General features: G+C 42.3%; 3 protein-coding genes and 1 long non-coding RNA gene across 5 annotated transcripts; 1 reads left to right on the top strand and 3 right to left on the bottom strand.

Moving 5' to 3' along the window:
* Positions 1 to 6,400: 6,400 nt before the first annotated feature.
* ASZ1 (ankyrin repeat, SAM and basic leucine zipper domain containing 1) lies at positions 6,401 to 95,185 on the bottom strand. 2 transcript variants are annotated; one of them, XM_014573333.3, is made up of 13 exons: positions 94,984 to 95,185; positions 90,929 to 91,028; positions 83,517 to 83,639; positions 71,798 to 71,909; positions 36,385 to 36,496; positions 34,913 to 35,047; positions 31,895 to 32,019; positions 29,410 to 29,485; positions 27,791 to 27,847; positions 20,594 to 20,706; positions 10,393 to 10,498; positions 9,373 to 9,486; positions 6,428 to 7,235 (listed from the first exon to the last, which is right to left on the bottom strand). In XM_014573333.3, the coding sequence occupies exons 1-13, from the start codon at positions 95,083 to 95,085 to the stop codon at positions 7,083 to 7,085; spliced, it is 1,428 nt and encodes a 475-aa protein (XP_014428819.3). In that variant the 5' UTR covers positions 95,086 to 95,185; the 3' UTR covers positions 6,428 to 7,082. The 2 variants fall into 2 exon arrangements, with proteins under 2 accessions (XP_075785277.1, XP_014428819.3); XM_075929162.1 differs by lacking the exons at positions 71,798 to 71,909; positions 90,929 to 91,028; positions 94,984 to 95,185 and having other exon boundaries at positions 6,401 to 7,235; positions 83,517 to 83,613.
* Positions 95,186 to 159,574: 64,389 nt separating this feature from the next.
* Positions 159,575 to 303,682, top strand: CFTR (CF transmembrane conductance regulator). Its single transcript, XM_075929158.1, has 27 exons — positions 159,575 to 159,747; positions 175,150 to 175,260; positions 177,938 to 178,049; positions 193,038 to 193,253; positions 195,877 to 195,966; positions 197,980 to 198,143; positions 198,813 to 198,938; positions 204,157 to 204,403; positions 207,343 to 207,435; positions 208,393 to 208,569; positions 215,325 to 215,516; positions 231,451 to 231,545; positions 235,767 to 235,853; positions 237,696 to 238,428; positions 240,502 to 240,630; positions 243,311 to 243,348; positions 244,767 to 245,017; positions 246,593 to 246,672; positions 249,400 to 249,550; positions 252,827 to 253,054; positions 254,755 to 254,855; positions 271,179 to 271,421; positions 273,631 to 273,786; positions 289,731 to 289,820; positions 296,257 to 296,429; positions 299,421 to 299,526; positions 302,093 to 303,682. The coding sequence occupies exons 1-27, from the start codon at positions 159,695 to 159,697 to the stop codon at positions 302,297 to 302,299; spliced, it is 4,449 nt and encodes a 1,482-aa protein (XP_075785273.1). The 5' UTR covers positions 159,575 to 159,694; the 3' UTR covers positions 302,300 to 303,682.
* Positions 303,683 to 324,556: 20,874 nt separating this feature from the next.
* On the bottom strand, positions 324,557 to 517,511 carry CTTNBP2 (cortactin binding protein 2). The gene is given in 24 exon segments (XM_006122544.4): positions 324,557 to 326,067; positions 326,069 to 326,208; positions 338,629 to 338,730; positions 343,194 to 343,326; positions 344,571 to 344,631; positions 349,700 to 349,885; positions 351,805 to 352,010; positions 355,017 to 355,195; positions 365,189 to 365,376; positions 365,664 to 365,816; positions 374,164 to 374,263; positions 374,344 to 374,430; positions 383,133 to 383,212; positions 384,302 to 384,397; positions 390,604 to 390,879; positions 394,041 to 394,158; positions 396,242 to 396,496; positions 399,340 to 399,490; positions 415,600 to 415,699; positions 419,067 to 419,270; positions 427,124 to 428,774; positions 444,064 to 444,288; positions 490,837 to 490,944; positions 517,414 to 517,511. Coding segments are annotated over 24 exon segments (4,917 nt in total). The 5' UTR covers positions 517,429 to 517,511; the 3' UTR covers positions 324,557 to 325,964.
* A 3,774-nt stretch (positions 517,512 to 521,285) lies between these two features.
* Positions 521,286 to 575,472, bottom strand: LOC112545693 (uncharacterized). The gene is made up of 4 exons (XR_003089232.2): positions 575,318 to 575,472; positions 532,155 to 532,240; positions 523,819 to 523,903; positions 521,286 to 521,842 (listed from the first exon to the last, which is right to left on the bottom strand). It is a non-coding gene; the product is annotated as an uncharacterized LOC112545693 (long non-coding RNA).
* Between the last annotated feature and the right edge of the window lie 1,244 nt (positions 575,473 to 576,716).

Here is a 576,716-nt window from a genome sequence, read left to right as displayed (position 1 = left end):
CATCTACATTGGAAGATATCTTCTGGAATAGCTTATTTCGAAATAGAGAGTCCACACTAGAGGGAAGCCTCAAAATTAGTCCGAGGCAGGCTCCCCTAATATGAATGTGCTATATCGATTTAGAGCCCCAGGAGGTACTGGGGAGGAATAACTTTAGAATGGTCTTGGTGAGGAGCTATTTCCAAATAGCAGCAGTGGCGTGTCCACATATACCCTCTTCCAAAAGAGCTTTTTTAGAAGAGGTATTATTCCTTGTAGAATGAGGTTTACCAGAAGTTAGGTGCCTAAACATTTTTGAAAAAAAAATCAACTAGGTACCTAAATATCCTTAAAAATCTGGCCACAGGTGACCATGATCAATTCACACAGTCTCCCTGTGCCGCAATTTATAACTTCTGTATTATCTCCACTTTACAGGGCATTGTGTGACTTAACTAATTAATGTATGCAAAGCTGTTTAGCACTATCTCCAGCAACCTCTTTTAGAAGTGCAAAGCAATGTATTATTACTCTGTTGCAAGTTAGTGACTTTAGTTCAATATCTTAAATAATAAGATCTCTCAGCAGGGTTGTTTCTATCTGAAATCACCCACAGTGAAACTAAATGGCTCAGAATTTAAAAACAGCATGACTTAGGCCCTAGATTTTTAAATGGCCTCTTCATTCACAGTTATTTTTTGGCCTCTCATAGGTATGTTTGAGAAGATGATTTAGAGACAACAATGACTAAAGCAGACAAATTAGCAAAATTCTCCCTTAAGAAAGAGAGAATAAAGGACTTAAAAGTGTCCAGTTTAAGAAACAGTAATTTGAGATGAGGAAATTAAAAGCAGCTTCATATGGTGGTAAGGTGGAAGATAATAACCAAAGAACAGTTTTAGTCTTGCCCTCAAAAATAAGCACACTGTCCTTTCCTCCATTACAGCCTTTATGACCCTAAAACTGATGTTTCAGACAATTCATTGTGGTTGTTTCAAGAATCCTGTTTCCCTTACCTATTATATGCTGCTCTGCACAGTAATCTTGAACAGTATAAGCAGCTGGATGGCAGGAGGGGAGAAAAAAAATCTTGTACCTATGTAGTACTTCTATTATAATCATCAGTCTTTGCTTTATGAAATAATTTGAAAACCAAATGGGAACCCCATCTGTTATACCCGGAGTAACTGCTCACGATATAATTTGCAGGAGTGCTTAATAACAATACAATTTATGTAATTATTATTTCTTATCTACTGCAAGAAATAAGATGCTTTCTATGAAGGACAGGCATTTTGGGAAAGTGCTTATACCCTTTTGATGTTTTACTGGATTATTTACGGAGGGAAGATCAGGTGTAGTAATCAGACATCTAAAACACAACTAGCAATGTGTAACTAGTAATAAAACAACCTCCTGTTAATTCACAAAGATAAAGCTAGGGTTAAATTCACTAACTGCACTCATTAAAGCTAATTTACACAGAAGAAAATAAAATTTAACATTTGCAGAGTACAATTATTTATCTTGTAATTGATTATTTTTTCTGTGAAATCTGCAACAGATTAAAATGCACCTAAAGTTTCAACCAGTACAGATCCAGTATTTATGGTTGTCAACCCAATTTTCTAAGGTGTATCTGTATCAGTACCAGTGCAATATTAGGTTTTCTAATTTGCATGAAAGTGGAGTAGTTAAATGAAGACATCTGGAATTTATTTACAGAAAAAAATTACTTTTCTGTTGACTTTATATTAAATCAGTTTAGCAGAACTTAACCTAAATTGGTATCTGAAAAGTATTTTATAGTAACTTTTCATAAAAAAAACTTGCTAGTATGATTTTTGCTTTAATATTGCTTTTCTTAATATTATTTTATGTTATTCATGCTTTTATACTTTAAGAGTTATACCAGGAATATTGACAAAACTATTTTCTGGAGGGATTTTTTTTTCCAAATTATGTCATGAAGTTCAGCATATAGGGTATTAACAGCCTCAATTGAGAAGTTAATTTAAAAAGCAAAACAATTTCCTTTAGTTAGTGTCTCAGATGGCGATGAAATATCAGTGAGAAGAAATTATATACAGGCAGTCCCCGACTTACGCGGATCCAACTTATGTCGGATCCGCAGATACGAACGGGGCTGCCACAGAGTACACGGACTGTGGGACCTCGCGGTCCTGCCGCCCGTGTACTCTGGGGCTTTCTCTGCGTCTCCCTGGTCTGCAGACCAGGAAGACGCAGAGCAAAGCCGCGGGGAAGCCGGCGGCGGGGCAGCCCAGGCGCGCCTGGGGTGCCCCGCTGCCCGAGCCCCCCCCCCCCGCGGCTTTGCAAAGCCGAGGGGGGGGGGGCTCGGTCAGCGGGGCACCCCAGGCATGCCTGGGCTGCTCCGCTGCCGGCTTCCGCGAGGCTTTGCAAAGCTGCGGGGGAAGCCGGCAGCGGGACAGCCCAGACGCCCCGCGGCTGTCCCGCTGCCGGCGTCCTCAGAGGCTTTGCTCCCCGTCTCCCTGGTCTGCTGGTCTCCAGCAGACCAGAGAGACGGGGAGCAAAGCCGCGGAGGACCCAGGCGGCGGGACCGCGGTGCGTCTCGGTCCGCCGCCCGTGTCTTCCTGGTCTGCTGGGGTGGGGGGTGGCGCAGCTAGTATGCCCCCCCCCCCACAGACTAGGCTTTTCTCCGGACGCCTGTGGCAGAGCAGCTGGGGTGCTGCCGGTTGGTCCCGCAGCGCTGCTCTGGGCGCTACTGGTCCAACCCAGCAGCACCCCAGCTGCTCTGGTCCTGATTCAGCCGCTGCTGGTCAGTTTCAGCAGCGGCTGAATCAGGACGCCTGGGGCAGAGCAGATGGGGTGCTGCTGGGTTGGTCCAGTAGTACCGAGGAGCGGCGCTACTGGAGCAACCCAGCAGCACCCCAGCTGCTCTGCCCCAGGCGTCCTGATTTAGCCGCTGCTGAAACTGACCAGCGCTGACTACAGGAAGCCCGAGGCAGAGTTGCTCTGCCCCGGGCTTCCTGGAATCAGCTGCTGATCAGTTTCAGCAGCAGCTGACTTGGGGACGCTTGGGGTTCTTAAGTTGATTCTGTATGTAAGTCAGAACTGGCGGTCAGTTTCAGCAGCGGCTGAATCTGGACGCCAGTTCCGACTTACATACAAATTCAACTTAAGAACAAACCTTCAGTCCCTATCTTGTACGTAACCCGGGGACTGCCTGTAGTGGATGCAACAATGAGAACAAATGATATAGTGGATACAACTCAGGAGTTCTGAGCTTTGTATCTGGCTCTTCCACTGACAGTTTGAGTTGTCACTTAACCTCTCTGTACCTCAGTCGTCCTCCTGTAAAGTAAAACAACCCCCCAGACAGCATTCATGAAATTTAATTATTGTCTGAAAAGTATTCTAGCATCTCAAGTATGTGTGTGCAAAAAACTATGAAACAAGATTCTAAACACTAAAAACAAACAAAAAATTCAAAGAGATGTAGCTAATGCAAAGTTCAAACATCTGTGTTTAAGAAGAATACAGGCAGTCCCCGGGTTACGTACAAGATAGGGACTGTAGGTTTGTTAAGTTGAATCTGTATGTAAGTCGGAACTGGCATCCAGATTCAGCCGCTGAATCTGGACACCAGTTCTGACTTACATACAGATTCAACTTAAGAACCCCAGGCATCCCCAAGTCTGCTGCTGCTGAAACTGATCAGCAGCTGATTCCAGGAAGCCCGGGGCAGAGCAACTCTGCCTCGGGCTTCCTGTAGTCAGCCGCTGGTCAGTTTCAGCAGCGGCTAACTTGGGGACGCCTGGGGTAGAGCAGCTCGGGTGCTGCTGGGTTGGTCCAGAAGCGCGGCTGCTCCTCGGCGCTACTGGACCAACCCAGCAGCACCCTAGCTGCCCTGCAGCAGGCGTCCTGATTCAGCCACTGCTGAAACTGATCAGCAGCGGCTGAATCAGGACTCCTGGGGCTGAGCAGCTGGGGTGCTGCCGGGTTGGTCCAGTAGCGCCAAGGAGCGGTGCTGCGGGACCAACCGGCAGTGCCCCACCTGCTCTACCACAGGCCCCGGGCTTTGCTCCACATCTCCCTGGTCTGCTGGGGGGGGCACTAGCTGCATCCCCCCCCCAGCAGACCAGGGAGACACGGAGCAAAGCCGCGGAGGACCCGGGCCGGACCACGGCGCTTCCAGATCAGCGCCGCGGTCCGGCCCGGGTCCTCCGCGGCTTTGCTCCGCGTCTCCCTGGTCTGCAGACCAGGGAGGCGCTGAGCAAAGCGGCGCAGGACGCGGGTCCGGACCCGCGGCCGCTTCCAGATCAGCTGGAAGCGCCGCGGGTCGGGCAGGGTCCTGCGCGGCTTTGGCGCTGAGCAAAGCAGACCAGGGAGGCGCTGAGCAAAGCGGTGCAGGACCCGGCCCGACCCCCGGCGCTTCCAGCTGATCTGGAAGCGGCCGCGGGTCCGGCCCCGGGTCCTGCGCCGCTTTGCTCCCCGTCTCCCTGGTCTGCTGGCTCCTGCAGCAGACCAGGGAGACGGGGAGCAGCTTTTCTCGCCCCGGAGGCGGCAGGCGGCGGGACCAGGCGTCCCGCCGCTCGAGTCCTCCGGGGCAAGAAAATCCCCGTTCGTAACTGCGGATCCGACATAAGTCGGATCCGCGTAACTTGGGGACTACCTGTATAATCTATAAATGGGTAAATCAGAGATGTGGAGAACTTTGGCATTTGGATGCTGCAAGTAGCTGGAGAACAGTTTTAGTGATGATCTTATTTGCAGCAGCAAAGAAAAAAATATGGTCCATTATTCTTTTTTCACATTTCTATTCAAAGACTTTTTAGTGACTGCTAAGAGAAACGGTGTGGATGCAGGAGAAACTACTTGTAAGATCAAAGTGATAACTGTAATAGACAGATCCCACAACATTTTTTCTACAAAGCTTGCTGGTTCTACTAGGCTACAGTTGAATGCACTAATCCATTTTTGGTGGCTGATTGGCTGAGCATATGGAAAAGCTGTGATTTAGTCTTCCTCTTACGCCTGATAAACCTCAAGGCTGGAGTTCTGTAAGTTGAAGAGGCGTATAGAACAAAAGGAGGAGCAGGTACACTGAAGTAAACCTACTACATACTGTAGTTTCAAAGCAGTAATCTGCAGAGGAGCGGAGGATAAAGATTAATGCTCAAAGAGGCATTAACTTCCTTAACTTGCCTTGAATTATCCTTGGAGAGGATGGGGCAACAGTGAAAAATCAGGTCTCTGCACTACAACCCTGAAACCCAAAGGGCTGGAGTTCAATTTCGCATGGAATCTAGGACTCTGAAGTTTTCTATGCTGTATCTACTTTATCCCATCTCTGAGGGGAGAATGCTCTCCTTTTGTAATAAGAAGATATGGAAAGAATTACAATCTGCAAATAATTACTACAAGAATAAAATGTGTAAGTTAAGTCACTTATTTCCTCATAAGTACTTATGACAACTACTTATGAGGAAATAAAGATTTTAGTAACCATGATCGTGAATGGGTAGAAACACCCACTGGACACAAAAATGCACACATTGAGGAAGATACTTCACAGAGTTCTCCACCATATATTATATAGGGCCACTACTAGTTAAATCATTTTGAGCACCAGATCACCAACATCTGTTGTTAACAAATGGTGTTGAATATGCTAGTGTTGATATGTTTACTTGGGGAAAGGGATCAGTTTATATCATGGTTTAGATAGTACAGTTAAAGGGGAAAAAATCTTGTCTATAATAATCTGAATATCATCATCATCAACCATAGGCTCAACGCCCATTGGTGTCCGATGCCTCCCTCACTGTTTCCTTCCATCTTTCCCTGTCCAATGAGGAGTGGCTTAGTTTCTGTAGACTAGCTCCGCACCAATCTACTATATCATTTACCCCTTCTCTGTGGGATCTGCCTCTCCTATTCGGACCATCCATTATGCCAAATACCAGGGTCTTAACTTTTCGCTCTTCGTTCATTTTGCGGATATGCCCAAATAGCTGTAACTTCCGTTGTATAACCTTCTGCAGTATGTTCTCTTTCAGCTGTATCTTCCTATTATAATTCCTCATTGGTGACCTTCTGCATCCATCCTATTCTCAGGATCTTTCTATAACTCCTCCTCTCGAATGCCAATATCCTTCTCGTCTAATCTTTTGTTATCACCCATGTCTCACATCCGTACAACATGCTGCTAAATAGCTGAGCTAGAATCTTGTAACCAACATTCCTATTTATATTATAGTATTTTAGAAAATATGGTTTTAATCCCTGTGTAATCAAAGGATCTACCTGATCTGGTTATAGTAATCACAGCTTGATGTGTTTATGACAAAATCAATCTTTACACTATGGAATGTCAAAAAGCTTTACTAAAACTAAAGTGAGACATTCAAGAGTTGAATATTTAAATGGCATCTACTGTTTTGTAGCACTGGATATGAAAGTACTCATTGAGGTGGGAAAATCAAATTGATTCTTCATGATTAAATATTTAACAAGATCCCTACAATATTGTGGTTGGTGATAAACAAGAAAGAAATAAGGCATAATGACCACCATAGCAAAGTATTTTTTGATGTGAAACTATACAGTATATAGTTGTCTTATGGTATATAATGTCTATAGGGAAGTCTACTTAAGTTATCTTAGGTATTTTGGTAAAATTGACCTCAGACAAATAAATTTTGCTACTGTTGTAAATACATATACTAATATACAGTACAGTATATTGAAAGATATTCCAGAGCCATAATTGACAGCTAAACAGAAAAAGAAACTAGTGCTAAGTAATAAGAATTAAGTTTTTATTTCTTACAAAAAATATAAAAACAAAACACTTTGAAAAGGATACTTACAAGTCATACTCTTTTTGTAAAGAAAACTTTTAAATACAAATAAATGTAATTGGCTGGTCTAAATCTGTAACCTTTATTTTGTTTCTAAATTAAAGTATTTATAACATTACAAAATTTAAATTCTTCAGAATGGACTCTATATTTAATGAAGAATTTAATGTGCTTTTTAAAATATGGTTTCTTACAACAAATTATTTTGTAGCTGCATAACACTGAATCATATTGGAGAACTAAGATGTATGCATAAAATCAGGCTTTCTTTAAAGTTAATTTAGTAATAAGAAAGAGAAATCCAACTCCAAACAGGGTTACTGCTGCCTTTTTTATTAGTCTACTTTTCCAGGTAGGTGTTTTTTCCAGGGGTCGTAGGCGAGTGGGGTCATTTTTCTGTCCATTTTGAAGCTGTAAATTAATGTAAGTTAATGTAAAAATATAATTCAAATGGTGCATGAGAACTTCTAAAGTACATTAAGAAATTTCAGACTATACATAAATGTAGGTATTTATGTCATCTTACTATATTTGAAGTCAGGGCATGATCTAGCTTCTGTTGAGTCAATGGCAAAACTTATACTGATTTCAACATGAGTAGGCATGGGTCTTTATCTTATCTATTTCACAGAGAGTTACTATAAAAATAGTAAAAGCACAAATACCAGCAGCTTTTTATAAATCAACACAATTTCTTAATGGCAATTAAAAAGCGACACTTTCTAGAAAACATCTTGAACCACTATAACAGCAAAACAACCCTGTGATAAACACATTAACAAAGTCAAATATTTGATCTGGGCCTTTGCTCTTTAACCACAAGAGTCATGACTTGTAAAATATATATTTAGTCAAAAAGAGGCATTTTATGATTTCCCTGTATTAGCAAAGTTATAATGAGCATATAGGTAGGATCCTATGATTGCTGCATGCCATGACTTTACAAGGCTGGGTCCACAAATAATAACTTTATGTTCATAAAGGCAAAAGATGGAGTTCTGGCTCCATTTAGGTCAATGGCAGTTTTGTCCCCAGAATATTTAATTATTACAAACCTGATTAGTAGCCACTTCCACAAAGTAATTATATATTATATGTCTTAATTATTGATTTAATGAAATCTGTCAAAAGCTATTTGAGTTCAAATAAAAAATGGGCAGTAAAAATGCAAAGCACAAATATTTAAATGTAAGTTTAAATGTTAAAATAAGAATGATACAAATTAAGCAGATTATATGATGAAATGATATCTGTAATTTAATAGCAATTATAATTTTAAAAATATTAAAAAGGGCCAAATCTTTAAAAAACATGGCCAAAATTCTAGTGAGAAAATGCTTGAGCTTGATCCATGGGCATACTATTTTTACCTGAAAGTACAAGTTGCTCTTTCAACTTGTAAGTGTGAATTCTGTGATAAAAGACCTATATAACCAAGGCCCCAGGTGGCCTGGGTCAGTTAAATTGGGCTTGTAGGTCTTGGGCTGTAGGACTACAGAATTGTAATGTGATGTTTGGAGTCTCAGAACTTTGGCTTCAACCCAAACCTGAAATTTCTATAATGCAATTGTATAGGCTTATTGCCCATGCCGCCTGAGTCCATGTTAGCTGACCCAGGCTCTAATACTTGGCGCAACAGGTTTTATAGTAGTATAGACACCCTAGGTCATCAATTGTAAATGGTCAGTTGGGTGTGAAATCTTATGTGCACATTCATTCAATTACTGCATATACAAATGTTATGCATCCAACTGCCAAAAAGTTATTTGTGGAAGACTGAATGTAAAGTTAATTTAAATTTACCTAAATAATGAGTCACAGAATTAAATTAATACTATTATGTTAATGGATTAACTTCCAATGACTTCATTCAGCAACAGATTCCTTTCTGACACTGATGCTCTGTTTACTGAATCTCAACACTCATTCTTTTTGTCAGCTTATTACTTAAAGAGATCTTGTCCGACAAGAGCGTGTCATGATGTTGCTCTGAGAGTGAGTGATGTAGTGCTAACATCTAGCATTGACCTCTCCCATCCTTTTCTTTCAACACCTCTACAAACATATGTGGACTGCCTCCTATACCATCACATAAATCTCTAATAACTTCTTCACGACACAATATTTCCATACAATATTGCTCACAGAATGGCATTTATACTGCAATATTTTTTAAGACGACTAAGGATATGCCCCCATTTTTAGAGTATTTTCCTCTCCCCAATATTTCATCCATCTCTGCCTTTCAGGACAAAAGGAATGGTTATAGCTTCCTACAGATTGTCAGCACTATTCTGGAATTGTCCAGATGATTCAATGCTTCATGATGTAAAGCAACAGTTATCCCAACTCTCAACTCCAAATCCCTGCTGCCTCCATATCTCTTGAAATTTCTTTTCCTTTTGTAGGTGTTCAAATTACAATTTTAAAGATCCTCTCTTTAAACAGTCTGATGTGCACCACTTAGCTGATGGGGCAGCATGTACAGAATTTGTTTATAAGAAATCTATGGCATTTTCTTTAACACATTCATTAAACACACATTTACCTTTTGCATGAGATCCTTTAGTTTGCTAACTTCTTCACTCAAATCTTCAACATTACAAACCAAGTCCTCACAAACTTTAGTGAAGCTCTGGGGAGGACCCCACTCCAGTACAACCTATTAGAAGTTTTACAATATTATTTAAAATCTGGAAAAAAGTCTGATCTTTATATAACTGCTATTAAAACAATTCTGTAAATTGCTAATACTCTATACAGTATGAAATAAACAGAGAGACTGGCATATTATATAGTTCAACTTAGATCACTGACAATTTAACAGATCAAACCAGTTATTCAGAATGTCAGCTCATTTCATATAGGTGAACTGGTAAAGCAATGTTGCCAGAAGGGCCCTGAACATTCTGAAAACATTATGCAAGCTCAAAGTAATCATCTTGGGGTAGCCACTGTAGTCTGTAATTTAAAAAAACAACAACAACTTAACAACAATGGTCCTGTAGCACTTCAGAGACTAACAAAAAGATATAAATAAAATAAAATAGACTATTCTGACAAATAGCATATATTTCTATGCTTCTACAAAGTTATAAACAAAGCAAGAAAACAATGAAGCATCTAACTTTACTAAACAGTCTTTTTAAAAACATTTTTTATATTTTAAAACATTGCGATGAAATTAAAACATGTCTGGATTTTTTTTTTAAAACAACACACCCAACACTTACAATGATATAGTCTGTGCATAACATGGCTCATATTACTGTGTTTCAATCATTGCCTGACCTTTCTGGAACTTACAGTTTAAATATTTAAGTGAAATCAGTATAAGCAGAAAGCAACAAAATTTTTTCTTAAAAATTTGACAAGATTTTTTTAAGCATTGTAAACATTTTAAGGTACAAAACTACAAACAAAAATGCTATACAGTTTACACAGAGTGTATGATAACATGGAGTTGTATATGGACATCTATTACTATTCATTGTCTCATTTATAAGTAGCTAAATTAACAATATGCCTCCCCCAGACCCAAGTCAGATTTCATTTGTCATTTGAATACCTTGTGAGAGTTTGTGGGTAACTGGCTAACTATGTTTTGCACAGCAGTTGTAAGATGACCACACTGTCTATTCAGTTTCAGAAGAAAAGTGAGGAACTCATCACCACTATAAAAACAAGATTATTAGATTTGCAAATTAAGAAAAAGTAATATTATTTTATTATAATAAATGTACAACTTTCCACAGCTCTCTACATGTCCTTCAGTTCATTAAGCTTATTTATTTCCACATAAAAATAGTTATCTAGAACACTAACTATTAAAAACAAGTCTGAAAGTCTGCAAAGTTCAACCCCCCTTAATCTGTAGCAATCCTCAGTTTAACTTCTATTAATCTTTGCTTTCTCTCTTTACCCTGTGTCTTACACTTACCTGTGGGGAAACCCCTTATTTATTACACGAAGGAAATAGTAAGTGTTCTCTGTAAAGCAAATAACTTTACAGCCTTTTGTGCACAATGATAAAACCTGCAATCAGTAATTTACGAAAACAAATACTGAAAGTCTCAGATCCATTTTATGTTGATGTATGAAATATTCCTAGCTTGCAGCTTGTACATTAAAAGATGATGTAGAGAACTTGATTTCTGATTTGTACATGGAGTAGGAGGATTCTGATCCATGTTAAGAAGCTAAACAAAAGGTAAAGTGAGGTATCCATGTGGTAGATGGAGTCATGGTAGGTAGACACATCAATATGTACTGGATTTTTTAAAGTTACCTTGGGAAACATCTGAGGTTCTCTGATGAAAATAAAAAAAATCACTTACTGTTAAAATACAATTGAAAACATGATACTGAAGGGTGGCTGCCTTAAGGTCTCCAAGAGCACCAATCTGAATGCTCAGATCCTGTTTTTTTTTTTTTTAGAACTTCCATCCCCTTATGTGTCTCCTGACTTCTTTTCTTCCTCCTTGCAGCATATAACAAAACCAGGTTGCCTCAGATGTGAATCAGAATGCTTGGATCTTGTAGGAATTGGTTTCAAATAATGGTCAGTAAGCACCCCAAACCGAAACTCCAAAATGGCAGCATTCAGCAGAACAACAGCTGCTCACTTCTGCCTCTTGGGGGGAATATGTCGTACAGGCCAAAGATGAAGGCATATGTGTTACGGATCCCCCCCATGCTTTATGAGGATTGGCCTATAAATATGAATATGTACAAATTGAAGATACTTTAAAAATATTACGTGACCTGTTTCGCATAAAGTGACAGTCTGCTGAATCTCTATATACTGTTTTTGTGCATGTATCATTCTTGTATGTGAAGTTAGAAATATGAAGTGTGAATCAGTTTTTAATTCTAAATGTGCTAATGAGTGTGTTTAGTGATACTTTAGGTACTTATTGGCTAAGTACTCAAACCAATGACCTGTGAATGGTGTGGTCTGTCCTATAAGCCCAAACTGTGGCTGATTGTTGAAAGACATGTATGCGATCATGCTGCCTAGTACTAGAATCCATCTTGTACTTTCCCATGTGGATGGGGAGACTCAACAAAAGGGTTCCCACTCTGCTTTCCGTTCCTTAAATAGACTTCCCCCCAATCAGGTGTGTCTTCAGCTGGCTTTTAGAATTGCCTCCCCACATTAAGAGACCCAGAAAAAGAGTAAGCCTGGCCTAAGATAAGAACAACTGTTTAGGGTAGGAATTGCATGTATCAAGTTTTTTAGTGTATTGTAATTAGCTGGTGTCTTTTGTTTATTTTAACTTAGTAGCTTACTTTGATGTGTCTATTTTCACTTCTAATCATTTAAATCTTACTTTTTATACTAAAAAAACACACCTATTTATTATTAAATCCAGTGTAGATAATTGTTACTGGAGGGAAGTAACCACTGTGCATCTTTCTCTTTCATCGATAAAGGAGGTGGACATTTTAAAACTTTTACACAGGGTAAGACTGATTTATTTAAGGTTTTGGTCCCTTTTGGGGATCGGGTTCCTTGGTGTTGCAAATGGCCTTACAACTGAGCCCTCCTAGAGCTGAGCTGAATCAGTGTTTGTGTTGCCCGGCAGGGGGGCAGTTATTCAATCTCTATTCCTTGACTGGGGAAGACCAGCGCTTCTGGCCCAGCAGGACAGTTGATAGGAAGCCCCAGAGAGCTGGAAGGCAGGCGTCAGTGACATGATCAGCACACCGGGTGATAGCCCCAAGGGGATTTCAGTGATCCAACCTGTCACAATGTGCTGATCCAATGCTGCCATTTCTCTATCATTGGATCCTCTCAGAACCTAAACAAAATCTTTCCTCTAAAAGACCTACTAAACCTAATTTAACTACTAGTCTAACAAATTATGTGAAGGGGCAAAAATATTTTATATCTATCTATCTATCTATATAAATAAATAAATAAATGAACTTTGTAACTGTATCTTTGTGCTTTGCCACACATTAATACAAATTATTTTGTTAAGAAACTCTTTTCATAATGCTTAAAATATGCCAAAGGTAGAAAACCAAGTAAAACATTTACCATTACTGTACCTGTTAAATTATTCAAATACTGGGAATGATTATCAGAGCGAATTTCAGCAGCTAATAGAAAAACACTTACAATGTTAAATAAGTCATGCTGCATGCAGAGACAGTTGTTGCACTGACACTTTCCCTTGCACCTCCAACAGTTCAGATTTTCAGAAAATTAAAAGTATCATATTTCTTTAGAATGCAAAAGAAAGAAGTTAAAACATGAGTTGCTAAACAGTGCAAGAGACCCTGTGGGAGTTTATAATCAATCAGTTCAACATTTTCTACTATGTTAGTTTTTCTATGACTTAATGACTAATATTCCTCTTTTTAGAATGACTCTGAACAAATGGGAAGCAAAATCTTTATATAAGAGCATGTAAACATAGACTGTGATTTAACCACAAGGTCAGATTCCTAGAATGCATGTGTCTAACAGTTTTGTTTAAAAAGCGCAACACTTCTCATAATTGAATTTATGTTATATTTTGTATACCTCACAACTCTGAATTAGTGCTTTGTTTCTTATAATTCATGAACTCATGAAAAGGTACATTAAGCTTTATTATTTCTTGTAACTCATGAGAACACAGAAAACTACAATAAAGTTTATGAGTATAACTACTGATCTAATAACATACACTTTGTGCTTGTCACACATTTAGCATGTTATTTAATTAAAAATCTGTACTGGGGGACAGATTAGCTATATTTTAGACTCCTTTAGAGAGTGGACTATTCATTTTTTTCATTTTCAATTAATTTATTTCTAATTTATATTTTAAGGATGATCTGCGCAAATACATTTATTTTTAAAAATACAGTATCTCTTCTGCAGAACAACTTGCTTTTAGAATAAAAAAACATGGATAATAATTGGACTTGATTCTCTTAAACTCATGCTACTTAAATTAAGCTATGAAGAAGAGTGCATATAGTGAGGTTGCAGCTGAGTTGGTCCCAAGGTACTAGAGAGACAAAGCGGGTGAGGTAAAAGACAGTTACCTGTTTCTATAACTGGTGTTTTTCAAGATGTTTTGCTCATGTCCATTCAATGTAAGTGAGGGCAAGCAATATGTCCAGAGACAGGAGGAGTTCACTGGCATGCTAACTGCAACATTACTGTTCTGAAGTCTGTATCCTCTTGGGCTTGTTGTAGAAGGGCATAGTGCATGACAAAGATGTGCACCAAAGACAACATTGTAGCCTTACAATGTCCAGGATAGGAACATATGCAAGGAAGACCACCAAGAAGGCTTGTGCTTGGGTTGAGCGAGCCCTATGAGCTGGGGTGTCTGAGTACCTGCCAGATGCCAGCATGTCCATATGCAGGAGGTTATCCATGGCCTGCTTTCCTTTATGGTGCGGTCCTGCGACTTCCATGGTGGGTGGCACCGGGGTGGACAAGATGTCCTGGGCTGCTTGTAAGGCTTCCAGCGTTGACAGCATCCAGAGCTGTCGGACACTGCTCTCAGACCATGCCAGGGAGTGAGAAGGGGATTCATACACTGAAGGGGGCTGAGCCTTCTGCTGGACAACAGCAGGGGAATCCACCGGCTTCAATGTTCTGGGCCTCTCCTTAGGCCTTAGAATGGGCATCTGGTGGCTTAGGCGGGGAAAGGCTCTGCCTTCCCAAGCTGCCAGCCTGGCCCTGCCCCCAGAACACCTACTCTAGGCGTACTGGGGGCAGAATGTTGCTTCCCCAGAGTGCCCATGCTCCCTGTGCTCTAGGGCAGGTCACACCACGCCGCCACTTTCCTTCCCTGCTGTTCCAGGGATGCTGGGCCGTGCGTTCTCTTCCCCTCCCCGTGGTGGTGGGGAAGGCGTGCACACTCAGCGTGCTGCTACTCCTCCTCCCCTCCCTGTGGTGGGGTGGGTCCTCAGCAGAGGGGTGGGGCTGGGGGCCTACCTCCCCAGCCCCAGCTGCACTGACTTCCCATGGACCTTGGATATTTGCCCTTGCCTTGCCTAGGCTTGCAGGGAGCCAGTGAGAGTGCCATGAGGCAGGAAGCACTGGGGTGCTGTGCACTGAAGCACTTGTGCTCATTGCCAAATCTGAGAGCTCACACACCAGAGCTAAGGTGGATTCCAAAGGAGGGCCTTGAAACAAACGTCCCTCTCCTTGGTAGGGGGCTTGAAGGATTTGCAAATGCAGCACTTAATACTTCGATGAGCCTCCCTAAGCATGACAAACAGTCGCAATGGGGGTCTCTTACTGGCAGAGTCAGATTACAACTGCAACAGAACTTGAAGCCCAGGGAATGAGGCATGCCCCAATATGAGGTTAAGTCCTACACTAACTACCTACTTAGGACAGTAAACTGACTAGTAATAGAACTATTTACCAGGAAATACGCAGAAGTTCAGCTAAGGAAATATGCAACAGCTGACACTGTAATGAGGTTCCAATGAGGGTGGAGGAGGCTGGAGGTGCCCTATACAGCACAGCATGCACCTATCACTCCAGAGGGCTCCTGAGCCAACTCCTCTACAGGTACTGCTAAGGGAAAATCTTCCATCACCAGTGCATGTGGCAAGTACACAACCTACACTGAATGGACACAAGCAATCACTCAGAGATTATATTTTTTTAGACCCACTTCTGTAGGTAAAACAGTAATAGGGATGTAGCCATGTTAGTCTGGTCTTGCTGAAACAAAAGACAGAACTATGCAGCACTTTAAAAACTAACAAGATGGTTTATTAGGTGATGAGCTTTCGTGGGCCAGACTCAGTTCCTTAGATCAAATTGTGGAAAAAAATTGGCATGATCATATATACCAAAGGGATACAAACAAAAAAAGTGAACACACATAAAATTGACAAATCAGATTTTAGCACAGAAGGGGGAGTTGGGGTGGGGGAGTTAGTGTCTATGAGATAATGATATTAGGGATGATAATTGCAGAAGCTATCTTTGTAATGGGTAAGATAATTAGCATCTTTGTTAAGGCCCATTCATAAAGTGTCAAATTTAAGCACGAATGACAGTTCTGAAGCTTCCCTTTGTAGTCTGGTGTTAAAGTCTCTTTGAAGCAGGATGCGTGTAGTAAGGTCATTGAAACAATGCCTAGTCTGGTTGAAATGGCAAGAAACTGTTTTTTCTTTGTGAAACTGTCTGATGTCTGTTTTGTGTGCATCGATTCTTTGGCAAAGAATTCTTTAATTTTTTAATTGGTAAGAGAAATAAGCTTTTGAGCTGCTCTTCTGTGTATGTTCAAAACCATTCAAGAGTCAATCTTTTATGACATTTCATACAAAAATATATAAGTGGTGAACTTTGGATTGCTGAAAATGCTGCATTTGGCTCTCGAGAATCCCTTAACATTGAGCTGCACAATTCTAAGAACTCGCTTGATGGAACTGCACCAGGAATGTACTCTGACAATGAGATTCAGCCCTGGAATGGAATTTGAATGTAGTCTGATGATTGGATCATCAATTTACCTGATATAAACCAGGTTTATCTAGGATGCAAGATGAAGACACTGGTCCATTTTTAGGCTCTAAAAAGAATATTGCCTCCATTAGGGATGTAAATGACTAGCTGAGTAGTCGCCTAGGCTTATCGGGTAGTTGAGTCCTACTTGACCACTTGCTTCCCTCCACCCCTTGCTGCCTTAAAAGCCGACTCCCCCCAGCACTGTCTCCATGGTGAAGGTGGGGGGGGGGGGGAAGGGGCAGGAGAGGCAGAGATGCAGTGGTCCTGGACCTACCCCTGCAGTGGCTCTGCATTTAAATGTAGCAAGAGCCTGGCAGCTCTTACTACATTTGAAATGCAGAGGCGTAGCCATCCTGGACTAGGTGAGAGCTGGGATTGCTCAATCCTGGCTCATGCCAAATCTGGGACCTACCCCCTCTGTGGATCTGAAGTTTAAAGGTAGTAGGAGCTAGGCTGACTGCATACTCAGCTCCTACTACAATTAAATTGCAGAGCTGCAGCGAGGATAGCTCCGGTTCACGCCTCCCCTTATCAATTAGTCATGTAGTTGATATAAATTGTATCAACTACACTATAAGTCAATTACCTGCTTCTTAACATCCTTAGTCTCCATATCACCATGCATCCTCCTAGTAGTCAATGAAGCTTTCGGTTAGTGTCGAGAATCCATCTTTGAAACTGCTTGTGCACCCATAGGCAACGTCTACAGTTTCTCTCTTCCGCAAAAGCCTATACAAATGAAGCACAGATTAGCATATTGCCACACTTCACTTGCATAATTAATTAGGAGCAGTTTTTTGCACAAGAGCCATTCTTCCTCCTTTTTTCAGGAAGAACGCCTCTTGCGCAAGAGGGGTTTTTTGTGCAAAAAGGCACTGTGTAGATGGTGCCTTTTGCGCAAAAATGGCTCCTAATTACTTATGCAAATGAAGTGCAGCAGTTATGCTAATCCGTGTATCATTTGCACAGGCTTTTGCGGAAGAGGGAAGTTGTGTAGACATAACCATAGTGTGCAGCTGTCAACCAGTCTACATGCCATGCCTTTATGCTGAATGCATTAAATGGCTCAGTCAGTATGAATCCTCTGATGAGCCATATGTTGTATGGATACAACATAATTGAATCATTAGGCGACTGGACAGGCATCAGGGGAAGTGATAATTCAGAATCTACAGGTCTCACATATCACACTCAAACCGGAAATGCTGGAACTTGATTCGTTGTCTTAGCACAGCTCAGCAATCACTATCCCAAACCCATCCATCTATCATGCTAAACCAAGCTGCCAGCCATCTGTTGTGTCAAAGGCCCAAATGAAAAACCTATCAGACAAATTCATGATGAATGGTAGAGGTTCCACTAGAGAGATGCCAATCGGCAATAGAGAGAGCCATTCCCTGCCACCAAGCCAGACAAAATTCTGAGTGATATTAGGAATGGAACTGCTGCTGGCTATGATAGTGCATTGTCAGGGTTCTTGAAGCACCTTGGGACTTGTGCTCATTCATGGTCTGTGCAGTTCTTCAAGCAAATGGTAAATAAGAAGCAACTTCCAAAGACATAACTATTTAGATATTAGCCCTGCCCAGATTTCCCTATGATGTTGTTGAAGCACGAAGAATAGCCTGCAGCTGCTGTCAGAAACAAGTCTCTTATAAATTACATGGCCATGCATGTACATGGCTTGATTTGCCATGCTGTTCATGGGCCCTTCTAAACCAACTTTGTATAGGCCAGACGACAGAGTCATTGTGCTGCTAGCCTTCATACCAGCAGCCAACAAGATTATCCTACAGCTGTACCCAAAGACAGACAATATCATCCACCACCGATGATGGTGGTCTATGGCCTGTAAACGTAGCTGAGGAGGTTGCTGTAAACTGGTGTGGTAAGCTCTGCCTCCAAGAAGAAGAAGAATGCACTTTGATTAGTTCCATTTCAAAGAAGTCTCTAGACCAAAGCATATCAATGAATGTTAATGAGCATCAGCAGGGTCCACAAGAAAAACTTAGTTTTTGACAGGCTAGAGCAAGGTATATTTATGCCCCAACTTGCTTCTATTTTAAGCACTCCCTCATGAAAGATGACTTGCTCTTTCTATTGTTTTATTACTGCTCTGAGGTGACATAGCATCTGAGACAAAGAGCTGTTTTACTGATTTGACATCAGTCAAGGTCACTGTATGTTGTCTGTGTCTATGTCTCCAAGTCTCTGTGGAATAGTTTGGTTCCCAAACCAGTCTAATTCAGGTAAGGTAGAGAATTATGCAGACTACTTTCCTCCCTGAAGGCCACTTAAATTACAACTATTGTTTTTGTGACTGTTCTGAAGGACTAGAAGTGGACATGTTCTTAACCTTTGGGAGCAGATTTGGTAGTCACTGTATTTTGCTTGAGGGACTGTCTGCTGAATTAGAGCAAGGCTGTTTAGAGACATTTCTGACCTGACTCTCACCCCTGACTTTGACTGTTCTACACAGGACTGAGGTGGGAGGGAGAAGCAGGAAGTGCAGAGTAGCTATGCTGATGAAGGCTGTGGGGTGGAATGAGGACACTATTAAAGTGAGATTTTTTTCAACTCCAATTCAAGCTACGTATAAGTGCAGATTAGAAAAAAATATATATAGAAAAAGGGGAACAGTCTTCAATTTTTTTTGTTTTTGCCTGCTCCATTTTATTCAGAAGTTCATAGAAGCTGGAAGAAGCCAGTCACAGAGATGCCAGCTGTAGCTGTTTCCCTGCTTCACTGGAGACAATTGAGAAAGCCTGCCAGTGCATATAATGGAAGAAAAAGCAAAAATACTGCATCCAGATAGGTAAGGAGGATCTCACACATTCAAAATAAGGATGTTAAGGACTAGTCGATTCCCCGCCTTGCTGCCAAAGTGGGGGGGAGGAGGGAAGAGAGGGTACTTCAAAGCTGCAGCAATGCACGGAGCCTGTACCCGGGCTCCATGAAGCACTGCCACTTTGAAACACTGCCGCAGCATTTCAAAGCAGCAGCGCCGCATGGAGCCCAGGGTCAGCTGGGGACTCCCTAGCTGACCTTGGGCTCCCTGTGGCATTTCTGCAGAACCTGGAGTCAGCCAGGGAGTTTCCAGCTGATCCCCGGACTCCGTGCGGAGCTGCTGTTTTGAAATCCCAGGCTCTAGTGTGGCATTTCAAAGAGCACAGAGCCTGGGGTCAGCTGGGGAGTCCCTAGCTGATCTCGGGTTCTGGGGAATACCGCTGACCCCAGGCTCCATGTGGCATTTCAAAGTGACAGCGCAGCATGGAGCCCGGGGTCAGTGGGGGACTGAGTCCCCCTGCTGACCCTGGGCTCCATAAGGGCACTTCTGGGGACTCTTACATTTCAAAGCTGGCACGCTGCGTGGAGCCCAGGGCCAGTGGGAAGTCCTGCTGACTTGGGGCTCCACGTGGGTACTTCCACTTTGAAATGCACAAGAGCTCTTGGGGACTCTTGTGCATTTCAAAGGGTAAGCACCCTCATGGAGCCCCGAGTCAGCTGTACTTCCCGCTGGCTCTGGGGGACACATGGAGTTCCGCATTCCTCCTTTGAATTGTACGAGAGTCCTAATGGGGGCTCTTGTACATTTCAAAGGAGGAATTCAGAAGTGCCTATCGACTAGTTGAGTAGTCGATGGAAAATCCATCAACTACTCGACTAGTAAATTACTAGTTTGGTAACATCCTTAATTTAAAATAATGGCAGAAAGTAAAAGTAACTTTGCCCTCAAAAAACACAGATCCCTATAGGCAGCTACATGGTCTGAATTACTTTAACACTGGATTAGACTACTTGTTCAGGTGTTTGCCAATATCCTTCAAAATTTAAGGTTCAATTGTGTTATAGGTTGAACCTCTCTAGTCTGGACCCTTGGGATTTGATCTGTGCCGATTCAGAGAATTTGCCGAATCAAGGGAAGTCAATATTGTCTATCTGCGTTACCAACACTTCCACTGCTTACTGGGCTTTTAGAAGACTTTTAGGGTAAATTAGAGATAAACAACAGCACAGAACACAGGGAGCCAGGACTGGTGAGTATAAACAAACTTTATGGGACCATGGGTAACTTTGCCACACCCATGATAAGTGGACATCTGGCTAGCTCAAATCATGCTGGACCATGGATGTTGCTGAACCAAAGAGTGCCAGAGTAGAGAGGCTCAACCTGTATTAGCACATGTAATGTGATTCACTTTTTCAAAAAATTACATCTGCATGTTATAGTAAACACTGCATCCATAGTCTAAAATATATATTTATGTAACTGAAAATTACATTTTACCTGAATTCTAAGTTCATCACTTCAGGTAATTCTTCAAATTTTACATCTTCCACCTGCAGCTCTTTAACAGCATCCAAGATTTTCTGTTGGTCTCTGGTATTTGTAATCCCGATCTAAATTAAAAAGTTACTTTAATTACATAATTGTGTAATGTTTACAACAGACAACAGAACTAAAAAAAGCTAAAAATCTAGTTTTTAAATTTTGGAACTACATAAAATATAATTATTTACACATACAACAGCACAAAATCTTTCATCATGGTGGATTCCAAACACTTTACAGACTTAAAAAAACCTTACAAAAAAAGTAAACTTAGGGTCACTTCCACTAACTCTACAGCATAGCCAAACTACTGAAGGTAAAATACAGCAACTGTTTAATAGTGCACCACACCACTATATAATTAGACTGGAAGTGAAGAATGCCTAATTGAAACTGCACAGGAAACATAGGTAGGCAGAATGTAATTACTTGCATTGGCACTTGGCCAAAATGGGATGTTTGTAAAAACTGCCACAGGATTTTCAATATCACAAATAACTAGGGCTTCTGTTTTAAGCGCCATCTGAGGCACCTCCAGCAGTAAAATGCTCCATATCATCATGCTGGTTCAGTATTAACTCCACAGAAAGAATGCCACCTAATGAATCATTAGTACCATTTCCTGTAGAACCTAGGTGTTCCTGATAGGTCTAATCAACTACTAACCTAACTCATCTTATCTTGTTAATTAAAAGTACATTAAAAATGACAAAGATCACAAAACTGTTTAGAGTAGAATTGCTACTAGCAACCTCTATATTTATCATAGTCTCTCCTTGCCAAGAAAATATTAACGTGATATCAAAAGAATATCCAAATGTGTGTGAGTCTACTATTACTTTACAGCAGGGGTCTCCAAACTACGGCCCGCGGGCCGGATGCGGCCCGCGAGGCCCTCTCATCCGGCCCTTGGAGACCTTTTTGTCTACGGAAAAAAAATTACGGAAATGTACGTGTATCCTGCCAAGATCAGCCGCCGCTTACGTGGACGTTATGTTTTTACCGAATTAAAATAGAGGCACGCAGTAGTGCGTTATGTTTTCCAACCGATCATTACATTGCAAAACCTTATTCGCTGCTTACTTTTTCTACTTCCGTTCAGTCAATAAGATGATATAACGCCATCTAGTGGCGGAGTTTTTAAATTGTTTGCTGCTGGTTCAAGACTTGATTATTTTGATCACAGTTTGCCAGTTGCAGTTGACTGTTGCGATGAGGAAGTGTTGGTGTCAATTAGCATCTGATTTCGAAACATGTTGCACTCTATTTTATTTAGTGATAATTTCCTTCGCGTAACAAATCTAAAGCCAGAAATGTCTGCTATTTTGGCATCCAGGAAACAATTTCACCATTCATACTAATACAGGTGTTCATGTGTAGTGTATCAATGTGTTATTAAATAATAACTGAATAAAATAATATTAAATAAATAATTAAAAACAACATCCATGTTTTGATTGTTTTTTATTTGGACCTCAAGTGTGTAGTCGGCCCCCGAACTGCTGTTTGATAGTTAATGCGGCCCTCGGGCTGAAAAGTTTGGAGACCCCTGCTTTACAGACTGCACTACTAATACTTTTGGATATCTGGAAAATAATGAAAATAACTTTATAAAGTAATTCCAGGTGGAGGGAGTCTAGTACCATCTGAGGTAGGGTCATGAGTCATTTTACCCTGTCTCAGGACAGGCAGTAGATGGATACTAATCATAGCAGTAGAGGTCTGAGTATCACAAAACTTACTACATGAGGCCACGTGACCAAGATGTTTGAGACAGGCTCTGGCCATTGCTGGGGGGAAGTTTTGAATGATGGTGGACATGGTCTGAAAGCGTTCTACTGGAAGATGTGCCCTTGCTTGCGTGTAATCCAGGACTGCTCCTATGCTCTGAACTGGGGAGAGTTGATGTGGTATTGTTGAGGAGAAGACCTAGATCGTGAACGTGCTGATTCAGAACACCTGAGTCTATACCTGGCTCTTGGAGCAATCCTTGATGAGCCTATCACTCAGGTACGGAAAAACCTGCATGTCATGTCTGCAGAGGAAGACTCCTACCACCATCATGCACTTCGTGAAAACGTGAGATGCTGAGCACAGGCCAAATGGGAGAACTGTGAACTGATAGTGCTGACTGTTTATCACAAATCTTATGTACTTCCTCTGGGAATGGTAAATTGCAACGTGGAACTAGGTGTCCCTTAAGTCAAGGGCGGTGTACCTGTTACTCAGATCCAGTGCAGGGATAATAGATGCCAGGAAGACCATGTGGAACTTGAACTTCTTTATGATTTGTTGAGATTGCACAAGTCTAGAATGGGCTGCAGGATGCCCTTGGCTTTCAGGATTAGTAAATCGTGGAAGTAAAACCCCAGCCCCAAATTCCAGAGGAACCTTCTCCACTGCTCCCAGAGACAGGATCTTGTGCACCTCCCGAAGCAGGGGTTGCTTGTGAGAAAGGTCCCTGAAAAGGGATGGGGGAGGGGAGGAAAATTCCATAGAATATCCTGTCTATACTGTGCACAGCACCCAGTGCCCTGTCGTAAAATGGGCCCATGCATAGTAAACATGGGATAGCCAGGATGAAAAAATAAAACAGGGTGGATCCAATACAGCCACTGGTACTATGTCCTCAAACGCACACTCAAAATTGCTGCTTATGGCTGAAAGTGGGTTTGGATTGGCCAGAGCCTTTTAGAGGTTTGCATCTGCAGCCCTTTCTATTTTACCGCCTAGATCCATCCTGCCTGTTGTGATATGGGTATGGGTGGAACTGGGACAAAGAGTGAAATGCCTACTCAGAGTACAAGGTGTATGCAGTCCCAATGACCTAAGTGTCATTCTAGAGTCCTGAAAGCTATGCAGCCTTTTATCAGTTTTTTTTAGTTGCTGGGGAAAAATCTTCCAGTGACGTACATGTACAGACACATAACTGGAAAGCACATAAACAAACTAGAAGAACTAGACCAGAGGTTGGCAACCTTTTCAAACCAAAGAGCCAAATTAATCAAAATTCAGAACAAAGTGGTCAATAAAGAGCCGTATAAAATGCCTATTTGCATGACGGAAGATATCACAGAATCATAGAATCATAGAATAATAGGACTGGAAGGGACCTCGAGAGGTCATCGAGTCCAGCCCCCCGCCCTCAAGGCAGGATCAAGCTCCGTCTACAAGGTAATATTATTGATAATTGACATAATGTACAAGGTATTATTGATAATTGACATAATATACAAGGTAATATTATTGATAATTGACATAATGATTAATAGCATAAATGAAACACTGTACTCACAGATTTTATTTAATGTGGCTTCTGCTGCTGCATCTTTTCGTACATTTCTTTGAAATGTACATCATAACTAATCAAATCCAACTTTGTGCATGCATTGTAGCTGTCTTCTGTCAATCTTATGGCAGGGGGCTGCAGATGTGAAGGTGCAGGAGTCTGGGTTGGAGAGTATGAGGGGATCGTAGCAGGAGATTGGGTGTATGATGGACTCAGGGCACAAGGTTGGCGTGTGTGGGGGTGCAGTAGAGTTATGATGCTGCAGTCAGATGGGGGCTGGGCCCCAAATGAGGGCTTGTTGGCCAGGCTTCATTTTGAAATAAAGTAAAATATTATGCCCAACACAAAAGGTTTCAATGCTGTCTTGATTTATGGCAGGAGTGGGGAACCCCTGGTGCTCCAGACACATAGTGGGAGGAAGGGCAGGAAGTTTAATAAGAACATAAGAATGGCCGTACTGGGTCAGACCAAAGGTCCTTTTAGCCCAGTATCCTGTCTACCGACAGTGGCTAGCACCAGGTGCCCCAGAGAGGGCGGACCGAAGACAATGATCAAGCGATTTGTCTCCTGCCATCTCTCTCCAGCCTCTGACAAACAGAGGCCAAGGACACCATTTTATCCCCTGGCTAATAGCCTTTTATGGACCTAACCTCCATGAAATTATCTAGCTTCTCTTTAAACTCTATTATAGTCCTAGCCTTCACAGCCTCCTCTGGCAAGGAGTTCCACAGGTTGACTACACGCTGTGTGAAGAAGAACTTTCTTTTATTTGTTTTAAACCTGCTACCCATTAATTTCATTTGGTGACCTCTAGTTCTTCTATTTAGGGAACTAATAAATAACTTTTCTTTATCGGCCCTCTCCACACCACTCATGATTTTATAGACCTCTATCATATCCCCCCTCAGTCTCCTTTTTTCTAAACTGAAAAGTCCCAGTCGCTTTAACTTCTCCTCATATGGGACCCGTTCCAAACCCCTAATCATTTTAGTTGCCCTTTTCCGAACCCTTTCCAAGGCCAAAATATCTTTTTTGAGGTGAGGAGACCACATCTGTACACAGTATTCCAGATGTGGCTGTACCATAGTTTTATACAGGGGCAGTAAGATATTCTGTGTCTTATTTTCTATCCCTTTCCTAATAATTCTTGGCATGCTATTTGCCTTTTTGACCGCCGCTGCACACTGCGTGGAAGTTTTCAGAGAACTGTCCACGATAACTCCAAGATCTCTTTTCTGATTTGTCGTAGCCAAATTAGCCCCCATCATACTTGTACATATAGTTGGGGTTATTTTTCCCCAATGTGCATTACTTTACACTTATCCACATTAAATTTCATTTGCCATTTTGCTGCCCAATCACTGAGTTTGGTGAGATCATCTTGGAGTCCCTCACAGTCTGCTTCTGTCTTGACTATCCTAAACAGTTTTGTATCATCTGCAAACTTTACTACCTCACTGCTTACCCCTTTCTCCAGATAATTTACGAATAAGTTGAAAAGGATTGGTCCCAGGACTGACCCTTGGGGGACACCACTACTTACCCCTCTCCAATCTGAAAAGTTACCATTTATTCCTACCCTTTGTTTCCTGTCTTTTAACCAGTTCTCAATCCTAGAAAGGACCTTTTCCTCTTATCCCATCGCCATGTAATTTACACAAGAGCCTTTGGTGAGGGACCTTGTCAAAGGCTTTCTGAAAATCCAAGTATACTATATCTACTGGATCCCCCTTATCCTCATGCTTGTTAACCCCTTCAAAGAACTCTAATTGATTAGTAAGACTTGATTTCCCTTTACAGAAACCTGGTTGACTTTTGTCCAACAAATTATGTTCTTCTACATGCTTCACAATTTTATTCTTTACTATTGTTTCAACTAATTTGCCCGGTACTGAAGTTAGACTTACCGGTCTGTAATTGCCAGGATTGCCTCTAGAGCTCTTTTTAAATATTGGTGTCACGTTGGCTACCTTCCAGTCATTAAGTACGGAAGCCGATTTAAAGGATAGGTTACAAACTACAGATAACAGCTCAGCAATTTCCCATTTGAGTTCTTTTAGAACCCTTGGATGAATGCCATCCGGTCCCGGAGATTTGTTAACATTAAGTTTTTCTATTTGTTCCAAAACCTCCTCTAATGACACTTCAATCCGGGACAGTTCCTCAGATTCACCACCCACAAAGGACGGTGCAGATTCGGGAATCTCCCCAACATCCTCAGCCGTGAAGACTGAAGCAAAGAAATCATTTAGTTGCTCTGCAATGGCTTTATCGTCCTTGATTGCTCCTTTTATAGCTTGATCATCTAGGGGACCCACAGGCTTTTTAGCAGGCTTCCTGCTTCTAATGTACTTAAACATTTTGTTATTTCTTTTTGAGTTTTTGGCTAGCTGTTCCTCAAAATCTTTTTTTGCTTTTCTTATTACATTTTTACACTTGATTTGACAGTGTTTATGTTCTTTTCTATTTATCTCACTAGGATTGGACTTCCACACTTCTTAAAAGATTCCTTTTTGTCCCTCACTGCTTCTTTTACATGGTGGTTAAGCCACGGTGACACTGTTTTAGGTCTCTTGCTATGTTTTTTAATTTTGGGTATACATTTAAGTTGGGCCTCTATTATGGTGTCTTTAAAAAGTTTCTATGCAGCTTTCAGGGATTTGCCTCTGGTCACTGTGCCTTTTAATTTCTGTTTAACTAACCTCCTCATTTTTGTGTAATTCCCCTTTTTGAAATTAAATGCCAGGGTGCTGGACGGCTGAGGTGTTCTTCCCACCACAGGAATGTTGAATGTTATTATATTATGGTCACTATTCCCAAGTGGTCCTGTAACGGTTATTTCCTGGACCAGGGAATGGCTCACTTGATTACCTGTTCTGTTCATTCCCTCTGGAGTACCTGGCATTGGCCACTGTCAGAAGATAGGATATTGGACTAGATGGATTTTTGGGCTGCCCCAATATAACCATTCATACGTTATTATGTTTATTGGAATATGCGCCCAAGTGCTTGTTTGAAGAACCACTTAAATTACAAATTGACACTGTGTTGTATGTTGTAACTGGATCAGGAAACTATCATGTAGACACTGAGTGCTTTAACTGAGTTGTAAATGAAAAGTAGATAAGCCCCGGAAGTCAAGAGATCTTTGTTCCAACTCTTGGCTTTTCCATTGACTCTAACTTGGACAAGTCAATTATTTCTGAAAACTTTAGTTTATAATGGGGTTTTGAGTTAGATTTCTTGCATGTCCACTGAAGACAGCATTATCCCACAGGTATAAATGAAGGCACAATTTGGCCCACACTGTTTTTATAATTGGTGATTGCAGAAAAGTAGAAAATAACCTAGACTCCAATGTAGATCCCATGTTGATTTTACAAATCTGGCGAAGCATTTAACAATCACAATTTAAAAAGACTAATAATAAGCTTATAAATAAAGCATTAACAGTATACATACATACTACTTTTATCTTTTAAAAACAGGATTGATTTATGACTGGACAAATAACCTAAAATGAAGCAATGGTAACAATAATTGCATTAGATTGGCCTCGTACTCTAGGATGAGCCTCCCCACAGATTAATTTTTGAAATGCCAAGATTCTGAAATCAAGTAAGTAGAGCCCTATCTAATTCATATTCAATTTTGGTCAATTTCACTGTCATAGGATTTTAAAAATAGTAAAGTTCATGATTTCAGCTAGTTAAATCTCAGATTTGTATCATCAGATTTGTGAGAGAAAAAGTTATTGCTCTTATTTTTCCCCTCTAAAAATTTGCATGAAGACATATCAACAAACAAAAGAATATAAATTAAGTGAAAATAAATTAAAAAGAGTTTTAAAGTAGTAAACTAACCTGGGTAAAATCATCTTTTTTCATGGTCAAAAGCTGTCTTAAAGCTATATCTTTTTCCTGCATGAAACAAAAAGTTTTCACTTAACAAATATGGAATTTTAGAAGAAAGATTATAAAGAAAAAAGTGAGAAATGTAGCTATACAGGTCAATTACTAAAGGAGCATTGTAAAATTTCTCACATGTATTTATAATACAAAGATATCTAATGCCTCAATTCCGAAGAAGTTTTAATTGCTGTATAGTAATGGTAAGAGGAACACCCGTGCTCTGACCAGCCAATGAGACCACAGAGGCCCTGCCTCCCACTCCTACTCTGACTTACCAATGTGGCTATGGGGGATCCATGACCCAGATATGCTTTTCCAAAGCCACTACAGCAGGAGGTGGGGGGCTGTATGTATGTGTGGGGAGGAGCTGCCCAAGATACTTTTGCAGAACTAGTGTTTGAGTGGTCTGGAAAAGAGGATGGAGTGTCTGTGATAGCCAGGAAGCAGCCTTTTGACTTTATGAGTCTCACAAAGGAAGGCTAATGCAAGACTATGGTTACTCTTTATAAATACATCAAGCTAAATGCTAGAGAAGGCGAAGTGCTATATAAACTATAGGTCAGTGTTGGTACAAGAATAAGTGGGTGTAAACTAGTCATGACCAAATTCAAGCTGGACTTTAGAAAAAAGAGAGGGGTGAGTTTCTAGAACAGCCTCCCAAGGAAAGCAGTAGGAGGTAAATAACTCAATTAGATTTAAGTGCACACTAGACAATGAGTTGGACTGTTTGATGGGGTTCCTTGTAATGTAGAAAAACAGGGTTCAATTCCCAGTTGTCTTATGGTCCTAATGCTCAAGCTTCAGGGTTTAAATTAGCCACCAATATATGTGAGGAAGGGATGTCTCCCTCAATACATAAAGAGAGATACTTAGGCACATGGGTGCATTTAATCTTCTTCCACTAGGTATCAGGGCTGGTCATGGCTGCAGATGGGACACTTGAGTAGAATGCTCCGGGCTCTGATGTGGCACTGAGAATCCTCTCTTTCAGGTGCTTGGCTGTCTTGTTCAGTCTAACTCATATGCTTAGAGTCTAACTGATGACCATGTGAGGTCAGGAAGGAATTTTCCCCCATGCTCAACTGGCAGTGAGCTTTGAGGTTTTTAACTTCTTCTTCAGCATGAAATGTGGGGCAATCACCAGGATTTATCAAAGAGTTCCTTGTCACTGCAAGGCCCTCTGGTATTGCAACTTGGTCTCCCCAAATTCCTGTGGCACATAATAGTCTAGTATACTTTGGGCTATAATATTTTTGTCTAATTCTGATTGTTTTATTAAGTATGGCAGTACTGGATGAGGCTGGTGACCTGTGATATACAGGAGGTCAGCCTAAATATCTGGAGGTCCCCTTTGGCCTTAAAATCTATTTCTATGATGTAGACAAATTTTACATGTAACATTTCAAATACATTTATTTGAAAGTAGAATAGGAAAACTGTATTAAAATGTGACCTGACAAAGGTACACAATCGGACACTGAAAAAAATCTAAAGGTCATAGTAGTCTGCTGCACATTTAATAATTTACAAACAATTTTTTTAAATATGCAGTTTTACTACATCAATCTTACCTTTAATAACTCTGTTATGTGTTCTAGACCAAGACCATGTAAAAATACTTCTAGGTCACCAAACGCTGCATAGGAACTATATATATAAATGCACAAGTCACAAAAAGAAAAAAAAAAAACAGTGGCAAATTTATTTTTCATAAATAAAGCATACGTCTAAACTGTAATAGGCAAAACATGAACACACACAGGCATGTGTGTCAAAAAGTGATATACATTTCTAGGCAAAGTGCTTCATTAAACTAATTAAAGCTGTAAATTAGTACAAATACTTTAAATAAAAAAATGTTAAATCGTAATTTTAAAAATCAAATGGGTGCAGGTAGGAAATTCAAAGTTAAGGTTACTATTTCATAAACTCCCAATAATATTGGAAATACGATAATGCAGTTATAGCAACAAGGAGTCCTGTGGCACCTTATAGACTCACAGATCTATAAGGTGCCACAGGACTCCTTGTCGCTTTTGCAGATCCAGACTAACACGGCTACCCCTCTAATGCAGTTATAGTATATCAGAATACTTTAACTCTGTCCTCTAGTCACCAGCTACCCTTTATGCAAGGTAGATATGTTCATGACAAGCATCACAGATTTTAAAAATTTTAGATCTATAAGAAGAAAGATAAGCACACGTAGACATCTGAAACAACATCTATCTTGGTTTAAGCAGCAGAGAAGTAGTTGAATCCCTATGTATTATCTCTGCAAGGAGACCACTGTGGAAAGTAAAGTTTAAAATGGCTGCAAATTTTCCAACACCCAGTTTAAGGAAAAATATTAAGGAACTGAGATTGGAGTTAGACAGGTTTCAGATGGCTGCATGAGGTATATAATGACTCCTTGTTTTTCTATACCTTCCATCCCACTTTATCAACCTAGTTTACCAGCATCAGTTAATTATACTTCATAACCGCAATTATGCAGTTACTCTTGTTATTCCAGATAAGTAAATGAAAGCAGACACAATAGAGGCTTGATTTTAAGAGATGCCGATCACTTACAACTGCAACTGAAGTCAATAGGAACTCCACTGTGCTCTGTATCTCTGAGAATAAAACGAGTAGTCCTGTAGCACCTTAGAGACTAACAATATTTAGTATCGTGGGCAAAACTCATATCCTCAGATGAATGGAGAAAAAAGAGACTCATCTGAGGAAGTGGGCTTTGCCCATGAAAGAGAGTGAGCGAGCGTCTCTCTAAAGTTCTATAGAGCTACAGGCTAACACTGCTACCCCTCAAACTTTTTTTCCTCTGAGAATGAGACTATAATTGACTCGTTTAAAAATCACAGTCTGTAAAAAGTACAGGAAAAGAAACAAGGCCTTCAGGAATAGATGCAGGCCCTAGCTACACTAGGTTTGTACACGGATACAAACTTTCAGTGCTGATGTGCTGCAGTGGAGCAAGGCAGACCTTTCACTAATCCAATTTAGTAAACTGCACCAACGAAAGCTCCATTTTGCACTAGTACAGCATTGCAAACTATAATGTAGATAGGATCTAGCCACATTAGTACAGTTCTACCACCCAAGTTCTTTCTAAGATGTGCGCTTGTATGGCGCGCAGAGGAAATTTCAACCCTGCCCACCTCCTAAGCAGAGCTGTGCAGCAGTGTGCCAGTGGAAGGTGAGCTGCTGCTGTTAGGGGTGGCGGTGGGTGAGTGAGGGCTCAGATGGGCAGCTCTTTGCTGTCCCTGACTCACCAGGGCTGGAGCCATGGCCATGTAGTGACTGCCTGCCTGTTCTGGAGGCCAGGGCTGCATACTGGACGGTGGCGGCTGCTTTGGTAGTCGAGCCAAGGCTGGAGCCATGTAGTGGCTGCTCCTGGGGTTTGGTTGGGGCCTTATTTTGCCTAAAAAGCTTTCAAGTGATGATTGGAATAGGGCTCTTTTCTATGTATATTTTACTGTCTTGTTTTTGTGCAAAGTATAATGTATAGGTTTGTTTTTGACCAAAGGCTCTTTAATTGCAGCTACACAATTACTGAAAAACCATCATCTAACATCCCTAATAGAACAACTGTTTTATACTGTTTTATACAGATCAGAAGAAACCTCAATCTTTAAAGAATTAGCCACTCTCAATAAAAATCCTTAACATTATCAGATGGAGAAGACAACAATCAGGTCACATTCTCCAGAGACGGTAGGAAAAAAGTTAATTGTGTACATGGTGTTCCAGTGACCTCTGCTGAAAACTTGGAAGCATGCACGCTATGTAAAACAACATGAGTTTCTATAGTCAGGTACCTATATATAAGGAAATACAAAAATTAACATGGGTTTCAGTGTTTCATAATGAGGTTTCAGTTTCTAATTTTTATAAATTATTACATTATATGTAATCGTAAAAAGGTCCAAAAATAGACACTATAAATTGTTCTGCACTATTTAATGATAATCATGTTTACACCCCGAAAGTATTAATAATATTAAATTAAATAATATTAAAATTAAATAGCATTAGGTTTTTTTCCTTTTTTACCTAACTCTATGATCTCTAATTGCATCAGGGACCGCTTTCAAGAGTTTGTGGATAGCTTCTTCTTTAAGCAGGTTCTGGAACTTCCCATGCAAGGGATTTGCAGTCAAAGAAAGTAAGCTAAAAAGCTTAAAAAAACATAAAAACCCATTAGTTAATATTCAGTTTAGGAAAAGAAAAGTATAGTAACGTCCTATTGAATTAAATTAGCACAAGATTAATTAAATGCACAATGAAAATTTAAATAGTAAAAAGATGGAGAAATTATTCCATAGTCTACTACCTGGTGAGAATAATTCACACAAGTCATCTGATACTTTCAAAAGAAAACATCTGTGATAAGATAAGTCTAGAACCTTATATCTCCTTAGGCTAGGTCTACACTGCACTCTAAACTCGATATGCAAATTGTGTAGCTTATTTCGAAACAGGCTATTTTGAAATTTGGTGCTGTCTACACACCAAATTTCGAAATAAAGTGCTATTTTCAGACATCCCTTAACCCTCGAGGAACGAGAGTTACCGGGATGCTGAAATAGCGCGCATGTTATTTCGAAATAATGGGGGGCTTGTGAAGACGGGGGGATCTGAAATAACTCTGATGTGTAGACATACCTTAAGAGTGTGGATGTTACTAAACTAACCACATTCCAATGTAATACTGAACAAGAATAATCAATAGTGAAGCAACAACTTGTATAGCGTGAAGCTAAATTTAAAAAAACATTCTGATGTGAAATGTTAAAGGCTGAAAGAGGTCATACAGTAACTAAAATTAATTAAATATTTATTTTTGGTTTGAAGACACAGAGTTATTCACTCCCAAGTAAAATCTCTGAAGAATAACGTCATATATGCATTTGTAACTTATTTTTGTATCAAAGACATAAGAATGACTATGTAGGAATATGACAAAGACACAGATTCTACAGACATTCCAACCAAAACAATGGATTTTGTACTTGCATGTTCTTTATAACTAATTAATCAAAGAAAAATACTACTTTTCTTTTTGCCTGCTGATTCAATCTCTCATGTAAAAAACATCCAAACAATTTTCACTAGATAGCAGAGTTTATTTTTCTGGCCCTATTGGCAGTAGTAAAATTGACAGTCAGGGAACACATCACTCTAGTCTGCCTTCAGCGACAATGATCCAAGTAGTGATAGAGATGCAGCCATGTTAGTCTGGTCTAGCTGAAACAAAAGACAGAACTATGTAGCACTTTAAAGACACTTTAAACCATCTTGTTAGTCTTTAAAGTGCTACATAGTTCTGTCTTTTGTTTCAATGATCCAAGTAGTCTTCCTGAACTACCAATAAAGCTATGATTTCAGAAACAAAGGGCAAAGCTAATGTTAAACCAAAAACACCTGGAAAAAATTAGCAGGGAAAAGCTTTCAAACACATAATTAGTAGTGCATTCCTTCAAAGATGGGTTGCTGTGTGGGGAAAATACTCAGTTTGTGCTCATTTTATGCTTTTTTATGAGGTACAAAAAAGGCCTGACATCCTGATAAGTGATTCCCCTACTTGACAAAGAAATTTAGTTCTGCTTTTTTATGACAACATCAGAAGGAAAGTACCTCTTTGCTCTTTATCAAGTTCACTGATATAATATGCCTGCATGACTATAATCTTAATGAAGGCTCAGAGTGGTAGCTGTGTTAGTTTTTAAAGACAGTGAGTGGTCCTGTGGCACCTTTGAGACTAACAAAAAATTTACCCATGAAAGTTCATGATGCTATATATTTTTGTTAGTATCTAAGGGTATGTCTACACTACCCCGCTAGTTCGAACTACCGGGGGTAATGTAGTCATCCGCAATTGCAAATGAAGCCCGGGATTTGAATTTCCCGGGCTTCATTTGCATGAAGCTGGCCGGCTCCATTTTTAAATGCCGGCTAGTTCGAACCCCGTGCTGCGCGGCTACACGTGGCACGGGCTAGATAGTTCGAACTACGTAGCCATTCCGATCTATCTGTATGCCTCGTTCCACGAGGCGTACAGATAGTTCGGAACAACTACGTAGTTCGAACTATCTAGCCCGTGCCGCGTGTAGCCGCGCGGCACGGGGTTCGCACTAGCCGGCTTTTAAAAATGGCGGAGCCAGCCAGCTTCATGCAAATGAAGCCCGGGAAATTCAAATCCCGGGCTTCATTAGCACGTTCGGTATGCATACATTACCCCGCTAGTTCGAACTAGCGGGGTAGTGTAGACATACCCTAAGTTACCCCGGGACTACTAATTATCCTAATGAAGGATGAGGAAGAGACTGAAGAGCCAATGGAAAAGTTTCACAATTCTAATAGTGAACCTCCTGTACGTGTGTCTGGTCTTCAGGAAGTAAGCATCTTCCTAGGTATTTTTGGTGAGAGATATTACTATTGTGCCAATCTTTGTGAGCTGCACAAAGATCCTGCATGGCCTTTGTAAAATGATACTATTTAGAGATTTCCTATCCAAGATATTTTTTCTTTGCTGGCTCCTTACACACAAACTGAATACTACTTTTTAAGGGGTGGTCAGAGGAAAGGCTGCCTCCTTTGACTTGACCAATACATTTTTTCAACAGTTCTTACTGGCAATCTGCTCTTCAAATTTTGTATTATTCCTTTGGTGGGGAGTTTAATTTAGCCATTTCTCAAAAAGTTGATTAGAAAAAGTCGATTAATACATTTTTCAAACGATTCACCCTAAAATAATTCTAACCAAGGATCTATGTTAAAATTATGCTGGAAATCTAAGTACACATAAGCAAAGAAATTCTTAAGAAAGTTCCCATAGCAACATTAACTTTGCAATACATGCATTGCAAAACATTACATGCAATACATGTAATAACTTTTAAAGCATTATGTATACCAGCAGCATAGCACTGAATAATATTAATACATACTGAATATATGATCTAGTATATGTTTAAGTGCCTACATTAATATTGGTCTGGAAAGCTGTTCAACTAATGAAAATGAATCTTTCAGAAAAAAAGAGAAATAGACCTTAGTGGAGAACAGTACCTCTGAATGTTTACTGTTTTTTGCAATCTCTCCAGCTGTCTTTCCATCTTTGGTTTGTAGAATTTTATCAGCTCCAAGTTCAAGCAACTTCAAGACTACCTTCTTATGCCCTTGGCGAGATGCCCATGTCAGTGCCTATATTTAAAACATTTTGTTTTACTTGGTAGAATAAGTTTAAAAAACAAGACAAAAACAGAGTTTACTTATTTGAGTAAAACAAAATAAGATAATTTGTGGGAAAGGTAACTCCACCAGCTAATCATGATGATACCATGCAATTTCATTTTATTACACTAACCTAATTATTGTTTGGAAGATGGCCAGAAAGAAAACAGTTCACTGAAAATGACAAACATGTATATCATGTCAAATTCTTTAAACATTAATTCAAAAATTAAAGGGAAAATTTAAATATGAATGACAAAAGTTTTCAACACATGAAAACTAAGTTCTAACTCTGACTTTTCTTACTCTTCTTTAACACACAGAGAGGTATGTTCCCCTCCCCTGCCACCACACTAAATGACAAATGTATTCAACAGACTGTTTTAGCATCTTCTAAATTCTATAATTTTGCTTTATTTAAACATTAATAACAAATTTCTCACCTTACATTACAGTTTGTAGAATGTTTTAAATACAGGAACATAATGGCAAACAAGGAAGCAGTAAGTTGCCTGTGTAATTCTGAAATCCCATTCTGAGTAATTCTCAAGGCTTTGGAGCTACCATGACACCTCATAAAAGGAACTTAGATGTGATCACAACCAGGGGTGTTGAAATGTGAATATTTGTAGGGGGGCACTTTAAACATCAGCCCTCCAACCAGCTCTACTGTTTCCCCCCATTCATCCCACTGCATCCCTGGTTCCACTGCCTCCAGTCCCCTATGACCTGAACTCCCTTCTACAGCACTCCAATTCCAAACACTTACTGGAAGCCAGGTTCCCCATCCCCCTCTGGCAGAGATAGGCTGTCAGCTCAGCTTCCCTGCTCTAGACGTCATCTAGTAGGGTTCAGCAGGAGCATTAGCTACAGTGCTTCTCATCCTTTCATCCACTCTCAGCCAGATTCCCACCGTGACAGAAAGGGGAGGGTGGGAGAAGGATGGATTCAGGTGAAAGGGTGGGGCAGAAACTGAGGGCAGTGAGAGAGAGGATTACTGGAAGTATGCCCTTACTTGCCCCCCTATCTTGTGCATGCTCCTGATGACAATAGATGATAGACAGATGAGAGATATGGTAAGAAAAGAGAAAAAAGTCAAAGCTGTTATTGCAGGTGCAATGTTAAGGAATAATCTCCTCTGATTCGGAAAAAGCTGTGAGTGGTGCCAGACTGAGTTCCAGAAAAATCTGCAAGGTGGAGCACTAGAGTGAAAGGTATTTCTAAGGAACAAGTAATAAAAACAAACCAATGTGAAAATAAACACCTAATTTGGGGTTATATATAGTATATACAAGTAACTTGCTTACTGTATAACCATTTTCATCCTGGGCATTTATTTGTGATCCATAAGCAACAAGAACAGCAACAACCTGAGGGTGTCCTTCTCGAGATGCATACATAAGTGGAGTCATTTGTTTCCTGGAGGAGAGGGGGGAGGAGGAGAGAAAAAGGAATTTTTGTTAAAATAACAAACAGATAAAATATCAGCTTTATGGCCTTGATTCAACAGAACGCTGGAAGCATGAACTTAATGGGATTTAAGATTGCATTTAAGTTTAGAGTGAATGGGTGCTTAACTTTAAGCACATATATTTCAGTCATTTCAGATTTGCTGAATTGGGCCTATATTCCCAAAGAGCAATTTTAATGTGCATCTTGTCAAGTGGCTACTGCACTGCAATCAAAAGACCAAAAATCAATAAGTACAAAATCTGTATTATATTCCTAGATTAAAAAAAAAGATACTCAAGATACACTTAAGATCACTACAGTAGACTTCCGATAATCCGGAACCTATGGGACCTAGGTGGTGCTGGATTATCAGATATGTCGGCCTATCAGGAGGTACTATAAGATGGTTATATATATACACTGTATACATTATATACTGTATATAAAGTGTTCTTAACCCTTTTTATTGTACATACTGTATACAGTATACTGTAATGTTTTTTTTTTCAGCCTTTTACCCTTTTTGCTCAGTTCAGCTGCTGCCGCTGTTACCTTGTGACTCATTTTTTGCCGAAGCTCACTCACTAGGCTCTTGCCATTTTGATGCCGGACTATCAGGAGTGCCGGACTATTGGAGTTTTACTGTACTATGTATCAGCAATATAGAGCATAATATATTAGAGATGTTGTAATGAATCCAAAATCAACCATTATAAACCATATAAATTCAGAATGAAGGTTAAATTCATAGGAAATACAAACATGCCAAAGAATGGAATGCAGTTGGAGGAACCAAATAACTTTAACTCTTCCCTTTAGTAACACCACGCAATAACTTTGTGAGTAAAGCATTATAGTGTTTGTGACAAATCAGATGAAAATCTATTGTGGTGTCACAAACGGGCATAAAATAGCTCCTCCATCTGGTCTGGAGTCAAAATGCTACACTCAACTGACTGGCCTAAAGTTCAAGCCCTCTCCCAGAGCAGAGTTTAACCTTTATTTCACCTGAACAGGATCACTGCCCCATTATGACGACATTTTAAATTGTTTAAACAGTTAACTTTTAAAATGGTATTTATATCCTGGTCTTCAGTGGGATTTCACAGGACAATTTGTTTTTTTCAACAAGTTTGTGAGCTGCAAGAACCTGAAGAGGCCAAAATACTTCACTAGGAATACAGATCCCAAATCCTTGGGGACAGATGCCCTTTCTCTACCTTTTCCCTTTCTGGGAAATGTGACTGAGAAAATAAAAAGGGAGCAGATAGAAGTCATACTGATAACTCCCCCTATTTGCCAAGGCAACTGTGGTTTTCTGACCTGATTGTTTTCTGATCTAGGCTTTCACTGAGATAGCTTGACTGCTGTGAGTTCTAGAAGGTTTATGCTGTGTCTCTCTTCCTCCAGGCTCCAGGGTGTGATTTGAAACCCTAGACAAGTATCTCAGCCTTCCAGGCGGCACTGGTAGGAAGAAGATATGGAATGCATATTGACAGGACTTTGTGAACATTCCATTGGACAATCTCCACCACTCTAAGAAGCTGAGTACCTGTACTGGGACTCACATGTGATATAGGCGGCGAATTATTTGGGCTCATTATGCCCATGCTCCACCAATATTTGGAGCTGGATCTCTCCCTTGGCCCTGCCTGAAGTGGGGCCCGGCCCCCCTACCCCCGCCAGCCCCAGAGCGTCCCTCCCGGCCCTGGAGTGTCCCTGCCAGAATGAAAGGTGCGCAGACTCTCCCTTGCTTGCGCACACTGCCAGCTGCTGTTGCCTATGGCAACAAGAGACGCCTGAGCACTCAGGAGGGGGAGGAGGCACACACGTGCTTACCAGCCCACCCCTCCGCCAGCACCAGAGGCGTAGAGAAGGGGGGTGCCAGGGTGGGAGGGGAGTGCACGCTGCGTAGGCCCACCTCACGTTAGATTCAGTGAGCCAGCAGCTGGGCCACATGCTACCGCTCGGACCGCACTGCGAGCAGAAGCGGCCGGCAAGAGCAGCCTCTTTTAAAAGTAAAATGAACTTACCGGACCTGTTCCTCCAGTGCTTGGCTGGAGGGAGGGAGATTGGACTGGGGGAGTGCTGGGCTGCTTGGCTCTGTGGGAGGGAGATTTGGTTGGGGGGCGCTGGGCTGCTTGGTTCTGTCAGAGGGAGCACATGTGCAGCATGCTTATATGCCGTGCAACAGCTGGGAGGGGAAATGCCCAGGCGTGGTGTGACGTCACGGCTCAGGACTTTAAAACTGAGTGGCCCAGCGTTGCACTGTGCGGTCCAGCATGTGGGCTGGGGCCGGGGCCGCCCTGCAAACTGGAAGGCAGAAGGTGGGTGGTAGAGGAAGGGGCTTGTACTGAGGGGAAGTGGGCAGGTCAGGAGAAGAAAGGGGAAGGCACCAAGAAACAGCATGGAGGAGAGACAAATGCCAGGGGGCCAAGTGAGGAAAAGGGAAGCAGGGGAGGTGTGAGTGGGAGGGGCACAGGATGATGTTGGGAGAGGAAAGGGTAGGACATTGGGAACTAGAGGGGGTAGGGGAGGTGCTGGGAGAAGGCTTGAAAGAAGGAGTGGGCATGAGGAAGGCAGGGATGGAGCAAATCATGTGTGAGGGCACAGGGGTATGAGGGGAACAGGGACAGAGGGTGGTGAAGGGGTGAGCATCAGGGAAAAAGAGGGCAAAGGGGGAAGAGGTAGTGAGGGAAGGGGGAGGCACCAGGAGGGTGCAAAGGTCAGGGAAGGCGCAGGTGCTAGGGGATTCTGGGGGGGGGGGGGGGGGGCGGGCGGGAGAAGCAGAAGGGCAGTGAGAAGGGCAGGAGCCAGGACAGCTGAGGAGGGTGAGGAGTTGGGGGACAGCAGACACCAGGGGAGATGATGGAGCAAGGGAAGGAGACATGGCAGCAGAGAATAAAGGTAGAGGTTTATAAGGGTATGTCTACACTAGCCCCCTAGTTCGAACTAGGGAGGCTAACGTAGGCATTCAAAGTTGCAAATGAAGCTTGGGATTTAAATATACTGGGCTTTATTTGCATGTTCCCATCCAGTCGCCATTTTTAAATGCCACTAGTCTGGACTAACTGCCCATGGCTACATGCGGCAGTGAAACGGCAATTCGAACTAAGTCCTTAGTTCGAATTAACTATTACTCCTCCTGGAATGAGGTTCATTTGAAACTTCGAATGCCTACATTAGCCTCCCTAGTTCGAACTAGCGGGTTAGTGTAGACATACCCTAAGATATTAATAACTTGGGTGCCATAGTGGCACATCCAAACAAGCCACATGAACTCAGTACTGGTGCACAACACAAAATTCATTCTGCTCATGGGCGGAAACTCTTAGGCTATGTCTACACTGGCGGCTTCTTACATAAGAACGGCCGTACTGGGTCAGACCAAAGGTCCATCTAGCCCAGTATCCTGTCTACCAACAGTGGCCAGCACCAGGTGCCCCAGAGAGGGTGAACCGAAGACAACGATCAAGCGATTTGTCTCCTGCCTCTGACAGACAGAGGCCAAGGACACCATTTTATCCCCTGGCTAATAGCCTTTTATGGACCTAACCTCCATGAAATTATCTAGCTTCTCTTTAAACTCTATTATAGTCCTAGCCTTCACAGCCTCCTCTGGCAAGGAGTTCCACAGGTTGACTACACGCTGTGTGAAGAACTTTCTTTTATTAGTTTTAAACCTGCTCCCCATTAATTTCATTTGGTGTCCTCTAGTTCTTCTATTTAGGGAACTAATAAATAACTTTTCTTTAACGGCCCTCTCCATACCACTCATGATTTTATAGACCTCTATCATATCCCCCCTCAGTCTCCTCTTTTCTAAACTGAAAAGTCCCAGTCGCTTTAACCTCTCCTCATATGGGACCCGTTCCAAACCCCTAATCATTTTAGTTGCCCTTTTCTGAACCCTTTCCAAGGCCAAAATATCTTTTTTGAGGCGAGGAGACCACATCTGTACACAGTATTCAAGATGTGGGCGTACCATAATTTTATACAGGGGCAGTAAGATATTCTGTGTCTTATTTTCTATCCCTTTCCTAATAATTCCTAGCATCCTATTTGCCTTTTTGACCGCCGCTGCACACTGTGTGGAAATTTTCAGAGAACTGTCCACAATAACTCCAAGATCTCTTTCCTGATTTGTCGTAGCCAAATTAACCCCCATCATACTGTACGTATAGTTGGGGTTATTTTTCCCAATGTGCATTACTTTACACTTATCCACATTAAATTTCATTTGCCATTTTGTTGCCCAATCACTCAGTTTGGTGAGATCTTTGTGGAGTCCCTCACAGTCTGCTTCTGTCTTGACTATCCTAAACAGTTTGGTATCATCTGCAAACTTTACTACCTCACTGCTTACCCCTTTCTCCAGATCATTTATGAATAAGTTGAAAAGGATTGGTCCCAGGACTGACCCTTGGGGTACACCATTAGTTACCCCTCTCCAATCTTAAAATTTACCAGTTATTCCTACCCTTTGTTTCCTGTCTTTTAACCAGTTCTCAATCCAAGAAAGGACCTTCCCTCTTATCCCATGGCCATGTAATTTACACAAGAGCCTTTGGTGAGGGACCTTGTCAAAGGCTTTCTGAAAATCTAAGTATACTATATCTACTGGATCCCCCTTGTCCGCATGTTTGTTAACCCCTTCAAAGAACTCTAAGGGTATGTCTACACTGCCCCGCTAGTTCGAACTAGCGGGGGTAATGTAGTCATCCGCAATTGCAAATGAAGCCCGGGATTTGAATTTCCCGGGCTTCATTTGCATGAAGCCGGCCGGCGCCATTTTTAAATGCCGGCTAGTTTGAACCCCGTGCCGCGCGGCTACACGCGGCACGGAGTAGCTAGTTCGGATTAGGCTTCCTAATCCGAACTAGCTGTACTCCTCGTGGAATGGAATGATTCCATGTACGAGGAGTACAGCTAGTTCGGATTAGGAAGCCTAATCCGAACTAGCTACTCCGTGCCGCGTGTAGCCGCGCGGCACGGGGTTCGAACTAGCCGGCATTTAAAAATGGCGCCGGCCGGCTTCATGCAAATGAAGCCCGGGAAATTCAAATCCCGGGCTTCATTTGCAATTGCGGATGACTACATTACCCCCGCTAGTTCGAACTAGCGGGGCAGTGTAGACATACCCTAACAGATTAGTAAGACAGCATTTCCCTTTACAGAAACCACGTTGACTTTTGTCCAACAAATTATGTTCTTCTACATGCTTCACAATTTTATTCTTTGTATTGTTTTGACTAATTTGCCCGGTACTGAAGTTAGACTTACCAGTCTGTAATTGCCAGGATCGCCTGTAGAGCCCTTTTTAAATATTGGTGTCATGTTGGCTACCTTCCAGTCATTAGGTACGGAAGCTGATTTAAAGGATAGGTTACAAACCACAGATAATAGCTCAGCAATTTCCCATTTGAGTTCTTTTAGAACCCTTGGATGAATGCCATCCGGTCCCGGAGATTTGTTAACATTAAGTTTTTCTATTTGTTCCAAAACCTCCTTTAATGACACTTCAATCAGATTCATCACCCACAAAGGACAGTGCAGATTCGGGAATCTCCCAAACATCCTCAGCCACGAAGACTGAAGCAAAGAAATCATTTAATTTCTCTGCAATGGCTTTATCGTCCTTGATTGCTCCTTTTATAGCTCGATCATCTAGGGGACCCACAGGTTTTTTAGCAGGCTTCCTGCTTCTAATGTACTTAAAAAACATTGTTATTTCTTTTTGAGTTTTTGGCTAGCTGTTCCTCAAAATCTTTTTTTGCTTTTCTTATTACAGTTTTACACTTGATTTGACAGTGTTTATGTTCTTTTCTATTTATCTCAATAGGATTGGACTTCCACTTCTTAAAAGATACCTTTTTGTCCCTCACTGCTTTTACATGGTGGTTAAGCCACGGTGACTCTTTTTTAGGTCTCTTGCTATGTTTTTTAATTTGGGGTATACATTTAAGTTGGGCCTATGCAGTACTTTAAAGACTAACAAGATGGTTTAATAGGTGATGAACTTTCATAGGCCATACTCACTTCCTCAGAACATCTTGCGCAAGGATTCTTATGCAAGAAGTCTTGCGCAAGAACACATCCACACTGCCATGTGCGAGCTGTGCTTTTGTGCAAGAGCATCCATGGCAGTGTGGATGCTCTCTTGCACAAGAAAGCTCCGATGGCCATTTTAACCATAGGGGTTTCTTGTGCCAGAAATCCCTGCTAAGTGTCCACGCTGCCCTCTTGCACAAGAGAGCTTACACCTGTTAGAAAAGAGCGTAGCTCTAGTGCAAGACGCCCTCTCTTACCACGCCATACTGTAAATTTACTTGCGCAAGAGCAGGTGTACAGTGTGGATGCTCTGTGACGTATCACAAGATGCCTGCCCACTGAACTGGATGCTTTGGGTCTGGGTACCTCAATACATTCACTGTTAGCTGCAAACAATGATGTTGCCAGGGATTTTTTTTTTAATGAGTAGAAGTAAAATCAGAGTGATCTGTCCCATAGGTCCCTGAGATCCTCCATCTAAGAGAGAGATGATCTAAGAAATCATGTTACTGGGAGAGATGTGCTTAAGATAGTTGAAGAGACCTGAAATTTTTTTCAAAGGGTGGACCCAATTTTCCAATACAACTGGTTCTTAGGGTAGAATTCAGTTTTCTGGGGCAATAACTTCGCCCTTTGGTAGGGATGCAACAACAGCAGCATCTAAGCAATGGCTCTCAGGGCACCAAGAACTAAGAAGTCACCAGCATGAGAGTTATGTTACCTTTGCTAGAGTAGGCGTCAGCTCCTTAACATCACCAGTCTTTTAACCACTGTCCTCAGGGCTATGTCAGCAGTGTCTTCAGCTTTCAGATGAACAAGAGACACACTGCAGTCCCTGAGCCCCTTTTAAGCATTCCCTTGTGATATCCAGTCTGACACTGGCTATTCAGAGGCATTCTAGATCTTCTACTCTGTTTCATCTGAAATCACTTTTCCTCTATAACACACACAACTTGTGAACACTTACAGTCAAACAAGAAGTAGATTTAAGAAACAAAAGACAGGACTATGCAGTACTTTAAAGATTAACAAGATGGTTTAATAGGTGATGAACTTTCGTGGGCCAGACTCACTTCCTCAGATCAAATTGTGAAAGAAAATTGTCATAGACTATATATACCAAAGGGATACAATAAAAAAAAAGTGAACGCATATAAAATTGACAAGTCAGATTTTAAAACAGAGGGGGGAAGTGAGGAGGGAGGTTAGTGTCTATGGGATAATGATATTAGGGGTGGTAATTGGGGAAGCTATCTTTGTAATGGGTAAGATAATTAGCATCTTTGTTAAGGCCCATTCGTAAACTGTCAAATTTAAGCATGAATGACAGTTCTGAGGCTTCCCTTTGTAGTCTTGTGTTAAAGTCCCATTGAAGCAGGATGAATGTAGTCAGGTCACTGAGACAATGCCCAGTTTGGCTGAAATGGCAAGAAACTGTTTTTTCTTTGTGAAACTGTCTGATGTTTGTTTTGTGTGCGTTGATTCTTTGGCGAGGTGTCTGAGAAGTTTGTACAATATACATAGCAGACCGACACTGCTGGCATATGATGGCATAAATTATATTTCTGGATGAACAGGAATGTATGTTCTTGATCTTGTAACTAACATAGTTAGTCTCAACGCTGTTTGTTTAGAGCACACATATGGACTGACCTCCCCTCCCGTTCCTTCTCTACCAGAGTGTTGTTATATCAAACTGCACAATAGAGGGAGGAAGGTGGATATAACCCTCTCTTTCTCTTCCATTGTTGTTTCAGTGCATTCTCCACTTCAGGTGAAAGTAGAGCAGTGTCCACTATGGGTGATGGTAGTTTTTTCTGGGGGGAGGGGAGGTTTTTGTGTTATATACCTTGTGGAGGAGAGGACTGTGAGCCTTGTATGGCATCAGCACTTGAGTCATGTATAATTGTACAGACACTGATGAAAGTATGTTCTGAGGCCCATGCAGTAGTTCTGCAGATCTCTAAATTGGGTACATTGTATAGAAACACAATGGATACTGCCATGGATTCAGTAGCCTGGGATCTGATCCCTGTTGAAAGTTCTCTCTTATATGTTTGATAACAAGCAAATGCAGCTCAAGATCCACTTAAACTCTTTGGATATAGCAGAGCCCATGGATAGTTCAGTCGTCAAGACAGTGAGTTGGGGACTTGTAGAAAGATTTGGTTCTGTCCAGGTAAAAAGCTCATCAAACATCCATGGTATGTAATATGGTCTCTTATGAGTTTTTGGAGGTTTAGGATAGATTGTAGGGAGATGAATAGGTTAATTATTATGGAAGGCTGAGGTCATTTTAAAGAAGAATTTCAGGTGAGGCCATAACTTGATCTTATCTTTAAAGAAGAACATGTATGACAGCTTATTCATGAATGCACTTATCTCACTAACTCTTCTAGCAGATAAGATGGCCACTAGGAATGCTACCTTCTTGAAGGTGTAATAGAGAACTGGGAGCCGGTGGTGCGAAAACTAGATTTAGGTCCCATGTAGGCACTGGTGGATATACGTCAGGATACAGATTCTGAAGACAGGTAAGAAAACATTTTGTAATGTTTGTTTTGTAATACCAAGAATCCATCCGTCAATTTAAAGTGGTGATCACCGCTAGATGTATTTTGATAGATTTCATGAACAGTCCTGAATTCTTTGGCCCTATAAGGTATTCTAGCACTAGTGACAGTGGTGTAGTATGGGGAGTGATATGTTTGGATTGACTCCACATAGAAAACCTTTGCCATTTTTAAAGGTAAGTACTGTACGTGGATGTACATCTGACGCTCAATAACACATTTGACATATTCTGAGCAGGTTAACTTTTGTTAACCTGGAGAAGCCACTTTCAGATGGAAGATCATCTATTGGCTTGTGGAGAGGCTATATGCTTTCAATGGGAAAGATTGTGGAGAGTGAAGAGACATGTGTAGCAGGTATGCATACTATCTATCTTTGCCAAATGGGGGCAATCCATATGATCTTGGCATTGTCATCACATATCTTGTGCAAGACCCTGGGGATCAGCAGGAATGCATAGATGAGTGTCCTGTCCCAAGAGTAGGAATGTATCCTCTAAAGTTTGGGCTCTTAGTCCAGCTCTGGAAGAGAATAGAGGGCATTTGTGATTCTGAGCCATGGTGAATAGGCTGAAGGCAGGGAAACCCCCGTTGTTGGAATATGTATTGTAAGATTAAAGGAATCATTTTCCATTTGTGTATCTGTGAGAACTTTCTGCTTAGAATATCCACTGTGGTATTTAGGCATATAGGAAGTTGAGACGTTTGTGTGGTTATGGATCACCAATTACATAGTTTCATGGCTTTAGTGTACAGGGAATGAGAACCTTCTCCTCTACCCATCTATTGATGTAAAACATGCATGTGATATGTCTGTCATCACTCGTATTGTCTTGTTTTTTTATAAGTGAGAGAAAAGGAAAACAGGCACTCCCTACTACTCCAAGTTCCAGTAAGTTTGTATGTACGTGTGTCTGTTTGTAATTATCCCAGTGTGCTCCTTAACCCAGCAAGGAGGCATCTATTGTGATAATAATTGAGGGTGGTGTTTGATAAAGGGAATCAATTCACAGAAATTCTCTACTATTGTTTATTACTGAAGGGATTCTAGGACATTGGGAGGTGGTATTACCGTCTTGTTATGTCTGCTGGATCTATATACTAAACTCAGCCAGCCTTGGAGATGATGCATGTGCAGTTTGGCATTCTTCACCATGACTATAGTGGCAGGCAGGATCACTAGTTAGTCCTCACTGTCACTTCTGCTGGATGTTGATGGTACTGAGGGAGACATAGGCTGCATAAGGAAGCTCCTCGTGGGTGACCCCTTGGTGCCAAGGAGAGGTGACTGGGATATCAATGCCACAGTAATATCTTCCTGAGTGAAGAACTGAAGAGGTGCCAAGTACTTAGTTGCAGCAGGAAGGTATATAGTTGTATTGCAGCTGACTTGTTGGGGCTCGACAGCTGATTGCAGTTGATGCAGGTCATGGCAGTGATGCTGAGTAAGGTAGCATCACTGAAGTCATAGTCAGCACCAGCAGTTGCTGCATGGTCAGCACTGTATCCATTGTGGGTACCAGCATGGTCAGTGCCATTGAAAAGACATGTCCTGTATCTACATCTCAACTCCTTGACCTTTGATTTGGATTCAATGGCACTGTTGGTATCTCATGTGGCCAATCTTGCATAAAACATAGTATGGAGATATACCTATCTTACAGAACTGGAAGGGACCTTGAGTCCAGTCCCCTGCCCTCACAGCAGGACCAAGTACCATCCCTGACAGATTTACCCCAGATCCCTAAATGGCCCCCCTTAAGAACTGAACTCATAACCTTGGGTTTAGCAGGCCAATACTCAAACCACTGAGCTATCCCTCCTCTCCGTACCGCTCCCACAATATTTCTATGAAGAACAGGGAGTGTAGCATTAAAATATTGCTTCCACCTTCTTGGTGTGTCTAATAACTATAAGCTCTTCAGGGCAGGGATTTCTTACCACTTTGAGTGCCTACTATTCTTCTGAGCACTTCAGAAATAAACTATTATCACTGAGATGTACAGTAAGGGATCATACAATCGTATAATGAGAAATCTCAGAGGAAAAGCTTTCAAGTTCTGATTGCTACAAGTAAAAGAGAAACTTTGAGTGAGGAGTCACCACTTCCACTAGTCTCTGGATCGACGTTTGATCAGCCAGTCCTCCAGGGAGGGGTATATCTTTACCCCTTTACTCCTCAGGAAGACTTCCATTACTACCATGTACACTGTGAACACCGGTGGGGCTGCTGACAGACTGAGCTTTAGTACTGTGAACTGATAAATGTTTGTGTTCTACTAAAAGATCACAGGTATCTTCTGTGGTACTGTGAGATAGCAATGTGAAATTCATGTCCTTTAAGGTGAGGGTGGGGTACCAGTCCCCTGGATTCAGAGATAAGATAAGCAAGGTCAGAAAGACCACACAGAACTTCAGCTTTTTCATGAAACTGTTGAGGATTCATAGATCTAAGACTGGTCTGAGGTTACCATTGCTCTTTGGGATTGGAAAATAACAGGAATAGAACTCCCTACCCCTTAGCTCCATTGGAAACTCTTCCATAGCTCCCAACTTTAGGAGTGACTGCATCTTCTGGTCTAGAAGTCTCTCATGAGAAGGGTACCACAAGAAGAATAGTGAAGAAGGATTGGAAGGAGGGGAAAAATTGACTTGTAGGGTGTTTCCCACTTCCACTGTGTGCAATATCCACAGTCCATTGTAGGGCAGTGGTGAAAAGTGGGATAAATAGTCCCCAAACAGAGAACATAGAATCCGGACACTATTCTAGTACTTCATCCTCATGCACACCTATTCAGACCCCTCCAAGAGTCTTGAGGGAGGAGGTGGGACAAAGGCTTCCTTTTGTGCCCTCTGTCCCTCCTCTGGCTATACTCCTGCCTCTGCAGAGGCTGCAGCAGAAGAGGTCCTGTAATGCTTACTAATAGGGGTTGGTATATGCAGACCCAAGAACTTCAAAAAAGTCCCCAAGTCTTTCAAAACTGTGGATCTCTGAAACACTTTCTTCAAAGAAGAGCTATTTACCTTGAAATGGCAGGCCCTGGATGGTCTGTAGGAACTCCTAGGGTAGTCCTTAAGACTGGAGCCATGAGTTTGCAGATAGTAGTGCTCTGTGATATGTGGGATTAGCCTGTCTGGGCAGTGGGGTATGCCTCGGTCACAAGGTTTCAGATCATATGCATCACACCACAAATCTGGTGAGCGAACTACTGGGGGAGAGGCCCATGTGCAAGAAAGATTATGTCTATGCAGGAACTTTAAACCCAGGTCAAAAAGGTGACCGGGGCAATAGAAGTTTTGGCGCTTCATTCCCCCCCACCTCCAGAGCTGCAAGTGGAATCGGAACTGAGTACTTCTGTGTTGATCAGGAGCACCCCTGTGCCTCTGAAAACAGCACAATGGCGGAACCCTCCCCATATTGAGAAAGGACTTATGGTACCAGTATACATCCACGATGCACTGCATCTCAGCACTGCTCTCCACTGCCACTGCCAAATTAAAAACAAAGAAAAGACAGACTGGGGGAGCCGGTCACAAAGCCCGAATGACCCATGCCAGGCCACTCTCAGGTAACAGTGCACACAGCACTATCAACTCTGGTCCTTGAAAACACTGAGTCCGATACAGGTGGACTCCCTACCCAGAAAGAGCCACTAAGGCATGATGGTCCTGACTTTACTCTCTATGCCAGAGGCTTCTGAGATAGTGACAGCCCTCCTTTCCTTCCCGATGCCACCAACCCCTGTTGGTTGTGAACTGTCAGAGGCAGTTCCGATACCACAGGATTCCTCAGATCCAGTGCAGGGGTCAACAAAGAGCAAACTTGCAATGGCGGCATGGCACTGTTCTCTTATGCAGCACCACTCTTTGGCACTGGCCAGCATTGCACAAATGTGGTCACCCAGGAATGAGACTTCTGACTGGTTTGGAGACAGAATCCTATGCCTTGCAGAGGAGCAAGCATCACTAACTGGAAATAACTAGTGCTGGACATGAGACAAGGCATTGTGCCAAATTCCATTGCAGTAGTCAGTTTGGAACCCACAGGTGTTCCAGCTGATTCAGAGTTGCCATTTGAGGTTCTCTTTTTTGGCAGCATCTGAGGCATGAGCTCTCCTGCTATTCCCCCTCAGAACACGGGCCAGTCCTCAGTGCTGAGCTCAGTACCAAGGGGCAAGATGCACCTTCATGGGACCCACCTACAGCAGAGGAAGTACAGGATCTGGTGCCCATACAAGCCTCGTTATCTTCCTCCCAAACAAGGCTTTGATAGGGACTGCCACAGTATCCCTCCAAGACACCTCAAAAACTTCTGTGCATTGTAGCCCAGAACCTGGGCATACAAGCAGAAGAGTTCTGAATTTTCACATGTTCTAGTAGTCATATTAGTGGCCTCATCAAGGCCATCATTTGTGGCCCTGCCCTTGAACCATGTCAATCCTAGAGCCAATAAAAGTACACATCCTTCCAGCCCAGTGCTAAACGGATGGAGAAGAAATACTTTGTTCTCCTGAATAGTGAGAGTTTTTGTATGGTCACCTCCAGTGGGCTTCCTGGTTGTTTTGGTGGCAAATGACAGGGACAAGGGCTATCCCCTATAGCCAAGGATGCCAAAAAGTTCCATCCATTTGGCAGAAAAGTACACATAACAGGTGGCTCCAGCTAAGAAATGTCAATTATTGGACCTTCCTCAGCTAGTACAACTAACTCCTGGTCAGCCATGACCAAGTTCAAGCAACTCCTGCCTCCAGAATTCAGGGCTGTCCTTATTCCTGCTGCCCTATGCAGCCCAAGCGACTGCTTTCCTACAATGGGTAGGGAAAGGCAGCCACTCCACAGGGCAGGGGCTGCAATAAGGGCTGCAGGAAGAGACCCAGGATTGTGGGGAGTGAGGGGGCAAGGAAGCTGGTGGTGGAGCAGATGGGAAATGCCAAGTGTAATGTGGTGTGAATTGGGGGCCAAAGGTGGAGCAGTGGGAGAGGCAGCATAGCTGGCTGGAAATGGGTGGCAATTTCCCCTTTTGCCAGAAACTACAAGCACCCCTGGTGCCCCAAATTTACTTGTACCCTAGGCAACTATGGATGCAATGTATGCCTAAGGACGGCCCTGGATGAATTCTTGGCCCTAGTGGAGGAAGGTAAGGCAGTAGCTGAGAAATTCCTCCAGGTAGCTTTAAAGAAAGCTGATGTGGCAATCTGCGCCAGGACCTCTGTGATGGTCATGAGGCAAACTATTTACCTGCATGCTAACTCAATTCCAACAAACTATTTACTATTTATTCTTAGAAAAGTCCACTGAAAGGGAATACTTGTAATGCAAGAAACAAGCAAAGTTCCAGCTACGATCACAAATAGTAAGAAGGAATGAGGAGGTGGCAAGTCCCAATACATGGTGCCATGAGGGCATGACTCCAGGGCAGGAACCAGAGCCTACCAGACAGATACCATTGTAAGGAAAACTTTGGGCCACCCAAGCAGTGGCTAGTGCAACTGGCCATGAAGCATCTCCAGTAATGGCCAGAGTAGCTGGTTGTGAGGCCACCAGAGTAGTTGGCCCTGCAGCCAGCTGCTTGTGTGGCCCCGGGGTTACCCATATGGGTTGCTGCAGAAGCCATGGAAAGTGTGTGACTCCACCACAGACCTGGAGCCCTAATAAGAAGTAACTTTTAAAAAGCAGTCTGCTTAATTCATATTGACATCCACTAGAGGGTGACTAAAGCATCTGTTTACAGAAAATCTACTGTGTTACCAGGAATTCATGCACAAAACTCAATGAAGCATGGTGAAAACAATAGCCTGTAGTTATAGGATTCCAATCCCAAAATGCTTAATTTCCCTTTCAGGCTGAATTATGATCTACTAATTGTTTACAAATTCTTACTTTTATATTTTTAGAATTGACATGATACACAAAAGTTATTCAGAGTAACTTACAAATCAGGATTTACTCTGAAGAATCCCATAGTTGCTTTACTAGGAGAATTAATTGTTTGGCATAACCTAATCTAACTCAGTGGCGTCCCTATTTTTCTGATACATTTAAAAAGAAATCCTGATCTGTCATGGATTCAATTTTCATTATTAACTGAAACTACATTGGGCATAATGCAACTCCTGAAAATATTTAAAACATTGAAACTTGTATAAAAAAAACTTTTATCACACTGATGATACAACAGTTTGGAACATTCTAACTTCAGGACAGTCAGCTTCATTACTCTGATGCCAGAACTACTATGCAATATCTGAACTGGAAGAAATAAATGCTTGTGTGTGTTTTGAAAGCTAGAGTTACAGAAAACTTTTCAATTTTAATTTCTATATCTGTTTGACAAAAACTTGTATTTAAGTTTTATACTAAACTTAAAATTCTTTATTTTAAAGACAAAACTCCTTTAACATATTTAACTACCGTATTTTCCGGCGTATAGGGCGACTGGGTGTATAAGACGACCCCCTATCTTTTTAATTAAAAGATAGGGTTTCATCTTATACCCCAGCGCCCCTCCGCCTCCTTTGCTCCCGGTGTCCCTGGTCTGCTGGAGATGGTCCCCAGCAGACCAGAGGCACCGGGAGCAAAGCCGCCAGGAGCGCCTGGGCTGCCCCCCCCCCCCGCCGGAGCCCCTCCGAGGCTTTGAAAGCCTCGGGGGAAGCCGGCGGGGGGGCATCCCAGGCGCGCATGGGCTGCCCCCCCCCGCCGGAGCCCCTCCGCGGCTTTGAAAGCCTCGGGGGAAGCCGGCGGCGGGGCATCCCAGGCGCGCATGGGCTGCCCCCCCCCGCCGGAGCCCCTCCGCGGCTTTGAAAGCCTCGGGGGAAGCCGGCGGCGGGGCATCCCAGGCGCGCATGGGCTGCCCCCCCGCCGGAGCCCCTCCGCGGCTTTGAAAGCCTCGGGGGAAGCCGGCGGCGGGGCATCCCAGGCGCGCATGGGCTGCCCCCCCGCCGGAGCCCCTCCGCGGCGGCGCGGAGGGGCTCCGGCGGGGGGGCAGCCCATGCGCGCCTGGGATGCCCCGCCGCCGGCTTCCCCCGAGGCTTTCAAAGCCGCGGAGGGGCTCCGGCGGGGGGGGCAGCCCATGCGCGCCTGGGATGCCCCGCCGCCGGCTTCCCCCGAGGCTTTCAAAGCCGCGGAGGGGCTCCGGCGGGGGGGGCAGCCCATGCGCGCCTGGGATGCCCCGCCGCCGGCTTCCCCCGAGGCTTTCAAAGCCGCGGAGGGGCTCCGGCGGGGGGGGGCAGCCCATGCGCGCCTGGGATGCCCCCCCGCCGGCTTCCCCCGAGGCTTTCAAAGCCGCGGAGGGGCTCCGGCGGGGGGGGCAGCCCATGCGCGCCTGGGATGCCCCGCCGCCGGCTTCCCCCGAGGCTTTCAAAGCCGCGGAGGGGCTCCGGCGGGGGGGGCAGCCCATGCGCGCCTGGGATGCCCCCCCGCCGGCTTCCCCCGAGGCTTTCAAAGCCGCGGAGGGGCTCCGGCGGCGGTGCATCCGGCGTACAAGACGACCCCCGATTTTGGGGGGATGTTTTTTAACATCAGAGGTCGTCTTGTACGCCGGAATATACGGTACTGTTATCCAGTTTAATGAGGAAATACTAGCAGCAATCATCTAAATATTTAAAACAGTTACACAACTAAGAGGGTCAAAAATTTCTCTTCAGGCATGGATGTGATGGTACCCCCATGCTTTATGAAAATTGGCTTATGAATATGCATAACTAAGATGTTTTAATCAAAATACCTCTTGTAACCTACTGATTTTAATATTACAATCTGTTGGATCAGAATATCCTTATGTGAAGTTAGAAATATGAAATGTGAATTTATTTATAATTTTAAATATGATGAGAGCCATTACTTGTGTTCCAGAAGCCTAATGAGTTGGTGGTCAACTCAACGATATGTAAACATCCTTGTTTGTCCTGTAAGTCCAAGTGGTGGCTGGTTCTAGGAAGACAGCTGACCATACCACTTGGTACTGGAATTCACGATGAACCTAGTGTTTTTCAATGGGAAGGGGTAATACCAAACAAAGGATTCCTTCCCTGGGGGAAAGTCTTTTTAAGCAACATCTTTGGTCTTCAACTGGCTTTTGAAACTACCTGGCACACACTGTGGAAACAAAAAAAAAAAACTTTTGAGGTGCTGGAGACTCAAATCCTAATAAGAGATTTTAACTCTGATTTGAAACTTAGACCTGAATTAAGAATTGCTGTTTTGGGTAAGAATTTGCATGTGATAAGTTTTAGTGAATTAGAACTATATGCTATGTGTTTTGTATCAATTTTAAGTTACTTGATCTGTTTTTACTTGCAGCCACTTTAATCCTACTTTTCATACTTAATAAAATACATTTTATGAGACCCAGTGTAAATGATTGGAAACTGGAGGAAGCAATCACTGTGGATCTCTCTCTTTCATTGATAAAGGGAGCTTACCTGATGGGCTTTCACAGTATAAAACTTTTACAGAGAGAAAAATGGATTTGGGGCTTTGATTCATTTTTTTGGTGTTGTGCCCTAGAACTGCATCCTCCCAGAACTGAAGTGGTTCAGTGTCTGCACTGCTGTGCAGGGGGCTAGTTACTCCATCTCTGTGCCTTCTCTAGGGGAGAGAAGAGGATTTGGCCCAGCAGGACGAGGCATAAAGGATCTGACGACAAAGGGTTCTGGGGTCAGCTCATCCCCGTCTAGACTACCGTGCTGTGCCGACAATGAGCTGATCAGCACAGTGTGGCGGCCATTTTTATGTAAATGAAGCGGCGATTATTTAAATTGCCGCTTCATTTTGCTATGTCTAGTAAACTCATCTACTTGGCTCCGTTGAGGGAGCCATGTAGTCTAGACACACCCTTAGTATTCTGAACCAAAGGGGCAGCAGATGGACCAACTGCATCTTGTTCCTACTCTTCCCAATTCATCTAAGAAGCATCTGAAACAGAGAGAAAGGAGACCAGGTAATAGACTATTCATACGGAATCAATGGCTTCAAATAATTTGTTACCAAAAGTGTAACCTTTTTTTTGAGTGATAGTACTTATGGCGAGTCACTTTGGGTGACTCACAAGTACTATTCATAGACAAGGAGTCCACAGCATCACTTTACCAAAGGATGAATTTGCAGAAGCAGCCTACACCTGAGAGCCACATCTAGCACAGATGTGTACTGAGCTCCTTGTTGGAGCTCTACAAATTTCTATGAATGGTAAAACCTATAAAGATGCCATGGATATAGCTTGTGCTCTGATTAAATGGACCTTCACACCTCAAGGGAAAGAGTTTCCATTTGTTCATAAAGCAGAATGCAATCCAAAATCCATCAAGAATCTGTGAGATGAGAATGCTCTCCTTTTCTGACTCTATATCTACACTGTACGGCTATTTCGGAATAGTTACCCCATATCTATACAAGCCACCCGTTATTTCAAAATATTTTTCAAAACAACAGGTGCACTATCTTGTCATCCCAGTAAACCTCATTGCACGAGAGTTAAGAAATGGCTCAAAATAGTGTGTTATTTTGAAACAGATTTGAGATAAGATACGCAATTTGTGTAGTACAAATTGTATATTTTATTTCGAGTTTAGAGTGCCGTGTAGATGCACCCTTAGTGGTAGAAAAATAATCTCAAAGACTTCCTAAAAGTCTCTGTCCTTTGCTGCTAAAAAGCCAGTGGTCTATGGATGTCCAGAAAATGGGGCTTCTTGCCTGCTCTGTAATGTGAGGGTTCGTACTGAAAACAGGTAGATTTAGTGGTTTGATACAGATGAAAATTGGAGAGAAACTTTGGGATGAACTTGTCTCATCCTGTGCTGAACCACACTAGGTCCTAGTAGTTAGTTTCACCTGGCTAAGGAAATAGCCTCTCCTTGCCCACTTGCATGACAAATAGGGAATATAGCTTTCAATATACACAAATACATAATATCTATATAGTCTGTTTATGAGTTTAACAACCATTAAGTTTAGAGCAGTGATTGTCAAACTTTTTTTCCCACGGACCACTTGAAAATTGCTGACAGTCTCAGCAAACCACTTAATGATCTTTTCAAATATTGTTAGCATGGGTAGCTAGCTATTGTAAAGTGCTTTGGATAAAAGCGCTATATAAAAATACTTAGTAATAAATGTTCTTTTGTTCTAAAAATAAAAGCACACACAACTCATTTTAATATCAGTAGTGTGACCAAGTTCCTTCTCTGCCTTAGTGGGTCCTGCACTTTCAGGCAGACTGCTCGCCTCAGAGGCTCATAGCATCCCTTGATTTATGCACTTTTCCTGGGGCACAAACTTGCTGTTTATTTACTTGCTTCATCATTGGCCAGCACTGGGAAAAGAGAGGAAACCCATAATCTCTGCTGCCCCTCCAAATAGTTCAGAGACAGGACAGACTTTTCCAAATTAGTCCTTCTCCTATGGTGCATTCCACTATCCAGGTCAACTCACCTTCCACAGTGCCTTCTTAGCCCCAGCTTCTTGTGTTCACAATGAGCTAACAAAAGAGTTGTCTTTAACCATACTAGCTGTTCTTAATTGGCTCAAGGTGTCCTAATGAGTTTGTCTTAATTGGTTCTAGAAAATTACTGATTGACTTCAGGTATCTCAATTGGTCTTTTTGCCTTACCTGATTCTGACAAATACCTGATTGTTCTGAACGATCCCTTTTTACTTTTCCCCGGGAAAGGAGACCTATTTAATCTGGGGCTAATATATTTGCTTTCTATTATTTACCTGCAGGCCTCTAAGCCTGACCCTATCACAGTAGTCATACCTTTGAATGTGATGGATCTGCCTGTTTTTGTGAGCAAAGTTCATGGAAGCTGGGCAGGTCAAGTTGAGCATTCATCCTCTTTCTGTATTTGGACTTGAAGGCAGTAAGTGATGAAATCTTGTCTTGCATAGGTAGTCAGTAGCAAATGGTATTAGAAAATACACAGTCTGCAAATTCCGGTTAGTCTCCAGTTCTTTGAATTCAAAACTCAATTATGGAAAGGTCTTAAATTCCAACCGTAATGTTTTGTCGTAAGAAAGTTCCAACAAGCACTCTTGTGCCTTATTCAAAAAGCCAGAGGGCAGCTCACTGATTTCAAATCCAAAAGGATTATCTCTCTAACTGCTTGGAAAGTAGTTCTATATCTACTACTTTCCGCATCTACTGGGAAAGTAATTCTGCTGCTGCTAAGAGCAACAAAATGATCTTTGAATATATATAGATATATTTTTGTACAAGACTCAGCTCATTTTCATACAGAAAGCCTTCCAATGTTGGAACCTTTGAAGGAACCATATATGGCCACCTGAATGGAGCTTGTGGACCACATTTTAAGAACTTCTGGTTTAGAAAATTACAAGCCACAGATCAGGACCATTAAGTTTAGAACATTAACGCTTTCATAAAAGACATAACATTGTATATAATTGATTCAACTGCTCACTCTTTGGGATTCAGGACCCTGAAGGTGTTTGGACCCTGATTTATCACGGTGGATTCAGGAGTGATGACAATACCAGATTAAGATCCCAATTAGGAGTTTCTGTCAATACTAAAGTAAAGGTTCTGATGACATCCCTTCAAAAATATCTTGGTCATAGGGTGGGTGTCTTCAGGAACAGGAGATACTCCAAGATGCAGGGATCTCAGAGTCCTTAGCAGATACAGAATGCTGCGCACCAGATGGAGAAATGCTTCATAATTTCCAAGGTCATAGAGTCTGATCTCATGTATAACATGCCACTGAAAATCCCCAACCACAAATTTTAGATCTTATCTTTTGGAGAAAAAACACTCAATCTTTTTTTCTTTAATTTCCAGCAATGGAAATCTACCTCCCGAGAGTCCTCTTATGAGAAGTATCCCTGAAGAAGGATGGGAAATGTGAGGAGAGGGGTTGATGTAGGGATGAAAAGAAATTCAGTAAGCATAGCTGGTGAAGATCATCTCCACCACATGTGGAGGCCACCAAAGGGGATGAGTGTGTCTGGCAGCATGGAGATTGGTGGCTCTCAAAAATCACATCAAATTAATGTTTTGGCAGGAGGCTGAGGGGAGAATGATGGCAGTGCATTCTGCCTGCTGCACTGTACGCTTTATGTTTTCTAGGAGGTTCAGTCTCTTTTGATGAGCATGACCATGTCAATTTGAAGGTGGCTTAGAGTACTTTATCCAAGGTGCTGAGGGATACATACCCAAACAGTGGAGGACTTTCTGGTAACCTCTGAAAGTGTGCAACTGGTTTCTCGTTGTACAGACTATTACCCTTGACGAGAGATCCTCCACAATAGCTTCAACTTCACTGGGAAACCCAGAGGAGTGAAACAACGAAGCCTACCTCATGACAACTGAAGTCACCATGGAATACAATGCAGTAGCTGCTAAATCTAACAATGCCTAGAGGGATGATCTATCAGCTTTCCTTCATTGAGAAGGGCCTGAAAATAAGATCTCTGGAAGCTTGCTAATGAATTCAGACAATTTAACATAATTAATAAAGTCATATTTACACATCAGTGCCTAAAAATTAACTATATAAAACTGTATGCTGGCACAAAAGACACTTCAGAGAAGATCCATTGGTTTGAAATCATTGCAAGAAGGACTGAACAAGGGGGCTGGTGCAGTCTGTTGTGTTCAATGACTTCATGGATCACAAAGGAATTTGGAACAGGTTGGGAAAACAAATATTCTACTTCCTTAGCTGGAACAAAGTACCTTTTGTCCATCCTTCTTGGAGTCAGGTTGCTGGAGTGTGCCAAATCCTCTTGGCCAGTATCAGTGCAATCTTGTTGAGAAGAAGCACCACTTTGCTAAATCTTATTGTCTGGAGTATGTGCAGAAGCTTGTGGGTAGGGTCATGAATTTCCTCCAGGAGAATCTGGATAGCTTCCATTTTGCTCTCTAGGTGGTCCCAAAATTGTCAGTAGTCATCTGATGGTGAGGCTGGTGCCACTGCCTCATTGAGAGAGAAAGAAAAGAAAGCCATGGATTGACAATGAATCTGGTTGCTAGAACAACTACTCTTCTTCACAGAACTTCTGAGGCTCCCTGAGAGGTGATCTCTGCTAAACTCCTGTTCAGATCCCAATTGGGAGGTCTAAAATAAAAGTCTTAATCACACAATACAGAAGTTAAGGTGGTGCCTACTGGGAAGAGTACCAATGATCATGAGTCTTACAAGGATGACCGTATGCCCTGGAAACTCAAGAACCCCTGTTGGGGCTAATCTCACATTTTAGGATAGTTGAAAAAACAGCTACCTAAGCCTCCAACTTGCAGAAGGAATACAAGTTTCAGATTCTGCAAATGGACATTGGTACCTCATGTCTCAAGATGTCACAGCTAATAAACAGGACTAGTAAGTAGTGAAGGGACAGCATAGGCAGCTTGATGCTGTGTTTTGTAATCAGAATTGATGAGAAAGCAAACACCATTTACTTTGAGTATAAGAAAATAGTAGGGGAAAAACTTGCCTCCTGAAGTACAGAGGAACTTCCTTGTGGCTCTCACTAAGATGAGAGACTGGACATCCCACTGAAGAACTGTCTCATGAGAATTGTCCCTCAAGAGGGACAGGGAAGAGGGGTGGAAAAGGTGGACACAAACAAACAAAGGGAATCTCTCAGACACCAGGCCCTCTGGTAATGCTCCATGCTGCCCTGGCCCCAAAGGACCCTACTCCCCCTGAAAGTGCAGGTCCTAGGACAGCAGCCCCAAATCATCCTATGGATGGGACAGCTCTGGGTGGTACACACAACAATGAAGTGACACACAAAAGAAAAAGTCTTCTCCACAAAAACATTACTTCACACTGTGTTTTCAACATAAATTTCTCACATCCCCATTATGACAATACACAGTCAACCTGTGGATTGCATCATCAAGGGATGTTCTGAAGGTAAAAAATACAAGTGGATTTTAAAAGAATTAGATAAGATCGTGGAAAAAAAAAAGGTCCCTCAAGACTATTAAGACGGTCAGGTCTCTGCCAGATACTGAGACCGGACAAGAGGGGATGAATTATTTCGATTGCTCCATCTGTTCATCCCCGTTGAAGCAGCTGGTATTAGGCACTGTTAGACAAACTTCAGCTGAGTAAGCAGTGATCCTGTACAATGTCTGTAAAGGCACTATATGAGACATGGCCCAGAAATCCTAACAGTGTATCAGCCACTGAGCAGTCACCATCTGGCTTCCACCAGCCATGGCTACTACTTGCAGGGTGGCCCCAACAAACTCCAAGTCCTGAATTTTCCCCAAAAGCTGTGTTCTGTATTGTCCAGCTCTCTCATGTAAGAGATGAATATTCAGCACTTCAGTACTTCAACTACACCTACCAAACAATCCAGTTTAAACACAATACTGGATTAGTTTTGATTAGAAATAGGAAGTTTAACTACAAAAAATAAACTAAAACCTTATACTGGTACTTAAAGTAAAAAATTGTTACATGAGAAAAAGAAAACGCTTCTAGTAGCTAATACTGAACCTAAACTTTGTTCAAGGTAAAATTCATGCCACAGGTTCCCAGCAACATTGCTGACAAAATATTCAGGTCAGGATTGTCCCTAAAGTCAAAGAGCTGATTCTTTTGTCCCATTAGGTTAAAAAAAAGGGATACGCACGTTGGGGTGTTTGTCCCCTCACCTTTATAGTCCAGTCACTGTTTGAGTGGATTTTTCTGGTATTACTCCTCTAAGCATAATGGATTCAAAGAGAAGAGACTGATCAAGAAGGTGGCTCTATGCTCTTTCTTCTCCCCTGTATATGCTGAATTGCAGACATGCCTTCTTTTCTGCCATTTCCCCCTTTTGGTGTCTCAAGGACTCTGTTTCCTACTTATATGCAAACTAAAGTCAACACATTTTTTGTTTAGGACAGACCAGACCTCTTTAACAATTTTTAACCTAGTCAGGGTTTGTACCTGTGCTATCATAAAGGAATTAATAATGTCACATACAATGTTACCACATACTTTTCACCATATTATTGACCAGCAAGTTAACTTTTAAACTTGTACTTCACCAGCAGTGTCCCCTCTAATTTTCCCCACCCCAACCAGAATGAATTTTTTTATGTGCACCAATATGGACGTGATGTGCTGCTGACTGTGGGTGCTCCTCTAATCAAATGGGAGGCATCTGAATCTCTCCTGGGTGGATTTCCAAATGCTCAAGTTACACGGAATACTGATCCAGGGCCACATGCACTGCAGCAGGGGAGGTTTGAGGCTCCAGGGGAGGGCCCCAGCAACTGCAAAATTGGACCAGGGCCAGGACATCCACATTACCCTAGCCCTGCCATGCTCTTGCTGCAGTTCAAAAGTGGAAGCCCTGCAGGGAGTGCAGGGCCAGTGGAGGACTAGCCCCACGCTCCCTCCCTGCCATGCCTGAGCCTTTGAAATGTACAAGAGCCCTAGTAGGGCTCTCATACATTTCAAAAGGAGCACTCCCTGTGGCACCTAAGTCTTTGAAATGTATGCCATTTCAAAAGGAAGCCCCATAGGGAACACGGGACCAGTGGGAGAGCTCTTTCTGGCCCCGCATTCCCTGTGGCACCTGAACCTTTGAAATGTACAAGATCCTCACTGAGGCTCTTGTATATTTCAAAAGCAGAATCACAGCAGAACCAGTGAAAGTGGAGACTGCTTCAGTCCCCGCTCGCTTCATTACTGCAGTGCCTCTACCTCCCCTGCCCCCCATGAAGGTAGTGCTGGGGGGAAATGGCTTTTAACCTGGCTCCCCCCCAGCACCAGCTCCTACTTCTCCCCCTTGCTGCCTTTCTCTGATAGAGGAAGCAAGGTGTGTGTGTGTGGGGGGGGGGGGGGGAGAGCGATTAGTCGCATCACTAGTCAACTATACTTATCAGATAGTCGACTAGTCGCTTCTTTCAGTCACACATGAACTGCTGGCCTAGTAAAACAAGCAACATTTTTAAGTGTCAAAATGCTTTTAAATTGTATGTTTGAATAGGCTTTGGTACAACTATTAATTTATGTTTGCATACTGCCCTGACTACAGCTAACTGAATCAACACCAAGGCATCCAACACATATTATGTTAAACAATAATCCTGGCCTTTCTGGCAAGAAGAGAAAGAAACCACTGACATGCTTTCTATTGTTCATTTTTCACTGGAAGGTGTAGTTATTTTTAATAATTATAGATACAGTTCAACTGCATCTTTTTTAGACTTTCTTCCTCTAATATCAATGTGAGTTGCACGTCGTGACTATCACCTATGAAAAAAAATCAGGCCACCTACCCTTTTCATTCTGCCCAGAAATTATGGTAAGGAGGAGTGGGTCTGTTAGTCTCATGGTTCAGTCAACATGAAGGTCCCTTGAATATTCATTCTGAAAGCATGAAATAGTTTCTCAGAGAAAGCCAGAAAAGCTGACCTCACTATCCACATTTAAAGACTCTCTCCAGGTCTCATTAGCCCAATCTCCTTGGGCTCCCCTTTATATATTTTCAACTAGGAATGTTAAATTGCGGTTAATAAGTAATAGATTAGTCAATGGAATTTCAGAAGGGGGAAAGAGGGGTGCTTGCTATCCTGCCACAACTCTGCAGTTTAAATGTAGTAGGAGCTGAGCGCATAGCAGCAGCAGCGGGGTTAGTTCTGGGGGCGGCGTGAGCAGGACTGAAGAGTCCCGGCTCGCACCAGCTCTGCCCACTCACCCCTGAAGAGAGGGTGCTGGAGGGAACCAGCTTTTAAAGCTGGCTCCCCTTCCGCTGCTGCCTCTGACACAGAGGCAGCAAGTAGTTGACTTGACTACCTGGTAAGCAGAGGTAGTCAACTATTTCCATACATTCCTATTTTGAACATTTTTTCCCAAAAAAATTTATTTTGGGTTTGGGGACACTATTTGTACATGGTATTTAAGTGGATGCATTTTCCTTCCAATTTTTAGTATTTTATCCTCATTGTATTGCCGTAAAATGCCCCACACTAGGTGTTTCAGAAATTATATTAATAAAATGTTTGTCACTTTGTCCTGGGTTCATACCTATAGAATAAGGAACACTAAAAGGGTCATTAATTAAATATAATGTAAAAATTGGCTGACTTCAGTAGATCAAAGATCTTCACTGCAATACAATATTAAATGTTAATTGCTCTACATCTCTGCTACAGTGCTATTTATGGTTAAATTTATGATCTGATTAAAAATGTACTTTTCCCAGGCTATTTACCATTACTGAAATGTGCGCTGTTTGCCATCTGACTAAGTTAACGATCATACAATGATAATGTCAAGGCCTCTGAAATTACTATATGGTAGTGCGGACTTGCGTCTATCTTATCAGTAGCAATAAATGTTTTCTACTAAAATTAAAGTGTTATGCAATTTCTTCTAAAACTTGCACATTAACCAAGCAACCTGGAAAAACACCTAGCAAATTGAGCAATTTCTTAATGAAAGCTTCCCCATACCATCAGCCAAGCATCAGCCCCCAAGAAACATCACATTTAACAAACTTTCAAATCAGAATATTAAGGAACACAAACATTTTTAGTCATCCTCAAAATTGTTTTAAAATGTGTACATATTTGTGCCTGCATATGGGCTAGTTTGATGTCACCCAATTTATGAATGCATATAAGCATTAGGGGTGTTAGATACAGTTTATTTTAGTAATTGTGTAGCCACAACAATTTTTAGCAGTTACAGCGTTACTTTAAAATGCCCCTGCTCCCAACCAGGCCATCAGCCAGTGTGCTCCCACCTCTACTCCCAGGGAGCCCCCTGCCACCCCACACTGCTGCCTCTCTGCTAGAGAGGCAGCAGTGTGGGGTAGCAGGTGGAGCCACTCAGGCCTCCTGGGACAGGGGTGGCAGGAGGCTCCCTCGCATGCTCTTCATTTAAAACCCAGATGGGCTGGCTGCCAATCTGAGTTTTAAATGCAAAGCACACAGGAGAGGGGTGGGGAAAGCGATGCGGTTAACCAGAATGTTAATTGACAAGCAGTCGCTTATAAGATAACAGCTATCCAGTGGACATCTCTAATAGGTCCACTTAAATATACGTGCACAGACATGGAGATCCTAATACTTGAGTGGAGCCTAACCTGAAAAAGAACTGCAACCACTGGGACCTGTGGGAGGCAGTGCCTGAAGACAGTCAATGTCAGGAAAATCTCATGGCCTGCAATCAGATAACCATAATGGGCCACATACAATCTGAGGGCTGCAGATTAGATCAGGGATGGGCAGACTAAGAGTGAGCAAATTCCGGCCAGCAGGTCAGATCCAGTCCACAGGACTGGCTACTAGTGGGCACCCACCTCTATGTTTACCTGTGCCTGCACAGGTATCAGCCATTCACAGGTCTCGTTGGCGGCAAATCACCATTTGCAGTTAATGGGAGTGGAGGGAAGTGGGACCCTGGTCCGCGCTGCTTCCCACTGCTCCTACTGGTTGTGAACGGCGATTTGTAGCCAATGAGAGCTGCAACTGCCTGATATCTGTGGAGGCACAGGTAAATATAGCAGTGGCAGCCCACCAGGGTCTAATTCTGGTGGGCTGTCATTTTTATTGCCCACTGCTGGTCTAACCTGCTCTTATCTCCAGTGATGAAAATTCCACAAATCTCCCTCAGTAACTTATTCTAGTGCTTAACCATCCTGACAGTTTTTACTAAATTAAACCTCCCTTACTGCAATTTAAATCCATTCTTGTTCTATCAATCAGAAGCTGAGAATAAATTTTCTCTCTCCTCCTTACAAACAACCTTTTAGAAATGTGAACGCTGTTAGAAGACTGAGAAGGGGCCTCTTTTCTAGACTTCAAAACCAGTTCTTTCACTCTTCCTTCATAGATCATGTTTTCTAGACTTTAAATCATTTTTTGTTGCTCTTCTGGACTGTTTCTAATTTGTACACATCTTAACTGAAATGCAGTGCCTAGAACTTGACCCAATACTCCATTTGAGGCTTAATCTGTGCGGAGTGGAAAAATTATTTCTCATTTCTTAAAACATTTCTGCTCATATCTCCTAGAACGATGCTTGCTCTTTTTTTTTCCACACTGTTCTCTCATACTGAGGTCCCTAGATCCCTTTCTGCAGTCCCTGACTCCTTCCTAAGATGTTATTTCCAATATTGTGTGCAATTGATCATTCCTTTCTAAATGGAATACTTTGCATTTATCCTTATTGAATTTCATTTCTCCAGTTTGATATAATTATTTGTACTGAAGTAGCAAGTAAGAACCACAGTAACGGATCAAGACCCCAGTGTTTTAGGTACTATGCAAACACAGAATAAAGAGGGTCTCTATCTCAAGGAGTTTATTTTAAAATTCTAGATCTTAGATGTTAAATCTCTTGAACTGGTTGATATTTTATTCCTTTTTCAGACAGATACCAATGAACAGTATCAGGGTAAAAGTGTGCATCTTGGATGTTATGCGGTTCATAACTAAATTTCGCATACTCATTAAGTTATTTATCTATAAATTGACATCCTCAAGTGAGATGTATTAACAAGTCTATTAAAGGAACTAGTGAATGACAGAATGAGGTGTTGGGAGTTTTGCAAACTTGCTACCAAAAAACTAACTTGCAAGCTGAACACGAGTTGTGGGCCATTATATATTAATGAAACACACAATACATTGTTCAGGAAAATGCTAACGATAGGCAACAGTTTTTACAGTTTTGCAAAAAAGAACAAAAGAATTAATTGTAATGCATACACCAAAACCTGAAAGTTTATCTTATCTTTCTGAGACTTAAAAACACAAGATACCAGAAAATGCTAGATGAATCTCAGTAATATTCATCACATACATAAAAATTCCAGAGACCCATTTTGCCAATTGTCATATAAAGCAAGAGCTGGATGGTAGGTTGGACAGAATAGAGCACGTTTGCGGCACAATTTAAATGTAACTTTTTAAAATGATAAATTAAATATTATATTGAGAACTTAAAAATAAAACATTTAAATAAAAAACCCAAATAAAAAAAATCTGATTTTGGGGATATCTATATCCATATATATAAAAAGATTGATTTTTATCTACCCCACTTAAAACTTTTCCAACTGGAAAGGTTTTTCTCCTGGAAAGTCCTAAAGTGGAAGCATCTACTCAGAAGTTCTCCATTAAAACCACTGCATCTGATTCCATGAGAGGAGATATGAAATTTCTTGATTTAGTTAGTTATAATTTCCATCAGGGAGTCATTTGACAGATCCATTTCCTATCGGTATATTTGTCTATGACTCAATTTCCTCCAAACTAATAGAACACGCTCCCCAAATTTGGTTTAATGTATTACTATACAGACTATTTTGTATTCTTGTTCAAATTCTTTCATGAGCCCCCACAAACAAGTTACCAACCAATCAAGATATTTTTATTTTAAGAAATCTTTTATAAGCGAAAAAACAGCAAATTAAAGCTGTATGTAATCATGATGTATCTTGGCCAAGGCAAATAATCTTGTGACTGTGACCCATCTTTCCTTTGCCTTAAACATAAAGCCACGAGTCTTTCCTTCTGCAAGGCCAGAGAGGGGAAGGGAAAGCATTCTGCAAGGATTTCAATGTGCTGTCCTTTGAGGGCATTTTCGTGATGTCCATTTCATTTAACTTCCTGAACTCCTATGCAGATGAGATGAGCTACTGAAAATTGGTTAAGTCAGGATTGGAGTGGTGGCCACATGATCCATAGTGGTTCCTCAGATCTCTGCAGGAACTGCTTGAGGAACCACTGTGTCATGATCTAGTAAGAGACATCAAACAGGGAGTTCGTACTAGAGAGACACTACCGTTCAGGTGGTTCTAGAGGCCTTCCATATAAAGTTACTCCGTAAATTGTTTTGCACTAGGTTGCACCTATGGCAGAGATCTTTAAAGATCATATTTGTATCTATTTTTGGAAGAACAGCTGATGGCAGAAAAGAAGTCAGGATTGCATGCAACTATATTCAAGAATCCGTAGTAGTACTGGAGACTGAGGAAAAGGTAACAAGCTTTTCTATTTCTACACGGAACTCAGTCACCTGTGTAATTCTTGAAATCAAATGGAGTTTCAAATGTAACAATTCGTTACTACAAATGGGACTATGACAACAGTAGATTGTCTGAGCCCAAGGGAACGGCGATAGGCTATTAGACTATATTCCTTGATTCCAAAGACAAACCACAAAAAGAAAGAGGATTTAATAAAATTTAAGATGTCATCTTAACCCACACCCCAAGAACTCTGTCAAAATATCTTTTCATCTTACATGCACAGTGCAGCAAGTGTACAGGATAGAAGGCAATGTTAAAGTGTTTTGAGAGACTTGGACTGTGCATTTCCACACTTTCTATGTTAGCTTTTAGATTAAGTGTAAATGTAACTGACTTTTCAGGTTTTCAATAGCTGTATGTCAAGGCCTTTTTTCTTTTTTAAAAAACCTTCCATATTGCAGCTTAATTTTAGATCAATGAAAAGTTTTTTTTTTTTTTTTTTGGCACCGAGGAATATATTTTTAATGAACAGAAACCATATGCAACACCAAGATAGACATATATCATTTGGAATGCCTAGCAAGTACTACTTCTAAGTACAGAAATGTTTTATAATTCAGTATCTAGGAAATAGATTTTAAAATATACCAACAACAAAAGCTGAGACTGAACAGTATGACAAAGTAGTCATTAATACAAGGATCTTATATATTGATTTCCAAGACAAGCTAAAAAGTAACTAGCATATTAAAAATTAGTTTTATGAAAAATTGAGGAATCCACCTAGATAAGGCTAGTAATAACTAGAGCATATCCGTATGTGATAACTACTTATTTCAGTCTAAAAGGCAACAATGAACTGAAATAGAGTGTGCATTTTGTATTGGAGAGAAAACCTTGAGTCTTTTCTTGCACAAATCCATTAAAAAGGCATAATTTTGCTCCCTTTCTGGAACTGAATTAGTGAATTTGATATTTCTTCTTTTGGGCAGCTCACAGATTGAGATGTATCCTATGAAGGCAAGAACCCTTCAGGGAACATTAATGTTAGACACTTATAGCTAATTAACAAGACAGACACCTAGCAAAGATAAGCTATATGAAGACCATAATACTTCCAGAACTGGAATGCTTCCTGGCACATTTTGCTGTCAATTGATGTAGTGCAACAGCATTCTCCACTGAAACCTGGATCATGTTTTTGTTTTTTAAATACACCTCACCAGAAGATTTAACTGGTGTTGCTTGTGTCCATAACTCAAATAAGTTTTGTTTTTCTTCATTTAAATCATTCTGGAGAAGGGCTACAGTTGAGGGGTTAAGTATGCAGGCTGCCCTGAGAAGAGAGGACAACCCCAGGCGTCTCTCACATTGATTACAATGCATACATGTAAGGGGCAAACTGAAACCTTAATTAAGGCATTTCCCAACCTGGGTGTGTTATCCAAGTTATTTTATAAAAAATATATATCTTTTCTTTACAAAATGCATACATGTCTGAAAAAGTAACAAAGAATTAGAACAAAAATCTCCAGGCATACAGAGCCTGAAAACAGAGCGGAAATTAATTTGAACATTTAATTTACTGTCTTGTCCTTATACAACACAGGATGGAGGAAGGAAGACAATGAGATACTTTCAGTTACCATATACAGGCAGTCCCTGAGTTACGCGGATCCAACTTATGTCGGATCCGCAGTTACGAACGGGGCCCGTCTCCCTGGTCTCCAGCAGACCAGGGAGAGGCAGCAAAGCGGAGGAGCACACGGGCAGCGGACAGCCCAGAAGCGTCTGGGCTGTCCGCTGCCCGCGTGTTCCGCGGCTTTGCTCCCCGTCCCCTTGGCCTGCAGACCAGGGAGACGGGGAGCAAAGCAGAGCAAAGCCGCGGAGCCCGAGGGCAGCAGGACAGCCACGGCGCATCTGGGCTGTCCCGCTGCCCCCGTGCTCCGCGGCTTTGCTCCAGACGCCTGTGGTACAGCAGCTGGGGCGCTGCCGGTTGGTCCCGTAGTGCCGCTCTGGGCGCTACTGGACCAACCCGGCAGCACCCCAGCTGCTCTGCCCCAGGTGTCCTGATTCAGCCACTGCTGGTCAGTTTCAGCAGCGGCTGAATCAGGATGCCTGGGGTACAGCAGCTTGGGTGCTGCTGGGTTGGTCCAGTAGCGCCGAGGAGCGGCACTACTGGAACAACCCAGCAGCACCCAAGTTGCTCTGCCCCAAGCGTCCCCAAGTCAGCCGCTGCTGAAACTGACCAGTGCTGACTACAGGAAGCCCGAGGCAGAGTTGCTCTGCCCCGGGGTTCCTGGAATCAGCCGCTGATCAGTTTCAGCAGCAGCTGACTTGGGGACGCCTGGGGTTCTTAAGTTGAATCTGTATGTAAGTCGGAACTGGCGTCCAGATTCAGCTGCTGTTGAAACTAATCAGTTTCAGCAGCGGCTGAATCTGGACCCCAGTTCCGACTTACATACAGATTCAACTTAAGAACAAACCTACAGTCCCTATCTTGTACGTAACCCGGGGACTGCCTGTATACTTGAACATAAGCCTGTTCATTCATGAGTAGACACCCCAACTTACAGAAAAAAAAATGTTAAAAAGTCAATGACCTGTATAAGTCGACTCTATATCAATGGTGTACAAACTTCCAGTCCCAGCTTGTCAGTGTCAATACTGGCTGAGGGACGTGCTGGCTGCGGGCACGGAGCCTCAGCTCCCATTGGCTGGGAACAGTGAACAGCAGCCAATGGGAGCTCAGAGGCTCCATGCCTACAGCTACCAGATCCCTCAGCCCATGCTGTTTACCCTATCTGGCTGGGAACAGAAGTTTACTGACCCCTGCTGTAGACATAATTCAGGACACACTTCTTTAAATAAAATGTGTTAAGATTTTATTTTTATTTATATATCCACATGAAATTTGACTCACTCCACAGAGTGCTAGACCTTACAAGACAATCAAAAAATACAATGAATACTACTACTATGGCACTGGTGTCAGTCTGCTTCTGAGTAATTCGATCTTTTCATGAATGATTACCACTGGACCTCCTAAGTCTCTAAACAATCTGAAAATCGATGAAATCTTTAATAAAACGTAAGTAGTCTGTTATCACCCCAGACATGCCAGTCTGCAGGGCTTCTTTGAAATAAATCAACAATTATAATTTGACAGTGATAAAGCAGGTGACATCCCTCTATAAAGTTTTACAAAATCCATAAATTTTCTAAGATTTTCATACAAGAATTTAAAATGAACAACTGAAATGAAAAGAAAATGGTCTGCTTATGATGCAGCATTTAAACTTAAAGTTGTTGAATATGAGGAAGCAAACAATATTTGCACTGCTGCTTGTGAATTCTGCATCTATGAGAAGCAGGTAAGAGAATGGCAAAAAATAAACCAACACTAAAAGACATTCCAAGAAGCAAGAAAAAAAAAGTCCAGCAATGTGCAGTTCATTTCCTGAACTAGAGAAAGACCTCAATGATTGGGTTATTGAATGTTGACAAAATGGGTACCTTGTCACCTGAATTGGAATTCATCTGTGTGGTTTGCAAATGTCAAAAAATGACAAATACAAGACAGAAAAGCCTTCAGTGTTTGTTACATCAGTGAGTTGATGTATGCCCTCCATGAACCATCTTAGTCTCTGTCTTTGGCAGCAAACGAAGATAGCACAAAAGACCTTCTGCCAAGAGACCTTGAAGAAAAAAAACGGAACCTTTCCAAAGGTTTATTATAAAACATCAAAAGGCATATGCATTTGAGCTACCACAAAGAAGAAATATGGATGAAATACCAGTAAAATTTGATCTTCTGAGCAATACAACAGTAACTGCTGTTGGTGAAAAAAATCTCTGGCTATGAAAAAATCCATTTTACAGTGGTTTTATCATGTTTGGCCAATGGATCAAAGCTCCACCCGGTTATTCTCAAAAGAAAAACCTTGCCTAAAACTATGAATTTCCTGGGGTATCTTATGAAGCCTAAAATCAATCTGGTTGCCCAATGGGTCAAGGATCCTTGGGAGTCCATTCCCTTGGAAATGATAGAAAACTCATTCAGGAAATGCTGCATCAGCAATGCACTTGACAGATCTGAAGACGATGCCATATTTGCTGATGATACAATGGAGGGTGGTGATAAGGAATCTTGAGTCTGAGGACGACATTGCTGTTGTCTACAATGACGATGCAGGAGCAGCTATGACAAACTGAGTTTAATGAACTGTTTGGTGAATTGGAAATGGATCCAATTGGAAATTGGATTCAGAGTCTGAAGCGTTTTAAGACTTAAAATAAATGCATTTTAATTATACGAGACATTAAAACATGGACTAATTTTGAAAGTATGTGAATACATATTTTTTGAGTTATAACAAGTTTTTTGTTAGAGTACATTAAAATAAATTTACTAAACTTGTGTGTTTCTTCTGACTCCAACTTTTAGAATACATCAGAGTCCACAGCACCGGGTCAGTTCTCTGTTCAGCAGGGCGAACCACTGGATTGCCGGGACATTTGTATACCTGGAGCATCTGCAGGCACAAAGCCTGTCAGCTCCTAGTCACTGCCATTAGCCATTCTGGGTCAACAGGAGCAACCACAAGTGGCGGCCAGCACGTCTCTTGGCCCATGCTTCTTCCTCAGCTCCCACTGGCTACTGTTTGCCATTCCCAGCCAATGGGAGATGAGGAAGCAGCATTGAGACGGGAAGTGCTGGCCACCACTTCCCACTGCTCCCGTTGACCCGGAACAGCAAATGGCAGTGAATAGGAGCTGACATGCTCTGTGCCTGCAGACACTCCAAGTTCAAAAAACATCCTGGAGCACCAGTGGTTTGCCCTGTTGGGCTGGGAACTGAAGTTTGCTGACACTTCCCCCCCCCCCAGTGGAAAAAATGTGAATCACAATGACCCGATCATAAGCTGACCCTTGCCCTTCAGTGTGATTTTTTTCCAAAAAAAATTCAGCTTATAATCATGTATACATGGTAATTTTATTATTAAATGTGATATAACTGTAAAACCCACAGTAGAATATAATTTTCTTCATCTTCAATTTATATGACCACATAAAAAATTTAATAGTTGCATACACTCAATTAACTGATGAAATTTTTTTCCGTATAATCACACTGATTATACGGAATGTGATTCTTGCATGAGAAAGCCAGCATGCCTACTGCCCACAACAACCAAGTAATGCTATGGCAATGTTGTAGCCATGTTGGTCTTAGGATATTAGGAAGACATGGGGAGAAGGTAATATCTTTTATCGTAGCTCTTATTCAGGTCAGCTCTGTGCGGATGAAGGAGACAAGCTTTCAAGCAACAGAAGTTGCTCCAATAAAAGATATTACCTCGCCCACATTGTATCTTTATTTTCAGCAATGTGTCACCGAAACACAACTAAACAAAAAAGTACTATAATATCTCAAGTAATGGTTGTGGTGTAGAGACTACTGAGAAGTATGGGTCATCGCTCTACTTTTTTTTTTGCCTCTCCAATTCTAGGGGAAAAAAATTGCAGGTGAAATGAAGAAAGTCTCTCAGTTTCCACACTTCAAGACTGCTCCTATTAGGGCTATTAGTTTCTCAGAACTTGATCCCTCCCCATGTCTGCTCCTTGAATTTTACACATGCAATCTTTAATGATATGTATCTCCATTAACATTTTAAAATCAACAAATGAAATATTTTACCGGCAAGCAACATTGGGATTGGCATTCCTTGACAGAAGTAGTTCCACAGTCTTCAAAATCTGTTCCTCTGAAGCTCGTGCAGTACATGCAGCCATCAATACAGTATATTGATCTGAATTGAAAATTACAATTGGTGGATTGTGATGTTAATAATGTATTCCTCGTAGTAGTCTGAAGCAGTGGATTTTTAAATATTACAACACCTTTATAATAGTTCAGACACTCTCAAGTTTGATAAAGTACATGATCTTTGGAAACAATTGAAAGATTTGGGAATAATCAGCTCAATTAAGGTAAATGAAGCCACTAACATAAATTAAATCACCCAGCAAGGAGAACAAACTGAGAAAGCCAATAAGGTACTAACTGAACATGAGGAAAGACACAAGATAAAGCTTTCTTTAAAAAAATAAAATAAATAAATAAAATAAAAAAAATCAGGCACAGTAAGTGGACTGATTTTCAAAGGACTGAACACTTCTAGGACATTTCTATGAATTTAGGTATTAAAAAATGAAACATTTGTCTTCTATAAAAAATATTTGAAAAGACTGGATTTGAAACAAAGAAACTATACAAGATGATGTTTCCCATAAGTAGTTTTTCAACTTTTATGAACAAAAAGATAACAGTTGATTAATATGTTGATTTTAGTAATACATTTGCTGGCAAACTCAATGAAAATATATAAATTGGATACCAACACTGACACAGACTAAAAGCTGGCAGAAGTACTTTAAACAAAGAGCAATGATAAACCAATCAATCTATCTGGGAAGCAGTATCTAGAGGTGTACTGAAGAGATGAGGGTTGGGTATTTAAACATTCAGAAGCTAGAAACAATTTTATTAACACGCTGATTCTAAATTTAATTAATACACCTCGGAAAAATAATCTAAAATGCAAGTACCTGAAAAGGAGAAGCTTGGAGAGCAGAAATGCTAAAAGATAATTTGGGTGATGATTGGTATAAAATTAGATAAGTTTCAGTACAATGTGACTGCAAAAAAGACCAAAATGCCTTTGTTCCTAACCACAGCAATAGAATCATAGAATATTAGAATTGGAAGGGACCTTGAGAGGTCATCAAGTACCATCTAGATCAGCATTACTTAACCAGTGGTATGCGTACCCTTAGGAGTACTCGAGAGAAATCTGGAGGATTGGGAGGGGGGGTTCGTCAACACAACGAATTTGGAGAAAAATTAATTTTTGTTTTAAGTTTTACAGCGCTTTATTATTTTTGTACTTCTTACACCCAAAAATTTCATTGCCCGTCAGGCTACAATTAAGTTGTTTAAACAAATGTGTTGCAATGGTAGAAAAAAAATCTTGTGTCTGAAAACTGTAGGTACTGGGGGTACTTTCCATTTTTTTAAAGGGTGTATTTTATAAATAAAAGATTGAGAAACACAGATCTAGATCATCCCTGATAAAGGTCTATCTAACCTGACCTTAAATAGCTTCAGTATTGGAAGTTCCACAACCTCTGTAGGTAATTTATTCCAGTGTTTAACTACCCTGGGATAATGTCAGATCAAAGAATATAAGAATTTTAGATGCCAATATACAAAGAATACTAATTTTAGTTTTAGATGCTCCCTTACCAGAGAGAATAACAAAGATTTCAGAAGATTACAATATGATTATTAGGGGTAAGAACAAGAGACTGACTTGTGAAGAAAGCATCTCAACTTACTATAGGTTGAACCTCTCTAATCCGGCACTCTGAGGTCCAGCAATATCTGTGGCCCAGCATGATTTTAGCCAGCCAGAGGTCTACTTATCATGGGTGTGATCAAGTTTCCTGTGATCCAATAAAGTTTGGTTACTTCCACCAATCCTGGCTCTCGGTGTTCTGTAAGAGCCCAGTAAGCAGTGGAAGTGCGGTAATGTTGCTGGACAATATTGTCCTCCCACTTTTTGGCAAATTCTCTGGTTGGGCACTGGTCAAGTCCCAAAGGTGAGACAGACTGAAGAGGTTCAACCCATAGAAACAAACTGTGATAAGGAAATAATTGTTGAGGGAAAACGCTTAAAATGTGGTTTCACTCCTTTTTGTATAATGTCAGAAATAGTTTTCTGCATTTTCATGCAAAGAACTTCTAAAAGTAAACGTGAGATAATAGGTAAATATGATTTCATACTAGTGGTAGCATAATATGCTCTATTAACCTCTTCACCCCTACTAGCATTAGAAACTAAGATAAAGGGTAAAATAAGGCCTTTATACAATAATTAAATTTAGTTATAAGAATATTCACTGGTTATCTGTCACTTTCAGGATTATTGGTGGGAAAATGTTTATTTATTCTTAGATCCTACCAAATTCAGTCTATTATGATCAGTTTCATGGTCACAGGATTTAAAAAAAAAAAAAAAACACATTTCATCATTTTAGATATTTAAATATGAAATTTCATGGTATTGTAATTGTAGGAGTCCCAATCCAAAAGATAGCTGTGGAGAGGTGTCACATTTTTTGCAGGAGGGGAGGGGCTTTGCAATACTACCTTTTATTTCTATGTTGTTTCTGACAGCGGTGCTGCCTTCAGAGCCAGATGGAAAGTCCAGAGTCTGTCAGTAGAGGAGCCAACCTTCCCTGGCCCAGAAAACTCCCTTCTACAGGACTAGTGAGATCCTGAGGGTGCTGAACCAGGGAGGTCCAACTGTAGTACGCCATCCAAGTCCAGTCCACTAGCCCTAATGGTGACAACTAGCAGATATTTCAAAACATAAAAGCTCTAAAGTGGAAAACTAAAATATATTTCTTCCTACCCCCCAATATTTAGTGTCTAGACGATGCCCTAAAAGTATGAGTAAGTTTCAGCCATTCCCAAACATGTCCCCTACACCCAGAGGAATATAGGAGTTAGTGGTATAGAGGCAGTTAGGTCACCTTGGTATCATCTAGGAGTTCTGTGGCACCTTATAGACTAACTGAAGAGTAGGAGCATAAGCTTTTGTGGGCAAAGACCCACTTCGTCAGATGCATATACCTTGCATCTGACAAACTGGGTCTTTGTCCACGAAAGCTTATGCTCCTACACTTCAGTTAGTCTATAAGGTGCCACAGGACTCCTCGCCGCTTTTGCAGATTCAGACTAATACGCCTACCCCTCTGATACTTGGTATCATCTAGAAATTCCCCAAGTCCTCTTTGTACTACCAGAGTACTGCAGAGAACCTGGCACAGCGCAGGATCTGGCCCACAAAATCTGTTTTAATGAAAACATATACCAAGCTAAGCAGCATTTTCAGTAAAATTCATTAGGATACTGTATCCTGTAGTGTAAAAGTAAGCTTCTTTAAAAAACAAAATTCCTGTGGTCAGGACAACACTAGTTTATTTACTGAAATGATGTAACTACATGATTGCTAGAGAAGCTTTCCAAAACTGCACTTCATAATTATTTCCTTCTAAAGCCTGAAGCATAGATTATCCTCTTTACAAAAAACAAAACTAACAACCATCTGTTAGTGCCTGCTATTGCCATTATCTGCCCACTAACTCCAAGTGACATTCTACTGTTCACTGAAATTCATCTGAGTTCAATTACTTAAAGGAGGAAGTTAGGTTTAAAACAAGATAGAATGCACATAGAAGATATTTTTTAAAAACGTTCTTCATCCACATAAAAGTTGAAATATGTTATTGCCCAAGAAAAAACAGTGTCAAACATGTTGCTATCTTCTATGATGTAGAAATGTCTTTTTTCGGACTTTCATTAAGGTAAGAAAATATGTTGCTTCATAAGATTTCATACTGACTAGTAACCAAAGCCACTGAAAACAAATTTGAGCCTGTTTCTTAGAAAAAAATCAAGCTCTAAATATATAGCTATTAATTTTTTCTATATAACAGCGAAAATTTGTTACAACATATCAAAAGTGTATACGTAGTATCATGAGCTTTCATGGGCAAGACCCACTTCCTCAGATCTAAGGAAATAGATTTTGCCCATCATTCATTCTCTCTTTCTTGCTCTCTTTCTATGCATATTTATTTTGCTAGTCTCAGAGGGCATATCTACATAGAGCAAAAGTCGAATTAAACTACACAATTTAAGCTACACCAATGCTGTAGCTTAAGTCAAAATAGCTTAATTTGGCTTTTGGCGCTGTCTATACAGCAGGAAGTCAAAGGAAGAAGACTCTTTCTTGCTCCTGTAACTGATATTTCACAAGGAGTTGTGAGTAAGAAGCCCATTATTTTGAAGTTATTTTAAAATAATGGGCTCCCTGTGTAGACACATGCTTTGTTATTTCAGAATAATGTCAGTTATTCTGAAATAATGCTGCTGTGCAGACATATCCTAAGGTACTACAGGACTACTCATTTTTAAAGTTACAGACTAACATGGCTACCCGAGACTTTTATGCATCAAAATTACATAAACCTTGATCAGTCAAATCTCAGATTACTCAAGAGTACAGTAGACTTCCGATAATCCGGCACCTTTGGGACCCAGGTGGTGCCGGATTATCAGAAATGCCGGACTATCAGGAGGTACTCTGGCAGGGGCGGGTCTTGTCGGAGGGGAACAGCACCGCAAGGGCTGAACCCTCCGCCATTTTAGAAGAAGGCAAAGCCTGTGAACTGCGGAAGAGGAGAGGTGGCGGCGAGAGGCAGGCAGCTGCATTCAGGAAGTTCTAATCAGTTACACTTACTCCGGCTGGATCCACAGCCGACAGGTCTCAATCTACCTTTTCTCTCTACTGCCTGGGGGCAGGAGAGGGTAGGGGTCGGCAGGGGTGTGCTGAACCCTCCCTCCTGTTGCAGGGAGGCAAAGCCTGCAAGGGGCAGAACCGGAGAGTGGGCAAGAGGCAGGCAGCCACGTTCGGGAAGTTCTAGTCAATTTCACTGTCCCAGGCTAGATCCACAGTGGACAGGCTTTCAATTTACCTTTCCTCTCTACTGCCTGGAGGGGGGGGGGGGCAGGAGAAGGTAGGGGTCAGTGGGGGAGGGGGCGGGGGTGTGCCAAACCCTCCCTCCTGCTGCAGGGAGGCAAAGCCTGCAAGCGGCAGAACCAGAGAGGAAGGGAGAAGCAGGCAGCTGTTTCAAGAAGTTCTAGTCAATTACACTGCCCGGGCAACAGGCTCGCAATCTTACCTTTCCTCTCTACTGCCTAAGTAGGGTAGATCCGCAGGTGACAGGCTGCTGCTGAAACTCACAAGAGATCATCTCCCCTCCCTTGTGAGTTTCAGCAGCAGCCTGTCACCTGCGGATCTACCCATTCCCACCGCCCCCCTCTCCCTTAGGCAGTAGAAAGGAAAGGTAGATTGCGAGCCTGTTGCCGGGCAGTGTAATTGACTAGAACTTCTTGAAACAGCTGCCTGCTTCTCCCTCCCTCTCTGGTTCTGGTACTTGCAGGCTTTGCCTCCCTGCAGCAGGAGGGAGGGTTTGGCACACCCCTGCCCCCCCCCCCCCCCGGCCCCTACCTTCCCCTGCCCTCCCTCCTCCAGGCAGTAGAGAAAAAAGGTAGATTGAGAGCCTGTCGGCTGTGGATCCAGCCGGAGTAAGTGTAACTGACTAGAACTTCCTGAATGCGGCTGCCTGCCTCTCCCCTTCCGACACTCGCAGGCTTTGCCTCCCTGCAACAGGAGGGTGGGTTCAGCACCCCTCTACCCGCCGACTCCCTACCCCAGGCAGTAGAGAGGAAAGGTAGACTGAGAGCCTGTAGGCTGTGGATCCAGTCCAGGGCAGTGTAATTGACTAGAAATTCCTGAAGCAGCTGCCTGCCTCTTGCCCCCTCTCCACCACCCTGCAACATGACGGAGAGTTTGGCGCCCCCACCCCTGCCGCCGACCTCGGTCCCCTTCTCCTCCCTCTCTCCTTCCCCTCCCGCCCCCGCAGAGGCAATAGATAGAGCAAAGATAAATTGCAAGCCTGTCGCCTGCAGATCCAGCCGCAGTTAGTGTAATTGATTAACAACTTGAAGCAGCTGCCGGAGCACTTCCGGGTTGCAGTTGGTGCTGGACCATCAGGCGTACCGGACTACTGGATGCCGGACCACTGGAGTTTTACTGTAATTTGTCTCTAAAATTAATTTAAAAATCTAATGTATATTATGTACCAATAATATTTATAATTATTCAATGTTTAGATGTTCCCTACAAGACATTTAACTGCACTGTACAATTTTTCCACAATACAGAGTAAGACTTAAGCTTAAAAAAACAAAACAAAAAAAACTGTGCTTCACTGATCCAGCTTTCCTGCTCTATTTCTCTTTCCCCACTCCTCCTGTTGCTGATTCTTTCTAAAAGGCACTAAAGAAAGCACTAACCAAGTTCAATACAAGCTTCTGAAAACCTGTCCAACTAATAGTGCAGATCTTCAGTTAAAGCTCTCTGTGTACTGAAAAACACTGCTATGTTGAAGGGAAACCATCATCTTAAATATTACACTTCTGTCAAACTATCTGCTTTCATTTCAAGCAATAGCTATAATTACTACAGCAAAGATTATAGATTATATTGTCTCAGAAGTAGACGTATTCATCTGTAACTTTCAAAACAAGTAGCCCTGTGGCACCTTAGAGACTAGCAAAAATATATATTGCATCATAAGCAAAACCCACTTATACAAGAGGCCCGACCTGCAAAGCGATTGGTTCCTAAGGAAGCATTGAAAGTCGGGGGCGTCATAACTTGAACCTACATTAAACGTGGTCTGAAGACATAAAAAAGGGATTCCAGCCCCTTCCGCACTTACAAAAATAGTTGTACGTGCAGGGGGTCAGAACTCAGGCAGTTGCAAGTCGGGGGCCTCTTGTACTGTTTTTTTTCCATCAGATTATTTTGTGCACTTAATAGCACTATGTGTATAGTCAGTTTCCTCTGCATGGGTGGTCAATAATGTAGGCAAGGGAAGGCATAGCCTTCCCAAAACTGCCTACATGCCTGACTGCCTAAGGCTGAGGCTGCCGCCAGGGAAGGCAGTCCAGCTCAGCAACCTGGTTGCCATGGGTCCATGGCATGGCAGCCTGGCTTTACGAGCAGCCAGGGATAGCTGGGCTGGGGACGCAGCATGGCAGCCCTGGCTCTCCACATGGCCAGGAAAGATCGGGCTGGGAATAGGCGGAGACTCGCTCGGAAAGGGTGGGCCTGGGCTTGCCTTCCCCAGCTAGGCTTTCACCAAAACTCATGTTCCCCTGTATCATCCAAGTCAGAACCCCCTTTCACATGGATAAGTCTCCCACATAGCAAGAGAGAAAGGGGAAACACCCAATGAAAATAGACAAATGTGATTATAAAGCCACAAAAGTTGACCGAGGAACTCTCTGGCAAACATAGTACATGTTGGACCTCCTGGTCTGGCACCCGAGCAGTCCTGGATGAGGGAATTTGCTGCACCAGGGAAGGTCCCCTAACACTGACCCCATCAGCCTGCAGCCCCTCCCTGCTGCCGGCTCCTTCGGCTCTGCTGCTGGCTGGGCAACAAAGGTGCCCCATCCCCAGTGAGGCATGTGGCCCTGGCTGAGCTGCCCTGGCTCAAGCTGGGTTGCTACGGCAGCACCAGTCTTGCAGCAGGGCCAGCATGCAGCCCTGCTACCACGGTCCCACTACCACCGCCAGGCTGCTGAAGTCCTGGCCCTGCTACCACCAACCTCACTATGCATGGGGCTCTACACTACTGGCCCTCCTGCCCTGGGGCTCTCTCATTCAGGAAAATCCATGGTCCATTGCTGGATAAGTGTGTCCTGGTTTAGGGAGGTGTAACCTGTCTGTACTTGAAATTACTATATAATCGAGCTCACTCTTGGAAACTGACAAGATTTTAAAAGACTGTTCTCCTTCCATGGATTTAAAATTTGACAATGTTCATCTTAATGGAATACTATGCTGCATTTTAGAAAAATGAAAACATAATGAATGCATATTTATTTAGATTGTACAGCTGATCACCATTCCTGTGGAACTTGGAAGCAATAGAGGGGACATTTTGGCTTACGCAGCCAGGTGGAAAAAGGGAGAAAGTAACTTGAATTTCTTACAGGTACTGTCATATCACAACCCGCACCCCAAAGGGATATATATATTCTTCGGAGGCTTCTTCCCCCACCCCCTCACTTACTTTCTACTGTAAATTGTGCACCTGACATGACAGACTAATCTAATAAGGGTGGAAGAGGTTGTCCCAATCTCTGTTTATAAAATGATTATAAAACTGCTTTATTTCAGCAATGGTATGAGCCTTTGATGTCTATTTGAGTGAGGCCCAGACAGTACTACTACGTCACATTAGGCCAGACTTGAATGTATTCCACCTGACAAGAAGTAAAAACTGAAACATGAAGAGGATTTGTAATGTAAAATATTGTCAATATAAAATATACGTAATTAAAGCAATAACACTGATTTTCTGTTATTAATACAGTTCCCACATCCAATAGGAATAAGAGGCTTTCGGCCAAGGGTGGGAGGTGTGTAAGGGAGGTTCAGGAGGCTCAGGGCAATGGGTAGGAATGCAAACTAGCAGGCAACTATATGCCTAGGCTTATTGGTCAATCAAGTCAACTACTCACATTTACCTCAAACCCTTGCTGCCTGCCTTTCTATTAGAGGCAGGAGCGAGGGATAGGCTGCAGCAAAGCAGCCCGTCTGTGGCTAGCCCAGGCTGCCAAAGACACTCCCCTCCCCAGCAACCTTTGTCCACAAGAAGCTTGGAACCCACCCTCTATCAACATGGGCTACTCCCACCAATATTTTCTACTGGTTCCCTTCGTAGACCAGCTCTCCCTGGTGTGCTGCACTGCAGCCTCTGAGGCAGCAGCTCAGGGTAGCAGGGAGCTCCCTGGGAGTGGGGCTGGAGTGCACTGGCTGCCAGCCCCGCCCCCAGAGACTACATAATAATCGATCAACCACTAAGAACTCATGCAGTTAGTTGACTACTCTATTACCTGCTAACTAACATCTGTAGCAGGGGGTGAGGACAGAAATGTTAACAGGTAACAGTTGACTGATACCCAGGAGCAGACCCACCGGGCCCCTACACACCCCTATTTAATCAGTTATCCAGTCAAATTTAACATTTAACTGGTTAACTAATTAAATGGGATTTTACATCCTTAGTTGGGGGCAGAAGGCTGTGGGCTTGTGCGGGAGGTACATGAGTCAGGACTGGGAGATGGGGGAAGAGTGTGAGGAACCCCTGGAGCTGGGTAACTTTACCTGGCCTCAAGGGACCTGTGGGCCATCTGTGTGGAGAAACTACTGCCAGGAAACTGACAAAACTGGCAGCAGTAGGAGCCATCCCCCCCCCCCCCCCAGCTTCTCCCCAGGGGCTGCTGTCAACAGCACACATCAGGGATAGCACGTAACCTGCCTGCTGCCTCACATGGCTGCACACACCTGGTGGCCAGCCTGCGGCAGCAGGAGCCCAGCTGGGAGGGCACATCACAAACCATGACCCAGAAGACTCTAAGCAGTGCACCTGGCTGGCTCTTTAAATAGTGTTCCCTGCCAACTTTTTCCAGAGTGCAGCCAGACCTTGAAACTAGGGATGTAAAATCCTGGTTAACCAGTTAAATGTTAAATTCATCACTTTAATTGGGACCCTGCGGGTGGGCAGGGGTAGAAGTGCTCTAGAACAGCCAAGCCCACAGCATGGTGGATAGCTCTGGCTAGGCTGGGCCAAGCCCCTGCACAACAGCGCATGAACCTGACCAGGCCTCCTGCCCATAGAACACTAGAGATGGAAGGGACCTCGAGAGGTCATCAAGTCCAGTCCCCTGCTCTCATGGCAGGACCCAGTACCACCTAGACCAGTGGTCCCCAACCATTTGAGGCTGCCGGGCGCCAGAGGGCAGGGCCCGGGCGGGGCCCTCTCCATGCGCTGCGCGCCCAGAGTGCGGGCGGCCAATTCGCGACGCTCCCGGGGCTGGCGCTCACCTTGCGCCATGCACCCAGGGCCGGCTCCGGCACCATACATGCGCCCTGTGCCCGGGGCCAGGCCAGCCCCGAGCACTTGGCGGGCGCACACAAATGTCCCCACGGGCGCCATGGCGCCCACAGGCACCGTGTTTGGGACCACTGACCTAGACCATCCCTGATAGCTGTCTATCTAAACTGCTCTTAAATATCTCCAGAGATTGAGATTCCACAACCTCCCTAGGCAACTTACTCCAGTGTTTAACCACCCTGACAGTTAGGAAGCTTTTCCTAATGTCCAACCTAAACCTCCCTTGCTGCAGTTTAAGCCAATTGCTTTTTGTCCTAGCCTCAAGGGGCTAAGGTGAACAATTTTTCTCCCTCCTCCTTGTGACACCCTTTTAGATACCTGAAAACTGCTATCATGTCACTAGTAAGGGGATGTTTACTAGTTAACCAGTTACATCCCTACTTGCTGAAATGGTGCACCCCTTATTTTCACCTCTAACTATGAAATGATGTAAATAGCATAATCATTATATTTGGAGAGAAGAGCAGAGCATGTTTATTACAAGCTAAGCTATAGAACACTAGGGAGAAGATCCTCATTTCAAACATGTGTGTAAAAGGCATTTAATACAACAGGGGCCTAATCCTGAAAGGGGGCTCTGGATGTTGTTATAGTAGTCATATTAATAAATGAATTAAAATTATTTAATTACATATTGAATTGTAATTTAGACAAAATATTTTCCTCCACTCTATTTCTTACAGAATCAGAAAAGCAGCGGAACCTCCAAGACCAGTCCCGAAGGAGAGAACCTGCTACATCAGGGGAGGTCTCTTGCCACCAGCCCCCAAGCCCATCACCTGCTGCTGGCAGGCTGCCTCCGGAAGTGTAACTGCCACCAGGCGGATTTGAACCTTGGACCTTAGTGTATGAGACTCTACCATTTGAGCTAAAAGCCTGCTGGCTCTAGCTGTAGAACTCAACTCCCTTGTTCTTATCTGTCATGATAAGTGGTCTAAGTGCCACTACATGGGACAGTGAAGCACACTAGGTGTGTGGGTTACATAAGCACCCTACCTGCCCAGCCCTTCCCCCCCCCCCCCCCGCAACTGGCTGGGTTCCTTACCCAGCTGCTGCTGGCTCCCTTGGAAAGCACAGGATTTGGGTCCTGCCGCAGGGCTCTGGCCACACACATCCAGAGGCAGCTGCAGGACTCCAGTCCTGCACTCCAGGGAACTGCAGTGGGGGTCCAGCTCCATCCCCATGCTCCTGGGGAGTGCCAGGAGACTCAGGTTCCATGCAGCCACGGGCTGTTGCAGGGCTCCGGCCCCAGTCTCATCCTACCCTCATCTGGACTGCCAACCCTGTTGCCCTGGCCCCAGCTGGCCCTCCTGGTCTTAGGCTCCCAGGCTATCTGGTCCAGGAGCATCTGTGTCTTGAAAGAAGACAAATGTTGTCGGACCAGATAGTGCCAGCTTTAGGAGCTACAACCCATATAAGCAAAAAGGCAGTAATTGGAGATCAGCACAGTTCTAGCAATACAATTTATCTTGTGTTTACTTCAGAAATAGTTAAGGGAAGCACACTACATTAAGATGTCCTTAAACAAAATTAAATTAAATTTTTTTGTGAATGATGGCACAGTAGATTTTTTTTTTAAAATAGTAATCAAGATCGTAGACTGTCTCCAGATTATGAAGTCAAGTTTAGGGCCTACTTTATTTGATTGTGACCCTTTTCTTCCCTGAATATTTTAAAAGTGGTCATAAATAGGATAGAATATACAAATCAAAATCAACTGTAAGTGCTAATTTGATTCACAAGTGTCTTACCCTTATCGAAGCTTGCATTAGCACCTCGGTCCAACAGGATACGCACTAATTCCACATTAGCAACACTAGCAGCGTACATCAGAGGAGTCCATCCAAACTGAAAACTAGATTCTACATTCACACCTGTCAAAATGTTAAAAAAAAATCCACAAAAGTAAGTAATTCCAACTCCAACATATACAGTAAGCATAAATATTTAAATGTTTTCTCTAATGTGTTCATACCTATTCCTACGGTAAAAAATTCTTTGTTCCATACATTTTCTTACCTCAATTAAAAGACTACCTGTGCTTAGAACTCTAGAAACAAATTCCACAAGTGAATATGCAGAAGCCTGATTAGTAACCCAACAAAATCAAACCACCACATTTGAAACATGATTCCAGAGTCACAAAGACAGATTTTTTAAAAAGACAGCAAAACATAATAATAGTGAAGTTATTCATTTGTGCTCAGATTTATCATCCGCTTAAATACCACAGTGGTTCCCACTGATAAAAAAAGTTTTTGTGGTCTTTCTTCATAAACTGGACTTCGTGTGGGAGATCACCAAACAGGAAATAGGCTGTCTTTAGCAACAGTGAGAGGAGCAAATAATTCCACCCTAGCTGGATGCTAGCCATTTGATCATTTAGAGCTCCCCTACACCAAGCCCTTCTGACCTCTGCCTGCTTTTGCTTTACCATAAACTACCATCGCATTTAGTATTACCTAACTAAAGTTTTCTAGAGGAAAAAAAACAGGGACTTAACTATGACACCCAGATATGGTTCTAGACTAATGATTGCCTATGCATAAGGGAAAAATATTACCCAACTGTACTTCTGCTTCATTAAAACCATCATTTATACAAGTTTCCTACTATTCAGTCTTTGCTTCTTAGAAGTACATTTGTATTACTTCCCTAGTCAAGAGTTTGGACCACCAGACCCTATATCTGACTATTACATATAATTACTTGACAAACAAATGCTCCTTTCTGAGCATTCCAATCAATTCTTGCAAATGTCCAGGAGATGCTGTCAAGACAAACATAATACAAGATGCTCAATGAAAGAGTTTATAAAAGTACCCCAAAATATTTTAAAAATAAGGTGCATGAGAAGAATTCCTCAAACACAAAGAATTAGGGAATAGGACTGCTAAAACACTGTATTGCTGAAATTTGCGGTGGGAGGCATAAGGAAGGGGCACCGCTGATCAGCCTTTCCTTCCCATTACCGCAAAAATCAGAATTACATTACCTAATTAGAGAAGTGTTAAAATCATTAATACCAAGGATTATCAGCCCCTTCGTGTCTGTGCCCTCTGAATCAACAATAGCAAATGGCTCATGTCCATTTGTGCAGGGGGCCTTTGCCTTTCTGGGAATGGAAAAGGGTCCAGGTAACATACAAAGGACTACCACTGGGGAACAAGACAGGTCTGTAGAGAGCAGAAACTTACACCTCTCCTTGAATGAGCCACCTCACTGTACAGTCACTGCAAGGAAGCTTTGATTTGCCATTAAGGTAGATAGAGACAGGAGTTTTGGACTTCTCTCTCCAAAAAGTCTTCTTGGGACAAAGCTGCCTGTATCCAACAGCTGTATGAAGAGCAAACCATTTCCAAATTGGGATGGGGGACACTCAGAAAATGAAACAAAACCAGGCACCTGTTATATGGAACTACACAACAGCCAAAGAAAGTAGAGCCAGTTTAAGCATATGCTTACCGGACTATCGATTAGTGACTCAAGTAGTCACTCCCACCCCCTTGCTGCCTCTATCAGAGAGAGGCAGCAAGGGGAGGAGGAAGCAGGAGCCAAATGCTCGGGGGAGCCGGCTTAAAAGCCAATTCTCCTCAGCACCATCTCCAGGGTGAGGAGAAGGCAGAGGCGCAGTGGGAAACTGATGGCACTTCTGCCTTTGAAATGTAGCAAGAACAGAGCTCTTGCTTCATTTCAAAAGCAGAAGCTCTGAAGGGAGCACGTGGCAAGCAGGGTTCTCAAGCAGACTCCACTGGCTCCATGCTCCCTGAGCACTTTGCCTTTGAAAAATACAAGAGCCTCCTATGGCTCTTGCACATTTCCAAAGCAGGGAGCACAGGGCCAGTGGGGGACTGCTTAAACCAGCAGGGCTCTTGCTACATTTCAAAGGTGGAGGCGCCTTTTTTGACTAATCCAATAGTCGATGTAAATTCCATTGACTATTCAATTAGTTGGTTAATCTAAATGTAACATCCCTAGATCCAGTTCAGAAGCCTACAGTGTTACAGGAACCTATTAGAAGAAAAAAAAAATATGGCTGGAATTGAGATTAGGGATTTGAACGTGTAAACCATTAACCAATGAGCCTAGGCTAATTGATGAACATATATGGTTCCACACAGGTCCTCCCTGGCTAGAACTACTAGACAATGAAAATCACCCAAGAGATGTGCAGAATGGAAGCTAAGCAAAACAGAAAGATAGAAGGGCAAAAGTTTGGTAATGAAACAGGCAAGTGAGGGTTAGGGGGAAAGAAACATCAAGAGAAGATGGAATGGCAATATCAGGGAAAAGAAAATGTAGGAAAAACAGCAAAACCACAGTGCTCTAAACACTAGATGGAATGTTATAATTTGTTGCAGAGATGTGGGACTAGCAGTGGATTACAACTGCAAGTGAGTAGGGTAGTCTACATTTTCCTGGTGGGAAACAACATGAAATCACTCATCCCTCTTCAGTGATTTAAGTCCATATAGGCGCAACTCTTGATTTTACAACATGCATTATCCTTCAGGCAAATGCTGTCTCTGATGAGTAGTAGGGATTGTTAGATATCTTGTAACTGAATGGTTGTATAACTGCATGAAATAGGTTACATGCCTATTCAACAGCTCCCGGGGGTGGGGCTGGCAGACAGTGAACTCCCAGCTCCACTCCTGGGGAGCCCCCTGCCACCCTATGTATCAGCAGCTCAGAACCCACACAGACAGGGGCTGCTGCTGTGGACCAGCCTCTGTCCGCACCTGTCCAAGGCTCTCTACAGACAGAGGCTGCTCCGTGAGATGCCAGAGCAGCCTCTGTCTGCGGATCGCTCAGCGCTCCCATGGACAGGGGCTGCTGCCGTGGACCAGCCTCTGTCCACAGCGGGCCCAGGCTGCTCCGTGGCTCCCCTTCCTTGGTCACTCATGAGTATAACTGTCCCTACTCTCACATGCCCCCCTTTCTGTTTGATGTAAAAAAAAAAAAAAAAAAAAAAAAAAAAAATCACATTCCACACATACCCCATTGTCCTGGCACAGCTAAACCTTGACTTTGCTTTAAGTTCTGATAAGAGGAAGCTACATACTAAATTTGATGATCCTAACTCTTACAGTTTAGCAGGAGTCTTTGAACAAACAGATGAATATACAGATGCACAAACTTTCTAAAATATACAGTAGACATAACTCAGTCATGTGGTTTGTCTGCTCTCTCTATTGCTATCGCTATGATAAGAAGGGTGTTTAGCAGTGAGTGAAGATTATATTTGTTTTATAGTATGCAATACTGTGCAAACAACCTTACAAAAATCAAACTAATTCCTTCTCAAAAGGGCCTTGAAAGCTTTATAGACAAAAATGAGAAAAATGGAGACCTAGACATAAGATGATGAGCGAGAGGATGATTAGTGCACATCATATGGAACCTGTGACTTCTGCAGTCTTTTCATTTAATATTCCTTTATAGACCCGTATCTTTCCCTTTTTTCTAGTCCTCTCACACACCCCAGTCCTCATTTAATATAGCTATTAAATCCTTAATTATAATTAACCCCATCTCATTAACAAAACTTTTATCATGTTATCCTCCACAAAGTTAAGCACAAGTAATCTCTTAACCATACAAGACAGCTGACAAGACATAGAATACTAGAACTGGAAGGGACCTCAAGAGGTCATTAAGTACAATCTCCCGCCCACACAGCAGGACCAAACACTATCTAGATCTGGGTTTCGCAACCTATGGGTCGCTATTTCATTTCAAAAGGGTTGCCAACTGTCTCCCAAGGTGGCTCTGCCCCCTACTTCCCTCTGTTTTTGAATTGCCTTGGGTCACCAAGTCTTCCTGAATTGTCAAAATGGGTCCCCATCTGGAAAAGGTTGGGAACCTCTAATCTAGATTATCTCTGTTAGATGTCTATCTAACTGCTCTTCAATATCTCCAGTGAGGAGATTTCACAACCCCCCTAGGCAGAACTACAGTCTCCTGAAAAACAACAAGTGTACCTCACAGGGGCTTCTGCTACTGTGTATCTCCTGAAGGAAGCCAGGAACAACTTTAAGGGGCCACGCCTTATAAAATGCTCTAGGCTTTACTCTAATAGCCTCAACAGTCCCTCTTTCTATGCTGCTGTGTATTCTAGAGATTCCTTTTATAGAAAGCAAAGACATCACACTTTTTGTGCTATATATACACAATTTATCACCTATTTTGCAACTCAGGTAGAAAACAAAACAAAAAGGTGTTGACATCTTTAAACTCTTTCCTTTGCCCTTCAATGCAATTTTTTTAAGTGCTTGTTAAGGCCAGATTTTACCAGAGGTTTTTCTTTAACTAGCTGGGTTCCAGAAATATAAAGATAATGATCTGTGATTCACCTTCAGAGGCACTTGGCATAAAAGTACCTTCCTTATCTCTGAACAGAACAGTACACTGCTTCTCTAGTAGCATTTTGTCCAAATATTCTGTTAGTTTTTCTTACTACCAATAGGAAAGCTACTTTTGTAGATACAAAATGAGATCTGAAGTTCAAAAGGTGAATGAGGTAATAACTGAAGAACTAAGGTCAGGTTCCACGTAGGGACTCTTATCCTCAAGAGAGTCAAGCTACTTGACACCTATGAAAATTAAGAGAATGTAAAAACTGATTTGTTTGGCCCATTCCTAAAATAAACTTAAGCCCACAAACCATTCATATTCAGACTCAGTTCATTTGTCCTCTAAAACTTCAAAGATGTAAATCACTGGTGGATTTATATGAATTTGAGTGGGAGAGCAAGAGTGCTCAAAATAATCATTTCTCTGCTTACTCTGTCACTTGGCAAAAAGACAAAGATCTAGCCCAAGTCTAACTAAAATTTTAGCATTCAGTCAGTTTTCACAGTTGAAGTAAAGAAGAGAGTGTATGGTCAAGCAAATTAATTCTGAGAATTTAGCTTTATTGGCCACTGCAGAGCAATCAATTTTTTCCCATCTTTGTGGACGCAAGGGAAAATGGTGCAAAAAGGCAAAAATTAAATATAAAGACCATTCAAGTATGTGGTCTTTAGTCTCATGCTAAAAAACTAATTTGAAATAAACTGTGATAAATACTATTTTTGAAGTGCTCAAAAAATATGCTACCATTGTCTTCAAGATTTTTTTTTTGCAGCGCCAAAGGCAGAGATGAGGAACCTGGCTTGCCTGGATCTGGCCCCAGAGGCTCAGGGCCCCCTCATCACCTCACCATGGGGCTGGAGCACACAAAATCTCACTTGTGTGTGGCCGCCAACTGATTTCTGTGGGTCAGTGAGCCCCATCCCAAAAAAGGTTCCCCACCCTGACCTAAGGAATGAAGTATAGCCACAAAGAACTGTTCTGAGGATAGAATAAGCTGTTTCTTCTACCTCTTAATGACCCAAGTTGGTGTCTTCATTGTATTGCACACTTTTTTATTCACTCTATTTACGTACATTTCTAAGGCAACTTTCTCTGTGGCATCCATGAAGTCAACTGCATCAAAATGAAAAGATGCTCTTTATATAAAGATCTATTTGATTGCCTGTTCCTTTATCTACTCACTTCCCCAGCAAACCCAGAATTTAGCCTACATTATTGACAATGTGAGAGCCCAGAGTTCCCTTCACCCCATGTTCAGCTCCAACACCAAAAACCTTTGGATGGACTAGTTCCTTACTGAAAATACGCTAATTCTTGGACACTTTGCCATGTTTACTTATGAAGCAAAATTGACACTTAGACTATATGTAATTTCTCATGGGCTGCTTTAGTTTGTAACAGGGACCTCTATGACCCCAGAACCAACTCCTCACCAAACTGAATACCTGCTCTACTACTACTGCTCTTCAAAAAAGCTAATGAAAAATTTAACATTGGTTCAGTGGTATATGAGTAAGCAGTTTGGGCAGTCTCAGAATCAGCCACACCATTTCTGCTAAAAATTTAAATAAAAATACTTGTGGCAGACAGCAACATCAAAAATTTTACACTGAATGGTTAAAGTTTGCCTAAGTTATAAGCCATTAAAAACAAGGACTTAGAACGTAAAATGTTAGGCAACCCTTACTACACAGGCACCACTATCAGCACCATTTATCAACAAAGAAAGCTGACAAACTATGAGTCACAAACACTTCATTCAAAATGACGTTATTTGCTTCACCCTTTCAAACAATCAATTTTGCCGTAACTGTGCTTTACGTAAAACGATCACACTTCAAACGACTGTCAAGAATACCACTAATTTTTTATTTTCAGAATTACAAGATATATCATCTGAAAATAAAACCCTGAATTTACTAACAAGCTATAATTTTCCAGAAATTACACCAATTTTCTTAGACTAGAAGCTCTTCGCTGCTAAACTCTGGTTTTATGTTTAAGCACACCTTTCTGAAGATCACCACAAGGTAGATTAATTTATATGCATAGTTAGCTGACTGACCACTCTAACTTTCCTGGATACTGCAGTAAAGGATCCAATCCCGCAATACTGGATTAACAGAAATGTTTTCAAATGGAGGAAGTCCTTTTAAAAATCAAATAAGTATTTTTTAAGCAAAATTTCTAACAGTGAATAACACCACACAGATTGATTAAAGATTCAGACATCTTAAAATCGGACAATCCAACAATCTGTAACTACTATTTCCAGGGCAGCTCCAAATGCAGATCACAGGCACAATCATGTATGTGCGCAATTTCCATCCGGGACAGGTATAAAAAAAAGCTGAAAAGCAAGAGCCACTGAATTCCCACTTTCAGTTTAACCCCATGACACAAATTTATCATATTTTATTTGCAAACCTATTATTCTCTTTTTAAAATAAAGAGAACAAAATATATGGAGATTTAGATGCTACTATACAGTATGCTTAGTATAGCCCATCCCAAAGGACACTATATACATCAATCAAGAACTCGGAACATCAGAGCTATGTTATACAATGTTATTCCTGGCAAACTAACGACTTTGTGGCAATACTGGATAATGACCCACTCATAAGGAGATATTTATTCAAAATGTAATTACAGAATTTCTATTGAATTTGTACTGTTTTACCAATGTTTGATTTTACATACACAGAGTTGGCAATATTGTCCATTGAAATGAGAAATTTAGAAGGCCTTCAAATTACATTTTTCCAAATTCAGTATATTTAAGTTTACAATCCACTTTTCTCACCTGAATTTAAAAGTTCTTCAATCATGGACACATTCCCAGAAGTCAAAGCTTTCTTTAATGCTTCATCCTTGTCTTCTAACTGCAATATTTTACTAAATTGCTAAACACGCAAGAAAATAAAATCAAAGCTAAGTTACTTCATAAAAAAACATTAATACCCATTTTTTCTACTCAACTTTCAACATGCTTTGGAAGGCATGGTTGGAAAGGAAATAGAGGAAAAATAATTGCTTTCTTTCCTCTAGCTTGGTCTGAATAATCTCCAGGATTCGTTTAAATTCTACTATAACTTACTGACAAAGGGCAAGATAAGCGAAAGAGCACAGAAAATAATTTGTTGAGTTCTACATTGAAACATGTTACTGTAAAAATAGCACTCTTTTTCCCCCCCAACAGATCTGCTCTCCTGGCACATTCCACCATACTGGCTTATACTTAAAAAATGTGTTTTTTTTTTTTTTTAAAGGAACCAACACAGCTCTTGGAGAGGTATATGCAGGTTTTTACTTACACAGAAATAACTACATTCCTAAGCAAGGATACCAACTGTCAAAAGAGGTACTGAGTCCAATGCTGGCAGTACCATCTAATGATAATACTCCCGACTGTGTGGCCCAATGGCATGAGTCAGTGGCAGGATTCTACAGAATTAGGGTTAAGTACATAGGCCTATTTGTTAACCAGGGATAGAATTCAGGGTCTGACTTTTTGGTACTCTTATATGCTTACTAATGTGCGTGAACAAAGATCAAAGACACTGTTTTTTTGACCACAAATCGGTTTGGTAGTATAATAAATAGGGCTCTGTGTCTGTCAAGGAAGTCACAGATTCTGTGATTTTCTGTGACTTCTGTAGCAGCAAGTGTGTTTGATCCCAGGGACAGCCACACCAACTGCTGCTGGAGCAGCTCCACAGTCAACTGCTTGGGTGGCTACAGGGAGCTGGGCTCAGTGCGGCTGAACCTGAGACCACTTTGGCAATGGTCGTGGGGGTAGCCAAAGCAGCCTCAGCTCAGCAGTTCCCGTGGCAATCAGAGCAGTGGCAGATAGGCAGCCTTGCAGCCAGCAGTCCTATCGCTGCTGGAACAGCCCCAGGAGCCAGTTGCACCCACCAGTGCTTGGGTGGCCCCAGGTTTGGGTTAACCCCAGGGACCACCCAAGAAGCAGCAGTCCTGGAGGTAGCAGAAGTAGCGGTGTGTGGGGACCCCCAGCAGGTGGTGGTCCCCGGCAGTTGGTGCATACACAACAGAATCTAAGGCCAATGCAGTCATATAGATAAAACTGAACCAGTAATAGATTTGTGGTCAAAAACTGCAAGTGCTGATAGAATACTGGGGTGGAGTGGAATCATTAATATTTTACTATTGATTGTTTCCAGCTATAACACATGGTAAAGTGTTACCTAACCTCTGCCATTCCTTGTTTTAACATTTACTATTCCTTACAAGAATATTAGAAGTCTAGCCTAACCTGACAAATAGACTTGGAAGGATTAGATACTTATTGGCAAACATGAACTTCATTATACACACAAAACAATGAAAGATATTCTATTATTATTATTGTTATTATTATTATTATTATTAATAATAACAATTTTTTTCTGATAGGCAAAGTGCAAAAAACCCCACTGCTTGAAAAAATAAGCAATATTTTCAATGGTTCCTGAATCTTGCCATTATAAGTCATCAAATTTTCAGTTTGTATCAAAGGTTATCAGAAGGTCTTAAGAAAGGGCTTAATTGCTGAAAATGTAGTGCCTGCTGGTTCTGCTCTACTGCTTTGCCAGCCCTGCTCCCAGGGAGCCAGGTGTCACTCTGAAAACTGCAGCAAATCCTCCCCAGGAGCGTAGCTGGCAGCCCCTTACAATCCTACTCCAAGAGAAGCTTCGCTGCAGCTTCTGCAGTATAACTTTAAGAAGTTATACTGCAGAAGCTGCAGCGAAGCTTCTCTTGAAGTTATACTGCAGAACCCACTGCAGCATGTAACCGTTAAAAATCCTCACACTTACATTTTTACATGACTTTTTACATCCCTATTTTCAACTGGTTAATGTTGAAGCCTCTTTGCTACACAGCAACACAAAATGTTCAAATAACCGGGATTTTACATTCTTACTGGCTAACCAGTTATGTTTAACCAGTTAACCCTTCTTGACAAGAATCCCACGTTGGCAGAATGCTCCAGCCTGATTAGGCCACCAGTTAACAGTAAGCATCACCTTTACTGTTTAAACTGTTACATCCCTACTAGCCAGCGATAAAGCGAACACTCAGTGCATGATGTGCAGTCACAATATTTAATAGCTCAATCCATCTCTCAACTATTATAGTCAGGGCACAAAAAACGAACTAGGAAACTGGTCACCTCTATTGCAAAGTCTAAATAACAAATTTTACATCAGCTATAGTCCACTGAACAAAATTACTAATCTCTCAAAATATTTACTGAATCCTCAAAAAAGTCCCAATTCAGCAAAGCATTTAGGCTGGTGCTTATTTCTATGACTATTAGGGATATAGTAATATAACCATTTAAAAGGTTAACAGATAAGCATGAGCTTATTGGTTACAGTAATGGTTACATGCCGGCTGCTAGACCCGCTTCTGGGAAGTCAGGTGCCACCCAGCACTGCTGACTCTGTATCAAAGCTTGCAACATGGGGCAGCAGCCAGCTTCTTGAGAGCGGGGCTACAAGCTGAGAGCCAGCTGCCTTCTTGCTCTGCTTTCTCTAATACAGAGCCTGGCAGCCCTGACATACAGGCAGCAGCATGGGCCAGGAGCTACCTCCCACTATCTGCCGCCACACTCCTAGGGAGCCAGCCATGCTGCCAGCTCTGGAGTATAAACTTTATACCGCAGAGCCCAGAGCATGTAATCTCTTAGATTTTCAGCAGTTACACAGTTTCTTAATTAACCACCTTTTAACATCTCTAATGCCTATTAAACATACTTGAGCAGATGCACCACTGAAGTTAATATCACAAAGTCCCTCTTCAGAGTGCATTTGAACATTTAAATTTGAATCCTATAAAACACAGGAATCTTAAAAATACGAATTTGCTAGGTAATAGAAAGGTAGCCATGTTAGTCTGATCTTGCAAAAAGAAAAACTATGTAACACTTTAAAGACTAACAAGATGGTTTAAGAGGTGATGAGCTTTCATGGGCCAGACCCACGTCCTCAGATCATATTCTGGAAAAGAATTGGCATGATCCTATATACCAAAGGAATACAATGAAAAAAGTGAACACATTATTAAACTGACAAATCAGATTTAATACAGAAAGTGGAGTGAGGGAGAAGGAGGGAGGGAGGGAGGGAATTGCTATTTATGAGCCAATGAATGGCTAATCAGGGGTGATAAGTGGGGAAGCTATCTTTATAATGGTTAAGGTAATTAGCATCTTTGTTAAGGCCAATTCATAAAGTGTCAAATTTAAGCATGAAAGAAAGTTCTGAAATGTTCCTCTGTAATCTGGTGTTAAAGTCTCTTTGATGTAAGATGCATGTAGTAAGGTCGTTAAGATTATGTCCAGGTAAGTTGGAATGAAAAGCAACTTGTGAAGATGTCTGATTTGTGGGCATTAATTCTTTTGCGAAATGTCTGAGAAGTCTGTCCAATACACACAGCAGAAGGACACTGTTGGCACGGCTAGAAAACTGCAAGAGGTTGGAACGCCCATGCAAAACGGATGCAATGGAGGACAGCTGAGTGGAACTGTCCTTCCCCATTACAAATGCACAATCGTCAAGACAGTGCTTTGCCCGGGCTGCTCCTAACGCCATTCTGATACACGGCCTAGTTACACTCCAGCACAAAAACCAACGGAGAAGGAAGTCGCGAGGCGCAGGAAGGCTGCGGCGCGCGGCGGCACAAGCCACGCGCGGGCGGGGAGGCGCCCGGGGGAGGGGAGACTTGGGGCTCGGCTGGGGCAGCGCAGGCCACGCGCGGGGCGGCCGCCGCAGGACGCTCTAGCGCAGCAGCCGGGCGGGACAGAGAGGCGCTCTCGGCCGCCCCCGCCGCGCCCCAGCACCAACCGGCCGCCCCCACCTGCGGCTCGTCCTGCGCGAAGCCGATGACCCAGCGGTCCTCGTCACTGTCGCTGCTCTCCCCTCCCCCGGCCACCGCCAGCGCGCGGGAAGCCCCCGACATGGCCGCTGCAGCCCGCGCGCCCACACACCGCAGCCTCGTTTCCGCTCCCCGCTGCCAGAGCGGGAAACCCGGCCACGTGGGAAAGCTCTGCGGGTCACGTGGTCTTCGCGGAGGGCTGGGCGGGGCTCTGTGGGGGGGGTTGAGGTTACCTGGGTAACTCCTCTCAGGGCTCCATGTTTTGCATTTCTTAAAGCTGCTTAAATCTCTGCCTGGAGCAGCAAAGCCCCCTCCTTGGGCCCTGCACGAAGTGCTATTGATTTCAATAGGAGCTGGTGCTCTCTGCTAGTGCCTCTGGGACAGACACGGCACAACCTCTCAACCATGGTGTCTGCTACTTAGCCAATGGACTGAGTAAACCCCTTGGTCCTCTGAGTTCTTTTGCTCTTAGAACAAGAGTCAGGGGTTGTACTGGATGGCAAAGTTTGAAGTAACACCACATTGCCATGGAAAGGAGAGTTGAGTCAGCATTCTTATCATCTCCTTTCAGCATCACTAACTTCACAAATTTCTGTTTACAAAACAAATTGGGAACCCAATCTCACATTGTTTACCCAAATAAAACTACTATTTCATGTCATTGTGAGATATGGGTGGGTAAAGACAAAGTGAAGAATTTGGCACTAAATCTAGCTAGTGTGAGTGACCTGTAGCCTAAACACTAAATAAACTTGATGAATCATAAAATGTGACCCCTGCCTGTTCCCTAGTTGTTTGCTCATGTATAGCAGGACGATAAGATCAAATGTAATTTTTTATTGCTGGTGAATTTAAAAAGCCATCAACTGTTATTAATCTCTCAAGATAGGTACAGGTAATAAATATTATAGTGGGGTGTATTGCTTTGTTAATACTGGAACCTTTAGGAAATAGAAAAGAAGACAGTAAATATCATAATGCCACTATATTGGGGTGGGAAATGTTTTTCTTACCAGTAGCCACTGACCCCCATTAAATACAGTGACGGGACACATCAGCCCTCTGTGGGCAGAGGGTAGGAAGGTGGAGACTTGGGGTTTTTCTTAGGCTGTGGGATCAGGGTTGCCAGCTTTCCCAACTGATCACCATTACCACAAATGGCAATGGCATCTGGTCAGGAAAGTTGGCAACCCTATCATTGGGATGAGGGCAAAAATGAGAGGGTGCAGCTGGAGGCTCCAGACTGGGGTAGAGGTTTGGGATGAGGGAGCAGGATGAGGGCTCTGACTGGAGGTGTGGGCTCTGTGTGGGGTTTGGGATGCAGGGAGGGGCTCTGAGCTGGAGTCGAGAGGTTCAAAATGCAGGAGGGTGCTTGGCAGGAAATTGGAGTGGGGTGCAGGCTTAGGGAGGGAATTAGGGTGAAGGAGGGAGCTCAGGATTGGGTTCCAGGAGGAGGTGCAGGGCGCTTACTTCCAGCAGTTCCCAGATTCAGAAATGGCAGCATGTCCCTACAACCTCTAGGCTTTGTGTGCTGCCCTCGCCTGCAAAAACCACTCTCACAGCTCCCATTGCTGGCAGTTCCTGGCCAATGAGAATTGTGGAGGCAGTGCCTTCATCTAAAGACACATGCAGAGCTTCCTGAATCACCACAAGCCTGTGCTTGCAGATCCAGCTCCTGAGACACAAAGACTTCTGCAGGCTGGATGAAATTAAGCAGGGGGCAAATCCAGTCTGTAGGCTGGAGGTTCCCCACCTCTTCACTATATAAATTCATGAAAGGCCTCTATGTGGAATACTGTGTGCAGTTCTGGTTGCCTTGTCTCAAAAAAAGATTTATTAAAATTGGAAAAAATACAGAGAAGGGTAACAAAAATAAAACGAATACGAATTATCTTTCATATGAGGCAAGATTTAAAAGGCTAGAACTATTTATTTAGAAAAAAATACCTAAGGAAGGACATGGTCAAGATCTATAAATTCACAACTGGCGCGAAAGAAGTACTACTACCCCTTCATATAATCCAAGAACCAGAGTGCTCCTTATAACAGTAATCCATTTAAAACAAAAGGAAGTACTTCTTCACACAACACACAATTGAGATTTGGAACTCATTGTCAAAGGATATGGTGAAAGTCAAAAGTATAACTGGGTTCAAAGAAGAATTAGATATGAAGGATAAGTTCATCAATAGCTGTTAACCAAAATGGTTGAGGCTACAAATTTATGCTTATTTTTTAATGCGTGTTACAGATTGCACAGGTAGTGATGCCTATAGTTATGATTGCCCAACACTTTCCATTCTAAGACCTTTTAAAAAAATTACTTATCACATTGCCAACATTTAACTGTTTGGGCTGAAGTTTTCCTTACTCATTGGGAGGGTGAAAATGTTTCAGCCATTTTCAAGAATGAGTTTTGGAAAAATATTTTGCCCAAGTTAAAGAGTTGGGTGGAAGAAATTTTTAATAGCTTCAGAGCTTCCATATTTCAGAGCTGGAACTTCAAAATTGTCAGGGTGGGCAACCTGATATCAGGGATGTATGGTGTCCATGAAAAATCAGCCAAATTTGGCAAGTTATGAGCCTTTGAACCATCCCACGTAGCATGTGGTCAGTGCAAACTTTGTAATTTGATTGTCAAATTCTCCCAAAATTCCATCTGTAACAAGTATGCTCCTGTCCCTAACAGCCCTTGAATGTTAACCAGACTGCCCTGCACTGTCCTGACAGATGATGCTCCATCTTGGAACTGTTGGAGTGGAGCAGCCGGGTTTTCCTGCTTTTGCCATTCAGGGACAGAAACATTACAGAGATCTTAAAAACTGACAATTAAACCACATCCTTATCACTTCCAAATAAAGGAAAGTGAATCTCTTTATGGTCTTTAAAGGTACTGCTTAATACTAGCAAAAATGAAGATGTAGGAGGCAACTATCCTATGGCAGTTGGATAGGAGATGGTGACTAGATGATGGAAATTCCTGTACTCTGCAGGAGAATGTGCTGCCTTTCAAAGAGGACACCACTTACTTTTTCTTTCCACTCTCCTAATAAACCAAACTGTTTTTCTGCTCTCTCACATCAGCGATAGACATTCATAGACATACTCACAGACACAAAAGATACATACAAACACACATTTCCTGTTTAATTTATTTCTGTCTCCTTTTCTGTCCTTTTCATTGAATACATTCCTTTGACTCATGATGAGGTCCCTGCAAAACATAGCTTTTTGATGCTTTGTTTTGGTAACAAGAAGGGGGAGTTGTGTTTATATACTTTTTTTCTACAAGATAAACAGTGCAAAAGAAAGAAACAACAAATGTATCCAGAAGTCTCATTCAACGCTTTAGTTAAAATCAAGTCAAAGCAATGCACATTTTAAAGTGTGAGAGCTGCTACTTTATATTTACATGTACCTGGAAAGGACTTTACATACTGGTTATTTTTAAATATTCAAAAGCACGGAGGAATAAAACGATCAATATACATTCAAATTATTTTAATTGGGTTTTAATGGATAACAAAAAATAATATTGCTGTCCAGAGTGGCAGAGAAAAAAAATATTAAGGTCTCTTAAGATAACTGTAAATTATTTTTTTTATATATAAAGCACTACATGTAAGTATGTAGATAAAAAGATATTTTATAGTCATCCAGTGTTCTTCTCTGGCACAAAGGAATGTAAAACAGTTTCTGCTATTTTAATAGGTTACAAATATTCTTACAAAACTGGTCAGACAATACCTAAGCCAAATGAAAAATGTCACTTTTCCATCGTTCTGCAGCAACTTATCCCCAAAACAAAGCCACATTTAAAAAGTTATCCATTGATTGTGTGTGCCCCAGATTTTCCATGCCCACCGTAAAACACCTACCGGCCCAATTCTCAAAAGTTTTGATGACTCAGCATTTACTGGATTTCAGTTAAGAACATAACAATGGCCATACAGGCAGTCCCCGGGTTACGTACAAGATAGGGACTGTAGGTTTGTTCTTAAGTTGAATTTGTATGTAAGTCGGAACTGGTATATATTGTAGGGGAAACTGTAGCCAAACATTTCTCCAGAGCTCAGTTTTATTCTCCCACACCTCACTTCCCTCAGTCCTTTATTCTCAAGCTGAAGTGTCTGCTGAGAAAAGCCGCTCCGCGTCTCCCTGGTCTGTTGGGGGGGGGGGGCGCTAGCTTCGCGTCTCCCTGGTCTGCTGGGGGGCAGCAACTAGTGCAGGGTTGCCTCATCCCGTTCGTAAGTAGGGATCCGATGTAAGTCGGATCCATGTAACCCGGGGATTGCCTGTACTAGGTCAGACCAAAGATCCATCTAGCTCAGTATCCTGTCTGCTGACAGTGGCCAATGCCAGATACCCCAGAGGGAGTAAACACAACAAGTAATCATCATGTGATCTCTCTCCTATCATCCATTTCCAGACAAACAGAGGCTAGCGACACCATTTCTACCCATTCTAGCTAATAGTCAATGATGGACCTAACCACCATGAATTTATCTAATTCTTTTTTGAACCCTATTAAAGTCCTAGTCTTTACAACATCCGCTGGCAAGGAGTTCCACAGGTTAACTGTGCATTGCATGAAGAAAAACTTCCTTTTGTTTTAAACCTGCTACCTATTAATTTCATTTGGTAACCCCAAGTTCTTATATTATGGGAACAAGTAAATAACTTTTTCTTATTTACTTTTTCCACACCAGTCATGATTTTATAGACCTCTATCATATCTCCCCTTAGTCTCCTTTTTTCTAAGCTGAAAATCCAAGTGTTTTTAAATCTCTATTCTTATGGGACCTATTCCAAAACCCTAATCATGTTTGTTCTCCTTTTCTGAACTTTTTCCAGTGCCAGTGTATTTTTTTTTGAGATGAGGTGACCATAGTTGTACGCAGTATTCAAGATGTGATCATACCATGGATTTAGATAGAGGCAAGAAAATATCATCGGTCTTATTCTCTATCCCATTTTTAAATAATGCCTAACATTCTGTTTGCTTTTTTGACTGTCACTGTACATTGAGTGGATGTTTTCAGAGAACTATCTACCATGACTTCAAGATCTTTCTCTAGAGTAGCTGTAGCTAAATTAGTCCCCATTATATTGTATGTACAGTTGGGATTATTTTTCCAGTATGCATTACTTTACATTATCAATATTAAATTTCATTTGCCATTTTTTTGCCCAATCACTTAATTTTGTGAGATCTTTTTGAAGCTCTTTACTGTCTGCTTTGGTCTTAACTATCTTAAGCAGTTTAGTATCATCTGTAATTTTTTCCACTTCACTGTTTACACCTTTCTCCAGATCATTTATAAATAAATTGAATAGGATTGGTTCCTGAACAGACCCTTGAGGGTACCACTAGTTACCTTTCTCCATTCTGAAAACTTACCATTTATTCCTACCCTTTGTTTCCTGTCTTATAACCAGTTATCAATCCAGGAAAGGACCTTCCCACTCAGACTGTGACAACTTACTTTACTTAAGAGTCTTTGGTGAGAGACCTTTTCAAAGGCTTTCTGGAAATTAAGTATATCCACTGGATCCCCCGGTCCGCATGTTTGCTGACTCCCTCAAAGAACTCTAGCAGATTAAACTTAAAAAACAACAAATAGTCTGGTAACACTTTAAAGACTAACAAAACATCTAGATGATCTCATGAGCTTTCGTGAGCACAGCCCACTTCTTCAACACTCTGGTCATCTGAAGAAGTGGGCTGTGCCCACAAAAGCTCATGGTACCATCCACACATTTTGTTAGTCTTTAAAGTGTTACCAGATTATTTGTTGTTTTTTAATTTTTTCCTGTTACAGACTACCCCTCTGAATCTCTAGCAGATTAGTAAGGCATGATTTCCCTTTACAGAAACCATGCTGAATTTCTCCCAACCAATTATGTTCATCTATGTGTCTGACAATTTTATTCTTTACTACATTTTCAACTAATTTGCCTGATACTGAAGTTAGACTTAGCGGTCTATAATTGCCAGGACCACCTCTGGAGCCCTTTTAAAATATTGGCATCATGTTAGCTATCTTCCAGTCATTAGGTACAGAAGCTGATTTAAAGGTTAAGTTACAAACCACAGTTAATAGTTCCGCAATTTCATATTTGAGTTCTTTCAGAATTCTTGGGTGAATGCCATCTGGTCCTGGTGATTTGTTACTGTTAAATTTATCAATTTGTTCCAAAACCTCCTCTAATGACACCTCAATCTGGGAAAATTCCTCAGATTTGTCATCTAAAAAGAATGGCTCAGGTTTGGGGATCTCCCTAACATTCTCAGCGTGAAGACAGTTAGAGCTGTTGGCCTGAAAATCAGATGTTTAGGGGTCCATTTCACTGGTGCCCTACAACTTATGTACAGGCAGTCCCAGACTTATGCAGATCCGACTTATGTCGGATCCGCACTTACGAATGGGGCTTTCTCGCCCCGGAGCTCGCAGGCAGCGGTCCTGCCACCTCGACCTCCGGGGCGAGAAAAGCTGCTCCCGGTGACCCTGGTCTGTTGGGGACCGTCTCCAGCAGACCAGGGGCACCGGGAGCAAAGCTGCAGCCGCGGCGGGTTCCCGCACTTCTGAGGCTTTGCTCTGGCAGAGCAAAGCCTCAGAGGCGCGGCACCCCGCTGCTGCTGTGGCTTTGCTCCCTGTGTCCCTGGTCTGCTGGGGGGGGGGGGAGGGAGCGCACTAGCTGCGCCCCCCCCCCCCAGCAGACCAGGCTTTTGTTGTGGACCCTGGGGCAGAGCAGCTGGGGCGCTGCCGGTTGGTCCCGCAGCGCCGCTCTGGACACTACTGGACCAACCCGGCAGCACCCCAGCTGCTCTGCCCCAGGCGTCCCCAAGTCAGCCGCTGCTGAAACTGACCAGCGCTGACTACAGGAAGTCCAAGGCAGAGTTGCTGACTTGGGGACGCTTGGGGTTCTTAAGTTGAATCTGTATGTAAGTCAGAACTGGCGGTCAGATTCAGCAGCGGCTGAATCTGGACGCCAGTTCCGACTTGCATACAGATCCAACTTAAGAACAAACCTACAGTCCCTATCTTGTACGTAACCCGGGGACTGCCTGTATATCAGAACCAAGTGGGTATAAATTGCTATCATTCTGATAGGGTAGCATTTTGCACTAGTCGAACAACCACATAAGACACAACAGTAAAATGGGTCCTTTAAAGTCAATGGAAGTTATATGTGTATACCTGGGGGAGAATTTGGCCCTCACAAACTTTACAACAGATGTTGACATGGTTGTGTTTCTACATACAGGCAGTCCCTGGGTTACGTACAAGATAGGGACTGTAGGTTTGTTCTTAAGTTGAATTTGTATGTAAGTCGGAACTGGTACATATTGTAGGGGAAACTCTAGCCAAATATTTCTCCAGAGCTCAGTTTTATTCTCCCACACCTCACTTCCCTCGGTCCTTTATTCTCAAGCTGAGGTGTCTGCTGAGAAAAGCCGCTCTGCGTCTCCCTGGTCTGCTGGGGGGGGGGGGCACTAGCTTCGCGTCTCCCTGGTCTGCTGGGGGTTGGGGGCACTAGCTTCGCGTCTCCCTGGTCTGCTGGGGGGAAGCAGCTAGTGCGGGGTTGCCTCACCCCGTTTGTAAGTAGGGATCCGATGTAAGTCGGATCCATGTAACCCGGGGACTGCCTGTAATGAATTCCTTTTTCATTACTCAGTTCTGTAAGATCTTGCAGATGATACCAACCTGGACGATGATGCATGTGCTTTGGAGGACAAGATTATAATTCAAAATGATCTGGTCAAGCTGGAGAAAAGGTCTGAGGTAAATAAGATGAAATTCAACAAGGACAAATGTAAAGTAGACCATTTTGGAAAGAACAGTTTCACAAATACAACGTGGAGAATGACTGTCTAGAACGGAGTCAGTCCTCCGGAAGGAGACCTACGGGTCATAGTGGGCCACAAGTTAAATATAAGTCAACAGTCTGACATTGTTGCAAAAAAGCAAACATAATTCTGGGATATATTAACAGGAATGTTGTAAGCAAGGCACAAGAAGTAATTCCGCTCTACTCTGAGCTGTTTAGGTCTCAGCTAAAATACTGTGTTCTGGGCACCACATTTCAGGAAAGATGTGGACAAATTGGAGGAGAGCAACAAAAATGATTAAAGGTCTAGAAAACGACATATGAGAGAAGACTGAAAGAATTGGGTTTGTTTAGTTTGGAAAAGAGAAGCCCAAGAGGGAACATGATAACAAATATCAAGTATCTAAAGTATCTAAAGGTTGTTACAAGGAGGAGGGAGAAAAATTATGCTCCTTGACCTCTGATGATAGGACAGGGCTGGGCAAGATGCTGCCCAAGGGCCGGATCTGGCCCACCTCACACTTTGATCCAGCCCATGGACTGCAGCTGGCTGCTTTATGCTTATATCCTGCTGCCTGTGCCACTGAATTTCCAGGAGGTAGCTACAGCAGCAGGATCCTATTTAAATGGATTATGGCTCCTGGTCTCAGTGCTGTTCTGGCAGGGGCTGGAGCCACAAGCCTTTTAAATAGCCGCAGCAACTCTGGGTAGCTTTCAGGCAACACAATAGTGGCAGGGCTGGGAGCTGCAAGCCCTTTGCTATGTTTTTAATTCAAAGTCTCCAACCCCAGACAACTCTGGGGATGGAGGCTAGTCCCCGGCCCCACCCTTTTTGCTACAGGCTCTGCCCTTTCCAAGGGTGAAGCCAACTTGCGATCACTTACCAAAATTAATTAAGTGGCCCCCCCGCAAAAATTATTGCCCATCCCTGTGACAGGACAAGAAACAATGGTCTTAAATTGCAGCAATGAAGGTTAGGTTGGACAATAGGGAAACTTCCTATCTGCCAGGGAGTTAGGAAGCACTGGGATAAATTGCTTAGGGAGGTTGTTGAATCTCCATCTTCAAAGGTTTTTAGGAGCAGATTAGAGAAACACCTGTCAGGAGTGTCTAGATGGTGCTTGGTCCTGCCATGAGTGCAGACAACTGAACCTGATGACCTCTAGAGATTCTTCCAGTTCTATGATTATATGATCTAGTATAAACTTTCAAAAGTTGATGATAAACTAAAGCCTTCTAATGATTGTGTGATAAAGTAGATGTCTTTGCTTACATTTTATTATACTGTCCTACAAACAAACAAGTAAGATAACTCATCTTTCAATACATCATAACCTACTCCAAATACATTTTAAGGGGATAATTTCTCTAAAACTAAGTTATATGTAGTGCTTTTAATTGCTGTTAAACAGCTTATGTTGTCCTTTACATAGGAGGCAATTTTTTGGTGTGGTGTGCAAAGGGATATCTATCTAGCTCTTAACTACCTCACAAAAATATTGTAAGGCCTAATTTGTTAACATTTGTAATGCACTTTGAGATTTTGAAATGAAAACCACCATGGAATTGTAATGAGTTATTAAAATGAATATTATTTCTATTAGAAACATACATTACAGCTTTCACTAAATCAAATTATTCTCAATAAACCTTCCATTCAACAGACCTTAATCATAAAAAGGGTTTTCCTGTGCATCACTCTAATTTTCCATATTCAACACTAGAAGATTTACTTAGTGTTGCTCAGGTCAAATAATTTTTGTTTTTTGGAAAATAAAATGAAAAGATACATGATTCATTTGAATCAATGCTGTGGAGTGGGGCTGGGAATGAGGGGTTCAGAATGCAGGCTTCACTGGGGAGCAAGGGCTACTCCAGCCCTCTCTCATAGCAGCAGAATGGGGCCAGGTGAGACGCACCTCTCCGTGGTTGCAGCAGCTCCACTGGGCATAACTGGGGGGAGAGATGCATGTCACCCAGCTGGAGCAGGTTCAGGTTCATTTTCTTGCTGCACTCCCCAGCCTGAGTGAGGAATGCAGTAAATTGTGAACTTTTCCATCGTTCTTTTATAATGGGAATAGCCAGCAATCCCAATCTAGCCACATCCCATTTTCCTGGCTCAACCAAACCCCTACATTGGTTTAAAGTTATGATAAGAGAAAGCTGTATACTGAATTTGGTGGTTCTCGCTCTTACCGTTTAGGAGGAGTTCTTGAACAAACGAACGAACAGAGGGGCAGACAGACAAACTCTCTCAAAAATATTTCTTACTGCAGCATCCCGAGTGCCTGTCTGGATCAGGATACCATTTTGGTAAACACCGTACAAAATATGTAAAGATACCATCCATTCCCCAAAAAGTTCATTACTTTATATACCGTAGGATTGGAAATGTTTGTTAATTAATTGCTGGTATATTCACTGATATGAAAATGCAGTGACATTATCATGCAGAAATTCTTAAACTGATGCTCATGGCTTATCAGTGGTCCTTTGTAAGGCACCAGGTGAAATATAGAATGAAACATTTTGTGACTTAAGGCTCTGCTTACACTACACAGTGTTTAGGGTCACGACCATGTGCCTAAAAGTTGAGCAGGGTAGCTGCTGTTTGTCAGCTGCTGTGCCAACAAAATATTTCCACCCCCAATGAGCAGTGTTTACATTGTCAGCAGGAGAGCACTCTTGCTGACAAAGGACCCTTCACTCTGGCCTTGTTGTGGCACATCTTTTGTCTTTTCGTGGGAAGGGGAGTTTTGTCATTCAATTGCCAGTGGCAGATTACAGTTTAAGGTGAGGAACTGGATAATGAGAGTTGTCTGTCATACAAAATAGGCCACAGAATCAAAACAATGAAAAATAAAAATGGAGATCTATCATGCGAATTTTAGAACTTGCCTGCAGAATCTTGTTGCGATCATGAAAATGTTTTGAATTAAAAATGTACATCCACTAAAAAATTAATAGTTCAATATATGTGTATATTGTAATTTATAATTTCAATCAGAAACACAAAAACACAAAACTATGTTGCAAGCAATACTGAAAATACTATATACTACAAATATTTCTGAAAGATGAAAACTATGAAGATTGATATCATGTTTTTTTGTTTTTTTACAATGCATGAAATTTTAAGTTCTTTCCATGTGCTTCAAAGGCATATTGAGGTTTTCAGGATTTTATAAATAGTAAGTGGAAATTTTAAAGATTTCCTGATTCCTGAGCCCACCCACCCCTTCTTTTGAAGACACTGAAAAGTGCATCCATAAGCTTTTCCTTCTATGTGATTGCATTGGTCTTTGTAAAAAATAATAAATACAGGAAAGGCTAGAGGGCTAACCACATAACTAAGCGTGCTACTCTCCAGAAGAAAACAGATACATTACAACATATTTACTTGTGGAAAATATTTTGTTTTGTTTGATAGTTTTTTTAAATTGATATTTACTAGCATGTTTACAAAACACATGATGAACATTTCAGATTTAACTCTAGAGTACCTGCAATATGAATTTTACTTCAGTAATGATGACAAGATTAATTAAAAAATGCCTCAGGACTACTTGTTTTTAAAATTACAGACTAACACAGCTACCCCTCTAAGGGTATGTCTACACTACAGCGCTAATTCGAACTAACTTAGTTTGAATTAGTTAATTAGATCCAAACTAAAAAACTAGTTTGAATTAGCGTTTCGCTAATTCGAACTAGCATGTCCACATTAAGTGGACCCTGAACCGGGGTTAAGGATGGCCGGAAGCAGTGCCGGCAGGGCATCAGATGAGGACTTAGAGCGTGGAGCTGCTGCCTCAGGCTAGCCGAGAGCAGTGCTTAAAGGGACCAGACTCCCACCCCGGACAGACAGTTCTCAGGGGTGCCCCGCTTGCAAAGCAGTCCTGGCTTGGATTGCCCGGAGTACCCACACTGGGCACATCACAGCACTCGGCCATCAGACCGGCTGCACTTGCCGCAGGCTGCCATCTGGGGAGAGGGGGCAATCGGGGGACTGCAGGAGAGGTTCCACCCCAAGAAGCCCGCAGAGCCAGCCCAGTCCTCCCCATCGGGGGCTCGTACCCCATTCCTCCCTCACCTCCTTCCACTTACCCCTCCCTTAGCCCCCCTTCCTGATGTACAAAATAAAGAAAATGTGTGGTCAAAAATAGAATCTCTCTTTATTGAACAAAACTGGGGGAGACTGGGAAAAGGAGGTGGGAGAGGAGAAGAGAGAGGGTGGGAGAGGGGAGGGCAACTAAAATGATCAGAGGTTTGGAACAGGTCCCGTATGAAGAGAGGCTAAAGAGACTGGAACTTTTCAGTTTAGAAAAGAGGAGACTGAGGGGGGATAGGATAGAGGTCTATAAAAGCATGAGTAGGGTGGAGAGGGTGCATCAAGAAAAGTTCGTCATTAGTTCCCATAATAGAAGGAGTAGAGGACACCAAAGGAAAGGAATGGGTAGCAGGCTTCAAACTAGTAACAGAAAGTTGTTCTTCACAAAGCAAAGAGTCAACCTGTGGAACTCCTTGCTGCAGGAGGCTGTGAAGGCTACAACTAGAACAGAGTTTAAAGAGAAGTGAGATAAAGTGATAGAGGTTGGGTCCATGGAGTGGTATTAGCCAGGGGGTAGGAGTGCTGTCCCTGCCCAAAGTTTGTGGAAGGCTGGAGAGGGATGGCACGAGACAAAGGGCTTGGTCACTGTCTTCGGTCCATCCCCTCCAGAGTCCCTAGGATTGGCCACTGTCGGCAGACAGGCTACTGGGCTAGATGGACCTTTGGTCTGACCCAGTACGGCCATTGTAAGCTCAGGGCTCAGGGTCGGGGGGCTCAGTGGACCACCTTGATTTTCATGCACACCTGTTCCTGGGTGGCCAAGCTGGCAGCTCTCCTGCCCTAGATGGCCACTTTCCTGTGCCTAGTGCTCGAGCCGACCCTGTGCCTAGTGCTCGAGCCGTGCCAGATGCAGGGTCTGCTAGCTGGGTGCTGGCAGGCTTGCACCTGGCACGGGCACCTTTAAGGGGTCCGGGGCCGGAAGGGGGGCAATAGAGTTTCCCTGGTGTTGGCCAGAGTGGCCACCAGGGAAAGCTGGGGAGGGCTAGCCTCCCACTAGTTCGAATTAAGGGGCTACACACCCCTTAATTCGAACTAGTAAGTTCGAACTAGGCTTAGTCCTCGTAGAATGAGGTTTACCTAGTTCGAACTAAGCGCTCCACTAGTTCGAATTAAGTTCAAACTAGCGGAGCGCTAGTGTAGCGCCTATCAAAGTTAATTCGAACTAACGTCCGTTAGTTCGAATTAACTTTGTAGCGTAGACATACCCTAAGATTAGTTCTGTTATTTACTCCTTCCTATTAGCAAAGTGAAGGCCCAATCGTGATCGTATTAAACTCATTGTATGTACTGCTGTTGACTGGTCAGACTAGGATCAGATGTGGAGGTTGTGTACCACAGGTTTATGTGCTGGTGAAACAGGACCAAATATTGAGGTCAGTGGTGGATGACAGTTTTGCAGGGCACAGGGCAACACAATTTCGTGGGTCCCCCCTTTGGAGAAAAATAGAAAAAAGGTGTAAAATGTGCAAATTGAAGGCTATTTTCATATTAAATGTGAATTGGGTAAATTTGATAAAAACTTAATTTAGTTGGATAATTTTTATTTTAATTATATGATAATTCAATTTTAAACAAAATTCTGGATTAATTAAAATTTTTCATTTGTATTTAAGTCTCCTCCCCCTCCTGCCTCACTCTCTTTTTCTCCTCTCCCTCCTGCCTCTCACTCTCTCTTTCTCTTCTCCTTAGTCCTCCTCCTCCTGCCTCTCACTCATGGAGCCCAAACAACCATTTGGGCCCCACACAGCGTCATGGCTGAGCGGTGCAGAACTCAACCGAGCGCCACGGTGGGAGGCCCTTTGCCTCCTGCCCCCGGCCGTGTACATCGCTGCCCTGCCCTCCTTCGCCTCCTGCCGTGACGCTCGGTTGAGTTCTGCACTGCTCAGCCAGGCCACCACGTGGGAGCAAGTGGCTCAAGTGGCCATTTGGACCCCGCACAGTGCCTCAGCGTGGGGCTTATTGCAGTGCGGGGCCCAGGGCAGCTGCCCCGCTCGACCAGCCCTTTATCTGCCACTGACTAAGGTTGTTCAATCAAGCAAGACACCCACAGAATTCAAAGGGAATTTGGTCAAGTAGGACTATCGAATTTGACCTTCAACGAGGAAGGTGATCAATAATTTTATTGAATTGCACTGAGAGCCTTTATTTCAAGAGAAAATAACTTTTATTTCCATGTAGTAGGACTCAAAGATATGAACACCAGAGTTCCTTACTTACCGGTCAACCAGACACTTTGTAGACTCGGATGTATTCATTCAGGTGGCAACAGAGACAAAACAAAACCAACAAAACAAAAACCCTCCAGTAAATACTCAGCACCACAGGAAAGGGAGCTGTGGGGAAGAAGCCCCAAAATGTGGTGCCCCCTGTAATGCTGAGAAGTCTAAAGCCCTGAGCCCTGGTGCTCCTACAAGGCAGAAGCCCTGACCCTCCCCCTGCCCAGAGCCCTGATCACCCTGCCCACACTCTGCAGCTGTAGCTCCAATCCCCTGTGGTCTAAGTGCATAACATCTTCTTCAGAGATACAGAACATTTTAGAATTACAAACACCCTCCATTCCCAAGGTGTCTGTAATTCTGAAGTTTTACTGTACAGGCAGTCCCCGAGTTACGCGGATCCAACTTATGTCAGATCTGTACTTACGAACGGGGCTTTTCTCGCCCTGGAGGACGCGGGTGGTGGGACCACCCAGACACGCCGCGGTCCCGCTGCCCACGTCCTCCGGGGAGAGAAAAGCGGCTCCGCATCTCCCTGGTCTGCTGGGGGGGGCCCTGCCAGCAGACCAGGGAGACGTGGAGCAAAGCCGCAGAGGAGGCGGGCAGCGGGACTGCGGTGCGTCTGGGCGGTTCCGCCGCCCGCATCTCCCTGGTCTGCTGGGGGAGGGGCGCAGCTAGTGCACCCCCCCCCAGCAGACCAGGCTTTTCTCGCGGACGCCTGTTGTAGAGCAGCTGGGATGCTGCCGGGTTGGTCCCGCAGCACCGCTCCTCGGCGCTACTGCATCAACCCGGCAGCACCCCAGCTGCTCTGCCCCAGGCGTCCTGATTCAGCCGCTGCTGGTCAGTTTCAGCAGCGGCTGAATCAGGACGCCTGGGGCAGCGCAGCTGGGGTGCTGCTGGGTTGGTCCAGTAGCGCCGAGGAGCGGCACTACTGGACCAACCCAGCAGCACTCCAGCTGCACTGCCCCAGGCGTCCCCAAGTCAGCCACTGCTGAAACTGACCAGCGGCTGACTACAAGAAGCCGGAGGCAGAGTTGCTCTGCCCCGGGATTCCTGGAATCAGCCGCTGATCAGTTTCAGCAGCAGCTGACTTGGGGACACCTGGGGTAGAGCAGCTGGGGTGCTGCTCGGTTGGTCCCCACAGCGCCGAAGTGCGGCGCTGCGGGGACCTACCCAGCAGCGCCCCAGCTGCTCTGTTCCAGGCATCCAGATTCAGCCGCTGTTGAAACTGATCAGCGGCTGATTCCAGGAAGCTCAGAGCAGAGAAACTCTGCCTCGGGCTTCCTGTAGTCAGCTGCTGGTCAGTTTCAGCAGCGGCTGAATCTAGACACCAGTTCCGACTTACGTGCAAATTCAACTTAAGAACAAACCTAAAGTCCCTATCTTGTACGTAACCCAGGGACTGCCTGTACTTACAATTTGATGTTCACTATTACCTGTCTTTAATCAGAATGAATGATCATAATTTATCCTACTTGTTATTCATAAACTTGAACTTGTGGTATTTCCACATTTTCTTCACCTTGTCAACTACTTTGAAGAGACAGTGATGGAGGACACAAATGGATATTAAAGGATATTTGCCTGGCCCAATTGTCTCATGGTGGTATGTACTTCTTGACATTACTTTTACTGTTGTTGCATGATCATAACCATCTAATAGAAAGATCATCCATTGGGAGAGATGTTTTCCAATAAATCGTGGAGATTTTTACCCTCAGAAAGGCCTAAGTGGACTGCGTTGATCCTGGAACTCCCTGTGGGGCAAACAGAAATCTCGTCTGGGATTAGAATTAAAGTTTGCTGTACGTTTCTCTAAATAAATATTCTTTAGGGAGAACAAGAAACTCCATTAGCCTAGATCAGCCATTCCAATTGTTTTGCTTGTACAGATGTGATCGGGAATGAGGGGATACCAAAAGGAAGAAAACCAAAAGTCATTCTATTTGTACATTACTGCAGATGAATTATTTCTTTGTAACAAGAAGAGTACATAAACTGAAAGGAATGCTTTTCAGTGGTGTAGCAAGCACTGGTGGATCTCAGGGATCATTTCAACATCATCAGAGTGGGATGGTCGAGAGAAGTGCATAATGTGTACATCTTTAGGAACACAGGTTAGTTCAGAAAACTGCAAACAGGGACTTTCTTTCCAGACCTTAAAAGAACCATTGATGATGTTGAAATGCTAATCATGATCCAGTTTACCTCTTGATCCCATGGGTCATGAATAAAGCTAAGATTTAGTCATGGGTAATTTTTAGTAAAGGTCATGGGCAGGTCACAGGCAATAAAAAAAATTCACAGTCACCTGTCAGAGACTTTTACTATAAATATCCATTACTAAATGTCTGCCTCTGGGCTCTGCTGCTCAAGGTTGCTAGGTGCAGGGGTAACTGCCCCTTGTGGACTGCTGCTGCAGTGATTGTGGAGGTAATGGAAAGTGACCATGGCAGTCACCACCTTACTCAAGTAGCCATACACTACCCATTTAGTGGTTAGGAGTGGTGTAGCAATAGGCTGGACAAGTGCACACTGGTGCTGGAATGTCCCCTCTGATATTTAAAAGGTTGCTAGCACTGTTTGCTTAGTAGGTTAGACCTCAGTGAAAGCAATATCCCCATTACTATCACAGCTTGATGTATACTCCATAATATCTGCGAGGTAAAGGGAGAAAAGTTTCCATCTGGTTGGGGTGTCAAGGTAAATCACTTGGCAGCTCATTTTGAGATGCCAGATAATGGGAATAAGAAGAGCCCAACAAGAGGCTCTGCAATTTCATGAAGCTTTGAAAAGTTATTTCACCAATGATCCACAATGATGTCTGACACTTATCTGCATTGTGCCTTCCTGAACCATCCATACTATTATCTTAGTTCCATGTAGGCATGGCTGGTGGGTACCATAGGCTGGGGGGCCCCAGCCACACTATGTCCTTAGTCCTCCTCTTGCTTCTCCCACTGTGAGTCTGCAGCTCAGGTGCCCTGGCACCAGCTCAGGTGGGTCTAGTGCTGGGGCTATGCTGCCTATGTTCTCGGCACTCTGCGGAGGGAGCCAACACTCACACCCATGATACTCCAAGTCTGGGGGAGGCAAGACTGGGATCACACTGCTTATCCTCCCCACATCTGGATATAAGGGCACTAGCCTGGGGTGGGACTGAGTGGCAAGAGTGGGGGAGCCTGGGCTTCAGTGGCAAGAGAGGGAGCTGAAAGGGGTAGGACCTCAGGCATAAGGTTAGGACAGACAAAGAAAGAAAACCTTGTGAGTTAAAAATAAAGGATGAGTTATCGGAAAATGAAACATGCTCAAATGCTACAACTAGAGATACTAAACAGCACTATAAGTGTTCTTGCAAAGAATAAACGGACTCAACTACCTCCGAACAAGACTAAGTTTGTAAAGTATCAACATGACCTTTCTAGCAGGCTTTACAATTGCAAGAGAACTAGTTTGATGAAGTCACTCACTCAGCCCTAAATATTTATAGTACAAAAATATAGCCATTTTTAGAATCTGTGTTAATTCCTGATTACCTTTGAGATAGGACAGTGTTAAAGATGTTTGTATTTTCATATAGCTCATGCTAATTTTGAAGGTTTTCTTGTATGTATTGTTCCTAGTTTTATTATGTAAATATCATTTTTGTTTTTCTAATGTTTCCTTGTTAGTCAGACCCTGTTGTTAGTATATACAAATGTATTAATCTTATGCTTCACCTGCCTTGGTTACCTGCAAATAACTGTGCTCTGGGCCACTTAGAAAAACACATAGCTGTAATGTAGCTTTGAGGTTATAAAGATTTGAGTTCCTGTGGAAAACTCAAGCTCCTTATCAACCACAGATAGAAAAAGGCATTTCAGGCCACAACTGTCTTCAGAAATCCAAGGAATTGCAATAAAGCCAAAATAACCTCAAGCCATCAAGTGATGGACTTGCAACACCTTCTATCCTTATATGTTTCCCCAGGGCAATCTGAATTACTTCTATTTTATTTGGCCTGGGACTATTTGCTCCCATTCATTCCCTTGTACATTTCAGGTTGTGTGCATGGCCTAGCAAACACAATATCCAGCTCTGATGCCTAAAACCAAATAGCTAAATATAACTGAGAACAGTTTATGTGCATCTGAGACCTAAATGGCAGCATCTTTCTGTAACATGGTCATTCCTTGGACTCTGGAGCGCATTGTACTTGCTGTCACCATCCAGTCTTCCAGTTCAGTAGCTCTTCATTTCTGAATACAATTTTCTCAGTCTCCCATATTATATATATATACATATAAGGAGAATTCGGACTGTTTTTGTAATATATTTCCGTGTAGCTTGGTTTACTTAAATACAGTCAAAAGAAAGTCTGCTGAGACTGCTACCACACTATTTCTTAATCAACATATCGGGGGATGGGGGGAGCTTTAGTTCTGAATTTCAATATTAATTACATTAGGCTGCTGTGTGACTAGCTCATTCACTCCTAGGCATTTCAATAGAAGACAGATGTAGACAAATAGAATGGAATTCTGAGAAAAGCTACAAAACATTTCAAGGGCTAAAGGGAGTAATTTGTGAGGAATGATTAAAGAAACTAACTGTGCATAACTTTGCTAAACAATGCCTAAAGGGGTTGTTGGGTGTGGCAGATACATAAGTGATTGTTTAAGGATCCATGTTTAGTATTCCATGACGTTCATGGATTTATAATTATAATCCATAAATATCTACATTCCAGCTGGGTGATAGGTGCTTTGTAAATGTAGATGAAGAGATTATGTAGCGTTTTAACCTATTTGGTATGTTTGGCACCATCTTTTCCAGGTTATAAATTAGTTCACACCATAAGAAAATGCATTATTCTCTATCTCATTACGTGAGCTTCATGTAACTCCAGCAAAGCCAATAGACACACACCAGTATAAAACTGGTGTAATGAGTGGAGAATTAGAACTAAAATATAGCAACACTAAACAAAAATTTTGTGAAGTAGCATAATGTTTTGAGACTCTATGTATATAAACATTTCTTACTAAATAGAGAATAATTTTATGTCTTCAGAATTAATTGCTAACGAGAAGCACTTCAATCTATATTTTGGCATCTAAATAAATAGTCATATCTTTAATCTGAGTCTTCTCTAGAAAGAGCTGACAGAGTTAGTTCTTGTCTTCATTACCATGCTAAATCAGTGCTGCTGTGATCAATGCAGTAGCATCAATTTAGCGTGTCTGTTGAAGATACACTACATTGATGGGAACGTGTCCTTCCCTCTGTACTGAATCCACCTCAATGACAAGCAGAAGGCTACGTTTACACTGGCATGATTTTCCGAAAATGCTTTTAACGGAAAAGTTTTCCGTTAAAAGCATTTTTGGAAAAGCACGTCTAGATTGGCAGGATGCTTTTCCGCAAAAGCACTTTTTGCGGAAAAGCGTCCGTGGCCAATCTAGATGCGGTTTTCCGCAAAAAAACCCCGATCACCATTTTCACAATTGGGGCTTTTTTGCGGAAAACACTACTGTGCTGTCTACACTTGCCCTTTTGCGCAAAAGTCTTTCGGAAAAAGACTTTTGCCCGAACAGGAGCAGCATAGTATTTCCGGAAAAGCACTGACGATCTTACATCGTCAGTGCTTTTCCGGAAATTCAAGCAGCCAGTTTAGACAGCTGACAAGTTTTTCCGCAAAAGCAGATGATTTTGCGGAAAAACTTGCCAGTCTAAACACAGCCGAAGTGTTGCTGGTGAGAGAGCATCTCCTGCCAACAAAGCATGGAATAAACTAGGAATGTCAACAAGTAGCTGAATAAATGATTAACCGATAAGCCTAGGCTTATCAGTTAATCAAGTTTACTACTCACTTTCCCCAACCCCTTGCTGCCTCTGTATCAGAGGCAGCAGTGTGGGGAGGCAGCCGGGGAGACTGCCACAAAGGGCCCACTGCAGGCAGAGCAGTTTCTGCCTGTGCGGAGCTTGGACCCCCAATAGACAGGGACTGCTGCCAGAGCAGCCTCTATCCACGGCCAGCCCAGGGCACTGTGACCAAAGGCAGCCTCCCCCGCCCTCTCCCTCTCCAGCAGCCTCTGTCTGTGGGAGCTTGTACAGCTGCGGATGGGCTGCTGCCACCCCGCTGCTGCTACCTCTGTATCAGAGGCATCAGTACAGGGTGGAAGGCAGCTAGTCCGTGAGGGGGGCTGTTTTTTAAACTAGCTCCCCTTGAGGACTGGCTCCTGCGTGGCACCCCATGGTACTGCCTCTGATACAGATGTAGCAGTGCAATGTGGCAGGGGAGTCTTGGGAGTGGGGCCAGAGTGTACTGGCTGCCATCCTCATCCCCAGGGTCTATAGAATAGTTGACTAATGGCTAAGTATTCATGCACTTAGTTGACTATTCTATTACATGCTATCTAACATCCCTAGTATAAACACTGCACTAAGCTGGTATTAGTCACTGGGTGTGTGTGTGCATGTGTGTGGGGGGTATTAGTTACGTCACTGTGTGTGTGTGTGTGTTTTCAGTCCCCTGCGTGCTGTAACTTTCATTGACTTAAGCAATAGCGTAGACAAGTCCTTTGTCTTGCTATGTTTATGTTACTAAAGTAGAGAAACCTTGGGAAAGGCTGCTTCCCATTAAACTAGGTCTCATGCTTTAATCAAGTGGCCTAGGTATCTGATTGCTGGAATCAGATGATTTATCAAAAAGCTGTAGCAATTACTCTGTTTTTGGGAAGCAGCAAGTGTTAAATCCTATGAACATTTGATTATAGTGCTTCCAGAAATATGCAACAGATGGTGCTAAAAGTTTAAATTACTAATCTTCATTTCCAAAAAACCTAAGAAAGAAAGAGAAGGCTTAATTTTTTGCATAAAGATATTAACACTTCTAGAAAGAATAAGAAGCTATTGTGAACCCAAACGTTAGTCTTACAATTAATAAGAATAGTACTGATATAAAGAAAACGAATATTAAGTATGCTTAATTAGAGAGAAGAGTTGTCTATTTGATGAAGGAGACATTAAGAAAGGTCTCATTTAAATTATACGTGAAAATCACTCTTGAAAACTGAAGCCACCAGTGAAGTATGACACTTCTTATATTTAGCACCAACTCACATCGGCTTGATTCAATGCCTAATTAAATTAAGGGGAAAGATTTCCATTGACTTATATGGATTTTGGATCAGGCCCATAAACCACGGCTGAACTGCACTGTAAGTCTTGAGAAACATTTATTTTGGTTATAGAGTCTATTGTTCGTATTTCTCTTCTGTCATTCTTTCATTACTAAAAAGATCTGCATAAAAAGGATCCTAGGTTAAAAAAAATATTTGCAACCTCCTGAGTAGTTCAAACCTACAAATCCCAGAAAGTTTGGTTCCTGGATCCAATCAAGTTGAATGATTTAGTAAAATACCTCAGTCTGCCACAAGAATGCTCTCTCCCTCCCCTAAATGTCTGTAATTCATGAATCTGTCACCGAAAGCTGTCTGCCTCCCATGTTCTCTACAACTGCATTGAGTCTCTGTTTTTTAAAAACTATTTTGCCATGCACCATGCTGCTGGAGCTGCCTATCACACAGGAGTCACTCCAACTCAGTGCTGGTAGTCACTCTCTTGATGTGGCCATGCATAAAACCTCAGTGGTACATCCTCTATAGTTCAGCTGTTGAAATACTACCCTCTTCTCTGAAACCAATAGCTTTAGGGAAGATTTTTTTAAATGTATTTTGGCCTGTTTGGCTCATCTTATTGTCCCCGATTAACAGGTATACAGGGGTTCATCATTGGGAGCCATTTTTGAAGACAAAATGTAACTATTTTATTTTTTTTTACTATTTTTATACTACAAAGTGGTTCTTTTGATATTTCTGTCTGCTTAAACATGAAGCACAGTACTTATAACAAGTTCAGCTCAAATTCATGGGATGGAGAGTATATCATCCTGGTGTTTAGATTTGGGCCATGTCTATACATAAAGGGGAGAGTTCCAAAGAGGATGGAGGTAGGCTGTTCTCAGTGGTGACAGATGACAGAAGAATGAGCAATTGTCTCAAGTTGCAGCGTGGGAGGTCTAGCTTGAAAATTAGGAAAAACTATTCCACAAGAAGGGTGGTAAAGAGTGGGAATGGGTTAACTAGGGAGGTGGTGGAATCTCCATCTTTAAAAGTTTTTAAGGCCCATCTTGACAAAACTCTGGCTGGGATGATTTAGTTGCGGTTAGTCAACTAACCAAGATGGCCAAGATGACCTCTTGAGGTCTCTTCCTACCCAAGCTTCTATGATTATTTGATACACTACAACTGTTGGTTGACACAAGTTACATCAACATAAACCTGCTGCAATTAGTATATCACTTGTTAAAGTTCTTCTTGCATCATTGCTGTGTATACTCACCACATGTCCTTGTGCTAAGGTGAAGTGCAGTGCACCATGAATAGGTATTCCCATATGCAATCCACCACTGCAGAGAGCACACTGTCTCTTGGAAAGTTTTGACAGAAACAAGGATGGGCAGGAACAAGCTGTGCAGGGTGATTGGAAGCCAACTTTCCAGCATGCAACTTTCCCCATTCCATACTGTCCTCTATAATCCTACAATTTTTATTCCCTTTTTTAAAAAAATGCCATAAACCTGCATGCCCTTCTCACTATCCAGCATTTCTGACAAAAGCATGAAATCTACACAGATCTACACTACTATCATAAGCATTGTAAGCAAACAACACACCATCCTCTGGTGCTTGTAGAGCTACAGAAAGAACCAAATCAGCAGAAAACATTATGGCTGTGTCTACACTGGGCCACTTATTCCGGAAAATCAGCCGCTTTTCCGGAATAAGCTGCGAGCTGTCTACACTGGTCCTTGAATTTCCGGAAAAGCAACGATGCTCTACTGTACAAAATCAGCCGCTATTCCGGAAAAACTATTCTGCTCCTGCTCGGGCATAAGTCCTTATTCCGGAACACTGTTCCGGAAAAGGGCCAGTGTAGACAGCCCTGTAGTCTTTTCCGGAAAAGCGCGTCTACATTGGCCACAGACGCTTTTCCGGAAAAAGGGCTTTTCCAGAAAAGCAGCCTGCCAATGTAGATGCTCCTTTTCCGGAAAAACTGAAAACGGAATAGTATTCCGTTTTAAGCATTTCCGGAAATTCATGCCAGTGTAGACACAGCCGATGATTTCTTGGGAGACAGATTACTGCTCAAGACTTCATGGTACAAGAACCATGGTTGCTGATGACATGGTTGCTGAAGGAGCTCCAGATGGTGGTACACTGATTCTGGGATGAAGAAACGAGCACTGACTAGTGGGATCGCATCATAACGAAGGCTTGGGATGACAAGCTGCAGAACTTTTGGATGTACAAGACTGCATTTTTTAGAACTGTGTGCTGAGCTCGTCCCACCTCTCCAGCAAAGGACACCAGAGGGAGAAGCAAGGGATGTTTTCACTGTAGAAACTTGCAGTGACATTTTTTTATGAGTCAGTGAGAAATCATTCTGGAGTGGGAAATCAACAATGAGGACCACTGTCATGAAAGTGTGCAGAGCCTTTGATCATATCCTGCTACGCATGACAGTGACTCAGGACATAGTAGATGGATTTACAACACTGAAGTTTCCAAACTGCAAGGGAGCAATGGATGGCATGCATATATTTATTTATTTAAAATATTTTTACCCTGCCTCTCTAGTTAAAATATCGAGGCAGCTCTGTTTTGGCACCAGCCCACCTTCTCACAGAATACATCCACCGAAAGGGCTACTTTTCTATGCCTATACAAGCATTTGTGGTGGTGGTGGTCAGATGTAAGACTATTAGAAGAGTTCAGTGTGGAGTTATACAGCTCAGTGAGGCTCTGAAGAACACTTTTAACAGGCACCTGTACTTGACTGCCAGCATATAATGGACTGTGCACAAGTCTCAAACACATCTGGGCTCATGACAGAGCTAGATCCCCTTCCTGTTAGCTTTACAAATTAAGTTGTACCCCCTGTCTGTATCACAAACTAAGTTGTGCAAGATTCCTTTCTTTTTGTTATTCCTTTAGTAACTATTAATTTGGTCTGAAACTCTGCAGAATTGCTTGGTGTGAGTGAAGGCTGTGTGTAAGTGTGAAAGCCATCACAAATGCCCAAGTGATCAAGAAGAAGTGGAAACCCTGAAGATAACAAGGAAATATCCATTGTGTCTACGTCTGAATTAAATTAGCAGAATTGATGAACCCTGGAAACAGGTGGACATCCCCAAGAGTGAGACACAAACAAGAGACAATGATGGGAAATCTAACAATAGCCATCAAAGTATAACTCTGAAAAACACAGATTAACACTATTTAAGGATAAACGATTGCAGCATGACATTGAAAAACCCATAGGCTCCAGTGGAAACCTACATGTATAAACTGCCGGGCTTTTGCCATTACACTATGGGTTCAGTCCTACAAGCCAAGCCACAGAGGAGTCTCAGAGGAACCCTGACTCCTCACTCAGCCTTGTCAGGCCAGCAAGACGGACTTGAGCCATGACAGACTGGTAACTATTCACCATCTGCAGGACACACGTGTGTGTGCGTGCACGCGTGCACCTTTATAAAGCATGTGCTAGCTGCTTTGATACTGTATTCTTAATAAACGTGGCATTTTGTCTTTTCCCCTAAAAAGATCCTGTGTGCTTTTTATAAGCATAACACAGCCCTGGGGAATAGGGCAGCACAGTCTAATGGCTAGAGTCAGTAGTAAGAGACAACAGCCACAATAGGGGGGCTCAGGTTCACCCTACTCCACCAGACCCTGACTCAGGGCCCTGTTAGTGGCAGAGTGCTCCACCACTTACTCAGCAGGAAATCCAACTGCAACACACTGAGCCCACCTGAGTGGGAGAGACCACACCTGCACCCTCCCTAGGTCACTTGTGGTACTTGCAGCTTGTGGCAGTCTCCCGGGTCTCTGGCTTCCATTGTCTGGATCTTTAGCTGGGGTATCCCTGGAGCTCCTGCAACAGGTCCTTCTCTTCTGGTGACTAGTCCAGACTGAGCAGAGCTGTTCCCTTTTATATTGCTCCCAAGCATGCCCAATGTAGAGTATGCCCAGTGTGGCGGGCAGGAGAGGGGTGGTATTTCCTCCACCTATGTGGTCTAAAGCCCTCCTGGCCCATTGTGGGGTATACATACCTCGCCACAGGAAGGTAGCGGATCATATACATTGATGAGAGAGAAATGTCATTGTAGACACATGCACAACTAGGTGAATGCAAAGTGGCTTATGTCACCCTGACTTTGTCGTTTAGAATAGACCTTAGTGTTCTTAGTATTTAATTTGTGCTTTCCACAAGCGGGTATAATGGAAGATATAAATGTTTCTTTTGGCTCTAGTTAAGCCGGATAAAGTAACATGTAATGTAGAGCACTAGTAGAGGCTAGGCATGTGGCAAGGTGTGGTTCCTGCTCCTGATTGTCTAAGAATTGTAAATATCCTATTATGTTTGTTACACTATTTCCCCCACCCCACCAAGACCCATTTATTTGTCTCATCTGCTTATTATAGCTTGTCTTTTAGATGCTATGTGCTTTGCGGGCTGGGACTATCAATTTCTATATGTTCATATAGTAGAGCCCTAGCACAATGGAGCGTGATGTGATTAGCTTCTAGGTATCATCACAATATAAATGTTAAATAATGATAATAAATAAAATAATAATAAATAATAAAACCCAATGATTATAATAATAGACTGGCAGATTAGATGATCTAAGATGTTGTTTCTACCTCTAATTTCAATAATATAGTACCTGGATTGCTGTATGTATTTGTAGTTTCACCATCTTCTTCATGACCACATCTTTGTGGTCATTATTAGATACCAATTGTTGATCCTCAGACATTGTTCCTTACTTTTCAATAAGATTGGAAGAATTTGAAATAGAGCTATGCTGATGTCTGAATAGAGATATCACAATTTGACGAAACCAAACTTCTTTTCCTGACTATTTTGGGTCCATGGAAATAGAAACTTAGGTATTAATATCAGATTAAGCCACTTCTTATTTATTCTGTGAAACTACAGTAGAACCTCAGAGTTATGAACAATAGAATGATGAGCTAACCAGTGAACCATACACTCAGCTTAGAACAGGAAATATGCAATCAAGCTGCAGCAAGATAAATAAATAATGAATAAATAAGCAAATGCCATACAGTATTGTGTTAAACTATTAACATACTAAAAAGAAAGTTTAAAAAAAAGATTTGATAAGGTGCAGTAACTGTTTCCATGCTTGCTTCATTTAAATTAAAATGGTTAAAAGTGGCATTTTTCTTCTGCATAATAATGTTTCAAAGCTGTATTAAGTCGATGTTCAGTTGTACATTTTTGAAAAAACAACCAGTGTTTTCTCCAGAGTTACAATCATTTCAGAGTTACTAATAATCTCCATTCCCAAGGTGTTTGTAACTCTGAAGTTCTAGTGTATCTGCCACAGTACATGATACTACAGTGAAAGGGCTAAGCTCATAATAAGCAATTTCATTATAATCTATGCAATATGTTTCTTCCTGCTCTAAGACAATTGATTACCGGCTGCCCTTGACTTGCGACGCGATCTGTTCTGGGAATAGCGTCGCAAGTTGGGGGGTGTTGTAACTCGAGCCCGCATTTACAACATGGTGTCACAAGTCATACGCCATTGTAAATGCGGGGCCGAGGACGTAAGTTGGGGGATTTCGGCCCCTTCCACACGTACAGAAAAGGTTGTAGGTGCGGGAGGTCATAAATCAGACTGACATAAAGCGGGGGCCTCCTGTATTGCCTGTATTAACTCTTGAAACAAGGGGATTGAGTAATCCAAATGAATGGCTAATGTAAACACACTTATTATTTTATTCCTATGTACATATTTAGTTCGGTTTTAAATCCTACTAAAATCAATATTGGTTTTTGGCAATGATTTCCACAGTTTGTTTGTGTGTAGTATGACAAAAATATTTTCTTTGATGTATTCAAAATGTTTTGGCTTTTTGTTTCTGTGACTTCCTTCTTATTCTTCGATTATGTAAAAGGGAAAATAGAAGCACTTGATTTGCTTCATCTATTCCATACATTATTTCACATGTCTATCATGTTTCTTCCTCTTCAACTCCTTCCTATACTCCTTATACGCAACAGTTCTAATATTGCTTGTCATGTTTCTGTCACACCTGAGGTGTAATCAAGATCGGTAAGGGGTTGTGTCACTGTCTGTTCTGTAAAACTGGTGCCTTAAATGCTTGGCTGCTGTGGCTGATAGCAGACCAACATGTAGTATCCTGAATGCTATATACTGTGCAGCCATATCTCAATGCTACTGTCCCAATGTGCTACAACACAACAGTTTCTTGCCTTCAATCAGTTTTATTTACACTTGCCATGCTGACCCCAACACACTTCCAGTACTGAATTTCCTCAAAAACAATCGCCCTGAAGGGTCCAGCCTATTCCTGGACCACTAAAAGAAATAAGGTTTGTTTCTTTCTTTAGAGGAAAGGAGCTTCCCACATTAAATGGAGCTAACAATTTCTTCAGTACAAACACACCACTGGGTTGGTTTAAATTAAAATGAAACAAGTTTATTAACAACAGGATATAGGTGAAGTGCTGCTACCATATAAGAGAAATAAAGGGGTTAGAAGCAAAGAAAAGTGAAATCACACTTCTAAATGTCTAAAACTGAATTTAGCAAAGCACAGTCTTTGTTTAAAATTGTTTCTCTCACCAATTATTCTTTGTCCGGCATGGCTGATTTTCTTAGTGATGACTTTCTACAGAAGTATGAGGTGCTGGTTTCCCTTGTCTTCTTAAGTGAAACATCTTTGCCTAAGCGAGTTTCTCACCTATAGTCCCAGAGATTTCAAGCCAATGCACTGAAAGACACATATTTCTCCACTTATAAGAGCTCTGTCCTCTTCTGACTTCCTAGTGATGAATGCCGAGATGGCTTCTTCTCTCTCTTTTTAACTTCTCAAACTCACTGGTTTGTCCCTAGAGCTCATGTGGTTCTTCCCAACCATCGCTGATTTGTATGTAAATGGGACTTCCATTTTTTCTGGTCACACCTTGCTTAATTTCATTAGAAATAGGTACATAGCTACCTTCCCTCTTGTCTGGGTGAAAACCTGTTTAGCAAACTCTCTTTGTTTTGTAGCAGATTAAAAAATATAACCTCAGTGAATATTTACAGTTCCTCATAAAGGGGTTAATACAGTAATAGTAGGGATAGCAATCACCAGTGTGTCATTAGCTTTCATAAAAGAGCTTACTTGAAACACTTTTATTATACAGCAATATTGTATACAATCAGCAGATTGAACTAGTTATCTTATGATGCTCTGACTCCTGCAAGAAGTTATTTACCCCTTTGGCTAGGTTGTGGGCTTTGCTTACCTTTTATGTAGATGTGTTTTCATTGTCTCTGTCTGATTACCTGGCTGGTCAACCAAGTAAATGCACATTCTAGAGAAGACTGCACTTATGCATTGCTTGCCAAACACATTTAAAACATAATTCTAGCACATATCCATAATTCTTTGTACACAGCCTCTGCATTCATCACCCAAGAAGATCAATTATCAATGATTACGTGGCCAGTGGCTTCAGGGTCTCCCCTTACCAGTCACCCCTGATCTGACATGCTACCTTTTGGGTCTATATCATGATAATAGTGGGCTAGGTGTAGTATGTTAGGTCTGACAGAGTTGTTGACACATATTAGTGAATCATGATTGGCCTTGGTGACAGTTTCCTCATGGGGATGTAATTCCAGCATCTAATAATTTTTACTTCTGTTCTCTGGATTCTCCATTGCTGCTGTATTGTTTCTAAGGAAGAATGACCAACATTGAACACTGTATATTAGGTAAATGCATCACAATTTTAAGTGGCATTAAATATTTTCATTAGTAAATGAAAGTAAGAAGGTATAACACCTTGTTTTCTTTTGTGACCTCTGCTATACATTGAGCAGAGGTTTCATTGTGATGTCCATAATGAAGCCCACAATAGGTCTTTTCCTTGAATGATTCCAGTTAATATAGAATCTTTCAATGTATAGGAGTAGCTCAAATTGTTCCTTTAGTGCTGGCACACGGAGAGGTAAATTAAACTTACATGTGCTAGTTACCCTCTGGTAGCAAAAAAGTGTTTTATAAACCTACCGTAAGGTTTCTTTCAAGGTAGCTTTGGTCTATGCCAGCACAGACTATTTAAAGGATGTTCTGAGTCAATGGACTCCCTAGCCACATCATCTTGCTAACTGGACCATCTTCTTCTTGAAACGAACCCCCTCCAGATCCTCCTGGTGCAAGTGAAGTTACTGTCGCTTTGGTCCACCACACATTTTTCCTGTGGCACATTTTCCACAACTGAAGTCATTTATCCAGGATGCATTCACCAACACAGATTCTGTGCAGAGTTCAATCTATTGTTTTCAAGGCATACAAAACCTGCTTTGGAGCAAAAGGGCAGATGGAGTGACATTTTTTCTCAGAGAAGTCAAGTCATCATTGGAACTATAGCTCTCAGCCTCTTCCACATTGATCTGAACGGAGGATTTTGCCTTAAGATTATGACTATGGAGCACTTGTGAAAAGAAGTGCTGTTACTGATGTTTGTTTCAGAGTAAAATCAAAAGCCATATTATTCAACAAGTTAAAATGTAAAGATAATAGGCAAAATGTATTTTTATCACTTCTGGCCCCAACCAGAATGGGACGCTGAAGTAATATCATCATCTGTTTTCCTAAGTTGATTTCCCCCTTGGGTGCTACTTCTAGCTGAGACATAGAGAGTGCAAATTGTACCCTTTTTATTGACAAGAGGTGAATCTGGTCCTTTAAGTCAGTCTATTAAGAATGCTGTTTCAAATAGAAACTTAGCATAAGTATGCCCAGAATGTCTGAATTATCCCTACCTGAAATCTTCAATGTGCTAATTTGAATAAAAACTCTGTAAATATTTCAGCTTTTTTTGACAATAAATGGTAACTGATCAAATAATGAAAGTACTTCACAATACATAAGGAATTTGTTATACAAATAAAAATTAGACCAAGACAAACATTACACAGAGATCAGATTCCTATATTTACTTTTTAATAAATACAATAGAAATTAAAACCAAAACCATGGCATGTTCAATTATTTTGCATGTCTTAAAGCACAAAATTACTCAAACCCAAGTAGAGGATATTTGGACTTCTTGAAAACATTGTTTTTTCAAACTTTATATTAAATTTTAACAAAGATTGGCTTTTCTGAATACTTAAAGAATGTACACATTTGGACACACACCACTTAAAAGGTAATGCAGAGCAGTTCACATTCTATGGCCATTTACTGTAACCACTATACAAAAATTTTGAAAATCCTCATAAAGAAACCTTTTAGATTTCAGGATCCAATCTAAAAAAATCTCTATCCAAGTTTTTTTAAACTACTTGACTCTTTAATTTATGAATGCCCAGTAAGTATAACAGGGTATGTCTACACTACCCCGCTAGTTCGAACAAGCGGGGTAATGTAGGCATACCGCACTTGCAAATGAAGCCCGGGATTTGAATTTCCTGGGCTTCATTTGCATAAGCGGGGAGCCGCCATTTTTAAAACCCCGCTGGTTCAAATCCCGTGCAGTGCGGCTACACGGGGCTCGAACTAGGTAGTTTGGACTAGGCTTCCTATTCCGAACTACACCTCGTGGAATGAGCATATTACAGCATTCAGAATGACTTGTCACATTATCTGTTTTGCATAAAGCATCTCTGAGCTATGCATTCTCATATTCACAAGCCAACTTTCATAAAGTATGGGAAGAGTTGTGACAAAGGGTACCACAGAAAAAGTATTTATTTGTTTCATGATTGAATGATAGATATTGGTAATAAAATATAGGATAGTTACTGTCCACTGGACCCTCAGCTTTACACAATAAGTTTAGAGTAAGTCCAACTCTTGATCTTAAATATATTAACCATTTAAAATACAACCAAACCTTTTGGCTTAGCCCAGTGTTCTGCAAGTTCACACGGTAAAACACATTTCTCACCATGTATAAATTTTCCATTGTGTCTGAAGTGAAAGGTTGTTAATTAAGTTCAGGAATTCATAGTATTCTGCTGGCAGCTGCTGCACTATTTAAAAAAAAAATGACACTGCTTCTCATGTTGGCAATGACAATCTACCATGAAAGTCACTAAATCCATTTACTGCTCTGCTATAGCTCTCATAAAAAGAACATCACTATTTTCTCAAGTATTGCTAATGCTAGATCCCCCCGACTTGAAACTGTGAACCTCAGTCTGTTCTCTAAAAATATGCTGAGAATGAGCTGAGTATGTTAATAGAGCTGCATGCAGCACTGTGAACCCACATTCCCTTGATCCTACCTGTCTTCTTCATCTGCAGCAGTCCAACCACAGCAAGCCTAGGGCCTGTGGGCAGGGCTATACTTCAAGCAGTCTCAGGCTTGAGTCCAGATCCTTTTTCAGGCAATTTTGTCTGATTCAGGCATCAGGATGCAATGGGGGAAGGCTCGGATCCAAATACAGTGTGGCTACAACTTGACCCTGAATGTTTCAAACTTGGGTTCTGATAGTCTGCCAGTGCTGCCTCACAATCCCATGGGACAGTGTCTATTGTCCTTTCTATCCCAAGAATAGTCAATCGGCTCCCAGGGAAAGGAAGCAACACCCCTGATTCAAGCACAGCTACTCAGCATTGAATCCATCTATTTTATTCCAACTGCTGAGCTGCAAGCAGTTCTACTGAATTTGAAATGGCTGCAAACACAACAGAAGACTTTGTCAAGAATGTAGGTAGCTGGTCAGAACAGCACAGCCAGATTCTGTTTAATCTCTGGTGCGAGGCAAGCAATTAACTTTAAAAAGAGTTCCAGGAATTATTCTGTATGCCAGGGAACAGCAAAGAAGCTTTATTATGTCAGCAATCAGTGTACAGAGCAGAGTAAGCAGACCACCCCAAAGGTAGGGATGAGAATCACACTTCTGGGAACTCTCCATCATTGTGCTCTTTTTAGGAGTATTTTGACCAGGTGCTGAATATTATGCTGAGCACTGAGCTCCAGTGATTCATAATATCCTGGTCAACTGGGTGTGACCAAATGCAACTCTGTATTCACGTTCTATACACTATCAGAACAATCTCTATACAAATCTGGCCAAACTAATAACTCATTGGTCAATAATATCATGGTGAAATGTGTGTGGCCATGTTATATGTAAAGTTATGAACATAAGCTGAAATAAGGTCTGAAACGTTTTTACCAGACAAATTTGAGTAAACCACTTTCTCAAAAACAAGGACAAGTTGATGCCTCTAGCTGGGTGTAAAGTGGCCATTCTTTTACAAGGAAAAGGGGGGAGAGAGGGAACAAACATTTCTGAAGCTTAGCAGCAACCAGCATGAAATCTCTTTCATTAGGAACCTCCTAGTCTCCCTCTCACAGTGGGAACAAACTTTATCTAGGGGGTAACCTTCCAAAAATGCATTTTAACGGGGGACAGGACTATATAAGCAAGGGGGGAAAGTTCACCAAGGTAATTCTCTTTATCGTTTCTCATCTAACAAAGCTTAAGAAATAGCCTATAGACTTTGAGAGCAAGTCATGGCGTGAGAATATTACATGCTGTAAGGGATTTCGCTTTTAGTTCTAGGAAGCATTTTATATTTATTTCCCTTGTAGCTATTTCTGACTGTGATGCCTTATACTTTAACTCACTTAAAAATCTCTCTTTGTAGTTAAATAAACTAGCGATGTTAAGTAACAGTTAATTATCTAATTGAGTAGTCAATGGAATTTCCATTGACTACTCAATTAGTCGATGGTGGGGGGTTGTGCTTACTACCCCCACTGTGGCTTTGCAGTTTAAATGTAGTAGGAGCCAGGTGCACAGGAAGCTTCCAAGGGCAACGCAAGCCAGGACTGAGCAGTCTCAGCTCATGCCGGCACCAGGACTGCTATAGCACTGCCTTTTAAATGTAGTAAGTGCCAGGAGACTCTTACTACATTTAAAAAGCAGAGCTGCATGGTCCTGGAGCTGGCACAAGCCAGAACTGCTGAGTCCTGGCTCGCACCAGGTCCCCCGCTGCACCTCTGCCTTCCGTAGAGATGGTGCTAGGGAGAACCGACTTTTAAGCCATCTCCCCCCACTCCCTCAGCACTGGCTCCTGCTCCCTTCCTTGCTGCCTCTCATACACAGATAGCAGTGGGGGGAAGCGAATAGTCGAGTAGTGACTCAACTAGTTGCTTACATCCCTAAATTAATGTGTTTTATTGTTTAATCAAAATGAATCCAGGGCAGCGTTCCCTGTAAGCTGTACGCTTGTGCAGCCACTCAGGAGAGATTCACATTCTGGCCAGCTGATCAGCAGAACACCCGCAACTAGTTTTTTTTTGTTTCTACTGGAGATGCACATTGACATGTGTGCCAGTGCACATACAAATGTATTCTGCCACGGATGGAAAAAATCCACACATGAACTCCATTTCAAGAGGCAAATTATTGGATATTGATCCCCTTTGAGGGACAACAGGCCTAAAATATCTTAACTTTCCAGGAGAGAGGCAGTGCAGAACACAGTTTTCTTCAGGGGGGAAGGGGAATTTGGGACCAAGACTGTGCTGGAGTCATTGTAAAAGTGATAACTAAGGTTGGTGGAAGCCTGAGTGTGACTGGAGTGTGACTGGCAGACTGCAGCTATATACAAACACTTCTTGCAGCCAGTCTTGGTTGCTTCAGCAGCAAAGCATTGTGAAACACTCCAAGGTGCAGAGCAGGTAACAACTCCTCACTGGTCTGGATTGCACCCTGGGACAATGAGCTTATACCCCCACAATCTAGAGATAGATTGGATGGAAGCCAGCAGGCCCCAACTCAGACCATTGTCCTGATTCTGGTGTTCAAATCAATTCCCAAAGAAGCTTTGCTACCAGAGCAGCTGCAACATATCCTTGGCCCATTCTGATAGGGGGCTTTAAGATGCTCCCACAGGAGCAGCCTGCTGTGGATCCAGGGGCAGAAACAGAAAAGGTAGATGTATATCCAGAGCCTAAAGGGCACATCTAGACTATGTTCTATTTTCGAAAGAGGATCTAAGCGGGTCTTTCAAAAGTGAAAGTAATCTGGACGCGTTTTTTTCAGAAAAAAACCCTTTTTCGAAAAAAACGCGTAAACCTCCATTTTTAGGAAGAGCAGTGTTTTCGAAAAAGGTGTTTTTTCCCGAACCCTCCCCCCCCATCCAGACTTTCACTTTTGAAAGACCTGCTTTCGAAAAAGGGATCGGAAGAAGATAGAATTTGCATATCCTTTTTCTGCACCTTGGAGTGTTTTCCCGCGGTATTTGCATATCCTCTTTCGAAAACAGAATGTAGTCTAGACATGCCCACAGTGTTTGGCCTCATGCTTGTTGTTATTAAGAGAAGAATGGGAGGGATTTCTGATTTAAAACCCAATGCAAAAATTACAATGGACAGCAGCGTGTATCTGCTAACAGTATCTCACATGCCCCACCATTACCATGTGGAATTCAACATGGAGACTAGAAAATGCACACAACATTGAAACAAGAATTTGCAATTAAAACTCACACATTTTTGCAAAGAGATGCTGAAGCATTAAAAATAAAAACCCAATATTGCTTTTCTTTGTAGTATGCCCCACTGAACAAATTGGCTATGCCACAGTGTTACAAGCAGACTAAAGGAGATGAAGAGGAAGTAAAGTTAAATGTCATCAATCAGTGACAAAAATCAATATCCAACGGATAGTCAGAGTTTAGTATGCAGTCCAAAAGTGTGCTGGGGGTGGGGAGAAGAAAAGGAGAGTTCTGCCACTCCTATATAGATGCCCACTCCTGTGAACAACTCCACTCTACTGCAGTGACAGCTAAGTGCATGCCAAACATAGAAAGAAGGGAAGAGAGAACAGGGATCAGAGAACACAACAATAGAGGGTTTATGTGTTGGCACTGATTTCACTGTTCAATGAACTTTGTTCTTTTACTAGTTTTGATGTTGGTTTATTACTGGTGTTTTGGTGTGCTGCTGGCAGCTGGCCACCAATAGTTTAATATTTTTTTCCTAACATAAGTAGGTCCTGAATGAGCTTTCCCTTGACATCTAGAGATGAGCTGGGGGAAAACAGACTTCAGGACCAGACCCTATCTGTCTTGCATAAACACACATATTCTGCCTAAAAATTCAGCAGGAAGAGCTGAATTGCTAAAGTGATTACTTTTGTATTGAATGCAGGGGTAATGAAATGTTATCATCCTTCTTGTATGAATAAAGAACAACAGAACTGGGCATAGTATTTCCTGATTTGTGGGGGGTGGGGGGAAGGAGACTGCTCTTGCTAAGCAGGAGGTAGGAATGTTAATACTCAGTGAAAAGGAAGAAAAGGTGAGGCCAAGTATTAGCTTTGTCTAAAAGTTCTAGATATTATTTGAACTTCCCCATCCCCCCTGTTTAAAGACAGAGCTGATCAGACTAAACTGAAGGTCTGTGTTTAGTTAAGTGATCATTAGAGCAGAAATAATTGAGACCCAGGTCTAACTAGGGAGCCTTAAACACAAGTCAATCTCTGGCCGCTCTCCTGTCAACTTTGGTTCTCCACCAGGATGAGAAGAGTAGCTGGAGTCGATGGGAGAGCAGCCCCCTCTGATCTTACTGCACAAAGACACAGTGGTAAGTGCATTGACTTCAGCAACACTGTTTGCTTAGCTGAAGTTACATAGGTTAGATCAATGAGGAGATTTAGTGTAGACAAGGCCTCAGTGTTCCCCCATAGCCATACAGAGATGGGAGGTGAAACTATATAAATGCACCTGTGGGTGGGGTGCACTGGAGGAAGGGGGAATGATATGTTAAGGAATAGTTGTTTGTTAAACTTTTATGCTCTAAGAAACTGAAGCAAAGAACACTGCCCAACATACTGTTGGGGTCAGGTTGGCTTACCATTGCATGTTTTTGAATGAAAGTTCTTGTTTTTTATACACAGACTTGGGGCTTGTGAGTAGGGAAGTATTGCCTCAGAGGCACCCAGAGTAGTGGTAAATTTTCCCAGATTACTGGGTGGAGGCTCACATCAGTACTGTTTTGTAGAATTAAGAAGGACCCCTTGCTATTGAACCCAGCCTTACTGTTGCCAAGAGTACCTGGTAGAAGAAGTTATACTAATGCGTTTTAAAAAATAAAGGCATTTATTAAGAAGTTCTGTTACCATCACATCATAATGTATATTTCAAATAGTAAAAGTAAACACAAGGGACAACTGGGACTATTTTTCAATACATTTAACTACATCGAGTCATACTGTACAGCCACTGTTCTCACCGCATGCCTCCAGACTATTCCATAAGTAAGTAGTCATGTTAATTACCAGTGAAATCCCTCTACATTGTAATTTGCCAAACACACATTCAACCACTATTCCACATCTGCCAAGAGTGTAAATTAAGCCTTATTTTACCAGACCCTTTGTTTCCTATACCAAGGAAAAAGGGGGTATGTGGGTTTGGCCAGAACAAAAGTGGAGACAGTAACTCCACTTGTGATAGTATCAGTTAGTGACTCAGCCTATCTATAGATTCCCATTGTTAACTTTTCCAGTGCAGTCCATGTTGGCATCCATAAAGGAGGCTCTGTGGGCCAGAAGAGCTTACATAACAATGAAGTAATGCCCTTTGCAATTTACATACTCATATGTGTAACACCAACAGGCAAAATCAAACCTGGGACCTCTGGAGCTTAGTGCATGAGCTACTGCATGAGCTAAAACCTAGCTTCCTTTTAGGGTTAATGTAGAGCAGACTCATTATCCTCTCTGAAAGTGGTCATGGTGTCACTAGATGGGACAGTACACCACACCTAGTAGGCATGCGGGTTACACATGCTCCTTGAGGAGGGCAAACAATAGGGCATAAGTCCCATCAATGGTACTGAGTACTGACACAGTTTGGAAACACTGTTCTCTCAAAACCAGCAGTTACTTCAGTGATATTGTTTACACAACCACCTTTGGGTTAAAAAAAAAGATCACCTGCTTGATAGCTTCATAACCTCCAAAACCCAACCGAATAGCCATACTCCTAAAGTGGTATGGGGTAGCTGCCATACCTGTGCTGAAGTGGGGTGCTATAACTACATGGCTGCCCTGACATGCATACTGTAACACTGAAGGATCAGGGCAAACTGCTCACAAAGCTCCAGAAATGTAGATTTCTTGATGCAAATGTTCTGGATTTTCTGCTGGTTACCCCCCACATGATGATCTAATTCTCACAAGTAGGCTCGTGTAGCTCTGCTCCAAAGAACCAGCCTACATTCACATCATAAGCCACTATACAAGAGTCATGAGCAGCACCCAGTTTCATCTTCCATGTTTATGTTGTCCTCTTTCTCCAGCAGGTCCATTCAGTAGATCGGTAATGTCACTGGAATGCCTTCAGGCAACTCCTGTAAACTCTATTTGCTGAAAACAGGAGTGAAAGCACAAGGAAGAGATGCTCTTCAAATGGCAATTACATGTTAATAGCGCCTGTTGCCAGGAATATGCAGACCCACAGAGACAACTTGGCAGGACGAGACAGTTTCCTGGCATGTGGAGGGTGGACAATCAAGTTTTCCTATGTCACACCATAAACCAGGGGCCAGGATGGCCACAGATGGTGAGGGCACTGAGAAGCCTGGGATATGGCAGTGTGTTTCAGATTTGCCTACTTCTAGGGGGTAGATCTACACAGCAGTGTTATTTCCGAAATAACATAGTCTGCATCTAAACTACAGGCATCTATTTTGACATCATGTCGAAATCTGTCGAGCTGGAGGACTTCTTACTCTGACTCCTGTTACCCTCATTTTGTGAGGAGAATGGGAAGTCCAAGGAAGAGTGTTCTTTGTTGGAATTCCTGCTGTGTAAACAGTGCCAAAAGCCGAAATAAGCTATTTTGACATAAGCTACACAATTGACATAGCTGAAGTTGTGTAACTTACTTCGGCTTTAGCCCTGCTGCGTAGATGTGCCTTCTGAGTCCATACTGAGATCCTGGGCACAAGAAATTATAACTACCAGTGAGTGTTGACATTCAAGGTGTAGGCTTACAAACAATAGAAACATAGAATACTAGAACAGGACGGGACCTTGAGAGGTCATCAACTCCAGGCCCCTGCCTTCATGGCAGGACCAAGCACCATCTAAATCATCCTTGATAGATGCCTATCTAACCTGCTCTTAAATATCTTCAGTGATGGAGATTCCACAACCTCCCTAGGCAATTTATTCCAGAGTTTAACTACTCTGACAGTTAGGAAGTTTTTCCTAATGTCCAACCTAAATCTCCCTTGCTGCAATTTAAACCCATTGCTTCGTGTCCTACCATCAAAGGTCAAGGAGAACAATTTTTATCCCTCCTTCTTGTAACACCATTTTAGACACTAAGTTGCTATCACATCCCCTCTTAGTCTTCTCTTTTCCAAACTAATTAAACCCAATTCTTTCAGTCTTCCCTCATAGGTCTTACCTTCTAGACCTTTAACCATTTTTGTTGCTCTTCTCTGGATCTTCTCCAGTTTCTCAGCATCTTTCTTGAAATGTGGTGCCCAGAACTAGATACATTACTCCAGCTGAGGCCTAATCAGTGCAGAGTAGAGCAAAAGAATGACTTCTTGTGTCTTGGATTCTTGGCAGTGGCATAGTCAGGATGGGACAGGTATCTGGGCCCTGATTTTGGGTGAGTGGACAAAGTGGGATGAGGGTGCTACTATAAAAATGTGTGCCCCTTCCTGCTGTACCATCCACCCTGGTGCTTGGAGCTTGCCCTCTTCACCTGCCCAGCACTCCCACTGGGCAGCAGGCTTACCCCACTATGACTGCCCTGGTGATCTCGCTAGGGACTGGGGCTGGGGCACGGGGGCTTTTAAGTCCCCAGCTCCTCTCCCTGGTAGCAATATCAGGAAAGCAGAGCAAGGCAAGCACTGCACCTTGCTTCCTAAGCCTGGCTGGAGCAATGGGCAAAGCAAAACGACAGCTTGGGGAGGCAGGGACTGGATGCTACGTGGGTGGGTTGGAGCCATACCCCTGGTTTGCAGACAAGAAAGTCATTAATCCAGGATTTACACTGCAGTGTAGATGAACCTATACATATCTTTAGAGGGATCAGTTGCTCACATCCCCTCTTCTCATAAGCTGTAGGATCCCCTAATCCTGGGACATCAGGAGTGCCAGGTGTCTGCTCCTATCTAACAGCATTTTCATTGTTCCTTATATTCGTTTTTTGTCCCCCAGTTTACAAAGTCATCCTGGGCCAACACAGAAATTATGTCTATTTTCAGACTTTAATGACCTGCTATTATGTTGATTCCATAATAATGTTCTCTAAATAAAAGGAATGTCTGCTTCACATAGCAGACTTTGAGCTTACTACATATAAGGAACTGCGTATAATTGTATCAGCATGGACTCCCCCTGAGAAATACACCTAATTTGCAAAAGAAAATGGATAGGAGGTTCACAAAAGAATAATGTGAATTCACACAATGACACTAGTATTACGCTACTGTTTGCCGTGACGCTTAAATACAGAAGTTGTCAGTCTCTGTACTCATATGCTAAGAAACTGGGGTCAAGAAAATCTCTTAAGTGGTGTGTAAATAATTAAACAAACACTTTCCTATGAAGTAGGTGGTTCAATACTCTGTTGCTCAGCTATTTGGGACAGATTGAATGGTGAGTCAGAGCAGATCTCGCTCTTGGATTTTTGCCCTTTTAGCCTCAATAATATCATTGTTCCCGGATTATTAAATGACAATATAAGGAAGAAGTTAAATGAAACTACCTTTGGGAAGAGAAAACTTATGTGCCAGCAGAGTAGGATTCTCAGCTTTTCAACCTTGCTTATTTTTATTCTGGACATCAGAGGAGTTCTAAAAATTCCCCTAAAAACCATTAAACCTCTCCCCATCTCCTTTTCTGCAACAACTACCAAAAAAATACCTTGCAACACCCCACTGATTAGCCATTGCCCTATAGTGGTCTCTAAGGGTATGTCTACACTGCAGCGCTATTTCGGGATACTTCTGGTATCCTGAAATAGCTATTCCGTGTCTTGACAGCATGCCTGTTATTTCGAAATACCTTTCAAAATAACGGGAGCACTATTCCAACATCCCTGTAAACCTCATTCCATGAGCAGTAAAGGACATTTTGGGATAGTGGTTTATTTTGAAATTTAGTGCTGTGTAGACAGTGCCAAATTACAAAATAACCTCTCTAAATATACTCGGAATAAGCTACACAATTTGAGTGGCTCAAATTGCGTAACTTATTTTGAACTAAGGGTGCAGTGTAGACGCACCCTAAGGTAGTTGCAATACTAATGCAGAAATAGGGTGCTAAAACTGTATGATTTTTATTTACAAAGGATCCAAACCTCTCAGATCAGGGGGTCTCCATTTGGTAGCCTGCTCCCTGTAGTATAATTGTAATGCCAGTAGGAGGAACCAAACATGTGAACTGTGGAGCTTAGTGCATGAGTTTCTAGACTAAAACTTGTGGTTAAAAGCTGGCTGGCTCTCAGCTAAGGCTGTAAAACACACTCATTCTTTCTCCCTGTAAGTGGTTTACGTGCCATTACATGGGACAGTGCACTACACACAATCTTCATCCTTACCCACACCACCCTTTTCTTTCCTTTCTTAGCCTCCTTTCCTCAATTTGATGTATAATAAATAGCATTAATGACAAGAATTTATATATTTACTTCTTGAATTATAGGCCACTATTTTCAGTTTTAATACTGATTTTGTGATCAATATTCTTTTTCTATCATATTTATATTTTTAAAAATTAGTTCACTCTATCTAGATCAGATTGTGGTTAAGGCCCTTTAATGCTATGTCAGTGGTAAAAAAAGATGCCATAAATACTAGGTATATGAAAGTTTAACCATGCAAATGGTTAACCTATATACCTGGGCTTATTTGTATATATAGTAGCCCAATGTCTGAGACTCTGTAATGCTGAAACACTGTCTGTTCCCTCTGGGTGGTGCTGTTGCCTCCCTCCATGGCGCTTGGCTGACTTCTGCGCCACTCAGCTGGGCTGCCGTGCGGGAGCAAGCAGCACAAGCATCTGTTTAGGATCCGTGCTCCCCATGCAGCGGGACCTGGATGAACGTGCATCCCCCACGGAAACAGAGGAGAGTGGAGAGAGAGTGAGAGGCAGGAGGGGGAGGAGAAGAGAAAGGGAGAGTGAGTGGCAGGAGGGGGAGAAGAGTAAGAGAGAGATGGAGAGAGAGGCAGAAGGCAGAGGAGAGCTGGGGGGGGGGAGGCAGTAGGAGGAGGAGGGAGAGAGCGAGACGAAGCAAGAGACTGGAGGCTCAGGAGAGAAGACCGACGTGGAGGAGAGACCTGAAAATCCCGTCATATGACGGGCTAATTGGCTAGTTGGTTAATGTTGACTGTTACACACAGACTCACACCCCGCTCCTGGGTAGCCATCTGCCATATCATGCTGCTGCCTCTATATCAGAAGCAGCAGCACAGGGCAGCAAGCAGGAACCAGTATGCATGGGGAGCCTGCTTAAAAGCAGGGCCCCCACATGCACTGGCTCCTGTGGAGCCAACCACAGCCCTGAGTGTAATTGTGTAGCCACTGAATTTGTCAGTGTTTACATGGTTACTCCATTACAAGCATTTTAATATCCCTAATGAAAACCAAGTGATCTGGCTGCCAAAGAACACACAAAACTGACCCCTTAGCAATGGAGAGCTGGTGTCCGTGTTCTGTGGCCTCTTAAAGTCCAGTACATGCATTTGCACTTATTTAACTCAACTGTCTTAGACTGGTGTAAGTTTGTGAGCAGACAAGCCCTACCTTAGACTACTGGGTCCTCAATTCCTATACAAAGTAGGGTTTGGGTGATCAGCTAATCAGATACTCTAGGTTAGTATTCAAACTCAGTCTTTCCCTATCAATATTTGTAATTGTCAGCTGAAACAAAACTCAGGCATGGTCTAAGCGGGACTTATTTAATTTAGTTTCTGCTGATTAGCACAAGCTGATTGCTATTTAGTAATAAGGCCAAATTAAACTGAAATAGGTGGGGCTGCACAGATTTAGGCAAACCAATGCCAAGACACAGTGACCTTACTGGTGCAACTTTCTTGTAGAGACAAGTTCTTAGCCTAAATTTTCCCTTTCTAGACTCCAGTACATGCTACTGCACTGTCATATCCAAGCTCGGTTAGATACATTCTTGCCTCTGTAAGTCAACAAGAAATGAATCACCATTCCATGTATGGTTCCATCACCTGCTAGCAAGATGGATCAATAGAAAACCCTCCCATCCTGTCAGAGAGTCTACAATTTTACTGGCAGATAGAAGATTTATCCATCAGTATCAATAGAAATGATCTCTCTTAGCACCCCCTTATTCATTTTATTTATACATGAATAAAATCCTAAGACTATGTCTAGACTACATTCCTCTTTCAAAAGAGGAATGTAAATGATGCAAATCAAAAGTGCAAATGAAGTGTGGATTTAAATATCCCATGCTTCATTTGCATATTTGTGTCAGAGTGCTTTTTCGAAAAAGGGATTTTTGAAAGTGAAAGCGCAGTCTAGACGGGGTTCTTTCAGGGGGGAAAAAAACCTTTTTTGAAAGAACCCTTGCTCCTCATTTTTTCAGGAGTACAGGTTCTTTCAAAAAAGGTTTTTTTTTCTGAAAGAACCCCATCTAGACTGCGCTTTCACTTTCAAAAATCCCTTTTTCAAAAAAGCGCTCAGACGTGAATATGCAAATGAAGTGTGGGATATTGAAATCAGTGTTTCATTTGCACTTTTGATTTGCCTCATTTACATTCCTCTTTTGAAAAAGGAATGTAGTTTAGATGTGCCCTAAGCAAGATCATTTGTACTGCTTAGCTACCAAGATTGATAAGTTTTTAAGGAGCTCAAACATAGCCTCCAAATTTTAGGCAAAATGTTGGTGTAATTAACTGCATCATTAAGTGACATCATCTGAATATATACCTTGTCTACGGGTTCACTTGGATAATTAAATTTCTAAATAATGTACATTATAATTTATGAAAGCCATTAATTAAGGGTGCAAAGTTGTACAAAGGAAATTGGAGATTTTTGGAACAAAATTGACTCAAAGTTTAGAGTCCACTCTTGAACACATTCATGTCAATACATTGTAGTCAGATTACCAAATAGGTGTATGACAGTATGATTGTGGTGCATGTACTCCCCATTAAAAATGTTAATTTGTTACTTCACAGATATAACAGTATTCCCCGTGGGACTTTTTTTTCTGATACTGTAACTTGGTATCCCACTTAAAAACATTTGTGGTGGGAGTTTCCTTAAAAAGGGAGAAAGGAACTATATTTCGCTCTCTCCAATTTTCATGCTGAATCAGTTTTTTTATATACTTTAAAAAAAATAAAGGTAGAGCTAAATTCTTGCTCTCCTACACAAATGCAACCCCACTGCAGACTGTACTATTTTCAATTAGAGGAGTACCTTTTCACTAATTTCTATTTATCTAATTAACCAGCCCAGGCATCTTTTTAATCTCCATGTCCCTCTAACACAGGAGTGGGCGATAATTTTTGACAGAGGGCCACTCCAAGATTTCGGAAAGTGGTTGAGGGCCGCACTCTTCCATGATATTAATGGAGATGCAGGGTCTGAAATGGAGGTTGGGTGCAGAAGGAACTTTGGAGTAAGTGACTGGGGTACAGGAGGGAGACTGGAGTCTGGGAGGGAGTTGGGATGAAGCTGGTGGCTGTGACCTGTGTGAAAACAGGCTCTTTTCTGGCCAGGCCTCGTGCGCATAGCCTTCCTAGCCCAAGTTTACCTTCCCCTCAAACCAAAAATCCTGCATTATGTGACTTAAAATCAGTAAAAACCAGGAGTAAGACAGCAGGCAAGTAAGGGTCATACAAAGTTCGTGCCACTCAAGGGCCATCTCACCCCCTCTCCTTCCCCCTCAGCCTGTCACTAGGCTGACTGAATCTGTCAAGCCTATCACAACTAGGCGCGGGAAAGCTCTTGCTCTCTCTATAAAACAGCTACCCCTCCTGCATGCAGTTGAGGGTTCCCGAAAACTTGGAAGGCAGAACACGAGCCAGGTTCTGAGGGCTGATCACCCGAGGACCTCCTCCCGCTCACCGAATCTACCAAATCTTTTGCAGAGTGTGACGAATAACGAATATGCTGTTGTCTCTGTTGTCTCTTGTATGTCTGATAAATGTGAGTATTGCTGTGTAAAGTTAGTTAAAGGTTTGATAAATAATAGTGTTAAGAGTAAGTTAGTTAGAAATTGTTAAATAGTATAGTTAGGAGTTTAGATAGATGTCAGATCTTATAAGTAAAATTAATGTAAATATAACTGATAAAAATCCCTGGGGTGTTGCTGATAATTATTGGGACTTGGAAAAACCTCAAGGTATTTTCCTCTATTGTATTGCAGTTTGTTTGTTGTTACTGTTAATAGCTATCTGGCGCCCACGCATGTAAAAAGCTGATAAATAAGAAGTTATAGTTAAAAGCATTTTAATAAGAGTTAAAAAATATTCAATACAAGGCTGCCTGTTTCTGCACCTCTCTGGGGCTGGCCACATTCTCGAACCTTCCATTTTACTTTCCACATGGCGTCACGAACAGGATGTGGTTCATGTCCCTGGAGATGTGGAAAAGGCACCCAGTCTATGGAAGACTTGTGTCAGCACATTGTCTTCCACCAACCTGAATCAAATCAACACCCCCCAAATTTAGTTCAAAAGCTTAATTTAACTATTGGAACTGGTTCAGAAGAAAAAACCTGGCAGGTCCAAGTAACCACTGAGGGTTTGGGATGTTTGCTACTTGGAACCCCCCATCTGTCCTTCTACCCTGTAAATGAAAGTGAAGGATCGGAGTTAATAAAAACTGGGGTCAATGAAAATAACCCCAACCCGCCTGAAAATATTTTGAGCTCCATTGAAAAAATACTAAAGAAAGTAGGGCACCCTTCAAAACCCACTGACTTTAGACCAAAAACCCCTCATGGTACAGCTGGACATAGTATCTTAGTCCATACCCTAGATGAATTGCTGGAAAATAAAAAACAAAAAAAGATAGGTTCTGATAATTACCCACCAGAAAAGGTAATTGGGACTCTGTGGCATGCTTTAAAACAAACTTTGGACAGACTAGGAAGCACTGAGGCGGCGCTGCGGACTGCAGCCGTAGTGTCAGCCTCAGACCCGCCAAAACAGCCTGAGGCGGCGCTGCAGGCTGCGGCCATAGTGTCAGCCTCAGAGCCACAAAACCCTGCTGAGGCGTCAGTGTATAAGGAGACCGTTATGTTAGCCTCAAGCTCATTAGAGAACCCAGAACACCGAGATTATCAGAGTGACTTATCATTCCAAGGAAAACAATTCCCCCGCCATATCAGTGGGAGGTTGTAACAGAGGCAGATGGCGCAGTACCTTCCGCGCCACCCCCAACGGACCCTCCATTTTTAGAAGGCTTACCCATTTCCGTTGTTAAGACAACTTTTGATGCTGTGACTGGGCGGACTAATAGACAGACAGTATTCCGCTCACGCAATAAGACAGAGTTAAAGGATCTACTTGCTGATACTGAGAGAAAACCTAACGAACCCCCCGTAGCATGGTTAGGGAGAGTGGTGCTAGAAAATGGGTCAGAATGGCTTGACAAAGATGAATGTATGTTCTTGTCTAGGTCACCTAATCGGGCAAAGGGTACAGGTAACTCATCTCTAGTGTCTACCAATACAGTATACCCACTCTCCGTACCTGGCTTCTGCAGTCTTCTGCTAGAGGGAAGCCTTACAGCCTTAAGCCTACCCCCAGGCAGTATAAAAACAAAACAGAAACTGATGCATGCTTGTGTGGGCCTTAGCCTTTTAACCTGGGACCCCATTACGTATCCCTTGGGTCTCACTCAAGCTCAAACACAGCAACCCAATCCGGTCTGGTTTCTTGCAGACCCTAGTCGAGTTCCAATAGGAGCAATGGCTATTGACTCAGCTGTTGAGGCTACAGGGGGTAAAGATCCAGGGCTGCTTATGTGGCTACGGACCACAGAAGGCAGGCCCGTTACTGCCCTTTATCAAGTGATGGATAATGTAGATTTAAAAGAAAAAGCACATGAAAATCTCCCAGTAGAAAATCTTAAAAAGCCAAAAAGAAACCTGCCACCCGATCGGACAAGATATGAAAGAGCATTGTTTGGGTTTTTACTAGGACAGGGATTAACAAAAGAAAAAATCCGTAGCTTTAATAAGGAACAGCAGGAAACCATAGCATAAACCTTCGGATGGAAACAATGGGGAAAAAGTGAAAATGACAGTTCCCAGCCAAAAAAACCAGTAAAGGCCGAATGCCATCCGGCCGACACTGATACAGATACCTGACCATACAAAACCTTACTTGTAAAGGAATCAAAGAAACCCATACGCTTTTTATTAGACACGGGGGCACAAATCTCTATTATTACAAAAGACGTCCCCCATACCAAGTTGGGGTCAAAAGTTTGGGTCCAAGGCTTACACCAAGCCCAGCAATCTGAATTGGTGTTAGTTACTGTCCACCACCATGGACATAATTATAAAATAAAAGCCCTGCTTTGAAATAAAAACTTACTAGGAATGCCCGATTTAAAACAGCTGAATCTTAAGGCCACAGTGTTATCAGCACTACCAATCCAAACCACCCAAACTGTACATCAACCCACACTTGCCAAATCAGGTACTTGGTCATGTAAATCTATTCCAACCTCACCTGAAGGAAGACCGAGTATCCAAGCCTTATTAGATAGGCTGTTAATTGAAGGAAAAATTGACTATGCTTCTCCAGGTCCATATTTATCACCAGGATGGGGAATTAAAAAGCCAAAATCTACCCCAGAACACCCGTCCTACCGATTAGTAATTGATTACAGGAAAGCAAATGACTTCATTACCCCCATACCATTTGTTGCCCCAAAAACCCTGCCAGAGATCGAAGCCATATTGAAAAATAAACGATGGCAGTGGGGCTTCACGCTAGACTTAACAGACATGTTTTATCAAGTACAGGCAGTTCCCGGGTTACGTACAAGATAGGGACTGTAGGTTTGTTCTTAAGTTGAATCTGTTTGTAAGTCGGAACTGGCGTCCAGATTCAGCCGCTGCTGAAACTGACCGCCAGTTCTGACTTACATACAGAATCAACTTAAGAACCCCAAGCGTCCCCAAGTCAGCTGCTGCTGAAACTGATCAGCAGCTGATTCCAGGAAGCCCAGGGCAGAGCAACTCTGCCTCGGGCTTCCTGTAGTCAGCGCTGGTCAGTTTCAGCAGCAGCTGACTTGGGGACGCCTGGGGCAGAGCAGCTGGGGTGCTGCTGGGTTGCTCCGGTAGCGCCGCTCCTCGGCGCTACTGGACCAACCCAGCAGCACCCCATCTCCTTTGCCCCAGGCGTCCTGATTCAGCCACTGCTGAAACTGACCAGCAGCGGCTGAATCAGGACGCCTGGGGCAGAGCAGCTGGGGTGCTGCCGGGTTGGTCCAGTAGTGCCCAGAGCGGCGCTGCGGGACCAACCGGCAGCGCCCCAGCTGCTCTGCCACAGGCGTCTGGAGAAAAGCCTAGTCTGCTGGGGGAGGGAGGGCGTACTAGCTGCGCCCCCCCCACCCCACCAGACCAGGAAGACGCGGGCGGCGGACCGAGACGCACCGTGGTCCCGCCGCCTGGGTCCTCTGCGGCTTTGCTCCCAGTCTCCCTGGTCTCCCAGCAGACCAGGGAGACGGGGAGCAAAGCCTCTGAGGACGCCAGCAGCGGGACAGCTGCGGGGCATCTGGGCTGTCCCGCTGCCGGCTTCCCCCGAGGCTTTGCAAAGCTGCGGAGGGGCTCGGGCAGCAGGGCAGCCCAGGCGTGCCTGGGCTGCTCCGCTGCCCGAGCCCCTCTGCGGCTTTGCTCCGCGTCTTCCTGGTCTGCAGACCAGGGAGACGCGGAGAAAGCCCCGGAGTACACGGGTGGCAGGACCGTGAGGTCCCGCAGTCCGTGTCCTCCGGGGCGAGCCCCGTTCGTAACTGCGGATCCGACATAAGTCGGATCCGCGTAAGTCGGGGACTGCCTGTACCAATATCTGATAGTAAGGGATTACTCAATTTTACCTTTGGTGGCTAGCTTTATAATTGGTTGGTCTACCCTCAGGGATATCGCAACTCACCAGCAGTGTGCACCCAAGCTTTAATGAACACCCTTAAAAAATGCACACTGCCACCTGTAAGATCCTGTCGTATGTAGATGACATATGCATTATTGGGGAAGATAGAAGTGGAGTAGAATGTGCCACTATACAGGTAATGAATACCCTAGAAGAAGACGGTTGGGTCATTAATAAAATCAAAAGCTGCCTAAAACCCAGCACAACCTTTTCATTTCTCGGCCTAAAAATAACCCCCAACCAGGCCATTATTGAAAGCCCAGACATTACAGATCTTGAGAAATGGGTCACAAAAACACCAACCTTAAAAAAGGAAGTCCAAAGCATTTTAGGGATTTTAAACTATCAACGACGGTTGTTTCCTCCAGAGGCCGCACACGCTTTAGCTGTAATTCAAAAAACCATAAGAGGGAAACGAACAACAGTAACCTGGGGAAACCTGCAGCATACTGCGTTAAAACAGTTAATAAGCTACATTAAACCCCCCCCCCCCCGACCACTATCCCGTTTTAATCCAACTTTAGATGTCAAGGTAAAACTCAATTGGTCCCCCACACACCTCACAATAGAAGTCTTTCAGGAGGACCAATTAGTATACCAAGCCTTAAAATCACTTCAGGGACCTGAAAAGAATTATGGACTGTATGGCACCCTATTATTAGCATTATAGTTTGCTGCAATATGGGGGAAAAATCATTGTGGAATCTTAGAAGCCCCACGAGTGAACAGCCTTAAGTGGCTTACCACAACACCCCCTCCATGTTTTAACGGAACACAGTCCAAGTGGGAAAAACTCCTTATTACAGCTACCACCGTATGGGTTCCAGTGGGATAAAAAAACATTACCAGCACCTGAACACACTTATCAAAAGAACACACTTATTTTACATTCATAGAATCAAAACTAGAACCCTGGATTTTTACAGATGACAGTACCAAACTGGGCCACAAGGCAGGCTACTATTGTACAAAATGTGAGCAGTTAGTAATAATAAACCTGCCCCCTGATACTGGAGCCCAAAAAGCCGAAGCCATCGCAGCTAGTGAAGGCATCTTGCATGTAGTTGCCAGTCATCCCAAAAGCGTAACACCTATTTTGGGAACTGACTCCATGTATAATATTAAAATCCTAATAGGGACCGGAATGCCTTCAAAGCACTCCGAAATTTGGGAACCCACCATATCTAAAGCAGCCGCACATATAAAGACATGGTTTGTTACCTATTGTCCAGCCCACAAACCCGATACTCATTGGGCATACACGTGGCTAGATCAATGCCTCCAATGTGAGAACCCCGAAACATGGGAGGCACCTACACCAATAAACTCAGCACAAGTAGATGAGAATATAATACAGTTAGTGACTAGCCCAGTAGTCCCAGCGAATACATCAGCTTTAGCTCAATGGCTACATGCTGAATGGGGACATTGGGGTCCACAAACCAATTATAATGAGTGTAAGCATTATGCCTTAAGTAAAAAGCCCGAGATTTCTCAAAAAACATGGCAACAAGTAAGTCACAACTGTTTATGTTGTCATCAATATAAAGCCATGAACCGGGCTACACATAATCTAGAAACCTTTCAGGCGGAATACCTTAAACCAGGTCTGACATGGCAGTATGATCTCCTCGATCCCCTCCCGGGGGCAAAACAATACCCCAAAGCACTTGTAGTGGTCGATCTTGGTACACGACAGTTGTGGTGCTTACCTATGAGGCGAACCGATGCCTCCGCAGTTGGGTTAGCAATTATTAAATGTATAAGCCATTGAGGAATACCACACGAAATCCAAACCGATGGAGGCCCATCATTTAATGCAAAGCAGCTAGAACAACTATTTGCAAAATTCAACATCTGTAACCATATTCATTTAAAATACCACCCTGAAAGTAACGGAGTCATAGAAAGAAAAATTGGTACTTTAAAGCAAGGACTCCGATTAGCCAATACAAGTCCAGACTTTAAAGGATGGCATCGAGTCCTAGATGAAGTTGTGTTGTGTATTAATCGATCTTTTTCCAGATGGCCTGATATCCAACCGGTCACACCACCTCAGTGGACTCCAAAATACCACCCGAGTGACAAGGTGTGGGTCACGGAGCCCAATGCCAGTGGTACAAAAGACCCCATATCAACTGTAATCAAGCAGGTTGGCCAGTACCCCAACACCTATTGGGTCCAAAACCAAGACAATGGAAATCTAGTTTTAGTTCATCATAATTGGTTAAGTAAACGATCCTAACCGCGACCGAGTCGCGATCTGTTTTCTTTTTTAGGGCACAGAAGAACATTCCTTCCTTGAAGATTGGTTACGCGCCTATGCAGTCCAAGGAAACGTTATGGAATGCTTAGCATGCACCTTATCTGTAACCTCTGTACTTACCCCTCCATTCTTGATTCAACCAATATTCCTTAATTTTACAACCCATTCCAATTATGAGAATTGGAGCAGTGATTCATACCCCATTCACCGAGCCCCAACTTTAACAAGTTTGGAACTAACCCCTTTTCCTGAAACTAACAAAACGAATTGTCCCCGGTTCCCATGTTTTTAGTTTTTAGGGGTCCCTACCCACAACCAGTCACATCCTGTAGGCTCCCTTATTTTAGTAGGGAATCAAAGTGATTGTTACCTTACCATTACTACTACTGGCGTCCTTAATAGTACAGGCCACAGTATAACTTCTCAGTTAATTAATAGCAACCTCTTAGGCTTAAATCTAACCCGATTATTTGTTAACCTTCAATCAAGTGGAAGGCCCTCTGAAGTTAGTCTGTATCCCCTATCCCTTGCAAAAGCTTTATTTAGTGCCCAACGCTATCTAGCTGGTTCCCACCAACCAGTATGGGGAACACCCTCTGAAGCAGTTTCTAAAGGGAATGTAACTTCCTTTTTTAATAACAAATATTTGAAGCCTGGACATTTTTGGTTGTGTGGCAATCAAGCCCATTCCCATCTACCTGTTAATTCGCGTGGACGTTGTACCTTTGGATATGTGACTATCGAAGGAGGAGGACTTTTTACCCTTCACAACCATGAACTCCAACCCCGCTTTACGCGTCAAAAACGTATATTAGGGAGCATTTGGGAGTCATTAAAGACTTGGTTTGGAAAGGCTGCACTTGCTGTGGCCACCTTTAATCCTCTTGGACATTTAATGCTTCGTGAACAGTTAAGTTTACAAGGCCAAGCGATTGAGTGCCTCGGCAACAGCACAGCAAAGGGACTCTCATTGTTGTCGGACAAGCTTGAAGAGATCCGGACATATGTCATGCAGAACCGTCTAGCTCTAGATTATTTACTAGCAAAAGAGGGCGGGTTCTGTAAGTGGCTCGATGATCAGCCCCAAGCAAAAGAACTTTTTAACAGAAAATGTTGTATGGTAATCACTTCCGTACACCAAAATATAACTGAAGTAATTTCTAATATTGATCAGGTTGTTAGGGAGGTGAGAGAAGGGCGATCATTCTTTGGTCTCACCTGGCTCATAAACTGGTTGGGCTTGGGCCGGTATAAGGATATTATTTTACCCTTCCTTCTTAGTATTTTTTCCTGTCTGGTACTCCTGTGTATCTCATGTGCATGCCTTAAGGCCTGTATCCGGCACACAGTCCATGGTGTCATGGTAGCAGAAGCAATACCTCTTATCAACAGAGAGGATGAGGAGGATACTGTGTAACATTGAGCAGGTTGGTTCGCTCTCGGCCCTGGCCATGGGGGCATGTGAAAACAGGCTCTTTTCTGGCCAGACCTCATGCACATAGCCTTCCTAGCCCAAGTTTACCTTCCCCTCAAACCAAAAATCCTGCACTATGTGACTTAAAATCAGTAAAAACCAGGAGTAAGACACCAGGCAGGTAAGGGTCATACAAAATTCGTGCCACTCAAGGGCCATCTCACTCCCTCTCCTTCCCCCTCAGCCTGTCACTAGGCAGACTGAATCTGTCAAGCCTATCACAACTAGGCGCGGGAAAGCTCTTGCTCTCTCTATAAAACAGCTACCCCTCCTGCATGCAGTTGAGGGTTCCCGAAAACTTGGAAGGCAGAACACGAGCCAGGTTCTGAGGGCTGATCACCCGAGGACCCCCTCCCGCTCACCGAATCTACTGAATCTTTTGCAGAGCGTGACGAATAACGAATATGCTGTTGTCTCTGTTGTCTCTTGTATGTCTGATAAATGTGAGTATTGCTGTGTAAAGTTAGTTAAAGGTTTGAGAAATAATAGTGTTAAGAGTAAGTTAGTTAGAAATTGTTAAATAGTATAGTTAGTTTAGATAGATGTCAGATCTTATAAGTAAAATTAATGTAAATATAACTGATAAAAATCTCTGGGGTGTTGCTGATAATTATTGGGTCTTGGAAAAACCTCAAGGTATTTTCCTCTATTGTATTGCAGTTTGTTTGTTGTTACTGTTAATAGCTATCTGGCGCCCACGCATGTAAAAAGCTGATAAATAAAAAGTTATAGTTAAAAGCATTTTAATAAGAGTTAAAAAATATTCAATACAAGGCTGCCTGTTCTGCACCTCTCTGGGGCTGTCCACATTCTTGAACCTTCCATTTTACTTTCCACAACCTGGAGCAGGGGACTGGAGTGCAGGGGTTGGGGATGTCACCTAGGGTAGGAAGGGATTGTGATCTGGGGCAGAAGATTGGGGTGCCAGATCTGGGAGGGAGTACGAGTGTAAGAGGGGGACAGAGGGTTTGGGTATGTTGGGGGGGGGGGCAGAGAGTTGGGGCGGGAGGCAGAGAGTTGCGGCAGGCAAAGGTTGGAGTGCCAGAAGCAGGCTGTGGCCAAGCAATTTACTTCTCAGCTGCCAAACTAGCCTGCCTGCCTGCCTGCAGAGCTTAAAATGTTTCCCAGCCAGCCAGCCTGCTTGCCTGGCCATGTGCTTCATGAATACCTGAGACCAGGAGAAGGGGCATGATTCTTCTTAGTTGCTTGTTATTCTTCTTAGCTGCTTGTTTGCAGCTCCAATTGGCCGGTTTCTGCCAGAAACTGGCCAATGAGAATGTGCCGGGACAGGGTGGCTCCTAAAACTTCCCGCCTCCCCTCTATTTTCAACAGAAATGGAGCCCTGCAGCCGCATTTCTGCGCATCACACGGGGCTGTGGGCCAGATCCGGTGGCATGGAGGGCCGAATTTTGCCCAGGCCTGCTCTAATAGAGCAGTGCTTCCTTTCCCTAGGCACAGGAACTGCAACAGTCTTTTAATGGCCTGTGAATGAAGAGACAGTTAATTTTGAGCTCTTCCTTTTTCATCCCTAGAAAGGACTGTCACATTCTGGCTCTCTGCATTTGTTTTGCTCATCACAATCGATGTCTGGATCTTCCAAAATGCTTCAGTCATGCTTTAACACCAAACTAAATGCACACATATACACCTCTCAAGAACTTGTGGTGCCACTGAAGTACTAGATTTTTCCAGAACTGATAGAATGAAAATATTATACTGATGTGGTCAGCCATCAGTGCTGGTCTGTGGGGAAGTTTGTGCACAAAGCCTGTGTGGCAAGGGTAGCAACGCAAAGGACCTTAGTCGAAATACCAAATTCATAAGTAATTACACCCAAGGATGCTGGAGTTTTGCCTATTTATACCAGTGCTAACTGTTTGTGATGGGTTTGATCGTAGAAGGCCCTTTGAGACTATCACTGAGCCCTGCCTACTTGTACTCTAGGGCTACATCTAGACTGCAGGCTTCTTTCAGAAGAGATCTTCTGAAAAAACTTCTTCCAAACGAGAGTGTCCACACTGCAAACGTGCACTGAAAAAGCCATCTGCTTTTTTGAAAGAGAGTGTCCAGACTGAATGGACGCTCTCTCATATGTGAGCTGGGATTACTGTGGGTGGAACGGCCACCAGGGCACCTGTGCTTTTTCCTCTTTCCTCTTCTGAAAGAACTCCCTCTCCCCCATCCACACACGCCTTTTCCCAAAAGAGCTCTTTGCAAAAAGGCTTCTTCTTCATAGAATGAGGATTACCAATGTCAGAAAAAAACCTGTTCTTTCAGTTCTCTCTCAGAAGAATGCAACTGCAGTGTGGACTTTCCTCAAGTTTTGTCAGAAAAATGGCCATTTTTCCAACAAAAATCTGTAGCGTAAACATACTAGGAAACCCCACCACTCTGTCCTGCTGAGCCCAGCCAAGGACAGAGTTGGGGTAACAGCCTCCCAAAAGAGTAACACAGACCCTGAGATAGGTCAGCTTTGGGAAGGCTCAACTATAGGTTTTTGACAGCACCCCAAGAGGACCAAAATCCCAAATAAATCCATCTTACTCTATATAAAAGTTTTACTTTGAGAAGGTTCATAAGTTTACCCCCTTTGTCAATGAAAATGCACAGTGGTTGCAACCCTGACCCAGGTAAAAATTATTTACACTGAATTGGGTAATAAAAAGTGTATTAAATCCCATTTTTATACTTAAGTGATTGCAAGTGAAAACAGACAGATCAAAGTAAATTATAGACTAACTGAAGTGTAGGAGCATAAGCTTTCGTGGGCAAAGACCCACTTCGTCAGATGCATGTAGTGGAAATTTCCAGAGGCAGGTATAAATATGCAGGCCAGGATCAGGCTGGAGATGACGAGGTGGATCCAATCAAGGAGGATGAGGCCCACTTCTAGCAGCTGATCTGGAGGTGTGAATTCCAAGAGAGCAGAAGCTGCTTTTGTAGTTAGCGAGCCATTCACGATCCATTGTTTACAGCCAAGCACTGAGGTGCAACCGCATATGCTCCAACCCCTCAGACAGAGACCTACACCTACAAGATCTTCAACAAGCATTCTGTAAACTGCGATACCCACACGAGGAAGTGAAGAGACAGATCGACAGAGCCAGACGTGTACCCAGAAGCCTCCTGCTACGGGACAAGCCCAAGAAAGAAACCAACAGAACACCACTGGCCATCACCTACAGTCCCCAGCTAAAACCTCTCCAACGCATCATTAGTGATCTACAACCCATCCTGGACAATGATCCCTCGCTTTCACAGGCCTTGGGAGGTAGGCCGGTCCTTGCCCACAGACAACCCGCCAACCTGAAGCATATTCTCACCAGCAACTACACACCGCACCATAATAACTCGAACTCAGGAACCAATCCTTGCAACAAACCTCGGTGCCAACTCTGCCTACATATATACACCAGCAACACCATCACGGACCTAACCAGATCAGCCATACTGTCACTGGTACATTCTCCTGCACATCTACCAATGTAATACATGCCATCATGTGCCAACAATGCCCCACTGCTATATACATTGGCCAAACTGGACAGTCCCTACGTAAAAGAATCCATGGACACAAATCTGATATTAGGAATGGCAACATACAAAAACCTGTAAGGGAACACTTCAATCTTCCTGGACACACAATTGCAGATCTTAAAGTAGCCATCCTGCAGCAAAAAAACTTCAGGACCAGACTTCAAAGAGAAACTGCTGAGCTACAGCTTTAAGTTTGACACAATCAACTCTGGATTAAACAAAGACTGTGAATGGCTCGCTAACTACAAAAGCAGCTTCTTCTCTCTTGGAATTCACACCTCCAGATCAGCTGCTAGAAGTGGGCCTCATCCTCCTTGATTGGATCCACCTTGTCATCTCCAGCCTGATCCTGGCCTGCATATTTATACCTGCCTCTGGAAATTTCCACTACATGCATCTGACGAAGTGGGTCTTTGCCCACGAAAGCTTATGCTCCTACACTTCAGTTAGTCTATAAGGTGCCACAGGACTCCTCATCGCTTTTGCAGATTCAAACTAACACGGCTACCCCTCTGATACAAAGTAAATTACTAAGCCAAAATAAACAAAAACATGCCAAATAACCATAATACACTAAAATAAATTGTTTCAAAGAATATTCTTCATCCTTGTCCTTATTTCAAGTATAATGCTTCAAGACAGAGTTGATTTTTTTTCCCTCTGGCCTGGGTCTACAGCTCTGTGTGTCTTTAGTATTCTTTGTTTTCACATTTCTTCATATATATCCTCTTAGGGTAGAGAGGCAATTTCAAAAGCCACCTGAGGACAAGAAGTCTGATTCCTTTTCATTCCTAAATAGACTTTCCCCAGAACAGGAATTCTTTGTTTTATGTCCCTATTCTTATGGAAAAATACCAGATTCAAGATTCCAGCACCAAATGTCATGGTCACATTTTTCTATGACCAACCACAGTTTGGGCATACAGGGAAAACAGACCCATTTACAGATCATTGTCTTCAGCACCAGGCCATTAAGTACCAATATGACTTTTACTAGAAGATTTAGATTAAGAAAACAGGTTTGCACTTTATTTACCTAACTTCACATCCAAGAATGGTATCATTTTACATTTGTCTAAAACATCTTTGAGTTATTTATATTCATAAGCCAATTTTGTGTGACACTGTTTGAGACAAATTCAATCTGACTTCTTCTGCAAGAACTAAATTCACTTAACAATAAAAAGCCCATCCTTCTACAGTGTCAGTTTTCCTGTTATTGTATTCTGCAGGTATGGTTGTCCAGTAAATATTTGTAAATTCTTACTTTGTTAAATCATTATAGCAGCTTTATTTTTCATTTACATACATTTTTAATTAAGCTTGCTGGTAAAGAAGATGACATTTGGAAGTTAGCTATTAGCCATGTTAAATCATTCATGATTAATGAACAAAATAAAATTGCATATTATTAACAGCTAATTTTTCTACAAATAGAGAACACTTTAAGGGTATAAAAGAAAATGTGCAAGGCATTTGAAAATGTCTCTCTTTTGTCTTTTGAATATAAAGAAATAGAAATATAATTTACAGAACCATAACAAAGACTTGTTTATTGTTATTGCTTTCCTATTATCAGCATCTTTTCAATCAACACAGCATTAAAACAGAACATTTCCCCATGAATGTTTTCCAAGAAACTGTGAAATTACAATTTGCTTCCATAACATCTTCACAGTTCTGAATCAGACAAACCTCTAATGCGTCACCCAAAGTGAGTGTGTGGAGGGTGGGGGGAAGAAGGTCACCACTACCATCTGTGAATAAAGTATTGAACAATATCTAGCCTTTTGCAAATGAAGATGTTGGTTGCAAATAAAAAAATGAAGATGTTGGCTGGTGTATCTTCTTCCAAAGAACTACGGCAAGCTGAGAAACAGGAGCTGGATGTACCCATGGCTTGCATTGACTACTGATAGAGCAGATGTTCAACATCTGCTTATAGTCCCTAATCCACAGATCAAAACCTTGACTTTAATGGGCTTTAGATCAGACTTACGTTGTGAGATATCATGCTTGGCCAGCCTTCTCTCACAAGCACTGTAGGGAGCACGGTCCCTGTTCCCTGTGTGCTGGGTGGAATGTAAAGAAGCTCTCCATATTCTGCTCCCTAAAGTGGGCCAACAGCCTTTTTTAAAAAAGGGAGATCAACTAAGCTTAGGCCCTAGATTTAGGTGTTTTTTAAAAGCCAGCAGGGTAAGATTTAGAAAAGAAAGATCCAACTGTTTAAAATACAGAACCTAATACAAACAATGACAAATCAGTGACCACAAGTGTTGTTTTTGGCAACCACAACAGCATTATTAGTGCATGACAACCCTAACGAAAAGCTGACTGGACACAAATATCAAATTGACTAGTCTGATTTTTAGTCACTAAGATGTTGGGGGGTGGAAAGGGTTATGTGGGGATGGAAGAGGGAATAGGGAAAAAAACAGACCTTTTTTTGCTAAATGTGACTATAAAGTGCAGAACTGAGTGAGGAATATGCATGACAATGCTCTTTTCATGACTGAAGTGTGAATGTCATAGTTAAAGCTCCCTGCAGTTTTAGTGGTATGTCAGTTCAGTATTACCATACTCTGTAAAACCCATGTTAGGAAATCAGGGTCTGTATAACGAGCTATCCCTTTTAGCTACTGTATCCTTAAGGAGAACTCACAACAGGTTGTGAAGCATGGCATTAATATTCATTCACTATTTACAACAGTAACATGAAAGATGTCATTCTTGCTATTCAGAGTTTATAGGGTGAATTTAATGCTATTACCCCCTAAGGAGATCTAGCAGAGTATGTCTAAACTACCACCCTAGTTCGAACTAGGGTGGTTAATGTAGCAACCGAAGTTGCAAATGAAGCCCAGGATTTGAATTTCCTGGGCTTCATTTGCATCTTGCCGGGCGCCGCCATTTTTAAAGCCCCGCTAGTTCGGACTCCTTGCCCGCGGCTACACGCGGCACGGAGTAGGTAGTTTGGATTAGGCTTCTTATTCCGAACTACTGGTACACCTCATTCCATGAGGAGTAACGGTAGTTCGGAATAGGAAGCCTAATCCGAACTACCTACTCCGTGCCGCGTGTAGCCGCGGGCACGGACTCTGAACTAGCGGGGCTTTAAAAATGGTGGCGCCCGGTAAGATACAAATGAAGCCCGGGAAATTCAAATCCCGGGCTTCATTTGCAACTTCGGTTGCCTACATTAACCACCCTAGTTCGAACTAGGGTGGTAGTGTAGACATACCCGCAGAGGGTAGCTCTGGCCAGGGATTTTTGCCATTGACTTCTGTAGGGCCAGGATTTCATTTAAAGTAGGATGATTTCAAGGACTGATCAGAATTTCTCATCTGAAGATCAGCTCTGGCCCTGGTCATGAGTGACCAAAGCTTCCTGGCCTCTGGTGTCTGTTCATTGGTTAATATAAAACAAGTTGGTATCCTCATCCCATTTCTTATAGGCATATCCATGACACAGGAACCACCATAAGCAGCATTAACCAGTGTCTGACCTGGAAGCCTCAGGAGAGCTACAGAGTGAACTACATTAAATGATGTTTAGATGTAGTCCCCTCCCTGTGCCAGTAGGAGCATGTTGACAGAAGGGAAACTTGAATAGTCGCATCCTATGTCGTACCTGATTTGTGGACAGAAAATGGAATTTGATTTGTCCATCACTTTCTATGTACTTGGTAAGTTAATATATTTTTGCTTTTTTTCCCCCTTGAAAGTTTTTTCTTCAGCAGCATAGCAGAGTGTTGAATTTATCCTAGTGCTGAAAGCCCTTCTAATAGCCATTATGATGAAACCAGTCTACCTTGTTTTCAGTGGTGCCCTAGGATTTAATACACCAATAAATTGTTGAAGTGTTGTTATATCCTATTTGAAAAGCAATTCATTTACTTTTATGGTTAAAACCACAATCATAAAACAGAACACCCTGGGCCATTTTCAGTCCTAGTGTAAGTGGCACTGCTTCATTCACTTCAGGGCATATGACCTAATCTAACTCTCAGTATGGGGGACTCCTCAAATGTCTTCTTAGCAGGGTTGAAGCGTCACTGAAATGTACTTGTATATCTCCATTTCATTCAGATGTGCTATTTGCTTCTAACTTCCATTTGTGGCTGATCTAGTGCATTATGTTAAATATTTGCTGAAAAAGGCCACAGGACAAGATCTTTGGATCAGGGACTTTATCTTTTACTAAGCTTTTTGAGCAAAATGCAGTAAAAATAACTGGAAATGTATAAAATTAGTGGATAAAATTGTTGGTTTCAGATTGGGACTTATTTATCATTTCTGAAAATGGAAGTAAGTGAAGAAGTGGGTTGTGCCCACAAAAGCTCATGATACCATCTACATTTGTTGTTAGTCTCTAAGGTGCTGCAGAACTATTCATTTTTTTCCCCAATTATAGACTAACACCTTAGACTAGTAAAGAACATGTTACTGAAATTCACAGACACTAAACTGGAAGAGGCCATAACCACCAGAGAGAACAGAAATAACCCAAAGGGACTTGAGCATTGAAACCAATATTCCCTCTATTTTTTCCATCTATGTGCAGAATAATTTTTATGTGAACCAGGGATAGAAACAAAATATCTAGCTGTGGGTACTGTGCTAATCAGCTGGGTGGCATCTGAATTACTCCTGAGTGACTGCATGAGGGTCTAGCTTATAGGAAACACTGGTTATAATGTTAAGTGCCACAACATTTAACTTTTAGACACCTATGTGGTTAAAAAAATGTGCACAGGAACAACACTAATCTACAAAGCTGAATGAGATACCTAGGATTAAAAATGTGATCCACAAACAACAACTTGCTAGGTAGGGAGCTTCCTAAACTAACCCATGGGAAATGCTGAAGAAAAGGATGCATGCTAAGCCACACCATACACTTCTCCAGCCTCATTCCCAGATAGGCACCTAAGTGCAGGCTGCAAGGAGGCACCTAGCTGCTTATAGCAATTCATGAACAAGGACTCACCAGCTGCAGTCAGCTTAGGTGCTCAAGTTATTTCTTGCAAGAATAAGTTAGGTGCCTTCGACGCTCCACACAAGATGCCTTATATTCTTCATCCCAGTGGCTAGAGCACTTACCTGCAATGTGGGAGACACAAGTTCATTGCCCTTTCTTCTTCCATGTGGGGGGGGGGGGGGGGGAGTGAAGAGGTGAAAGACAGCTTTTGAAATGTTAGGTAGATGCTTTTACTAGCCAGCTCTGAGATATTCTGAATTGGAATTCCCTTAGTATCTCCCCTTGAAGCTGTTCCACTGTGAATAAGTCACTGGGGGTATGTCTACACTAGCTCGTTAATTCGAGCTAGATAGGCAAATCAGGCAACCGGAGTTGCAAATGAAGCCCGGGCTTTAAATATCCCGGGCTTTATTTGCATGTTCCAGTCTGGCCGCCATTTTTAAATCCCCCTTAATTTGAACGAACTGCCCACGGCAGTTTAAAGTTAATCCGAACTAAGGACTTCATTTGCAACTCTGGATGCCTGATTTGCCTATCTAGCTCGAATTAACGAGCTAGTGTAGATATACCCTGGGATAGGAGGAGAATGACTAATCCAGGGTTTAGGACACATGCCTGCATTCAGCAGGAGTTCTGTGCCCTAATTGGCTGCTATATGATGCAGCTCCTTGCTTCAGAGCCCCAGCCTTTTCCCAGGCTTGGATTTAACCCTTGGGGCAGATGCCTCATCGCAAGTCTGAACAATAATTAAGTGGGACATCTCCACTAGCCCTTTTTCCTCAAGACTCACACTGCTGCTATCACCAATTCAGCTCCACTAGTGAGCACAACAGTGAGAATACTAGAATAGACAATGCTTAACAGCCATTGATGTTTCAAGCATAGCATCATCTAGACCTAATCTAAGCAGGATGAGTTTGCCCTAATGCTTAAGATACTGACACGCCTATTATTGCTATCACAGGTAAGATCAGTGGGAAATTTGAGACAAAAAAGCCTTGTTTAGCCACTCCATAAGAGGAGACATTAACCAACTTCATATATTATGCGGTAATAACACCAAGATGAAGAAGAATTATTTATGGGAGTACAGTTGGACATAACTAGGAATAATGATATAAAATTAAGAAAGAAAAATATCAGTAAAAGTATCCTAGGAATGACAGCTAATTAAATGGTAGCATAAATTGCAAGGAAAAAGAAAGGCATGGGGCTGGAGATGCAACTAGTCTGGATAAAGTACTAGACAATATACCGAGGGGTGCAACTATGCACTTGCTGAAAGATAGTTCTCCTCTACCCTTTCCATATCTAATGTTTTAAATACAAAAACCATAAAAACCAAAATCAACAAATGTAGTGTCTAAATAGCAAAACCACGGTATTAAACAAAACAAACCAGGATCAATCACACAATGAATAACTCAACAAAATAACCGTATGTTCTTATGCTGTGATCAGTGTTTTTCCTAATGTTAGTTGTATGCTTGTCAGCACTTTGGTTATGTTTAGATTTTAATCTCTTTGGGTGCAGGAACCAGGTACCTTGTTGTTAATGCACACATATTGTACTCCATAAATAATAGTTTGTTGAGCCAATGTTATGAAATGTGTGACATCCCACCTTCACTGAGCCAGTATCATTGTTCTTGGGAAGTTTAAAAAAAAAAAAGCACAGCTTCATTTCTTACAGTCGTGAGTTAGATAATCATTTCCAGTATGGAAATAGGGTAAAAATATGCAGCAGATATAATTCTTTATTTCAGTATCTTCAGCATCTCTCATAGCTAGATCAGGTAAGTGTCCTTTTTGAGGGCCTGTCCACCTTCCAGCCCGCTCATTGACTCCTTGTTATGGACAAGGTCTGGCCAGGTCCCTGAGAGCCCTTGACCTTTTTTAGGGGCAAGAGGAGTTTAAAAAGTCCAAAATTTTAGGAGGTCAATATCCCTGGCTGAGGGGCACACAATTTTTGGCTCTTTTGGATATGGCTCACTTTTTCTTGATCATCATGGGCTTGGTAGGGAACCCACTTTCCTGGGTTCCAGACTAGGAACCATACACAAGATAAATTCATGGAGTGTAGGTCCATCAATGACTATAAGCCCAGGTTCTGCACTGCTCTCAGCCTCTGAGTGTCTGAAACCGGACTAAAAGACAGAAAATAAATCATGCAATAATTTCCCAGCTTTGTTAATTCCTTTTAAAGCATCTGGCCTCAGTCACTGTTTGAAAGAATGGGCTAGAGCAGAGGTGGGCAATAAAACAGCAGCAGTTCCCCAGAGTGAGCCACTTGTGGGCTGCTGCCACTATATTTACCTGTGCTGCCACAGGTATGGGTGATCACAGCTCCCACTGGCCAGGAACAGCAGTCTGCAGCCAACGGGAGCTGTGATCCCCCACACCTGCAGAATGCAGGTAAATACAGTGCCATGGGGGCCCAACAGGGACTAACCCTAGTGGACTGCATTTGGCCTATTGTCCAATATTTGCCCACCCCTGATCTAGAGAGACCTCTGGTCTGACCCAACATGGCCATTGTTATGACAAAAGAGCATCAAGCTCTTCCAACTCCTTCATGTTACCCTTGTCTACCTAGCATACCTACCTTTCAAGCTGTTCCTCAGTTACCTTTTTGGTCCCATCCCCTAGAGGGTCCATATTCCTGAGGAGTATCTTACCAACTTGTTACTGAAGGCTGCTGCTCACCTACTTTTTGCTCTACATTTTTTTAAAATCTCTCAGCTGCTTTGAGTCCCCTGATCAGCCCCAGCTGAGCAGGCAGGCAGTTGCCCAATCTCAGTAACCCTTTTGTAGCCAAGACAGCATGGGGTCTGGACACTCCATGAGAGTATCCTTATTACTGAGTATTAACATTTGCACTTAGATTAATTTCGAGCAGAAATTAATCAGGTAATTTCACAGTAAACAAATTTGCCAAAGGCCTCGAGATAATAAAAATCTCAGTTCAAAGAGCCTGCTTCCCTATTAATCTGCTCCAGTCCAATGTCAATGTGTGCCTAACACTTTTAACAATAGCCTTCCAGGATTTAACGCAACAAGGTGTACTGAGCAGTTTATAAAATATGAGGCAGTAGCGGGGATTTCAACTGCCTTTGCACCTGATTTCGCCGAGTTTTACCTTTTCTTCTGATGCTTTAAATGCCAAGTCTTTCATTGTAAAGTGGGAGTCTGAGTTTCTTTCCATAAACTCTTCCAGAGGATTTGCTGACAGAGAGCGAAATTGGCTTTATAGCAGGTGTCCTGGTGAACCTCTGCCAGTTCTTTTAGGTCGGCAACGTGTTGTGCTTGGCATTTGAGTTACCAGCCGAGCTAGGGGTGGGGATGGGATGTAGCAATACTTTGGGCTCAGAGCTGTGGAGTGGGCCGTGTTACACAGTACCAGACAAAGACTGCGTGGCAGGGGGCAGAGAATAAGACCCTGGGCACAACCCAGAAAGCGCAGAGGTGACCTGGGCAGGGGAAGGGGCTTTCCTAGGGGGAAGGAAAGGTCCGTTTGGAGCCCAGGAGCAGGGGGGGGGGTCGGAGTGATCCCAGAAAACTGCGAGGGGTGGGGGGGATTATCCGGGGGAGACCTGACCCCAAGGGGCTCTGGAGCCTCACGGTTTCACACAGCCCCGAAGCACAAGTGTGGGGCGAGTAAGTCCGAGGGCGTCACCAGGCTCCGCGGCCAGCCCCCTCATGCCGCAAGGCAGCCGCTGGAGCGCGGGGCTCCTCGGGGGAACTCGGGGCTGGGGTCCCGGAGCGCGCACCTGGCGGCGGCGGGCGGGACTGGGAGGAGGATTCCTTTGGGGCCGGAGGGGCGAGGCCAGGCGGGGTGCGGGGGCCGGAGGCCGGGCCCGTGGACACAGCAGAGGCGGGGAGAGGGGCAGGGGAAGGAGGGAGCCAATGACATCAGCGCGGGCAGGGTGCATAAGGTGGGGGAGCCGCAGGAGCGGGGCGGGCGCGGGAGAGGTTCGCAAGTAGCCGCCGCTGCAGCTCCCTGCGCGGCCCCGGGCACCATGCAGCGCTCCCCCCTGGAGAAGGCCAACGTCTTCTCCAAACTTTTCTTCAGGTAAGAGCCGGGGCCGGGCGCGGGGGTCGGGCCCTGCGGCGGGCGGCAGCGCGCGACATGCGGCTCGGCGGGGTCCCTCGGATCCTGCATCCTCAGCCCCCGGGCTGCGGCCGCCGCGCGCCTGGCCGGAGTCGGGCTGGGGTTGCTCCCCTTCGCCTCGCGCTGCCCAGGTTGTTGCCGCCGGCGCCGCGCTCCGTGGTCTTCCCGGGCACGTCGTGCCTGTGTTCTGAACACTAGGGGCGGACACCGCTTCAGCTCGTGCCATCGATGCTCCCTGAGGGAGTGAATTCAGAGCGGGCTATCTGAGCAGCCCTGGGTAAACCGCGGCAGGCGGCTGTGCATTTCTCTGCAAGGTGTGAGAACTCCGGAGGGAATTTGCTTCGCCAGCACTTTTCTTGAAAGTGATTTTAGGGTCAACTCCCTAGACACAGATCTCGGTCAGACGAGTCCTGATGGATTGAAAGTCCGTGGCCCCTTTTCTCTTCTTTTTGCGTGTTCTCTTTCGTCCCCTTCCTCCACCACCATCACCACACGCAGTACACACATACAAATCACACATCTGAGAATCCCTTACCAGGAGCTGTGACAAGTAACACTTGAGATCATACGGGAGCAAGATTAGAAAGACAAAAATCGTCCTCCATATTTCCCCAACTTTGTACCTCTGACAGCCTACTGGGTGCACCCGGTTTCACGCAGCTACAAAGTTTTCCTTATTGCTTCCTATAGGCATCAATAGGGGTAAGAAAATCAGTTTATAAAATAGTAAACTGTGCTTATGAATGGCAGGAGGACTCTGGCAAGTGTAATAGAAATGTAGCCGTGTTAGTCTGGTGTAGCTGAAGCAAAATGCAGGACTATGTAGCACTTTAAAGACTAACAAGATGGTTTATTAGATGATGTGCTTTCGTGGGCCAGACCCACGTGGGTCTGGCCCACGAAAGCACATCATCTAATAAACCATCTTGTTAGTCTTTAAAGTGCTACATAGTCCTGCATTTTGCTTCTGGCAAGTGTGACCCCTCAGACTCACTTTTTAAAAATGGCTAGATTTCAGGATAACTTTGCCTCTTTTAAAATATTTTTGGGAGGTTAGTCCAGCCTCTAGTTTGTTTTCATCTTAGTTATTTCTGGGACATATCATAGAGTAAGTATCTTAGAATCTCTGATGCTTAAGCCTCAAAAAATATACTCCAAGAAAAAAAATGATCTCTGATCCCTTCTTTAGGCAAAAGTTCCCTGGTCTGAACTAGGACTTAAACACATGGTCAGTGTGAAGCATCTGCTTAAGTATCTTGAGTTATCCAAAGTCCATTGAACTGAAGGAGCATCTTTCTATTGACTTCAGTGGGCTTTGGATTAGGCCTGTTGTGAAACTGAAATAAATGCAACTAATATAACATTTATTACTCTGCAATTAAAAAAAAAGCATGCTGAAATATACTCAATGTTTCTCTCCTTGTCACCAATATGTAAACCATTTTATAATGCTAATTGGTGTGGTAGAAGAAAAGTCAACCCACTGAAAATAAACTTTCTTTGCAATAAACACAAAAAAATGTAAATACGGGCATACTTTCACAGTGAATGAAACTGGTAAACTAATAAATTTCTGTGTAGTACAAAGTTTTTGTTTATTTGTTGTCTAGGACATTTATATTACAAATGATTTCTTTGTTCCTTCTCAACATATATCATCCCTTTTACGATTCAGTGCTTTTGGAATGTTTTATTTGATACATCAATAGGCTAACACTAGTTAGATGTAAAAATGGTGAATATTAAGAGTTGCATCAAAACTCTTCTTTTAGAAGGGTGCCAGAATACATAGTTTTTATTTATTAAATTTGTTCAAAAGCTAACATTTTTAAACTATGAAAGTATATTGGTTTATTTGAAAATACATGCCTTTGCTATTCAGTTACCCAAACAGAGTATCTATCTCATAGGGTCAGGATAAATTTCTGGGGGGAAATATGTTATTGTAGTTGCTAGAAAGCAAGCTGACATACAGCAACAAGTGAAATTATCTAGTTATAAGAAGTGAAAAGAATTTAAGAAATACTATGTGTGATGAACTTTACAAAACCAGAACAATACTCTTGTATAGCATTAGGTAAACACTTGTAGATTCAATAAACTGGTTCATCCCATAAATTTGTGGTTAAATATTGGATTTTGCTGTGTTTTTTCTAAAATGATAGAATTTCATTTTGGTGTGTAATTGTATCTGCATAACAAGAGCAAACCCTGTTCTAGAAAGCATTCTCATTTAGAAAGCACTTAAGAATATACTTAAGGTTAAGCATGTGCCTTTTATGCTATCCCATGTACCAGGTTTGATGCTTTTATTATTCTAGTGTAGCATGAACAGTGCAGCTGAAATAAAATCAAGAAGTCAATACTTCCTTTGTTTATAAAATGAAATGGAAGAAAGTTACTTTTCCTTCAAACAACAATTATTTAACATTGTCCTATAATCTGTCTTCATGTAGTTTAAGACATTTTCACTTTCACAGTTTGTACTGGGTTCTGCTTCTTTCTTGGCTTTGTATTTGTAAAATGCCAATCTCGATGTAATGTAGTAGACTGAAGGTCACTGTACGACCATTTGAAATAACTGTGGTGAAACTTGCAGATAAGATACTATCCACCAGGGGAGTCTCAGTGATAAACATATCATTCATCATAGTGGTTCTCAGCTATCTGACGACAGCATATGAAATGTTAAGTAATATATTACTTTTTGCAAACCTGTGGCCAGATTCTTTGCTTAGATGCATGTGTCCTGCTTGGGAGATATGTGAACATAGCTGAGTAAGGAATTTGGATCTTAGTTTGTAACTAATGAAGTTAAGACAGATACATTTCAATGCTGTATTTGTACATTTTTTAAAATGTGTCCAATCTCTACCTTAAACCAAAGTTCAGACAATAACAAGTTTGATAAAGAATCAGTCACATATGGACTCTTAATAAGGGAATACCCATTTTTTTCTATGAATATTCGAGAAAGTGATCCAGGGTGGCAAAAAGAGAGAGCAAGAGAGGCTTGGTCAGTATAGACTATAAAAGTTCATAATTTAAAAATTAGATATTTTTGGAACCATTTACAACTATGAATAAATAAGTAGCTTTTGGTTTAGAATATTACATTTTTTTCATGCTGAAGACATGAAAAATAAACAAGGTAAGTAATAACTTTTACTAGGAAAACATTTACACAAGTTGTAATTATGCTACTTCTGTCTTTGCTATAGCTCCAGAATTGACAAGACATTATTCTATGCTTTGGAAACTTCTTATGTAGACAAACTCAGACTGGAAATAAGATGTACATTTTTAAAATTCAGAGTAATTAACCATTTGAACAACTTACCAAGGGTGGTGGTGAATTCACCAGCACTGACAACTTTTAAATCCAGGCTGGATGTTTTTCTAAAAGATATACCCTAGGAATTATTTTGGGGAAGCTCTGTATAGCTGGTGTTCTACAGGAGGTTGGACTAGATGATTGTCACCGGTCCCTTCTGACGTTGGGCTCTATGAATCTTGACTCAGAAAATAGACCCTGATCCAGGAAAGACTTAGGATATGTCTACTCCACAAGTTAAGGTGTAATTGTAGTGCAGATAGGAATACCCATTCCAGCTTTAATTTAGATAGCATGGGTAACAGCAGCGATGAATATGTGTCATCATGGAACCTGGAACAGACTAGCAACCCAAGTATGTACCCTGGATCACAAATGGGTGTCTGCTGAGTTGACCAGACTGCACTGTCAGTTAGATCGAAGCTTGCATGAGCAGTCTTACTCACATGACAATTACACATACATTTTCAATGTACATGTAGCCTTAGGCAAAGTATTTCCATCGTCTTCACACGCTAAGCAGTCCTTGTGGAGTTAAGCAAGTGCTCCTTTTGCCTACTGACAGCACCAAGGCCTTCAAAGTACTTTAGTTAGTCATCATATCCCTATAGGATTGGAAAATATTTTATTTAAATATAACAACTAATTGTTTTGTAGCTGAGGTAAATGATGCACAGAGATTAATGCCCACATTTGCAGAAGAGGCCACTATTTTTTAAAAACATTTTCTTTTTTTGGTGTCCAACTTTTGGTATGTAAGGCCTCACTTTCAAAGGTGCTGATCACTCACAAATCTGATTCAAGTTTGTTGCAGCTGTGGGTGATGAGAATCTTTGAAAATTGTCTCCTAAGGTTTTGAGAATGAGCATTCAAAATTTGAGTCCACTTTTGAAAGCTTGGGCCCAAGAGATGTCTCCACTGTGGAAGAGGATATCTGTTGTATAACATGGACTAGGACTCTGATCTCCATATTCAAAATCCTGTCATTCAAGCCCAGTGCAATTTTCCCTCTGCTGATATGTTTAAAATCCATCCCTGGGTAAGTCTGTATCACCAGTCTTTCACTTAACAGCCAAAAATCCTAATTGCACCACGGCATCAAGTAGAACCTCTTCCTATGTGGCCATTTCACCTATCAAAACAATTGCCCAAATCAACACGTGTCTGAGTTTTCTAAAAGCTGTCCAAAGGCTCTTGGCTATGTGATAGGACAAAAACTTGTAATGGGTATGTACATTTAAACCAAAATAAATATCTGAAATATTTAAGAATTTATTCATACTGTTTACATTTTTTATATTTTAATAGAAAGGAGGGCAAAGAAGTTGAATTCTTGAAGCTTTTTAAAATGAATAATAATAGAAAGCTACCTTATTTGTATTATAGTAGCCTCTGGAAGCTCTAATGAAGATTAAGGACCTCTTGTGCTAGGCAATGTGTAAACATGTCCTGAGAATTTCCACCTTGAAGAGCTTTCAGTGTAAAAACCACACAGGCAAGTGATGGGACAAAGGAAATATTATTATTCTCATTTTACAGATGGGTAACTGAGGCACAGAGTGATTAAGAGATTTGCCCAACATCATACAAAGGAAGTCTGTGCAGAACAGAAAATGAATCCAGATATCCTGAGATTCAGTCCAGTATTTCAACCACCAAATCATGCTTCCTATGTGGGAAAGGAAGTCCTATGTGCCACAGGACTCCTCACCGCTTTTGCAAATTCAGACTAACACAGCTACCCCTCTGATATGTGGGAAAGCTAATTCAGTTTCAGAATGTACCTGAAACAAGCTATTACAATTACGTTGAATACAAAAGACACATATAGGAATTCTCCCTCAGTTGAATACCCAAACGTTTGATATGAGTGAAGGGAAAATATAACAGTAAGTTCTCTTGCTTGAGATATCTTGCTTACCCACAAGTTTTTCTTCATTAACTCCATTTAACCCCCTGTCAATTGTTCAATAAGATATTTAATTCTGTTTACACATAAGTTAGTGATGCTGGAATAAACTATAGGTGTGAAAAAGTTCTCTCTGGTGAAATGCTTTTATTCCACAGCTTTTTGAATAGCAAGTGAAAACTACTGGACCTTGGTACGTAATGTACCCATAAAGGTGTAGATGGACAATGAGTATGTCAAACTCAGGGAAACTTGTGGTTTTAGTGGCAAAATGTTCTTGCTGGGAGATATTTGAAAGAATGGATATTTTGAGGTCTCTGCCAAGACATGTGATGGCCAGGCTATAATAAACAAACTTGTGACTAAACAAGTGACTGTATTTGCAAGTGTGCAATTGCAGACTAATTGCACACTAATTATGATTGTCAATTTACATAGCTGTAGGTTTCACCACTTAGTTGTTCAGATCCTCTTAAGTGCTTAGAAGCTGAGCAGATATTTTAGTCTGCCACTATAAAGACCATTACTGTAGATCTGATCATCATGATTTGAGTCCCAAATGGATAAAAGATTCAGGGTCAAATCTTGCTCACCTTCATCACCACAGGTCTCCTACAGAGGGCACTGAGATAATTTATGTGAAAAATATAAACAGGATTTGGCCCTTACTGACCTACACAACATGCTATTGTTCATCTGATCTATGCAGAATGTAACAGATTTCTGTAAAACGAGTTTTAGACAAGGCTAGCCTTACCATTAGATGAACTGAGGTGGCCCTTCAAGTGCCAGAAGGGGGGGGGGGCACCACTAGGACCCAAAGAGTATGTCTAGACTACATGCCTCCGCTGACAGAGGCATGTAAATTAGACATACCGACATAGTCAATGAAGCGGGGATTTGAAGCGGGGATTTAAATCTCCCCTGCTTCATTAGAATAAAAATGGCCGCCACCTTGTGCCATTCCCTTATACCTCATGCAACGAGGTTTACAGGATCAGTCAGCAAAGGCTTTCCTTGCTGATCGATCCCCATCTTGACTGTCGCTTTGTGCCGACAAACAGCTGAGCTGGTGCAACGCGGCAGCCATTTTTATTCTAATGAAGTGGGGGATATTTAAATCCCCGCTTCATTGACTAGGTCAGTGCCTAATTTACATGCCTCTGTCGGCAGAGGCATGTAGTCTAGACATATCCAGAGAGTAGAAAATTATGTCTGCTGCTGATGCATATGTATTCTCTCTGCTCTAGATGCACAGAAATGGTGGAGTGCCATGAGAGGAGTAGAACAGGAAGAAGGCAGAATTGAGACCTTTCAATGTTTTGGCCCAAGGAAAGGGGAATGGGGGCATCATTTGAGCTCCCTGCCTCAGGTGCGAAAATGCTGTGGGCCAGCCCTGGTTTTAGATTTAAAGAAATTTTACTACTAACATTGTCTTTACATATTTTAAAATATATTTAATATTGAAACAAGTATTTTATTTTTTTGAAAGGACAGAGATATAGGGGTACAAGTCATATTTCCTAGTGTAAGGACAGAGTGAAGTGAAGTCAAATCATAGACTCTGAATTGGTTATTATCTAAAAACACAGGAATCTTCTCCTGGGCCAACTTTTCCATTGCTAGGTACTTTAGCAACTAAATGTTATTACTAGCCCTGTTTACAAATATCTGACGTGTTCTTTTATAGATCCACTCTATAACTGGAAGTTCAATAGATGTATTTCTGTTGCTTGAGACATGCTTCACATTTGTCTACCCAGATCAAATAATGAAAGTCTTTAATGCATTTAATATATTTTACCCTTACATAGTACATCAAGGCTATGTCTAGACTATAGACTTCTTTCAGAAGAAGCTTTTCAGGAAGAGATCTTCTGAAAAAACTTCGTCCGAAAGAGAGCGTCTACTCTGCCAAAGCACATCAAAAAAGTGATCTGCTTTTTCAAAAGATAGCATCCACGCTGAATGGACACTATCTCACATTTAAGCTGTGATTACTATGGACAGAGTGGCCACCAGGGCACCTGTGCTTTTTCCTCTTTCCTTTACTTTCAAAAGAACTCCCTCCTCTCCTTCCACACACGCCTTTTTCTGAAAGAGCTCTTTTGGGAAAAGCCTTCTTCCTTGTAGAAAGAGGTTTACCAATGTCAAACCCCTCTGTTCTTTCGATTTCCCTCCCCATCTCCCAAAAGAATGTGATTGCAGTGTGGATGTAAGTGAAGTTTTTTCGGAAAAATGGGTGTTTTTCCAAAAAAACCTCTATAATGTAGACATAACCCAAAAGTGTAGCTTTGGTCTTCGAATGTACCTTGTTTTAGTTTTCACATAGAGACTAGGCTTTATAGTTATAATACCTAAAAAATCTACAGTAATATTGGCCATCTTACTAGCTGTAAGAAGTTCTATGCAATGAAATACCAAAATTCTGCTAAAAAGGCAGGATCCCAAAAGCTACTTCTAAATCATATTTCTCAGTGGCATATCCACGACAATAGCCAGAATAAATGTAACTTTTTGAAAGTGGTAATTAACATGTAAATCTTGTCCAAGATTTTCCATTTAGTTATTCTAATTAAGATTAGCTATTGGGAACCCTGCAGTTTCAACAGAACATTGATTATTCTACAAACAGTGCTATTCACAGTTAGTGGCATAGTCAATGATATTGCAGCTAAATGTTTTCCATGTTAAATAATACTTGACAGCAAACACAAATGTTCATTAAGCGAGAAATTTAATTCTTCACTTTTGGTGACCCGCAAAGAAAAATGAATATAGATTAATAAAATCCACATTTACCTCCTATTCATTAAAGCAATAAACATAATGTTCAGCATATTTATCCATTATAGTTTAATCATTCCTCTCAAACTGCAAAGTATATTTCAGCCATAAAAAATAAATGTAACATTGTATAAGCAATTTCTATCCTAATGCTTTATTTAATCTAGAATGTATTGCAATTATGATAAGTGGAGAACAATATTAGAGGTTTGAATCAGGCAGAGTAATACACCGGAGCGATGTCTACACTGCAGGCTTCTTGCTCAAGAACTGTTTTAAAGGTCTTGCACAACTGCGTGTCCACACTGCCACGTGCTTTTGCACAAGAGATGTGCTTTTGTGCAAGAGTGTTCTTGCGCAAGAAAGCTCTGATGGCCACTTTAGCCATAGGGATTTCTTGCGCAAGAAACTCCTGTTGCCTGTCCACACTGCCTTCTTGCGCAAGAGCTCTTGTGCAAGAGGGCTTATTCCTCGTGGGGAGAGGAATAACTCTTGTGCAAGAAGCCCTCTGTTCTGATGCTGTACTGTAAATTTACTTGTGCAAGAACTTGCATGCAGTGTAGATGCTTCACAAGTTTTTGTGCAAGAATGGCCATTCTTGTGCAAGAAGCCTGCAGCGTAGATGTAGCCTGGATCTTGGTCTCACTGTGGTGGTAAAGATCACAGAAAGGGGAATGAGAAAAAACAAGACAACTGCAATCCGTGCAATTGGGGTATCGGAGACTGCCCTGTGCATTTCCAGGAAGTGGAGGTGCTGTCTGATGAAAAATTGTTTTACTGTGGATACACTGAATCCATCAGATTTGCTCCTATGGATCTCCAGCTATGCATTAAAAGTGTTCACATCTGGCTAGACACTCCGGCTGTGTCTAGACTGGCCATTTTTTCCGGAAAATCAGCTGCTTTTCCAGAAAAACTTGCCAGCTGTCTACACTGGCCACTTGAAATTCCGCAAAAGGACTGACTTCCTACTGTAAGAAATCAGTGCTTCTTGTGGAAATACTATTCTGCTCCCATTCAGGCAAAAGTCCTTTTGCGCAAAGCTTTTGCGCAAAAGGGCCAGTGTAGACAGCTCAGATTTGTTTTCCACAAAAAAGCCCCGATCGCGAAAATGGCGATTGGGGCTTTTTTGCGGAAAAGCACGTCTAGATTGGCACGGACGCTTTTCCGCAAAAAGTGCTTTTGCGGAAAAGCATCCATGCCAATCTAGACCCTCTGTTCAGAAAATGCTTTTAACGGAAAACTTTTCCGTTAAAAGCATTTCCGGAAAATCATGCCAATCTAGACGCAGCCTCCATGCCATCCCCTGAGGGTTAAATTTCACACCTGGAATGAAGCTGCCATCACAGGTGTAACATGGGCATGAGATTCACATTTCCCTCTACCAGCCATCTTGATTCAAGCAGAAAGTTTTTTATATGTCAGGAGGGGGAATTCTCAGGGCTGGGGAAAGAATCCTAGGACTCAACCATTGGCCTCTTCATGAACTTCAATATTTCTTCCCAGGGACATCAGCATTAACTCCTGGAATAAGCATCACACTTAACAATAGAACAACACTTTTATTTAGCCCTAGGAAAGCCAGGAGTAGCCCTGCATCAATGTTAGTGAGGGTATGTCTACACTACCCTCCTGGTTCGAACTAGGAACATTTCACGAGGAGTAACGGTAGTTCGAACTAGGAAGCCTAGTTCGAACTACCTAGTTTGTGCCCCTTGTAGCCGCGCTGCACGGGGTTTGAACCAGCGGGGTTTTAAAAATGGCGGCTCCCCGCTTATGCAAATGAAGCCCGGGAAATTCAAATCCCGGGCTTCATTTGCAAGTGTGGTATGCCTACATTACCCCACTAGTTCGAACTAGCGGGGTAGTGTAGACATACCCTTAGGTAGGGGATTCTCTTAATCCTGTTACAGCACACATTGCTGCCTCCCCCCTTCCCTCCCCAAAAAATCCCTCTCTCATGTAGACACAGACTCTCTGCTCCAGGCCTGTGCACTCCCTTCCCTGCTTTGGGTCAGTCCAACCTGTCCATGCACTCTGGTCTATTGCTGGAATGTGGTATGAGCTCAGAACTGTGTGTTGATTAGGTCATCTCAGCTGTGCAGTCAGCTCCCAGCTGAGTGTTTACAAGAGTTGCCTTTTGCCAGTTATGTAAAAGGGATGAGGGGGAAGCCTGGATCTCCTTTGCACCAGTCAATAGAGCTGATGTGTGGGAGTATTGTACATAGCACCTTTTGAAATGGTGCCAGCATAAGCCAGAATTCCTCCACCTCTACTCTTTCTGGGCAGCTCCTCTGTACATCTTGCAGCAGGGGCTGCAGCTGAGTTGCCACATTTTGTCTAGAGCCCAGTAGTTCTTTGGTCGTGCCTGCTTCTATCCCTGCATGTCTACATCAGGGCTGACGGAGGGATAGGGCCAGATGTGGTTTGTAAATGCCAAGGATTCCTGTATGCTGGGGGGAAACCCACATTTCTGGTTAAACCAACTCTGAATGGTAGGAAGCAGCTTTAAGCTGGGTCAGGATTTGGCCTTGTGAGAGGACATCAGCGAATAGAGACAAGGTAGTACTCTCTACCAGGGCAGAGAAGTTCATCTAATAGGTTTGAATTTTCTCCATGTGAGCTAAGGTTAAGCAAACTAGAAGAGCAAACAATTCCAATAAGAGTTGTATTGTAGAGTGCTAAAGGAAGAGAATATTAAAAGAAAAAGGTTAGTTAGAAAACAAACAAAAGAAAACTTAAAACAAAATGCCATGTACATAGTATCCTTGTATCTTGTATCCTTATGGTGTGTATTTTGTTACCAGGCTGTGAACAGAAGAGGTGGAACTTGTTTTCCTTCTTTTTTTTCTTATCTACAGTTCACTCTTGAAATTTGTCTCCTGCTGGGTTTCATGTATGTGTCCCCATAATAACATCCCTAGGAAGTTGCAAGACTCTGACAGCACTACAGGTTTCTCTGTGAAAGAGTTCATTAAATGCCAGCCAATAATCCGGTGGCATTTCTAATATAATGCTTTAATACCAATCTGTTTCCCTTCCTCCTTTGTTTTCTTTGTTACAAAAATTATTTCTCACAACAGAAATGAGAACCAGAGATTAAGAATTAAAGTTGGTATGTCACAAATTAAGGACTGTTTCACCAAAAAGATCTGGCTTCATCATGCTGCTTTGGTATTGCAAATCATTTTTAAAACCATCTTAACTGGCTAGCTAAGTTAGGTTTATAGCCACTTAGCATTACCAGAGCGGAGCAACAAAGTCAAAGTGCATTGTTCAATCTGTCCCTCCCTCCCAGTTATTAATATTGTGGGTTATTTATTGATATGTGTGGTGCTTTATAAAACACAGACAAGCAGGATTCATTAATGACAGCAAAAAACAAGGCATTTTTTCAAAGCCCATATGGAGGGATAAGCATCATTGCAAGCTGTCTGTTAACACCATGATGCTCAGTGGCTTGCATTTAGTTGATGCAGCCCACAAATTGGACAGAGGTGGTAGGGAAGGGGCAAAGCCAGAGCTTCAAGGAGACGCAGTGAAACCATGGGGTGCTGCAATATAGGGACTATCCTGGCATAGCTACAGAACTGTAGGTAATATGGCATAACCCTGTAGTGTCAAAAAAGCCTGTGGCTTTTCAATCCCTTTGCAATGGTAGCTAGACTGACAGAATCTTTGTCTACTCCAGGTGGCATAGCTACACAGGGTTTTTCACATCCCTGAATGATGTAACTAAGTTGACCTAAAGTTTAAGTGATGACCAGGCCCAGAATTATCTTGTGCTGCTTCCACCACCAGCGTTCTGTACAATTTTGTCTGCTATTCAGAGAGGCACTCTGGATGAAGGTGATGGTAGCACTGTTGGCCTGCCCATAGGCTGAATCTATCTTGGATTCAGCTGCTCCAATGGGTGGAGATTCCTCCAGTTCCCACAGGATTGAATCAAACTGGTCTTTAAGAAAGATCCTAGGAACTTACAAGATAATGTGGGTGAGTGAAATACACAGGTAAAGGATGAGAGAGAACTGTAGTTGATCAACAGCTCAAGCTACATTTTCATGAGTACGGTCAGTCGGTGTTATATCATGCTACTTTTCTATAACCATCACTCTGCTTACTCCGACTACAGTCAATTTTGTTTCTTCAGTCTGTGGCAAACTGCCCAAGTAGATTCTAATCAAACATACAAATAAAGGAAAATGTGTGAAAAGAAACAATGCAGTGGAGATTGTTTTCCCAGTATATGTGGGGTATGAAACTATAAATCATTTCTCCTGTAGTCTCAAGATAGGTAGGGGTTGCTTATTACAGTTTACAAGCCTATTGTACGAGGGCTTAACCACAGAGTACTCATCCAAATCAGTCTGAAGCATGGAGCTTTGGTACAGTACTTTTGGCATTAAAGGATCTCTTAGGAGTGCTCTCAGCTTCTTTCATTAGCTACAATAGCTATTTAATGGAGCCTCACTTGCAGTCATTTATGATTGCCAGATTTTCTGAGTGTACAGCAGTTTCTTTTATGAAACAAATTTGTAAGTGTTTTTGTTTCAGAATAACAAGGGATTAGCAGTGTTTGTATAAGCCATGTATAATATCAACAGCCATTCTTCCTTTCTACCATCATGTTCATGATCTAACTCATCATTTGCAATGACGACTCATGCTCTTCAGCTAACAAAATTATAGTTTATTTTAAATACGGAGGGTATTAAAATGAATTAGAAATCAGTTTTTGAAGTCGTCGATCCCTAATCCAGTAAAAAAAAGTTCATGACCATATATGTTTTTACCTATGGTTCTTTAGTTTGACAGTTAGCTTTACTGTGATGTATAAATAGAATCTGCCTTTTCATGTAAACTGCCGTTAAAGACTGAGCTGAGACCAAACAATTTATTTGGAACTGTACATTTTTGTGGTTGCAGCAATGAAAGACAATCCTTTTATTAGAGAAAGCACATTCTCTGTACGGTGTTTAAGCTAGATGTAGATATCCACTTGGGAAATATTTAATTTCACCAAGTGCTTTGTCTACTGAATAACTAGGATTATTTATTTATGTTTCATATGATTTATTACCTTCTAAATTGATTAGATTGTGTATACAGATGCATTTTCATAGTCAGATACACACATGCATTATAAGTGACTCATTTATGCTGAAACCTTTATACACTGTTCTGTATAACACATTCACTTTAGAGCCCCCTTATGCTGCCAGTGTAATGGGGTTTTAGTGTAGCAGAGAATCTGGTCCTTTTAATATAATAATATAATATACTTGTATACAAACACACAGTTAAACCTTCACTGACACTCGCCTCCAATAAGCAACTCTAAGTGACCACTTTAAATATTTCTTTTTTTCCACCTGAAGTTTTGTTTGGCCCTTATAGACCATCTTTTCTTGACAATAAATCATGAAGATCTTTTGCTCTTAGATGGCAGCTGTTTTGAAATTCTATGTTTGATCACAACTTTTATCATTGCTAAGACATGCAACATACATTTATATACACACACAGTGATCATGCACAATTTGTTCCTTTGTGCATTTGCTATGCAATTATTTTTAGAGAAAATGTATCATAGTTAACAATGATAGTCAAGTATATTTTGCATGCAGCCTTGGTTAACTGTAAAGTATACCATCACTTTCAGTAAATCTTAAATTCATTTGTTAATTTTGTTTTACTTGTCTTTAGGTGACCTTATTAACATGATAATGTAAACTTATGAACAGTATTTCTTGGGAATAAATTGCAAGCAGCATGTTCTGTAACACACATAAAGAATGTTACAGAACATGCTGAATAGATCAGACCAGGGTTTATAGAGAATTTCCCCTATGGATCTAGGGTTGCCAGGTGCCCAGTTTTGAACTGGACAGTCCAGTATTTGAGCTTTTTGTTTGGGAAATAAATTGAGAAAATATAAATGTCCAGTACGTTCTAAATAAGATGTAATGTAGATTGTGATGTAATGTCAAGTGCGTCCGGTATTTTTGTTGAAACCATCTGGCAACCCTACATGGATCAGCAATTTAAGGGCCTCCTGTTTCTCTGTTTGAAGTCAATGGAAATGTTGTAACTGACATCAAAAGAGTAAAATGAGTTCCCAAATGATTCTCAAGTTGATAATGTCTGAAAACTGTAACCCAAAGTTACACCCTGACAGCCTGGATATCTGGCATTGCAATATCCATTAATAATACTGTTCAGTTAGTGTTAAACCTGTCCAAGGCACTAACAATATGCTCTTTAAGTTTTGTATTCAATTTATTTTTGTCATTATAAAGTTGTTAGGTATGAAAAATATCCTCAGCTAGGGTTGCCAGGTGTCCGGTATTTACCTGGACAGTCCGATATTTTCGCCACCGTCCGGTAAAAAAAAATTCAGAGAATACCGGACACCTGAGATGTCCTGTATTTTTTGAATTTTCCCCAGCCAGGAGGGAGACTCTACAAACACTCAGCACCTGGCCTCCCCAACCGCTCCTGGCCCCCAAAATGACCCCAGCCCCCATGCTTACCTGATTCTGCAAGGCTGCTGGTACAAAATGGTTGCCGGGCAAAAGCCCTAGGGGAAGCAATGCTCCCCCCTGGGTCTTAGTGCTCAACCGGTCCCTGTTCCTATCCCTGCACTTAAAGGGGACATGCTGTTTTAATGCTGTTTTATTTAAAAAAAAAATTTTTTTTGGCTTAGTAAGTCCTTGGAGTCCTTTTTTTTTTTTTTTTTTTTTTTTTTTTTTTATTCAACAACTTTGGTCTCCCCCCTGGTTTTTTTTCCCCCTTCAACAGAATTTTTTCCCAGTGTTGTTTTTTTTTGCGGGGGGAGGGAGGAGTGTTCGGTATTTTTGTTTCAACCATCTGGCAACCCTACTCAGCACACCCATTATACTGAGAACTTCTAAAGGTTTTGTGTAACATGCAATGCAAGCTGATGTGCATGCAATTAATGTTGTAATTTACAATTTCCTTTCTTATATTAATATACAACTTCTGTCTATAGTGTAACATTATTTTGTGACTTAATATTCATGACAATGGAGATCTCAAATGATTGGAAATCTACTTCAAAGGGCCCAATCTTATACTCAATTAATTTCTACTAATTATAATGAGATTATGTATATAAAAGCCTGTGGGATCATGATCCAAATCTAAGAACACTGAAACTATTTATTAATGTAATACATGTACCAGATGTTTTCAATAGCTACATCATTCTTGTAGTTTCATGGTTTCTATATAACGTGTTTGATGGTAGACTGCTTTAAGAGCTAAACCAACTCCAGAATTAACTTTGGAAACTGATTCTCTTTCTGCTTAGATGGACAAAACCAATTCTGAAGAAGGGTTACAAACAACGACTGGAACTATCTGACATATATCAAATCCCTTCTGCAGATTCTGCGGATAATCTTTCTGAAAATTTGGAAAGGTATGATAAAATATGTTTTTTGATAGCATTAGTTCATGATCCATAAGGCAACAACTTAGTCTGTAGGAGTGAGATAGAAATGGTGGAGGTATTATCTTAGTTCACTTAATTAATCTAGTAGAGTATTCAGATGCTTTTAAGATCTGTCAGTTTTCAGACTAAATGGGATCTGATTCAGCTCAGAAAGTTTTGCAGCTATGTAGTTGCTTCCAAAAAATGAGTCACTTTGTGTCTGTCACTAAGCTGACAACTTCAGTGTCAGTTCACACCCCTCTACCTTCTTCCTCCCCACCATAATCACATCATCACCAAATCTTGTTTGTTTGTTTGTTCTATAGCATCCAAAAATATTCCATCCTTTCCTTGATGTCTCCAGAGTTAAAATGTTGTTTGTTTCCTTATTTCTCGTAGGCAGCCTTCTCTGCCCCAGCCTTCCTGATCAGCACTTTGTCCTCCTTAACTTGCAACCACAGCTAAAAATCCACTGACTTGTATCTTGTTCCGGCATCTCGTCCTTTCTTGCAAGGCCTTTGTATTAATGTGCTGTTGCCTACATCTCTGCTCCCATTTCTGCACTCTGATAGTGCTTTTACTCCTCACTGCTCCGATTGTATTCTTTCCCCATTCTCATCTTTGTGCTCTCTTTCATGCTTTAACTTATCCCTCACAATTCATTCCCCCTTCAATTGTAACAGACAACCACAATCTCTCTGTTGAAATCTCTTCTTAAAATGTACTCTTCATTCCAAGTCTACCATTGCTAACACAAACAGATGGCCTGCACTACAGGCGTGCTTATGAAATCCCTATTACATCAAATGGGACTTTTGTGTATGCAGTGGCTCTTAAGTAATGCATTGGCATTGTGCTGGCCCTGGAAACATTGTCACCTATGGAGCGTTTATAGCAGGGGTCTCCAAACTGCGGCCCGCGGGCCGGATGTGGCCCGCGAGGCCCTCTCATCCGGCCCGTGGAGACCTTTTTGTCTACGGAAAAAAATTACGGAAATTTACGTGTATCCTGCCAAGATCAGCCGCCACTTACGTGGATGTTATGTTTTTACCGAATTAAAATAGAGGCACGCAGTAGTGCGTTATGTTTTCCAACCGATCATTACATTGCAAAACCTTATTCGCTGCTTACTTTTTCTACTTCCATTCACAGTCAATGAGATGATATAACGCCATCTTATATATAAAGCAAATGACCTCCTTAGGGACAAGTTCAAAATAGGACTGGTGGGTTTTTACCAGTTTTTGCCCAAGGAAGACTTTCCTAATGTCAAAACTTTTGCATCAAGGTACCTTTCAATCTTTGGAACAACATACCTGTGTGAACAAACATTTTCAAGAATGAAATACGTGAAGAACAATTTGAGAACAAACTTGTCCGATGATAATCTCAGGTCACTGTTGATGTTAGGGACAACAAATCTAAAGCCAGAAATGTCTGCTATTTTGGCATCCAGGAAACAATTTCACCATTCACACTAATACAGGTGTTCATGTGTAGTGTATCAATGTGTTATTAAATAATAACTGAATAAAATAATATTAAATAAATAATTAAAAACAACATCCATGTTTTGATTGTTTTTTATTTGGACCTCAAGTGTGTAGTCGGCCCCCGAACTGCTGTTTGATAGTTAATGCGGCCCTCGGGCTGAAAAGTTTGGAGACCCCTGGTTTATAGGAATGAGTCCTAAAATGAGAAGCTAATGTAGGAGTTTCAGACTCAGGTCTTCTAGGGATAACATTCTAACTTCCATTGACTGGGATTAATTTAGGCGCTTTTGTACATACTTTTTCTTTTTGTTGGTAAGCTCCATGATGTCTATTCCTGTCATCCAGGACAGATTGGATCTGCATTGTGAACTCTGCCCAATCCAGTGGGGGAGAAGCTCCATTCTCTCCCCCACTGGATTGGGCAGAGCATCTGCCTGCTGAAAATTAGTTCCCTTGTCTTTAATTGGGAACCCCAAATCACTAGTCACCATGCTCTGCCATTTTGTATTGCACTGAGCACTTTAGTGATGGTTAGTACATATTGACACAAGGTAAAATTTCTACAGGAAATATCTAGTACCTTTATTTTTCCATTTGAATGCACTTCACGTTGTAAATTGATGCTTTTAGTTTGTAAGTTATCAAATACATAATTTGTATAAATAATACTCTTCTCTTTGTTTCTGTCAGAAGATGTACTTTACACTATGAGGCTGCCTTCAAAAAGTCTCTTCAGTGGTGACAAAAACACAGGCAGCCCATTTTTTTAAAAAGTCACTTTTTTAGAATAGCTTCTCTTTGTTTTCTTCTTGCTAGGGAATGGAGGAGCTCCAAAACTTTTATTTGCCTATTATTTGTGCATTGGTCTTAAGAAGTACAGCAGGTTTCTTTAAAACATACAATGTGACCTTTTCATGAATTAATTCCCTGCAGAGTGATGTATGGCTGAGTATATAAATCTGCCAAATATGTGGGTGAACTAGGTTTGAACTTTTATTGAGCTATCAAGTCAATGAGGGTCAGATCTTTGGGGTCTCCACAAGGCTTTGTTTCATCAGCCACCTTAGCTAAATCTCCTTGGATATACTTGAGTGAATTGAACTATGTTAGAGCTGTAGACTCACGTGTTTGCTCACACAACTAAATGGTCTTGTTTTTTGGTTCCTTTTCAGAGAATGGGACAGGGAGCTGGCAACTTCAAAGAAAAAACCCAAACTTATTAATGCTCTTCGACGATGCTTTTTCTGGAAATTTATGTTCTATGGAATAATATTATATTTAGGGGTAAGATTTGTTCTTGTTTGAATAAGCTCTGAATCCTGATGATTGCTAAATTATTGAGGACTCATGCTAATCATACTACATTTTTGTGACATTGAGTGTGAATATTACAAAGGCACAAATTCTTCAGATGCTGGGGAGGCAGAGTATACATAGTTTATAGAGGTGCACAATTGGCTCTTGGTGCCTTGAACTCCAGAAATGTACGAGGACCCTGGTTTTAACATGCAGCCTATAAAGTACAAAGTTCCTTAATGTCCTTTGTAATTAAGTGCTGTAAGATATTTTTATCAATATGAAATAAATTATTGCATTCTACTTATGATCTGCATGAGCATCTCCCATTTATATCAAAGGGAATTTAATTCATATTGGCATTTTATTTTAATTTCAATTTAGACTGCAGATTACAGAAACTAACAATTGTTTTTGCACATTGTGGGTAAGGTCAGGGAGGCATTATGATCAAACAAAGACAACAGGTTTATTGCTGATGTTGCAATAGTCATTAGTATGTGGAAATAAACACTGGTATAAATGTGGAATGACTGTACTGGAATTATTGAAGTTTCTTTTGTATTTCTGCTAGTACATCACAGAGCAATATTTGACCCAAAAGAGGTGTACAATGGTGAGATGCCATAGACAATGGCTTCTGATTACATGAATGTGGGAGTGATACAAGCTTTTTACGTTGTGTCATTTCCTTCTTTTTTATTCTTGAATGATAAGTCTAAATAACACATCTTTTTCAGTAGTTTGAAGCCAAATCTTGATTGATATCATTACAACTAAAAAGTTCTGAGGCAGTATGTGCATATTTATTACAATACAAATTTGTCAATAATAAAAGAGTGGTATTTCATATAGCTGATTTAACTGGATAGCTCTGGATATCCCTAGACAAAAAATGCGGAGTCAGGAAATCAAAGACAACAATACAATGAAGAAGTGGGAAACTGTAAAACTTATGTTTCAGTATAGCATTCTGTTTGAACCTGAAAAGAAAATTAAGTGTTGATTACATACCTTTATTGGTTAATCCCGCTACTTGCATTACAAAAACTATTCAGTGAACACGTCCTTTTGTGAAAAATATATTAGAATTAACTATATATGTACTATATATTTGAAAGAATGAGTCTGTCTGTCTGTTCTCCTAAACTCCTAAACAGTAAGAGCTAGGACCACCAAATTTGATAGATATCTTCCTGTTTTCATAACTTAAAGCAAGGTAAGGGTTTGGTTTTGCCAGAAAAATGGGATGTAGCTGGAATGGGATTCTTTCTCATAAAGACATTCAGAAAAGAGACAGAATCACTAGGCAGGTGAAAGGGACTGGATGAGAATCTGGATGGGAGCCCCCAGTCTGGTACTTCCTGAATCTCCCACACTTCCCAGGCGCCCTTTAGGGACTGGGGGGAGCACTGAAGCTCCCCCTCCCTCTAGTCATACAAGGACATTGCTGGCTGTTCCTCTTCATCAGGGAGTGAAGAGAAAGAGCACAGTTTTCTGGATTCCTTGCTCTGTCTGTGGAGCATGGGGGGCAGAGGAACCTGGATCTTCCCCAGCTGGGGGGTATGGATCCCTCCCCCGGGTGTGCCTGCTGGAGCTGCAGTGGCAAGGGAGAGGCAATTTTCACCTGGCCCCAAGCTGCTGCAGTGTGAGAGGGCTGTGGTAGTCCTCTCTTTCCAGGTCAGCCTGCATACTGAACCCCTCATCCACAGCCCCATCCCAGAGCAATGATTTCAATGACACATGTACATTTTTCATTTTATTTTCCAAGAAACAATAAATAATTGAGTTAACGACTCAAGCAATGCTTGGTAAATCTTCAAGGGTATGTCTACACTACCACCCTAGTTCGAACTAGGATGGTAGTGTAGACATACCCCAAGTGTTCTTAGAAGTTAAGGGTAACCATTCTTAATGCACAATAGTATTGAATGGAAATTAGGGATGTTAAATTGAGAGTAATTTACTAATGTGTAGTTGTTGCATTTTGCATCGACTATTCGATTAGTTGATAGGGTGCCTCTGCCTTTGAAGTGTAGCAACAGCCCTACGGCTGTTCCTGCATTTTAATGACAAAAGCGCCATGTGGAGCCCAGGGTCAGCTGGGGACTCCCCCGCTGACCCTGGGCTCCGTGGAGTGCTGCTGCTTTGAAAAGCTGTGGGGATCACAGCATCAGGCTCCACATGATGTTTCAAAGCATCAACACCGTGTGGAGCCTGGGGTCACCTGGTGAGTTGGTAGCTGATCCTGGGCTCTATGTGGTTCTGGCACTTTGAAACGCTGCGAGAAGCCTGGGGACACCCCAGCTGGCCCCAGGCTGCACGTGGCATTTCAAAACAGCAGCGCTGCGTGGAGCCCGGGATCTGGCCGCAGGCTCCACGTGGCACTGCTGCTTTGAAATACCCCTTCCTCTTCCCTTGTCCTTGCTGCTTCTTTCCGATAGAGGCAGAAAGGAGGGAAGTGACTAGTTAACTAACCTGTTGACTATTTGATAAGCATTTGCTTATTGGATAGTCGACTAGTTCTTCACATCCCAAATGGAAATTTGGAGCCATTCACATCAGCCACATATAGTTTGGTATTTTAAGAGCTCTGTTGTGTTGTTAGTCTTTAAAGTGCTACATAGTCCTGGTTTTTGTTGTGTTGGGTTATGTTTTCTTTTTAAAAGACTCAATGCTGAATAATCACATTTATGGAATTTTTAAGTTAATGTAAAAGTTAGATGACTGATTTTCATTTAAAAATCTGCTCATCAAAATTCTCTAACCACCAACAGCACTATTTCGGAAGGCTAGGTAGGACAGCAGCTGTGCGCTCCGGGACATGGGTTACTTTTTATCTCATTCCCTTGACACTAAGGGAGTGAGGGGAAAGTGCTTGCAATCCGTGCATGCCTCTTACACCTGGCTGGTGAGCTCCCTTTGCCAGCCAAAAATGAGAGGCATGTATGGAATATAAGCACGTTCCCCTCACTCCTTTAGCGTCTTGGGAATGGGATGAAAAGCAAGCCACGTCCCAGAGTACACAGCTTCTGACCTGCCTAACCTCCCGAAATGGTGCGCTTGCTAACCACATCTACAAAAAAATCATTGTTTTCTAGCTATAATCAGACAGACAATTTCTGCATGGACAGATATTGGGTTCAGTCCTCAGGTGCACAGAAGAGGAAAGGTGTGGGGTAAGGGTGGGCAATAATCTTTGAAGAACCAAGAATTTGGAAAGTGGTCGAGGGCTGCATTCTTCCATGATATTAATGGAGGTGTAGGGTCTGGGATGGAGGTTGGGTGCAGAAGGGAGCTTGGGGAAAGGGAGGGAGTTTGGGTAAAGGAGGCGGTTTTGACCTGGGGCACTGAAGTGGGGTGCAGGGTGTTGGGGTGTGACCTAAGACAGGGAATTGGGGTATAGGAAGTTATGCAGGGGATTGAGTTGCAGGGGTTTGGGTTGTGAGTAGAGTAGAAGGGGACAATGATCTGGGGCAGGGAATTGGGGTGCCAGATCTGGGAGAGGATATGGGTGCAGGAGGGGACGCAGAGGATTTAGGTATGTAGAGTAGAGAACAGGAGTGGGGGGCAGAGGGTTGGGGGAGGGGGGGGGCTGCGGTGCCAGAGGTACTGGCCAGGAGACTTACCAGTCAGCAGCCTGAAGCAGCCTTCCTGCCTGCCTTATCCCCTCACAGGCTGCAACTATGTGCTATGTGAATAACTACCAGCCCCAGAGGGGAGAGGGTGTGGTGTTTCCTGGCTGCCTGTTATTGAAACATTGGCCAGTGAGATTGTGCTGGGGGTGGAAGCAGCTCCTAAAGCCTCTTCCCCTCCAGGCTCACAGATTTTAAAGGAAAACTGCCTGGCAGCCATGTTTCTGAGCGATGTGTGGGTGGGGCAGAGCAAGCTGAGAGCATGTCTGGGGCTCCCCACTGTATCCACAAGCCAGATGCGATAGGCCGTATTTTGCACAGGCCTATTGTGGGGAAAAGTTGGCTAGTATCTTAAATAGTCCCTGTGCCTAGTATAATTTGCAACAGCCTCAGGGCTCCTCTAAATTATAGTCTGTATCCAGAAGCTACTCCAGTAAGCCCTGATCTACACTAGGGAGTTATTTCAAATGGAGTGTCCACACTACCAAGCCCATTATTTTGCAATAAGAGTCTGGTTATTTAAAATAACAAGGAATAATGCTTATTTAAAAATAGTTATTTCAAAATAGTGGTAGCATGGATGCTCCACTGCTGCTATTTCAAAATAACTACTTCCCAGAGTCATTCAAAGTAATTACTCCCCAGTGCTTCCTGGGCTTCTAAGTTGAGGTAACACATTCACATTAAGGGAGCCTGCCTTGGACTAATTTCAAGGCTTCCCTGTAGTGTGGATATGCTATTTCAAAATAGCTATTTCAGGAGTTAGTTATTTCAAAATAATTTCCTAGTGTAGACATGCCCTAAGGATCTTGTTGGAGAGAAGTATGCAATTGGCTTCATGTTTACCACCTGAATGAAGGGTAAGAGAGGATGGGTGATTTAGAGAAGTCTACAGAAATTGTACACCACAAAGTTCTTTTCTGTTTCATGGGATGTACTTGGTTACCCCTGTAAGTCAGCTTTCTGACTATTTTGTATTGCCAAGGGTGTGCAAAGCATGAAAATAAGAGCTGAGGATTCAACCAATTCTCCCTCTCTCTTTGTACGGACAAAGAGACTGGGACTTGGACCACCTTTGTTTATTTGTCCAGTGCCTAGCATGTTGGTACCCAGATTCTTGATTGGAGAAGATGCTATTGGAATATACAAATACATAATAATGCAGATGAGGAAATGGGTGAGAGAATAGAACAGAAAGAGAGAAAGAGGAAAAAGAAAGAAAGAGGAGAAGCTAATCTGATGGGAAAGAACTGGAAAAAGCAAAGGGCCTGTGGAAAAATAAGGGAGCTATAGTACTGAAAGTGAATAGTTTTTAAAAATTCCATGTTCAATGCAACTGTACTAAAAGAAAGAGAAGAAACTGTGAACAGGAGCAGCTAACAGGGAGTTTGGAGAGGGAGTTCTCCAGGTAAAAGAGGAGTAAAAACGGGACCCTTGTGGTAAGTGGCTGTCTGTAGTGTGTGTTTGTGTGTGTGTGTGTGGGGGGGAGTTATTTGCTTTGTGCTGAGCTTGTATTTGTCTGGTTGGTTGGTTGGTTGGTTTGTTTGAAGGAGCTACTAAAAGGTTTGAAATCTAGAAGCCTCTGTTAATTTGCTGAGCCTCAGTCAGGGGAGGGGCTACCAGAGCTATATAAGCCTGTGAGTCAGCGACCAGGGAGCTAACAGGGAGTTTGGAGAGGAAGGTTAGAGGGCGCTAGTGACTTTTGACCTTCTTTAAAACATAACTCTTATAATAATCTATATTCCAGAGATTTAAAAAGAAGCCCAGTTTATACTTAAACTTATTCATAAGAAAAATGGATACAGAAGCCCAGCAGCAGAGTGGGGGCTATCCTGTTTATTGCATCAAGTGTAACATGTATGATTATCTGCCCTGTGGGCGGGTGACGTATGTGTGCACCCGTTGCAAGGAGCTCCTGACCCTCAGAGACCGAGTTCGGGCTTTGGAGGCCAGGGTGGCTGAACTGGAGGAGCTAAGGGAGGTAGAGAGATATGTTGGTGAGACTTTCCGGGACACTGTAGTACTGTCCCACCTCCAGTCTGAGAGCCCCAGTGCTCTTAAAGAGGATGAAAGTCTCAACGGAACAGAGGGAAACCATCCCGTAGTTGGGACCCTCCTTCCAGAGGATGTTGCGGTATCCTCTCGCACTGAGGATACCTCTGAGGGGGAGGGAATGCCAGTTGTTAGGAAGAGGCAGGTGTTAGTAGTGGGTGATTCAATCGTTAGAAACATAGATAGTTGGACAATGTAGCACTTTAAAGACTAACAAGATGGTTTATTAGATGATGAGCTTTCGTGGGCCAGACCCACTTCCTCAGATCAAATAGTGGAAGAAAGTAGTCACAACCATATATACCAAAGGATACAATTAAAAAAGACTAACACAGCTACATTTTTATCACTATAGATAGTTGGGTTTGCGATGACCGGGAGAACCGAATGGTCACTTGCCTGCCTGGTGTGAAGGTTGCGGATCTCTTGAGGCATCTAGATAGACTTATGTGTAGTGCTGGGGAGGAGCCGGTGGTCGTGGTACATGTAGGTACCAATGACGTAGGGAAGGGTAGGAGAGGTGTCCTGGAGGCCAAATTTAGGCTGCTAGGAAAGAGACTGAAATCAAGGACCTCTATGGTGGCATTCTCGGAAATGCTTCCAATTCCATGCGCAGGGCCAGGTAGACAGGCAGAGCTTAAGAGTCTCAATGCGGAGATGAGACGATGATGTAGGGAAGAGGGGTTTGGATTTATTAGGAACTGGGGACACTTTTGGAAGAGGGGGAGCCTATACAGGAAGGATGGGCTCCACCTAACCCAGGGTGGAACCAGACTGCTGGCACTAAACATTAAAAAGGCCGTAGAGCAGTTTTTAAACTAAGAGATGGGGGAAGTTGATTGGTGCTGAGATGCAAGTAAATCGAAGGGAGACTTCTCTTAGAGGAGAATCTATTGATAGAGATTCTCTAAGCTATAGTCAGAAAGAGAGGAGGGGAGAGGACAAACCATGGGCCAGAGCAGACAAACAACCGCATATAAAGGAATCCAATGCATCAGGGAAGGGCAGACAAATAAGCAGTGGCAAATTTTTAAAGTGCTTCTACACAAATGCTAGGAGTCTGACTAATAAGATAGGTGAACTAGAGTACCTCGTATTAAAGGAGATTGACATAATAGGCATCACTGAAATGATGGAAATCTGGAATGAGGAAAATCTGTGGGACACAATCATACCGGGATATAAAATATATTGAAAGGATAGAGCAGGCCGGGTGGGTGGTGGGGTGGCACATTGGGTGTGTCTAGACTACATGCCTCCTTCGACGGAGGCATGTAGATTAGCCAGATCGGAAGAGGGAAATGAAGCCGCGATTAAAATAATCGCGGCTTCATTTAAATTTAAATGGCTGCCCCGATCTGCCGATCAGCTGTTTGTCGGCAGATCGGGGGAGTCTGGACGCGATGCCCCGACAAAGAAGCCTTTCTTCATCGACACAGGTAAGCCTCGTGAAACCAGGCTTACCTGTGTCGATGAAGAAAGGCTTCTTTGTCGGGGCATCGCGTCCAGACTCCCCCGATCTGCCGACAAACAGCTGATCGGCAGATCGGGGCAGCCATTTAAATTTAAATGAAGCCGCGATTATTTTAATCGCGGCTTCATTTCCCTCTTCCGATCTGGCTAATCTACATGCCTCCGTCGAAGGAGGCATGTAGTCTAGACACACCCATTGTGAAAGACAATGTAGAATCAAATGAAATAAAAATATTAAATGAATCAATATGTTCCATAGAATCGCTATGGATAGTAATTCCATGCTCCAACAATAAGAAATTAGCAGTAGGAATATATTACCGACCACCTGACCAGGACAGCAATACTGACATTGAAATGCTGAGGGAGATTAGAGAGGCTACCAAAATAAAGAACTCTATAATAATATGAGGGATTTTAATTATCCCCATATTACTGGATACATGTCACCTCAGGAAGAGAAAAAGAGATAACATTTCTCAATGGCTTAAATGACTGCTTCTTAGAGCAGCTGGTGCAGGAACCCACAAGGGGAGAGGCAATTCTCGATTTAGTCCTGAGTGGAGCACAGGATGAGGTCCAGGAGATAACGCTTACAGGACCACTTGGAAATAGTGACCATAATATAATAACATTTAACATTCCTGTGGTGGGAAGAACACCTCAGCAGTCCAGCACCCTAGCATTTAATTTCAAAAAGGGGAATTACACAAAAATGAGGTTAGTTAAACAGAAATTAAAAGGCACAATGATTAGAGCCAGATCCCTGCAAGCTGCATGGAAACTTTTTAAAGACACCATAATAGAGGCCCAACTTAAATGTATACCCCAAATTAAAAAACATAGCAAGAGACCTAAAAAAGAGTCACCATGGCTTAACCACCATGTAAAAGAAGCAGTGAGGGACAAAAAGGTATCTTTTAAGAAGAGGTAGTCCAATCCTAGATAAATAGAAAGGAACAAACACTGTAAAATCAAGTGTAAAAATGTAATAAGCAAAAAGATTTTGAGGAACAGCTAGCCAAAAACTCAAAAAGAAATAACAAAATGTTTAAGTATATTAGAAGCAGGAACCCTGCTAAAAAACCTGTGGGTCCCCTAGATGATCGAGCTATAAAAGGAGCAATCAAGGACGATAAAGCCATTGCGGAGAAACTAAATGATTTCTTTGCTTCAGTCTTCACGGCTGAGGACATTGGGGAGATTCCCGAATCTGCACCGTCCTTTGTGGGTGGTGAATCTGAGGAACTGTCCTGGATTGAAGTGTCATTAGAGGAGGTTTTGGAACAAATAGAAAAACTTAATGTTAACAAATCTCCGGGACTGGATGGCATTCATCCAAGGGTTCTAAAAGAACTCAAATGGGAAATTGCTGAACTATTATCTGTGTTTTGTAACCTATCCTTTAAATCGGTTTCCGTACCTAATGACTGGAAGGTAGCCAATGTGACACCAATATTTAAAAAGGGCTCTAGAGGTGATCCTGGCAATTACAGACCTAACTTCAGTACCGGGCAAATTAGTCAAAACAATAGTAAAGAATAAAACTGTGAGGCATGTAGAAGAATATAATTTGTTGGACAAAAGTCAACATGGTTTCTGTAAAGGAAAATCATGTCTTACTAATCTATTAGAGTTCTTTGAAGGGGTTAACAAACATGCGGACAAGGGGGATCCAGTAGATATAGTATACTTAGATTTTCAGAAAGCCTTTGACAAGGTCCCTCACCAAGGCTCTTGTGTAAATTACATGGCCATGGGATAAGAGGGAAGGTCCTTTCTTGGATTGAGAACTGGTTAAAAGACAGGAAACAAAGGGTAGGAATAAATAGTAAATTTTCAGAACGGAGAGGGGTAACTAGTGGTGTCCCCCAAGGGTCAGCCCTGGGACCAATCCTTTTCAACTTATTCATAAATGATCTGGAGAAAGGGGTAAGCAGTGAGGTGGTAAAGTTTGAGGATGATACCAAACTGTTTAGGATAGTCAAAACAGAAGCAGACTGTGAGGGACTCCAAAAAGATCTCACCAAACTGAGCGATTGGGCAACAAAATGACAAATGAAATGTAAAGTAATGCACATCGGGAAAAATAACCCCAGCTATACGTACAGTATGATGGGGGCTAATTTGGCTACGACAAATCAGGAAAGAGATCTTGGAGTTATTGTGGATAGTTCTCTGAAAACTTCCATAAAGTGTGCAGCGGCGGTCAAAAAGGCAAATAGGATGCTAGGAATTATTAAGAAAGGGATAGAAAATAAGACCCAGAATATCTTACTGCCCGTGTATAAAACTATGGTATGCCCACATCTTGAATACTGTGTACAGATGTGGTCTCCTCACCTTAAAAAAGATATTTTGGCCTTGGAAAAGGTTCAGAAAAGGGCAACTAAAATGATTAGAGGTTTGGAACGGGTCCCATATGAGGAGAAGTTAAAGCGACTGGGACTTTTCAGTTTAGAAAAGAGGAGACTGAGGGGGGATATGATAGAGGTATATAAAATCATTAGTGGTATGGAGAGGGACAATAAAGAAAAGTTATTTATTAGTTCCCTAAATAGAAGAACTAGAGGACACCAAATGAAATGAATGGGGAGCAGGTTTAAAACTAATAAAAGAAAGTTCTTCACACAGCGTGTAGTCAACCTGTGGAACTCCTTGCCAGAGGAGGCTGTGAAAGCTAAGACTATAACAGAGTTTAAAGAGAAGTTAGATAATTTCATGGAGGTTAGGTCTATAAAAGGCTATTAGCCAGGGGATAGAATTGGTGTCCCTGGCCTCTGTTTGTCATAGGCTGGAGAGGGATGGCAGGAGACAAATCACTTGATCATTGTCTTCGGTCCACTCTCTTTGGGGCACCTGGTGCTGGCCACTGTCGGAAGACAGGATACTGGGCTAGATGGACCTTTGGTCTGACCCAGTACGGCTGTTCTTATGTTCTTATGTAAGTATGCATGTTTTTGGTGTCTGGAGACATGAGCTGACCCACTGAATGAAAGTGCTGATGTTGCACACATTTCTCTTGGATTCAGGCTTTATTTTGGCTTTCTATTATGTTTTTACTTCTAGATTTGATTGTTTTACCCTCCCCCATTTGGGGCTACTGAAAAGATTCAAGTAGTGCAGATTGTGGCTGCTCATCGACTAGGAGGGTATACTGTATCTGTACACAGTAGCCTGAATTGGCTTTTGTCTGCTTCACTCTGGTTGCTTTTGAGGGGCATGTAGAGGTTTGGGGTGAGGGGAGGGAGGTCTGTATTCCCACAGAAAATTAATCCATCATCTTTGACAACAGATTGAACAAATGCATTTCTTTTGTATATAATCATTAAAAGCTAAGGAAATCGCCCATTCAGGCAAGATTAACAGTCACGCCAACCGAATTTCACATATTCTCAACTCCAAATAATCATAATGCCCAAATGCACTCATGGAATTTTATCAGCTTCTCAGGAGATACTGTCTGGGCTACTTCTACCCCTCAACTCCCTTAGAGGTGAAGAGGGGCTGTGCAAAAGGAGAGCAGTCAGGTTTAAAAGAAAATTAAGAATGGGCATTCTAGGTCAGACCACCTAGCCCATTATTGTGTCTGCTGTCAGTAGCCAATGGCAGATGAACCAAACAGGGCAATTATTGAGTGTTTTTTTGTTTTGTTTTGTTTTTTTAAGCCATTTATAGTCTTAGCCTTCCCAATGTCCCCAGCAACAAGTACCACGAGATGACTGTGTGAAGAAGTACTTCCTTTTGTTTGTTTTAAACCTGCTCTGGTTCTTCTTCTATGTGAAAGGGAAAATAGCACTTCCTTATTCACTTTCACCACTCCATTCATGATTTTATAGACATCCATCATATTTTCTCCCCGACTCTCATGCACACATCTCTTTTCCAAAGTGAACGTTCATACTTCTTTTAATCTGTCCACATCTGGAAGCTGTCCTGTGTCCCAATCATTTTTGCTGCTCTTCTTTTATACCTTCTCCAATTCTAATATAATATTTTTTAGATGGGGCAACCAGAACTGCATACAGTTTTCAAGGTGCGGTTATGCCATGCATTTATACAGTGGCATTATGATTCTTAGTGACTTATTATCTATGCCTATTTTAAAGGATCCTGACATATTATTAGCATACCTTTCAGGCAGTGAGAGAGAGTTTCTTGGTGTGGGAATTAAGGAGAGGCAAGTAGTAATGGGCTGTCTTTAAATCCTGAATTTTTGAGGGGTTTGGGTGGATATTTTTGATCTAATAATTCATCAACAGGGGAACATTTTTGTGTCACAAGCACTGAATTGTACTATCTTTGAATGGCAGGAGGATTAGCTTTGAAAACTGATTAGGAAAGAGAAATTTCTGTTTATACAAAATACCTTGTAATCAGCAAAGATGGGAAAAGGAAATGCAGAAACACTGACAGTTCAATGAGTCCTTTGTAACTTGTATTTGGTTCAAGGTTTGCTAGTATATAGCAATGAGTCTGCAAGAGTCTGGCTCAAACTCACAAAAACAATAGAAATCAAACTTATGCTCAGCCATTTAGATGAAGGTTCTGGACCTAATTTTTTTTCATAAAGAAATTTAACAAGAAGACAATAGTAAACTGACAAATTGTGCTACAGCATACGAGAGCTCTGTATTCTGCAAAACATGGTTGTGTACAGTGTTTAAAATGTTAATACAAATGTTGAATATATTGCATGTATTAGAAACTAGCTACCTGACAGAGTGAAAAAATACTTCTTAAAGTGACTGCTGAAAAACGAAGGCTGACAATTAGAGCATTAGGATAGGGCCAGCAAGGGGAATCTTAGCCAAAGTCTCATGAGCACAATTCCCACTGAAGTCTGAGGGAAGACTTCGGGCTTTGTAAAACAAATGAACAAAAAACCTGTAAGAATGTATCCTAAAATATTGTGGAACTCTCCTAAACCAGGTTTTCTATCTGCAATCTCCTTGTAAATATACAAAATTAGCTAATATCCCATATTAACTTCTTCCTCCAAATGAAAGGTAACTAGGTGGCCACAGACGTGTAGCCCAGTCTTCACTGAAGTTTAGCGTCAGGAAAACAAATCTGATTCAACTAGTTGTGTGTGTATTATTAGATATTTGGTGGCGGTAGCTCGGAGAGAGTCTTAGACTTTAGAAATGAGAAAAATAAATGTCTGTATCTCGGGGATGAGTTGGGAATGTGTCTATGTGAAAAGTAATTTCCTCAAGGAAATCTCTTCAGTAAAGCAGAATTTGAAAGTAGGTGTGGACAGAACAGCAGTAGGCTTCCAAAGCTAATTCACAGCTTGGTCATACATATTGCCCACATTCTCATTTGCTTAAGAAATCACTGACAATCAGATTAACGATGTGTGTGAACATAGCACATTGGATGCAAATTCCATACCTTTTACGACAAAGAGATAAAGCTCTTGGTTTTCATGGCAATCACTGAGTGAAAAAACCTCTGTCAAAATTGTTTGTTTTGTTTTCAAGCCCTGCTCGCACTGAAATCACTGGGGCCATGTCTACACTAGAAGATTATTCTGAATTTACTAAATTTGATTTCTGGGCACTTGATTTTACAGATTTGAAGTTCTGTGCCCTCACTACAGGGAAAAAACAAATTTAGTCTGAGGAAGACTCAATTAATGTGAACGTGCTGCTTTGGACTTAGAATGCTCCTGGAACCACTCTGAGGAGCTGTGGGAGGCCTCCCAGAAGCCAATTAGTTTGAATTAATGGCACTGGAACATCCACACTAATATTATTTCAGACTTACAAGTTTGGGAACAGTGTTATTCCTCAGGAAAAGCAGGACTACAGAATTTGAATTCAGTGGCCCCTAATTCCTGAATAATGGACTTGGTAGTGTGGATACATCGTTTACAATTTCAACCTTGTGGGGCTAATTTTGGACTACTGTAGACCAGGCCTGGAAGCTTTACCACTGGAGGATTTTAAGAACAGTTGGGACAAATCCTTGTCAGAGATCACCCAGGTTTACATGGTTCTGCCTAAAATGTAGTGAGATGGACTTGATGAAATATCCGGGTTATCTCCAGCGTTACATTTCCATAATTAATGTCTGTGGAATATAGAATGACTCAGCAGGTGAATATTCTCTTGAATAATCCCATTGAAAAACAGGTTCACATATCTCATACCATGATAGACAAGTTATTTTAATGTTTGTTAGCTGCTAACTTGTCAGAATTACAGGACAGAACAATATAAAAACTCCCTGCCCCAAAATTTACCTTTCTCTGAGTACATAAAATATCAGTTTCTCATAGATATATATATATATATATATTATCTCTCTTGGAAAACAGTATACATTCTTTTCCACCTCCCCTGCCAACATGATATAGCAAATGATGTGGCATAGTGCCTGTCATTATTCATTGTATATTCCTGTAAACCTGTAAATCACTTTGCTTCAATAAGCTAAAACATATTTAATATCTCTATATATATAACAAGCAGTAGCAGAGCATGGTATTTCCACTGATGCATACAATGGAATAAACTGTAAATACTAGAGTACATGCTGTTTAAGACAGATGTACAAAACTTAAATTGGAATGTCATGGAATGTGAAACAAAGCACAGCCCATGTCCTTGAAAGGTGATTTTGTATTTTTATGAGATATATGAAACTGTGATTTGCTGCTTATAGATGCAGATGGTCTTAACGCAGCTGCCTAAGGTTGCGTGTGTACGTGTTTCATAAATACTCCTCATTCTCCCTACTAAGAACACTATCAGCTTTGTCAAACCAGGACTCACGTTTACAGTATTTGTGTTGACACAATATATTTAATCCAAGAAAGGTAGTACTTAACACAGGTGGTCTATTCAGGGTATAAACTTTCATTTCCTGTGTTGAAACAGATAGCTAACTTTTCTATTCTGATGAAATTTTAGCACATGATATAAAAGCAGTTGGTAATGCTCTCGTCATGATAACCAATAGTAATTTAAAGAGTGTAGAGAGGAAAAGAAAAATCAAAGGGGAAAGTCCTGACGTATTTATCATTTAAAAACCTGATTTACAACTGAGCTTCACTAGTTCCTCTCTCCTTCTCTTCCTGCATGTTGACTTTTCCTGCCACCCAATAGCTTGGGGGCACCACTTTGGAACATTTACAGTGCATCACACATCTGTGCAAATAGAGTTTTGCAACTGTCTGATTGCTTAGTATTTGACACTCACTCTCTTTGCTGGAAGAGAAACAGTAACAGGATGAGAAGAGGACACACACATATATACAAAGTTTTTAACACTAATAAACAATTGAGCTCATTCGTATTTCAGAACTGTTCTGTGGTTTACACAGAATATAAAAGAGAAAGTGACCTGAAGGAACTCAGGTGCTTTTAGCATCTTTGTTTAGTGACTTTTGAGATAGAATGCATGGAAAGGAATAGGGATATAAATGACTAGTCGACTATCCGATAAGCAAATGCTTATCCGATAGTCAACTAGTGACTTGACTAGTTGCTTCCCTCCCCCACCCTTGCTGCCTCTATTAGAGAGAGGCAGCAAGGGGGAGCAGGATCAGGTGCTGGGGGGAGCCGGGTTAAAGAGCCAGCTTCAGTGGAGTTACAGCAGCAAAAAACTCATAAATCTGGAATAAAACAATGGTGAATCAAGTGCTGTATAGTTATTGTATCTTTTAATTTGCACTGTGAAGAGAGCAAGCATCCTTGGTTATGATATTCTATAATTGAATGGCTGATGCAGCTTGAAATTAAAAAGTTGTCTGTTCCAAAAAAAAATTATGGTAACTAAAACTATTTTCTCTTGTCTTCTTCTGCAGGAAGTCACCAAAGCTGTGCAGCCTCTTTTACTGGGAAGAATAATAGCCTCCTATGATCCCAACAACTCCCATGAGCGATCCATAGCTTACTATCTGGGCATAGGCCTGTGTCTTCTCTTCACAGTGAGGACACTGCTTCTGCATCCTGCTATATTTGGACTTCATCATATAGGAATGCAAATGAGAATAGCCATGTTTAGCTTAATTTACAAAAAGGTAGCTTTTTCACTTTCATCTTAATGAATAAGAAAGCAAATTTATTGTATTTAGTCTATGCTGCTAGCACAAGAACACTTTCAGAAGAGGGGAAGATTTAGGCAATAAACTATAGAAGGGATCATGTTTTAATAATAAAGTGAATGTAAATCACAAGAAAAAGCTACCTTACAGTATGCAGTTTCCTGCATCCCAGTTATTTATTGGCTCTTATTTTGAAGGTTTTCTTTTAAGTGGCTCAAAGCTGTCCTCAGATTGATACTGTTGATGTACAGAATTGGAAACATTCAGTGGTTACCATTAAAAGGTAAACATTTTGCAACAGATATCACACACTCATAACAGTTATGTTCTATATTGAGTCTAGGGAAATCCCCTATAATATCTCACATAGTAATATGAAGTAATAGTTGGCAAATGCAACTTTTTATGGTGCCCATATGTGCATTATATTTAGAAGGTGGTGCCCTAAATTTATCTGTCTACAAAGATTCTTCCTTCCTCTGAAAAATGTGTAGCAAGTGATGTCCAAAAACTATTCTGTTTTGCAAATGTGCAGATCTCAAAAGGAGTGGAATTTTTATCAAAATGTAGCTATATTTAGCCAAATGTATGAGTAATTCCTCTGCTGCAGTCTAAAAACAAGCAGATTTTGAGCCAGTGCAGGGCACTGGTGATGGAGCTGTATATGTATGAAAGAAGGATTGTGCTAGAATAGATTTTAGTTCATAGCTCATTCTATGGTAATGGCTCTCCTTACCTATTCAAAATTACCTGTGATGAAGAATATCTTGTGCACACTCACACTATGGCAGCTTTATAATGATGCATTTACAAAAGATCACATCCCTCATTACAATTGAATCAGTGTGCAATCAATTATCCTAAGATGAAAACTGTCAAAACTAGCAAAAATAATATATTTTTCAGATCACATCCAGTGATAGTCTTTGGCTATGTCTGTAGTAGCAAGCTTACAGCAGCACGGCTGTATCCATGCAGCCACACTATGCAAATAGGAGAGAGCTTTCCCATCAACATAATTAATCCACCTCCAACAAGTGGCAGTAGCTATGTCAACATGAGAATATCTTCTGCCAACATAGCTCTGTTCACGCGGGTGTTTCTGTCAATGTAATTTACGTTGCTGATAGAGGTGGTTCTTTTCATTCCTCTGAGCAACATAAGCTATACTGACAACAGTGCTCGTGTAGAAATAACTTCAGGCTGTATGGTTCCAGTCCCCAAACCTACTTATACACTTGGCTTCCTAGCCAAAGTGAGCCACTGGTTTGATGAAGAACAGAATCTTTAGTTTTTACTTTGTGAAAATGTGGAACAAATCTCTTGAACAATGGTATCTTGCTCTTCCACAAAATAGCTGCTGTTTTGTCAAAAATCATTTTCTCCTGGGTTAGTAATGCCCATTTCTTGTGCATTGTGTCAGTCAATCATAAGTTTGGGATTCCTGGAACATCTGGAGGAGGGCTGACAGACTTGCCCGGCCCCTGCGCAAGGTGGGGGGCGAGGGGCAGTTCAGTTCTCCTGGAAGGGGTTGGGCTGGGGGTAGCCAAGTGTGCCATGTTAGTCTCCCACCCAGCCCCCTGAGCCACTTGGAGTATGCTGTGTGCTGCTCTGGTGGCAATTTAAAGAGCCTGGAGCTCTGGCTGCTCCTGCTCTTGTTGTAGTGGCAGCAGTTGAGAGACCCAAGCCTTTTGAATCGTCGGGCCCTGGGGCAACTGTTCCCTTTGCTCCCCATCCCCATTGTTGGGTCTGCCCTCCCCTAAACTATTCAAAAAGCTTTCTGCATAATTTGTCAAAGAGCAGAAATAGCCAAGTATATCTTGTTCTCCATTAGCTAACTGTTTAGCATAAAGATGTAGTTATGTGAAGAGTAGTGGTAAGAATTGTTTTCTTCTTGCTGTTAAAGCAATTATATAAACCCAGACCCGTTTCTGCATTCATACACATCTTTTTGACCTTCTATAGTTTGTTTTTAAGCTACCTGAAGCCAAAACACTATAATACTCAGAATATGTAATGTAAAATACTGTTTGTTGACTAAATATAACTTAGAACCCCAGTAATAGATTTATGGGAAAATACTCAAAAGATTTCAGTTTACTCAGAGATTTTGTGCTGGAAATTTGGGACAGGACAAGTATGAATTTTTATATAAAAACAAAGAGGTTGAAATTCTATGTTACATGCCAAACAGAACCCAATTTTAACTCCGGAGTGACTGTTATTGCTCCTCATTGCAAGTTTCACAGTCTACCAGTAAATTCTCATGAAGATGTGCACTGTAGAGGATTTGAGCCTATGCACAGAACACTCATGAAAAATTCAGTCTCACCTTATTGACAGAAATATGCAACAAAGTAAAAGTGAGGTAGGAAAAAGGTCAATATTTGCAAAGTAATAAAACGAATACATAAAACTTTAGTAGCATAAATAAAACGGATTTATTAAGTGTTTTTCTTTGTAATAAAGATAACAAGTGAAACATCTCTATTATTGTTTCATTGGCTGTTAATTACTAGTATTTTATTTTTATTTATTCTTTTTTAGTCAAGAAGTAAGTTACAAGGTCATTCATCTGCTGTTTTGTTTCATTTTGCAGACCTTAAAACTGTCAAGTAGAGTCCTAGATAAAATAAGCACCGGACAACTCATTAGTCTCCTTTCCAACAATCTGAACAAATTTGATGAGGTATGTCACTGATTGCTCATTTAAGCTCTTGTACTTGGAATGGACAGAAACAAAAGCGTGTCATTGCAAAATGTCAAACAGTTTTAGAAGTGTTAGCACCATTTTGACTGCAGTCAAGTAATGGCAATAAATGGCCAGCTCAGGTGAGCTGTGTTCATCTTAAGAAAATCTCAAACTACATTACCACCTATATTATATGTGCATGTGGAGTCAGGAGAGGCTGATTCAAACCACACGATCTCCCGTCTCCTGTACGCAAGACAGCCAGGTAGCAGCACAAACCTGGAAAGTAAAGGGTGTCTCTTGTAGCATGTGGACTGCACAATTCTGTGTGTTGCTCAGTTGATGGAAAGGCCTAGAAATTCCATGGATTTCAAGTTACAGATTGACTGATCATCCTACTGGGAGATCAGCATGCCACTTCCTCCTACAGCTGGCATAAGGCTGAGGTGTGAGGAAGACAGGAAGAGTGGAACTTCTCATGTGATACTCAGAAGGCAATCAGCTATTGTACGTACAAGTACAAAGCTTTCACATTAGATAGATACTATCTTCATGGCTGGCCCACAACATTTTTGCACCTGCGGCGGGGAGCTCAAATGACGCCCCCATTCCCCTTCCCTTGGGCCAAAACATTGAAAGATCTCAATTCTGCCTTCTTCCTGTTCTACTCCTCTCATGGCACTCCACCATCTCTGTGCATCTAGAGCAGAAAGAAAACATATGCAGCAGCAGACATAATTTTCTACACTCTGGGTCCTAGTCGCACCCCCCCCCCCACAGTCTGGCACCTGAGGCAGCCGCCTCGGTTCACCTCATGATAAAGCCAGCCCTGACTATCTTGTGTATCCCTCTCCAATCCTCCTGATAGCATAGCTCCCTCAGAATCTATGGGGTAGGTCTATACTGTGCTGTGTTGCACAATAAATATGCAAATGAGGCAAAGCATGGAATATTGCAGTGCCTATTTGCATAATTAATGAGCAGCCACTTTTTGCACAAGAGGCTTTTGCGCAAAAAACCCCTCTTGCGCAAGAGCCATTCTTCCTGAAAAAAGAGGAAGAATGGCTCTTGCACAAGAGGGTTTTTTTTGCGCAAAAACGGAGCCTTATTTATTATTCCACGCTTTGCCTCATTTGCATATTTTTTCACACAAGAGGGGGTAGTCTACACATCGTGATGCTATCATATAAATGTTAGTGTGGTAGTGACTTGTACTCCTACCATTCATCTTGTATGGCAAAGAGCTATGAGTTTCTAGGGCCTGGATATTGTAGGTTTCATCTGCCTCACCCTCAACTGGTCTCTTGCCCCTGCTCCCAAAACCAAAGAGCTTCCAAGTCACAAAGGGGAATTCTAGGCTGCTTCTGTATCTCTCTCATGGTATGTACCAGTCATTATTGCCTAGTACTTATGAGGTTTCTGGTCTCTGAGGGGGTGCTTTATCAGTGGCATTATTTGATTCTCTGGACTACTGGAGTTGTCCCTAAATCTGTCTTAGGAAAAAAACAAATGAGGAAGTCGAGTGTATAGGGAGCAGGCTGTTTTGAATTAATTGCACACACCCTCTTAGTCGTGCTTTCATCAAATGAACAGTTACCTTCCATAACTTAAATAATTTTCCATAGGTTCTTGCATATATTTCTTCTCATCTGGCATTGACTAAAAATGGGAAGGGGAGGGAATCCTGCTTGCTTTGAAGCTCTACACGTATACATAGGGCCAGGATTTCACCTTTTATTTATATTACATTGAGGAGAATTGTGGATTGAACTTTGTCCCTTGGGAAAAAGGAAAACAAAGCTCATGTGTGGAATGTATATATTCATTGGTATGTCCTCAGTGTAATTAACACCCACATTGCTGTGTGCTCAGAACCACAAGATCTCCTTTATAAACTTGTTTTACTACTGGAAATTCTTTTGCTATTCTTTGTGTAAATTGTTCAGAGTATTATCTCAATAGCACCCCCGGTCTCATTTGTCTGCCTATTTTTACTGTGGATTTTTGCAGGGGCTGGCACTGGCTCACTTTGTATGGATTGCACCTTTACAAGTGGTTCTACTGGTGGGCCTGCTATGGGAAATGTTAGAGTGGTCAGCGTTTTGTGGATTTGCTTTTCTGATACTCGTGGCCCTTTTCCAGGCCTGGTTAGGACGAATGATGATGAAGTACAGGTGAGAAAGTTTAAAAGCTATTCTAAATTTTGTGTTTTCACAAGATATATTGGCTTATGAGCTTTAGGGTCCTCACTTAGGAATATTACTTTGTTCAAAAAGTAGAAAAATATTATTGGGCTAATGCTGATGTGTATCTTTAATAGACTAGTATACAAATAATTAATTGGTAATTAGTTTGTAAGATTATTTCACATATGGGGAATATTTCTGACTGAAATCAATGTGGCTCCTTGTGAGTAAATAATCACAGAATTTGTACTTGTGTGTTTCCAAATCTTGGTACTTAATCTAGGTTTTGGTTGGTTACACACCAGGATATAGGAAATAACATACTGGCATTCCCACTGATATGTATATCATAAATTAATAAAACTAGAATAATTTGCCCCTTAAAATGGCAGAGGAGGTATGACCCTGCTTTCGTTGTGAGCTCCACATTGCCTCTTAATCAGAATTTGGATGTTCATGTTCTTATTTGTTAACACTCAGTATGCTAATACAAAAAGTTGAGTGTTTAATACGTGGAAAGTAGTGAGAATTTTTATACAATATGAAGACTCACTGACATTTATTTGAGTCCTACCTACTAGTGTTTGTTTTTTCATAATATATAATTGTGCTTTTAATGCAAATTTTTCACTAGTATTTTAATGTGTTATTTTACAGAGACAGGAGGGCAGGAAAGACAAATGAGAGACTTGTGATCACTTCAGAAATAATTGAGAATATACAGTCAGTTAAAGCTTATTGTTGGGAAGATGCAATGGAAAAAATGATTGAAAGTCTTCGAGAGTAAGTTTATTCATTTGTCAGTCTCATTTCTACAAGGTGTAAAAAAAAAAAATTCTTAGATGCCTATGAATAGCATCTGTGATTACATTAGTTAGGAAACAAGACCCATCAATATTCATCCTTCATAAACGGGCCATCAGCTGTGGGTGGAAGGAACATCCCCGCCCCATGGTTTCATTTTCCCCCAGTGTATCTAGTATATTATACAGATTTTGTTTTTTGCTTTCTCCAAAGCATTTGATATAAACAACTCTTAATGACTGGGCCTGCATAGAGATGGTTCATTGGTCTTTTATTTTCATCTTGCTGTATGAAACAAATTACCCACACTCAGAGGGTATTTCATGTAGTCTAAAAGGAATGCAGAGAAAAAAGGCTCTTTCTGGGCTCAGAAAGAACTGTTCTTTATCTCTAAAACTTTGATGGTTATGAAAAAATAAGCAGAAGACCTGACTGCTTAGCCATTTGTTACTGACATTTCAGCAAAGTTACCTTTTAAAAGGTACAGGTAAAGACGATTCTAGCATCTGTGTTTTTCTGGATAATCTATTCCTCATACTACCAAAAACAAAACAAAAAAAAAATGGAGAGAATATTCATTTCTTTCTTCTGATTCTGAAGGAAAAGCAATCATATGAATCTTCTGCAGTCATTTTGCATGGAGTTCATTAAAGGCATCTTCAAAACCTGTAATATAAGACTGTTGGGATCATGTCCTACTTAAACGTTAGAAGGATTCCTGTTTCATATGCCCATATTGTACTAATAAGTGTGATAATCTGGGAGATCTTTGTGTAATTGCCCATTTTAACCCCCAGAGCTGAAAGTATAAATCACTGCAGTTTGAGTCACGGAGCCAGGCTCCCTACAGGAGAGCTATAACAGACTCACAAGATTGACAGATTAGGCATGGTGGGAAGGAAAGGACATGACATACATGCTGGACAGTGGGTTACACATGCATAAGACCTATCTGAGAAGTGCAATCTGTTCTCCATAGAAAGAGTAGGAATTAAGTGCCAGGTGTGTGGCTGGGAAAATAACAAAAAAAGAAAAGACCTGTAAGGACCATATTTCATGTAAATAAAAGGAATGAAATAATATTATTACCCAAACATGTCCTTATTGTTCAGCTGCTTATGTTTTGCCTTTTAAAGGGCAACCCATAAAAAGTACAGAACATGTTTCCTTCAGTGCAGAGAAGTTCTTGAAGTGATGGTAATCTATTTTGATTCAATATGGACTAAGTAGCCTGAGTTTGGATCCAGATCTGAATTGAGGTTGACTGAAGCTTGGTTTCAGGCAGAATCAAGGTTAGGCGGTAGAGTTAAAGCCTCATGAGTTATTCTTTTGAGGTTTGGGCCAAACTTTGTGGGTAATTACTAAAGAAATGAATAGAGACATATATCCCTACAACTGACAGTAACGCAAATCCATAGAAAGGATATTTTGTACTATATTCCATAGGTTTATTGATCATATTCAGTTTTGAAGGAACCCCGTTCATTTAATAATTCTCATTAGGTTATGTAGGACTTTTCTTTAAGAGAAAATGGCAGACATTTCATGAAATCATCTTACCATACACTTTCTTCTCTATTGGGCTACCCCACAGAGCAGCAAGTGGGGGCTTGACCCTGCTAATCTATACATCAAACAGCAATGCTAGCTCCCTTGATACGTGTGTAGCACAGGCATGATCCTCTGCAATGGTATGGCTTGGCACAGCCACCAGCACAGCCTTAATGCCACAAATGAATGTATACTAATGATATATCCCCTCCAAAACAGGCATTTGAACAACATCTATTCTACACATGCCTGGTGGCATGGGCTCCATAAGATGTCCAGGCAGCTTTAAAAAAAAAAAAATCTAGGCTCTGGCAGAGAAACAGAGCAAGTGAATTCGAAAAACCTCAGATGATCTTAGAGGGAAAACAAGCAAACAACCTTTTGAGAAGTCCACTCATTTAAAACAAGGCTGTTTGGGCTTCTGTGCTTTTTACAGCTGTGTCAGTAGGATATGAAAAAACAGGGAGTGTCCCAAGGCAAGCTTGTTTCAAACCATTTAGGATTTTAAAAGATTAGTGAGTTTCCAAAAATACAGAATTCCTGTTACTAAACATTCTGTGATGTTTATTCACAGAATGATTAAACTCAGGTATCTGAGGTTGAAATAGTGGGATAAAGGGTGCACTAAAGCTTAGCTTGTTACTGTCATTTTATGGCCCCGCTATCAGAAAGCTTTTTGCAGTTTAGCACAAGGAGATAAGAAACTGTTGTTCTCCCATATGTTTTATAGTCCTAACATTTTTTTCCTTACATATCTGCAAAACAGTACGTTTTGCTTCCTTCCTCACACCACCCCCTAATTCAGGTTTTTTCCTAGGGATTTGTTTTTCTGCTTTTCACTTTCATCTCTGGTGCTTCTCCCTCTCCATTTTTTTCCTCTCTTCCATTCTTTGACCCTTTGTATTGCTGCTGTACTTGACAAACTTACATTTGCTAAAAACTTTTATAAAGGGATCACTTCTGCTGGCCATTCTCTAAAGCAGCATATCAGTTGATCTAAACTTTCCATTTTCTATGGACATACGAAACCTAACCTGTCTAGAAGGCAGTAGTCTCATCTCCCTGTTGCTGTTAAAGCCACATAAAGATAATGGGCCTAATACCCATTCTCAGTAAAAACTTTATCAGGATAAAGGGACAAATACTACTTTCCTGCAAGAGAAAGGCTGGAAGAGTTGGAAAATCTCTGAATGTCCTCCAATTAATCCTAGACAAGATTTGCATGCTATAAAGCAGGTAGAAGTATGATCTCCTTGCTGGCAAAGGAGTTGCAAAGAAATGCTACCCTTCTCAGAACATTTAGCTCAGGGACTGTGTCCTTCTCTGTTAGGTTCTGGACTCCCTGTCCATCAACCATAATGACATATTCCTTTAAGAGTCATGCTTCTTTTGGTTTCCCAAGCATGCCTGGCCCTCAGCCCCTTCTGAGTAAATCTGACAGTGGAATAAGATGCCATGTCAGAGATCTCTGACAACTGGCTATGTAGGAAAATCTTTGTGGTTTTGTAGGGAATAACCCCTTATTAAGTGGCTTATTTCAGCCTCTTTGTTCCAGCCATGCTGCCCAAAACCGAAGGTTCCTAATTTGCAGAGACTGGGGGCTATGGTTACAAAAGGATTTAGGTACCTAACTGATTTTACATGTCTAAATCCCAGGGTTTACCTGCATTTTCAAGCTTGTTCTGACTAAGTAAGGACTTCAAAGCTAAGCCCAAGATAAGAGCCATTTGTATCATTGGGTTCAATATCCAACTTCCTGTCTATATTCGCTTATGACTTTGACCAGACTTGTGTTTAAAAATACCACAAGCGAATATTTTAACATTTTCAGACTTGCTTTATGATCTAACCCCAGCTCCTCATAATTTATCTATTACTCCAAAAATGTCCAGAGGGAGTCTCCTGTCCAGTCTGCACTGCAGATCTGTCCTCTGCAACAAAAGCTCTCATTTGCCTACATTGCACTCACTTCTCTTGTGAAGTCTCCGCTGACTTCTTAATCAGATGCTGATTTCTTGAAACATTTTCTGAATCTTACTGCCATGTTTTAATGAAAACATATTTAAATTTTTCCTATGATGATTTTACATCAAACTTTTAACATCCAGTTTATTAGCATACAGGTTTCGTCTCTTTAAATATTTGAGAGCATGCATACTAGGGTTGAGGTAGCCTTGAAAGAAGTAAAAATTGGAAAGGTGCAATTGCAAGAACAGATTTTCTGCACTACATTTCTAAGACACAGGATTTGGCATGGTAAATAAACATTGCCCAAGAGAAAGTGTTTATAAATAGCAAGTATCACTGGGAGCAAGGTTTGAGTCCCTTTCCATCTCCAAACATAAGTTATACCCTTGTTTATAGCTCACCTCACTTCTTCCACAGTCTAGTTTTATTAACAAGAAGGAAATGCCATAACACTATATAACCCCTAGCCTTGGCTTGCTGCTCTAGGGTTTCTTCTCTCATGACCTGCCTACCAGACACTACTTTATATTTAGGGTAGAGCTGTCAAGAGATTAACAAATTTAGTTGCTATTAATTGCATGATTATTTGCATACACCTCCCCTTTTGAAACACCATGGTGGCATTTCAATGGGGCAGCACTGTATGGAGCCTGGGATCAGCTGGATTCCCCAGCTGACCCCAGGCTCCATTCAGCACTGCCCCTTGGAAGTACCATGGAGGCATTTCCAAGGGGCAGCACATTAGGAGCCTGGAATCAGCTGAGGACTCCAGCTGATCTCTGGCTCCACTGTTGCAAAACCCCTTTGAAGTGCTGGAACAAAGGGGCTTTGCAACAGCTGAGCCAGGGATCAGATGGAGTCCCCAGCTGATCCCTGGCTCCTAATGCGCTGTCCCTTGGAAATGCCAGAATGGCACTTCAAAGGGGCAGCACAAGTGGAGCCGGGGATCAGCTGGACTGTCCAGCTGATCCCCAGCTCTGCATTAGAGAGCCCCTTTGAAGCGCTTTCCAATAGTGGAGCCAGGGATCAGATGGGGGCTGTAGCTGATCCGGGATCAGATGGGGGCTGTAGCTGATCCGTGGCTTTGCTTGAGCTGCCTCTTTGAAGTGCCGGAGCGGCACTTCAAAGGGCAAGTGCAACATTAACGCCTGTGATTTACATGTTAATCCTGTCATATGTTAATCTCAGGCATTAATGCAGGTCAATTGATAGCCCTAATTTAGGGTATAGTCTAGTGAAACATGCTTACCTCTCAGCCTTAATTGGCTATGTTCTGTATGGTTCCAACAGTTACTAATAGGATAGGGAAATAAGAGAATCCTGTTTGAGTTACAGAAATAAATATTTGAATATACATCCCCATATGCCCAGAAAAAATAATTGATCAGCCCTGTCCATTTTAAAAATCTGTTCTGCTAGATGTTAGAGTATTTTATATTAACATAAAGACTTAGTGGGCAAAATTATGCACTCAAATGCCAGTGTGAGTTGCATGAGTGTATCTACTTCCTTTCCCACAAGCCTTCGCACTAATAATAGGAAGTGAATCACCTCTTCAGTAGTTTTGAAAAGGAACAACAAACATGGACACAAAGAATATGGTTAAGCTTTTGTCAATACATTTTTCACCCATGTATCTGTCCTATGAACAGTGAATCTTTACACTTTTTTTTGACAGAACTGAACTGAAACTGACCCGAAAAGCTGCATACACAAGATATTTCAACAGTTCAGCCTTCTTCTTCTCAGGTTTTTTTGTGGTGTTTTTAGCTGTGCTTCCCTATACTCTGAAGAATGGAATTATCCTCCGAAAAATATTTACCACCATCTCATTCTGCATTGTTCTTCGAATGTCAATCACTAGGCAGTTCCCCTGGGCTGTGCAGACATGGTATGACTCTCTTGGAGCAATCAATAAAATACAGGTACTGTACATGACCTAAGATCCTTCCAGATACAAAACTTACTCCTTTCTAGAATCTTATTTTGTTAATACAACATCAAAAACATACAACATTGATGCAGACTTTCTTCCTATAACCTGAATTGCTTTTATGGCATTTCATTAAATGTCGTAAGTCTTTGCATTTTGCACGCAGTTCCCCAATCAATATGTAAAAAAGATATTATCTAAGGCCACCTCAGATCACACTGTTTATACTGAAGCACTTCCACGTTATTGCATCTTGCCTGTAGAATTAATCTTTCAGAAAAATTTAAACATAAGGGACAGCTCTAAGACTGTTGCATGCAACAAAACTCCCATTGATATCCGTAGTAGTTTTGGATGTGTGCAGTGAATTCAAGATGGAGACTCCTGGAAAGGATTATTTTAAATGCTGTTCCAAATCTCTTTTGGAATTCTTTTTTTGTTTTGTAACCAAATCTCATCAGTTCTCTCAATTTTTTTCCTATTAAAGTTATTTAATAGAGGCAGTCCCCGGGTAACGTACAAGATAGGGACTATAGGTTTGTTCTTAAGTTGAATTTGTACGTAACTCGGAACTGGCTCCAGATTCAGCTGCTGCTGCTGAAACTGACCAGGGGCTGACTACAGGAAGCCTGAGGCAGAGTTGCTCTGCCCCCAGCTTCCTGGAATCAGACACTGATCAGTTTCAACAGCGGCTGAATCTGGAGCCTGGGACAGAACAGCTGGGGCGCTGCTGGGTAGGTCCCCCCAGGACCAACCCAGCAGCACCCCAGCTGCTCTACCCCAGGCGTCCACAACAAAAGCCTGGTCTGCTGTGGGGGGGAGGGCGCACTAGCTGCGCCCCCCCCAGCAGACCAGGGACACCCGGAGCAGGTTTTCTCGCCCTGGAGTATGCGGTGGCGGGACCACTGCGCGTCTGGGTGGTCCCGTCGCCCACGAGTTCCGGGGCGAGAAAAGCCCCGTTCGTAAGTGCGGATCCGCGTAACTCGGGGACTGCCTGTACATTAATTTTAATGTGATAGGAGTGCATGGGATTGTACTTACAGATCTCCAGAAATTCAAAATCTAAACTGGAGTATTTGAGATTCAGATCTATGAGGGTGTGTCTAGACAACTGAGTTTTGTCGACAAAAGTGGACTTTTGTCGACAAAACTATACCAGCGTCTACACTACCGCTGAGTTCTGTCGACATAACGTCGACAGAACTCAGCAGTTTTGTCGACGCTGGTATACCTCATTTTACGAGGCATAACACCTTCTGTCGACAGAGTTCTGTCGACAGAAGGTGTTATTGCCTGTAGGGTTGCGTCTAGACTACAGGGTTCTGTCGACAAAGCAGCTTGCTTTGTCGACAGAACTCAATGTGTCTGGACACTCTTTGTCGACAGAAGTGTCTCAATGTGTCTGGACACTTCTGTCAACAAAACCCGGTAATCTAGACGTACCCTGAGATTCAGATCTCTAACAAGAAGTACAGAGCCCACACTGGACCAGGGCAGGTCTATCTCAGGGTTTTTCAACCTTTTTTTTTTCCCTCTTTTTTTAAAAATAAAGTACCCCTTTAAAAAATTATAAGTACCCCCACTACCCACAGTTTTCAGACATATTTTTTTCTACCATTGCAACACATTTGTTTAAACAACTTAATCGTAGCCAGGCAGGCGATGAAATTTTTGGGTGTAAAAAGTACAAAACTAGTAAAGTGCTGTAAAACTTAAAACAAAAATTCATTTTTCTTCAAGTTTCAGTTGTGTTGATGTACCCCCCAGACTTCTCTCGAGTACCCATAAGAGTACTTGTATCACTGGTTGAGAAACACTGGTCTATATGACTGACAATGGAGTGAAGCTGGCCATGGCTAAATCATCATATAGGTCAGGAGGGAGCACTAAATGCAGCCCATGGGTCAGATTCAGCCCACCAAACCACTGGATCCATCCTACCACTATCGTCTCACAGTTGACTCTCGAGCAGGCAACGTGCCTTCCCCATCTTTGCACACCAGTCCAAGCAGTTGGTTATGGGGGTCATGTACTCTCAGTGTGTTGTATGTCCAGGGGATGTTTCCTTCATGTGTTGCCCCCACCCCCAGCACAATCGTAAAGCAGACAGAATGCAATACCTACCTCCCCCAGGGGTTTGCAGCACACAGAGCACATGGCCCCTGCAGCAAGCCACCTTGAGTGGCATGGGGCAGAATGAAAGGCAGAGAGCCTGCTTGAGGGTCCCACTGGGCTGCTGGCTGAAAGCACCTCCTGGCCAGAGCCTGCACCCAACACCCCAGCTCCTCCCACCCCCAACCCTGAGTGGAAGAGTCAGGGTTGGGCGTAGCCAGCCCTCAGCGCTGGCCAGAGCCGAGCCAGCCCTGAGAGTTTCCTGGAGTGTGCCACGCAGCACTAGCGTTGCCAGATGGCTTCAACGAAAATACCGGACACACTTGACATTACATCACAATCTACATTACATCTTATATAGAAAATACCAGACATTTATATTTTCTCAATTTGTTTCCCGAACAGAAAGCTCAAATATTGGACTACCCGATTCAAACCGAACACCTGGCAACATTACGCAGCGTTCCTGTGGCGATTTTGTAGGGCCTAGGGCTTTGGCTGCCACCGCTCCTGTGGTAGCCATGCCCTAGGCCCTTTTGAATCTCTGGGCCCATGGCAACTGCCCCCTTTGCCCCTCCCCCTCTCCCATCAGCAGGTCTGCTCACAAACAATTTACTTGTGCTTTCAACAGATATGGAAACATTTCACACAAAACCATCTCCCTTGCACTAGAACAGAAAAATATAGAAGTCTAAATACTGCTAATGCTGCTGAAGTTAATATGATCACACTTTTAAACTATGCTGTGTGTTATGTGTTTGTATGTGATGCTGTAGGCTAATATCCTTTGCTATAATCCTATTGTCATTATATTTACAGGATTTCTTGCAAAAAGAAGAATATAAAACTCTGGAGTATAATTTAACAACAACTGGGGTTGAGCTGGACAAAGTAACAGCCTTCTGGGATGAGGTTAGAACTTAAACCAAACAAAATAAAAATATTTCTAGTAATCTTAATTCAGATTCTTTTCCTGTTAATTACATAGAACTAAACAAAGCAAAAAAGAATCATCACCTTTTTCTGGATCATTTTTGGTAAGACCATGGACTCTGCCCTAGTTTAGGATTGGCTGCTAGACCAATCCCTTACGGAAAACTTGTTCTTTCTATTGGCTGTTCACACTAGTTAGGGACGATTGCTTTCTGGAGCATGTGATGAGTGAGAAAGTTCATTATTTTTGGGGAAAAAAAAATCACATTTAAACATGTCAAATTACCCTCCAAATTTTCTATCTTGGGAAGCATTTTGTTTGCATTTTAGAAGCATCTCACTTGTAATTCACAATTGACACACAATTGACATCCCTAAACCTGTATTGATGCTGGAAAAACAGCAAAGTTAAAAGTGCTTGCACATATCCCCCCAACTTTAGCAGAAAGCCAAGTTTAACTTATTAAATAATCTTTACAATTAATCTTATTTTAAAAATGTAACAATGAATTCATGTAGATATTAAAAAATGTTAAAGTGCATACTTTTCTTACAGTACATACCGGCTGTGTCTACACTGGCACCCTTTTCCGTTAAAGGGATGCTAATGAGACACTTCAGAATTGCAAATGCCGTGGGGGATTTAAATATCCCCCGCGGCATTTGCATGAACATGGCTGCCACTTTTTTCTGGCTCGGGGTTTTGCCAGAGAAAAGTGCCAGTCTAGATGGGATCTTGCGGAAAATAAGCCCTTTTCCGGAAGATCCCTTATTCCTACTTGAAATTCCCCGCGGCATTTGCAATTCCGAAGTGTGTCATTAGCATCCCTTTTACAGAAAAGAGTGCCAGTGTAGACACAGCCACCATGTATAAAAACCACAGCATATCTGCACATGTCTTTCTTCTATTTATTGCCTATTTAATGTTTTTTGCAGGGAATTGGGGAGATATTTGTAAAAGCAAAGCAGAAGAGCAGAAAAGTTTCCAGCAATGATAATAATCTTTTATTTAGTAACTTTCCACTTCATGCCACTCCTGTTCTTAAAGATATCAACTTTAAAATAGAGAAAGGAGAGCTGTTAACTGTTTCTGGATCTACTGGAGCAGGCAAGGTATTTCAATTTCTACCTCACAGATAAAATATTAAATACTTCTGTTTTGCTAAATTGTTGTTTTAACTATAACATGGAATTAATTAACTGCATTGTCCCCGAATCTTCTTCCCATGCCGTGTTCACTTCCTAAACTATGTCCAAAGCCTTGAGTATGAATGTAATGGTCAATGGACTTCTACAGGCAGTCCCCGGGTTACGTACAAGATAGGGACTGTAGGTTTGTTCTTAAGTTGAATTTGTATGTAAGTCAGAACTGGTACATATTGTAGGGGAAACTCTAGCCAAACATTTCTCCAGAGCTCAGTTTTATTCTCCCACACCTCACTTCCCTCAGTCCTTTATTCTCAAGCTGAGGTGTCTGCTGAGAAAAGCCGCTCCGCGTCTCCCTAGTCTGCTGGGGGGGGAGCGCTAGCTTCGCATCTCCCTGGTCTGCTGGGGGGAAGCAGCTAGTGCGGGGTTGCCTCACCCCGTTTGTAAGTAGGGATCCGATGTAAGTCGGATCCATGTAACCCGGGGACTGCCTGTATTGTATTTTTAGCATAGGGCAATATACAGGGCCAGTTAACTTTTCTATGGCCTTGGAACTATTAGATTTTTGTGAGGCCCCTGTATGCAAGTCTTTTTTCCTAATTTAAAACAAGGAGCTTCCCCTGGACACTGGAGTGGGGTCAGAAATGAGTGCAGGAGGGAACTCAAGAATGGAGCAGATGGTTTGGGTGTGAATGGGGGTGAGGGCTCCAACTGGGGCTTCAGATTTAGGGGTAGGGTCAGGGATGAGGAGTTCGGGGCACAGGAGGGTGCTCAGGGGTGAGGCCAAGGGGTTTGGAGTGCAAGAGAGGTCTCAGAGCAGGAGGTAAAGGTGGGAGGGTTGGGTCTGGGCAGGTGTTAGGTTGCTGGAGTGGGCTTAGTCCTGAGGCATGGGGTTAGAGTGCAGGGTCTGGGTGTGAGTAATGGTGGTGGAGCGGGCTCTGGGTTGGGGTTGGGGTGAAGGGTGTTTATCTCAAGCAGCTCCCGTTTGATGGCGTGCCAGGGACGCTCCTAGAAGCTGCTGTCTCATCTCTGGCTTTGGCCTCAAGACCATTTTGACATAACCCTTTTTCATCTCACCACTGTGACTGAGGCTCCAGGGAAGCCAGCTGAGGTTACTCAATTAGGATGAATTGCAATGAATGGGGCAACCACTTCCCAAAGCTGGTGCTTATTCTAATACTTAGATTTACCAAACCAACACAAAACAGCCTCTGTGATATCTTACTGGTTACCCAGAAACCAACAATACAATCCTCTTAAAGCAACCCAGCCTTAGACTTTCACCCAGGCACCCAAGTCAAATAAAGTTCTATTGATTCCATAGGATTGGCTACAATACCTCGTGGGTGAATGAATATTTCAGATCTCATTCCAAATACATGCTTACAGCTAATTCTTATTAGCTAAACTAAAAATTAAATAAAAGTGAGAGTATTAGTTAAATAATCAACATACGTTTAGATTTGAATGTAGTTCTGAATTCAGAATCATAGAAGAGTTAGTGAGGCTTGTAGATGCAAAGAGTTTTTAGAATTTACTCCATAGGTTTTAGTTCAATCCCAACATCATATTCAGTGTGTGCCATTTTAGAACTTTTCAGCTTAGAAAAGAGGAGACTAAGGGGGGATATGATAGAGGTCTATAAAATCATGACTTGCATGGAAAAAAGTGAATAAGAAAAAGCTATATACTTGTTCCCATAACATAAGAACTAGGGCTCACCAAATGAAAATAGGTAGATAAACAAAACAACGAAAGGAAGTTTTTCTTCGCACAGTGCATGGTCGGCCTGTGGAATGCCTTGCCAGAGGAGGTTATCAAGACCAGGACTTTAACAGGATTCAAAAAAGAACTAGATAAATTCATGGAGGTTAGGTCCATCAATGGCTATTAGCCAGGATGGGTAGGAATGGTGTCCCTAGCTTCTGTTGGAAGCTGGGAATGGGTGATGGGAGAGGGATTGCTTGAAGATTCCCTGTTCTATTCACTCCCTCTGGGGCATCTAGTATTGGCCACTGTTGGTAGACAGGATACTGGGCTAGATGGACCTTTGGTCTAACCCAGTATGGCCGTTCTTACATTCTTATGGTTTCCTGAAAACAGAGCTAGCTAAAATAGGTTCTTTGGCTAAGGCACTCTTTATACTTTGGAAGCTCTAGTCAGAGGCCTCTTTCCACACCACCTAATCTGTGTTCTCCTTCTTTGTGAGGTCTGTGATGGAATGTCACTGAATCATTTTACAAACCTCCTGTAGTAGTTGTCTAGACCAATGAAGGACTGGACCTGATTTTTAATCTGAGGGGTAATCCAGGTTCTATTGACCTCCACCTTTAAAGGTTTGGGGTGAATCTGTCCATTGCCTATTTTATGCCTTAGATAAGTTACCTTAGTAACTTCCATTCTGCACTTAAAAAACATAACGTTTAGGTTGACTGTCCTGAGTATATGCAGTACAGTTCCTATGTGATTGATGTGATCTGGCCACAAATTGCTGAAGATGGTTACAGGGCTGGCCTTACCATGAGGCAAACTGAGGCACCCGCCTCAGGTTCCAGACTGTGGGGGGATACCAGTAGACCCAGAGTGTAGAAAATTGTGTCTGCTACTGGTGCATATGTATTCTCTCTGCTCTCGATGCAGAGATGGTGGTAGAGTCAAACAGAAAGAAGGCAGAATTGAGACCTTTCAAAGTTTTGACCCAAGCAAGAGGGCACGGGGGCATCATTTGAGCTCCCTACCTCAGGTGCCAAATTGTTATGGGCTGGCCCTGGATGGTTAGATCATCTACATAGAGCTTTGCAAAAGATTCTAGTCCCAGTGGGGCCTCATTTATGGGCCTTGTGAGTGTAGTTCCTGAAATCTGCATTCCAAAGTGTAAACATTTAAACTCATATAAGCCAGACTGCACTATATCAAAACACATCTTCCTCTCTGCATCAGTACGTAAGGATATTAGTCAGTACCCCTTCCACTAATGAATCCAACAGACCCTCTATTCTGGGTATGGAGTAAGGATCAATCTTAGTGATAGCATATATCTTTCTGTAACCCATTTTTAAACAAAACCCATTAGCTTATGAGCACATCCCACAAAAATACAATTATTAGACATTTTAAGCATTGTAAACTTACATATGTAAGATTCAGGCGTGTCTTGAATCAGCTTAACACAATCTTTAAACAGCATGTGCTCTAAGGCTTCTTGTTCATCCAATTCATTAAATACTTTCTTGCCTTTTTCTAGTCAATCTGGTCAGCAGGATGGACATTCACTGGTCCTCTGGGGCACAGTGCATAGGCATTCAAAGGTAGAAAAGTCCTCTCTATCATCAGTATCTTTGTAAAGAGGACACGTACTTTCCCAGTTCTCTTTTTTTTGTGGGTGAAAAGTTGAATTCCTGGAGGTGATGACTTTCTCTGCTCTGCTACTACTTGGAGCTGAAGCTAGTGGGCCCACTTAAGCATTTGGTGCACCCTGTCCTGAGCAACCAGCTGCTCCATATTCCTCTTATGAGTCTTTTTTTTTCCCAACTCTGCAGGCATTCATCTGCTGGAAAAGCAAAAAGGGCATGTTGTTTCTCAGAATCAATTTGTGGCTAATTGGCAGCCCTCTGTACTCTAACCATTATTGCAGCTTCTTCAGTATCAGTATTCCTGTTTGCTGGTCACTGGCCACTAGCAAAGATTTCAATTCTTGATCTGAGGCTTTATTTCTAAAGGTTGGCCCCTTTTGTAAACACAAATCTCCCAGGCTTTTTCTATCAAGATCTTCATATGATGATCATTACTCAGTCATTGTAACTGATTTTAATCATTAAGCTCTTCAATATCAAAGTTAACTTTTGACAAGTGTATGATTCTGTTTCAAAAACCCAGTTAACTTGTGGTGATGTGTAACTCAGCCAGATTATGCCACTGTAACCATACTTTCATTGATCATAACTGTGAATGCCAAATTCAGGTCACATTGCTGAGAAACAGGGCAAACCTATCCTAATGCTGTCAGTTGTGACTCATAAGATATACTAAATAGCTACAAAAATAACTTCTGTCTCACCATGCTGGCTAACATGAAATCATAAAAGCAGTTACTGAGGTATTCCAGTCTTGACTGACAGAAATACAGCTGATCAAACTATTGATCACAAATAATGTGCTGGATTGTGATACCCGGATTTATATTGATTAACAATTCACTTTACCAGTGGTCCCATTAATATCAGTGAGATTCCTTGTGGAGAAAGCTTTGACAACACAGACCACAACTGGTTATTCATTTAACAACTTCTTATTTTTTTATTTTGAATAGATAATTGTTTTGGTCCAATCATGATTTTCTGTGATTATATTCACTAGGTAAAATCCTTGGTTCATTGAAGTCCATGGAAAAAGTCCCATCAGCTTCAATCAGACCAGGATCTCAAGCATTATTTTTAAATATTGATACCAGTGGGAATTGCACTGTAGAATGGGCATAATAAGATGCAAGTATGCAAAACGTATTGCTGGCGTTTTTGACTGTATATGAAGCTGGGGACAGCATTTTCATCAGAAGAACCATTTCAACAGAAGAACAGTTTTCACCTGTCATTCCTTTAGCCTAATGTGATTATCCCCCTCAAGCCATTACTTATAACCTTAAACTAACCATTTAAGTAAAATATGGTTGCAAAAATTTGGAGGCCACAAGGGACCACTGTGAGGACCTCCTCCATACAAGCCCTTGGGCTGAGGAGGCAAAGGGGGAAAATGCCCTGGGGACCAGTACTTCAAAGAGGCCTGATACTCCTGGCTGCTACTACCACAGGAGTGGTGGCTGCTGGAGCTGGTGGCCCTTTAAATTGCTGCTGGGGGGAAGGTTGGCATAGCATGCACTGGTGGCACCGAGGGCTGGCTGCCCCAGCTGTGCCCCTTGTGGCCGAGGCCTAGCCCCTTCTGGGAGTGCAGAGCCATCATCCCCTCATCTTGCCCAGGGGCCTGGCAATTCTGTTAATCCTCCCTTCCTCCCTCCCCCCACTTGCCTAAGAACGCCATAGAACTTTTCTGAAATAATCCCAGTTTGAACTAGAAAATATCTTTTAGAAAAAAGTTTCATCTTCATTTTAAAATTATTATTAATTAAAAATCTGCCACAACCCTTGGCAAATTGTTCAAGTAGATAATTACCAATTTCCTTAAATTATTTAAAACAATAATCTAATATGTAAGAATTTAGGAAAAGAAAAGCTTCCCTCCCCTTCACCTCCCTCCTCCCCCCCAGCTAGACATTTAACCTTTATTGTCCTTCTTTGGTTAAAGTTATTACTGTCTCATCCAGGTATAACCAACACTCTCAGAAACTGAACACAGTTATTGTTGTCTCTGATTGGTATCTGCAAAAGGCATTTTTCTGGACTTGGAAATTGCCAGAAATGTGACATCAACTTTTTTGGAGTTTTTACTGGCCGATATCTTAGTTTAAGCAAATTGCAAGTTATATTAGAGACCCAGGATAGAGCAAACAGATAGTTGCTCAATGTGTGAAATGGTTAATCCTATGAAATATTGAACCTTGTGATTAACCTGGTGAAACAGGCATTTTGGAGAATAGAGCCTTTGGGACAGGGGAATGATATACCACACAAGATTCTCCATGAATATTTTACTATCAGTCAAACTTCCTCTGAACTTCACACCATAAAATTGTGACTTAAGAAGATTTATGGAGTTTTTGGCTGCCAAATCCCAACACTGCTGATTATTTATTAGCGATAAGAATGCCATTAGAGTGCCTCTTGCAATATATATTTCCTTGTATTTCTCAATTCTGTTCTTTGATCAGGTAGCCAACACTGTGTGGCAAGGTTACTACTAGCTACTGATTAACTTAGAATTATAACATGTCAGTATTGAAATTACAACCAATTCTTTTTATGAAGAGAAATACAAAACACTAGTCATATTTATGTCATGACTTCATGTGGCTGAGTTAACAGTTATAGTGGAAAAATCAGATCAAGCTGAATTGTTTATGTAAATAATTAAACATGGACAAAGAAGTTACACTTTTCAAGGCTACACAGGTAGAAAGATTTCTGAGCCCACATATGATGGCAACCACTAACAAAAAGTAACATATTTTGCACTATATTTATCGGATAGAGAAAAATAAATATATTTTAAGGGTGCTGTTAAAACTGAATACTAACTTCCTCCCACTCTCACACAGATACACACACATTCATTGTATTTAAATCACTGCAGGCGTGAATCTAAAATGTGCCTGTGCAACCATCACATGACTCAAGTCAGGTGAGGGACCCAACAACACAGGATGTGGAACTAAGCAAGACTTCAAGGAGTTGTCACAAATGCTCATGCAAACTGCTGGGCAAGCCCAAATGTATGTCTCACTTGTAAAGTAATTTTTTTTAAAATTGCTCTTATATGACAGTTTTTTGTCAGCTAATCAGAATGTTGAGTTCCCAGCTGCTATAAGACATTATATACTATGATCTTAATTTCCTGATAATGAAGTTATCCCATTTTAGAAGACTTTATGGAGGCACTGTGCACCACTGAAGCCTTCACTAAGTAGGTTTGGTGTTGTACAGGTGCTCATATGGACCCTCTGTGCAAGATTAATACAGTACTCTCTATTTATGAAGATGACTTGTATGTGCTGAACATCTGTTACAATTGTATAGATATGTTCTGATACATTAACTCTTAATTATTTTCAGACTTCTCTTTTAATGATGATAATGGGAGAATTGGAGCCTTCAGATGGCAAAATCAAGCACAGTGGAAGGATTTCCTTTTCCCCACAAGTCTCCTGGATCATGCCTGGAACAATCAAAGAAAACATTATCTTTGGTGTATCCTATGATGAATACAGATATAAGAGTGTCGTCAAGGCCTGTCAGCTAGAAGAGGTCAGTCTTAAAATACAAATTTTCTTTTGACACATTGTGATAGGTCACATGATTAAGCCAGGTGAGGGGCCCAATTATACAGGGTATGGGATTTAACTGAGGGTACATCTAGAGAACATGAGCGGTGAGGGAAGACTGAAAGAATTGGGCTTGTTTAGTTTGGAAAGGAGAAGACTGAGAGGGGACATGATAGTGGTTTTCAAGTATCTAAAAGGGTCTCACAATGAGGAGGGGGAAAAATTGTTCTCCTTGGCCTCTGAGGATAGGACAAGAAGCAATGGGCTTAAACTGCACCAAAGGAGGTTTAGGTTGGAATTAGGAAAAACTTCCTAAGTGTCAGCATGGTTAAACATGGTAATAAATTGCCTACGGAGGTTGAGGAATCTCCATCTCTGGAGATATTTAAGAGCAGGTTAGATAGACATCTGTCAGGGATGGTCTAGTCAGTGCTTGGTCCTGCCATGAGGGCAAGAGTCTGGACTCGATGTCTTCTCAAGACTTCTATGATTCTATGATACACTGCAGTGCTATTTTGAGATACTTCCGGTATCCTGAAATAGCATATTCCGCATCTTGACAGCACACCTGTTATTTCGAAATATCTTTTGAAATAACGTGCATGCTATTCCAATGTCCCTTTAAACCTCGTTCCATGAGAATTAATGGATGTTTCAGAATAACCCTGTATTTCGAAATTTGGTGCTGTGTAGACAGTGCCAAATTTTGAAATAAGCTATTTCTAAATATATTTGAAATAAGCTAAGCAATATGCATAGCTCAAATTACATATCTTATTTTGAGCTACGGGTGCAATGTAGATGCACCCTAAGGGTATGTCTATACTACCCCCCTAGTTCGAATTTCCCGGGCTTCATTTGCATAAAGCCGGGCGCCGCCATTTTTAAATGTCCGCTAGTGCGGACTCCGTGCCGCGCGGCTACATGCGGCACGGACTAGGTAGTTCGGACTAGGCTTCCTAGTCCGAACTACCGTTACTCCTCATTTCACATTTCACGAGGAGTAACGGTAGTTCGGACTAGGAAGCCTAGTCCAAACTACCTAGTCCCTGCCGCGTGTAGCTGCGCAGCACGGAGTCCGCAATAGCGGACATTTAAAAATGGTGGCGCCTGGCTTTATGTAAATGAAGCCTGGGAAATTAAAATCCCGGGCTTCAATTGCAACTCCGGTTGCCTACATTACCACCCTAGTTTGAACTAGGGTGGTAGTGTAGACATACCCTAAGATAGCTTGTATCCATGGTCATTTCAGAAATCTCAGCAAGGGCTTCTTATAGCCAGAGTGTCCCTTTGCTCAAGAAGAGGAATTACCTCCTAGATCCGTGGTCACCAACCCATTGATTATGATAAACTGGTCAATCGGGAAGCCCCGACCAGTCTATCGTGAGGCGTTCAGAACCCACCCCCATTTCCCACCACCCTGAAGAAGCCCCACTATCTACCTCCAGCAATGGGGGAGGTAGTGCTGGCTTCCTGCGGGGTGGACGAAAGTCCAGCAGCTGTGAGCCAAACAGCCAGAGCCGTACCACAAAGCAGGTCTGTGGCGTGCCGGGGACTCTCTGTGTGGGTGGAGTTAGGAGTCCCCAGAAGAAGCGCGTAGGGGCTTCCCTTCTCCGCGTGGGGGGGTGGGGAGGTTAGAAGTCCCGTGAAGAGGCACGCACCAGGGTTTCCCTCCTCTACAGGGGGAAGGGGGAAGGAATTCCCAGAAGAGGTGTGTGCTGGGGCTTCCCTCCTCCGTGTGGGTGAGGGGTTAGAAGTCCCGATAAGAAGCGCGTGACCGGACTTCCCTCCTCTGGGGGGGGGGGAGCAGTCCCCAGAGGAGGTGTGTGCTGGGGTCTCCCTGTCCCCTGCAGCAGAACCCACTGGCACCCTGTCCCCACTGGCACCCTGACCCTTGTCTCCACTGGCACCCTGTCCCCTGCCACAGAACCCACTGCCACCCTGTCCCCTGCCCCCTGCCGCAGAGCCCACTGACACCCTGTCCCCTACTCCCCACTGGCACCCTGTCCCCTGCCCTAGCACTCACTAGCACCTTCCCCAGTACCATGTTCTCTGCTCCTACCACTACAGTTGGGACCACATTAGTGAGGAGGAGGGGATTGGAAGAATTATTTTTTTGCATCTTACTTGTGTGGCCCCAACTGACTTTTCTGTGGGTCAGTGACCCCTGACTCAAAACAGGTTCCCCACTCTTTTCATAAATAAAGGCAATGTTGAAACTTTTTGTGATTCACATAATATTTTATTTAAAAATGAAGCCTGGCCAACAAACCCCCAGTTGGGGCCAAGCCCCCATCTGGCCACAGCATAATAACATTCCTGTACCTCCTCCCCGGAACCAAGATCTGAGCCTATCGTACACTGGAACCCCCTATCCTGAGCCTCTCATCCCCAAACTCCTGCACCCCCACATCCTCAGTCTTCTGCCCCAACACTCCTGAACCATCCACACACCTGCTAATCTGCACCATCCACACACTACCCATCTTACTCCCAAACTCCCTGCCCTGAGCCCTTCACATACTCCAATCCAAACTCCTGCACCCTCACATCCACAAGCATGTGGCTTGCTCAGTACCCCAACCCCAACACTCCCCACCCTGGAGCCCTCTCTGAGCCAACATCCCCTTCTCCACCTCCTCCTCCATCCAAATTCCCTCCCAGACCTTGCACCTCTCACCCCTTCCCACACTCAAATCCCTCATTCCCAGCCCAGAGCTCGCACCTCCTGTCTCAACCCAGTGAGGGTCTGGCTAGACTGTAGGAGTTTTTCTGGGATTCCAGAAGTATCCCGGAAAAAACTCTTGTGTCCAGGGATGCATTTGTTCTTCCGCTTTTTTTAGCAGAACAGCAAACATGCTCTTTTGGTAACCCCTGTATTCCTCGTTCCATGAGGAATAAGGGGGCTTCTGAAAGAAGGGGTTTTTCTGACATTTGGCCCAGTCTAGATAGAATCAGGAAAAAAAAGCGGCAGTGTAGCCATACCCTGAGTGTATAAGGGCCAGGGACAGCAAGTGTTGGCGAGGAGGAGAACAGAGGGTAGGGCTTCAAGAAGGGGATGGGGTTTTGGGGGAAGGATGGGGCGGTAGATCTTGGCTTGCTCTGACATTTAAAAAGTGATCTTGGACGTAAAAAGGTTGGAGACCACTGTCCTACGGTAATGCATCACTGACTCCTCTTTTTACACCTCTGGATAGGACAGTTCCCCACAGTTGAGTCAACTGCTCTCCCCACATGGCTTCACTCAAGGCAGCCTCTGCATAAAGGGTGGAAACTTGTGGTAGCTGCATTGTTTGATGAGCAAGCATGAACTCTTCTCTAGTCAGTGGATGGGAGGTTCACACCCTGTCATGCAGGCACTCTTTTCTCTCACACACTGCTGCCATGAGCCCCATTGTCATGTCACAAGAATCACAATTAAGTTATTGTTTCTAGCATATCAAAGGCAGATGGGAATTAGTGGAGCAGCGATTTCTTCCAGGCAAAAAGCCAGGAGAGAAAAGAGGGAAGATGCCTTGAAAGACCTCTGTCCCGCCCACTCAAATGACTGCTGCTAAATTAACTATTTATTGTAATTGGTTTAGCCAATGACTCTCACAAATCACTGGCAAACAGACTTTGAGTTTTGTTTTGTAAGTTATTTGCAATTGCTCAGGTAACTCATTATGCAGACAAATTTAACCATGTGTGTTTGTTATTATCACTATGTCATTGGGTCACATGTTATTTTTATTCTAGCTGAATTGGTGATATTTCAGTACCAAAGATGTGATTATGATTAAAGTCATGGGATCCTAAGTTCAGCTGCTAAGGGTGTTACTAGCAGGGAGTAAGTGAAACTAAACCATCAGGGATAGAGAATTTTAGGATATTTTAAACCTTGCTTTTTGGCCATTTGAGTTTGGTCTTCCTTGAGACATCACTGCCAGGAAAGTTAGGGTGCTATATAGTTTAATGGAGTGAGTCCAAACTTCAGTTTAGTGTTCTCTTGTCACAGTCACACAAAGGTTTGTGTGAAGGCCTGGTTGAAAAATTTCCATCAAAATATTCTTTGACAGACAAGTAAGTTTTAGGCTAGATGACTTTTTTGGGAGGAAAGGGGGACAAAAAGTATCTGCTTTCAATGGAAAACTACTTATTTTTGTCTGTTTCTTCTCAAACCCAAAAGATTGTGGCCAACAATGGGAATTGCAGTTTGCTCTTCGTTTTCCCATTCATCACTATGGGCCAGGATCCTCAAGTGGACTGCATTTCCCACAGAGCTCCACAGTCACAGAGTCCAAGTTGTGTAGTTTCCCTAAACCAAAAAGGGGAGACTCTTTGTTGTATTATGGGAGTTGCTTTTCAGCGGAGGTACAAGCCCATAGTGAATAGTTTGATCCTTGTATCTTTATTATCTCCTGTGAGACGCTATAACTCCACTTTTCAGCAGGAAACTCAAAATTCCTATGCAAGATTTCAATGAAAACTAAAAGATTTTTTTTCTCCCTAAGGGGAAGAAATTTCAGCTCTAGTAGTGTAAGCATTTGTGAACCCTGTGCTAGTGTTTTGTCACCCGTTGACATTCACTACAGTTATTGCACAGGCAAAACTAGTAATTGCAGGCAGTTGCATGTGCACAAGCCCATAACAGCTTCTTGCGCCAAGGTTGTTGTGTTTAGTGCACACAATGAACCAAGGAAACGAATGACCTGTAAATGAAATTACAAATGGAGTAATAATTATCAAAGCAAAGAAGGAGAAAGAAGTCATCATTTGCACCTGTTTAGACCACAGGCAGACAGCCCTAACATGGGCACCAGTGGTGTGGCTTTGTCATCACAACCCAGTCCTTTTTCTAGTGCTACACCCTGGTGATCTGTTGCTCAGAAAATGCAGTTTCTTTGCACACTGTGACTTAGGCAAAGCAGACAAACATGGGTTAGGGAGCCCTTTTGAAACCTGGGGATGTGGCCTGCACTGTTGTTCAGTGAAGAATAATGTAGGGAGGAATAGCATATCTAGAGACAAGTGTTCTTCATGGTTTTTGTCCTCTCAGAAATGATGAGGTTGGTAGCAATGTAACACTAACTCCTGAGGAGGAGGAAAATTGGCTACTCACAACATACTGACTTGAACTGTAGCTTAGTCTAATTTTTTATTTGAGATAGAAATGTTTCTGTTCCTTGGCTAAATGACAGATTTTGTTAGCAGTGGTAAAGCACTTTTGGTATAAAAGGCAAATTACTTTTAGGACAAGTCTTTTTAGCTTCCTATTGACTTCATTGGGCACTGGATCAAGCCCTTAACACGTGACATCCTTGCATTCAGACTTAGAATAACCACCCTGCAACATTCATACAAATGTGTTTGCATTCATAGTTGCAGAGAAGCAAATAGGGAAAATGTGATAAATCATATGAGTTTGAAAAACTATATTAAGTAGTTTCCCCAGCTGCATAGGAAACTGTCTCATCCAATAGAGTAAGCCTTTTATAAAAACATTTATGGTACGGTCTGATGCTTCTTATCTAAGTTTCTATCTTCTTTAATTTTAAAAGACAAACTATCACTTTTAAAAATTGCTTGTTTTTCAGAATAGAGCTAATTACCAAAATGTCTGTATGGAAAACAGAAGTAACAAATGCTCAGTATCCAGTGTACTGAGGTCTTTTTTTCACACTCTAACTCTGTGCATGCAAACTACTACAGGATCATGCTCCTATGTAACATCTAGTCCATATCTGAGACAATGAGGTAGGCTCCATGTACAGTGTATATATTTTGCTGCTTTCAGATTGTGATTCCAGATGGGTTTTTTTTTTAAATCACACAGTGAAACACAAAAAATATTTTGCAGTAGAGTTTGTCTATATTTATTTCATCCAGCTTCAAAGCTCTTCTCACTCACACAACCTTGTCACAAGACAGGGCTGTTGTCTTTAATATGCAGATCAAAACATCAGATATTTAAATTAGCTTAGCAAAGTCTGTCTTGGTCATGCAGTAAAAGTTATTTTCTTTTAGATACATTCAAGCAAGAAAAGAATAGATGGTCTGTTTTAAGATAAGAGAAGGTTACTGTACTATGTCTCTCTACAGAGTACGATTAAAGGATAAAGTAATTTTAATAGGTTTAAGGCCTTACTGTGTGTGCCAGTGATACTCAAAGAACAGCCTGAGTTTTGATGAACAGTTTGTCAGGAAATTTCTTCAGAAGGCCTTAATAAGAGGCACTGGCTTTTTTCCATGCTAGGCCTTCTGCCACAGACTGCAGAATGTGTTGAGCCTTTAAGCTATTGTCTACCACACAGATCCACCAGGCAAAGCAATTGTGGAGTCCCTGTGACCAGCCTTTGCAGGTTCTAGTTCGATTGCAGCCATTCCAAATGCTGTTATTGCAATAAGGGCCATGCTGTTCATCCCCTACTATAATACAGGAAATCCCTAGAATGATGGGACTGTTAACAGTGCTGATCAGTCTCATGACAATTGACTGCTCTATCCCAATCATGGATACCATCGGCTGAATCTTTTAGATCTGTAAGTCTCTGGGGCTAGTGCCAATGAGGTGCACCGCCAGCTATCATAAGTATTATTAAATAATTCCTGTCAGTGGTTCAAAACACTACCTTGAGAGTAAAAAAGATTGAACAGATATCTCCAAGTACCATGTGGACTCTGAAAAAGCTAGCATTATAGTATGACCAGGGAGAAATCCATCAAGAACCCAGCCTTCACTCATACAGTGTCTTATTATTATCCTTCATCTCTTCAGTCTTTCTATCTGCTACAGATAGTTTGAGGAATCACATTAGAGAAGATTAAACATAGGATCAGAGAACACTAGAACTGGAAGGGACCTCAAGAGGTCATCAAGTCCAGTCCCCTGCCCTCACAGCAGGACCAAACACCATCTAGACCGTTCCTGAAATGTGTTTGCCTAACCTGCTCTTACAATTTTCCAATGATTAAGATTCCAAAACTTCCCTGATGTATGTATTCCTTGCTTCTTATTTTCTCACGAAAAGTTAAGGAGAATATTTTTTCTCCCTCCCCCTTGTAACACCCCCTTAGGTATTTGAAAGCTCCTATGATGTACCCTCTCAGTCTTCTCTTTTCCAAACTAATCTAACCGAGTTCTTTCCGTCTTCCCTCATAGGTCATGTTCTCTAGACCTTTAATCATTTTTGTTGCTCTTTTCTGGACCGTCTCCAATTTCTCCACATCTTTTCTGAAATAGGGTGTCCAGAATTGGACATAATACTACAGTTGAGGCCTAATCAGTGAAGATGATTAGGCGTCATGATGAAAACCAAATGTTAATTCCCTAGCAACACCCTTGTGTAAATCTTTTAGGGGCACACATTTATGTACTTAAGGCATTCTCTTGCATTTGATGGAGGATGGTGTGGATCACTAGGAAGTTCCTGTGCTTGTCATATTCCTTTATGAACTACAAAATACTCTACCTGCTGAGTGAAGGGGCCGCAATTATGTCTGGTTTTAACACTGTCTGTCAAAATGGGTTGGAAGTGGAAGCGAGGGGAAAACTCATATCCTCACTGCAATTCTGCAGAAGGGCCAGTCTGAAGGCTTGTCTGTATGGGAAGGTAGCATACATCAAGGTAGGGTGTGACTCTACAGCACATCAGCTGGACATGCACTGTCTCACTGTGTGGACACTGTTAAAGCGCAGTGAAAGTCCTGGATTGCAGCTTAGCATACTGTATGTTGAAGCATCAGTATGCTAAGCCACACACCTAAACTTTCAAAGCACTGTAGTGGTGTCAACACAGTGAGCTACTGTGCGGCCAACCATTATGCTATATACTAATTAGCCATGCAGAAAAGACCCAAAGCTAGCCCTCAATTAGAGTTAAATGAGGTTGTACCCCAAATTCATGTTCTCATTGACACAACATGCTTAGAGAGGAAAAGGTTGTTTCTTGTATTTGATCCAGGGGGCTAGAACAATGAAATTTGTTCCAGATCCAAAAAGCAATTTAGATGTGGAATAAATTCTCTCTTATGTCCATCACATCCAGACCTCAAATGAAGCTGCATTATGAAGTACATATTTCAGATCTGTATCAGCTTGTTCTAGAATGAGAGTGAAGTCACTGCTAAATAGAAACCCTTTTCTCTCCTTCCCCCTTCCCCAAACATGCAATAATTTACGTCTCGGATCATTCTGTTTAAGTAAATAAAATACTACTGTAAATTTAGAATTTGGCCCTTGGCACCAGCATGTTACTTAATAACTTCAGAGGGAACACAAGGGTGTGTCTAGACTGCCAAGATTTTGTGCAAAAGATTTTGGCAAAAACTTGCCAGCTGTCTACACTGGCCGCTTGAATTTGCGCAAGAGCAGTGACTTTGTAATGAACAAAATCAGTGCTTCTTGCACAAATACTTTCACGCTCCCGCTCGGGAAAAAGCTCTCTTGTGCAAGAATACTTGCGCAAGAGGGTCAGTGTAGACAGGGAAGAACTGTTTTGCACAAAAAAACCCCGATGGCTAAAATAGCGATCTGGGCTTTCTTGCGCAAAATCGCGTCTAGACTGGCCATGGATGCTTTTGTGCAAAAGCACTTTTTGCGCAAAAGCATCCGTGCCAATCTCGGCCCTCTTTTGCGGAAATACTTTTAACGGAAAAACTTTTCTGTTAAAAGTATTTCCGCAAAATCATGCCAGTCTAGACGCAGCCAAGACGTTCAGCACATAGTTTTGATTTTTCATATAATAAATGAAATTGCTTTTGCATTATTTTGCCTTATTTTGGAAACAAATTAAAATACTAACCCCAATTATTAGGAGAGAGAAAAAATTAAGGAAAAATATCTCTCTGCGTGAACATTTTAAGAAAAAGACAGTATTACATTTATTCTTCATATCTCATTTGACTGGCATGTAACCTGTTTTCTAAGAATTTATCACAACCATTTGAGGAATTACTGGAAATGTATGAGGTAACTTTATCTCTAAAGTAATAATGCATAGATGGAAAATGCAAGCAAATAGTTCACATAGCTTTCCAATATTTTATCCTGTTCAAGAATAACATGTTCACTATATAGGAGAGCATGAAATCTTTATTTTGAGGCTGGAGCATTTTGTTAGTCAGATTCTGAATTAGCGCTTATGAAGTAAAAGAATGTCTGTCTGGTAGTACCTGTTGCACAAAAGTGTTCCTTGATAGAACAAATGAGTATTCATTTTTTAAAAAAGAAGCAACCAGCAACCCTGGTTTATTTGCTGTTTGCATTCTAGAAGGTCATAGACAAAAAGTACACATCTATCAGATAAGTTCCTACTTCAAAACACTTGAAATGCTTTCAATTAAAGTTATGGAAAAGCAATGAAAAAATTACTTTTCTTTATTATTTTTCCCTGAGAGCACTTCCCTAAGGCCATAAAAATTCAGAACCCTAGAAAAGGACACTATTCTAAAGAACTCTGATTGAATATACTTACTTAGCAACACCATTAAACAGGGCTAGACATTAAGTTACTGGCAGTTGTACGGGGACAAATCCCAGGAGGAGGCAGGAGTGCTGAGGGAAAATAAGCAAGAGTAGGCTCTGAAGTATGCTTTCCCTTGCACCAGCATCTCTTGAGGACAGGCCAATTACCTCAGTATTTTCTTTTCCACCTTGGGTAGGATATCATCGAAGGCAACACTAGTGTGAAATAGTTCTTCTGTGAAAAGAGTATAACTGTAAGTAGTAGCTTTCTACGGGGGTTCAGGAGGATGGTTTCCTTTAACTAGTGGAACAATAACAAATGATTAGCAATTATTTTTGAGATTTAAAATTACTTGTGATCCTTTCAGAGCACACAAGCTAACCAGCTATGAAGCAGGTGGCCAGATGAAGACCACTAGTTCTAGTGAAGGCTCAAATAGTTGGGCCTTGTCTTGACTAAGACCTTGTCTACACTACAAGATGAGGTCAAATTTATTAAGGTCGATTTTTTTTTATTCACTTGATTTTGTAAATTTGAAGGTGCAGGTCCCCACTATACACAAGAATGCGATGTACTACATCCCCAGTGGGTGTGTTCCCCTACTTCAATCTCCCTGGACACACAATTGCAGATCTAAAGGCAGCCATCCTGCAGCAAAAAAACTTCAAGTCCAGACTTCAAAGAGAAACTGCTGAGCTACAGTTCATCTTCAGGTTTGACACAATCAACTCAGGATCAAACAAAGACTGTGAATGGCTAGCTAGCTACAAAAGCAGCTTCTTCTCTCTTGGTATTCACACCTCCAGATCAACTACCAGAAGTGAGCCTTATCCTCCCTGATTCCTCGTCATCTCTAGTCTGATTCTGGCCTGTATATTTATACCTGCCTCTGGAAATTTCCACTACATGCATCTGATGAAGTGGGTCTTTGCCCACGAAAGCTTATGCTCCAACACTTAGATTAGTCTATAAGGTGCCACAGGACTCCTCGCTGCTTTTTCCTAGGAAATTCATGATCTAAACCAGTGTTTCTCAAACTGTGCTCCGTGGAGCCCCAGGGCTTTGCGAGACATCTCCAGGGGCTCCGCAAGGTTGACAAACTGGAAACATCGATAGGTACAACACATACAATCAGTGGACCGTTGGGGCGCCGCATACATTTTTACGCATGTAAAGGGCTCCGGAGCCCAAAAAGTTTGAGAACCGCTGATATAAACACAGGAGTCTTATTTTACAAGAATTCATTATATTTAGCAGGAGTTTCAGGTCCACTGAAAACTCAAGTAAATGCTGGCAAAATTCACCCATTCCCTCGTGAACTTTTCTTTAGCAAAAGATTTTTAAAGCAAGAAATAGTGGCTATATTCAATGTGTAGGCAGTAAAGTCAGGCTAAGGAAATTAAGTTTGATTCAAGAAGTGACAGAGAAGATAAGACAGCATCCAAGACAGTCTACTTAGAAGCTCATACCTTACATGAGGAAGGAGGGTAGGAAAGACTGACTAGAATAGAAAAAGCACTTAACCAAATAACATCAGCATGGAATACTACAAAGTGGCGCTCTGCAATTTATTTTATTACTGAGCAAGTGTTTTTATGCTCAAACTTTCACAGGTTATCATAACCTTGAGATAAACTTTATGAACTGGTTATATTCTTGTCCTTTGAGTCAGTGTTTCTCTTCACCCACACTTACGAAACAAGATCCTCCCCTGTGTTGGAGCAGCTTTGTACTGCACCAGTGGTGAAAAGTTATCCTCAGCCACACAGATCCCTTTCCTAAATCAGCCTCTCATACCACTAATTTCTGCAGCAAGGTTTCCTGGTTTTTGCCTCAGCCTTCTATAGCTCCCTAGCAATCTCCCCTCTTGTTGATGTGGTTTTCTGAAGCAGTTACTTTCGGCAGTAACTCAGGTAGCAGTACAAGATGCAGTACCATCACTTCCATAGTCCTTCTCCCCTTCATTCTGGCTGCTCTCTGTTATAAGGGAAGTTAAGTCGTTCCCTCCCTTTTCTCATGTACAGGAGTGAGCTCATCATATAGCCAGGCAGCTGCAGGCCTCAGACCCCAAATTATTACCAATACAACATAAAACAAGCAGGAACTTGGTTTATGGGTTTTTTAAGCAGCTTGTAGCTTGTTGGGGGGAGTTTTTTGGATTGATTGGCTCATGGCCTGTCTGGCCTTGGTCTGACCAATCAGAAAGTTCGACTGGTGATTACCATTTGGCTCCAACTGCTGCCTCACCTCCCTGCATGCCTGCCTGTATGTCATTATGTGCAGGTATGAGGAGGGGCAGCATGAGTGACATGCACATGATCTGTGCTTTGAACAATTTTAACTTCCTGCCTGGTTAAATTCCTGCTTTCTATCCAGCTCCGTCAGTTTCAGCAGCGGCTGAATCTGGACGCCAGTTCCGACTTACATACAGATTCAACTTAAGAACAAACCTACAGTCCCTATCTTGTACGTAACCCGGGGACTGCCTGTATTTTATGCAGAAACACATAGGATGAAATCCTGACACCATTTAAGTCAATAGATGCTTTGCTGTTATTTCAATGGGTATGTTTACAGTGCTCACTAAGCTTAGGCTCTGATTCATGTTTGAACCCAAGCCTGCCCTCTGTCCCCACACAAATGAGTCTGACTTGGGTCAGCAAGCATTTGGACTATGGTCCTAGATTCTACTGGTCAGGTGGGTCGGAGCCCCAGGATTCTGGTCCAAGCACTGCCATTTTACAGCTTGCACACAGCTCAAGATGCAGACCTGAGTCAGAAGGTAGTGCAGATTGGAAGTAGCTATAAGACCCAAGTTTAGCAGCTGTAAGCCTGTGTGCACAATGCAGAGTGGATGCTCAAGTGTGGGCTTGGGAACCCTGCAGGTATATCTACACTTCAATAAAAATCCATAGCACAAAATCTCAGAGCCCAGCTCAATGAACTCAGGCTCAGGGTTCTTAGGATATAAGACTAAAAATACCAGTGTGGATGTTTGAGCTTGGACTACATCCCAGACTTAAGACCCCTCCCCACATCCCACCAGTACAGTTCAGGTTTCAGCACTAGCCAGGGGATCTAAACTGCAATTTTTAATCTCACTGCCTGAACCCATGGGCCCAAGTCAGCTCATCCACGCTATATCTAGACTGCAAGCTTCTTTCGGAAGAAGCTTTTCCGGAAGAGATCTTCCGGAAAAACATCTTTCGAAAGGAAGCGTCCACACAGCTAAAGTGCATCAAAAAAGCAATCTGCTTTTTCAAAAGATAGCGTCCACATTGTTTGGACACTATCTTGCATTTAAGTTGTGATTACTATGGACGGAGTGGCCACCAGGGCACCTGTGCTTTTTTCCTGGAGGCCTCTTTAAAAAAAAAAAAAAAAAAACCCTCTTCCCCTTTCACACATGGCAAACCTCGTAGAAAGAGGTTTACCGTTGTTGGAAAAACCCCTGTGTTCTTTCAACTTTCTGTCAAAAGAACGTAATTGCACTGTGGACATAAGTATAGTGTTTCCAGAAAAACAGCAGTTTTTCCGGAAAAACTCTGCAGTGTAGACATAGCCCCGGTGTGGGTGTATCCTAAGTCCACAAGCCTGGGTCTCATGAATCTGGATTTACAATGCAGTGGAGCCAGAATTCCTCCCATAAAAGATAATAGAAACTCCAATAGATGTCACAATTCTCTGGAAGGTCTCTACAGGAAGAACAGGAGCAGTAGCACTAGGAACTAGTAATATTATATCAAAATGGAGCCAGTGTGACTTACGGGAAAATTCAACTCAAATGTCTGGATATGTAAATACATAAATACCTAATGGCATAGTAGAAAGGCAAAACAGTTTTATCTGTAAGAGATAGGGGCAGTGAAGATGATAGGAGCAGAGAAACCCTTAATGCACCATGTAGTTCATCCCAAATGAGCTCCTATAAAACCTGAATACCATGGCACACGATCATGAATCCTCTCTAAATACCTCATACTTTATGCATATGCTATGTTTAACAAGTTTGGAAAAGTTTTTTTTAATGTTGGTGCTATTTTTAATATCGCTCTGCCTGTAAAATCAAGTATACACACAGGAGTTTGGCTGCTCAGGTCCCCACGAGAGAGGAAAATAATAATACCTCTGTCTAACATAGTGCTTTTCATCAGTATATCTCAAGGCATTTTACAAAGCGTAGTCAGTATCAGTGTCCCCATTTTAGAGATGGGCATAGGGGGACACTGGCCCAAGGCCATCCAACCGAGCAACAGTAGGGCTAGGAGTAGAAGTCAGATCTCTTAAGTGCAAGTCTAGTGTTCTATCCACTAGACAACTCTTCCTCAATTTCACAACATTCTGTTACCCAAAATAACTTTTTTCATAAATAAGTGTCTTAATTTTTAAGGTCAGTTATTTCTAAATATTCTATGTTGGGAAGAGAAGGCTATTATTTAATTGAAAACCTGGGCGTCTCCTCTTTGCTGGAGTAACAAGGACCCAGTTTCTAGTCCATGAGAGATGCAGGGCATTTAATCTGTCCCTAAACAAGGCTGATCTGTACTGTTCATTCTGTCCCTGAGATTAGTGCTAATTTACAAGGGAAGAAGGAGGAAATACTTTCCTGGCATGTTTTATTTATTTCATTTCATTTCATGTATTTATTTATTTTAATGCCTCTTGGAAATGTCTCAGTGGTTTGGAATGTTAGAAATTATTCAGAGGAGAATAATTAATGGGCACAGTCACAGGTGAAGTGATCAAAAGCACATTGTAAAGGGAGAGTTGAGACTCCTGGCACAAAATTAATTAGCCTCTAGAGTAAGGCTCAAGTCAGAACACTGGTTCTAAACAGCTGTGAAATGTGAAGTGTTTGAAATCTAGGTCTGAGTTCGGGGGAGTAACCCCATCTCTGTTTACAAGAGAAACTGGTGGTGGTTTGTGTTGCAAGTGTATAAAGTGGAGATTGATTTTCTCTGGCTGATCCCATTGCTGAAGTAAGACTTACATGCTGTCTAATTTAATCAGTTAATATAATAAATATCCAGGCTGGTATCACAATGAGACAATCTTTCCCAATGCCCATTGTCCTCAAAAGGTCAAGCTAACTTTCTGAATGGAGAAAAACTTTAAAATAATAAAACCACAATCACCAGTCTAGTCCCACTCATTCAGCATGCAACAAGCATCAGCTTTCATGTTTCAGAAATTACAATGACATTAAGACTGGGTCTACACTGCGTTTTTTTTGTGGAAGAGGATAAGCAAATGGAGCACTCATTTGCATATCTTCTTCCGATTCTTTTTGCAGAAGAGGTTTTGCCGCTAATAACCCCCGTGTAGACAGGGCCATTTGTTGGGAAAAAAAACCCTTTTTTCGCAAGTTCCTGGAAACCTTGATTTTTGAGGAATAAGGGATCTTGCAAAAAAAGAGGTTTTTTACTGACAAATGGCCCCATCTTCCCGGGGCTTCTTAGTGGCAAAACCTCTTCCGCAAAAAGAATTGGAAGAAAATATGCAAATGAGTGTTCCATTTGCATATTCTCTTCCGAAACACCCCTTCCCCCCGGAGTGAAGACATAGCCAAAATGGAAGAAAATGGAGCACAGAGATTTCAGTCTTGTATTAAAGAAAAAGCACTCTCTCCTAGGTCCACATTCTCCCATGTGCTCCACTCAAGATTCTGGCCATAAATGGCCAGTAGAGAATTCCCCTTGCACAGAAGAACTTCCCAGTGGTGTAAAACTAACAGAGATGATGTCAACTACTGATAGGAGCAGGGTTTTCCCCAATGTTAGGCTTCTGAACTACTACAGCTCTGGAGTCGGATTGCATAGGATAAGGGAGACAAACAGATCCCTAGTCCTTCCCTCACCCCTGCCAGCCATGGTATAGAATTAAGCCCGTGTTTTATATTTGTTCATTATGTGTATTTACTAGTGACCATTCACCAATCCACGTAAGTAAGAGGCAAGGCAGCCTGAGCAGTAAAGTTTGGCTCTCAAACCCATTGCAAACCTCCCCAAAGACAAGTGCATTGGAGAGCTATGGTATTAGAACCCTGTGGATATGGACTTCCCTAAAGTTTGGGGTGTTCGATCACAAAGTTTGGTTTATGATCTTCTCTAAATATAATTGCAAACACACATTTGTCAGTTTTGTCTCTGGTAGAAAATCTACACTAGTGTTAGAGCCTTAGACTCAGGTTATAAAAAAGGCTCATTCTTTACTTCTGGGGAGTTAATATTCAAGATTAATATTTTCTCTTAAGACTTTATAGGCTCCTGGTTGAGCTGTGAGGTAAATACAAGTATATACTTTGATACCTCATTTCTGAACATGGAAACAATGAAATAAGAAAATAAAATCATTGTGACCTTATAGTTATCTCCATCCAAACCATCTATGTGCAGTTGTTTTTGCTTAATCAGCCATTTGTGTCATTTGAATATGGAAAGTATATATCTAATTTTTAAAATCTTTTAACAGGAGATTTCAAAGTTTCCTGAGAAAGACTACACTGTATTGGGAGATGGTGGAATCACTCTGAGTGGAGGTCAACGAGCAAGAATCTCACTAGCTAGGTGAATATTTTATCATCTGAATGGCTGACATTTCAAATTTGGGAGACATAATATTAATGAAATGTGGACCTAATTCTTCCAAATAGATATATGTGCATAACTCCAGTGAGAGCTGCATCTGAACATCAGAGATCAGATTTTTTACCTGTAAAAATGCTGACCTTTAGGGGTATGTCTACACTGCAAAGTAATTTCAGAATAAGCTATTCCAGAATAGTTATTTGAAAATAGCTTATTTTGAAATAGCACATCTGCACTGCAGGGAAGCCTCAAAATTAGTCTGAGGCAGGCTTCCCTAATGTAGACATGCTATCTCGATTTAGAGCCCCAATGGAATAACTTAGAATGGCCCTGGTGAGGATCTATTTTGAAATAGCAGAAGTAGAGTGTCTATACACACCTTATTTCGAAACAGCTGTTCTGGAATAGGCGTTATCCTTCATAGCATGAGGTTTACAGTTGTCAGAATAAGCTGTTCATTATTTTGAAATAACAGAATTCCTGTGTAGATGCTCGAATAGTTATTTTGGAATAACAGCCATTACTCTAAAATAACTTTGCTGTGTAGACACACCCGAAGATACCTCTATATCTTCATTAATTTAGTTAAAAAATACTCAGCAGTTTAGCCAAGGATGGAAGTTCCCGTAGTTAACTGAAATTGTCAATTTAAAGTTCACAGCATTAAAATGCTGATTGTCTGAGCACCAGAGAAATACTTATGTGGTACAAATAGGAATATGAAATAGTCAGCATCAGCAAGGTCTCAAAGAGCTTTGCACATCAACTGAGAATTATAATGCCCACAGAAGTTGTCAAATATTGTCTCTGTTTTCCAGAAGGGGAAACCGAGGATTAAAGTCCACATTGTCCAAAAAAAAAAAAAAAAATGCTGACTAATTTTAGATGTTTGGGTTGAGTGAATTTCATGAAATGCCCAAGACCTGGTATTCAGAGCTACTGAGCACCCAAATGTCTAGTTAAAGTCAGTGAGAGCTGCGCATGGCCAGAACTTACGAAAGGCCCTGGGTGTCAGTTTGACTATTCAAAATTAGTGGATACTTTTGAAAGTTCCATAGCAGCAGATTAATGGATACAAGCAAGCTGATGACACAGTAGTAGACTCATAAATTCAGTCATATGACTGAAGTCATAAGTTTACTTTCATAGTTCTTTAAGTCAATTAAGATATTTCATCAGGAAGGAAACAAATAAAGCAGTTTAAGGCCAGCTGCTAAAAATTCATGAGCATAACAAAATAAGTAACAAGTGAGTTGGACTGTTCTAGTGGCATACTTCCCCTACATGGCTATATCATCTGGAACTGATGAAAAAAGCTTCCACTCCCAAACAGGCCGTGGGTGTGTCAGAAGAGGTGCATTTGCTTTCTAGTGGAGGATGAACATAGTCTAGTCAGTAAACTATGATGGCTGATTTAGGAAGTAAATTAACATTTTCTCCAAAGCAGTTCTTTATTAATCTTCTAGCTTCAAGCTAGGTACTGTATTGTAAAAGGCTTCCAGGGGGAGAGAGAGAGACAATAAGATATATATAATTATTTAGAATCAGCATTATAAAAACCATGTCAATGGAACCTAGTGGAGCAAACCATCACATTACAATACACAAAAGATAGCAGACAGAGAAGGGCTTGTGTCAGAGAAGTTCAGCTCTAGTTCTGGATCTAGACCTACACTTCTTCAAAATGTTTGGATCAGAGGTCTTGGTCTGAGACAATCTGGCACATGAGTGTTCAGTAATTTTTTAGGAATCTGATAGACAATTTTCCACAAAGCTGTGATTTTGCACATGTGCATAAGAAGGGTAGGCACCAGAAGCTTTCTTCCCCTTTTCCCAGAGGATAGCCACAATTGTATTATCTGCACTCCTGATCCCTGGAAGTGTCTGTGTGCTGTAAAACACTCCAGTGAGACAAAGCAAAGGCCTTACCTCCTTTCCACCTAAACTAGCAGCACGATGCTTCATAAGGTGTTGCACAGTAGCTGTGCTTCCTAGGATTTCAGTGTCTCTCATGTTGTCCCCAGGACAGTGAAACTATACATCACCCCTATGTTGGGCTGTGCTTTAAACACTCATTTAATCAAGAGAAAATCCTCCCAATACAATTGTTGATGACATGAGAATTGCTCCATTCATTTCAATGGGTGCTAACTCAGATACCAATGATGACTAGTTAACAACAGCAGAGTGGACAGCCACTGCAGACCTCCGGGCAAGACGTTTTGGGGGCCAGGTCTGCAACCCTGGGAGGGGTAGGTTGGGGGAAGCCAGGCCCTCAGCACAATCTGGAGCACAGTGCCTCTCCACCCCAGCCCTCAGAGCTGCACAGATCATCTGGCGCAGCACTCCAGCAACAATTTAAAGGAACCAGGGCTCCGGGCACCACCACTGGCTTTCAGTTGCCAGGCTCCTTTGCCCTCACACCCCTTCATCAGGTCTGGTTAACAAAGAAATGTCAAGTATACCAATGCTCAAACCACACAAGGCGGAAGTAGGATCATATTATGAAGACATAAGCAGCGTTTCCCAAACATTTAGCAAGTTCCAGGTGAGGTGAAGGATACATAAATTAAGATGTGGCAGCCTTTAGAATGCTCAGCAGAGTTGCAAGCAGTGAGAGGGTATGGTCAATAACATTTTCTAGAAGAGCGCATGCCTCATCTCTTAAAATACTTGGGAAATGCTGAACAAAAGTATAAACCACTCTCATTTTCATGAAAACTCCCAGACTGACTAAAAGCCTTTCCAAATTCTGTCTACAGCCATGTTTATAAACTTCCAAATGAGCTCAGGTTAATTCCTGGAATGTCATATGATTGATCTACTGTTGTGTGATCAGCTTGCCAATAGGCATTAATAGTCAGATGTGTAATTATCTTGTCACAGAGAGAGTATGGGTAAGACCCAGTATGTAGCACTGCGCTGAGCAATATAATTATTATAGGAAGTAAGTTACAAACTCATTGTTGAAAATATCAAGAATGGTACAATTACTATCACTACATAGGCTTGCTAAGGGCAGGGAGGATTAAAAGGGTAAATTGTGACAGTGTCCAGAATCCAAAGTGCCTTTGAATTGCTTCTGTAGCACTGCTTTGCACAACTCTGAAGGATGCAGGGAGGGCCCAGTGCTGTAGTCTGGGCGATGCTATGGGCTCACTGCCTTTGGCCCTGCCCCTTCTGGAGGTGAGGAGCCGAACCCTCCCACAACTTGCCCCAAGGAGGCAATCAGCCCCACTGTCACTACATCAAAATATACTATGAGTAAATTCAATTACAATAGAAGGGTTTTCAATAAAATTACCTATGCTATTAGCAGAGCATACTGTTAATGGTTTTAGAGCATATTAGATTTGTTCAAGAAAACTGTTTAGAAATAAACATTAAAGGATTGTTAAATACTTTAAAAGAAAGTAAAATCCAATTTTCAGAGGTTTCTTGATTATTTCTTTGTATTACTTATTTATCCAGTGTCATGTTTTATAGTCACACAGTATGACAAAGGGCTTGCTCCTGCTCTCATCAAAGTTAATGGTAAAACTAGTTCACTTCAGTGGGGGGTCAAGGTTGGGCCCCAGAGTCCAGATCATTGCTGTCTGAGATGCTGAATCTGCAAATACTTAGTCACCTGCTGAATATCAAGCATCTGAGTAGTGCCAGTGATGTGAAGTTGCTGTTTGCAGGATTGGAACCTAAGATTTTCATACATGCCCATGCAATCCATTTATTTTAAAGCACTGTAGATGATTGAGCCCTGTGGTCCATAATTCTTTAAGCTTTCCACAGAGAAAGAGCTTGACTTCAGGGATTTTGGAACAGGCTCAGAATTCCTGTTAAACTGAACAAACATCCTACATACAGAAAGCTTGCAAAAGCAAGCCTTGAACTGGTCTTTAAAAGATCCAAAGTATAAGACACAGTGACGGTGGTTATGCAGTTATTTGATTACATGGAATTCCATGAAAAAATACCTTACTATGCAAAATACCCCACTTCAGGGAAAAGTTTTATTAAAAGGTTAATTATAAAGCTATGTAATTCTGAACACTGATTCCCTGTAAATAAGCAATCTATATTATTAAGTCTATTAGTAACAGCTCTTATGAAATTCAATTTTAAAATCATGCGTTTTAAATTAAATTTAAATTGAACTGGTAGATAATAGTGAAAGCTAATTTCATTTCCATTTCCTCTGTTTAGAGCAGTGTACAAAGATGCTGATTTGTATCTCCTGGATTCTCCTTTTGGCTATTTAGATATTTTAACAGAGAAAGAAATATTTGAAAGGTACTGTATGTTTTCTGAGGTTTATTTCTGGGAGTTCTGTCAAGCAGCACAATGCAAAGCACAAATCCAAGAAAGAAAACACTTCTTCCTCTATTTGGCACAGAATTTGTAATAATATGCCCAAAATATAGAAATGGTCAAAATGATGCCTCGTTTTTAGGAATGATTTTAGGTGCTATATCCAAAGACATGCACCATACAGTAATTAGACATATTGTACTAACTAATTCCTATAATTTATTCATTCTCAGATATACACTTTCTCTCATTACACATTATAGTATATGTGTGTAATAATAAGTGCTTGTGACATATTAACTTTAAATAGTTATTAACTGTCTCACGGTGTTGGTGTTGATAGAAAATAGTATTTTGTCCTGTTTTTATGTAAATCCCAATGGGCTGGTCACCCAAAAAGATCCACTGACCAGCTGGACAGGTGAGACTGACAGTAGATTGGGCAAGCACATGTATACCTAAACGGACCCTATAGATTGATTATATAATAATTGCCTATCATCCACGAAGCTTCCCAGTCAGATCTGTGTGGCATATGAAAGCTTTGCATGGCTCTGGGTGGGGAACTTACAAGCAGCTTGGCTGCAGCACCACTAGACTGAACCTTATTAGAGGCCAGCATCCATTCTTCTGCTAGCTCCCCTGGCACCACAGATAAACAATAATTGTGTGTTCTGCTCACTGCTCTGACATAAGGAAGCAAATGGAATAAGAATGGAAATGATTAAAGTAATAAGTAATGGTACGTCTACACAGCAGGGCCAAAACTGAATTAAGCTACGCAACTTCAGCTACATCACTTGCGTAGCTGAAGTCGACATAGCTTAATTGGGCTTTTAGCGCTGTCTACACTGGGGTGGTCAATAATTTTTGATCAGGGGCCACTTCAAAAATTTCTGAAGTGGCCCCAGGCTTCCCTGGAAGGGGGGGACCAGGACACTTCCATGGTTCCCCACACACACACCCTGATTGGTCTGGGCGTGGAGGAGCACGCAAAGTCTTTGCCTTCTCCCCCCTCAGAGAGAACCACCAGCTGTTCAGAACAGCTGGCAGTTCCCTCTAGGTACCCATGCTTCTGGCAGCGAGATGAGACTTCGTGTGCTCCCCACTGCTGCCCCCAGGTCAATCAGGGCCAGGCAATGGGGGAGGCACATGAAGTCTCTTGCTCCCTCCCCCAGCCCTACAAGGGAGGGCTGCACTTAGAATCAACTACCAGCTGATCAGCATTTGGCAGTTGACTTTAAGTGCTGAGCCCCTTACAGGGCAGCAGGAAACTTTGTGCGCTCTCCCTACCCCGAAGTCCTGACTGGCCTGGGGGTGAGGAGAGTGTGCGAGGTCACCTCCCACTCTGCCTTCGTCCTGCAAGGAGCATGGGTGCTTAAAAGCTCCACTCCCTTTGCAGGATGGGAGAAGACTTCACATGCTCCTCCTCCGCCCCTGGCCCTGATTGGTCTGGGGACGAGGGGGAGCGGCAGGGCCTCCACAGGCTGGAACAACTTGCTCAGTGGGCCAGATCCGGTCCATAGAGGCCCTTTTGCCTACTCCTGGTCTACACAGCAGAAAGTCGAAGGAAAAACACTCTTCTGTCATCTTCCCTTACTCCTCATGAAATTAGGGTTACAGGAGTTATAGTAAGAAGTCCTCCATCTTGACATTATTTTGAATAATGGCTTGCTGTGTAGATGCACACTATGTTATTTTGAAATAATGTCAGTTATTCCAAAATAACGCTGCTGTGTAGATGTACCCTAAGAGTAGAGGAAATATTGAATGATTGTCCTGGTTTTAAAATGCAAATAATTCTTTTTATATATATATACATAGCTGTGTTTGCAAGTTGATGGCGAATAAAACTAGAATTCTGGTGACTTCCAAGCTGGAACATTTAAGGACAGCAGACAAAATATTAATTTTACATGAAGGGACCTGCTATTTCTATGGAACATTTTCTCAACTTCAAGATCAGCGCCCTGACTTCAGCTCAAATCTGATGGGATTTGATTCCTTTGATCAATTTAGTCCTGATAGAAGAAACTCCATTCTGAATGAAGCTCTCCGACGGTTTTCCATTGATGGAGATGGAATGGGTTCACGAAATGAATCCAGGAAGCAGTCTTTTAAACAAACTACTGATTTCAATGAAAAAAGAAAGAACTCCATCATTATTAATCCTCTTAATGCTAACAGAAAGTTTTCAGTAGTACAAAAAACTGCAGCACAGGCCAATGGGATAGAAGAAAATTATAGTGAGCCAACAGAAAGAAAGCTGTCTCTGGTGCCCGATTCTGAACTGGGTGAGGCCATTCTACCTCGGAGCAATTTACTAACCACAGGGCCCATGTTCCCAGGGCAGAGGAGGCAGTCTGTGCTGAACTTAATGACCCGCACCTCAAGTAACCAGGGACAAAGCTTTTACAAAAAAGGGAATGCCTCTCTACGTAAAATGTCAGTGGCCCCCCAGTCTAACCTGTCTCTTGAAGCAGATATTTATGCCAGGCGTTTGTCTCAAGATAGTGTCTTGGATATAAGTGATGAGATTAATGAAGAAGATTTGAAGGTATGTGTTGATTTGTTTTAGATTAAATACTTTGCTGATAGCATTGAGCAATATAATCCTTCTGTGTTTTCTATCTTTTCTGTAATGCATTATGTGGTACTGCTCAGTTGAATGACCTTCATTTTTGTATCTCAAATACCGGTTTGAAATTTAGTTAAGGAACTTGTATATAATCTGAAACAATGTCTCTGGGAGGGATTTTGTTGCATGTTATTGCAACAGACTCTCATGAACAGCTCCTATCAGATTTTATAATAAATCACATACAATTTTGACCACTATCTATTTCTTTACAGTTATTGCCTTGTAAGATTCATTATGTGGAAATGAAATTTGAAACCAGTTTTTAAACTAATGTTAACGAGGTTTTAAAACTAAGAATGAAGAGTGGACACATGAAATATTAAGTCATGGAATAAATTAAACCAACTGGAATAGTTACACTGAATATTCTGCAGCTGATCTGGCTATAATTTATAGTATTTGATTTATTTAAACAAAGAACTGAATGAATTTCACGTGGTGATGCAGACACTAGTGAGAAGTTTAAGCTGGATCAGTTGTAGAATCATGCAGTTTCTGGTAATAACTTCATAGTTGAAGAGATTTGCTCTTAAACAGGAGTAAAATCCCTATTTCACTTTATAATGAATGAATTTAATTTCCAAGTTTGGCAAAGTTGCTCTTTGGAGGACAACAGAAATTTTCGAGGTGACTTTCAAATGAAATTTTTGTACTTGTATTAATTATATTAGTAGTAGTAGTAGTAGTAGTAGTAGTGTTTTCATAGTGGCTAGGAGCTCTATTCATGGACAAGGATCTATCATGCTATGTACTATATACAGTGAAGAAATGCTTACATCTCAATTTTTAAATTAGCATTTCTCACCTCTTATTTCACTCAAGTGATCTTAGCAGAACAGAGATTCCTCAAAGTTTCTGTGTTGTTTAATTTCTTTAAAAGCTCATGTGTAGGTAATATTTGAAGATGATAAGTGATAGCTAAGCTAAGTTTTCAGCAATGGTGTGTTGATTTGGTGTGTTATCAGGCCAGTTTGATAGCTTAGTTATTTTTAAGTGATGAGTGATCTCTTTATGCAAGAGGTAACTCAACAGTTATTTGGAGCTGTGTGAATGACTGATTTTTTGGTTTACTGACCAAACTAAAAAAAAACATTATACAGTAGACTTCTGATAATCCGGCACCTTTGGGACCTAGGTGGTGCTGGATTATTGGATATGACGGAGTATTGGGATGTACTCCGGTGGGGGGCTGTGTTGGGTCTGCCGGGGCCCGCACTGCATCCAGGGGGTGGGTGAACCACCCTTCACCCTCCTGCTCGGTGAGAACTACTGTAGTCTGGGGGGTGGGGAGCTCTCAGCGGTGGTGCAGGGTTTCCCCTGCCTTCCTGCAAAACGGCGGAGGGTTCGTCCTTCACCATGCTGTTCCCCGCCCACCCACCAACCCCCGGCTGGTCTCAGTGCGGGTCCCAGCAGACCCGTCACAGGGGTCTAATCTCCTTCCCCTCTTCTCCCCTTCCCTTTCCCAGCCGCGAGCGCCCATGGGGCTCACAGCAGCTCCAATTGTCCAGCTGGCTGGAGCACTTCCAAGTTCCAGTTGGTGCAGGACTATCGGGAGTGCCAGACCACTGGATGCCAGACAATTGGACTTTTACTGTAATTGTTTTAGGTCAAACAAAATATTTTGTTTCTCTTGAATTTAAATTTTAAAAAAATCAATATGGTTGTAAAATTCTAAATGGATTTAAAAACGTAAAAATAAAAGTTTAGACTTTTGGATTTTGTCTTCTTTTTCAGCCAAATTCAGCAAATTCTATGTTAATTTGTGAAACATTTTGGTCAACCTGAATATGCATCTTTCAGTGAAAGGTTTCACTTGAAAAATTTCACTCTTCCCTGTTGTCATCAGCCTTTGTCCTCTCCAGCCAAACTCAATGCTGCAATTCAGTCTCTTAAAATGAATTGGTGCAGGAGTGATTATATTCATGTACAGATAGTTCTTATGGATAGAAGTGGTCATGCTAATCATGTTCTCATTAATCATCTTGGCAGGAATGTTTTATTGATGATGCAGAAAGAATGAGTGCTGTTACTACCTGGAACACCTACTACAGATACATTACCTCCCACAGAAGCTTGACTATTGTGCTTATTTTTTGCATAGTTATCTTTTTTATCGAGGTAAGGCTATTCTACTCCTAATATCATTTTATGTTTGTTCAAAAGGATTGTTTTTTCAAATTTTAAAAGTATTTAGTGTCAACATTTTTTGCTCACTGTGGACTTAATTGCTGATGAGTTGTGTTGAGATCTTAATTTTGTAGGTATCTAAATTTCCACCATTATATTTCTTTAGTCACCTAAGTTTCTATTAGTGAGCATGTGCACAGATGCGTCAGTCTAGGCACCCAAGTGTCTAGCTCCTGGCTACTCAACTTAGGAAGCCCCGAGGGCCACGATGATACTCACAGCACATGCCAAGGGCCGCAACTTAAGTGTGGTTGCATATACGTGCAAATGTATATGCCAATATATGCAAATAGCTTCTTTCACACAGCACTCCCAGCACCTCCTCTGAGAGGGGCTAGAAACACAAAGTACCTGTCTGTTCCAGCCAGCCCATCTGCTTGAGTCTTTCTATGCCCACCGCGCCTGGGTGACGCTTCGCCATTGAGCGTGTTCCCAGTGGAGTCAATGTTCAAAGGATCCCACCCGCAGGCCGTGTGTTGAGCCCTGCGTAAACCCAAACCGTACCACGAGCCACAAACAAAAGGGCCGCATGTGGCCCACGGGCCACGTGTTGAGTAGCCCTGGTCTAGCTCATGCCTAAGCTCCAGATCGAGCCTTATACTAGGGTTTTACCCTGTGGGCCCAATCTGGTAGGCATGCTCAGATTATTCCTAAAACTACAGAAAATAGATGGAGGAGGAAATGTGTGTCTCTCTCATACCTTTGAGCTCAGTAGTTCTGGGTGTACCTACAGTGTGGGAGAGCCAGGTTCATCTTCCTGATGTGGAGCTGAGATTTGAACTTGAGTCTCCAGCTCTCATGAGAGTGTCCTAACCACTCTCTCTCTCTCTCTCTCTCTCTGCACCATTAAAAGTCAGGAACCAGATTATTCTTGGTTTTACTTTTACTTACACTTGCTAATTTGTGTAAGACCCTGAGGTCTTTGGGCCTTCAAGGTAACTCTCATTGATTTCATTTGGGAATTAGACACAAAAGAGTTTTGAGGATCTGGGCCAAAGCTAGTTAGCATTTACACAAGGGTTTACAGCCTTAAAACTGAGAGAGAGGCATCATTCAAAGTGCAGGCAAGGACTTTGGACTGCATGGACATTTAGCATTCAGGGAGAAGTATGCTGGTCAGTTTGTTGTTAGAAACCTAAAAAAACACCTATTAGATAATTTAAAATAATTCAAACCTTTATTTAACTAAAAAGACAAAACCTAGGACATATTAGTATCCACTCAGTAAAATCCCTGACAGGGCAGCCTCTAGCTGCATGGGCTCCAGAGCAAAGTGTGGGCTCAGATCTGCACTCCTGGAAGGCATAAAGATGGAGTCAGGGTAACCAGCCCATAGCACGGCCTGGAACACGACACGCTCCCCCTTCAGCCCTCAAGAGCTGCATGGAGCACGTGGCACTCTGGAAACAATTTAAAAGATCTGAGACTCTGGGTAATAGCCATAGCAGTGGTGATGGCTGGAAACCTTGGGCATCCTTGACTCACCAGGCCCCAGAGCAACTGTTCCATTTGCCCTACCCTGATCCATGTATAACTACAGAGATCAAAGACCAGCAACAGATTAACATGGTGGCAATACTTGTTGAATTATTGCACAGAATATATTTAGTCCCTGGTGGATGTGTGCAGCATGACACAATTTCTAATACAAGTGAAAGTTACGTTCTCAGCAAAGAGTGTCCCTTCTAACAGCTATGGCATGTAGAGGCTTATGATGGGTATGACCCGTTAGCAGTAGAGACTTACATTCCTCAACTGAGAGAGTAGTGTCAAGTAAAATGCTTAGAATGGAGCTTTGTGTAGCAGCTTTTTGCGAGAGCAGAGATGCTGTTAGCACATGCTATAGATGTTACCTTAAATCTGGTAGAATGAGCTATTCTAGATCTAGAGTTCCCTGATGCAGTTTCTGATAATGACCCAACCAGGGCATTATTACAAGGAACATGTACAAGAACTCACTGTGTGGCCAAGTGCTTCATGTGTATTTCCAAGAAGCTCCTGGTCCTTAATATCTGAATACAGTAGCTAGAGGCCAGAGTTGCTGAACTGGTAGAACAGAGAAAGATATGGATTTATTCATAGAAACACCATGTAAGGATTCTGTAAAGCAGCCCCAGCAGGTAGCAGAAGATTGGACTGTAATGACAGCTGAACTAAACTGAAGGAGGAAAATTAAGTGTGTCAGACAAAGGAGTTAAATAAAATTAGTAATGTGTTGAATTATTTGCTGTCACTTTAAGTCTTGATATATTTCATAACTACTGGGGACCAGTTTTACTGCTGGAGTTGTTAACAAAAATATAATATTTAAAACAAAAGAAACTTCCAAGCATCAGAAAGTGCCAACAAATATAAAAGGTGCTTTGATACTTTAATGTTTATAAAATGTATGTATAACTATAGTTCTCATGGGGAGGTGTACTGAAGGGGTTCCCTGTGGAAGGAGAAATAGAAGTGGCAAGGTGTTTGCTTTGAGGAAGTTTGAATTTCATCCCTTTATTATGTTCCTGATACAAATAATGGTGCAATAAACAATTTCTATAGTTGAGGAAAAAAGAAAAGGGAGTAAAAGAACATAATGTAACATAAAAAAATTGTTCACTGATTGCAGGTGATTGCTTCTCTGGTTGGATTGTGGTTTCTCAGAAAGTAAGTATTGACTGCATTTTATTATGGGTTTGGGGATTCTCTTTCTGCTGCTGTTTTTTATTTGTCTAAAAAAAAGCTCTTAATAACTACTCATTAAGATCCTTAGGGCTAGTCAACAATAAATAAAATGTCCGTAACTGGGTGAGACCAAAGGTCCATCTAGTCTAGTGTCCTGTCTTCCAGTAGTGGCCAATGCTAGGTGCCTCAGAGGGAATGAGCCGAACAGGTAATTGTCAAGTGATCCATCCCTTGTCACCCATTCTCAGCTTCTAGCAAACAGAGCTTCTAGGGACACCAACTCTGCCAATAGCCATTGATCGACCTATCCTCTGTGGATTTACCTAGAGGGCCTTTTTTGAACCCTGTTGTAATCTTGGCCTGCACAACATCCTCTGGCAAAAAGTTCCATGGGTTGCGTGAATATTTCCTTTTGTTTGTTTTAAATCTGCTTTCCTATTAATTTCATTTGGTAACCCCTAGTTCTCGTGTTATTAGAAGGAGTAAATAACATGTTCTTATTTATTTTCTCTACACTCATTATGATTTTATAGACCTGTGAGATATCCTTTCTTGGTCGTCTCTTTTCCAAGCTGACAAGTCCCAACATTATTAATGTCTCCTCAGAGGGATGCTGTTCCATACCCTAATCATGTTTGTTACCCTTTTCTGAACCTTTTCCAATTCTTTTTTGAGATGGGATGACCCCATGTGTATGCAGTATTCAAGATGTGGGTGTGCCATGGATTTATAAAGAGGCAATATGATATATTTTGTTTTACTATCTATCCCCTTCTTTATGACCCCCAACATTCTATTTAATAAGAGTACTCATACTTATTCACTGAAGTGCTTTTGGCCTCACTATACATAGTTATGACACAGATGAAGCATTTTGCTTGTTTAGTTATTCATTGGTTTGGCTCAAAATATTTTTTGTTTTTTAGATAAGTTTGTTTTTATTAAATAGTTCTAAAAAGGTACCATGCTCAGAAAATATTACCAAAATAATCCATTTTTCATAAATATATGGTGGGAATTCAAAGGAGAGGGCTCCTAAGCATATACCAATGGCTTAGTTCCTGTTTCCTTATCAAATAATCTACAGTGAATCTGCATGAAAAAGATTTTAGAAGATACTCTAGCTTCTGTTAAGCACTCATGTATCTGAGAAGTTATAAATGAGGCATTTAGTACATTGGAAGCTGAAGACAGAAATGAGAATTTAGGCTTACTAGCATATGGAATGACAAATTAGTTGTGTTTTGTACATTCAGGTTGATATTCAAGAAAGAAAAATCACCCATATGGATTTAGGACAAAAGGAGCTTGCAGATACAACTTGTGTAATAGTGATAGTAAAGGAACTAAGATGCTTTTGAACTTATTGTATTTTTAAAAAAAATTGCATTTCATTGCAGTGCTCTAAGTGTGGCAAACTCAACACAGGCACAAAATGAGTCCAACGGCGCTACAGTGATCGTCACCATCTCTAGCAACTACTATGTCTTTTACATTTATGTGGGAGTGGCAGATACCCTGCTTGCCTTGGGAATCTTCAGAGGTTTACCTCTGGTACATACTCTTATAACAGTTTCTAAAACTCTTCATCAGAAGATGCTGCGTGCAGTTCTTCAGGCACCTATGTCAACTGTCAACTCCTTGAAAGCAGGTAGTCAAGTTAGAAACTTAATTATTTATGTGTTTGATTTTAATTAAAGAGTGCCTCATTCTGTTTAAAGGGCACCATTTTTTCTCTACTACTGCCGTTCAATTTTAAATGTTTGCTACACCAAAAGTTATGCATGGATATCGTAGAAAATCTCAACTGCATTTTAAGTACCACACATTTTGGATGTCTGCTTTGTTTTGGAAACATTTCTTCAGGTTTTATAACAGTGTAAAAAAAGACAAAAACAGGCAAGAGCTGAGTTCACTTCGGATAAAACTATTGTATAAGATACACAGTCAGCTTTATAGTAAGACACTGAAGGACAGGTTCAGATACCCTTCTTCACATTAAGTAATCATAGAATCATAGAATAATAGGACTGGAAGGGACCTCGAGAGGTCATCGAGTCCAGCCCCCCGCCCTCAAGGCAGTATCAAGCTCCGTCTACACCATCCCTGATAGATGTCTATCTAACCTGTTCTTAAATATCTCCAGAGAGGGAGATTCCACCACCTCCCTTGGCAATTTATTCCAATATTTGACCACCCTGACAGTTAGGAATTTTTTCCTAATGTCCAATCTAAACCTCCCCTGCTGCACTTTAAGCCCATTACTCCTTGTCCTGTCCTCAGAAACCAAGAGGAACAAATTTTCGCCTTCCTCCTTGTGTCACCCTTTTAGATATTTGAAAACCGCTATCATGTCCCCCCTTAATCTTCTTTTTTCCAAACTAAACAAGCCCAGTTCATGAAGCCTGGCTTCATAGGTCATGTTCTCTAAACCTTTAATCATTCTTGTCGCTCTTCTCTGTACCCTTTCCAATTTCTCCACATCTTTCTTGAAATGTGGCGCCCAGAACTGGACACAGTACTCCAGCTGAGGCCTAACTAGTGCCTTAGAATAATGCCTTATTCCAGATAGTCCTACTGAAGTGGATGGAATAAGAATGAATAAGGGTATCAAAATCTGTCTCTAAAGTTGCTGGAGATTTCATTACATAACTAATGCTGAGTATAAAATTCCCATCCCATCCTCAGGCTATACTTAGGAGCAAGTAGCAGGAGGCACTAGAGAATAGAAAAGCAGCAAAATAAGTCTCCATTACATATAGCTCCTTATTACTAGTACATCTATTCTTATTTTCTGATATTATTATGCATATTCAGTCTGCTTGGAAGTGAGGAAGCTGATATTTTGGAATCAAACATCATGTTAATGCACAGACTATCCATATCTATTGGTACACCCTGTCTGTCTTTGTCTCTCTTTTCCCATCCCATCTAAGCATGTGTCTTCTAACCTACTCTGTATTTTCCTGGGACTTCACTAACTAAAATGAAAGCTATTGGGATAAATTCAGCTATGGTGTAAGCATATGTAATTCCATTAACAATAAAGGTACAGCAGTTACACCAAAACTGAGTGTAGTGCAAAAACATTAAAAACATCAGCTCAGTTAACATGTTCCATATGCAGAAAACCTACAGCTTTAGTTAAACTGACTTGTGTAGAATGTATTCATGTAACAGTGAGCCCTTTTCCTATTGCTTTATTTTTGGTCTTTTCCATCTGTAGGTGGAATTCTTAACAGATTCTCTAAAGATACAGCCATACTGGATGACCTACTGCCACTTACAATATTTGACTTCATTCAGGTTTGTAAAAGCAGAGTTCTATCAATATTGGTTTATTTAATCTTCTCCTGCAGTCACACAGCACGGATAACATATCATATTAAATAAAATAATTAAACAAAAAATCGCATCTATAATTCAGCATACATTTAGCTTTTAAATTTTCACTCTCCCACCCCCGTTTAGGTGTAGGCCTTGATTTTAGCAGCATTCAGGAAAAAATTGGCCATTTAGGTATAAAAATATCTCCAGAGTTATGGTAGTAAATACTTTTTCAAAAAAAGTTTTGGAAAGACTATAAATGCCTCATGTATCAGAGCACAAGCCAGCAGCTAATTACTGTGGGTTAGGTGGAAACATGTCTGTGGAGAGCGTTGTTCCATAACTGCATAGTATGGTGCTGTTTCCTCTGAAGTCACTGTCAGAGACAGGATACTGAACTGGGCAGATCATTGGGTAGATCCAGTATGGCAGGTCTTGTGGTTAGTAAGAATACAATAATTCCTCATTTAACACGTGCCCGCTTAACATGTTTTCGCGTTTTAGGGAACATTTTTTGAATTACATGACCGTCCCTGGAATAACACGATTTCCCCAGATGGCCCATTGCCAGCAGCTGCGTGGGGCTTCCCCTGCTTCCCTGCAAAGCAGCAGAGGGTTCGCCACTCACAACGCTGTTCCCCACTGACTCCCCCTCACATGACGCCTTGCCCCCTCTCCTCCACTTCTGCTTGCAGGCCGGTGGCTGGGTTTGCCCAGCCGGCCCATCGCCAGTGGCTGTGCGGGGCTTCCCCCGCCTCCCTGCAAAGCGGCGGAGGGTTCATCACGTGCTGTGCCGTTCCCCGGTGACCCCCCTCACCGGACACAGTGCGGGTCCCGGCAGACCCGTCACAGGGGCATACTCCCAACCCAATCCCCCTCCCCTCCTCTCCCCTCCCCTCCCCTCTCCTCTCCTCTCCTTTCCTTCCCTTCCCCAGAGCCAAACACCTCCCATCCCTGCTGTAACCCAGTCCCCTTTCTCCCCCAACCTTATGTCCCAGTCCTGACAGACACCACTGCTTGAAACTCAAACCCAACCTTTTCCATTATTTTCAATGGGAAAATTGACCCCGCATAACACGTTTTCACTTAACACAATCATTTTCTGAAACATATCTATAGTGTTAAATGAGGAATTACTGTATATGGAACTTCTTGTATTATAGTATTTTGGCAAGTCAAACCCACTCTTGCATTATGGCAAAACAATGCAACACAGTCTGCAAAATTATACTCCAGGCTGCATTGACCTAAAGATTCACGTCTTAAAACAAATATAAAATAGAGTAAAGTATCTCAGGGTATGTCTACACTGCCACCCTAGTTCGAACTAGGGTGGCTAATGTAGGCATTCGAAGTTGCAACTGAAGCCCGGGATTTAAATATCCCGGGCTTCATTTGCATCTTGCCGGGTGCTGCCATTTTTAAATCCCCCTTAGTGCGGACTCCGTGCCCGCGGCTACACGCGGCATGGAGTAGGTAGTTCGAATTAGGCTCTCTAATTCGAGCTACCGTTACTCCTCGTCGAACGAGGTGTACTGGTAGTTTGAATTAGAGAGCCTAATTCAAACTACCTACTCCATGCCGCGTGTAGCCGCGGGCACGGAGTCCGCACTAAGGGGGATTTAAAAATGGCAGTGCCCGGCAAGATGCAAATGAAGCCCTGGATATTTAAATCCCGGTTTCATTTGCAACTTTGAATGCCTACATTAGCCACCCTAGTTCGAACTAAGGTGGCAGTGTAGACATAGCCTCAGTGTTTACCATTGCAGCTGCTACAATATATGCTTGTCCATAAACCTAGGTGCTATTGTTAAAATGCTTAGATTCTATATGAGGATTTTTTAAAAGTAATACTCAAAAGAAAAAATTAAGGATAGGAAATTTTTCCCTGAAAATTATGTTAATATAATGTTTGTGAAAGATATGAGACAGATAATTAGAAACTGAAGTCCTTTCTTTTAGTCACAGACAGCAAGTGCAGCAACTGTGAAAGTTTCTTCCATCATAAAAATTAATTCAGAGTTCATGACCATTCATCCTTCACCTTTTGCTGGGATTGCCAGTTGTCAGGGGGTTTTATGGGGATATGGACACCTGTCTGCTAGAAAATTATTTAATTTTTAAAACTGATATTTAAAACTGAACAGTTTTCAGTCACTGGATGGGCCAGGGTTCAACTAGCGATATATAGAGAAAAGTTATTATCTTTTTTTGCAAAGCAGCTCTTGCGGTATCTAGAGCCCAATGACTTACTTCAGAGCTACTCAACTTTGGAAGCCCCAGGGGCCAAAATGATTTTCACAGCACACAGGCCCCTTTAAGTCAGTTCTGCTGCTTTTAATAAAATGCAATATTTACCAGATTTCTACCTATATGGCAGCACTTTTAATGAGTAATGACAGTCCAGGAATTAAACTTCTAAAACGCATATCAACAGAAGACCACTATATTGACTACTTTTTTGTTTTGGCTCCCACCTGCAGTCTGCATGTTGAGACCTGCATAAATCCAAAGCACACTGCGGGCTGCAAACAAACGGGCCGTGGGCCGCATGCGTCCCATGGGCCACGTGTTGAGTAGCCCTGATTTACTTGATTGAAGTAATGAAGTTGAATACATAACCTTCAAGGAGTGATTAATCACCAATCTCTAATCTGTACAATGAAAATTTACCGTATCAATACTATTATTTCTTTCATCCTATAGTTAATAATGATTGTGACTGGTGCCATAATAGTAGTCTCAATTTTAAAACCCTACATCTTCCTGGCATCAGTGCCTGTGATGGGAGCCTTTATTATGTTACGGGCATACTTTCTCCACACTTCTCAACAGCTGAAACAACTGGAATCTGAAGGTATGTGTGATGTTTCTTGGGGTACCCAGAGCTGTGAGTCATCTTGTTGCCTCTACAGCTAGAGAAACTTGGCTGCAACAGATGTACCCTAGCTCCGTCATCGAGTTTCCATCTGTGTTACATCAGCCCTGCCTTTGTTCTGGAGGTAGATTACAAAGGTACCCCAGACCCTGAGATTCTTCCTAGTATTCCCCTGCTGTATCCAGTCTCTGGCTACTCACAGAAAATACCGGGTCTGCTGTCCCCAAAGGAACAGAATACACCAGCTTGTTAGATTCAACTTGAGGGCCAGCATCTTGATTTTCACCAAGCACTTCAATATAGTTATAGTGAAAACAAGAGAATGTTTATTGTAAATAACAGAGATTCAAAGCGCTAGCAAGAGAAGGTATTGAAAACAATTGCTTACAGAGCAAGTAAAACCATATCATGCTATCTAAAGCTTAGACTAAACTCAAATATTTCCTTGTCTTGAGAATTCTAGCTTACCACAAAGTCAGCATTTTTCAGCAAGGATGTCGAAATCTCTTTTTTCCCCCAAGACACAGGCTATTCTCAAGCTTGTTCCCTCAATAAAACAGGTCAGGAGCATCTGTGTTGCCTCCTAGAAATACCCACAAAATTCATTATCCCCGGTGGCTTGTTTTTTTTTTCCTGTGTGCCCCTCCCTTATTGATTTCACATTTCTTCATTAGTATTTGACTGTGTGTAAATGGAGCATTTATTATATTAGCTTACATCAGAGATAAAGAGAAAGTTTTTGCTCTCAGGCAATAAATGCTTCTGTTTCTTTGTCTCTGTTGGTGACAGATTTCTGGTACAGATGCATAACTCCTTAAATATCATCTATCCATACCTCATGTACAGGTTATAAGGGTCAGTATGACACAAGCTTTGCGAGACCTTATGTGACACTCTTCAGTGAACTAGCATGTTCACATCAGCCACAGGAGATACCTATAACCTCTTTACACCGCTCTGTTCCCCTTTGCCAGCTGGCAATAAAAGATTTTTGGATCACAGTAGAAGCAGCCAAATTTGAAGACACCAAAAACCCACAACAAATAAATTGAGAAGTAACTTACTTTTCTCCTTTCTTGGTGCAAGATTCTACTGTCTTCAGGAATGGAACATTCATCTCCCCTGATAATTAATGCTATTACTCAACCAGCCAATAAGGAGTGTCCTGCTACCAGAGTAACAAAGAAAACAGATGTAAAATGTGGGCATCACCAGTGCAGCTGAAAACAAATAATGTCCTCGAATACAGTTTGAATAAGATTAAAAGTACTTGAAATTTTGAGGTCAGGCTCTGTCATTGCTCAGCCATAGGCCCTTTATGCGGAAACATATTTAGAACACATAATTACAATGCTATTTTAGAACCAAGGGTTTGCTGGATCAACTGTTCAGACAATGTTGTGGCTTCAGGACAGACCTGCAGCTCCTTAGCATCTCAGTCATGAATGTCAGATATAGAATCATAGAAGATTAAGGTTGGAAGAGATCTCAGGAGATCATCTAGTTCAAGTCCCTTTTCAAAGCAGGATCAACACCAACAAAATCATTTCAGCCAGGGCTCTGACATATCCTGGCCTCTAAGTCTGGAGATTCCCTCACCTTCCTAAGCAAACCATTCCAGTGCTTCACCACCTTCTTAATGAAAGAGATTTTTAATATCTAACATAGATCTCTCCCATTGCAACTTGAGACCATTGCTCCTTGTTCTGTCATCTGCCATGACTGGGAATAGACTAACTCTGTAATCTGTGGTATTCCCCTTCAGGTTGTAGAAGGCTGCTATCAAATTCCCCGCCCCCTCTCCCCCCGTTCTTCAATTCTGCAGAATAAATAAGACCAGTTCCCTCAGCCTTTCTTCATCAATCATGCACCACAAAACCCTAATCATTTGTGTTGCCCTCCACTGACTCTCCAATTTGTCCATATTATTTTTGTAGTGGGTGGGGTGTGTGTCCATCCGTCCAAAACGGGACGCAATACTCCAGATGTAGCCTCTCCAATGCTAATAGAGGACAATAATCACTTCTCTCTATCTGCTGGCAATGCTACTACTAATGCAGCCTTCTTGACAACAAGGCCACACTGTTGACTCCTGTCCAGCTTCTTGTCCTCCGTAATCCCGAGGTCTTTTTCTTTAGAATTTCTGCTTAGCTAGTCAGTCCCTAGGCAGTAGCAGTACATGGGAATCTCTTGTCCTAAGTGCAAGACTCTGCACTTGTCCTTGTTGAACCTCATCACATTTCTTTTGGCCCAGTCCTCCAATTTGTCTAGCTTACTCTGGATTCAATCAGTGTTCTTCAGCATATCTGCTCCCCCTATCTTTGTGTGATCTCTGAACTTGCTGAGTGTGCAAACTATCCCATCATCCAAATAGTTGATCATTGAAAAAAAATTGTCCCCCAGACCAACCCCTGCTTGATGAAAGCTGTTGATCTCTACTCATTGGGCCTGACAATCTAGCCAACATTCTGTCCACTTTATAATCCATTCATCCAAGCAATACTTCTTTAACTTGCTGGCAAGAATACTGTGGGAGACAATATCAAAAGCTTTGATAAAGTCAAGGTATATCACGTTTACAGTTTTCCTCATATCTACAGAGTCAATTATCTCATCATAGAAGGCAATTAGATTGATCAGTCATGATTGGCCCTTGGTGAATCCATGTTAATAGTTCCTGATCACCTTCTTCTCCTCCATCCAAAATAGATTCCTTAAGGACCTACTCCATGATTTTCCCAGAACTGATGATTTCCTTTGCTTTTGGTTATAAGCCTGAAATGTGAAGCTCAGATGGATCATTACTACTTGTGTTATATTGCAAAATCTATTAAAAATACAGCATCAATACTCTGCAATTCAAAAGTGATGAGGCATTCTCTATCTGTTAAAAACTATGCCTTGCTTAGTTCTCAAAACATTAAGAAAATCATTTGCATTGGTTTCCCTTAATGTGATATCTCACTATAGCAGTGGTCTCTACAGGTAATTATACTAACTGTGAAAAAATAAAGTGTTTGTTGATGGATTGTACACTGAATGGAATTGCATTTATAGGATCGCTATTCCATATATCTTGTCCTAAGAGTACTGTATCTTGATGGTCTTTGTGAAAGAAAAATAAGAACACATATATAATGTAAACAAATGAAGACAGTTACACTGTTGAGTAGGGTTGAGTTTTTTGATACTTTCTTTTCTGAGAGGTACTGAAGGATAAGTGTTTACACTGTTTTTAATCTAAATACTTTACAGCCCGAAGTCCTATTTTCACACATCTTATTACAAGCTTAAAGGGGCTATGGACACTGAGAGCTTTTGGGCGACAGCCATATTTTGAAACCTTATTTCACAAAGCGCTGAACTTACACACAGCAAACTGGTTCCTCTACCTGTCCACACTGCGCTGGTTCCAGATGAGAATAGAAATTATTTTTGTCATCTTCTTCATTGTTGTGACATTCATCTCTATTGTGACTACAGGTACAGTAACTTTATTGAGAGATTAAAATGAAAGCTTTGTTTCTTCTTAAGGGGCCAGATTTAGAAATCATACAGGAATGTAGTATAGGCTAAAGACAAAACATTAAAATAGCAAATTTCATTGTGATTCCATCAAAATATTGTGAGTTATCTATTAAAAATAGAAATGAGGTATTTAATATTATTTGATGTCTAATGTTTCATGGAATTGGCTGAACATCTTAATTTGAAAGTAATAGCCAGTGAGGAAAAAAATGTGTAAATTGGAACCAAAAATTCCCTACTCTGTACTGAAACTATTTAAAAATGTCTTTTATGTTAACACAACTGTGCATCCTCATTCCAGGGTAGAGTACAGTAAAGTAATACATGTACACTTATATGGTGTCTTCATCTGCAGATTTCATAGCTCTGGGTATTACTAGGTTAACATTATGAACTCAAATGAGAAACAGAAAGATTCATTGAATTGCATTATGCACAAAGCAAGTCAGAAACAGAACCCAGGTTTCCTGACTACCAGTACAGAAACGATTCAGTATTTAGCTGGATTTTGTGTGTTAACTAATAGCATCCATGTTGTGCAAGTTAACACTGTTGTATGAACCTAATAATTTGCAAGGCAAATGTTACTTGATTTTTATTGTCCAAAATAGTGTGTCCACACTACAGGGAAGCCTCAAAATTAGCCCAAGGTAGGCTCCCTTAATGTGGATGAGCTACCTGGATGTAGAGCTCCAAGAAGCACAGGGGAATAGTGTAGCATCCACACTACCACTATTTAAAAACAACTATTTCTAAATAAGCATTATTCCTCATGGAAAGCAGGAATTATTTTTTCTAAATAACCAGCCTATTATTTTCAAGTAATGGGCTTGGTAGTGTGGATAGTCCACTTGTTATTTCAGAGTAACTTGCTAGTGTAGGCCAGGTCACAGAATCCTGTCTTATGGCATGTAGAATGACATCTGTGTGATACAAAGTCAGGAGTCATTTCATAGAGTGAAAATAAGGGAAAACCTTGATATTACAGATACCATTGTACAGTAATTCTTGGCAGTAATTTATGACAGTCTGTGTAATTTGCTGAGAGGCAGCTAAAGCCTATTTATACTAAAGGCAACCAACCAACCAACCCACAAAAGTCACACCACCAACTCGCAGTAAATAGCAAGATACATTTGTTCTCAGTTTCGTCCACAAATGAAACCCCAATCTTCAGTTTGTGGACTAAAATCAGTTTGAATGATCTTGGTGAGGGTGGCAGTAGTGTATTAAAATAGAACTCTTGTCACAAACCTGTGCATAATTAACTCTTTTGACTTCTAGATGTGACAATGAGGCATTTTATAGCTTCATAGAGTCTAGAATGAGAAATCTGAGTGCACATAATTAAGGTCACACAAAGCCTGTATCTATTCCCAAAAAAATCAGTGATAGAAGTCCCCATTAACATCCATCAGAACGAGAGGAGATCAACAGCAAGTGCAGTGTTAGTGTCAGGGGTGAAACCCAGAATCCCAACTCCCAAGCCTTTACTTTAATTGTTAAAACTTACTTCCTGTTTGAATTGCTACAATAAAAAAGAACCACTTTTTACTGGACCATCATGTTATACATACTCATTTTCCCTGATAGCTATTAGCTTTTTATTGGCATGTAATCATATTTATAGACAGCTTTTCCCCTTCTATCTGCAGGTGACGGGCCAGGCAGTGTTGGTATTGTTTTAACATTAGCTATGAATATCATGAGCACCTTGCAATGGACAGTAAACTCAAGCATAGATGTAGACAGTCTGGTAAGTATCGAAAGCAGCTCGTTTTTATTATTATTTGTTATTATTATTACTATTACTAATGATACTTTTTAGAAGAATTACCTTGTTTTATTGCTTACTGGTTTGTTTTTTAATTATGTAGCTGCAGTACAGATATATAAAAAACCTCCCCTCACAACTCTGCCAGTAAGAGTCAAGCTTTTTTTGCTACAGAATCTACTTTGTGCAGTGATTCTGAGATCAAAAGACCACTGGAATTATATATGGGGACAGCAAATAATTTCATGTAGGACTTTTAAAAACAAAGATTTGAAGTAGTGATGGGAGAATGTTGGGAAGATTTGGATTTTTTTTGCAAAGATCAAGGGCTTATCCAATGCTTAATACTCAGTCTATTTTAGGGATTTATCCTGCTACCCATTGATGGAGCATCCAAGCAGATTTCACATAAAATTAATAGCAATTGTGAAGGCTCAGGTGAATTTACTGGAGTGTTTGGCACTTCTTTTTTTGCTACAAAACCTTTTTAAGGTTGATTTGTTTAAGAGTAATTCTTATTATTTATTTTATTTATTTAGGTTCACTTGTGGGCTTTTTCATATAGAAAGTAGAATGTTTGACATGAGGTTGACTCACGACTAAACTTTCTGAGAAACAAGGTGGGAGAGGTAATACCTTTTACTGGACCAGCTTAAGTTGGTGAGAGAGAAAAGCTTTTGAGTTGATGCAGATCTCTTCTTCAGGTCTGGAAATAGGGTTCAGAGTGTCCTCAATCAATACAAGATGAAACAGATTGTTTAGCATAAAGGAGTTAATATAAGTTGCAAGAGAACAAACAAGATGAAGTGAGCAGTTCAAATTCAGAATACATTTTTGAAGCTCAAAAAGTAGGCTGAAAACTCATAAAAGAATAAATTTGGTCATGCAATTTCCAACCTTTTCACTTCTGACTAGAAATTTCTGAGCACTACATGATTTACTTTAAAACACCTTATGTTAACAACAACATATTGAGGCACCTAAACAACAATTACAATAATGGTATCATATTAAAGAAAGCCCTCCAGTCCCAAATCTTTGCTCAATTAACTCATTTCAGCAAGACCTTGGAATACAGATAGGGTAAGTCCTGACTAAGTCTTCTAGGTCACCAAATCTTGGTTAATTTATGTTCAGTTGTTTTTTTAAAGAGGATGGGAATGGGGATAAAGATTTGCCAGTTTGCTATTTTTAACAAATCGGTTCTGGCCCCTCCCTCTTCTGAAGCTAGACCTTAAAAGCAAAAAAGGTAGGAATTACCCATCTGCAGCATCTAGTGCCTCTTCAACACTGATGATTTTTGAATATCTAGAAACATCAGGTACCTGGAAAGGTGTATATTTCTCTCTATTCACCAATGACTTTATGATAATTCTGCTCTTCTGCTATATCAGACCAGCATGTCTCCTTGAAAGGTATGTATCCTGACTGTACGAGAACCTTGTGAAACCAGTTCAAGTAGCAATACAGCTATCTTTAAAACTCATAAAAATATTGATACAACCTCTATGGCAACAGTTTGTTTACCATAACAGTAAGATTCATAAAAAGGCAACTCTTTGGGCTGGTCCAGTGTTAAGCAAAACATCCCATTGTTTTATGTTAAGGCATTAATGTGACAGTAGCAATAACTCAAAAAATGTTTTGATTGTGTCCATCCCCTGTCCTATTTGTAAGAATTTTTTAAACACTGAGAGAGACAGTGAGACTCTTCTATGCAGAAACAAAATCTGTACAAAAGTCCTCATCATACACCACACCTTTTAATGTTGCTATTACAAACAGAAAATGGAGTTGATATTTCACAAAGAGAGTGCTACTGCCTATCCTGGCCTGCAAAGAATGTTTAACATAGTAGCATTTTAGCAGGGAAGAATTTCCCCTTTACTACTATTTTAATGACATATTGCTGTAAAAACATTGGGTGGTAACAGCAGCCAGACAGTAGCAAAAACAAATTCTCATGTTCTTTGAAAATATCTATGAGCACTTGCCTAAGCACATAAATAATTTTTTCCCCCTGAAACTTTTGCTGTCTCTGTGATGCTGGTTCTTCTGCAGTGCATCTATTATCAAATCAGAGATGGAAAAGGGCCTACTAGGCCAGCTACACCATGCCTCTTCTAGTGAAGGATTGTTCCCAACACTACAATTTCAAATGTGTTTGTTGAGTCTAGTTTTAGAAGGGATTTCCACAGCCTCCCTGGAGGGATTATCCCTTAGGCTAATAGATCTCACTGTCAGGATGACATGCACCCTCTCTTGCTCTCTGCTAGCAGATAAGGGAGGTGATCACTACAGTCTTAAGGGAATCTTATACTGTAACACATATAGTGTTGTACAGTTATATTCTTAACTGAAATCAGTGTGAAAAGTTAAGCACAGACAGTTCTTTTCAGGATCAAGATCTTGGTTAATGGAAAAATGCAATAAGTGGATGAAATATAAAAATAGGTGGTGGCAGGGAAGTGGGAGAACAGGGAAACAATCATATGAGCATGTGTTTGCATTGATTGAATGGGGCTCACAATTGTGAAGATGAATTAGAGACATAGTATAGGAAAAATACATGTTCTACACTTAGACATGCGGCAAATTTTTAAGCAAAAACAGTGTCAGTGTTAGAATTGAATCTTATTTTTTAAAATAAGTTTTAATTTCAGATCTTTGGAGTTTTCCTGTGGAAATGAGATAGTCAACAAGTGAACTAGATAGAGAAGGTCACAAATTTAGTTTGTTTCCTCTCTCACTGAAAAATTGAATGTATAGTAATTTATGGAACTTATTCCCAGGGGATGTTGCAAAGGCCAAAAGTATGATTGAGTTAGAAAAATTATGCAAGTTCATGGAGGATAGGTCCGTCAATGGCTATAGTTAGGGTGATCAGTGATGCCAACCAAATGTCCATACACTTCCAACTGCCAGAAGCTGGGATTGAACAAACAAGGAATGAATCACTCAAAATTACCTTGCTCTGTTCGTTACTTCTGAATTCTCTCTTCCTGGCCAGGATATTGGGCTAGAAAGATAGACCATTGATCTAACCCAGTATGATCATTGTTATGTAACATATTTTGTTGAAAATTATGAGCAGCTCTAAACTGCAAGAATTTCACTGAGATTTTGAGAGCGACAAACGTAAACCTAGGCTGCACTGGAGACTGAGACACAACATTAACAAGGCATGGAGATTTGCTGTCTGAATCCCAAATTCTTCTTTCTATAACACTGGCACATCCTAGAATGGTTTGTAGTATCTGTCTTTTTTTTCTCTTTCAAATTGCCAAGCATATGTGAAGAATCTGTGATGCATCAACCCTATTTTCAGTTTTCTTAACAAGATTCCTGAATTAGTCTGTAGCATTAACTCTCCCAGTAATGCTCCTAGTTTGTACACTGGAAACTATGGAAATTCCTTGCCATTGTTCAGCTTATTTAGTACTTTTAGTTGATAGTATTAGCCTTAGAACACAGGAAGCAGCATAGCAACCTCTTTCTCTTTTCTAGAGGACACATGTCTCAGCTCAGAGTCCTAACAATTCATACAGATTTCTTTTCTTCCTGGTGGCTCTTTTTAGTGCTTGCTGCTTGATCAGGTCCATTGTCCTTCCTTGGCCAATTATCAGTCCTCTCCTGTCCCTTCTCTTTCTCAAGAGCAGAATATATATTGTTGAGGACCTAGAATCTGCCCCATAATTAGGGTCCTACCATATTCACAGTCATGAAAAATGATGAATTTGGTTTCCCTCCCATGAAATCTGGTCCTTTTATGTACTTTTACCCTATACCAGGGTTTCTAAAAGTGTGTTCCATGGCACAGGCAGTCAGAGGTGTGCCATGGAGAAAACAGAAAAAATTCTGATCCCCCGCTCCCTGCAGAGCTCGTAGACAACTCCCGCTGCGACTGCCCTCCTCTATCCCACAGCCCGCAGGATGGCCCCTGTCCCACGAGGCCTCTGGTGCTGCGCAGCTTCCACCTCCTCCACGCATTCAGGTGGCCACTTTTACAATGGTTTCTGAAGTTCTTTTTTTCACTGTTTTAAGGCTTTATCTGCTTTGCCATTTTTTATAACATTTTGTCAACCTAATAGCCTTCTGTTGCTTCATTTAATACTATCAATTAATTAGGTTTTTCTCTTGACTTTGGACATTTCTATCAGTATCTTTGTACTGGATTTTACTTATCCTACCAACTACTCCTGTGAGCTTATTTTTTTTCCTCCAAGGCACCGAATACTGCCTGTGCAGATAAGGCCTGAGCTAGTCTCAGAGGAATGTTTTAATATATTACAACCTCATCCTTCACTTATGTGTACCATGAAATAGCAGTGCTTGAACTGGAAAATGGCACTTCCTTTTTATTTTTTTAATAATAAATTGTCACACATTTGCTATTGCATGCCAAGATCACTTCCTTAAGGAAATATTAAAACACCCCAAGGAAGATTTTAATAAGTGCAAAATTGTACATTGCTCCACCTTATGCATCAATGAACAACTAATGTATGAGATAATGAATAATTTTCCTGGCAGATTCCAAGGGCAGAAGGGATCACTGTGATCACCGAGTCTGACTTCTGATATAATATAGGCCATAGAACTTCCCCAAAATAATTCCTTTTAAACTAAAGCATAGCCTTTAAAAATAATCAAATTTTAATTCTAAAATTGTCATTGGTGACAAATGCACCAAAAGCCTTGAAGAGCCATCCTGTCCATAGGATGAATCTGGACATCCACCCCAAGCTCTGCACTTTTGTGGGCCCCACAATGGCTGCCCCCAGTCACCCTATGGATGGGAGGGACTGCAGGATTACAGGGGCCTGGGTTTGGTGTCTCCACCCCTGCCTCCCAATCACCATGGGGACGGCAGGAGCAAGAGTGGCCTGGCAGCCTGTTCTGGCCCAATGTGCCGCCACCCTCTCCCAGCCTGTTGTGCATGGCTCCTCCGCAGCAGCGCAAAGCAAAGTGTCCTGCCCGAGGACACTTTGGATCCTGCTGCCCACAGTGAATTGGGGCACAGCAGTCCAGGAGAGTGCAACAGGATGGAGCAGACTGCCTGGCCACTCTGGTTTCTGCCACACGCGTGGTGAGTGGGGAGGAAGGGAGGCAACATCTGCAGCCACCGCACCATGCCCCCATAATTCTCTGGGTCACGTTGGTTAGGAGAGAGGGTTAGGGGATGGGGTGGGGAAGAGGGATGTTAGATAACATCCATTTTAGTAATTGCGTAGCCACACTTTTTTTTTATCAGTTACATGGTTACTAAAATACTCCCCAGGGCTAGGGCCAGCAGCCAGTGCGCTCCCAGATCCCACCCCGCTCCTGGGGACTCCCCTGCCACACCATGCTTCTGCCTCTGTGAGATGCGATAGTGGGGGGGCGGGAAGGTAGGCAGCTCCACAGGAATTAGAACGTGTGGGGAGCTAGCTTAAAAAATGGCTCCCCATGGGCACTGGCTTCTACCTCCCCCCTTGCGACCTCTGATACAGTAAGGGAGAGCATGTGTGTAGTCATTTGGATTAACCAATATGCCTAATTGTTTAGATGATGTTATGCCGACATCCATAGTGTGGGGAAGCTGGGGTGGGGCCTACAGTAGAGGGCTTGTCCTGGGCCCCACACCTAAGGCTCTGAGGGGGGTTGCCCCAGGCCTCACAGTCCCCTCAGGATGGCCCTGAGTCTTGGTAAATTGTTCCAATGGTTAATTACCCTCCCTATTAAATCAAATCAAAGTTTGGTGTAAGACATGATGAAAAGCAGTGAATCTATGTCCTCTTGTATTTAAACAGTGTAGATTGGTGACCTCATCTGAATGATAACATTGATATTTGCTAAAATCCAGAAATACATTTATGCACTGCAATAAGTAAAACATCCCAGGAAGTTTTGTATTGGTGAAGTAGGAATGCAGATACAGGCAGTCCCCGAGTTACGCAGATCCGACTTATGTCGGATCCGCAGTTACAAACGGGGATTTTCTCACCCCGGAGGACTGGAGCGGCGGGATGCCTAGTCCCGCCGCCCGCCTCCTCCGGGGCGAGAAAAGCTGCTCCCCGTCTCCCTGGTCTGCTGGGGGAGCCAGCAGACCAGGGAGACGGGGAGCAAAGTGGCGGAGGACCCGGGGCCGGACCCGGACCCGGGGCCGCTTCCAGATCAGCTGGAAACGCCACGGGTCCGGCTGGGTCCTCCGCGGCTTTGCTCAGACCAGGGAGACGCTGAGCAAAGCCGCGGAGGACCCGGCCAGACCCTCGGCGCTTCCAGCTGATCTGGAAGCGCCGCGGGTCCGGTCCGGGTCCTCCATGACTTTGCTCAGCGTCTCCCTGGTCTGCAGACCAGGGAGACGCTGAGCAAAGCCGTGGAGGACCCGGCCAGACCGTGGCGCTGATATGGAAGCGCTGCAGTCCGGCCCGGGTCCTCCGCCGCTTTGCTCCGCGTCTCCCTGGTTTGCTGGGAGGGGACGCAGCTAGTGCCCCCCCCAGCAGACCAGGGAGACGTGGAGCAAAGCCCAGGGCCTGTGGTAGAGCAGGTGGGGCGCTGCCGGTTGGTCCCGCAGCACTGCTCCTTGGCGCTACTGGACCAACCCGGCAACACCCCAGCAGCTCTGCCCCAGGAGTCCTGATTCAGCCGCTGCTGATCAGTTTCAGCAGTGGCTGAATCAGGACGCCTGGGGCAGAGCAGCTGGGGTGCTGCTGGGTTGGTCCAGTAGCGCCGAGGAGCGGCCGCGCTACTGGACCAACCCAGCAGCACCCGAGCTGCTCTGCCCCAGGTGTCCCCAAGTTAGCCGCTGCTGAAACTGACCAGCGGCTGACTACAGGAAGCCCGAGGCAGAGTTGCTCTGCCCCGGGCTTCCTGGAATCAGCTGCTGATCAGTTTCAGCAGCAGCTGACTTGGGGATGCCTGGGGTTCTTAAGTTGAATCTGTATGTAAGTCAGAACTGGTGTCCAGATTCAGCCGCTGGTAAAACTGGTCAGTTTCAGCAGCGGCTGAATCTGGATGCCAGTTCCGACTTACATACAGATTCAACTTAAGAACAAACCTACAGTCCCTATCTTGTACGTAACCCGGGGACTGCCTGTATAAGGAAATGCTGAAAGAACACTTGCTGAATGCTGCCCCATGTTACGTGGCATAGAGGAAAAAAGAGGATGGATGTTAGGGCAAAGTATCTAAGGAGGATGCCATACAGAGGCAGTCTTCTAAGAAACTGTATACTCAGATGCATCCCAACATACCACAGTCCAAATGCCATCAGGACACTTTGTGCCACATATGCATCAGGGTGCTAATGCAAGCAATAAAATAAAATATTAAAGCAACAGAATCAGGGGTCACCTGTCAAACTTGACATTTTCCCTTTACAAACCTCTATGAGAAGGAGAATGTGTTTAAGTCCAAAATCAGAATTAACTAGTATGAAACATTCCATTCCTGTAATTTACAGCATTACCGGTGGTTCCAGACACACTAGAAATCTAAATAACTAACCCTTGGATGCTCACAAGATTTAAGGACAGCACAAGGTTTGAAACTTGAGAAAAGTTATTGTGCTTAGCCACCCATACCCTGACTTAAGATCAATGGGGTTTTCTGCATAGTATTAAACTGCTGAACCAGTGTTACATTGTTTTTCCTGGTCACACTCCATATGACCTCAGACAGCATGTTTTCCAGGGGAAGATACATTGCAACATCATAACTGAATACCACGCATTTCTGCTTTGGGCTGGGAATCATCCCTCTTCCTAGAAGGAAAGCATATGGGCATTTTGAGATTAATTCTTTCATCAGTTAGTCTTTCTGTTTTCTGGGACATGATGGTACACACCTGTATTATTAATTCTGACATTAAGAAGAGTTTCAGTGAGACAAGCTAAGTTAAAGTGTAAATGTTATTAAAATCTCAATTAAAAAAAACAATCAGGCAAGACTAAAAATAACATTATGCCCTGACATTGTGACATTGTTAAGAATTAAAAATACTGTATTTTTGAGAAGCAAAAGTTTGGGAATTAAAAAATGGCAAGTAAATTGCTGACTAGGATAACAGACAAGGTGTCTGCTGTTCCACACTTTCAATCACTCATAGGGTACATATACACAGCACGCTTATTTCAAAATAAGAATAGTTATTCAAAAATAGCTTATTTTGAAATAGCACATCTACACTGCAGGGAAGCCTAAAAATTAGTCTGGGGCAGGCTTCCAGTAGACTAATGTAGATGTGCTATCTTGATTTAGAGCCCCTGGAGGCACTGGAGAAGAATAACTTAGAATGGCCCTGGTGAAGGTCTATTTCAAAATAGAAGCAGTGGAGCGTCTACACATGCCTTATTTCAAAATAGCTATTTTGGAATAGGCATTGTTCCTTGTAGAATGATGGCTTCAGACTAAGCCATCCATTATTTTGAAATTATTTTGAAATAATAGAATGGTTGCGTAGACACTTGCACTGTTATTTCGAAATAACACTTGTTATCGTGAAATAATGGTGCAGTGTAGACGCACCCATAATGATTAAGGTAAAGCTACTGGCTGAAAAGAATGACGATTTTTGTAAAATGTTATTGTTATTTATATACTATGTGCACAGGTCTCAATCATAATGCAAATGATAGAGCCAGACAAGCCATATGCTGAATACTTCTAAAACATTAAATTGTATAAAATATCTGCACATAAGGTGCAGCTGATAAATCTTTCAGTAAGAGTCACAGACACAGAGATGAAATTATATGTCTTTAGGCATGGCTCTTTGGCCAGAAACCTTTCTAGCAGATTTTCATTAATATGTCACAATAACAAGTCTTGGTCATTATCTCCTGGATAGTTAGGGTGACTCATTTCTTATGGGTAAGTTACTATAGATTGATTCCTTCATATAATGCTTACATTAAGTGCCATGGTCCATGTTTGTGTGCATTGTATTGACATCTCTCTCTCAGATTTAGAACTTCTGTCTGTCTCTTCTCAGGCTGGCAGATGAGAAGGAATTTCAGTATCCATCTAAATTACTGTAGTGTTGTTTCAGAATGAATGATTGGTGCCCATTGTTAAATTCAATTCATTCACTTTTCTCAGTGGAACAAATAACATTGGTTGACAAATGTAGAGAAAAAGAGGCTGTTCAACATGTCTGGGACACAGAAGATGTTAACCAGGTGTCTTTTTTTAAAAACACACAGTAGATTTCAGAACGTTACCTATTAGGTCTCTTGGGTTTTTTCTTTCAGTAAATGGAATTGGAGTGCTGTCTTAGTCATTGAGCTAGCGTCAACTCTGTACCTTTCAGTTTGCAGAGTGCATATCCCCTTTTCTGGTTCTCTGACCTCTCCCCAGGCCTTTACCTCTCTCAGGGTATGTCTACACTACAGAGGGTTTTTTTTGGAAACGGCTTTTTTTTTAAAAAAAAAAAACCTCACTTACGTTCAAACTGCAATTGCGTTCTTTTGGAGGAAAAAAACCCAAAAGAACAGAGGGGATTTTCTGACATTGGTAAACCTCTTTCTATGAGGAAGAACACCTTTTCCAAAAGAGTTCTTTCAGAATAAGGCAAGTGTGGACATGAAAGAGGGAGTTCTTTCAATAGAAGAAGAGGAAAGAGGAAAAAGCACAGGTTCCCTGGTGGCCATTCTGCCTATAGTAATCACAGCTTACATTCGAGATAGCATCTATTCAGTGTGGATGCTATTTGTCAAAAAAGCAGATTGCTTTTTCGATGCTCTTTGGCAATGTGGATGCTCTCTTTCGGAGGAAGTTTTTTCGTAAGATCTCTTCTGGAAAAGCTTCTTCCAAAAGAAGTCTGCAGTCTAGACTTAGCCTCAGCGTGGAACCTCAGTATTCTCTCACTCTTCAATCAGGTCCTGGACTTCCATTGTGCTCACACAGCAGGTCGAATGGGTCCATCTTCTTCTATGGGAGATGTGATCAGTGGTAAATTCAGTGACCCAAGAGATACAGTTTGATCTTTAGGAACAGAACATAATGTAAGACAAAAAGGACTTTGTAAAAAAAACAACAACAATAAAAGCTCACATTCATCTCTGTCTTACTGCAGGCTTTCTATCCCCTCGAAGCTTAGGACAGACTGACTGCTTCCGACCTCCCAAACTGGTGTTCATGGGTATTAGCGTGTCCCCCACAAACAGCTTCCTGACAACTGTCTGGGCTCCAGTCAGGAAGTCGTTTTAACTCTCTTTATTGTCCCTTTGATCTGTTCATTCCCAGCACTGGCAAAGCTTTGTAACTTGGCTGGAACTAAGAAAGTAGGTTCTTCACAGTTAATAACTCAGGCTGTCTCTCTTAATGCCCTTGAAGAGTTTATCATCTAAAGTTCTATCTGGAGCCATTGTTCCATCTTCCTGCTTGTTCTGTCTTATTCTCTTCTATACAGATTTCTATACCATGTAGTCAAAGCAATAGGACTACATAGGTCACATATTTGATCTATTATCCACTGCCCAGAGAGAGGAGTGTGTGAGGTGGAATGAAGTGTCTTCTTTTGATAGGGTTCTTTTTTCCCCAAATATATCTGTTGGTACGAGTTTATACTAGAGAGGGCAAGGTCAAAGAAATTTGGCTTGCAAATGGAGAAGAAGGAAGTGAGGTTTGTGATAATCCTTCACATCTATGGCATTCCCAATAGTTTATTAAACTAAAGTAACATATGCAAACAGTATGTATCCCATTAACTCACTGTATCCATAAACTAATTATCCCAGTATCAGGTCACATCACAGTATTCATAAAGTATTAAAAAGCAATTTCCTAAATAATTACTGAGCAGCTTCATGCCCTTCACAAGCATATTAGTGCATGCAAAACTGCTGGAATAAAGGGACTAAGATATCTATTTTCAAAGGCATGAATGGTCCCTAGATTGCTTTTAGCATGAGTTAGACATCTACATGCCCTTTGTACCAAACTCCCTCTCTGTGTGAAATTCTACTCCTTAGTCATGCAACTTCCACTGACTTCAGCAGGAACCACTTGGAGAACCCCCAGGGCAGAAACTGGCTGCAGGAGCTAATTATTAGTTTCTAATTTTTTTCTCTCTCTCTCCAATTATGCTGGAATTGACCTTCAATAAGACCCAGATATTCAAAGGGAGTTAGGCATTGCAATACTTAGCCTTGAAATGCCTAGCTTCTGAGTGCCTAGAAATTCAGAGGCAGGGCTGGATTAAGGCATGGGCTAGCTGGACAGCTGCTTGGGGTGCCAGCCTATGGGGGGGGGTGCAGCACCCCTTATAGCTGCCATCAGGCACCACGTGCCCGGCTCCTGGATCGTGGGCTGCAGCAGCTCCCAGCGGCTTCCCTGCAGCAGCCACCTGGGGTGAGGGCCACGTTAACCCCCACAGTGCTGGCCAGCAGCACCCTTCCCCCCGTGGCCGCAGGGCCCTGCATGGCCAGGCTTGGTCCACCCCGGACAGCCCTGGGCTGCACGCCAATGGCAGTAGCTGGGCTGGGCCGGGCCAGGCCGGGCATGTGCATCCTGCCACTGCCAGCTCCACGCGCCCTCCCCCGCGCATGCGCCCTCCCCCAACCCGGGGCACAATTAAACTATCTGCCCAGGGTACTGGAATGGCTTGGTCTGGCCCTGTTCAGAGGAATAGCAATTTGGTACACAAAGCCTGAGTTAGGCACATAGGTTCTCTACAATGCATGGTGAGAGAGAGGCATCTAAAAACACCACCAAAAGCCAGCATGCTAGGCAAAAAGCTGCCTAAGCTTGCCTATGGTAGATGCTGACAAAGAGGGATGAGTGGTAAGTCCCACTTCTCCCATAGAACTCAGTGCCTAAATCCAAAGTCATCTATCTCTGCTAATGATCCACAGACAAGAACCCCTTTCTGGGAGTCCTCTCTCTCATTTCTCAGCTGAGTGCCCTAATCACTGTGCTCTGGGATGTTCTGCTATGTGTCTCTTTCAGTGGCTCCTATTGATCTTTTATTGCTATCTGAACAGCTATCCATTGGGCTAGGGAAACTGTAGATAGAATACTCACCCGAAAACCAGGAGACCCCTGTTCAAATTCCTTCCCTGCACCACGCAGAGCAGGGACTTGAACTGGTGGTCTCTAATGCTGAGTACCTTAACAACTGGGCTCCTTCCCCAGTCATTTTGTGTGGAATTAAGCTGCCTCTGAGCTCATCTACTGGATCAGGCATTCTTCCATCTCTCTTCCCCTGGCTTGTGGATTGCTCTGGGACTTAGGCAAGAGATATGCTCCTAGATTTCTAGAGGGAAATAATAGTGTGCATGCCCAGAGGCAAAAACATAGGTGACTAAGGCTTTGTCTATACTTAAAAGTTTAAAATGTAGCCGTAGCAGTGCTTTGAACTGGAAGTGTGGCCACGGCATGAGTGCTGGGAGAGAGTTCTCCCAGTGCTCTATGCAAACCACCTCCACAAGAAGGCGCTGTAGCCTGGTTCATGCTGGCACTTCAGAGCGCTGTAACTTGCGGCACTGAGGGAAGGTTGTTTTCTCACACCTCTGAGCCAGAAAGCTACAGCCCTGTAAAGTACCAGTGTAGATTTAGACTAAGGAACTTTTACTCCGAAAACTTTAGTGCTGAGTTTAGACATTTACACGGTTAAGCAGCAGCCAAGCAAGGGTTTTGTGGATCATAGCAGTGCCTAAAATTGGGACCAAGGTGCCTAAGTAGCTTGTGGATCTTGGCCTATGTTATTAAGGCTTTCCAATATTTTTCAGTTCATTAGTCGGCCTTTTCCCAACACAATGTACATATATTATGTTATATTCACAAAGGTTTTGGTCAGTTTGAAAGATAATAGCATTTACAAGAATGGTATATTTTGTTAATTTCTGGCAAAGTTGGAGAACAGTGAATCTTTGACAAATTTTTTAAAAAAAGAGAACATCATACTTCCACTTAACACTTCTCTGTTCTTCTTTTGAGGAGATACAATTGAAACCTGCAAACTGTATTTTTTATTGAGCTTCTAAGGGAGATCTTTTCCTTTACAAGACTTTGAGATAATTTCTCTCATTCACTTCTAAAAATAAACAACTGACCCTGGGAGTTAATGCCGTAATATACTAATATTTAATTTTCCAAACACTGTTGCTTCTATGAGTGTTAGAAAGATCAGTTTACAGTAATGACTGCTCCAGAGAAAACATAATTAGCTTACTCCTAAATTAATGAAGTATAACAGGAACAAGACATGTACACATCACAATGTTATTTATACTGAAACTTATAGAAGTGTCAGGTGGAGAACAATAGGTTCAAATTTATTTCAGTTCTCCAATAACCATTTATTAATAAGCAGGTTATGAAGTCTATTCAGCCTGTGATAAGTAACCATAATTTGTACTTGTCTGATTTTATGTTCAGAATGCCTAACTATCAAGCTGATACATGGTATATCTTATTGTACAATGGTATCTGAGAGTTTTTAACACATTTATCACCCTTAACGTTTCTTCATGATAATGTTGTGGCTAAGAACTCTACAATAGTGCCCATTGTTGGGGAGGACCCCCCTTTCCTAAAGGTGTTGCACTTGCTCAAAGCTCCATAGGTTATGGAGAAGGGAGGAGTACATGACCAACGCTTTGAAGCAGCGGTTCCTTATTAATATCAGTATGGTTGCTGCTGTAGCAGTTTGAAGCATTGCTCCATCTGCATGGTTGCATGCCACTCAGATTTGGCCTGCCTGCCTGCCCCTCTGTCCAGATGAGCCTGGCCAATGGTGACGTGATTTAGCAGAGAGAGTGTTTCTGTACACAGGAGCACCAGGGAGTCCCCTGGGAAAGCAACTCCTGACAGCACCATCTGAAACACTGTGTGGGTAAGAGAAAGGAGAGACTCCCGGGCTGAAGGAGAACCAGAGTGCTTCTGGGAAAAATGGGGCAGGGATAAAAATGTGTTCTCCTTTGAGAATTACCAGAGTTGATGCCATTGGCTGGCATGACAGAAGGGACTGGACTTATGAGAAGACATAAAATATATTTGTAAAGAATTAAATTCTTCCTTTTCTTCCTTTCATGTCACATGGTAATTGTGGTGTTCAAACTAGGATCCAGACCTCAATTTTTCAAGAGCTCTTTATACTAAATCCTTAGGATTCCAAACTCCTGGTCCCAATAAAAATATAAATACAGCAGTGCTTCACTCATTGTATGGGATGTACCCTGATGTGGACTTCTTTGACCTGTGGAGTAACAAGCTACATTGACTTCATCCTCAAAGCTTGTAAATGCTTCCACCTGGAGCTCAATTGTTGTCTGGAGTTTGCATACTCTGCTTCGGGTGTTTTAAACAAAGGCACAGTACATTTAAAAATGTACTGTATCTTAACATGCAAGAGTAAAATACCAACTTTAAACAAACAATTTTTAAAGCTACTGAAGAAACTTCCATTAAATGTGGCTTGTATTTTGAACTTCAATGAGATATAAACAAGATAGCCAAGACTGATTTTTCTAGCTTCAGTTTTTCATTTAATCAAAGCACAGAAAGCTTCAGTTTTTCATTTAATCAAAGCACAGAATTTCAGCTCTGAGTCTATAGGGAACATATTATTATGAAGCATACCTCAGACATGACTCAATATATATGATTCAGAGCTTAAAAAAAAAGAAAGAGACACACACCTTTGAGTTGAGGTCAATTGGATTATTTCAATCTCAAAATGAACATGAGAAAATTGCAAGCAACTGAAAAAGATTACAATAGAAGCTGGAATTCTAAAATTAATACAGCAGATACCACTAGTGACTGATATAACATAATACCCTGCAGTGGGGTAAGAACATAAGATACTCTAGATTAGTGTAATGAATCCAATTCCAATATCCTTCTTCAGCATAGCACTTCTCCTGCCACACACCTAATCAAACAACATTGTCAAGTATATAGAAAGCATTCTTCCCGAAGTCAAAGTCAGATGGAGGAAGTTAATAGTGGTTTTCTCCCAAATTCTGCCCAAAATGCCACTTGTGTTTTCTACAAATCTTTTAAACGTCATCATCCCACTCCTTCTGGTGGTCTTTGACCAGTAGTGAAAAACATCACAGGAACAACATGTAAGTCATTGCCAGTAGCTTTCAGTATTCAGACCTTCCTAAAAACATTTCTGTCATTGTTTCAAGCTGCTTCCTGATACAAGTAAAAACCCCTCAATCAATTAGCATTTTGAAGGCTTTCTTTGCAGCCATAGGGACTGAAGATTTATTTATTTTTAAATGTAAGGCTGTGTTATGAAGCAGGAAGCTAGCTGAAGAAGACATTGGCAGCATAATTCAGCCTTGTCTAAAGCTGAAATAAGCTATGCAACTTGAGCTTATTTTGGCTTTTGGCACTGCCTACACAGCAGAAAGTCTGAGGAAGAGCACTTTTCCTCTGACTTCCCTTACTCATAAAATGAGGGTTATAGGAGTCGGAGTAAGAAGTCCTACAACTTGACATTATGTCAAAATAACTGCTTGTAGTGTAGGCACATACTATGTTATTTCAGAATAACGTCAGTTATTCCGAAATAACACTGCTGTGTAGATGTACTCTTAGCGTGTACAGCTACAGGCATAAAATTAAAGGCCAGAAACCTTCCTACCCAATTTGTACAATGTATCATTGTACAAAGGTATGGGCACTTTCTCAAGTAAAAATGTTTAATAAACGTGAATGTCTCATGAATTTTCTGTCGTACCTCATGTTAGAGTTATGGAGGTTTAAAATTCAGTTGGTAGGAAAAGGTGTCTTGTTTTTTGGTGAGCCAACATTAGTCTAGGAAAGTCGCTCATCATGTCACCAGCTCTCCACAGTGGCGCCCCGACTTTAAGATACTGAGAGCATGTCTACACAGCACCCTAAATTCAAAATAAGATATGCAATTTGCGCTATACAAATTATATATCTTATTTTGAATCTATTTGGAAATAGGCTCTTTTGAAATTTGGCATGTCTACACAGTGCCAAATTTCAAAATAACAGGCAGCTTGTGTAGACATGGGGTGTAGACGTACACTATGTCAGTAATTATACTTTCTCCTATGTGAAGTCTCATGCAGGATTCCTAAAATGCTTTAGAAAAATTACAAAAGTGTTACTTTACCCAAGTTACAGTTGAGGAAACTGAGGAATGAGCATGTCATGAGATTTGCCTTTAGCAAAATCAGGAGCAGAATCTAGGGTTCTCCACACAAAATCCAATTTCTTTAAACATTAATTCACCTACCACGGGGGGAGGGGAGGAAAGGTTTATTATGGGAATTACTCTTTGGTTGAGGTGTTGAAAATAACTTCAGTGCTGGGTTTTTGTTGCTGTGTTCCCAGATGCGCTCTGTAAGCCGAATATTTAAATTCATTGACATGCCAACAGAAGAAACAAAAAACATTAAGCCACCAAAGGATGACAAGCTTACAAGGGTCCTCATAATTGAAAACAAGCATGCAAAGGATGAGAAGCCCTGGCCATCTGGAGGCCAAATGACTGTCAAGGATCTCACAGCCAAGTATGTTGATGGAGGAGCTGCTGTATTAGAAAACATTTCCTTTTCGATAAGTCCTGGACAGAGGGTGAGATACTATTTTGCTTGTTTGAACTGATTTCAGTTAAGTTTATCCCCAAAAGTTACATCATGAGACAGATGAATTACTAAAGTCTGACTCTGAAAGAGTTCTAATAAAAACCATGAAATGTCTACACCACTGCAAGGTGATTATCTAAAGCACCTAAAAAGGAACAAGGTTTCCTCTTTGTTCTTAACAAGAATGTAGCTGTGAACTTACTAGACACCTGTAGAAAAATGGGGTACAAAATAGCTCAGAGCTGTGAGAAACCCTGAGAGCGGTTACAGCTCAGTGAAGTTTGATAAGGACTTGTTTGGGGTGTGAGAGTAGAGAGTTTTGATTATATACTTACCTAATAGTTCACCAAGTTCTATTCCTGCACACAAATTTGGCTGCTTTCTCTATTTGTGCTCCTCCATGGGTGGAGTGAAGTTTGCTAATAAAAAGAGATTTTGGGGGCAGACTGACCCAAACATAAGAGGGCACAGAAGAATACATGATGGTGTGCCAAAACTAATGCATCACTAACTCAAATATTCAGAGGAATGTAAGCTCTGAACCACTCATCAGATGTGTAAAGCACACCAGTGCTTCAAAGGGCTGTACAAACAAAGGGCTGGTCATCTCCACAGCCCATTAAGCTTGGATTCAGGGAAGCATCCCATTTCCCGGAAGTTCCATTGAAGTCCAGTAAGAAGGGATTTAAATACTTTCCTGAATCAAGGCCCTAATGAAGAAGATGTAGGCAACATAAGCCCTATTCGGTAGCCGAGGAAACAGAAAGAGAGAGGTTAAGTGTGGTTCCCAAGGCCACACAGTGAAACAGATTTCTAATGGCTCTAAGGTGCCATAGTTCCATTGACATTAATGGAATTACACTGATTTATACCAGCAGAGCATGTTAGGGAGCCAAAGATTGGAACTCAGGAGTCTGACTTTTTAGGGTCATCCTCTGAACCGCATGCCCTCTGGATGAGATCGACTCTCTATAGTACCTAAAGTGTGGGGGCAGGCTATACTACCTGGAAAACTGATTGATGCCAAAGGATAAGGAAAAGGAAAGATTTTGCATGTGTAGTAGAGAGATGGGCAAAAGCTACCTTGCAATTAAAACAAGGATCCTTTGGCAGAAGTCACATCTGAGTTCCCTCCAGTTTCAGAGGCTTTCCCTTTACTAGAACTGGTAATGTTTCTAGCAGCAGAATCAACTCTAAGTGCATCATGGTATTTCACCTTGCAACTGAATCAGAAAGAGAGATAGGAGCCTTCAAGAGCCAAGAGAGGTCAAGCATTGATAGTGCTTTTTAACTTGATGGTAGAAGTAGGTGCTTAGCCTTCCCTCAGGAACAGGCTTGATGCTGTGTTGTTCACATTACAGAGAGAGCCCTGAAAAAGAAGCAGGAAATTTCCACCACTTCACATCCAAAATTGTTTTGTTCCCAATTTTCAGTTCCACTGAGTGGGAAATGCAAACTACTTAAATAGTAACCCCTGTTTTTTAGGAAGTATCAGATTCTTCTTCTATGGCATAAAGCACAGAAAGAAGTGCACCAGATTATAAGAAAATTAGGGCATCAGTGGTGTGTCCCCTTCCTGCAGGATCAACCTTAATAAGGAAGCAACAATTTCCACAAGTCACACATTTAGTTCCTTTGTTAATCGATGTTGTGTCAGCTACAGTATTTTGTCAGTCCTGCTAAGTTATGAAGAAACCATAACCTGCACAGCCATAGTAACATAGTGTCTGAGTCTGATCTCACTGACATCAGTATCAATGGAGGAGCAAAGTCAATCAAGTTACCCCAGTGCGAGATCAGAGTTAGGACCATCTTAACAACATTGCTGAAATATAATACTGGCTTATTTTCATTTGTTTGACTTTTAAGAGCTTTTCTGAAGGGGGACCCACTATAAAGCAGTAGGAGAAGGGTTGGGGGGGATGGGTAATAAATAAGGGTAACAGATAAGCAAACTTGTGCTCTTCAGCTAAATGCAAAAGGGCAGATTCTAAAAGTAAGAGCAGAGTCTGGCTCAGTATTTTGTATCTCTGCTGTGGTCCTTTACTTTTCCCAGAAAGCATGGTAATTCACATCCTGTCCTACTAAGATCTGTATAAGATAGTGTTTTATAGTTGTAGTGTTGCCTTTCTTTCTAGTTCATGCCTGAGCAATGAGCAAGGATTCTTCATTGACTCTGAATTATTTTAACATTGCAGGTGGGGCTTTTGGGAAGAACTGGGTCAGGGAAAAGTACTTTGCTCTTTGCCTTTTTAAGGCTGCTGAATACAGAAGGAGAAATGCAAATTGATGGCCTCTCTTGGAACACAATCAGTGTGCAGCAGTGGAGAAAGGCATTTGGAGTTATACCACAGGTAATGATCAATCAAGTGACAAGATTTTCCCATATGCAGACAGATACATTGAATTTTGCATTAAATGTTTTTGACTGAAAAATCAAAACTAAGAACAAAAGGGTAGATTCCTGGGGGGGGGGGGGGGGGGGGAGGAGGGGAAACAACGTGTCTTCTGTAGCAGAGCTCTGCCTTCCACCAGCAGATCACTGCAACTCTCATTGACACCGAGCTCTTAGGCTATGTCTAGACTATAAAGAAAATTCGGAAAAAGATATGCAAATTGCGAACCACAATTTGCGTATCTTTTTCCGCTTTTCTTTCTAAAGATGCTTTTCCTAAACTTGGCACGTCTACATGTTGCCAAATTTCAGAAAAATCTGCTCTTTCAACAAATTGCTTATAACTTGTAGAATGAGGTTTACAGGGATGGCGAAAGAGCGCATCTGCTTTTCTGAAATATTTTTCGAAAAAGCGGACGCATTCCTTTGATGCGGCATTGCTTTTCTGGGATACCTCTGGTCTGCAGTTTAGACGTAGCCTTAGAAATGGAAAGGTACAATACAAATACATGCAGGGGACAAAAGGCATTGTGGCTTCACAACCTGCTTACACCCTTTGTTGTTCCAGAATGCATTAGTTCCACTTGCAGAAAAGGGGAACCGTTTGGTTTGACTTGTGATGTCACCTATTGTCTTTTAAAGCCTCCTATATCACATTTTAATGAATGTGAATTATAGTTTTTACACATTTTCCTAACATATCTAGTAGCTATACTAGGTTAACTTTCCTCTCACTTTAGTGGCCTGGGCTCAGTTGATAATTAGATTGAGAGCTAGCTTATATCCATCTATGACAGTGGTTCTCATCTTTTCTAGAGTACTGTATCCCTTGCAAAAGTCTGATTTGTCTTGCGCACTCCAAAGTTTCACCTTACTTAAAAACTCCATGCTTACAAAATCAGACATGAAATACAAACATGTCATAGCACACGATTACTGAAAAATTGCTTACTTTCTTAGTTTTACCAAATAATTATAAAATATTGTCCTTATGTTTCAGTGAATAGTATATAGAGCAGTATAAAGTCAGTGTCTCTATGAAATTTTAGTTTGTACTGACTTAGCTAGTGCTTTTTGTGTTCCCTATTATAAAGCTAGGCAAATATCTAGAGGAGTTGATGTACCTGCTGGAAAACCTCTACATACCCACAGTAGTTCACATTAGGGATGTTAGCGAGTAGTTGACTGGAGTATCAACAATTCACTTCTCCCGCCTATTAGAGGCAGCAGTGGGGGTAGGCGGCATCATGGAGCCAGTGCTGGGGGGAGCTGGCAACAGCCCCTGTTCACAGTTGACTGGGCTGGCTCTGTGAACAGAGGCTGCTGGACTCAGCATGAGCTGGGACCAAGCAGCCCTGGCTCATGCTGGTCCGGGATGCTATACCTCTGTATTTTAAATATAGTAAGAGTCCAGTGGTTCTTACTACATTTAAAATGCAGCGCCACAGTGAGGGTGGCTCCTGGAGCCAGCATGAGCTGGGACTGCACAGTCCCAGCTCGAGCTGGCTCTTGGAGCTACCCCCACTGCAGTGCTGCAGAGTGGTCCTTATCGACTAATCGTGTGGTTGATACAAATTGTATCAACTACACGATTCATCAGATAACCACAATTTGACATCCCTAGTTCACATACCCCTGATCTATGGCACTTCCATATCAGCCATTATCATGCTGAGTGCTTAACTATTGTAATGCATTTATCCTCACAGTGTTCCTGTGAGATAGAAAGTACTAGCACTTTAAAGATGGGAAATTGAGGCTAAGAGATACCAGATACCAGATTCCCAAAGGTATTTCCACTGAAATCAATAGACGTTCAGAGCCTAAACATCTTTGGGGATCTGGGTTTAAGCAACTTCTCCATGGTCACACAGAAAGTCTGAAGAGGAGCAGACAAAGGAACCTGTCTCTCTAGAGTCCCAGGGTAGCACCACTCTTGAGATCTTAGAGTCGTTGTGGACAGGTCTCTGAAAACATCCACCTCAGTGTGCAGCGGCAGTCAAAAAAGCAAATAGAATGTTAGCAATCATCAAAAAAGGGATGGAGAATAAGACAGAAAATATCTTATCACCTCTATCTTAAAACCATGGTACGCCCATATCTTGAATACTGCGTACAAATGTGGGTGCCTCATATCAAAAAGGCTATATTGGCATTGGAAAAGGTTCAGAAAAGGGCAACTAGAATGATGAGGGGTTTGGTATGGGTCCCATATTATGAGAGATTAAAAAAATGAACTTCTCAGCTTAGAAAAGAGGAGACTAAGGAGGGGGGGGGGGGGGGGCGGGATATGATAGAGGTCTATAAAATCATGAGTGGAGTGGAAAAAGTAAATAAGGAAAAGATATCTACTTGTTCCCATAGTATAAGAGCTAAGGATCACCAAATGAAATTAATAGATAGCAGGTTTAAAACAAACAAAAGGAAGCTTTTCTTCATGTTGCACACAGTCAACCTGTGGAACTCCTTGCCAGAGGATGTTGTGAAGACTAGGACTTTAACAGGGTTCAAAAAAGAGCTAGATAAATGCACGGAGGTTGGGTCCATCAAGGGATGGGTAGGAATGGTGTCCCTAGCCTCTGTTTGTCTGGAAATGGATGACAGGAGTAGGATCATGTGATGATTACCTGTTGTGTTTATTACCTTTCTGGCATCGTGCATTGGCAACTGTTGACAGACAAGATATTATGCTAGATGGACTGTTGGTCTGACCCAAAATGGCCATTCTTATGTTCTCCCCCTAGTTATATTAGTATGCTACCTGATTGGGAAGTGAATGTTATTTGGCAGTCTGGAATAAGTAGAAAATTATGCAGTAGAACTAAAAATAGAAACTGTACAAACTGTCTATTGTAACAAGAGAAGAGAGAACTACAGCACATTAAGCATCATGCTTCTTTTTTTAGTGATGAAGATTGTTAGCTATCTCCAAAAAATGTTGACTCGGAATTTGTTGTATTGACATTTTTATGAATGTTGAGTTTTATGCTGCATGACCTTTCACTTCTATAGAGGATTTATTTTTAATCCTTAGCAAAACAGTTGAGGGAAGCAGTATAATTAAACTGGCAATAGATAAATCATACCAGTAAAACAGATATACACAGTATCAGAAGGCAGAGAAATACAAGTAGGCCAAGTTGCAGCTAAGCCTTCTGCACCAGAATGGGGATTCACTGAGTAGCAGTCAGGTAGCATTTCCAATAGCTCCTGCCTCCATGACACGGACACTATAGTACTTCCTGAGGACTCCATAGGAGCATCTGCCTCCCAGACACTGGTTCCGTGCAGTACTCGGCCAACCTGTTTGCTTCACTCTTTCACCAGCTCCAGCCTTTTGGGCCATTACTTTTCCCTAGCAGAGGAGCTGCCGCTTCCTAATCCTGGATGCAGCTGCTTCCTACCCCCAAAACCTTGTCCCCCAACAGATTTTCCACTACCAGCATTAAGCTCTAGTATAAGTTGGACCCCAGGTGATTCTAGCCAGTGTTTCTGTCATTTGCGTGGTAAGTTGTGATGATCACAGAGACATAAGGTATCTGTAAGCTGCACTCTCTTTATGGCAGTGTGGAGAGTATATACGTATATACACTGCATGCCTCCCATGCACATGTGTGGCGACGGTGACGCTCAGCTTAGATGAGTAAGACACATCAAAACCTTAGTGTATGCATCCTGCGCAGCTTATTACACACACAAACAGTGCCTCCCTCATATACAGTGCTATTTTTGGAAGTGTAGTGTCCTGCTGCCTTCCTGCTGACACAACCTTTCCCCATCAAAGAGAAAGTAGGATAAAGCTAAATAATTTTTAAAGAGAAGCTAGATAATTTCATGGAGGTTAGGTCCATAAAAGGCTATTAGCCAGGGGATAAAATGGTGTCCTTGGCCTCTGTTTGTCAGAGGCTGGAGAGAGATGGCAGGAGACAAATCGCTTGATCATTGTCTTCGGTCCATCCTCTCTGGGGCACCTGGTGCTGGCCACTGTCGGCAGACAGGATACTGGGCTAGATGGACCTTTGGTCTGACGCAATACAGCCGTTCTTATGTTCTTATGTATGTTCTTATGTTCTCTGGCACAGAGGAGGAAGCAGGGAAAGACTCTGGCAGATCCTTGCTGTCAGAGCCTTTCCTTACTACCAAAACCTTTCCCTGACTCATACAGCCACATACTGCAGTCTGCTTCCCCCTGTGTGCCCTATATCCTCCCCATATGCACCCTACATGCCCTTGCAAGCAGTGTGCCACGTTGCCTTTGTATTACATCAGTATTTCTGGTAGCAAGTGGGCACATGAAACACTTTCACATAAAGACTGAAGGATCTGTTATGGGTTCAGTAACAAAGATCCCCTTGGGACTGTCACTTGATGTGTTGATATACCACTGAGCCTGCCTACCTGTCCTCAGGGCACCCCACTGCTCCGTCCTGCTGAGCCAGAATCTCTGGCCTCCTCCAGTGACAGCACAGGGCTGGGGTCACAGCCCATAGCAGAGCAACACAGATACTGAGATCAGATCATCTCAGGGAAGGGTCAGTCAAAGGAACTTAATACAGCACTCAGCCCCAATGGGATCAGAACTCCATATAAATCTGTTTCACTCTGCATAACATTTTATAGAGAGGAAGCTCATTAATTGTTTACTCTCATTATTAATGAAAGAAAGAGATGCACAGCTGTTGTCGCCCAGATAACTATTATTTATATTGGGTTAATTAAATCACTTCTGTTTATTAATAAAGTATAAAAAGTAGGATTTAAGTGGTTGCAAATATCAGCAGACAGATAAAAGTAAAACAAAAACACTCTCTTTATGGCAGTGTGGAGAGTGTACAGACTGCATGTGACTAATCAGGAAAGAGATCTTGGAATTATCGTGGATTGTTCTCTGAAAACTTCCACACTGCAGCGGCGATCAAAAAGGCAAATAGGATTATATGAATTATTAAGAAAGGGATAGAAAATAAGATACAGAATATCTTACTGCCCCTGTATAAAACTATGGTATGCCCACATCTTGAATACTGTGTACAGATGTGGTGTCCTCACCTCAAAAAAGATATTTTGGCCTTGGAAAGGGTTCAGAAAAGGGCAACTAAAATAATTAGGGGTTTGAAATGGGTCCCATATGAAGAAAGGTTAAAGCAACTGCGACTTTTTAGTTTAGAAAAGAGGAGACTGAGGGGGGATATGATAGAGGTCTATAAAATCATGAGTGGTGTGGAGAGGGCCAATAAAGAAAAGTTATTTATTAGTTCCCATAAGTGAAGAACTAGATGACACCAAATGAAATTAATGGGTAGAAGGTTTATAACTAATAAAAGAAAGTTCGTCTTTACACAGCGCATAGTCAACTTGTGGAACTCCTTGCCAGAGGAGGCTGTGAAGTCTAGGACTATAACAGAGTTTAAAGAGAAGTTAGATAATTTCATGGAGGTTAGGTCCATAAAAGGCTATTAGCCAGGGGATAGAAATGGTGTCCCTGGCCTCTGTTTGTCAGAGGCTGGAGATGGATGGCAGGAGACAAATCGCTTGATCATTGTCTTTGGTCCACCCCCTCCAGGGCACCTGGTGCTGGCCACTGTCAGCAGACAGGCTACTGGGCTAGATGGACCTTTGGTCTGACCCAGTACAGCCATTCTTATGTTCTAAAACATGCCAGCTAAGTTTAATAATCCAAGATATGTGTTACATGCAATTTCTTACCCTAACTGGCTGGATATGGTTCTCAGACAGTAGTTAATGTTCACAATCCTGCTGGAAGAGCATAGAATACTAGAACTGGAAGGGACCTCGAGAGGTTATCAAGTCCAGTCCCCTACCCTCATGGCAGGACCAAATACTGTTTAGACCATCCCTGAAAGACATTTATCTAACCTACTCTTAAATATCTCCAGAGATGGAGATTCCACAACCTCCCTGGGCAATTTATTCCAATGTTTAACCACCATGACAGTTAGGAACTTTTTCCTAATGTCCAACCTAAACCTCTCTTGCTGCAGTTTAAACCCATTGCTTCTTGTTCTATCCTCAGAGGCCAAGATGAACAAGTTTTCTCCCTCCTCCTTATAACACCCTTTTAGATACCTGTAAACTGCTATCATGTTCCCCCTCAATCTTCTCTTTTCTAAACTAAACAAACGCAGTTCTTTCAGCCTTCCTTCATAGGTCATGTTCTCTACATCTTTAATCATTCTTGTTGCTCTTCTCTGGACCCTCTCCAATTTCTCCAGAAATGCGATGCCCGGAACTGGACACAATACTCCTCCTGACGCCTAACCAGCGCAGAGTATAGGAGAAGAATGACTTCTCCTGTCTTGCTCACATCACACCTGTTAATGCATCCCAGAATCACGTTTGCTTTTTTAGCAACAGCATCACATTGCTGACTCATATTCAGCTTGCGGTCCACTAATATCCCTAGATCCCTTTCTGCCATACTCCTTCTTAGACAATCGCTTCCCATTCTGTATGTGTGAAACTGATTGTTCCTTCCTAAGTGGAGCACTTTGCATTTGTCTTTATTAAACTTCATCCTGTTTACCTCAGACCATTTCTCCAATTTGTCCAGATCATTTTGAATTATGACCCTATTCTCCAGAGCAGTTGCAACCCCTCCCAGCTTGGTATCATCTGCAAACTTAATAAGCATACTTTCTATGCTAATATCTAAATCATTGAGGAGATATTGAACAGAGCCGGTCCCAAAACAGACCCCTGCGGAACCCCACTTGTTATACCTTTCCAGCAGGATTGTGAACCATTAATAACTACTCTCTGAGTACGGTTATCCAGCCAGTTATGCACCTACCTTATAGTAGCTCCATCTAAGTTGTATTTACCTAGTTTATTGATAAGAATATCATGCGAGACCGTATCAAACTTCTTTCTAAAGTCTAGGTATACCACATCCACCTCTTCTCCCTTATCTACAAGACTCGTTATCCTGTCAAAGAAAGCTATCAGATTGGTTTGACATGATTTGTTTTTTACAAATCCATGCTGGCTGTTCCCTATCACCTTGCCACCTTCCAAGTGTTTACAGATGATTTCCTTAATTACTTGCTCCATTATCTTCCCTGGCACAGAAGTTAAACTAACTGGTCTATAGTTTCCTGGGTTGTTCTTGTTTCCCTTTTTATAGATGGGCACTATATTTGCCCTTTTCCAGTCTTCTGTAATCTCACCTTTCTCCCATGATTTTCCAAAGATGATAACTAGAGGTTCAGAAACCTCCTCTATCAGCTCCTTGAGTATTCTAGGATGCATTTCATCAGGCCTTGGTGACTTGCAGTCATCTAACTTTTCTAAGTGATTTTTAACTTGTTCTTTTTTTATTTTATCTTCTCAACCTACCCCGTTCCCACTAGCATTCACTATCTTAGGCATTCCTTCAGACTTCTCGGTGAAGACCGAAACAAAGATGTCATTAAGCATCTCTTCCATTTCTAAGTTTCCTGTTACTGTTTCTCTCTCCTCACTGAGCAGTGGGCCTACCCTGTCCTTGGTCTTCCTATTCCTTTTAATGTATTTATAAAAAGTCTTCTTGTTTCCCTTTATTCCCATTGCTAGTTTGAACTCATTTTGTGCCTTTGCCTTTCTAATCTTGCCCCTGCATTCCTGTGTTGTTTGCCTATATTCATCCTTTGTAATTTGTCCTACTTTACATTTTTTATATGACTTCTTTTTTATTTTTAGATCATGCAAGATCTCGTGGTTAAGCCAAGGTGGTCTTTTGCCATATTTTCTATCTTTCCGACGCAGCGGAATAGCTTGCTTTTGGGCCCTTAATGCTGTCCCTTTGAAAAACTGCCAACTCTCCTCAGTTGTTTTTCCCCTCAAACTTGATTCCCATGGGACCTTACCTATCAGCTGTCTGAGCTTACCAAAATCCGCCTTCCTGAAATCCGAACTCTATGCATATCAAGTGGGACTCCACAGGGGTCTGTTTTGGAACTGGTTCTGTTCAATATTTTCATCAAGAATTTAGATGACGGCATAGAGAGTACACTTACTAAGTTTGCAGATGATACCAAGCTGGGAGGGGTTGCAACTGTTTTGGAGGATAGGGTCATAATTCAAAATGATCTGGACAAACTGGAGAAATGGTCTGAGGTAAATAGAATGAAGTTTAATAAGGACAAATGCAAAGTGCTCCACTTAGGAAGGAACAGTCAGTCTCACACATACAGAATGGGAAGTGACTGTCTAGGAAGGAGTGCTGCAGAAAGCAATTTAGGGGTCATAGTGGACCACAAATTAAATATGAGCTAGGAGTGTGATGCTGTTGCAAAAAAGCAAACATGATTCTGGGATGCATTAACAGGTGTGTTGTGAGCAGTGCTTTTTTTTGTAAGAAAAAAGGTGCTGGTACTCTGAGGGAAAGTTGTGAGCCCAGCTGCCCCAGGAAAAGAGGTGCTGGTACACCCGAGTGGAATGCAATTCATTTAAGTTATGCATGGAAAATAGATGCTGGTACAGCATCGTGGGGCGTACCGTCACAATAAATAAATAAATAAATAAAAAAGCACTGATTGTGAGCAAGACACAAGAAGCCATTATTTTGTTCTACTCAGCGCTGATTAGGCCTCAATTGGAGTATTGTGTCCAGGTCTAGGCACCACATTTCAAGAAAGATGTGGAGAAATTGTAGAAGGTCCAGAGAAGAGCAACAATAATGATTAAAGGCCTAGAGAAGGAATGACCTATGAAGGAAGATTGAAAGAACTGGACTTGTTTAGTTTGGAAAGGAGAAGACTGAGAAGCAACATGATAGCGGTTTTCAGGTATCTAAAAGGGTCTCACAGGAGGAGGAAAAAAAATTGTATCCTTGGCCACTGAAGATAGGACAAGAAGCAATGGGCTTAAACTGCAGCATGGGGGGTTTAGGTTGGACATTAGGAAAAAGTTCCTAACTGTCAGGGTGGTTAAACATTGGAGTAAGTTGCCTAGGGAAGTTGTGGCATCTCCATCTCTAGAGATATGTAAGAGCAGGTTAGGTAGCTATTTATCAGGGATGGTCTAGACAGTACTGAGTCCTGCCGTGAGGGCAGGGGACTGGACTCAATAACCTCTTGAGGTCCCTTCTACTTCTAGTGTTCTATTATCCTAGTTCTAATCAGCTTTTGTCATAAACTGGGAGATCTCCTAATTTGGGCCTGATCCTTCTGAATGTTTAGTTGCAGGTGTTTGTAGTAGTCATTTTAGTTGGTAAACTAGGATGTCCTGGTGGCTGGCAGCTGCTCCAATTGTTTCATGTCCTTTCTATAGATAGATTTTACCCAAGGTGGGTATCCTTTGTGATCACTTCAAACTGTTCTCACCTTCAGTGGAAAAGTACAATATCCGAAAAGGGTCCCAGAAACAGGTGATCTGGCCACATGTTTTGGCAGGACCAACCATAATCCAGGCTTACAGGGAAAACAAGACTTATCACAAATAAGACTATTCATTTCCCCCAAATGCTGGACCATTAAACCCTTTGAGTAGTACTAGTGGCCCTCGCTTAGCATGTCTAAATTAGTAAGCAGGTTTATACTTCATATTTGTAATTTCCGTAGAAACAGGACTACCGTCACCTAATCCCTTCTCTCTCTTCTACCTGCTTTCTGTCCTAGTCTATACTACCATCTCCAAGTCCATTGCTGTCTGTCCTTTTCCTCTCTTTTGCATAGCAACACTGCTTGTTTCCCACCTCCAATGGGTCTTTCTGGGTGAAGGGAATGTATGGCTTAGTAAAAACATGAATGCCAACCAGAAGAGTTTGCTCATGTGCTAAAGTGGAGCAAAGTATCAATCAAAAGTATGCAAATTTATTAAAAAAAATATACCCACTCTGAGGAAGCATGTCTAAATTGGCAAAAGATAAAGAGGAACCATGGAAAGGTTGCAGAAACTGAGTAACTGTCTGTTTATTTCATGCTTCTCTTCCTCCCCCCCGAATCCGTACCCCGTACTCCAACCTCACTCCTATCCACACAGAAAGGTAAAGGAGTGCAGCATTCTCTAGGGGCTAGGAGGCCTGGATCCTATGTTCAGCTTTGCTCCCTCACTATACAAGTTTGTGAAAGTAACAGAACTTCTGAGTTCAACTGTTTCTTCATCTGTCAAGTACGATAGTACTGACTCCTCGGAAAAAGGCCACAAGATCTGTGGCTAAAAGGAACTCTTATTAACTATGTCTTTTGGTAGCACTTACTGGCTTCAAGCAGAGTTCATTGTGCTAGGCACTGTACAAACAAGTAAAACAGACATTCCCTGTCCCAGCGAGCTTGCAAGGCTTAACATATGTCTAAAGACACACAGAGGTGGGGGACAAGTAAACAGTGAAGATGGGAATGCTTCAGTAGCCTCAATGGTTATGGTAATGCAATGGTTATGGTAATGAGTGCGCAAAGTATTATTAATAAAAGCCTTTCAGTGCCAGTAGCCAAGTCCCCATATAAATGGTAGAAGCACCAATTTAAAAACAAACTTGATTCCACAGCTGTTAGCAAAATACAATAGACTGAGATGACAGTAGTTGAATAACCTGCTCCTCCACTAAACAACTACCCTGGTGCTTTTGGCAAAAGTTATGCATTTAGTCCAATTTTAATGTTCTTTTTACATTGAATTTTAAAGAGAACCTGGCCTTCCACCCCCCAAAAACCCAAGAAATCCATTACCACATTATCTTTAGCCTCTTAAATAAAGTTGCATGGGCTGTGAGTGGGGCCTAACAGGTCTGTACTGCCTTACGGGTTCCTATCCTCAAGCCCCACAGTCAAACACTGAGCACTTGCTTTGAAACTGCACATTACTCCTCCTCAGTTCCCTCTCCCCCAGCACCCTCCCCTGAAGAGAAAAAAAATGTTACGTACACCACACAGGCTCTTCCACAAGGAGAACAAAAAGACTTTTGTTCTCTAGCCTCCATCTGAGATTTGGGGGCAGGAAGTTATTCATCCCCTCCCTGGAATCTGGCCTACAACAACCTGTGGATATTCAACATCCTGGAGAGGACTGTTTGAACAATGTAAGAGCCTTGGAAGAGCTGATTTTTTGTCTACACTACCGATCACCCCATGACAACCTTCTCTTCTCCCACAATCCCCCACTTTGCCATTTCTTAAAATATGGTTGCCTTTCTACAGATGATTGCCCATGGCTTCCCTCCCTACAAATGAGGGTTCCTTCAGCAAAATTACCTCAGCGATCCATCTAATCAGGGTTCCTCTTTCTGACAGAGGCCAATAGAAAATGGTACAGTGGAAGGTGCAAGAAACCTAATGGGACAGCATGAAATAGCTGCCCTGAGGGGAAGTTTCTTCTTATCCCTCATTTGTTATTGATTGGCCATTGCCCTGGGGTAGACCTGCCAACAGGAGTCCAAAAAGGGTAGTGTCCCTGGGCCCTGGTGATTTCAGAAGGCCTAAGCTCCCAGCCTCTGCCACTATGGTGGCAACAGCAGCACCCTTAGCTCCAGGCTCTTTAAATATCTGCTGGAGCCCTTGGAAGCACTGAAGAGCTAGCAGAGGGAGGCTAGCCTCCAGCCACACTCCTTCCACCCATGGCACCCCCCTTTTCTGAGGGGGCCTGGAGCCTCTCCCCATCCCCCCACTCAGGGCCCAGTGAAATCTATCAGCTCCCTTGCCTGGGGATTTATACCTGTCTAGAGCATGTTTTGAAAACTTAAATGTAAAGCAGTAACTTGGGTTGTTTGAAGTATGGTCACAGTGTACGGTCACCTCATTACTGTTATCTGAAGAAGTGGGTTGTGCCCACGAAAGCTCATGATGCCATCTACATGTTTTGTTAGTCTTTAAGGTGCTACCAGACTGTTTGTTGTTTTTTAAGTTTTTCCAGTTACAGACTAACTCGGCTACCCTTCTGAAGCTCATTATTTTGGGCAGTCAGACTAGCCTTCCTGCAACAATTACATTAGGTTTACTGCACTGTGCATTCAGTATGAATGGGAGCCATGTCCAATTTTAACATAACTATGCTATTTTGTGCACTGCCATTCATAGAAGATACACCTCAAGGTATTTTATTAAGTAAAATTAAGAAATGGCCCCTGGAATAGAACCAGTTTGGATCCTAACATACTGTGAGGTTGGCATCCAGTTCTCATTAGAATAAAATGAAGAGCCTGAGAACAACATTAAGGAACATGAACAAAAAACAGCATCATTACCTGACATGTGGGGTACATCTACCCTGTGCGGCTATTTTGGAATAGTGGAGGTATCCTGAAATAGCTATCCCATGTCTACTACACAGGCCAGCCATAATTTTGAAATATTTTTCAAAAAAACGGGCATGCTTTTTTGCCAGCCGCTTTTCCGGAATAACTTGCCAGCTGTCTACACTGGCCGCTTGCTTTTCCGGAAAAGCAATGACGATCTACTGTAAAATTGTCTGTGCTTTTCCGGAAAAACTATGCTGCTCCTGTTCGGGCAAAAGTCCTTTTCCGGAAAAACTGTTCCGGAAAAGGGCAAGTGTAGACAGCACAGTAGTCTTTTCCGCAAAAAAGCCCCAATCGCGAAAATGACGATCGGGGCTTTTTTGCGGAAAAGCGCGTCTACATTGGCCACGGACGCTTTTCCGCAAAAAGTGCTTTTCTGGAAAAGCATCCTGCCAATGTAGACACGCTTTTTCCGGAAATACTTATAACGGAAAACTGTTCCGTTTTAAGCATTTCCGGAAAAGGGTGCCAATGTTGACGTAGCCCTACTTTATTAGTTAACTATATGGCAAATGAAATGTGAATGCAGCCATACCAGCATCATTTTCTCACTGCTATTAGCTCCACAGAGCTCAGAAGTCATAAGAATCTAATCCTGATGCAAATATGCTCACTCCCACTAAGGACTGTGACCGCTTTAAGGGTCCCGGATGCCCGGAATTATGAGGGAGAGGAAAGGAGGGGCATTCTTTTAGTGGGGCAAGAGGGAACTGGATGCTCCGTTCAGCTGAAGGGCATTGTTCTACCAGGCTTACCCAGGAGCATGAGGAGAACAGAGTTCTCTTTGACATTAACCAGCAAGGCAGGAACCTCATTTAAGCAGCTCTCATTTCTGGAGCCCTGAATAACAACAATAGAAGAGACACATTTGTGATGGTTTAAATCTTTTAATTAGGCAGGTATCTCTTTTAATTAGGCATGTAGAAGTTCATCTCTGGGGTATCGTGAGGATTGGAGTAAGGTTGTCAGTTTTCTAATCACACAAAACCGAATTTCCTAATGCTGCTTACTGTAGTCCCCCTCCATCTGTGGCTTGCTTTCACTCACTCATTCGGTTTTACTCATCTGAGCCAGGGGTGCAGGAGGGAGGACTCTAATTGGGGGTGTAGGCTTAAGGATGGGCCAAAAATGAGGGGCTGAGAGAGCAGGAGCGGGTTCCAGGCTGGGGGTGCTGGCATTGGGATGGAGACAGGAATGAGGGAATTGGAGAGAGAACTGTAGGCTTACAGGTGGGGCCAAGGGATTTGGAATGTGGGAGGGAGCTGCTGTCTGAATCAGGGAATTGGGGTTTAGGAGAGGGTGAGAGCTCTGGGATGGGGCTAGGAATGAGGAGGTCAGGGTGTGGTAGGGGGCTCAGGGCATGGATTTACCTCCAACATAGCTCCCAGTCAGCGGTGCAGTGAAGCTATGGCAGGCACCCTGCCTGTTTTGGCACCACATTGCACCATGGAAGTGTCTAGCAGTTCCAGTGCCTAGATGGAAGAGAGTGCAAGGAGGCATTGCTCCCCACTGGCCAAGAACTGGCCAATGTGAGTGCAGAACCGGAGCTCAGGGTGGGGGCATCATGTGAAGTCACATGGCCCCTCCACTTATGATTCAGACCTGCTGTCAACTTCTGGGGCACAGCATGGTGCTAGGGCAGGTGGGACTAGCCTGCCTTAGTCCTGCATCATCATCAACAGGATTTTTAATGTCTGGTTGGAGGTGCTGAGTAGAGCCATTGGGGTCTCTTATCACTCTGGTGTTCCAGTAAAAAACCAGACCCCTATTCATCGTAGACTGCAGCATAAATAAGGTTATTAATGTGTTCGTTTGATTGAACTATGTGGGGAATTCAGTGTATTCTCCTACTTATAACTGATTTTAGCTAATGTTATCAGTATCTCACTTTTAGGTTCATCAACTCACACACACTGGCTGTGTCTAGACTGCATCCCTTTTATGGAAAAGGAATGCAAATTAGACATATTGCAATTGCAAATGAAGCAGGGATTTAAATCCCCCCCGCTTCATTTGCATAAAAATGGCTGCCGCTTTTTTTCGGCACGGAGCTTTGCCGGAAAAAAGCGCTAGTCTAGATGGGGATCTTTCGGAAAATAAAGCCTTTTCCAAAAGATCCCTTATTCCTTATTCCCCACCTGCCCTAGCACCATGCTGTGCCCCAGAAGTTGACAGCAGGTCTGAATCATAAGTGGAGTAGAAAATTTATTTGCAATTCCGATATGTCTAATTTGCATCTCTTTTACGGAAAAGAGATGCAGTCTAGACACAGCCACTAAGGATAAACGTCAGTTTTTGCAAGAAATTAAACAGCTGTAAATCACTTTCTTTTCAAAATGTTTCCTTTAAATAAACATTTCCAATAGGAAGATAAAAAGGATGAAGAGACAATAATTGGTTCTTAACTTTATTTACAACTAATATTTGTTCAATGTGCACAGGAGAAGGAATACAGCCATTATAATATTTCCCACTAAGATAATGACATTCATTGACAGTGAATTCTGTTTGCTTTTGGCAATAAAGTGTATCAAGTGACACAGCAGGTTTCACATTAGTTTCATCTCATTAGGAGTAGTTGTGCAATCTCAGTGCCATTTGAAGTACAATACTTCATTTCTGCCAGAATCTAATACACCTTTATAATGTAAAAAGAGATGAAGCAAATATTTAATTTTGGCTATGTCATTTTTCAAATTACAAATCACACTATAGCATCACTACAGCGATGGGAGGAGTTCTCCTATCAGCATAATTAATCCATCTCTCTGAGAGGCAGTGGCTAGGTGGACAGAAGAATTTTTCTATTGATCTAATGCTGCCTGCACTGGGGAATAGGTTGTCTTACATACTTCATTTAGAGGTATAGACTTTTCACACCCCTGAGCAACATAGCTGGGTTGACTTGATTTTTGGATGTAGGAGCTGTTCACTTACACTGTAAAAATAAGAAAGTGAACTGATCTGAGATTAAAGGCAAAACTCCCACAGACTTCAGTGGGAGACATGCCATTCTCAAGATTAAGAAATATCCAGTCCCTCCTCATACTCCTCCCTGAGAGGACACACAAGAGAGCAGACGAACAAATACAATACCATAGTATCAGTTGTGCAAGACTCCTGTATAAATGGATTATTTCTATTCCTCTCATGACTCAGACTTTTGGTATGTTCTGAATATTACCGGAACTAAATTGAGGATCAGAATTGCTAAAGTTACACTGGATTGTGGCGAGCCATAAAGTAGTGTTACAAAAGCCTGTGTAATATTTTGTTAAAACTGGTCAGTAAATTGATTTCCTGTCCCACAAGAAAGCTCAAGATTTTGGAAAAAAATATCCAAAATCTGGACAAAAAACCTGAATTTTGATGGCAATTAAGATCTGAAAAAGAATATTTTGAATTTATTTTGATTTGAAATATTTATATAATATTTTAAAATACATTGTCGATTTCAAAGCACAAAGTTATTTTGAAATGAAAAAAGTTTTGTTCCAAAAATGTCAAAATGGGATAGTTTGATATTTTCAAATTTTTATTCTTTCTAAAATGAATGTCAAAACAGTTTTGTCAAACAAATTTTAATTAAAACATTTGACAGTTTTTGCCCTCACCATCCTTACTTTGATTTGCCATGCAGTTTTAAATCTCTTATTTATTATGTACTTCCACAGAAAGTGTTTATATTTTCTGGGTCTTTTCGGAAAAACTTGGATCCTTATGGACAATGGAGTGATGAAGAATTATGGAAAGTTGCAGATGAGGTAAAGCTGTTTTTGTGTTATGCAAATAGTATTGATGAACAACTTCCCTATAATCTAGGGAGTTACAGTGGGAAGAAATTTAGCCCAATAACTATACAATTATTATGTATGTAGCATGACATATAATATGATGCTAAAAAAAACTGAAGAGAGATTTAGAAATGTGTAGAATTATCCTTACTTCTTGCTCTTTAAAAAAAAGTGTTTTACATTATCAGACCATGTCTGGCCATCGGTGTACAGTCTTTAAAGTAAGTTATTTGCACAGACATGTTTATAGGGAGATCATGGACAACATATAGCCCACTCCATGTAAACTGGAGTTTAAGTAGTAAGCAGATGATACTTCTTTTTCTATCAGTGGCCACATCCTGTAGGTGCAACCAATGTGTAAACTGCATATATCCTCATCAATACCGGATTATTCAAAGCTCAGCCCCAGTAAGGAGAGTCTAAATAGATTTTGGGTTCTTCCCTCACACACACCGTCTTTATGTATTTTCTCATTAAAATCCTAACCTCTTCTTTTCGCCTTCCAAACCTCTAAAAATAGTTAGACTTGGTTATTGTCTATATGCAGTTCAGAACTGTCTATAGGTGTTAAGTATGCCGTTATTATTCAGTTTCTGACTTAACAACAGTAATAAAAAATGTAGTTTGAGTGTTCATATTGTGTTACATTTACATAGTGTCTTAGAAACAAAACACAGAGAAAGGTTAATACCTTGCTTATTACCCAACAAAGCTGCTTTTGGCAAAGCTAAATAGAGGAAAACATTAATAAAACTTGCATAGAACACAGTCCGAGTACTCTGATCTATTATTTAGCATAGGTAAGGTTTCAGGATGTGGCTCTGCTGGATGACCCAGCAAGAAACACAGATGAGGAAGTTCATTTAGAAAATTCATTGCACCATTTATCATTCTGTTGTTTTTCCAGTCATATTAAAATGTCACTAGACAACAATTTTCAACCAGACTATTTCAAGATGAACTATAAAGCTGGCATGAAAAGCATCCTAGAGGGATCTCATATCCCAACTATGGGAGCCAGCCTTGAGAGTAAGAATTGAAGATGTGTGTTCAGCCTAGTAATAAGTTTTAAACTAATCTTTATTAAAAAAAAATGTTCAGTCAGTGCAATTCCCTAGCATTTCTTGGCTTAGTAAAAGACCCAGAATGTACCACTTTGTGACATCACTCCTTTCAATACTTACATGCAGTTTATGTCATGGAAAGATGCATTCTGGCATGGTGTTAACTAGAAGTCCCATGGGAATTGGGGAAACAGTGGAGCTTTAGATTTGATTTTACCCAACAGGAAGAAATTGGTGGTTTTCTTGCTAAGTTGATGATTTGGTTATGTTCTTTCAAGCACCCCTGGATACATAAATCCATACATAAATTTTTAAATGGAAAACAGTTAATACAAAGTTCTCTCAACTAAAGATAAGCTTATATTATGCAAACTAGAGCTTCTCTCCTGCAAACACGTGTACATATTTAAATATATGCACGTGAATAGTGCATGTTTTTCTATTCATATATGAATTCTTACAGGATTGGACCCCAGATGAGCATGAGCAAAAAAAATCACAGTACTATAGAAATCAAAATATGCCCACTATCAACACTGTATTAAAATGGGAATAATGTACATAGAATATAAAAAGCTAGTCTCCCTCCTCCCCTCCATGTTTGAAAAATGCTTATCAGACCATGGTAGGAAGTGCCAACACTTCAAGATATGATAGCGGGGAAAAAAAGTGAAGCAAACCGCTCTGTGCATTTAACTTTCATTGTCTGACTGATTAATTTAGGGTACAGCATTGTCAATCCCCACAGTCTTCTTGCACCTTTATCAACACTAGTCTTTCCCTCCCTTGTTTCTGTGGCAACCTCAAAAAGCACAAGAGTCTGTGTCAAACATTAAGAGTCTCTCTTTCTCTCTCAGGGCCACACATCTAGTGCTTAGATTCAGTTGAAAAGGTATTAACTTCAGGATCTAGGCAGTAGTGGCCAACCTCTCTGGTCAAGCTCAGCTTTTGGGTAGTCAGCAACATACTTACATACAAATTGAGAGGAACATACAATTATACAACCCAGAAATAAGATGGACACATGCCAAGCACCTTTGAAACATAAGGAAGTCTTTCTCAGATGAGATTTTTGAACCTGCTTCCCCAAAGTTCTGCACATGTGTCATTTAATGTTGTTCAGAGAGGCTGCAAAGGAGCTCTGGTAGCACTGCACTTTGCACAGGCATAAGTAATGACTAAGGCTATTTGAGACAGGTGTGAATTTCTTGAGTTTAGGTGACCTCCATGACTTCCTTCCCCATGGCAGCATTCAGGCTGTTTGCCACCCACAAACTGCAGGGCTTCAGGCTTTGGTGATTTGTTTAGTGGCCAGGACTTGTCAATGACTTTTATTAAAAACATCCTGTGACTAAATCTTAGCCTTAGTGATAAGATACAAGGCAGTAGAGCGTTAGGCCCTGGCTCACTGTTCCCTTCAAAGAGAATACCAGCTCCTCCCATGAGCTCCTGATCATGTGATGAGTATCACCTGATTGCAGCACTTTTCAGGCGCTTCATTTATCTGCTCATACTGAACAATCTCTGGGGTTTACAAATGGCACCTTTACCCCCAAAGGCTCTTCAGTTAAGATGCAGGGCACTGCTCTGTTCCTATACCTTCTCTGGGTTTTTTTTCCCCCCACATGCTTGACAATTGGGGTGGACAGTCTTATGCCCAATAAAGTGCTCCTTTAAAGCTCAGAAGATTCTGTATGGTTCATTACATGCCCCCTTCCAACAGTTTATCCCTGCCTCTTGCTCGCTCAGTTCCCCTCCCCATCCCCAGTCATTATCAGTCTTTGCCTCCTTTTGTTTCTTCCCAGTCAGCCCTGCTCAGTCATGACCACCCTCAAACATGCCACCTGGTCACTGTCTCACCTGTACCATTCATCCCTTAGAATGGACAAGAGAGTCAGATAATCAGCAGCAGACAAATTCCTTCTTCCCTGAAGGTATGGCAGCTCTGGTATTGGTGCATAGTCTGCTGTCTTTCTCTCCCTGCCCACAAGGTCTACAACAGAAGGTTCTTGTTTTTATTTCCTCACATCCCAGAAAGAGAGAGCCAGGACTGTTCCTTGCCAGCCCCCTAGAAAGACTGTAGTGGAAGTTTCAGAAATACGCAGTAGGAGTTGGGTTGAAACTACAGCTGATCAGAATTTTTTTGTCTCTCCCTGGAAAATTCTGACAAAAATGATGGGGGATGAGCCCACTTACATCAAAATTTTCAGTAGTAAATTGAATGTTTATTTCTAAGTGAAAATTTTGGTTTTCAAATGGAAAAAAACATTTTAAAACATAATTTGATCTATTGAGACATGCAGACACTATGAACATTTTAGTTTGCTCAAAAACAATTTTTCTGTCACTCATATTTGAAAGTTTTCAAGCATGAGTAGCTGAGAGGGAATAGCAATCTTGGCTCGCCTCACTTAGTCTGTTTGGAGCCTGTGCCTCCCAGGCATGGGACACTGCTCCCACTGTTGAATAGACAAGCAAATTCTAGTGTGGTTTTTGGGAGGGGGAGGGGGATTGTGTGTATGTGTGTGTTGAGAATTTCTTCTCTAGGTACAAAGAAGGAGATTTAAGATTTAGTCCTTTTTATAATACTAGAAGAATTTTTATTTTAAAGTGTGTATTATTAGGAAGTAGGGACCATCTGGAATATACCATAATGAGTCAGGAAAGCCCCTTTAAGAAAAAAAACCCTTTATACCACAGTTTTTCAATTTATTATTTTAGATACCAATATATATCTAAAAAAGAACTGTTAGACTCCCATTTTGATTTAAAAGAACCCAGGATTGATCTGATTGTGTATGGACTCTGTGCTCCCTTGAAAGCTATGGTTTGTTAGTGAATGCTAACAGCTGGTGTGACCTGGGGAGAATGGCGTAAAAAAAATTGTTACCTTTTTCTGGATTAAATGCGTGTGCTCCACTTGTAATGCTGCAGGTTGTAATGAGGACATTCAGCAGCTACTGCAGAACTTAATAACACCTTTTGCAGCTCACCTTTAAGATCAAGAGACTAGGTTCACAATGGTACTTTGATGTTGTAAAGCTGAGTGTTGCAATGCCTAATTTGCCCTAGAATTCACAAAACCTGAGTTAGGTGGCTAAGCTTCAGATACAGTACAGGGGGAGAGACTGCTTTCCACTTAGCATGCTGGGTTTTGTGAATCTCATTCCAAAGTACCAAACTAAGCTAGCCTATGATTAAGGCTGACAACAGGAGTGAATGCTAAACCCTGCTCCTTTCTTAGAGCTAGGCATCAAATCTAGGCTGCAGGAGGTACCTAAATTGGCTGGCAAGTCTCAGCAGAGGACCCTCTTTAGCATGAGGCATCTGATCCAAAGCTTCAGTGTGATTCAGTGCAAAACCACAGGTGCCTACCAAGTGCAGATGAAATTTTGTGAACTGCACTGAAGCCTAAAACTTTGATGCAAAACTTTTACAGTCCATTGGGCAAAGCACCTGAGAATGCACTCCAATTCCTTCTCCTTATCAAGTTAAAAGGGGCTTTGAACTAATGGGCTCTTACAACCAAGATCAGTACCCTAGCCTAAGAATTTCTGTAGTTTAAGTCAAAGTATGGAATGACTAAGTTCGAACACTTCACTGTGGTGGTAGCCCAATGTTCTAGCAGCATCATGTTACAGTGCTATGCAAGTTCTATAAGCCAAATTTCACTCTGTCACATTTGTGCAACTGCATCAGTATGAAGAGATCTACAAGAATATGCATTAGAACAAAATTTGGCCTTGTGACTAGTGCAGACATTGTTTTAAAGGGAAAGTATCCTTTCTAGAGTCTGTTTATTGTATAATTGGCTCAGTTGGCTCGCTCAGACAGTGAGGGTGTGTCTACACAGCACCGTAACTAGAAAAAAGATACGCAATTTGAGCTAAGCAAATTACATATCTTATTTCAATGCTATTTAGAAATAGTTTATTTAGTCATTTGGCGCTGTCTACACAGTGCCAAATTTCGAAATAAAGTGCTATTCTGAAATATCCCTTGTGTCTTGTAGAATGAGGTTTACAGGGATGTTGGAATAGTGAGCCCAAAATAATGGGCTTGCTGTGAAGACGTGGGATAGCTATTTCAGGATACTCCAGTATCCTGAAATAGCGTTGCAGTGTAGACATACTCTGAGTGACATAGTTGAGGAGTGAAAAAGTGATGAGTGCCTTCATACAGTTGGTATGCTGCTGAACCCCCCCCCCCCCCCACCAAACCAAACAGCCAACTGAATTCTTCAGACCTTCTTCATCTGGGCTTAGGCATTTTGCTTTACTGGAGCTCCTATGTTAGATGAGAAGGAAGTGGATTTGGAATTCTTCCTGCCTTGTGATTCAGAATTAAAATTAGTTGCAAAATTTCAAATTGCTTTTGCAAAGTCAGTTTATGCCTTTTATAACTACTGTTTTCAGTTTTACTGCAAGTTAACTTGTGGCATATCTTATCATAATACAATAATGTACATTGTTGAGTTTTGGATTTCACAAAAGCAGTTGGTAAGATAAAAATTTCTGAGATGATGCCCCTAAAAGATTGTCCAGGCCAAAGACTGCAGTGAATCTAGGCATTTTGAGGAAACAAGCTAAAATATTTCATAGTGGGATACAGAATTGATTTAACTCCAAGAGGGAAAAGAAGCACCCCAGAACACAAATGGAAGGCAATTCAGTTGCCCTTGAATTCCAGTTTGATGCAAAAAATTTTACAGTCTGTAGGGCAAATTCTTATCCCATTTGGACCAAGACTCACAGTGCTCCGAGAGCAGATGGTGATGCCAGAAGTATTTTACTAAATACACAGAATTCGAGATATGTAGCTTTCTTACCATCTTTCAGACAAGGGAAGAAGTAAATGAAAGTGGTCTCAAAGCCATGGTTACAACTGCTCTGGAGATCTTTATTATTTTTCTCCTGGTGTAGTGCACTGTGTGAGAAATCTGCTTCTTGTAACTAAGGAACCCTGACTGCTTTTGGAAACATCTTCCCTCGGCATTACTGATGACGCACATCACAACTGAATAAAAGAGCTGCTTTCATTTTAGACTGTTAAGTCAGAACGTTTTGGTCAAAACACCAAATTTCATTATGTCTTACAAGCAAATAACTCTACCTCTCATGTTCTGACAGTGTTCAGTCTGACGTAGAAATGTACGATCTTTCACGTCTTCCAACTCTTTGTTTTGGATACTTTTATATCCAGGACTCTCATTGCTTCAGTTCACATTTTCTGTTCAGTTTCAGAATCAAAAGACAGAAAAGGATGGGGTGCTGTAAAAAACTGCCAGCAGCACCAATTTCTGTTATACAGCTTTCTGCTTTGATTTTTATCTCCTACAGGTTGGACTGAAGTCTGTAATAGAGCATTTTCCAGGCCAGCTTGATTTTGTTCTTCTAGATGGTGGCTGTGTCCTCAGCCATGGGCACAAACAATTGATGTGTCTTGCCAGATCAGTTCTCAGTAAAGCTAAAATTCTGCTGCTTGATGAACCAAGTGCTCATCTTGATCCTATGTAAGTTTTCCTGATTCTTTACTATATTCCAGTGTGAGATTGGGAAGCCAATGAGGCAAGCAGGACAGAGAAAGTTATTTTGTCACAGTTTTAGTCATTTTTAGGGTACATTCCTGAAAGGATGATATGTAAATTATACTGTCCCCGTAGCTACCCTGGGAGGCATTGTGCATTACAGGCTGTCCTGCCCATGCTTTCTTTTTGCTCCAGGAAGATTAATAATTTACAGGTGACCTGTATCAGTGGTAAATTACAACCCCTGCATTGAGCTCAGCTACTCTTCCAGGGTGTGTATGGTAGACAGCAAGTATCATCCCTACTTTTCTCTGCTCAGCTGTTCCAAGCAGAAAGTAAGTAGGCAAGTATCCTCACTTACTGCTGCACATTCAGAAGGTCTGGGTACTCCGCAAAGTTTTTACACCACCCTCGTGTTGGTGTACAATTCAAATCACAATTAACCACTTAATAAAGTATTTACAGCTTACTTCAAAGGGTACTAACACCACATCTGGGATATAGGTACATTATACGTGTGGGGAAACTAACACAGAAGGCCAAATTCATCCTAATATAGGAGTATAACTCCATTAACTATATGAGGTCTCAATTTGACCCAAAGAGTTAAGCAAATTGACTGAGTCCACAAAGCAAGTCAGTATCACAACTAGGTTTAGAAACCCAGGAATTCTGGCTGCTAGCCCTATGCTCAATACGCAAGACCACATTACTGTTGATTACTAATTATTATTTCCAGCACAGTAGCAACTAGAGGGCAAGGCCTCATTAAGCTAGTTAATGTACAAACACATAACACAGACAATCCCTGCCCCAAAGCATTTACAATATAAGTGGAAGGCTACAGTGATCTAGCAAACGGATGGGAGGGAACACAAGGAAACGATGAGACAACTGCCTGGAATGAACTCCCATTTTAGCATTTTATAACTCACCAATAAAAACAGGTGATCTTTTGGCTGAAACTTAAAACAATATTGCTTCCAGAGCAAAATCTACAATATTTGGTTAAAAATTCACTGAGGCTAGAGCAAGGGATTAAAAAAAGGAGAGAGAATTCCTATAGTGAATTCATTCACTATATCACCACTTGACTATTGTAAGCTGTGTCTACATTGGCATGATCTTGCACAAATACTCTTTAACGCAAGAGTTCTTGCATTAAAGTATTTGCGCAAGACAGCATCTACACTGGCATGTACTTTTGCGCAAGAGATGTGCAAGAAAGCTTCAATGGCCATTTTAGCCATCGGGCTTTCTTGCACAAGAAATTCATGTTGCCTGTCTACACTGGCCTCTTGCAAAAGAACAGTTGCGCAAGAGGGTTTATTCCTGAGTGGGAGCATCATAGTTCTTGCACAAGAAACACTGATTTCACACATTAGAACGTCAGTGTTCTTGCGCAAGAACTCCCCGCCAGTGTAGACAGGCAGCATGTTTTGCGCAAAAGCGGCTGCTTTGGCGCAAGATCGCACCAATGTAGACACAGCCTAACAGTGTCTTTTACTGGTTTGAAATAAAATTATTTTCCGCCTATAAAAAAACAGTGACTGTACATAAAAAATACATCTTTTTTGTTTCTTATTACATTGTAAATCTCTTTCTCTTATAATAGCAGCTAGGGCTGTCAAGTGATTTAAAAAATTAATCATGATTAATCGCACCGTTAAACAATAATAAGACTCCAGCTGACCCTGGGCTCCAAGTTGGGCTGCCCCTTTGAAACACCTCTGCAGTGATTCAGAGGGGCAGCATCGTGGGAGCCCGGGATCAACTGTGGGGTGCTGCCCCTTTAAAACACCATGGTTTCAAAGGGACACCACTGCAGGGAGCCCGGGGTCAGTTGGGGACTCCAGCTGATTCTGGGCTCCCACTGTGCTGCCCCTTTGAAATGCCCTAGTGGCGTGATTAATCACTGCAGAAACGCTTGTGATTAATGCATTTAAAAAATTAACGCATTAATTGTGCTCTGCGTTAATCACAGGCATTAATGCACATTGACAGCCCTAATAGCAACCATTTTTGGATGCAATTCTCAGGAACTGCACACCTGAGACAGCACTTGGTAGAGATATTAATGCCTTAGACATTGTACACTGGTGCATGAGAAAAACTGCAGGCCAAAGATTACACATTGATGCCTTTTCAAGGTCCAGAGACTTAAAAAGTCAGTAATTGTCAGTGTGTGTGAGTACAAAACATGGTTAGCACTAATTCCATCTCTCATTATTTTAATAGCTTGATGACCCAAGTGAGCGTTTGGTGGTGGCCCAACTGCAAACCATCCCGCAGCATTGAGCAATGTTATCGTGCAGTTCTCAGAAACACCACTGAGGGTGTCTACCTTGCAGTTAGACACTGGCACATGACCTGTGCCAGTTGACTTGGGCTGAGGGGCTGTTTAATTGTGTTGTAGACATTCTGGCTAGGGCTGCAGCCAAGCTCTGGGATCCTCCCACAGGGTATGCTGCAATTAAATAGCCCTGAAGTCCAAGCTTCATGAGCCTGAGTCAGCTGGCATGAACCAGACATATGTTTCAAATTGCAGTGGGGAATACTCTGAGTGTGGCACTTCATATAGGTACACAACACACATTTATTTATACACTGAACTGAGAAAATCATGGGCCTAACTAAAAATTGCTGCTGTTTTGGACGGAAAATGAACTAGTTCAACTCATTTCTACTTAAGACAGAGAAATAGGGGAATTACCCCATAATAGTGATAATAATGGATAGCATATATACTAAAAGGGACATCATAAATTTCTACGCACATCTTAGAATTATAAAAATGTGTTAAAATTTAATTACAACTTAAAATTTATAATTAACTGTAGCAGGAATATAATTTTGTATCATTCTAAATCTTTACAAGGTGTAGCTCAGTATCAAAAGGCTAAAAATTTATAATCTTCTTAAAATGGGCCAATTTCTGTATAACATTGTACATGTCCAAATTATTTTCCTTTTCAGAGCTTTCCAGGTGATTAGAAAAACTCTCAAGCATGCATTTGCAAACTGTACAGTAATACTCTCAGAACACAGACTAGAAGCAATGTTGGAATGTCAGCAATTTTTGGTGAGTGTTGTTTTTTTTAAACTGATGTCCTTATAATTAGCAGAGATGGACTTTGCACAATATTTTAAGTAACTCTTCTATCACTACATTAGTCACATCTGCTGTCCAGAGTTGGTTCAAATACCTGGTGCCTTCTTTATGCTAATTGTCTTGAAGTGCTTGAGAATTGTTATCATATTGTACATGGAATCATAGAACTGAAAGGGACCTCAAGAGATCAAGTCCAGTCCCCTCCCCTCACAGCAGGATTAAGCACCATCTAGCTCATCCCTGATAGATGTCTGTCCAGCCTGCTCTTAAATATCTCCAGTGATGGAGATTCCACAACCTCCCTAGGCAAGTTATTCCAGTGTTTCACCACCCTGACAGTTAGGAAGTTTTTCCTAATGTCCAACCTAAACCTCCCTTGCTGAAGTTTAAGCCCATTGCTTCTTGTCCTAGCCTCAGAGGCCAAGGATACAATTTTTCTCCCTCCTCCTTGTAACACCCTTTTCGATACTTAAAAGCTGCTATCATGTCCCCGCAGTCCTCTCTATTCTAAACTAAACAAGTCCAATTCCTTCAGTCTTCCCTCATAACTCATGTTTTCTAGACCTTTAATCATTTGTGTTGATCTTCTCTGAACCTTCTCCACATCTTTCTTGAAATGTGGTGCCCAGAATTAGACACAATACTCCAATGAGGTCTAATCAGTGGAGAGTAGAGCTGAAGTATTACTTCTCGTGTCTTGCATGGGTTATTGCATTCTAGAATCGTGTTTACTTTTTTGCAAGTGTCACAGTCCTGACTCATATTTAGCTTGTGGTCCACTATGACCCCTACTTCTCTTTCTGCAGTACTCCTTCCTAGACAGTCGCTTCCCATTCTGTATGTGTGAAACTGATTGTTCCTTCCTAAGCAGAGAACTTTGCCTTTGTCCTTAAGAAGCATACTCTGTATGCTATCCTCTAAATCATTGATGAGGATATTGAATAGAACTGGTCCCAAAATAGATCCCTGTGGAACCCCACTTGTTATGCCCTTCCAGCATGACTGTGAACCATTTTTAACTACTCTCTAAGAATTTTTATCCAGACAGTTATGCTCAGAGAGTAAGCTATTTTAATATTTCTTTTGCTAGCATATAACTCAGAATATTTTCCTCCATATACATTTGGTTAAGTGTATGGTTTTCTCTTTTAATTATAGCAATTGTATAGTTGCATTGCTATAGAATTGGGTAGCAAAAATGTAATCTAAAATGGAAGTGGATTAATGGGATCCTTTTGAAACACTGTTATACTTTATACTGAACTATATGCTCATGTAAAAGAAGGAGTTCTTTGCATAGAACATTGTGGAATCTGATTTATTAAGGTCCTGTCTAGTTATACATATTAATTCACAAACAAAAACCTTCTAACACATGGTTAAAATGTATTTCAGTGTTATCAGGTAACACCTGATTCTTTCCAAACATTTGAGAACTATTTAAATTTTTTAAAAATGAGACTATTTGGAAATGAAAAGATAAGGGATCCAGTCAGTTCCCCAACTACCACTACCATCTATCCAATATACATCATATACCTACTCATATCTTTGCCCGCTCATCTTGCCCTGTGCTGGAAATATACTCTAACAAGTCCACATGATCTGAATTGAAGAAGATGGGGTATTGGAGTGTGGAGAAAGAGTGGTTTTGATCCACACTGAAATATTAAGGCTCAAAGTTTTATAACTTGGTGTTTATAACCTATTAAAACTTGACATGGGTAAAATGTGGTGCTTTCCCCTATTCTTCTCCATGCTCCTGCTAACCCAAATACATTCCAGGATGTACCTGGGTGCAAAAGATGAAGCCTAAGCTCAGTGTAGATATGGTTATGTCAACAGAAGAATGCTTCCATTGACACAGCTAATTTTGTAGGGAGAGGTGGTGTTTCTACAGATGGAAACATTCCTTCCATTGGCATAGGCTATGCCTGCATTACAGGGTTATGCTGACATAATTACACTGACAAAGCTGTTCCAGTATAGCCTCTGAGGTGTACACAGCTTGAATTTGAGAAGGGAAAGCCCTCCCCCTGGGTTCCCTTCCTCTAGCCTTCTAGTGCTTTGTCTTATATTCCCCTGGTTAGCCCCTTCCTTGCTTATCTTCAAGTGGATTTATTGTATTATGAAGCTCTTTATAATATAACTCTTTGTAATTCCATCATGAATGCCACCTGGATTTTTTCAGTCCCCATCAAAATATCAGAAGTCATTTCTCAGTAATGCTGATAAAATAAAACATATTTGGGGATTTAGGTCTCACATTTTATAAGTGAGCTAAAAAGAGAAAAAAAAAAGAACAATTTTTCAAATTGAGTGCCAGGAATATTTCCCAAATATTTTTCTGAATTATAACGAAAATTAGTCATTTGACATTTCAGACTACATAGAATCAACTTTTTTTCTCTTTTCCCAATGTAAGTTCTTGAAGTTCTCCTTCTGTCAATCTGTGCCAGCTTGTTTGCTAATTTAGCAAACTGAATTCTAGCAACACTATTGATATAGGTCTAACTGATTAAATATGTTTAATTAGGTAATAGAAGAGAATAAAGTGAGGCAATACGAGTCAATCCAGAAGCTGCTGATTGAAAAGAATTCCTTCAGGCAGGCTATCAGCTACTCCGATCGCCTTAAGCTTTTCCCACTACACCGCAGGAATTCAAGCAAGCGCAAGTCAAGACCCAAAATCAGTGCCTTGCAGGAAGAGACAGAAGAAGAAGTGCAAGAGACCAGGCTGTAAGAATGGGTGGACATGCTTCCTCTTAACCGTTGGAGTGGGACATGGGGGAATACAAATTACCATACCTCAAAAACATGAGACGCATGACCAGTACCACTGAAATCGCAGGAACACGCACAGATTTAGACTTTCAGGAGGCATCAGATACAGCTCACTAAATGACATTTATGGAAGTGGCTGCCCTCCAATGGTCAATTGTATGTGAGGCATTGCATATCCTTGAAGATTTACCACTCGTTCTGGTAAGCCAGGCTTCCATGTAAAAGCTGCTTTATTCTGGAACAAAACTAGATCATGTGCAGAGGTAGGAGCTTTTTTAGATCAACTTAATCATTTCATAAAATTTTTAAAAATGTTGTTGACGTGTGTTTGGAAAGAGGGGAAGGTGGCAGAGGAGGAATGTTAAACCCAAGGTTAATGGAAAACACTAAAATGAAAAAAAGGTACAATGGTAGTTTTGCACCTGTGACCCACTCAGAATATTTCCTCCTACTCATTCTTCATGCACTTACTGTATCTCAACACTGCCGAAAAGGGAAATATCCTTTCACAACACCGCACAGCTCCAAGCATACAAGTGAGAATGAAGGAAAAAGAGGATGTTGGCTTTCAAGCTGCTCAACATATGTCCTCCCTCAGCAGTTAAACGATTATCATGGGAGTTAATATTTCCCTTTTGGAATCTAGGAGACTTGCAAAATCTTACTGGATGACTGCATGTTAATATGGGCAGTCCAATTGGAGTAAATGGCAGGACAGCCAGCTGCTGAAGAGTTATATTCTGTGTGGTTAGGTCAGACACCTTTAATGCTTTTTATCACAGTTTGTATAAATAACAAAAACTTTGAACTAGACTTAATAATGAAATCAGGTTTTATATGCATCTGTTTTGCTGTTTTCAGATGCAACTGAACTTTTCTCTAGAATATTTATTTTAATATTGTTGCAAACACTTATTACGAGGATGCTGTATTTTAAGAGTGATTAGGCACTATAAAGAAAAATATATTTGTATAAAGAGAATTTTTATATTTGAAACATATCCTTTTTATGCTACTAGTCCTTTTTTATTGCATGTTAGAGTAAAACTGAAAAAAAGACAGTAGCCCAGAGACATTTCTAGTAGCATCCAGAGTCATCTTTATTGGTGTGCATGGAAGCTGTCTAGAAAGACAAGTGTGTCAGGCTTCTATTTAAATAAATCTCTCTGAACTCAAACTGCTATGTAACAAATCATGGTAGTTGCAACAGAAATGTTCTGCTGCTGCTACTAAGTGAACACTGCCTACCAAACAAAATGCATTTAATTTTTTTATTCTATTTATTACCAAAGTAGACAACATTACATACATTATGTCAATAAAATTAAGGCTTTGTGTACAATTCCATTGTTTTGTTTTGTTTGTTAAAAAGACCATTCTATTATATATTTCCTTGTGGGCTTTATGGCTCATGGTTTCTAAGCTAAATGCAGCTGTATAAATGTCTCTAGAAACAGTGTTGATTTTTCTAAACCCTTTTAAACTGAGATGTTCTTTCTAGTAAGGTCACAAACAGCAATCCCTATATCACTGCTAAGGGAAGTTGCATGTACTTACAACAATTCAAAGTTCCTTACAAAAATGTGTAGTTTCCCCTGGGCACAAACTTATTTGTGAAATGTTCTTTTGGATCTGCTGACCGTTATTATGACTAGAGCAGGGTGAAATTTTTTGGCTAATTTTTTTTTCATCATTAAGAATGGTCATAGTGGTCAGACAAGAGTTGGGATATGGAATGGTTAACTGGGAAGCATCCCCTAGTCTGGGTGAGGATATGTCTACACTGCGGAGTTTTTTTGGAAAAATGGCCATTTTTCTGAAAAAAATTGAGTTACATCCACACAGCAATCACATTCTTTCGAAAAAAAGTTAAAAGACCAGAGGATTTTTTCTGGCAGCTATAAACCTCTTTCTATGAGGAAGAATGCTTTTTCTGAAAGAGCTCTTTCAGAAAAAGGCATGTGTAGACGAGGAAGAGGGTTTTCTTTTGAAAGAAGAGGCCGTCAGGAAATAACACAGGTGCCCTGGTGGCCACTCCATCCAAAGTAATCACAACTCTATAGTTCCTGTCTCCTGGCACCTCTTAAAGCTACAGGCACCCTGGACAAGCCTTGTGGCAGGAAGCCGGCCTGAGATCAGCACCCTGACCATGCAGCTGTCCCTGCCACAGGCCTTCTGACCCATGGCACAACTACAAGCCTCCCGAGACCTCCCTGGCTCTCGCAGGGAACACAACCGGGGCTCCCAGGACCCACCGAGGGGTTCCAAGTGGCGGGCACCCTTGTGATCTGGCACAGAGATCCTGCTCAGGAGACACTACAGGATCTCCGCTCCACTTGCCACAATATGAACATTTATGGCTGGATGGCCAAGTCCCTGGCAGAGCAGGGACACCTACTCCGGACCTTGAAACAGGTCCGGAGTAAGGTGAAGGAGCTCCGCCAGGGATAAATGAGGGCCAGAGAGCACAGGTCAGGCTCTGGGGCAGGACCCCACACCCGCCCCTACTTCACCGAGCTGCACCAGATCATGGAGGGTGAGGAAGCCCTTTCCCCATCCCTATTGTGGACTCTGGGCTCAAAATGCCCAGTATTGCCCGCCGGGAGGTCACAGAGGACGACAAGGATGAGGGACAGTGGCCACAGTGACGACATGGCCACAGTGACGCTGTCCTTGTAGCCAGTTGCTGTGAGCCAGGATGTGTCCCAGACATCGTCTGATGCTGGGGAGGGATCTTCAGGTAAGTGCTCTCAGTTTGTCACACACACAGGGCGGGGGAGGCGGGCGCAGGGCAGGAGGGGTGTGAGCGTCACTCAGCCTGCTCAGGTTGGACATCATGTTGCAGTCCGTGCATGTGGAATCACATGCAGCGTTATTGTGTGCCACGTGGACTCAACAGGCAGCCCCTCAGCCCACCCAGGCTCCCACTCTCAGGCTCAGGGGAGGCCACACACAAGTCTGGCCCCAGAGAGGGGATACCCTCCCACCACCAGACACCGCTAGAAGAAGGCTAGCCACAATGGTGCAGGCACAGGCCCCGACACCCCAAGGAGTGCCACACCCAGCACACGGGCATGCCTGCACATGCAAGGCATCACCCGCTCCCACCGACAGCGCCTCAAGGCGCAGGTGTGTGTACGGGCCCCAGAGAGGACCAGGCTGCTCCCAGCTCCTCTGCTGCCCAGGGGATCCCATTGTGGCCGGACACTTCCCTTGCCTGCTTGTCCATGGGGGAAGGAGGGAAGCAGCCAGCATGGTTCCCTGGGCACCTCAGAGCTCCTGTGACGCAGGGCCTGTTGTGCAGGCTATATATGGCCTTGCTCCTGGGACATCCCCCTCCTCTGGCTGAGGACTGTAAGTCGCTACTCACAGAGGAAGGCATGGCCTCAAGGACAGTGTCTGCATGGATCCGCCTCTCCCTCTTTTTATTCTCCTCAGGCAGACCAGTTGGGACTGAGGGGTAAGCCATGCCACCTGAGCCAGCTGCCTGACCCCGGGGGACCGAAAGTGCTCCAGGGTCCAGAAGGAGCTGATGAGGCAGCAGACCCTGGCACAGAAGGTCCAGGAGAATGCAGAGTGGCAGACTCGCATGTGGAACCAGCTCATGCGACAGGGCAATAACGTGTGCCATGATGCAGGAAATGTTGGCACACCCAGCTGCTCTCCCTGCTCCTGCCTACTACCCTCCTGCCCCCCAACTATGCCCATTCCCCCTCCCCGAGTGATGCCTCTGCTCCCTCTCCAAGCAATGCCCATGCTCGGTCCCTCTTCCCCCTCTCCTCCCCACTCCCTGTGGTCCCAGGACCCATCCAACCCCAAGTTCAACGAGGTCCCCGCACCCAAGATGGGAAATCCAGCTACCCACCACACCACTGTCAACTCTGAGGTCCCCTCTCGCTCCCCAGCTTTTTTAAATGAAAGATAAATAGACAGTTTGTTCTGTTAAAATACAAACAGGTGTCTTTATTCTGAAGTTAGGGAAGGGGTGAATGGAGGGTTTGTGGTGGGAAAGGGATATTGGAACAAGCCAGAATAAAGACCTTAGTGGGGAGGTCCTGGGGAGAGTTACTGGGTTCCGCAGCTGCCTGAAGTCCCTCCCTTCTCAGCCAGCCTCTGCCCCAAACCCCAGTAGGAAGGCCTCCCTCTTCCTCTCCACAATGTTGTGGAGGACACAACATGGCAACACCACCTCGGGGATGTTGTGCTCCCCCACATCGAGGTGAGTCAGGAGACACCTGAAACACACCTTGAGGTGCCCAAAGGTGCATTCCACCTACATCCTCACTCAGCTGAGGTGGGAGTTATACTGGTCCCTGCTGGGGTCCAGGTGGCCAGTATAGGGTTTCTTTATCCATGGCATGAGTGGTTAGGCTGAATCCCCCATGATGCACAGTGGCATCTGCACAGCCCCAACCACAAAGTCACGGCAGGGGAAGAATGAGCCCACCTCCAGCTTGCTGTAGAAGCTCAAGTTGCAAAAGACATGGGCATCGTGTGCCCTGCCCAAGCACCCACCAGAAATGTCCGTGAACTGTTCTTGGTGGTCGACCAGGGCCTGTAGCACTATTGAAAATAGCACTTGTGGTTGATAGATTGGGCTGCTCGATGTTCAGGTGCACAAATCCAGATGTAGGTCCCATCTGTGGCTCCACTGCAGTTTGGGAACCCCAGAGCAGCAAATCCAGCCACGATCGGGTCCATGTCTCCGAGGCGATGACCCTGCGTAGCAGGATGGAATTGATGGCCCTCAACCTGCAAAAGGAGACTGAAAAACCACACAAAACAGAGAATGAGAGGGCGTGCGTGAACCCTTGGGAGGTGCTTGCCCCTTCCCCCCAACATCCCAGGAGCCACTGTATATGGGGTCACCTCCACAGCAGCAGGGCTGTGTGAGGGTGGGAGGGCACAACCCCCCCAGGGATTGGGGCTTCCCCTTCTCCCTTAGGCTCCCTCCAATCCCCGCTTTTCCCAGGTTCTCCCTTTTCCAGGGTGTCGTGTTGTTGGAGGGCAGGGGCGAGCCAGGCACACAGCTCCAAAAAGGTGACCTTCCGCATACAACAGTTTTGGAGCCACTGCTGGTTGTCCCATCGCTCCATGACCAGCTAGTCCCACCAGTCCGAACTGGTGTCCGGCCTGCTAAAAAGCCTCTCGACTGTGGTGTTCAGTTGCACGGGTCTTGCACCCACACACAGGGAGAGGATCTCAAGAATGAGCTTGGAGTCAAGTTTGTGCAGGGGCAGAGAGGCAGCCTGCTCAAACTACTGCAGAAACTGCATCATGGCCATGTGGGGCAATCACATGCCATGGGGCAGCTCCAGCTCCATGGCACAAAGAAAAATGCTGTGGCGTCCAAAAAAGCTGGGCAACCAAAGCAGGCACTGAGAGAGCTTTGCTGTCCCTCGAAGAAGTAGCAAGTATGCAGGAGAAGCAGAGAAACGACTGTCCGGTGGGGAGAGAGGGGGGAAGGTCCCTTTAAGCACGTCTCTGCTAGGCTCTGGCACCAGCACTCGGAAGCAACTGGTGAACTGATTCTGGATGACCTTATATGCAAGATAGTGTCCACACTGATTGGACACTATCTTTCGAAAAAGCAAATCGCTTTTTCAATGCACTTTGGCAGTGTGGATGTGCTCTTTCAGAAGTTTTTCCGGAAGAGCTTCTTCCAAAAGAAGGCTGCAGCCTAGACATAGTCTCACTGTGCACTGTGTGAAGAAATACTTCCTTTTGTTTGTTTTAAATCTGTTACCTATTTATTTCATTTGGTGATGCCTATCTCTTGTGTTATGGCAGCAAGTAAATAATTTTTCCTTAATCTACTTTCTCCACACTGGCCATGATTTAATAGATCTCTATCATATCCCCTCTTAGTCTTCTCTTTTCTAAACTGACAATCCCAGTTTTATTAATCTGTCCTCATCTGGCAGCTGTTCGATCATTTTTGTTGCCTTTTCATTTTTGTCACCTAATCATTTTTGTTGCCTTTTCTGAACTTTTTCCAATGACCAGATATCTTTTTTGAGATGAGGTGACCATATCTGCATAAGGTATTCAAGATGTGTGTGCACCATGGATTTATACAGAGGCAATAAAATATTCTTTGTTATTCTCTATCCCTTTTGAAATTTTTCCTAATATTGTTTGTTTTTTTGACTGCTGCTGCACATTGAGTGGATGCTTTCAGAGAACTATCCACAGTGAGTCCAAGATCTTTTTCTTGAGTGGTAACAGCTAATTTAGTCCCCATCATTTAATACATGGAGTTGGGATTTTGTTTTCCAATCTGCATTACTTTGCATTTATCAGCAATAAAAAAATGTAGATACAAGTTGACCGAAACAATTCGTGAAAACAGTTGATTTCACTCATCTGTTTTGGTCAAACAAAAACAACAAATTCTGAAAAAATATAAACAATTTTGTTTTGAAAATGTTGAAATGAAAAAAAAAGTTTTTTCAGATTAAATTAATTTTTCAACTTTTTGATTTGCCAAAAAAATGTAACTTTCATTTTGTGTTGATCCAAAAGTTTTGGTACTGCAAAGGAACTAAAAAAGTCAGTTATTTGCACCACTTTTGATGTGACAATTTTGAATGCTTCTAAATGTACACCTCAGTGCCACCAGATGGTGCTGCAGAGCAACTGTACTTTGGTTTAAACAAAATGTAATGATTTCGGAAGGCTTCTGGTTCTTTTTATTATCTAAGAGATTTATCTGACATGTTAAGCTATAATTGTTTGAATTTGATTTCTGTCTTTAACACTTACATTAACTTGCAAATAAGTGAATTGGGGTATTTCTATGCTATTTGAGAATAGAAGAAACCAGCAAGAGAACTAGAAAGAGTATTTTAAGGGGATGGTAACAGCCAGTTGGTATCATTAACTGAACAGTTCTTCATTTACATTCAGAGTTTATAAATCATCCTTATCCTAAGTTTGAAGAACAGCAAACATGGACAGAATGAACAGAGAACACGGCTGACTGCTTAAGTGATAGTCAGTCAAACTAGAGAAACACATTTACAGATGTTGGTTCTGCTTACTGAGCCATGCTGCACCTCTCTCAGAGTTACTTCTGTAAGGGTGTGTCTTCATTCAGTCAGAAGTAAAAATCTTGGAGTGCTCCTGCCACTAAATCTGATGACAGCTCCCAGAGAGAAATATCTGAATCAGGTGTATAATTTAACAGTTAGAGATGCATCTTTTGACATTGGATTAGGAGAGATTTCCATTAGGACGGGGGGGGGGGGGGGGGGATAGTTACTTACCTTACAGCAACTGTGGTTCTTTGAGATATGTGGTTTTTTGTCCACATATATTCCATTCTTGATCACATGCACCCCCATGTGTTTGAGATCACATTCTGTTAGCTTGTTGGAGCCATGCATGCACACTAAGGATGTGTCTACACAGCACCCTAAACTCAAAATAAGATATGCAATTTGTGCTAACCATACTGTGTTTCTTGAATCTATTTCAATTTGGTGTGTCTACGCAGCTATTTTGAGCCCTTATCCCTTGTGTAATGAGGTTTACTGGGATGTCGAAATAGTATGCCCCTTATTTTGAAAAATATTTCGAAATAATGGGCGGCTTGTGCAGATGTGGGATAGGTATTTTGGGATACCTCCAGTATCCGAAAATAGCCATGCAGTGTAGACGTACGCTAAGTCTCCTCATTCTTTCATAACAAAGGCCTAAAGGGTGCAACAGGAACAAATTCTATTCATTTCCTTCACTATGGCAGAACTCAGATATTATAAGAGCCTATGGCATTGGGTAGGATCCCCATGTGGGTCGTGGAATCAACTTGGACAATGCTCCTTGACTTCAGCTACTGTAAGATAAGTATCCTTTCTTCTTTGAATGTTTATGCATATAGGGTACGTCTACACTACATGCCTCTGTCGGCAGAGGCATGTAGATTTGTTTATTCAGCAAAGGTAAATGAAGCCGCGATTTAAATGATCGCGGCTTCATTTACATTTACATGGCTGCCGCGCTGAGCCGACAAATAGCTGATCAGCTGTTTGTCGGCTCGCCGCTAGTCTGGACGTTCCCCCTGTCGACATCAAAGCCCTTTGTCGGCAGCTCCGGTAAACCTCATTCCACGAGGAATAACGGGGCTGCCGACAAAGGGCTTTGATGTCGACAGGGGGAACGTCCAGACTAGCGGCGAGCCGACAAACAGCTGATCAGCTGTTTGTCGGCTCAGCGCGGCAGCCATGTAAATGTAAATGAAGCCGCGATCATTTAAATCGCGGCTTCATTTACCTTTGCCTACAACCCTAATCTACATGCCTCTGTTGACAGAGGCATGTAGTGTAAACACAGCCATAGAGTCTACGCTTGGTGACTAACAAGCATCTCCCTGAAACAAGGGAGGATGAATGGAAACCACTTAGACAAAGACTGCAGCACAGCTCCACCAAAAGCTACATCAGATCTTGATCTTTATGCTATTTACTAAAAGTCTGGACTGAACCCCTAGTAACCATGTGCTCAGATTTAGACAAGTCCTTACAATAGTAGGAGGATACTTTTAAAGATGAATGGCAAAGTTGGGCATAACTTCCAACCTCTCCTGGAACAGATAAGCTCTTTTTGCTGTGGGATTTAATGCTACCCCTACAAGTCCTATACTCTGTAAAGGTATCATCTGTGATTTTTCTCTGTTGATTTTCCAACTGAGGTCAAAAAGAGTTGGAGAATGAAGAAAATCAAACTTTCTTCCTGTATCAGTAATTTCCTTTGGATACTTCAGTCATCTATTTATGGGTGAAATACTATTCCTTATCTCCATAGGTGATCAGCAACACTAGACATGCTCAGGAAGTTTATTTATTTGTGTAGGTCAGGAAATGTTGATTCATCAGAAATGTAGACATACCCTTGGAGCGAGAATAATGAGTCTGCTCTACAGCCCCAGCTGAGGGCCAACTGATCTTTACTCCAAGCTGTAGAAGCTCATGCACTAAGCTCCAGAGGTCCCAGGTTTGATTTCACCTGTCAGTGCTCTGCCAGCACTGTTTGCTTAATTATTACTTAAATAATTTCATGGGAAGGGATCAGTTTCAATGAACTTTCTATTTTAAAAACACTTAAGTTCCCAGTTTTCAAATGTCTTGTTCAAGATTTTCAGAATGAAAAATTCTATTTTTTCCTATTCAGAATGACTTTCTGTTTAGAAATGTAAGTTAATGTATGCTTAAGAAAGGTCAAAATCAAAACGAAACCTTCTGAAGTTATTGAAACCAAATTTTTTAATAACTTCAATCAGGTTTTATTTATGGGGGTGGGGGAAGGAGTGGAAATGGGGAGGAGGGTTTGTGAATTTTTTAAAGATTTCAACTTATTTTCCACCCTGAGGAATTGGAATGAAGTCAAAATCTCATATAGTCTCATGGAACATAAAAACTGTTTCTTGTCCTGCTCTAGCAACTACTGGTAGAACTTTGGCAGATATCCTGAGTGATGGGTTAAATCACAGAAATCCCTTGGGTGTTGTCTGTCCCCTGCTGTGCTGTTCATGCCACTGTTGCCCACCTACCTGCTTTCAGGGACTTCCCATCACTCTATCCTGCTGGGCCAGAAGCTCTGGTCTCCCTGAGAAAAGACATACGAGATTGGGTTACTGCCTTCCTGCAGAATAACACAGATGTTGAATCAGTTCAGCCCCAGGAGAGCTCAGCTATAAGGGCTCAGCAGCCAGGAAACCAACCCCCTAATGAGACCAAAACCCCAAACAAGTCCATCTTACCCTGTGTAAAAGTTTTACACAGAGAAAGCTGATAAGGAGGTCAGCCAAGCTTATCAATGAAAGAGAGAGGTGAACAGAAATTGCTTCCTCCCCCAGGTAACAGTTATGGGATGAGTTTTACTGGGGCAGTCGACAAAGGCTTTTGATGTCGACTGTGGAGCGTCCAGACTACCGCACTGTGCTGACAAACAGCTGATCGGCACAGTGCGGCAGCCATTTTGATGTAAATGAAGCGGCGATTATTTAAATCGCCGCTTCAATTTGCTACATCTACAAAGCTCATCTACATGGCTCCGTCAACTGAGCCATGTAGTGTAGACTTACCCTTGGAGAGAGAATAATGAGTCTGCTCTACAGCCCCAGCTGAGGGCCAACTGATCTTTACTCCAAGCTGTAGAAGCTCATGCACTAAGCTCCAGAGGTCCCAGGTTTGATTTCACCTGTCAGTGCTCCGCCAGCACTGTTTGCTTAATTATTACTTAAATCTTTTGGGTGGGGGGTGAGTGAGGAGGACTGGCTAGCCAGAAAGACAGAGGATCCCTGAAGAAAAGGAGGAAGCAGGGGACCATGGAGAGCTGCTAGAGGGAGGCAGAAGGAAGAAGGCCATGAAGGAGCTTACAGCAAACAGCCAGTCACTGACAGGAAGAGTCTTTCCAGACTGAAAATCAGAGCAAGCAGTCTCCTGATATCCTAAGTGTCAGCCCTGCCTAGACCACTTTTGACAGCTACTCTGCAAACTTCAGTCTCTGGGAGCATGTCTACACTAGGAAATTATTTAAAAATAATTCCCGATTTTACAAAATCCAAATAGTATGTCCCCAAGGCTGGCTTCATTATTGTGGACACGCTACCCTGACTTAGAGCCCCAGGAAGCACTGAGGAGTAATTACTTTGAATGACTCTGGGGAGTAGTTATTTCAAAATGGCAGCAGGGGAGCATCCACACTAGTGCTATTTCGAAATAAGCATTATGCCCTGAGGAAAGCAGGTGTACAGATTTCAAAATAACCAGCCCCTTGCTTCAAAATAATGGGCTTGGTAGTGTGCGTGCTCCGCTTTTCATTTTGAAATAACTCCCTACTGTAGAGCAGGGCGGGCTGGCTCCTCCCTTCAATTCCTTTGCAAAGGCCAGCAGGAGGGCAGCTGTTGCCGGGTCATCAGGCTTCCAGCGAGTGGGTTTTCCTGCACAGCTCTGGGCCAAAGGGACCCTGGAAAGGGCAGGGGATATCCCCAACTGGGTTGCATCTCCCCCTTTCCCACACACTCAGGCTACATCTACACTGTGAGTTTTCTCAGCAAAAAACATGCTAATGAGGGACTCGTTTGCATGAGTCATGATCTCATTTGCATATTTCTGCAGATCATTTTTGTGCTAGGGTTTTTGCACAAAAACAAGCAGTGTGGATGTTTTCTTTTTGTGCAAAACTCCTTTTTCTTGCTAGATCCTTATGCCCCCCAAAAAGGTGGTTTACCAATTTTGCAGAAAAAGGGGTTTTGTGGAAATAGTTAATGTTTTGTATTCATGCTAGTGATTCCCATAGACAAAAGTGCTTATAATAGGTTCTAATTAGAATATGCAGATGATCTCTTAGCAGGTCTCAGACTGCAGCAATGGTGAAAGCTTGGGTCTCCATTATGACTTCCATCATTTTCAATCTTTTGCTCAGCTCCTCAAGGTCTAAGACTGCCCCGAGTCCTACAGATCTTCCTCTTACCATGAAACGAGGGGTTCTGCTCCCCAGTTAGCTCTAGGAAATGCAAGGTCTCTTTCAGGATGAATTGATACTTCTCTCTTGAAATGGGAATGAGATATGGAGAAGCCTGGAGCACTTGTGATGTGTGGTCTCCTGTGTCCCTCTATCTGAAGCAAATTGGATCTAGGTATCTGAGCAGTCAGATATCCTTCCCATTAGTCCCAGACAGATCACATTTCAGTCATAATGACTGGAGTAGAAGAAAGAGAGTTAGAGCCATTCCTCAACTGGCCTTCCCTCTGCTGTTCCAGGTCCTTGAAATAAGATAAGTCCTTCCTTTGGCATCTTATTTGTTGGTACAAACAAAAGGAACTTCAGTCCTTGTACATGGCCATGTAGTCCTCCTTAAAATTTGCTGAAGTTGGGAACAAACACTTTGACTTGCTGAGTATCAGTTATCACATTAATCAAGCTTCTTCCTGGACAGGATTCCACTTAAAAATTTTAAAGCAATGAGGATTTGCTTTGAATAAATAAATCTCTCCAGCTATACAGTCAAATCAAGCATAATCCCTTCTTTCCTCCCAGGTTACTTGGGAGCAGACAACCTTCACCAGTGCCTGATGTTTTTAATATTAAAGGAGATCCTGAGTGTCCCAGTGGAGATGTTGGATAGTTGGGGATTCCCTCCCTTCCCCTTTACTGCAGTCCCTTGCTTCTAAAGGAATATAAAATTGGTCCTGCCGGGAGGGCAGGGGACTGGACTGGACAACCTCTTAAGGTCCCTTTCAGCTCTATGATTCTATGATAAAATGGCAGTGCCTCTACCTGGCTGGCCCTGTACACACTTAATGGTATGCCTTGGGAACCTCCAGGAATAAAGTCATTCCAGTAATATTCTGGATCTAACTCCCAAACAACAATTATAAATAATATGCACCTAATTGATTAAATTAGAATTAGCACATCTTTACTTTACCACCTAAAGAAACAGGGTTGAACAAACTAAAACTGAATAAAAACAATTAAGATACATAGAAATAAACGAAATTTGTCTTACTGGCATTTACATTGCCAATATTTATCCCACCTCAGTGTGTACTCCTCTGGATCTCAGAGTCCCAGACACTTGCTTGACTGGGCGAGCTTGAAGATTTGCAGCTGGAGCGGAGACAGCTCTGGGTAGGTTCTGTGTGTGTCAGTCCAGGCAGGCAACAACTGCAAAATCCCTCTGACACTGGAGCAGGCCCCACCAAATGCCATCAACTCTGGTTCACTGGCCAGATCACTCTGCCTCTCTTTGGGCCAAGACACAGTCTGTCTTCTGTGCTCCGTCCAAGGCAGCACTCTCCCAAACACCCACAGTTACTTCTATGCAGGCTCTTCCTAGTCAGAGGCACAGCCAGAGTCTCTCCCTTGCAGGGACAATCACCAACAGCCCCTGAAGCAACCTGCTAGATCCAAGCCCCAGCAGTCTCTAGCTACTAGCAGCAGCTCCTGGACTGGAAAAGGAACCACACCAGCAATCTGGCTCCTCTCTCCAAATTGGAGCCCATCAACTCTCCCCCTGCACTGCCTGGAAGAGAGCAATAGTTTCCTTCCTTTTTTCCCAAGGTATCATGGGAGTTGTAGTTTCTAGGGCTAGATTGCAGCACCAAAGATCTTCCCAGTAAAAGTCAGAGGCTCATATAGTCAAGGGAGTCTACATGAACATTGGCCAAGCTACTGCATTAGCCACTAGCACTCTTACCATCTCTCTGGCTGTATTACAGTGGTCATCATATTCTTCCTGAGGTTTTTCCGAACATGTATGGTGGAAACACTCTCCCCCTTTTCTCTGCCTTTTGATTATTATGATACAAAACTGAACATTTTTCATAGAAAAAGAAGCTGGTGCTCACAGAAGAGAAAGGAAAAGAAAAAGTTTTGGGCCTTTTTGGTTACATAGTGCTTTTTGGGGAGAGAGTGGTTGTCCTTGTTGAAGAACAGGCCTAATTTCTTCTCAGGTGTTCCTTTTTCTGGCTACTATGCTCCAGTTGGTGAGGAAGCAACTAAGTAACATCCCATATGGGGCTTTGGTACTCCTCCGAGGAAAAAGAGTTCAAAAGAATGCCAGGTTCCTTGACAACACCATTAAGTATTTACAATCACAGAATCATAGGGCTAGAAGAGACCTCAGGAGGTCATCGAGTCCAGCCCCCTGCCCAAAGCAGGACCAACCCTAATGAAATCATCCCAGCCAGGGCTTTGTCAAACCTCTAGGGATGGAGATTACACCACCTCCTGAGATAACCCATTCCAGTACTTCACCACCCCCCTAGTGAAATAGTTTTGTCCTAATATCCAATGCAGACGTCCCCCACTGTAACTTGAGATCACTGTTCCTTCTTCTGCCAACCATCACTACTGAGAACAGCCTCTCTTCATCCTCTTTGGAACCTCCCTTCAAAAATTTGAAGGCTGCTATCAACCCCCCCTCACTCTTCTCTTCTGCAGACTAAATAAGTCTAAATCCCTCAGCCTCTCCTTGAAGGTCAAGTGCTCCAGCCCCCTAATCATTTTGGTTGCCCTCCTCTGGATCCTCTCCAATGCATCCACATTCTTTCTGTAGAGGGTGGGGGGAGGGCTGGGTAGAATTGAACACAGTATTCCAGCTGTGGCCTCACTAGTGCCGAATAAAAGGGAATAATCACTTCTCTAGATCTGCTGGCATTGCTCCTCCTAATGCACCCTAATATTCCATTCACCTCGTTGGCTACAGGGGCACACACCACACTCTGATCACCCTCTTATTGCTAACATGCCTGTAGAAACCTCTTGTTACCCTTCACATCTCTTGCTAGCTGCAATTCCAATTGCACTTTCACCTTCCTGATTACTGCCCTACATTCTCAAGCAATATATTTATACTCCTCCCTAGTCATCTGTCCAAGTTTCCACTTCTTATAAGTTTCCTTTTTGTGTTTAAGCTCACCAAGGATTTCCCGAGTAATTCAATCTGGTCATCTACTATATTAGCTTTTCTTACTGTGCATCTGGATGGTTTCTTCCTGTGTCTTTAATAAGGCTTCTTTACAATACTGCCAGCTCTCCTGGACTCCTTTCCCCTTCATGTAAGCATCCCAGGGGATCCTGCCCATCGCTTCTCTGAGGGAATCAAAGTCTGCTTTTCTGAAGTCCAGGGTGTGTATTTTCTACTCTCCTTTCTTCCTTTGGTCAGGATCCTGAAATCGATCATCTCATGATCACAGCTTCACAGGTTGTCACCCACCTCTGCTTTCCCTACTAGTTCTTCCCTGTTTGTGAGCAGCAGGTCAAGCTGTGCATGGCCCCAGGTCAGTTCCTTCAGCACTTGTACCAGGAAGTTATCCCTAACATTCTCCAAAAACCTCCTGGATTGTCTGTGTACTGCCGTATTGGTCTCCCAATGGCTGTCAGGGTGATTAAAGTCCCCCATGAGACCCAGGACCTGTGTTCTGGAAGCGTCTCTTAGTTGTTTGAAGAAAACCTCATCTCCCTCATCCACCTGATCCAGTGATCTACAGCAGACACCAAGCACATCCTCACCCTGGTTGCTTCCGCCGCCAAACTTAACCCATAGACTCTCAACAGGCTTTTCTCCCTCTAAACACTAGAGCTCTGAGCAATCATACTGCTTTTACATACAGTGCAACTCCTCTTCCTTTTCTCTCCCACCTGTTCTTCCTGATCAGTTTATACCCTTCCATATCAGTGCTCTAGTCATGTTATTTCAATCAAATCATAGTTCTTTAACTGGGCCAAGGCTTCTAATTCTTCCTGTTTGTTTCCCAGGCTTCTTGCATTTATGTACAAACACCTTAGATAGCCAGTTGAATACCCTACCTTCTCCATTTGAATCAGGAGTCCTCCTTTGTTGCTCCTTCCTCCTTGTGTTTCTTCCTGGTATCCCACTTCCCCACTTACCTCAGGGCTTAAGGTCACTGTCCCCCAACAAACCTAGTTTAAAGCCCTCATCACTAGGTTTGCAAGCCTGCCCACAAAGATGTTCTTTCCTCTTTTGGTTAGGTGGTTCCCATGTATTTCTAGCAATCCTTGTGCCTGGAACAAAGTCCCATGGTCAAAGAAACCAAAGCCCTCTGTCTGACATTACCTGCACAACCACGCATTTATTACCTAAACCTTTTCCTTACAACAGGGAGGATGGACGAGAACACCACTTGTGCTTCTAATTCCTTGATCCTTCTTCCCAGCACTACATAATCTGCTGTGATCCATTCAAGGTCATTCTTGGCTGTATCGTTCATTCCCACATGGAGAAGCAGGAAGGGGTAGCGATCTGAAGGGTTGATCAGTTTTGTGAGACTCTCGGTCACATCCTGAATTCTAGCTCCTGGTAAGCAGCACACTTCTCGAGATTCCAGATCTGGACAGCAGATGGATGACTCTGTCCCTCTGAGGGGGTGGTGGCCATGGAATCCCCATCCTTAGGACAATGCATCCCATGCCTTCTGGTAGATAGTGTCTCCTTCTGATTTCTTCCCTAAGAGGTCCCTGCCAAACCATTCTCCACCTGCTGCTGGGGAGAGGGGACTTCATGGGGGTGGCTCATGGGGCATTTTGGGGGGAGGGTGGATGCCTCCCAAGGGCTCAGGTACTCCCTCTCTCATTCTGTTTCGTGTGTTTGTCTGTCTCCTTCTGTAGGCTGTAAGGGTAGGCAATGCGGTCATGTTCCTGAGAGACCTGGACCTGATCATTGCTTGATTTGCCACCCTGGGGTTCCTGAACTGTGGTGGAGCCATAGATGGAACCCACATCCCAATCCATGCACCAAGTCATCAAGCAGCCCAATACATTAACAGGGAGGGCTACTTCTCCATGGTGCTGCAGGCTCTGGTCAACCACCGTGGACAGTTCATGGACATTTTTGTTGGGTGGTAGGGCAGGGCACACAATACTCATGTATTTAGGAACTCAAGCCTGTATGGGAAGCTGGAGGCAGGCACATTCTTCCCCCAGCGTGAATTTCATGTTGGGGATGAGCACATGCCACTGTGCATTGTGTGCCTCTGCATCCGGGGACCTCAGCGAACTTGGGGTTGGGTGGGGCCTGGGCCAACAGGGGGGTGGACAGGAGGGGGAGCTGGAGCGGCATTGGGGATGGTAGGGGCAGGAGGCATAGGCATAGCAGGGGGAGGGGGCATAGGCATTGCTTGGGGGGGAGAGGGAAGGGGAATGGGCATAGTAGAGGGGCAGGAGAGTGGTAGGCAGTAGCAGCAACAGCAGCCGGGTGTGCCATAATTTGACGCATGATGGCAAACATGTCGTCCTGCCACACGAGCTGGTCCCACGTGCGGGTCTGCCACTCAGTGTCCTTCCGGACCTTGTGTGTCAGGGTCTGCTGCATGTTGTGCAGGACACCCACATGCTGCCTCAGGAGGTCTCCGTGGACCCTCATGTGATTTTGGGTCCCCCGAGGTCAATTGGATGCCTCGACTGGTGTGGATTGCCCCTCAGCGATGGCTGGTCTGGCTGTGGAGAATAAAGAGGGAGAGGCGGTCAGTCATCCATGCAGACACTGACCCTGAGGCCATGCCCTCCTCTGTGAACAGCGAGCAGCAGTTCTCAGGCTAGAAGACAAGGATGTCCTGGGAGCATGGCCATATGTAGCCTGTACAACAGGCCCTGCCTCACAGAGTCTCAGAGGTGACCAGGGGACCATGATGCCTGCTTCCGTACTCCATGCCACCCACTGACAACCATACAAGGGAAGTGTCTGGCCACGGTGAGATCCCATGGGCAGGAGAGGGGCCTGGAGCAGCCTGGCCCTCCCTGGAGCCTGCACACACACCTGCACCTGGCAGTACCGTCTGCGGGAGCAGGTGCTGCTTCACGTGCGCAGGCAGGCATGCCAGTGTGCTCTGTGAAGCACTCCTTGGTCTGTGGGGGGTCCTGCATGCACCCTTGTGTCTAGCCTGCTTCTAGCCGTGGATGGTGGTGGGAAGACGTCCCCCCGTTAGGGGTCAGACGCATGTGTGGCCTCCTCTGAGCCTGTGAGCAGGGTCCCAGGGGTGCTCTGGGGATGCTGTCTCCTGAAGCCTCATGGTGTACACACGCACTACTCATGGTTGCACTTGCATGGAGCACAATGTCCAGAGCAGGTAGGCCAAGTGACAATCACACCCCATCCCCTCTGCGCCTGCCTCCCCTGTTCTATGTGTGTGTAAAACTGAGAGCACTCATCTGATGGTCCTTCACTGCCATCAGAGGATGCCTGTGCCACGTCCTGGTCCAGGGTTACCAACTCCAGGCTCAGCGTTATGGTGCTGGCCGTGTCCTCCTCCTCCTGCTGTCTCTCCTCTTCTGGGTGGGTGATGATGGGTGTCTTGAGGCCAGAGTTGACCACTACAGGTGGGGAAAGGGTTTCCCCACTCTCCAGGAACTGGCGCAGCTCCTGGTAATAGGGGCAGGAGTGGGGTCCTGCCCTGGAGGACAAGTTGCACTTCCTGGACCTGGCATAGCCCTGGCAAAGCTCCTTGACTCTGGACCTGTTTTAAGGTCCGGGGGCGGGAGGTGTCCCCGCTCTGCCAGGGCCTCAGCCATGTGCCCATAGACTTTGGCTTTTTGGCACTGGGAGTGGAGATCCTATAGGGTCTTCTCCCTCCACAGCTCGAGGAGTGACAGGATCTTTGCTCCGCACCACAAGGCTGTCTGCTGCTTGGTACCCCTCAGTGGGTCCTGGGAGCCCTGGTGCAGCTCCCTGCGAGGTCCAAGGTGTCTCGGGGGGGTCTTCTGGCTGGCAATGCCTGTGGCAGGGAGAGCCGCACCATCAGGTGCTGCTCCAGGGCCGGCTTCCTGCCACAAGGCTTGTCCAGGGTGCCTGCAGCTTTAAGAGGTGCCAGGAGACAGGAACTATAGAGTTCTGATTACTTTGGACTAGAGCACCCGTGTTATTTCCTGGAGGCCTCTTCTTTAACCCTCCTCCCCCCAAAAAAACCAAAACCAAAACCCTTTTCCTTGTCTACACGCCTTTTTCCAAAAGAGCTCTTTCAGAAAAGGTGTTCTTCCTCGTAGAAAGAGGTTTACCACTGTCGGAAAAGCCCCTCTGTTCTTTCAACTGGTTGTCGAAAGAACACAATAGCAGTGTGGAGGTAAGTGTTTTTTGTTTTTTTTTTTCAGAAAAATGGCCGTTTTTCTGAAAAAACTCTGCAGTATAGACATACCCTGAGGGTCCAGGGCCTGGGCACACCCTTTCTTCTGGCACTCAGTTCTTTCCTGGTGGCAGTGCAAACAGAGTAGCAGTTCAGCATGCTTACCTTTGCCATTTCATTCCTAGCCTGCAATGCTCATTTTAGGGCAGCAGTGAGCAAAATCATTTCCCTCTCTCATCTGTACTCTATGGGACTGAACTTCAGGAGCTCTGCTGTTTGAAAGGGATGACCACCCCGACCCCTCCCACCACAAGGTCCTTCCCATGTATTGTCCTTCTACCAAATGAAAGAGGCGGTCAGAGCGTGGCAGCCCCAGAGGATGTGGGAGGAAGCTCACAATTGAAGTAGAAAGCTCTGCCACAATTGCTCCCATAATTCCATAGACCCTCACTCTGTGAGGGTAAAAAAGGGATCCCACCCTAAGGCTTCTGCATTCTCCCTACACTCCAGCAAAGGCCTAGCCAGACTCACCTCCACATGTGTGGGACTCTCCGCCTCATTCAATGCCATTCTAAAGGCCACCATCCATCAAGGAATCCTCAGGGATAAGCCCAAAATGATCCAGCGTCCCTGGTCAAGTCAGCCCTAAAATGAAAAGCTCCAGTGTCCCACTCTTGGCTCCAGTAGATTCACAAAGGGGCCTTTGCCTGGAGGTCTCTCTGCTCCGAAGGCCGTGCTGACTGTGCTTGGGACAAGGCTTCTTGGATAAGACCGTGGAGAGGCTCAGCCAGTGAATGCGACTAGAGGGAGGCAGCAGCAGCTACTGCCTCTTCCTCTCCTGTTCATTGTTTTCTTCACTGCTACTGGTGACTGGCTCCCTCTAACTTCTTAGGCCTGTCTGGGAGGCCGGGACTAGCACGTAAAAGATGGGGAGCTCCACCTCCAGCCCCAACCCGTGCAGGAAGCTGGAGTCCTATTGCCTTGAGTTCAAGCTCTGCTGCAAGGACACGGGCTGCAACCTGCAGAGCATCAGCAACTGGAAAAACATACGTGGTAAGGAGGGTGGGAAGGCCGCTGGGATGTGGCGCTTCACACAGCAAGGGGAGCTCAGGAAATCCCCCCTCAGCCTCCTTAGGGCTGGGGAAATCTCTACCTCAATCCCCACGGCAATGCAATCCCCACATGCACACAGAAAACCAAGGGGGGGGGGACATGTAAACCTCCCCTCCACTTTCACATACACACTGAGGGAGCTCCCAGCACCTCTTCCTTGCCTTTCAATGTTCAGTCGCTTCCCTCACCCGGGCATGGCCTATTCTCATTTCACTTCCATGTGTCTTTCAGTCATTGCAAAATATACGGTGAGACACAGGCTTTGCTCAGGGCTTTATGCCCCCATCCAGTTTTGAGGCTTTTGGATACCCCTTTCCAGGAGCTGCAGTTTCCTCTTCTGACTTGCCCCCATCGCCAGGTCCTCCCTCCCCAGGTATCAAAGTCTTTTAGGGCAAAACATCCCAGCAGTCCAATGTCTACAGCCTGATTTGTGCCACTTCCCTGATGACTGGTGGAGGAACCCACCAGTCCTCGGCTCTGGGTTCCAGCTCAGTGGCCCTATCTTCAGCTACCAAAATTTCAGTTATCTTATGCTTTGTTGCTTTCCTCAGACCCTCTTCTAGCTTTCTGGCTGTTCACCCTGTTTCGCTTTCCTAGCCATACAACTCCCTAAATAACCCCAAGTAACTAAATGTAGGCTACTTGTCTCAATAGCGCCTGTGATGGAACTGAAGGGGTACTATGCTTTTCTGGATATCCCAGCCATTCAGTTAACTAAATTACCTGTAAGTGTTAAATCCACAGATTGTGGGTTCTAGAGTGTCTCCAGGAATGCTGGGGAAGCAGAACGTGTTGGCAGGAAGCCAGGAGAGCCAATGAAAACAGTATATTTTTTTTAATGGGAAGCAGTGATCATCCTGCTGCAGTCTTTGTGTGACCAGGGCAGAGTTTGGCGAGACTAGTTAAGCCAGGAAGCAGGGCATGGAAGTTCCAGTGACCTTTTGCCTTTGGAAAGTTTAAATCTTGGAATAAAGTTTAGACTTGGAACAACAGCTATGTAAGTAGAAAAGGGAATGTTTAGTCCAGTGTTTCCCAATTTTATTTGGCCACAGAACTCTTTAATACAAAAAACGCCTGGGGAAACTGCTCAACCAAAAAAAACCCAAACAAACAGCAGCCGGTTTTGAAATGTTATAAGGAAGTTTTGGGGGAACCTAGACCCACCCATTACTCTGGGTTCCAGACCAGGGCCCCTAAGGCAGTGGCAACAGGCAGGATTACTGCCATTCTCAATCTGGCACCTGGGCCACCTCCCCAAAGGATACCTCCCAGTACATTTCATTTGGTACCTGCTTGCCAGTCCTCAGCTCACAACCACAATTCTTGTCCTTCGCTCTTTCCCCTTCCTTGCCTGGCACTACAGGTCTTACATTAGCTACAGGTGTCTAATCAGTCTGTATCTTTTATCAAGCTCTAATTCACCCTCGGTTTCTGCCTGAGTATGCTGCAGTTAGATTAGGTCCTTTTGTTTGTTTGTTTTGTTTTTTGTTTTTTAAACTCAGAGAAGAGAAAGAGATTCACCCAAGTCCCAGCACGTCTTCACTCCAGCAGTGTGTGACAGCCAGCTAGTCTGGGTCAGTCACACAGGCTAGGTCTACGCTGGTGTGATCTTGTGCAAAAACTCTTTAGCGCAAGAGTTCTTGGTTAAAGTAGTTGCGCAAGAGAGCGTCTACACTGGCATGTGCTTTTGCGCAAGAGCATCCTTGCCAGTGTAGACTCTCTTGCACAAGAAAGCTCTGATGGCCTTTTTAACCATCGGGCTTTCTTGCACAAGAAATTCATGTTGCCTGTCTACACTGGCCTCTTGCGCAAGAACAGTTGCGCAAAAGGGCTTATTCCTGAGCGGGAGCGTCAGAGTTCTGGCGCAAGAAGCCCTGATTTTATACATTAGAACGTCAGTTTACTTGCGCAAGAACACGCGGCCAGTGTAGACAGGCAGCAAGTTTTTGCGCAAGAGCGGCTGCTTTTGCACAAGATTGCGCCAGTGTAGACACAGCCGAACAGAGTACCAACTAAGGTCAGGGAATCTGTGACCTTGAGGTGCTTTTAAGCAGAAGCCTTTAGCGGCAAGGTATTTTAAAGTCTTTCGCGGGCCCCCACCTTCTGAACTCAAAAGTGCCTAAGTGGGGAACAGTATTAACAGCCTCTAGCACATCTCTGCTCTCAAGGAGTGTCTGCAGATAATTTACCTAAAGTCCCTTTCTGCTATCAGCTCTTGTGTTTTATACTGGCCCTTCCTGTTCCTATCCAGCTGAGACTCTTTAATTAATCCTTGCTCCTCCTTTAGATACAGCTAGGCAGTTGATTGGCCCACCCGGCTACCTTTTAACCTTTTAGGCCTTGTGTGGGATGGACACCCCATCACAGGTTGTAAGAAAACAATGCTGAATGTTACGCTGAATGTTTCCTCCAAGAATACATTTTAAAGGAGACAACTATAAAATCAGTCACCTAATGCTTCAAAATTCACAGATACAAGATACACACATAAGACCAAGATACAGACAGACAGACAGACATGGAACAATACAAAAGTTTTATTGACATGAGCTTGGGAGTGGTGGCCTTGCTCATAGTGGTGAAGTGCTAAGAGTACATTTGTGTAACCCTTGTCCCTTCCAAAATTAACTTGAAAAGTGCTCTTTTGGAAGGTGTGTGGACAAGCACATTGCCCATCTCTCAAAGCAACCTCGTGGCAATTCACCAGGTAGCACTGAGGTCTGATCTTAAGAAAGCCATGTACCTTCCTTCTCCGACCAGATAACAAGGTATCAAGACAGTGACTGTATCCACATTATTTCTATTTCCAAGTACAAATTGTAGCCACCATACAGGTGGTGGGTAGTGGAATATTTCTTTCAGATACACACAGTTCCCCTAATGGGAAAGTAATTTAAGTTTGTAGTAAGAAAAAATGTCAGATTAACGGCAATTCAAATGTTATTTCACAGCAACTACATAGTAAAGTCACTATAAAAATTGGTAATCACATGGTAATTCATGTTATTGCTGATACATTATCTCTGGGTAACCATGTAATTAAACTTGTGCTGTATTTTTTCAGTAAAATCTGTTTTGATAAAACATCATTACTTCCTAGATTCATTTTTTAAAATGCTGTTGAAAGAGTAGAAAAGTTTTACATCATATTAAAAACTCAGTTATTAGAGGAGCAAATTTTCTGCTCTCTCAAGGTGAGTGAAGTTGCATGAAATAACCATTATTGCATTATAGTTTTTCTCCCTTTTCTTTTTTAAACAGAGGAGTCATAATGCAAACTTATAACAGTTCAAATACATGAAGTCTACAATAAGCAAGAGAAAAACAAAAGCACATTTCAGCAGGCCGACTATGGGGTAATCAAAATATTTAATATGGCTTGTAGCTGAAAGTAACTGATCTATGTTTCTAATCATTTTAATTATTGCCACATTCCATTCACTTTTCATTAAGTGAAGATAAAAACATGTCAGTCTTTAAAATGCATGTACATTAGCTTTAAGCCAGTACTATACATATTGTGCAACTCATCTATATGCAACACATTAGTTTCATAGATTATATTTATATACTTTTATATATATAATATATATATATATATATATACACATACACACACGCACACACAATTTTCTGTGGTGATACCCCTGAATAAAATCATTTAAGCAATACTAATTTTCATATTAGAAAACCCATGTATGAGGTTGGCATAATTCCCACTACTAAATTTTAATCAATATAATTTCCAGATTAAAGCAATAAAATATTTTCATTAGGAACATCTTATTTACATACAAATTAAACTGTGGTCCCGTACACACATTACAAAGATGCTATTTTAATTTTAAAAAATTATTTACATATTTGATTTCTTTGTTCTTTAATACAGAAATTATGTGAACACTGAAAACTGTATGCTAGGTAGGTCTATTTTAGATTTTTCTCTTTGTATTTTTTGTGCAAGTTCCAATTCTTTTCTTTTGAGTTATTATTATCTGCCTCTATTTGCCTTGTATTACTGCTGCTGCTTTTTTGCGTACTGAGAAGGCTGGGTGACTTTACTTCTAGGAACAGGAAGAAAAGATTTAACTCTTGAAACACCCAACTCAGTCTTTGATTTACTGTTGGTGCATTCCACAGTGCGACTGCTGCTGAGAGGACGGATCCCATCCTATGAATGAAATTAATCTTTTTTAGCATGAATACATTCATTAAAAGAACCAAGAACATCATAAGTGAACAAAACAGTGTGTGCTTCCTGTTTACAGCATCTTGCACCTTTTGGAAGCATGACAGCCACAGGAAAAAGAAAATTTTGCATCGCCTGATGAACAGTTACAGTTTTCGCTTCACTAACCAATTAGAAACCAACATTCTAATAGAAGTTGTTTTTATTTAAAAAAAATAAAAAATATAAAATGGAATTTCTTCAAAAAATAATTTCTTAACATAGCACACAAAGAGAATGGAAGTGCTCTGCACTGTTGTTCAGAAGCCCTAAATATTTTTATTTTCCAAATCCAAAGTGCTGGGGTTAGCAGAGGGTAAAAGTACTCTGTATGTAATACATTCTCTTTCCTTCATTATGTAGAGTGAGCCGCCATGGAAGGATGACAGCTGTAAACTGGGGTTGAGGAGATCTATGTTTAAATCATGAAGAAAGTAGGAGATCTCTTGGGTGATAAACACAAAAGATTCAGTATTAGGGCTGGAATAAAATAATCCATAGACACATTCATTCTACCCCATCACATCAGCATTATTAAATGGAACTAAGGTTGAATGATATTTGCATTTTATACCTCTGATTTCAGTCACTCAATTTCTTATAAAATGATTTTTGGGGTTGAAATGTCTTGTGCTTATTTGTAGCCTACCGGCCAATTTATCTGGAAGCTTTGATAAAAAAATGTCCAGGTATTTTTAATGTACTATACTTGAAGGTAGAATGGGATACATAAGGATTGGTTCTAAACTCCTGCTCCCTAAAACTGACTAGAATTGTTAAACCAGATTCTAAGATGATTTCGGCAGAACTCGGCCAAGATATACCAACTGATGATCTGTACTGTTCTGCTTACTTTTTTCTCTCTTTCTTCCTCTTAATAAAAAAGGCCCTCTGGACTACATAGACCTTTTCTCTCTCCTCTTCTCCTTGGAAGCTCAACAGTCCATTTGGCAGAGATTTGTAGCACCTCAGGCATTTTTAGATTACATTATTATCAAATCTAAAATTAAAACACTTAAATTAAGTCATGAGTTTAGTGTGAACCCAATAAGCAGCGGGATAGGAATCTATGGAGACCCTTAAACTGCTTCTGGAAGGACACCGTTCTACTTTGTGGACTGTTTCAAAATTCATTGTCTGCCATACAGGCCCTTTTTTACAACTGTCTTTGTTAGCCAACCCAGTGTTTCAAAACCTAAAACCTTTAAGTGGCCTTTCCAAATTCTAATCAAGTACATGTGCTATGCTAGTAAAATATCACCTGAAGATTTTTCCTGGTCACAGATTCAGTTGTTTTGTAAGTCTATCCGATCAGCTGATTTGATGCTAAAAGCTTTTTCCCTTCTTAGTTGGGAAAAAAATAACATAATTAGCATATGCTAATTCATACTGCAGCCTCTGTCTTTGTGATATAATGTCAGGGTAGCAATAATTATTTAGAAGTGTGGTGTAGTCATCCTGTAATTCTTTGTGAGAACAGGGGAAGAGGAAGAACACCCCAACACAAAGGGCACAGAAGGTAGATGCTTAGCACGCTGCTTAGGCCAAATGAGTTCCCCTCCCAAATGTAAGTCTTTTCAGCGCAGAAGTGAGGTGAGGTGAGGATAGTGATATTATAACTATTATGAAAACACTTTTCTTACCATTCCTTTTTACTGATATAGTAGCTGATTTGCTGTGACAGAAACTGCATTGAGCAGAAAGATAAAATAGCCCTAAGCATTAGAGGCACTGGGGATATCCATCTGTCTTCAATACTGCTGCAGAACAGATGGCACTTTAAAAAAACCAGTTTGCAGATTCCTAATTTGGGCACCAAAACCAGCTAATATTGTATTCTAACTTCCCAAGAGATGAAGAAAATTGCTAGGCACTGCTAGGATGTATACAGTAGGGCTTAAGGATAGGATATACATTTCTCTCCCATCTTTCATGTTTTCCAGGAAACAAGTACTGCCATGCTAAGAAAGCATACAAAAGAAGGGAAAAATGGATGCTCTGCCCAACCTTAACTGCACATACGCCATGCCACTGGTCAAAAAGTAAAACAGAATGTTCCCATACCAGCAGCATGGAATGACTCTCTAATCCTTCCAATTTATCAACAAAATAATTAACAGAGCTTATGTGGTTATTATAAACCAAGTTATAATATAGCTTTGACAGCAGGGAAAAAAATCATGCTAACTCTAACATAAAACATGTAGCCAGGTGCCAATATTCATAATTTTAGCACAAATGCAGGTTTGCTTCATATTGTTATATAGCGTTCAGTGAGATCGTTCCAGCCATATGTGATATCAAATCACAGCCATATGGGGTTAAGAACTTCTTTGCTTAAATAACAAGAGTATCAATATAGTCGGTAATCTTTGTTAAAAGGAAAACACTCAAAAGTACAACCCTAAACTATGACCTACCTTCAAAACTGTAGTGGGAACTGTTCTCCAGATTCTAAATAAAAATGCAGAACATACTGTCATTTTAAATATTTAAGACAGTGGTCACCACCCAGTCGATTGGGATCTACTGGTAGATCTTGGAGCCTCTGCCAGGGGATCCTGACCGGTTTGGCCAGAAAGCTCTCAAGTGCCTGCACTTCAGTTGCCCCTCCCTCCACTGTTATGCTGCTCCTGCCCTATGCCTTGGAGCTGCCTCCCTGGGAGCCTCCTGCCTGCTGTGCAGGGTGTGGGAGGGAGAAGGGGGGCACTGATGTCAGGGTGTCCCTCCTCCCCCCACTCCTGTACCCCACCTCCACTCAGAGAGAAGGGGATGGAGGGAGCTTGGCAATGCAAATCTCTGTCACTCTCACACACACACCCTGTTCTTCCCTCTCCTCTCCTGACCCAACACACATGTGGATTGTTGTTCCTTCCGTTACTGCTTGCAAAGTGGGTTATTTTGGGGTTTTGACTGGTCTGTGCATTTCATAACTCTCATTTCTCTAATGCTTAAATGTAATTCTTTGATTAATGAGTTCTAAAATGCCGAACCTGTCATGGCTGGAGTCGTCATCCCTGTGGGAACTGCTGCTCCTGGAAGGGGCTGGCATGTCCCTGCAGCCCCTGAGAGAGGCAGAGCAGGGGCTCTTCACACACTGTCCTTGCCTGCAGACACTGCTCCTGCAGCTCCCATTGATCAGTAACGGGGAACCGTGGCCAGTAGAAGCTGTGGGCTCAGTGTCTGTAGATGAGGGGAAGCACATGGCACCATGGAGCCATTGCTGTACATGCCAGCTGCTTTCAGGAGTGGTGTAGGGCCAGGGCAGGAGTAAGCCTGCCTTAACTCTACTGCTCCACCACCTGGAAGCCGTCTCAGTTAAACGGTACCCAGCCAGAGCCTGCATCCTGAACCCCTTTTCCAGCCCTGAACCTCCTCCTGCACCCAACCTCCTGCCCCAGATGTGAGTCCCCCTGCACCCAAACTCCTTCCCAGAGCTTGCACCCTGAAACCCCTCCTGGACCCCAAACCTGCATCCTGGGCTAAGCCTGGCGCCCCTCTCACGCTCTGAACCCCTTGGCCCAACACCAGAGCCTGCACTCCAACCCCCTGCCCCAGCCTGGTGCAAGTGAGAGAGGTTCAGGGACAAAGGGGGATGGAGTGAGCAGGGGCAGGCCTCGGAGAAGGGGTGGAGCAGGGTCAGGGCCTCAGAGACGGGGCAGGAAGGAAGTGGGGAAGGGTATTTGGGTTTGAGGTGGATCTGACATTGCACTGAAATTGAAAAAGTGATCTTGTGGTTAAAAAGGCTGGAGACCGCTGATTTAAGGCATCTGACAATGGGACAATAAAAGTCAGTAAGTGTTACAACAGACAGGTAACAAGCTAACCAATAACAGCAATAACTCCAGAGTGTATGGGATAGCCAAACAGCTGTGTTTCAAGTTAGCTTCCTTGCTCAAATCTTCATTAAAATATGTTGTTAATTTTTTGTCTCACATGCTAACTCCTCTACATACCAATACAGAAATAGGTGACTTAAATTTAAAACCTATAAAACAACAAAACAGAGAATATGTAATGATACTACAGCGCTACATTTATAATTTATTTTCTCATTAAAAGGATTGCTATTATAATATATATATATTACACTGCTGTAATACAGTTTAACAGAGACTTGCAGCTAACAAATGCAAGGTCTTTTCAAAAACTAATTTCTTTTATTTATTGTTTTTAATCATGTAGGGCCAAATTCTGCCATCCTTACTCAAGCTGGGCACCAAGATATACCAGAGCCCTCACCATACGAAGTACTGGATTTCAGACTAGAATTTCCTGCATGTGCAGACTTCAGCATAAAAAGCATTCTAACTGCTCCAGGTGCTCCTACACGGGACAACCTAAGGTCTTAGAGCTGGTACTGTGGGATTCCTGGTAGTCTTGCTAAGGATCAGGGAATTTGACTGAGACATGTAAAGGCAGGCTCATGCTCTGCATCTCCCCTAACATGGCTTCTTGTACAGAGCCTGTTCCTCATCTAATAATAGGGTTGCCAGGTGTCCGGTATTCACCTGGATAGTTTGGTATTTTCACCTCCTGTCTGGTAAAAAAATTCAGAAAATACCGGACACCTAAGATGTCTGGTATTTTCTGATTTTTTTTCCCCAGCCAGGAGGTGAAAATGCTGGGCACCTGGCAACCCTACAACACACTCAGTGCCCAGCCTCCCTCCCGCACCTCCCCAACACCCTCAGCCCCCAGATCCCATGCTTACCTGGTTCCGCGAGGCCGACGGCACAAAATGGCTGCTGGCAAAAAGGCCAATGGGAATCAATGACTCCCCTGGGTCTTAGTGCTCAATCCCTCCGCTGTTCCTATCCCTGCACTCACTCTTAAAGGGGACATGCTGTTTTATTTCTATATATATATAATATTTTTTTTCTTAAGTCTTGGAGTCCTTTTTTTTTGCTCAACAACTTTGGTCTGCCCTCCCCCCTTTTTTTTCCTTCAACAGAATTTTTTTTTGGGGGGGGAGGGGCAGGTGTTCGGTATTTTTGTTTCAACCATCTGGCAACCCTATCTGATGAGCTGGAGTTTAGTATTTCAAGTGCTGAGGAATCAACGCTCGGTGGGGTACCTGATTTTACTGCTGAAGGGATAGAGTGCTTTGGGGGTGATGTTGGAGTTGAAAGTTTTATTCTTTTTATATTTGAATTTAGGTTTAATAATGTAGCAATGTAAGGCAACACATTACCACATTTAATACTGTATTAAACTAAATGCTTTAGTTAAGCATATACATTTCTTTGTTCTAAAGTTTAGAGAGTTTAGTAAGCAAAGAGACAAGAGTTTTGGTATCATGTCTATGTTAATGAGACTAGAGGAATGTTGAAGGCTGAAGTCTTAATTATTTGATTTACAATGCCTTTTTGCTTTGCCCAATATGAGATACTATTATATTATGGTTTTCATTGCAATGCCTTGTTAAGATTGTTTGTGTGTGAAAGTGGTATATATGTGTTGAGATAAAGGTGCGAAGCTTATCCTCAGAGTCAGATGGCCAAGAAAGGAAGGGCGAAGTATGGATGAAGACAAACTTATCGGCGTCAAAGGGACCATCAGTGCGTACCCATGGTCAAGAAGTGATTGGACTGGCAGATTGACGGCCCTAAAGTGGAGCTGGCACCCCTAAAAGATGATTGATTACAGGGTAAGCCTTTCGAGATGTTTTGGGAACAATTGACATAAAAAAAAACACACCAGACACAGACTGACACAGCAGAATCCATAGACTTCAACAGAGAAAAGGATTATAAGAGCAGGGTGCTTTGTCATGGAACTTTGGGTTCATCTTGCCACCAACTCCAGAAGAGCATTGGATCATGACTGACAAAAAGCCCTGCTCTCCTCTGTGGTTGATTTAGCTGGCCACTAGATTGATCCAGACTCTGGACTGGTAACTATAACATCATCTGGCAGGACTGTGCATATGGTGTTTGTCTTTGTGAGTGACTGAAAAGCATATGCTACTGTTGTATTCTCAATAAATGCAGCGTACTGCCTTTTCCCCTATAAAAGATCTTGCGTGCTTTGTTGAAGCATAACAGAGATGTTGACCCATTGGATTTATGGGGAGTGTAAGGAGAACTTGCCTTTAAGTTTGCTGCTTGTATCTCAGATTTTTTTAAGCTAACCTTCAGGTTACTGGCTCATAGGTGCATGTTCCATTGTTCTGATGTTGGATTTCTGTTTTACAACTCAGTGCTGACTTTCTCTGTTCATCTGGTGCTTCTCTTATTTATCTAGGTCTCTTTCTTTAGTAAGTATGGCATCAAAAGAGGAAGAAGACCACTCCGCTCAGAGTTCTAGGATATTTATGTGCATCCTAGATTCTTGGGGAAACCATGTTCTGTGCCATGTGACTGTCCATGTGGCAGCCTGCCAGGGATGTGTCAATCTCTGGGGAAGAAGGCAGGAAGATAATCCCATACGTATGTGATGTGAGTTTGTCCACCACTGAAAACATGACAGTACCTTGGTAGGGACCATTATTATGAAGTCCATGAAATGATGGTTTGGTGGTTAAACAGACTGGAGCCAAATCTGAATATAGCAAAAGGGCCACATATGTATAGGAAGCCACGTGGCCCAAGAGGAATAATCAAGTCCTGGCTAGTGTATAGGATTGTTCACAATGAGAATTATGATGATGCTCCCTGCTTGGATCATGTCTTTTGGCAAGTAGGCCCATGCCACAATTGAGTCAATGTCAGCCCTCATGAGGGGTCTAGGATCAATTTCTCAGTGTTGATGCTGACTCTGAGGGACAAAAGAAGGTTCGACAGAACGGAAGTTGAAACTTGTGCTTTTTTTCCTGGACCCCATAGCTTAGAAGCCAATTGTTGAGATATGGAAACTTGAAGATTCCATAACATCTGATATAGACTGGTAGGACAGAAAAAACTTTGGTAAAGGCTCTGGGAGCAAGAGCTATTTGGAAGGGGAACACCCTATACTTGAAACACTAGGTGTCTGCTATGAATCTCTGGAAACATCTGCAGGCTGGATAGACATCAGTGTGAAAACGTCCATGTCCTTCATATAGAGAGCTATAAACCACATTTTTCTCTAAGGATGGAATAATCATTGCCAGTGTGGCCACACAAAACTTGAGTTTGTTAATGAAATCACCGAGATGTCAAAGATCAAGAACTGGTCTCTGCCCATCTTTCTTCTTGGGTATCCTGAAGTGGAGTAAAATCCATTCCCTGATGTTCTGTAGGAATGCATTTTTCTACTCTCTGTTGTAATAGGGAGTTCATTTCATGGGTAAGGATCCTGAAGAGGGATGGGTGGGGGCTCCTTGGAGGAGGTAGCATGACACACTCGATTGTACAGTCACAACGGATGATGTTCAACACATTTGTCCATTGTTATTGTATGCCAAGCACGGGAAAAGAGGGCTAAACAACCCTCAAAGTAGTAGGAGGGTTGTGAGGTGATAGACTCTTTGGGTCACTTCAGAAACACCTCTTTGCTGGAGGCTGTAGCTGTGACATCGAAGTCCATAAAGAGGACCCGGGAAGGTGAGACCACTGAGTTTTCTTGCATTTCCTTGGGGGCACCTCAAGACCTTTAAGGTAGAATGGGAAATCTATAGTGTTTGGTGGACGATGGAATTTGCACTTCAGGGCAAGAATGTAGATGAAGAGAGAGTATGCAGCAATTAATCTCTCTTTTGGTTAAAAATATGGGTTTAACTGAGACCTCTTCCATAGTGTTCTGTACCTCCTTTGGAGCCAAGACTCCCTATGTCTAACTATGACCACAGATCAGGTATCTTCTGCATCTGCTGCCAACTTCAGGCCTGTTCTGGCTACCAGCTTTCGTTCATCAAGAAGCACCTGAAAACAAGCCAGATCATCTTGTGGTCAGGAAGTTGCGCTTGGCTAGTAATGTCTGATAGTTCATGATCCTGAATTGAAAACTAGACAAGAGAAATACCTTTCCTCCTACAAGGTCCAAATGCTTGCCCTCATCAGCTGGTGTCAATGAAAGGTGATATTATTGGGATTGTTCAGTTGCAGCCTGGACAACTAGGGAGTTTGGAGAAGGATGTTTTTTGGCAGGTGTGGGGGCAGCTGTGCATATTTCAGGGGAACCTCCCATGACAGGACAGCGTCATTAACTGGCAATGTAATTTTGGCTGATCCCAAGGTATGGAGGTTATCAAGCAGTTTATGCCAGGTGTCCTGCACATCTTGCAGGAGAATCTGGAGTTTCCTCGTGACTCTCTGCAACAGTTCCTGAAAATGCCTGCAGTCATTCGGAGAAGGGAATGTTGCTGTTACCGTTTCATCTGCAGATGAAGAGGGAAATCTTGACAGTTCTGGTGGCACTGGCAGGACTGGATTAAAGTATTCCTATGTTCACTTGTACATTGGGTTGGTTCTCAGGAGGTAGTATTGGGATCAAGGAAAAGGTGAAAGTGGGCAGCTGTCTGGTTATCCCACACTTGGCTGACTTTGGGACCCCTCTGTCAGTGACCCTGCTAGTAGGTTTCAGCAGTGCTGCAGTAGCAGCCTGGGCAAAAAGGGCAGAGACGTTAATCTGCTACTGCAGCAGTGCTGCTGGACCCTACCAGCAGGATCTCCAACAAGAAGGTGGCAAAAGAGGCAGCTGCCATGGGGTCTGGTGACTAAAAAGGGCCCAGGGCTCCTAGCTACTGTGTCAGCCCTTTAAACTGCTGCCACAGCCTCAGGGTTCCAGTTTGCACTGCTGCAGTCCTCAGGCTCCTGGCCACCAGCCATGAAGGAGCAGGCTTCAGCAAATTGGTAATGCTACTGTAACACTCATAAAACGATGTATAACCATCTTGTTTAAAAGTGCGTCAAACTTTTCAGACACAAAGTTCTGACCCAGGACATAAGGCAATGACAAGGAACTGGAGATGTGGTCACTATAGCCAATTCTTTATTACAAGGGAGAGAAGCACCAAGTGAGCCAGGGTGCATGTCCTGATCAACGGACACTACTTTCAAATTCCACAGCTCCAAATACATGGTTTGCATATGGACCCCTCAGTACACACCATAGGGACCATCACATGACGTAGAGCCAATGGCTAAGAAAGGTTAACGGCACGGCATTGTTGGAATTGGTGAAGAGCTGCAGTGATGCCCAATCAGGTGCAGTGTCTTAAGGGAGCTCCTTACTGATTGTTATCAAGAAGACATTAACTCACATGTTCCAAGGGCAGCATTTATACTTAGCAGCGAGTTGCATGTGACTGCTAATAGGGGGCCATACTTTATCCTACTACTGTTACCCTCAAGACTTAAAAAACAAACAAACCAAAAACCTTAGTTCTGCTGGTCTTATACTATGACCCAGGAGTGAGGATCCTGCATAAATGATGGCCTTGATTTGATGGTGTTCAACCATTTTGCACTTCAGACACTGTCACACACAAATTTGGTGTAGCCAGCTACAGAAGTGTCATCCTAAAGTGTAGGATGCCTATCTGGGAAAACTTAGGCATGGCTAGGGCTCCCTGTCTTTCTTAATCACTGTTGTAATATTGCCTCTTGGGACTCTCAGAAGCCCTTATATGTCCTAGAATTATGGGAGCATAAAGGCCAGTTTCACGTATATACACTTGCCAAGCTACAATGTATGTTTCTCAGCCACAGCTGTCGATCTAAGTCAGTATCTTTACAGAAGCATGAATTTCTCCGAATGCTGATTTAATTTAACTTACCACCTACTCTTTTACATGTTCTGTACACACTTCAGGAAAAAAGGAAAATAAAGGACTGATTGCCTTGCTACTTTCCTTGCAAGTTCTCCTTGGTTCTAGTAATGCATCAAAATACTCCTGTTAACTGTCTAGGTATACACTTAGCCCTCTTTGCTGCTGTACCTGAGCACCTTACTAACACGCATTAATTTAACTCCAAACTGAGTTTCTATCCCAAAAGGGAAAGTTCCAGAAATTTCTGTTGATTTTACGTGGAAAACATTTTGAGACTCTGGTACCGAGCACCGATCAAAACCGTATAGTTAGGACAACAGAGGTAACCGTCTGCTAGATACAGAAGCATTATCCCCATTGTACAGCTGTGGTTCAGAGATACTGAGCAAAGTCAGTCCATCGGGAGTTTGTTCCTGTTAGAGGTACGTATTCAGTCCAGAACTCCTAAATCCACTGCCTCAGCAAACATACCATCCTTCTTCCTATTATAGTTCTGAAGCTTCTGGTCAGAATATACCTTTAGTGCTACCCAGAATTATATTTTAATTTTGTGACACTAGAGAGAATTCAACTTTTTCTATAAACATTGCACTGTTGGGCTTAAGTCAGAAGTTAGAAGGAGAAAGAGTAGTACATCCTATGCAGCAGAAGGTCTGGTGGTTTACCTGTAAAATTAATTCAAGGGGGCCTGCACTTTATTCCCAATCCTATCACAGATTTCTTCTATGGCCTCGTCATAGAGCAAGTCATTCATTTCAGTTTCTTCATCACTAAATGGGTGATACACCTACCTATCTTACTGTGCATTAAGTTACATTGAAATTCTAGGATGGAAGGTAACATTATACAAGTAAAGTATTATCAGAGTCTCAATGTTACTGCAGAACTCTGTATCAAAATGCTACCTATTGTATTTTTAAATATGTTTTCCCTTTATAGATTTCAAATTGACATAATTTGCAGAGAATTTATGTGATTTCTTTCTGATATCATTTTTCAGAAAAATAACTAAATATCTTGGCATTGGAAAAGATTCAAAAAAGGGCAACAAAAATTATTAGGGGTTTGGAATGGATATCATACGAAGAGAGATTTAAAAAAAAGACTTTTCAGCTTAGAAAAGAGGAGACTGAGGAGGGATATCATAGAGGTCTATAAAATCATGACAGGTATGGAGAAAGTGAATAAGGAAAAGTTATTTATTTGTTCCCATAACATAAGAACTAGAGGGGTCACCAAATAAAAATAATAGGTAGCAAGTTTAAAATAACAAAAGGAAGTATTTCTTCACACAAGGGACAGACAACCTGTGGAACTCTTTGCCAGAGGATGTTGTGAAGACCAGGACTTTAAGAGGGTTCAAGAAAGAACTAGATAAATTCATGGAGATTAGGTCCATAAATACTTATTAGCCAGGCTGGGTGGAATGGTGTCTCTACCTTCTGTCAGAGGGTGGAATCTGGTGACAGGGGAGGGATCACTTGGTGATTACCTGTTCTGTTCCCTCCCTCTGGGGTATCTGGCATTGGCCACTGTAGGCTAGATAGACCTTTGTTCTGAACCAGTATAGCCAGGGCCGGCCCGAGCCATTTGTGCGCCTCAGACCTGGGAGCGCAGCGCCAACCCCAGGAGTGCGACGCATGCACAGCTCTGCCCCTGGGTGTGCGGCACATGCACAGTGCTGCCCCTGCCCGGCCCGGCAGCCCCCTACAATGGGGCGCCCCGGGTGGTAGCCCGGTTGGCCCATACCTTGGGCCGGCTCTGAGTATAGCCATTCTTATGTTCTTATTCAACAAATATACTTGTGATCACCCAGTTATTTTCTGAAAGATAACTTTATGCCCTCCGGTAACAAAGCAGCAGGTTTTTGGCACCTGTGCTTCACATGTTCAAACTGCCCTGTACTTAATAGTCTCATTTTACATCTGGACTCTTTGTTTCCAAAAACTGGGGGCACCAAATTAAAATTTATTTATTTTTTTTGTTTTTTGCTGCTTATAAGATAATGTGCACTGAAACATACATCAAGTTCTGATGAAAAGAAGTTAATCCCCATAAAAAAAACCCGATATATGTCTCACTTGCACAGCCTCCTGAACTATAATTGGTTCCAGTTTCTCAATGTTTCCACTAGCTGGGAGCTTTCCAATCAATGTCAGCCTGATTAATTTCTAGTTAGGGAAGACAGGAGTAATCTGATTCAAACTAGTATATGCTTTGGGAATCTGTAATAAGGATGACAAAGTAAAAAGATGCAAAGGAAATTTTGACTACTTCCATTCATTTAATAACTTTATCTTGTAAGGCTACTATGAAAATGCTCAATGCTAAAAAAGTACAAATTTTCAAAAAGCTTGATGAAACTAATGGGAATATCATGCTTATCTATTATATTTACCAGTAGATGTCATCATGTAACTATGAAAACCACACATGGGCCAAACACATACCTGGTTTAATCACCAATGACTTGGCCCACAGTGATTACTAAACATTATTAACTATATCACTTTACCATTGTGTCACTAACTGACAAAGGAATTAAGGTACTTTAATCTTTCTATTTCCCATCAAGAACTCAGATTTGTAGTGAGTGCTAAAAAAATCTTCCAAATAGTTTATACACAAGTATTTTTGCACTCTTATGAAAGTAATTGTATATCCCATACCTTTTGTGACATTAATTTACTTTGGTTAGTACTGCTTGCTGAAAACGGAGGATCAACTTGAGAGCTTCTAAACATCACGAGCTCATCTTTAGAATCAGCAATCTAACAGAAAAAAAAACAGTATTTTGGAAGTCTTTTATATTTCCTTTTGAAGATTCTTGGGTCTATTCTTTATCCATGTTTTCCTTTGCATGGGAGATTATGGGAACTGTGTATAAACTTCAAGAGAAGGAGTAATAAATCCCAACTGTATGCAAGGAAAAAAAAGGGGGGGGGGAGCACATTCAAGTTTACAGAATCATTGGAATGCAGAACTGTGAAGGACCTCCAAAAATCCATTAGTCCATTCCCCACATTGTCAACTGAGGCAGGGCCAGGTATACTCAGACCATCCCTGAGAGGTGTTTGTCTAATCTGGTCTTAAAAACCTAAAGATTCTATAACATCCCTTGATACCCTATTCAGTACTTAATGTCTTTGTATTTAGAAAGCTATCCTAGAATCTAAACTAATTTTCCCTTCCTGCAGATTGAGTTTGTTTTATCTTCACTGAATATAGACAAAAATTGTTGATCATCCTCTTTACAATAGCCCTTTAACATATTTTCATATTTATCAGATTTCTACTCAGTCCTCTTCTCTCATGATGAAACATGCCCAGTTTTTTCACTTTTCCTCACAGGTCAGTCTTCTAAACTTTTTATCAGTTTTATTGCTTTCCTTTGGATTCTCTTGTTTGTCCACATCCTTCTTAAAGTGTAACTCTCAAAAACAGACATCAAACTCTAGAAGACGCCTCATCAACACTGAGTAGAGGAAAATTACCAATCATATCTCACATACAATCCTTGTGTTTTAACTGCATCACATTGTAGACTCAGATTCAATTTGAAATACCACTATAAACCCCAGATCCTTTTCAGCAGTACTACTGCCTAGCTAGTTATTCCCAATTTTGTAGCTGTGCTACATTGGTCATTTTTTTAGTTTTATACTTCCTTAGTGTAATAATTATAACTTCTCTTTATTCAATTTCACATTAATTTCAGGCCAATTCTCCAGTTCATCAAGGTCATTTTGAATTCTATCCTCCAAAGTGCTTGCAATTTCTTCCATCTTGGTGTCATCTGCAAATTTTATAAGCATTTTTTCTGTTGCATCATCCAAACCATTAATGGAAATGATAAACGGTACCCAAGAGACCCTTATGAGATCCCACTAGATATATCCTCCCTCTGACAGTGAACCAGAACTATTCCACATACAGTTTTTCAACGGTTTATGCCCTACTTTATAGTAATTTAATCTAGATATTTCTCTGGTATGCTTATGAGATCATGTAGTATTGTCAAAAGGCTACTTAATTCAAAATAAATCATGTCTACAACTTTTCCCCTATCTACTACCCAGTAACCTTTTCAAAGAAGGAAATTAGTTTGGTTCAGCATTATTTGTTCTTTGACATATCCATACTGGCTATTACGTACATCAAATGTTCCCTTTAATCTTCTCCATCCATGAGCAGAATACATTTTTATGAGCACTGAGGCACACGTGAATGTTCACCACCAGTAGATACAAAAATCCTCTCCTAATCAGCTGGGCAGCACCTGAATTTCTTCTGAGAGGCTGCACTAGCACACAGATAGGGAACACTGTTTATCACCCTATTATATTCTAGATTCTTACAAACTGATTTTGTATTTGTGCCAGTATCTTTCTAGTTATTGCAGTTAGGCTGACTGGTCTATAATTCCCTGTATACCCTTTGTTCCCCTTTTTAAAGATTGGTAAACATATATATTGCATTCTTCTAGTCCTCGAGGACCGTAGTCACCAACCAGTCGATCACGATTGACCAGTCGATTGCGAGGCCTCAACCAGTTGATCGTGAGGCATCAGGCTCCCCCCATTTCCCCCCAACCCCCGAGAATCCCCACTACCTACCTCCAGCTACAATGGAGGTAGTTCCAGCTTCCCACGGGGTGGACGGAAGTCCTGAAGCTTCGCGCCACTTCCGGGGGTTCCGGAAGTGCGCTGGCTATTCCCCTCCTACAGGTCTGTGGCGTGCTGGGTGCGCTGCGGGAAGGGGCATTGGCCCCGGAGGAGGAGCATGGCAGCTTTTCTGTGCCACAGGAGGGGTGGGTTGGCCCCGGGTACCCACCCACAGAACTCTGTCCCCACTGGCACCCTGTCCCCTGCCGAAGCACCCACTAGCACCCTTCTCTAGTACTATGTCCCCTACTCCCACCAACACAGTTGAGGCCACATTAGTGAAGCTTGGGGGTGTGGGGGGGTTGGAGGAGGGTTTTTTTGCATCTCACTTGTGTGGCCCCAACTGACTTTTCTGTGGGTCAGTGACCCCTGACTCAAAACAGGTTCCCCGCGCTTCTCAGAAATAAAGACACTGCAGAAACTTTTTGTGTTTGACATAGTATTTCATTTAAAAATGAATCCTGGCCAACAAATCCCCAATTGGGGCCAAGCCCCCATCTGGCCACAGAATCATAACACTCCTGCACTCCCTTTTCCCCCTAAATCTGAGCCTATCATACACTGGAACCCCCTGCCCTGAGCCCTTCACATACCCAACCCAAATTTCTGAACCCTCATATCCAGAAGTGAGTGGCTTGCTTAGTACCCTAACCCTACATTTGACCCCAACACTGCCTGGCCTGGAGCCCCCTCTCCGAGCCAGTGTCCCCTTATCCACCTCCTCCTGCATCAAGATTTCCTCCCAGAGCTTGCACCTCTCATCCCTTCCCTCACCCAAATCCCTCATTCGCACCCCAGAGCCTACACATCCTGTCTCAACCCAGTGAGAGTACGGCTAGGCTGCAGGAGTTTTTCAGGATTCTGGAGATATCCCAGAAAAACTCTTCTGCATCCAGGGATGCATTTGTTCTTCCGCTTCTTTTAGTGGAAGAGCAAACATGATCTTTCGGTCACCCCTATATTCCTCTTTCCATAAGTAATAAGAGGGCTTCCAAAAGAAGGGGTTTTTCTGACATTTGGTCCAGTCTAGACAGGCCGAATGTTGGAAAAACCTCTTTCTACAGAAGAATTGGGGAAAAAAAGCAGCAGTATAAGGGTTAGGGAGAGCAAGTGATGGAGAACAGAGAGGGTGGGGCTTCAAGGAAGGGGCGGGGTCTTGGGGGAAGAATGGAGCAGTAGATCTTGGCTTGTTCTGTCATTTAAAAAGTGATCTTTGGTGTAAAAAGGTTGGAGACCACTGCTCTTGGACCTCACTCATCCTTCATGATTTCTTGAATGCTATTTATGGTTCCAAGATTGCTTCAGTCCTCGTACCCTAAGTTTCATCAGGCCCTGCCAACTTTAATGCATCTAATTTAAATACTTTTGTATTTAAATACTTTTCATCTTGTCCTTCCCTATTCTAGCTAGGAAAAAAAGTATCAATGACATCAGCTTTTGAAGATGTTAAACCCTGCCTACACAACTGTTTAAAAATGTTAGTTGACGTATTAATACGAGGGTAGTATGCAAGACATGACTGATATTATTTCCTCTACTCAGTGTTGGTGAGGCTTCAGCTAGTCTTCTGTCTGATTTTGAGTGTTACACTATTAAGAAGGGTATGGACAAACGAGAAAATCCAAAGGAGAGCCATAAAATTGATAAAAAGGGATTTGCTGGTGCAGCTTCAGTGCATCTGGCTCATAGTATAAGGCTGGTAAAAGCTAATTTCACAGGGAATTAAATAAAACAGGTTTATAAAGCTTCCCACCACAACTATTTCTTGATTAAAAGTTTGTTGGTATCCAAGATCACACAGAGTGTACAATAAAACAAAATTTCTGGAAAGGTTTAAACAACATGGGGATTATTTAGGGAGATCCTTGGGGTATAATTATTAATTAGGAATAATGGGATTATGGTAAGCACTGGACAATGTGCATCAGAAAAACTTTGTATTGCTATTAGGCAATGAAATTGACTCCCAATGGAAGTAGTAAAAATACAACTGATTCAATCACTTAAAACTAGGCTGGCAAAAGCAATAGAAAATATTATGTCGATAACAACAATATATTCAAGCAGAGTATCTGATAGAACTTTAAGTTCTCTAACATGTATGAATCAATACATTTTAGCATTCTGAGTGCATGATATGATATTTAAGAATTAACTTTTTTTTAAAATAAAGCAAATCATGATGAAATCAATCACAGATATATTACTATATTTTTGCACATCTCCAGTTAATAAAAATTATTTTAAAATCTGAAATCTATCAGGCAGTGTCTACACTGGAACGCTATTTTGGGATACCGGAGTATCCCAAAATAGCTATCCCATATCTGCACAGCAAGCCCATTATTTTGGGCTCGCTATTCCAATGTCCTGTAAACCTCATTCCATAAGGAGTAAGGGATGTTTCGGAACAGTTGGTTATTTCAAAATTAGATCGAAATAAGATATACAATCTGCATAACTTAAATTGCATATCTTATTTCGAACTACGGTGCAGTGTAGATGTGGACTTATGGATTAAACAAATTCATGTGATTAATATGCATACTATTTAAACCCCAAATGTTTACCTTGCTTATATCAGACTCTGATTTGCTGGAACACAAACTTTGAAGTTCTTGAACAAGATCTACTTCATCATCAGAACCAAGGGACAGCCTTTGCTCCTGATTTAATACTTTTAGCTGCTCATTCTCTGAAGAGCTATGAATACAAAATCAGGGACAGGACAATTGAAAGTGGACTATTACATAATTAATATATTTACACTTATACTTTCTCTTGGGGCACTGGGACACCTTCTCCTCCTTTTACAAAGATTTTGTAACTACACTGTCATCTCAGTAACTCCCCTACTGTAGGATGTACCAACAGAGGGAACAGGAATAGCATCCCGTTTAGGCAACTGTAGCAGTCAGTCTTTAATTCTGTTGCTTCGTAATAGACCCTCTTTTACACAATTTAATCTGCTCTCTCCATTGTTTCAACAAAGAATGCTTGCATGACAAGTATAAATACCAGTCAGCAGCAGAGTGCTTCTCTTTCTTTTGACTACACCAATTCAATGTTGCAGCTATCCTCCACATTCTTTTTGGAGCCATTTCCAACTACTTCAATTAAAAGGAGCTAATTCTAGAAGCACAAAGGATTCTGTGCTCTACAAAGCTATGAATTTCAGATCTGCAGTGGTTTCTCACACATGGTAGCACAAAATGCAGTCCCCTTGAACATTTTGCTCATTAGCTACATGAAGATATTCCATATCATTTAGACTGAAGTGCACATATTATACAAACTTCAGATTTCCATTCAGTAGACTGAAATAACCAGACAGTTTCTTTGTACATCTATGGATGAAAAGACAACCTGCTTTTTATAAGCCACAGTAAGAAGAGCTTGATATAGTATTCTCCAAGTCCTAGAAAATTCTAATAACTCAAAGGAACATAATCTGTGAAAAGGATTAAGGTACTGAAATAGGTTCTAAATTATAATTAAAAGCCTCGTACCTTTTTTCCCCAAAAAAATTAAAATTAAAAAGCCTACTTCAGTTCTGAAATCAAACACAGACAAACTAAACAAACTCTTCACTTACAACAGTGAACTGATTTTGACACAGTAGTATCTGTACTAGGGATATAAAATTCCATGTTATTGCTGAACCAGTTAAACATGAAATTTACTGTGACCCACCCAGACCTGCTGGGGACAAGAGCTGTTCCAGACACCCAGAGCAGTTCCTGTCTGCAGCGGGCCCCACAGGGCTAGAGAAGCCTCCTGCCCACAGTGAATGGGGAACTGCTTCAGCCTCCCCCGCCCATGTTAACCAGAACCGGTAACCATCACCTGTTAAGAGTGATTGACAGTTACCGGTTAGGTGGTTAACCTTGCACATCCCTAATCTGTAGTCTTTACTAAATGCTACAATTAAAAAAAAAGCAACTTACTTTTTGCTAAGAGAAGCCTTTTTGTTGCAATTTTGTTGCAACATGTTCTTTGTTTTCATACCTGTGCAAGAGGGAAAAAGTTAAACTTTTTAGTATGCAGAATAATTCTATTGTTTTCTTCATTATAAGGTGTACTAAATAGCAAAACACATTCCTATTGGCTGTTCATCAGAGCACAGCACTCCCCCTGCATCTTGCCAAGGTAATCAAGGCCCTCTGGCACTATTACAGTGCCACAAGGGGACCTGAGTGGGGGCCAGGATCTGCCCACTTTCTTAAGCAGGACCCTAGGCATAGCATAGACTACTGGCACAAGTTCTGGTCCTCACAAGTAGAAGGAAACCAACCAAATCATCATTACTTTTTATCATAGCGAACATTTGAACTGAGAGGCTATTAAAACGAAATCCACTGTCCCACTGTGTCTCCATTTCCCTCCAAATGTCAGCTCTTAATATACATCATCAAGAGTCCAAAATAATCTTTAGATACAATTATAATAAAAAATACCATATCATATGATCATAGAACTGGAAGGAACTTCAAGAGGTCATCACGTCCAGTCCCCTGCACTCTTGGTAGCACCAAGCACTGTCTAGATCATCCCTGACAAGTGTTTGTCTAATCTGCTCTTAAAAACTTCCAATGACAGAGATTCCACAGTCTCCCTGGGCAATTTATTTCTGTGCTTAGGAAGTTTATCCTAATATCTAACCTAAACCTCATTGTTATAGACTAAGCCCATTGCTTTTTGTCCTATCATCAGGAGTTAAGGAGACTAGTTTTTCTCCTTCCTCCTTATAATAACCTTTAAAATACTTGAAAGAGATTATCATGTCCCCTCTCAGTCTTCTCTTTTCCAGACTAAACAAACCCAATTCTTTAAATCTTCCCTCATAGGTCATGTTTTCTAGACCTTTAATTATTTTTGTTCTTCTTTGGATCTTCTCCAATTTGTACACATCTTTCTTGAAATGTGGCTCCCAGAACTGGACACGATATTTCATTTGAGACCTAATCAGTGCAGAGTAGAGCGGAATTACTTCTGATGTTTTGCTTAGAACACTCCTGTTAATAATGTTTGCTTTTTTTTCTTTTGCAAGGGTCACACTGTTGACTCATATTTAGCTTGTGGTCCATAATGGTTCCTAATAGGGATAGAAGTGACTAGTCGACTAGTTGATAAGCACATGCTTATCAGGCTGTCGAATAATGACTTGACTAGTCACTTCTCCCCCCCCCCCCCCCTCTTGCTGCTTCTATCAGGCAGCTTCTAATACATTTAAAAAGCAGAAGTGCAGTGGGGGGCGGGGACACCGAGCGCAAGCTCGGAATCAGCTGTCCCGGCTCACACTAGGTCTCAAGACGCTGTGCCTCTGCTTTTTTAATGTATTAAGAGCTGCCAGCTGTTAATGCATTTAAAAAGCAGAGGAACATTGTCCGCGATGGGGCAGAAGCTGAGAAGCAGCTGATTCCTGGCTCATGCCCTTTTCTCCTCACTATGCCTCTGCCTTTTAAATGTATTAAGAGCCACCACACCTTAGCATTGTCCCAGCTAGGTTGTATTTCCCTAGTTTTTTTAATAAGACGGTCATGCAAGACCCTGAGTGGTGTTCACATCAACTCTCAGAAACAAACTCGGATTAGATCTGGTCAGAGCTCAAATGGCAGACTATCAAGCAAGCTTAGTCTGCTCCAGGAAACAGCAGTGGCAATTCAGAAAAAGCACTTTTGTCCCTGAGTCAATACTGAACAAACCATTATCTTAACATAATGTTTGGGGTACTGTGCTACTGAGCTGGCCATTTCTTTTATTTAAGACATACTAAGGTCAGGCCTCTTACTTGTGAACATTAAAAATAGCATGGTACTTGTTACCAATGTAAAAATGTTATCCATAACAGGTTATTTAAATTACACCTTCCAAAAATTCATTCTGCCTGACAATTCAAATCCTCCCTGTAGTTTCAGCTGAATAGGGCATTTTATAGTTTTATTTCTGAGTTAGTTTATAATCTTTCTAGGTGCTGCTTTTTAAATATTTTTTTTCAAATACAACAAATGTATCAAAATAGCAGATTCACCATAATGCAAGAAGTAAATGGAGTGAGATAAAGGGAGAGGCGGGGAAGTTGCACATCTATTTTCAAGGTTCACATTAAATCAAAGACCTCTAAAAAGTCAGCCAAATTGCTTTGAATTTTTCAGACATACCTTTTCTGCACAATGCCTGTTGTTTGAGTCAGGCATCAATATTTGGCAGAAATTCACTTTTCCATTTTTGCAGTATTTTTTTTTTTAGCAGCATAAGCTGCTTGTTAGATGCATGCTATATTGTTATCAGGTAATCTCCGCTCCAGTATCAAAAAATGAAACTTAAGGAGGAGGATACAATCTTAGTATTCAATATCAAACTGGTCCTTTGATTCCATCCCTCCCCCCCACTAGAAATGTTTGATACAGGGACATTCCCAAAACATCAGCTAATGTGACATCAAGGCAGTTATATTTCTAATAGCGGTCAGCATTTATGAAGTCCATCATCATTAGCCTGTGTGTGAACCACTGCATCTGAAAAAGTATTTTCTGGTGAATAAGCCATAGTTTCAAGTTTATAGTTGCTTTTTTAACATTAGATACAATTGCATTCCAGTGAGCCTGAGATAACTGCGTATCTAAATCACTAATAACCCAAGCAACTCTCAAAATACCAATCTTTGACAGAATTTTTTGGGCCTGAAACTCATAAATGGATATCTCTGGCTTAGTAATTCCAGGGAGTTTCCTCCAAAATAATGTACATTTTGGACTTTCTGTTGCTCCCAATACATCCAGTCCAAATACATTTACAAGTAAATGCTTTAATTAGAGATATTTTAATGCTGCAGATCAGGGCAAGCCAAACTGTTGCTGAAGATGTATAAATGTTTTACATTTATTATTATCAATTAGCTGCAACACCATCATAATTCCTCTGTCCATCCAATTCCTCCAGAGCAAGGTTCTGCCACCAATTTTAAAGATAGGATTGTTCCATAGGACCATCTCTCCATGGAAAAATGGATGGAAGCTGAACTTTCGGGACAAATGTGACCAAGCTGTGTGGTAATATATATTATATAGCTACGTACCACACATATACTAAAACAATTTCAACAGATTTATTCAAACTATATTTAGCTGAAGTAGGAGTCAATGAAGATGCCTTGTATAACTTCTTTAGCAGACTGCCTTTGTCACAGCTCTCTGAGTTCTCTCTAGAAATTCTGGAATGACTTAGACTATGGAAGAAATGACAAATGGAAAGAATCCTGACAGAGATAAGTTCCCAACTGAATTTTTACAGGCTCTAAAACTTTAACACCTACATTATTGAGAACAAGAATGAGCAAACTCTCCTGTCTACACAATAAAGATGTTGGACTATATAGTAATTACTGTTGCCTTTTGCTTATGTCTGTATGCCAACAGCTTGCCAGCTCTCTTGCCTGATTCCCAGTAGTTTTGCTTCAAACAGAATAAAGCAAAATCAGCCTTTTGGGACAGAAATGTATTGATGTCAATTCTGGGTTCCCTTCATTTCTTTTTTTTATAGGTGACATGAGAGATGATATGACCTCTGATGAAAGCTTTAAAGGTTTCCCAAAGTGTGATAGCTGATGAAGAGGTGGGGCATTTGTTTTTTGTATTTTTTTTAAATCAAACAGTGGAATGATATTTAATCTCCACATTTTAGATAGGGGTGCATGCCAGTAGGGGGGCCTAATAGACAAATGTAAGGGAGCAGTGTCAGCCATAATAATAACATAAAAAAGCCACAATCAGTGACTGAACTGATCAAGTCTTCTGACACTAAGAAATAGTTCAATTGTGACTACGTTGAATGAGCTGCAGAAACCCCCCCTCACAAAAAATTATAATCCCACATATCATATAAACCTGAATCAGCCATACATGTATGATACCTGACAAGTAATCATGTTTTTACATGGAGATGAAGCAGATTTATCAAGGATTGGGTCTACAATTTTGTTGAAGTCTCCATCTCTAATAACAGGATGGTGGTGACCCATGTAATTTATACTCTTAAAATAATTGTGAAAAAAATGTAATTACCCAGGGTTGGCCTGTAAAAATTGGCAAACAACTTGTGGTCAGAATATTTACATTCAACATTTTAAGTATTAGTAATTCACTTTAAAATTAAAATATCTAGAAATTGAGAACTCTACCAAATCTTTCTTCAGTTTATAAGCGGCAAGTTCTTTCAGATGCATCTCCTCAAGGATGGCATTAAGGACTGAATTTTTTTTCTATTAATAGAGTTATTAAAACCCTTTATATACCATGTGACATCATTGTTAAAATATACTGGATAAAATAATAGCATATGGCTTTGAGAATAAATGAGAAATTGCAAGTTTTCCTGAGTAGCATATAGTTCTTTCATATCTAAGCAGCAAATGTTATATAACCCAGGAGTAGGTTGTTGCTTCCCAATACATATTCTACAGGAATGAGAAGGAAATTCCCAGCTTGGGAGAGTAACAGGAGAGGTCAGAAAGGGAAATTAAATTAAAAAAAAAAGAGAGAGCGAGACAGACAGAGAGAAACACATTAGTTCCAAGAAATCCAGAGACAATCTGTTTAAACTGCCCAAAAATATACATTTGACATCCAAAGGGGGCAACTAGATCAGGCACAAACCTTGGAGATAATCATAGCCCTTGAAGCCCCAAGCATTACAATTATAATAATTATCTAATACCAATAGAACCTTGATACATTGTTCGACAAAGAAGCACCATTTCAGTGGTGGGCAACCTGTCGCCAATGAAGGTTCTATGTTTGGCCAGCAAGACATTTTGTTTACTGTTGCATATGCTGATTGCACACAACATTGACTAAGAGAGCCATGTTCTACATCCAATACACTGCTATGGATCAATCAGCACACCCTGCAAAACATAGATACACAAAGCACAGTTAGCAAAACCATCCTATCATAGAAGACCGTCTTAGTTTTGCAAATCTTGAAATTGACTAAGATGAAGGAGGGCTACTCACTAGCCTAGGTTGCCCATTGCTGGAGTAATGTATTTCTTATAACCCAAAATAACAAGCTTTACCTTCCGTATTAACCTCCTGCTTAGTCCATGGCTGGGAAGATGCATGACTTGACTTCTTACGAGGACTGGTGCTTACTTTTCTCCATGAAGCATTTTCTCCTCTTTTTTTATTATAATTTTTGTAGCTTGAAACCACAGACAAGGGGAAATTTCCTCCCTTAAAGTCTGCTATATATCTATCCAAATCTGAAACAATATTAACGCACATTTTAATGAAAAGTCGACAATGCATTGTAGCCACAGTACTAATGTACAATACAGGCAGTCCCCGACTTACGCGGATCCGACTTATGTCGGATCCGCAGTTACGAACGGGGCTGCCCCAGAGTACACGGACTGCGGGACCTTGCGGTCCTGCCGCCCGTGTACTCTGGGTCTTTCTTTCTCTGCGTCTCCCTGATCTGCAGACCAGGAAGACGCAGAGCAAAGCCACGGAGGGGCTCGGGCAGCCCAGGGGCGCCTGGGCTGCCCGAGCCCCCCCCCCCCCCCCCCGCGGCTTTGCAAAGCCGCGGGGAAGCCGGCAGCAGAGCAGTCCAGGCGCGCCTGGGCTGCCTCGCTGCCCGAGCCCCCCCGCAGCTTTGCAAAGCCGTGGGGGGGCTCGGGCAGTGAGGCAGCCCAGGCGCGCCTGGACTGCTCCGCTGCCGGCTTCCCCGCGGCTTTGCAAAGCTGCAGGGGGGCTCGGGCAGCGAGGCAGCCCAGGCGCGCCTGGACTGCTCCGCTGCCGGCTTCCCTGCGGCTTTGCAAAGCCGCGGGGGAAGCCGGCAGCGGGACAGCCCAGACGCCCCGCAGCTGTCCCGCTGCTGGTGTCCTCAGAGGCTTTGCTCCCCGTCTCCCTGGTCTGCTGGTCTCCAGCAGACCAGGGAGACGGGGAGCAAAGCTGCGGAGGACCCAGGCGGTGGGACCGCGGTGCGTCTCGGTCCGCCGCCCATGTCTTCCTGGTCTGCTGGGGTCGGGGGGGGGGCGCAGCTAGTACGCCCCCCCCCCCCCCCCCACCAGCAGACTGGGCTTTTCTCCGGACGCCTGTGGCAGAGCAGCTGAGGTGCTGCGGTTGGTCCCGCAGCGCCGCTCTGGGCGCTACTGGTCCAACCCAGCAGCACCCCAGCTGCTCTGGTCCTGATTCAGCCGCTGCTGGTCAGTTTCATCAGCGGCTGAATCAGGATGCCTGGGGCAGAGCAGATGGGGTGCTGCTGAGTTGGTCCAGTAGTGCCAAGGAGCGGCGCTACTTGGGCAACCCAGCAGCACCCCAGCTGCTCTGCCCCAGGCGTCCTGATTTAGCCGCTACTGAAACTGACCAGCGCTGACTACAGGAAGCCCGAGGCAGAGTTGCTCTGTCCCGGGCTTCCTGGAATCAGCTGCTGATCAGTTTCAGCAGCAGCTGACTTGGGGACGCTTGGGGTTCTTAAGTTGATTCTGTATGCAAGTCAGAACTGGCGGTCAGTTTCAGCAGCGGCTGAATCTGGACGCCAGTTCCGACTTACATAGAGATTCAACTTAAGAACAAACCTACAGTCCCTATCTTGTACGTAACCCGGGGACTGCCTGTAGTGATAGAAATGTAGCCGTGTTAGTCTGGTGTAGCTGAAACAAAAAACAGTACTATGTAGCACTTTAAAGACTAACAGGATGGTTTATTAGGTGATGAGCTTTCATGGGCCAGACCCACTTCCTCAGATCAAATAGTGGAAGAAAATTGTCACAACCCTATATAACAAAGGATACAATTTTAAAAAATGAACATTTTTTTAATTGTATCATTTGGTATATATGGTTGTGACAATTTTCTTCCACTATTTGATTTGAGGAAGTGGGTCTGGCCCACGGAAGCTCATCACCTAATTTACTAATGTACAGTTAGCAAACAACTAACCTCTAGGATTTCTCATTACTATTTTGTTCAACAGGATCAAACTCTATTAATCACAAGACTTTTTTATCAGACCTGTGAAATTACTATGTTAAGCACTGACCTCATTTGTCAAGTGCTTTGAGATGTACTGATGAAAAGTTTTGCATGATGGATAGTTATAGGTGCTACCTGAATTTATTTTAAAAAAATTAATATTAATCCTGTTTAAGAACCTCCAGTATAGCTTGTTCACGGTTACCTGTTCGTGGAAAAGGACAGCCATGCAGGACAGCTTTGTTTAGCAAGATACTGAGAGCTGCTTTAACCAAAGCCTGTTGGCCTTGGCTAGGATTTTTTTTAGCTGCTGTTTGTCCCCGTGCAGATGGTCTCTTCACAGAAGCTCTGGAGAGTATTGCTTCTTGAACTCTGGGAGCAATGACAGTGTTCCACAATTTGGACAGCCACCTTGACGCATAAAGAAAACTTTAGCATCAGAACAAGTTATCAAACATGTTTTACACCTTTTATTTGTTGAAGGATGACCTTCAACAGATAGGATAGGAAAATGATTTTGTGCCTTTTTTTGTTTGTTTTAATATTAGTAACTGACATCCTTGGTTACCATGAATTAAAGAGAAAGTGGTTTTATTCAAAATGCTTGCATTTTTTGATTTTGTCAACAATTTAACTGAATACTTGGTTTCCAGTAACATTTGATATCCTCCTTCCTTCATTTGAGATCTAAAATGCCCTTGCTTCCCCCAGGGGAGGGGAATGATGCCCAAAAGAAGATCCTCTTCCAATATTGATTGCATAAAGGAGGGACTTTCTCTACCTCCCCATCGCTAGTCTGAAGATGGGGGAGGATTTCAAGAGTGGCAACATTCTGGTTATATTTTTGCCTTCCTCACACTACTGTAGAGGCATGTCTAGGTTAAAGGAGAAGAAATGGGAAATGATATCAAGAGATAACATAGGAATGCTGTTTGTTGCAATCTTCAGCTCCTGTATAGTGCAGATAAAAACTACACAATGTCAGTGTCCATAGGTAAATGAGACGTGGGAATTTGCTGGTGAACTTGGGCCTATAAAGCAAAGAGGTGTGTGAAGTCTTTGTGGATGCAGGCTACCCCTTGACATCCTGTACCCTTATCCCTGTATGGCGGAAGGGTGACAGGACACAGAAGTGAGCAGCACATTAGGGGTAGGCTGAAGACTGTCTATCTTGGTTAGTTATATTTACAAATATACAAGCCTTGCAAATCTACACTTCCCCAGTTAATTATAAAGTTTGTGAGAAGTGGTAGGCATATAATGTCCTCCACATGGTTAAATAAATTAATTTGCCTCTGGCTGCCTTGTGTCTGTCTTAATTCCAGCATGTCCTACTCAAGCTCTCAAAATACATGAGATTCTGTTAATTCCTACAATATTAACAAACAGTAGCCCTGAATCTACAGATATTTCTAAGGTATAAAACGGGGGGAGAAAAAGAGAGCTAACATCCTTTCACACCCGCTTTATATATCAAAATAAAACAAAAAACTCACTTTGGAAGATCACACATAATTCTTAAGACCAAGAATAATAGAAATACAAGGGCAACAGAAAAATAGCAAGAGTCATGGAACTGGAGTCTTCTTAATTTACTTGTTCTGCGTGCTTGTCTACACTTAAACTGCTATGCCACTGCAGCTGTGCCACAGAAGCACCTCAGTATAGACTGGTACCTAGCTGACAAATGTATTCTTCCATCTAATGCTGTCTAGGTAGGGACTTCTGTAGGCTTGCCTACATCACACAGCAGTGTGGATTTTTCACTCCCCTGTGAAATGTGGTTAAACTGACCTAATTTTCTACTGTAGACCAGGCCTGATTTGTTACTTTCAAAAGAAAAGGTATAACAAAATTCTAGCTGCAAAAACTGCTGTCACTGATGTCCTACTGAGCACATTGTTCAGTCAGATAGGCTGAAATAATAGCACACGGTGAGCCATCAATGAAAACTAATTATCATTATTTAAATGACAAGGCTACTAATTACCACACTGCCAAGCAAGACATATTCAACCCACGAAAGCTCATGAAACCATCTACATATTCTGTTAGTCTTTAAGGTGCTGCTAGACTATTCATTGTTTTTTAAAAGCTTCAGTGGGGTAACCAGTTAGTATGTAACAGGAAAAACAACAAATAATCTAGTAGCACCTTAAAGACTAACAAAACATGTAGATGGCATCATGAGCTTCTTCAGATGAAATATTCTTCAGATATATATTTCTGTTAGCCTCTAAGGTGCCAAAGGACCACTCACAGTTTTAAAGTTAGTAAAGACTAACACAGTTACCCCTGCGTCATTATAGCTATGTTTATTTTTACTTTTTATTCCCTGACAAAAACTACATTAAAATGTAATCTTGGTTGAGAGAACATATCCAAAAGCTAAGGGTAAAAAACAACATTACAGCAATGCTGTCATTATTCAAAAACTACATATTATAAGTTTAGTCAATTCAGAGTTAAGGCTGCACTTAAAATGAATCCAAACACATTATGGTTGGAAATTTATAGTTAAGGTACTCCAGCAACTTTAACTCTGCCTGTTGTGATGCCCTGCAATAACAACATGGTTAAGACTCAGGCATTTCAGTGTTTATGGGCCCAGATTAGATTAAACTAATTGTTAGAGAGACAGATTTTTTGTCAATATTCCCCCTGCCCAATGGCATAATTGATTGAGTAGCCAATAACCACCACTGAGCTTCAAGCCAATTGCAAATCCACATTTGGATACTGATGGACTGGATATTTTGGGGAAAGGCCAAGTGGTGATTGGGGGCATCTCTGGGATAGAAGAGAATGGAAGGGGGGGAAAGTAAATAATTTTTGGAGGTAATGACAGAGTGCCAGGAAGAGTCAGACAGCTGCTTGAGCTAAGCAGAGGAGACTGAAACCAGGCAGGAACTGGAGGAGAAAACAGTCAGGGACTTATTGTGGTGTTGAGGAGTGTAGGAAAGCAGGCTGGACAATATGTGCTAGAAGGAGTTTTGTATGACTATGCTAAGTAGCTGGACTAGTGTACAAAATAAATCATTGATGATAGCAATGCAGAGTGTTTTAGACTGACAGCCATGAATCACAAATATTTTAGATATTTCCCTATTTTTGTATTGTAATCATGTTTTCAAAAGAGTTGGAACATGGGGTCTTTTGAGAAGTAGAGCATATTCATTTAGCACACTAAAAATATGACATTTTCAGAAGAAAAAGGAAACTTTGTATGCTTTCTGCACAATTTTATTGGCTGTTACAATTCTAGGGATGCACACAATCGTTTTAATAACTGCAACTAAAAGACGATACTTCTATTTTCAAGATAAAAAAATATCTTATAAGATTTGGGAAATGATCATAACATTTTTAATACCTCACTGTATCTTAACACTGGTAGTCAGGGAATATAAATCTTACTTCACTGTGACTTGGTTATTCCCAGGTTCCACTGGACAAGAGAAGAAATGTTTTGGTCCTATGAGTGCTTCAGGGGCACCTAAACGGGATAAGCAGGAGTTCAGCTGGTGCCAAATGGCAAGGATCCAGTCTGTGGTTTTGCATACTGGATCACATGGAGGAGGCACTTTGCCTCTAAACTATAAAGACAGAAAAGACGAAGGGTTTGACATAAGTTCAGACTTATAAGGAAAGGGGTTGGCACTTTGACATGTTGCCCATTGTGAAAATCAAATACAAGTAAAAAACATTTAATAAACAAATCTCATCTAAATAATCAGGAAAAGACAGATTAAGATGACCAAATTTTCATCAAGTACCAAACTTCTGCATTAACTCTTATTGCCTTAAACATATAGTAAACACATTTTCATAGAAAGCAGAGCTCAAATAATTTTGTGAAAGTACTTGTATATCAAAGAAACAAAGCTTCAGTGACCTAGAATGTGCAAGTTACAAGTACCATCACATACACATGTGAAAGAAGAAACAAAGCACAATGATATAAATAATAAAAAGCTTGTGTTCCTACAAAGAATAACTTACAGAGAATTGATACCACTGTTTAGTAACCTCACTTTGGGGCTTACACAAATTTCTCAAATATGCAGATTTTTTTTATAAAGAAGAATACATCTGGGATTATTTTCCCTAAACTGACATTTTATATCTGGGCTTATGAAGAAAAATAACTTACATATTTGAATTCAGAAATAAAAAAATCTGTGAAAAGTGCAAATCCCTATCAAGTTCAGGCACTGACACCACATGAATGCTGAACCTCCTTGTGCTACAGGGTTGAGAATGCAAAACTTGCTAATTTTAAAATGAGATGCAGTAAAAGACTTGGCTCTCATAGGATCACAATCTCTTCCTAATGCTAAAAAATTAAAAATAAAATCTCCCATTTCTTTGTTTAACAATATGGCCAAATAAAGACACGCACCATTTGAATTCATTTTGGTCACAACATGTAGTTAAAGTAGACAGATTATTTACTATACGTTGCACCTCCAGCATGACCATGGATGGTCCAGGATGAGAAAGCCCCAGAACGCTGCATGGGGGTGGGGGCCCAGGAGTCAGCACGTAGCTCAGCTGGGCTGGGGAGGGGCTGGGAACTGGTGTGTGGCCCAGCTCGGCTGCAGAGGGAGCCAGGAATCCAGGAGGGGACTGGGGGGGGGGGGGTCAGTGGGGCAGAGGTTGAAATAACCTTCCCTGGTCCAGGAAAATCCCTCATCTGGTATTAACGGTGCCGGATCAGGGAGGTCCAACCTGTATGATACATATAAGGCTGTAAGAAAAATGCAGGCCACAATTTTGTTGCAGTAAACTGTAATTGTCAACATTTTCCACTTTTTTTTTGCAATGCCACTCACTCAAAAATGGCCCATACTCCCCCCCTCCCCCATTATGACTTGGTAGGGGAAGTGACAACGGTAGAGAAGGGAGACGATGAAGATTGGTCAGGCTCTTTGAGGGGCTCCCCCTGCTTGCTCTCCCTGGTTCTGCCTCCTCCCCGCACTTCCAATCAGCTTTAATGGCCTCGCAGTATGCCTAAATACAGTTCCAGCTCCATCAGCTCCTTGTGAGTGCTTGAGGACTTAGCCTTCAAAGGCTCCTCACCCACTCCAAGAGATGGGATTAGGGAGTCCTCAGTGAGTGGAAATGGGTGGGAGCTGAAGCTTATTTCTCCTCAAGGGCTGAGAGAGAAGAACTCCAGTTGTGCTAGCTACACAAAGGACATCTATAGATCTCTGACCTGGGGCAGGCTCGAAAGCATCAGGGATCAGAGGAATGGGTAGAGGGGTTATCCAACCCCTGTTGGAGGATAAAGGACTCTACTGCCCAACTGGACATCAAGTCAGTTACAAAACAAGAGTTTTAATCTTACACAACACCCCACCTCCCAGCCACGTACACACACCTGCACCCCAAACTGTTGCATAAAAGCCTCCGCCCGAGCTATTACTTGATTTTACTCACGGATTTTCTGGAAATACAGTAGAGTCCCGATTATCTGACCTAAACGGGACAGACAGGTGGTCGGATTACTGAAAAAGTGGGATAATAGGGAGTACAGGGAGGGAGGGATAGCTGCCGGTGCCGCTTGGTCCCCATCCCTGCCAGGCCCCGGCCCCCGGAGCTGCAGGGAGGGAAGGGGCCAGGTAGGGATGGGGATGAAGCGGCGCCGGCAGGAGCAGCATCAGTGGCACCAGGAGAGCGACGGGACAGCGAGTAAGGCCATTCTCCCAGCCCGCGCCTGGGAGCTGCAGGGAGGGAAGGGGCCGGGGCCAGGCACGGATGGGGACCAAGCAATGCTGGCAGAAGGCTCCGACCCGCAGGAGACTGCTGGAGCCTCTTCAGCCGGGGAGGCTGCATGCGGCATAGCAGCGCAGCGCAGCTGGTCTTGGGGGCCGCATACTGATGCTGCGCTCGGCTGACAATTGTCCGCGGCTATGTCGGATAAAGCGGAATGTCGGTTTACTGAATGTTGGATAATCCGGACTCTACTGTACGCTAAACTGTAAGGTCCTGCCAACACATGACTTAGAGACTGACAAAACCTCCTGCTGATTGCATTGCTGGCAGGGGGAAAGGGCGGGGGGCAGTTGTCTTGTAAGTCCCTTTATTACAGGTGATTTGTAAAGGATCCTCTGAAGCTTTGTAACTGTTTCAGCTGCACTGCCTTTTAAACTCTGCAATTCATTGTAATCTTTGTTAAACCTTGAAACTCTGTAATCTTGGCACCTTGCCACTTTGTAACTCTCAGAAACTTTGCTTTATATATTCAGAATTACTATAAGCTTAGTAATTGTTGAGCCTTGCAACTTTATAATCTTTGTAACTCAGTCACTTCACTTGTAACTTGTTCTAAACTGCATTCTCCCCTAAGACATGAGTGTGAGTGTGTGTGTGAGAGAGAGAGACTATTGTGAGTTTGGAATTAGAAAATGCAAGGCTGAGCACCTGGAGGCAGGTGATGAGTCATCAGACCAATTAAGGAGACATTGCTGCTCTGCTGGATCAAGGGAAGTCTCGGAATGCTCCCTGGTGATGAATGTGGGTGAGTCACAGAGGTTGTACAAAGGCAATAAACGGAGAGAGCACCCTCTGATAAGCTCCTCTTCCCGCAGCCAGTTTCTTTCCTGACCAACTCTCCTGCCATGATCAGCAGGCAGACCCTCCAGAGCCAACATGCCTTGGCTCCTTCTGCAAACCATATGCCTGTGTAAGTGTGTGACTGTCTGAGGGCAGGAATGAATGTGTGTGAATGAGTGAATGAATGAAGGTGTGTGTGCGCATGTGCATGTGTCTGTATGTGTGAGATAGCTGGTTCCCCTTTAGTTTAAATCTTTAGTGGCAGCTCTATCCTCTTTAGTTTAACCATATATTGCATATAGTGGAGTGTAAATTCCTCAAATAATAAATCAATTCTAGTGTAATGCCAGGTGGTCTCCAGTGGAAAATTTTGGGGGTAACATAAACCACCACTTTAAGTGAGGTCACAGTAATTGGATCAAAACAAAAAACAAACAAAATCACAATTTAGCTAGAGAAGCATGGTTAAGGTCAGTGTTGATAGTTCAGCAGACTGTACTTTAATTTCTAAACTGCGAGATCAAATGGAAGGTAGATTATTAGTGACTGGAAAATATTAACCTTTATTTGGAAGTCTCAGTCCAGTTTTTCAATGAAAGAAGTCAGCTTCACAAACAAGGCAGCGTTTCAAAGGAGCAGCACCACACAGCTGAGCTGGGGATCAGCTGTGTGGCGCTGCCCTTTGAAGTACCTCCTGTCTCCCCCCCCCCCCTTTGCTGCCTCTATTTTATAGAGGCAGCGGGGGGCTGGGGGAATCGACTAGTCGACTGACTATCCAATAAGCATTTGCTTAATTGGATAGTTGACTAGTCTTTAACATCCTTAGTTTTCATACGCCCCCAGTTCTCTTCAATGAACTGACATTCCAGCTAGACTACATTTTCCATGATATACCATAGCAGAGACTGATGATGAAAATGGTTTCTTCATCATGAGAAGAGACCACAGAACATCATGGGAGAAGTAGCGCAATCAAGGAACTCCATCTACAGAAAAAATTGGGAGAAATTTCTTGATTGATTTTTTGCCAAAATATTGTCTTCAAGTTCTCACCAAAAAGTCATAATTGTTCCCCTTACCTACCTTATTTCTACCTTAAAATTTTAAACACTACTTGCCCGACGTTTAAAAGAGAAGTTGATCATGGTCATCCTTAGGAGGCAGCCTCAGTGCATTAGTCAATCTAAAGACTATCTGAATTCAATTTTGTTTTCAGTCCAAATTGTTTATCAGAAACTGGAAACAACAATGCAGAAAAAACATCTTTAAAAGTTATTTTATCAAACTATGATTAGGAAGGCTCAAGAGTGGTATTTCCATAAAGTGACATTTAATTCCATAGCTTTTGTTTCCTAATGTACTGCAGCTATTCTTTCTTGTGTTGCAATTACCCTGGAGATCAATTTTGCTCACCCTCTAGGGATGCTTTCATTGAAAATAAAGAGCATTTCATGCAGAAGGGATGGAGATAGAGCAGGGAATCTGGAAGAACCAAAATAGATATTTTAACCCAGGCGTACTTTTTGTTTTGAGACAGTAGATAAAAAGGAATTATTTTCACAAAAGAGAATCTTTTCTTTTAAATTTAACTCCTAGACAGCTCTGGGGTCCAAAACTATGTTTGCAGAAATCATTTGCTAATTTCTGTGAAGATATTGGTAAAATACTGACTTACTGAAGACAGTGACAAACTCCCATTCATTTAACACTATATTTCCAAGACCATTAATTAAACAGAGCTGTACCAGATGCTTTATTTTAATTCATTCGCTAAAACAGAATATCAGAAAAAATTTGAAATGGTCAGAAACTGGGAAGTATATTAGCAATTTGTTTTCATGAACAAATATGCACACTGTCATATAGCATTAATTTTGATTACAGTATATATTTTTAAAGCTAGGGGCAAAGAACAATATCCTAAATCCCACAAAGTGAGCAGTGCATACCCAACCTGCATATGCACCATCTACGCACTAAGGATCACTGCTATATCATGAGCCACGTTGTCAAGAAAGGGGTCCCCATCTGACCAGTGACCATCCAAAGTCAGAAGCAGATGGGGAGCCTTTTAGAAGCTAATTCTGGCAGGCTACTGATAGTCACAGGCAAGCCAAACTCTTCAGGGGTTGTTGTTTGCTGAAAATGAGATTAGAATACTTGGTCTCTGATACTGGTGAGGCTTAGAGTTTGTGATGAATAGAGCTGAGTTCTCTTGAAGCCAGCTATTGACATGAAAGTTGTCTAAGAAAAGCCATTTCCTTTCCCTTGCCTCTAAAGGGCCTGTTTTTTCCCTTTTCTCTCTGGACTATTGCCTGTTCCTGCTCTCCAAACTTGTCACCTCTGTAAGACTTGTCCTTAGGCTTTCTCCAGGAATAATCTGAAAGCCTGCAGCCAAACCAACTAACATGCAGCCAATCTTAAAGACTGTTTTATGAATGAGGGTATAATACTAACTACTATGTGGTTTAGGAACATCGGACACATTTTCAAAATTGAGACACTGTGGGACAGATTTTTAAAGGTATTCAGGAACCTAAATATGTGGACATGTTCCTTTAAAAATCTGGTCCTTAGGAGCATATAACATTCTTGAAAGTAGGACTTACAAGCCTCTTATAATTTTACCCCTTATCTTTACTTTCTCCATATATGTAATATTCATCATCAGTGGCAGATGCAAAAGGGAAAATACACTACTAAATTCTAATCCACAGATTAAAAGAGTCACAGAAATTCACTTATAAAAATAAATTCTAAGAGTTCTGTTGCATTTTATAAAAATAAACCAAAATTCACACAGAAAAAAGTATTTGGAAATAATTAACCTTTTGAAACAAGTATTTTGAGGAAATCCACAATGGGGAGTGAAACTATTTCTGGCTTTTTTGTCAATTTTATGCACAAGTTGTTTTACCAAGTATGGCATCCCATAAGCACCACTGTTAGAATCAGAATGATATATCTAATGTAAAAGTTGTATAAATATTGCTTCTCCATCTAGGAACTCAGGGTATGTCTATACTACCCTCCTATTTTGAAATAGGAGGGTAATGTAGGCATACTGCAATTGCAAATGAAGCCCGGGATTTGAATTTCCCGGGCTTCATTTGCATAAGCAGGGTGCCGCCATTTTTAAATCCCGGCTGGTTCGAACCCCGTGCAGCGCGGCTACACGCGGCACGAACTAGGTAGTTTGAAGTAGGCTTCCTAGTTCGAACTACCGTTACTCCTCGTGGAATGAGGAGTAACGGTAGTTCGTACTAGGAAACCTAGTTCGAACTATCTAGTTCGTGCCGCGTGTAGCCGCGCGGCACGGGGTTCAAACCAGCCGGGATTTAAAAATGGCTGCACCCGGCTTATGCAAATGAAGCCCGGGAAATTCAAATCCCGGGCTTCATTTGCAATTGCGGTATGCCTACATTACCCCGCTAGTTCGAACTAGCGGGGTAGTGTAGACATACCCTTATCTCCTCACCACATCGTCTCAGAATCATTAATAGATTTTATCTTCAGAACACCTCTGTGGGTATGTCTACACTACCCTCCTAGTTCGAACTAGGAGGGTAATGTATGCATACCGCACTTGCTAATGAAGCCCGGGATTTGAATTTCCCGGGCTTCATTAGCATAAGCGGGGAGCCGCCATTTTTAAATCCCCGCTGCTTCGAACCCCGTGTAGCGCGGCTACACGGGGCTCGAACTAGGTAGTTCGGACTAGGGTGCCTATTCCGAACTACCAGTACACCTCGTTTCACGAGGAGTAACGGTAGTTCGGAATAGGACCCTAGTCCGAACTACCTAGTTCGAGCCCCGTGTAGCCGCGCTACACGGGGTTCGAAGCAGCGGGGATTTAAAAATGGCGGCTCCCCGCTTATGCTAATGAAGCCCGGGAAATTCAAATCCCGGGCTTCATTAGCAAGTGCGGTATGCATACATTACCCCGCTAGTTCGAACTAGCGGGGTAGTGTAGACATACCCTGTGAGGGAGGGAGGGAGGTATGATTCCTATTTAACAGATATAGGAAAACCAGGCACAATGGGACTTTGTCTACATGAACCCCCACTGCCGATCTCATCTATGTGACTTCAGCTACAGAAATGGCATAGCTGCAGTCAACATACTTATTGCGCCGTATTACATGCAGTAAGGTTGACGGGGGGCTGCTCTACTCCACGAGGATGGGGATTGCTGGTACTCCTCTCATCCTGGTGGAGTATAGCCATCCACAGGAAAACACCCAGAGATCAATTTATCATGTTTAAGCAGATGCGATAAATCGATGGCCAGTGGATTGATAGCTGCAGCATCGATCCCCACACAGCGGAGACAGGCCTGGGTAAGACTAATGATTTAACCAAGATCAGCCAAGAAAGCTTGAACCAGGAGTTGAAAAATAGGTCTTCTGAATTCCCTGTCAGTTAGGTGAACTTTTGATCTTCAAGCTATCTGAAACACTGCTACCAACCTTATCTTCCTTTGTAGTTGTTCTCACCACACTTCCCTCCCAACCCCCATAATTCTCAGCTACTCCAGTCCCTTGTACTCATGGCAGGACTAAGTATTATCTAGACCAGAAAGGGGCAAATTATGGCCCATGGGTCACATTCCACCTGACAGACCCCCAGGCCCTCCCATTCTTTCTCCCCTCTCCTGCAGCCTGAGCTCCCGCAGCACATGGGCATCATACTCACTGTGTCACCAGCCATGATACTCGGTGGCATGATTGTGAGCTCTGACCAGGTGGTGAAGCTGAAGCTCCAGCTGGACAGCACGGCTCTAGTGCTCCGGAGGGCATGGTCAGGGGATGGGATAATCTCAGATGAGTCAGTGGGGGTGGGGAGCAGGGGGGACTGGAGAGGAGGTAGGGAGCAGGAGCAGAGGACAGGGAGGAGTGTTAGCTAAGGGCTGGGAGTTTCCTGAGGGGCATGGAACAGGGGACTGGAGCACTGGATAGGGAGTGAGGATCCACAGAGAATAGTCAGGGGTTAATAGAGGGCGGGGCCAAGCCACACCTGGCTGGGGAGACATAGCCTCCCCTACTTGGCCCTTCAATTTCTGAACTCTGATATAGCCCTCAAGCCATAAAATGTGCTTATCCCTGATTTAGACTATCCCTGACAGATATTTTCTAACCTGCTCTTAAAAATCTCCAACAATGCAATTTATTCCATTGTTTAACAAAGCTGACTGTTAGGAAGTTTTTCCTAATGTCCAATCTAAACAGCCATTAAAGCCCATTGCTTCTAGTCCTATCCTCAGATATTTAGGAGAAAAATGAAGTCTCTGTTCTCCTTCTAACAACCTTTCATGCACCTGAAAACTGTTGTGTCTTCTCTTCTCCAACCTAAACAAATCCAATTTTTTTCAGTCTTCCCTCATAGATCATGATGTATGTATATATGGTCTCCTCTGGACTTTCTTTAATTAGTCCATATTTTTCCTGAAATGTGGAATCCAGAACTACATACAATCAGCATGGAGTAGAGCAGAAGAGCAAATTTATTGTGCCTTGCTTACAACACCCCTGCCAATACATCTCAGAATAAGGTTAACTAGGGATGTGAACATGTAGCCAAGTACATGGTTAACCAATGAGCCTGGGTGAACCCTCTTGGTTATATGCAGAACCCTCCCCCCACTGCCTCTGTATCAAAGGTGTACCATGGTTTTATACAGAGTAAGATATTTTATGTTTTATTCTCTATCCCTTTTTTAATGATTCCTAATATTCTATTTGATTTTTTGACTGCTGCTGCTCACTGAGTGGATGTTTTCACAGAACTATCCACAATGACTCCAAGATCTCTCTCTCGAGTAGTTGTAGCTAAATTAGTCCCCATCATATTGTATGTATACAGGCAGTCCCTGGGTTACGTACAAGATAGGGACAGTAGGTTTGTTCTTAAGTTGAATTTGTATGTAAGTCGGAACTGGTACATAATGTAGGGGAAACTCTAGCCAAACATTTCTCCAGAGCTCAGTTTTATTCTCCCACACCTTACTTCCCTCAGTCCTTTATTCTCAAGCTGAGGTGTCTGCTGAGAAAAGCCGCTCCGTGTCTCCCTGGTCTGCTGGGGTGGGCGCTAGCTTCACGTCTCCCTAGTCTGCTGGGGGGAAGCAGCTAGTGCGGGGTTGCCTCACCCCGTTTGTAAGTAGGGATCCGATGTAAGTCGGATCCATGTAACCCGGGGACTGCCTGTAGTTGGGATTATTTTTTCCAATGTGCATTACTTTACATTTATCAACATTAAATTTCATTTGCCATTTTGTTTCCTAATCACTTAGTTTGGTAAGATCTTTTTGAAGATTTTCAGGCTGTTTTGGTCTTAACTATTTTGAGCAGTTTGGTATCATCTGCAAGCAAGACTAGGGAAACTGGAGCCAGTGCTCACAAGTCACCTCCTCCCTGTGTATCTGCCAAAAATTTCAGGAGGTACATGTTTACACAAATATACATATTTTAACATCCCTAATATTAACTTTTTTTTGCAACATATGCTAAGCTTTTCTCCAAGTTGCTTCTGAAAACCCTTTTGTTTTGTTAAGCATAGCAGAGGGATGCACTTAACTGTGTCATCTTTAGATTGCAGATTCTTTGGGACAAGGCTTTTATTTTTACTTCATATTCTATTATCCTGTACAATTACAGGATTATAAACACCTTCAATTAGACATTTTTAATGTAGCATATTTGCAAAGTGACAGCAACTATCCTTACTTTCTATGGCAGACTTGAACCTTTATGCCAGTCAAACAGATCATTCCAGTTAGTTAACAAAATGTATTAACAGACATGGTACATTTATCCTTCAAACTGACTTTTGTTCATTTTTAACATTCTGTAACCTGGTTATTTTAGTGAAGTTTTATTGTGGAATAATCATAATATTATATGCTCATAAAATTCTTAAATGAAACGATCACTTTTTCTGAAGAATTTACAATGTGTCTGCCTATTCTTTCAGAAACTGCACTGAACACTTTATTCTGAACACTACATACTGAAGACAGTTCCAGTGGTTCTTACCTTATTCATAACTTTCCTTCTTAAAAATCTTTGAAGCAAGCCATGGATTGGTTCCCCATCCCACCTTAGTTGAACCCAGCGGAAATGTTGCTGAACCAGCAAGTCAGAACCTTGGAGATGAGACTTTGCAATTGTCCCCATTAGAAAGCAGTTCTCATGAAAGTAATAAGCATCAGACATACCATTTGCTAAAAATAAACCAAAAGACATTTTACTGCAATAATCAAAGCTTTCCTAACAAGCTAAATAAGTGACTTTTAAAAGCAAGCAGCATTACTTTCATTAGAATCAAACATAATTAAATTACAAATAAAAATTACTAACATTTATCACATGCAGTTGAGAACAGACTGTCTGAAATTACATATAAATCAAAACTACAGAATCTTATGTTTCTAAATAAACTCTCCACACATTATATTAAAATGGTATTTTTGTAATAAAATATTTCTCTACCCAACTTTGTTTTTAATACCTTTTTGAAAAGTGAAAGGGTTTTCAGAACTACGATTCTCAAGAGGGGCCAGAAAGTCTCCCAATAAATCAAATAATGAAGCTTTTTCCAGATTCTCTAGAATCACAATGGTTTTCTTGCTTGCAGAAAGTTGTTTCACTGGGACCAGACAAGCTGTAACCAAAGAAGAGAACCCATCAACAGCTACTTCTGCAAACTACTTTTTATTTATAAATATTACATTTAGCACTAACATGCTAGGAAAATAGTACAAATTGAATGGGTTATGCAACATTTAGTGTTTTCTCTCTCTCTCTCTAAACTATTTTCCTTCAGGATGACAGTCACGTCATCACATGTCTCTGCATCTCACCTGCCTCTTCTCTCCCTTTTCCCCAGTGCTTAGGAGCTGGGACTGCTGATCCTCGGCCTCCCTCCTCATCGGTGCTTGGGGAGCGGGAAGAGCCAAGACTGCTGCACCACAACCTTGGCCCACCCGGCGGACAGGAGAAGTGAGCCAGGGCTGGCAGGGTGAGGGAGGGAGGGGAGTAGATGCTGGGGCTGCCTCAGTCCTGTCTGGCAGTCATGGGGGGGAGGGGAATGAGGAGGAAGAGAGCCAAGGCTGGTGCTGCCTCTGCCCTACCCAACAGCTGGGGGAAGGGGACAGGGTAGAGCCAGAGCTGGCGTGGCCTCTGTCCTCCCTGGCAGCCAGGGGAGGGGGTGGGAGAGAGCCAGGGCTGGTGCAGACCGGGGGCGGGAGGAAAGTAGGGAGTAGAGCTAGGGCTGGCACAGAGGAGTACAGGACCTTTTGAAAAAGGGTTTTTTTTTTTTTTTTTTCCAAAAGAACCACATCTAGACAACACTCTTGAAAATTTCGAAAGAATGCGCAGCCGCCATTATGCAAATAAAGCACAGGAAATTCAAATCCCGGCTTCATTTGCAATTTCGATCTGTCTAATTGACATCCCTCTTTCAAAAGAGGGATGTAGTTTAGCCATGCCCTTAATGTAATGATCCCTGCTTCAGAGATAGAGAAGAAACAATGGTGAGCCAAGATCTTTGGAAATGTGCTTGTTCCTACTTGTTCTGGCGTGCCTTAAAGCCTACACCAATATACCAGGCAGTGATATACTGGTTATTCCAGATTCTTAATTCACACTCTTTTTTCACCACTGTGTTAACTTGCCTTTCCTGAACTGATTCTTGAGGACACTACTCTCTCCACATTAAAATTCCTCCTCAAGATACACCACTTACATGGTACCTGTAAGAAATCATCCAATTAACAGTAGCTAGCTTGGGGATAGATGTCGGTTTATCTATGATGTCCAAAAATATTGCAAGTATATACAAAAATTGTATACATGCAATTACATTCCATCCATCATCTTGTCTAATCTTGGTTTGCCATTGGTTAACTTCAGGGCAGAGTATAGTTTGTACTATAGGATTTACTCAGCATTACTTGGGTACTTAATTCAAATAAATTGTTGTTTTTCTTCATTTAAATCATTGCTCTAGGATGGGGCTACGGATGAAAAGTTCAGCATTCAGGCTGCACCAGGGAGAGAGGACACCACCAGCCCTCTCTCACCATAGAAGCTTAGAGTTAGATGAGAAGCGCCTGTCCCTGGTCACTGCAGCTCCAGCAGGCACAGCCGAAGGAGTGGTACATCTATGTACTACAAGACTGAACCACTCTAAACCAGGAATCTCTGGTTCAGCATATCCATGGTCCAGCAGGCCACAGATGTTCCAGGGCCAGAGAGTCTTGGTGGAGGGCTGGCAGCTGGGAGCCCTGCAGCTGGCAGGGCAGTGGACTGCCAGCAGCAAGCTGCCTGATGGGACTGGGAGCCTGGCGTGCCCCAGCTGGGCTGCCCAATGGGATCAGCAAGATGGTGGGGCCAGCAGCAGGTACCAGCAAGCAGCTGGGCTAGGCCTTGGGGATGCCAGTGGAAGGGGGGCCAAAAATAACAGAATCATAGGGTTGGAAAAGACCTCAGGAGGTCATTGATTTCAACCTTTCCCTTCTGGCAAAATCCCTCATCTGTACTGGACCAGGGAGGTCTGTCCTGTACTGCAATATAAGCATAAAATAATAAAACTGATTGTCTAAGAGTGAATTTCACCTGCTAATCATCTGGCTCTTTGGCTGTTTTGAGGTTTCTCACAATCTTTAGTCTCATCTAAACTAAATAACTGTGTCAAGCATAATTTTGCCACTTCACTCTTTGTTCTTTTTTTTTTTTTTTCCAGATCACGAGCAAATTTCATGAAATCAACTCAGTTGTAGTACAGATCCTTGGAATTTTGTACTATTCTAACTGATTTCCATGTCCAGAATAAACCATTCATCCTGTAACTTTGTTCTTTGCCTCTTAAACAGCTGCTAAGGCAGGACACTAGGGTTCATAGGGCTATAAAGGCATGCCCGTTCTTTAGCACCCCATTATGTGCCAGAAGGTTAGTCTTTTATCTGTGCATTTTTAATTAGCTTCCACTTTGCTAAATTGCTTTTCCTAATGTTGGGATGATCCTGCCCAGGAGAACAGTGTATGTGATCTATCAATCATAATTTGAAATTTTTCTCCTCTTACTTAGTCCATGTTTTCAAAAGTACTTGTTTAATCACCTTCACATCATCCACTTAAAATATTGCATTTTTTACCTCTGTTGAAATCCTCATGCCTTAACCTCTTCTCACCACTGCCACTGCTTTCTTTAGATCCTTTCTGAATCCTAGCTCTCCATGCTACAGAAGGTGTGGAAGGTTTCTATCCAGAAGCACATTATCCCTAACCTCAAACAACTCCATGGGCTCCCCAATAATTTCAAGCTCCAGTTCAAAACTGTTCACTTGTTTTAAAACTCCATAAACTCACTCCACCAAACAGCACAGGCCAAGTCTTTCTTTAATCCCCAACCTACTTACTTAGGCCTCCTCTGCCTCTCCAGGCAATCTGGTCATTGTTGGCACAAGTATCATCTGTTTTTGCACAGTGAGACAGCATTTCCGTATCCCCAGTTCACCATCACTCCTCTTTGTGCATTAAACATTACTGTATTATTTGTAGTAACTTTGCAAAATGTTTTTGGATACTACTTACATAAGCACAAGAACTAGGTATGTGGAGATGTTGCAACACCCCCCAGGATTTACATGGGACTCTGCTCCCGGCCCTACACCTGGGCCTCCATTTCTGGCCCCCCAGACATGGTCTTGGCTGCTGGCCCTGCTCTAGGGGTTCTGCTCCCAGCCCCATATCAGGGGCACTACTGCCAACTCTTCTCTGGGGGTCCACCGGCCACCCTATCTCAGCTGCCCAACGTCTCAGCTATCAACCTACACTCAAGGCTCTACTGCTGGTCCCAGGGCCATGGTTTGGCTGCCAGCCCTGTACTTGGGATTTCGCTTCTGCATCTGTCCCTGCCTGTGTCCTTCCCTAGCTGTGGCCCCAGCATTGTCCCCCCTACTTCTGTCCAGGTCCCCCTCCCAGAGAAATAGCCTTGCTCCTGGCCCCAGCTCTGGGGGTGAGGTGGAAAGGGAGAGGCACACAAACAGACGTAAGCACCCCCATTATTAAAAGGGTTCTAGCACCACTGACTATTTTTATGAAAGATATTATATTAAAAAATCCATGTATTTTACTGCATAATGTTGAACTAGCTGTCCCTTTGTACATATATAATAATGTATTGTCCATGAGAACAAAATTTGTAAGTTACATAGTTTATTCAATTTACCTTTCTCACATCTATGTTTTACCACTGCTAATGAGAGCTGTGATACTGCTCAGAAATTACCTGACACTGTGGCTATGACAATTAAAGCACTGATTCTTACCTTTATATATAATTATTCACATGGGTTATTGGGAATAAATTCACATAATCTCATGCACAACATGATTACATATTTAAATCCTGTACAAAAGGTGAAGAACTATATTCATGACAAAAATCTCAATTAGGCACGAGCATACGAACACAGAACTTAAGAACTGCATCAGATCAAAGATCCATATAGCCAAGTATCTTGTCTTCTGACAGTGGCCAATGCCAGATACCCCAGAGGAATTGAACAGAACAGGTAATGATCAAGTGATCCATTCTCCATTGCCTATTCTCAGCTACTGGTAGAGGCTAAGGATACTCTGCCTATCTTGGGTATTTATGGACCTATCCTCCATCAATTTATCTGGTTCTTTTTCAAGCCCTGTCATTGATTCATAGGACTGGAAGGAACCTTGAAAGGCCATCAAGTCCGTTCCCCTGATATACTATAGGCCTTAACTTCCTCTGGCAAGGAGTTCCACCGGTTAACTATGCTTTTTGTCAAGAATGACTTCCTTTTGTTTGTTTAAACCAGCTGCCTATTAATTTTATTTGGTGACCCTTACGGTTCTTTTGTTGTCAGGAGTAAACAACACTTCCTTATTTACTATCTCCACACCAGTAATGGTGTTTAGACTTCTATCATATCATACATTAATGATATCTTTTCCAAGCTGAAAATCTCATACTAATCTCTCCCCATATGGCAGCTTTCCATACCCCTAACTAATTATTAGTGTTTTTAATGTTTTTGAATAAAGCGATAATGGGCTAGATTTCCAGCTTGTGTAAATCATCATCACTCTGCCAATGTAACATCAGAGTTCTGCCAATATAAATATAAAAATCCCCCCCTCACTGAAATGCAGTTGTATGCTACACTTTTATCACAAGGTTGAAATTGGAAAAAAACATGTTACCTATTTCATCAATTTTTTAGAACCTTATCTTATTAGATTTAGCCAGTGACAATAACCACCAGCATCTTTCCCGGGTCTCATCAATAATATTGTACTAATATCTGCCTTCTTATCAAACTAGGAAGGCTGTAGGATTCTATCTCAAGAAATATAATGACGTGAAAAATAAATAAATGTAACTAATAATGTAAATATTAAAAAAATAAATGTAACTAATCCAAATGTTAAATGTATTCTTTCTTTTCTTTACTATTTCTTCATTTCCTTCTAATTCTCCCCAATTTTTGTCTATTCCATGTTTTTTCTCACCAAGTCTCTCTCTTTTCTTGTTTTAAAAACAAAACAAGAAACCTTACACAGCAAGGCAGACTCCCATTACATGTCTCCTCTATCTCCACTTCCCAAATGTTATTCCTCTTTTATGCTCTTCGGGTATGTCTACACTACAATGTTAGTTCGAACTAACGGACGTTAGTTCGAACTAACATTCATAGCCGCTAAACTAGCGCTCCGCTAGTTCGAATTTGAATCGAACTAGCGGAGCGCTTAGTTCGAACTAGGAAAACCTCATTTTACGAGGATTAAGCCTAGTTCGAACTTACTAGTTCGAATTAAGGGGTGTGTAGCCCCCTAATTCGAACTAGTGGGAGGCTAGCCCTCCCCAGGTTTCCCTGGTGGCCACTCTGGCCAACACCAGGGAAACTCTATGCCCCCCTCCCGGCCCCGGACCCCTTAAAGAGGCACGGGCTGGCTACGGTGCCCGTGCCAGGTGCAAGCCTGCCAGCACCCAGCCAGCAGACCCTGCACCTGGCACGGCACAGAGCCACCCACCCGATGACCCCCAGCCCACCCCCTCTTCCTGGGACCAGGCTGGCGGCTCCCGGGAGCTTGCCCTGGACCGCAAGAGGCGGGCACCTTCCTGGGCTAGTGCAGATATCGTGGACCTCGTCCACGATCTCCGCACTAGGCACAGGAAAGTGGCCGGCTAGGGCAGGAGAGCTGCCAGCCTGGCCACCCAGGAGCAGATGTGCATGAAAATCAAGGGGGTCCACTGAGACCCCCGACCCTGAGCCCTGAGCTTACAATGGCCATCCTGGGTCAGACCAAAGGTCCATCTAGCCCAGTAGCCTGTCTGCCGACAGCGGCCAACCCTAGGGACTCTGGAGGGGATGGACCGAAGACAGTGACCAAGCCATTTGTCTCGTGCCATCCCTCTCCAGCCTTCCACAAACTTTGGGCAGGGACACCACTCCTACCCCCTGGCTAAGACTACTCCATGGACCCAACCTCCATGACTTGATCTCACTTCCCTTTAAACTCTGTTCTAGTTGTAGCCTTCACAGCCTCCTGCAGCAAGGAGTTCCGCAGGTTAACTATTTGCTTTCTGAAGAACAACTTTCTCTTACTAGTTTGAAGCCTGCTACCCATTCCTTTCCTTTGGTGTCCTCTAGTCCTTCTTTATGGGAACTCAGGAAGAACTTTTCTGAATGCACCCTCTCCACCCAACCCCTGCTTTTAGAGACCTCTATCCTGTCCCCGCTCCATCTCCTCTTTTCTAAGCTGAACAGTCCCAGTCTCTGTAGCCTCTCTTCATCTGGGACCTGTTCCCAACCCCTGGTCATGTTAGTTGCTCTCCCCTCTCCCACCCTCTCTCTTCCCCTCTCCCACCTCCTTTTCCCAGTCTCCCCCAGTTTTGTTCAATAAAGACAGAGTCAATGTTGGAAGAAACGTTATCTTTATTTTGTACATCAATAAGAAGGGGGGCTAGGGAAGGGTAAGTGGAAGGAGGTGAGGGAGGAATGGGGTACGAGCCCCCGATGGGGAGGACTGGGTTGGCTCTGCGGGCTTTGGGGGTGGAAGCTCTCCTGCAGCCCCCCGATTGCCCCCTCTCCCAGATGGCAGCCTGCGGCAAGTGCAGCCGGGCTGATGGCCAAGTGGTGTGATGTGCCCAGTGTGGGTACTCCGGGCAATCCAAGCCAAGACTGCTTTGTAAGCGGGGCACCCCTTAGAACTGTCTGTCCGGGGTGGGGGTCGGGACCCTTTAAGCGCAGCCCTCGGCTAGCCTGAGACAGCATCTCCATGCTCTAAGTCCTCCTCTGATGCCCTGCCGGCACTGCTTCCGGCCATCCTTAAGCCCTGTTCAGGGTCCACTCAATGTGGACTTGCTAGTTCGAATTAGCAAAACGCTAATTCGAACTAGTTTTTAGTTCTAGATGCGTTAGTTCGAATTAGCTTAGTTCGAATTAACTAATTCGAACTAAGTTAGTTCGAATTAACGTTGTAGTGTAGACGTACCCTACCTTCCTTAGACTCTCTGTTTCTTTACAAAATGTAGTGTTAGTCCTTCCTCATCAGCTTTCATTACTTTGCCTTTTCTCTTTTTTAATCTTTACTGGTCACCCCAAAATTATAGTTAGAGCATACTGACCAGAAACATTTCAAGAATAAGTATGGAGTTCCAAAATATCTATCGTGGGATATTTCAATCCTTGTATAACTGTTTATTTTGGTTTTAAAAAGCATCTCATAATAGACTAGCAATGGGAAAATTAACTTTGGTTTGTAGCGATGAGACAAAATATGCATAGATTGATGCCTAAGGTTAGGCACTTAAATCCACATTTAAAATATCTAATGAACAGACCCAATTTTCAGAGGTGCTGAAAGCCCACGGCTGCCACTAACATTTGACATTTTAACCACAATGAAGAGAAGTGTTAAGTACTGGACAGATTAAGGAAGACACATTCAGTTAAAGCTATTTTAAGATTAAATAATGTGAGCATTAACACTATTCTAGTATTCAAAATACAGATCTATTGAATGCAATAAAATGGAAAATAGGATCCATTCAATATTTAACACAGCACATATCAAACAGAAAACGATAATATTTGAGCAATAAATAATGAAGTATCACTATAATCTGGGGTTTCAAAAAAAGGCTATGTAGAACGAAGAAACTAACAACCCACTGATTTAAAAGGGACTAAAAGTCATCCTATGGAAATGGTACATTATATTTATTCAGCTCTCCCAGGATTGGAGTCATTCACTGACGTACTCACAGAGTCTGAAGCCTATCTTTTTATAAACTGAAGCTGAAAAATGGCATATTTCTTATGGCTGCTGTGAAAGTTTCCAGTAGACAGTAAAAGTACAAAGTATAAATTCAAAACTTCAACACTGGAAAAGTAAAATTACTCTTGCTAATATTTCATTTAGGATAATCTATATTTTTTTCTTTAATCTAGTCTGTCTGTCTGTCTGTCTGTCTCTCTCTCTCTCTATATATATATATAATTTCCTTGCTTTGCCAGAAAATAATACCTATGATGGTGTTTTTTCAACTTCTTTAGGAGTTCTAAAAGCTAGTTTTCATTGTTTGCACAAGATGCTGACAGCACTGGAGGATCAAGTGCTTTATTCAGACTGCAGGCATGATAAAGTAGCAATGTTCTTATATTCCTGGTTTAAAAGGCCTAAACCTTGGAAATCAAGTGAAGTGTTCACTAACACAAGGGAACATGAAAAGGGATAGGAGGGAAAAAAAAGTAAGAACCCATTAATGTAAAAGGCATAAAGTTTACACAGAGCTCATTTTTGGACTGCCATCTTCCCTTTTTTCTTTCACCAGAACCTGAGATTTTCAGAATTCTATTAAAAATGTGCCCTAGGCTATCCAACATACTTTAATGTCTCTTCAGAAAGCATCAATAGAAGTAAACTTCTACTTATCAAAATCAGATCTGATGAAATAATCTTACCATTATTGATAAATAATTCTGCAAGCTGCTCCTTGGAGAAATCAGCATCCACTTCAACCTTAACTATTTCACAGGTGAATCCAGCAGCCAGTTGCTTTTTCTGTGTTGAAAATTCACAGATTTAGGGAAGCTTTATATGCTCTTTTCCAGAATTATTCATTCTGTATGCTTGTTTAATACCTTCATACAGAGAGCTATCTGATGTGCTATGTAGTCTTGCAAACTCCCTTCTGGACCATGAAAGATGACATTACGGTATTGTTCAACCTATACATAAACAAAGTAAACTTACATGAATATTCACAGACCTGGATATTTTTAATCCAAATAAAAGAAACAAAATCTTTTGGATGTGTGGCATTTTTCAATTCACCATCAGTAAACTGATATGCTTACAATACAGTGTTCTACATGTGCAGTATTGGTGTGCGGCAGCTTTTAAAGACAAATTTTTGTACAGAAATGACATGGCACATTCTTAATTTATAAAGCTATGAGAAAAAATATTCTGTTGTCCTGTCCATGGTTGAACTTGACAAACCCAGACATTAGAGGCACATTACAGTTAACACTCAAATCCAAGACAGAAAGAGGGCAGAATCGTAAGAGAACCCTTCAAACCCAAATGATTCTATAAAACCCATCAATTTTTAAGTTTTTGTCAGAGTTCTTTTAAGTGGAGGCAAAAAACTACTCTTCAAACCCTAACTATATAATTTATACTAACAATACAGGAATTCCATGTTCTAATATTTAGAGCCTGATTGCTATGCTGATTTAATCTGACCTTTTGGGATTATAAAAAGCATTCTGAAGAGTCAAAGAAATAGCTGCTTTAAGTGTGAAAAGTATTTAACCCTAGCTGTTTTAGAATTACAACCTGTTATCTAAGTTCATCAGTCTCTCATTTAAAACCAAGAACTTATTTTCATTATAACCATCTTGCTACTTTGGCTTCACGGTCTCTAGACCGAGATCCCTACCACACATCACTTCAATTTCAGCAGCACATTTCTTTTTGTATTTGATAAAAGTTGTTTAGAGGTGGTCGAATAATTAAATATATACTACATGATATATACACACACTCTTTATTATTATTCTAAATGCAACGAATGAAGAGAGTCGAAATGTTTTTGATAACAACTGACCTACACCTTTAAGTCGAAGGAGTGCTTGCTGGCCTGGCTTAGTGAAGGGAGAAATGAAAACTGCTGCAGAAGGGGCAACATGGTTGCTGACCCTTAGGAATGCAAAGTTTGAAAAGGGGCAGTATGGCGCCTCTGGTCTTCTTTTTTACATAGAACAAGGCTGAAGCAAGATGCACCTGGCTCCCCATTATGTGATAAAATACTGGATTTGGTCAACATCTCGTGTGGGCATTATGCTATCTGCCCCTGTTTTAGGGAGCCTAAGAAGGAATTTTTTCTTTACCACTATATTGGCTTGGGTATAGGAGGGTTTTTTTTCTGTTTCCCCAAAGCAGGTGTCAGGGAAGGGTCTATTTATGCATGATATGATGGGTGGTAGGCAATGTGTTGCAACTCATTATTTAAGTGTTGGGTGGCTGTCCAGTGCAGATACTCCATAGGAAAGGTATTCAGCGACTGGATAAATGGCTTAGAAAAGGACTCAAAAAGAGGAAGAAAAGGGGAAAGTGGTTGGTACAGCAGAGAGCCAACTCCCTAGTCTTATAGCCTACTTTATCCTTCCTACAGAGAGGGTGAGGGTAAAAAAGTCCCTGCAATAGGTTTGTTGGAGGGACCTGGGTGGGTAAAGAGATAGCTGGTAAAAGCCTGTTGGGTAATTATGGAATAAACATAGGGTTACCTGCACTGTACACTGCTATCTCCCAGGTAGTCAGAGACATCGAATAATAAAGTTGCAGCCTAAACAACCCCCCATCAAATATCTTCTGTTCTACATTTGGCATGGCTAGACAAGTTATTCACTATAGGTTGAATCTCTCTAGTCTGGCACCCTCAAGACCTAACTGGTGCTGATCCAGAGAATTTGCTGAATCACAGGAGGTCAATATTGTCTAGTAGCATTATCAACACTTCCAATGTTTACTGGGCTCTTAGAAGACATTTACAGGTAAGTTAGAACTAAATAGAAAACAGCACTGAGAGCCAGGAATGGTGGCTATAAACAAGCTTTAGGGGATCACAGGAAACTTGACCACACCCAGGACCTCGAGCTAACTAAAATCATACCAGACCACAAATATTGCTGGATCAAAGAGTGGCAGACTAGAGAGGTTCAACCTGTAGCAATAATATTGTGTCATTATAGACCAGAAGCATTCAATCAAATTTTCAGTAAGAAGACTATTCAATAATAAATCATCAGAATTATTTATATAAAGTTAGTTTACAAAAACCCCTTAATTTATATTGGTGAGCAGTTATCAAGTTTCCATGGATATCAATGGGAATACTTTCTTTAGTAACTGCTCACCACTAGAACTAAAATGGATCAATTCTAATCCACAGTCTTGCAAGTCTCATAATCAATAGCAGATACTATTAAATGCACACATTAAAGATATATCCAGTTCTCTATGATGATTTTACTGCTACATGTTTTATTTTTTTAAACCAAATGGCAACACTGCAGCTTTATCTCTAACTGAAACTCACAAATGCACTGTATAATGCTCTGGAGAACTAAAAGCTCTTTCAAATCAACATTATTTGTGGGCCTTCACTTTATAAAATGACATTAGCTTAGTGCTTGTGTGTAATTAACTGTCAAGGGAGCACTGTTATACTATTGTGTAATTGCCACACTCTTGGAAACAGCTGAGATCTGAGGCACACATTGTTTACCTAATTTACCAGCAGAGGGCTCTGAAGGTAATTTTTCACTTGGCGTTTAATTGGATTTAAATTGGCTCTATCACTATGAAAACAATGACCTTCAAAAGCTAATTTATCCAGATTTGCTTTCTAGTCAGTTTTCATATACTAAATAACTTGTGTAATGAAAAATGATGTTTTATATAAAGCTGCTGCTCAGTAATGAATAGCATTGGTTTCTCAAATAATGGTTGATATGAACCAACTTATTTTAATTTCGTTTCCTCTTTAAAACTGCTAAATTACATTTCAATAAATAATTAATCAGAGGGTGGCTAGTAAAAATGAATTTAATGACTTAATTTCCATGCTTGTAATCCTTTTTTAAAATGTAATAGAAAATAAAGGATTGAAAGAGTAACGTCCTTTTGAAAAGATAGTTATCTAAGTGTTTCCATTCAGTACATGATTTTTAAAAAAGATATCTTTTAACTAAAATACTGCTCCCCTGTATGCTTCACCCCCAGAAAAGAAAAGAAAAGAAAAGAAAAGAAAAGAAAAGAAAAGAAAAGAAAAGAAAAGAAAAGAAAAGAAAAGAAAAGAAAAGAAAAGAAAAAATTGTAACAGTCCTGTGAATCCTAAAAAGGTTCATGGAAATAAAAGAAATTAGTGGAAAAATGTTAATGTGTCAGACTGTCAAGTTTTCTGATATGCAGAGAACGTTAGGGCCATTTTGAAATATATAACAAGTTACATACTTTTTATGGAGCCAAAAGATTGATTAATTCAGTTCAAGGTCTCACACTTTTCAGTTAAATATTAATTTCATCTCATTAGAAAGCTCACACATCTATACCTGACCATATGTACCACAAACAAAAAACAAAACATCAAACAAAACAAATGCACGCAGGGCATAGAATATATCTGTAATGTATTGCTAAGCAATGTACTGCAAGAACATACCACATATGCAAACCTACTATTTATTATTTGTATAGCACAACCAGAATGAGAGTTACTTTTCAAATGGGTATAAAGATAAGGTCTCCAACACAAGAAGCCGACCACTTAATGAAAGTACAAATTAAAGAAGAGGGTAGATGCAATGGAAATAAAAGTTTATGAACAATGAAAATAAGCATGTGAGTTCCTTGATTTTTGTTTGGAAATCTTTTGAAGTTACTGTATACACTTCATTTGCAAAAGTCCTTTGGAAGAATGGAAAATGTCTTATTAATTATTCCCTTTCTCCCACAATTCTTGACATCTGAACTGTTCTCCATTCCCTGCATCTCATGAACACAGATCATAGTTTTGCAGATGCATGGTCTAGCTATGTTCTTTGAACTCCTGCTTGCTTCCAAATGAGTTATTCCTAAACTGTAAAACTATCCCTCTTCTACAGAGATAACAAAATAACTGTGTGCAGTAGACAAAGGAAGATGATCATAGGGTAATGATTCCACTTAATATCTGACCCCTGACCCATGGTGGGTAGGACTGTGGGGAAACACTGCTAGAAGAAAGGAAATGAGTGGTAAGAAATTTTCCACTCTGCAGCCCATCATCTCCCAGATTTCTTGACATCTGGCAAGTAACAAGATATGAACAGAGGTTGGGAAGGTTAAGAAAAGGGCAGAAAGAGAAAACAGGATTCCTCCCACCAATAATATTTACTCAAAGGACAAAATTTCCAGGGCGTTTCCTGTAGCACATTCCTGCCAAAGCAATCTCTGCAGAGGACAGGAAGTCCACCTTTTAGGGCTTGATAAAGGTGGTAGCTCTAGACCAGACAGTCACTTTACGATTGCTGAGGATGCATTAGCTTTTTTGCCCACAAGGTCTCCAAGGATTGCATGGAGTGTGTCCTGACCCCTACTCAAACCTGAATCACTGATGGTCTGTATGCTTCTACAATGCATAGTCTAATCCACTTAGCAACCAAAGACTTGGAAGCTCCGAGTCATTGCTATTTCAAATAGCAAGATACAAAGACAGAACCTGATCTCCTTATGGACTTTGTATATTTGAGGTACATTTTCAGAGCCCTTCTGATGTCCAGCACGTGCCACTTCTCCTCTGTGTAATACTTTGAATTTGGATAGAATAAAGCTATAACCACTCGGAAAGTATGGAAAGAAGAGTTCCCCTTTGGGATAAACAATTCCAGAATTCTGAGCACCACTTCCTTATGAAACCTGTAATAAGGCTCCTGCATGAAGCCTAGACACTGACTTCTACTCTAGCCAGAAGGTGCTCAACCCCACCCCCCAATCCTCTTCTACTCCCCCCTTACCCAAATCTCCACCCCTGCCCTGCCTTTTTTTGATCCCACTCCTGAGTGTGCAGCACCCTTCCCAGGAACCTATGAATGCTACAAAACAGTTTTGCAGTGGTGGGAGGCACTGGAGTACCACGGACTCTGCACCTATGGCATGGAGAGTGCTGCCAGCTCAGACCCTCACTTGATGAATGTAATGGACTCTCCAACAGCAAGTATTGATGAACAAATAAAATGCTGGTACTGGTGTCAGTGGTTCAAAGTAATAGCTTGTCAGGGGGTCTCAATACAACTGACAAATCATTTGGGAAAGAGAGATCTAATCACCAGCTTGGCTATCTAGACTGCCTTAAGATATCTGGCTTCCTAGGTGTTCTCGGTCATGGAATCTATAGATCCTGTGAACATTATTCTATTAGAGTTAGACAAGATACACAATGATGCTGGGCTGGAGATCTTTGTTGGAGCTTCTTGGAGAAAATCCAAATAGAAGAATTCCAGAATTTGCTTCATGTTCCTGGCACCAGCTGCAAAACTTGGTTGAGTTAACTAAGTTATGATGCTCTTCTAGAAAAAGAAGTGTTCTGGTGACTATGGAGGACATACCCACCAATATTAACACTTTTCTTTCAATAGACAGGTTGTTGGGTGCAGCAACTTCAGGTCCAAATGAGTGGACAATTTCTGGTCTTTTGGGGAGCTGTTGTGGTGGCCTCAGTTTCAGCTTCACCAGGTTTAAAACCCAGGGATTCTTTTTTTTTCTTCCTGGACCACCTTCCCTAATAATGGTAAGCATGGGAACACACAGAAGCAGCCCTGAGGCCATCTGTGTGATAGGGCATCTGTAGCCAGACATGAACCCCATCTCGGTTTCCGCCCCCCTCCCCCCCCCAGAGAGCAAGAGAAAGGCAGTCAGCCTTTGATGCTCTGGGAACACAGGTGTGCTGCCTGTCCCTGACTCTACCATAAACAGAAACCAGACAGTAAATGGGATAGCTGACGACCCGGGGCCTCCCGTCGCCCTGATGGCTAGTACCAGTATTTGACACACCTGCACTGTCCCAGGACAGGAATCTTCACCCATCACATACCAGAGGTGCCCATTGTCTGCATTTTCCCAGGTGTGAATTATGCTTTGCACCCTTCATGGGAAACTTGGTGTTCAAAGCCATTTTTCCTAATTGGCCACTTGAGACTAGGAAGAAGCCTACGTGACCCAAGGAGTATAAAGAGGGGTTTACTAGCCCACCCCATTTGAGCTCCAATCATCTACACCTGCTGGCAGGTATTGATTGTCTCCCGAGGTCTGTGGGACGCCCAACCTCGCCCTACTTCTTCCCGAGGGATTGAGAGAAATACGCTGGCCACGCCAAGTCTGGAATGCAGGGGTGAAAATATATACCTGCTAGGTGTCTATTTTGCATTCATTTAATAAGAGCTCAGAGAACCAAAAGGGTTTCATGGTACCTGCAAGTGACTTATTAGTGTAATTTCTGTCCTGACCTTTGTAGTGGCTGTGTTATCTGTAACACAGCAGTAGCATTTAACAACTAAGTTTACCCTGTAACAATAAAATAGCAACTGTTTAAGCTTTAACCTGACTCCTTCAGTTGCTGTAACAGAACCAAGCACAATTTAAAAGAACTTCAGCCGGTCATAAGGGACAGGTATAGGAAGAGCTTGGGCGTTTGGATCGTGTCATTCCCAGGTGACAGATCCATTGGGGCATCTCTCAGTCTTCCCTAGACTGCCCTCTGAGAAGGGATCCTGTATCCTAGCAGCTGAAATATGAGGTGTAATAAGCTTTCCCTGTAAACTTCTTGGGGCACCCGTCAACCTTCTCCAGGTTGCCCGCTGCGAAGGGACCCCAGTCTCAGCAGTTGAAGTCTCGGGTGTATAACACACACACACCACTCACTGCCCTGACCGTTGGCTGACAGCATCTGATTCCCTGGATCTGGGGTTTACGTCCCTGGAGAATTATTTTGACCGCTATACATTTATGTCACTCTTCAATAGTTAAGAAAAGGGCAGACAATTGGATGAGTACAAGACTTCCTAATTCAGGCACTACTTATAGTTTTCACCTTATGTTGCTGAGTTACTCTACCTTTCGGTTCAGGTTTCCCTTTATGTGAGTTGCCCTCAGGGGACTTTGCTTCAGCTTGTAATGCCGGACTTCTTGTTTTCCCTTGGTTGTTCATTTATGTCAGATGTTCAGGATGTGATTCTTCTCTAGGTTGTAACTTTTGAAGCACCAGTTTGACTATTCTTTGTTCAAGTAGATTTATGATGTGTCTCCTTACCTTCAAGTTCCAGGCCACTTGAGTTGCTTGGGATCTCTGGTGTGCATCTCAGCCCTCCAGGTGGGCATCAGTTGTGAAGATGGGGGGACTTCAAAAGATGATGGACATACCTTTACAAACACTGCACAGAACTGACCACCATTTTAACAATTCAATCACTGGATCCAGAACTCTCACTTGATCTTTCATGCCTTCTGAAGATTGGCCCCACACTTTTAAGATGAAGCCTTGAAGGTTCTTGATATCTGACTGTGCTCTTGGAATGATCTAACAATGTTAAATTGTGTTTAATTTCCATTGACTACTCTATTGGTCAATAAGGGGGAAAACTGCAAAGCCGTGCTGTAGCTCTCCCTTTTAAATGTAGTAAGAACCACTGGGCTCTTACTACACTTAAAATACAGAGGCATAGTGTGGGACTCCAGGTGGCTCTTACTACATCTTAAAAAGCAGAGGTGCAGTATCTGGTACAGGTGCTAACTGGGACAGCGGAGTCCTGGCTCATGCCCAGTCCGCCACTTGCCTCTGCCTCCCTGCAGAGACAGTACTGGGGGGAGCCATCTTAAAAGACAGAGGCAGCAGGATAGGGGGAGAAGCAACTAGTCAAGTAGTGACTCGACTAGTCGCTTACATCCCTAGAATGATTCAGATACACAAATACTAAAAAGCTCAATGGGTGAAGGCTCAATGCAACAGTAGGCCTTTTGCAATTCCACAGGAATGCAAGAATCTGGAACCTCTCTGGAGATAGAAATAGCCTTATCATCACAGTGTCCAAGTGAATTTTTTGAGGGGTTGGAATCAAGGAGCTTTTTGATGTTGATAATAAAGCCATGCTTCTAGTGGGATGTAGCAGTATCCAGAAGAAAAAAGGGGCTGGAAATTTTATGCATATGTATGAGCTTGATTAGATGCAAATATAATTCAGGATAGTGCTGCCTGACCTGTGTGAGGATACATCAGGGAAGACGCTATGATGACCAGGGTTCGACAAATAATGTAATCTACTTGCCCGTGGCAAGTAGATTACAACCTGGAAGAGCCGGCGCAGAGCAATCTGCACATGTGCAGAACGCAAAACCGTGCGGCTGGTGAGTGGGGCTCGCCGGCACTTGGCCAGCCCTGATGATGACAATGAGGAGGAAGATGATGATGAGGAAGACAATGACCGACACTCTAAGGGATTGCCCAGCAGGAGATATGAGAAATGCCAGACATAGGGCTAAATCCTTTGCATTCTCCCTCTATCTGCTATTATATTTTAGTATTTGAATGATCATTTATTGGATTAGTTGATTTGTTTGCACAGGAAACTGTGATAAATTGCTATTGTTTGTCATGTGCTTCTAGAGTCTCTTATTCTAATAATACAGTTTGTAACATTCTGATGCAGAAGCCCTCAAAAGACTGAACCTTTACTGACCACTGACGTCTAAGACATCGATCCATCAGTAAGGTGACAAAAGAGAAATGAAGGGCAAGACAGCAGAAGCAGACTGGAGACTGGGTTAAGCAGGCATTTTCAGGTATGCCTAGAGGAGATGAGAGTCAACAAACAGGGACTAATCTGGTACCTACCAGCCGGAGGTAGTTCTGCAGTATCTGAAGGTGGATCATAGATGTGTAAGTCACACTGTTTAAGCAGCCTTCTTGAGGACCTTTAAAATACGTATGTTATTATCTAATACTTGCAATGTTCACAAGAATGTACTAAACAAACAAACATTCCTATACCAGCTATTGTGACAACTTGAAGAATCTTCAAAACAGGGATGTCCCTGTGCTTGCTTATATGCCCCACCTCCATCTATCCAATTGGCTGGAAATCATGGCCAATGCAAGTAGTGGGGAGACGGTGCCTGCAAGTGCAGGGTGGTGCTGAGCCACCTATGCCCCCTCGGGAGCTGCATCAGGTAGGGACCCCAAAACCCTACCTCCTCCTGCCAAGACCCCATACTCCCAGCCCACTCCTGCGCCCTACCTCCCACTCAGACCCCGCATCCCCATACCTCTCCTGCCCCCTTCCTCCCACCCAGACCCCATCCCCCCATCTCCATTCCCCCTCCCGCACACTGAATTGCTCATTTTTGCCCTGACTCCAGATCCTAGAGGGGGCCCAAAAATCTATTAGCCTCAGGCCTTCAGAAGAGTTAATGCAATTTTGGGAGTAAGCCCTGAGCTTTGGAGCACCCTCCCCCTTTTGGAGCTGGAGCTCGAGAGGAGTGAGGCAAGTGTCTCTTTTTTCTGCTTCTCAGTTGGGGGCCACGTCTGTAAAAGCTTTGTTGTTCACTTGTATGTGGCCCCCAATTAATTTTTCCATGGGTCAGTGGCCCCTGACCCAAAAAAGGTCCCCACCCCAGCTCTAAGACTCAATATGAATACATTTAAAAAAACTCAGGTTCTCTAATAAACTTTTATCATAAAAAGAATTACCTCTATCTCGTAACACAGATTTAAAAGGGTATCTGTAAGGTACTCTGGGTGGTATAGATATTATAAAATAATGGCACTGGGGAGGGGTTATAGTTCCTAAGTGTTACCATATGCTTTTGAATGCCCTAGGTCCATATATCTGCTTTTAACCAAATTAGGCATATAAATCTTTTACTAACTGAATCTCAAATTTATGGAAAGCAGGAAAGCCATATGAAATATTAAATAAAACAATTGGTAGCAAATGATTGATAATCTCTATTATTATGGAATGTTTCAATATTCAAACCCAAAATAGCAGCAAATGCCTTTACCAAACAAAATCACTGTTATGTGTTCCACTTTATTCCTCTTCATAAACTCCCATGGTGCCTGTGGAAAAATCTGACCCGTTGACCATGAAACATTTCCTGTTGAAAAAATAAAAACAAACAGAAGAGAGAACAAAGATATATGCATACTACATACACCTCTTCACACACATAGCACACGTATTCACTGCACAAAATATGTATATACATGTTCAGTTCTGCTATTTTGAAAAACAAATCAGTTCCATGTACAATTTAATTATTTTATATTTGGCTGATGACATTGGAACATTTGCTGGTATATTCAAATTAAACAATAGTTTAAAATATTACTTTATAATGAACCTTTAAATTTAATATGTTAAATAGTAAACATTGAATAAAAACCATGCTAATTTGCTTGATGTAAAGCATAATATATATTTTAGATGAAGGCCCTGGTTTTACATTGCTCTATATCTTATATAGTTATTCGCTGCAGTGCAAAGAGACCATAAAATGCTAATTCTGATTTGCACTCACTTCTTGAGTTACAATCTATGAAAACTAAAGGGCAGCATTTTAAGCAGACTTTGCACTAATTGAATGAATACACAAAGATGAAGGGTAATGAAAAATCAGGTCCTAAGAGACGCCTGAATTTTTCATTGCAGCGGCCGTTTATGAAAACGTTAAGATTGCACTAATGGAAATACTTTTATTTATATAATGGCCAGACACATTCATGCAGTGTGATTTTCCTCATGTTGTTTCATGATTACTCTAACCTAGAAGTACAGGAATGAGAATTTGTTAATTTCCTGATAAGTTTTATGAAATTTTTACTAAACAGAGATGTCTAGCTGTGCCAAATTATGGGTAAATATTTTACTCTCAGAGCCACACAGATTTTTAACTGATATTTTCTAAACCTCCTAGGTTAACAGAGTTTTCACTGTAATAAAATGAGAGTTCTGTTTTGCCTATACATAAAGTATCAGTCAGGATCCATTACAAAACCTCAATAGCAGGATTTTATACAAGAGGGTTTTCTTTTTTTAAGGTGTAAAGCCAATCCCTTCTTTTTGAATGCTAGAATGAAAGACACAATATAACTCTTACGGATTTAATACCTCAGGCAACACTTGAAACCTGGGTCTCAAAGAAGACTAAAAAGTGTCTTAAGCTACTAAACCAGCCACACAACCAGAGTTAAAGAATGCTTTAATACAGGCACATTCTAAGATTTATTGGATAGGCTCTTAAGGTGGTTCATAAGAACATAAAGAGTGGCTATATGGGGTAAAAACATCAGCCTGTTTAGCCTAGTTTCCTGTCTAGGCAGATTTTGATAAGCTCAGAGAACTTGTAGGTAAGGTCCCATGGGAAGCAAGACTGAAGGGAAAACAACTGAGTAGAGTTGGAAGTATTTCAAAGGGACGCTGTTAAGGGCCCAAAAGCAAACAATTCCGCTGTGTAGGAAAGATAGAAAATATGGCAAAAGACCAGCTTGGTTTAACAAGGAGATCTTGCATGATCTCAAAATTAAAAAGGAGTCATATAAAAAATGGAAACTAGGACAACTAACAAAGGATGAATATAGGCAAGCAACACAGGAATGCAGGGGCAAGATTAGAAAGGCAAAGGCACAAAATGAGATCAAACTAGCTACAGGCATAAAGGGAAACAAGAAGACCTTTTATAAATACATTAAAAGCAAGAGGAAGACCAAGGACAGGGTAGGCCCACTGCTTAGTGAGGAGGGAGAAGCAGTAACAGGGAACTTGGAAATGGCGGAGATGCTCAATGACTTCTTTGTTTCGGTCTTCACCGAGAAGTCTGGAGGTGTGTCTAACGTAGTGAATACAAGCAGAGAGAGGGTAAGTTTAGAAGATAGGATACACAAAGAACAAGTTAAAAATCACTTAGGAAAGTTAGATGTCAGCAAGTCACCAGGTCCTGCTGAAATGCATCCCAGGATACTCAAGGAGCTGATAGAGGAGGTATCTGAGCCTTTAGCTATGATCTTTGAAAAATCATGGCAGACAGGGGAGATTCCAGAAGACTTGAAAAGGGCCAATATTGTGCCCATCTATAAAAAGGGGAATAAGAACAACCCAGGAAACTACAGACCGGTCAGTTTAACCTCTGTCCCAGGGAAGATAATGAAGCAGGTAATTAAGGAAATCATATGCAAACACTTGGAAGGTAATAAAGTGATAGGGAATAGCCAGCATGGGTTTGTGAAGAACAAGTCATGCCAAACTAATCTGATAGCTTTCTTTGATAAGATATCGAGCCTTGTGGATAAGGGAGAAGCGGTGGATGTCATATACCTAGACTTTAGTAAGGCATTTGATACGGTCTCGCATGATATTCTTATTGATAAACTAGGCAAATATAACTTAGATAGGGCCACGATAAGGTGGGTGCATAATTGGCTGGATAACCGTAGTCAGAGAGTTGTTGTTAACGGTTCTAAATCCTGCTGGAAAGGGATAACAAGTGGAGTTCCTCAAGGGTCTGTTTTGGGACCCGTATTGTTCAATATCTTCATGAATGATGTAGATATTGGGATAGAGAGTACGCTTATTAAGTTTACAGATGATACCAAACTGGGTGGTGTTGCGACTTCTTTGGAGGATAGGGACATAATTCAAAATGACTTTAGCAAGTTAGAGAAATGGTCAGAGGTAAACAGGATGAGGTTTAATAAAAAGAAATGCAAAGTGCTCCACTTAGGAAGGAACAATCAGTTCCATACATACAAGATGGGAAGCGACTGTCTAGGAAGGAGCATGGCGGAAAGGGATCTAGGGGTCATAGTGGACCACAAGTTGAATATGAGTCAACAGTGTGATGCTGTTGCAAAAAAAGCAAATATGATTCTAGGTTGTATCAACAGGTGTGTTGTAAGCAAAACTCGTGAAGTCATTCTGCCGCTCTACTCTGCACTAGTTAGGCCTCAGCTGGAGTACTGTGTCCAGTTCTGGGCGCCACATTTCAAGAAAGATGTGGAGAAATTGGAAAGGGTACAGAGAAGAGCGACAAGAATGATTAAAGGTTTAGAGAACATGACCTATGAAGCCAGGCTTCATGAACTGGGCTTGTTTAGTTTGGAAAAAAGAAGATTAAGGGGGGACATGATAGCGGTTTTCAAATATCTAAAAGGGTGTCACAAGGAGGAAGGAGAAAATTTGTTCCTCTTGGTTTCTGAGGACAGGACAAGGAGTAATGGGCTTAAAGTGCAGCAGGGGAGGTTTAGATTGGACATTAGGAAAAAATTCCTAACTGTCAGGGTGGTCAAATATTGGAATAAATTGCCAAGGGAGGTGGTGGAATCTCCCTCTCTGGAGATATTTAAGAACAGGTTAGATAGACATCTGTCAGGGATGGTGTAGACGGAGCTTGGTCCTGCCTTGAGGGCGGGGGGCTGGACTCGATGACCTCTCGAGGTCCCTTCCAGTCCTATGATTCTATGATTCTGACAGAAGGCAGTGCCACATGATTCAGAAGAAATGAACAGATGACAATTTATTGAGTGGTCCATCCACTGCTGTTCAATACTAGCTTTTTGCAGTCAGAGGTTTAGGGATATCCAGAGTATACAGCTACATCTCTTATCATCTCAACTAATAGCCATTGATGGAGCTATCCGTCATGAACTTAACTAATTCTCTTTTGAGCCCCATTATACTTTTGGTCTTCACATATCCTGGCAATGAATGCCAGAGACTGACTGCACTGTGTGAAGAAGTACTTTTGTATGTGATAGAAATGTAGCCGTGTTAATCTGGTGTAGCTGAATCAAAAAACAGGACTATGTAGCACTTTAAAGACTAACAAGATGTTTTACTTGATCTGAGGAAGTGGGTCTGGCCCACGAAAGCTCATCACCTAATAAACCATCTTGTTAGTCTTTAAAGTGCTACATAGTCCTGTTTTTTTTATTCTACTTCTGTATGCTTGTTTTAAACTTGCTTCCTATTAATTTCAAATGGAGTCCCCAGGCTCTTGATCTATGTGAAAGAAAAATTACACTTCTTCATAAACTTTCTCATCATTTAGATTTTATAGGCCCCTATCACATCCCTCTTAATCATCTCTTTTCCAAGCTCTCTCCATCTCTTTTTCATCTTGTCACAGGGGATCTGTTCCAAAACTCTAATTATTTTTGTTGCCCTTCTCTGTGCCTTTTCCAATCTAATATAATCATTTTTGAGATGCGGCAACCAGAACTGCATGCAGTATGCACAGTGTGGGTGTATCATGATTTTATATAGCAGCATGATATTTACTGTCTTATTATTGATCCTTTCTTAACGGTTCCTAACATTGTTAGTATTTTTTTTAATGCTGCACACTGAGCAAGTTTTTTCAGAGAACTGTCCATGATCACTCCAAGATCTTGTTCTTGAGTGCTAACAGCTATTTTAGATCCCATTGTTTTGTAAGTAGAAGTAGGATTATGATTTCCAATGTGCGTTATATCTTGCATGTTTCAATACTGAATTGAACTGTCATCAGTTTTGATATTCCATTGCAACTCTCCACCGTCCACTTTGAACTTCACTATCTTGAGAAATTTTGTATCACCCGCAAACTCTGCCACATCAGTTTCTTTTGCTTATTATTTATGAGTATGTTCAATGTCACTGGTCCCAATACAGACCTTTTGGACCCCATCTCTCTCCATTTTGAAAACTGATGATCTATTCTTGCCCTATCTTTTAATCAGTTTCAGGTCTATGAGAGGATCTTCCCTTTTATCCCATGATTGCTTTACTTTGCTTAAAAGCCTTTGGTGAGGGACCTAGTCAAAGATTTTCTGAATGTGCAAGTACAGAAGTACAGTATATCCACTGTGTCATGCTTGTCCACATGTTCGTTGACTCCCTCAAAAAACTGTAATAGATTGACAAGGCATGATTATCCCTCTACAGATGCTGTGTTGACTCTCTTCTGCAACAAATCATGTTCATCTGTCTATCTGATAATTCTGTTTATTATAGTTTCATTTGATTTACCTGGTACCAAAGTCAGGTTTACTGGTCTATCATTGCAAGGATTGCCTCTTTAATCTTTTTTAAAAATTGGTGTTATATTAGCTTTCTGCCAGTCATCTGGTATCAAGGCTGATAGGTTACATATATATCAAAATAGTTCTGCAGTTTTCTTCAGAACTCGGGTGAATAGCAATCTGGACCTGGCGACATATTACTGTTTAATGTATTGATTTATTCCAAAACTTCCTCTTAACATCTTAATCACTTCCATTGATTTGTCACCTAAAAAGAATTGCTCAGATGTGGGAATCTCCCTCATATTCTCTGAAGTGAAGACTAATACAAAGAATATCTTCATTCTGCAAAATCCTTGTCTTTCTTGAATTCTCCTTTAGTATCTCTGTCATCCAGTGGAGCACTGAGTGTTTGGCAGACTTCCTGCTTCTCATGTACTTAATTTATTTTTGCTTTCAGTTTTTGTGTCTTTTTGCTAATTGCTCATCATTTTTTTCATCTGCCTCATTAGACTTTTACATACGACTTTCCAGAGTTTATATTCCTTTTCTATCTTTCGCAGTTAAATTTAACTTGCAATTTTAAGTGGTATCATGTCTCTTATCTCTTTTACTCTGTTGTATAGACCTGGTGACATTTTTATGGACCTCTTGTTTTTTTAAAAATACATTTGGGGTATACATATAATTTGGGTCTTTATTATGCTGTTGTCTAAAAAGGTGACATACTGCTTACAGGCATTTCACTCTCGTAACGCTTCACTTTAATTTTAAAATTGAGGTCGGAACAAAGACCTGGAACTGGATGGGCTGCTACATTCCACATCCTACTGACATAAAAAGCTAAGCACTGGGTACTTAGAGCCCACTCTATTAGCCTGATTTGACATGGACACTCTATTTGGCAATACTTTCCCCCATTTTTTTCCTTCTCTTTCCCTCCCCATTCCCTCTCTTTCCCTGCTATTAATTTGTACTCTGGGTCTCTAAGAACAAGTAGCCCCATAGCATCTTAGAAACTAACAAACATCTCTAAGGTCTAAAAGCAGAATATCAAGAAATCTCATCAAATATTTTCATTCAATTTTATTTTACGGGATAAGCAATACTGAAGGCATAAAAGTGTCTTTATGTTTTCAAACAGTGTTTTGTGTAATGAATACAGTGATGATTGGCCTGATCTAGATCAGAAGTTGCCTCAGGTAGGCTTGAATATACTTATCTAAGGAAATAAAGAACAAGCCATGTACCTCACAAACTAGAAAAAGTTCTTGCTTTTCTTTATAGTAACAGTGATGATTCATACCTATTTTGATGGATAATATGCTGCTTGTACTGAGACCAATGCTGGATTCTGCAGCATTATTAAATGTCAGGTCTTCCAGACTCCTCCATCCATCAGAGGTGATTGCTTGGAAATGGTTTGTAACTGCCTGACTCACTGCTTTTGAAAAATCATCCCATGATGTCTGTTTGCGAATATTTAAAGAACATATTGTGTTTTCTGTGTCACAATCCTCTGTACCACAGTAGGCCAGTTCTGTTTCACTGAGTGAAATCCTTAAAGGTACTTTAAGAGCATCTATTTAAAAAAATTAGAGAACCTTAAATAGCATAATCTGCAAACACAATAAAAGAGCTATTGTAAGTAAGATTAAAAACATGAAGCACTTTTACATCTTCAGAGCAATCTCTCTCTCAATAGCCCTCTGGAGACAGACAAGCACTGTAATACCTGTTATTCAAGAGGGAATACAGAGGAAGTATATAGCTCATAATAGTAGGGATGTTAGATGTAAGGTAACTGAATAGTCAAGAAGCCACATGAATTCTTATTGGTTACTCGACTATTCTATAGTCACCAGAGACAGGGCTAGCAGCCAGTACACTCTGGCTCCACTCCCAGGGAGCACCCTGCCACCTCGTGCTGCTGCATCTATATCAGAGGCAGCAACGCGGGGTGCTAGGCTGGTCGGTGCGGGTAGCCAGTTTAAAAACCAGCTCCCCATGAAGACTGGCTGCCTGCTGCCCCACACTGCTGCCTCTGATACAGAGGAAGCAAGGCGGGGTGGCAGCAGCCCTTGGCTGCGGGGGCAGAGGGATGTCCGAATTCCCCACTGACAGAGGCTGCTGCTGGGGAGGCTGCTGCGAAGCAGCCTCTGTACATGGCAGCCTGGGCTGGCCTAGGCCTATCGGCTTCATCAATTAATCATATAGTCAACTACACGTTGACATCCCCATATAATAGCACAATGAAAAACAGTAATAAAATCAGTATTAGATTACAGATTATTATACAAAGCATTCAGCTTCACTGCCTTCATTTTACCTTCATTCACTACCTTCATTTTATATACAGGAATAATACACGATCGGCCTATAAGACAAAACTTAAGCAATCTTTCATTTACATTTTCCAGATCCAAATTTTTACAGATTTAATCACATGACATAGTGGTTTTCTAACGTTTAATTTTCTATATACTCTTCATATTTTCCCCTACAAGAGGAGGGGAAAATAACTAATCGAAAAAATTTCAATGGGAGCTAGGAAAGCAAAACATTTCAGAAGGATTTCTCTCTTCCCTCCACACTGCTGCTTCTAAATCAGAGCCGGTGTTCCTGCCTGCCCTCCCTTGCTGCTGCTTCTGATACAGAGGCAACAATGTGGGAAAGAGAAGGGGCAAGTGGCTCCACAGGGACCCAGCTTAGCACAATGGCTCTGGTGGAGCTGCCTCCTCTCCCCCAGCATGTAAATGTGTAACTAGAAAAAAATTCAGCCGCTAGCCATTTACAAAAAACACCAATTTTTTAACATCCCCAGTTACATAGTCAGCATTACACATTAGAGGAATAAATTCTGGATGTTGCTGTATTCTGAGAACTGGGACACAATTCCACACTAGCTATAGGTTAAGTAAATTAAGATCTGTTTATACTATATGCCAGAGGTGTCCAAACCATAGTTTGTGAACTGCATGAAACTTTTTTTTAAAACAGTTAAAAGTGCAACTCTTAGAACTCCCTGTGCCCTCCCATTCTTTGCTTACCATATTGTTTGGGGGAGCTCAGGTATTCTGCTCTGCGATGGGGTGATGGGACTAGGAGTTTCTGCCCAGCAGAGAGAGGAGTTTTGGGGCTTCAGTTCCACAGGAGGTGCCTGCTGGTGCTTGGAACTTCATTGGGAGCAGGACTGAAGTCCCATGCCCCAGCCAGTGTGACCTGCAGGACTGAAGCCTCTAGCCCCACTCTGCAGGGCAGAAACCACTAGCACCATCACCTTGCCTCAGGGCTAAAGCCCCTAGACTTTGCTCTCAAACATCTGTAGATTGTCATATGCTTCTCAGAGGGTCAGTAAGTTTGGTCATTCCTGCTATATGCATCATTAAAGGTCACTCTAGGATTGCAAGTCCCACTGTCACCCACCTTCATTGGAAAAACAATACATTTAAGAAAGTGACTCTGAAGCACTGAAGAAGTGCAGCTACCAAAGAAATGCTGACTGGCTTGGGGAGCAATTTTGCAATAACCAAGCTTTCAGCACTGTTTTAGTTTTGTTCTTATAATTCAATAACCAGCTCCTCAGATGATATTAACCAATACAATTCCAACAGAGAGCTGGGCAATAAACTGATTTTTTGGTTCACTTTTGGTTACTGAGGAAAAAAATCTGAGTGAGGTCAAACTGATATAAAAATGGCAAAAAAGTTTGAGATTTTAAAATAATCCATTTCATATAGAAGAAAAATCCATATCATTTAATTTGCAACATTTTTTTAAGAGACTTTTAACATAAGCTAGATTCACAAAATGTCTGTTGGTGTTGTTGTTACTACCTGTAACATGTAGCCCAGTGCTCTCCCAGGGACAAGTCACAGTCACCTATAACAACAACAACTAGCAACTGGGCTGGGGAAATGACTTTATAGTCTGGTAGTTAATGCATTCTCCTGAATCATGGAAGACCCAAGTTCAAGTCTCTGCTTCATTGATTCGGTTTATACATAGTGGAACAGTTTCAACAGGAGAGAATGAAATAGATCCACACTAGAATCTGGGCCTTCCACATTTTAGCCCTAACCACTGGGCTAACATTATAAAGTAGAGTACCAGCAAAACTTCCTTTTCTCAATTTTGAATGGCATCTAAACTATGAAAAAATGTTTGAGAGAAAACTATTTGTCAACTTTGTATCAAATTCACCAGTAGTTTTGCAGCAATCAAAACTGCACTTTTTAGTGAATAAGCTATTTTCTGGGGAAAAAAATCTTTCAGTTCTATTCCAAATCCAATTACTTGAACAGGTGCTTTTGGTTTAAACCCAATGGGAATTTTGCACCAAGAGTCTGAAAAGAGAAGGCTATGAACCATGAAAAAAAGAAAGTCAAAAGTTCTGATGAAAAATAACTAATTAATTTACTAATGTCAAAGGATTAGGTTTGTTTCCAGAATTGAGCAAGTTATTTTATTTTGTTAAAGTTCACATATTTTAAAGTCCTACTAAAAATCAGAACAAGTGATTACTTCCAACAAGATGTTTCTTGTTGTTTATTGTAGCAGAATTTTGAGTAATAAATCTGCACTCTTTAAAAAAAAACCAAGCAGACTACGTGGTGGAAAACAACCCAAAACCTGTGAGCAAGAGATTAAGAACAAAGATTGTATTAAATGTTTCTTCTGCGACCCATAAGACTTTGGCTGCTAAATACTTTAGTGCAGTGCGGTTGGCAAACCGTAACTCACTCAAGTTCTCCAGGAGATGTTTGCAATCATCAGTAGCAACATCATGCAGCGTTCGATTGCACTTATCTTTCCTTTCAGCCTCTAGTCCACCATGGCTACACAAGATTTCTAAGCAGTTCTGGAAAGACAACAACTGTATTATTTGCAGGTTAACTAACTTAAGTTGGGATAAATACTCAAAAATTGTTTGCTGCCTGAAGCAGGCAGTCCTACAAATAGTAATTAGACTTCTGATTCTATATATGCTTTTCCAAACATACACAGAAGGCCAACTAATAAAACTGCTAAATATGACACTCAAAAAGATTTTCTCAATCCAGGTCTAGAGTACGGGGAAGGTTGAATTAAGATACACAACTCTAGCTGGAGACAACATACATTAATTTGAGTTTCTGCACTGTACCCACAGAAGGAGGTCGATGGGAGCAAATGCTCGTCAGTTTCTCTTGCTCCTCACAAGAGTAAGGGTAGTGACACTAACAGGGGTGCCCTCTGAGTTCAATATAGTGGGTCTTTAGTAGACCCACTAAATCGAATTCTGGAAGATTGATTGTGGTAGTGTCAATTTTCCCTGTAGTGAAGACATGACCTCACAGAATCAAAGTACAAATGTTTTGTCTTAGACTTGAAATTCTCAAGCTAAGGTTTTTAAAACTGTGTGACGAAAGTATTTTCCAAGCTCTGGGAAACTTATAGCTTCTACTAAATTTAACACTTCTGAAAATCTGGTCACTTACTTTAGTGACTAACTTTAAGCATCCAGTTTTGAAAACTTTGGTTTCAGTTTATATTAAAAGGCAAGTTGAAGGTTTAGTAATGATGAACTTATTAGGATATTCAGATAACAAGAGCAAATCACTAACTCAGCATTTCCTTAGCAATACAAAAATATTAGCAGAATACAAATTTCCATACATAGTTGATACGTGAGTGATACATAATAACCCAAAAATGGTAACTATAAATTCACCTTACAAGTCCCTCCTCCAGCAAGTAAATTTGAATTTCTGAAAGAGTAATATCAACAATGCAATGAAATCTTAAATTTATAACAACAACTATGGAATAGGAACTTTTAGGCACATCACCCCCAAAGTTTTAAAGCTGTTTAGGCATTATAGCCATTTAGCTAATTTAAAGTTCTCTTTTATAAAAAAGGGAATTTAGCTCAAGTGACCCTGCTCGCTGCGGCTGTGCCAGTATGGCACAGGGAGAAAGATGACTACCTCAAGCTGTCTAATCCCAGGCCATTTATGGATTCGTAGGTCATAATTAACATCTTAATATTCACCTACAGATCAACTGGCAGCTAGTTCAGATGCAGGAGCACCAGTGTCATTTCTTTATTTCTAGCAAGATGCCATCATTCAATGAAAATTCCACATCAGTATCTGTCTCAAATGGTATGAAGGGGTGGCTTTACATTGAGTGCATACATTATTTTAATCTTGAGGATAATAGTATCACACTCCCCAGATGAAAGAAAAGATCACAATCTGATTGCAAAACTCATCTGGTTAAGATTTTTTAACAGTGATGAGAAATTTTAAGTGCATCCATTTTGGGATGCCAAACCCAAAACATCTAAAAAGGTCTTATTTTCACAGATGAGGTTCTCTTTTCTGAGAATCAAGCCTCTTGTAACATCATCTCAGGTTAGACATGATTTAATTTTTAAATCTTGGGCCTTGCATCTCAAAAACTACCCTTCCATACCTCCTTCCCCCAATAATATGATTTTTCCCATTTTCTCTTTCTCCAACAGTCTCAGCTTTGAATTGATACAAATCCTACTTCTCATGGAAAAAAAAATTAAACATTCAGAATTAATAGCATAAAGCTTCGGAAAGTTTCATTCGTGTCTGGTGTCAAGAAACTGCCCTGCTGACGTCAATTAATCAAGGTGGAGTAGGTGAGATTGGATTTCTCACTGTAATCACAACAACAATTTTCCAGCTAACTTACTCATTTCCTGTTGAAAAGCTTGCCAAAAGTACAGATACTTTAAAAAAAAAATCACCATTCACATACAGTGGAAACTGAATTTGCAAAATTAAGATAATTTTCATTTAATTATGAACAGTTACATTCACAGGTAAGGAAATCATGAACTTGATATGTGTATTATTACACATATCTATTGACACACAATTAATAGAACAAGCATTAATGTCTAGTTATAACAACACAAATAAACAGACCTTAAAGCCTTTTGATGCTGCTATATGGGCAGCAGTCCAACCATCTTTATCAGAATGGTTGATGAGATCTGCAGAAACAACAGGTGTTGCTTTAATGGGATAGCTGTCTTCTCTGCATTCCAAGTCAAAGAAGCCTGAATTAGGTTGTGCATCGTTCATAAAGTCTCCATTGTCTGTTTCTCCATAGTACATAAGGAGTTTGAGGCTTTCAACATTACCAGAATCCACAGCTGCATGAATTGGTGTCCAGCCATCCTAAAGAAGCAAAAATGAAAAATACAACCCGACCACACACAGAGAAAAGCAGTTAGTTACGCAATTTATATCAGTAATTGCTTTCTATCAAATATACTGTGTGCAGAGCTTTTACACATCCAACAATTGCTGGTTATAAACAAAGGTCACAGTTTTGTAGCAAACAGACCATATGTTGTGCTCTGCGCATAAGTATGTGTGTGAGATGCCTGGAGTGAAATGGAAAAAGTGGATTACAGTCCCATAATCACTGATTGAAAAAAAAAAGACATTTAAATAAGCCACCAACCACAGGTTGTGAGGGTCTCCTGAAAATATTCCCAGTGCAGGTCAAATAGAATCAAAGCAACCCTCTGCAAGGGATGCCTTGGATTGCACAATTTTATGAGTGAGCTAATGTAACTTTGTAACTGGACCTTTGTCAGATTTTTATTTATTATTCTGTACAATTTCATTGGCATTTTTCTCCTCTTTGGCTATGCACAATGTTAGCTTCTCTGTGCATCAGCACAATAAAGCCAATGAAGCTGCTCTTGGAATTATTTTCAATCATTAATTCTCCTGTGATATCCTTAATTTAAAAAGGCCACTAGTCTCTCCCCTTAGTTTCTTCTAAATTATCACTACATTTGAGCTTCTTTCCATTGTAAGTGACACAAAGACTATCAGCATTTATCTATGATGTGATTTTTTTCCAGTCCCCTTTGTTTGGGAAAAATCAACACACATGTTCATACAACTCAACACTATAATGTTGGTCCACCCTCCTTTGGTTCCACCCTTCATAATTTTGCTACTGCACTTTCTATTCTGAGGGAAGACTTTCTGAATTTCAAGGATGCTTGATTGTTTGGATTTTACTTTCAAAGAGATCTACTTAGAAAATGCAATCCTTAGTGAGAGAAATATCTTTCAATAGATTGTTTTCCCAATTTTTGAAGTCATTAACTGATCATCTGTAACCAGCATAGCACAATGGGACTTTATAGAAAAGCACAAGGAACCCAGGAGAGCAGAGCACAATGGCTGTGCTTACACTCCTTTAACAGTAAAGACTGGTTCAGGATTCTTCCTCTACCTATGATATCTTCTTCAAAGTTGGCAGGAAAGTATGGATTCATGGATCTGGCCTCCTGACCCCAGATACGGAGTCAGTTCCTATTTGGGGGGGAAAGCATACAGTATCTTCTCCAAAGGCAGTGCAGTTGCAGAGGGGATCACTCTGGAGGCACTAGGGAAAAAATCTGTAATTGTTTCAGTGACAAAAGTACTTAAGTCTATTGACTGAGAGTTAATAGGACTTAGGTGCTTTTGAAAATTTTACACATTCTACCTTCCTATCTTCTCAGAGTGATGCCTTTGGTAGTACTACCTTCTACTGAGTGTAGATTAATATTACAAAAGAGAAGCAATCAGTAAGTGGCAATTTCTGATTTAAAGTCTTGGTTTAAAGTAAACTTATCAACCAGATATAAGAACTTTACAATAATGGTTTCTATATCCTCTTTTTCTTCTCACTTCAGATTGAATTCAGTTTAGTTTACACACACACACACACACACACACACACACACACACACACACACACACACACACACACACACAAACACACACACACACACAAATTAGTCCCTTTCAACCTAATTATCAGGCAGCATGTGTAAAAAGGCTACAACACATACAGAATACTTTTCATACAATATTTCTAGAGAGTTTAAATCTCAACATTCAGTGACAAGAAGTCTCAATATTATGTGTAAATGTTAAATTTTTAAGAAATAGCTCTGAATTATGTGAATAAGGGCATACCTAAACTTTAAATCTGAAGGCTCTTAACTACTCCCTACCCATCCACACACTACATGTGATTGTTTTTGTCATCCTCATTCTCCTTTTATGACAAATGTTTAAGCATATCTTTCACAATCCTTGCTGAAGAATGTTTTCTTCAATAGCATTTGATCTGCAATTAAACAAGATGTCCCAGAGCTATGCAGGTATCAGTGACTAACACATATTTGTACATGGTCTGGTAGCACTTTATAGCCTAACAAAACATGTCAATAGTATCACGAGCTTTCGTGGACACAGCCCTCAGTAATGAGTACCACTATGAGAAGGCTAGAAGGACACTGCACGCTATGATAATTGACAGTTGTGTAGATGGAGTCTATCTCTGCTGTCTCATAGGGGAATATGGTATTCAAGATGTTGAACTTTGAAACTGATGTTGGTAAAACTGATTTAAAAGTTTAAGAAAACTATGCAGCCTAAACAATAAGACGCAGCAATATAAAACCAAAGTCTCTCACAAATTCCAAAACACTTGGGCTATGTCTATACTGGCAGGTTCTTGTGCAAGAATGACTGTTCTTGCGCAAGAATCCACAGAGTTTTGTGGAAGAAGATTTATAGTATGGCGTGGTGAGAGACGGCTTCTTGCGCAAGAGCTATGCTCTTTTTTAACAGGTGTAAGACCTCTTTCGCAGGGGCTTTTGCGCAAGAGGGCAGTGCGGACTCTCGGCAGGGGTTTCTTGTGCAAGAAAGCCCTCTGGGTAAAATGGCCATCAGAGCTTTCTTGCTCAAGAGAGCATCCACACTACCATGGGTGCTCTTGCGCAAAAGCACATCTCACATATGACAGTGTGGACGTTTCCTTGCGCAAGACTTCTTGCACAAGAACCCTTGCGCATGATGTCCTTGCGCAAGAACCCGCCAGTGTAGACATAGCCATGGAGTATTACATCATTAAAAAGAGAAGAATGACACTGCAAAGCATTCTGATTTTTGCAGCTGTTTGGTTCTATATCCACACTGTGATTTTAAAAATGTTTTTAACTTACACTAGTTTTTACACTTCGGTCTGCTCCCGCTTCCAGTAAAAGTTTGATACATTCATTATTTCCATTTCCACAGGCAAGGTACAAAGGTGTCTGTCCTCTTTCAGCAGCATGGTTAACATCAGCCTGATACATAATTAATAATTCTGCACATCTATGAGGGGAAACACCAGGTGACAGTACTATAAAACATTGCTCAATTTGACTTTTAAAATACTATACAACTTACATGTATTTTAAAAACCATACTTACATGTACTGTTGTATATATTAACTACATTAGTTTATATTAATCACATCAATTTTAAATTATTATAGGTATATTAAAGTTCTGTTTATACCTGTGGAGGCTGGAAAACTATACCTTACAAGCGCTGACAAAAACTTATTTGACATTTATTTGAACAAAAGACTTCAAGTGCGAGTAACAAAGGAAGTTTCTTTCTAATCCCCCTGTTCCTCTCACAGCAGTTATGTTTGTAGTTCTACAAAGCAGCAAACACTGAAAACACAAATTTGTTGTGAAGCGGACAGGGGACTGCAGACAGGGGAGTTGAAGAGGGAGAGCAAAGCGACCCCACCGCCGAAGAGGCTACCCGGTGAGAGTACAAGCTGTGGTGTGAGTGTGTGTGTGTGCCTGACTGTTTGAATTTTACAGTTTGAAGTGTGAATTGAGTCTGATTCCAGGGAGTGCTAGCAGTTTCAGTTTCAGCTTCTGTGGCAGTTGGGACTGAGAGCCTGCCATTGTTCCCTTGATTGCCTCTGATTAGCCTCAGGCTCAGCCTTCCCCTGTGTGACTCAGAAGGGGGCAGGCCTGACCTAGGCAAGCAGGCTTTAAAAAGCCAGAGCAGTGCGACCAGGGGAGCGAAGCGGACAGGGGACTGCAGACAGGGGAGTTGAAGAGGGAGTGACTGATGGTGATGAAGACCCGTAGCGCTTGTGCCAGTACTTCTCCTGTCTCCTCCACCTGTGCCTGTATCCAGACAGAGAACCTGAGCATGGATGCCTCTACCCAGGTCCTGGTGTGGTCTTGCTGTATTTGTGGCTTGCAATTCCCACTGAGTGATCTCCAGGCTGGGGGAGACAACCGTTGTGAAAGGTGCCTGCTGGTAGAATCTCTCAGGCAGCAGGTGGGAGAGCTACAGGAGGAGGTGGCCAGCCTGAGGAGCATTCGAAGCCATGAGGAATTCCTGGACAGTATTCCTGTGGAGTCCACGGAGGTCACTGTCCTAGGATGTGGGACTGTTGACCAGCCACTTATGGAGGAGGCAGTGGTGCAGGGTGAGCACTGGCAGCTGGTTACTTCCGGCAGCAGGCAGTGTTCCACCCCTGCTCCTAACCCTCCCACTGTGTTGTTACATAACCGTTACTCTTTACTTTCAGCAGGAGACAAGGAGTCACCCCCCACAGTGGAGGAGACCAGGCCTTGCACCACCAAGGTTGAGCAGTCTCCTGCCACCACTGCGAGGAGGAAACGTAGAGTAGTGGTGGTTGGAGACTCTCTTCTGAGGGGAACGGAGGCACCCATCTGTCGCCCTGACAGCTCATCTCGAGAGGTATGCTGTCTGCCAGGGGCCCGTATCCGAGATGTTACGGAGGCATTGTCGAGGATTATCCGGCCCTCTGACTACTACCCCATGCTACTCATCCACGTGGGCACAAATGATACTGCCAGGTGTGACACTGAGCGGATCAAGTGTGACTACAGGGCTTTGGGAGTACGGGTGAGGGAGTTTGGAGCGCAGGTGGTATTCTCTTCTATCCTTCCTGTCAAAGGTAGGGGCCCGGGCAGAGAGAGGTGCATCCTGGAGGTGAATGCCTGGCTGCGACGATGGTGTCGCCAGGAGGGATTCGGCTTCCTTGATCACGGGGTGCTCTTCCAGGAAGGACTGCTTGGCGGAGATGGAGTTCACCTTTCCAGGAGCGGGAAGGCCTTGTTTGGACACAGACTGGCTAACCTTGTGAGGAGGGCTTTAAACTAGGTTTGTCGGGGGCAGGTGAGCAAAGCCCACAGGTAAGTGCTGAATGTGCGGGACTGGGAGATGGGTTGGAAATGGGGGGGACTACGGCCTATAATGGCAAGGAGAAAGGAGGGTCAGGGCACAACAGGGAGGCAAGATCAAATCAGTATCTTAGATGCCTATATACAAATGCGAGAAGTATGGGTAATAAGCAGGAAGAACTGGAATTGCTAACCAATAAATACAACTATGATATCATTGGTATTACAGAAACCTGGTGGGATGGGACGCATGATTGGAATATTGGTATGGAAGGGTACGGCTTGCTCAGGAAGGACAGACAGGGAAAAAAGGGAGGAGGGGTTGCCTTGTATATTAAAAATGTACACACTTGGACTGAAGTGGAGATGAACGTAGGAGATAGCTGTGTAGAGAGTCTCTGGGTTAAGCTAAAAGGGGTAAAAAACGAGGGTGATATCATGCTAGGAGTCTACTACAGGCCACCTAGCCAGGTGGAAGAGGTGGATGAGGCCTTTTTTAAACAATTAACAAAACTATCCAAAGCCCAAGATTTGGTGGTGATGGGGGACTTCAACTATCCAGACATATGTTGGGAAACTAACACAGCGAGGCACAGGCTATCCAATAAGTTTCTGGACTGCATTGGAGACAACTTTCTGTTTCAGAAGGTTGAAAAAGCTACCAGAGGAGAAGCTGTTCTGGATTTGGTTTTAACAAATAGGGAGGAACTAGTTGAGAACTTGAAAGTGGAAGACAGTATAGGGGACAGTGATCACGAAATAATAGAGTTCATGATCTTAAGGAAAGGTAGAAGGGAGACCACCACAATTGAGGTTATGGATTTCAGGAAGGCAGATTTTGATAAGCTCAGAGAACTTGTAGGTAAGGTCCCATGGGAAGCAAGACTGAAGGGAAAAACAACTGAGGAGAGTTGGAAGTATTTCAAAGGGACGTTGTTAAGGGCCCAAAAGCAAACAATTCCGCTGTGTAGGAAAGATAGAAAATATGGCAAAAGACCAGCTTGGCTTAACAAGGAGATCTTGCATGATCTCAAAATAAAAAAGGAGTCATATAAAAAATGGAAACTAGGACAACTAACAAAGGAGGAATATAGGCAAGCAACACGGGAATGCAGGGGCAAGATTAGAAAGGCAAAGGCACAAAATGAGATCAAACTAGCTACAGGCATAAAGGGAAACAAGAAGACCTTTTATAAATACATTAAAAGCAAGAGGAAGACCAAGGACAGGGTAGGCCCACTGCTTAGCGAGGAGGGAGAAGCAGTAACAGGGAACTTGGAAATGGCGGAGATGCTCAATGACTTCTTTGTTTCGGTCTTCACCGAGAAGTCTGGAGGTGTGCCTAACGTAGTGAATACAAGCAGAGAGAGGGTAAGTTTAGAAGATAGGATACACAAAGAACAAGTTAAAAATCACTTAGGAAAGTTAGATGTCAGCAAGTCACCAGGTCCTGATGAAATGCATCCCAGGATACTCAAGGAGCTGATAGAGGAGGTATCTGAGCCTTTAGCTATGATCTTTGAAAAATCATGGCAGACAGGGGAGATTCCAGAAGACTGGAAAAGGGCAAATATTGTGCCCATCTATAAAAAGGGGAATAAGAACAACCCAGGAAATTATAGACCGGTCAGTTTAACGTCTGTCCCAGGGAAGATAATGGAGCAGGTAATTAAGGAAATCGTATGCAAACACTTGGAAAGTAATAAAGTGATAGGGAATAGCCAGCATGGGTTTGTGAAGAACAAGTCATGCCAAACTAATCTGATAGCTTTCTTTGAAAAGATAACGAGCCTTGTGGATAAGGGAGAAGCGGTGGATGTCATATACCTAGACTTTAGTAAGGCATTTGATACGGTCTCGCATGATATTCTTATTGATAAACTAGGCAAATATAACTTAGATAGGGCCACGATAAGGTGGGTGCATAATTGGCTGGATAACCGTAGTCAGAGAGTTGTTGTTAACGGTTCTAAATCCTGCTGGAAAGGGATAACAAGTGGAGTTCCTCAAGGGTCTGTTTTGGGACCCGTACTATTCAATATCTTCATCAATGATGTAGATATTGGGATAGAGAGTACTCTTATTAAGTTTGCAGATGATACCAAACTGGGTGGGGTTGCAACTTCTTTGGAGGATAGGGACATAATTCAAAATGACTTTAGCAAGTTAGAGAAATGGTCAGAGGTAAACAGGATGAGGTTTAATAAGGAGAAATGCAGAGTGCTCCACTTAGGAAGGAACAATCAGTTCCATACATACAAGATGGGAAGCGACTGTCTAGGAAGGAGCATGGCGGAAAGGGATCTAGGGGTCATAGTGGACCACAAGTTGAATATGAGTCAACAGTGTGATGCTGTTGCAAAAAAAGCAAATATGATTCTAGGTTGTATCAACAGGTGTGTTGTAAGCAAAACTCGTGAAGTCATTCTGCCGCTCTATTCTGCACTAGTTAGGCCTCAGCTGGAGTACTGTGTCCAGTTCTGGGCGCCACATTTCAAGAAAGATGTGGAGAAATTGGAAAGGGTACAGAGAAGAGCGACAAGAATGATTAAAGGTTTAGAGAACATGACCTATGAAGCCAGGCTTCATGAACTGGGCTTGTTTAGTTTGGAAAAAAGAAGATTAAGGGGGGACATGATAGCGGTTTTCAAATATCTAAAAGGGTGTCACAAGGAGGAAGGCGAAAATTTGTTCCTCTTGGTTTCTGAGGACAGGACAAGGAGTAATGGGCTTAAAGTGCAGCAGGGGAGGTTTAGATTGGACATTAGGAAAAAATTCCTAACTGTCAGGGTGGTCAAATATTGGAATAAATTGCCAAGGGAGGTGGTGGAATCTCCCTCTCTGGAGATATTTAAGAACAGGTTAGATAGACATCTGTCAGGGATGGTGTAGACGGAGCTTGATCCTGCCTTGAGGGCGGGGGGCTGGACTCGATGACCTCTCGAGGTCCCTTCCAGTCCTATTATTCTATGATTCTATGATTTTCATTAGAAAACAGCATCTAAATCTTCCAAGAGAACCGAAGAAATGGCTCCTATCAATGAAGACAATAGCTGTGAAATATTGCTTTTCAGATGACTAAAGATTTGTCCACAAAAGTCACTCATACACTGGCCACCTCATAACATTTTTATTCAAATTGCTATAGCTTTCACAAGCTTAGCTGAAGACTAGAGTCCCACTGTGATAAGTACTGTGCAGACATACTGTCTGACCAAAGACTAGCAACATAGGCAGGATAGAAGACACAAGTAAGTATGTAGGTAATACAGTACAAGATTTATCTAGTGTTGCTTGGGTTCTTCCAAGCAGGGGTTGGGAGTGTGGCAGGTGCAGGAGTCAGGGCAGGAGCTTGGAGATGTTGGGGGACCAGGGCAGAGGGTGAGGGGTGCAGCAGTCAGGGCAGAGGGTAGGGTAGCTGGCGGCTGCTCCCCAGGACCATACTGCCTGGATGGTGGTGTTATTCCTTGGGGCTGGCCAAGGGTGGAGAGGGGACAGAGGGGGCAGTGCTGCCTGGCCAGCAGCTACTCTGTGGCTCTCTGGGGCTGTCAGGGGTGCACTTGCTTGCTGCCCCCCTGTGGTCAATCTGGAGTATAGCTGTCCCAGCTACCAGATGAGAAAATTTTATTCCGTGCACATCTCACTGTCCTAGTACAACCAAATCCTGATTTTGCTTTAAGTTATTATAAAAGGAAGCTCCATACCAAATTTGGTGGTCCTAGCTCTTACCAATTAGGAGTTCTTAAACGGACTTAGAGATGGACAGATGCAGAGGCACAAATTCTCTCAAATGTATAGTAGATGAGTATATAATTTATATACAGTGTACACTTTTTTCCCTTTCAATTATAAATAGTCATATTCCTAAATGTCCCTAAACCTATCTTTCATTCATTGGCTTATTTCACATGGACACTGCAATACAGCTGTATCTTGAAGAGAGGATTAGTTTTGTGGATTAGTTCAGGGCTCTTGTTGCATGTAGCAGACACACATGAAAGAACACATGGAGATGCATAACAGTGCAGCTGACAGACAGACAATAGAGAGAGGAGTCAATCAAGCAGGTAAAGTTAGAAGTGAGAGAATAAGATGTAAAAAAAGACCAGTAGGGAGAGATAGTCAGATTAAGCTACATGGATTACTGGCCTGTATCCATTCATGGAGTTATGTGAGTACATCAGAATCTCAGCTTTCATCTAAACAATGAAGATTCTAGCCATAACAGTTTTGATAAAATGTGTGAACTGCCCCATTCATCTCAATGAGGTTGAAAAATAGGGGGGGAGGAGGGAGAGGAGAAACGCTGTGTGGGAACCTAGCAAAACTTCACTTCACTGTGGCTAGAGGAGAAGAATGATGTGGGCACCATCTGCTGCCACTCCCGGTGTACCTGGCCAGCCAGGCAACCTTGCTTTTGACACAGATATTCACTTACGCCAAAAATCACAATGTTGAGATTATCCGCAGTCCCAAAGAACCAGTCACTTACTCCAGATCAATTGCATAGTAGCTCCTACATCAAAAGACAATATTTGTAGCCCATAGTAACCAAGTATTTATTAATGAAGAAAAATAAATAAGATTATTTACAAGGACAAAGCAGGTAAACATATACGCCCAAATTAGTTACAACCTTAGATTCAACTAGGTAATAGAAACTGCTATGATATATTAAATTCTGTAAATCCTATAGGGCTGTCCCAGGCTAAATAGCTGAAAATCCCTTGTGTGGCAGGGCCAAGACAGAGGATTGTTACAGAGTGGGAGAAAGGCAGCCCAAAAGGCATAAAAGGCCTGCTAAATAGAAGCAGAGGGTGGCAGGACGATTAGAAGCAGCTGGTAGGGAGCTGGCCCAAGCAGATTGGGGCCAACTGACTCCACTGCAAGCCTGCTGGAGGGCCTTTAAAAGCTTCCCCAGTTGGACGATGGAGGGAGAAAGGGAGAGGATGGAAGGAAAGGTAGATAAGAGACAAAGAGCAAGAGAGTTTAAGTTTGGGAGTAAGCCATAACAACGCGAGAGCAGAAACAGCAGGGGAGGAAGTCCCAGAAGGAGTGGCTGGTCCCCTAACCCAGAAATGAGCTGTAACCCCCAGCCCCTGAGAAAGGGGTCAAGCTGCCAGCGCAAGCAGGGCCAGGGAAAGAGGGGCCCGTGCCATGCTTGTTAATGCTTCAAAATCTTTGCCCCTTACGAGTTCAAAAAGCCTGGGAAGATCCAGGGATTTTATTCACTTCCCCCAGAGTTCCAGCTAATGGGAGGAGTCATTGTGGACATTTCCTCCTTGGGGGAGGAGAGTAAGAGCAATCAACAAAGTCTATGCCCTTTTATGTTTCACAGTGAGTGATTTGTTTTCAATGGGCATTGTTATGTGCGAGCCCCAGCACCTCCTTAGGAAGCTATTTTTACTTTAACTAAACTTCTTTTTCTATTTGGCAATTTACACCGTTATACAAGTCTACAATGTGAAAAACTTAGCCCTACCTCAGTATAACTACGTTACTGGGGGATATGGATAATCCACAGTCCTGAGCAATGTAGTTACAGCAACCTAACCACTAGTATAATCAATAGGGTTTACACAGTTTATACAGTTAACCAATGAGCTAAAGCTAAAGCTCATTGGTTAACATGCACAGTCACACACAGCTCCCTCACCCGCCTCTGTATCAATGGCAGCAGCGTGGGGGGAGGCAACTGATACAGAGGCAGCAGGGCAGCAGGTGGGAGTCTCTTCCCCCTCCCCACATGTATTACCACTCAAATTTTCAGTGGTTGCCCATTAAATAAACAAACATATTTTAACATCCCTAGTAGTCAGCGCTATATCAATGGGAAAGCATCTCCCACCAACATAGTTTCTGCTATCAATAAGATGGAATTATTAAACTGATAGAAGTGATCTCTCTCTCACTGGTGTAGAGCAGTGGTCACCAACCAGTCAACTGCAATCAACTGGTCAATCATGGAAGCACTGCCAGGCGATCTTGATGCAGTATTCCCAGTCCCCCTTTTTCTGTCCCACCCGCAATGAGGTGCCTGCGCAGGAGCTACAGCCTCCTGCCCCTCACAAAATTGGAGCCAATGCCGGCTTCCTGCAGTGGGCAGGGGGAGAGAAGTCCCATGGCTCCACACCACGGAAAGAAGTCCCACGGCTCCCATAGCAAAGTGTGCACTTTGTCTTGCCTTCCTTCCCCTGTGCACCAGGGAGACAGGGTTGGGGAGGTGGGGGTTTAAGATGTCAGTGGAGGATCTAAAGTGGCTGGATTTCTTAAAGGAGCCACACGTGCATTTCTTCCAGTGCTGCCTGCAGATCCTTCCAGAGAGAAACTCATCCCTGGAGAGCCCTAGGTACTGGCCCAGCTACCCCTGTCCCCTTGCCCCTGGCCAGACACCCACCAGCATCCTGTTCCTGCTCCCTTCCTCCTGGCCAGACACCTATCCCCAGCTTGCTCCTGTACTCTACTTCCCACCCAGATTCTGCACCTCCATCCCTATTCCACTCACTGGCAGCCCTGTCCCGCACACGGGATCCCTCATTTTGGCCCCACCCCAGAGCCTGGGGGGCCCACAAAATCCATTAACGCTTGAACCCCAGAAGAGTTAATCTGGCCTGTGGCCTTGAACCTCAGTCCTACCTACCTTCATGGGGCTGGAGTGCCAGGGGAGTGAGGTGTCTCAGTTGGGGACACATCAGTGAGGCTTGGGGGCTTTTGTAGGGGTTGTTTTTTTGCATCTCACATGTGTGGCTCCTGACTGATTTTTCAGCGGGTCAAGCCCCCATCTGGCTATAGCATCACACACCCCAACCCGAGCCTATGATACAGCTGAACCCCTTGCCCTGACCCCCCATATCCTCAAACTTCTGTACCTTTCACATCTCCACTCTTGTGCTACAACACTCCTGCCATAGCCACACACCGCAAACCTGTGCCCTGAGCCCATCATACTCCCAACCCTCCTGCCCTGAGCCCCTCATACTTCCCAACCCAAACTCCTGCACCCCTATATCCACAAGTCTGCGGCTTGCTCAGCACCCTAACCTTCCACCTGACCCCAACACTCTCCAGCCTGGAGTCCCCTCCCCAAGACAGCATCTCCTTCTCCACCTCTTCTTCCATCCAACTTCCCTCCCAGAGCTTGCACCTCTCACCCCTTCTCACACCCAAATCCCTCATTCCCACCCCAGAGCTCACACCTCCTGTCTCAACGCAGTGAGAGTGCGTAAGGGCTGGAGACAGCAACTGATGGAGAGGAGGGGGATAGAGAGGGCGGGGCCTAAGGAAGGGGTGGGGTCTTGAGGAAGGGATGGGGTAAATCGTGGCTTGCCCTGAAATTTAAAAAGTGATCTTGGGTATAAAAAGGTTGAAGACCACTGCCTTAGAGAATCTTCACCAGAATTGCTCTTTCCACTTTTTAAAGAGAGTATAAAATGGATGCACGGTTAGGGGAGGGAAAGAGGGTTGATTGCACAACTGGCTTAGTAAGAGAATTTCTGCAGTGTTATAACTTAATATACAGGGACTGGGAACCAGTGTTCCCTGTAAACTGAGCACTTGGGTGGCTTCCCAGGAGGGATTCAAATGCCGCCCAACTGATTAGCAGAGTGACCACAGCACCCACAGCATAGGTTTCTACTGGTGCTGCACATCTGCACATATCTTGGTGCACATAACAAAATGTTATTCTGCACATGGCTGAAAAAAAATTAAAGGGAACATTTCTGGGGATTTCAACAGATGGAATGCAGAGCCTTTTATTTCCAGGTCTCAGACATGCCATAGCAGCATAGTTGCATTGGTACAGTTGCACTGATGCAAATTTGCACTGTAGACCAGCTCTCAGTGTATCTATACAATACAGAGTCCAGATATTAAGTAAAATTAATACATGCAACATCTTATAAGTAAACACATTTTTATAAATGTAATGCCCTTTAAATAATAGTTTCCAGTTATTTATCTATAAGTGTCGTGTTGGAACCCAGGAGCTTGGCATGAACTGGCACATGGTCTGCTAGCATCACAGAGCCATCCTGTGTCTTATCTCATTGGAAGTACACTGGCGACGCCAAAAAAAGAAAAAAAAAATCAGAGCAGTCGAAGTCATGAGTACCAGCAGTGTCAGAGACACAGCATTACCACTCAATACTGGAACAGACACTGGTATCGAAGTAGAGGCTGCTAATGCATTTGTAGTTCTGGCCTGTACTAGATCTGTAGAAGCTGATATTGTCTCCATAGCCAAAGCTGGAATCTGCACTAACACCACAGCCTTCGGTGCCAACAGGTAGAGTGGTATTATCTCCACAATATGATTTTTAAGCAGTCCCTGAGATGCCTTAAACAGCCCGCATTGTGAAGCAATCAATTCAGATGGTCCACAGATCTCAGAAGATACCACTTGAGCTGAGGGCTCCAGTATTACATGCAGGTCTGGCAAAGAGAGGCAAAGTAAATCAGCAGCTGCTTGAAAAATCAATGGTGTTGATATGTCCAGTAAAGAGACCCATATTGCTGGTACCAGATTAAATGGCCACCCCACGGAAGACTCCAGAGTTGACTGTATTCTACCTGAGTGACTTTATTTTTTAACTGGAGAGTGGGCATGAGGTAAATTACAAACAGAATACTAAGATGCAAGCAAAAGTCACTGAAAAAGAGATGGGGAGGGCGTCTGGGTGGTGACATCCTTAGAGGCAGCCATCTGGGTGGAGACAGCCATCAGAGAGGTTACAAAGTCTAAAGAGTGTTTTTGCCTTCCCAAAGGGCACTACTAAGCAAAATTCTACAGTTTCTGTGTGCCAGGGGCTCACACACCCAAGTGGAATATACACCTGTAGCCAGCTGAAGAATAATTGGCAGGTCAAAAGAGAATTTAAAGAACTACTAGCAAAAGGCACACACAAAAAATAGTTTTTAAGTTTATTAGAAGCAGGAACCCTGCCAAATACTCACTGCAATCACCAGATGATTGAGGTGCTAAAGGAACACTCAAGGAAGACAAGGATATTTCAGAAAAGCTAAATGAATTCTTTGCATCAGTTTTCACTGCAAAGGATGTGAGAGAGATTCCCACATCTGAGTCATTCTTTTCTGCTACCAATTTTGAGAAACTGTCCTAAACTTAGGTGTAGACAGAAGCAGTTTTAGAAAAAGAACCCGATAAACTAAACAGCAATAAGTTACTATAATCAGATGGTATTCACTCAAGAGTTCTGAAAAAAACTCAGATATGAAATTGTAGAACCACTAACTTAGGTATGTAATCTACTGCCTAAATCAGACTCTGTTCCAAGTGACTGGCAGATAGCTAATTTTTTTAAATTAAATTAAACTGATTTTTTTAAAAAGTTCCAAAGGCAAGTAAGCCCAACTTTAGTACCAAGTGTAAATTGATTGAAACTATAGAAAAGAATTATCAGGCATAGAGATGAACACAGTCTTTTAGGGAAGACTTAACACAGCTTGTGTAAAGGGAAATCATGCCTCATCAATCTATTACAATTTTTTTTGAGGTAAAAAAAATGTGGACAATTATGATACAATAGATATGGTTTACTTGCACATTCAGAAAATCTTTGACAAGGCTGCTCACCAAAGGCTCTTAAGCAAGGTAAAAAGTCATGAAATTAGAGTGAAGGTCCTCTCAAGGTTAAAAGATAGAAAACCAAGGTTAGGAATAAATGGTCAGTTTTCAGAATTCTGTTTAGACTGAGCTTTCAATCAATGGATCTCATATTCTATGACTCAGCTGATGCACGACAAAGCCAATCCTCAATCAGCAAATCCAATCCTAGATGTCACATACAAATCCACCACTTGTGGGTGCTGTACACTCTTTTAGAATCCTACCCTTTTCTGAAGATTAACTTTAGAATATTAGTATCTAGATAGGTTGACTCGCAAAGCATTTGCAATAGTTTGCTGCCAGAACAGTCTGTCCTGAGCTATCATTTCCAGATCACCAGGAGATATGCCGCATGACTTGAGGTTGGTCTTTAAGATTTCTTTATAAGGTTTATACTGACTACCAGTAGAGCATTTCCACAAACAAGCTGGCCATAGAAGATCACCTTCGGTATCTGTGTGTCATCCATCCTCATAACATGACTAATCCATCAAAACAGTTTGTTCAGAAGCCCTGCTTCCAGGCCCATGACATCACACAGTGTAAGGGACTTCCAAGTTTGGAGTTCTGTCTCACCAATTCACGTGGGCAATCTTTCTGAGGCAATGCATATGGAACCAAGTTTCAAAATGTGGCAGCAATATATGGTACCTGACTCCAAATCATACAGCACAATAGTCAGGACAACTGCCCAATAAATTTCTTATGAAGATAGCAGTTTAACACCATGGTCATTCCATAAGTGTTTGGTAAATCATCAACATTTATGTTGGGAGGACAGTACACTTCCAAATTGCAGAACTTGTCCATAGCCCTAAGAACAGTATCAGCAGCAGTAATCACCTAAGTGCAGGGCTCTTTCTGAAGAGGTTGAGACATAACCTCTGTCTCCTTAAGGATCACAGTGAGTCCAAAACAGGTGAGTAGAGGTGGCAAAATGATCAAAAAGCTTCTGTACATCTTAAACTGAATGAGCCAACAGTACACAGTCATCAGCAAACAGGAGGACACAGACAGTTGTAGTGAACCCTTTGGTATGAGCTTGAAGTCTTCAGAGGCTGAAAATGCCGCCAGTTTGATATTAAATAGGTATGCCCAACTTGCAATCCTTGAAACTAACTTAACAGCATTGTCAAAAAGTAGATGCTAAACAACAGAGGAGCAAGGACATAGGATTGCTTTGTACCTTTTAAAACTTCAAAAGGTGCCAATGTCTCTCCATTGCCAAGGACATGACCCATCACACCCTCCTGGAAGGATCGAACTATGGCAATGAATTTTTCAGGACAGCCAATTCACACAAGTACCTTCCAAAGCCCGTGTTGAATGCCTTGGCCAAGTAAATAAAAATCATGCAGAGATCCTGATGTTTCTCTCTACATTTTTCTTGGATGTGTCTGGCTGTTAATATCATGTTGGCAGTGCCTCAACCAGCAGGAGTTTTCAGAATTGAAAAAGGTAAATAGGGTCCCAAAAGGTCTGTTTTCATAAATGATCTGGAAAAACAGTAATGTGGCAAAGTTTGCAGACAATACAAAATGATTCAAGAATGCAAATTGTTATAAAGGAATCTCACAAAACTGGGTGACCGGATAACAAAAGGGCATGTTAGACTCTAGGTGGTACAAGAGTTTATGAACTAACTGTCACCTTTGGAAGTTCAGGATCAAAATCTGGTTTGGGACAATAGTAAAATGAGTTTGGTGATCTCAGTTTTTAGTGGACATTTTTTCAATCCAAACAAAAGCTGCCAAACAATTTAGAAGAACTGTCCATTTTTGCTCAAAACACTACATCTATGGCTGATACAAGGTTGTGACAGTTCAAGAAAAAGGTTAATTGGCATACATACTAAGAAACTTGCCTCAAACATGCTATGCTATCTTGGCACTAGCCAATACTAATAGTCCATCACTGTCATTAACTTCAGATTCTTAGTACAGCAGCAGCACTGACTGTATAATGCGGAGAGAAAGGACGGACAGAGTACACTATTGCATTGCCTATGGGAGAATTCTTCAAAGTAGGAAATTTAAAATGATCAACATCTAAAGCATTATTGAAATTACTTAGCCTCTCAGCACTATTTTTATATTTCTGGCTTTGTTTTATTACATGTCATGATAAGGCAATCCATGTTCAAGACATCAGAAAAGATGGAGAAACAAGAAATATTTAGGGATGTCAAGCCTTGTAAATAGCCCTCAGGAGCAGAAATAGCATAAGCTGTGCTGAGCCACAAGTACAACAGAGCCATAACTACCCAAATGTTGACAGGGTGAGCAGCAGAAATGAATAGTTTCATATTTACAAGTATCTGAAAGGCATCCATTTTAGTGACAGGATGTACTGGTTTCTTGCATATCCTATTCTAGTTTCTGTAAATTTACAAATTTAACATTAAATAGCATATCATTTGGCTATTATCTGTAAAATAGTGCTCAGAATTGGGATTCTATTGGGCTGTGTGCAGCACATAGAAAGAGGCAGTCCCTGCTCAGATGAGTTTACATCATGACAACATACAATAGCTGGGTGTGGCAAATGGAGACAGTGGGGGTGGAATGGTTTGGAGAAAACAAAAATAGCAGCAATAAGACCATGAGATTACAGACTAAGTAATACATATATCTGGATAAATTACATGTTTTTCTCTTAAAAACAAAGAAAACAAAACCCAAGAAACTACAAAATAAATGAAAATTTAATTAATCCTACAGGCCATCCACACTGAGGCCATTGGAGTGTAGAATCACGTCTTCCTTTTGGCTCTCTCTTTCTCCTTTTTGTTTTAGAAAAATCAAACAACGAAAATGAATACAAAAGCCTACATTAATACAGCATTATAGCTAACAATGTGTATATAAAAAAGTCAGGAAATTCAAATTTATTGTCCCCATGGAAACTGTAATTGTCATGGTGCCATTACAAATAGTACAGGTGCACCATGAGTGGTCAAATTAAAGCTACAATGGGAAACATAGAAATTTGTTTACATTCTCAACCAGAATGTTACATTACTATGAGATTGGGTATTTTGTAGTGCTATCAATTAATTGCATTTAACTAAAAAATCTAATCATGATTTTAAAAATTGCACTATTAAACAATACTAATTGAAATGTAATAAATATTTGTGGATGTTTTCTACTTTTTCAAATAGATATACACTTGTATTCTATGTTGTAATTGAAATGTAAGTGCTCACAATATTATTTTGATTACAAATATTTGCACTATAAACATGATAAAAATAATTTTCAATTAATCTGATACAAATAGTGCAAACTCTTTATCCTGAAAGTGCAACTTACAAATGTAGATTTTTTGTTACATAACTGCACAAAAAAAACCAACCACCACTTTAGCATCTCACAAACCACAAGCCCACTCAGTCCTACTTCTTGTGCAGCCAATCAGTAAGACAATCCATTTTTAGCAGCTAATATTGACCATTCTTATTTACAGTGTCACCTGAAAGTGAAAACAGGTGTTCATATGACACTGATGTAGCTGGCTTCACAAGATATTTATGTGCCAGATGCACTAAAGATTCATATGCCTCCTCATGTTTCAGCCACCATTCCAGACCATATGCTTCCATGCTGATAATGCTCATTAAAATAACTTGTTAATTAAATTTGTGAATGAACTCCTTGGGAGAGAACTGTATGCGTCCGGCTCCATATTACTGGTATTCTGCCATATATTTAATGTCTCAGGTAATGAACTAGCACATTGTTTATTTCAAGAACACTTTCATTGCAGATTTTATAAAATGCAAAGAAAATGCATTTTAAAAGAAATATAGCATGCTATCAGAAGTCATGAAAGAGCAACACTAATGTGGAAACTACAGAACCCAAACCACCAAAAAAGAAAAATTAATATCCTGGTGGCATCTGACTCAGAAGATGAAAATTAACATGCGTCAGTCTGCACTGCTTTGGATCAGTATCGAGGAAAACCTGTGATCAGCATGTACACGTCCTCTGGAATGGTGACTGAAGGATGAAGGGACATATGAAATCTTTAGGGCATCTCGCACAAATATCTTGTGGCACCAGTTACAACAATGCCATGTGAACACCTGTTCTCACTTTCAGGTGACATTGTAAACGAGAAGCAGGCAGTGCTATCTTCTGCAAATGTAAATAAACTTGTTTGTCTGAGCCACTGGCTGAAGAAATAGGACTGAGTGGACTTACAGGCTCTAAAGTTTTACATGGTTATATTTTTAATGCATTTTTTGTACATAAGTCTACATTTGTATATTGCATTTTCATGATAAAGAAATTAGCCAACAGCACCTGTATTAGGTGAATTGAAAAAAAAATTCTTTTGTTTTTTGCCGTGCAATCATTTGTAATAAAAAATAAATATGAGTGAGTGTTGTACACTTTGTTTTCTGTGTTGTAATTGAAATCAATATATTTGAAAATGTAGAAAATATCCAAAAATATGTAAATGCTATTCTATTATTTAACAGCACAATTACTCACAAATAAATGTAATTGTTTGACAGCGTTAGTATTTTGCTTCAAATATAGGATAAAAGCACAACTACAGCTAAAAATATAATGCTTAAAGAGTACTGTACTACAGTTTCATGAAAAAGTCTTATGACACTTACCTGAAATGTCCCTGAGCAACTGCTGAACACAAGGGTGTAAAGCCATTTTTATCAGCAGCATCAACTTGTGCTTCTGCAGTCAGCAGCAATCTCACACAATCTATTAATTAAACACAAATCAAGGCTGATGCAACAGGAAAAATGAAGGATTAAAACGAGAGCATGTAGTTGATTAGTTAAAAAAAGTCCACAGGTGTCAGAATGCTCTAAAATTACATCATATTAGGGATGATGTTACAACTGAACTGCACTTGCAAACTTAGTGAACAATTTCCAAAATAACTTGTTAAATTAAACAGTAGAAAATGAAAATGATTCATCCATTCCACAGCCAAATTCATTCAAGATATTTAAAGTATATAGTAATTATATCATTTTTCTGCTTTTTCTTCCACAAGAGATTAGAATGCCATCTACACACATTTAAAATGTAAGAAAGTACATAGCCTGCTCAAAGTATATTTCTTAGAAGAAAAATTTCCATAGTTCAGAACACTAGATTTATGAACTGACCAGTCAAATACACGCCTCATTTGGAACCAGAAGTATACAATCAGGCAGCAGAAGGAAGGTGGTGGTGGTGGTGAAGCAAACAGTATGCAGTACTGTGTTAAAAGTGCACTTTTAAAAAATAAAGGGGAAGCAGTATTTTTCTTTTGAATAGTAAAGTTTCAGAGATATATTAATGTACAGCTGTTGTTCTTTGCAAAATTTACCATAACATTTTAGTCAGAATTACACACATTTCAGAATAATAAACAACCTGCATACTCAAGATGTCTGTAACTCTGAGGTTCTTCTGTAACTTCCCCCTTTTCTGAAGGAAAATCCTGGATTTAATCTCCTGCCCCAAATTTTTGAACATTAATGTGCTCAAATCAAAAAACCAAAGTTTTGACAAGTGAAATTCATTTTTATTCACTTCTGAAAGCATATTTTCCTCTGATTATCACTCTCTGAAATGTTTAAGTGAGTATTATGGAATGACTGCATAAATCACCAAACATCAAGGAACAAGATTTAAAAAAACCAGAGCCAAACCTTATTTACCCATATAACTGATTTGATTTTTAAAGATACCGAGAGCTCAAAACCTCACACTGAAGTCACTGAGGCCTTGTCTTCATTCCACAGAAGATAGATGTTGCTGTGATCAATCTTCTGGAGATTGATTTAGCAAGTCTTAACGAGAGTCTTAACTAAACTCACTGAAGTGAACTCAAAGGGTGCCCTTCCTGGCAGCTGGTACTCCTGCTCTTGCAATAAGTAAAGAAAGCCAAGCAGACAGGAGTATTTGCTCCCATCAGCTTCCTGCTGTGGGGATGGCACAAAGCTTGGCTTAAGGTAAGCTGACTCCAACTATGTATTTTACATTGCAGGAGTTGCATACCTTAAGACAAGCCTCCGGGTCTATTGTAAACCTGGCCTGAGACTTACTGGATACTTAGCACTTTTGAAATTGAGGTCAAACTTTTGTGAGCCAGAGTAAGGAACTAAAAGCCTAACTAGGAGTCTATTTTTGAATATCCCATCCACGATAAGCTACTTCTATACTAGAATGTTTATTTGAAAGTCTTAAAAATCATCAAGAAGCCCTCACACAGCTACTTTGCCTAAAACTAATATTTACCATGGAATTCCAATTAAAAAAACCTCAGATATTCAATTATTTCTCAGTAGTACTGCTCTGACAAATGCCAATACCATCACAACTTCTTTCCTGTCTTTCCTTCACCCATCCCCATCTTAATTCAAATATCTATTCAATTAAAAATATGAATTCCTTCTTACCAACTTTATAAATCTCCTTTGAATAAAATGAAAAAAGGTTTCCTTAAAGCAGTTCTAGGTGTATGACCAGCATGCTTTCTGGCTCCTTCAAAAAGTCCTTGATAGCGGTTATGGTGAAAGTAATTAAAAAAAAGGGCAACAGAGGTATTTCTAGGAATCTTAAATATTTAAGGGGCATGCATCACTGTTGAAGCTGTATACCAAGTACAGTTAATGCACATAATTTTCTATAGCTGGTTCCAAGGGATATCTCCTGGGTTTTGCAGCGAGGTTTACCATTTTATTCTTCCTCCTTCTGTCACTTCCAGTGTCTGAATGAATGCTTGATACTATCAACATAATGTAGCTACCTGAGTGGACTAGCTCAATGCTGAGGCCAAATGGTAAAATCTATTTTCCAGCATTCATTCAAAAACAAAATGCATGCACAAGAGTTGGGGACAGTATTTGCGTAGAAAGCAGAAAGAAGATGTTGTAGGAATCAAAACAACTACAATATACTACTTGTTTTAAAAAACAAGAATCTACTACCTAAAGCTTACAGTTTATATGTAGCTATATAATCTTATAAGACTTATATTACAGTAATTATGGCAAATATTTAAGAATGATGTCTCCATTAATTCTGTAGAACTCTCTCATTAGTTATGTCAAGAGTAAAAATGAATATCCAAACTCTCAGGGCATGTCTACACTACCCCGCTAGTTCGAACTAGCTGGGTAATGTAGGCATACCACACTTGCAAATGAAGCCCGGGATTTGAATTTCCCGGGCTTCATTTGCATAAGCGGGGAGCCGCCATTTTTAAAACCCCGCTGGTTCGAACCCCGGGCAGCGCGGCTACACGGGGCACGAACTAGGTAGTTCGAACTAGGCTTCCTAGTTCGAACTACCGTTACTCCTCATTTCACAAGGAGTAACGGTAGTTCGAACTAGGAAGCCTAGTTCGAACTACCTAGTTCGTGCCCCGTGTAGCCGCGCTGCCCGGGGTTCGAACCAGCGGGGTTTTAAAAATGGCGGCTCCCCGCTTATGCAAATGAAGCCCGGGAAATTCAAATCCCGGGCTTCATTTGCAAGTGCGGTATGCCTACATTACCCCGCTAGTTCGAACTAGCGGGGTAGTGTAGACATACCCTCAGAGATCAGTAGGAACTGCTAGATCATCAGCACTTTTGAATTTCATACTAATAATGAAATCCCTGATCCCTTCCACAGAAAATCACTGACAGACTTATATATGAAGTCCATATCAACTGAGATTTTGCTCAAATTTATAATTTATGCAAAAACAGCGAGGAGTCCTATGACACTTTAAAGACTAAATATCTAATCAGAAGCCTACTCAATAGAAGTCTTTTCTTCAACCTTCAAACAGATGTTGGCTCAGTCTAGATGCGATTGTCCGGAAAATAAGCCCTTTTCCGGAGGATTTCTTATTCCTACTTGAAAGTAGGAATCCTCCGGAAAAGGGCGTCTAGACTGGCGCTTTTCTCCGGCTTATCCCCAAGCTGGAAAAAAGCGGCAGCCATGTAAATGCAAATGCCGCGGGGGATATTTAAATCCCCCGCGGATTTACAATTCCGAAGTGTCTAATCTGAATCCCTTTTCCGGAAAAGGGGTGCAGTGTAGACACAGCCTTTATCTATATCATTTAATAAAACTGTGAATCGCTTACCTGTATGTCCATTCGTAGCAGCAGAATACAAGGCAGAATAACCATCATCACAGCAATAATTAATGTCCAATCCTTCTTCATTAAGCAGCATTGACAATAAAGTGACATTTCCCTGGGCAGCAGTTTGGTGAAGAAGGGTGGGCCTGCCACCCAGGGGGACAGGACCACCACTCATTAACAAAGGGGTTAGGGAGGGAGACCAGCCTGCGAGTTAAAGTGACAGATGTTAGAGGGAAGACATATGAATAAAATTAAGGCTGTGCATTATTTTTGAGAAATTAAAATATATAAAACAAATCCTAAACAGGTTCATCGACGTTACAGGCTCAGTTACAGTTTAGTACGATTCTTGTAATGTTATTTTTGTCCCTACACTAAAAGATAAATTAAAGTCACATACAGTGGTAAGAAGTTCATTGTTAACTAAAATTAACAGGATGCTATCATCATGGGTTAATATAAACACATTTTGGGAAACATCAGTTTCCACAGTCCATAATTTCTATTATTATAATAAGAAGAAAAAAAACTAATGAAAATCATATACAATTCTGGTTTTAGTTTAACTGTATCTAAATTAAAATAATTTCAGACATTTTCATATAGGTAAGTGCTTTTTTATTTTCATCTACAAAATTGTTTTTTCTTCAAAATCTTAACTTAATAGATAATGTTTAAACCTGAAAAAGCATCAGAGCCAGATAAGACAGAAGATTTGGTTCAAAATGCTTCAGTTATATTTTTAAAATAAAGAATTAAAGGGCCAGTTCAACATAAAGGTTGCAGAACCCTGTAATGTACATATTTGTTGTTGAACTGTACCTCAAGATATATGTTCATTTTACTCAGCAGTACTGTGATTTCTATTTTGAGAGAAGAGTCTATGTAGAATTAGTAGCTAGTTATATCACAATTATTGATAAAAGCTTTCAAGTCATCCAGTAAAAACGACAATCTACAGAACAGAGCTTCAGAAATCTTAGGAGTTATTTTGTTAGACATTCCACATATTATTACTTAGCAGCTTTAGAGGAGAGTTTGTTAAATGCATGAAGTCTGCTGCATATAGTATGGAAGACTTTATGTACTCTTCCTTGATCAAAAGACTGCAAAAGAATAGGAAAAACAATTGAAAAGTATAAGTGTGTATGTACACACACGTATTTTACCCTTTGAAAATGAAAAGTCATACCATTTTTCCTTTTTTGACTATATTACTCTATTTGTGCATGTGCACCAACACATGAAATTATGCTGAAATCTGATAGTACCTGTATAACAAAGTACATAGTCAAATTCCCATTGGAAACTAACCAAAATAATTACTTTTTTTTTAAATCAGGCAATTTTAGGCTGATAGTAATTTCATAATAAAATAAATGTTGCTATTAAATAGATTCACAGAATAACATTTATTTGCAGTATTCTCAGAAGACTAAATTAACTTATCACTCATTTTATTAAATATTCATACGTAGGCAACTATAAAAACCACTACCATGTATATCAGCACTCATCTCAGTTTTTAAAGTTATACTGTATAATACTTCAAACGGAAGGCTAATTTTGAAGTTGTATAAAGATACATAGGTAGTTTTGCTCCTTTTTTAAAAAATAGGCTACAAAAGAGAACCTAAGTTTTACAAAATAAGATCCATACAATTTAAATTGCTTCTTATAAATTCTGTATCTTGTGCTTTTTAGATCACAGAAAAATCCTCTAGAACTATTTTTGCTTTACAAAAAAATATCAAATTACACCTTTTAAGAATTCAGAAATACTATGTACTATGTATACTAAACCAGCAGTTCAGATGTTTGTGCACATTTATTCTTACCAGGTCCAAAAATGACTGAGGAATAATGGAAAGAAAAATAAAATACAATTATGAAAACTGTTTTTCTTTCCATTGTTTCAGCTTTGTATCACCTCATAAGCTTAACTTTGTTTAAACCATTTCTGTAAGTAAAATTTTGTTATGACTAAAACAAAGGTATTGTCTGATTTTATTGGATTTCACTATGTTTTTGATACTGCTGCTTATATATGTTTCTAGTATATGAACTTCCCCTTAGATGTTAATCTTCTTTGTTTGAACTTGCTTTTACCATTTTAGAAATTAATCTTGTTTTGCTGAAGTGATTTTGGATACTGGGACGTAGAGAGGATAGGGGCTTGACACTTTACTGAAAAAGTAAGGTTCACTATGCCAAGCCATTTTGAAATATTAACATTTCTGAGATTTCTGCTTTTGTTGAAAAGTAGCACAAGATTCTTCAGTAGCAACATTAATAGCAGAGAAAGAATGCTTATTGTGTGTTACTGTAACTAGACAACTGGGATTTTATTATAATTTTCAGCTTCTTGAGAGGGTAAATATACTGTTGCATTCCACTGATGAAGCGCCCTGTGCTAGATTTAGAATGGATAAAAAACTACTATTGCATAAAACTTACAAACCAAGTAATTACATAAATGCGTATTTTAACTTCAGTTATCATTGGGAAGCAGCATAATAGATTTGTACTCATCCAAAATACTATATAATAAGGTTAGGAAATATCAGTAAGGTATTTTGTCTCATATGCAAAAGTGAAGCATCTGTAACAGCTAGCAGGGCATGCAGTGATGAAGGGCAGAGGGATAGAAAAACAGCTTCTGGCATCAGCTTCAGAATGTGGAGATGGTTAATTTCAAAGCCCAGATCAATCTCTCCTCACATCCCATTTACTTACTAAGCCAATCACATACAAAGGAAAATTAATCAATGTTGCAATGAACTGAATAAATACATATTCTGAATGAAGAGTGATGTTAAAGCACAAAACCAAGAAGAAAAATAAAGAAGAAATCCCAGGGGTATGGAAATCCAAATAATTATAACATTTCAGTTTTAAACATGTATATCTCTAGGAAGTCCAATCCATGTATATTTAGGAATCAAAACAAATTAGAAATGCTAGAGTATACTTTCACTTTTTCATATGCCTTGTTCAACATACATGACAAAAGGGGAGTTCTTTTCTCTGCTGTATTTATATCTGCCATGTTGATGTAAAAGGAAATACTACTGAAGCAACTTGTAATCTTTTATGCTATATCACAGTACTTTTTGTTCTTAGAACCAAAACACTCCACCATAAACAGTGACACTACTGAAATGTTTCTTAAAGCAATGCTGCATTGTACAGAAACAGATCTAACCAGGAGAATTGATAGCCATTAATGAAAGAAAAACAATTCAGTGATCAGACTTTGTTTCACTTCTCCTGACTCTGCATTAAAAGGAAAATAAGTGATGTTTCTCAACAGGTCAGTAAACACATCACATTTCCATCTGAGCCTATCAAAGTAATCAGACTTACTATGTTTTTGAATGCTACTAACAAATTTTGACTTATTTTCACCAGCACTTACTGTACAGTAAAATACAAACATTTCAGCATACTAATTTTTAAATGTTAGTTAAATCTTTCTGATACAAATTAAGATACTGAACATTCTGTGCAAAGATTAAACAAATAAGATTTAAATAAAGCTGAATGTAACGTTTAAAAACTGAATCTGTGGCCAGAGAATTTGGAAATCTAAATACTGTTTTTTATTTTCAGTAATGCCTACAATATGATAGGTGCTATACAAAAACTAGAAAACAGTTTTTGCCTCAAAGAGTGAAAAATCTACGACGACAGAATAAGTGCAAATGATAAATAAGGGATAGAGTTTAAAAAGAGACTGTCAGGTGGTTACAAAGACTGTCAGGTGGTTTTTTATTGTAAATAAAAAAAGTGTTATTTAGATCTAGTCACATGTACCAAACAAACCACCACCTGTCTGTTTTACCTTTACCTTTATTAAACCTAAGCTACTTCAAGGCAGGGACCATATCTTTCATGTTTGTACAGCATCCTGTACATAAAATTTTAGTGCTCTTATAGTATATGCCAAAAATATATATAGATTAACTTCCTTATCAAGCCCCACATTTAAGGAACACAAATACACATAAGGGAAAGTATGGTTAAAAGTTTAAAACAAGGGACTTCCACAAATTCGGTCATCGCTGTCTTTTGCTGGGGGATCACAGGCAAGTCACTGAACACCTCTTCACGTCAGTTTCTAGCTCTGTTTGATGAAGCAAGAATCATATCTAGATGCCACAAATGTCTAAAAAATGTTCTCGAGATGTACAGAATCGAATCTGGGACCTCTGGAACTTAGTGCAGGCTTTCAGCTAAGGTTGTACAGCAGGTTCACCCGGAAGATGCATGAGTAACAAACATAAATTAAGAATACTAGGTAGTAGACTGACAGATTTCTACACATAGTGAGATATACTATCAAAACTGCCTTAGTCACAGTGGAATGACCTACAGAGCCAGATGTATTCTCACCTAATTAATATGTAAAACAGCCCTTAATATGTAGCCTAATCCAAGCTAATAAAATTTATATAAAGATGGCTTCTGTCCTGCAGTCAGTTTCCTGAATGTTTTTGTCTTATGCAAACAACAGTATGGAATCTAACTTCCCCTGGATTCAAATGAGGTCTGGAAAATCCTGATTTATCATCTGATTTGTGTGGCATTCACACACAGCTATTGGTAATAAAATGAATGTATGACAGCTTTGTTTCCATGAAATATAGTGTAGCAGATATCTGAAGTTTAATCCTGCAGCTCACTAACTCTTAGTAGTAGAAGAGTGAGGAGTGGTGGGTTTATGACCTGGTATTTTGTGGTCTCCTGACCACACAGTTCTAGTTGGGGAAGAGAAAGGGAGCTCCCTCAGTTTACTCTCTTAGGCTGTGTCCAGACTCCAGGGTTTTTCCGAAAAAGGTAGCCTTTTTTCGAAAAAACTTCACCTGTGTCTAGACTACAGCCGCATTCTTTCAAAATTAAATCGAAAGAACACGGCTTTTCTTTAGATGGCGGAAACCTCATTTCACGAGGAAGAACGCCTTTTTTCGAAAGTGCTCTTTCGAAAAAATGTGTTCTTGAATGCAAACAGGGCTTTTTTGAAAGAGAGCATCCAGACTGCCTGGGTGCTTTCTTTCGAAAAAGCGGCTTGCTTTTTCGAAAGAACTGCTTGCAGTCTAGACGCTCTTTTTCGAAAGAGGCTTTTTCAAAAGTATCCTTCGAAAAAGCCTCTTTCGAAAGAGGCTTGCAGTCTAGACGTAGCCTTAGGGTACATCTAAACTACATCCCTTTTTCGATAAAGGGACGTAAATTAGACATATTGAAATTGTAAACGTAGCCGGGATTTGAATTTCCTGTGCTTCATTTACATAATGGCAACCGTGGTCAATATGGGGATCGTTCGACAGAAATGCCCCATTTCGAAAGATCCTGTAACCCTCAAAAAATGAGGTTTATAGAATCTTTTAAAATGTGGCATTTCTGTCGAATGATCCCCGTCTTGACCTCGGGTTTTATTCCGAAAAGCGGCGTTTCAAAAAAAAAAAAAAAAAGCCGCTGTCTCCATTATGTAAATGAAACACGGGAAATTCAAATCCCAGCTTCATTTACAATTTCGATACATCTAATTCACATTCCTTTATCGAAAAAGGGATATAGTTTAGATGTACTTTTAGCCTAAGAATTAAAGGGTGACTATGGAAGGAAGTTTGGCAGATTTTACTCCAAGAAACTACAGAAATGCCTTCTACAGCTAGATGCAGAATGGGAGGCCCTGAATACCAGGGTAAACCCTGAAGCCTATACCAGCTTTCAAAAGGACTGATGTAGGCAGTGCTTAGAATTGTCGTTTTATACTAAATCTCCTGTTTCACACCCTGGATTAGAAAGAGGCTTTGCTGTAAGAACTGATTGGTAAAGAGTAGTTGTTCCTGGAAGAGAAGAATACCAGGAGCATCAGAATCTTACATCATCTCATAAAAGAGAAGACATCTTTGGCATCTAAGCATATTAAGGGCTAGAGACTGATGGCACCATACCTCTGAACCTCTGCTTGTGTCTACAGCAGGAATAAGTCAAATTTTTGTCAAGATCCACATTTCTTTAGCACATAAGTACGGCCATACTGGGTCAGACCAACAGTCCATCTAGCCTACTATCCTGTCTTCCAACAGTGGCCAATGCCAGATGCTCCAGAGGGAGTGAACAGAACAGGGAATCATCACGTGATCCCTCTCCTATCATCCGTTTCCAGCCTCTTACAAAAAGGGGCGAGGGACACCATTCCTCCCCATCCTGGCTAATAAGTATTGATGAACCTAACCTCCATGAATTTATCTAGTTCTTTTTTTGACCCTGTGAAAAGTCCTGGTCTTTACAACATCCACTGGCAAGAAATACCACAGGTTAACTATGCGCTGTGTGATGAAAAACTTCCTTTTGTTTATTTTAAACTTGATACCTATTAATTTCATTTGGTGACTCCTAGTTCTTATGTTATGGGACCAAGTACATAACTTTTCCTTATTTACTTTTTCCACACCAATCATGATTTTATAGACCTCTATCACATTCCCCCTTAGTCTCTTTTTTTCTACGCTAAACAGTTACCGTCTTTTTAATCTCTCCATGTGGGACCCGTTCCAAACCCCTAACCATTTTTGTAGCCATTTTCTAAACCTTTTCCAATGCCAATGTATCTTTTTTGAGATGAGACGACCACATCTGTATGCAGTATTCAAGATGTCAGCATACCATGGATTTACATAAAGGCAATAAGATATTTTCTGTTTTATTCTTTATCCCTTTTTTAATGATTCCTAATATTCTGTCTGTTTGTTTTTTGACTGCTGCTTCACATTAAGTGGATATTTTCAGAGAACTATCCACAATGACTCCAAGATCTCTCTCGAGTAGTTATAGCTAAATTAGTCCCCATCATTTTGTACATATAATTGGGATTATTTTTTCTAATGAGCATTACTTTACATTTATCAACATTAAATTTCATTTGCCATCTTGTCCAATCACTTAGTTTTGTGAGATCTTTTTGAAGCTTTTCACAGCTTGCTTTGGTCTTAACTATTTTGAGCAGTTTAACATCAGCTGCAAAGGTATCATTTAGTATCATATCTTTGTCAAGGTAGAGTCAATGTCCAGACTCTAGAGAAAAGAATAAATAGTGATGATAATTATCAATAAATAAAAGATTTCAGGGTCCTTTCAAAAGTATCTGATGGTCTGGATTAGGCTTGTGTTTGCTCATTGACTATTCCTGATCTACAGGGTCTCAGCACTGACTGACCATTTTTTGAGCGGTTCTCTTCCCCTTTGCAGTTCTGGACTAGAAATGGGTTAATAGTTGCTATTTTTGTTCTGACCTTTTCCCAAAAGGGCATATTTGGAAACAAAGATGATGGCAGATTCAGCAGTTGCGCCAAAGGTGGATCAGGGCCACAAATCATAAAGCTTTCTTTATGAAGAATACCTGGAACTGCTAAGCATTGGGAGCAAGTCTCTTTCTGAGACAAATGCATGCATCACACTCTAGAAATACAGCAAGACATCAAAGTTTAAAAAGGTGGCTACGACTGCCCTTTTCTAAGCTGCCATAAAATTATTTGGTGCCATGAGAAGAAGATCAAATGGCCCCAGTTAGTCACTGTTTTCTAGAAGGTCCACAAAACTCAGATGCATTGGAGCATCACATACCTTTAAAGAGACTATACACAGACAATTCTCAAAATTAATTCAGATTTGTGGAGCTCCAATATTCAGCTTCCCCTTATAGAGTGCCAAAGTATTATTAAGGAATCTCCCTTATGTGGAATACTTCAGAATACTCTCAGCATATCTGCTCAGAAGGCCAATCTGCTCAAAACATTAATTTTCACTGTTTTATAAAGGATACACTAAACTTAAGGCTTCCTTAAAAATAAACTGGCTTATTAAAAACAAAAACAAATTATGAAGCAAGATAAATTCCCATACCCCTGAAATTTGGGAAAAATAATACACATGTAAATTTCCACTTTAGGAAAAATCTGTAAAAGATAAATAAAGCAACTGACATAAACCCAGAGAAAAAGATACAGAACATTCTGAGAGGGAGACAGTATGAAGTATATTGATCCCTTTACCTGATGCTGTTGCCAGTAGGCTGTCTGAATCATATGGTTTACAGGATGAAGCACTAACAGGGTTTATGGAAGAACTACAGGCAATGGTGGTGGGAATGACAAACGAACTTTCTGAACATGCAGGTTGGTTCAGTCCAGGGGAAGGCCAGGCACCCACCTGAGATGTGGCCATGGCTGGTATGGCACAGCCTGCAGATGCCACAGATATATCAATAGATGGTTTTGGTGGCAGCTGTGGCGAGGACTTAGAAATAACTTCCTCATTTATTACCCTGATCCCTTGTGGAGAACTAGAAGGAGGTGAAATCATGGTTTTGCTCTCAAATTTTGCACCTATATTAGAGGATCGACTATTATCCATAATAACTTTAATCTGTGGGTGTGGCGGAGAAGGAGTTTGCGAAAGCCCTGGCTTTTTGGGTGGGATAGGTGGCGGATTTCCTCTGTCAATTCTTGATACATTGGGAGTCTTTAAACCTACTCTACCAACTGGGGGATAGGTGCCAACTTCCACTGAATGTGACGTTCCAGGCCGCAAAGTTGTACCACCTTGAGGACTTGTAAATCTTGAAAGGACGTGGGTGACAGTATTCCGAGCTAGCTGTTTGGCAGCTAGGTTGTCACGACTAGTGGGGGACACATCCCTCGATGGAGGGCTTTGGGTAGTGTTTCCATTTTGGTCTTGATCATTAGCATTAGCTTGAAATCTAAATCTAGCTGCTTGGACTCTAGGATTTAGGCCTGGATGCACAGTAGCATTGGCTGACTGTGACTGTAAACTGTGCACAGAAGAAGCTAGTGAGTTCTGAGAAGTAATATTGGATGCTGGAGAAACAGAAAGGGCAGCATTACTTGGAATGGGGGAAGTTCTATTTGTTAAATCTGGTGATGAGCCAGTACTTGGTCCATTTTCCTCAATTCTGGTTTGACTTGGAGTCAGAATAGGAGATGTGGGTGAGATAATCAATTCACTACAGGAAGAGTGCCTATCAATGACTGGTTTCACAAATGCCGCAGTGGAGGATACATTCATTTTTGTGTTACCAGAAACCAGAGAGTTCACAGCTGAAGGCTTTACAGGCACAGTGAAAGGCAGCTTCCTAATATGTTCAGTGCTAATGTCCATTGGCATTGTATCTGTCTGACAGGCAATAGTTCTTGAAGTTAGTATTTCTGTTCCAACAGATACAGAAACAAAACCCTTATCTTTATTTCTACAAGTAAGAGAAAGACTTGATTTACTGTCATTTTCTTTTTTTAACTGCTCAATCATTTTTCTCATTTTATCTCTCTCTTCTTTGAGGTCACTGGTATGTGCTTCCTCTTTGTTAAGTTTGGCACGCAGTTGCTCCCTTTCTGTGTCAAACTCAGAAAGCTGTTTTTCCATTTGAGCTTCCATTTTTGTACTCCTTTGTTTCTCAGCTGCAAGAGATTCCTCTAATTCATTAGCCTTTTTTTTCTCCTCTTCAAATTTTGACATTATTTCCTCCAGTTTTTGGGCTTCCTCTACAATTTTGCCAGACAACTGTTTACATTCTTTCACTAGCATCAATACTACATGTTTATTCTTGCCACGTTCTTCTTCAAGACGAGCGGACAACTTCTTATGTTCCAGCTCAAGCATCTGTAACTGAGACTTTTCCATTTCCAACTAAAATAAAAATGTACAAGTAAATTCTCATTAACATACAAAATACAAGCTTTTCAAAATGGTATGTTATTAACATTACAATGCTTTTTCGATCTTTTAAGAGCATGGATTACTTAAGCAAATTCCAGTATTCTACCATTGGATATAGGCAAAGAGTAAACCAAATAAATAATAAATAATAATAATAATAATAATTTTGAGCCAAAACTGATTTTCTTCAGTTACTCACTCAAATGAACAAGGAAAAAATCATTTTGGTTTAAAAAAACCCAAACTCGTGCTTCAGCATCTAAACTAAAAGAGTAGTTTTCTGCATTCACTGAATATCCTTATAATTTTTTTAGTTTGATCCTATGATATGATCCTTGTATGCAGCCTGAAACTCTTTCTTTATCACACCATCATGACCAGCACATGGAAAATATGCTGGTCGGTCTTTGCCCCTTATTGTATTTATCTGCCACAAAGAGGTTAATTTTACCTATGGTACATATACAGACAAAACAAGAACCAGCAATTTTTGAAGTGCATGTACTTGTTTAATATTACAGTAAACGTCTGATAATCCGGCACCTTTAGGACCCAGAGGGGTGCCAGATTATCAGATATGCCAGAGCACCAGAAGCGAGGCTATGTGGGGGGTGGGGTGGGGTGGGAGGGTCAGCGGGGAACTGCACAGCATGGGAGAGGGCGGCGCTGCGGGACCAACCTGGCAGCACCCCAGCTGCTCTGCCCCCAGCTTCCCCAAGTCCGCTGCCGGTCAGCAGTGATGGATTTGGGGAAGCCAGGGGCAGAGCAGCTGGGGTGCTGCTGGGTTGGTCCCGCAGTGCGGCTCAGGTGAGGGGCGGCACTGCGGGACCAAGCCAGCAGCACCCCAGCTGCTCTGCCCCCGGCTTCCCAAAGTCAGCCGTAGGTCAGTTTCAGCAGCAGCAGAGTTGGGGAAGCCAGGGACAGAGCAGCTCCAATTGTCCGGCTGGCCGGAGCACTTCCGGGTTCCAGTTGGTGCCGGACCATCAGGAGTGCCGGACCACTGGATGCCAGACAATTGGAGTTTTACTGTACTACTATATCTGGGAAAAGATTTAGAGGCAACTAAAAGTCTAGCGCTAGCAAACAGACAAGCTTCAGTCTGGCTACAGTAACAAAGTTGTTTCTTGCTTCTGTCATGCTAGATTTTTTTATTTTCCAGCAATTAATAGTTTGCTGCACAGATGAAATAACATGGAGCTATAGAAAACCAGGGCAAACAGCAATATACTTAAATTGAGCTCACTTGGAATAACTGTTTTACTTCAGCACTTCTGATTAGTTCAGAAGTAAGATCAATTTTATCTTAACCCAATGATAAATAACACTAATTTCAGAGTTGTAAGAAGATACTGTACAATAAGCATATTTCATATAAATTGTAATCTGGGGATGAGATGGCCTAGGGGATTTGTAATGGGATATGGAGCATTTCATCTTTAAATCAATGGGTTTTGGTCTTGGTTGCTAGCAAAAGAAACTCATTATAGTCTGATGACTTTTCAGTAGCCAGCCGTCTGTTACCTAATGTTACGCTACGTCTACCCCCAGTGGAAGACGACAGTTCTTGGACAGCTTCTGAAATGTCTTCTTTGTTCCCGTGTGTGTTTTTTCCTCATTTAATTAGACCTCTCCATTATTTTGTATTAAAGGTAATAAATAATATTTTTAGGATAGCTTAGTTAGACCCTTTCTCAACTCCCCAAAGTGTTCTCTTGCTTGTAAATTTTTCTGTTTAGTTGAGATGAGGAGAGAAGGCAAAAGGGTATCTCTCAGGCAGGGGTGAGTATGATGCTGATAGAGTGACCAGATAGCAAGTGTGAAAAATTTGGATGGGTGGAAGAATAGGAATACATTCCTGTATAAAGGCAAAGATTCTAATATCAAAAGGTCTTGTCTCCCTATATGTTGACAACTGTGGCAAAGGTTTTACATATTGTAAAATTTTCTTGATGTGCCTGATCATGAAGATGATCAAGTTAAAACAATGTCATTGCAACTAATCAAATGCCTATATTACAAGTTTCAATTTGATTTTCCATATCAAAGGAGGTCCTTAGGTAGCAGTGGCTAAACCTAAAGCTCTAGATTTACCAGTGACAGGAGCCCTATGATGGTTTAACAACAACACTCAGCATCATAGTACCATCCTGCCCATTTCCATTGACCCAAACTAGTTTGTTTTTAATTAACAATAGCGTATTCAGCAGCAACATAAAAAGGGGAACAGGAAATCTGAAGGCATTGGTAAGTGAAGAATAGTAGCATATGTCAAAGAAAGTACACCAGCAAAGAAAGAAAAATATCAATTTATCATTTTGTCATTAGAACTGTCCTTGAGAATACAGGTCAGGTGGGGAATAAAATGGCGATGTTTTGTCAGGGTTAGGCCCAGTGGGTTGCCACCACCATATTTAACTGCACCTCCACAGATACTAGAGATTGCAGCTCCTGTTGGCCACAGATCGCCATTAACAGACAATGGGAGCTGCAGGAAGTAGCACGCACCAGGACAACACTTCCTGCAGCTCCTATTGGCTGGGAACAGCAATCTGTGGCCAGCAGGAGCTGCAATCACTCATACCTGCAGAGGCATAGGTAAATATAGTGAGTGTGGCCTGCCAGGGGTAGGGATGTCATTGTGTAGGTGACTACATGATCAATCAATAAGCCGGAGCTTATTGGTTAATCTTCACTACATGCATTTTCCCCCAACTTGCTGCCTCTGTATAAGAGGCAGTAAGCGGGAGAGAAAAGTGGGAGCCAGTGCCCAGGAAGCGCTAGCTTAAAAGCTGGCTCCCCATGAGCACTTGATCTGTCTGCTCCTGATCCCCAGGCTGTTGCCTCAGTTAGAGACGTAGCTGTGCAGAGGGTGAGGGGAGTAGGCTGGAGCCAATATACGTGGGGAGCTGGCTTTCAAGCATATAGGCTCCCACGGACCCACTTACCTTCCCCTTGCTGCTTCCTAAGTAGCCAGCAATGGGGGGAAAGGGGCAGGCAGGAGCCGGTGCTGGGGAGAGCTGGCTTAAAAGCCAGTTCCTCCAGCACCAGCTCTGCAATGCTGCCCTCCCCTTCCCCCAGAGGACAGAAGCAGCAGCGTGGAAGGAGGGACAGGGGAGGCTGCCGTGAAGCAGCCTCTGTCTGCGATGAACTCAGGCAGCTGCCCCATCCCCTCATCCTCCTTCCCCTGCGCTGCTGCCTCTCCCATGGACATGGGCTACTGCCACCTCTGTATCAGAAGCAGCAGCGTGGGGCGGCAGGAGGCTCTCCGGGAGTGGGGCCGCTAACATTTCATGTGGTTACATGACTATTAAATTACACAATAGCTAACATGCCTAGCCAGGAGTTAACCCTGGTGGACGGGATCCAGCCCATGGGCTAGTTTTTGCCCACCCCTGCTCCAGGTACGGTCATCCACAGGCAAAAAAAAACCCCTTGCTCATTTATGGTTAACACCTTCCTGAGCAAACCTTGCTAGCATTCGCTATACTAATGTTGCTAGACTGACTAAAGACAGTCATGGAAAAGGTACCTATATGATAGGGTCTGACTCTCCAGACAACCCATACTATGTTAATCCATCTCGAGAGAATAGATTATACTGAACATTACTGAATGTTGGAAAGGAGGTTGGTTTTGTATGCTAACTGAAATAAAACTAGCTTCTTTCAAGTTGTTATAGACAAAACTATTTAGTATGGCTGAAGCTGCTGGTAAAGAAAGTTAAACAAAACACTTCTTGCAATAGTTGTGTGTTTCCCAATAACTCCAGAAGAAGTAGATGGAAACTAAGAGCACTTAAAGACTTTCAATAGGCTCAAAGGAACACAGAGATCAAATTAATATCCAGGGAAAAAGGAACACAGTCACCCTTTATAATAGCTTTTAAACAATGAATTTATACCTCTAACTAACTTACAACCTTCTTCTAATTAACATTCAATCTGTAGTACCACCAAGAGCCAAGCAAGTTTTACTCAGCTAATACTGCAATATATCAGACTGTCATGCACAGGAACTAAAATGCTGAAATGGAGCATGTTTATCATAATGAGTTAGCAAAGCATATGTAAATAAAGAAGAAAGTTTGGTTTTAGATGTCATGCAACTGATCTAATTGCACTGAGCTGTCAACTAGCAGCATCTATATCTGAAGCATCAAGCTAAAATTAGTTCTTAGCCTGCAGCACAGGAATGTGCTCATCCAAGTTTCAAAAGCGGTCACTTTGGCTTTTTCCTGCTTCCAAATACCAATCTCAGATGAAAAGACCCCATTTTTCAAAAGCCAAAGGCTACTTTCTTCCCCATTTGTATTGTAAAATATCTTTATATAAGGCTTGTATCTGAAAGGTTAATGTCATCATCTTTGTTGGAAGAGTGTTAACGAGCTGAATCAGGCCTGTGCAAGCTCCTTGTTAATGAAAGTAAGAGACCACTCCAGTCCTTTTCAATGTGAAGATGTATCTTTAAAATCAAACTAATGCCAGCTGACTGAAAGACATAGGTAGCTGGGCTCCTCTACATAAAGACGTTAACAGGGAAGATCCCCCTCCACAACACACACTTTTATACAGAAGAATGAGTCAAGCAAGTTTAAAATGTTTCCCAAAGAATAAGTTCTTTAACATTCCCAACATATCTTTTGGGAGGTGGGGAAACAGGAAAGAAGTGGTATATTTATTGGAAGGAAAGAACAAAATTGATGGATTTTTGAGGAGAAACGGTGTTGAGAGCGGAGTATTTCAGCTAAAGAATATTGTATAGTTACCACAGATATGAAAAGTTTAAGTGGGTACCACTAGCCTATAATGCAGTAACTGGCTTTTTTAATTAAGGCTTTGGCTCTCCAGAAGATGATGACATTAATCTGGGAAACTTTCCTACTCACCCTCAGCAACTTCATTATTCAAGTCTCAACTTCAACTAAATATTCGTCAGTGCTCAAACTAAACAAAAAGGTAGGATTGTAATAGCAGTGTTCGGAGCAGTACTGTATATACATTTTAAAAAACAGTAATTTATTTTATTAAAGTTTAATTTACTGGTTACTGAACTATGTAAAATGGCATTTGATGTAATTCAGAGATGTCTGGAGACAAAAACCAAATGATCAGACAAATTAAGATCTAAAAATTGTTTCTAAAGTTATGATATATTCAACCAAATATTTAAATTCCCTTCTTGGAAATATAAAAAAAAATTGTATCCCTTGCTGGAGATATAGTTTGGACAAGTATTAATAATTCATTATACTGTAGTCGTGAAAAACTGAAGACTTTACTTGAGATTACTAAACCTCCATTTCAGAGGATTTGTAATTGTACACATGGTCAGCTACTTACAGTGGTAAGCAATTCAACCCCATTGAAGCCAGTGGGTTGACACTTTGGCCCGATGAAATCAGCTGAAGAGTTTGACCTCTGAGATAAACTTAAAATATTTTGAAATATTGAGATAAATGTGGACAAGAAATTCAAAATTGGTTTGTTGAGTCCACAATACAATTTCCATGAGTTTGAAACATTTTTTCAATGGATGACATTGCAGCACAAAAGACTGAAACATTTCATCTTTGTTAAGTAACGCAGTACAGCGAGATCCCAGAAAAATAAGAGAAGAACCTTCTTGTAAGTGTGGGATTTCATTGGGATAGTATTGGGTCTGAACCATCTACATGGTTCATGTCCTAACCAGCTTTTAGCTGTATGTAGTATCTAAATATGTTCACAGATACATATTTAGATATTACATACAGATAAAATCCTCTCTCCCAAATAAACACTGTTTGTGGACATTCAGGCTGTGTTTAGACTGCATCCCTTTTCCGTAAAAGGGATGCAAATTAGACACATCGCAATTGCAAATGAAGCAGGGATTTAAATCCCTCCCCCTTCATTTGCATAAACATGGCTGCCGCTTTTTTCCGGCTCGGAGCTTTGCTGGAAAAAAGTGCCTGTCTTTTAAGAGGAATAAAGTGCCTGTTTCCTTTTTTTAAGAGGAATAAGGGATCTTTCGGAAAAGGCTTTATTTTCTGAAAGATCCGCGTCTAGACTAGCGCTTTTTTCCGGCAAAGCTCCGAGCCGGAAAAAGCGGCAGCCATGTTTATGCAAATGAAGCAGGGGGATTTAAATCCCCGCTTCATTTGCAATTGCGATGTGTCTAATTTGCATCCCTTTTACGGAAAAGGGATGCAGTCTAGACACAGCCTCATAAGCATAGCAAAACTTCTGATTTCTCTTTAAGGAATGAAATAGTACGTTAACTCCAGCATAAATTCTTAACATTAGAACAACTAGAATTACATTAGCTTCTTTTACTCCATTATTGTAGGTCCTTACAAAGCTATCTGCTTTCTTTACTGAGAGAAACTCTTAGGCTACATCTACACTGCAAGGTTTCTGCACAATAGCAGCTGTTTTTGCGCAAAAACCCATGGAGCATCCACACTTCAAATGCGCTTTTGCACAAGGAAATCAAGAGTAAAATAGCAGAACAGAGGGCTTTTTCCACCACGGGTAAACCTCCTTTGTGAGGCATAACTCCCTTTTGTGCAAGAGTCCTTGCACAAAAAGGCAAATGTGGATGGTCCAGAGGGCAAGAAACCCCTATGGGAAAAAACACAGGTGCTCTGATGGCCATTCTGTGAATGGCAATGAGAGTTTTCTTGCGCAAGAGTGTCCATGCAATGTGGATGCTCACTTGTGCAAAAGCACATCACTTTTGCCATGTGCTTTGAGGTGTGGACGTGCTCTTGCACAAGAAGTTTTTGTGCAAAAACTCTTTCACAAAAGGCTTCTTGCGCAAGAAGCATGTAGTGTAGACATAGCTAGTGTGTGTACCCAAAATAAATGATCCAGCACAAATCAGTAACTTTCTAGATAATAATATAGAAATTAGCAAGCAAATGAATACAGCTTCTTCTGACCTCTTTCCTCCACTATGAGTCATGCCTTACCACAGTCTCGCTTATCCTATGAGCATCAATTTTTGTTCCTTCTCATTCTCCTACCTGTAACTCCCTCCCTTCCACAGTTAGGGTTACCAAACAGCAAGTGCAACAAATTGGGCAAGGGGAGGGGATGTATAGGCAGGGGGGAGTAATAGGTGCTTATATAAGAAAAAAAACAAATATTGAGACTGTCGCGTTCTAAAATAGGAACAGCTGGTCACCCTAATTTCAGTGCACTAGACAGCCACCACCTTACTCATTCATCTTTGTAAATTGTTATTTGAATCCCACTAATGCTAGCTCAGATCAAGAATTATACTATCACCCAGCCATTACATTACAAAACAAATGCACACAAACATACAACCATATTTTGATATTTGTGCTGCATTGTGCATCCATTTTTTATACTCTGCTTAAAAGTGTAAGCTCCTTTTGGACAGAAACCTATGCTTTTGGCTTGCCTTGCATAAACGTGAATACTTGCTGTTGCTAAAAATGCAATCCCCGTCTGCTTAAGCAAAGATACAGTATATGGCTTGACTGTGACAGCAGAATTATGAAAAGAATATGTTTTAAGACCTACCTGTGAAAGTCTGGCCCTACTGAATTCAACAGAACACTTCCATTGATTTCAAAATGGCCAGCATTTTGCACCCAGGATCATAGAATCATAGAACTGGAAGAGACCTCAGAAGTTCATCAAGTCCAGCCCCCTGCTCTAGGCAGGACCAATTCCAACTAAATCAACCCGGCCAGGGCTTTGTCAAGCCGAGACTTAAATACCTCTAGGGCTGGAGACTCCACTACTTCCCTAGGTAACCCATTCCAGTGCTCCACCACCCTCCTAGTGAAATAGTTTTTCCTAATATCCAACCTGGACCTCTCCCACCACAACTTGAGACCATTGCTCCTTGTTCTGCCATCTGTCACTACTGAGAACAGCCTCTCCCCATCCTCTTTGGAACCTCCCTTCAGGAAGTTGAAGGCTGCTATCAAATCCCCCCTCACTCTTCGCTTCTGCAGACTAAACATTAGGATCGTACATTTAGATTTATTAAAGTGTAGTAAGAGCTCAGTTGTGCACATGAACTGACATTTTTAAAAGTCTTACTAGAGAATCTGTATCAGAGGCCAAGGGCTTTAATCCTGGGCTTTTGTAATTTAATACACGTCTTCATATGGTAGAGTAGCTCCTAGACCAGTGTTTCTTGGTTTTTTCCCTCAATATCAGGAGCCCTTGCATTTAACCATAATCTAGTCGGGCACTTCCCTCCCATTTACCACATTGTCCCAGATAGAGTGGGTCAAAACTTTGGGATGTTCAGTTTGGGAGATGTTTCTATATTTCCACATTTGCTTTCATTCACATTTGGAATGAAAGCACTTTCCAAGTATTTTTGGCAAACTAGAGATAAAAAATATCATTTTGCAATCACCAAAATATGTGAAATTGATTTTCTTGTCAGTTTCACTCAGCTACTATAAGGCAAGGGATCTTGCCAGACATGGGAGCCTGGCCAGTGGGGATCTCAGGACTGCTCAGCTCCCTGCCTGAGCCAGGGCATCCAGGACTTCCAGGGTCTTGCTGCAGAGCTGGAAGCCTGGAAATCTTAAGACCGTCTTCAAGAGTCTTCTGCTCAGGTGCAATACACATAGCAGGGAAGTATGACTCTATGAAGTGGCTAAGGAACCCATCAGCCCCAAGAGACCCCGGAGCTAAAAGGGATTTTATTCCTAAAACACTGTGTTTTATCTACAATTCTGTTGAATCTGCAATAGAGTCAACAAAACGTTTTGCATAGCTAATTAGCATTTTCAAACTAAACTAAGTTTTACCAGAAAATTTCCACTCTAGAGGTCACACCTGTTTATAACTTCATAGAATCATAGAATAATAGGACTGGAAGGGACCTCGAGAGGTCATCGAGTCCAGCCCCCCGCCCTTAAGGCAGGACCAAGCTCCGTCTACACCATCCCTGCCAGATGTCTATCTAACCTGTTCTTAAATATCTCCAGAGAGGTAAACTTCCAGGTTAGGAATCTTTGTTCAAGGAAACTTAAACAGGTGCCATCTTGATGGATAATGTAAAAGAAATAATAAAATCCACAGCTGCATATACTGATATAGATGGACATTTTTTATTTTCATAAGAGAATATCAATTATCCTCATTGTGCAAAATTCATGTGAAAGCCCACTAAAAATCATCACCAACTATTTGTAATTTCAAGTTTCTGCCCTAAGCCAACAAGACAATAAGTCTGGCACAAGATGTTTATGATGGCTAAAGCTTATTTCTCCCACTTCTTTTGTCTTCAGTGGTACCTGAATTGTGTTAGCTGAAGCATTTCAGGAAAAAAAATTGCTCTCTGGCTTACAACAGTGTGCTGGTGCGAGAGCACCTAATTAGCCGTTGCCCTGTCAGCTCCAATCAAAGGGAATAGATTGGGGCTGATGAAAAAGCCTGATGCTGGCCTGAAGATTGGCAACACCTGCAGCCTGATGAGCCAAAGGCTATCTAGGCAGGAATGAGCCAAAAGTGGGGGCAGACAGTGAGAGGACTGGAGGCCTTGTAACAGAGGACTGATTCTGCCTGTAAGAGGGAAAAGAAAAATGTAAAGAGTGTATATAGTTTGGCACTGGTGATGGGAGAAGCTTGGGTGAATAAAGACAAGGGTGTTGGTACAACTCTGAGGACTCCTGAAGTCTGATTTGAGAGGACAACCAGTACCCAAAAAAGTGAGTGGGTTGGCTGTTCATGCTTCAAAGTATACATGGAAAATTTCAGCTTGATTAAAAAAAAAAAAACTTTAAAAAGAAAGTTAAACATACATGCCATCTACAATAATGTTTGAAGACAAATATTTACCAACAATTTAGCATTATAATATGGCTCTCAATCACAGTTAACTCATGTGATTAACAAAAAATAAATTAATTGTGATGAATCACAGTTCATCACACTGTGAAACAAATACTAATTTAAATTTATTTAAAAGTTTTTTTGATATTTTGAAATAACTGATTTCAATTACAATAAAGTGTATAGAGCTCACTTTATATTTTACTACAAATATTTGCACTGTAAAAATGATAAATAAAACAAATAATATTTTCAATTCACCTCATACAATTACTGTAGTACAGGGGTGAGTAATAATTTTTAATGGGGAGCCATTTCAACATTTTGGCAAGTGGTCAAGGGCTGCATTTGTATGGAGACGGTGTGGGGTCTGAAGCAGGGTATGTCTGCACTGCATTCCTCTTTTGAGAGAAGAATGCAAATGCAGCTGAGCAAAATTGCAAATGAAGTGCGGCCGGGTGCTATTTCGAAATACCCTATTTCGAAAAAAGAAAGGCTGTCTAGGCATGGCTATTTTGAAAGAAACCCCTCCTTTTGAAATTACCCTTAAATGCAAGTTCAAAAGAAAGGTTTTCTTTCAAAATAACTGCATCTAGACAGCATTTCTTTTTTCTAAATAGGGTATTTTGAAATAGCGCTCAGATGCAATTATGCAAATGAAGTGTTGGAAATTCAAATCCGTGCTTCATTTGCAATTTCGCTCAGCTGCATTTGCATTCCTCTCTCAAAAGAGGAATGCAGTGTTGGCATACCCACAGAGGTTGGCTGCAGAAGGGAGTTTGGGATAGGGGACTAGAGTGCAGAAGGAGGTGTAGGGTCTGAGAGGGAGTTTGGGTGAAGGAAGGGGCTGTGATCTGAGGCAGGCGCTTGGGATGCAGGATCCAGGAAGGAGATATGAGTGCAGGAAAGGTTTCTGGCCCTGGGGGAGGGGCTCTAGAAGGGAGTGCAGGGTCTGGGAGGAAGTTGTGACCTGGGAGAAGTAGGGAGAGGTATTACATAGGGTTTGAGTGGTGGCTTGGAGCAGGAGTGTGTGGTGACCTGGGGTAGCTGGTTGTGGGGAGGAAGAAGATGCCAGAGGTAGGCTCTGGCTAGGAGACACTTACCTAGGTGATTCCCAGCCAGCAGCCATAAAGGAATCCACAGCAGGCTCTCTGCCTGTCTTCTGCAGTCCCAGGATGATTGGCTGGCAGCTCATCATGTGTCTGCTCCGGGCATTGGAGGAGGGGGGGAAAGAGAGGGCTTCATTCACACATTGCCCCTACCCCCAGCAAAATTTCTCAGTTCCAATTGACCAGAAACTGGCCAATGAAAGCTGAAAGTTTTGCTGGGGGGGCAGACAGTGCTTAAAGTCTTCTCCACCTTCGCCAGTGCCCAGAGCAGAGAGCAGCCAGCTGTTAAAAATGTGAGCAGCTCTGTGTCTAAGGATTCCTTGCTCACTCCTGCTATAGTGCAATCTCTTTACCATGAAAACACAACTTACAAATGTAGAATTTTTTGTTACATAACTGCACTCAAAAACAAAATAATATAAAACTTTAGTGCCTACAAGTCCACTCAGTCCTACTTCTTGTTCAGCCAATCATTCAGACAGACAAACAGATTTGGTTACAATTTGCAGGAGATTATGCTGTATTTAAGAACCTTTCTCTGCAAATCTGACAAAACACAAAGGTACCAGTGGGGGATTTCTAAAGATAGCTACAGCACTCAATACAAAGTTTAAGAATCTGAAGTATCTTCCTAAATCTGAGAGGGATGAAGTGTAGACCATGCTTCGGAAGGCTTAAAAGAGCAATACGCCAGGCAGAAACTACAGAGCTAAACCTCCAAAAAAGAAAATCAACATTTTGCTGATGGCATCTGACTCAAATCATGCAAGTGAACATACATCAGACTGCACAGATTTAGATCGTTATCTAGCAGAACCGGTCATCAGCATGGAAGCCTGTCCTCTGGAATGATGAGTGAAGCATGAAGGGATATATGAATCTTTAGCGCATCTGGCACAAATATTTTGCAATGCCAGCTAAAACAGTGCCATGTGAATGACTGTTCTCTCTTTCAGAAGAAACTGTAAACAGGAAGAAGCAGCGTTATCTCCCAAAAAAATAAACAAACTTGTTTGAGTGATTATCTAAATGAGTGCAGGTTTATTTCTCTACATAATTCTACATTTGTAAGTTCAACTTCAATGATAAAAGATTACAAATACTTAGGAGAATTGAAAAATACTATTTCTTTTTTTTTTTTTTAAACAGTGTAAATATTTGTAATAAAAAATAAATATAAAGTAGGCACTGTATACTTTGTATTCTGTTATAAGTGAAATCTATATATATAAAAAATTAGAAAACATAAAAAATGTATGAATATATTGTTTTCTATCATTAACAGTGCAATAGTGATTAAATTTTAAATCGCTTGACTAATCTAATTATACATCTCAAGAGTGAAAGAAAAAACCGAGGTGTTAATAGTGATGACTTATGTAACATAAGAATTGCCACTTTGGGTCAGACCAATGGTCCATCTAACCCAGTATCCTGTCTTCTAACAGTGGCCAATGTGGAGATAATCCACAAATTGATTTTAGACCCTAGCCAAATGACTGGTTATCAGAGTAATGCTCCCCTGGATGCAGAATTGTCAGAACCAGCTTTCCTCTTCACACAGTACACTCAAGCGTGCTCCTCTTTGTCTACTCATATAATGCACTGTGGCATAATTATTCATAAGTATGCGAACCACTGAGCTCCCGTGCAATTTTGGAAAGTGTGACAGGCACTGTAGGTGACATGAAGCTCAGAATGCTGATATGCAACAATGCTTCCTAGTCTGACTTCAGATCTTGAACTTTCAGCAACTCCAAGTGTACGCCTTAGCCCATTAGGTAGGCATTGGTGAGTGTTGGTGATAACAGTCCTGGTTGCTGGGTACTGAGTGTAAGGAACGCCCAGGAGTACACTGATTGAACTGTCCACCACAAGGAGTCCAGAATTAGTGGAAGGCTGTGTACAAAGGGTGCACAATTTGATAACTAATTAGATTAGATGGCGAAGAGGCAACCCGGCCAATTGGATCACCTGCAGGAATGCTTCCATGTGACCCAGCGGCCAGACAAAGGTGGTAAATGGTGTGAAAACAGTTATTTGGCAAAAGCATCCTTCAACTCATACAATCTATTAGGAGCCCAGTGAACTCAATTCCCTGAGTCAGCTGGAAGTCAACGCTGGTCCTGTTTAGGATGAAACTAAGAAAATCTCAAATGATAGTACGATATGTACTCAGGGGCGGCCCATGCCTATAGGCAAACTCGGCAGCCGCTTAGGGCACCAAGTTAAATGGGGCGCCAAATTCCCTGCCACTTCCCCTTCCTGTAAAGCCTGGTGTCGGCCCCAGAGGAGGAGTGCGATGGCTTCCCTGCGCCGCAGGAGAGGTGAGTTGGCCCCGGAGGAGGAGTGCAAGGAGTTGGCCCCAGGGGAGGCGGAGCATGAGGGTTATAGGGGTTCCCTGCGCCGTGGGAGGGAGGGGTCAGCCCTGGGGGAGGCATTCGCCAGCTTCCCCTGCACTGCGGAGGGGAGGGGGTCAGCCCCAGGAGAGGCGCGTGCGGGGGTTCCCTGAGCCACGGGGGTGGGGGTGGGGAGAGGTGCGCACTGGCTTCCCTCTTGGGGGGAAGAATCCTGGGAGGAGGTGGGTGCAAGGGACTCTCTCCCCCACTGGCACCCTGTTCCCTCTCCCCACTCCCCTGTCCCCAGCCATAGATCTCCATCCCCAGCCCTCCTGTCCCCAGCCTTCCTGTCCCCAGCCACAGAACTCTATCCCCATCCCCCTCTCCCCAGCAATATGGTGGTAATGGCAATTAAAGCAGGATAGTGTAATAGACTATTTTGGATTTGTAATAATAAAAATTATAATTAATATTTGTAATGCATTATTTGAAATCGTACTGAAATATCGTCTAGCTGGCGTGTACAAATCTATTCTGAAAAATTCCTGTCTCTATTTTAATCTGATTTCAGAAACATTGGTTGGACGGACGGACAAACTGAATAATTATACCAGTTTAAATGGAAAATGTTTCCCAGGTTACCAAAAACCTCAGCCTATATCTGCCCTTCAGTTGGGGGGCAGTGGGGATGCCGATTGCATGATTCATCTAGGGCGCCAGTTGCTGGCAGCTAGTGTAGGGCCTCCCCTGTATGTACTTCAGAAAGAACTTTTTCCCTGGACTTGCTCCTAATGTAGACCTGCCTTAATTTATCATTCAGAGAAGAGCACTCCAGTGCCAGTCCCTTTGGCTCTAAAACTTTTTGAAATGAAAAACACTTTTTATGCAATTATTAAAATAATTCTACATTTTTCATTTCTAGCCGTTGTTTTCCTAAAAAGAAACTATGGGGAGCCAAATGTAAATTATCCTGGGGAACTGAACTGAAAGAAAAAAAAAGTGATATTAATGGAAGATGCTCTAGAAAACGTTTTGAATAAGCTTGGAATCTTATGCCTCAAACATAATTCAGAAAAAGAAACTATCAGAAGCTATGACATGCCCTTGATTGTTAGGGTAGCAAACATAATTTATTAAGAATGGTTTATCAGATGTCTTTTCTATTAAAAAAGCAAAGCCACTGCAGCAGAAAATTCTGTTAGAGGATATATGCTTATATTGCAATAAAAGACCCAGAGCTGGCCCAGGTCAGCTAGCTCAGACTGTAGGGCTAAAACACTGCAGTGTACACACTCAGGTCAGGGCTGAAGGGTGGGGGTTTGGCCCAGAGCAGGAGCTCCAGCTGGAGCCCAGACATCTACACTCTCGCCTTGTAGCTCCACAGCTCAAGCCCCATGATTCCAAGTTAGCGGACCCAGGCCACCCACCCCTGTGCCACAGGTTTTTTTTTATCACAGTGGAGATGTACCTGGAGTTGAATATCAACACAATTTCAAAATGGTAAAGGATTCTTTTAACATATGCCAGTAATTTTTTTTTGTTATCTTGGTTCCAAAACAGTTCTCACTTTATTCCTAAATGTTTTAAAGAATCATTAATGTACTTTGTTTAAAAAAAAATGTTTTTACTAATGTATTAAAAAGAAAGAGCTGCTTGGTTTATTGTTACTCTGTCCTAATCTCATATATGAATAAATGGTATCTGTAGTTTATGCTGTTTACGTAAAGCAGAAATTATGTAAATGCAGCTATTTTAGGCTTAAAAGGGGTTGGATAAAAAGAAATATCTGTTCAAATGTGGTACTTCCTTTTAACCCAGCACAGCTAGAACTGCATAGATAAATAGTTCATGTAGCAGTTAAATCTCATTTCATTCATAGGCAATCCTTAATTCACAGAACAGCAATCTACACATAAAATACTATCACCAACTAGCATCTTAGTGTTTCTACAATATTAACATGCATAATAATCTTTAAAAGAATGTATAGCTCTGATACCTTCTTTTGTCTGTTTTCAGCAGCAGCCAATTGAGCTGCCATTCTCTCTTGCATTTTTCTGCAGTGAGACATGACAGCTTCTAAAATGGAGAGGGGGTTGGTACACATGGACTTCTTTTCTTTACCACCAGCACCTGCCTCATAGTCTCTTTGCAGAGCCAGAAATGGGTCACTAAGATTAAACCTCCCATATCGTTCCTGGATAAAAACCTCCTTCCGGCGTGCCTAAAATATAAACAGAGAGATGAACAAAAACAATAATTAATGGATTTTTCAAAGTACATCCATGCACACATCAGCTGTAAATCTAAAGGATAATAAATATTTAGAGTTGTAAAAAATATTTGACCCGAGCGCACTTATTAATAATTTATATCTAAATAGAAGTGGTAGACATATTACACAGATTTTATTTTTTATTTTGATTTGATTTTATTAAAGCAGTGCATAATGTAAGCAAGCAAAGATTTCTTCATTTGCGTATAGAAATTTTAATTCTTTGGAATGGTGTCAAGAATACCATAGAAGGAAGAATCTGTAAAGTTGCTGTTATGCAGACAAGAAAAAAAAAGAACTATATTTTGATATTGTAGAATCATTTTTTTAAAATTCAGTTTACTAAAAATAATGACACTCAAAGTATACAGCAAAGATGTCTACACGGTATGTCTACATAGCAAAGAAAAACTTGCAGCTGGCCCTTGTCAAGTTCAGTCCAGCTTGTGGGGCTTGTTCTGCAGGGCTATTTCATCACTATGTAGACTTCCAGGCTTGAGCTGAAGGGTCCCAGAGCTCTGGTTCCAGTCCAAGCCTGAGTCTGCACAGCAACGAAACAGCTGCATAGCCTGAGCCACATGAGCCTGAGACAGCTTGCATGGGCCAGTCATGGGTTTTTCTTCACTGTGTAGACACAGCACTTTTCATGGCTTTTTAAGGTATTTCAGGAAACTGCTGTAACACCAAAATGTTTATTTTTTAAAACGACGTGCTTGACAGATTGTCACTTAAGAGGACATATAGTATGACCAGTTACAACAAAAATGAGGAAAGCTGAAGAGTATCCATACACGTCATTCAAATTTCTCAAATTCCCACTTCACAAAATCTGGTATTAGGACACAATGGAAGTATCACATGATCAGCAAATCACTTAGTTTTATTATTTAAATGTGTGATCATATCCATAAAATGCAGTATGGTATTTTATTGATGGAAAAGAAAATTGCAGAAAGTTATATAAAAAATTCACATTCCCTATCACTTCAGTCTGGTTAGAACAAAAAGTGATTTTTTTACTCATTAACCCAAGTAGTTAAGCGTGCAACATGCAAATCAACAATTTATGCCCATTTCAGGAGAGGTATTTTTGGTGTATTCATACATTTTGTGAATAGGTCTACAGATCAATGCTGACTTGTAATTCTCTGATCTAAAAATATTATTTTGCAAAATTCTCAGTGTTGTATCCTAGTCAGAAGCAGGCAATATTGGTTGTTTGTAGCGTTGCAAGAGTGTTGTGGAAGGTTTTTTTTGTTTATTTGGGGGGTTTAATAAATAGGAGTAGCACTAACGATAAAAGGAACTAGCCAACCTACCCAAATGGGATTATCTGCCTTCCAGACATCCAACTGCTCTCTCTTGAACATTCCAATCCTGTTCAGATTTTGCAGAAAGAAAAAAAAAACCCTAATGCAATCACTCACAAATGGTGACTGAAAAACCATGGATTTAAAAAACAAACAATAAACTAGAATTCGTAATTGTCTTCAGGAAGAAAATCCCCTCCAAACTCCAAGGGGAGAAAGATGAATATGAAAAATCCAGCAATAGGATATTTTTAAATATGCAGAATTACAAGTAAAAAACAATCTCTTCTCTAGAGAGGCAAGAACTACAGGGGAAAAAAAGGCCATCAAATATACATTTTTTGAAATGCAAATGGGAAGAATGCCTCCTGCCACACATCAGCTCTAACCACTCAATGGCCTGTAGGACAGATTCTAAAACTGCCATAAAATTACTCAAAAATTTAGCCTACGCAAAAAAAAGAAATTCATATGATAGTAAGATATGTACTCTTACCCTGGGAGCATAAACACAGAATCAAGGGATAAGGCAGGAAAACTCCCTAGAGACTGGAACCCAAGCAATAGTATTTAGTAATGCATGGTCTACACTACAAAGGAAGGTCAAAGTAAGATAAGCAACTCCAGCTACATAAATTGCATAGCTGGAATTAATGCATCTTAAATCCCTGTCCACACAATGGGAGCTGGAAGGCAGCAGGCACTCCTGTCTGCTTCCCTTGCTCCTCATGAGGAGTAGGAGTACCGGTGCCAACAGGGGCATCCTCTCAGTTTAAATTAGTGAGCCTTCAATAGACCTGCTAAATTGAACCTCAGAAGATGGACTGCAGCAGCATCGATCTTCCGCATAGTGTACACATAGCCCATATGTCTAAACTATCAGATATGCCTCTGTATGCAAGTGAATAATCCTGAGGCAAGCTGAACAACAGTGGCTGACTTACTTTAGACTGAATGAGACCCAACGTGGCCCCTCCAATTTCAAGCTAGCCAAGTTATGGCTGAATAAAATACAGTAAGAACAGCCATTCACAAATAGAGATCTCAAACAAAATCCAACTTCTGGTTGGGCTGCCTAAAAGCCAATATTTACATCTAATAACCCTTACCAGCAACTTTCCCCCATTTAATTTGTGAAGTGAGGATTGGATAGGATTAGAAATGTGGATATGTGAAAGATGGCATGGTAACAGGCAAAGGTAGGAGCCCATCTCCATCTGAAGAAGAGATTTTGAAAGACTTTGCAGCCCCACCTTATCCTGTATATCCTGGTATATTCAGAAGTAGGCACTCAAAAGCATAATCCCAATATGATCCACTCACTGCTAGCAGGACAGTGAACTTAAATGAAAGAAAACCTTATACTTGTCTGTATAATTTAGCTCAGGAAAAACTTTCACTATTTTACGCAGACCCAAAGAAGACGTCAGACAGAGGGGAATTTATAACTGGAGACTGAAAAGCATCAAGCCTCATATGCATCTGATGAAAAATTGTAAAGAAACTAGTCTGAGTGTAGTCCCTGAAAGTGCAAAATATCTATCAAATGGGCCTAGGAGAAATTAAGGTAAATTTTGAGTTATAAAAAGATAAAATAGTACATATGGGAGGACAAAGGGAGGTCAGTTTGTACTATATTATAAGCCTTTTCTGTTTGATACCCTTTCTTGCCATTGGAGACCTCTGATAATTTAGAAAAATCAGACCATCATCACAGAGAGAGGAGGCCTACAGCGCTCTATTCTTCATAAGCCACATTGTCAGGAAGACGTTCCTTGATTGGAATGGTAAAAGATAACCTGGTTCTGAATGATTATCCAAGATCAGGTTTTTAGGCTGATAAAAAAATAAGAACTCTCGGCCAATTAATAAGAACCCATTCTAATATGGATCCTATTGAATTCTCGTATTTTTAATCACTTGAAGATTTGCCCTTGCTACCAGAAGTATTGGTAGACAGACATATGAACCTTTTCACAGAGAACAGAGAAGTTGTGCCTTGCAAATATGATTTCCTTTGGGATAACAAAAGATGACTGGAAATAGAGGCTTGGTCTGCATGATACCATGATTTCCCTCTGCGTTAGCACATAGCAAATAAGGACGTCAAGAACCTGTTGGCTTAATCACATACAGTATTTGAAACAGGATCATCCTTCAGGATACCTGGCGTCTAAGTTGTTCAGTATTGTTGGTTTCTAGCATGAAGAGATGTAGACCTGTATGTAAAAACCAAATCCTCTGAATAAAAACGCCCCTCATTCTCATAAAGGAGTGTTTTGGACCACTGCACAAACACACTCAGTATCAGATCTGCTATTACTAAGTAGAAACCCTCACTCCTTAGACTAGCTGCTTCACTCATCAAAGCATCAATTTAATCTGTTCCACTAATATATCTGGGGTCCAATAAAAAGGTCATTGGCACAGAGGTTGCCATGGATATCAGCATCAAGTTTAAGAGCTCCATGTACAAATACAAATGGGTCTTGACCAGAGCTCAACATAGGAATTCCATTGGTGCTCCCAATAAGGAGTTTTGGATATAGCAGCAGACGGCTGGAGCTGCATGCAAGGTCTCCAGCAGCCCTTTCTGCCAGCAGCAGGTAGTGTGTCACTCAGCAGATATTTGACATGGAGGCTTCAAATGTACCTATAAGATGGCATACTATGCCATAAGACGCATGCTGCTTGTTGGCCTACTCCTGGAATCAGGCCAGTAGGCCATAAAAAACTGGAAAAACAAGTAATTCAAAGCATTGAGAGAAGAGCGCCAAAATCCTCATGCAAATGCACTGAAGGACTGGAGACAGAAATCCTGAAGAGCACAGAGTGTTCCATGTTTCCCAGTCTAGAGAGCTAAGACCAAGGAGAGGCCTGCACAGAGTGCATCCACAGATTTTTTTAAAATATACAATACTGTGTAGGTTTCTTGAGATCATCTGCCAGATTCAACTGAAAAAGCAGATAATTTCTTGGAAGCTGATCTATTTCCCCACATTTAGAAAAAGTTAATGTGTGTTAGAGAGAAAGAACATTAAATACAATTTGTCATTTTATAGACTGCAGTGAGAGAGACTCAACTGTTCATTTTTTGGCCAATATTTAAAAGCTAATAATTGGCTTTTTTTCCTTATAATCAGAATGGAAGATAACTTAAATCAGCACACTTTATCTTAACTATTATTCCCAGAAATCATTAATGAGTTCTTTTACTGCAGAACTGTTTTATTTTTCATTACAAACATAGCCTTTGCTGGCTTCTAAACAAGTCCAGCTTTATGACTCACAGACACCTGGTGTTTCTAAATCCTGCAACCGTAATCACTTCTGGAGCATGCTCTCCCCTACATACTTTAAAATTTACCGTACAGACAGCACACTATTTATAACTACACATAGTTATATTTAGCATTACACAGTTGGATTTTTTTGCAGTTTAAGCGGCATTTAACATTTAACTAGTGTGATAAAACATTATCATGTTAGAATATAGCATGTAAAGTAGACCAGTCACACACAAAATTTATACTTGTCCCACTGGGAGTATCAGACCTATACACAGACTCTCCACTGCACCAACATCTATGTATTATAATTTATCTAATACGTTCTTGAGTTGCCAAGTATGGTCTTCAAAATAAAGCTCCAAATTCTAAAAAAGAAAGCTTAGATGGAAGTTTTGCACTGAAGGCAACCATGGAATTTTACCAAATGCTGGCTAGACATGGTTTATTTGATGAGATGATCAGCTTCCAACCATTACACTATTGACATAAGCTTCAGGGGGTAGCCAAGATAGTTTGTATAGGATAAACTTAAAAAACAAAAACTGGTCTGGTAGCACTTTATAGACTAACAAAACATGTAGATGGAATTATGAGCTTTCGTGGGCACAGCCCACTTCTTCAGATGACTGGAGTTTTTTGACAGACTATCTATGGAAAATAAGTTGACGGCACAACCTCAGCATAATTCCTCAGATCTATTATAGTAATTCAGCCAAAATGCTGAATTTCTGGGCTACCTAAATAAACAAATATGCTCAATGTTCACAAATACTACTCCATTCACAACTTTTTAAAGGTTCTGAGAAGCTAGTGGGAAAAGTACAAAGAGAATCTGTAGATGAGTTATATATTAGATCTGCTTCTCATATCCACAGAAGCATAAACCGTGAAAGCTTTGCTATCTCTTGCTCCCTTCTCTGTACTGTGAGCCTCAAGTCATAAAATCTGATATTGCCAATGTCAATAAGTCCACTTTTATGCCATTTAACTTTTGCAGTATGTACAGTCCTAACTTCACTTACTCACTTTCTTGAAGCATTATTTAATGGTTGCACTAGTACAAAGTTATAGATCTTATACATTTAATTTTAAAATGTTTGCAAATAGCAAATTTTAATGTGTGATTATTGCTGTACAATTAAACTGCAGTTAAAGTCACTGTATAGTGCAAAACCTGAAATTATCCATTTTTCCAGATTATTTATGAATATGTTAAACAGTATTGGTCTCAGTACAGACCCCTGAGAGAGACCACTATTTACCTTTTTCCATTCTGAATACAGTACTTGTAATTTATTCCTATTTCTTGTTTCCCATTTTTTAACCAGTTACTGATACATGAGAGAGCTTCCCTATTATTACAGGATGACTTACTTTTCAAGACTCAAATTAAATACATTAACGTTTTTCATATTTGTTTTAGAAATCTAGCACAGTTGTGTATTTTGATGTAATTTGCATTCTCCTAACAAAACATTTAATTTATTCATTTCTCTTTTATATGTTGCAGGTGAAAGTGAAAATGAAGACAAAAATCAATGTAATAATTTTTCCACTAAAAGGCCTCAAAACCAAGCAACAGGAACAACATGCTAATAATGTATCAACATGTCAACTGAAGTTTCAAGTGTTGTATCTATATGCAACCAGCCTGACAAATACAGGTACCTACTGAAGAAATAGTGCCTCCAAAACTTGGCAGTTCCCAATCTTTGTTGGTAACAGTTACGAAAGATGGCTACTCGTGAATCACAAAGAAGGAAAGCTTCTCGATGCTATAAGTAGTAAATGTGGACGAGCTTGGTTTGCCAAAACCAATGCTGATAAATTAGGTGAAAAAGCTGCAAAACACCAAGGCTGTGTCTAGACTGCATCCCTTTTCCGTAAAAGGGATGCAAATTAGACCTATCGCAATTGCAAATGAAGCAGGGATTTAACCGCCCCCCCGCTTCATTAGCATAAAAATGGCTGCCGCTTTTTTCCAGCTTGGAGCTTTGCCGGAAAAAAGTGCCAGTCTAGACGTGGATCTTTCGGAAAATAAAGGAATAAGGGATCTTTTGGAAAAGGCTTTATTTTCCGAAAGATCCGCGTCTAGACTGGCACTTTTTTCCGGCAAAGCTCCAAGCCAGAAAAAAGCGGCAGCCATTTTTATGCTAATGAAGCGGGGGGGGGGATTTAAATCCCTGCTTCATTTGCAATTGCGATAGGTCTAATTTGCATCCCTTTTACGGAAAAGGGATGCAGTCTAGACAGAGCCCAAGCCTCTGGACTGTAACAACATTTAGAAAGCTTTAATCTCTCCTACATACACTGGAGGAGCTAACTACTCCAACTAGTGCGACTATGACGTGCAGACTCTTCAAAAGACGTTTTAAAAGTCATATATTTAGCGTCTTCATTCTAATTCTTTTTTCACCCAGAGTCCAAAACGACTGAATATTTTAGAAAAAATAGAAGATACACTGGGATTGAAGTTCAAATTAGTGCCACCTGGGAAAACTCACTGGCTTTCTCATGAACAATACTATGCTGCTGTCTTAAAATTGCTGCACAACTACTAGCTTTGGAAAGTATCTACCAAGCATGGCTGGCTCTGGGTTTTTTGCCGCTCCAAGCAAAACAAATTTTGGCCCCTTCTCCCCCCCCCCCTTTTTGTTGGCTTTTACACATGTTTGCACTTTGCAATGTTTTGTTTTGTTTTTTGACTGTTCAAAATTTTAAAAAAATTAAAACAGAAAACTTGTAGTTGGTGAAATAAAAATTTCTTACTAGTCATTTAATTTTAACAAAATCACAATTACAAACAATTTGGGTCCAACGATACACTGTAATGAAAAAAGGTAGCACCAGCCCCAGTTGCAGTGGGCGGCTGCAGAATGCCAGGGGCTGCTGTGGCCTGGGCTGTGAAGGAGGGCAGACCCCCCCCCCCCACTGCAGCCTGCCTGGCCTCACAGGAATCAATGGGCGAACTCCTGGGTTTTGGGGAAGCCAAGGCACCTGGGGCGGGGGGACCTTTTGGCCTGGCTGGGAAAAGGGGCCCACCTCCTTCCCCCCGGCAGCATTTCTCAGGCTGCAGGCCCACGAGCCCAGTTCCCAGCCCCAGGCAGCCAGAGACTATTTGGTAGGAAACCTTTTCAGAACCAGCCGAAGCAGCGCAGCCATTGTCCTGAGGTCTGGCCCAGGCCGGGAGGGGGTGGGTCTCAGGCTCTGGCCAGCCACCTGGGCACTAGGTGAAGCAAAAGGCACAAGAATCTCTCCTTCCCCCCCCCCCCCCCCCCGACCACCCTCCGCTGCTGAGTACAGCAAGGCCAGCCCCAGCCAAGGGGAGCAGAAGCTGCCTGGGGAAGCAGGACTCCAGAGAGGGAGCCGCACAAGGAGCGGGGAAACCCAGCCCTGGACTCCCAGCAAAGGGAGGACCCATTCCTCATCATCTCTTGGGCCCATCCCCGCCAGACAGTGCAGAATCCAGCCCCCCTGGAAGCCCTGCTGCGGGAGCAGGAAACCAGGGGATCCACCGCTTCCCTGCCCTGCCAGTCTCACTAGGCATCCAGGCTGGGGTGCACTCGGGGTCCAAGAGCCGGGCTGGTGGGGAAGGGGCCACCGGGGAGCCGTGCATGGACCTGGCGCTGCCGCTCTCCGCTTCCCCCCCAGGACCTTCCTAGCCCCGGGCCCCTGGCCCGCATGCAGACGAGGCAGGAGAAATGCCCAGCGCCAGGCGGCCGCGGACGAGGCAGGCGACAACCAGAAACAAGTGGAGCTTGTCCTTGGCGCCCGGGCAGCGGCCCCGCTCCAGCCCCATGAGGAACTATCCACGGGCCCCACTCCGCCCCCTGCTGCCAGACCCACATCCCCGGCCCAGCCGTGGGAAACCAGGAGAGGAGGAAATCAGCTGCTGTCCCTTTAACATGTACTGGCACAGAGCAGAGGTCAGGCCAAAGTAGGCAGCGAAGCTGGGTAGCAGCAGGAGGCAGAGGGCAGCCAGCAGGCTCCAGGCACGCATGGTGCCAGCACTGCGCAGCAGGTAGTGGCGTCTCCCACGGCCCTATAAAATCAGCGGGGCAGGGTGGGGCATTGCCAGGGGTTGCTGCTTACCTGGAAATGCTACCCCTGGAAATGTGCTGCCTAAAGAACGTGCTTGATTTGCTGGTGCCTAAAGCAATCACTGCTACCAAGATGGGATGGACCTAAGTAGTGAGGCTAGTGGATTACTTTTGCTACTACATTCAGAGAAGACTACTGCCATTATCTCTCGTAAGTCTACTGTGAAAATCACTTGGGTCAATAGTTAAACAATGCTAACCAGGTAGCTGCCACAACAGTAGTAGATCTTTGTGCAGCAACAGAAGAAAAATTCAGATCAGAGAGAAATCCACAGAAAAAAAGTACTAGAAGAAACAAACACTTCAGTCCAGAAATTGACTAATGAAGGCATTTATAATGAATCCTTAAGTGAGGAGGAAAAGAAGTGTGTGTTAAGACAGCTGAAAAAGCACACAGACTTGATTTTTACAAATATACAACAACTTCTGGATTCTACTCAACCTCTATGTAGATTTTACAGACCTTGGTCATAAAAATATCAACAATTGAGTGGAGAGAGACACTACCAGCAAATCAAATTGTAGACAGAGGGGTATAGATCATACTATGAATGAATGATTTGACTCCAACTTATTTTTTTATCATCACTAATGGCTCAACCTGATCTTTGTGCTTTGTTTCCTAGGATGAAAGAAGTAAGAATTAATCTTGCTACTCAATCACAACAGCTACAGTGGAGCATTCTTTTTAGTTACTGAATAGAATTTTGTGTTCTGAAAAGTTGCATTCTGCCTGATCATGTTGGAGGAATGAAAGTACCCGACACAAGAGAAACCACCAATGATGAACACACTGCATTCAAGAAGTTCATTAACACCAAGAAGGCTGTAGATGCAATGCTTCATAGAAGGTTTGAGTAGCCAACTTTTAATGTGTGATGATTTTAAAACAGGTGTTAAATTAATAAAATGCTCAGTTTTTTACAATGATGTCGTATAGTCTACTTTCACACTCACCATCTCACCCCCTCATTGGCCTTGACTCTTCCCCACAAAGTCAAATATCTCCTGTTATGGATGGGAGGAGTGCTGTCCTTTTCTAAACATTGCAGCATTCAGAAACTAAGGGGTTAAACCCAGATAAGGAAATGTTGGCAGGGAGGCAGGAGAACCAATGGGAAGAAAGTGTTGAGATTTGAATTGAAAAGGAATCTGCCTGCTGCTTTTCTTTGCAGGAGTTTTAAACTAGGATCTGTGGAGAAAAGATTAATTGAATCACAGGGATACCCATGCCAGAAAAGGGATGGCCATATCTAGAAATGGACTGGACCTTGGAAGAGCAGATATGTGAGTAGATAGGGAATGTTTTAAGTTACAAAATAACCTGATTGTGTCTTTGTTTTGTTGATGTGTTAAACTCCTCTGCGCTGAGTCCATGTGCTGCCTTATAAACTGTAACTAAAGCTGAATCCTAAGGAAGCAATTCTGTGTTTTATTGTGTTTTTAATCAGTTGCTTTTTAACACCTAGCAACCAACTATATATTTTTGTTTTGTTAATAAAAGTCACCTTTTTTAGGGCTATGATCTTATTCTTATGCCCTGAAATATAATAGAAGATCTGTACATGAATGCCTGAGAGATCCCAAGTGATTACTTCCTGGGTTCAAGAAGAAAGGGTTGTTTGTTTTTTCAATGGGGTAGTGGCAGGGCTAGTGATAGGCAAAGGGTATTGCATGCACTGGATGTAAGGAGGGCTTTAACCTTCTATAGAGACTGCACTAGACCCTTTAGGAAATCCTACACCACCATCCTCTCCCATGCATCCTCCCTAGTTTCTGCCCCTTGCCTCCTGACTAAACACACTACCCCCAAGCCCACTCCTACACCCTCCCTCCAGTCCAGACCTCATACCCTCACTCCCTCTTGCACCAAAGTTCCCAGCAAGACCCCTACTCCCAGCTTACTCCATCACCCTACCTCCCACTCAGACCCCCTCACACCTCTATCCCAGTCCCTGGCAGTCCCCTCCTGCACACTGAGTCCTACATTTGTGGCCTCACCCCAGAACCGAGGAGGGCTCACAAAATTCTACTAACTGTGGGGCCCCAAAAGAGATAATCTGGCTCGTGGGAAGCCCTGAACATGGGTCCTCTCTGCCCTCACTCCCCTAGGGACGTTGCCTCTCACTCGTGTGGCCCACAACTGATTGTTCTCTGGATTAGTATCAGAGGAGTAGCCGTGTTAGTCTGAATCTGCAAAAGCGACTAGGAGTCCTGTGGCACCTTATAGACTAACTGAAGTGTAGGAGCATAAGCTTTCGTGGGTCTTTGCCCACGAAAGCTTATGCTCCTACACTTCAGTTAGTCTATAAAGTGCCACAGGATTCCTCGTCGTTTTCTCTGGATTAGTGGCCCCCCCAATCCAAAAAAGGTTCCCAACCATTTAAAAATAAAGACAACATTGAAACCTTTTGGTTGGACATGAATATTTTACTTTATTTAAAATGAAATTCAGTAAACCGAAACAATAAAGTTGAAGTGCTTAAACTGTTTAATTATTTTGAATATTAATATTTCCTTTCTTGCCAGTTATATATGCTCCCTTATGGTATAGCTCCAGTAGCCTAATATGAATAATTTAATATTTAAGGTATTTAGAGATAAGTATATGCATTTTGTCATCATGGCTGGTTGGCTGGTAATCCATGGAAAGGTTTGAATTGAGTGGGGTAGGCAGCAAGCCTAAAAATTTGAGAAACATGGTTCTACATCAACAGGCAAACTACACACTGATTTCCATTTGAATTATCCTGGATAATCCAGAAAATCAAAATCTAACTTGTGAATTAACACTTTTATGTTGTTTTGAGGCAAATCCCAAACACTGAAACAGATTACAACAAAGAACTGAAAAAAACAAACATCTTTTGTAAATACTCCTGGAAAAAATTCCTGCTTGACAAGTCTTTCAGAGTAGCAGAAGACACTGTTAACATTGGTATATATTATTTTGGAAGGTATTTCATTATTCAGAGACAACAAAAGAATTTTCATGTTAATTAATACAGATAATTTATTGTTAATGGTAAAGAATTGCAAATACGTTTTCTCAAATAATTTAAGTGATTTAAGATTGAGAAACAAAAACAATTCACTGATTATAAACAAAACATATTTTTCCTGTGCAAAACAATAAGGGTAAATACTTTCCATTTGTTTATAGCATTATGGACATTGCCACAGTTTTGTCTTAGTGCTACAATTTAAATTTACAGAATTAAACAATGAGACTCTTAAAAGTCCACAAATAGACTTGGTAATTAAGCAACACATTTACCTGACAATCAAATAGAAGAGTAATTTGCCATGCACAAACAAATATTGCACAGCTAATTACTCCCAGATCCAAATCCTAGAGCTTATGGAATTTGCTTCCTATCCATGGTCCAACAAAAACAGTTTGGCTGACCTTTAGGGAATGAGGCATGCTCATTCATTTTCTCAATTTTTTTAAGGGTTAAGTTAAAGGATTTGGTTTGGTTATGGAATTGGCATCTATGAAAAGTTTCATAAATTTTAAGGTCAGGAGAGATGAAAAGTTTTTTTGTTGTTCACTGGACAATTCGTGATCTTGATATGTTGCACATAGGCTTTGGGTGCATAGCAGGGCAGTTAAACCCAACATGGGATGGAGATGTCTTTTTGTACAGGTTGGACCTCCCTGATCCGACACCCGTGGTGCCTGACCAGTCCTGAATAAGGGAGTTTGCCAGACCGGGGAGAGGTCAGGTCTCTAGACCTCTGGCTGGCTCCCATCTATGGATGTTAAAATGCATTTACATGTGAAGGGGCAGGCAGCTCCCCGAGAGCTAGTGCACGCAAAGCCAGCTCCCTGCACATCCTGGGAGCCTGCGTGTAACTGTGTACACGGTTAGTTTCACATTCCTATACTCCTGGCTGCCAGCCCTAGACCTGGCCCACCAGCTGGGCTCCCGTCCTGGCTCCAGGGCTGGCCCAATAGGCTCTGCTCCCAGTGACCAGACTGTGCTGCCGGCCCAGTAGCTGTTGGTTGGGCTACGGTCCCTGCCCTACCAACCAGGCCCCATGTCCCGCTGGCCAGGTTCCCTACACCCTGCCCCACCAGCCAGGTTCTGCTCCCTGGCCCTAGAGCTGCTGGCTGGGCTCTGTTCCCAGCCCCAATAGCTGGGCTGCACTGCTGACCCTGACAACTACTGGCCAGCCTGTGATCCCACCCCCCAGGATTGCTAGTCAGGCTGCACCGCTGGCTCTGCTGTGCTCCTTGCCTCCTCCCCTACGGGCCAGGCTTCTGCCCCTTGCCAAGCCAGCCAGGCTCCACTCCCTCTCCCTGGGCTGCTGGCCACTAGACTCTCTACCCCCAACTCCCAACTGAAAGCTGCTCAGGCTCTCTGGTCCAGGGGCTCTCTGGTCCAACAGCATTGCTAGTCCTGCAGGTTGATGGATCAGAGAGGTTCAACCTGTATCAAGGACACTACTTGTTTTAACTTTTGGAAAGGCACCTAGAACATGAATAAAGTACAATATTTTCCAGTATTGCTGCAAGCATCGGGGGAGAGGGGGAATGATCAAAAACGAGTATTTAGACTCTTTTTCCTATTTGATGCAGTGAAGTGGCAGCATTGCATTTGTTATATGATACTTATTGCCATGGCAACAGACTAATGCCACAAACATACAATTATGACTTAACTGAAGGATTAGGCAGAATCCGGGCCGAAGGAAGAAAGCTCCTATTCACAAAAATATTTTCAAAATAAAGGGATTACAGAAGGTGATAGGAAAAATGAAATACATTTTACATTACCATTTTGTTCAACTCTTCGCCTTGTAAATTTGTTTGAAGCAATTAAAATACTCATTCATTTTTTTCCTAATATGGTGTTATATTTTTATACTTTGCATGCATTTTTATTCCTTACTTCAGCATTCTGCTTAGTAATTTAGAGGTCAAACACTGTTAAATAATTGTTGAAAAAATATACATATGCAGCTTACACCTGCAAAAAACTGATACAGAATTGAGCTATAGTTGCTAGTCTGTAATACGTCTGTATCTAGAGAATAATGTGTACTTCTTGAAGGATGAAAAATGTACAAGCTATTACAAGTTTTAGAAGGGATCTGTAGAGATTCCCCTCCCCAACCCCAACTTGTCATCTACTTAGATTAAAAAATACGTTTTTAAAAATATGTAGCTGTGGTTTATAACTTAATAGGACTAGTAATGTTTTATAATTTTTTTTAACGTGAAATGGGTAAGTTTGGGACAATTTAAACGTTACACTGCTTTCTTGAGAACTAAAACTAACCATGTGATGGTACACAAGAATCAGGGAATCTGAACAAATGTCTGCTATGACAAAATAGTATTTTAAATGTTCCAAAGTAACTAAAATATAAAAAAGGTAAATAGCATAATATAGTTTATGTTTCACAGTCTTTCAGTTAATAAGGTAAAATCAGTTACGGAGATAAGACAATCTTGTTTAAATCCATTTTAAACAAATACCCCTAATCAATAACAGAATATACAATCTATAGTACTAAGATTAAGTGCATTTTTATTTTATTTTAAACAAATATTTTAATTTCTTCCTTCATTCACCTGCCAAGTTTGAAGTTCAGAAATTTCAAGTCTTCCATACACCAACTACATGACTATGCACATTGCATTATTATTACAAAACAATGGAACTGAATTAAGGCTGCTTACCAAAATTTCCATCTTTGTCAGAGTTTGTTCCTCTGATTTTCTTTTCCAAAATAATTACTTGTACTAAGACTGTTGCAACAGACTTTTATTGATTTGTATTGATACATATTGTGGAGTAAGGGATATTAACAGATTATGCTTATCAGATAATCATTAACCAGTACCTGGGGAGCAGTACCATGTCCACGGCAGATGGAGGGCTGTTCCAGCCACATATGGCCTCTGCATAGGCTTGTCTGCTCCCAACCCACATAGGCTGGGATCTGGCAGCCCCACTTAGAAACATCCCCAGAAATAGAGCAGCTTTTGCATCCCTGCATAGAGGCACAGGGACCACTCCAGCCTGGCCACAGCAGGCAGAGGAAGTCGCTCCACGGTACTAGGAAATGGTTATGCTCTTCTTCATACAGGAGATAAGGAATCACCCCCTACAACAGAGAAGTAGAAGCCTTGTACCCCCAAGGCTGTGAGGTCTGCTGCCACCACTGCGAATAGGAAATGTAAGGTAGTGGTGGTCGGAGATTCTCTTCTGAGGGGGACAGAAACGCCCATCTCTCTCCCTGACATGTCATCTTGGGAGATATGCTGCCTGCCGGGTGCCTGTATCTGAGATGTTACAGAGGCATTGTCGAGAATTATCCGTCCCTCTGACTATTACTCCATGCTACTTATCCATGTGGGCACAAATGATACTGCAAGGTGTGACACTGAGCAGATCGAGAGTGACTACAGGGCTCTGGGAGTATGAGTGAAGGAGTTTGGAGCACAGATAGTATTCTCTTCAATCATTCCTGTCAAAGGTAGGGGCCCGGGCAGAGACAGGTGCATCTGAGAGGTGAATGCCTGGCTGCGAAGATGGTGTTGCCAGGAGGGCTTTGGCTTCCTCGACCATGGGATGCTATTCCAGGAAGGACTGCAAGGCAGAGATGGCGTTCACCTTTCGAGGAGGGGGAAGATCCTATTTGGACACAGACTGGCAAACCTAGTGAGGAGGGCTTTAAACTAGGTTCGAGGGGGACAGGTGAGCAAAGCCCACAGGTAAGTGAAGAACATGAAGACCTGGGAAATGGGTCGGAAATGGGAAGGAGCATGGGCTATAATGGCAGAGAGAGAGGAGGGTCAGGGAAAAACTGGGAGGCAAGCTCAAATCAGTATCTTAGATGCCTATATACAAATGTGTGAAGTATGGGTAATAAGCAGAAAGAACTGGAAGTGCTAATAAATAAATACAACTATGACATTGTTGGCATCACAGAAACTTGGTGGGATAATACACATGGTTGGAATGTTGGGATGGAAGGGTACATCTTACTCAGGAAGGATAGACAGGGAAAAAAGGGAGGAGGAGTTGCCTTATATATTAAAAATGTACATACTTGTACTTAGGTGGAGATGGACATAGGAGACGGAAGTGTTGAGAGTCTCTGGGTTAAGCTAAAAGGGGTAAAAAACAAGGGTGATGTCACATTAGGAGACTACTACAGGGCACCCACCCAGGTGGAAGAGGTGGATGAGGCTTTGTTTAAACTAACAAAATCATCCAAAACCCAAGATTTGGTGGTGATGAGGGACTTCAACTATCCAGATATATGTTGGGTAAATAACACAGCGGGGCACAGACTATCCAATAAGTTCTTAGACTGCATTGGTGGCAACTTTTTATTTTAGAAGGTTGAAAAAGCTACCAGAGGAAAAGCTGATCTAGATTTGATTTTAACAAATAGGGAGGAACTGGTTGAGAATTTGAAAGTGGAAGGCAGCTTGGGTGAAAGTGATCATGAAATCAGAGTTCACAATTCTAAAGAAGGGGAGAAGGGAGAACTGCAAAATAGAGACAATGGATTTCAGGAAGGTGGATTTTGGTAAGCTCAGAGAGCTGATAGGTAAGGTCCCATGGGAATCAAGACTGGGAAAAACAACTGAGGAGAGTTGGCAGTTTTTCAAAGGGACATTGTTAAGGGCCAAAAAGCAAGCTATTCCGCTGCGTAGGAAAGATAGAAAACATGGCAAAAGACTGGCTTGGCTTAACCACGAGATCTTGCATGATCTAAAAATAAAAAAGGAGTCATATAAAATATGGAAACTAGGACAAATTACAAAGGATAAATATAGGCAAACACCACAGGAATGCAGGGGCAAGATTAGAAAGGCAAAGGCACAAAATGAGCTCAAACTAGCAATGGGAATAAAGGGAAACAAGAAGACTTTTTATAAATACAATAGAAGCAAGAGGAAGACCAATGACAGGGTAGGCCCACTGATCAATGAGGAGGGAGAAACAGTAACAGGAAACTTGGAAATGGCAGAGATGCTTAATGACTTCTTTATTTTGGTCTTCACTGAAAAGTCTGATGAAGGAACGCCTAACATAGTGAATGCTAGTGGGAAGGGGGTAGGTTTAGAAAATAAAATTAAAAAAGAACAAGTTAAAAATCACTTATAAAAGTTAGATGCCTGCAAGTCACCAGGGCCTGATGAAATGCATCCTAGAATACTCAAGGAGCTGATAGAGGAGGTATCTGAGCCTTCAGCTATTGTCTTTGGAAAATAATGGGAGACAGGAGAGATTCAAGACTGGAAAAGGGCAAATATAGTGCCTAGCTATAAAAAGGGAAATAAGAACAAGCCAGGAACTACAAGCCAGTTAGTTTAACTTCTGTGCCAGGGAAGATAATGGAGCAAGTTGTCTGAGTCAGAACTACAACAATGGCTGCCCGTCGCAGGAGAGCCATAGCCTGTCATACCTCAAAGGCTGGTATAGGGGGCTCTGTCTGAGGCGGAGCGCTTCCCATATAAGGGCATGTCAATTACTGATCTTCCCCTGCTCGCTGTACCCACTGCAGTGAAAGATCAGCCATTGGGCTGACTGGCGGTCAGGCCTGCTCTCTCCACCCACTGCGGCAAAAACCAACCTATGGGATGATAAGTCCTCAGGCAATAAAACAGGCCGCCGAACCCTCTCACACTGGGGATCGCATGGTGTTAGCGCCTGGCCTGATCACCCAGTCGCCTTGTACCCCCCACTCTCGAGTCTGTTTGAGCGTACCTTGAGTTGGTCGACCTGAGTGGAGACAGTTTGTGAGCATGTGGCTGGTACTCGTGTTCCTGCTGTCTTCAGAATCGGTATAACCCCTGTCCCCCGCGATTATCCCTATCCCAATTGATTTTTGAGTTCCCCTCATTGCCTATCAAGTAACAGTAGTTTAAGAGTTATTGTGTTAGTTCTTTTAATAGTGGTGGTTAAGGTTCTTAACTGTTCTTTGTGTAATATAGTGTAAATAGTTAGACTTATGAACAACAGCAGTGTGAATGCACGTGTTTCTAACCCCTGGGCAGTTATTGAGAATTATTATGATTTAGAAAAGCCTCAGGGAATTGTTTTATATTGTTTGATGGTTTGTTTGTTTTTCATTCTGATGATTATCTAGCGACCACGCATGTGATTAGGCGCCAGAGTCATCATCAAAATAAAATCAGTTTTTATTTTTTAAACCCCCATTCATGGTCCCATTCTTTCCAGCATCCCTTCGAACCTTGTGTATTGCGGGGACTGACACAAGTAATTAAGGAAATCATCTGCAAACTCTTGGAAGGTGGTAAGGTGATAGGGAACAGCCAGCATGGATTTGTAAAGCAGTAGTCTCCAAACTTTTCTGATCGCACATCCCTATCCGTAAAAAATGTTTGAGCACGCACCCCCAATATATGTATATTTATAAATTATATATATGTACTACTGTACAAATATATTATGTACATTATAAAACACACAAAAAATAGAAATTAAAAAAGATGAGATAAAGATGAAATAAAAAATATTTAAAAAATATTGTTTATTTTATTTATTAACGGTACAGAAAACCTTTTAGCTCTCACTCTACATACTTGCCCTACCTCTCTCCTCTGGTGCTGGTCCCTCCCCTATAGGTGTCTGCCCTTCTCCTTCACCCCCAGAATCCCCTGGCATCTGCACCTTCTCTTACCCCTGCACCTTCCTGGTGCCCCCCCTTCCCTCACTGCCCTTGCCCCCTTTGCCCTGTTTTTCCCTGATGCACACACCCTCACCACCCTCTGCCCCCATTCCCTCATGCCCCATGCCCTCACACATGACTTGCTCCATCTCCGCCTTCCTCATGCCCACCTCTTCTTTCAAGCCTTCTCCCAGCACTTCCCCCTCCCCCCTTTAACCCGCAATGCTCTTACCCTCTCCTCTCCCAACATAACCCTGTACCCCCTTCCCTCAGCACAAGCCCCTTCCTCTCCCACCTCTTTCCCCCCTTCCCCTCCCCTACCGTCTGCCTTCCAATTTGCAGGGTGTGCTGTGCAGGGCGCGTGTGTGGGGGGGTGCATGCCGTGCACGGGAAGGGCAGGGGAGAAAGTGCCAGGGTGCTGCATACTGGACATGGGCATGTTTGGGGGTCCAGGAGGTGGCATGGCCTGGCATGGGGAAAAAGGGGGGCTGGGGGTGCGAGGGTCTGCCGACAGGGGCGGTGCTGCAGCAGGGAGTGAGTTTGCCTTGGCAGCAGACAGTATGGGGAGCTGAAGGCAGCATGGGGAGGGGGAAGAGGAGGACAGGCACGGCACACCGCCTGCTGCTTCCGCCCCGGCTCTGGCTGTCACGGCTCCGGGGAGGGAGCCACAATGGCAGCCATTCTGCTTCTTCCACCTCCTCCTTGCTGCTGCTGCATCCTGTCAGAGCTGTTGCTAGATGTGGTGGGAAGGATGGGGTGCTGCCTGTCTGAGGCAGTCTTGCTGCCCTGAAGGCGCCTCTCCACGGAGGAAGGGTATCGGGGAGGCCGACGGCTGGGTGGACGTGGAGGGCCCCATTGCCGATGGGGGTGGAGGTTAAGCGGCAGCGGCTAAAGGGGTGAGGTCTGTGTGTGCCTGGTGCCGTGCCCAGGGTTGGCAGACGCTATGCAACTCTGGCCCGGGCGTCTCCCCTCTCAGCTGTTGCATGTTGCTTGAACCCACCGCGTGTGCGCTCCCTCGGATCGTCTTGCGCACCTCGCGCACCCCACTTTGGAGACCACTGTTGCAAAGAACAAATCATGTCAAACCAATCTGATAGCTTTCTTTGATAGGATAATGAGTCTTGTGAATAAGGGAGAAGCGGTGGATGTGGTATACCTAGACTTTATTAAGGCATTTGATACGGTCTCGCATGATATTCTTATCGATAAACTAGGCAAATACAACTTAGATGGGGCTACTACAAGGTGGGTGCATAACTGGCTGGATAACCGTACTCAGAGTAGTTATTAATGGTTCTTAATCCTCCTGAAAAGATATAACAAGTGGAGTTCCGCAGGGGTCTGTTTTGGGACCGTCTCTCTTCAATATCTTCATCAACGATTTAGATATTGGTATTGAAAGTTCTCTTATTAAGTTTGCAGATGATACCAAGCTGGGAGGGGTGGCGACTGCTCTGGAGAATAGGGTCATAATTCAAAATGATCTGGACAAATTGGAGAAATGGTCTGAGGTAAACAGGATGAAGTTTAATAAAGACAAATGCAAAGTGCTCCACTTAGGAAGGAACAATCAGTTTCACACATACAGAATGGGAAGCGACTGTCTAGGAAGGATTATGGCAGAAAGGGATCTAGGGGTAATAGTGGACCACAAGCTAAATATGTGTCAACAGTGTGATGCTGTTGCAAAAAAAGCAAACATGATTCTGGGATGCATTAACAGGTGTGAGCAAAACACGAGAAGTCATTCTTCCGCTCTACTCTGCGCTGGTTAAGCCTCAGTTGGAGTATTGTGTCCAGTTCTGGGCACCGCATTTCAAGAAGGATGTGGAGAAATTGGAGAGGGTCCAGAGAAGAGCAACGAGAACGATTAAAGGTCTAGAGAACATGACCTATGAAGGAAGGGTGAAAGAACTGGGTTTGTTTAGTTTGGAAAAGAGAAGATTGAGGGGGGACATGATAGCCGTTTTCAGGTATCTAAAAGGGTGTCATAAGGAGGAGGGAGAAAACTTGTCCAGCTTGGCCTCTGAGGATAGAACAAGCAGCAATGGGCTTAAACTGCAGCAAGGGAGGTTTAGGTTAGATGTTAGGAAAAAGTTCCTAAATGTCAGGGTAGATAAACACTGGAATAAGTTGCCCAGGGAGGTTGTGAAATCTCCATCTGTGGAGATATTTAAGAGTAGGTTAGATAAATGTCTATCAGGGATGGTCTAGACAGTACTTGGTCTTGCCATGAGGGCAGGGGACTGGAGTCTATGACCTCACGAGGTCTCCTCCAGACCTAGTATTCCAGTCCTAATATTCTGGTGAGTCTATGATTCATTTGGTCCAGGTGAGTCATTTGGTCAGACAAAGTAATTTTGTCAATTTACTAAATAGCTATACTTTTGTTAATTTACAATAGCTATACTTTCTGTTAGTTCAAGTTGTCTTCCAATTGGGAACGTTTCTGTGTTTTTAAATGACTGTGTGAGAACTAAACAACAAAAATCACTCTGTTAGTGAACATTAGCCATACAAATATTTATATGATATTTCATATTCTCAGATTTTTAAATATTATGTAGTGAAAGTATCATTAGGATAACTGCTAGACGAAAGAGAAAAAGATGCAAAACCACTCACTCAGTACCTGTACTTTTTTATTCAGGCTGTGAATGGAAGTTTTCCCTGAGTGAGGAGAGCATGAATGGGAATAAAACACTATAAAACAATCACATTTGAAAGGAACTACATTGAATGGACTGCCTGTATCCTAAATAGTTTTGTTTGTTTTTAAATTCAGGGGACATTTTCAAAATCTCATAATGGAGATGCTGATAAATTAGCTTGGTGTATACAAGGTGGTAAAGAGATAACTAAAGACTTAAGTGGCAATGACTACTCATGAAATAAATCTTTATAATATGAGTATATATGGGTAAGTAGCATTTGATTTGTCCTTGGAAGATTAAGTCCATCATAGAAATATCACTATAAACATCTACAACGCGGTGGCATTAGATACTTGAATTTACTGATATGAACTCTATTTGCAATAGAGATGTTAGTAAGTGAGGTCTTGGAGGAGGGGGGCAGCCCCCAGAGCCTCTCTCACCCCTCACAGCTTGTAGGACATGGGTGGTGAAGCGCACTAGCAGACAGGGCAGCTTCTAGATCCTAGCTCCTTCCCAGACAGCTCAGAGGCCGTTGCGGGTGGGGGCAGTACTGGAGACCAGGGACAGCCCCCAGAGCCTCTCTCCCCCCAGACAGCCTGCAAGACACCCACCTCCTGTGTCCTTTTACCCCCTTAACCCTCACTGCAGCCTTCATTTTCCTTCATTTTAAAATACTATCATTGAAATAAAGCATGTACATTTTTCATTTATCTTCCAAAAAAACATTACTTTGGTTAAAGACCTCAGCAAGGTCAGGTACATCTGCTAGTCGTGCTATAATTCTAAGTCTCAGTCACTCACACACACAATATATAGTTGACAGTGTTTGTCCATCTGTATGTTTGTCTGTTTGTTCAAGAACTCCTCTTAAATGGTAAGAGCTAGGATCACTAAATTCGGTATACATCTTCCTCTTATCATAACTTAAACCAAGATAAAGTCTTGATTGTGCCAGGAAAATGGGATGTGCCTGCAATGGGATTGCTTCTCATAAAACCACACAGAACCGAGATAATCACCAGGCCGGTGAAAGGGACTGGGTGGGGGGCGCCCCCATCTGCCCCCTTTGATCAGTTAACCAATATAACTGAATGTTTAAAACATCTTTTAGGAAGATCAGATGAGCCTGAGTTTTCTCTCCACGCTCCCACATCTGGTTCGTGTAAGTATCTTAACTGAGCAGATGAGAAGGAATTGATTTTTAAGAGATTTAAAATGAACTGGGAAATAAGAGTCCATAATCTATAATCCTGGCTGAAAAGGTGCCCTTAAAATGGATAATCAAGAAAGATGTTCACCCAATGGCAAACCAAAATTTACACAAAGAGTATGCTGGATATGTATAAGCCTAGAGAGCAACACATAAGTAGCAACCAATATTCAAAAGAAATTATGGAAAATAATTTCACTTACTGGCCAGTTAAGTGTCAAAAAACAAGATAAATTCAAACAGATTGCAATATTGAAAACAACACTTTTTGGCTGCCCCGCTGCTTTCTATAGAGAGGCAGCAGGCAGAAGCCAGTGCTCCGGGGGAGCTGCCTTAAAAGCTAGTTCCCACAAACACCAGCTTCTACAAAGCTGCCTTCCCCCACCCTGCGCTGCTGCATCTGATACCGGCTCCCATCTGCCCCTTCGTGTGTAAACATGTAATTGCTATAATTGTCAGTGGTTACATGTTTACACAATTACACGTATTTTAACATCTCTACAAATATCTGATGCTTTCAATCAATATTAACAAAACTTGAAGATGTACCCAGCACTGTTCGGGCCCTCTACTCAAATAAGTCTTCTTTTTCTTCATTTAAATAATTTTTCTGGGTGGGAATGGGCATGAGGGGTTCAGTATGCAGGCTGCCCTGGGGAGAAAGGACAATCCCATCTCTCTCTCACTGCAGCAGCTTGGGGGCCAGTGAGAAGTGCCTGTCCATGGCTGCTGCAAGAGGCACAGCTGGGAGAGGAGTGCATGTCCTCCGACTGTGGGACAGAGAAACAATCTGAAATATATAGTAAATAGCTGTCCCATTCTCTACCCCAGACCCTTGATGGTCCAATGACGTTATAGGGGTATGTCTACACTACAGAGAAGACTGAAGCTGGCACTGTCGATCTTCCAGGGTTTGAATTAGCAGCTCTACTTAAGACATGTTAATTTGAACTGAGAGGGTGCTCCTGTCAATGCCAGTAGTCCTGCTTCCACGAGAAGTAAGGGAAGTCAAAGGAAGAGTGCTCTCCTTTTGACTTCCTGCAGTGTGGACAGCACCAAGAGTCGAGTTAAAGTACTTCAACTTCAGCTATGCAATTAATGTAGCTGAAGTTGCATATTTTAAATTTGACCTTATCCTGTAGTGTAGACATATCCTTTATGACCTGGTCCCCATCTCTGGCCGCTTGCAGTGTCATTATGCTGTATAACACTTTCCTGCCAGATCCCTCTCTTTTCATTTTATGCAAAACAATCGAATTCCAGGCACAAACCATTGTCCTGGCACAACCAAACCCTTACCTTTCTTTAAGTTATGAGAAGAGGAAACTGTATACTGAATTTAGTGGTCCTAGCTCTTACCATTTAGGAGGAGCTCTTGAACACAGACAAATGCACATTTCTAAAATACATAGTATAAGAAGATAAAATTGCACTAGCAATTACTAAATCAGTGATGACTGCAATTAAAAGGCAGCTCTTGTAGTAACAGCACTCCACAATGTACAGTTCAAGACTTGAATTCTATCTTTTGATCCCAGACTGCCTCTACCATGTATCCCAAGATCTGCAGACCCAAGAAGTCTGGTTTTAGTTACTGGTTCCCCACTGCCACCAGAGAGCCATCTTAAGACTGGCCCATGACATCCCTGCAGCCAGCCACTTGACTGGGGGGTCCACCAGGAGGTAAGGGACTCCTGTTGCTCCAGTCCCGGGTGCCAGCTGGCTGCTCAATTAAGGGTCCGGAAAGCTTCTTGCTGATGGTGGGTACCCCTTCAAGCACATCGCCCTGGACCTGGTGGGGCTGCTACCAAAGAGCAAAGTGGGGTTTTGCTACATATTTGTCCTCGATTATGCAACCCACTTTTTCAAGGCCATCCTACTGCAAAACACCAGCACACACCCTATCTTCTCTTATTGAAAGTTTTTGCCCGGGTAGGGCTCCCCCAGGAAATGCTTAATGATCAATGGACCAACTTTACCTCCTGGCTACTTCGCCAGGTCTGCACCCTGTTTGGCATCCAGAAACTGCAGATCTGTGTACCAGCCCCAGACAGAGAAGCAGGCTTGCAAACATAGTGAGAAGGGCTTTAAACTAGGTTCGTTGGGAGATGGTGACCAAAGCCCTGAGGTAAGTGGGGAAGTCAGATACCGAGAAGAAACACAAGGAGGAATGAGAAACAAAGGAGGACCCCAATTCGAATGAAGAAGGTAGGGCAATCAACTAGTTATCTGAGGTGTTTGTACACAAATGCAAGAAGCCTGGGAAACAAACAGGAAGAATTAGAAGCCCTGGCCCACTCAAAGAACTATGATTTAATTGGAATCATGGAGACTTGGTGGGATGAATCACATGATTGGAGCACTGTCATGGAAGGGTATAAACAGTTCAGGAAGAACAGAGGAGGAGTTGCATTGTATGTAGGGCTATGTCTAGACTGCAAGCCTCTTTCGAAAGAGGCTTTTTCGAAAGATACTTTCGAAAAAGCCTCTTTCGAAAAAGAGCGTCTAGACTGCAAGCAGTACTTTCGAAAAAGCAAGCCGCTTTTTCGAAAGAGAGCACCCAGGCAGTCTGGACGCTCGCTTTTGAAAAAGCCCAGTTTGCATTGTGGTTCGAAAAAAGGTGTTCTTCCTCGTGAAATTAGATTTTCCGCCATCGAAAGAAAAGCCGCGTTCTTTTGATTTAATTTAGAAAGAACGCGGCTGTAGTCTAGACGCAGGAGAAGTTTTCGAAAAAAGGCTACTTTTTTCGAAAAAACCCTCGAGTCTGGACACAGCCTAAGAGAGCAGTATGATTGCTCAGAGTTCCAGTATTTAGAGGGAGATAAGCCTATTGAGAGTCTATGAGTTAAATTTAGAGGTGGAAGCAACAGGGGTGATGTTGTGGTTGGTGTCTGCTATACACCACCGGATTAGGTGGATGAGACAGATGAGGCTTTCTTCAGACAACTGAAAGAAGCTTCCACAACATTGGCCCTGGGTCTCATGGGGGACTTTAATCACCCTGACATCTGTTGGGAGACCAATACGGCAGTACACAGGCAATCCAGGTCCAAGTTTTTGGAGACTGTTGGGGATAACTTCCTGGTACAAGTGCTGAAGGAATCGACCAGGGGCCAGGCACAGCTTGACCTGCTTCTCACAAACAGGGAGGAACTAGTAGGGGAGGTAGAGGTGGGTGACATTCTAGGAAGCAGTGATCATGAAATGGTAGATGACCAAAGGAAGAAAGGAGAGTAGAAAATACACACCCTGGACTTCAGAAAAGCAGACTGTTGACTCTCTGAGAACTTGAGGGGCAGGATTCCCTCGGATATTTACATGAAGGGGAAAGGAGTCCAGGAGACCTTCTTAAAGGCACAGGAAGAAAACATCCCGATGCGCAGCAAGAAAAGCAAATGTGGTAGGCAACTGGATTTGCTTACCAGAGACATCCTTGGTGAGCTTAGACACAAAAAGGAAGCTTACAAGAAGTGAAAACTTGGGACAGATGACTAGGGAGGAATATAAATATATTGCTCGAGAACGCAGGGGAACTATCAGGAAGGTGAAAGCGCAATTGGAATTGCAGCTGGCAAGGGATGTGAAGGGTAACAATAGAGGTTTCTACAGGTATGTTAGCAATAAGAGGTTGAGCAGAGAGGGTGAGGGGCCCTTACTGGATGAGGGGGGTAACCTAGTAACAGATGATGTGGGAAAAGCTGAAGTACTCGATGCTTTCTTTGCCTCTCTTCACAGACAAGGTCAGCTCCCAGACTAATGCACTAGGCAATGAAGTATGGGAAGGAGGTGGACAGCCCATGGTGGGGAAAGAACAAGTTAGGAACTATTTAGAAAAGCTAAACATACACAAATCCATGGGTCCGGATTTAATGCATTCGAGGGTACTGAAGGAGTTGTCATAGCAGAGCCTTTGGTCATTATCTTTGAAAACTCGTGGAGATCGGGAGAGATCCCGGATGACTGAAAAAAGGAAAATGTAGTGCCCATCTTTTACAAAGGGAAGGAGAGCAATCCAGGGAACTACAGACCAGCCAGCCTTACCTGAGTCCCCAGAAAAATCATGGAGGGGATCCTCAAGGAATCCATTCTGAAGCACATGGAAGAGAGGAAAGTGATCAGAAATAGTCAACATGGATTCACGAAGGGCAAGTCGTGCCTGACCAATCTGATTAGCTTCTATGGTGAGGTAACGGGCTCTGTGGATATGGGAAAGTCAGTGGATGTGATATACTTTGACTTTACTAAAGCCTTTGATACGGTCTCCCACAATATTCTTGCTGGCAAGTTAAGGGAGTATGGATTAGATAAATAGACTGTAAGATGGATAGAAAACTGGCTAGACTGTCAGGCCCAATGGGTAGTGATTAACGGCTCGATGTCAGGTTGGTGGTCGGTTTCTAACGGAGTGCCCCAAGGATCGGTTCTAGAACCGGTTTTGTTCAACATCTTTATTAATGACCTGGAGGAGAGGATGGATTGCACCCCCAGTAAGTTTGCAGATGACACTAAGCTAGGGGGAGAGGTAGATACGCTTGAGGGCAGAGATAGGGTCCAGAGTGACCTAGAGAGGTTAGAGGATTAGGCCAAAAGAAATCTGATGAGGTTCAACAAGGACAAGTGTAGAGTCCTGCACTTGGGATGGAGGAATCCCAGGCATTGTTGCAGGCTGGGGCCCGAATGGCTAAGTAGCAGTTCTGCAGAAAAGGGACCTGGGGATTACAGTGGATGAGAAGCTGGATATAAGTCAATAGTATGCCTTTGTAGCCAAGAAGGTGAATAGCATATTAGGTTGCATTAGGAGGAACATTGCCAGGAGATCTAGAGAAGTGATTATTCCCCTTTATTCGGCTCTGGTGAGGCCACATCTGGAATATTGTGTCCAGTTCTGGGGCCCCCCCACTATAGAAAGGATGTGGACACATTGGAAAGGGTCCAGCAGAGGGTGACCAAAATGATTAGGGGGCTGGAGCCTATGAAGCGAGACTGAGGGATTTGGGTTTGTTTAGTCTGCAGAAGAGAAGAGTGAGGGGGGATTTGATCGCAGCTTCCTGAAGGGAGGCTCCAAAGAGGATGGAGAAAGGCTGTTCACAGTAGTGACTGATGGCACAACAAGGAGCAATGGTTTCAATTTACAGTGGGAGAGGTCTAGGCTGGATATTAGGAAAAACTTTTTCACTAGGAGGATGGTGAAGCCCTGGGATGGTTTACCTAGGGAGGTGGTGGAATCTCCATCCCTAGAGGTTTTTAAGTCTTGTCTTGACAAAGCCCCGATTGGGCCTAGCCCATGGGCTATGTTTGCCTGCCCCACTCTGTACTAAAGGGGACTTCTGGATGGTTGCCCCAGGGGACCCTTGGGAAAGTTAGGGCACAGTTGTTTGCTTGGGGTTTACATAGACTAGGAATAGGGCAGGTGCTGGCCCATGCATAGGCCTGAGCCCCAAGACTGAGCTGGTTAGCTTACAAAGCCAGATGAGCAAAAGCAAAAACATACCAGTAATTTCTGGGTATGTTTTGTTGGAAAAGAAAAGATTAATGATGGACATAATAAGCTTCAAATACAGAAAAAGCTCATAAAAAAGAAAATTTATTCTTTTGCCACAGAAAACAGGACAAGCAGCAATGGATTCAAACAAAAGCATGAAAAATATAGATTAAATCTCTGGACAATCCTGAGTGCCACGGAATATTCACACTGCAGACCACAACTAATACATTCTGTAATGTTGACAAGTTATTTGTGTCTGTTTGTGGGTCTTCTCTTTTTACAATGGTAAATGGGTGACTACGGGTGTGTCTACACAGCAAAGTTATTTCGGAATAATGGCCATTATTCCAAAACAACTATGCGAGCGTGTACACAGCAATTCCATTATTTCAAAATTATTTCGACATAACGGGCAGCTTATTCCAACTTCTATAAATCTCATTCTATGAAGAATAATGCCTATTCTGAAATAGCTATTTCAAGATAAAGCGTATGCAGATGCTCCCCTTCTGCTATTTCGAAATAGCCCCTCACCAGGGCCATTCTAAGTTATTCCTCTTGGGGTTCTAAATCGGGGTGGCTGATCCATGGCTCGCAAGTAGCATGTGGCTCTTCACCCCTGAAAGTGCAGCTCGCAAAGGCTCCCCTGTGGCTCGCGAAGCCACTCCATGCACCCCTACAAATGGTCCCTGGCTCCCTGTGCTTACCAGGTGCAGGGGAGCCGTCCGGCATGGCAAAATGGCATCGGCAACATGGTGTCGGCTGGCGGGAGCCTGATGTGATCAAAAAGCCTAACCTGTGGTTTTTAAAGGGGCAGCATCCTTTTTTTTCCTTCTATTTTTGCTCAACTCTGGCTGGTGGGGAGCACCCCCCCCTTTTTTTCCCCCCCTCAACAATTCTAGTGGAGCTCTTCACATTTTTTCCACCACTGTTTCAGTTCGCTTCATGTAATGAATTGGCCGCCCCTGCTCTAAATCGAGATAGCATGTCTACATTAGGGAAGCTTGCCTAGGACTAATTTTGTGGCTTCCCTACAGTGTAGATGTGCTATTTTGAAATAAGCTATTTCGGAATAACTATTCCAGAATAGATTATTCTGAAATAACTGTGCAGTGTTGATGTAGCCTAAATGAATGACATGGGTTACATGTCTCTTGAAAGGAAGGGCTAGCACAATGGGCTTCTGATCCTATTTGTGGTCACTAGACATTACCATAATATACATAATTAAATGTAAGTGTACAAAAATAAAGCATTACAAAAAAAATACAAAAATAACATCCCCATCTTTAAACTTTTAGTCACTCTAATAACTTTGTAACCAATTTTCACAGATTTTTTTCCTACTGCACCTTATGTTATTACACAATTAAACATTAATAATAGCTCTGCCAAACAGTGCTAGCAGTGGCATAGTGAAAGTCTGAAGTTATCTAACATGACTATTAACTGCCTATAAACATTTATATTATTTCCAGTTCTCATGATTTCTATCCAGGCTGCCGAACGCTTAAGTACTAAAAATTCATGCACAGAAACAAACCTCTCCCAAGAATTAGGGGTGTTGAAATAATTTGTCTCTTTAGAAATTAAAAAAATGTATTAAATGTATACTGTGTAAAACTTGAGACTTGGTTCTGTTGATCTGTGCTTATTTTTCTTGGACAGGAACATTTGTTTTTCTTGCCCCATAGCAATGTTACTGTTTTTCCATCACAAACACAAAACCCCTGAAATTTGTCATCAGCATTAAATAGTCTGCACAGCAGCAGTGACAAGGGGTAACACAAAGATGAAATTGAGGGCATTTCAGTCAGTTTGTAAAACAAGTTTGGGAGAAGATGGGGTTGTCTTTTCCTCTCCAAAGGATTTTAGGTGCCCAGAAATCAACTGTTAAATTCAACTTTATCTCATAGTGGAAATGTGCCCTAAGAAGAAGCAGACTTTTCATCAGAGCTGATGCAGAGAACAAAGGGTTGCGTTCTCTGCTGTGAGCTAAGATACAAGATGTGGACCTGAGGCTGAAGAGGATCCTAATGGGAAAAGGAAAAAAAAACCCTGATGATTTGTTCCCTCATGAAGGACAAGGATATTGCTAGATTCTCACTGGAATGCATCAGACTATCATAGAATCATAGAATACTAGGACTGGAAGGGACCTCGAGAGGTCATTGAGTCCAATCCCCTGCCCTCATGGCATGACCCAATACTGTCTAGACCAGTGTTTTGCAATTTTATTTGGCCACACAACCCTTTTCAGCTTTTCAGAATTTCAAGGAAGCCCTCAAGCAAAAAAAAAAAAAGAAAGAAAGAAAGCAAAGAGGGGAACCCACCAATGCATGAAAATCACATTCCTTCCCCAAGACCCCACCCCTTTGAGGCCCCATCCTCTGAGAGAAGTACAAGCTCTGGGAGGAAATTTGGATGCAGAAGGGGATGCTGGCTCGGGGAGGGGGCTCCAGGCTGGGCTCAGGTGGAAGTGCTGGGCTCAGGTGGAAGGTTAGAGTGCTGAGCAAGTCACAAGCTTGTGGATGTGAGGGTGCAGGAGTTTGGGTTGGCTATGTGAGGAGCTCAGAGCAAAGAGGCTGTGAGTATGATGGGCTCAGGACACTGATTTGTGATGTGTGGATGGTGCAGGAGTGTTGTGGCAGAAGACTGAGGATGTGGGGATGCAAGAGTTTGAGGATGTAAGAGGCTCAGGATGGGGGCTCCAGTGTATGATAGGCTCAGGTTTTGGGTCAGTGGTACAGGAGTGTTATGATGCTGCAGTGAGATGGGGATTTGGACCCAATTGGGGGCATGTTGGCCAGGCTTCATTTTAAAATAAAATATGTCAAAGTCAAAAGGTTTTAGCATTGTCTTTATTTATGAGAGGAGTGGGGAACCTGTTTTGAGTCAAGGGTCACTGACCCACAGAAAACTCAGCCAGGGCCACACAAGTGAGATGCAAAAAAGAAAAAAAACCCCTTCAAAACGACCAAGCCTCACTAATGTGGTCCCAACTGTGCTGGTGGGGACAGGGGCCTAGTGGGTGCTGGGGCCGAGGAAAGAGTGCTGCTGGCACAGGTGGCGAAGTGCTGGGGGTCAGGGACATGGTCCTGCTAGGCACTGGGGTGGGTAGCAGGGGGCTGGGACAAGGAACAGGGTGGTGCTGGCTGCTGGGGTGGGTGGCAAGGTGCTGCAGACAGTGCTGGTGGGGGCATGGGACAGGGGCAGTTGGGACCAGTACCTGGCAATCCTGTAGCACCTCTAGGGTCCAGGAAGTGCGCAACTGCACTTCCCCTCCCCAAACAGCTGGCATGCGTCCTGCCTGAACAGCAGGGGCTGTTGCACTCCAGCAACTTACTTCCGCAATGCCGTCCTGCCGGGGGGGAGAGGAGGGGGGGGAGAGCAAGGGGAGGGGGAGTGTGCAGGGAGTCCCAAGGCAGAGAGCACTGCCTGCACAGTTGGAGCTGCGCAAGCTCGGGTCGCCTAACCTTCCCCCCGCACCGTGCAGAAAGGCCTCTGGATCCTTTCCAATTTCTCCACATCTTTCTTGAAATATGGTGTCCAGAACTGAACACAATACTCTAACTGAGGCCTAATCAGTGCAGAGTAAAGCCGAAGAATGACTTCTCAGGTCTTGTTCACAACACATCTGTTAATGCATCCTAGACTATGTCATATGGCAAAACACACTTTAAAGAGGTGGCGGCTCAAGTGATCTTCAGTACATTCTGCCTATATCTAGGAGGAAGAGAATGAGGGTGAAACAAGATTACAATGCTCAGACACCTCAGGCAATGGTGCTATGATGAGGGCTTTGGGATGTTCAACCACTGGGAATTTCCACTTACAGAAGATTGTTCTCATGTGATAGACTCCACCGGGGTGGGGGGGAGGGGATGGAGGGAGGGAAATAGATGTCTTAAGAGATTGGCAAAACTAATTTTTTTAAAAGTTAAAAAAAACCCACCTAGGAATTTGAGGGAGACTGTTGGAAAGTATTCATGTAATCTTCATGTCTGATTCTAATACAGAGCAGAAGGAAAATGAAGAGGAGACAGTATGAGAGAAAGGAATAGCAGAAGGCAGAAGAATGGACACCAGCAGAAACACCACTGATTGTAATAACCAGGTAGGCAATTCTAGCAGTAGAATGATTGTCCCTAAAAGGGTGAAGAACCTGGGGAAAGCCAAACAGAAACAGTTATGCTATCTCTAGATATCAATACAATGAGCCTAGGTAAGAAAATAGAAAAATTAGACCTATCAGTGCAGGAAGTGAAACCAGATATTATAGGAATAATAAAAAACACGGTGGAATACTAGCTGTGATTAAAGTACAAGTATTGAAAGGTAGGTGCTGTTGAGGAAAATATAAAATCAAGATGGTGGAGTTGCACTATATATTAATGATGAGATCGACTGAATGACTGAAGAAAATTAGAAATGATGGAATGGTTAACACCGTATGTCTGGATTAAAATCCTGGGATATGCTACAACCCCCCAGGATCCAATCTAGATATGGATTGACAACTCTTCAATAAATTTAATTAAATAAATTCTACTTGGAACTCTTTGATTGAGAGACTAATTTCCCAGATATAGATTGGCAGACGAGTGCTGCTAACAATGGTAGGGCCCAGTTATCGCTGAATTTGAAAGCAGACAGTGCAGAAGGCTAGGAGAAGGGGTGGGAAAGTGCAAGAGTGAAGGGTAATTAGGGGCTTAAGGCAGGGGGGAGGGTGTCTCACCAGTACAGGCCTTTTTTCTCCTTCCAGCCCACCCATGGCCACCAGGGGCATTTCCTGCCTCTCCCACCCCCCTCAAGTGCTGTGGCCAATGGCTGGGGGTGGGAAGGATTTGGAGCAGGGAGGTTACCTACTCAATGTGTTGGCAGGAAAGATGGCGGATTCCCAGTCCTACTGGCCACTCCCTTTGTGGTACAGCTGCCCCAAGGAGACAGTGCGAAGGATAGCGCTCTGTGGGATCAATGCCCCAGTAGTCTCTCTCACATCACATCCCTCTGAACAGCAGCCCCTCCCTTTGCAGGATATGAAAAACAGTCCCTTTCTCAGGGCTTCCAGTTGTCCTGGCTCAATCAAACCTTGTCCTTGCTTAAAGTTAGAAGAGGAAGCTAAATACCGAATTTGGTGGCCCTAGCTCTTACAGTTTAGGAGGAGTTCTTGAACAAACAGACTCTCAGACAGGTGCACTCTAAAATTATATAGAGAGACTTTCAATAATGACATTGGAATAAGAAGTGGGTGTGTGTTAATAAAATTTGTGGATGACACAAAAATACCATCATGGAGGAATAGCATGCAAGAAAATCTGAACTTAGAAAACAGAAGAAAGAGAAATAGTGCAAAGTGCAATACCATGCAGATCGGGACTAACAAGGTTTGCTTTAAGACAGGGACACATATTGAAAGCAACAGAGAAAGATTTAGGTGGACTGCTTGATCATAGGATGACCATGAACCACCAATGTGATGCAACTGAGAAAAAGGCTAATGCAGTCCTAAGATACATCAGGTTAGGTATTTCCAGAAAACATAAGGAAGAATTTGTACCATTGTACAAGGCACTGGTGAGACATCATCTGGAATACTTTGCGCAATTCTGGTCTCCTATGTTTAAGAAAGAAGAATTCAACTGGAACAGGTGCAGAGAGGGGCTACTAAAATAATTCGAGGAATGGAAAAACTACCTTATGATAAGAGACTTAAAAAAAACTTGGCTTGTATAGCCTACCCCCCAAAAAAAGCTGAGGGGAGATAAAATTTCTCTCCATAAATTCACCAAAGTACCAGATAGGGAGGAGTGTTCTTTAAGTGCCAACATGGACACAAGGCTAAATTATTATAACCTGGCCATCAAGTTGAAGCTTGAAATTAGGCAATGGTTTCTAACTATCCACTGAGTGAAGTTCCAGAACAGCCTTCCAAGAGGATAAAAAAACCCAATTGGCTCCAAGACCAAGCTTGATGGTAGGATACTGCTATCTACAATGGCATGTGACCCATCTGCAACTACTAGTAGTAAATACCTTCACTGGTCAGAGGTAGGATACTAGATAGGGAGAGCCCGGAGTCTTTACAGACAGTCCTTCCCCCTGTGTCTGGTTGGTGGGTTTTGCTAACTTGGGTCCAACTGATTGCTCTCTGTGGGGTCAGGATGGATTTCCCCCCCCCCTCTGGTCAAATAGGCTTTTTGGGGGGGCGGGGGCGCCTTCCTCTACAGCAAGTGGTGCAGACCACATACAGGTTTCAACTAGAGTAAATGGAGTAATGACTTTGGGTTACAAAGAATCCATCATGTTATAAAAACTTCAGTAACTCAGCCAGAAATTGTGGTACTATTAGGCTACGTCTACACTGGCCCCTTTTCCGGAAGGGGCATGTAAATTTCAGCAGTCGTCATAGGGAAATCCGCGGGGGATTTAAATATCCCCCGCGGCATTTAAATAAAAATGTCCGCCGCTTTTTTCCGGCTTTTAAAAAAGCCGGAAAAGAGCGTCTAGACTGGCCCCGATCCTCCGGAAAAAGTGAGAATAAGAGCCTCCGGAAAAGGGCACTTTTTCCGGAGGATCAGGGCCAGTCTAGACGCTCTTTTCTGGCTTTTTTAAAAGCCGGAAAAAAGCGGCGGACATTTTTATTTAAATGCCGCGGGGGATATTTAAATCCCCCGCGATTTCCCTACGACGACTGCTGAAATTTACATGCCCCTTCCGGAAAAGGGGCCAGTGTAGACGTAGCCTTACAGAAAAGTGTGGGAGAGGTTCTACAGCTTGCTGTGAGCTGGTCCACCTAGATGATCATGACGGTCCCTTCAGGCACCAACGTTTGAGTTATATTTGCAATAAATCCATAATGGTAATTTTCCCCAGAAATCAACATGTTATCCATTATAGTAAAAGTCATTATTCTCTTGTGCTCTATTTAATTACTGTACATCATAGCATCAGGTAAAATGCAAATTTGTTTTCATATTCCAACTCATTTACCACCTATGGAGACTTACACAGACAAAAGAAATTAGAAAGGCACTAATAACATTAAACTGACTTCCAGCTACGTTTGATATTAAAAAAAAGCCTCAAAAGGAATAATTGCAAATGACTTAATTAAATGGGAAAATCAGCAGTAACTATGGCATTTTATTCTTTATTGCTCCTTTCTTAGGAAACAACACTAGCACTATCAGTTTATCCAAGTATTGAAATGTACTTTACAAAAATATTAAGCTTCATTGACTCCTTTAAAAAGCAGGCAGGTACTAATCCATATTTTAATGATAAAATGGAGTGTTTTGTCCAAGGTCACACATGGCTTATGCACACAGTGCCACACCACAGGATGTGGATGCTAGTATGTTGCATGCTAAATGGCACGTTAATCATGCTGGAATGTAATAAAGTTCCCCAGTGCTCATTAGTATAGTACTGTTTGAAACTGATGTATGTATTATAGTGAGAAAAGTTGCTGTTTACCACAAAATTCATCATGTTCAGGTAAATTTTTCTGATCATAAACAAATAACGTATTTTAAATGCAAATCTGAATACAACATTAGCTGTGGTCTGAACCCACACTTCCAAAAGACAGACAAAATGCTTCAACTGAGAAGTAATGAACAGCCCAGAGATAATCCTAGCATATTCATAGATTTTCAGACCAAAGGAATAATTGTGATCATCTACTTCAGGGGTGGGCAATAATTTTTGATGAAGGGCCACTTCAAGATTTTGGAAAGTGGTCGAGGGTCTCACTCTTCCATGATATTAATGGAGGAGGTAAGAGTTCTTGTGTGCTGAAGGGAGCTTAGGATAAGGGGTTGGGGTACAGGAGGAAGAATGGAGACTGGGAGGGAGTTTGAGGAGGCAGTTGTGATCTAGGGAAGGGGACATGGTGCATTTGTTTGGAATTTGACCTAGGGCAGGAGGGGATTGTGATCTGGGGCAGGAGATTGGTGTGACGGATCTGGGAGGGGTATCGGAGCAGTATGGGGCAGAGGGTTGGGGACGGGAAGGGCTGTGATGTCAGAGGCAGGCTCTGGCCAGGAGACTTACCAGCCAACAGCCAAACGAGCCTGCCTGCCTGCCAGCTAAAATGTTTGCACAGGTTAAAACATTTTCCAACCAGCAAACCTGCCTGTCTATGTGCTTGTGTGAATAACTGAGCTGATGGGAGGGGGAGTGGTGCTTTTTGGCTGCCTGTTATTCAAACAGGAAACTCATATTGGCCAGAAACTGAGGTTAGGGGCAACCCCTGAAGCCTTCCCCCTCCCATCCAGGATCACAGTTTTGGAGAGAGAAACGGCCTCTTCTGAGTGGCATGCAGGGCTGGCAAGCCGTATTTTGCCCAGGCCTGATCTACTCTGATCTCTTCTAGAACACAGCCAATGACTTCTTTGAAATAATTCACATTTGAAATAGGACAAAATAACTTTTAGAAAAGCATCCAGTCTCTACTTTAAAATGCAGAGTGATAGAGAATCCAGCACAACCCTTGATAGGTTAATTAAGCATTGGAACAATTTTACTGCTAATTTTTGCACCTTACACCTATCCTGAATCATTTAGTTTCAACTTCCAGCCACTGGAACTTTTAATATCTTTGCATGCTAGCAGAATCAAATTATCCTTGAACTTTATTTTAAAAAAGCTAAACCGACTGAACTCTTTGAGTGTCTGTTTTAGAATCATTAAAAGATTGGAAGAGCTCTTAACTTTTTCAATATCCTTTCTGATGTGTGGATAAAATATTCGAACAGAGCCAAATAAAGGAGGTAATATTTCCCTGCTCCACTCAAGATTCCCATTAACTGTTTTAGCCACAACATCAAGCTGGCTACCTGAACATTAAAACATAAGCCAGGAGTTAGTGGAACTCAAGTCTACAGCAAGTGGTTTGAAAACCCAGGGCTTGAGCATTCATATTGCATACCAACCCTAAGAAAAGAATTTTTTGGGCCTGAGCCTGACACCAGGGGCCTCCACTAGTCACATTGCAGTATGCAGACTCACGTCCTACCAACCATAACCCAGACTTCCTAGTATCTTCCAGAGATATAGTCACTTTTAGCCTTTTGCCTATGGTGCAGCATGGAACAATCTTGATTTGATAGGCTGTAATGTGCAGGGTAGACAAATTCCCAACAGATCCTACAGAGCTGTCTTTTGGATCTACACACTCCCAACAAGCAGACCCAGCAACATAAAGACACCATTTTGAAGAGCTTCTTTTGCTTGAGCTTTCATTCCTGTTTCAGGATGTGGGCAGAGCTTCTGAAGGATCCTGGTGGACATTCTGGCCACATCTGGTGACCCACAAAAGGCTTCTGAAGGAGCTCATGATGAAGCAGGAGAAAAAGAGAACTCCAACAATACAAACGTGGAAGACAAATGGGCTGATCTGCTCAGGACTCTTGGTAGAGCTGCTGATTACATGATGAAGACCAGTGCTTTTGGAGCAGAGTTAGAAGAACAGACTGTCTGGATCACATTGTCATGTGGACCTGGGATGACCTTTCAGAGCTTTCGCATGGGGAAAAAATATATATTTATTTTTGGAGCTTTGTGAGCATCTTGCCTCAATCCTCCAGGATTATGATACATATGAAGATAGTCATATCAGTCCAGAGGCAGGATAACTGTCTGAAAACTTGCTACCTCAAATAGGTCTGTTGCTAACCAGTTCAATGTGGAAAGTCAGCTATGAGTCATGTGATGGCCTTGGCATATTCTGATGTGATCAAGCAGGATTATACCCAAAAATGGTAAGCATAAACAAATCCCTTAAGTAACTGCTAGTTTGAGAGAATAGACTTTCCAAACTACACCCATAATTTCCTCCTCTGCTTCTTGGGGATAATATATTATTATACAGACTCTTATGGACCTCAGAGGCAGATTTATAGACATTAACATGCGCTGCATAAGAAATATTTTACAATGCCAGGACTTTCTGCCTGATTGCATGTTTGGCAGATTTAAGTCCCACTGATACCCACTTGGACCCTGGTATGATTTATGCTGTCTGCATTATTGTGGCTTGCTATGCTCTGCACAATCTTTGTGAAACCAAAGATGAGCCAATTGCCCTGAATGAACCTATGACAGTAATGGATTACCGAATCAGTACACTCAGCCAGAAAGTGCACCTGTCACAGCTGAAGCAGGACACACCCAGTCAACAGAAATCAGAGATGCTATACTCCCATATTATGGACATGCATAAGCCAATGAAGGGGAAGAACAGTATGTTTGAGTGCTTTTGTACATTCACGCAATGAAGGATGTACTGTTGGTTAGTCAAGGTACTGCCACTATACACAATGAATAGAGGAGTACTGATTATTTGAATTTGTATTATGGATGAGAAGGCTGTTAAAGACAGAGAAAGATTGTATTTACAAAATTAAACAACATACATGGATGCAAAACAGTGTTTGGATACAACTTGCCCATTATGCCTTACCCTGTGTTTACCTTTTGCTCAAAAATGGAGGACAATAGATTTAGCAAAGAATCAATAAGCTTTATTAATCTAGATTCTCAAAAAAAGCAGCATAGTAGGAATTTAAAGATACTCTGTTCTTTTAAGATGATACATATTATTCTTAAATCATATGAAACTGTATATATTACTCTGTAATATTAGATAAAACTGTAGATAAAACTGTAATATTACTGCCACAGTAATATTAACAAGAACATGAATGATACACTGTTGGAAAACCTCCTATCTTCAACAAAAGACAGGACTATGCAGCACTTTAAAGACTAACAACATGGTTTATTAGATGATGAGCTTCCATGGGCCAGACCTATTTCCTCAGGAAGTGGGTCTGGCCCACAAAAGCATATCACCTAATAAACCATCTTGTTAGTCTTTAAAGTGCTGCATAGTCCTGTCTTTTGTTTCAGCTACACCAGACTAACACAGCTACATCTCTATCACTCTCCTATCTTCAGTTTTGTTCCACTTTTGAATAGATTAATAGATTGAAGAAATTTTTGGTACAATCAATTAAGCTATTATAGCTGTAAAAGGAAGAAGAGCACAACAACAACAACATGTACTAATTAGCAGAAAAATGGTAGTTAAACATTCATTTTATTAAAATCATTCTTGTATTTTGACAAATAAAAAGCCACTATGCTCCTTACTACTCCTGCTTTGACTGCTAGCATTAAGAATTTGAGGTTAAAAAAAGGCAAATTTGTATGCTTCTAAAGAAAACACAGACTATTAATATAAGTTTTCAATATTCAAAGGCCCTTCTATTTGCTGCAGCAGTAGTTCTGATTTTCATAAGCTACCAGAAGACAATTTTTTTTAAAGATATATTGGTTTTGTACTTTTAATTTAAAGGAACAAACTTGTGTCCATGGCATTAAGTCTGCCTTCTAGTCCTTTCATTTGAAACCAAAAGGACCATCTAATCACAAAAAATATATACCACAACCTTTTCATAAATTCAGTTTTGCTGTATGTCCAATATTTCCCCAATTTTATCTTAATAATCACACCAATTTAAGACTAATAGAAAGAGCTTTACATTCAAATAGAAATATAATAGAAGGAGCTTCACATTTTCAGTACAGCATTTAAAGAATGGTTCAGTGATATCATTAAAATAGTGTCCCACAAAAAAAGTAACTGACTGCCATACACAGTTTCTCATCACTCACCTAGTCAATCATTTTTAAAAAGGCATGCCATTCTAGAAGCAATTACACTTCCCATTTCAAATGTAGGTTAAGGACCATCTATATCATTATCGTAATGTATACTATGAATAACTAGTTTTAATCAGAATTCAGATTAAATTTTTTAAAAAAAATCAATGGCTATACATTGAGCCATTCAGTTTTCACATATTTATGTACTAACAGAGTTACAGAGCAGAGTACTCCACCGTGCTGACCCTGATTCCTATACCAGCAGGGACCTTGGAAAACTATGGCAGAGAGGAACAACCCTTAGAATGGTCACTAGAACCGGCTGGAAAGCTGTTGACGACCCTTTTTTGTTCTGACAGAATTTGCCAATTTGTCAAAAATCAAAACATTCCACAGACTATGCTAGGTTTGTCATAACTCTGATGAAACCTTGACTACCAGGGAAGTTTCAAAACCTACCTCATTTCCTACCAGCTTGCCCTGGTTCCCAGCACTCCACCAGGTAGGAAGCCTGGACTCTCAGCTCCTCAGCAGGCCAGGCCATCAGGGCTTCCAGGCAGCCTGCCCAGTGGACTGCTTCTGAGCCAGAGCCTACCACCATAGGCCTGGGAACAGAATTTCTAAACTTTTGGTTTTCAGTCCAAATCTGAAGAATTCAAGTCTTCCACGAAATAGAATTATCACTCTCTCTGCCCATGTCAACAGCTGTATTAAAACAGAGCTATCTGTAATGTATAAACTACCAGCCTCAACAGGTGACTGGTACTTGCGCTTATTTTGTCCCTTCTACAACTGTACTAGACTGATGCATTTTAATACTTCCTAGTGTACAATGCATTCCCATCCTATAACCACATGCATGCTGGAGGTGAACGTATGACTGAGTAGATGTTGATAGGAACGCTTTGGCTTGCATGAAAATGGGATGCTGTTCCAGGAAGGAGGACTGCTGGGAATAGATAAGCTCCACTTGAGCTATAACAGGAAAATAATCTTGGGACACCAATTTACCAACATAGTGAGGTGATGTTTAAACTAGATTTAAAAGAGGCAGTTATTAAAAGCCCACAGGCAAGTATAAAAAAAAAAGGTAACTTACAGATGGCTAAATGGAAAATTATAATAGTCAAAGGAGAATCCAGATGGTAACAGTGGGAGAAATATGCTCAACATCTTAAATGTCTAATTACAAATAAAAGAGGTATGGGAAATAAGCAGGAAGAACTGGAAGTATTAGTACATAAGCCCAGTTATGACAATTGGCATTACAGAGACTTGGTGGGATAAATCTAAGGATTGGGACATTGGCATAAAGGCTTATTTACAGCATGGTAGAGCTTGTACCAGACAGGAGAGGAAAAAAGTGAAGAGGCATTGAATTATACAAAAAGAATAAGATACACTTGTTTTTAGGGCCAGATGGGGCAAGAGTCAGAAGATGAAGGGGGGGGGGGGGTAGAAAAACAGAGTTCATGTCATGACAGGGGCCTACTTTAGATACCAAACAAGATAGAAGATGGTGGATTAGGTATTTCTAGAACAGCAGAACTATCCAACAAACAAGACTACAACAACCCAGACATCTATTGGAAAAGTAAAAGTAATATGGCAAGACACAAAACATCCTATACATTCTTAGACAGCAGTAGAGACAATCTTTTGTTCTGGAAAGTGGAGGACGTAATTGAGGGCAACCATTTTAAGTTTAATTCTGACTAACAACACGGCATTGGCTGTGAATCTGAAGATTGAAAACAAATGTCAGCGTAAGTCAACATGAAAAGTTAGATTTGATTATTCTAAGGAAAGGAAGGAATGAAAGCCATCAGAAAAGTCCTTTTTAAAGTCCATTGTTCTTACACAAAAACTGAACTAGTGGAGGGGAAGGGAAGAAAGTATAAAGGAATTCAGGGGAGCTCATAGTTTTTTAAAGAGACAATATTAAAACACACACCTCTCAATGCAAAAGATAGGCAATAAGAACTGTAAGAAGTCAATATGGTTCAATCACCATCATTATCAAAAAGGAATGACAACAACAAAAAAGAAATTGCCAAGGACAAGTGCAAAAGTACAGTAGAAGCTTATAAGAACAAAAAGGCTAAGAGACTAAATGAATTATACCTAGCAAGACACACAAGAGGCAATAAGAAGAGGGGATTTTTTACACATCAGAAGAAGGGGAAAAAAGAGTGTAGATCCTCTATTTAGGGAGGAGAGAGGTAATTAATGGTATCAAGAAGCCTGGTGTTTAATGATAATTTGCTTCAGTCTTCACTGAAAAAGGTTACTGGCAACCAGATATTCAGCACAATTAATATTATCAACGATTATATGCAAGTCAAAATATGAAGAGAACAGACTAGAGAATTTACATAAGTTAGATGTATTCAAGTTAGGAAAACCTGACAAAAATATACACTCTATGATGAATAGTAACTAGCTGATTTGGTCAATATTAGTAATGATCTTTGAAGACTCAGTGGATGGGTGAAGCCTCAGAAGACTGAAGAAGGGCAAATATAATTCTGATATTTAAGAAGGGGAACAGAAAGGACCCACGGAATCATAAACTAGTCAGCTTAACTTCAATGTACACAGATACCGGAACAATTTTTTTAAAATAATTTTGAGAGCACCTAAAGCATAATAAGGTTATAAAAAAAAAGCCAGCAATTAATTGTCAAGAATATTAATTAACCTGGTGGGCAATGTATCCAATCCTTTGGGACTGGCATGATGAACAAGATTTTCAGTAATTTCTTTTCACATTTGAGTTGGTTGGGTTGAAGCTCAAACCTAGGTTGCTTTAAGGGAACTGTGTTTTGGGCGTCTGAGTTACCAGTAAGCTATTACTGAAGGGCTACGTCTATATTGGCAAGATTTTGCGCAAATACTCTTTAACGCAAGAGTTTTTGCATTAGGAGTATTTGAGTAAAGAGAGCATCTACACTGGCACGTGCCTTTGCGCAAAAGATGTGCTTTTGCGCAAGAGCATCCGTGCCAGTGTAGACGTTCTCTTGTGCAAGAAAGCTCCGATGGCCATTTTAAACATTGGGCTTTCTTGCACAAGAAATTGATGTTGCCTGTCTGCACTGGCCTCTTGCGCAAGAACAGTTGTGCAAGAGGGCTTATCCCTGAGCAGGAGCATCAGAGTATTTGCGCAAGAAGCACTGATTTCACACATTAGAATGTCAGTGTTCTTGCGCAAGATCTCGCGGCAAGTGTAGACAGGTGGCAAGATTTTGCGCATGCCAATGTAGACGTAGTCAAGCTGTTTTGTTGCTGGCTTCGTGGATCTAAGTATTAGAAATAATCATCAGTTTTAGGGATTCTTTGTTCAGTTAGAGCAAACTGCAATCTCACCACGGCCCCTTGGGATTTCAGTCACAAGTATCTCTCCAACTGCGAGGTAATTGTGACTGGCCCAGTCAAGTATCAAAGAAAAGGCTTTAATAGAAGGTTTGTACTCAAAACATCTTGGCTAACAAGTTACTGTTAAGAATGATGTATGATAAATAGAATCACATTTGATACTGACAGGCAAAAATGATTCAACTGTGGAGTCAGGATTGAAGTAGGGATGTTAGCAACTACTTGACTATCCAAAAGCTTAGGCTTAATCGGACAGTCAACTAGAGATGTGACTAGTTGTTTCCCCCCCTTGCTGCCTCTATCAGAGAGGCAACAAGGAGGGGGAAGCAGGAGCCAGTGCTGGGGGGAGCCAACTTGAAAGCTAATTCCCCCAGCACCATCTCTGTGGGAGGCAGAGGCACAGCGGGAAATGGATTTCAAAGGCTGAGGCACCGCAGAGCCAGTGGGAAACTGGCCTATGCTCTCTGCGGGGCTTCTGTTTTTAAAATGTACAAGTTTCCCAGTGGGGCTCTTGTATATTTCAAAGGCTCAGGCTCCACAGGGAGCGCGGGGCCAGTCCCCCTGCTGACCCCATGCTCCCTGATGGGCTTCCATTTTTTAACTGTAGCCAGAGTCCAGTAGAGCTCTTGCTACACTTCAAAGGTGGAGACACCTTATTGAATAGTTGATGGAAATCCCATCAACTATTCAATTAGTTAATTAATCTAAATTTAACATCTCTAGATTGAAACAGCTCAAAAGTTCAGTGACAGAGCACAGATACCAGAGTACATTTGCCCAAACAGTCTCTAACAGAACATCAGGGTGGAGTGATTGTGAACTTATGAGAATACACTGAATCGAACTTCAGGAGTAACAACTGAGGGTCTTTGACAGAAAAAGAAAACCTCACCTGCCAACAAAAGCAAATCTTTCAAAACTATTTTAGTTACTTCATATTCCAAATGGAAAACAGGATTGTTATTCTCTAACCAACCTAATTTTCTTATTTGACATGTTTCTGACCTAGTGGATGGGGGTGAGCAGGGGAAACTATGGATGTGATGTTTCTTGATTTTAGTAAAGCTTGAGACATAGACCAAGAGTCAGCAATGTTTGGCTCTCAGGTCATCAGGGTAATTAACTGGCACACAATAAGACACTTTTCTGACATTTACTGTCACAGATGCATGCTCCCCAACTTGCAGTGACTGTGGTTTGCCATTCCCAGCAACTAGGAGCTGGGAATGGGGAGTAGAAGCGGGTGAGGTGTCTACAGATGCTCTGTGTCAGCAATCTGTCTCATAGCCTGCCAGCTGATTACCCTGATGGGCTGAGTGCCAAAGGTTGCCAATCCCTGACATAGTCCTACATAATCTTCTCATAAGCAAACTATGGAAATGCATGTCAAGAAAATTCCTATAAAGGTGTGTGCAAAACTGGCTGACACTGTACTCAAAGAGTAGGTATCAACGTTTTGCAGTTACAATGGAAGACATCTAGTCAGGTTCCCATAGGGTCTGTCACTATTTGATATTTTCATTAATAAATTAGATAATGGAGTAGAGAGGATGCTTATAAAATTTGCACTGACGACAGCCTGGGAAGGTTACTAGCACTTTGCAGAATAAGATTAAAATTCATAATGATTGTGAAATTGTAGAATAAGAAACAAGTATTACATTTAGGAAGAAAAAAATCAAATATACACTACAATGAGGAAAAACTGACTATGCAGTAGTACTGCTGAAGAGGATCTGGGAGTTATAGAGAGTCACATATTGAATGAGTCAAAAGATGTGATGCAGCTGCAAAAAAGACCTACTCATCACTGGGTATACCTCACCTGAAGTTCTGTGCCTAGTTTGGGTACCATGGTTTTGAAAAGATGTGGACAAACTGCAGAGTCCAGAGGAGAGGGACAAAAGTGATGAATGGTTTAGGAAACCTGATCTATGAGGAAAGGATAAAAAACTGGACCCGTTTAGTCTTGAGAAAAGACAACAGGTGAAGAGTGGGGGGGGGGGGAGGAGGAAGGGTGGAGCTGATATTCTACACATATGTTAAGGGCAATTACAAAAAATATATACATGGTGATCAATTAATCTCCATGTCCACTGAATGTAGGCCAAGAAATAATTTGCTTAATCTGCAGCAAAGGAGATTTAAGTTAGATATTAGAAGAAAAAAATACTTTTGAATTATAAAGGGTAGTTAAGCAGTGCAGTAAGTTTTGAATGGAGGTTGTGGAATCCCTATTACAAATCGGGGTTGACAGCCACTGCCTGAAGGCCCAGGAGCAAGGTGTGGGAGCAGGGAGCTCAGCTCTTTGCCCATAGAAGGGACAGGGCCAAGGGCAGTCAACCCTTACTACATCCCTTCCCAGCCCTCAGAGCTCTGGCAGCAATTCCAAGGGGCCAAGGCTCTGGATACTGCCAATGCTGCTGTAGCAGGAACTCTGGGCCCCTTTAGATCTTTGGGTCCTGGGGCAATTGCCCTATTTGCTCCCAACCCTCAAGCAGTGGGCTTGCCCATCATTAGACTTTTTTAAGAGCATATTAGATAAAACCTAGATAATCACTGTCAGGTGTTTAATTGGTCCTCTCTCAGTACAGGGAGCTGGACTTGATGACTTAGAGGTCCTTTCTAGCCTTATATTTCTAGGATTCTACATTGTGCACTACTGTAATTTTTATATTGCGTGCCTGTGTGTGCGCGCGTGCACACACTTTCGGCATGTGTATTATTATTATACCTTAAGGGCCTAAGCAGTAGAGTTAATTGACATGGATGCATATGAAAAAAGGGCCCAATAGCCTATTTTCACTTTTCTATTTTTAGTTTAGCTCAACTTAACTTGGCAACCAGGGCACATAAAATTTGAAATTCTAACAGCAAGACAAAACAAGGCAAAGCATTTCTGAGTGTGCATGTACCTCAAAGCCACAGTCAAAATTATTTCATAAATTACACTAATGCTCTAAAAACATATTGCCTCGAATGTTTTATTTTCTGCACAAAAACCCATTGTGCAAAAAGAAACAGCAGAAAATATGCTAGAGACAGCAATTTATGCTAATGAGACCGTTATTAGCCTATTTTCTGCAGAAAAAAAAAACTGGCAGTGTAGACGAAGCCTAACACAGATGAGTATACTAGCACAATGAGGCCCTACTCAAAGTTGGGCTATTAGAGTAGCTATTAGAATACAAAGAATAAATTATTTAAAAATCCTGTAGAAAACATCTTTTTCTACATCTACCTGATCGTCCTATTTCATCTCCACTCCCACTTCAGAAAAACTGGCAATGCCCACTACATACCAGTTACATCCAAACTGCTAAAACAAATGACGACTGGATTCAGTTTTAAACAGTTTGCTTTAAAACAATTTTTAATCTCATGACTTATGATTTTTAAAAAGTGATCACACTTTTAGTCACACTTAAAAACATACCACTTAAATATTTTTGTATTTCTACATTTTTCCAAATGTTGATTTTGTATTTCTACATTTTTCCAAATGTTGATTTTAATTACATCACAGAACACAGAGTGTACAGTAAGGACGTAATAGGATAACCATTTCCATGGTTAACCAATAACCATACATTTTGTGAGTGGTAAGGTAAGAACAGTTCTCAACATCACAATTTATACCTTTTTACTAAGAGTGTTGCAAACCTGCTTAAGAGAGGGGTAAGGAAGGACATCAAAAAACAAACCAACCAACCAACCAAACAGTAACTTACTCTCAAGGCTTCAATTACAAGATCTCGAGCTTCCAGTTCCCCTTCCATTACACTAAGAAGCATCCGCAGTTCTGGCTTGCTTAGATTATCCACATCAAATTCTCTTTTCTGTAAGAGATGAATACAGTATTTAATGTAAGCACTACTGTAACAGAGAAAACTGCAAACCAAAAACAACAACAACAAAGAAAGTGTGTGATGATGCTCATTTCTGCTGCTGCAAAGTCTATCAGCATTTCTACCACCACTCATGTTTTCCTAAGGTTTATTATTGCATTGCAATGATTTTACATGATCTGATTTGTAAAAAAATCAGGGTACAGGCAAGTATCAAATAGTTTTCTCTCTTTAGTTAAGATGAAGTATGAAGAGTTTACCAGTTCAGCATGCTATTTTCAAATCATTTTTCTTTCAAAGAGCCAGCTCATGTAAAGACTTATGAATGTACTTAGTTTTAAGCAAAAGTCAGGGATTTCCCTACCCCCCCTCCCCCAGTTTTGTGAACTAGTTACATGCCAATTTAGTGATTGTTTGGACATTTGAATTGAAATTGAAACATTAATACACACTTTAAAAGCATATACAGTGTATTATAAGATGTGTGTCTGAAAAAGTATAATAGATTTGAAAAGTATGAACATAGACTAGACTAGCTTCCATATACAGCTGTTTTTTATCACACTGTCAGTGCATTCATTTTAGTGATGTTGGCCAACCTAATAATTTCAAATTATGATTTGTAAGCAAAGTCAAAATGAGCTCTCCCTGACAGCTAGTGATGAGCTTTTTACACCCAAGATCACTTTTTAAATCTCCGAACAGGAAAAGATCTGCCGCCCCGCCCCTTCCTTGAACCCCTGCCCTCTCTCTTCTCCTCCTGTCCATCACCTGCTATCCCCAGCCCTTACTTACACACTCTGATAAACAGTTTATTTTTAAATTATGTGATATATAAAATTAAAATCACGTGTTTATAGTTATGAAATAAATGGTCTGTTTTTTATTCATGCTATTTAAATCTAAAATGAAGCATTTATAATTATACATTTTGTGGGCACAGAGTTCTGTGGCTGGGGGCAGGGAAGAGGGAACAGGGTGCTGGGAGGGCAGAGGACAGGGTTCTGCAGCAGGGGACAGAGTGCCAGTGGGGACAGGTTCTGAAGCTGGGGACAGGGTGCCAGTGGGGATAGGAATAGGGACAGAGTTCTGTAGCTGGGGACGGGGGAGTGGGGACAGAGGAGTGAGGACAGCGTTCTGTGGCTGGGGACGGGGGAGTGGGGACAGAGTTCGGAGAGTGGAGACAGAGTTCTGTGGCAGGGGAGTGGGGACAGGAGAGTGGGGTGCCAGTGGAGGCAGAGAGTCCCCTGAATCTGCCTCCTCCCAGGATTCCCCCCCCCCAGAGGGAAACCAGCGCGTGCCTGCCCTGGGGCTGACCCCCCCACGGTGCACGGAAGCCCCGCGCGTGTCTGACCTGGGGCCGACCCCTCCCCCCCCCAGCGCAGGGAAACCCTGTGCGCACGCGTGCGCCTCTCTCCCGGGGCCAACCCCGCGTGCGCCTCTCTCCCGGGGCTGACTCACCCCTCCTGTGCGGTGCAGGGAGCCAATGCTCCCTCCCTCAGTACACCCGGCAGAGCAGCTAGCACTACTTCCAGAATTGGCGCTAAACTGTGGGACTTCTGTCCATCCCCGGGAAGCCTATACTACCTCCATTTTCACTTGAGGTGGGTAGTGGGGCTTCTCAGGGGTGGGAGGGAAATGGGGGCGGGGCGGACAGGATGCCTCGCGATCAACTGGTCGAGGCCTCGCGATCGACCAGTCGATCGTGATCGACCTGTTGGTGACCACGGACCTAGGGTATCCAGCAAACAGAGCTGTGTTGCCCAACTGATAGATTTTGGCTGGGGTTGGGTTACAAGTCATTTGAAAGGGGTGGAGGGGAGGAATAAGAACAATATCATTTCATTGTATGAGTAAAGGCCAGTAGAATTGTACTTAACCTGTACTGATTGAGGGCATCAAGAGAGAGGGTGGGGACAGGTGTTTTGCTTGATGGTCTGTCTGAGTCACAAGTGCTATTTGACCTGCCCTTCTCCACTGTTTAAAGAGAGCTGATTAGGCTCCACATATAGTCTTTTGTTTTGTTAAGTGACCACTACAGCTGAAATCACTGATAAACCAGGTCTAAGTGCTTAGTCCTGCTGTGGGGACAATGATTTTGTGTAAGACAGCCTAGACTGCAGGAGCAGGGAGGTTCCCCCACTGAGAGTTCAGCTGAAATCACTGAGAGCTGGGTGGAACCTCAAGACACCAGCTCGCAGAGGTCACAGCGGCAGGTGGCAGCAGAAGGTGACAGCGCAGGGCCATTTGCAACCGAGCAATGGAGTGAACAGTGGCACAACAAACAAACATGTCCAGAGCAAACAGTGAGCAGCTAGAGGAACAAGAAAGGTGCCTTCTTGCCCCCCCCATCTGTGAGGTGTACTCACATGAAAGCACCTCTGAACTCAGTCTCCACTGACCAAGGACAACACCAGTGAGTGGGGTGAGGTGGAGGGAAAAACGAGGGGCACGTTAAATAAACATTTGTTTGTTGGACTATAATTTTAGTGACTTTGCTCCAGAATGCTGGATTTGTGACTAGGAATGGAAACTTATATAAATGTGTTTCCTAATAGGCCAAAATTTTTAAAATGCATTATTTGCCAAGGTTGTTATCTCACATCGTCAGGGCTCGACAAATCATGTAACCTACTCGCCCGTGGCGAGTAGGTTACAAGCCAGCACAGCCGGTGCTGCACGATCTGCGCATGCACAGTGCGATCTGCACATGTGCAGCTCACAGAACCGTGCGGCTGGCGAGCAGGGCTCACCGCCGCTTGGCAAGCCCTGCACATCATTGCTATCTTGAGAGGTCATTATGTTGGGGAGTTTCTGTACTAAACATTATTATAATTAATTTTTACATAAGAATGGTCATACTGGGTCAGATCAGTGGTCCGTATAGCCTGGTATCCTGTCTTCCGACCGTGGTTAAGGCCAGGTGCTTCAGAGTGAATGAACAGAACAGGTAATCAAGTGATCCATCCCCTGCTGCCCATTCCCAGCTTCTGGCAACATGCTAGAGACACCACAGCATGGTATTGTATCCCTCCCCATCCTGGCTAATAGCCACTGATGGACCTATTCTCCAGGAATTTATCTAGTTCTTTTTTAAATCCTGTTAATAGTTTGGGTCTTCACAGCATCCCCTGGCAAAGAGTGCCACTTTATGGTGTGTGAAGAAGTACTTCCTTTTGTTTTTTTAAAACCTGCTGCCTACACTGGGACTGAAGTTCAAATTAGTCCAACCTGGGAAAACCCGCTGGCTTTTTCATGAGCGATCCTTGGCTGTTGTCTTAAAATTACTCCAGCTATTATTACTGACTTTGGAAAGCATCTACCAAGATGGGATGGATCTAAGTAGTGAGGCTGGTGGATTACTTTTGCTACTACGTTCAGAGAAGACTATTGCCATTCTCTCTCTCGTAAATCTACTGGTTGAAACCACTTGGGTCATTAAACAATGCCACCCAGGAATCTGCTACAACAGTAGTAGATCTTTGTCCAGCAATAGAAGCTACATTTGGATCAGAGAGCTATCCATTGAAAAAGAACTGGAAGAAGAAAAGATTTCAGTCCAGAAGTTGACTAATGAAGGCATTTATACTGAATCCTTAAGTGAAGAGGACAAGAAGTGTTTGTTAAGACACCTGAAAAGGTACACAGACTTGACTCCTACAACAGCGATTTCTAGATTCTACTCAACCTCTACGAAGCTTTTACAGATGCTTTTCCTATAAAACACCGACAGTTGAGTGGAGTGTGGCACCTACCAGCAATGGGGCTGCCACGTGCTCAGGACAGAATAGAGAATGTGAACACATGTGAATGAACTAATGAGTATATCAATTGAAGGAATGGAAGTACTGGGCACACGAGAAACTACTGAAGATTAATGCATTGCATTTGAGAAGTTCATTAATAGAGTTGTGCAAAACTTTAACAAAAAACCAAGAAGGATGTAGACATAGTGCTTCATAGAAGGCTTGAGTAGTCAACTTTAATTTGTGTGATTTTAAAACGAGTTAAATCTAATAAAATGGTCAACATTTTTCAGTTTTTACTATGGTGCCATACAGCCCGCCTTCACCCTCACGGTCTCACCCCTCATCAGCCCTGACACACCCACCGTAAATTCAAACACCCCCCCCTAATATCTGGGGAAAACACTGAAGTTGAATTCAGTCAAAGCTAAGCATTTTTATTTCTACTCTTGGTGCTCCAGTTAGTTATTTTGAAGGCTTCTATTTGACAATATGAACTCTATTTTTCATCTTCTCAAATTATTCCATTTACAATGTTTCAGGCCAATTACACAAGAGTTAAAATCAAATTCACCAAAAGAAAAAGACTAATCTGAGTAAATAAAGCCACTTCCAACTATTCTATCACAGAAAAAAAAATCTCTGCAAATAGACAAGCCCTGCTCTAAAGGTGAAAAAATAAAATAAGAAAAGCACTTTCAAACGAACAAGAGAAATGTAATTCCACAGCTAAGGTCCCTCTACTAAAAATTACCCTATAGCCCACGGATATGAAAATCAAGTACTGGTCACCCCATGTAATAAAATACACAGCAGTGGGAAAAAAGGCCCAAAAGACAAGCAACAGAAGTGATTAAAAGAAAAATTCATGTGTAAATAGTGCTATAAACAAACATTTCAATGTCTGATGAATGAAAGGAGACATGATGATGGTCAAGAATACTGCACAATATAAGGTGTGTCTACACTGTACCTTAGGTTGAAATAAGATATGCAATTTGAGCTATGCAAATTGTGTATCTTATTTCAATGTTTTTTCTAAATAACTTATTTCAAAATTTGGTGCTGCCTACACAGCACTTATTTTGAAATAACTCACTATTCTGAAACATCCTTTACTCCTCGTGGAACAAGGTTTATAGGGACATCTATCACAGAATGTGATAGCAAGCCTGTTATATTTTGAAATATCAGGGAATAGCAAGCCCGTTATATTTTGAACTATCAGGCGCGCACAAAAGACATGGATACCTCCGTTATCCCAAAATAACACTGCAGTGTAGACATAGCCATAGTGAGGTCAATCAGTAAATTCTATTCTTCTCCCCATTTGAAAAGAGGAGAGAGAGAGAAAAAAGGCATTAAAATGAAATCGAAAGATGCCAAATATAAAATTAAAGGATGTACTTTTATGTTTTAAAAGTTCACAGTTATCTGGTAGAACTCATTGCCACAAGACACCACTGAAGCAAAGTAGCCAGCTGAATACAGAAACAGGACTAGACCTTTAAACGATAAAGGTAACGTCCACAAAGTAAAAAAGCTTTGTGAGGTGAATAAACCAACCACTGATTTTCTTTCCAGCCATAGGCACTTTCCCAAAGGAGAAGTTATTTCATAATTATTTATTAGACAACGACTTGCTTCTTTCACAGAAGTGGCAGATAACAAGGAGAAAGGCTAGACTTGGACGCTAATTTGATCTGGTATGGCAACTTCTATTTCCCTACTACTTGAAGTTTGAATATTTCATCTGACTTCATATATCATCACAGGACACAGAGAGAGAGGCACTCTACTGGATGGCTACAACCCAACCGAAAGAGCTATATAGAAAAATATTAACACCTTGACTTGCACCCAGAAGAAAATAGCTAGGTACAATCTCCACAGCAGTGAGTCATTATACACTTTCCAAATCAACCCCACTACAGGTTGGGCCTCCCTGGTCCAGCACTCTCAGGACAGGAGCATTCCCAAACCAGGGAGAGTGCCAGACCAGGGGAGGTCAACTCTCCCCTACTGACCGCACTCCCAGCTGTCAGTCTCCTGGGCTCTGCCCTGTCCATCAGGGCTCCCTGCAGCTGCCAGCCCCTGTGCCATTGGTCCTATTCCTGGGCCACCAGCACCTGTGCTACTGTGTCTAATCACCTGCGGCCAGGGGCAGATGATCATTTTGCAGGGCCCAGGGCAGCACAATTTCGCAGGGCCCCCCTTTGCCACCGCACATGCGCCGTGGCGCCACCGCGCATGCACAGGGCTTCTTGATGCGCGGGGCCCAGGGCGGCCGCCTCACTCGACCTGCTCTATATCTGCCCCTGCCTGCGGCCACCAGGCTGTATGCCACACTCCCTTCTTCCTTCTCCCTCCCCCCCCCCCAAGCCTCCTGCTGCTGGACTCCCAGCAGGTCTTGCTCCCAACTGCTACGGCTCTTCAGCCAGCAACATCTGTGGTCTGGCAAGGACAATGAATGATGCCAGAACAGAGAGTCCTGGATTTCAGAGATGCAACTGGTATATAAAATGGCCACCATATTTGATAACAACTACAGTTTGAGGTCTTCAGGAGTAGTCAAAAATGTAGACTGACATGAAAGTGGGAGGGCACAAAGACCTGAATGACTATAACAAGATTTACAGAAGAAATTGTTACAGTCATTGTACCATGAACATATACCCAGGCAACATCATTGGGGAGTCCAAAGCAACCAGGATTCTAAAACTAAGCCTTTCACTTTTATTTCTCTTCTTCCCTTTTTAATAGCCAAATCATTTAAATTTGAACCATACTATGCAAGTCCACTTTCAGTTAGTCTTTTAACAGAGCAGTTTCAGTGAGTTATGGATGCTGCCTCTCGTATTCTAGTCTAGCTTCTTCCCTCTCGCTCAGCATAATTCCCCTCTTACACCCACTGTAATTCACCTCTGCAGTAGAGATGTTAAATTGTGGGTAATCAGCTACTTGAGTAGTGGAAGGCATTTCCATGGACTCTTAGATTAGTCGATAAGGGGGAAACTGCAGAGGTGCAGCAGGATTAGCACCTAACCTTGGAGCTAACCCCACTGTGGCTCTGCCTTTTAAATGCACAGTAATTCCTCATTTAACACGTGCCTGCTTAACAGGTTTCACAAAAGCACAATGTTTTTTTTAGGGAATGTTTTTTGAATTACACGACCGACCCCGGAATAACAATTTCCCCAGCCTGTCCATTGCTAGCAGCTGCGCAGGGCTTCCCCCGCCTCCCTGCAAAGCGGCGAAGGGTTCGCTGCTCACCGCGCCGATCCCCACTGACTCCCCCTTGCTGGATGGAGTGCAGGTCCCGGCAGACCCGTCACAGGGGCATACTCCCAACCCAGTCCCCCTCCCCTCTTCTCCCCTTCCCTTCCCCAGAGCCAAACCCCTCCCCTCCCCGCTGCCCAGTCCCCTTTCTCCCCCAACCTTATGTCCCAACAGACACCACCACTTGAAACACAACCCCCACCTTTTCCATTATTTTCAATGGGAAAATTGACCCCGCATAACATGTTTTCACTTAACACGATCATTTTCTGAAACATATCTATAGTGTTAAATGAGGAATTACTGTTTTAAGCTCTTAATACATTTAAAAGGCAGAGGCGCAGCTGGGGGACTGTTCTTGAGCCAGGGATCAGCTGATTCCCGGCTCCTGCCCAATCCCCCCCAATGAGCTTCTGCTTTTTAAGTGCTTTTAAGCTGGTTCCCCAGGCCCAGCTCCTGCTCCCCACCTCCCTTCCTGCCTCTCAGAGGCAGCAAGAGGTGGGGGGGGGGAGGGGAGGGAAGAAGTGACTAGCTGAGTCATTTAATGAAAAACTGTTTTAAAAATCACCATTTTCAATCCTGATTTAAATTGGCAACCAAAAAACTTTGATTTAAATAATTGATTTCAACTATGTTTTGCATTTGGACTTCTTAAGCTAGTTTTTTTTTGTTTTTTTTTTTTTAAAAGGAAAAGTATATCAGTTGGTAACCACTAAAACATGTTGATTTGTAACTAAATACAGTTTCTAGATTAAGTTTGGGGCTACTTTTTGCTATCCAAGAGGCAATAGTGCAGGGGTCAGCAACCTTTCAGAAGTGACATGCCAAGATTTGACTTATTGACTTCTATTTACGGATCTGCATGTAGTGGATGGGGGGAGGGACAGAGGCAGGGCAGGGGCAGGTTGGGTTACAGTAACCATATTTTCTGAATGAGCTGCAGCTAGGGAGACAAATTAAGCATTTTAAAAATTTAACCAGTTTAATCTGTCATGTTAGTTTATCAAATTTCATTTTAAATAAAGTAAAATGTTAATTTATGTCCAACAAAAATTTTCTTTTTTTTTTTTAAATTCATGGCAGGGATGGGGAAACTTTTTTGGATCAGGAGCCACTGACCCACTGCAGCTTTGCAGTCCCGTCCCCGTCCCCCCATCGAAATTCCATTGACTAGTTAAATGAATGCAATTTAACATCCCTAGTGCAGAAGGGGGTTGGGGGCGGGGAGAAGAGGTCTGGGTGAGTAGTGATGATGATGATGATGATGATGATGATGTTCGTCCATCGTGTTCAAAGAGGACCTTGACATCTAACAAGTTGTGGGCTGTCCACGGTGTGTCCGTAGATGGCTGATAAGGCCAATGCGGGCACGAAATGTTCTGCCACACGTCGGGCAGACATGTGCAGGCACCACTGTTGCAGCGTTTGCAACTCTGGCTTTACGGAGTGCTCGCTTCTCTTGTGCAATGGTTGTCCTTCTGGCTTCAGATGTTTGACAGCCTTGGTGGATCAGCATGCACCATGTCGATCGGTCTTGTGCCAGGGTCTCCCAGGAGGTGGTGTCGATTTCCAGGGACTTGAGAGGGGCTTTAAGTGTGTCTTTGTATCTCTTCTTTTGTCCCCCGTGCGATCACTTTCCTTGAGACAGCTCACCATAGAAGAGCTGTTTAGGGATGCGATGGTCTGGCATCCTTGCAACATGGCCAGCCCAGCATGTCTGGGCTTTCATCAGCAGGGTGTGAACTGATGGCAGGCCTGCTCTAGAAAGGACTTCTGTGTCTGGCACCTTATCCTGCCACCGGATCCTCAGAAGCCTACGGAGGCAAATCGTGTGGAAGTGGTTCAGTTGCCTAGCATACCTCCTGTATACAGTCCAAGTCTCACTGGCATACATCAGGGTAGTTAACACTACTGCTCGATAGACTTTAAGCTTTGTAGCAAGGCTTATTCCACGGCGGTCCCACGCTTTGGTCAGCAGTCTGCCGAATGCAGAGCTTGCGTTGGCGATTCTGCAGTTGACCTCAATGTCAATTGTCACTGTGCGGGAGAGGGTGCTGCCAAGGTATGTAAATTGGTCCACTGCTTGCAGCTTTTGTCCCTTCATTGTGATGGTGGGCTCTTGATGTTGGGCTTTCGGAGCTGGCTGGTGCATCACTTCGGTTTTTTTGTGTTGATGAGAAGGCCGAAGTTGTCGCATGCTGCTGTGAATTTGTCCATGCTGGCTTGCATTTCCTGCTCTGATCCAGCATTCAGGGCGCAGTCGTCAGCAAAAAGGAAGTCTCGTAGCACAGTCTCCTTTATCTTGGTGACAGCCTGGAGTCTTCGCAGGTTGAACAGTTTCCCATCGGTCCTGTATCTCCAAGGAACTGTCTGAAAGGCGTCTGACAGCATGGCTGAAAACATTATGCTGAACAGGGTCGGTGCCAGCACACACCCTTGCTTGACGCCGTTTGTGACAGGAAAAGCCTCTGAAGCTTCTCCGTCGTCCAGAACACGAGCCGTCATGGAACTGATGTACCATTAGGATGAATCTGTCAGGGCACCCAAACTTTGACATGATGCGCCACAGACCTTTGCGACTGACAGTGTCAAAAGCCCTGGTGAGATCCACAAAGATGATGTACAGTTCACGATTCTGCTCTACACTTCTCTTGGAGCTGTCGGGCTGCAAAGATCATATCCACAGTGCCACGCTCTTTGCGGAAGCCACACTGTGTCTCGGGTAATAGACCCTGTTCCAGGTGGTTAATCAGGCGATTCAACAACACTCGTGCAAGGATCTTGCCTGCGATGGAGAGCAGTGATATTCCTCTATGATTATCGCAGACTTGTCGATTTCCTTTCCTCTTGTAGAGGTGTACGATGGATGCGTCTTTCAGTTCCTGAGGAATAGATCCTTGATTCCAGAAGGACTGGAACAGCTGAGTGAGTTTGTTGACAAGCACTGCACCACCACCCTTATAGACTTCCACTGGGATCGCGTCAGATCCTGGGGCCTTACCACTGGACAACTGGCTGATGGCCTGTAAGGTTTCAGCTCTGATGGTGAGACATCCAGGCTGTGGTTGATATCCGCCTGGGGCATTCTATCAATCGCCTCATTATTGATGGAAGATGGGTGGTTCAGTACGGATTGGAAGTGCTCAGCCCAACGCTGTAGAATCAGAGTCTTCTCAGTAATGAAAGTTACACCATCTGAGTCCAGTAGAAGGCAGCTCCCTGAGGGCTGAGGTCCGTACAAAGATCTAAGGGCTTCGTAGAACCATTTGGCATTGTTTCTGTCAGCAAACTTCTGGATTTCATCTGCTTTGGCACTCAACCAGGAGTCCTGCATCTTGCGAAGCTTGCTCTGTACGGTCCTGAGAATGTTGTTGAAAGCATTTTTCTTAGCTGTTGACAACGGGTTGTTCTGATGAGCACGGTGAAGGCGATGCTTTTCAGCAAGTAGGACCTTGATCTCTTCATCGTTCTCATCAAACCAGTCCTGCTGTTTCCTGTGTAAGGGTCCAAGAACCTTTAGTGCAGAAGAGTGCACGATATCCTGGAAGCGTTCCCAGTCCTTCTCAGCATTTTCCTTTAATTGCAGCTCTGAAAGTTGGTTGTCAAGATCTTCTGCCAGTGAAGCTGCTGTGTTGGGGTTCTTCAGTTTACTGACGTTGATCTTTTTCATCACAGCTTTGTTTCCCTGCGGACGTCTCTTTAGCTTGATGTAAAGGCTTAATTTAGAGATGATAAGTCTGTGGTCAGTCCAACAGTCAGCACTCGGCATGGCCTTGGTCACCCTTACATCCTGTCTGTCTTTCCTCCGCACAATGACATAATCAATGGAGGTGCCAGTGCTTAGAGCGTGGGTGCATCCAGGACGTCTTTTTGCGAGTGGGCAGGCAGAAGATGGTATTAGTGATGATCAAATCATGAGCCGCACATGTAGTAGTAGGCCATTGCTGTTACATTTACCGATTCCATTTTTTCCAATGACGCCATCCCAGGCAGAGTGATCAGATCCTACTCTCGCATTGAAATCGCCAAGTAGAATCAGCCTGTCGGTGTGCTTCACGGATGAGAGTAGGGCATCGAGATCTTCATAAAACTTGCCCTTTACTTCATCCGGATTAGTCATTGTGGGTGCGTAGGCGCTGATCAGTGTGGCTTGCTTTCCTCTCGGTAGTGGAAGATGCAGTGTCATGAGTCGATCGTTCACGCCCTTGGGAAGACAGGCAAGTTTGCGGACAAGATGATTCTTAACCACAAAGCCAACTCCAGATTCACGACGTTCGTCACTGCTGCGTCCACACCAGAAGAATACATAACCGCCTCCTATTTCTGTGAGCTGACCTTCGTTGACTAGACGAGTTTCACACAGGTGGGTAGTAGTGTGCAGAAGTAGGCTGGAAGTAGGACATCTGGCCAGGTAGGGAGATCAGGAGCAGAGCAGGGTGCAGTGTGAGACCTGGAGAGAGGATGAGGAGCAAGGGAGGATGTTGGAGCAAACTGGGGGTGCGGGGACTTGGCCAGGGGAAGAGAATGAGTGAGGGGGATTGGGGTGTGAGGGTCAGGGCATTGGAGTTGGGGGGCACTTAACGGGCTTCACGCCCATTTGCAGTGGGAAAACTTCTAGACAGTATGCTGCCGTTTCCCCAGTGGGGTGGGGGAAGGGGCAGGGAGCTCAACCCTCCCTCCCTCATGCAGCGACGAGTCCATGCAGCCACAAGGTTGCAGCGCCAGCTCTGGCTTCCCGCTCAGAGGGTGCGGGGAGAGGGAGGAAGTGCAGAAAGCCCCAACCTTCCCTACCAGATCTGGCTCATGGAGGAGGGCAGCAGAGCGAGCGGCTCCTTGCTATGCTACTCCCCCAGTGGAGTGGTAGGGGAGAGACAACAGCAGTGCACAGAGCACACCTGCTGAGCCCAAGCATGCCCCACCTTGCAGTGCCCCAGCCAAGTTCCGTGTAGCCCCTCCCAGTGCTGAAGCAGCAGCTCCAAAGGCACCAAAGTCCAGAAACAGCTCTGCCGGGATTTGCCTCAGACCTGCTGGGATTTGCCTCAGACCCAGCAGTCCCACCCTCCTACTCCAGCAGCGACCACTGTAACAACAAGCAGCCACCTGGAGATGAAGGCAGTGAGGCTGGACCAGAGTCCCACACAGCAGATTCCAATGGGGGAAGATGGTGGGGGACGTGTGATACACAGTGGCAGGACAGCCCATTGGGTAGCAGGGGCTTGCCAGGACTTGAACGCTCCTGAATCCGGAAACTGCATGCCACCGGAAGCCGCCCTGGCTGCCTGACAGCAAATCACCCGGGGACCTGCCTATGTCCTCTGGGCGGGGGGTAGAGGGTCAGAGTAGGGAGGCCGTTATTGTTGTGCCAAACTAGCATGAGCCTGTCCCAGCTGTGGGAAGGGAAATGGCAATGGGAGGAGCCGGGGGGGGGGGGGGGGGGGGGAAGAGAGAGAGAGAAGAGGATAGTGCGCCCTGCATGCCAGATCCAGCATGGAGGCTCTGGGCTTTCTTTCCAGCCCCGCCCCCCTCTCGCCACTTTTATTGCGTGCGCCATTAAAAGTCAACTTGCATGTGTGCCATAGGTTGTAAACCCCTACTATAGTGTATCCCTGTACTAACTTTTATATTGCTCTATTGACATTTATTGAAATACTAATTTTTATATTTGTTATTTAGAAAATGGTGAACATTGCATTTATTCTTACTTGTGACTTATTCCAAGTCTTCTTGGATGGAAATTGAAATTCAGTTAAGACACGTGAATTTAATAAGAGAGCCATAAATCAATTGGATACATAAAATATATTCATCAAAAGGTATATGAACATTATGCATTTAAAATATTCATTAATCAAAAGGAAGTAACTTTACTTAGTGAAATATATTGATTGTTTCGGGTAGATCTCATTGGCCTAGACCCACACAGATTTTATTCATAGATTGAAAAAGAGAAAAAGTTTTCCTGCTTCTTCAATTGGTTTCTTAACTTACAGTGAATTAGCCACTGAATTGAGCTAGTTGAATGAACTGAAATGGAGAAAAATATACTCTTGAAGAGGCACTGCAGTCAAAAGCCAATTTAGCATATCAACAAACCGATTCCAGATGCTCTCTAGCCAGTGACTTCTAAAAGTTCTGTCGTTTGGGTTATTCTAAGGTTAGAAGCAAACATACTGCTCAATTTTTATATCTTTAAAATCAATTTAAAATGTAAGTTAATTTTTAAAAATCCCCTTTTAAAATTATTTTTAATACATCCCAGCCCTGGACCAAAGCTCAGTTAGAGACATAAGTGACTAGTAACCTGAAATGACTATTCAACACCAAATATGCAATTATGAACACTTTATATAGGGACCTGATCAGGTGGTGAATTAATGTTATTTTAAAAAAAATATGAACTGAAGTATAAAAACGATAACAGCAAAGAATGGTTAAGAAGGACAGCTTATCTTAAATTAAGTTTAACTGCAATCATGCCAATCAAAAAGAGCCAGAATATATTTCTTTGGTATTTTTCTGCAATGATTTATTCTGAAATCTTTTTCATTGTTCAGGAAGGAGATGATTAAGGATTAAAGTCCTTATCTTCTTAACTATATTTGACTACCAGCCTGTCAAGTTTTTGATAACTGAAGTCTGAACTGCCAATAGGACAACAGATACAAGCATAGTTTGTTTTATACGATATACTAGAAGACTTACCCAACATTAAGGGCAGGGAGCTGACGGGGTGTGTGTGTATGTGTGCGCGCGCAGGAGTCAGAGCAGGGCATTGGGGATGTGGGGGGCAGCAGGCTGGGGTGAGAGAGAGTTGGAGGGTGGGGAGGTACTCATGGTGGGGGTCCCATCCAACAGCACTCCCCTCCTCAGAGTGCTTCTCCCCCCTCAAGTTCTGCAGCCAGGGGTAGAGGAGAAGATTTTGAGGCAGGGGGCTAGTTACCTGGTCTGATGGAAGATAAAATGGCAGAGTCCCAGCCCTTCTGGACATTCTCTTGGTGGTGCAACTGCCCGTAGTAGCCACTCTGTATCTTATCCCTCCTCTCTGTGCCCCTTCCATGTTATGGAAAACAGTCCTATTCCCAGCAATTCCCATTTTCTTCGCACAACCAAATCCTGATCTTGGTTTAAAGTTAGCATAAGAAGCAGCTACATACCAAATTTGATGGTCCTAGCTCTTACCATCTTTAGGAAGAGTTCTTGAACAAAACAGATTTATAGACAGATGCACATTTTCAAAATATGAGCTAGATTTTACATTTGAAACACTTAAATTCAGAACTGGCAGAAACAGCTTGTTGCACAATTTCAGAATTTGAAATAAAAAAGTAGACAAAATAAGATGGAAGAGAAAAAAAACTCCTCTTATTTTAGAAATCAAACCCCTGCCTCCAAATATGAGAACTGTTTGACCTCATTAGTTGCATCCGTTTGCAAAAAAGTAGTTTTTAGTACAAATATATATACAGTATTACACCAGATTCACAACACTACACTCAAAAAAAACCCCACACCTCCCACACACTTCCCTGCCTGTCACTTCTTGGAAGCGGAACGTCTTCGCCATATCAGACTTGCTTAGGGTCTTGTTTTACCTCAGTGTAGTTGCTGCAGTTACCTGAGTCTATAAATAAAAATAAGCATCGAGAACCAGCAATCCTGATTCTGTTTATAAGATAGATAAGTGAGCAGTGGAAACAGAAACTGGCAGTACTGGGAAAATAAGAAAAAGAGGAAGCACAAGCAAAGGGCGTTTAATAGGCAGGGAGCAGCACAATTACTTTTTTCCTAATGTTTATTAATACATTCCTATTCACAAAATTGCTTAGTCAAAACAAATGCCTTTCAGGCTGAAAAAGAAATCTCCCTCATACACAGAGGCTCAAGCACTGGGCATTATAATCAATGAAGCAATATTTTGATTTCCTCCAGCCAAATTATACTATATTAGTGGCTCCCCACTCCTGAGTCTTCAGAGGCTTAGTTACAATACTTCTAGTACTGAGCCTGTAATCGCCATCCCATTATATTGGTTTTACAACCACGATATTTGAATATATTGCTCCAAGGAGGAACTTGGCATAGAAGAAAATTCAGTCCCTCACCCCAAACCAAATTTGTAAGAAGTCTGTTCAGTTGAAGTCTGTGTTCTAGAATACCATGACTTTAAAATCCAGTTCTGCAAGTAGTATTGCCTCTAGTAGCTGAAAGTCATTAGACCTAACTAATTAGCTCAGTACCACCCAACGCACTGAGTGCCCATCCTGAACATTAATGCAGCCTAATTACTAGCCTGCATCCAGTCAAAAAGCAATACCAATAGTCAAACAAACAAAATCTCTAATCAGAATATTTGATTTTTCTCTTATACAACAAGGAAGTGTTTGGTTAGGACACCATGGAGCTAGTAGTCTTATTTCCCATTATAGTACAGCCCTCCCAAATTCATGGCCATGAAAAATGCAGTAAATGTTGTAAAATCTGGTCATGTGTGTGCTTTTTACCTTATACTGTTGCAGCCATTTTATTTAAAAGTAAACAGTTGTAATGCAGTGTTACATCCCTTGTTGAACCCACAGGGATATACTAGTGTAGTCAATTAACTGATGAGCAAATGCTTATAGGTTAATGTTAGACCACGCATTTCCTCCCACCCCCTCCAGCCAGTAAATTTTTTAGCAGGATGGCTAGTAGCTCAGTCCTGGCTTGTGCCAAGTCTAGGACCTAACCCTGCTGCAGCTCTACATTTAAAGTGTATTAGGAAACAGGTTGGCAGCCTAGCTCAGTTCCGGCTCACGCTGGGTCCAGGAGCTCAGCTTTGCCCCTTCCCCAGACAGGGGCTGCTGCCACCCTATGATGCTACCTCAGATATAGCCAATGCACTCCAGCCCCACTCCCGAGGAGCCCCCTGCCGCTCGGCGCTGCTTCCTCTGTATCAGAGGCACCAGGATGGGGTGCCAGGAGGGAGCTGGTCCACAAGGAGAGCCAGTTTAAAAACCAGCTCCTCTCGCGGATCTGCTGCCTGTTGCCTCATGCTGCTGCCTCAGATATAGAAGCAGTGTGGGGTGGCAGCAGCGCCTGTCCAAGGGAGGGGGCTGAGCTCCTAGACCAGGCGTGAGCCAGGACTGGGCTAGGCTGCTAGCCAACCTGCTACAAAGTGTATAGGGCTGGGGGTAGGGGAGGGGGGAAGAACTGGACAGGGGCTGCTGCCATCCTGTATTGCGGCCTCTGTATCACGCAGCTGGTCCACAAGGGGAGCTGGTTTTTAAACTCCCACCTGGCACCCTGCGCTGCTGCCTCTGATACAGAGGGCAGCAGTGCTGAGTAACAGGGTCTCCTCGGAAGTGGGGCCGGAGCACACTGACTGCCAGCCCTACCTCTGGGGACTATAGAATAGTCGAGTAACAGATAAGAATGTGAGGACTATTCAATTAACTGATAGAAATGTAGCCGTGTTAGTCTGGTGTAGCTGAAACAAAAAACAGGAGTATGTAGCACTTTAAAGACTAACAAGATGGTTTATTAGGTGATGAGCTTTTGCGGGCCAGACCCACTTCCTCAGATCAAATAGTGGAAGAAAATTGTCACAACCATATATACAATTAAAAAAATGAACCTAGGGATGTTAAATAATATGTTCAACACTGGCAGCTACAGTTTCAAAGTTAACAGAATGAAAGTCACTTCTGTTACTTGTTTCAAATTTAGCAACACAAAAACCAAAGGTAATGACCACATGTACGTTCACCATTACAAAGTCTATTTTAGTTTAAGTTACAATTACTCAAGCATACAGAAATTCTATACATATCAATGCACAAGTTAGAAATAATTAGACTTTAGTGCTTGAAAGTAGTGTTAGGTCTCATGGCTTGATAATCAGTAGAGGGGTGGATTGTTCCTGCTGGAGTCTCCCAGCAGCTTAGGTTTTCCCTAACCTTTTTATAAAGTGGTTGTTAGAAACATGTTCACCCTCTTTTGTTTCACTGGTATGCATCCCCTGGAACAGTGGTCACCAACCAGTAGATTGGGATCTACTGGTAGATCTTGGAGCCTCTGACAGGTGATCCTGACTGGTTTAGCGAACAGTCTATCAAGTGCCAGCACTTCAGCTGCCCGTCCCTCCACTGCTGCGCATCGCCTGCCCTTTGCCTTGGAGCTGCTCCTCCCCCTTGGAGCCTCCTGCTTTCTGAGCAGGGCAGGGGAGAGAGAGGAGGCATGCTGATGTCACTCTGTATCCTTTCTCCACAGAGCAGAGAGGGGGCACAACAGGACTTCGGATGGAGTTTGCTGGTTGCTTTAGGGAGTGGTCCAGGGCCAGGACAGGGGTGAACTTGCCTTAGCCCCACTGCACCACCATCCAGGAGCCACCTAAGGTAAGCAGTGCCCAGCTGGAGCCCACATCCCAAACTTCTACACCAGTCATGAACCCACGCCTGTACCCCAAGCTCTTGCCCCAGCCCCGAGCAGCCCTGCATCCAAACACCATCCAAGAGCCTGCACCTAGAACCCCTTCTACATCCCAACTGCCTGCTCCAAGAGCAGCTCAGAGCCCCTCTCACAGTACATGCCTCTTAATCCAAAACCAGAGTCTGCTGCACCCCAACCCTCTGCCCCAGTCTGGTGAAAGTGAGTGAGGATGGGCAAGAGAGTGAGGATGGAGTGAGCAGGGGCAGGGTCTTGGAGAAGGGGCGGAAAGGAGGTGGGACAAGGGTATTTACATTTGTGGTAGATCTTGGATTGCACTTAAATTCAAAAAGTGATCTTGGGCTCAAAAAGGTTGGAGATCACTGCCCTGGAAGCTTAAGGGCCCCAATTTTCTATAGACTGGGTAAATTCCCTTTGTGCTTCTGATGCTAAAGAAAACAATCTGTATTTCATGATTAAGTCACATGTCTGAGACAGATGAACCTTTACAGTATTTTTATAACCTAATATTAATCTTCTGGGTAATTTTGCACAATATTAATAATATAATGGAGATTGCCTATCTCCTAGAATTGGAAGGGACCTTGAAAGGTCTTTGAGTCCAGTCCCCTGACTTCACAGCAGGACCAAGTACCATCCCTGATGAATTTTTGCCCCAAATTCCTAAATGGCCTTTGCAAAGATTGAACTCACAACCCTGGGTTTAGCAGGCCAATGCTCAAACCACTGAGCTATCCCTCCCCCCTCAGTTGGTACCTCTTCTCTCATAACCTAGGAGCATTGGGTTATTTTCTTATGTCATCATTTCTTGTTTCTAAAGTCTAAAATAGTAAGCTAAAGTCTTGCATGGTTTGACCTACAAGTTCTTGCATTTAAGTTTGTCTTACTCATGTATAGTACATAGCTTTCTATTTAGAATGCTACAAGTCAACTCTAATTGGTATATCATTTGTCATAATCACAACATCACACAATAAACTAAATATAAATAAAATAATTGGCTACATTATACAGATTTCAGGGAGACCAATGTTTCTCAAATTGGGGTTTCTGACCCACAGGGATATTTCAGGGGTGGATTGGGGGTAGGAATTGCAAGATTATTGTAAGTGGTCTCAACCTTACTTTTAGAAATGTTTTAAAATCTTTCAAAATTTCTGTTTTTTTGGCAAAATAGTTTTCATAAATTTAGAGATGGAAATATCTAAAATTCCATGTTTCATTGAAAAGAGTTGTAGAATTTCTTCATTAAAAAGGTTATGTATTTTTCAACCAGCTCTACATTTTTAATTCATATTACTAACATGATACAAAACTTGAAATGCATGTAAGGCTCAATCCTGTAAACACCTACACAGATACTTAAAATATGTGAATAAAATTAAGGACAGGAGGGACTATTATGATCACCTATGCTAACCTCCTGTATAAACAGACGAAATAACCTGTCTCCAATTTTTGTATCAAGCCCATAACTTCTGTTTGAACTATAACTTTCATTGGAAGAAAGAGATCCTGTCCTTCAAATAAAGACTTGAAGTGACTGATGCTTCAGCACATTCTCAGGCTGTTCTACTGGTTATTTACCCTTATTATTAAGAATGTTCCTTATTGTCTAATACAGACTGAACTTCTAAAATCCAGGATTCTCTGGACAACAGATGTTGCTGAACCAGAGAGTCCCAGCTGGTCAGGTTCAGGAGCGCAGGTTCAGGTGGACTGGCAGTCGGGAATTACAGCCCCTGTGGGGTTGGAGGCAGTGGGGCCAGCAGCAGGGAGCACAGCCCCGAACAGGACTGAGAGTAAAGCACAGTGCCCAAGGCTGGCACCTGAGAGCAGGGCAGCCAGCTGAGAGGTGAGCCTTGACCTTCCCCATCTGCCTAACTCTGTGGTTCAGGACCATTCAGATCCCCAGGATGCCAGACCAGGGAGGTTCCACTTGTATGAAATTTTCCAACTTCAGCCTTCAACCATTTGATCTCATTATGCCTTCTAATACTAGATTAGAAGATCCATCTACCACCAGAAAGAACTTCCTTGTGCAGATACTTATAGTGATAAAATCATTTCTTTACCTTCTCTTTGATAAGGTGAATAGATTAAAGATGTTTAGTCCCTTTACAAGGCATGTTTGTAGACCTTTTCTGACTGCTTTCCTATGTATCAACATCTGTGAAGTGTGGTCATCACAACTGGATACATGATATCAGTAATGGTCTCATGAATGCTGTGTACAAAAGGTAATATCACGTCCCAACTACTCCTTAATATTCCCCTGCTTATGTACCCATGAATTGCATTTGCCTCCTTAGAAATAGCATCGTATCGAGAGAGCATAGTCAACTGATTATCAGACAAGACCCATATATCATTTTCAGAGTTATTTTCCAGGATAAAGTCCCTCCTATTATAAGTTAGATCTACATTCTTTATTGCTATGCTATGCCATTTCATTTGGTAGTGTTAAAACATGGTCAAATGAGGTAAGCTTCTAAAGTGAACCAGGTCAGACTGTATAACTCATCCGGCCTAATCATTATTTAGTGTTCAATTACTTGTAGGTCTTCTGAAAATTTCCATCGGTTAATGCATATTTTCTTCCAAATGATTCAGATATTAGACAGCACTGAGCCAACAAATGATCCCTGTTAGACTCCACTAGAAATATACCACCCACATGACGATTCCCATTTACAGTAGGGATGTAATAGTATAGTCAATTAACTGATAAGCAAAACCTTATAGGTTAATGCTCTAGACTACATGCATTTTCCCCCCATCCCTTGCCAGTAAATTTTTTAGCAGGGGCTGCATGGAGACTATAGAATAATCAACTAATCAACTATTCAATTAACCGATATTTAACACCCCTAATTTACAGTAACTTTGTGATATCAGTTTTTAATCCATGTAACATGAACTATACAAGAATGTCATGTGGGACTAAGACAAATGCCAGTTACCTATGGCAACCATTCTTTTGATCTGATTAAAGTTTTACAAGACCTGTTTTTCATAAAACCATGTTGATTAGCAGAAGACTATAGCATAATTTAATTCTTTATCAATGGCATGCCATATCAATCTTCTCTTGATTTTGCTGGGAATTGAGGTCAGGTTAATCAACCTATGATTTCCTGGATAATCTCATTTATCTTCTTAAAATACAGCTGTAACATTAGTTTTCCCAGTCCTCTGGATGATCAAGATCTTGTGATTACAAGATTTGTGGTTTGTTTTTAAAATAAACAAAACAATAGCAACGGTTCAGAGAATTCCTCACCAATTCTTTGACTACTCTTAGGTAAGTGAATGTATAGGACTGCATATGTAATATGTTTAATTTTAAACAGTCACTATTTAACATCCACCCATGTTACTGATGCAATAGGAAAAGTTTTATTAGCATAGTAAGGCATGCTGTACTTTACAAACATAAAACAAGAAATATTTATTTAGTCTTTTATATTTCATGATTGATATTTTTATCCAGTATGAGACCTAGACCACTGCTAAAATTTAGTTCAGTGGTGGGGAACATGTGGTCCACAGGCCACATGCAGCCTATCAGGGTTCTGCGTGTGGCCCACAAGACATTTTGTTTATTGCAGTCCATGGGCAGGGTTGCCAGATTCCACTGTTTTCTGTCCACCCAGGTTTTCCCTACCCATATTACATGAACATCAAGTTGGTAAAGCAAGGGACATGAAGTGAGGTGAATGCTGATTACACACTAGACCTATGCATTCCCTCTGCATCCAAAGTGCTGCTACGATTCAATTGGTACACACCAGAAATTCTACCCCACCCTGGAGGACTTCTTCATTAAAACTTTTGCAGGAGGGAGCCTACATTGCCCATCACTGATTTAATTTATTCTCAGTAATTATTTATTGTCCTTAGCCTTTCTAACCACAGGAATTTTTGGTATTGTGGATACTTTCAACTTCCTGCATTAGTTGTGGGCCTGAAAGTTTTTACACAACCATCTAATACTCCTTCCTGTGATTCTAAGAAGTTCCTCTTATTAAATCTGTAACAATACAGTTACTGAAAGAATTCAATTATTAAGGAGTCATAATAAAGATTGATCTTTGTAGAACTGCACTTAAAACACTATGGCTGTGTCTAGACTGGCCAGTTTTTCCGGAAAATCAGCCGCTTTTCCGGAAAAACTTGCCAGCTGTCTACACTGGCCGCTTGAATTTCCGCAAAAGCACTGACTTCCTACTGAAAGAAATCAGTGCTTCTTGAGGAAATACTATGCTGCTCCCGTTCAGGCAAAAGTCCTTTTGCGCAAAGCTTTTGCACGAAAGGGCCAGTGTAGACAGCCCAGATTTGTTTTCCACAAAAAAGCCCCGATCGCAAAAATCAGGGCTTTTTTGCGGGAAAGCGCGTCTAGATTGGCACGGACGCTTTTCCGCAAAAAGTGGTTTTGCAGAAAAGTGTCCATGCTAATCTAGACACTCTTTTCCGAAAAGCTTTTAATGGAAAAGTTTTCCGTTAAAAGCATTCCCAAAAAATCATGCCAATCTAGACGCAGCCTATAGGTTAAATTTTGCTGCTCATGTCAACAGATCCACAACTTCCATAGAGGAGTCAAGATTCCATTCTGTACGTATTTTATGCCATGTTCTACAAAACAATTAAAAGAGGACTTCCCACATTTGGCCAAATTGTGGGTTCTTTCCATTGCTGCTAATCTACAACTGATAAAGCAATGTTTTATTGAATAATATCAACAAATAGACCTGTTAGAACAGGGATGGGGAATCTATTTTGGGTCGGGGCCACTGATCCACAGAAAAATCAGTCAGTGGATGCACACAAGTGAGAAACAAAAGGGGGGGGGGGACAAACCCTCATGGACATGGCCCCCAACTGAGGAGAAAGACACTCGTCACATTCCCCTCATACACTAGAGCCTAGGGCAGGCCCAGGCCAGTAAATTGTGTGTGGTCCAGCTCTGTGGTGGGGCAGCAGGGTGGCTGGGATGCCAGTGTAGACTCTCCAATGCTGGCTTGGAGCCCAGAGCCTTGGGGGCTAGATCCAGGCAAGTTGGGAGGGGGGGGGGCGGAGAAATCACACCTGGCCTCTGGGCCTGAGTTTCCCCACATCTGTGTTGGAAGAGGACATTGTGCAAAGTCTGTTTCTTTCTAACATACTACAGTAGACTTCCGATAATCTGGAACCTATGGGACCTAGGTGGTGCCGGATTATCAAATATGCCAGACTATCAGGAGGTACTATAAAATGGTTATATATATACACACTGTATACAATATATACTGTATATAAAGTGTTCTTAACCCTTTATTGTACATACTGTATACAGTACAGGCAGTCCCCAGGTTACATGGATCCGACTTACATCGGATCCCTACTTACAAACGGGGTGAGGCAATTCCGCACTAGCTGCTTCCCCCCAGCAGACCAAGGAGACACAAAGCTAGAGCCCCCCACAACAGACCAGGGAGATGAGGAGCGGCTTTTCTCAGCAGACACCTCAGCTTGAGAATAGAGGACTGAGGGAAGTGAGGTGTGGGAGAATAAAACTGAGCTCTGGAGAAATGTTTGGGTCGAGTTTCCCCTACAATATGTACCAGTTCCGACTTACATACAAATTCAACTTAAGAACAAACCTACAGTCCCTATCTTGTACGTAACCCGGGGACTGCCTGTATACTGTAATGTTTTCGGTTTTTTAAGCCTTTTTTACCCTTTTTGCTCAGTTCAGCTGCTGCCGCTGTTACCTTGTGACTCATTTTTTGCCAAAGCTCACTCACTGGGCTCTTGCCATTTTGATGCCGGATTATCAGGAGTGCCGGACTATTGGATGCTGGACTATTGGAGTTTTACTGTATTAGACTACCACATCTGTCAAGCTAATTGTCACTGCACTGCAGATTGCTGCCCCAAAACATTAGCAAAAAGCAATAATACAATCATTATCCTTTAGTATCATGCAGGTGAAAGCCATTCCTGGGTATTTTATTCTTTTTTAAACCATTGCTCCATTCTATTATAAATTATGATGGTTTTATATTAGTGCAATTCCACTGAGAGAGACAGGTGTGAGAGCAGACTCAGATACACTCTCCTCCATTTTTCCCCACTGTCATTATTACCATGACAACAATGTGTATACTCCCTACTTTTCCCATACTAGCTGCAGCACTTAGTTTAGAAGAAAAAACTCAGAATGACAAGAATGTTGGCTTCATTCCCAACTACTGCACATTAAAAGAAATACTCCATTCATTTTCAGTCAAATTCCTCGGACACACACACACACACAAAAGGTAGGACAATTTCTTTCGTGCTATTCAGTAAGTTTTCCCAAGAGCAGCCAGTCAGCAGCTAAAAATTATTTTTTCAATGTTGTATCAAGAAATCAGGATAACTGTAGTTAGCATCAATTACCTATAAAACTGAAGAGTTTTCTAGCTAAACTGTTGACATTATTAGATTTAAGTAAGTATAGAACACTACCATATAGCTATCATCACTTGCTCACAGTCACTCTGTATTGTATCACTCATGCTTTCAAGATACCAACTACAAACAAAACATCAAACCAGTTTTTAAAAAGATCCACTGGAAATCTTACTCAACTTCAAACTGTTAATTAATCCAGTATCCTGGCAATAACCCCAAAACACTAATTTATTTTTATTTAGAAGAGAGCTGATTGTTTAAGGGCCACTACAAGTAAAACCAACCAAAAAAAACCCAAAACACCACTCACTCCAACCTCCCCCCCCCACACACACACACAATCCCCACACAGTGTTTGTCCTATTGGAGAATTATTTTGAATTGTTCTAAGAGGAGGTGAAATAGTCATAAATATACAGTTTATAATATAATTTTAAGAAGGAAAATAGAAGACAAGGAATTTAAACATCTGAAGGATAAATGGCAAATTAAAAATATTTTTTCTCTGAGTGGGTAGTCAAGGTCAGGCTCCTAAAATAATATTTAGGAATCAAAATATCAGACATGAGTTTTTAAAATCAGTCCACTTATTCAGATGGCTAAATTTGCTTGAACAAGCAAATTTGTTTGCCAGTGTTATTTACAATACTTTAAGTTTCTAAAGCCAACAATGAATGAAAATGTTTACTTATTACTACAGTTTACTTTTTGCATTTCTGGCAACTTAATGAAAATTAATGGAGCTAGTTGCACACTTCTTTATCATCATTTTGAACGTCTTAATGTTAAATTTGTTTAAATATTGTATTTGTTTGTTTAGAAACCAATTTCACGGGAATTTTTAAAAGCTATTGTAGACATTTTTGTAGTGTCATCCTGATCTTAGCTTTTACATTTTAAAAAAAAGCTATAAATTTGAGCTAAGTTTAAGTTCCCTTTAAAGCACTGAGTAATAAACCAATATGAATTCAGAACAGTTTAGGGATATTAATGTAGAAATAGATCAGACTGGTTTTACATATTATTTTGTGGGCTTTCACACTGCAAAAGTTGTTTTCAGAAGCAACATTCAAATCCTACAATGGAGTCCAGAAAGGTTTTTTCACTTCAAAAATATAGAGTAAGATTTTAAAAATCATGTAAAGAGTATGTAATATACAATTTCGTGAGGTTTTTTTTTTGTGGAAAAACCATGCTGCTTTCTAGGCTTGAGTCAATGCCCTCACAAGGGATCCAATGTAAAAAAAGAGGCAAATGTAATGGCCTTGATAAACTAAGCAAAGCATTTTCTTAGTGACAAACGTAATGGTCACAACTTTTAGGGATACAATTTATAGCGTTTGCCATACAACTCTTCTTAATGTTAACGGGAGTTAAAGGCTAAATCCCGGGCAGATGCCTTAGCAACCGACTCCACGGATTTCAATTTGTTATAAAACCAAGAAAAACAGCCACAGGCGCAACATCACTGACCAGCTGTGTTAGAGGGATCAGCCTAAGTGGAGTGATAAGAAGCCAAAGGGAACGCCCGCCGTGTATCTGGGGATTTTTTTAAATCTCCGCTTAGCTACCGATAGCGGGTGTCCGCCGGCAAGGGAGCCTGGGGCTTGGCTCTCCAAACAGGGACGATGCTTCCCCACTCGGAGCGTTTGAACCAAGGCCAACGACTCTGCCCGGCAGCGCGAAGCTCGGCTCCTGCTCCCCCGCCGCCTCGCTGCGGCTGCCTCACGGAAGCTCCGGACCCAGCCACAAAACCTGCCGCCCTCCGAGGCGCCCCCAGGGGGCGAGTCTCGCGCGCGCCGCTCGGCTGCTTTGCAAGCCCAGACCCCCGGACAGCGGGAGCCCGAGCGGCAGCAGCCGGCCCCGGACACTGGCGGCGGGCGCCGCGCGCTGGGTCAGGGCGAGCTCCGCAGCGCGGCCACCGCAGATCGCTCCCGCCCGGCGCCCCGGGACCAGCGCAGGGCTCCCCCCGCCAGGCGCCGCCCCAGCCCAGTCCCCGCCGCCTGGTTACCGCTGCCGCCGGTTCCTCCTGCCCGCCAGAGCCGGGCTCCCCGCTCGCTCCCTCCGTCGCCATCTTCCCGCTGGACTCGGCGGCTCCGACTCCCAGCGAGCCGCGGAGCCGAGTGGCAGCCTCCGCAGCAGCCAGGCACCTCACCCCCTCCCCGCCGGCCGCGCCCGCCAGCGGCAGTCCTTAACCCCCTGCGCGCCGGGGCGCAGTGCGGGCTGCGGCTCGGGCAGGTGGCACAGGGGCGCCCCGAGTGAGGTGTCCGCCCCAGGCGCTGCCTCGCCCACCCCGCAGAGGGGCCCGGCGGCGTGGGCCCGCCCACCTGCCCAAGCAGCTTAGGGCGCCCCCGCTGCTACCTCTGTCTCTTTGGGAAGGGGGGAAACAGAGCGGAGGCTGCGCCGCTCCCGAAAGGGGGAGGGCGGCTTTTTTGTGGGGGAGGGAGCGCGAGACAGCAGCGGGGCGCCTGAGCCAGCCTTGCCGAGCTTCTCGTAGTCCCCTCTATGATGGGGCCAGAGCTGTATTTGCCTTCCCCCTCCAGTTTTCAAAGCAGAGCCCCCTCAAACCCACCTTTAACTCCTCCATGCCAGAGCTGAAGCAGGCAGCTGTGCTTCACCTATTTACATCACCCACTGACTCCCTCCCAGGCTGAGGAGCATGTGTTCTCCTGCCACAGCTGTTCCCTGCATTGCACTACCTGCACCACCAGACTGGAGCTCACTGAGAACTCTACTTACTGCCCTTCTCATGTGTGGGGCCTCAGCCAATTCCACATTGGAGCTACGTCTGCATTGAACCTCCTCTAATACCACAGCCTCAACTCTCTCCAGGACCATACTCAATCTTAGCTCTGCATTCCAAGGGCTGCTCCTCTTCTGGGACCACACTTACCCCTTTTCTGCATCAAGGCCCAATAATAAGGATTTATCCCTTAATCAAAAACTAATATATTCCTTCAAGTCTGCTCTCTGTATAGCAAAAGTAAAATACATGTGATCTTTCCATAGCCATACCTTGAGTTAAGTAGAAATTCAGTAAGCAGGGGAAACTTCAAGTATATGCAAGAATGCATTGAGCATAATAACTTGGGGTGTGTCTAGACTACATGCCTCCGTCGACAGAGGCATGTAGATTAGCCAGATCGGCAGAGGGAAATGAAGCCGCGATTAAAATAATCGCGGCTTCATTTAAATTTAAATGGCTGCCCCGCTCTGCCGATCAGCTGTTTGTCGGCAGATCGGGGCAGTCTGGACGCGACGCACCGACAAAGAAGCCTTTCTTGATCGGCACAGGTAAACCTGGTTTCAGGAGGCATACCTGTGCCGATCAAGAAAGGCTTCTTTGTTGGCGCGGCGCCTCCAGACTGCCCCGATCTGCTGACAAACAGCTGATCGGCAGAGCGGGGCAGCTATTTCAATTTAAATGAAGCCGCGATTATTTTAATCGCGGCTTCATTTCCCTCTGCCGATCTGGCTAATCTACATGCCTCCGTCGACGGAGGCATGTAGTTTAGACGTACCCCTAGTGACCATAATGATCTGAATCTGGGAGCCATTGCAAAGCATATAGCTCCAACAAAATAAAATGTTTTATTTTTACATCAAGAACATTAATTCTCTCTCAAACCTAGGCTATGTGGTCTATAAGTGACTATATTGATGGACCATGAAGTTCAGTTCCCACTCTCCTGCCCCATTACTGACCTAGAGTCCCAAACCATTTAGTGTCCTCAATTCCCAAATGTCCAGTGCTGCTTAATCCTCTTTAGGACATGATGCATTCTTTGTCTGGATGACTTTAATGTACCATCTATAAATAACTTTTATGTAAAGCCCTAAGAAGTATCAGAGGAGTACTTTGCCACAGATGAGCTCTACCAAACAAAGGATGAGATTCTTTTCTTGCACAGGTTGAACCATTCTAGTCCTGCACTCTGGCCTGGCAACAGCTGTTATCCGGCATGATTTCAATTAGCCAGATGTCTACTTATCATGTATGGATGGCCAACTTTCCTGTGTTCCTATAAAGTTTGTGTACAGCCACTAGTCCTGGCTCTGTGCTGTTGTTTAGCTCTAATTTACCCATCTTCTAAGAGCCTAGTAAGCAATGGAAGTGTTGGTAATGCTGCTAGACAATATTGACCTCCCATGGGTCAGAAAATTCTCTGATTCAGCTCTGATCAGGTCTGGAGGGTGCCAGACTAGAAAGGTTCAACCCGTACTGCTTATTATGTAAAAAAAATACCGAAGCAGGTACAATCCATAACAGTATAGGTCAGAGCAAACAAGCTTGGCAACTTGCACCTTAGGGTGAACAGTTAACTTGGGATAGGGAAACTGGTTTTAAACTTTTGACATGTTTGTTCAATTATTATTTATTTGTATTGCGGTATGACCTGCAGTCAAGGACCAGAGACCCGCTTTGCAAGGTACTGTACACATAGAACAAAGATGGTTTCAGCATCACAGGGCTTATAAATTTGATTGCTTAACAGAACAAGAACAGAAAACAATAATATTGCCAACTGTTGTCATTTTATTGTAAGTTTAGTAATATTTGATGCTTTTCTTAAAACTCTTGGAATCATACAATTACATGAGAGTCTCAGCTTTCAATCCAAATAATAAAAAATATTAATTTCAGTCCTCATAGTTGCAGAGAAAAGCTGGAAAAGTGAATCCTAAGTGTTCAAAATCCAAAAGGTAAATAAAAAATGACCCCAAAGGTATTATGTTTAAAACATCTCATGATGTTTAATACAATCTTGGCTGGGGGTGAGGTTGACTCAGTTCTTAAAAATTGGAATTGTTAATACAGTATAAAATCCCTTTTACAACAAGCAATGGTCATTGACTTAACCCCTTTGCATCTCATCAAATTTTTGAAAGCTGGGCCTGACACAATTGGTTCCACAGCCTCTTAATCATTACTATTTAATTCCATTCTTGCTGGTATTTCTGTCATTTTACTCTCTTAATGCTAAGATACAGCCTGTTAACCTCCTTATTAGAGGTGATGGATATCTGGGTCTGTGGAGAGAGGAGGCTGTACAGGCATGGCTCCGCTCCAGCCACTGGGACTCCCTTGGGGCATGGTGAGGAAGGGCTACCATGGGAGAATGCAGTAGTGCCTTGTAAAAATCAAAGAAGAGCAGCAGGCACATCAGATGGCAAGGAAAGCAAATAGTTGCCATTGGTGTGATGCCACCAGTTCCAACCACAGTTACTAATGATTTTTTTTTTGAGCCAGATTACTATAATGCACCAGTTGCCATGGTATCTAGGTGCCATGTCCTTTAATGCTATAGTTGTGAGCACATCACACCTCTATTCTAGACAAGATTGCACTATTCATGTCACACTCTGATGGAACCATACAACCTTAAAAATTAGATAATGTTTCATCAATTGCTGGGTGAAATTTTATCAAAACAACAATGAAGATCGAATTAGTCACAGCTTACCAAATGCGATAAGCTCTTTCCCAGCAGGAGATATATTTAGAAAGGATTTCTGAAAAGAAGGGGAAGCTCTTCTTAAATCTCAGGTAGTAAAAATTAAAAGGATAAATGGACCTACAGGATTCTATCTAAAGACCAGTCCCAAGCCCAAACAATTTACATTTATCACATCATTCAAGCATTGGAATTGGTTTAATCTGCTGTTACAACTAAAAAGATCAGGGGTTCTTGGGTTGAAGGAGGAAAGATACATTTTTCAGGCTAATAAACGAATCAGTGCAAATTAAAAAAAAAATGTTTGTTGATCATCAGTTATTTCAGCACCAACTGAATGCTTAACTGATGGCATGACAGCATCAGTGCTTAATTCCTTTATTGATGACACCACAGTACTTAATTACAAAGTAGCCATTACAAGGACCACACTGCCATGCTGGGCATTGGTCACTACTTCATTGTCCATGATACCTACTGTGCTCAGTATTGTTTGAGCTTTTGCTGGTCAGAGAACTCTGTCACTTTTGCGACTATCTCTACAGCAGAAATTCATTCCTTGCTTACAAAGACTGTTCCACTGCACTAAGGCTGTGTCTACATTGGCAAGATTTTGCACAAATACTTTTAACGCAAGAGTTTTTGCGTTAAAGTATTTGCACAAGAGAGCGTCTACACTGGCATGTGCCTTTGCGCAAGAGATGTGCTTTTGTGCAAAAGCATCCGTGCCAGTGTAGATGCTCTCTTGCGCAAGAAAGCTCTGATGGCCATTTTAACCATAGGGCTTTCTTGCGCAAGAAATTCATATTGCCTGTCTACACTGGCCTCTTGCACAAGAACAATTGCGCAAGAGGGCTTATTCCTGAGCGGGAGCATCATAGTTCTTGCGCAAGAAGCACTGATTTCACACATTAGAACGTCAGTGTTCTTGTGCAAGAATTCCCCGCCAGTTGTAGACAGGCAGCAAGTTTTTGCACAAAAGCGGCCACTTTGGCCCATGTGATTAGACACAGCCCATGTGATTATCATTCCCTGACTGCTCTGATGGTGTCAGAAATATCTCTTCTCCTAGGATTGAGTTTGGAAATTTGAGCCCCAAGCAACATAGTGCCCCAAACCTGATAAATGGGAGTCAGGAGGTTTGAATTAGTGAATGCTCCTTCCTCTTTATGCCCCATGCTAATACTTGGCCTCTGCACTCCTAAGGTGGGCTTGTCTTGGCTCCGTTTTTGAGGCTGTGTTGAAACAAACAAAAAAAACCCCCTCACTGCTGTGCTCACACTAGAGACAAAAAATGTTCTTCATCACATGTTAATGCTAGAAGCCTTGATAGCTGTGGTTGTGTGGCTGCTGGTTTATTTTAATCACTGTAGTGAGGCAAAGGAGTTTCTGTAGTTGGGGGAGGAAATTCACTCTTTTACTGCCAGATTGTAGCTGGGCAGCTGGAGGGAATTAACTTTATCACTGCTGCCTCTGCTCCAGTGTGTTCATGAAACTCTTCTGCTAGGCTGGTCCTAACACCTATGAGTTAAGCTTGTTTCTTTCCTGTGGTTAAAAAAAGATTAGAAAACACCTTTCAGAGAGTGATTCAAGAAGCTCAATGTAGAATTTTTAAGGGCTAATTTAATCAGCCTATAAGAACCAACATGTTGAACAGAAATGTGATGATAGAGGCCTCCTCAGACTAAGATCATGTCTAACTATAAGGTTTTGTTGATATAAGGTAGCTTACATTGACCTAACTGTGAAGGTTTGCATGCTGCAATGCTCCTCCTGCCACTTTAACTTATCTGATATGCTGACATAATAAAACCACCTTGACAAGAAAGAGGCATAGAGCTTTGTGCAAAGTAGTTAGAGCTATAAGGGGCAGTGTAAACACTGTGCTGCTTATGTCAATGTAACTGGTCTCCAGGAGGTATCCTGCAATCCCCATCATGACTACTCAGGTCACGGTTTTGAACTCCACTGCCCTCCAGCAGGGCCAGCCCGAGCCATTCACGCGCCCTGGGCCCCAGGAACATGGCACCGCCCCGGGGAGTGCGACGCATGCGTGGCGCCACCCTGGGCACACGGAGCATTTGCGGTGGCGCGGCCGGCCTGGCAGCCTCGCGTGACGCCCCCTATAATGGGGCACCCCTGGCAGTAGCCCAGCTCACCCGTACTTGGGCCGGCTCTGCCTGCAGCCAAGTATAGAGATAGACACATCTTGCTTTTTAAAGCCCAGGGAAGTTTTGAACTTGCTCCCCTTTTTGCTCAGTGTGGACAGCTGACATATCAACTGCACATCTGAGCATGCTGGCTCCACACAGCAAACTCCTGCCTGGAGTCCATGAGAGGTGACAGGTCTCGTAGGGTATGTCTACACTACAACGTTATTTCAAAATAATGCATCTACACACACAATGCATTTCAAAATAGCTTTTTGCTATTTCGAAATACTGCATCCACACTGAGTGGACACTGATTTTGATTTAAGGCCGGCCGGAACCAGGTCAGGGGTAGGGCATCAGGTAGTGAGTGTCTTTGTGTGGCTGTTGCCTGAAGCTAGCTGAGGCTTGTGCTTAAAGGGACACTCCCTCATCCCCTGGGCAGCCGGTTCTCTAGGTGTCCCTGCTTGCTTGCCTGCCTTGCTGTGGGACAGCAAAGCATTTGTGTCTCTGGGTGCTTTGGTTGCCCTCACTCGGGACACAATAGCACTCTGCAACATGGAGCCAGAGCTGCCCCTGGGCACTCTGGTGCTTCTCGTGGACGTATTGCTATCAGCCTGGCTGCACTTTCTGCAGACTGCAATCCAGGAGGTCCATGACGGAGGGCGGGGCGTGTCAGTATCCAGGAGGCCCTGCAGGAGAGCGTCCACCCTGAGGAGCACTCAGAGCCTCCCTGGTCTGCCCACTGGGGGCTTGTGCCTCATTCCTCCCTCACGTCCTTCCACTTACACCTCCCTAACCCCCCTTCCTAATGTCAAATAAAATCAACTCTGTTTATTTAACAAACTTGAGGGGGGGGATGAAACTCTGGGGAGACTGGGGAAAGGAGGTGGGAGAGGGGAGAAGAGAAGGTGGGAGAAGGGAGGGGGAAAACTGGGAGGAGGGAGCTGGAAGGGGGAAGCAAGGGGAAGAAGGGGAAGGGGAAGCTCAGGGTTCAGGGGTGGGGGGTCTCGCCCGGCCAACTGTCTCCCAGCATGGTGGGTGCGGGGACCTCGGCATCCCCGGAGGGATGGGGAGGAGGGTGTGGAGGTTGAGGTGTGGGGTGTGGAGATTGAAGAGGAGGGTGTGGAGGTTGAGGAGGGAGAGACAGGAGTGGGAGAAGGAGTAGGAGAAGGATCAGGAGCTGGGGAGGCAGCAGGCACTGGAGCGGCACGAGGCAGCACTCTCTGCACCAGGGTCTGCAGATGGTCACAGATGGCACGACTCTGGGTAAGGAGCTCCCCCCGGAATTCCCGTTTGTCCTGCACCCACTGCTCCATGGTGCAGTGCAGGGCTTGCAGGGCCCCCAGCTGCTGATCTCAGTAACCCTACAATGTTGTGGTGGATCTGCTGAGACCTCAGGTGTGGGAGGATGTCCCGGGCGGGGTGGTGCACCCTGCATGTGCAGCTGGTGCGGCTGTGGAGAAAGAAGAGAAGTGGTCAGTTCTCCCTGGGGACACAATGGGTGAAGCCCAGCCCCCATCTAAGAGGTGAGGATGACCGTGCCCTGCACCGTCAGAGCTGCTGTGCTTGCACAGAGGCCATGGTCGGAATGTCCAGCTATCCCTGGGAGTGGGAGCTTCCCGAGACTGCACCCATGCCACTGTCTTGTGTATAGTGTGGCTGAGGTGGGGGGGGGGGGGGGGGGGGAGATGTCCCTTGCCTCTGTGTAGAGGGGGCTTGTGAAGGGAGGGCATCCTGCTGTGTCCTGCCCCGGGGTCAGGAGCATGTCAGGTCTCTTCACACACACATGTGGCTATCCGGCCACGGCCCCTGTGTGGCACACAGCTGGAGCCACCTGCCCAGGAGTGGCATGGCATGTGCTCTCATGTGCACAGGTTGCTGCGTGACCTGGGGTAGGCAAGGCCCACGCATGCGGTCCCTGGTCTCCTTCCCATCCCCCCCCCCCCCCCGGGAAGGGGATGGTGATGGCACTTATGAGGTGTGGCCTCCCCGGATGACCCTGATGACTCTGCTGCTGGGACAACTCGGGGGTCCGGCAGGTGTGGCACCTTCTGTGGCACCCTCCATGGCAGCTCCTCCTCTGCACCCTGGTCAGGGCCCTCTGCTCCTGGCTCATCTCTCCCCCCCCCCCCCCCCCCCCCGTGCTGGCACAGACCATCCCACCCCCCAGGATGAGGTCCAGGGCCTCGAAATAGGGGCAGGTGTGTGCCGCTGTTGGGGAGCCGGCCCGTGTGGCCCTGGCATAGCCCTGCCTCAATTCTTTAATTTTCATGTGCACCTGTTCTTGGGTGCACATATGGCCTTTAGTGGCCATGGTGGAAGCTATGCAGCTGTAGACAGCCATGTTCCTCCATCTAGTGCAGAGATCATGGATGGTGAAGACCTCCCCCCAAATCTCAATGAGGTCCATGATCTCCGCACTAGTCCAGGATGGCGCCCACCTTCTCCGGCCCGTGGCTGGTTCTTGGGAGCTGGGGGACTGGCCAGTGGAGGGCTGGCTGGATCTGGCTGACCAGCTCATCTTGGGGCCACTGTGTCAGGGTCAGTGACTGCTGGCTCTGTGCTGGCACATGCAGTGTGGCCAGAGTCTACTCCTTTAAGGGCTCCAGGGCTGGGGGAGTGGAGAGGAGTTTTCCTGGTTTGGCCCAGAGTGGCCACCAGGGCACCCTGGGAAGGGCTGGAGGCCCCATATTTCAAAATAAGCGTCTACCCAGCACTTATTTCGAATTAGCTATTTCTTGCGGCATGGAGAGGAAGAGGCGGTTATGATAGAAATTTGCAGCAATGGCATGTAAAAACCAAAGCGCTGCAGCATATCAGAACCCAAGGGAGGCAAATAGTTGCCACTGGTGTGGAGCCACAGGCATACTGCTTCTGTGAGGATGGGGCTAGGGTCAGGGTGGTGGTGTATCATGCAAGGAAGGTACTAACAAACTTCAAGAGGCCTTTATTTAACAAAGGTGAAACCTCATTACAAAGCTGCTGCTGCTCCCCTCTGTAGCTCTCACTCAGCCCTAGCTCATCTTCCCCCTCCTTCCTGTTTCCTGTGCTTCCAGACTCCCAACAGCCAGTTCTCCCAGTTCTAATAATTATAAGCAGCATCTAAAATACCACACGTGGTGGTGAATAGCCTCTGTCCCTCTGTATTGCCCCTTTTCCCCATTGAGTTCCTCTTACAGCCTTGTGTTCATAATGCTCAGCACATTACCTAAGACCAATGGATGCTTTCTGTCACAGATGGCTGGCTCACAAGGGTAAGTCTACACAGCAGGGCTAAAGTTGAATTAAGTGACACAACTTCAGCTAAATCAATCGTGTAGCTTACGTCGAAATAGCTTAATTCGGCTTTTGGCACTGTCTACCCAGCAGGAAGTCGAAGGAAGAACGCTCTTCCTTTGACTTCCCTTACTCCTTGTGAAATGAGGGTTACAGGAGTTGGAGTAAGAAGTCCTCCAGCTCGACATTATTTTGAAGTAAAGGCTTGTAGTGTAGATGTGCACTGTGTTATTTCGGAATAACATCAAAATAACACTGCTGAGCAGATGAAAGCAGGTGAAAAGTGACTGGAAACCTGGTAGGATGCCCATGGAACGATGGCACTGAGAAACTTGCAGCATGTGACACTGGACCTGTCCCCATGAGGCATTGCAAACCCTTCCCAAAGTATCCTGGTCAGTTGCACAGTGAGTTGCACTGTACTTCTCAATACATTGCTCTCTGTGTTGAGGCAAGAGCTGCTACTTTGGGTGTACTCTGCCGATATAGGAAAGTGTGGACATGCAACAGCATTTTAATTACAGCGGTGACTGTATGTCAATGTAATTAAAGTTGACTTCACTTTGTGTTGTAGACATAGCCTAACAATTACAGTAACAGCAGGTAGAAGCTGAAATTCAAATTCAGACTAGAAATTAGGTGTATATTTTTCAGAGTGAGGATAATCAATCTTTGGAATAATTTACCTGTGGATAGATTGTCCATCTGAAATTCTGGATGTTTTTCCAAAATAGCTCTTTTAAAAACAATATGTAAAATTATGTTCAAGCATAAATATTGGGCATGATGCAGGAATTCATTCAGCGAAGTCCTATGGCCCATGTTATGTAGGAGGTCAGCTCTATCGGAATGTCGAGAAAAAGAAAGACCTTAATTTTTTTTCACTCACACAATCTACAGATTGGTAAGGAATGTGAAGAAGCCCACAAGAGGATGTTAAATGCAGTAATAAGGGTATGTGAATCAATACCCCTCAAACAGCTTTCAAGAGAAGGAATTGGTAAATAATTTGCTTCCAAAGGCAACAACAACTCCAGGCAGAAAACATGGCTTTCCTTGAACATAGTAAAAAATGTATGCTGCTAGGACCAAGTTGGCTATAATGGTGATGGCAGGGGAATTAATGTTCCAACTACCAGGACTAGAAGAGTTTATTCCCTTACCAGCAGGAATGATGCAGGAATCTGCAGCACCAAGGAGTACCCTCAGACTGCTACACTGGAGAGTAAATTTCCTCAGGGAGTGTCAGATGACATTATTGCAGGACCTCATTTAAAAACCATAAAAATATATTGTAATCCCTGAGGGCATGTCTACACTAGCCCCCTAGTTCGAACTAGGGAGGCTAATGTAGGCATTCAAAGTTGCAAATGAAGCCCGGGATTTAAATATCCCGGGCTTCATTTGCATCTTCCCGGGCACCACCATTTTTAAATGTTCCTTAGTCCGAACTCTGTGCCCGCGGCTACACACGGCACAGAGTAGGTAGGTCAAATTAGGCTCTCTAATTCAAACTACCGTTACTCCTCATGGAACAAGGTGTACAGGTAGTTCAAATTAGAGATCCTAATTTGAACTACCTACTCCGTGCCGCATGTAGCCGCAGGCACAGAGTTCGGACTAAGGGACATTTAAAAATGGCGGTGCCTGAGAAGATGCAAATGAAGCCTGGGATATTTAAATCCCGGGCTTCATTTGCATCTTTGAATGCCTACATTAGCCACCCTAGTTCGAACTAGGGGGCTAGTATAGACATACCCTAAGACTTCTGGCCTTCCTCCCTTTTTATTATACAAAAGGATGCTTTTTTAAATGATTCCTAGGACACAAGCATCCCATCCACAAAATGGGACAATTAACCATCCTCCTGCCAAGCTGAAAGTGTAGTACTGCCAAAATAGAACCAATGTATTGTGGGACAAATTCCAGTGCAATGGTGGTTATTTTTGCTGTCAGCATTGCAGACTGTAATGTTGTGCTAAGGAAATCAGGACTCACTGCATGAAACAGCTTCATTGAGAAGTTAATTGTATAGCTGAGCAAATAAAAATCATAAGGGAATTTAAGCAATTGACTACCAAGAAGAATTGATCACACTAAGGAGTTAACTCCCTTAGCACTTGGATTAAAATGCTAGGGACTTGGTAATGAAATGTGTTTGTATTGAAATGCTTCACTAGGGAGAAGTTTACTTACTAATGAAGTAAAACCACTTCACTAGGTCATTAGCTCCATCAATAGAACCACAGCACAGGGGAATTAGCTCCCTTGCTGCTGACATGGAGCAGCATCACTAGGAAGTTTACTCCCTCAGGGGTGTAATTCAGCATCTGCAGTGGTGACGGAACAGGTTTACAGCCATATGAAAGCTGTGCACTGGCTCATTACTGAAATTGAACTATTGTATTGTGAACTTTCTACATTTCCAACTTCGAAACTTAACTCCATCAATACTACACTAATCGGAGGATTACTCTTTCATAAACTAGTTTAAAAGTCTCAGAGGGTAGCCATGTTAGTCTGTAACTTTAAAAACAACGAGTAGTCCCATGGAACTGTTTAGACTAAGAAAAATATATATAGTATAATGAGCTTTCATGGGCAAAGTCCACTTCTTCAGTTGAGTTTGAGTTGAAAAATAGGGGGGGACTCAGAATTTATAACAGAAAAAGAAGGGAATAGAATTGTAGTGCAGATTATAAGCTAAATTGAACTTCTCATATGAAAATTAAAATCTGGGTCCAGATTGATCCTGAAGGAAAGAGGTACAGCTCACACATAAATCCCTAGCCTAAAGTCAGTGGTTACATAAATAGCGATGAAAGTTATATATCAGGTATAAGTTAGAGAAATACAGATCTACATTGCAAAGAAAATTGCACCAACTTTCCATTCAACAGGTGTAGAAAATTAGGATATGTCTACACACCAAAGTTATTTTGAAATAACAGCGGTTATTTCTAAATAACTTTACTAGCGTGTACACAGCCAAACTGGTATTTCAAAATTAATTTGAAATAGCGGAGCGCTTATTTTGAATTTGGTAATCCTCATTCCACGAGGAATTCCACCAAATTCGAAATAGCTATTTCAAAATAAGTGTGCTATAGAGACTCATATCAAAATAGGGGGCCTCCAGCCTTACCAGGGTGCCCTGGTGGCCACTCCAGCCTCAACCAAGAACACTCCTCTCCCTCCTCCCCTCCCCGGAGCCCTTAGAGGGGTTGACTCTGGCCACAGTGCCTGTGCCAGCTCTAAGGCTGCCAGACTAGAGCCAGCAATCACTGCCCTTGACCCAGTGGCCCCAAAACTTGAGCCAGAAAGCCATTGGCACCCAGCCCTCCACCGCTTCCCAGGAGCAGTCTGCCAGCTCCCAGGTGCCTGACAGAGTCCGGAGAAGGTGGGCGCCTTCCTGGTCCAGGCTGGAGATCATGGACCTTATTCAGGTTTGGAGGGGATGCCCCCAACGTCCATGATCTCCTCACTAGATGGAGGAATGTGGCTGTCTATGGCAGGATAGCTGCCAGCCTGGCCATCAAAGGCCACATGTGAACCCAGGAGCAGGCTTGCATGAAAATCAAGTTGGTCCGGCGAGACCCCCAACCCTGAGCCCTGATCTTCCCCTCCCCTCTCTTCCCCTCTTCTTCCCCTTGCTTCTGCCTTCCAGCTCCCTTCTTCTAGGTTTCCCCCTCCCCTCTCCCACCCTCTCTTTTCCCCTCTCCTGCTTCCTTTCCCCAGACTCACGAGAGTTTCGTTCCCTACCTCCCCCCCAGTTTTGTTAAATAAAGAGAGTTTGTGTTCATGAAAATACATGTATTTAATTTGACATCAGGAAGGGAGGTTAGGGACGGGTAAGTGGAAGGACGTGAGGGAGGAATGAGGCACAAGCCCCCAGTGGGGCAGACAAAGGAGGCTTTTAGTGCTCCTCAGGGTGGAAGCTCTCTCGCAGGGCCTCCTGGATACTGACAGCCCCCCAATGGACCTCCCGGATGGCAGCCTGAAGAAAGCGTAGCAAGGCTTGCAGCAACACATCCATGAGAAGCACCATGGTGTCCAGGGGCAGCTCTGGCTCCATGTTGCAGAGTGCTATGGTGTCCCGAGTAAGGGCAATCAGAGCACGCAGAGACAAAATGCTTTGCTGTCCCTTATCGAGGTAGTCAAGCAAGTATGGAAAGCTGAGAATCGGCTGTCCAGGGGGGATCCCTTTAAGCACAGCCTCAGGCAGCAGCCACACAAGTAACTCCTGACCTGATGCCCTGCCGGACCTGGTTCCGGCCAGCCTTACATGTGATTCAGAGTCCAGTCAGTGTGAACGCGCTATTTTGAAATAGCAAAACACTATTTCGAAATGCATTTTGTGTGTATACACATTATTTCGAATAACTATTTCAAAATAAGATATTTCAAAATAACACTGCAGTGTAGATATACCCTTCGTGTGTTTATTCACAGGAAGAGCAACTAACAAGAATGTGTGAGATTAAGTGAGAAATTCAATATCCACTGATTTTAAGTTCTTAGAAGTAGGGGTCTTAAGCAAGATTCTGTTTTCAGTTATGCTGGTAAAAATCTGCAATGTCTCAAAGGTTTTCACCAACATACGTGTATCAGAATTTAAGCCTCAAATTACATTTCTTATTGGTAATTAACTCAGTCTGGTCTACACTGAAAAATTAGATCAACATAATTACATTGCTCAGAACTGTGAAAAAACTTTGCACCCACCCTGTGCCCTGGTCAACACTAGGGAGTTATTTTGAAATAACTCACTTTATTTCAAAATAGCAAACAATGTCTACACTATCAACCCCATTATTTCAAAATAACAGGGCACTTATTTCAAAATAACTCCTGCTTTCCACGAGGAATAGCGCTTATTTTGAAATACGGTAGTATGGATGTTTCATTGCTGCTATTTCGAAATAATTACTCCCCAGAGTCATTCAGATTAATTACTCCTCAGTGCTTCCTGGGGCTCTAAGTTGAGGTAGCATGTCCACATTAAGGGAGCCTGCCTCAAACTAATTTCAAGGCTTCCCTGTAGTGTGGACACACTATTTTGATTTTGTTATTTTGGAAGTTATTATTTCAAAATAAGTTCTTTCAAAATAATTTCTTAATGCAGACATGCCCTGTGTGATCTTCTTAGGTTGACCTAAGCCCCACTGTAGATGCAGCTAGGTCAACAGCTGAATTATTCCATTAACTGCCACTTCCTTCAGAGGTGAATTAACTACATTGATGGAAAAAAAACCCTTCTGTTGCTGTAAACATATCTACACTGGGCTTCTCAAACGTTTTATTTCTGAGGCCCTGCCAACATGCTATAAAAACTTCACAGTTCACCAATGCCACAACTGTTTTTCTCCATATAAAAGCCAGGCTCAGCTTTAAGGAGTTGGACGCAAGGCAATTGCCTGGGTCCGCACACCACAAGGAGCATTGGGAAGCTAAGATGCTCAGGCTTTGGCTTCAGCCCCAAGTGCTGGAGCTCAGGGCTGTGGGCTGCAATCCTACATGGTGAGGCTTCAGCTTTTGGCCTTAGGTTCTATTGAGTCTAATGCTGGCCATTCTTGGTGGACCCCTCTGAAATCTGCTTGCAGCCCCCAAGAGTTTTTGAGCAAAAAAAAAAAAAAAAGCTGCGCTGGGGGAAAATAGGTTCTAGTACACCGTCCTATGGAAGCTTTTTTTGTTTTGTTTTTTTGTTAACAACTTTGCCCTGGCTCTTCACTCTAACTAAGTCTAGACTGCAAGCCTCTTTTGAAAGCAGACCCGGCATTTCAGGAAGTGTGCAAGCAGTTTGAGGAGGGAGAGAGCAGCATGCTCTAACCCAGTCCCCCTCCCCTTCTCCAGAGCCAGGCACCCAGCCCCCATGCTTTACCCCAATCCCCCTCCCATTCCCCAAAGCCAGGCATACGTATCCCCAACCCAATCCTCTCTCCCCCGCTCTAACCTCACACAGCACTGGGGCATGTGTGCTGAGCGGCTGGCTTTAAGTATGAGCTGGCTAGGATGCTGTGCGCAACCCAATCCCCCTCCCCTTCCCTTCCCCAGAGCCAACACTTCCCCTCCCTGCTGTAACCCAATCCCCCTCCCCTCCAACCTTATGCTCAGGTCTTGGAGCCAGAGCCACTGCACTGCATCCGGGACACCATGCGCACCATCCCCCCTACCCAATTCCCCTCCCCTTCTCCAGAGCTAGGCATCTCTCCCGCCCCTCCAACTTTATGGCCGGGTCTTAGAGCTGCTGTCCTCTGCCGCTGCCTGTATTCAGCGGCCGGCTGCTAGCATGTGCAGGCTGGGATGCTGTGTGAGACCCGGCCAGCACGTGCAGGATATGACGTAGTGCGCTGGGGGCTGTGAGCGGAATGCTGTGGGCTGTGAGCATGCATGCGGCTCACAGTGGCCTGGCCGTGAGAGCAGCTGACCTGAGCAGTTCCAGATTCCATCCCGGTTCCTTCAGGAGCTGCAACTTTTTGCTTGCGACTTGCGAGCCTCACGTTGGCCATCCCTGCTGTAGGTAGACATACCGAAGGTCAGATCTTTGGTAGTAGGAATCTTCTATGTTATAATAGGGTTAAATTACTGAAAGTGGGAACTATCTGGTTGTGTTACAAGAGCATCCAAAACTAAAGAGAAATATTTTATAAGGCTTAAGGAGCAGTTAGTCTCCAAATTCTCATGGATTTTTGGTGAGTTGGGCACTTAACAGCCCTTTTTGTCTTTGAAAAATCTCCCCACAAATGTCTGTGCTGGGTAAAACTAGCAAGTCAACAGAGCTCTGCAGAGTAACTTGTACTTAAATAGCAGTATACATGGATATTTGCAGGTACATACAGAATTAAAAAAAAAAAGACTCTCAAAGCACTAAGGCCCAGATCCACAAGGTACTTAGGCACTTAAGCCTGGGATTTATATGTTTAAATCCCTGGGGGGATGTCTACACTACAAAGTTAATTCGAACTAACAGACATTAGTTAGAATTAACTTTGATAGGCGCTACACATACAAACCACTAGTTCGAACTTAATTCAAAGTAGCGGAGCGCTTAATTTGAACTAGGTAAACCTCATTCTACGAGGACTAACACCTAGTTCGAATTAAGTAGTTTGAATTAAGGGCAGTGTAGCCACTTAATTCGAACTAGTGGGAGGCTAGCCCTTCCCAGCTTTCCCCGGTGGCCACTCTGGGCACCACCAGGGAAAATCTTCTGCCCCCCTCCCGGCCCCGGAGCCCTTAAAAGGGCACGGTCTGGCTATGGTGCCCGTGCCAGGTGCAACCCTGCCAGCACCCAGCCAGCAGGCCCTGCACCTGGCACGGCACGAGCCAGCCACCCGCTGCCACCCAGCCCTCCGCCTCATCCTGGGACCAAGCTGGTGGCTCCTGGGAGCCTGCCTGGTGCTGCAAGAGGTGGGCACCCACCTGGTCTAGTGCGGAGATCGTGGACCTCATCCACGACCTCCACACTAGGCACAGGAAAGTGGCCGTCTAGGGCAGGATAGCTGCCAGCCTGGCCACCCAGGAGCAGATTTGCATGAAAATCAAGGGGGTCCAGTGAGATCCCCTACCCTGAGCCATGAGCTTAGAACGGCCGTACTGGGTCAGACCAAAGGTCCATCTAGCCCATTAGCCTGTCTGCCGACAGCGGCCAACACCAGCTACCCTGTAGGGGAGGGACCGAAGACAATGACCAAGCCATTTGTCTCATGCCACCCATCTCCAGCCTTCCACAAACAGAGGCCAGGGACACCATTTCTATCCCCTGGCTAATACCACTCCATGGACCCAGCCTCCATGAATTGGTCCTGCCTTGAGGGCGGGGGGCTGGACTCAATGACCGCTCGAGGTCCCTTCCAGTCCTATAATTCTATGATTCTATGAATTTATCTAACTTCTCTTTAAACTCTGTTATAGTTCTAGCCTTCACAGCCTTCTGCACCAAGGAGTTCCACAGGTTGACTATTTGCTTTGTGAAGAAGAACTTTCTGTTATTGGTTTGAAGCCTGTTACCCATTCATTTCATTTGGTGACCTCTAGTCCTTCTATTATGGGAACTAATGAAGAACTTTTCTTTATGCACCCTCTCCACGCCACTCATGCTTTTATAGACCTCTATCATATCCCCCCCCCCAGTCTCCTCTTTTCTAAACTGAAAAGTCCCAGTCTCTTTAGCCTCTCTTCATATGGGACCTGTTCCAAACCCCTGATCATTTGAGTTGCCCTCTCCTCTTCCACCCTCTCTCGTCCCCTCTCCCACCTCCTTTTCCCAGTCTCCCCGAGTTTTGTTCAATAAAGAGAGTTTCTATTTTTGAACACACGTGTCCTTTATTTTGTACATCAGGAAGGGGGGCTAGGGAGGGATAAGTGGAAGGAGGTGAGAGAGGAATGGGGCACGAGCCCCCGATGGGGAGGACTGGGGTGGCCTTGCGGGCTCCTCGGGGTGGAAGCTCTCCTGCAGCTCCCCCCGATTGGAGACCCTCCCCCCCTGGATGGCAGCCTGCGGCAAGTGCAGCCGGACTGATGGCCGAGTGCTGTGATGTGCCCAGTGTGGGCATTCAGGGCACTCCAAGCCAGGACTGCTTTGCTGTCCCTCATCGAGTTAGACAAGTGACAGGGGAACCCCTGAGAACTATCTGTCTGCGGTGGGGGTCGGGTCCCTTTAAGCACAGCCCTTGGCTAGCCTGAGACAGCAGCTCCACGCTTTAAGTCCTAACCTGATGTCCTGCCGGCACTGCTTCTGGCCATCCTTAACCTCGGTTTAGGGTCCACTCAATGTGGACATGCTAGTTCGAATTAACAAAATGCTAATTCGAACTAGTTTTTAGGTCTAGATGCACTAATTCAAATTAAGTTAGTTCGAATTAGTGCTGTAGTGTAGACATACAGTGGGTTAGGTTCCACTGCAATTCACAAGACTCCCAGGAAATGTGTACACTACAATGTTATTTCAAAATAACAAGGTGAGCATCCATACAGCAAGCCCATTATTTCAAAATTATTTTGAAATATCAGGCTTCTTATTCTGGAATAATAAACCCTCATTTCACAAGGAATAATTCCTATTTCAAAATTTCAAAATAGTGATAGTGTAGACACTTCACTGCTGCTATTTCAAAATAGGTCCTCCCCAGGGCCATTCAAAGTAATTACTCCCCAGTGCTTCCTGGGGCTCTAAACTGAGGTAGTGCATCCACCTTAGGGGAGCCTGCCTCAGACTAATTTCGAGGTTTCCCTGTAGTGTGGACGTGCTATTTCAAAATAGTTATTTTGGGAGCTATTATTCCAAAAATAACTTACTTTGAAATAGTCTTGTAGTGTAGCCATATCCCTAGTGAGCTCTGTAAACCCCTAAATTCACTTGTCACCTACATTTTTAGGGTAAAAGGTCCCGCAGCATCTAAGGTCAGACGTATACTACAGAGTTAGGTCAACATAAGACAGCATATATTGATCTAACTCTTTAAGCATTTATACTGCAGTGTTGCTCCAGCCAATGTAAGTCCCTCACTAATAAATCCATGGCCAGAAGAGGCATAGTACTTAGGTCAATGTAGATAGGGCAGTGTAGTGTCAGTGTAGGCTCTGTCTAGACTGGCAAGTTTTTCTGCAAAAGCACTTGCTTTTGCGCAAAAACTTGCCAGCTGTCTACACTGGCCGCTTGAATTTCTGCAAGAACACTGACAATCTAATGTAATATTGTCAGTGTTCTTGCGCAAATACTATGCTGCTCCCGCTCAGGAAAAAGCCATCATGCGCAAATGCTTTTGCGCAAGAGGGCCAGTGTAGACAGCTAAAAACTGTTTTGAGCAAAAAAGCCACGATGGTGAATATGGCGATCAGGGCTTTCTTGCGCAAAACCACATCTAGATTGGCACGGACGCTTTTCCGCAAAAAGTGTTTTTGCGGAAAAGCATCCATGCCAATCTAGATGCTCTTTTCCTCAAATGCTTTTAATGGAAAAACTTTTCTGTTAAAAGCATTTGCGGAAAATCATGCCAGTCTAGACGCAGCTTGTGGGTATGTCTAGACTACATGGCTCCATTAACGGAGCCATGTTAACTAGTTTACCCAGAAGAGACAAAGAAGCAGGGATTTAAATAATCCTTGCTTAATTAAAATAAACATGGCCGCCGCACTGTGCGGATGATCAGCTGATCCGGCACAGCGTGGTAGTCTAGACGTGGATCGGTCGGCTGAGGAAGCCTTTTCTGACTGATCCCTTAAGCCTCGTGAAACTAGCTACGCTCCCTGCTCTCCCAGCCAGCCAACAACTAACTCATACTCACAGCCACTGCTCACCGCACTCAGAGAGTCCCGCCTCCTGCTTTGTCTTGCTTCCAGGCCCCAGGAGTTATTTGCTATCACCTGGTCCTCAGGATATGACTTCCACAATGAGTCATGCCCAGCCTCCCCCTTCTCCTCCAGATAGTGCTGCAGTGCCCAGAGAAACTGAGGCATGCACACACACAGAGTCACTCCAGAACAGCACAGGACGGTAGAATCACATAAAGTACAACAAAGCAAACAGTGAATACAAAACCAAAGTCAATACAGCGGGCTACAAGAGTGGCCAAATTCTCTACCACGTCACACTTACCTCTCACCATAGTGTTCTAGTCAAGACATCAGAGCAAAAGTCAAATTAAGATACGCAGCTTCAACTGCATCAACTACGTAGCTGAAGTTGAAATAGCTTACCTTGGATTTTGGCACTGTCTACACAGCAGGAAGTCAAAGGAAGAACACTTACTTTGACTTCCCTTACTTCTGGTAAAATGAGGATTACAGGAGTTAGAGTAAGAAGTCCTCCAGCTCAACATTATTTTGAAATAACGCTGCTATGTAGATGTACCCTGAGCTATGGGAAATTCTGATGTAGAAAATCTCCCTTGATCTTTCTTGTTGAAGCTGTTCCATTGTGGATAAATAATTAAGAACAATTAGAGTAGATGGGGTTGAATCTGGGTCTACCACCTTCTCACTGGTTGCCACATCCACTAGGAAATACAATCATTCTCAGGGTACGTCTAAACTACATGCCTCCGTCGACGGAGGCATGTAGATTAGCCAGATCGGTAGAGGGAAATGAAGCCGCGATTAAAATAATCGCGGCTTCATTTAAATTTAAATGGCTGCCCCGCTCTGCCGATCAGCTGTTTGTCGGCAGATCGGGGCAGTCTGGACGCGACGCGCCGACAAAGAAGCCTTTCTTGATCGGCACAGGTAAGCCTCGTGAAACCAGGCTCGAATTAATGCATCCCGGCGTGCACTTTCACTTTCGAAACAGCTGTTCAGTGGAGTAATGGGCCAGCGAGATCATGCTAATGAAGCGCGGGATAATTAAATCCCCGCTTCATTAGCAATTTTGGTTGCCTACATTTGCATCCCTAGTTCGAACTCGGGTGCAAGTGTAGACGTACCCTCTGAGAATGGTTATCCAGCCAGTTATGCACCCACCTTATAGTAGCCCCATCTAAGTTTATTGCCTAGTTTATTGATAAGAATATCATGTGAGTCCATATCAAATGCCTTACTAAAGTCTAGGTATACCACGTCCACTGCTTCTCCCTTATCCACAAGACTCGTTACCCTATCAAAGAAAGCTATCTGATTGGTTTGACATGATTTGTTCTTTACAAATCCATGCCGGCTGTTCCCTATCATCTTATTATCTTCCAAGTGTTTGCAGATGATTTTCTTAATTACTTGCTCCATTATCTTTCCTGGCACAGAAGTTAAACTGACTGCTCTGTAGTTTCCTTGGTTGTTCTTATTTCCCTTTTTATAGATGGGCACTATATTTGCCCTATTCCAGTCTTCTGGAATCTCTCCTGTCTTCCATGATTTTCCAAAGATGATAGCTAAAGGTTCAGATACCTCCATCAGCTCCTTGAGTATTTTAGGATGCTTTTCATCAGGCCCTGGTGACTTGCAGGCATCTAACTTTTCTAGGTGATTTTTAACTTGTTATTTTTTTTTATTTTATCATCTAAACCTACCCCCTTCCCACTAGCATTCACTATGTTAGGCATTCCTTTATCAGACTTCTCAGTGAAGACCAAAACAAAGAAGTCACTAAGCATCTCTGCCATTTCCAAGTTTCCTGTTACTGTTTCTCCCTCCTCACTGAGCAATGGGCCTATCCTGTCCTTGGTCTTCCTCTTGCTTCTAATACATTTATAGAATGTCTTCTTGTTTCCCTTTATGCCTGTAGCTAGTCTGAACTCATTTTGCACCACATGGTGGCGGTTTGCCAGAATTAACCCCTAACAGGCCACCAGCACTTACCTGAACGGCCACAGGTCGACCAACAATCATAGCTTCTGTTGGCCACAGATCACTGTTCCCATCCAATGGGAACAGCAGGAAATGGAACGGAGTGGGACACCACTTCTTGCAGCTCCCATTGGTCAGGAACAATGATCCGCAGCCAACAGGCCAAATGGTACCTGTAGCCGTGTACGTAAATATCGCAGTGGGCACCCACCAGAAGCTAACCCTGCAGACTTGATCTAGTCCATAGGCTGGTATTTGCCCACTCCTGCTCTAACTACTGGATTAAGGTGGGATGTAATGGCACTTCCTCCTCTAGTTGTGATGTGGCAGGCACCTAATTTATTCTCAGAAGAAACAGCTTATGAATAAGCCACTTGACTCCAAGAAAGAGTTTCCTTGTTGTGGATCACTAACAGAGATAGGTATCTCCCTGCAGTCCACACTTAAGTGTGTATATGGGGAGGAGGGGCACCTTAGGACACACCCCTTTCATCACCATCTCCTGTTGGCTACTTTAGACAGCTCCCTGCCTAGAGTATACATTATTAGGTGCCTGTCTCTCCCCATTCGTTGTATAAGGAACCTAAGCATTCAAAGTGAGGTTTTGTGGAATATATCATTGTTCCTATACTTTTTAGATGCCTAAAAGTTGGGTACCTAGAAAAGTCCATGTCTAAACAACCTTTCTGTGCAGGCAGAGCCAGGAAGACAGAATACCACTAGTTTGGGAATAAGAAGTATGTTAGCATAAGTTCAGCACTTTTGTTATAATACTAACTACCATATACAAGATTCATAGAATCATAGAATAATAGGACTGGAAGGGACCTCAAGAGGTCATTGAGTCCAGCCCCCCGCCCTCAAGGCAGGACCAAGCTCCATCTACACCATCCCTGACAGATGTCTATCTAACCTGTTCTTAAATATCTCCAGAGAGGGAGATTCCACCACCTCCCTTGGCAATTTATTCCAATATTTGACCACCCTGACAGTTAGGAATTTTTTCCTAATGTCCAATCTAAACCTCCCCTGCTGCACTTTAAGCCCATTACTCCTTGTCCTGTCCTCAGTAACCAAGAGGAACAAATTTTCTCCTTCCTCCTTGTGACACCCTTTTAGATATTTGAAAACCGCTATCATGTCCCCCCTTAATCTTCTTTTTTCCAAACTAAACAAGCCCAGTTCATGAAGCCTGGCTTCCTAGGTCATGTTCTCTAAACCTTTAATCATTCTTGTCGCTCTTCTCTGTACCCTTTCCAATTTCTCCACATCTTTCTTGAAATGTGGCGCCCAGAACTGGACACAGTACACCAGCTGAGGCCTAACTAGTGCAGAGTAGAGCGGCAGAATGACTTCACGAGTTTTGCTTACAACACACCTGTTGATACAACCTAGAATCATATTTGCTTTTTTTGCAACAGCATCACACTGTTGACTCATATTCAACTTGTGGTCCACTATGACCCCTAGATCCCTTTCCACCATGCTCCTTCCTAGACAGTCGCTTCCCATCTTGTATGTATGGAACTGATTGTTCCTTCCTAAGTGGAGCACTTTGCATTTCTCTTTATTAAACCTCATCCTGTTTACCTCTGACCATTTCTCTAACTTGCTAAGGTCATTTTGAATTATGTCCCTATCCTCCAAAGAAGTTGCAACCCCACCCAGTTTGGTATCATCTGCAAACTTAATAAGCGTACTCTCTATCCCAATATCTACATCATTGATGAAGATATTGAACAGTACGGGTCCCAAAACAGACCCTTGCGGAACTCCACTTGTTATCCCTTTCCAGCAGGATTTAGAACCATTAACAACAACTCTCTGACTACGGTTATCCAGCCAGTTATGCACCCACCTTATCGTGGCCCTATCTAAGTTATATTTGCCTAGTTTATCAATAATTCAATTAATGTTAAATATTTTAAACTGAGTATATTCAGAAATATATATCTAGCACCTTTCCTGAAAGGATTTCAAAGCATTCTGTTCATTAATTAAGCCTTATAACACACTTTTTAGTCAGATATGTGAGCCATTATTTAGATGTGGAATACCAAGACCCAGGAAGGCTAAATGACTTGCTCAAGACAATGCAGCATATAGCAGCAACAACTGAGATAAGAAGCCAGGAGTACGGATTCCCAGTCCCTTGGTTTATTCAGTACACCATCTGTCTAAAAAGCTAAATTGAATAGACTGGGAATTAGATGCCCCAGTGCCAAGAAAAAGAACTTGCACTGGAAATTAACTAATACTTTCCTAGACAAAACAAATGACACTATGAACTCATGCTTTTGCAGCTGGAAGAAAGCACTTTTCCGTGAGATTTGTTGCAGTTCATACTCTCTTTGCAGTTGAGGTGTCAGAAATTGTTGCACTAGCTTTAAAGAAAACCCATTTTAAAACTCAAATTTATGATTTGGCAAAGGGTTAAGACCACTGCACAAGAAATCAATCCTCTTCATGTCTAGGGCGAGAGGAAAACCATTCTCATTGGAACTAGAAGTGAACCCATAAGAACGGCCTCTTTGGGAAAATACATTGCATTGCAATACTGTATTATGAATTGTGAGCAACCACAATCCTACTATTGTATTTCTAATCATAAAGCTCTTGTAAAGTGTAAAAATAACATTGTTTAATTCAATTACAGGTTATTTCACAGACCATCTTGTTTCCTTTCAGCATGGCTGAAAGACATTAATACATGCTAGACCACAAGGGAGATTTGACTTAGTAAAGTCACTCTAGAAAATAACCCGAACAAGCTTGTCCAGAACAAAGCTGCCTCTCACCCATCTCCGCAAGAAATGAACCTTTCTCTTTCATTTATTTGAGTTCCCCTTAGTAAGCTGACAGGCCTACTGTAGTTGGTTGCTAGGCAACTGCAAAAGCAGTGATGTTTATACCATTAGGTATTAATTATTGTCATGTTTTTTGGCGTAGAAAGTTTTGAAAATATGTAATTAAACACGTCATAAGAAGTAATTTTACATTCTGACAAACAAGTACTATTAATCTTTAGGAAATTCAGAATTCTACAAATTGTGCTAAGTTGACGGACTATATCCAGCTTAACATTTTTTTCCTTTTGTCATGCTAGCTTTTGTAATTGCAGCAGGAGAGTGGGAATAATAATATGAATACACCATTTTAAAAATTGAGTCATAAATACAATATTGTATCCTTGCGTTGCCTGATGAAGGCATACATGTTTAAAATGATCTTTGGTTAGGTCAAGGTAGAAGCTGGGTATAAATATATACCTTTATATTTACATTTTAAAAGCTACAAAATTAGATGTGTATAGTAAGTGCATGCTGCAAAATAAGGAATAATAACAACACAACTGCAACTGCCCTCAATAGCATTGTATAGAATATTGTAAAACATACCATTTTTGTGACTGGATTACCTCTGAAAAAAAATTCTGTCCTATATATTCTTTTTTTACCATTAGACATAAAGGGTCACATTTTTTTTTCCAGGAACACCTGTATAAAGCCAAGGTAATCCTACTGAAATCAGTGCAGTTAGCCCAGATTTACACAGTGTAACTGAGAACAGAATTTGGTTAATGGAAAGAAGAATGGAATTTGAAAATAACCATGTTGCTACAAGAGGTTAGCAGCATATTGAATATTGTAGTAAAGGGATGAAGCCAAAAGTTTAGGTAGCCAGTGTACCCAGAAAACTGTACCTTCACCACTTAAACTGAGTGCCCAAATATATATTACATTATATCCACTATATATTTGAGAGAGTTTATGTGTCTGTCCATCCATGAATCTGTTTGTTCAAGAACTCCTCCTAAATGGTAAACACTAGGACCACTAAATTTGTTATGCAGCTTCCTCTTATCATAACTTAAAACAAGGTCAGGGTTTTGTTGGGCTAAAGGTAATAGGATGTGCCGAGAATGTGATTGTTTCTCATAAAATGAAAAGGGAGGGTTCTGCTAGGAGGGACAGTTATACTCTATACTGACCACAGGGAGGCAGCAAATGGCCAGAGATAGGAACTGGGACAGCTATTTCCCCCTTGTGGTAGCAGGGGCAGGCGTGAAGAAAGAGACATCTATCTCATATATGTTTCCCTGTGCTGCACATTCTGATTCTTCATGGCCTGGTAACTTGTGTACATTTACATCTGTGCAAAGTGAGCATTACATGCTACCAAATCAGAAAGAGCATACGGACACTGACTTTGCACAAGTGTAAATGCTACACTAGATATAAGGTGCTAGTGACCAAACCCTTTAATTGTTTCTCTGCTGTGCTGCCCTGGGATGGGTTTGCTGGCAGCAAACTATATCAAGGAAAAGCATACCTGATGCACCTACACAGAGTACTTCTGCACTTCGGGTATTAGTCAGTATGGGTATGTCTAGACTGCATCCTTCTGTTGGCAGAGGGATGCAGATTAGGCAGGTCGACATTGCAAATGAAGCGGGGATTTAAATATCCCATGCAGGAGGCATAAGGGATCTGTCAAAAAAGGCTTTCTTTCTCGACAGATCCTCCTCTAGACCGCTGCTTTTTGCAGACAAAGTGCTGAGTTGGCAAAAACGGAGGCCATCTTTATGTAAATTAAGCACAGGATATTTAAATCCCCACTTCATTTGCAATGTCAACATGCCTAATATGCATCCCTCTGTTGACAGAGGGATGCAGTCTAGACATACCCTATGACTGGTACCTGCTGCTCTATGTGCCCACAGATCTGGGTAGCAGGGAAATGATTTGTGAGCAATAAGAGCAGGATTGGGAGGATCAGGAAAAAAATGGAACCTCCAATTGTTCAAGGACAAGACAATTGGGACTTTCAAGACATTCAGATTAAGTAGGGCCTGTCTCCATAAAAGGTTCAGGTCTGCCTCCCAGACAGTTAAAAGATGACTTGGCTGTTCCAAAGCATTGCTTTGTCTTCACACATCACAATGCTATTTGGTAGACAAATCATGAGATGAACTACAGTTTGTTCTCCAATTAAGGGTGAAAGATCCATGGAATATGCTGCTCCATGATCTCAACTATGATGGACATATTCCCATTGTCCTGGCTTTCCAAGGACCTTGCCTTAATCTATCACATATGCTTTTCAAGGAAGTGGTATTTTCAGGAAATTTGTAAAGTAATGTACATAACTTGATGAGAGATTCTTCCATATACATACAATACATTCAGAGACAAGTTCTCATACTTAAATCAGAATTCTTGGAAAGGAAAACTAATATTCAAGATGAAATGCCATAACAAATTGGAGTTCATGTGTGCCCTTTGACGGATAAAATCAGAATTGCTCAAATTTGTGTCATAGACCCTATTCTTCTAACAGATAATAAAAGTTTTCTTTAGCTCAGAAGATTGCGGCCAGTGCTTTTAAACCTGGGGGCTTTGCTGTCACCATCAAGTTCTTAGGAGCTCACAATGTAGCACAGTGATGATAACCATGAATTCCAACATGACCAAAGAACTGTTATAATATTAAAGCTTTGGTTAAATGTTCTGGGATAGCAAAAGCTATGGTTCAGCCAGGAGAAATGGGCAGATGTGAATCAAACAACTGTTATATTGTGACATAGGCTAATTCATTACTGCTCACCACTAACGCTAGGTGTACACTGCTTTTTTTTTTTTTTTTGGAAGAGGCTTTTCTGACATTTGGCCACTCTTGACTGTGCCAAATATCAGGAAAAAACACTCTTTCGGAAGCCACCTTATTTGAGGAATACAGGGATTTCTGAAAGAGCACATTTGCTCTTCCGCAAAGAAAGCAGAAGATCAAACACATTCCCTGGACATGGAACAGTTTTTCCAGAATACCTCTAGTGTCCTGGAAAAACTGTGTAGTCTAAACATAGCCTAATTCATGAATCTTTATCAAAGTTCCCTTATTTCTCTCTCTCTCTCTCTCTCTCTCTCTCTCTCTCATGCATTTGACCTACAGGTTCATCTTTTCTGGTAACTGTGTTTCCAAAGCACCAATGAGAAAAGGAAAATAAATGCTTTAGACATTTGCTATTTATATTTTCCCTGGAAAAGATTTCTTTGAAATCTTTTAGCATATGCAGTTGTTTGACATGGAGCACAGAGCTTATAATCATGCTTAATGCATTTACTTTGGTACATTTTCCCCTCATTTACATTTTTTCAATTGAGGTGAGTCAATTAGTTTTATTATTATTATTACTATTATTATTGTACATCTCTTTGATCAGAAACATTTGCAAATTGGCCATTGCCTTTAATTCTGCCTGTTAATTACAACTTCCATACTTTTTCTGCTCCGATGTCTATCTCTACAGTGTCTTTCTCCCTAATCAAGTCTTCTCAGTAATGTATTGTCTTGGGCAATTTTATCTTTTTTGTGAATGGGTCCATATGTAACTTAGCACTAACATGGTGTAGGTCTGTGGCTAATGAGGCCCAGATCTTTAACTCCAGCAAAATAAGGGGAACGATATTAGCAGCTGAGGATCTAGTCTCAAGGCTGTGCCTTGTTTAAGTAAAACACAGAGCTCTCCATTTAAAAACAAAATAAAAATCCTATCAGGAAATTCCAGCTTAGTGTTCTACATTGAGAGTTTAATCTACTTGTCCCCCGGTAGGTTTGCAAGGGGTTATATAATTACTGAACAATACAAGCCATTCTTACCCAGTAATTAGTCAATGTGATTGCAGCCTAGATGGTATCACTAGTCCAAAGAACTGAATGAAACTCAAATGCTGCTGGCAGGCCCCATGCTTTAATATGCTCAAAGATCTTGTATCCTGAGGATGCTGATTTATGGGGCACTTCAAATAGGTTTTACTGGATACATCTTTGGCAAAACTGTTGGTACTATGTGTGGCATGAGAAGAATTGAGATGGAGAGAGAGAAAGAATTCACCGGAAGGTCAGTTTTCAGCACAAATAAGCCTCTCTAGGGTTTCAGCCTATTTTTAGCATGGTTTCTGGTTAACTAAAATAATGGAATTTTGGCAAGTAGCCTTTGGCTGCATCCCCTCTATGCAGGGACATGTCAGACTTCCAATTGTGCAAACAAGACCAAGTCATCTGTATGTCCTCATCTTCCACCTTATCCCCAAGCAGCATGTTCTGACCTCTTCTTACCAACATGACTATAGCATTTCTTCTAAGGCTTCTCTGTAACCTTCAGCACCTTATTCCTATGACTTCATATAGTGCACCAACTTTCCCACTTCCTCTGCTGATCATAGTCAGTATCAAGGTGGTGATGGAAATGTAGCCGTGTTAGTCTGGTGTAGCTGAAACAAAATACAGGACTATGTAGCACTTTAAAGACTAACAAGATGGTTTATTAGATGATGAGCTTTCGTGGGCCAGACCCACTTCCTCAGATCAAATAATGGAAGAAAATAGTCACAACCATATATACCAAAGGATACAATTAAAAAAAGGCAATTTTTTAAATTGTATCCTTTGGTATATATGGTTGTGACTATTTTCTTCCACTATTTGATCTGAGGAAGTGGGTCTGGCCCACGAAAGCTCATCATCTAATAAACCATCTTGTTAGTCTTTAAAGTGCTACATAGTCCTGTATTTTGTTTCAGTATCAAGGTGGTACTTCTAAGAAGGTGTTCTCAATAAATTGCTCTTAGATAGATAATCATGTTTTCTCCTGCTATGCATCTCACCAAAGTCAACAAGTATCCTTCCCTTTGAGGATTCAATACAATGATTTTACCTCAGTACACTTGAGAACCAAAATCTTCTTAAAAACAAGACTTAAAAGAAAGAGAAAACCAAATTAAAATAAAAGCTGAGAACATTTCTAGTTTTATACTTGAGCAGAGTTAAACTAGGTAAACACATCTTGGATTACTTGTAGTAATGGAAAATAAGCTTATGTTTCTAGAGTATGGTCTGCCTTAATCTAACATCTATCCCTTTTGTTACTCAGACTCTCAGGGTATGTCTACACGAGCCCCCGAGTTCGAACTAGGGAGGCTAATGTAGGCATTCGAAGTTGCAAATCAAGCCTGGGATTTAAATATCTTGTGCTTGATTTGCATTTTCCTGGACGGTTGCTATTTTTGAAATTTACAAGTCTGCAGAGGCAGGGAATCAGCACTGGCTCAGCATGTCTGCATGGTTTGGGGGAAGGTGCAGGGAAATTGATCTCAGCTGGGTTGCAGAGTGGGGAGGTCCGGGGAGCTGGGCTGGGTTGTTGGGTGAGGTGTGTGTGTGTGTGGAGCTCAGAGCTCAATTTGGCTGCAGGAGGAGGAAGGTGCCGGAAACCGTGGCTAGACTCAAGGGGAGTGAGGGGCAGGGAATCACCTCTTGGCTCAGCAGTTTTGTGGGGCTTGGAGGAAGTGCAGGGAAACGGGGCTCAGCTGTGCTGTGGGGGAGGCATGCAGGGAACCAGTGCAGGGCTCAACTGGGCTGAGGTGGATGGGGGAGGGCATGCAGAACAGACGGGCAGTTCAGCTGGGCTGTGAGGGGCTGCAGGGAACTGGTGCTGCGCTCCCTTCGATTGTGGGGGATGGTTTTGGGGGAGGTGCAGGGAACCAGCCGGGGTGGGCAGCTCAGTTGGGTTGCAGGGGATAGAGGTGCAAAGAAGCCTAGTGGGGACAGGGGACGGGGTGAGGACGGGACCAGGAGCCCTGAAATGACCTCCCCTGAAACAAAAATTCCTCATCTGGGACCAGTCAGGTCCAGAGGATGCCAGATCAGGGAGGTCCAACTCCTACCCAAGTCCGCTCCTTGCATTCTTCCTCGTAGCCTGACACCCTATCCCCAATCTGCTCCTGCTCCCTCCCTCTGGCCAGACACCCTACATCCAGCCTGCTTCTGCACCCTACCTACCACTCAGACCTTGCCCCCTTCTGCCCCCCACCTCCTTCCCAGATCCTGCACCTGATCCCTATCCCGCTCTTTGGCAGCCCTGCCATCCACCCTAGCATCTAGCACCGCTCTGGCCCCAGCACCTTGCCTCACACCCCAAGACTCAGCACCACCCTAGCCCTGGCCCCAGCACCCTGCCATCCACGCTAGCACCCAGCAGCACCCTGTTCCTTGTCCCAGCACCCTGCCAGTCACCCAAGTGCCCAGCAGGACCATGTCCCTGACCCCAGCACCCTGCCACCTGCCTGCCCCAGCACCTTGCCCCAGCACCCTGCCACCTGAGCCAGCATCCTTCCACCCAGCAGCACTCTCTCCCCAGCCCCAGCACCCACTAGCACTCTGTCCCCTACCCCACCAGCACATCTGGGACCACATTAGTGAGGCTTGGGGTTTTTTGGAGGGTTTTTTTTTTTTTGCATCTCACTTGTGTGGCCCCAACTGACTTTTCTGTGGGTCAGTGACCTTTGACTCAAAACAGGTTCCTCACCCCTCTCATATATAAAGACAATGCTAAAATCTTTTGAGTTTGACATATTTTATTTAAAAATGAAGTCTGGCCAACAAGACCCCAATAGGGACCAAACTCCCATTTCACTGCAGCATCATAACACTCCTGCACCACCTGACCCCAAATCTGAGCCTATCATGCACAGGAACCCCATGTCCTGAGCCTCTTACATCCCCACACTCCTGCATCCCCACATCCTCAGTCTTCTGCCACAACATTCCTCCACCATCCACACATCACAAATCTGTGTCCTGAGCCCATCATACTCACAACTTTCTTGCCCTGAGTCCCTCACATATCCAGCCCAAACTCCTGCACCCTCATATCGACAAGCCCTGGCTTGCTCAGCACCCCAACCTTCCACCTGAGCCCAACACTCCCCAGCCTGGAGCCCCCCCCCCCCCCCCCCCCGCTAGCCAACAGCCCCTTCTCCTGCATCCAAATTCCCTCCCAGAGCGTGTACTTCTCACCCCTTCCCACACCCAAATCCCTCATTCCCATCCCACACCTCACTCTCACTAGGTTGAGACAGGTATAAGGGCTGGTGATAGCAAGTGATGGAGAGGAGGGGAACAGAGCAGATGAGTCCTCATGGAAGGGAGGTGGGGGGGGTCTCAGGGAAGGAATGTGATTTTCATGAATTGGTGGGTCCCTCTCTCCTCCCGCTCCCCACCCCCCCCCCTTTTTTTTTTTGCTTGACAAACCTAGGGGTTCATTGAAATTCTGAAAAGGGTTCCTTGGCCAAATAAAATTGGGAAACACTGTCCTAGACCATTTCAATTCCTGTTTCCTGTTCCAATATTACATTTTATCCTGCCAAATAAGCAGCTTCTTTTCCACAATGTCCACCTTTGGCGTGTTAAGTTTCAGGGTTGTTATCTTCTTGAAACCAGTTCCTATTGTTTTCAAAGATACAAGTTTTCTTTACTCTACATAAATCTTAACGTTAATCATACTCTATGCCAAACATCAACTGTGGAAAATTAAGCTTATGTGTCACAACCAAATCATACATGTTCCACAGTTAAGTGCTACTATTGTCTTAATTACCTTGTTCCTATTAGCAGTGGCTGACTGGTTAGTTATATTGCCTTTTGATCTCATAGTTACACTATCATTATCCCAGTTATATGGAATAAATTACAGGTTGGACTTCCCTGGTCTGGCACCCTTGGGACCTGAGTTGTCTTGAACAAGGGAGTTTTCTGGATATCCCACCGCCACCAGATCCTTTGGGATATCAGTCCCAGCTGCTGGGCTCCCCTCCCAGCCCTGTCTACTGGGATCCTCTCCCGGCCAGGGCTGCGCTCCTTCCCACTCCAGCCCCACTGCTGCCAGCCCCAGCTGGGGCTGCATTTCTCGCCCTGCTGGCCCCACTCCCGCCAGCCTGGACACAGCTGCACTTCTCACCGTGCTGGTGCAGGCTGTGCTTCCAGTCACCAGCCTGGCAAGGGCTCTTAGCTGCCAGACCTGCTGCCACTGTCCAGGGCCTTGCTCCTAACCCAGGCCACCCTTGCTCCCAACCAGGCTCTTTAGTCCAGCAATATCCGTGGTCCTGCCGGACCCACAGATGTTGCTTGACCAGAGAGTGCTGGATTTCAGAGGTTCGACCTGTAGTAATAACAGCAGTAGTCCTATTTAAAGTTAACTTAGGTCTATCTTCACTCTCCAGTCCTGGGTAGGGCCAGGTATGTCACTTAACAGTACTATGCAATGAGTGTGCCAGAGAAATAAAGACATGGCAATGGATTATTACAACATTATCAGTGCATGTTTCTCTATAGAGGTATGTCTAAACTACATGGCTCCATCGACGAAGCCATGCAGAATTGTTTGTTCGGCAAAGGGAAATGAAGCGCGATTTAAATAATTGCGGCTTCATTTAAATTTAAATGGCTGCCGCGCTGAGCCAACAAACAGCTGATCAGCTGTTTATCGGCTCAGCATGCTAGTCTGGACGCTCCCCTGCCGACATGAAAGCCCTTTATCGACCTTCCCGGTAAACCTCATCCTATGAGGCATAACGTGGATGTTAATAAAGCGCTTTCAGGTCGGCGCGGGAGTGTCCAGACTAGCACGCTGAGCCGACAAACAGCTGATCAGCTGTTTGTCAGCTCAGTGCAGCAGCCATTTAAATTTAAACAAAGCCGCGATTATTTAAATCGCGGCTTCATTTCCCTTTGCCGATCAGCCTAATTTACATGGCTCCATTGATGGAGCCATGTAGTTTAGACACACCCTAGCAGTCACTTTGACTACAACATCTTCTCCCAGTTAATTTTCCCTGACAACTTGTCACTCACTACCTGTTTATCTCACAAGAAATTGCAATTTATTTACTTTTTAAAAAAGATTAATTAGTCAACATTTTTAACTGTATTAAAGGATGATCTTATTTTCCCTGGGCTTAAGGCGGCACACAATACTCTGTTTGGGGAACAGCGTGTTCTTAGTATTTACTGATTAGTGATCAGTCTAGCTGCATTGCAGTCAATTACAAAGAAATATCAAGGTAAACATTTTCCCACATCTTTGGGGATAGTCACATGCTACTCCAAATATCTAGAAGACAATAAGAGTCAAATAAAGTAACTCCAGTTGAAGAAGACACTTTTGAAAACAGATGCCTGCTTCAGCATGCATTCGTGACCAAAAGATTGTAGAGAGGACAGAAGATCCTACTCTAGTTACCAAATGCTAAAAAACAAAAGTTCTTTGAATGTTATTGATATGGACTATTTGTGGAGCATCTTCGTTATATAGAATTTGTAAAATTCAGGTATTTGATTTATTGCTACCCACTCTAAATTAGATCAATAAATCAGACTTGTCTTGCACTATAAGCATGTTATGTTAAATATTGGTAGTAAGAACCTAAGTAACCCAACAAATCTGGAACAACAACAAAGAATTTGCTGCAGCCTTTCTAAGCCTCCTGGATTTTTTCCTAAGCCATAATGTTGCTTGAAAGTTTCATAATACTTCATGTTTTGTGGAACTGGTGTTCTGATTTTTTTTTCTTGCAACTTCTTATGTTTGTTTCTAGGGTCTGAACTCCTTGTACAAACTCTTTCTAGCTTTCTTTCTACCTATTTTCTTAATTAAAGTGTTTACTTACATTCTGTTTTCTAAACATATTGACACTTTAATAAACAGGAACATAGTTCAACTTGTCAGTCTTTTCTAAACATTCTGGCAATTTTAGAAAATGCTTCAGTCTGGTTGGCTGCATATAATTATAATGACCTACATGATGCAGGAATGAAAGAAATGCCATTGAAAATAATGTGTTCTTTGATGAAAATAAACCAAGTTTGACACAAAATGAACCCACACAATTGGCACCAAAAACGCTGCAGAATCAACATGTTCTATGACAACATTCAAAATGCTGATCTGCTGAAGATCTGCCTAGCATTTGTAGGTGCAGTAGGGTAGACATGCCCCTAGCTATGAAAGAATCACAGATGTACCCTTGTACATAAGACCTCTAAAATACCCTATAAACCTCAGAAATTTCAACTGTTACTGTATGAATGGGACCTTAAAAATTTGGATGTTGAAATTATAGTCACATTTCTGTATTTATTGCAGATCTACCACCACACAGCAACAATGGTAAAACAGTACTTACTATTGCTACATAGGACTAGCTTACTTACTTTCTACTTAACCTTTCCTTTACTAGATGAAACTACTGTATTAACTTATGTTGAAATTCCCTCTGAGACCTATTCCATTCATCTTATCCAGAACACCTCATCCAGTTCTAGGAGAACACTTTTTCCAGTTCTCTGGAATCCAAAAACTTGGTTTGAATCCAGGCTCATCATTGAGGTGTCTTTATTGACATTTCATAAAGTTACACTTGGGCTACATCTAGACTGGCATGATTTTCTGGAAATGCTTTTAACGGAAAAGTTTTCTGTTAAAAGCATTTTTGGAACAGAGCGTCTAGATTGGCACAGACGCTTTTCCGCAAAAACACTTTTTGCGGAAAAGCGTCCGTGCCAATCTAGACACGCTTTTCCGCAAAAAAGCCCTGATCGCCATTTTCGCGATCAGGGCTTTTTTGTGGAAAACAAATCTGAGCTGTCTACACTGGCCCTTTTGTGCAAAAGTTTTGCGCAAAAGGACTTGTGCCCGAATAGGAGCAGCATAGTATTTCCGTAAGAAGCACTGATTTCTTACATGAGATCGTCAGTGCTTTTGCGGAAATTCAAGCAGCCAGTGTAGACGGCTGGCAAGTTTTTCTGGAAAAGCGGCTGTTTTTCTGGAAAAACTGGCCAGTCTAGACACAGCCTTGAGGTGTAGTGGGATGGATTATGCAGCACAACTCCAAAGTACATAATTATAAATCAGATTACATACATATTCTAAAACACATTCACATTACATTGTTTCAGAGGCTTTTTGAAGGGATTACCAATTTTGGGAACCAGTCTCTGGTTAGATCATGAACTATCCATACACTACAAAATGTGTTAGTAACCAAAGCTGCAGCTGCAAGCTTATCACACATTATCTTCTCACTCTTTCTTTATCCACTAGCTACATATTACTTACAAGGCCACTTGTGAATTCATGCTTTGTCCATTGTTAACCTTTATTTCCTCACTTCTGTGTTCTTTCCTTGTTCAGGCAAGGCCTACAGCTTACTGTGATATGAACCAGGGCCTTGATATTAGACCAACACATTGAAATTAGAAACAGGATTTAAAACCTCTCTCATTGCCTTCTGAATGACATTATCTTCTAGTAATGACTTTTGATAGCTGGTAAGGTTACAGATGCCAAGGCATGAGTTTATTTAGTTCAGTAGTGATCTCTATTTGGCTAGATGCAGCCTCACTGATGGGAGGGGGCAAAAGGGGCAGTTGCTCAGCAATTCAAAGGCACCTCAGGCTCCTGGCCACTGCTGCTGCTATTGTGGCAGTGGCAATGGTCAGAGCCCCAGGCTCTTTAAAGCTCCACTGGAGCTCCATGCTGCATGCTCCGAGCAGCTCTGAGAGCAGGTGAGCGGGGCACGCTCCAGGTGGCATGGAGATCTGACTATCCCAGTTCCATCTCTTCCAGGAGCATGGTTCCATCCTCCCCATCTTACCCAGGGGCCTGTGGAGACAGTTGGCTCCCCTGGCTAGGTGACTTGATTTAGAAGCAATGGGCAGAGCTAATGAATGAAGAAGATCACATACTGCTATCCATAGACATCAGCTGGTTAGTGCACAGGCTGGAACACAGTAGACAGAGTTCTGGCTAGATCTTATATTTCCCAGCCATCTTCCCTTCAGCAATTGCGTCTTCTTGGTCTGGGGAGCAGCTGCAATTCTGCGCAGCTCTTACATGGGGTGCGTGGGTTGGGAGAAGGATGTTGTCACATAGCTACATAAACAGTGGCTCACAATCTGGATTCTGATTTCAGTGGGAGTAAAGCCTCTTCAGAGGGCAGGTGGACCTGATTCACATGTTACTATTCCCTATTAGTAACAACTAAAATAGGGGTGATCAATATTGAAGCACAATCCCCCAGGAGACTGAGAACAGATCTCAGGAAAACATGACCATTCTGCCCTTCACTTACTAAATGATAGGCGGGTGCCAATTAGATAATGGTTAGGCAGCAGACGGGCACTACTATGTAAAAGCTTGCAAACCACTTACTGGCATCTGACCTAAATGTATATGTGTAACAGAATATTGTGCGCACTCTAAAATGGAGGGTATTTTCTTGTCATATCTTGTTATCGATGCAAGTACCATGTTATTTCATTTTTCCAAATGAAATGAGGCTATTAGTAAAGAAAACATACACTGTTAGCACCTATTCCTTGTGCAGGAAAGACTTGTATACATACTTAATTGATCAATGACAGGGAGCAACTACATGAAATCAGCAAGGGCAGCTTATCTGACCCTTTCAGAGTTATATGGAACTATTTACTTGTCAAGTGGTGTTGAACAAGTGGTGCTTGTTGAAAGGCAGATAACAGGGATGGTTTTTGGCACCAGGATATTGTGTATCCAGTCCCAAGAGAAGAGTATTTTTATTTAAAAAGAAGTCATGGAATAATTTGGCTTGACTCCAAATGACACAAGATGAAACTCGTAATCTGACCTACATGTCAAAGGATGAGGAATATCCACATTATTCTTGGAGATGAATGGACCTAATAAAAATGATTGTTTAGCTCAAGAATGTTTCTGCAGTATATAAGTGAAAGATACCCCTCCATTATTTAGCTATTTAATCTATTTAAAGGGCTCCTCTTGCAGGACAGCTAATAAAGATGGTCCATAATGTAGATGCTTGGCTACTCACTAACATAGGTTAGTAGAAACATATTGTCTCTAAACTGGTTCCCTTTTGGGCAAAGGGTCCAGTTAATGAGTGCAGTACTGATTTTCTAAGTTCTGCATGGTATTAGCAGTGACCACCCTCTTCTTCCAAAACTATAAGATCATAGGACAGATGCTCTATACTGGAAAAATTAAGTGGTCTGCAAACAAAGGAAGACTATAATTTATAGGAGCTAGAATTTTCACAGGAGCTGGATGAAGACTATGAAGCTCTCTTCCATTTTTGATTGAACTTCTCTTCCATATTTGAGAGAGTTTGTCTGTTTGTTTGTCCGTCTGTATGCCTGTTGAAGAACTCCTAAACAGTAAGAGCTAGGACCACTAAATTTGGCATACAACTCCCTCTTATCATAACTTAAAGCAAGGTCAGGGGTTGGTTGTTCCAGGAAAATGTGATGTGCCTGGAATGGAATTGCTTCTCAAAACCATACAAAAAAGAGATGGAATCACCAGGTAGTGAAAGGTGCTCACTGGGAGTGCAACACCCTGGCTGAGGCTACTCCTACCCTGAGCCCCCTCCCAGGTGCCCTTTAGGGAGGACAGAGGGGGCTGAAGATCCTCCCCCCAAGACATACAGGAACTTTGCTGGCTGTCCCCCTTCACCAGGGAGCGAGGGGAAAGTGCACAGTTTGCTGCATTCCTAACTCTGTCTGACGAGTGCAGGGGGCAGATGAACCTGGACATGCCCCAGCTGGGGACATATACCTTTCACTCAATTGTGCCCACTGGAGCTACAATGGCCATGGAGAGGCACTTCTCACTTGACCTGAAACTGCTGCAGTGAGAGAAATTGTCCTTTCTCCCCAGGGAAGCCGCATTCTGAACCCCACATTCCCAGCTCCACCCTAGAGCAATTATTTAAATCAGGGGTGGGGAACCTCAGGCCCAGGGGCCAGATGCAGCCCCTGTCTTGCCTGGATCCAGCCTCCCGAGGCTTAGGATCCCCCCACATTGGGGAGCCCATGCTGGTGTTCCAGCCCCCCTGCCACTCACCCACAGGGCTGGAGCACACAAAATCTAGTAGCCTGGGTCCCCCTAGGCTCTGGTATGCAAGGGGAATGTGAGAAGTGTCTTCTTCTTTCTTGGACAGTGGCTTCTCACTTTGCTTCTCACTTGTGTGCAGTCCCAACTGATTTTTCTGTGGGTCAGCAGCCCACAAGGTGTAACAGTTAACTCGAACTAAGGACTTAGTTCAAGTTAACGTTTGACTGCCGCATGTAGCCGTGGGCAGTTAGTTCGGACTAAGGAGATTTAAAAATGGTGCCCGGACGGGAAGATGCAAATAAAACCCGGGATACTTAAATCCCGGGCTTCATTTGCAACTTTGAATGCCTACATTAGCCTCCCTAGTTCGAACTAGGGGGCTAGTGTAGACATACCCAAGGGTAAATCAGCAATCACTGGAGTTATATCCATATATATGAATGGAAAATCAAGTCAAGTTAGCCAAATAAAACTCATCCAAATTACCATAAAAAACACATAGACCAATCTACAACCTATCAATTTGCAACTAGTTAGAGAAGTGGGGAAAATAAAAGGTGGTTCTTTTATGGGGATCTTCTTGAGTCAACATACTTATACTCACTTTTCAAGAATGTAACTATTGGCTTTCTTGATCAGGCCTGAACTGCAGGAGTAGCCACACAGTACTGCTTAAGTACACCCCAAATCCTGAGCCCAAGTCTGGGCTCAGTGTAATAGCTGGAATGATTTTTCAGGGTGGAGGGGCACTTCTTTGCTCATTCTAAAGTCATGGGTGGGAATCTGGAAAGGATTCTCCCATATTGCAGATGGAAAAAAACCCAGCTGAAGATGCTGCAAAACAAAGCAAATCTAGACCTACTGAATAAAGGGGATGTGCAACATGCCATCAAGGTACTCTGTGAACCTCTTTTGGGAGGGATCTCCATATGAGAGGACCTGCGTACAAGACAGACCAGTTTATAGCCCTGTCTAGATGAAAACAACAGCCAAGAGCAGACCCATTTTAATTCTGTGTTTTAAGTATTTATGAAAGTACAATAATGTGGCAGCCTTCTGCCAACAGAGTTATTCACTGGCAGGTGAAATTATTTGACCTCTTTCATGATGTGTGTTGATTTCCCATTAAATTTGAAAGGAGAAACTACAACTGCATGGAAGCTGGGACACTAAGAACAAGACTGACATTAGGCAAGGCTTTGAGCAAGGAGTTTTCGGTAACCAGCACTAGCCCAAGAGAAACCACAGAAGGCATTGTGCTCTCACTTCTGCAACTGGAGCCAAAATCTGAGTAGCCTTCCTCTCAGATAAGCAGGGCCTTACTCCTGCCCTGCTTGGCCAGGGAAAACATTAGGACAACCCAGCTTCAAAGGGTATAATCAAGACACCTAACAGACTTCACCAAGCCCTAGGCAAGGAGAGGGAGCAGTTTCAGGCCCACAGAAGGGGCAGGGCCTCAGATAGAAAGGGCAGAGCTGGGGTCTAGCCTCCACCCAGCAGCCCTTCAGCATCACCTGGGGCACATTGCCCAGAGATCCGGTGGTGATTTGAAATAACAAGTGCGCTATTCCGATGTCCCGGTAAATCTTGTTCCACGAGAATTAAGGGACATTTCAGAATATTGCTCTATTTCAAAATTTACTCAAAATAAACTATGCAATTTTCATAGCTCAAATTGTGTAGTTTATTTCAAGCTAAGGGTGCAGTGTAGATGTATCTTTGGGCAGCTGCCCCTATTGCCCTCTGCCCCCGGCAGCAGACCTGGGTATAATATGAGTATAAAGATGCTCCACAATGAACAACATATAGAGGTTGTTTAATATTTTCATCTGAAATCAAAGAACCTCATATGACTTTGCAAATTCCCCTCTTTTTCTAAGTAGCTGAAGCTTCGTTTTCTGTTCTATTTGCTTTCCCTGCCCCTCCTCTCCAATGTATTTCATTTTTTCAAAATATATGAAATTGTCAAGAGCTGAATCCAGTTTTGCAGAGCAGAGGCAGCACATGGATTTTCTGTTCTGTGTTCCTACTGTTCATTCTCCCGCAGCTGAGAGGTAATAGCAAATGGTTTGAATTTAGAAACTAGAGTTCACCTTTGACTAGGGAGACACAGTATAAAACCTGCACTTTTGACAAAAATTGCTTATTTCATTTCTGCTGTGATTTTCACACCTACTGTGTACTGTCTCACATGGATGTTCAGGAATCTCTTTTTTATGGTCTTTTTTATACTGCCACTGAATCAAATGATAATAGGCAAGTGGATGGCAAAATAATATTCTGAGTTTTACAGCAATACTCAAAAAGAAAAACACCTTTCAGAAATAAAAATGATCACTTGACTTGCAGAGAAACAGATGGGCATGAATTCCTCAACTACTTAGAATGTAAAATAGACCCAAAGTGAATTAACTGCTAGTGTGATGAAAATTAAGCATTTTTTCTGCTGAAGCGAGAAAACAATTCTACTTACAATGGAAATGATTCACTTCTGTGCTGTAGCAAAAAACAAAATCCATCACACTGAAAACATGTGGTGTTCAGATGACGACATGAAAGAACATGAGACATAAATACGGCCATACTGGTCAGACCAAAAGTCTATCTAGTGGCCAATGCTAGGTACCCCAGAGGGAATGAACAGAACAGGTAATCACCAAGCAATCTCTGTCACCCACTCCCGTCTCTACTGTTTCCCCGTCTTACATCCCCAGTGAGGCGGTGCTGGATAATACTCAGTTTCTGTAGCCCATGGACTGGGAAAGATCTGGATTTTGGTAGCCTGGAGATCTTTTTGTGGGGTTCCCATTAGCCTGGGGCCTTGAGCTGCAGTTCCTAGAGCCCCTCACTGACGTGGCTCCCAACAAGCAAATAAAAAAAGCCCCATCCCAAAATGCACTGACCTTGCTCCTAACCCCCAGCAGTGGGGTGAGCTGGCAGTTGTGCTCCAGCCCCATGGGTTAACCCTAACCCTAATCCTAACCCTGAGGCTTGGCTCATAAGTGACAGCTTGCTCTGTTTCAGAGAAAAAACCCAAGCCTTATCGCGGGCCAGATCCAAGTAAACCGGAGATCGAGTCTGCATGCCATAGGGTTCACACCTCTGCTGTACAATCTATTACTCAATATAGTTTCTTTAAGTTTTTCTCTATTAGGACTAAGATTGCTAAACATCAGCTCACTTCCACAATATATGGCCTATTCATCTCGAGAGATGGTGGTAAGCAGCGGCAGTGACAATCTATGAGTTGTGCGTGGATCTGCAACTTCTTTCATGGCTTATGCATCCAATATTGGATTTGCACAGTCAATTGCAATAGCTATATGCCAGTCTACTTCCGTTTTCATGAGTCTGAGACTTTTTCCTTCTGAGGCAGAGTTCTTTTGCATGACTTACACAGATCCTATTGAAAAATGACATGCCCGGTTATAATAATTGTCATCAGATGTTGCAATCTGATGATATAGATTCCCAAGAGCTTGGATTGATGTTAAACATTTTCATAGTGTTTTTACATATATCCTGGAATCTTAACTTTGGCCTTCCTCTTGCCCTTGCTCCACTTGTCAGTTTACCAAAGAGGATTTCTTTGGGAAGGCGTTTATTATTCATTCTCCTCACATGGCCAAGCCACCGGAGTCTTCTGTTGTTAAGGATTGCTATGAGACTGGGTATGCCAGCTCTTGATAGGACATCTACATTTGAAACTTTGTCTTGCCACTTAATATTCATGATTCTGCGAAGGCAGCGAAGGTGGAAACGGTTCAATTTTTTCTTTTGGCACGAGTAGGTATTCCAGGTCTCAGATCCATAAAGGAAGATACTTAATACACATGCTTGATATATCAGTATCTTTGTTTTCAATGTCAGTTTGGGATTGTTCCATGCTCGTTTCGTAAGTCTGCCAAATGTTGTGGCTGCCTTCCCAATTCTGATGTTCCATGTAGAGATTTGTGGTGACAGACCCATGGTAACAGAATTGTTGAACCACCTCTAATAGACTATCATTCAAAATGACTTTGGGTGGTTGAGATACACCTTGAGCAAACACAACAGTTTTCTTCATGCTTATGTCTAAAGAGAACAGTTTACTAACTCTGGACAGAGAATCCATCAGTGCCTGTAGCGTGTCTTCATTATGTGTGACAAGTGCTGTATCATCTGCGAATAGGAGTTCTCTAATGAGAACTTTCTTAACCTTAGTTTTAGCCTTGAGTTGTTAGGTTGTAAAGAGAATCATCTAACCTTGTATGGAGAAATACATCAGTGTGTGAGTTTAAAAATGCATAATTTAATAGGACTGAGAAGAATATACCAAAGAGGGTAGGAGCAAGGACACATCCCTGTCTGACTCCACTCTTCACCACAAACTTCCACAATACTGGGCAGAATAATCCCAACAGCGACAATTAATTATTGTTTATATTACAGTAACACAGACCCTACCAAGTGGAGCCCTATTGTGCAAGGTGTTCTGCTTGCTTGTTGGGTACATCTTCCTTGCAGAGTTAATTTACCTACACTTGATGCTCTTTCTCTTAAGTTACCACTGCTGTGGTCATACTGGTGCTACACTCACTCATGTTTGGCATGAAAACTTTTGGGAGTACGTCCCAGTGTTCTCTTTGCTGCAACAAGAGCCAATCCATGATTTCTTTCTGAGTGAACAGTGAGGAAACTTGTCCAGCATTGCTGGGCACACAGAAAGAATTGTAGGAAGGGACAGGAGGACCAGTGGTACCTGAGTGGAGTTAGTTTGCAACCACACTACAGAATGGTCATGTTAGCACAGGGGTGGGCAATAATTTTTGAAGGAGGGCCACTTCTCAAATTTCAGAAGTGGTTGCAGGCTACCTTGGAGGGGGCAGGGCCTGAGGCAGAAGGGATGGGGCCTGGAAGGAAGGGGTGGGATTAGGAGCTAACCTACCTTAAGCTTTGCTTGGCCTAGGGTTCCTGCCCCTTGAGTTCTGACCAATGGAAGGGGCAGGGATCTGGAGCAGATGGCACGGTGCTGGGGGCTAGCCTCGTCCCAGAGTTGTCTGAGGTGGAGGCTTGGAATTCACACTAAAGGGCTCACAGCTCCTGGCCCCTCTGCTAACCTGTTGCCTGGCATCTGCCTGGCAGCTGTGAGCCAGGAGCCCTTTCAATTTCTGCTATTTAAAGTGTTCCCAGCTCGCAACTCCAGGTGGCAGAAAGGCAGCATGTTAGTGGTGGGACTGGGAGCTGTGAGCACTTTCAATTGCTTCTATTTAAAGGGCTCACTCCTTCTGGGTGGCTGCCAGGCAATGTGGTAGCAGCCACCCTGCAGACACAAGCCCTTTAAAGAGAAGCAATTGAAAGGTCTCACAGCTGACAGACCCACTGCTAATGCATTGCATGGCAACCCCCAGGAAAGCGTGAGCCCTTTAAACAGCAGGAGTTGAAAGGGCTCATGCCTTCCTGGCGGCTCCCAGGCAACGTGTTAACAGCAGGACCAGGAGCTATGGTGGACCAGATAAAAGGCTAGGTGGGCCTCTTGCCCAGCCCTGTGTTAGTAGGTGACAAGTGATGCTGACTTGCATGTTAGGCCATAACCCACGACAAGCCAGACAATGTAGGATCAAAACAGGACCACTATGTAAGTTAAGGGTTTCTCTGTGTTAACAGGCCTAAAATTAGTAGAAACACCCAAGTTGTAATTCAAGTTTATTTTGCAGTGGAGACAAGCCCATTGAGATCAAGTGGCAGTCCCTGCCCCATAGTTAATGCTTATTATGCCCATTGGCATGTAGGGCAGCAACAAAGGCTCTCCATTTTTACACTGCCCCAAAGAGGGCACAGAAATACATAGAACTACACAGACAAAACACACAAGGAGTGGAGAAAAGAAATATCATTATCTCTATTTAACAGATGAGAAAAAAAGGCATAAGAAGATTAAATGAAATCTTGGCTCTGTTGAAGTCAATGGGATTTTTGCCATTGACTTCAATGGGGCCACTTCCTTGTCCAAACTCACAGAGGAAGTATGTGGGAGAGCTGGCCATTAACCCAGATCTCCTGAGGCCTAGTCCAGTAATTTGACTACAAGACTGTCATTTATCTCAATTATAGTTAAATAGGGTTATAATTATTAGAATACAACAGTGATATAACAACATTTAGGTAGCATTATAGTCAGCTACACTCCCTCCCAGCCCAACAGTGGACTCTGGAACTGTGGAACTTCAACCACAATAGAAAATGCTTTAGAGATCTTTTCACAGAATGCATATATTTTCTAAAGAAGAATATCCTACCATTTCAATAGCTACTCAACAGAACTCAGTGGAGTGCTACTTGCAATGTGTTTTTTACCATCTGGTTTTAATCAATCATTTTGTGGCACCATACCTACCAAACAAAGCTTTCCTTCTGTAACATGCCATGTTATTGCACAGTGACTACTCATTATTTTAGTCACTCTGTCCTCCCAATGTCATGCACTGCCTGGGGGGGGTCTAATAAATGTATGTGCTACAGTGAAGAGTGTGGTGTAAGAGAACTATTCATTCTTTGCAGTTGGCTGGAATAGCTTTAGATATGTTTTCCACATTTTAGCAACAGACATTTGAGCACTAAAAAGAATATTTGTTATTAGAAAGATGATCACCTTTGGGTTACATACAGTTAAGAGTGAAAACAGAATACTGAATACATGAGAGAGAGAGAAATTCCATTAATGGAACTGAACAATTAACTTTTTCCTTTGTATACTTCATGTTCTAACAAGGAACCATGTAATTAATGTGAAATGTATAAGAAAATGGAGGAGCCTTGTAAAAACACACCACAGAAGTAAGCCTACTTTTGTTTTGTTGATTTTCCAGACATGACAGAGTCAAACAAGGGACCATTAGAATTGCTCAATCAGTGCTCTTACTAAATCCTCACCTGCTTTGAGAAATGCAATGGACTAGTTTCAATGAAACCAATAAATTCTGTTATTTGTCAAATTGCCAAACTGCCAAGAGCTGAAAGCAAGACTGTAAATGACTGATCTACAGTTAAACTAATGACTAACCAAGGTACGTGGTTTGTGAAAAATAAGTACAAATAAATAGAATAAACAATGACCTTTTGCTTAGAATAATTCTTTGCTCTGGTACAGTTGTTAGTCTAATGAATACTTGAAACTTTCAGCAAATGCACTGTAAAGCTTTCAGTTCTAAATAAACTATTTATGTACAGGCAGTCCCCGGGTTACATACAAGATAGGGACTGTAGGTTTGTTCTTAAGTTGAATCTGTATGTAAGTCGGAACTGGCGTCCAGATTCAGCCGCTGCTGAAACTGTTCAGTTTCAACAGCGGCTGAATCTGGACGCCAGTTCTGACTTACATACAGATTCAACTTAAGAACCCCAGGCAACCCCAAGTCAGCTGCTGCTGAAACTGATCAGCGGCTGATTCCAGGAAGCCCGGGGCACGGGCTTCCTGTAGTCAGCCACTGGTCAGTTTCAGCAGCGGCTGACTTGGGGACGCCTGGGGCAGAGCAGCTGGGGTGCTGCTGGGTTGGTCTAGTAGCGCCGCCACTCCTCGGTGCTACTGGACCAACCCAGCAGCACCCAAGTTGCTCTGCCCCAGGCGTCCTGATTCAGCCGCTGCTGAAACTGACCAGCAGTGGCTGAATCAGGACGCCTGGGGCAGAGCAGCTGTGGTGCTGCCGGGTTGGTCCAGTAGCGTCCAGAGCTGCGCTACAGGACCAACTGGCAGCGCCCCAGCTGCTGTACCACAGGCGTCCGGAGCAAAGCCGCGGATCACGGGGGCAGCGGGACAGCCCAGACACGCCGTGGCTGTCCTGCTGCCCTCGGGCTCCGCTGCTTTGCTCTGCTTTGCTCCCCGTCCCCCTGGTCTGCAGACCAGGGAGATGGGGAGCAAAGCAGAGCAAAGCGGCGGAGCACGCGGGCAGCCGACAGCCCAGACGCGTCTGGGCTGTCCACTGCCCGCGTGCTCCGCCACTTTGCTTCCTCTCCCTGGTCTGCTGGAGACCAGGGAGACGGCCCCGTTCGTAACTGCGGATCCGACATAAGTCGGATCCGCGTAACTCGGGGACTGCCTGTACTGACATTGTATACCACAATACATTATTTAAAACATGTCAAGATTTTTAGGTCTGAAACTGATTAGCAAAAATACTTTTCTTGTAGGATGAGGGAACCCACAGACACCTGTTTACCATACAAGTTCAACAAAAAGAGATCTATTCTGATCTCAGATGCATCAGTGTAAACCACAATAACTCTGCTGAAACCAATGGAATGACACTTCTATAAAACAGGAGTAAGTCAGATCAGAATCAGGCCTTTATTATGTAGACTAAGTACAGTATAGGCCCTGAGAGGATAGTTTTTAGCAAATTTCAAATCTAGTGAACATGTGCTGCCTTCCAAAAATTGAATATAATTTTAATTTTTCAAGCATTCAACAATGTAAAATATCACTAATTCTTGACTGTCTATCCCCTAATATAAACAAAGCTGTTCATGAACATAGTCCACCACCATGTGTCACACATGTTTCTACTTGACCAAATGAAGAGATGTTTCTAAACAACAACAGAATTATTAAGGAAATTAACTATTCTATATCGATGCTTGTTTTGAAATATTTTTTCCTCTATTTCATAGGGTAATTTGCTTTGTCAACATGGTCTCACAGTAAGAACTTATGTCTAATCTCAGATAAATACTCCCCATGGCTCTTGTAAAATCAGTTCTTGCTAATGTATGCACATGCACAGGAACTGATTTCACAATACACAACCTCATATTTGAGATTAGGATCACACCTTGAATTGTTATCAGGACTTCTCTGTGTTCTGCAGGCTCCATTTCACTCTCAAGAAAATGTCAGCTGTCAAGAGGCATTATGCATTGCCACAGATTCAGGATAACTGTGCCTGTGTATCCTCCTCCATGATTCACCAAGGACACCCAGTTTAGGTTTTTGCTTCCCACCTATCACCTCTTTTGACTGGAGACCTGCATTTCTCTTCTTCTTGACTGGGGATTTCAAGACTGCACTACTCCCTGCCTTAATCTATGATGTTCTCAGAAAGACACAATATCTAAAAGGCCAGAGCTTGTGGTTTCCAAGGCCATGACCAGTATATTACTCCCAGCTTTAAGTTCCCACGCCTCCTTCTAAGCAAACTGATTTATTCTTAAAGTAAATTTTTATTGGAAAAATATACTAAATCAATAAAATAATCTATATGTAAGCTGAAAATCTGATTAGAGGTCACCTCCAACTCAGTATAAGCCTCTGGGAGGCATTAGTTCTTTAAAGTACACAACTGTTTTTTTCTTGTGGCTAGAAGTTTATTCATCTTAGATCCATAACCAGAGCAGAGACTGGTAAGATCAGCCATTTCTTTATGCCTTATCACACTAATTAATACAGGACCTTAAACGAAACTTTGTTATACAGTATAATCTGTGTCTCAAATTCATCATCATTCTAGCTGTAAAGATTGCAGTTATAGAGCTACATACTAATAAACAAAGGAATCTCGTTGTCACTATGGGTTATCAGAGTAAAGCAACCATACTTGTCTTTGTACCTAGTTCATCTGGGCCACAGTCTCATCCTCTTATTTGCACTCAGGAGCACCTTACTCTGAAAGTAGTCCCATTAACTTTTCTGGAACTAATTATGCGGGAAAGTGCTTATCAGTGTCAACTGATGTTGTCTGAACTTGGTTCTTAATATTTGTAAAACAGTCTGACTTGAAAAAATACTACATAAGAACATAAAAATGGCCATACAGGATCAGACCAATTGGCTCTCTAACCTAGTATCCCATCATCTAGCAATGGCTGGTGCCAGATGCATCAGAAGGCTTGAACAGAACAGGTAAATTATCACCGGATCCATTTACAGGCAGTCCCCGAGTTACACGGATCCGACTTACGTCAGATCTGCACTTACAAACAGGGCTTTCTCACCCCAGAGCTCGCAGGCAGCGGGACCGCTAAGAGCGCAGCGGTCCCGCCACCTCGACCTCCGGGGCGAGAAAAGCTGCTCCGGATGCCCCTGGTCTGCTGGGGACCATCTCCAGCAGACCAGGGACACCTGGAGCAAAGCCGGGGAGGCGGAGGGGTCCCGCGCCTCTGAGGCTTTGCTCTGGAAAAGCCTCAGAGGCGCGGGACTCCACCGCTGCTGCGGCTTTGCTCCAGGTGTCCCTGGTCTGCTGGAGACGGTTCCCAGCAGATCAGAGGCACCGGGAGCAAAGCGGCAGCGGCGGACTCTGAGGCTTTGCTACAGCAAAGCCTCAGTGGCGCGGGACCCCTCCACCTCCCTGGCTTTGCTCCGGGTGTCCCTGGTCTGCTGGAGACGGTTCCTGGTCTGCTGGAGACGGCCGCTTTGCTCCCGGTGCCTCTGGTCTGCTGGGGACCATCTCCAGCAGACCAGGGACACCCGGAGCAAAGCCAGGGAGGCGGAGGGGTCCCGCGCCTCTGAGGCTTTGCCAGAGCAAAGCCTCAGAGGCGTGGCACCCCGCCGCCACTGCTGCTTTGCTCCCGGTGCCTCTGGTCTGCTGGGGACCATCTCCAGCAGACCAGGGACACCTGGAGCAAAGCCAGGGAGGTGGAAGGGTCCCGCGCCTCTGAGGCTTTGCCAGAGCAAAGCCTCAGAGGCGCGGCACCCCGCCGCCGCTGTGGCTTTGCTCCCCGTGTCCCTGGTCTGCTGGGGGGGGGGAGCGCAGCTAGTGGCCCCCCCAGCAGACCAGGGAGACGTGGAGCAAAGCCCCCGGCCTGTGGTAGTGCAGGTGGGGCGCTGCCGGTTGGTCCCGCAGCACCGCTCCTTGGCGCTACTGGACCAACCCGGCAGCACCCCAGCTGCTCTGCCCCAGGCGTCCCCAAGTCAGCCGCTGCTGAAACTGACCAGTGGCTGACTACAGGAAGCCCCTGCCCCGGGCTTCCTGGAATCAGCCGCTGATCAGTTTCAGCAGCAGCTGACTTGGGGACGCCTGGGGTTCTTAAGTTGAATCTGTATGTAAGTCAGAACTGGCATCCAGATTCAGCCGTGATTGAAACTGATCAGTTTCAGCAGCGGCTGAATCTGGACGCCAGTTCCGACTTACATACAGATTCAACTTAAGAACAAACCTACAGTCCCTATCTTGTACGTAACCCGGGGACTGCCTGTACTGTTGTCCAGTCCCAGCTTCTGGCAGGCAGACATATAGAGACACCCAGAGCATGTGGTTGCATCCTTGACCATCTTAGCTAATAGCCATTCATGGATCTGTCCTCCATTAAATGATCTAATTCTTTTTTGAACCCAGTTGTACTTTTGCCCTTTACAATATCAACAGATTGACAGTATGTTATGTGAAGAAGTACTTTCTTTTATTTGTTTTAAACCTACTGGCTACTAATTGACTCCTGGTTCTTGTGCTAGTGAAGGGGTAAATAACACTTCTTTATTCATTTTTGCCACACTGGTCATAACTTTATAGACCTTTAACATATCTCCCCATTGTTGTCTCATTTCTAAACTGAGCATCCTCGTCTATTTAATGTCTTCCCATCTCTAAGTTGTCGCATACCACTAATAATTTTTGTTGCCCTTCTCTGTACTTTTTCCAATTCCAAAACATTGTTTTTGAAAGGGGATGACCCTACTCACAAAATGGGGTGAATATTGCCCATGCAGTATTCAAGGTGTGGGTATGATAAGGCTTTATATAGTGGCATTATATTTTCTGTCTTATTATCTGTCCCTTTCCTAAGGGATTCTAACATTTTGCTAGCTTTTTTGACTGCTGCTGCACTTTGAGCAGATGGTTTTAGAGAACTATCTACAATGATTCCAAAGTCTCTTTTTTGAGAGTAAATAGCTAATTTAAACCCCATCATTATGTATGTATAATTGGGATTATGTTTTCTAGTTAGGACTGTCAGGTGTCCGGTATTGAACCGGATGGTCCTGTATTTTCGCTTCCTGTCCAGTAAAAAAATTCAGAAAATACTGGACCCTTAAAATGTACTTACCAGGTTCCACAGAGGAGCTGTCTGGCATGGCGCAGAAAGTCAAGATAGTGGGCAGCCTGTTAGGGCCAAAAAGCCTCAAAAGCGTTTCTTAAAGAGACCATGCTGGGTGTTTTTTTGCTTTTTTTGCTCAACAACTTTGGTCTCCCCCTTTTTTTTTTCTCAACAGAATTTTTTCCCCAGTGGTTTTTGGGGGGAAGTGGTTCGGTATTTTTGGTTAAACCATCTAGCAACCCTATTTCTGATTTGAATTACTTTGCATTTATCACTATCAAATTTCATCTGCCATTTTGTTAGCAAGTCACCCATCCATCAGCTTTGGACTTAACTATCTTGTGTAATTTTGTATCAGATGACAAAGTTTGCTACTTAACCTTTTACCTCCTTTTCCAGAACATTTATGAATACCTTGAACAGTGCAGGTCCTAGTACAAGATCCTTGGGAGACCCCACAATTTATCTCTTTCCACTGTGAAAACTGACAATATATTCCAACCTTTTGTTTCCTATTTTTAAGCAGTTATTGATCCATGAGAGGACCTTCCCTTTTATCCCATTACTGCTCATGTTGTTTAAGGCCTTTGATGGGACCTTGTCAAAGGCTTTCTTAAGTCCAAGTACAGTATATTGACTGGGTCACCTTTGTCCATATGTTTGTGGACACACTTGAAGAACTGCAGTGGATTGATAAAGTATGATTATTCTTTACAAAAGCTGTGTTGACTCTTTCTCAACATATCATGTTCATTTCTGTGTTTGATAATTACATAGTGCTATCATTTCAACTGGTTTTCCTGGTACCAAAGTTAGGCTTTCTGGCCTATAATTGCAAGGGTTACCATTGGAGACTTTTTTAAAAATCAACATTACAATAAGTGGTACAGAAACTGGTTTAAGCAATACCACAGTTAGAGGTTCTGCAATTTCATATTTGAGTGCCTCCAGAACTGTTGGATGAATACCACCCAGTCCTGATGACTTATTATTTTATCAGTTTGTTTCCAAACTCTCCTCTGTTGACACATTACTCTGGGGCAGTTCCTCAGATTAGTCACCTAAGAAGAATGACCGTGCTGTAGGAATGTCCCTCATATCCTATGAAGTGAGGACTGTGTACTCATGTCCTTACAGTGTGTGTGTGTGTGTGTGTCTGTATAGCTTGCAAGCACAATGAAGTTGTCAGAGACAAATCCTGTACTCTTCAAAAAGTCCAATTAAAAAGGATTTGCAGCAGGGCACTATGCAATTGCAGGGGATGGGTGAGAACAGTCATATCCTTCCCCTTCTTGTTTTGGAGTGACAGAGAAGGCATTTGGGAGTAGATCTGCATAGTCATTGAACTATGGAATGTATCTAGTCTATTCCTTCAACAGACTGCTTTGTAGGCGTGTGGATAGAGGCTCAACAGAGCACAGCTTTGCAGCATACTGTGTGAATGTGTGTGTGCACACGTGTGTCCCTTTGCAGGCTGTCTGCATCCTGCTTCACATTAGGCAATGGAATTGCACTAGTTCTGCTGTTTTGGTTTTCTGTAACCTTTAAGTGGGACTCACAGCTATGGCCTTAAGTATTGTTAGTAGTAACTGCTCAATTCTAACACTACCTGTAACTCTAGGTGAAGGAAGTGAGGAAGAAGAGGGGAGGTGTTGTTTAGAACTGTTCAGTTTATAGGTCAATATATTAGCAGGAGTCTGAAAGGCAAAATTACCAATTAGCATTCTAGCAGACTCTGTGTATGAAAGATTGCTGTTTATCAGCTAAGAAAATGACATTTCCATCCCTATTGCTTCCTGATGTTAAATCTTCTATTGCCAGGTTAATTTAAATAAATCTGCTATCAGCAGTTCAGTAATTCTTGAAGACAAAAATGATTAAATGCCCTACTCACACTATGTGTGGGCATATATATTTTATGAGAACAGCTAATAAACACAGTGACTGACATTTCATTATTATAATTAGGTCATGCAATGTCCCAAAATCATGAGCAAGTTTTACAAAGTCAAAGGAAAGGTCTTACACATTGCATTCTGGCGCACAGAGAAAGCTAAGTTACAAAGTATTTGCCACATTCTTCTCTGAGGTGTGCATGTTTATGAGAGCAGAATATTTTAAGGTAAAATAGCATACTTCTCTTCTACGAGAGCCCAGGCAAATATCTAGTTATAGTGCTACGTGTGTTTGCCTTTAGATTATTTGATTGTGAAACTTACAAAATGTGGATATCGGGGTAAAGGCAACATAGAGATTCCAATGTGTTGAAATTAAAGCAGCCCATTTCTGTAATAGGAAAACCCACACATAACATGCCACGTCAGATTTTTATATTATCCCCTCTTTCAGAGTTCACATCTGGTGCACGTCTTACTAGGCTGAGACTTAACTCATAATCCATCTACTTTTATGATATTTTTAAAAGAAACCACTCTGAGAATGGTAGTTACATTTATTCTTATTTCTAATCCTCTTTTCCAAAGGGCAGATATCCTCATACAGACTCAAAAGATGCTCTTGAAGGAGCAGGAGGCCCTTTACAATATTCTTTTCTGTTGATACCCAGCTTGGATGTTCATGCTTACATAATAGAATACAGCAGTAATTCAAGGATACAAAGGAAGACAAGATCTCTCTCACTCAGTCATTTATCCTCACATGAACAACCCCATAGACAATGTGCCACATTCTCAGCTGTGCAATGTGAAGGGGAGTAATGATGGGAATGAGAAGACCCTGAATACACAGATAAGAGCAATGTTTCTGTAGCAAGTTGGCCCCAGGAAATTGTCCAAGTGAAGAGTTGCACAGTAAGGATCTGTGGCTTTTAAGGTAAAGGTTAGGGCAACTCTAGGGAGCAGCTGCCCTTCATCTATCATCCCCACTGTACTATCTGGATTTCCATTGAAACAAAAGACAGGACTATACATAGTCCTGTCTTTTGTTTCATCAAGACCAGACTAACACGGCTACATCTCTATTGGATTTCCATTGGAAATCCAAATAGCTGGCAGAACACTTCCACTCTCCCTGCCATGGCACCAAAGGAAGTTGTACCAAAAGTGGGGTGGCATGTGGTAATAGTAAATTCAGAGAGAGAGAGAGAGAGAGAGAGAGAGTTAGTTTCTACTAATATTGAAAAGGAATGTAATATAAGCAAAACAGCATTATCCCTAACACTATTCCAATAAACAGGACTATGTAGCATTTTAAAGACTAACAAGATGGTTTATTGGGTGATGAGCTTTCGTGGGCCAGACCCACTTCCTCAGATCACATAGTGGAAGAAAATTGTCACAACCATATATACCAAAGGATACAATTAAAAAAATGAACACATATGAAAAGGACAAATCACTTTTCAGAACAGAAGCGGGATGGGTGGGGGGAAGGTAAATGTCTGTGAGCTAATGATATTAGAGGTGATAATTGGGGAAGCTATCTTTGTAATGGGTAAGATAATTAATGTCTTTGTTTAAACTTAGGCGTAAAGTGTCGAATTTAAGCATGAATGACAGTTCAGAGGATTCTCTTTCAAGTGTAGTCTGAAAAGGTCTTTGAAGCAGGATGTAGGTAATCAAGTCTTTGAGACAATGTCCTTTCTGGTTGCAACGGCATGAAACTGTTTTTTCTTTGTGATCCTGTCTAATATCTGTTTTGTGGGCATTGATTCTTTGGCAAAGTGCTTTCCTTTGTATCCTTGAATTACTGCTGTATACTATTATGTAAGCACACTTTGCCAAAGAATCAAGTCCTGTTTTTTGTTTCAGCTACACCAGACTAACACGGCTACATTTCTATCACTATTCCAGTAGACTCTCTTGCTCTTTGCTTTGTAGCATAGCTTCTTCTCAGAACCACTCCTTACTGGTTGCCTGCTACAGCTTTAAAAACAACATCAACAACAATGCACATATTCTAATATGCTCATAAGATTGGTAGATAGGCCCAAGATCCCAGATCCTTGGTTCCACTATAGAGATTTTCCCCAGTCTCACCATATTCCTCTCATCTTCTCTGAGGAAATTTAATGTCATCAATCAATTATCAATTTACTACTGCAGGCAGTATTACCCCATCTCCAGGAACCTCTCTAGTAACCACTTTCCTTTGATCTTCTCTAGAGACCATAAGCCCTCATATTTTGAAAAATTCCCAAAGTAAACATACAAGCAAATAATACAGCTAGAAGCACCCAGCTAGATTGAAATTCTAAACTTGAACATGAGTGCAAAGTTTGGCAAATAATATTTGAAAGGATGAGGGAAATACCAATCTACACATTTTTGAATGGTATAACCCTAAGGGAAGGAGAGGAATTATTATTTTGGGATATGGATTATAATTGAGAACAAAGGAATAAAAGGAAGGGAAAGCTTGGGCTGAATATCAGGAAGATTAGATCTACTATAGCATGCTATGAACTTGTCTAGAGGAAATAGTGAAAATAAATAAGAACAAACACTTTCATTAAGATTTGATGAAGTATTAAGATAGTGTTTGTTAGAAACAATCCTGCATTGGCTGAGGATAACACAATGGCTGTGTCTATACTGGGCCACTTATTCCGGAACATCAGCCACTTTTCTGGAATAAGCTGTGAGCTGTCTACACTGGTCCTTGAATTTCCAGAAAAGCAACGATGCTCTACTGTACAAAATCAGCCACTATTCCGGAAAAACTATTCTGCTCCCGCTCGGGCATAAGTCCTTATTCCAGAACACTGTTCCAGAAAAGGGCCAGTGTAGACAGCCAAGTAGTCTTTTCCAGAAGAAAGCCCCGATCGCGAAAATGGCGATCGGGGCTCTTTTCCGGAAAAGCGCGTCTACATTGGCCACAGACGCTTTTCCAGAAAAAGGGCTTTTCTGGAAAAGCAGCCTGCCAATGTAGATGCTCCTTTTCCGGAAAAACTGAAAACGGAATAGTATTCCATTTTAAGCAGTTCCGGAAATTCATGCCAGTGTAGACACAGCCTAAATCTTTTTCAACTATGATTTCTGTGATCAAATGAAAGTGTATTTTGGGAGGACAAGAACAATGAAGAGTGCTGTAGCACATATGGGCATGTCTACACTAGGAAATTATTTTGAAATAACTAAATTCAAAATAATAACTCCCAAAATAACTATTTCAAAATAAGCTTATTCCTCAAGGGCACGTCTACACTGCAGGGCAAAAGTCGAATCAAGATATGAAACTTCAGCTATGTCAATTGTGAAGCTAAAGTTAAAATAGCTTAGCTCAGCTTTTGGTGTTGTCTACACAGCAGGAAGTTGAAGGAAGACACTTGAACTTGACAGTTGAAGGGGTATGTCTACACTAAACACTTATTTTGGAATAAGCTATTCTGAAAGATATATTCCAAAATAGCTTATTTCGAAATAGAACATCCACACTACAGGGAAGCCTCGAAGTTAGTCCGAGGCAGGCTCCCCTAATGTGGATGAGCTATCTCGATTTAGAGACGCAGGAAGCACCGGGGAGAAATTACTTAGAATCGCCCAGGTAAGGAGCTATTTCAGAATAGCAGCAATGGGGCGTCCACACTGGAGCTATTCTGAAATAGCTATTTCAGAAAAGGAATTATTCCTTGTGGAATGATGTTTAGAAGTTGGAATAAGCTGCCCATTATTTTGATATTATTTTGAAATAACGGAATTGCTGTGTAGACACTTGCATTGTTATTTCAGAATAATGCTAGTTATTCCAAAATAATGGTGCAGTGTAGATGCACCCTTACTCCTCATGAAATGAGAGTTACAGGAGTTGGAGTAAGAAGTCCTCCTGCTTGACATTATGTCGAAATAAAGGTTTGTAGTGTAGATATGTATTGTGTTATTTTGAAATAATGGCAGTTATTTCAAAATAATACACATATCCCAAGGAAAGCAGGAGTACAGATTTCATAATAACCAGCCTGTTATTTTGAAATAACTGCCCTTATTTCAAAATAACAAGGCAAGCATCCACACTACCAAACCTGTTATTTCAAAATAATGAGCTTGTTATTTTGAAATAATAACTTCTGCTTGTGAAGAAGAATAGGCTTATTTTGAAATAGTTATTTCAGGAGTTATTAGTTTGAAATAACTTATTTTGAAATAACCTGGTAGAGTAAGCATAGCCTATACAGATTTATTAGGGTATAAGCTTACATGGGTAAAATCCACCTCATCAGATGAGTTGGAGTGGAAATTACACAGACAGGAGTATATATAAGAACAACAAAAAGAAGTTACTTGTCAAGTGTGGGACTGGAGGTAATGAAGCTAATCAAGTTAGGGTGGATGTGTCTCATTCACAGCATTTGATGTGGAGATGTGAATATCAAGAGAGGGAAAATTGCCTTTTTGGTGTGTGATCTAGTTAAGATCCTTATTCAATCCTAAATTAATTATCTTGAAGTAGCAAATGAACTGGAAAGATGGACATAAACAGGGAAAAACAGAAGGGCTACTGGGAATTTATCTGATCAGAAATGTTACAGGGATTTTGGCAGTTTATTTGCTTTGTTTGATTCTTTTTAGTGGGTTTATCCATCCGTATTCCTGATAATTACCAATGGTAAATTTTCTGCAAATTCTGTTTTATTTCTTATACTTTGCACATCACTTTGGTATCTGAACACTTTTATAAAACAGAACTCGACAGTGTTCCTTAGATCTTGTTTTCTCTGCTTGTGGTAGAAGTTTATCTTCTGGTTTTCTCAGAATGGTGCCTAAACTATACTATGTGCTAATATTGTCTCATTCTATGCTCTTATACTAGCTCATAAAGAAATCACTTATGTCTTAAGCCAGGGTACGTGCTCAGGCTGTTCACTATTCTGGGGCTGCTGTGGTTTGGGTTTCAATGCCTTTCTTGAGGCCTTTGCTAGGTGCCATTTTGCATATCAGTGAGTTTGCAATGATTGAAACCTCTTGTTTGAACAGCTCTTTGGGAGTAGGGAGGACAGAGTTTTATTTTCCTGCCCACAAACTTCCTTGCTGTTAATATTTTTATTGTTCCTGGGGTGTAGGAGTCAGACTGGAGATGATGATCTGTGCCAAATTCCTTTCTGTGAATTATAGTCTGTATTTTGCCATCTGGCTACTTGATAATGATATCTCATTATCAAAAAAGGCTCATTATCAAAAGGATGGTACATATGTAAACTGTATTTTGCAAGGGATTGTGTCTGCACAGTAGTGTCTCATGATCACATGTATTTCATCATGCCAACCAGACCAGTATTTTGCACTAGATTAGGATTGCTGGGCTACATATTTAAAATACTAGATTATTGATATATGTAATGCTTTAAATAAACTATAGCAAGGTAATCTCATGCAGGCTGAAGTATGTACCATATACAATAAACAAGAAATCACTAATTCAATAGAGGGTATAATACTGTTGACAATCTACTTCCACTATTCGAAGGGCAAAAATTATTAGGGCTGGTTGAATCCCTGCCTATAGTGCATCATAGGAAATGTAGCCTGGCCAAGCAACTCGGTTTACAGAAGAGAATGAGGCATCAGAACTACAACTCACAGCAGCATTTCTGAATTAAAATGTTTCCATTTTCATCTGTAATATTTGATTTTTTTCCAGGAAAAATGTCCTAATTAAAATTAGGTTGTAGTAGTCAGGTGTAACTGATATGCAATACATTTCCTCACATCCCTCCCCCAAATGACCTATGTAACTTATATGAAAGAGTACACCCAGTTGTACAGTCTTCTCTTCTGCCTTCATATGCTTTTTTCATCTTTGTAAACTTATTCAGATACGGAGCATGTCTTCCTATCTGTTTGTCTGGTGTCTAATATGTCTCTAATAGTAGATGATCTTGATTAGAATGTCTGGATATTACAATGATAAAACAATAAAGGCTCAAGCTGAAACAGATAACCGTGGGGCAGAGGAGCTTATCTGTGATCTCATTTGTTTTGTTTTTTCATACCCTCACTCACCATACATTTCTTCTCTTCAGCTTGACTGATATTGGAGTGTTTCAGGAGAAGGAAACATATTTCCCCTTTTACACCTAGACAACTTACATCCTAATGGGAAGTTACTCAGCAGTCTTAGTACTTAGGTACTGTAAAAGATTAGTAATAACAATTAAGTGTATATTAAATCGACTGAAAATGTCTTTGATGTTAATTTATTGTTAGAGTGAAAGATTTTTAGTTTTTTAAAGGTAGATTTTTATTGGGCATCCTCTTTTGTTGGGCAAGTTAAAAGATTCATATTTCATGGTTATATCATCAGTTATGGAAAGCAGCACTCTCAGCATCAAAGGCATGAGAAACACTGGTAATCATAGCAATTGTTTTCCTAGCCAGGCACAGAATTTTTGTTGCTGTATACATCCTAATTATGAAAAATGCCAAATTGACAGTCCTGGAAACTGCCAATGGGACTCAACTGTTAATAGCCATGATGGATTTGGTGATAATGCACATTGTCCACTAGGAACTCATCTGATGCTTCAAAAATAGGTATCAGTAGGTACTAAAGAAAAGTAGCAATAAAGTTATGACTTTACCACATCTCATGTTTTGGATGATGTCAAAGTTTCTGAAGAAACTGTACCTTGAACTCCTTTGAGGTATCCTTCAAGGTACCCCACTTAGATTTCAGGCCTCAGCCATTTCTAGATATGAAGTCCTGTTCCTCTCTCCCTCTAGACCAGGGCTTTATGTTGCAATTTCCCCTTTAATTCACTGTCATCACCTTGGCATGTCTGACTTTAGTTCAGCACCTGCAGTCCTGTTCTCTCAAGGGCAATGACAGGGTTAAGCTGTGACTAGTCTGACTTCATAAAACAACATATTATGTTTTCATAACAAAAGCTCTAGGGAAACCACATCTTAAAACAATAAACAATGTATATGAATTTCTAGCTTACCAGATATCACCCTCTTTCCACACAGGCACCCTGACTGGTTTCAAAGTACTGCAGGTCTTCTTGCAGAGCCTGTCTTTCTGGAGGAGCCTCCTGTCAGTTCTTGGATTAGGAAAGAGTGACCTCTCACCTTATGTTAAGGTAGTTACTTTATAGTTTTCAATTCTTTGTTTGTCAGCCCTTACAACAGATCAAAGCCAATCTATGGATTTTTGTCCAGAGGATGAGGCTTTTCCTGACTTGTTACCTGCCTGAGGAATTGCATTAATTACCTCCCAACTCCCACTGTGATTTTTATTCCTATGGGAATAAAACTTCTCTGTGGTGTATCAACACAGTCACTAGCCCATACGGGTATATACAACATAATACTATATATTTGCTTAATAAACTCTAAGTAGGTTATGTGCTTGTACAAATGAAGGTATTAGCTTGATCTTATCTAAGTGCTATTTTTCATTAATCTATTTATTCACATTTTTATTTTAAACAATCAGAGAATACATGATACCAGTGGTGAAGAACAAGTAAATAATAGATCAGATAACGTGTATTCATCACCAGAAGTAAATGCTTGGAATACTGTAGGTGCTCTCCCCCCCCCCCAAAAAAAATATGGATCAATTACTTTCTGCAGTACCTATTAGGGATAGTATTATCAGATCATGTCAATTGCCTGTCATTACAGCATTATGGTGGTGTATATGAATTATAAAACCCCAGCTCTGCAGAAGTCCAGTCAATTATTCTATTCCACTTATTTAATCATGGGTGGTGTTGCTGGCACATGCATACGGATTTTCTTCTGGTCTGGTTCACAGAAGAATGCTATTGGAAAGAGGCAAATCTTACAGCTTGAACTGAAAATGTCAAAGCTTGAACTGCTCCTGATTTCTATTGGAAGGATGTTCTAGAATGGTGATCAGGCTGTTTTGAAGACACTATTTCACTTCCTTCAAATAGGTAGCTGGACTCTCTTAAACCCATTGAGCTAGATGATCAGACCTCACAATTTGGAATGCCTCTTTCAGTTGGGTTTTGGTGGATGATGTGGTTCTGGAGTCTGTTTGATCACAAACAGAAATT

The sequence above is a fragment of the Pelodiscus sinensis genome, chromosome 1 (assembly GCF_049634645.1).
Source record: "Pelodiscus sinensis isolate JC-2024 chromosome 1, ASM4963464v1, whole genome shotgun sequence".
In the NCBI taxonomy this organism is placed as follows: Eukaryota; Metazoa; Chordata; order Testudines; family Trionychidae; genus Pelodiscus; species Pelodiscus sinensis.
The sequence above is the reverse complement of the archived record's forward strand: the minus strand, read 5'-3'. Positions and strand labels throughout refer to the sequence as shown.

Excerpts from the sequence above, each read along its gene's own strand:
- ASZ1 (XM_014573333.3), bottom strand. The coding sequence starts at position 95,085 with ATGTCGGGGGCTTCCCGCGCGCTGGCGGTGGCCGGGGGAGGGGAGAGC. Across the intron at positions 36,497-71,797 it reads AATCCCAATGTTGCTTGCCG|GAAACAAATGACTCCACTTA; the intron begins GTAAAATATTTC and ends CCTCTCCTCCAG. Across the intron at positions 7,236-9,372 it reads TAAAGGATCTCATGCAAAAG|CTTCAAAATGGACAGAAAAA; the intron begins GTAAATGTGTGT and ends ATTAATTTACAG.
- CFTR (XM_075929158.1), top strand. The coding sequence starts at position 159,695 with ATGCAGCGCTCCCCCCTGGAGAAGGCCAACGTCTTCTCCAAACTTTTC. Across the intron at positions 249,551-252,826 it reads GAAACAACTGGAATCTGAAG|CCCGAAGTCCTATTTTCACA; the intron begins GTATGTGTGATG and ends AATACTTTACAG. Across the intron at positions 273,787-289,730 it reads CATTTGGAGTTATACCACAG|AAAGTGTTTATATTTTCTGG; the intron begins GTAATGATCAAT and ends GTACTTCCACAG.